The sequence below is a fragment of the Trachurus trachurus genome (assembly GCF_905171665.1).
Source record: "Trachurus trachurus genome assembly, chromosome: 24".
NCBI classification, from domain to species: domain Eukaryota; kingdom Metazoa; phylum Chordata; class Actinopteri; order Carangiformes; family Carangidae; genus Trachurus; species Trachurus trachurus.
Window position 1 is genome coordinate 24,802,266 of NC_139910.1, and position 514,500 is coordinate 25,316,765.

General features: G+C 42.5%; 3 protein-coding genes across 3 annotated transcripts; 2 read left to right on the forward strand and 1 right to left on the reverse strand.

The window, feature by feature from the left end:
• Positions 1–112,145: 112,145 nt before the first annotated feature.
• Positions 112,146–427,955, forward strand: nrxn3b (neurexin 3b; the record flags this gene model as incomplete). Its single annotated transcript, XM_084000441.1, has 24 exons — positions 112,146–112,842; positions 118,149–118,166; positions 118,533–118,559; positions 120,114–120,125; positions 185,263–185,564; positions 187,062–187,085; positions 188,758–188,919; positions 204,196–204,634; positions 208,887–209,270; positions 233,206–233,409; positions 235,054–235,080; positions 236,634–236,753; positions 237,344–237,456; positions 238,292–238,560; positions 238,863–239,053; positions 240,104–240,277; positions 241,155–241,181; positions 243,255–243,374; positions 350,427–350,608; positions 380,746–380,917; positions 392,451–392,540; positions 394,274–394,584; positions 416,061–416,139; positions 426,970–427,955. The coding sequence occupies 24 exons, from the start codon at positions 112,146–112,148 to the stop codon at positions 427,953–427,955; spliced, it is 5,130 nt and encodes a 1,709-aa protein (XP_083856567.1).
• Positions 427,956–450,227: 22,272 nt separating this feature from the next.
• Positions 450,228–487,246, reverse strand: cep128 (centrosomal protein 128; the record flags this gene model as incomplete). Its single annotated transcript, XM_084001134.1, has 25 exons — positions 450,228–450,891; positions 451,569–451,677; positions 453,181–453,294; positions 453,811–453,888; positions 457,051–457,074; positions 458,366–458,415; positions 461,492–461,684; positions 463,448–463,507; positions 469,374–469,529; positions 470,263–470,427; positions 472,395–472,856; positions 473,707–473,895; positions 476,687–476,872; positions 477,492–477,563; positions 478,859–478,998; positions 479,980–480,127; positions 480,315–480,389; positions 480,790–480,876; positions 483,304–483,426; positions 484,519–484,591; positions 485,468–485,559; positions 485,867–485,985; positions 486,228–486,360; positions 486,806–486,892; positions 487,070–487,246. 25 exons carry the CDS (start codon positions 487,244–487,246, stop codon positions 450,818–450,820), a joined length of 3,186 nt encoding a protein of 1,061 aa, XP_083857260.1. The 3' UTR covers positions 450,228–450,817.
• A 1,399-nt stretch (positions 487,247–488,645) lies between these two features.
• Positions 488,646–507,910, forward strand: tshr (thyroid stimulating hormone receptor; the record flags this gene model as incomplete). Its single annotated transcript, XM_084000610.1, has 10 exons — positions 488,646–488,815; positions 494,167–494,238; positions 495,252–495,326; positions 498,579–498,653; positions 499,287–499,361; positions 500,644–500,721; positions 501,312–501,380; positions 503,540–503,617; positions 505,821–506,009; positions 506,455–507,910. 10 exons carry the CDS (start codon positions 488,646–488,648, stop codon positions 507,908–507,910), a joined length of 2,337 nt encoding a protein of 778 aa, XP_083856736.1.
• Positions 507,911–514,500: the final 6,590 nt, after the last annotated feature.

The following is a 514,500-nucleotide window of genomic DNA, read 5'->3' on the forward strand; positions in this document are numbered from 1 at the left end:
CTTGCAGTTCCCTACTGTCTTTCTGTGTAAATAGCTCATGTTACAACATGAAAACATGTGGCTTACATGCGTCCTATAAATGTATTTTCTTTTAAAATTTAGCTGGTGCGGCTTATACTCAGGTGCGCTCTATAGTCTGGAAAGTACTGTGGGTGCGCTTGTTTTATCTCTCTGTGCAGAGAGACGAGAAGGAGTGAGAAAACTCCGCCCGCGACTAAAAGCAACTGCGTGACAATTGAGTACAGTATTCACGATATAGTCATTTTCTATATCCCACAGGGGACTAGCCGCGATACATCGCGTATATCCGATATATCGCCCAGCCTTAGTTGTAGGCATATATATTTATTATATCATATCATAGTAATTCATCACCAAATGATAAAAGATAAACTTCTCAGACTGTTTATCTTTCTTCAATCATTTTTATTAATTCAAAATGGGCAAACATATGCATCTGACAAAATGAACTGTTTGTGTTGCATAAATATGTAACCTTATCATTATTATCTAAGGCAATTAAGTGACAAAAACATGTGTCACATGAATATTTGAACAATACATGACATCATATTACATGCCTTTAAGCTGCTAAAAGAACAACAGCATCCAAATGTGTTAGGATGTGTTGACTAAAGAACACTAAAGTGCCAACCATCTTTACACAGTATGAAAACAATATTCAAAATTGAAGGTTGCGCGAAGCAGACCTCCTGTTCAGCGTTACAGTTCTGTTGTACACTAAGGGTTTTCTGCGGGTATAACAGCTTCATCCCTCCTTTTAATTAACAATTATAAATCGACTCTTTCATTCTCTCTGTAAAGAAAACCGGGACCTTCCTGTCTCTTTTTCCTCTGACCTCTATGCGTGTTAGAAGCTTGCTGAGCTCTTTCTTGAGTGGAGACAAGGTTTCATAAATGTCTTTGCTAATGGGATTTGTGCTTGCTGTTTTGTAGATGTCAAGAGACAAGCGTGATGCTTCCCCTTCACGCCGTTTGTTGAAGATGATGACCTGTGTCTCATTCAATGTCGGTCTCATTCAATGTCTTGTAGGCTGTTGAACTTAGCTCCTTTGTTAGTTCCTCCTTTGCTTTATCTTCTGTCGTCCTCAGATGATCCCTCAGAGTGATCACATCTTCAGTAAGGGGTATGTTGTCTACTGTTGTGTACTGACAGCAGTAGATGGTTCAACATTTCACTAATTTTTGCCAGATCTAAACTCTGTAACCTTCTTCGCCACACTGACGACAAACTGAAACCTTGATGGTGCACACAAGTCTTCCAGGCCCTTTACAGTTTTGTTCATACCTTAAGCCACCAACATGAAATGGCCAAGCTCCCTCATTCTCTGTGAAATATACTGGTGTTTTGATTTCACACACCCATGTTTTGCAAAAAGTGCTGTATCCGCAAATCATAGAATCTGTCCTTATGTGAAAAGATACATCATCTCGCCGCATGTTATTGATAATCGTCTGACATCCAGTGGATGAAGCAGCAATCGGAAGAAGGGGTGCAGCTCGACTTTGTACTCTTCTTCTTCTATTTGTTTCATTATCTGTTGTACAAGATTTTTTGCTTCCGGATGAGGAATGATGTTTCCACAATTCCTTTTTGACAAACAAGAGCTGCTTGCACGTCACAAGTTGTCCCTTCCCTTTTCCATGACTTTTGTTTTATGTTTGAAATCCCCTTTTATTACATAGTTGATCCAGAAGAACCTTTCTGTCTTTTGATTTTACTGGGAAGCTGAAGGCATAGGCTACTGCCTTTTGTCCCATGATCGTTTTGCAATCCTCCTTTTTTTTTTTTTGCACTTGCCTGCTTGTTGATCTTCGTCTTCTTTTGAATCTGTATCTGGACCTTCAAGAGCTTCATCACTGGATATATCCAGGATATTCACATCCTCATCACTACACGATGATTCAGTCTGGTGGGTTGTACTCTGCATCTGATCCCGCACGGCTGGAAAATTCAGATTCAGGGCACGCACTCTCTGACTCCTCATGACGACTGTCCAACTGTATGCAAAACGCATATACGTCAGGAAAAAAGTTGATCCATACTAGTGCTGGGCCGCGCGATAAGAAAATTATCGTACGTTAATCTATTCACATTTTAGTAGTGTTCTTCCTTGTCACTTAACCAGGAACTAAGTTAAAAGTTGAACAGATTTCCAGCTTCGTATCCTTTCACAGCCACAAACAAACTAATGTGGCTTCCACAGTTGAGTGAACTGGACAGAAGAGCAGCGCAGCCTCGGGCTCTGTATGTACAGAAATCACCACATTTACATCAATAAATTAATGTTTTACAATCAACCGAGCGGTCTAAATTTAATTTAAATAAAAAATACACTGTATGAGTTTCGCCTTTACCGCGAACTGCTGTCATGCATGCTTGCTTCTCTGTGTGTGTGAACGACAATAACGGAGAAAGAGCACTATGCGGAGATGTATGAATAGAACAATATTGCGTTGGTTGAGCGAAAAGCCAAAAATCTATCTGTGGCAGACATAATTTATTTGTGGCGGGCCGCCACACCTGACCAAAAAAAAGCTTAATGTCTTATGGAACATAATTACTAGGCATCTTGATCTAGCTGATATTTCACATAGCTGCTTGTAAACTTGCAGTCATATAGATAGACCTTTAATTTATGTTGATAACACATTTACATTGTCTAGTTCAGGGGTGCTCACACTTTTTCAACCTGAGAGCTACTTTTAAAGTGACCAAGTCAAAATGATCTACCAACATTATTAATGATTCACGTTTATTTATATACTATATGAACATATACATAACACTTCATATACAATATGTCAGTGTAGCCTACCTTTCATAACTGCATGAACCCATATGGCATAATAAATGTCCATACATTTTTGGTCATTAACTTACTACTCTGATGACCTGCACTAAAATAACCATCAGGATCCAGCAAAGCAAAGTAGGGCCTCATTTATCAAAAAGGGTGTAACTGCTACTAAATTTTTGCATGCGGCGAAAAGCCGAAAATGGCGTAGGCTACACCCAAAAATATTTACACTCTTTTCAGATCTATCAAGCTGTGCTTATGCACAACTCTCAGCAATTTTCCATTGATAAATCACACCGGACCCAAGAATGGTGTGGACATGAACACACCTCATACTCCGCCCCCAGAATTCCTCAGCACAACCATATATGGTCAGCACGTGCGTATTAAGTAGCCGGGTCCATGCCTATGTTCCCACAGCCCTATGTTCCCACAGTTCTAAGATTTTTCTCAAAATTAGGCCCTATGTTCCCACAGCCCTATGTTCCCACAGCCCTATGTTCCCACAGTTCTAAGATTTTTCTCAAAATTAGGCCCTATGTTCCCACTGGACTCTCTCTACCTATCTGGACTCTATCGATCTGGCCTGTCTAGCCTCTACCGGGTCTTTTACTAAACTTAACCAACTCTTTTCTTCATTGCCTAAACCCAACCAATGGTGGGACCAAAGGGCTGTTGGAACATAGGGCCTAATTTTCAGTGACAACAAAATTGTGGGAACATAGGAATGACCCCAAGTAAGTAGCCATGTGCTCTGTGGAGTGGCAACAAAGTGACAACAAAGATAACGGGCGGAGAGCGTGACTCACCCGGAATGATGCTTCGGCGGACCTGCCCTCGCTTTTGAGATCGGTTGTGAGAAAAATGCCCGCTGTCCAGACAACTGTGTTTTTTTTAAATATACTTTTTTTGTTGTCCTTCATCAGGGTTTCCGCGGGGTTGTAAAAGGTAGTAGCCTAAATGAAATTAGCAAAAATTCAGGCCATTAAAAAGTATTAAAAAGTAATAAATGTCATCTGACGAGGTATTAAATTTTCGAAGCACTATCCAACTATGAGTTTGTTCCCATTTGTTTATATTTTATAAATTATATGTGCAAGTAGGACCAGAGCGATATCAATGATGTGACGTCGGTCAGTGTGCGTTCGCGGTAAAAACTATTTGCGCTTCAGTCTAAAACCGTGCCGCCTGGGTGATTTTGGCTGCTGCCTTGGTTAAAACGTGTGTGCATGGGGGACCGTTCAGATGTACTGTCATTACTTTCAATATAGATGCGTATCATGCGCGATCACAATGTGTCAGTGTTGGGTCAGACCAAGATTCTCCCTCGGTGTCTCTCCTACTGTTTCCCACGGAGCTCTGCCCCGTTTGAAAGGTGAAGGAAGCCCATGTGAAAAGACGTCAGGTCAGTAAAATGTTGAACAGGCTGATAATCACGTGAAAGTGAAGCAACCTCATTCATAGTTCGCTCTGATTATACAATATCCAACGTAGACGCGCGACATGCACGCTCACAACCGAAAGCAGCACCGTAGCTGCGCGCATTCGATGCGACGGCAACGCGCTTGTTTTTTCGTGCACGAGTATCAGCTGTGCGCTGCAGACGTGCACGGTTCCCTATGTTGCTGTGTCAGGCAGGTGTTTCCCACAGAGCTCTGCCCAATTTTAATAAACACAAAGGTTTCCAAAGTGCTGTACAGACAAACGTAATCACAGAAGGCTAAAAATGAAGTAAAGGTGAGCTGTCAAGATGTATGCAGTAATTAATTATTTCATATACTGTACCTATCACTCCTATTATTTCCAATTCACAGGTGCATTAGAATGTCATGGTTAAGTTTATCAAGGCATATGTCAGTATTTCAATTCAAAAAGTGAAACTAACACAAAGAATGAAACATTTCGTGTCTTTATTTATTCTATTTATTTTAATTGTACTAATTATGACTAACGTTAAATGAAGACTTACAATTCAGTATCCCCAAAAATCTAAATATTACAAAGGACCAATTAAAAAAAAAAAAAAAAAATTTTTAATAGGCTACAGAAATGTTGGCTTTACTTCTGGAAATGGACTTTGCCATGATATTATAATGTATTGAGATGCACCTGTATACTGTATAATTTGTTAATGCTGAGTGTCACCGCCCTGAGCACACCCTGATACTTGATTTGAATTGTGAGCATTTGCCTACTACACTTAGTCACTCAGAAAGTTAAGTAAGAAAATGACAGTAATCTGTTACTTTTTAATTAGTTACCCCCAACACTGAAGTTCGAAAAGTTGCCACTACAGTTGCAGCTCGAAGTCGTGTTGGTATTAAAAAATATTGTGACGGTATTTAAAAAGGTATTAAAAGGTATTAAATTCAACTGAAGCATTTCTGTATAAACCCTGTTCATCACGCGATCGACCCACACTGTCTTCGCGATCGACGTAATGAGCACCCCAGGTCTAGTTCTTGCTCCATGTGTCAAACACTTGCACAGGACATTTTCTACATGGTTTCCTTTGGGACAGAATCAACACTTGTATCTCACAGCAAAGCCAGCACTTCTCTAAAACTATCACCTCTTTGATGGCTTACATGTAAGTCGGTGAGACAGGCAAATATTGTTCAGTAAGAGACAGATATGAGAAAATTAGAACAAGGGGAAAGAAGAAGGAAGAGGAACACAGAAGACAGAGGAAAGGACAAATTGGTTTTCAGCAGCGGAGATGCCTGCTATCGTAATGGAGAAGACAGACAGTCAGATAGATGTGTGTGGGAAAAACCACAGCGAGCACTTTAACCGGATTCTGATCCCTTACTGGAAATGTTTGTGAGCGTTTGTGGCTGCCCGCTCCAGGAGTGGCCGTGTCTTATCTCAAAAGAACACAAATAAAGAAACCAACAAAGACTTCTGAGTCTATAAAGTCAAGAAGAATGATGACGCCCCCAAAGCTCAATTCTTCATTTGTTTTATGAGAGCTTGACACCCCCCTAAAGCAAACAACTTTTTAGATGTTTTATCTTCAATTCAGTGTAGTTCCAGGCTTACAATGAGTTACATATGCTATATGGCCTTAATATCTACTCTCAGTTCACTTGTAAAGAGAACAGAACCATCCTTGGCTATTCATCCTTATCACTGCCGTTTCTTGTCAATTTGTCATATTATCGATCAGGCAGGGAACCGGAGGCTCTGCAGCATCTTAGCAGAGGTGAAGAGGAAAAGAGATGGTACCTCTGGAGTTTGACTGCCACACTAGATAACACGGGTCTGCACTATTGTGTCTTTTGTGTGTGCGTGTGTCTGACAGATATGGGTGAACTCTTTTGTGGTTCCCCCCGCGATATGAGAAGACATAGGTGAAACACAACAGAAGCAATAAACCCTCTGACCCGAACACTAATGGATCAGCCCCAATCTCCGGTCACTTGGGTGTTATGCACTTAAGGCGTATACATGCATGAACACACACTCAGGGACAAGAGTATCAATGGAGCATCAGAAGGATAAATGTTTTTCTGATGTGATGCACAGGTTTCTAATGGAAAAGTCATGTGAAAGGTGTGTGTGTGTGTGTGCATGATTGTGCTTGTGTGCCTGTTTGAGCATTTTGCTCCAATTTGTTTAACGCTTCAAAAAGTAAGCCCAGCTAAAGTGAAAGAAGTTGTCAAGTTATTTTTTTCCCCCTTTGTACTTGCACACCAAAGCCATTTTCAGAACACTGTTTTTTTTTCCCTTTTCATTTCATTGTACCTTGAAACATATGCCTAGAGTTGTTGGCACAGTGCGTGCTTTCCCACACCCATTTGTTGTTTGTATTTACAGGCACTCGCAGCGAGACTGTGTTTGCCATTATAAAATATTAAAAGTGGGAGTGTTTGCTCTGTTCGATAGACCAGCTCCTGCTAATGGCACTGTACGAGTGTGTTTGTGTGTTAGTTATGAGATGACGCGCTTTATGGCAGGAGCTGCCTCTCAGCTACTGAACCGAGGGAAACACAGAGCTCTCAGTATTTCAGCGAAGGTGGCTTACCCCTGAATTATCTCTGTCGTTCCGTTGCGTGTAGGTTGCCTCGGCTCCTCAGCCATCTGTCTTTCTGCTCGGCTCTTTCTTAGGATTCACTGCCTGCGCTGAGGCATCATTCGGAGGGTTTACTGAATAAATTCCCAGAAGGTGTGGGGAGGTATGACTGAATATGAATTTCACTGTGGACCATGCTATCCGTATGCACAGCAGTATGTTTTGCCATTGCTCATTTTTGACAGTGATCCGCGAAGAACAAAAGACACAAAAGTGATTTCTCACAGGATACACCGATGCTTTAGTCAATTTGGACTTTTTTTTTTCTCGACAGACAGGCTTACCATATATTTAAAGCTGCACCAATCAATATTTTTTATAATAACACTGGATTAAGGAATGGTGTGTAACACAAAGGATATCTCTAGTAGATGATCAACTGAGAATAGTCATGCACACTCTTTGCAGTTCCCTTAAACTTTATGAAGTGTTTGAAACACTTTGAGCTCCTTGTTTTGGTTTTACAGCCTTGCAGCTCTACTCGTACATTTTGATATCATTGCTCACACATAAACCAGCATTTCTAGTTGAAGCAAGCAGCTGTTTCCAGCTTAAAGAAATCCATCCCATGGTACTTGCCCAACACCAAACAGCTAAGCAGTGTTGGCTGCGATGTTAGTGTCTAGCTTAAGAAGCTCTTAGTGCTAAGAACGCTCTTAAAGCAGAACTGCCGTTTTTTACAATCTGGACCTTATTTCTATCATAAAACACAATCATTTACTCACCCAGATAACTTTGGTGTCATTACAAGTCGTCTATCCATATAATGTGAGTCTACAGGGCAGCGCAATGCAGCCTCGAAATAACACATTATCTGCCGTAGGGCTGGGCGATATGGACCAAAAGTCATATCCCGATATATTTAGTCTGAATATCGATATACGATATATATCCCGATATTTTTCCGCAAAGTGAGTGCAAATGTTCAGTCAAAATTAAAGCCAAATATGACAAGTCACAGGTAGTTTTATTGAAACCGGCTATTTCACTGAACAGTTGCAAAATCAAATGAATAAATAATAAACAGGTTTCTTCATCTGGTTCATGAATAAATGTTCAGCTGCTCAAATAACAAAATGTAAACATAAATACTGCCTGACAAGAGTACCTTTTTTGAATTCAAAGTAATGGAGTAATGGATTTTAGAAGGCGTGATTCCATAAGGCCTCTTCCAAGATCAATGTTAAAAGTTGGCTGGAAATTTGAAAATATTGTCATTATCATGTATAATTTATTATAAGACATAAAAAACTATCAATTTTCTGCACTAAAAACTAAAAAACAACAACTGCCTTGTGTCTCTGTTAAAGTGTAGCGTTATTTCTCAGATATATATTTTTTTTAACCTGGAGTCACGTGACGTGCCCCACTCCTTTTCCAGTCAGTCGTCATGGAAACGTCACGTGACACTCACGGATCCACGGTTTGGACCAGAGTGAAAACAAACGTGTGTAAACCATGGATGTATTATATTATCATAGATCCATGGGGTAAACGCGAACCTTACGAGCTGAATCTGGTGAAAGCACCGTGGCTCACAGAGGTCTGGAGCTCTGACGCTGCTGCAGGGGACGCCGTGCTAACGGCTAATAACAGCTAACAGCCATGCTACAGCAGCTGACTGAGCCTCTCGGAGCCGCGGCTCGGCTCGTTAACGGCAACGAGGTCGACGTGGACTCGGTGCGACTGCGTTCCTCTCGGTCAGCTGGTGAAGCAGCGGTCTGATAAGCATGAATAAAATAGGAGGAGGAGGGGCGGCGGCGCGGAGCGCGGCGAGCAGTGCAGAGAGCTCCAGATCACACAGAGCTACAGATCACAAGGATCACAGCCACATTTGACCTATATCGATATATGCGATATGGTCAAATTCCATATCCCATCATCCAGGTCAGAGGTCAGTAGGTCAACCTACAGACCCCGGATGTTGATAACGGCTAACCCCGGACTCAGAGGGGAATAGCACTAGCGTATCATAAATATAAAATATTGATGAAATGAACGAGTTTCACGGCAGATAATGTGTTATTTAGAGCCTGCATTCCGCTGCCCTATAAGACTCGCGTTATATGGATATACGCGGCTCTCGGCTGGATCTAATTTTGTCGGAACGACTTGTAATGACACCAAAGTTATCTATCATCAAATCATATGTTAGAATAAATCTATATGTATATAAATAAAATAATATATTAGAATAAATCCAGTTAAATAACTCATAAATTAACTTACTGTATATATTATAATGACTAGATAACTTGATAGATAAATTCTATAAAACAAAACAAAAAAATCAAATTACCTTTATTTTTCAATTATTTTATTTTATTTTTTTATTATATATATATATATATTTCTTTTTTTGTTCATATGTTGTTTTTGCAAAGTTTTTATATGTTATGTCTGTCCATTTCTGTATTATGTTTTATTTCTTTTAACATGTCCGAAATAAACTTAAACTAACTAACTAACTAATCTGGGTGAGTAAATGATCGTATTTTATGCTAGAAAAAAGGTTCAGATTGTAAAAAAAACGGCAATTATCCTTAAAGAAAGAAAGACAATTTGCGTTTTGTATTTCTCTGCGCAGGTAAGCTTTGCGATGCGCTGGATCAATTTGCGTAACAGCTGTTTGGGTATTCCTCCATGCAGACTGAGTGAGTTGGTTAGTTCCAGACTAAACTTTTTTCCAACCAGCTGATGCATTGTAAATCTTTACTTTTTATCGTACTCTTAAACTGGTATATTATTTTGAGACGGGACTTTTCGTAGGCGGCGAAAATACGCTGATTAATCGTCCCACATTTACAACCGTGTACTGCCTGTGTTTCACTGCAGCACGATGCGCCGGTATTTGTCAGTGGGGGGAAGCAGAGACCTTTCTACTGCAGATATTATACTTAGTGGCCATTTGTACCTCTTACAACCCCACTTCAAAAAAGCTGAACTATCCCTTTAAAAATTACATCAATAACCGTGATAATTGGATCACTGTAATCGAGATGTCAAATTTTCCATATTGTTACTTGCCCACTTGTGACAAAAAGTCAGCATGGTTTGTTCTGCTGCTCCCAAGGAGCTACAAACAATGAGTTATTTCTGTTGTCTTTTTTCTTGGATATTTCCCACTTGAAATAAGTAGCTCTCTCATCTTGTTCCACTGGAAGCCTTATCTCACTTATATCGGTCCCAGTAAACCAACAGGGTGGTGGTGACTACAGCACAGGTGGAGCTACTCTGTTAGCACTACCTAATTTTTCTGTGTGCAGCCCTCACGGAGGGAACGCTCCCATCTATCACGCTCACACACCCCAGCTCGTGCCTCGGGGTTTCACTATAATGTACTCATCTTCCTTTTGTAAAAAAAAAAAAAGACAGAAAGTGGAGCCATATTTTAAAGACATCTCTTCCTGCAGGCATATTCGTTCGTTCATTCAGCCCTGCAGTTGCTTATAAAGGACACAGAGGAGTATGAAACAAAGTCACACAGTCTACTGCATCTTAATGGATGGTTTCCCTTGGAACAAAAAAACATCAGGCTCAGGTGGTCAAAGCTGGTTTGGGTGTGAACAGCAACGCCAGCTCCGTGGCACCTGCAGTCATTGCCTGCTGTGTTCATTATTGAATTAAATTGATTACTGACATTATGATGAGAACAAGGATAGTCAGTTTCCGTCTGTTGACAAATGTGAAAATGCAAAGCACGTATACACTATCTAGACAAACTATATTCTTGTGTAATATTGGAGCTAAGCTAGTGGGTGTGTGTTCAATTTCATAACTTTGTAATATGTACACAGTGGAGGTCCCAAGTTTGAGACCACTTCCCCCGTTCACTTGAATATATCTATTTCCTTTCCATCTCCCGTGCGCACATATTCACTTTTCAATATTCTTTTTCTATGTCCTTTATTCTCCTCACAGGCGCCTTCCTTTTTCAATCAATGTCCCACTCCATTTGCATCAGTCTGTCTCACACGCCACCACCTGGGGAAAGGTTTGAAAGATTTATTATGAATTATATCACAATCCTGCACCGGGGCATGGCAGTCTTCTAAAAATTTAAATTATTGTTTCAACAATAACATCGACCGTGGTTCGTCTGAGAGTGTTGGAGCACATGCACATGTCTCTATACAGACGCTGAGACTTGCAACGAAAAGCCTGACACACCCTGCATTCATCCAGAGGGATGTTTTATCAAGCCACATGGAAGAGTTAGCAGATAGAGGGACTGCTCATGCTCAACAAGGGGACAGACAAGAGGGACAATCCAGTGGTGACATTTAGCTGAGGAGCGCTGCCCTTTAACGAAAGTCAATTTAACAGGAACACACAAAGGTCAGTGTGTTTAGGCAGGCCCTCATGATGAGCTATAAACTGCAGCACATTGGTGACACACTCGCAACATCCAGTGGTACATCACACACACATGCACACACCACCCACTTTATCAATGATAGATGCTATACTATTAGCATTTTTCATACATATTTCATAAGCAGTAATAATATTTTATACTTTTGGAATTGGTTTCATTCTGAAAACCTCTGAAAGCACAAGTCATTCCACAACAGATTGCTACACCAATTATGCATCAGTCTTCCACTTCCTTTCTTCTCCCTCTTTGTTATAGTTTCCTTACAGTCCCTCCCTACATTACACTTTGCTTCAAACTCAAATAATGAAAATTTTAGCAGCCAGCAGCCATCAAAAACCTGTTCCCACTTTAGTTTTCTTTAGCATGGCTGCCCAGATTTCAAATCTTATCTCATTGCAGCAAGTGACATCTGGTGGATGATGAATCACTATCGTGCTAGAGTGACTCTAAGTCTGCTGTCATGGATCACTATCTTGCAGGGTGGTAAAAACTTGATCATTGTAGTTCAGTTTTGCCTCCGTTTGGTGTTTGCGGCTGTATGGTCACAACTGTCATACTCCGGCATCATTTTTCAACTGGTGCATGAGCTTAGGCGCACATTTAGGCTTGTCACATGATACATTTTTTTTGCAAAGACTGTTTAAAAAGAGAGAAAAAACAGAGAGAGAGAGGGAGAGTAAAAAAAGAAAAGCACCTCTCTCCTCCATCGACTTGTACCTGAGGAGAGGCTGGCGGACTCAAGGCAGTTAAACCACAGTGAATCAGGAGAATAGACTTCAAAGATAAGCTGATTTATACACAACTTCTCACCTCAGGAATGCTGATATGGGGATGTTAGCGTTTGGCGAGAATGGAATGTTGAAGCTGGCCCGGCTGTGTGTGATGTACTGCACAGAGGGGCCGTGTATTATTTCGTCTGCCTCAGAGTGCTCCATCTTCTGCGCTCTCTCATGTTGTTTGCAGAGGGTGGGTATTATGTTCTATTCACAGACCCTTTTAGAAATACTGATAAACATGGTTTGCATTAGCATACATCAAACAAGGATATATATACACGTATAAAAAAAAAAGGAACATTCTTATCAACACAGTGATTGACCTTAAATAAGTATTTTACATTCACCCACTTTATACTTTGAGGGAATGCGGCATTTTCACTTATCATCATCATTATCTGGGTTGGATTCCAAAATTGATTAAGAATTTAAAGCCCCAGTGTGTAACTTATTTGGCTTTTTATTAGCAAAAATCAAATATTGCTTTCACTGAAGTCAAATCACACCCGCATACAAATGAAAGCTTTCTTGTACCTTAGAATGAGTTGTTACAAGTCGTTACAAATACATAAGTGGGCGACGCACCGAACCGAGGCGGCCATGTTGCATCGTAACCATAGAAACTCAGCGGAGCTAAGTTTTCCAGGTAGTGCCTGTTAAAACTTTCACCACTGTGTAGTGTGAGGAAGGACGGAGGCACTGATGTTGCATTCAGGTGCAGTCAGGCAGACGGCCGTCGGCAAACCAACCGGATGTCATTTTACTCGACGAGAGAAACGTGGGTCAGGTAAACAATACGACATCACCATGACAACATATTGTCAGGCCTGTATTGTTTTGCCTCGTGCTGGTGGACCACTTGTGTACATAGACGCTTGTTTATCCTGTTACATGCAGCATCTGTTGTCTGTCTGACGTCTGCCCGATTTCACGTGAATGCAACTTCAAGAATATGTTCCGATATGCAACCGCACCGCTAGAACACAATAATAATAACACAATAATTCAGGGGAATTCTGCAATTCATAACCAGTATACAGAGGATTAGTGTGTTAGATACCAGTTTTATTAATTACCCTAAAAGAACAGAACCAAAATGATAAATCCTAGCAATGGGACGTGATGGGTTTTGAGCTCATGGAGAAAGCTAATTTGAAAAACACCAGCCATATTGAGGGAAGCCAATCACATGCACAAGACAAACAAAGAGAACGTTATCGCATAATGAAATGTGCCCTCCACTGAGAGGTCCATCAAAAATGCATTACAGGAGAACAAAATGTATCAGAACCTGAAATTATTCAAGGACAGCCAGCTCACCCCTGAACGGTCAAACGAGACGCCTTCTGAAATGCAGCGGTAGCGTAAGAGCAGATTACTCTGGCCTCAGGTTCATGAAAACAATCCCCGCGCCGTGAACACAGCTTTTCATGTTTACTTCTGCAGACCTGGATGCACCATCTCCTCTGTGTATCTCAAAAGTTTGACTCAGTCGTTCTGTTTTCGTAGCCCCCTCTCGCCTCTATCATCCAGCTCTCATTCCGCCTCCTTCCCCTCTGCCCCACCTCTCTCCTGTCTTCCTTCTCACTTCTCCTCTTCTGCCATTCTTGCTGGTGAATGAGAAGCATTATTTCTCAAAGCTTTTACACCCGGGAGGCTACTGCCTGGCTTTTGGCAGACGTTGATAAGGGATGATGCTGCGGTTGCCAAGCCATACAAATTATTTCAGGAATAAAGAGATCAATAGCATCTTTTAGCAAATCCTCCCCCTTCCCAGACCACCGTTCATCCTGAGTTTATTTTTCTCTGGCAGAATAAAAGTTTGGGGGAAACAAAGAAAAATCTGACAGAAGCAAGTTTTTAACTGTGTTGTGCACCAGAGGTCACTTATCTGAAAAAAGAAAGGGAAAAATGTCAGCCTTTCTGTTAGCTGAGGTTGTCATTCTCAGGAACAAACCTGCACTTATGTGTGTGTGCGTGTGTGCAACCAGTCTGAGTAAGTGAGCACAATACAATCACTCGTCACCTCAGTTTCAGGCATTTATAGCATTACAGAGGTTGTTTGAATGTTTATTCACTTTCTTCGACATAGTGAGGAAATGGCTGTCGGTCTTGTGTATGTGCGTTGTGATAACGTTAAAGCAATTCTTACCTTTCTGGAACTTTTGCACATTTCTTTGTCTAAGTTAAAATGCTATTAATAATCTGATGATACATTAAAATGTAAGAGAAACCCAACAGGGTTAAAAACTCATCATTTTGAGTATCATACAGGTGTGTATGTAGGTGGGAAGTTCCAGTGACAGGAGATGGAACCAGGGCTGTGTCCGAAATCACCCCCTACTCACTATATAGTGCACTATATAGTGACCACGCCATTTTGTAGTGGTGTCCGAAAGTCTAGTGATTATTAATGTTCACTATATAGTGCACTGAATCTATCCCACAATTCACCGCGACATGTAGTGAACATCCGATGGTCACTAACCGGAGCAAGATATCCCATCATGCATTGCCAAATAAATGCAAGTAGTGCAGCAGCCTCTCAATAAATGTGTCCAGGCTGCCAGAGTTGTCTGGTCGCGGCTTCCACAGACTCCCAAAACAAACGTCAGAGCAAATTTCCTAACAAGTGTTGCAGGAAACATCTTTGACCGCTTAATATATTGCTTTACTCCTCTTTTTATGTTGGTACCTACACCCGTAGGTCTATGCTGCATGGTTGTATCCATGGTACCTACACCGGCCGTTACAATCGCGGTCGGAGCGTTTTAATTACGCAACGTAATACGTCATTAACTGTGCGGCGGAGTAGTGTCCGAAAGTGTTTTTTCATTTGACCAGTGAGCCCACTATATAGTCCACTATATTGAGTGATTTCGGACACAACCCAGGTGAGCTTGCTGATCTGGAAATGGGAAGAAAGTCCTGGGGCATGTGGTGGGTGGGTGGGTGGAGTATGACGGTTCTGCTCATCCCTCCTGATGAAAGCAAGCAAATAAGAAAGTATCAATGAAAATACACCTAACACATTCAGGCCGCCTTTTTCACAGGAAAAACTGTGACATGTCATAAGAAGAAATGTAGCTAATTAGTTTAATTGCTGTATTTCTTTTATGCAGATCATGCACAGGGCCCTGGTTTTGTGTGTAATGGCTCATTACATCAGACACTAAAACAGACACTTCAACAGGACCGTCATTAATGTTATTAAGTACACCTGTTAAGCTTGTGCTTTCAAAGACAACAGGACTCAGTACTACAGACAGACCCGTCGAGGAGGCTCAGGCCTAGTCCACACAAGCCCGGGTATTTTTGAAACCGGAGTTTTGCTCCGCGTCCACACCAGTGGTGTAATAAAAACACTCCGTACACACGCAACCGTGAAATCCGCTACCAAGTGACGCAATGCACGTGTGGAAGGCTGTTTTAACCAATCAAAATACAGTGGAAACCGCTTATGGATCAATTAAATAATTCGTTATCAAGAAATCCGCTTATAGTGTTAATTTTTGGTCATTTTATGGATGAAAACATGCGCAAAAACAATTTAAAAACTACGTGTAGCCTATTTATTTTATTTTCGGCGGTGTCCCTTTGACGTGCACTGCTGCAGCAGCCTGCACATGTTGCTGCGCTGTGTCTTGACTCTTGTGCTGTGTGTTGTTGTGTGCTGTGTTGTTGTGCTGTGTGCGTCACCTGGCTGCTGAGCCACATGACTGTCAGTGCGGCGCAACTCTTTATCACTGGCTGTTGTGTGTCAAAACATGGATGAATGAAACATCATATCCACTTTATATTGACCGCGGACGTCACGAATACATTTTCGGCTTTTGGCTCGTTCCTCATCTCCGCATAGGCTCTTTTTATCACTGCATGATGCGACCCCCCCCCCCCCCCCCCCCGTCGTACCCGGTCTGACAGTGACATAGGTTCATTCATGAAAATCATCCCGAAAAACTCTCAATCAAACAATGTGGGGAATAAGAAACTGCAGCGCTACTGTAGTAGTTCTGTAATTTTAAAAACACAACGGCAGCGGCCCAGCTGATCTGTAGCGTCACTTGTTACTGTAAATGATGCTGTGTGGAAAACCAGCTGTGGTCTGTGATTGAGGGTGAGTTTGGAGCTGACAAGAGAATCGCCCTGACGACCGTTTCGTTATATTTTTCTCATCGAAAAACTATACAAATAGCATTTAGATGATGTAAAAAAAAAAAAAAAAAAGTGATAAAAATCCACTTTGTCACCTCCATTTTTGCGACCTCACGTCAACTCCTGCAAACAACCTCTGCAGCTGGCAGTGTTTACATCAGCACGTGTGCAGCTATGACGTAAACGAGTAAAACAATCACGGTTGCAGTGTCCACACGCACCCGGTGAAACCAACCCCGGCCGAAAACCCCACCCTGGACTCCGGTTTCAAAAAACCACGGTTTCAGGGTTCCAAAAGCACGGTTGCATGTGGACAGGACATACAACCAGGAACATATGTTCACGGTTTCAAAAATACCCGGGCTCGTGTGGACTAGGCATTAGTTTACTGGTGACACAAGTGAGGGGGGTTAGTGGGGGAGTTGGAGGGAGGCCATGCAGGCTCCTGACTGATGCAGAGCAGGTGTAGTTGTAGGTGGAGACACGCCCACGCCCAGCCCACACAGACAAACACAGACACAGAGGGGAGAGATCCCAACAACACCTTCAGAGCAACGCCAGTATAAATGTTTGATACTGTATATACAGTACATTTTTATTCAGAAAATAGAATATTCTCTCTGTCACTTCTTATGTTATGAGCTATACATCCATATTATCAAGAAAATTCACAGTAGCTCCTGGTGGAAACTCGGCAAGCTGAAGAGCTGAAATCTACAGCCACTTATATGATGGCCAGATAGCTGCTACTGTGACAACACAAGATCTATTCAAAACACAATCTTTTTTTCAATCATTCATTAGCTGTACTGGTTAGCCTCTTCACATTTTTTATCTTCATTATATAAATGGCCACTTGAGCAAGAAAGTTTTCTAGTTGGACAACAATCCTTTCTGAGGAAAGTTGTTTGGGTGAAAGAAAAGGAAGACCTTGTGGTGTCTGGTCAATGGAGTGTGTGGCTCGAAGGTTCCCATTAATTTGCTCCTATTGACTTTTCTTTTTTTCTTTTGGTTAATGAATTTCACTGAGTGGTTCTGTAGGGCCTTGATGGCAGACACACTAGAATGTACCATGTTTAACATTTTCTCATCATGTCAGAGCGAGACTTTCTCCGTGCCGTTTTGTTTTCCTTATCTTACCACTCTGTGGTTTTCTTTTCCCACATTCTCTCTGTGAGTGTGCGTTTGTAGCTGGGCGTGGCCATCCCATTCCTTCTCCTCCCAGTCCACCTGAACAGCCACAGTTCATTATAATACAGTCAATCAATACAGTCTTCTCCAGTATATACAAGCCCAGCTCATCCCTCTAGTCACCACATTGTTCTGTCTAGCACTGGTGTTCAAACACCACAGCTAATTTCTGAGTTTAAGTCAGTATATAACTCAGCCTTTAGATTTTGTTACCAGCTCCATCCGCCATCTGCCGCGTCCAGCTCTGTCTTTGTCCATTGTCCCAGTTCGGATTCTTGCTCCAGTCTGCTCAGACATCAGCCACCATTACCTGCTCAGCACTGCTGCAGCACAGCAGCTCGTCTGCCTGTCTCGCTCCACCGAACCAGCCGCCTCCCGACAATCCCGCCTCGAACCATTCAACCAACACCTCCGCAAGTTTCCAGCAGAAGCGCATTCAAACCGCTACATGGCTCTCCAGCGTGTGCTCTGCATTTTAGCTGCAGAGTTAAGTGAAACTAAGCAGCTGCACTTTTTCAGATTCAGTGTTGAACGTTATATTCCTTACAGAGCAGTTCTGTAGCACCCCAGTACTCTTTACTGAGCTCGCTAATGGCAAAATCTCACCACGTCTCTTTCCAGGCATACATTAGCATGTGAAAGTATTTTGTTATAACAACATACCAACTTACCTTGTAATATCGAGAGAAAAACTAAAGATACAAAGGAAACTAGTGTAATGAGAAGTGTTTCTTGTCAAAAGGGCTGCCATGTCACAATTAAGAAAGGAAAAATATGTCATAGCAACATGAAAATATGTCGTTATAACAAGAAAATCCCTGAATATAACATAAAGTGTTCTTGTTATAATGAGAGACCATTTATTCCCTTGCGATACACAGCTGAGGATTTCATCCAGCCCCTCTATATGGCTTGTTAGTTAGGGTCATTGTATTGCCAGAGTCTGGTTAGTAGCACCATATCTCTACATATACCCTGCTTATGCTCCATGCATAATGATCTACAATATCTGTCGGTGATCTTTTGGTGTAAATGAAAGGAATGGCTGGACATAATGGAGTTTATACAGGCCGAAATGAGACATGGATATGAATGATGGAACATTACGATGGAAGTCTTTGTCATTTCCATCCATGTTGCAGCTTCCCATCAATGTGTTGAATGGCCCATTACTCATCATTGGAGATCAGTGCACACACACACATACACACACACACTGATCTCCAATGCTTCAAGCATGTGTGCGTATTTGCAGATGGAGAGACAAAAAGGATAATGCCGAGGCTTCTGCTCCTCTGAGGTCTGCGTGTAGGCAAGCTTTTGTAAGGAAATACTGTACAGAGTCATCACATCGCCCACTCCAGTTATTTGCCGTTATTATTCATTTTTTCATATTATCTTTAGAGAAGAAAAGTGAGAAAATACAAGGGCGACTTGCCGACAGACCTCATGTCATGGTTCTCAGGGAAGGGACCCGAGGCACCGCTCAATAGGCAGATGTAAAAGTAAAGAGTCCTAAAAGTTACAAGAATTCAAGCAGGCAAACAAAGTACAAAGGGTCAGACTGAGGCAGAGGGACACAGGCAAGGTCCAAAACATGATTAAGATCAAACAGGCAGCCAAAGAACAGAGTGCTGGGAAGCTAAAACACACAAACACTCTGGAAGAAAGCAAGTGGAAACAGACCAGGGAGCTGATGGGGGAGAGTTGAGCATGTGAGAGAAGAGAAGAGGCAGGTGAGGTGATGGTGGAGGCAGCAGACAGATGGGAGAGGAAGGATCTGAAGTGAAAGTAAAATTTGAACGTGTACAAACAACTGGATAGAATGAATAAAAGCAAAACAGAAAAATGCAACTTTAAAGGAGTCATCACCCGGAAATCGCATTTTTCCTTGTTAAAACATGTATAGGCTACTGGTGTTGGACCTCAGTGGAAACTTGCCTGGAAATCTGGGGTTTGAAAGTGGCTGAGTTTTTTCGTTTGGGCTCTTTGTTTAAGCCAGAGTAGCTCATGAGGCTGCACACCGCAAAATTACGAGATTTTGATTCTGCTCCTATGGTAACGTCACCGTGGAGCCTGCTTTCATAAACACACCTCTCCACCACCCCGACTTCCGCCGCGCCGCCATTACTTATTGTTTTATTTACCACTGTAGCGCTGTTATTTCGTCACTTTATTAAGTTTTAATATTTTTTCATGTGAGAAAGTAAGGGTTTAGATCCCCAATGTGCGGTTAGTTTATTCAAATGATGACTGTTTAGCGTTGGGAGAAGTGAAGCTCCGGCGAGGCAGAGGAGCGGAGAGTGACTCGTCAGCAACCCGCCTGCAGCTGCTCGTTAACCGGTCAAACTACGTTGTCATGCCCGCGGAGGAAACGGTCATTAATGAACTTACCCGCAGGTTTGTAGAGGTTTACCGCTGACTGGTTAAATTCTTTTTAGGAGATAAATGTTGGTCTCATTGATGAAATCTAACAATTGTGGCAGTCGTATTAGTTTGTTTGAATGAAAAGTGAAGCTTCACACAGAGCAGCAGCAGCTTTGCACCGGGGCTCTGTAGCCTACGTACAGAAATCACCACATTTGCATCAATAAATACATGTTTTACAATGAACCGATAAAATTTTGTTTTATTTTATGAAGTTATATGACATGGTTACGGTACAGGACAGAGAGCAGCATAGTATGCGGTTTCCAAGGCAGCCTACATGTAGCCCACTGGGCCAGCCACCATGCTCTGTCCTTCCTGCGTCCAATCAATGCGCGCCTCATTACTGTACATAATAATACAATGAACATCCGGACCAGTCAAAACCTCGCGCTTACTCTCACGAGAGAAAGTTGCCGTATGAAAAAGTGTCAGAACAAGCTCTATGTTTGAATTTAAAAAATAAATGTTTCCAATAAGTTTTAAGAATTGATTCAAAGCCATTTAAGGGGGATTGGATACGTAAAAAACCATGACACCTCTGTGTGGGTACACCTGACTCTGGGTTGTGTCATATGAATTGGATTAGGCTATTATATAACAATAATCAGCCATATGTCATTGTTATATGTAGACTATCACTGACTGATTTAAGTTAGCCCTCCAAGCTGGTAAAGGCTAACTAACATATTTATGCAGGCACTAAATATCAAACAAAAGCCAGAGAGTCATTACGTTGCTATGACCACTTCTATTTCCTGACCAAGCAAGGCTTCTCTTCCGTCAGGCAGCTGCCTTCATCTCACACACAGTCACTCTGGGTCCGTAGCTCCCCGCACCAACACAGACATCTTCACTGAGCGAACAGGACGACTTGACGTAGTGGAATGATTTCACCCCAGAGAGCAGCATAAAGGGGAAGAGCGCTCACACTTCAGCTAGTTCTGGACACCCAAATGTCCCCAGAAGTTAAAAAAAAGAGAGAGAATACTCAGCTTGGAGAATTTCAGTCAGGTCTTCAGCTGATCTGCAGCCCTAGTTTTTACAATTAAAAAAGACATTGTAGGATTGGTGAACTATGAAAAAACAGCCATTTGGATCTCCCTGTTATCTCTCTTTCAATTTTTTTTCTTTCTTTTTTTTATTTATACAAGCACGCACACACGCACACACACACACACGTAAAGACAAAGGCAGTGCAAATCGAATTAACAATCAACTACAAAGAAAAAAGATATGTACATACATGCATACAATAGTCACTACAATAATAATAAAAAGATGACAATACATAAAGATAAGAATGACAATATAAGACAAAGAAAAATATTTATATAGTTCATTTGTGCTTTAGGTTCCTGCAACTCCCCTTATTCTACAAAGAATAATAAATTAAGCACCATACATGTAGAAAGATATTCTCTTTGTTGTTGTCCTGCATCACTGCCCTTTCAGTATTCAAATAATATTCCATTATTGTGTTCCATTGTTAGGTTGTGGAAGCTTTAGTATTTTTCCCAGTGTTTAAGTAGTACTAAAAAAAAAAAAAGATGAGAAAAGTAAGGTGTGGATGAGGGAGTCACTCATTTTCTCTTTCAAACATCTCTCATTATTTTCATCCCAGTCTTTTGTCACAGCACATTTTCATCCACATCTGCAGGATAGTGTTACTAATGTCTATGTTATTATCAGTAATTATGTCAAAGGCACAGTCGGAGTCGGATGCAGCCTAAAAGAGCAGCCTCTGTCAAGATGTCCTTGAAAATGGCAATTAACCCCTAACTGCTTCAGTGGAGCTGCTCAGTGGCCGTGTTAGGTTGTGACTGTGCTGCGGCTGCACAGAGCTGTAAGTGTAAAGTGAAGTGTTAGTGAAAAAGATTAAGTCGGACCAGGGAAGCCTAGAGGTTAGGGAACGGGCCGTTGGCTTGAAAGGTTGCCAGTTTGGGCTGAGAAAATAAATGAAAAGGGGCCCACCGCTCCCTCAGCAACTGCTGCTCATTTATCCTTGAGCTGAGAAGAAACCTCACATTGCTCCAGTGGAACTTCTCAGCGGCTAATGACAGTGGATTGGTGATTGCAGTGGTCAGCTTCCAGATGTCAATGTGTATAACTGTGTGTGTGCATGTGTGGGACAAGACTCCTCTCAAAAATATCTGGAAACCTGGTCCAATTCGCAAAACTCTTTTCAGCAGTTGCTCTTCAATACTGTGTTTATTTAGTCACTAACCACCTGGGCTCAAAAGGCGGAGCAGGTCCAATAATTTGAAAGTTGGTGCTTTGGTCCGTGGGTTCTTCAGTCTGCATGTAAAAAAAAAAGGCTGAACCAAAATTGCCAGTGATGTATCGGCAGTGTGACAGGAAATCACTTTGTAAAAGTGTGAGTGAAGTGCTTGGAGTGGTAAATAAGACTAGAAAACACAATGTAAGTACAATTAATTTCAAAACAACATGGAGTATTTAGAAAAACTTTGAAAACAATGGCAAAGTGGAGCTAAAGGAATATTTTTACTTTATGTTTTGTAAATATGAAGCTACAGTCTTAGCTTCTTGTCCATGAAGACTGGGAACAGCTATGTTCATATTTGAGTCAAGATCATCATTAACAACAATTTGTTCACATGCAACAGATGCGTAGAAAGGACAATGTCATTTTTAACAGAAGCCCATCTGATTGGCTGCTGGCTTTGGCATGTTATGGGTCGTCTCATCCAGCTCTTTGCTTTCATTATATATTCAGAGACTCTCTCTCAGCAGAGCAAAGAGGTGTTTTTTGCGCCCCTTTTCCTGGCTTAACCCATCATCTGAGGTGTAAAGCCTACTTGTCAGAGTAGTCGTACCTATGACCTTTTTGTATGATTGAAAGCAGCTGTGGTGTGGTACATCATATTATCTGATGTCCTTGCCTTGATCGGTACAATCAGCCAAGCATTAAATGTCTACTTTACCGCTATTCTGAATGTCATCCGCTCTCCTCCATGTCTGAGAACGAGGGTCTTTAGGTCTGAGTGTGCAAAGCTGCCAGACGCTCTCATCTCTGTCACACCTGTTCCTCACAATGTCTCAGCACAAGCAGAGGTGAAATCCTCAGACAAAAGTCTTTGTTGCTCAACATTTTTTGGTTTTTCTATTCAAACAGCCCGTTGCTACCACTCACCCAATGTCTTCATGTGGATGACAGAGCATTTTATATAAGGTGTTAAAGGAGCTGAACTCAGTTCAAAGCCCTATTAGATGAAGGTTATCTCTTTTTAACCTATTGTCTAGTGTCTAGCTGCATTCTTTTTGTCTTTGTTCATTTTTTGCCTCACCGTCATATCAAATTAAGTTCCATATAGCCCTTGATCACTTTTCAGTTTTTCTGAGAGGCTCACCATGCTCATATTATGAGACAACAAATGCATGTGAAAACCTTTGACCTAGAGTATTAAAGAACCATAAAAACCAGTCGGGCATAATAAAAGACCATTCACAACACAGCAATTAACCATCGTTCATCAAGGTCATCACAGAAAAAACAAACACGTCTCTGTCAACAGAGACAACAGCTACGAGCCAAAAGGGGGGGGGGCACAGGATGATTATCATGCTGAGCCAGAGCAGATCAAAAACAGCCCAGTGCAAACCCACGTACCACTTTATATGTATAGAGAAGCACTCACTTCACAATTGGAATTCCTTGGGAAGCGGTATAGCAGAAAGTACCTTTTTCACACAGCTGTGACACCAGCATCTTATGTGACTATTATATGTGTAGTGCAGGTATATTGGACAGGAAGACACTGTAGAATAAAAAGTACCATATTGATGGATATGGATATTTGTTTTTATCCCCATTCTTTATGTCATGCATGGCCAACTATATAAATTCTAATGTAACTTTGGTGAGACCATAAACAATATTTTTACAATAGCGCTGAATGTGAAAGGTTTTGTTTCGATTGGGAATATAGAATGTTATAAACTGCTGCTCCAAAACCTTCCCTAAGCAGAGATACTGATGGTGTATACCAGTGTTTTTCAACCTTTTTTGAGCCACGGCACATTTTGTTCATTAAAACAATCCGCTGGCACACCACTAACCAAAAATGTTACAAAACGACACTGCAGCCTAATACAGTAAATATAATACAAATGTAGTCTCTTACAGTGTAGTTCGTTTATTCTAACTCAGTAATGGTCATTGCTAAGGCCAGGTCATTGTGCAGGCTTCTGCCACTACACCCATTAACATAAAAGAGTCCTATTTTGTTAGCCAACTCTGCCAGACAGTCACTATTGCAGACACAGATGGTCAAAAAAGCCAAATTATTTTTAGGAGCTAAATAATATTTGTTTGGACACAAACTGTTAACTGATAACAAGAACTTGGATTCTGATTTGACTCTGATTCTTCTTCTTTTTTTAAAAATTATTTTTAGCTATGTCAGTCAGCTCATGGGAGCTTGTTAACACGTGCACACTTCCACTAGTGCCTTCAGCCATATTTCACAGCAAACATGAGAGGACTTACACTTATGCTGTGCAGTGTGATAGAAAGTCAGAACAACCTGCAACGCGTGCTTCACCCTGTAGGACGGTGCCCCTAAAATAAAAAAGGAGGCGCTCTCCAGCCGGCTCCCCCGTCACTCATCTGCAGCTGCACAGACGAGCAGAGGAGTGCTCTGCTGTTCTGGCGTGGATGTGCCGCAGCACAGCAGGAGCAGCGCGCGTGTGTTTTTAAATAAAAAAACAAAAAGAGACCGGCCGGTCGGCACAATCCTAGTCACAGACACTCGATGGAGTGTTGAATCTCATCTGTTAACGGTTATAATCGCTTATGAGCGTCGGTTGTCGGTCTGAAAAAAAAAATATTCAAAATGTGTATCGCTAGTTTGGATCAATTAAGTTAAATTTGGTAATTTTCCACGGCACACCTGGCAAACTCTCACGACACTTGTGTGCCGCGGCACAGTGGTTGAAAATCACTGGTGTATACTATAGGTAGGGTCCACCAATTGCCTGCAACTGAAGTGTTTAGGGATCTTTTGTTGTGTCTAAAAGTGGGATGTGATGGGCATAAATAATAATAAATAAATAAAAAAATCAATGGAACGGGTTGTCTAGTATCACAACATGGAAATGCAAAGCATAACTACTAAACTAAATCAGTGCAGGGTTCAGAATGGGCTCAGAAATATCCAGCCTGACCTGACCTCTGACCTGACCTGAGCACATTCCCCCCTGAGCCACGTTAACTATATTTATGAGCCCGAGCCTGATGTCATGTTTCAGTAAGTTGGCTGGTCTAAGGAAAATGTTATTCTTTATACTTGAATTCCGAGTTGCCCTGGTCCGACCCAACCAGTGGCCCAGACCCGGTCAGATCAGGGATGGGCTGAGAATCTAATCTCTAAATCAGTGCTATCAGGACAAGAGCCCACCTCTCCACGCAATCCCCTGGACTGGTGGAAAACCAACGAAAACAAGCATCCCCGCCCCCGACTTGTGTGTCCACGTCTCCCTTTTTTATATAGCCTGTACAATGAACTAATAGGTCTGGACAGTTGCTCATTTTAACATGTAAGACAGACATGTTAAAAATCAATGTTCATTGCTGCTCATCTCTATTGACCAATCCACTTACTTACTGTTTACTTACTTAGAAGTCCACTTACATAGCTGTCATTCTGAAGTTTTCAGATTCAGAAATAATAACTGAAAACACAGTTTCACTTATTTATTTATTTAACTCCCTGTCTGGATAAATGAGCTTCTTTCACAGGGATTTTAACACACTGTCAAATTTATGACTCATCTCAATAACTTTTTATTTTGTGAACTTTTCCACTGCAGCTTTTTGCAAATCCGAACCAAGAGATCTGCTGTAGGCCTTTAATTTATTTATACCAACACCTACTCTATGTCCATCTGGCAAACCATAATACTTATTATTCTTTCTTCACAGTTAAACAATGGCAAATGAAATCATCACGTTAAGGACACAGCTGTTGCCGGGCAAAATGAGCTAAATGCCGAAAATGGTGCAGCATTAAACCCCTTATTAAAGCAAATGTGGGCAGAGAGTGGGTGGTTACACTGATCGCTTATTCACCCACTGAAACCATAATTATAACAATGGCTGACACCATTGTTCTCCTTTTAAACTTGGCTTAGAGGCTGCAAACACCTGCTCCACTCAGTGATGAGAGCAGAGCGACCGACATTCGGCATCTGAGTTCACACTTTTTCTCTTAAGTTGTTTCTTTTTTTTCATCACTATGTCTTTCATTAAGTGACATCTGTTGCTTTTAGTTTGCCTCTTTATGAAGTTTATCTACACACTTCCAGGTGTAGAAAACAGAGTGTAAGACGGATAGACAGAATGACGAAAAGCTACATTGAGAGGAAGGAATGTGAAGAAAGACGAGGAGGAGAACGCAGAGGGGTGTGAAGTCTCATTTAGCAGCAGCAGCAGCAGCAGCAGCAGAATCTTTCAGCTTCAGTAGCTGGTGTTGATAGAGTAACAGGAACAGCCGGGCTCCCCCACAGAGAAAGGGACCAGCACAGTGAGATGAAATGGCTCTTTCAAAACACCCTGATCACGCATTACAGCAAATTACTTCCCATCCCACAGAAAAAAAGAAATAATAAATAAAAGAAATCAGTGTGCATTTTCAGTGAACCGAGGTACTCCAGTCTGGGAGGCTGAAACATGGATGCTCACAGCCTGGGATGATTTGTACTATACAAATGAGAACCAGGAAATGTGTGTAATTATAAAGTAAAAGTGCATACATGTAAGTTTTAAGACGGGAGGATGAAATAAAAGTTGTATTTAATAGACGCATCATCCAGTGCTTTTACATCTCGAGATACACTTCATGCATTCATTAGGCCTGATCCATATTGCTAATTAACTTCCCCTGTGCGAGTCTTATCTCAAATTGCCTGTGCACTGCACAGATGTTCAAGAAGCATCTTTAAAAACCCTAGGCCTTGTAACTGAGACCCTGTTAAAAAAATTTCCTGCCTCAGGGACTTTTTTTTTTTTTTTTTGGTACATCATGCGGTGACTTACAAGAAAAGTTGGATGAAAGCTGTGAATGTCAACAGCTCTGAAGTTATGAGGGGGAATTATGTATGCACCAAGGCCTCTGTAAGTGGCAATTCAGGAGGCCCAAACTGGAAGAGGCATATACATTTACTTGAGGATCCTCAGCCCTTGTTTTTGCCACATACAGTTGCCGCCGGACATGCCTTTCTCCTAATATAGAAAGAAATGTAACCTCAAGCTACTTGAATGAACAGCTCATCTCCGTGCTTCCTACTCATCTCTGTGGTTCATTCGAAAACCATCATGAGCCGAGAGTGGAGACTCATTGAATCTGACTCGCTGTCTTTTGCTGCATGTCACACATCTTATTAATTTATTTCAGTAACTTGATGGCTTATAATCTCAGCAATATCTAACATAATCAACAGAACCAAGGTCCAGACCACTAGCCCTCAGACTACATTTGTAATTTAGCAGGTTGTCAACAGAGTTAAAGGGTAACCTAGTAGTAGGTCAGCCTACCCCGGATGTTGATAACAGGTAACCCCAGACTCAGAGGGGAATAGCACTAGCGTATCATGACAAAATATTGGTGAAATTAACGAGTTTCGCGGCAGATAATGTGTTATTTAGAGGCTGCATTCCGGTGCCCTATAGACTTACATTATATGGATATATGCGGCTCTCGGCTGGATCTAATTCCGTCGGAATGACGTGTAATGACACCAAAGTTATCTGGGTAAGTAATTGATCGTATCTTATGCTAGAAATAAGGTCCAGATTGTAAAAAACGGCAATTCCCCTTTAAGCTGCATGCTATCGGCCACCAGAAAACGTTAGAGAGGAGTATAAAAACTGTTTTAATACTATTACACTATTGTGTGATCATGAAATGTCACTTGGAGCAGTGTGTGAAGCTACCATGCAGGCTGGAGTGATGCTGACAGGGACAACCAGCTGCTAACGTGCCAGTGGTGACAGATTTGAATTTGAACATGTAACTGAATAACAATTGAATTAAGTGAGGTTTAGTTCTGGTAGGCCCATGCACTAGGATAATACCCTGTATGTGTAAAATATCTGTGCCTTTTTCCCTTGTATCCTCCCTTTTTCGTGGCTGAATGTGAGCGTGAGATTTAAAATAAGGTTCAGAAGACATAAGAATCTGGGTAGTGTAAAACCCATCAGCCTCTGGGTCTTTAACCGGGGTTGTAGGGTTGTTGAACTTGTGCTTTTGCCCTTTTTATTGCTTTTACTGCCAGTTTCACTGATTTCCCTTGAATCTCCTGTCTTATCCATTATAGATATTTTGTGCAAAGGGCAAACGTTGAAGCAGTATTAATGGTGAATTTGGAAGGAGTGTGGCAAAAGGTGCACGACACATAACTGAAAAAGCAAGGTTAGTGTAGGAATAATAGTGTGTACTGCAATATTAAGGTTGTGTCACTCTGAGATTGTGGAAACGGATGAGGTGAAGTATAAAAATACATGTCATATTTACAAGGCAAAGAGTAAAACAGAAAGGAGAACAAAACTGTAGGATTTGTTGACAGTTCATCAGTTACCAAATACAGAATTATAGTAGCTCCTCATACACAGTTAGGGGTTTCACACTGGCAGTGCTCTGTGTTGGTTCTGGTCCTGACTCAATTTTGAACCGGCCGCCCGTGTTCAGACCAAAAAAATTAAAGGTTTGGAACCTGAAAAGTTGGTTCTCAATGGAACCAAAAAAATAGTTTGTTTTCCCTTGGGAACCATGACATCGTCAGTGGACATGTCATATTCTAGGCTGTGAAGATGAACAGGAAGGAGGAGAAGGCAGCAGACAAATGTTTGATGGCGATTTGGGCATTTACAGAATTCCAAGAAAAGCTAGAAAGCACTACAAAAAAACAAGTTGTACGCCAAACTTTGCGGAAGAGATGGCCGAGGCTGGGTTCACTCTAACGCTAGAACAAAGAAACTTAAAAAACTGAAGAAGGATTACAGAGATATGAAAAAAACAAACATTTTGCCGCTGTTGTGTTTATTTCTGCCTGAGTAACGTCCTCCCACCTTGGTTCAGCTTAGTGTGAATGTGGGCTGGTTCACCAGAAAGCACCAAGGTTCTGAAACTCCAGAACAGAACTAGAACCAGAACCAGGTCTGTCTGAAAGCGACCAGTGTTGTCTTTTAATCCTTCCTCATTAAACACTGTGACACTGGGGGCTCTGCTTCCCCAAGAGAATGCAGGTCAGGTGCTCATGAGTGATTACCTGACTTCTCTGGGTATTTGGGACGGTGCACTCAACTCCTGCACCTAATGGGCTGTTAATGTTTTCCAATTAAAAGAAACTGTCGAAGTTGACCTCTTTAAAGTACCTGAAAGAATCACCTGGGTTGTAGTGAAGCCTGAGCCTCTTCACAGCGTCACTGTAAATCACACAGTATCTGCACAAGGGAAACATATTTGACTATAGGTCCCTTCATGTGTTGCTCCTTCATAGACAGAGCAGTTACACAAACCACTTTACAGTTATAATGGTGCGATAAACTGAACCCATAAACCAGAGCTACAATAATGAAAAATGATCCTTGTTTTTCTACTGTTACATTAAATATAAAATGAATCGATGTAAACTTTTTCAAAACCTCTGTGTAGCCCGTTGAACTCAGCGCTCTGTCAACTTTGATCAGAATAACTCGAGGTTGTAGGTTGTACTCGACTGTATCTAAAGCTTTTTGTTACCAGAGAAACCACACAAGTTTTACAAAAAGTACAAATGATCCCAAACCACCCAAACTGAAAACCACCCAATTTGCCAACACATCCTGTAACAACACCGTTAAACTACTCACTAGATCTGTGCGATGTGCACGTCTCTCAGGAACATTGTGTGCTATGGAGTATCAGAGTTAAGTACAACAAAGAAGAGTTTTTATTACAATGATCTTTGATGCTCTGATAAAAGCACACACACTCCCTGGAGAGCCTGCCTAGATGGAAAAACAACAGAAGTGACAGTTTTCATGGTGATAATGGCACATTTTCAGTTTCACACTGTGCCTATTAATTGATAGCATAAATAGTCTAATGTATAAATATGCATGTAGATATTCAACACAAAGATTATCATTCTCTTAGTCATTTTCCATGCGACAGTTCTAGATTTGTTCATACATGGCTCTGTATTAGGGCTGGGTGATATGGACCAAAAGTAATGTCTACGATATAGAGATATTCTTTTTCTGTTAAGTAATAAGAGTTTTCCTCAAAGTGTCATAGCATAGCCACCCTAATAGCTTAAATTTTCTTTCTAAGGCAAAACCATTAAAATAAGGACAGTCGGTTCTAGGGCTTTAAGAGAAAAAAAAAGAAAATAAACTCTGCTCCTATCCTTAAAGCAGCAGCTTTAACACACACACACACACACACACACACACACACACACACACACACACACACACACACACACACACACACACACACACACACACACACACACACACACACACACACACACACACACACACACACACACACACACACACACACACACACACACCACCACCACAACAACCTTCATGTGTCAGTTAAAGGAAAACATGCAAGTCCGGTCCCATTGCCTGTTTTGCTAAGCCCCCTCCCTCCCCAACTGTCCATGTGCATTTGTTTTCAATGAAGTCGACTAGAAGGCAATCCATGGAGCGGTGGATAATAATATATATTACATACTTGTCATGATGTGTATTTTTACTATTTTTGTGTAGTATCATATGTCATAAACAAGAGATTACGGATTACGGGGTGTGCCATTTACAAACAAACAAGTCATTTAACCATCACAATTACTCCGAAGCTGTTTGATAATTTAATAATTTAAATTGAATATCCTGGCAAATGAAGTTTGTATCATCATTTGTTTTGGGGCAGGAGGCTGTGGAGGCTTTGTGTTTGGGTCGCAGCACGCAGTTAAACACAGGTGATGCTCAGAGAGCAAAAGAGGCGGGGCAGAATGACAAGCAGAGGTGACAAGCAGAGGTGACAAGACGGTGCTCAGTGGGACAGAGGGAGAGGAGAAATGGTGCAAACCGACAGCTCAGTGGAAGAAACGTATAGTTACACAAAATAAACTAGATCGATATAAACGATAAAGCCCAACCCTTAGGGCTGGGACGATATGCTTTTCTCCCGATTCGATTCTTCTACGATTTTTTGTATGGCGATTCAATTTAAATTGCGATTCTACGATATTGCCGATTCTCTCGATCTTTAGTCTGCATTTTTAACATTTATCTGCACACAAATACTGTAGGAGCCTATAAATTAACATACTCCATTATAAAGTGAACTTAAATCCTTTTCAAAACCTGTACTCTCTGTATGTAAAAAAGGCTAACAAATGCACAATTTTTGAAAAAAAAAATCGTTTTAAAAATCGTCAAAAAAGATATCGCGATATTTATGTGAATCGATTTTTTTCTCCCACCCCTACCAACCCTATGCATTTGAAAACATATATCGATATATTTTAAAAACATGATGTTGCCCATCCCTAGTTTGTATAGTGAACCAGAAACAGCCCTAAGACTTGAAATGCCGTTTAAAAGGGAGGTAGAAATGCACTCTGATGCAGGGTAAAGTGATTTGGTTGGAAAAGTCCCTCTGCAAATAAGGAATTGATTTTTTTGCATTGACACACGACCTTTTCCAAATGCAAAACAGCATTCATCAAACCTAGATTAGGCATTACGGAATCATTGATCCGGCTGTGACTGGCGTGTCACAATATTTTAACTGCACTTTACGCCGCAAAATCTCTTCCGTCACCGTGAGTTCGACTGAGGCCGTCTCTTGCCCCGGTGAACCGCGGCATCCCTGGAGATTTACCTCAAGGCCCTGCAAACCTTGATGTAAGCAATTGGTGGCACACACAGCTTCTTTTAAGGTGTTTGTTCCTGTTGGAGTGAGAATGTTTTGCACCAGCGAAGGCAAAACAGATGGCTGCAACAGATTTGAGCCAACAGCTGGGCATCACATGCCATTAGCTTTAAGCTGCCCTCTCTCGCCACAGCACTGATCATATTGTCTCACCCCATCTTGTTCATGCAGATGTCCTCCTACTTTGCTAAGACACTGGGCTCAACCTTCTGCATGCATGTGTGTGTGTGTGTGTGTGTGTGTGTGTGTGTTTATGTGCAGCAGTGTTTGTTACAATCGATTGTGATTGTTCACATGTATGCAATCAAATGTGTCCAGGTTTCAGTTTAGGCTCAACAACCTTGTTTCAGAAGCACACACAAACACCTGCCTCCATCGCCCGGCTCCTACAGAATTACCCTCCCCAGTGCTCGGTCCCTAACAGGCAGAGAGCCGTACAAACAAAACTCAGCGAGGTCAGGGAGGAAAAAAAAAAAAGAAAAGCAGCAGCTTCTCTGATTCAGACCCTGAACAGAGAGTACAAGCACAGAGCCAGCATGTGAACCGAACACATTGCTGAATATATGTTTTTTTTTAACCACTTATATACTTCCCTCAGCTCTGACACATCCTGATCTTTAATTGACAGGCTCCTAGTGTGCAAGCACTGGCTGGAATACAGTATGTACTCACCGTATTGCAGACAGTTTGTTCCTTCTAAACACAAACTTTTTTTTTTTTTTTTTTTTTTTTAGAGAAAGAATGATGAAGAAAAACTTTTTCTCACCTACAATCAACTATGCGTTTTGGCATTTTGCAAGAAAATATTTCACTTTTTTCCTCGGTTTTACGTTTGCACACTCTACAGCTGCAAAACTCTCTTTTATGAGTGGGAGTTCGATCATCCTGATGCATTGTAAAAAGCATGTATATGTATCATCAGGGAAATCTACCAGCCTCTCTCTAACCCATACTTTTTTGTTTCTGGAGAGAAAAAAAATAATGTGGCACTTGTGTTACATTTTAGGGATGCAAGTTATTCTGCGCCTGTAGGAGTATATACTGATGAGGGACTCGGAGTCACATAATGGGAGCTGGGACCGACGTTGCCCCTGGAAGAGGTGGAATCCATCTAAAGCACCACCTCATGGATGGATGACCTGGGAAGATATGATCCCACTGGTGGAGATAGAAATGCATTGTGGCAAATCCAATCTGACATTATGTTTTGGAAAGACGGAAGAGAAAGTGGAAAAAAAAAGATTGGGAAAGGATACTAGACAGTGTGCACATTAAAAACAAGGGTCCTTGTGTTTGTTAGAGACTCCACAAAAACCAAGATGCAGCGTTCACAGAGGCATTTCTAAAAAAAATAACAACAGAGGAATTGTTCAGCAAGGTGTGTGTCTAATCTTCGCAGAGCAAAACTCAATCTTGAGAGTATATCTTAAGTGTTTTTCCCACAATGCAGTGCGATAGTATTACAAAAAATAAAAAAAACAGGGAAACTTAGGCTTGATAAAAATAAAAATACTTAGTTTAAATATTTGATTCAGTACAATGCAAGTGATAAGTAAAATTGATTGTGTCATCAATCGAATTTACGACTCACTAAATCTAAATTAAGTGACAATAAGGTAACAACAATGGGAAGTGGATGAGTGTGGATAAAAATGGTTAAATCAGGGTATGTATATACAGTATGCATGTGTGTGTGTCTGTGTGTGTATATGTGTATATGTGTATATATGTATATATATATATATATATATATATATATATATATATATATATATATATATATATATATATATATATATATATATATATATATGCTTTGACTTGTTATGAGTATATTTAGTTTATTTTTTTCCACGTAGAAACTGGCTTTCACAAGAAATGAATCTCTGCATCCCAATGGATGTGCTGGATCAATACTGTTATTACAGTGTTCTAGGTCTATAATAATGCATCATAGCAGCGGGTGATGCTGTAAACTAAGGTGGGAGACATGGGGCAGTGGTGTCTGAGCTTCTTATCAATTCATGACATGTAGGATGTACTGTAGGACCCTTCATGATGCTTTGCAGGCACTTATGCTTCAGACAGAGAGCTAGTAGTCCTCTGTACAGGCCGGGTAAATTCACACTCGCTGAGAAATAGTTCCTGGTTCTGATCATTGAGCCCGTGTATCTTTGAGCGGGGACACTTTTTTCATGCATCTGTAGTCTCGCAACAGAGAGTGAATCCATTTTCCTCTCTGATGTCATTTGACAGGGCCCCTCTATTTGAAATATGCCACCTTTGAAATAGATTGGTTTTGCTTTGTGATAATATAGCCTGGAGGCCAAATTTTTGACTTTTGCATATTTAAAAATCCCATCAGTTCTCATTTAACATTCCCTGAATATTTCATTGCATTATGCTGTGTTCTTAGGACGAGATGGAGTCCAATGCAAATGTTTTGCTAGCTCTCGACTACTTTAAATAATACTGTATGAAGATATCCTTTTTTTATTCTCTGCTCCGTTGTTCCCCGATGTTGGATCAAGTTTAAGCTTTCTTTATATGTGAACAATGAAATTCTCTGAGTGTCAGAAATAATTATTTAACCTTTTTGAGAACAAAAAGTTAATATTATCAAGTAATCTAATCATACGATACATCTTTGAAACAAAATTAGTTTTTTTGAGATTAGTAAAGCAAGATATGCACCCGCCTTGCATTTAAGTCGAGCTGCTTTACTGCCGCTTACTGTCGAGGCAGGGCTGTGGTTTGAACTCTTTGTGACAGCCTGGAGGAAGGAAGCAAAGGAAAGCGGGGCGAGGCATCACCATCGATTGATCCGCCAGTGTTTGCTATCAGGGCCGCTGCAGGGACATGAAGACTCTGAGATAGTACAGATCTAGGATCCCATTAGGACACACAGTCTGCTCCCCCTACATCGCTCCCTCACATCTGCTGTTTCAGAGCGTCGGGACGGCCTGACTGTAATAGCCCCTCGGCCGTCTCCTTCTCTCCCCTCCCCACTGTGATCCATCAGTGAAACACCCCGCCGCCGGGGCCCTGCTGGCTCCCTGATGCCTCTGATCAGGTTAGAGATCGCGCTCAGACTCCAAGGGCGAAGGCATTTCTTAACCTCATTCTTTAAAAACATTTTTTTTCAGGTGGATGCTTTGTCACATTTCACCCTACAGACATTTTTATGGCTCTCGATTCAATGATGTTTGGAGATTTGTGAGAAACAATTTGATCTGTAGCATATCCCCAAAGACCAAGAATACAAACAAAGATATGGAACTGAATTAAACTAAATTAAATTGAATAGTGCTCTGAGGGGTGTAAATGTTAGTTTATCATGCCAACAAGTTCACTACCTATTGAAGTCACAGAGCCATTATTGTTGAGGAGCCTGCTAGACAACATTAGAATCAAAGGTCACAAGTTTCACAAGAAACATTTGTATATCCACTGTATAGCCAACAAGTTACAACTGGTAACATTTTGCCTTCTTGTGTCATTTCAGCTGTCGATGTCAGAGCGAGGGGTTCCTCACTGAAATAGACCCAAGATACGGACTCAGATGAAGAACCAAAATACGGGTTTCTTCAACCACAAGATGAATGGAGCGGATGGGATGGCTGGAGGCAGAGCAGTGGAGCACGGCAGCTAAGAAGCCGTAGCTGGGCCGATCCTGGAGCAGATGAAAGGAGGTGTCCTTATCACACAGAAGAAACACAGGTAGACCTTATACACCGTATTCACAGGGGACTGCACTAGAAATGGGCCTGACGTAGTTACCACCAGGGTTGAGGAGTAGCCTAATGGATTACACGTAATGGCATTACGTATTTAAAATACAAAATATGACTAACTGTATTCTGTTACAGTTACAGTTTAAATTGGTGTATTCTGTTCACAAGTGGCAAGTGACTCCAACGACTGTCGTTATAACACAATAGGGCACTAACGAAGTCGAAACCAATTTTCCATCAAGGACATGATTTTAAACGACTGTCGTTGGCACTTGGAGCACAAAAAAAGGGAACCAGTGACATCATCACCCTTGTTAACGCCCACACAAGAGGTTAAATAGTGAGTCTCCACACCAGATAGTTGGACCAGTCCCAGCCTGGTCAGTTGTGTACATGAACTGATGAAGCCTCTTGGATGAGAGGTGAAACGTCTTCCTAGACAAATAACTAAGTCCAGTTGCTTTCGATTTAACCTCCTTTGAAATACTATGACCTGGGCAAATGAGAATATGAACCGGCCTCCTGTATTCTGAATACAGATTTAAAAACATTGTATTACTTGGATTACTTTAGCCTACTGCACTACACACTGGTTGCGCTGAATCTGCGGACGCTTGTTGCTCTGTGTGTGAGTTAGTTGACCATCAAGGTGGGAGAGGGACGGACAAAACAGCGGCAACACAATGAACCCAGCTCCGCCCGCCGGGCCAGATTGCTCTCATGTGGGGAAAGGTAGGAGGGTTAAGTGCTGAACTTGTCGGCCGTCTGCTGAAGTTGGCTTCACTTTGGTAATGTTGCTATCGGGATGCCCAGCATATTCCTCTTCAATGTACGGTCTCTGGTAAACGAACAACATGAATGAACTGCGACAGGATCACGTTTTTAAATGGATCCTGGATGGTCATGACTCATGTTTATAGTGAGCATGGTTTAACAGCAGAGAAGTGAGTTTTAGTGCATTTTTAGAGTGAGCCTACAGATTTAACAGTGGCTCCTGTCATTACTTTTTTTTTTTTAATATCATCATGTTGCTTGCCCTACACTCACGAACAAAACCTATTTTAAAGAGACATTGTGTATCTTCTCCTGTTATCTATTCACGAAAATCAATTATTTCGTTTAAAAGTAATCCCCCCCATCAACAAAGTGAAGTGTTCCTTTCAGCTCTGAATTAGCCGTTCATATCATTCATATCTCCATGGAGCGGGTAAGCTCGGTGCTGGCTGCCATGTCGTGTCTCCATGTTTTTACGTTCAGTGGCAGCGTGACGGTAGGAAACCACGGAAACTCAGCGGAGACACCGGAGCTGTCGGCTCAGGTCGAGGTGGCGTCTGTGAAAAGTCACCGTGGTAACGCAGTGAGGAGGAATGGAGCGTTACACTGATGCTGCATTCACCTGCAGTCGGGCAGACGGCCATCGGTAACGAACCAGATGTCATTTTAGTCACAGAAGTCCAGAGAAAGCCGGTAAAACGTGGGTCAGGTAAACAATACGACATCGCCATGACAACATATTGTCACGTGTATTGTTTTGCCTCGTGCTGACGGACCACTTGTTTATATAGAGGCTTGTTTATGCCGTTAGGTGCAGCGGCTGTCGTCCGTCTGCCGTCTGCCCAATTTCACGTGAATGCAACATGAAAAATACGATTGAGTTGCTTGCGATATACAACCGCAACACTAGATGGAAGTCATTCCTACACCATGTACCTTTAAATTGTGTACTTTTTCAAGGGTATTCTGCATAAGTATGAGAGGTTCAGAGGCTGTTGTCTGGACTGTAGAGCAGAGAAAGCTGCTCAGTTTTAATATTGCCTAAGCCTACTAATTTAATGTGATTGGCGAGATTGTGAGAGAGAGAGAGAGAGAGAGAGAGAGAGAGAGAGAGAGAGAGAGAGAGAGAGAGAGAGAGAGAGAGAGAGAGAGAGAGAGAGAGAGAGAGAGAGAGAGAGAGAGAGAGAGAGAGAGAGAGAGAGAGAGAGAGAGAGAGAGAGAGAGAGAGAGAGAGAGAGAGAGAGAGAGAGAGAGAGAGAGAATATCTGAGGAAAACACAGCAGGGAAACAACAGACTAGGTGTGGTTGCGACAGTTGGAGCTGATGGTCACGAGGCAGAAATGAAAATCCTGTGTTTGTCCTTCTTTGTCTGTTGTTTCACGTGACTTTGATTTTTCACAGTTAGTCAACAACTGCTGATCACAGTATACAGAGAGCTTAACAGGCTTAGCAACAGTAACTAAGGAGCGCGTGGCTGTGCAAGGAGTACATAGATCGAGAACATACATGTGTACCTCCACCACAACCTCCTGCTATACATACATCCTCCTGAACATTTCCAGTTTAAATTCAGAATAATTGGCTTCACTTTGTGTATAGATAACTGAAGTGGCTGCAATGAGGTTCAGGAGACAATTAGAGTTCAAGAACTCAATGTTCCACTTGAGTGAGGACAAACAGACACTGCAACCCAACACCATGCAAATGAGTCCAATTAACTTCAATATCACTGCACAGGGTCTGCCTCTCAAGCAATCAAGTAAGCAGAGTGTTTAATGGATTTTGGCTGGGCGGCAGAATGGAGTGGTGCAAGTACGAGCGAGAGCTCTTGTGGAAGTGGTGCGAGATACTTGCACAGCATTTTATATTTGTTACAATTTACAAGTATGCACAAAAAGAAGAAGCCATCCTTTCTGCTGTGCCACATGGGAAATGTAGTCCTCCACCTGCAATAGCTCTTTTTTTCAGCTCCCACACTGCCTTGTTTACCGGTGTCAGCCCTCTTGACAAGGCAAGCTAAGCCTCCCTCTTTCTCTGAGAGACAGACAATAGGTGAAGCAGTGGGAGAGGAATGGAAGAGAGGGAGGCGAGCAGCAGTGATGGGAGGTGATGGTGGGGGGGGGGCAGAGAGGCAAAGACCGAGTTGAGGGAGGTTATGCGAGAGAGAAAAGGTGAGAGAGGGAAGCAAATGCAGAGGAGTGGGGAGGAAGCCGGCGGGGTGCATGAACAGTTCTGAGAAGGGATATAGACAGAGGTGCGTTTCCCCGCGGCGTTTGAAGTGGGTTATGAAAGTAGGCCTAGAACCATGTGGAGTGTGTTCTTCCACTACCGAGCTGAACAATAAGGGAGCTCAACACCTCTCCTGCCGGGAACACACAGTCTGCGGCGCTTCAGAACATCACGGTCTACAACACAAACACTTGTGTAGGAGTGCGTCTCTGTTTGCCTTTGTCAGCGTGCGTCTGTCTGTGCGTTTGACCACTTAAGTCGCTGTTTATCCCTCCCTCTGTCTTAGACTTTTCTGTATGTGTGTGTTCAGTGTGTGTGTGTGTGTGCAATGTGTGCACAGGAGAATATGTGTCTGTCTAGTACAAACTTACTTTACAGAAAGCAAGTGAAGAGATAAAATATCCAACTTCGTAGTCCCCAAACTGTGTTCCTGTGTTCCCACAGCAGTCCGCCCACAACAACTACAAATCTTTGAGTTTGTATTTTCATTCCACACGGAAACACTTTTCCATATGTGTCAGCGTTTGTAACTAAATCTCCTGCCAGCCGATGGATAGCTACATGTAATTATCTCAGATCTCAGTTGTGTGAAACTTCTCCATCTTGTTTGCCAAAAGCCCATTGGATCAAATTGCCAAGCTGGCTGAACTACACAATAACACAAAATTAAACTGTGTTTAGCTGGGGAGCTTTCCAACCAGCTCTCCCACCACCTCCCTGTTCCTCACACCTATTTTCAGCATTTTTTCCCCCATGCTTTTCTTTTCTTTTTTCTCTCTTCCTTTTTCTTTCAGTCGTTGCCCCCCCACCATCTCCTCCATTTATTTTCAATTTCCTGATATCTCTCCCTCACTTTAAGTTTGTGCCAATGTCTACAGAACTTGTGGGTATATCTCATTCCTTTTTCTTACTTAATTATATTCCTTTACTTTCCATTATTCTTTACAGTTTCTTTCCACAGGCAGTGAAGATAAAGCATTTGTTATTATTCACATTTTTTTCCTTTGGTGAAGAGAAGTCAGTCTCTTTCAGTGGTCTATGGTTTAATTGTCATGACCAAAAATGATGTCTCTGATGTTAATTAGTGTTAATTGTTGAGTTGAACCAGGACCAGGATACAGTATATGACCTGTACAAATTCACACCTGATAGTGGTAGTTTGTTATTATAGAGTGTGTGTCACGGGGTTCTAATGAAACACTGGCTAGTTTCCCAGTGCAGAACATATTTACAACACAAGTCAACTCTCACTGTAATCACCTTAATCTCCAGTTCTGCTATAGCCGTCTCCAAAGACTTTGATCACTGAACACACCGTAACAGTAAACATTCACTTGCATATGCTCTGGGGCATTTTTAAGAGATGACAAGATCTGGGGATAAGCCCAGAGCCCAGACCATCTGGTGCTGAGGTGCTTCTGTTTAGCACATGGAATTACATGGCCCTTGAAAACCTTACATCTCCTTACATTTAACTTGACCTGGCTCCTGAGGAATGGCCACTTCTACACTGGCTGTTTGTCATATTAGTCTATTAATAACATGTGGGCCTTTTTGCCGCATGAGTGTCAAAAGCTCTTTGCAAAATGAGCAGGTGTAGTTTTAGGAGTCCAGCTACAGTATTGATATTTTAAAATCATCATACAGCACTGTGGTGAATCTCAAACCTGGAGGTAGCTGTGTGTATGGATCAAAGGCAAAACTTATGGACTTTTTTTTTTCTTTTCTTTTTTTTTTACTTCTTTTTAAGTCCAGACTATCTGACATTTAAATCAAGCACTTCATCAAGGTAATAAAAACAGTAAAACTGTGACACAAAGACCTTCACACTGCAAGTGAAACGTGACAGCTGTGTGGCACACTCCCCAGGAGTTAGGATGCTTTGTTTCTACTGTGTGGATGGAGAGGAGGCAGAACTCCTGGAGCCGGAGTGCTTTTCTACTGTATCTCTCCATTTAGTGAAGCGTACATACGTTGTAATAGTGAGCAGGACAGTGTCCAAATGTACCAGTAGTAGCATAACCAAACTCATTGTCAATCTTCAAGCTGCTGCGATGTCATGTCAAAGCTGCCGGCTACAAACATGAAGCAATATCCTCTCTATTACACCTGTCACCTGTTATAATCCATGTTTTAAAAACCATGGAGGTTTTATTTACTTGCTGTTAAACAGGCAGTGGTTAAATGACAGATTTTGACCTCTTAACTGTTATGAATATAAACAGTTTGCACACTCACTGTATCCTACGTAAGAGAGACTCTGTAGTTTAAGTAAGCAGCAAATTGTAATTTCCGACGCTTAAATTCAATTTGCATGAATCACAGATGGGCATAGAGCTGCTCATCTGTAAATCTACATAAACATCTGTGCATCTTGATAATGGGACGCACTGCATTGTGAGACTGTTCGCAGCAAGTTCATGCAATGGAAACTACTTTTTTCTTACCACAGGCCTTTTTCACAGCAGACATTTCGACTGAGGAAGGTCACAGGTGTTAGTGATAACACTGAGGACGGCTCTTAGTGCTGCCACAGATGACATTCTCTGGCAAAAATGTCAGAATGCACCGGCAGCAGATAACACAGTAATTAGGATTTGCGTAGCTACCACAACAAACCGGTGATTCTGGAGTCTGAGGGCGATGCCGCTCGTGGGACTGTTGTTTATATGTTACCTTTTGTTGCTGCTTGTTTGCTGCTCCGTGAGTCTGACAGCTGAGCAGAAGGAGCGTTGATTGCACGCCGTCCATGCCAAAAGAGAGCTGGAGAGAAGTGACTGAGCTTGTATACAAATGGACGTTACCCAGCTCCACTCTCTCAGTCTCCTTATATCCACATGCAGACACCAGCAAGTGGGAAATTGAATTATTTACATTTCCTGATGACTAGCCATGGATTTTCTTTCCCTCCGTCAGAAAGGGTTCTGAATAAAGCGCCGGAGGGCCGATGGTGGTGACACCATCCGACTGTCTGCTGCTTTCAGACTGAAAAGAGCCCGACATTAAAAGTTGATTCAGGTACCATTGGGATAATCACATACAATCCAGGACGTTCAGTTGGAGAATCAGATCCCTGAGTCTGACGACTAATAAGACATCAAAACATTGTCCAGGAGTTAATTAAACATTATACTCAACATCATGTTTAATTAACGTACCGTATTTCCTCAAATAGTAACCAGGGCCTTTATTTACACAACTACCCAGGATACCCGGCCCTTATTGAAGGCAGGCTTTTATTTAAGTGAGGCCTTAATTTTTAATTCTCTCCATTAATTTTTACACATTAGCGACCAAGCTCATTGTTCAGCAGCTCATCTTCATCTTCCTCACGTACTGCTTGGCCATCTCTGTTGCGCACACCATAGCACTTCGCTCACGTTCAAGTCGGTCAGAGCATTTCTAATTTCTCCAATCCCGACCGAGCTCCGAACATGGAGCAGAGACCTGCCGTCCAGTGGTGCAAGGCTGTCCCTCTTTAAAGCAGAGGAGGAGGGGGGCTTCACTCCCGTCACGTTTCACAGACAGTGCACAAACTTCGAAAGACTTTCTGATCATATCCTTGTCGGCATGTCAGTTCCACATGCGCTTGGGGCCGACTTTTATCTGTCCGTGTTACTGTATATGAGACCTGGCTGTTTGAATTGTATACTGGCTATTAATTGAGGATGTTAATCCAGTAGAAATGTGTGCTTTCATATACAGTATTTGAAAGGCTGTTGCCCTGCCTGGCTGGATGATGTTGTGTTGCATTGTGCAACAGATTCCACTATTTTCCCAGATGATTACACCGGCTGCATCTCCAGACCGGCCTCATACATTCACTCAAGTGTGTTTTTTCATGCAGGACCAAAGAACATTCATCGCTAATGCTAATAGTAACATTTCTATTACCCTGCAAATTGCTCTTGTTATCACACTGACACTAAAAGCTAATGCTTTGAGCATGAACACAAATCTCGGCTTTGGCATGAACTCAGATTCCTGGTGCTACTTTTTGACCCAGTCAGTTAGTTAGAAATACAAGTATATATGCTGTATTTTATCACCCTAACAATACCATTTTGTGCATCAGTCTTCACAGTATTCTATCATGTTTATCGCAAATGTACTGTAAAATTGTCTATTGGCCAAACCTCTTAGTATATGCTTTCTAAAACCCAAAACTCCCAGCTTCTCCCCCTCAGAGGTTTATTTTGCTGGAAGTAAATTTTGCAGTGACGAGGCAACACTTCATTCAATATGCCCATTTATCCGCGACCTCAGCTGGAGAGGTCTTTCTGTTTATCTCTCCTCAAGGAGTTGTCTTTCTAAGTAGAGCTCTGAGGGACTTATTTTGGATAATTGCAAATTGCAAAAAAAAAAATTAAAATAAAAGCAGATTTAGTATCATGCAACCATTTTAGAAAGACTGTAGGACATATTAAATCTCATGCTTAAATTACCTCATATTAGAGCCTCCTTCTTTTGCTCCAGTTAGGAAATATATCGCATTCTCAAGCCGCCCTCTTGTTTTTTATACATAATGAAACCAATTTACAGGTAATTGCTTCCCTGCTATACCTCTGATTTGTCCAGTGTATTGTAATGATAGTGCTGTGTATGGAGTGATAAACCAGAGGGAACACAGACCAATTCGTATAGTGATTTGGGTTAAGAGGAAAGCATTTCCCAGGGTTGTATTCTAACCTCTGAATTCCACCTGAGACTTGATCACGGCCTCACTAGGCAATTATTTTGATTCCACCAGACGTGCCACACTGTCTGAGAAGTGTCCCAGAAGCACCTTTCTCCTCTGTCAAAATATTCATGTCTGTTTTCTTTTTTTCGTCTAGTTAGTTACACGGGAATGGCATGACACAGACTGTTGATTTTTAAAATTAAAGACCTTGTTGAAATAAATTGTAAATGACATCACTGCATAAATGCCATAACTGATAGCGCCAAGCTAGCAGTAGCGAATAGATGACCAAAAAATGAAAATCAATGACATTCAATAAAACCGGGCCGGCAAAAATGATCAGCTTCTGGAAATGCTCCAGCTGGTGTATCAATCTTAGACCCATCAGAGGTGAGATCCAGAGATAGAGACCAAGCAGCAGCATGGAAGGATGGGAAATGAAGCCAGCATGGTGGCAACAGCTGTAGTTCCTTGAATGACCACTTCAAATGTGGATCAATCCCCACAGACGCCCATGTTAAAATTCCCAATTAAGACTCCAGATGAGCTTTTTAGTAGGGGTGTAAAAAAATATTGACACACTGAAATCGCAATTTTTCGTTTCCCAATACTGTATCGATATTTAAAAGCACTGTATTGATTTTTTATTGACAATTTTAAATTCAAACCTTTGTGGCGATGGTTCATTTTTGTGTTGCATTTTTAAACTCTGCCTGACTTCTGACTGTTGTCTTCCATTACCTATACCCAGTTTTGGGTTACATGCTGTCATTCCGACATCCCACCACTCCAACATCCCACCATTTAGACATACCACCATTCTGACATACCGCTATTCCGACATGCGAACGTCCCACCATTCCGACAAGGCATTCAATATAAGGAAATGTGCGTTACTCAACAGGTGACTCATGGTTGTGCGTAATTACGCAGCAGAGCTCAGACAGGGACTAGACTGCCTGTCCAGCCACTACCTGGTCTTTTTTTACTAAACTTAATCAACTCCTTTCTTCATTGCCTAAGCCCAACCAGTGCAAAATCTTTTTTGGAGAAAAATACGCTATTAAAGGAATTGTTGGAAAGGCAGTTCAAGGATGTTTAAAAAAAAGAAAACAATACCATCATTCCGACCATAGGAGGCTAAAATTGTCAGAATGACGGGACATTTGATAGAAAATTAAGTGTTGCCATTTAGATATTTAGAGCTCTATGTCGGACTGGTGAGATGTCGGAATGGCGGTTGCCCCCTGCTTTATAATGTAAATGCTGTATTTCTACTATTCACCTCTTACCTGTGACATCAATATCCACTTAATCTAAAAAAGTTTTGATTTCCCACGACTGATGTGCAGTGTCAGAAACTACACGTTCCTCAAGTGATCACGCAGACATTTGCTGTTCACACCGTGTTTGAGAGCAGTCTCATTTGTTTGGAGTGTATTACTATATTAAGGCTCTAATGTGCACACTTATTCACATTAGTACAACACAGATATGTCAGTGATGAGTGTAAATTGCTTTGTGGTTCATGTCATGTTCATGTGGTCGGGGCCACTGACATCAGCTGCTCCAGGCAAAGACTTTCTGCTGTGCGTGTGTGTGGACAGGGAGCAGTTATACTGTGGTGTATGTGTGTGTTTACACCACTATTTTGTTTTACTTGTCTTATCAGTGTCGGAGCAGCTCTCCACCCCAACCCCACACCATCCACTGCCATGGCAACCGGGCTAAATACTTACCTCCCCCCCTTGTCGTCGCTACACACCCTTCCTATCCTCCCGGCTCACATGACGTTTACCACCTCGCTCCCTCACCAAAACCTCCTAAATTAGCTCTGACCTTCCCCTCTGAAAAGAGGAAACAACACTGTGTTATTACGGTGGTGGGGTTGTGTGCCTGACTGTGAAATAGCATGCTGTTTTTTTTTTTTTACCAGCCCCCCCATGGCAATTATGAGGCGCACCCTGGAAAGCTTTCCACCACTACTCCAGCTACCAGGTGGTCCTTTTAGATACAATAGACACAAATGACAATGAAGTAAACAACCGCTATTCAGCTTCTCTCGCAGTGATGTAAATGGCATCGGCACCGCACAGAACGATAAAGAACATAAGTGGGTGGGTGGGGATTGGATCAGAGGGGGGCACAGATTTAGCTACGTCTTTAAACATGTGAGTATTTATAACCTATATGTTTTAATAACCACTGAAGCTTCTGCTCCACTGAAGAGAGGATATATTGCAAGAAACAAAAACATTAAAGGGATAGTTCACCCCAAATTCAAATTTCACTCATTATCTACTCACCCTCATGTCGACTAAGAGCTGTGAGAATTTTTAGAGTCCTCCGTCCCTTCTCTGAGTTACGGGGGGGGGGGTCCGCGCAGCAGTATTTGTCCATATAATGGTTGTCAATGGATACCAACTTTCTTCGTCCAAAAAGACACACCAAAAAACATCCAAATACCTCCATACTGCTCGTCTGTAATGTCCTTCTGGTATTGAAGCCCCGACATGAGAAATTGTTCCACCGGTGATTTGCAATGACACAGGAAGAGCAGTGAACTGAGACACTGGGAGCTTCCGCTACAAACAAGCTTAAAATATAGATTTATTTAATTTTTTTCGGAACAATTTCTCATGTCGGGGCTTCAATACAAGAGGGACATTACAGACGAGCAGTATGGAGGTATTTGGATGTTTTTTGGTGTGTCTTTTTGGACGAAGAAAGTTGGTATCCATTGACAACCATTATATGGACAAATCCTGCTGCACGGACCCCCCCGTAACTCAGAGAAGGAACGGAGGACTCTGAAAATTCTCACAGCTCATAGTTGACATGAGGGTGAGTAGATAATGAGTGAAATTTTTATTTTGGGTGAACTATCCCTTTTAAGAAGGATAATTAAGTTGAGGAGACTTTCATGTTTCTTATTATTAAAGATTTCCTTCATGTTTTCTCTCTTTTCACCTTTTAACATTTGACCTGCCTGGGTAATTAGCGCCCACCAGCGGTTAATCCTGATGACCCAACTCCTAATATTCACATGGATATCCACAGAGGTAATAATGTATTAATTGCCGTATTCTTCTTACAAATTTCCAGGACATTTGCTCAAAATTTGCGCCACAGTTGCACAGAGACGATAATTTCCTACCTGGGAGACATTAGGGCTCCAGGTGGATGCTGGGTAGAGCCAAAAGCAGACTAAATTGTGTTTCTGGACCTCGTCCATTTCACATAGTGAGTAGTGCTTTTTCATACACCCCCATTAAAATGCTGCTCCAGCCCCTCCACGCCTTAGGTAGTGGCTTCTAGTTTTAGTGCGAGTTCAGTGTGGAGTCTGAATGAAATCAAGAAAGAGAACCGTGGACTTGTTTATTTTCCTCATGATCAACCGCTTGAATCTTATTGTGTCTGTTAGTTCAGGTTGTGTGAGCCCCTACAAATTAAAGTGTCCCTGCATCAGCGCTGTTTGTTTTTACTCGGGTTAAATCCATACATTCATGAAGCCATTGTTGTGAACTGACTCTTTGCTCTTTCCCAGCCTTGGTGCCCTTCTCTGCTCCTACATACTTAACCGCCCTCTTCCAGCAAATTCTCAGAGGCCTTTTTGACAAGCCTATCCAATGCTACTCACGTGCCTCTGGTCAATACTGAGGAGAGTTTTGATCATTTTAATTGCCCTTTTGACTCCTCTTGATGATACTCTTCCTTTGAAAAAGAAAAGCCCTGCCCTTTGAAACGCTCTCGCCAGTCTTGTTCAGTTGTCTCTCGCAAAATAAAAGTCTCGTCTCCCGGCTCCTATTTTACTCAGGGGCGTTTTGAAACAATTTGATTTTGACACGATTTATAAGTGAAAATAATGATTATTTGGAAATTCCCAACCCTCTCAGAGAACTTGACAGTGAAACTGTTCCTCTTAGACTTAACTTTTCATGAGCAGCAACGTTCCCTTTGTAGATCTTGCTGCAGCCTTTTGGCAGCAAAGACGAAGCAGTTCTTCTCGAAAATTTAGATTGTGTCGGCGACATGCTTCTCTGGTGTCTCGTTTCAGCAAAATGTTCCAACATGTTTGAGATACTACACATGGGGCGTTGGTAAGAACTGAAGCCTTATTATATATTTATGCACTCCTGGTTTGACATATCATCCATCGACATTGTTTTCTTACTCTACACTATGTGCAATTACTCACAAGACTTACCTTTCTGCTGCAGAGTGTAGTGGCTCTAGTGTTTCAAGCCAGTACCCACTTCATCTTTGGCTGAATTTCCCCTGTGGACCAAATAAATAAATAAAAACATCATCATCCTCAGTGCTGACAATTTTCTAAATTGCCTATGTAGAGGAAGCGCTCTGCTCTTTTCCCCTCTGTCCTTTTCTTTATTTATGACTGAATGAACATGAAGTACATGTTCATTGTCATTATCTAGATGATCTATTGCTCTCGCAGCAAACCCAAACGCTGCTACCAGGCCATATAGCATAATGCAGCATAATTCTCTCTTCCTCTCCTCTAACTTCCTGCTGCAAAACGATCATGGAGTCAACCAACACTTCATCTTTTCATCTTTTTTTGCTTATTAAGCTGCCAGCCACTAAAACACCTGTTGTTTCGCATCTTGTCATTCCCCATCTGAACAGTGTGTTCCCACCAACTCCAGTCATCTGTTTCCTGTCCTTTGTTATACACCAACCCATTTCCATCTACAGTCCTCCTTCTGTTGTGTGTCGAAGCAAAGCACCGAAGCCTGGTTTTGATTAGTTACATGTTAACCTCCCTCTGACTCATAGTTAACTTAACTAATAGGTCTGCTCAGAGCAGACTGTTTCTAAATCCAAGGGAGCTGTGTCCTCAACCGTGCTGTCATGTTTATGTGGCTGCATAGATATGGCCTACACAGGCTTTTTCTTTTTTAAATAAAAGCAAATTTTATTTTATTTGATTAAAATAAAAAACCCTCATCTAAATTATTCTGTCTTGTCTTTCATCTTGTGTTGCAGACAAGTTGTTGTGGGTATTTCCATAAAAAAAAAAAAAAGTCAGTTCTTCAGATCCTCAGACATAGGGGGTAAAAAAGGCCTGGTGTATTTAGCTGGAACCGTCATCATTTCCATTTTACCTGAGCCGGTATTTCTGAGGGAACTAACCCCTATCCCGTTTAACCTGTGTCCCGGTTAACCTTTTCGGGGGTGGGGGGGGGGGTAGGATAGACTTTTTAAAATTTCTCTGGGTTTTGAAGACAGGCGGGGGACACATTTCATCATTAGAGAACCAAGGAAAAAGTGAATTTTGCATAATGTGGGACCTTTAATCCATCTTTCTTATCTATGAGTCATGTTTTTTCAGTGAAAATCTTGTTTTACTGCGCCATCCTTTGCTGTTTGCAGAAATCTGCTACTGCTAAGACTCCCCTTTCTTTCTTGTCAGAAAATAAATGTAGTACTTCTCTTGAAGGAGAATATTAATTAATGCAAAAATAGGGATGACATTTGTCCTTGAACTCTAGTTTCATGTTTTACCTTCATGTTTTCCATTTTGTTCCTTTGCATTTTACCGTTGATTTCACCTGTTTTGTTTGTTCAAACTGTGGCCTAATTATAATCGTTTGATAGCTTTGTCATGTAAATTAACATCATCAGCAGGGTGGTGAAACGAAAACCTCTTCCACAAAATCTCTTTATTGCTGACATTTCATGACAGATCCTTTTTCATGATTTCATTTTCTTGGAGCCTCTTCTACTGCTCTTATAATATGAAAAAAACAAAGAAAACATGCACATGCTTTTCACTTTGGAGATTTTAGAGTGTGTTGTTGAGCAGCACGGCTCCAAGCAAATAGCAATCACTGAATAAAAAGTCTGTCAGCCTACAAATGTATCTCTTTGTTGTATAGATTAAATTTAATTATTAAACTCTTTTTTTCTTTATGATTGGACTCGGCAACCATCTGTGCTGCAAACACTGAAGATAGGAAGTCAAGAGATTGTCTATTACTATGGCATCCACACTGAGTACATCCCCTCTGGCAATATCCATCTCTATCAAAGGCAATATTGTCCATGTGAATTGCTTCCAAACAGTTACACAGGAGTGCATGAGGGAAAGTGTCTCACCGCTCAACTTTATGGAGGTTATATAGACATTTCAGTGAATGTAATGCCACACCAACACCACGACTATGACCTCTCGACCCGTACCCCAGGGAGTTTTTTTATTTATTTTATTTTTATTGGTAATGTCTAAGTCTCTCTCCCAGGGGTGGGGGAGATGTCTTGCTGACCTACCAGATAAGAGTCAGCCCCTGCAGTGAGTGAGCAAATAAAGAATATGCCTGAGAGCAAACAAAATGAGCGCGTTTCACCCGAACTCTGTCTCTCTTTTTCGATCTCTCTTATCTCTAATTTAGATCACCCACCAGCTGAAAATACAAGGGTGTTTTCTGACCTTTGGAGTCACACAATTACACAGAGAAGAACTTCAGCAAACTGCTGACAGGCCAGGCTCCAGAGGGGTGACATCAATATACATGAAAGGCTGAACAGAACACACAATGGTGCGGGAGGTGAAAAGAGCGAGAATACATACAAGGTTCGGTGGGAGTTTGTATTAATGAGATGAGAATCTGAATTGAATGTAGAACTTAAACACAGGCAAGAGCCCACGCATGCTGAACAGATTTCACAAAACGATTTCTGTAAATGCAGTGTGTCTTAATCAAGTCAGTAACCACAACACATTGGGCTCTAATTTCGTACCAGGCAGGCGCAGGTGAGGCGCACGATGACGCACAATTTGGAAGACTGAGGTACGCCAAGATGGCTGTGGCGGCGCAGTAGGAGGAGGTGTCAACAGATTAAGCTTGATGCAGTGACAATTTCGTGCCAGAAGGCTTCCCCTGAAAGTGTGCTGAAGGCTCGCCAACTCCAACCTGGTCTACTTTCGGCGCAGGCATCGTCACCAAAATCTCATACTGTAGGCAGGTTTCCAGAATGTCAGGGCCGTAGAATATACCCCTGCAGCCCCCACGAGATGGGTGGCCCCGCCCCTGTCTGTAAAGCTGGGTTTCCACCGGATCAACAATCTTTTTTTTTTACTGCAACATACGGTTCATGATAACTTCTGTATTTTGACTATTCAAACGTCCACAGTCCATAGGTCTCTTTTTTGATATGTCAAGAGACTTTTAGTGAAGTAACCATGGACAGCTCCTTTGCAGGATCGTTCTACTGTGTCGTCGGTCACATCGGTTTCTTGCATCTTGAGTTGAGCCTAGCCACAAACACACATTGGTATTCTCAGATCCAGAAAGTAGCACATTGAAATTCATCTTCATGATCTTCAGAAAATAGCTGGCTCACTCTGTGATGTCGAGGACTCGATGACTATTTGCAGCGCTAGGTTCTGTAGCTGCTGAGCTAACTGCTAGCATGTGCTGTAGGCTAGTTGGTAATGTGTCAGTCAATTCCTTTTCTCTGTGCTGTGTTGTAATTAGACCGCCCTGACATTTTGTTCTCTAAATTGCACACCACCTCATTAATCAATGACTTTTTGAAGGATAAAAATAGATGTCAGAGCTAACAAGCTAAGTAATTAGCAATGGTTTTGCAGAGTCATTAGTGGAACAATAACATGGCACAGTTGATTCAAAAGACTTATTTGTACAATCAAACCCTCCTGATAACTGTTATCTACATTCTGTATACTGTAAACAGTGCTGGATTTGCAACAAAGCTAATAAGCTACAATAGCTTCCTCCATTTTAGCATTTCCTTTCCTTTGTCCTTGCCGGTTGACAACACAACTTTGGTTTCACTGCAGTAGAATGGGACACTGAAAATCCCAACTGATTATTTAATTCATTGAAATAAATAATTTTCCTAGGAGGTTTTAACCCTTTAACGCTGACATGACTCGGCATAAATGCAAAAACAAGTTGTCTTAACAAATGGAAAGCAAGCTTCAAACAAACGCAGGAATATGAGGACTATTTATCAGTAATGCTGAATGCAGCTTTATAAGCAACTATGTACTGATTTTGTTCACTGATGCCGTCTTTACCTTTATATACTGTAATTAGCTATAGACAATATGGGTCTTTTGTTTGTGCAGGGACACTTTGCTGACTTTGATCTTCCTCTGACTGGAGGTTAATTAGCATCCAACAGGGTGTGATCACCACACAGCAATTTATTATTGCCAACTGGTCTAGTGGAGCACTAAGCTGGATGCTAGCAGTGACATCCATCTGCCTGTCCGCTTGTTTTTAATCTCCTCAGGCAGTGAGAGACATCCACGGAAGTGACAGCTCTCACAGCATGGTGGTTCAGCCTCATACACTAGGAGAGACAGTGTGGAAGGAGCACCCATCAATCCCAGAATTCATCTGCCATGACATCTACAGTCAGAGTCAGCTTGCCATTCATGAACTTAGCGTCTGCAAAAGCCTCCCTTTTTTAAACTCACAACCCACTGATATTAACGTTGAACTTAAACTAACAGACTTTAACACTCTTGCATCATTTACTCTCTGTTTTCCTTACATTTCCCTCTGTCTCGCTGGATGTCAGAGCTAATTTGCACTGCTGCAGCCGTAGCATGCCCTCACTCAAATTCAGCAGGGATGCTGAGTGACTTGACTTGAGTGTACACTGTGCTGCGGAGGCTGCCTATACTGTCCAGCAGTCTTGACATATCACTGCCAAATTGACGGTTGAGCTCCTCTCGCAGAATGGGAGTAATGATGATTCACTGTACGAGGCCGGAGTAGCGCACGGCACACACCAGCAGCCACATGGTTTTACACGGATAGAGTTGATTCATGTGGTAGAGGCTAATCTTTCAGTATTTTATTCTCTGTAGAGCTACTGGCGGTCCTGGGGGTTAGAGGCCTGTATAAAGAATTCTGTTTGACTTCTTTGTGTGTTTCATGTGAGAGCCAGCACCAAGTAACTGCCACTGGTCAGTTGCTCAGGCTCATGTTAGCCCGAGGTTCACTTAACACTGCATCATTCAAAATAGGTTACGTTTTCATCTTCACCAATACTGGATGACGTGGCTGACAAAGGAAATGTTGATATACTTTTAATCCTGGAGATAATTTTAGTTAGTTAGTTAGTTAGTTAGTTTAATACGGTTTAGTCCTGTTCCACCTTGGAGGCTGTGATCGATTTGATTCGATTTATTTAATTCTTCCTAGTGGTACCAAAAAGGACCCACTGAAAAGTGCAGAATTTTACTGTACATTCAAGAAAAGAAAAATTGACAATTTGACAAAATATTTAAAGAATAAGACACAATAATTAAAAACAAAACAAGAACAGCCCTTTAAAAAAGCATCATTCATGGCAGCAGAGGTATAAAAAGCAACATGCTGCGATATATATATATAAAAATACATTAAAAAAAGATATTCTTAATCTATTACCTAGTAGAACCAAGACATAACTACTTGTAGCACCATTACAGCAGAGAAGTGCACACACTAATCCATCTGCCCAGGCTGTTTATGCTCTTTGACAAGAGAGTGACATAATGTTGACTATCCAGCATGTCTGAATACTGTACATGAAGGTCCAGTTGACTCGTCTTTTCTTGTAATCAGAGATGATGCATCAAACACAAATTGAGAGCTTAGATTGGTGCACAGAGTCTTTCATCAGTCTGCCGCATGTGATCGTTAAATTTGTTAGCCCTCGGCAGTCATTTTAACAAGCTATCAACTAATTATTCCTCACTTCATTTCATGTATTTTTCATTTGTGTAATATCTCAATTCTCACATGTTGAAATTTTACAAATTTTACATGCTGATTCATGTGCAAAACCAAATAACCAGTTTAATTCAACATATTGTGGAGCGCTGTATGTTGGCCACTAGACCATGTGAACAACTCTGGGTTGCCAGTGGTTTTAAGTACCGTATATACTGTATATAAGCCGCACCACCTAAATTTTAAAAGAAACAACATTTTGTACATATATAGGCCACACTTAAATATAAGCCGCAGGTTTTCCTGTTGTAACATGATATATTTACACAGAAAGACAGTACACAGAAGATTTGTGGAACTATGCAAGTCCCCTTGCTTTTCCACTGTTTTGGTTACGCACCTCTCGGCCATATGCAATTGTTGACAACGAAGCCGGCGAAAAATCAATAAATGGAGCGGTGGATAACGTTACATAACATATACGATTAGTCTTAGTTACAGAGCGCGTTTGTGTCGCGGTGCACAGAGACAAGAGCTGGGACACCAGGGCGGCGACCAGGTACTACACTGATGTTGCAAGGTTGGTTTTCAGCCGTGAGACGCCAGGTGAAGGCAGAGAGCCTCCGTTGTCACTCGTAACAAGTCACAAGTCATGTAGTTAACGATCACAATTACTCCGGAGCCTTTTAATTAAGGTAAAAATGTAGCCATTGGAGAAATCCTGCTTAGTTCCTCTTTAAGACATGCTTTCTTTCAAACTGTGCCTGAAAATTGGCAGTACAGCACCAACACGGCACCAACACGACAGTAAAATGCCTGGTTAGAAAATAAAACACTGCACCAAAACGCAAAACTAGTGTCTTCTTCGGCACATAATCTTTCCCCACATGCCTGTCTCACTTTTGCGCTTCCTGCTAGAGCGCCCCTGGAGGCTGTTGGCCAGTAAAAATCTATAAATCAGCCGCATCGTTGTATAGGCCACAGGGTTCAAAGCCTGTGAAAAAAGTAGCGGCTTATAGTCCGGAATTTACAGTAGCCATCAGGCATTAAATGTACTTCACTGCCCTTAATCGTGGTCTATATGTGCACTTGGTATCAATTTGTTGTAAAAAAAACAAAACAAACATGCAGCAATCTATAACCAGATCTATATGATAAACCTAAGCTTTTCATTTGCTTTTATATTATACTACATGTTAGGTAATTATAATGTATACACACAGGAGCACACAAGTTGAATGTGCATGACCACACACAGCGGCTCAATTATAAAAATGTACACATACAACTCTGATAACAACTGTTGGCTCATTCTCCTGCAATTGCACATTAACCTCGTCCCCCCTCACTCTCTCTCTCCCACACCCACCCACACACACCCACACACCGTTCTCAAGCACACAAATACATCTAATTAAAAGTATGTACTTCACTAAAACACTGGGGTTGAGCTAATCAAATGGTAATGATTTTCCCTAGCAAAACTAATTATAAATTCCTCAACTCCAGTCATTCAATAACATAGCCATTAAATCATAATAGCAGAGGCACAGTCCTATTGATATTTCCCTCACATAAGGAAAAGCATGTTCTCGTGAAAGAGATGAACCTTTGAAGCTGGTCTTTGAGGTTGAACTTCAAAGAAGGGATAGGGGCAAATGATGAAGGTGGTGCGTCAAGGGGAGTGATCCAACAGGGCAGAAACACTGATGCAAACATGCATGCAGACATACAAACGTTCATGTAGCATACATATCAGTGCATCATGTGCACAAAACACCCACAATCTGCCTGGGTAAAAAATTAGCACACAGAATATACTGGATAAACTCACCTAACAATCTATCACAAGTGTTATCAGGCTGCACTGACACTGTCTGTCCATTAGGAGGATAAATTAAATGATGGTTGATTTAGCTCTTCTGTGTGTAAATTGGAAAGGACAAACACTGTACAATTACAAATGATCTGCCAAAAGTAGACGTAGTAGTAGTCAAAAGCTTGATTTTGTGTCTTATGGTTTATTCAGATTAAAGTCATTAAAGGGGAACTATGCATGTCCAGTCACTTTTCCGCTGTTTTGCTAACCCTCCTCCCGGCCATGTGCATTTGTTTTTAACAAAGCCGACAAGACAGCAATCCATGGAGTGGTGGATAATGTTATATATCATATACGATGTTACAACGTCTATATTTGTGTAGTCTTATCTGTCATAAACAAGAAATTACGGGTTACGGAGCGCATTTGCTTCAAGGTGCTGCCAAGACAAGACACCAGGTTGGCTGCGCTGATTTTGCAAAGTTGGTTTTCAACCAGGAGACACTAGGTGGAAGTCAGAGAGCCTCCATTCTCCCAAGTTACAAGTCATTTATTTACTACGAAGCTACTGTAAGGTAAGGTAAAAGTCCTGCATAGTTCCTCTTTAAGGTAAAGATGACAGCCAAGTGACAGTCAGTTGGTGCTTTCAACACACTCTCAGGTTGTCACACTCCTTGTCGTCACTTTTTAACACACTAAGTATTTTCATGTTTAAACATGCAGGGAGCTTCGTCTTCTATCTGTCCGTCTTCTCTGTGGCTCCTTTGTGGCAAATTTACACGTGAAGTTAAGAGAAAAGGCGTTTGACATGCAACAGCAGGGAAAATTGGCAGGTGGGCTCCTCACCATTGTTGCCTCGTGAATGGCTAAGATTTTTGGAAGATAAAGCTCATTAGTCTGAACAGCTAGTCGCAGAATTTTTATATTACCAAATGGATCCTACGCCAGATACTGACAGCACAGGCAATCAGCCCAATTGTGGCCTGATCCCACTAGATATGGGGGCGGCATGAGATAATGAGTGCCAGGTGTAACAACTGCCCATTTTAGTCTTTGTTGTTTGTCATGGTGGAAAACCAGCACAACATCTGGGATGGCTCACGGCAACCCATCAAAACAATGTCAAAATTATTTTTTCTGTGTCCATCAATGTGTTCCCAGACACTGACCAATAGGAGCACAGCTGGCAACTTGGTGAAGCAAAAAACATATTTAAAACCTCATTTCAGGGAACCTAGCAAGGTCAAACAAGGCAAAACATGTAGATGACATTACATTTTGATACTTAAAGTTGCTCTCCAGACATGTAAACGCTCTCTGCTTTGATTAATATTTTGTTTAACATGGCTTTGCCTCATTATTTTTTATTTTTCATGCCAGCAAACTGGGGCAGGAAAGCAGATCTGCATTTACTTTCATTTTGACATGTTTTGGATCAGGCCTGTTGCCCTGCCCACCACTGCTGCTTGTTAGAGGTTGACAGGTGAAACAGGGGAGGGAACAGCTAAGACTCAGCCACATGTTTGTGACCCAGACTCAGATGAGGAGTCTGTTGAGACTAGGCCTGCATGATATGAGCAAAATGCGCAATGACACTGTGCAATACTGCGATGATGATATGACTTGCAATAAATAAGCAAATATTTAAGTGTGCATATGCAGTTCCTGACTCTTTCTGCTTTAAAGGGGAACTGCAAGTCTGATCGCTTTTCCGCTGTTGTGCTAACCCTCCTTCCGGCCATGTGCATTTGTTTTTAACGAAGCAGGCGAGGAAACAATCCATGGAGCTGTGGATGACCTCATATATCATATAAGATAGAAGTCTATATTTGTGTAGTCTTATCTGTCATAAACAAGAGATTACAGGGCGTTTTAATGTTATGGTGCCGCAGAGACGAGCTGGGATACCGAGACGGAGGTGCTGATCTTGCAGGGTTGGTTTTTTGCTAAGAGATGCTACGTGGAAGGAGAGAGCCTCCATTCACCCTGGAACAAGTTACAAGTCATGTATTAAACCATCACAATTACTCAAAGCTATTTGATTAAAGTAAAAATGTACCATAGATAAGGTAAAAATCCCGCATAGTTCCTCTTAAATAAGTACCATGCTAAAAAAGTACCCTGAAACATTGTTTAACCCTCTGCTGCCTCCAGTCCTTACTCATCACATTTTGGGCAACCTTTCACGATGTGTTAATCACGCATGTTCATATTACGATGACGATGCAAATATGATTACTCTTAGTTGAGACCTACAACAGTGACTGCCGGGGGGTGTATGAGAACCGCTGGCATAGTTGGCATCTTTTATTTGGTTATGTAGTGTTCTCGCTGGCATGATGACAGTGGTTGTGATGATGCAAACTCACTGTGCAGGTTCATGCCTCCGTGCCCACAGTTCATTGCAGTTCCACAAACGTGCAGTCTGACTTCTTATTTTGCTCTTGACACGTCTGGTTGTATTCATGTTAACAAGGTTAAATAGTTACTTTTCATCGCAGGGGGTGTTTAGATAACATGTACTGTAGAATTAAGCTTTAATTTAAGTGAAGCTGTTAATCTCCTTGGGGGTAGAAATTCATCCTTTGCGTTTCCACTTTAAATATTTAGAAGCAACGGGAGCAGCCACACTGCAGATATCTACAGAACTTTTTTTGATCATAGCAGGCCCCGCTGAAGTGTAGAGGAGCTCATCTCCTGTTTTTTCGTGACATTAGCGTAAAGACGAGAAAAGCAGGCACCACAGCCTTTTTCAGATGGAATACAAACCAATCATCTCTCCTCATCCAACGTTTACTTCTTGCTGATGTCAGAAGGTTCAGAGCATTTCTTTTTCTTTTTCAAAGAAACCAATGAATATGCAGACCTGGTTAATGGTCTCAGAACCCTTTAAATTGAAAAAAGCAGCTAGAGATGCTAAAATACATGTTTCTGGAGAGTTTCCATCTGTTTTTATTTTTTAGTTCTATCTCCTTATACTCCCCTCGCTCCACTTGCTTGTGTATATAAGTGTTATGCATTTGTGAGTGCAAGTGCTTGCTCCTACATCTCCTATGCATTTATTCTTGCATTCATTATATCCTAGTGTTTGCAGAGGATTTTACACGTGCATGCTTGATTCCAACTTTATTCATTGGACTGTTTGTGTGATTTAACAGTCGCTGCTCTCCTGGGCTTAGTTTGCACCTCACACTCGCTTCTTGCAGCTCACCTGTGTTTCTCACATATTCCTGTTTGTGAACCTGTTAACTGTTGATGTAACCGGTGAATGACTCCACCTTTATCCTCTGCCAAAGGAGTGCATAAACCAAAAGGAAAAAGCAGGTGCTGAGGCATTATTAAGTCTATAGGATTTTACTTTATTTTACATTATGTATAGCAGCTGGACTTGGAGAGTTCATCAAATGGCAAAGGAAAACTACAAAACAACTTTAGTTTGTAATGCACTGCTTTAGTGTTGATTGCATGGATACACAAATGGAAGTAGAGGCTCTTGTGCCATCTGTACTGCAGCACGCTAAGAAAATAATCTATTTAATTTCCCCGGTGACTGCAGGTGCTATCATTTATCTCATCCAGAGAGACTTCTTAAGTAGATAAATGTGCTTCTTAGAATGAGATAAATCTACCCTACCATATGTGCCCCTCTGCGCTGCCTTATAGAAGAAAAAGGGGGATTCCGTATCTGTTTTTCCTCTGCTATTTAACACCCAGACAACCAGAGTTTGTCCAGATGAATTTCACTTATCAGTTTTGTTGGGAGACTGTTGCATGCAGCCATTTGCCGTACACCGAGGAAATCAAATGCAGAGAGAAAGGAAACTAGAGCTGTTGGACTGTGGCATGTTTGTGAGAACATCACATCCTGTTAAGCTTATATGGCTTCGTCTGTTCTCTAGGGGTAATAACTGTACATTTGGTCTATCTACAGGATGCAAATGAAGCACTCTTCAGGCGAATGTAGTTTGACAACTTTGTAGTATGCGTGCCCGCGCGTATATGTTTGCATGTGCATGTGTGATTGGGCTGCGCAGAGCCGTGATCCTGCCCTGTGCTGCGTGCAAACCCGATGTTCCTCTTGCACAGAGTTGACATTTTAATTCATGCTTTCGTGACTCCTAGTAAGGACTCCCTGTCTGTGTCTCCCTCATCATGGTTTATTTTCTCCGTCTTTACCTCCTCCTGTTTTCCCTCCCTTCGCAGAAATCGTCTTCCTCGATATCCTATTTCCCCCATTCCTCCCAGAGGACTGGCAGCGCGCCTGTGGCTAACATCTATCGGTAATATTATCTACCTCGACCTGAACCCTTGTGACCTGTCGCCCCCCCCCCCCCCCCCCCCCCCCCCCCCTCAGGGGACCTGGACATGCCGTGTCACCAATCAACAGCCTCATTGGTCACGGGTGGCCACAGATGCTCATGACAGTTCTAGCCTATAAGCTGGAGCGGAATAAGAGCCGATACATAATTCATAAAGTGAAGTCATATGGCCTTGAGCGATGCTGCTGAGAAAGTTAAGTGTAGAGAGCAGCCAACCAGGAGGAGGTCTGTGTGCAGCTGCCAGCGCAACAGTTTGCTTGTTGTAAGATTTGATCTCTGAGCTAATTGAACTTGACGTGAGCGGAGAGTGCATCACGGTGAGCGCTGGAAAGCAGCGGGATCGCTCCCAGTTCCAGCGTGATGTTCCTAAAATGAGTTGCGCTCTTTAAAAATGGCTGCTCTAAGGGGATGGTTAATGGGTCTCCAGTTATGTACTGTATGCATAAATAGAGGTAGGATGTAGCTGCCAAACACACACACACTCTCACACACATTAAAGTGTTTGACTTCAGGTTGTTTATTTATTTATTTATTTATCAGGTTGCATTTGTTTGTTTGCCTACACATCTCCTAACCCACAGTCCATGCACTGGCACACGAACACACACCTATAAATGCACCGTGGGCAAAAAAAAGAAACTCTGGGAAAAGGAAAATAAATGAAGAGGGGAAAAAAAAAAAAAAGGAGCGCAAGATGTGGAAATGAAGCTGAATGGTGAGTGGGGAGTGGACAGGGAGCTCCGGCGAGGGCGCCAGGCTTTTATACATCTCCCCAAACCAATGGGCGGACAGAGTAGGGGTGCGAAGGGGAAGAAATTATTAAAATGTGCCACAGCCACAAAGTGCTCTTGGAGTAATTAAGTCGACAGCAGTTTGGCTCCAGCAGCTCCGTACTGAGTGTGTAATATATTTCAATAATGACAGTGCACAGCGGCAAACTGGCTTGTCGTCACGCTCTCTCCCCCAGCTAATCCTGTTACTGCTGACCACTCTGATGGGGCGTGAGTCCAGCCCTGCTGCCTGCCTGCCTGCCCGCCTGCCACTTTTGTGGGGAAGGAGGGATGAGCAAAGAGGGGAGGGAGGGGAGGGGTGGCCACAGAGAGAAGGACACAGCCTGTTTGGTTTCCCGTGTTGTTTCTCACTTGTTTGCCAGCGTGCGTACATAAACACTAGCGTACATGCGGGGCTGATAGTAATTTTCTATACATGCGTCAGATTTCAAGTGCCTGTCCGTGTGGTTATGAGCCAACACAGGCAGCGGTGCATATCTACCGTAAATGTTTATTCAGTTCACAGTGACCACGCTCCAGCCCCTCTCTGCTTACAGATGGGGTTTTCAGCATCATCTCAGGCTCTGAGCCCATCCGCCTGCATTCGGCCACAATGGCTAATCCTGACACAGGCAGCAGCAGTGAGCAATCAGCACTCGCAGCCCAGAACATAATGGAAACCTGCCCGTCGGCCTGTCTGGCTGGATGTCTGTGTGGATGACTGGCGGCCGGCTACTTCATCTGGATGCTTGCCTTTTGTGCCGCCGTGGCTGTTTTGAGGGCTGGGTGGACAGTGTTGGACTGCTGGTTATGTAAAGTGTTTGTGCCTATAAAGGAGGGGTAAAGCACACCCAACTGCAGAGAGCTGCTGATCATAGAAACTGAAGGGAAAAAAGCAACAAAAGATGATAAATCAGGGCCTTACTCAAGATTCCTCAAATGTCTTCTAATGAGCATTTAGTAGAAAAAACCCCTCCATATGCACGCCTTTCTGTTTGGCTGGCTGCTTGTCTGCTGGGCTGAAGTGCTGATGCAAGATAACTGGTCAGTTACTCCTAGTTCAGCATATCTCAGAGATAATTCATGCTTATAGTATGGTCAGGAGAAAAGTATTGTAGTGACAGATTGTTAAAGCACAATCTGGTTTTATTTCCTTACTTATATAATACACATGGGCTTTTTGCTAGCAGCATGGTCGTGTGGTTGTTGTTTTAATCCGCCAGTGTTCTACCATTAAGTGCCTCACATATTTTTGGATGGATATTACAATTAATTGGTTATGTTTGAAGAACCCAGAAGGATGTTAAACAGTTTTCCAAGAAAAACACAGAGTCTTGTGTGGCCATCTGAAAGAAAAAATATTCCACCTGCTGAAGGATAACCCCCCCCCCAAAAAAAAAACATTTTCAACCTGTTTCATAAGTTATGTCTCTTTTTCAAAGAGTCGAAACATAGCTGGTCTTTTGCCAGCTATATGAAGAAGATCAAACACTGCAGCTCAGAAAGATGGCTACAGACTAGTTTCTCACCCAGAGGATTAGAAGAATCGTCTGGATTCTGAAAATATCCTTCCTGCCAGGAACGTGGTAAATGTAAATATTTTAGGGAAACTACTGGATGTATGCAAATATATGAGAGGCCAAGTTGGTGGTATGTCAGGAGTGAAATATCACAACAAGCACTTAACTCAAATCTGTGCAACATTCAAGAGATTGTGAGATGATTCTTGATGTTTTGTATTACATTTTTGCAACACTAACACTCAAGACCAAGATGTAGTAAGTGGTAAAAGATTATGCGTCATATCACTGTAAATTATTAAACTGATCATGGTGGCATGTGGACGTTAGCTCAAAGCAATAGAGCTGCTAGCATGGCTGTAATCATTTTGGGAAGCTCTGCCTCCTCTAAAATGTCACCAACAATTCCATTGACTAACAATGTGTGTCAATCCTAAAATACGTTTGTTTAGAATCAGATACTTATCGCAGGCCAGTTTGCAATTTTGCGATGCAATTTTCGCATCTCAGTGCATTAAACCTGTTGAAGCTCAGCCGCCATGATCAGTGGTTCTAGCATAGAAGAGGTTTTTTTTAACTGCGGTGAAACTAGATGGTCATTGGATAAATGTGGCGATTTATTATCCCTCCCATGGACGCTGGGATTGTGCGTGATGATTGGAGGATCCGTCTAAAGGCTGAATCCCTTTTTGATTGACATCTATTTTGAAACATACACCGGCACCGGAGAATTGCCAAGTTCAGTCCCATTGTGGATGTTGCAAGTTCAGTCGACAAACTGTAGCTTATTTCGTGGTATTTGCTTGGTGATATAACCCATTTCTATTATCATACACTGTAAATAAAACAAAATTATAGCATTTCATCGTTTCAGTATAGAATGATTCTCACATTTCGTTGATCAAGTTTAATCTAGTTTGATTAGTTCATCATTCATTCATACTGTAGGCCGAAAATGAGCTTCCCCTCTTTGAAAGACCAGTAGCTGCCACTGTATTGGAGATATCTGTAAGTTTTGCTTTTGCCAATGCTGGCATTGGCAGCTGTTTAAAAGAAATGTAGCAAGGTCATCATAATTCATCTTCATTCCTGTAGCCACTCAGCTGCCTCTAGGGGTGAAAAGCAGCACCAGTGTTAACATTATGTTAGTGTCTCAGTCGGCCTACCTGGCTTTTATCTTATGTTCAGGACATTTTGACATGTCACAATAAGAAAAGCACAGGCACAACTGATAAAAGTAATAACTGGATTCCAATTACTGTAGTTGTGTCAGTCTGTTGTATCTTTGGCACCGGCTCATTGTCACAGTTACAGGGAGGGCAGAGCTATCATTTAAGTTTTTAGTCACATTTTGTGCCTTTCCTGCCCTAAAATCTAAGAAAGTTTGCTGTGAAAAATATGTATAAGCAAACTGAACATTCCTTCCTCAACAACGTTTCTCAGGGAGTAACTTCTAAATAACTACAAAATATATTTGGTGTTCCTCCTCTACGTTGCCTGAAATGTTTACATCGAGTGACTCTTTATTTTCCTTTCTTTTGTTTCTTGCGGGAGATTTTTTTTTTGGATCAAGCTCTGTACCTTGTTCACAGTTTGTGGACAGGCAATTTTACCAAAGATGGCTGCATGAAATTGCAGCAAGCAGAAACAAAAACATCCAGTGATGCTCATCATAACTTTTAATGGAGAGACCAAATATTTCCAGGATCATAAAGCAGCTGAGACCTTCTTCAATCGAGCAATTAGATGGAAAGAGCTGAGGAGATAAGTGAGAAAGGGACAGAGGATAGAAAACTGGAGGCGCTGGCATGTGGAAAATGAGCTGAATTGAACAGGACTAAATACCTCAAACTGGATAAGAGGACAGATACAGCGTAATGAGGACCTCGGTAAATATGGATTGAAAATGACAGTAAGGAAAAGCCGAGTTTAGAAAGTTTGAGTTCAAGGATCTGTTAACTTTTAATGTCTTGTATAATAGAATTCATTTGTTGAGAAAAGAAAAGCAGCAGCTTCAAACACAGCTGCCTAACTTTTGTGTTTTACTTTGCAGTATTTAAATCAGAACTGAACGCCTATTTGTATGTGTGATAAAGAAGATGTCATTGAAAATCCCTCCTTGTATTGTACTTTAAATGAAATGTTTGAAGCACAAGTAGGCTGATATTGTAAAGCTGTGTTTTTAGTCAGACTACAGTTACAGTGAATACAACCACAGAATAGTTGATTCGTACCTTAAAGACCCTTCAGAGGCACCAAGTTAAATTAGAAAACATCTGAAAAAGTTCAATTTACGGAGGACTGCAATCAAGACATCTAGGGTGGCAGGAATAACAATGTTGTGTGAGATTGCTGTGTCATGAATAAATGGAATAGGTGATGTAGTGTCAATAACATATGAGGAGTGGGCTGTTTATCCTTATCTAGCAAGTTTGTCTGAAGCATCTTAACCTGATTTTTAATAGGATGTTGTGACAGACCCTTTAGAGAAATTTGTGAGACGGAATTGTCTTCGAGGCAAATGCAGAGACTGCTTGCCAAAAAACTGCCCTCGACAGGAACGCGCATCAGCGGTTTTGCATGAATTTACCTTGAAAACAACTCCATCTCGTAACGTTCTGTTATTATCTCATAGTGTGGTGAATGTGCAGGTCACAACTTGTCCACCAGAGCATTTTGGAGTTGTTGGATTGTGTATTTGATGAGTTTGATGAGGGAAACCAAGAAATCCTATTAACCTCCATAGTGTAGCTCTGAGCAGCTCGCGGCTCTGCTCCACCGTTCTAAAAACAGCTTGCATCGACAATTAAAGGTAAATAACCTACTGCTAAAGCTATAGGGATTATGGCAATGGGCCAATTTGCCAAAATGTTAAACTATCCCTTTAATAACTGATATGCAATTTGATGTGTTACAGTTTCATGGCCTGCAGTGTTGTACGATAGAGATGTTCATCTGGTCGACACTCAGCCTGGTTATTTCTATGTTTGTGTCATTCAACTTTTGTCAATTATTCATAGTTTTGTTTACAGCAGACCATGATGTGTTATGTTAGTATATCATGGTGAATATGCATGGTTGTATTGTCGCCATGTAAACTGTGTAGACCTCAGGAAGAGTATATGCTGCTATGCGAAAGCTAATGTGGATCCTAATAAACAAACAAAACTCTTGAAGCCAAATGCATTACATATGTGTAACCAACCTCCCATTACCATTTTTTACTTCAACTATAAGCTGCCCAGCAAAAATTGCCTTTAACTTGTTGTGTATTGGTCCCAAACACTGCAGAACATTTTACCAGAAAGCTGGGCTGTATTACAGTAGATGTGTTTTTCCTGCAGTACCTTTCAAATGTTGGATCACAGCAAATTGTCTTTAATGGGAGGAAATAGGTTTGTCCCTGGGGCTTGTTGTACGGAGGCAGCCCCATAGCCGCAGACCTCCCTCTCTTTCCCTCTCTCATTCACTCACTCGGCTTCTCCCCTCCTCCTTTGTCTCTCTCTATTACGATGCTGTTTGATGCTCGCAACACACTACAGTTTTGCGAGCACGCACCATTGTGCACTCTAAAGCTTTCCCATAATGAGGCCAGAGGTTGCCGTATAAGGAGGGGCGGGGTAGGGATAAATGGAAAGATGTGAGATATTGCGGAAGAGGTGGATGAAAGAGCAAAGAGAGGCTGATAAGTTGAGGGAAAAGACCAAGAGCTGTGTGTGTGTGTAGTAGATTTGCTGCACGTCCAAGGTCTGCCGTCACAGGCTTGACGACAGGGCCAAGGCGGCAGCAATTGTATTAGCACAAACTTAGGGATCAGAGGTCATCGAACGCTATTTACTTTTTTCATCCTGGATGTCACAAAAGAGGGCAAGGTTTGCACCGTGTCCACGCTCGCATTCACATTCTCAGGGGGATGAAGACCGTTGCGTAACTTTAAACTTAAGGCTGCGGAACAATTCAGCACAGGGACAGTAGCTGTTTTCCTTCCCTTAGCCACAAAGATAAAGCCTTTCATGCTAAAGATGACTATTCCTGTCTTTCTTTGCTCAAAGGTGTATGCGAAAGAGACACTTTGCATAATCCAGTCGCATCTGTATGCAGGCAGCTTCAGAGAGACAGAGCAGGAGTAAACAGGGCTCCCTCGGGCTGCCGCTCTCACCTGCTGGAGGTGGACTTGCAAAAAAAATAAAAAATGAAGGCCACATTCACAGAGCTAAAGGCTTTTCATGCGAAGGTCCAGTTCTCAGCTGAGAAACTTACACACTGATGAATTAAATATGACTTGATGAATACCGTATGACTGTTTGTGCTAAGGCGGCAAAATATTCATGGGGGGGTGGCAATCATCACACTTTTTGGTGAATTTACAGAATTTTAAATAAGCTGGACTTGACATGGATGTGGCAACTCTCAATACCTCTCTTGCAATGCAGTTTGTTTTGTGGATTTGAATTGCAAATGAGACTTCATGTCTCGCATTTGCTATTTGCTATTTAGTTTTTGTTAATTTATTTATTTAAGAAACTGCTCTCTAACCATTTTCTCCTCTTGTTAGCTAACTGAGGAAACATCTCAGCCTTGTCCCATCCAGACACGATGCCTTAAACGTATCGACTTGGTTAAACATGTACAGTACAGTTTGAACATCCACTCCTCGTTTTGCTTCTTTTCTCCAAACTTCTTTTCATTTATTTACACCGAGCCAATGTTTCTAGCTCAGCTCTAGCTGACCACCGCTCGTATACCAATCTCAGCTAACGGGCCATCAACAGCACCCGAGGGCTTCAACATGCAATATTGAAGCTTTCCATTAGCGCTGAATTGTTTTGGAGGAACCATGAAGAGTGTGTGCACATCAGGATACAGACATGAACCATCATCGTCATAAAAGACAGACGAGGAGCCGTGAGGAGAAAAAAAGGGGGTGGGAGAGAGGCAGCAGGGGAGGGGAATAAAGGAAACAAAGAGAAAATAGATCAAAATTGAATGAAACAGAATTCAATATAATGGTACATGAGAATATCAGCATGTGTTGCGCTTCCTGTCTTGTCTAAAGCGAGATGACTTCCCAAGAGAATGTCAGCGAGGGGAATTTCTGCTCAGCGGGGAACTCCACTCTTCCTCCGTCTGTTTGACTGGCAAACAAAGACTCGAACGCACAGGCACACATTTTAATCCACACTGGTGCAGCTAACTGGATACTGTATGTATCAGTATGTTCCTTCTGTAGATTAATAAGTAATTTCTTGACTGCAATACAGTAGTTTTCTTCTTATGTAGGGGAAAAACAGGGCTGGTCTATTTAATGCAACATTCATTGATTTTCTTGGCCACTTGTGGATTCTTTTGCACATGTACAAGTCTAAATGCATTTATAGATTTTTTTTTTCCAGTTTCTGGACTGCAACAGTGAGACCAGGCCTATACTTTTCAATGTTGCTGCCTGACCGAGTGACTGAGTGACTGAGTGATGGTAGTTCTACCACCGGCCAGCAGAGAGTTGAGCCGCTGTTTACTCAACTCCAGTTTCCTGGCTGCTCAAGAACTACAGGGAAGTGGAGGAGCTCTTCCAATACACTGAGCCTCATCTCCATTATGGCTAATTAACTAATTTCATTACATGTGTCATTATTACTAGAGAAGGCAAAGGAATAACTAAACACGAGACATACAGAGCAGTCATTAGTGATGAGGCTTCATACTAATTACTATGAACAACTCCATACATAATCAGTAGCAATAAGACCTGCCTTTAATAAAAGTCTGTTATGTTCTGCAGTTGTAAATTAAGAAAAGTAAAAGTAAAACTAACAGAGGCTGTGAGAGACAAAATGAGGAAATCTGTCTCAGAGCAGCAGCGCAGCAAGTCTTTTGTTCTTACCCTTTACCCAGGTGCCCCGGGTAAGAGGTTACTGTGCGTTCCAAAGCGTCAAAACGCCGGAAGTCAATTCATTTTCAATGAGAGCCCGGCGACACTGAACGTCCAAAGCGTCAACAGGCGTCGCCGCGCTTCCAAAGCCTCCAAAGCTTCCAAAGCGTCACCAGACGAGAAGTTGAGCCCTAGTTAACTTTAGGGTAATTAGCTATGACGCGGCTCGGCAGCAACCTGTCAGAATAGAGATGTCTGTCGGCTGCCTTTTTTCCCCATTTTTTTGTATTTCGGCTCCCCAATGACCAGCGCGATCGAACTTTGACGTCAGTCACGTGACGAGCGGCCAAAGCGGCTGAAAATATTTGCCATTTTGGGAGCTGTCTTGTCTGAAGCGCACCCTCGAGCGTTTTTGACGCTTTGGAAGCTTTTGGTGTGAACGCACAGTTATGTTTACACATTTAGAATTCTCAATACATACAGTATTTACAGCTTCTTTTGCACATTCACAAATCACAGTACACTTAGGAAGCTGAGCACATTTGCAGTTTGGGTTCACACATCAGACGAAACCTCATCAGACAGATGGAGATATAGTTTCGCAACACTCCACACACACATTTGCACATACCCTTGCTACAATCAGACTCCCAAATGGAAGCAAAGATTGTGATAAAAATTCACAATGGCAGCATAATTTATTGACTAAAATTGAGGTTTTTACAGTATAGGGAACATTTTGACCCCTGGAAAGAAAAATGCAGAATAACTCTAGAGTTATAGGAGACGAAGTGAGTTTTAGATTTCAAACTAAATTGCTGTATTAAACTCTAAAGTGCCTGCATATCTTACTGAGACTCACCTCTGATGAAGAGCAAAAAAGTTAGGTGGATTCTCGGTCCTAATCTAGACGCTAATTGCACCAAAAAAAGAATACAGTGTAAACCAACTCAGACTGTAACACTTCAAAGGCTTTGGACGTGGTTATCTAACAAAATCAGCAATTAACTGCAAAGAAGCAGAGACAATTCAGTGAATAAGGCAACCTAATTAACTTTCACCATGTGAATGTTTTTCTGGCAAAACACTCCTGATAGTAGAACAGACACTCCTCAGCTGCGTGTGTGCGTGCTTGTGTGTATGTGGCGCAGAGGTATGAGCGTGCGCGTGCTGCGCCGCATGTCGGTTTGTGTGTTTGCTTAGTTTTCATTAGACACATAAGGACTCGCTGCTGTCCTCTGCCCAGCTGTGAAAGTAACAGCCTCCAGGTACATCGATGCACCGTTAATTCTGTGGCTTAATGCCTTTTTTTTTTTTTTTTCCCTCTGCACGTACAGACTTGCACACATACACACACAAGCGTAAGTGCAGTCTCTCCATTCAAGGTAGCAGATAGGAGCATTATGAGGTCCTGAGAGGGGCTTTCCATCACGGCTGTCTCCGGTGAAGTGAAGCCCTGTGTTTAGTGCCGTTAGTTTTTGCATCACTATCCATGGATAATCACATATCTTTATCATTCTGAGCAATTGATCTGATGATGACATTGAAGAAGAGATGTCTGTAGGTCACAGCGTATTGATCTCATCTGTCGACTCATCCAGGCTTTGATTATACACACACACAGGCTCCTCAGTAGTCACACCTTTAACTGTGGTCTCTTGAAGAGCAGACCCATCTCAGCAGGTGACAGCTATCAATCCAGCCTCAGGGTCAACAGAGGGAGAGAAGAAACCCACTTTCATCTTTTTCCCCCTGAATCTGACACAATCTGTCTTTCTCTGTGCGATCTCACGCCTCTTTTCTTTTTAACTACACCTTCCCGTGTCTGCAGAATTCTCATAGCGCTACTGAGGCAGTTCTTCAAGCCGCCTTTTCTTTTTTTTTTTCACAGTAGATACGCCGGCACGTCTTTGTTTTACTCTTTTATACCATCACCTCTCACTTGCACGGATTTGTGTGAACGCTCTGTAATACACTCGTGGGTGAGGGAGGCAATCGACAGGAGAAGATGGACTTAGGCCTTGGAGAGAACAAGTTTTTGGCACCTAACTCTCCGGAACAAATGTCAAGACAATTCTCCAGTGATGCTAATTCTCTGCCTGCGATTACTTGTTGAACGCGTTGGCTGTGTACACAGGCAATCACACAAATCCACTTTCAGCTGGGGCTCAGTAGGAATCTATTTATGGTTGGCCTGATTGGAGAATAATTCTTAGTGTTAAAAGGGAGATTTAAGCACTGTTGTGGTCTGTGACAGATCAGTTAATATTTGGAAACACAAGTGTTTTTTTTTCTTTCTCAGAGCTAAACAGAGCATCATTTACCACGACATGATTTTGGTCAGACTTGAATTTCACGGCCAATATACCTCCTGTTGTGCTTAACCGTGTTTGACACATGGAGAGCACATGTATGATGGAGCACTGGGAGTGGTCAGTGCTCTCCATCTCCATACCATCACATCATGATTTCCATCTCCCTCCCTCTTTCCTCACTTCTGGATGGAATCGGCATCAGAGAGTGTTTTCTTCCTCTCGCCAGGCCCCCAGGGGAACATACTCGTTTCTGCCTTCCCCCCATCACCTCATCATCATCCATCTGGGAGGCAGGATAAGCACTGCATGGGACATTAGGCCCATTACCCAATCACAACAGGCTACCAGCCCTGGCCCACCGACTCTCCCCTTGCTCTCAAACCGTGCTCCAATTTACTGGAAAGGACACTGTGCTTAACACAAGGTACAAGGGAGGGTCGGGGCTGTATCAGTCTTTCATTGGACTCTCACATCACTAAATTATGCTGGAAGGAAATTTCCAAGTCTGATGTGTTTTTCGCTTCTCGTCCTCCCCACCAAGCCTGCTCTTGAGTGCTCATTGTTCTTTTGTGTATTTCAACTTTAAAGATTGATCATTCTTTAACTTTTGATATTTTCTGTGGCTTCCCAAGGGCATGGGTACTTTGAGAGTATGTGGCCTCTACACACAAACCTCCGCCTCATGCTGGCACTTGACAAATGGTCAGGGGATTGTTAAAGTCAATAGGGAGCTATAAATTTTATACTTTAAGGCATGTGGATGATGACTCTGCTGCTAAACATTTGCTGTTGTTTAATCAAAAACACTTAAAGGTCCTGTGTGTAAAAATTGGCAAGGTTTAAAAATCTGACTATACTACCCATGAATATATTAGTCTAAGTGTATAATCGCTATAAAATAAAAATCGTTTGGTTTTCATACCCTCATAATTCTTTTTTTATATCTACATACAGTATAGCAAGGGTCTTGCTTTAGAGAGTGACGCCATCTTACCCCGCCATGTTTGTACGGCACCCCGAACAGAAAAGCCAGCCAGCCAGCCAGACAGCACGTTTCACAGGTTTTGCATGCATAAATAAACCAACTAAGAAGAACGAGGAGGAAACAGCAGACACATCGTAAAATGGTTTAGACTACTTACTCCCAGTTGTCCCAGTCGTGGTAAAAAAAAGTTTTTTTTGTCCTCGGAGGCCACCGTCACTTTACTGATGGGAGGGGTGAGTGCGAGTAAGTGATTGAGCGCTGCAAACTAGAATCTGAACGCTGGATGTACACTGGACCTTTAAAGGTTTTGAAGGATTCAGTAAATAAATGAGAGGAAGTTACATCCAGACACTTGACTTTTAATGAGACTTGTGTTTTAGTGAGAAAGCTTCTGAGGTGTACAGTAGGTCCTGATAGGTGTGTGATGAACTGAGAAAAGTCAATTGATGCTTCACTTTGTGAAAACAGGGTCATGGTATACTGTAGCCTATATCCTGTCAGATAATCAACAACACCACAGGTGTCAGAAGTGCATCCTGTATGACAACAGAAAGTGTCGTCAGTTGTTGAGCTGCGCTGCAGGGTGAGACTGTCAGACTGAATCCTACAGTTGAGCTAGGTTATGAACTTGTTATCATAGGATGGCTATATTTTAAAACCTCCCTCTTCTGTACATGCCATAGGGGATTTCAGCAGGAGAGGGGGGCAGTTATTTGAGTTTTTAGCAGCACACCTTTCAACAACATGGCTGCCTTGAATGCATCATTATTTTTTGTCACTGGGCACCTTCCAAAGAAAGGTGTGAGCCGACCGTCTCTTCAGCATGACAGCTAACTATTAGCTGACCGCCCGGGTCTGTCAGAAAGAGCTGTCAGCGTCATCGCCCATGACGCATGTCTGTGACTCACACACTAGCAACAGGCGTGACGATGACCCCAAGATTGATTGGCACACAAACAGACCAGCCACTGTTACATTTTTTATATTTGGTTCTAGGAGTGGCACAGCCAGGACATTGTAAACTCTCCTCAAATCCAACAAATTGATGGAACCACTAACTTCAGCCTAAACCTCCACACAGTAACAGAAAGACAGGTCTTTTTTTTAGTATAACCCAACTCACTGTGCCCCAGCCCTGCTCCTTAAAAATGTAGTTTGAAATGCTCCTTAGACTTGGAAATACGAGCCTTACTTCAGTAGGTATTGATCTAATTAGCTGCACATTCTAATGTTTGCAGCTTATGTTATAGCTGGTGAATCAACAGTTTCGTCTACTTCTCCTTGCTTTAGCTTTTTTTTATTTATGTTTTTGGAAAAGCACCAGGACACTAATTCCCAATGTTTTTCTACCTCACTCCAACTTTTGACTCATTTATAGTGCAAATCCAATTTTTCAACTCAGTAAGTTGGAGTGTTCCAAATTGAAATTTCCAAAAAGGCATGCTTGTACTAATTTCATCCCTTACCAAACTCTTTACTGTACAGTAATCCTGGAAACATTCAGTTACTCCCCATTGTTGTTTCAGAATGAGCCATTACTTCAAAACTGCTTTCATTATTAAGCACTTGACATTTGCCAGACACACTTTTTCCACCATTAAACCGGTTTATTATGCTTTCCAAAGGCACACGCTGTGCGCCGAACGGTCACAAAGGAAAGTAAGTAAGAAGTACGGTATCAGGTGTAGGCGATGAAGATGCAGAACTGCCACAATTCCTCAAACCCATTTCACTTCATGCTCTATTCAATTTGAGCTCATGGGAAACATGTCGGATAAAAATCTAACAACCTATGCTTCCTTCTCACAAAAGATAGAGGGCTTGTGTCAGAAATCTACTGTTGCATTATTTTTCGACTCCTATCCATCAGAATAATCAGAATATTTGATTGTTTATTGTGTGTAAACCAGGATGCTTTCTTTGTCATTGTGTGTGTGTTGTTTTGGGGGCAGGGGTCTGAGTGTTACTCTTTGACAGTGGAGCCTGGATCGAGCAGGGATTTAGTGGTTTTGATCCACAGTGTGAGTGACCGTCAGGCACACAGACAGGACAGAGGGTGTAGCCGCCCTCAACCCCCGCCCCCCAACTAATCTACTCATGGAGTTATCTCCTGCTAAAGGAGCTTACAGAGCCCCTGTCCTCCCCAGGGGGCACCCCAGATATACAGTAGCCTACACACACACACACACACGCACTGATCCCTCTTGTTCTTGTAATTGTAGCTTCAGATCATTTGCCTCTCCAACCAGACAAAAAACATCCTAATGTGAAGGACAATAACCACCACGCTGACAGAAAGGAGACAAAGGCATGGGAGTATTTGTAGGAGAAAATCTGATCTTATTTCCTGTCTCCGACTAGAACAACACACAGCGAGGGGTACCGAGGGAAATCTACACAACTTCAGCTTATCCCCCCCCTGTAAATGCATTATCTCATGGAGATGTTGTAAAGTTATTTCAACTGTTACGATGGCTACGCCTCCACAATCCCTACACATCCACCCCTCATCCCAGTGCTGGGTATTTAATACATAGTGGAATTGTAGACCGTTGATCCCTAAATAAATATACTGTCCCACTTCACATGACAGGAGGGTGGTAATGCAGTAAGCCTGTGTAAGCAGAGGGCACACCAACTGACTACTGATCCCAATTCCGCTCATCCACTATGCTAACAGGGTGGGCTAAAGATCACACACTCTGCTGATGGATTCAAATGAATCCAAACTGGAGAATTTTCAATCTTTTTTTTCCATGAAACTGATTTCTGACCATCTTCAAACCCCTGTGTTAGTCAGTGAGTAGAGCAATTCAACCTTCTGGGAAATATACTAACTCACTTTGTTATAATGGCCCAGAGAGCTCAGTGCACCGCAGCTTAATGAATACACGCAAATGCAGGAAATATCAATTTGACAGATGTTAGACGCACAACATAGACATTTGCAGCAACAGTGTTTTCAGGGGACACAAAAAAGGGATGAACCCGGTGGGGACGCACGTTTTGATCGGTGTGTTTTACTTCAAAAGTCACACTGTGGTGAAATGTTCATCCTGTGTCCTGTGGAAATGCTTCCATTGCAGCAACGTTATGCATTTGTTGCGGTTGCAGTTGTAGCGTGACTTAAAGCTTAACAATATCTATGAAAAAAAGGTAATGGGCTCCAGAGAGACACTAATCTGTCACTTCTCAGGATCAGATTGTTTTATAACTTAATCCCACTACAAAAAAAACATATAAATGTCACGGAATGGAAGTCATGGAAATCAAAGTTTACAATTACTCACGGATTACGATTAGTGTAACTCAAGTTCTTTAGTCTTTCAGGTAAGATACCACAACTAAATCAAAGTCAAAGTCAAAGAAAACTTTATTATCCCCCAGGGGCAATTTGTTATACAGCCAGCAGCCTCACACACATGAAACAAAAACACAATACGATATCATGGCAGAAATACAACAACATTCAAAAGTTAGTGTAATAATGATGATAATAATCAAGGCAATTCAAACTAAAGGAGTTGGGTATAGTGCCCCATGTCAAGTCCAATATCAAAAATCCACTAACCTTCAATAACCCACAAAAAATAAACAAGAATATTGATGGATGAATGGTGGTGTGATTGAGTGGTGGTGGGGGTGGGGGTGGGGGTGAGGACAGAACACACAGGGTGTGGAGGGTCACCAAAAAAACTCTTTTTTAATGTTGCCAAAGCCCAAAAGGTAACACAGTTGATCAAACCCACTCTTTTTTAGCCCGAGGATCCTTTTCTGTGCAACAGCTCACGTCTCATACGAGGCCTTGGACACATTCAGTCTGGAGAGGGCCTCAAGACTTCCTCTGTTTACTTTTGTTTTTCGGCTCAAACTCTCTTTCTCCTTCCTCCTCTGCTGCCAGTCCTTCTTCCCTTTGTCTCTCTCTTGTCCTTTGTCTGCACCTTCACCTTCACAGGAGGCAGAATCATCCTCACCTCCTCCTCCAGGGAGCCACACCCTGTAGCAGTCCTCCTTGCGTGCTACACAGTGCAGTGGACTCTCTCGCTCTCTCTCTACACCTACCAGCACAGCTTTAAAGTTCCCATTATGTCTTGTTTGTCCTTCCTTCTGCAAAAGCCGAGGAGTTTTTAATTTTTTAATAGAGGTTTTTATGTCCTGGCCTATTTCCTGTACTGGGTGTGGTGACTTCCAAAGCCATTTGCGCTGTTTCTTTTGCTTCTCCTCCTTCTGTAATTCTAAGTTACAGTAATCATGTCCAGGCTATAGCTTCATATTTAATGGAAATCAGCTCATGAAACCTTAAACAAGAAAGCAAATAACCTACTTCCCCAAATTGTCATTTTTTTTTACTATTTAATAGTATATGGAGGATATATACAGTCTTTTGTTCTTTGTTCATCATCTACCCACTCAGAGTGTGATTGTGGCCATTCACAGAGACATCCACAACTTGTTTTAGATTTTTGAGCAGAAGCTTTTCTGACTGTTGTTCTCTTTTCCTTTCATCCATTATTACTGGAGCAAAAAAAAAAATCCATCCCAGTCTCAGCTGGTTTCAGGGCTATCTGTGACATGACAACAACCAAAACCTAAAATAGGAATCACCCTTTCAAAAACATTCATCATTATGAATTGTGCACAGCACGTCTGCGGTGCCTGCATCTTAACTGGCGTTCTCCTCTTCCTCCCCGCAGTTTTCACACCAGGATCCCAGCAATGTGCCAAGGTGTTGATGTGAGCCTCAGCGACATATGAAAACATGAGGGGATGAGAGTACGTGGGAGGTTTCTGAGCTTCTACATGGGTGTTTTCTGGCTGTTTTCGCTGACTCCTCACTCCCACTCTTTGGAGGTGAGTGCCAATGAGTGAGTGAAGGAGAGAGAGAGAGAGAGAGAGAGAGAGAGAGAGAGAGAGAGAGAGAGAGAGAGAGAGAGAGAGAGAGAGAGAGAGCAAGCAAGCCAGGCGGGGATGACACTCTTACATAACGTCTGCTCATTCTGCGTGACACGTTTGGTCACGCTCCAAATCACTACTACTCAGTCCACCCAGTCACTAAGAGGTGTGTGTGTGTGTGTGTGTGTGTGTGTGTGTGAAGGCGTGTGCTTAAGATGGAGCGTAGGTGCTGAGAGGGTGGTCTGCGGTCCTGCCCATGGGTGAGTGCGGGGATTGTTATTGATTGCACAGCTGTCGCTTTTAATTATGTCTCTATCCAATCAATGCAAAAGGCGGCAGGAGCCAAAGTGACATTTCTCCACTCTGATTACTCATGTCTCCTCTGTGGTTCAACTGTCCTTTATTTTCACTTGGTGCCACCATCTGCAATCATTTTTGCCTCAGATGTTTTACCTAGCGCGAGCATATGGTTTTAATTCATTTGGGGGTTGAGGGGTGGGGGGGGTGGGGGGGATGCAAAATGGCACAAGCGAGAGAAACCCACGGGGCGCTGAAATGCTCCACCCGATGCGTTCGCAGTATAAAAGGTAAGCCGGTAATTGAGGATGTGCAGACATGACAGACACAATGCAGGCGGCTGGTAGTTGGAGCATGTCCAGGAGCTTTAGATGGACATGGAACCCGCTGAGTCATCAATACAAGGGATGAACAACTGTGTTAAAAAAATATCTGGTTCTTGTCAAAAATGTCAAAGATACCACCTCTGCGGATAGAAAAGAGAGCAGTCAATTATGACTTGTGCTTAAACGACTATTTTTAACCTCAGGAGCAGCAGGCGGAAGCCAAAGATTATGCTTTGTAGAGACTGAAAATGCATTTTGGCAGCTTTGAGTCGGCTCACTTTCTCATTTAGGATCAATTTTCCCCTGGATGTTTTGTTCGCGTTCACTACAAGGAAACATTGTGACAGTTATCACAATATTTAGAGACATCCACCACCACCACACCGAACTGATGTGATGTGAAAAAAAAACCAACAACAACAGGAGAACTGTTGAAAACATTAAAACAGATGGTGATACGAGAAGCAGCAGCATCAATAAATGAAACACCGGTGTTTCTACTCCGGGGAGCTCTGAGGATATTAGGAGAAAATTTTAAGCTCAATTCCACTTTACAGTTTGCACCATTCAAATCCAGCTGCTGAGGGTTATATAGCCTATGAAACATTAGTGTGTGTATAAATACACAGCACCTTGCCTCTCTCCTTGAAGTCCTCAGGCCCGTGGCGGTCTTTACTTCCCACTGTCGGCTCGCAACGGCTTGTATTTGTTGACATCCATTTATGTGTGCATAAACAGCATCAAGGTAATTTCTAGTGAGGAGAAGTGGGGCTCAGTTTGTGTATACAGATACTGTGTACTCTGAGTGGCAAAATGAAATTTACCCCTGCAACCTAGAACAAATATAATGAAGGAGGATTCACAGTGGCAGTATGTTTGTAATTGTGACTTTGGATGTTTACCCTATTAAAACTGAACGCTGTGCTAAATCAAATGTTCCTGTGAATAATAAAGCTGGGGACTGATGAAGTGGACACTGCTGAATTAAACAGGCTGTAATTGAGGTGGTGGTGATGGTGGGCTTGAGCTATCACAGTGGAAACAGTACAATGCACAACAGCCCATCTAGATTATTGGCATCTCCCGCTGATTAATTCCAGGTCACAGAATGGTATGAGTAACGCTCCGTACGCACCAGGAAAAAGTTCTTTCATTCTCTATCTCTCTTCATTTCTTTCTCATCCCTTCCTTTCAACCCGCTCCTTTTATTTCTATACTCTCCCTTTCTTTCTGTTCTCTGAATGATTGAGGTGTAGCGGTAGCCCAGCCTGAAAGACATAATTGGATCCTTGAATTCTTTATGGCAACAACATTCCCCTCTGACTCACTACATTTCCACATTACCTCTCAAGGACTCTAAAAGCTTTTGTGGGTATCTGCAGTTTTTTTTTAATTTCCACAATGTTTAAGAATGGATGAATGAATGAATGACTGATTTATTTATTTTTTTAAATGGGACAGTACATATTGATGAACATTAGCGTGTAAATATGTGAGATTATAGCCACGTGGTTTATTTCCATCACAACTGCTGGCATCCCAAGTGTTTTCATCAACGCATTTGCAATCAAATGTATCACTCAAAAGTAATTTTCAATTAGCTGAAGTACACCTCTGTGTACATTTCCAAACAGCACGAACACAAGTCCAGTTAGTGTGAGACTCCCACTGTCCCATTGTGCCGGGTGATTCCATTCATTCTGTCAGTGAAAAATGACTGTCTGTACTCCAACTATAGATATGAGAACATGGATTAGCAGGACTGGAAATGGAAAAAATACTCCTGTCAACCATACAATTGAAGCCCTCTGGTGTAATCAAGAGGTAGTTTCAGATTCTCCCTCTGCTGCTGAAAAAAAAAAAATCATGTTCTCTGAGGAGCCATTTTGTTATTTGGGATCACACCAGGACAATCATGGCTTACTGACCCTCATCTGTTTCCATGGGGACAGAAAAACCATTTCTGCCATTACTGAGATTAGAGTCTTATCTGCTTTTGTTCTATTTTGGAATAGCTGATGCAGACTATCAGGAAGCCCACTGGTGCTATTCCAACAGCTATTATCTCAGCCACAATATCTACCTCTGATATCACTACCTACAGTACACCACTACCGCTAAACTTCCAGAGTTGCTCTGTGAGGCGTGACTTTGTCTGAGAGCTGATGTTTGAAATACCAACAAGCAGCTGTGAGAGCTGCCACTGGGCATATTTATTAAAACGGCTCTGGGCACCACAGAAAAATAAGAAAATTAAAATCATCCAGAAATCACAAAGCAGGAGGTAAATAAACAAATAGCAAACACTCAAATTTGGCAAATTAGCTAGTTTTTTATAAGATATATAAAAAGCTAATAAAGAATAAAAACTGCAGCTTTGCATCTGTTGTGTGGGGAAAGTCCGCATTTCAATTTATCGCTTTTCGTGGGTAGAGAAGTGACCAGAATTACATTTTGGTAAATAGTGTGAATCTACACTACCGCTGAAACCAACACCACAAATCCCTTTCCAAGCCAATTTTCCACATCAGTATGTTTGGCCAATGCATTCCTCTGGTGCAGCTCAGCGCATACGTTCTTTTAATTTAAAGCCACGACCAATAGAATATGAAATGTCTTGACTTCGGGTCCCGCAGGAATGTGGTGTTTTACATCACGGTGCAAAGATGACTCACCCTTTCTGCAGGCTGGAGAGAGAACAAACAATCAGAATGTACTAAAAAGTGGTGAAAATGCACCTGTCATCATGCAAAGGGAATACTGAGACTGAAACAAACTTGAGGTGAAATGTGTTTCACCTCAAGACATGCTCTTCAACAGCAATCAGTCATTTAGATTGATTAGCTGAACAGTTCTCCCTCATAAAGCTTACTCATCAAGATTCAGGCTCCATGTGGCCTCTCTGTGAGGAAGCTCAGTGCTGCCCCACGTTTATTTTCAGTTTTCTTTCCACAGTCCAAAAAACCTGAGTGGAACGTGAACCTGCTCATAAATGTGAATGTGTGTTTATAGCCCTGTGACAGACAGTGGGTGTTGTGTGTACTGGTCCTTTTGAATAGTCTGACCAAAGCACAGCACAAAGATATAAAGACAGATCTATTTTGGTCCCAGAAATATCTATTTGGATATATTGGAAGTGTTAGAAATGGTCTAGACTGCCCTATTTTCTTTCAGTTCCTATTAACTCCTCATATGTATATGTATGAGTTAAGATCCCAAAAGAATATACAAAATAAAATAATATTTTATCTCTGTGTGCTGTGCTCAGTTAAATGATAAAATATGATGTGTATCTTAGTTGTGCCCTCAAAACACAAGTGGGGATAGAAGAAAAAGGTTTTAACAGAGGGGAAAATGAATCTGAACTGCACCTCTGCATGATTTCACTTTGAAAGCCCAATACAATCTGAAGAGACCCAACTGAATGCAAAGTTGCTCTGAGATGAATACAGATACTTGAAAGCTGCTTCAATTCAGTTGTACTTTGATCAGAGCAAAGACTCATCCTCACATTTTTTTTTGGGGGGGTGGGGGGGGGGGGGGGGAGGGTGGGGGTGGGGCAGTCAGGTTTCAGGTGCTCATCAAGTGGCAGGTTTGGAGCCAGACTTTTTCTGGACCTGACCAACACAAAAGCACCAGCTGTGTCATCACAACTGTTGCCATAATAAAGATTTAAAAAATCATGCAGCTCTATTGATGTCGATTATATTGTTTTATTTATGTGCGATGAGCCCAAAATTACAGAATCCTGTAGAACCATTTACAACTTAACTAATGCAACTTAGAGGGATAGTTCAACATTTTGGCAAATTGGCCCATTGCCATAATCCCTATAGTCATAGCAGTAGGTTTGTTACCTTTAATTGTCGGTGTAAGCTATTTTTAGAACCTCCCTGCTCAGAGCTAAGCGGAGGCTCATGGGATGTCTTGTTTCCCTTATCAAACTCATCAAATTCACAATCCAACAACTCCAAAACACTCGGGTGGACAAGTTGTTACCTGCACATTCACCACGCTATGAGATAATAACAGAACATTACTGTTTTCGAGGTAAATTCATGCATGTGCGTTGCCTTCAGGGACAGTTTTTCAGCAAGCAGACTCTGCATTTGCTTCGAAAACATCTCAATCTCGTAACGTTCTGTTATTATCTCATAGCGTGGTGAATGTGCAGGTCACAACTTGTCCACCAGAGCGTTTTGGAGTTGTTGGATTGTGTATTTGATGAGTTTGATGAGGGAAACCAAGAAATCCCATGAGCCTCCGTAGCGTAGCTCTGAACAGCTAGCGGCTCTGCTCCTCCGTTCTAAAAATAGCTTGCACTGACAATTAAAGGTAATGAACCTACTGCTATGACCATAGGGACTATAGCGATGGGCCAATTTGCCAAAATGTTGAACTATCCCTTTAATTAATAGAATTAATGCCATCTTGGTGTTTATTTCTCTCCATGCACAAAACCTCTAATTTACCACTGACTTCTAATAACTGTGACATATAAAACATTTGACTGAGAAAACCCGCTGAGGACAGCGTGCAGCCTCAAAGTCGACCGAGGCTGCTCAAATAAATGTGCTGCACCCTCACATAAAAATCAAAGCAATATAACATAATTAAGACTGCGATCATATTATTTTGTGCCGCTGCAGTAACAGCATGCAGCCCGGTTCTGGCTTTTCACTTCCTCGACAACAAGTGCCGGAAATATCTCATCATTGTTCTCCATTATGTGACTGTGGCAGCCGAAAACAAACGCTTGAGTCACCGAAAAGGGCACGTTGATCAAACGCCTCTGACAGCTAATGATCACCACTTATGGAGATGTGGCATATGCGCAGAAAAGCGCGTGCGCCGTAATTAAGCGTGCTGCGTTGGATGTTGTAGCTGGCCACATGTGCCGCCCTCATTTTCATGGCCCTCTCCTCAATAAAGCAGCTCCTAATGACCTCCTCTTCACTCCGGCTCCTCTCTCTCCTTCCCCCTTTCTGTGTAGACTGAGCTCTCACAATCGCCGAGGGACCTGGGAGAGAGCCTGCGTGCTCCGTGTGATGATCAGTGAGTCTTAGAGAGATCCTGACAGCCAATCATCTGTCTTCTAGTGGCGTCCTGCTTGGCTTCACATTTCAGGAGGGTGCCATTTCTTATATTCCTGCCCGGAGAGCTGTTTCATGTTTAGAACGGACTGGTAGTTTTTCTTTGCCCTGACACGCCGTGGAAAGTGACTCTTATAGATCTTCACTGTGTTTATTAGGGGGAAAATCTGCGGAGCTTTGTTTCCAGCCATCTACGCGCGCTCCAGTGTGCGAACATTTTCAACCCCCCGCTTCCAAAATCAGCGTAGATTAGTTACAGAAGGAGCATTTTCTTCTACTTTTCCCCCCTTCTCCTTCACCAGCCAAAGTGTAAAGAGGAAAGTTTCCCATTAAAAATGTTCCCAGACCCGGCTCTGTTAGTGTGGAGAAAATACATTAGGGGAGTTAATGTGATTTTGGCTGAGCAGATTAGAAATGTCTTTCATGGTCACATTCCAATATTAGTACAGAGCTAAGCCTCAATATGTGTTTCTTTTGTGCTTAACCTCATAATGTCAAGAGACCCATAGTCACTTCTGGCATGATATTCTCTTCTGCTGCCAGCGAACTTAGCCGCTCCACTCGTCTAAAGCCATGTGGAAGAGGAGGGGTTAGGGGAATAACATGTGGCAGAGGAGGAACATGAGTGTGGAAATGGACACTCGATAGATATTTTGAGCCACCAGCTTTTGGAACAGCAGGAGAAATGCTCGCTGACACACTCCAGACTAGTCGAGCACATGCTGCGAAAAAACCCCACAAGTGACGGGGCGGCGGCGGCGAGGAGCCAAGACGAACAAACAAACAGAGCAAGAGTCGATGGCCCTCGCCGATGATCTGTCCTAACAGACTGAGAGTCCTGGCCGTCAGCGGGAGCCAAATCCTCCCGAGTAAACAAGAGCAGTGACTGATCCACATTCAATTTAAATGACCTCCAATGCCGCCGCCGCGTCTCACCGAGGGAATTCGAATGCCTCAATCACACCCGCACTCTCTCCCTAACTCAATCCAAGAGGGATTAAGCAACCAAATCAATTAGAAGCTGTGGCTAAGAAGCAGAAGTCTCCTGCTATCTCTTCCTCCCTCTCACTTATTTCCTCTCTCTGCGTGTGCAGCCAAAAACAAAAGGTGCTTAAGTACATTATATATAGCAGCAGTTGTTCCTGGCTTGTAATTATAATTAATAACAGTTGGATAATTGGAAGCACTTCCCTGCTATATACTGAACCTCTTTTCACATAGTGCCATGGAGTCCATGTGACTCAGACGCAGAGGTTTGTTTAATTCTATTAAAAGAAACACATTCAGCTACTACTTAGACAGTGTGGCAGAGATTCAACAGAGGCTGTTCAAATCTCTTTTTGTGTCTAATCCCTGACTTTTCTACCCTTTCTCTTTCCCCTCCCGTTTTCCCTCTGTGAGTCTTTCTCTGTCTTGACTAAATCTTTGTGTGTATGCAGAGTCTGTTCTCGCCTCTCCTCACACCTTTTCTCCCTCCCTCTCTCTCTCTCCATCCTCCCTGTTCACCACATCGCTCTGGCCCTGGGAAGAATGCACAAGTTCTGAGGGAAACAAGTGCGTGCCGGCAGCAGGATGAGAGGACCAGGGCTGTTGCTGAGTGAATACTCCGTTTCCCTCTCTCATAGTCGCGCCCTCATCTCTCTCTCTCTCTCTGTCTCTCTCCCTCCGTCTGTCTGTCTGTCTCCTCCTAGTCGAAGAGAATCAAAGGAGATCAGCTCCTTACAGCCCTGTCTTAGAGGGGTTTGACTACAGAGGAAGGAGAGTGAGGAAGTGGGGTGGGGGGCATACTCATCTGATAGAAGTAACTGAGAGGGCAACGCAGACAACACTGGATGAATGTAATGGAAATATATTTTGTCTCGTTCTTAACAATAAGAAACCCAACCTGATGGAGTTTAAATTCTAGAGAAAGTGTTCTACAGTAGATCTTCATTGAGGATGTATGAGATTTAGTTGCAGTGAAATATTTAAGTCTCCATGGTTTTTCCCGCTGCACTATTTCGTGAAATGTGAATATTGTAGATGTCTAGGTTAGGATGGTTGGTACCTTTGAACAAAGTTTGGCAGCACAGCCAAACTTGGTAGCGGGGAGCAGGGATGAAGAGGTCAGAGAGAAGTTTTCTTGCCTACTGACGTCAGTTTCTCATCCTCGTGATCAGATGTATAGCGAGATGAGACGACGGAACGACACGGGTTAAACATAGACTGTAAAAAGAATGGACGTAGCGTCCGTGACGTCACCTATTGGTTTTGGGGAGTCGTTTTTGTGACTCAAATATGGCGGCCTGGACAGCGCCATGTTGGATTGGCCGGCCGAGAACCCGCCCACTGGCCTCGAAGCAGCTGTCCACGGAGCTGCTCGGACCTGTCACTCAACGTTTCCGCGCCCTTATTGGCCAGGGTTTTAACCTAATAACAGTAAAACGGTAGAGTTAAAAAAAAATTCACCCCCCTCAGAGTGTGTGCGGGGGTAGAAACTATCGATTGAGAAAAAAAAACGTTCTGACACCAGGCTTTTAACATGTTTACTGAGGATGTAAAATCGGCGATTTTAACATGGGGGTCTATGGGGAATGCTCCCTTCTGACACCAGCCCCCAGAGGAATCCGGGGGGATTGCAGTTTTTTGAACGCGGAAGTGAGCTTCACTTCTCAGACCCACAACTGCCCCCTTGGGGTTAAACTGTTTCTGCGTCGACAGTCTGCAGCCACTCCACCAGCTCTGTGAGGATTAGTCGTTCCTTTGAGCCGCATGCTAACGTCAGCATGCTAACATATTGAGGTTAAGCAGGTTGATTCCTGAGCATGTTCAACCTCTAAGATTAGCATGTTAGCATGTGAACATTTGCTAATTAGCACTCAACTCAAAATACAGGGTAATTGCAGTGTCATTAGTTTTTTATGATTATCAATCACCTAGAACAAGTTTCCCAGACAGGGCTTAAATTATTCCAAGAGTAGGCTTCAATCTAGTTAATCAGGGCTTTAATAAATGGCTTTCTGAGACACAGACTAATTACAGACTACGGAGCCTTGAACTAAAGTAAACAAGATTAATTAAAATCCACATGTGCTGTGAATGATGAGGAGATTGGATAAGTGAAAATTCAGGGTATCAGTGAAGTCACTTAGAATCATCATCAGTGTTCTATAATGGACACCTGTACCACTGTGATCTATACGGGTCCATGCCTATGTTCCCACAGCCTTATGTTCCCACAGCCCTATGTTCCCACAGTTCTAAGATTTTTCTCAAAATTAGGCACTGTGTTCCCACTGGACTCTCTCTACCTATCTGGACTCTATCTATCTGGCCTGTCTAGCCTCTAGGGGTGTAACGGTACATGTATTCGTATTGAACCGATTCGGTACGGGGTGTTCGGTTCGGCACAGCGCTGAGAACGAGTGCGTTTCGGTACAGAAGTTGTGTGTGTTTACAGTCCGCCTGCAGCTACACGTGCAGCCTGTTTACGTCGTGGCTATCGCTAATGCTACCGCTAGCGAGAAAACAGAGGCTTGAAGACCCTCCTGCTTGTAGGAGTGGAGGTGGAGGTGGGGGCTGTGGCTCCTATCTCCTCTCTGTCTGTCTGTCTGTCTGTCTGTCTGTCCGTCCGTCTATCTCTCTCTGTGTCTGTGTTGCGCACGGGCTCCAGCACCTGTGGATCTGCTGCAGATGCGCCAGGAGCAGGCGCACGTCGCTGCTGTGTTGACACTACGCACTGTGCCGATCGTGATGATCCGCGTTATTCATTCATTTATTTATTTGCGGCCGAACGGTTGCATCGTCAGGCAGCCGTTGTGGCATTTACCCACATTGCCCTGTGATCAGTCCGTCACTTGCATGTAAAAAAAAAAAAAAAAAGTTGTGTTGAGAAGTTCTTTTTTAAATCATATTTTATGTTTTGTTTATTTGTGAATATTTTATTCATTGTAAGGCTTATTTTATACGTTTTGTTAATTTGAGAATAATTTGTTGAACTTATTAGGCAGCACTTTACAACAGTATTATATATTTTTTCATATTATAATGGTTCAGTTTAGCTGAATAAGTTTATTTGTATCAGGGACAGAATGTACCTATAACATAACATTAGTAGGTGAGTAAAATAATTACATTTGACTAAAACATGTAAATTTGGTTTAGAAAAATTCCTAATAAACAACAAGCAAATTTATGTTTTGCATTTGGTTCTCTTATTGTACCGAAAATGAACCGAACCGAGACCTCAAAACCGAGGTACGTACCGAACCGTGACTTTTGTGTATCGTTACACCCCTACTAGCCTCTACCGAGTCTTTTTTACTAAACTTAACCAACTCCTTTCTTCATTGCCTAAACCCAACCAATGGTGGGACCAAAGGGCTGTGGGAACATAGGGCCTAACAAAAGTTAGAAATGTGGGAACTTAAGGCTGTGGGAACATAGGAATGACCCCATCTAATACAATAGTTGTTGAGATATTTTGGACTGGACTAAAGCTGTGGACCAATCAAGAGGCTGAAAACATTTACCTGTTCAATGCTAAGGTTTGATCATGGAGGTCCAAGCACACCCAGTAACAGGGTGAAGAAAGGGGCGTGGTTTTGGTCTGATTACACACATTATGTACGGTATATAGACAAATGATGAATAATTTGGTAATTCACTGTGTTTATTGCAAAAGCCTCACAGTTTTCATGAAATATGGAATGAGTCAAATATGTAAAACTGATTTTTCTTTGGGTGTGATTGCGCGCACACACATAAACACACACCGACTTGTGGGCTTGTCTGCATTCGGGCGCCCGCGACGCCTCCGCATTTGTTTGAAGGCTATGTTTACTCTCTTTGTCGCCACTTCTGTGTCCATCTGTCTGTCCATCTGTCTGAATGAGTAATCAATACTCTCTTCATTAGACAAATGGAAGGAGATGGGAGGAAGTTACATTGGGAAGCCAATCAGATAGCGTAAGTGGGAGGGAAGGACATTTCAGATCCAAATCAGCTGCAATGAATCACAAGGGCACAGCTGATTCATAGGGCACGGCTTGATTTAGGGCTGGATAGGCGTGATTCAGCAGCAAACTGGCTGCACTAAATTGCACCTCGGTTGTAGAATGAGCCATGCTTGTGCTTTTGACATTTACTAATGACTTCAAACTTCAGCGTTATTTACCCATTAACTTGAGTATCTGCCACACGTGTACATATGTTCTTAGTCGAAATATATTTAAATGAGGACTATGTACTGACTTAAAAAAGAGCAACACATCGTCCTCTTAAAAATAACACAAAATTCAAAAACACTTTCTCAGCGTCAGACCCTTTCGTTGGCTCTTAATTATGGAATATTGTAGACCTTGCAGTTCTCCACCTGTCCACCAGATGACCTCAGACTCCCCTCTGTCAGTTTCACTTCCTGCTCCTCCCCCTTCACCTGTCGCTCATTGTCCAAATTATCAATCAGTATGTTAACATAACAGTTAAAAAAAAAAAAAAAAAAGATTGCCTTAATCCAACTATAACTGGACAACTGAAGTGTAAAGGCGTTAGTTCAACTAATACTGGACTTCTCTAATACTGGACTTCTCCAAATCAGACTAAAACACCCAGATAATGCGATTGGAAACCGCTTTTCCTCTGCATGTGTACGCCTTAATCTGACTGAAACTGGACAATCATGTGCACGCTCCACAACAGTAGCGACGGCACAAAGTATAGCATAAACCGGCCTGAACCTGGCCCCCCCAAAAAAGTGTCAGTGCATTTAATACAGTGCAACCAGCGAGAAGATGTGTTTTATATAAAGAATGGAAGCCCGTGGACCGACCCGACCTGAGTCAATTTTGGGCCCTTACCGGACCGGCACGTCTGGACAGGAACTCTAGTTGAGAAACTGAAGTTATATATATCCAGTTTTTTACGAGGTGACAAAAAAGTCGACCCAAAAGAGGTCCACATTAAACTGCTGAAACGACACATTGCCATCTATGTTGAGGAGGCGGACACCGTCAATTATTCGATTTTCCCTGTTGCATGTAAACTGGGACAAGGACAGAACTCAGAGGAGACGCTCAACTCGAGCTATGAGCATAGCTCGACTTAGCTGTGCATGTAAACGTACTGAATGTGATTCACTGTCATTGAGGTCAGAGCCTTCAACCAGAGCAGGGCTGGCTGTGTCTCACTGTTCACAGACCTGATGCTAAGCTAAGCTAACAGGCTGCTAGCTGTACAGATATGAATGTTGCATCCTTCTACTCATCTAACACTTAGCACAAAGACAATTAACTGTACGTATTATATATCATCACCCTGTTTGTGGGCAACTAAGGCATTCTGCTGCTTTAGTAAAACATGGTCTCTATGACCTGTCATTCACACTGTAGCTTACATGATTAACACTAACTATGCTGTGTAACTGATATTACTTATTCAGTTTTCTTTGTCAGTTGTTAGACTAACAACTCAGTGCCCCTGTTGTAAAAGAAGGGCTATGGATTTTTATGTAAATCTTAATACTATACCAACACACCATATTTACATAGAAAGAGTCTCTAATCATTCCCCCTCTCCCTGAGGCAATGCCTTTGTAGTTCAACTACACTGTAAAAAATGGGGGCGAAAAAACCCACAGTTTCCCTTTTGTGCAAAAATGCATTCAAAAGTTCAGCAGTGTGAACCTGGGTAGATTTGTCTTGCTTGACAGCTGAATATGAGTTTATTGCTGATGCTGTGTCCAAGCATCAAAGCTACACACAGCTGCCATGACTCAACTAAGAGGAAAGTGAGAGTGGGAATTTTGTTTTGAAAGAAACACGGCCAGTTTGGAAGATGCATGCGATTTGGCTGAAGATGCATATTGCATTGAGCACAAGCTGCGTTTTGTCATTCAAGTTTTACAGTGTAGTCTTGTTAGGGAGAGCCTGCTTCATGGACAGTACACAGTATATGGACAAGAGGATTGATTACAGTGAGCAGTAACTGAGTTATGTATGAAGTGAGGGAGTAAGAAACAGAGGCGTGTGAGCCCATTCTTTCTCACAGCATATGAGATGAGTTCCACCCTCCCAGCTCCTCCGTTTCCTTGTGTCCTCTTCATTTAAATGCTGAGAGGTCAGTGGATGTTACGGAGAAGGAGGGGATCACAGCACATGAAATACCAGAGGAGGTGAACCCAAGCCCTCGTTGGGGAATTTATACACGGAGTATGAAAAATGGCTGCCCCGCAGCGGACATCACTTGTTCCCACTGCAGTCTCTGTGGCTTACTGAAGCGCTTCATCCTGAACTGTTCCATTTTCAAAGTCCCTGCCTGGTTCCATATTCATAACCATTCCTGTATGAATGTCCAATTCTATTTCAGCCATAGACAAATCACCTGCTTGGACCCAGAATGCTAACCCCGTTTTCTCTGCATTGATTGATCTGTCTCCTATCTCCCCGCAGCAGCTTTATTTCAAATCTGAAAGCAAACATTAGCAGCCCGAACATTACCCTTCTCCCTTATATTCTATCTCTTTCTCTCTCTCCACATTATGTCTCCTTCTCTCTCTCTCTCCCCCTCTCTCTCTCTCTCTCTCTTGCTATCGCATCCAGGAATCATCCGTCAACGCAATGAGGGAATAATAAGAGCTCTCCCTCGCTAGGTCGAAGTGACTGCTGTACCTTCCATTACGATTGAGACATGAGTGATTGCCTTGGAGATGGAAGGCAGGGAATATGAATGAACTGATCTTAGTTAGGGAGAGAGAGGGTGGTGCTGGTGTTACTGGTGTTACTGGGAGCTACGCCTTAGCTTACGACTGGGAACAGTGGGATTTCCTCACTTTCTCGTGCGCTATACCTCCAACAAACCTGAGAGAGCGGTTTTGATAGAAGATGGCGTTCCTTCTTCTCTAATACACACTGGCTTTATCATCCAAAGAGAGAGAGGTGGGGGGGGGGGGGGGGGGGGGGGGGGGGGGGGTGACTTCAATGAAATGTGCCTGTTCTGTTTTCTTCTCTCCCTTGGATGTCATCAAAGCTCTTTTCCAAGGGCCCCTTGAAAAACAAATGGTCCCCCTCTTGAAAGCATACAGCAGTGGAGCGTTGGTGATGGAAAATAAAGAAATGTCCACATGATTTATGTGCCATATGATTTTCAGTACAATTGCACAGAGAACAAAAGAAAAAATGACTTGTGCTTCAGCATTGTGTTGTACGTTGCTTTGATAAGCAGCCGTTCTCTCGGCAAATGAAAGAAATGTGTCATCTTTTTTTTTTCTTCAAAAAATTCTCCGAGCTTTTATCACTTTGTTTGTCCCCCTGTGCCTGCTTTTGTTTCACCCACTCCGCCTCTGAAGTAGTTTCGAGGGGCAGAGGGCTTCATTGTATCTTTTCGGTGTCTGTCTTTTTCTCTCCTTTTCTCTCGTTGTCATTCTGCTTATTCAAAATCTGGAGCCTGGCCTTTGTCTCTGTTCCCACACAAAAAGTTGGTGTTACCAAGATGAGGCATCTTTCTTCCTCCCAGTCTGCCCACATGGCGGAAAAGTGGAGTCATGTTTGGGTGGTTTTGCATATTCTACAGCTTTTCCTAGGCTTGAACCTCAATACTGACATGTGTCACTTAAGTCATTAAAGAGGTACGTCCGGTATATTTTATTGACATTGACATAAATAGATTCATGAGAGGTCTGGGTATTGCTACTGAGTTACTGATTTTGATTGATTTCCAATTTGATTCGATCCGATTCGATTCAATTCGTTATTGATTAACTTAGAGGTATTTCAGTTTTTAATACCAGTTTTGATTGGTTATGAAAGAGTTTTTCACAAAGCTAAAGTATAAAATGTACAAAGATCAAACTCTGTAACCTGTTTACATTAGAAACTGACCCAAAACAAATTACTGTACATTAATGCACATTTATTTAACATGCCCCGCTCCAGAAGTTAACAGCGCAGCTCTTTGGTACAGTCATGGCTGATAGTTCAAGTACTGCAGTCAATGTGTAAATTTCAGCAGCTACACAACAACAAAATGTAAACAGCAGTGCACTGCTCTGTGATTGGTTAGTCTTGCACTATTGCTAAAGTGCATACATTAAAAGATTGATCTAAGGATTGTAGGAGAATGAGAATGACAGGGTCCAGGAGGCATATCACATCATGTCCCTGGTTGGGCGCCAATGGGAGTGTGAGAGCCAGGTCACCAAGATTTGAGCCAGGTCATCATCATAATAATAATGCATTTTATTTTTAGGCGCCTTTCAGGACTGTCAAGGTCACCTTACAATAAAAACAATTAAAAGTACAAATAGTAAAACAATGAAACAAGCAATAAAACAACAATAATAATGAATAACAATAAAACAATACGGCAACAGTGAACATTGACAATGAAATTACAATATGTTGGGGGGGTAGGCCAGTCTGAACAGGTGTGTTTTGAGATGTGATTTGAAGGTTGACAGTGTTGTTAAAGTTCGGATGTGCTGTGGGAGTGTGTTCCAGAGCCGAGGGGCAGTGCAGCTAGAATATCTTAGTTCCATTGTGGCTGAGTGGGCAGAAGGGTGAAGAGGAGTGAAGCAGAAGATGTCCTGAGTGTACGGGAAGGTGTGTAGGTACAGAGTAGTTTGGTGAGGTATGGAGGTGCAAGTGTTATGGAGGACCTTAAAGGGATAGTAGCATTTTTTTTAAAGTGGGGTTGTATGATCTACAAATAGCCCCTAAGTACTTTAATTGCAGTAGCAGACTCTCTGCACTCCTCCCGTTAGCAATGCCAGCCCATAGCCCTGCCCAGAGATTTACAACATACAGTGTTGTGAATGGACCCAAAGAAACGGCCTATTTTCACGGCCTAAAAGAGGTTTTACCTAGAAAAAAAATACACAGTTCCAGGTAAAACCTCTTTTAGGCCGCGAAAATAGGCCGTTTCTTTGGGTCTGTTCACAACACTGTATGTTGTAAATCTCTGGGCAGGGCTATGGGCTGGCCTTGCTAACGGGAGGAGTGCAGAGAGTCTTCTACTGAAATCAAAGTACTTAGGGGCTATTTGGAGATCCCACTTTTAAAAAAATGATACTATCCCTTTAAATGTGAGGAGCAGGATCTTGTAGTCGATGCAGAGATGGACCGGAAGCCAATGAAGCTGTTTGAGGACAGGAGTGCTGTTAGGGGAGAGATATGGGCGAAGGCGATTGATATTGCGAAGATGAAAGTATGCAGGCCGGGTGATGTTATTGATATGGGCAGTGAAGGAGAGGGTGCTATCCAGGATGACGCCTAGACTCTTGACCTGAGGGGAGGGATAGACGGTGGTGTTATCAATGACTAGTGGGAAACTGTTAGATTTAGATAATGTGGATTTAGTGCCAAGCAAAAGGATTTCTGTTTTATTTCCGTTGAGTTTGAGAAAGTTGTGAGAAAACCAGGTTTTGACATCTTGCAGACAGTCCATGAGGAGGGTGGAGGAAGTGAGAAGCCAGGATCACAGGAGAGATAGAGCTCGGTGTCGTCTGCATAGCAATGGAAGTTGATTCCTGAAGATATTGTTGAGGGGGGGGGAGTAGGTAGATAATGAAGAAGGAGGGGGCCAAGGACAGAGCCCTGTGGCACACCACAAGTGACTGGGGAAGGTTGGGATTGATAGTTCTTCAGCTGTACAGACAAAGGAGGTGAACCAGGAAAGAGTGGTGTGAGTTAGTCCAATGGAGATTAGGCGGTTGAGGAAGATGCTATGGGAGATTGTGTCGAAAGCTGCGGTGAGGTCAAGGAGGATGAGTATGGTGAGATGTCCGGAATCTGCTGCCATGAGAAGGTCGTTGGTGATTTTTGCCAGAGCTGTTTCAGTGCTGTGATGAGGACGGAAACCAGGTTGAAACTTGGGTGAGGTGATTATGGACCTGTGTAGCAACCACTTTCTCCAGGATTTTTGAAGGGAAGGTTTGATATTGGTCTGAAGTTATTAAGGTCATTGGGGTCCAAGCCAGGTTTTTTGAGTATGGTAGTGATTATTGCTGTTTTGAGGGGAGCTGGAATGGAGCCAGAGGAGAAGGAGGAGTGTATGATATCAGTAATGAGTGGGAAAAGAGAAGGGAGACAGAGTTTAACCAGGTTTGTACAGTAGGCAGAGGGTCGAGACTACAGGTGGAGGACTTGGATTTCTGTATGAGGGAGGATATTTCTGTGGTGTTGGGAGATTAAAATTAGAGAGTGAGGATATGAGAGGTGGAGCGCAGGAATAAGTCAGCAAGTCAAATTTATTTATCTAGCACATTTCATACGGCAAGCGTAAACTCAATATGCTTCAAAGATTAAAACAAAGATACATTGTATAACATAAAATAGCATATAGGATAAGAAAATATTACATGTATAAAAACATTTAGGACATTATAAAAACACGCAAGAATTTATTATTATCATCATTTAAAAAAGGGAGATAATAATAATAACAATTCAACAAAAAGCAAACAAGACAGAAAAAAACACACGCTTTAAAAGCTTGCAAAAAAGACATTTTTTTAGTTTGCTTTTAAAAGAAGACACTGTTGTAGCAGACCGTCATTGCAGTCTGTGCTTTTGCATGGAGGAGGTAGTTGATCATGAATTTTGCCAGTGAATAAGTCCATAAATTTATTGCAGAGGGTAGTAGAGTACATGTGAGAGGCAAGAGTGTCAGGGGGCATAACATATTGTTGAGTGTGGTGAACAGAGTGCATGTGTTTCCTTCAGCAGTTCCAATAACAGAGGTATAGTAGTCCGTTTTGGCCTCGGCAATGGCATTGGTATCTTTTTATTTCAGCAGGTGATTATGCTACATGTTATTGTGAATAGTGAGACCGTTTTTTCTTGAGAGGCGTTCCAGGCGGCATCCTTCAGTTTTGAGTCCATGGAGTTCCGGGGTGTACCAGGGGGCAGAGCGTGTGAAGGTGACAGACCGTGTTTTTAATAGTGCCAGTGTATCCAGGAAGTTGTTGAGTTCATAGTTATAGTGAGATATCAGATCCTCGGGTGTGGTTAAGTGGTCGGTGCTTGGGAGAGAATTTATAGCGGCTGAGAGAGTTGGTGGATTGATGTTTTGATGTTTCTGAATGTAATGCAGCGGGGTGCTTTAATTTTGAATAATGGTAAGTTAACAGTAAATGATACAAGTGATCTGACAGGGGGGGAATCTGATATGATGTGGTTCAGTGGTGATACTCCAGTGCAGCAGATGAGATCCAGAATAGGTCATCTTGAGTGGGTGGGAGTGTTGATAAACTGATGTAGACCAAAGCTGTCCAGGCAGGAATGTAAAGTCTTTTGTTAGAGAACTGTCTATGTTGTCCATGTGAATATTAACCCCTACGCCCGAAGGCACGAGCTTGACAGGAGTAGACAAAGCCGTGTTGGGTACACAGGTTGAGTGCAGCATAGTCACTGGGCTGCTGACACGTCTCAGTCAAGCAGAAAAAGTCAAATTTAAGTTCATGACCTGTACTGGTGCCGAACAATTTAAGAACAACAACAGGAAAGCCAGTATATTGGGAAATAGTGAAATACACCACACACACACACACAGTGCTGAGCAGCCAACTCACTTAGCCAAAGTACAAGATACGTGAAATTGAGCTGTCCTCCCCCTTTGCCAAAAGTTCTGGTAAACAGGATGAAGCCTGTACACCCAACAAACACACAGCCTGGTTTTGGTATAAAAAGGCATGTCATGATCTGTAATGTTGGACTACATTGGTGGTAGGGCCGTTGAATAAAGAGATTCTCCATCTGACACCTGTGTCTCGGCCAACTGATTCCTCTTTTGATCCACCTCTTTCTGCCACAACAGGAGTTTATGAATTTAAAGCAGAAGTCAGCGGAATGTTTGTCTTAATATTTAAGTCTTAAATAGTTATATCTTCTGACAGCAATCACTTATATAGAGTGTTTGGTCTGAAATACGGGTCTGTCAGTCACTCTGCTCTGCTGTAAGCCGAGGAGAAAACTTTCCTTGTATCCTACAACCTTTATCCAATGAGGAGAGAAAACGGCATAAAGGGGCGGTCCTCTCTGTGTGTGCAGCCAAGGGATGCATGTGAATGTGGTGACGTAGGGACGAGGGCGGGGGGGACTGCTAACTCCATCGGCTGACATAAGTTAGCCAAAACCACCGGATCGCTTACTTCTGCTTTAAATTGGATCTTTCAAATGAAGACTGATATGAATCGGAAAGTCAATTTTTTAAACCCAGCCTTTCTCTTGTCATGTATATCAAAGTTCACTAAGTTACAAAATGATATCTGGTATCAAGTGTTCAAGCCTCTCACCTTCCCGTGGAGAACACACACACGGGAGCTCGGCGGTGTCCGTTTAAACGTGCGTGTTTAAGACCGCAGATCTGCAGTGCATCTGTCTCACATTAATAATTTGTGTGAGGCAACTGTATGCCAAACTGTACAGTATGTGTCTGCGAGTACGCGTTTGTCTGCGTGTGTGATCTCTCTCCACGCAACCATCTGGCCCGAGTCTGAAACACTTAGGTATCACACAGTCGGCCCTGCCAGGTGTCAGGGTGTCCAGGCGCCCAGGTGGTGGTGGTGGGGGCGGGGGGGGGGGGACCTCTGCCCGTCTGGATCTGTGGCGTCGGATGCTTGAAGCAATATTTCACTTTGATATCAAGGTTTTATATTTTTATGTTACGTTAACCTTGATGTGACTAAATGAACAGTCGACCTTTGGCATGAGCAAGATGTGCGAGGGTTTTCTTTCAAATTAATAAGCTCACATGTGCGAGGTTGCGTACAACACCATACTGCTAATAGCTCCGTCTTTGATGTGTAGGCTGAGCATCTGCTTTTGGTTTATATTTTTGACCTGTAAAAGAAAAAGAAAAACAGTCAGTTTTGAAGTTAGTTTCATTCCAGCTATGTCACTGTCTTGTAATAGCAGACAGGAGGCGGGACACAATAACAAGTGCTGCGGTTTACAATTGCTGAAGCTATAGGATCATCACAGCTCTGGGCCCTCTCAGTCACCGGGACGCCTCCATCCGTCTTTCATTTTATCAATGCTGCTGAAATGTACTGTACGGTGGAGATGATGAAATACCAGTCGTTCGTAGTGGAGGTCTGACAGAGTCTCTACCCGAACACAATGATTTCCTGTCAGCGAGCAAGCGGGAATTAATCCTTAAGTTAAGGATCAATTCCTCTTTTATGACAAAAACAACCAAGCGTGATATGCAATTTTCTCCCACAGATTTCCACAGAGTTTAAAAGACGAAGGTTATAAAAAGCACATGTATTTTACCACCATCAAATCACCGGTGAAGTCTACGGTACTGTCTGTCTGGGTTTAATTTTTTTCTACTCCCTGTACAGACAGTGGTTTATTAGATGAAACATGGCACAGAAAGCTCTAGTGGGATTTGGTCAGAGGTTAATGGGGTTGCATGTGCTTTTGCAGACGGGGGAACAGAGATGATAGACTCTGAGAATGGCTGCGACAGAGGGAAGAAACATCCAAAGTGAGAAGGATCTGCAGCCCAGTGGGTGGACTGTAACGGAACAGTTGCTATTCACAGTCGAATATGCTCGGGATCATCCGTGCTTCAAAAATACAGCTCGAAAAACACTATAAATAAGCTCAAATCGAGATGAAGTGCTTTCGAATAGAAACACTCACCCAAGAGGACATCCTGCGCGTTATGTATATGTTCTTCAAGTGGCGTATTTTAAAGCTGCGGCCGTGTGAGAGTGATGGATCTCATCCCAGAGCAGCAGTTTCTCACGGTGAGGCCGCTGATTGATGCAGTGTTACGGTAGCAGCGCCTCTCTGGCGATTGTCTATTCAAGCTCTGAGGTATATGGTTAAAAAAAAACATAGGTACCCTGCAGTGCAGTGAGTGTGCTCTCTGTCTCTTTGTCACTCTCTCTCTCTCCCTCCCTTCAGATGCATGTAGGTGTTAGTACTACAGTCCGTGTGTCAAGATAACCAAGCCTGACAGGTGCTTCTCCTCATTATTCAAATAGATTCTCAGCAGTGTGAGAGGGAGGCGATAGAAGAAGTGGCCTTGTGTGTCCTACTCTATAAGTCGCCGTGTATATGCTATATAGCCATATATAGTCTGTCCCCCCCCACCCTGGGCATTGATGGTTACATTACAGTGACATTTACAGTGAAATATCACCCTCTTATCATCAGTATACCATCACATTTTTCCCCATAAGCCGGACTTATTGATCTAAATATCACATCCATCCTGCTTAGCACCAAAGCTGCGGACCTCACACGCAACAGCTCCCAAACAACAGGAGATAAATGAGTGTCCATTAAGGAGGTTAGCCGGGCCTGTTTGAGGACCCAACCTGGCCAAATTGGACTCTAATAGATGTCCTTGATAGTGTAATCACTTTGACCCGCTAACGGCCTCTTTAGTGACTGGCCAGCCAGACAGGCAGCTGGGATTTGAGGTAAAATCAGTACAATTAGGATCAATCAGCATCACAGTGCGTATGAGTGCTTTTTCTTTTTTGTTTTAGTGTGTGAGTGGGAGAGAAAACACACGTGACCTTCAGTGAAGAGGTGGTAAACCATGATACAGCATTATTAGGACCCTCATGGATTATTGATAACAGCGTAGCAGGTGGTGGCCGCTGGCAGCAGGCTTGTTGAAATGTATTGTTTGGGCTTAACAGTAAGGGGAAAACGATACACATCCACACACATTAATCAGATGGCATTAGCATTCACACCTTCAGTTGGGACTATCAGCATGCAGCAGCCATATAGGTGTGTCAGGATTTTTTGTTGCAATGAGAATCAAAGGAATTATTTGATATTTCGGGCAATACCTTATTCCTTCCAGCCAGAACGTGCAGTCCCACTGCAGTAGCACCGCTCCACGTGTGATCAGGGCTCATGGGGCTTTTTTTTTTTTTTGAACATTGTCTTTATTTGATTTTTTTCCCCATATTAAAGACAAGTATTTGAGTATTGTGAACATGTTTTTCAACACAAGCCCTCCTCCTGCTCCCTCACCCATTTCCCATTACTGGTTTAAAGTATATCTACAGAAATATACTTGAATACAAATTAAAGTACAATAAGATCATAACATAAGGTGAATTCCAATTCCTATCTTAACCCTCAATCTTAACCCTCAAGCTCAGCCCTGAATCTTAGTAGCCCTCAAAACCAAGTGTTATGGGCAATTTTGTGGCTTAGAAACGGAACACCCCTTAAATGGAGATTTTAGCCTGGTCGTCTTATAACATTATCAGCGAAAACATTTTACGTATAGGCTATATCTTGATAAAACAACTTAACAACTACATTACCACCGAGAAAAATGAAAATTTTGTAACTAAATGATAGCAACATGGATTGTCCACACTGGCCGGCTATTGACAAAAGATTATAAAATAAAAAATAAATGTTATGCGACAATGAGGTAAATAATCATAAAATGGGCCTAAACTAAGATAATACAATGGTTTTCGTATCGTCTCTATTAACAAAGAAAATACTTACATTTGTAGCTCGTTTTCTTTGAAGCTTTTGGCACCATCTTTGTTTGGTGAAAATACGCAATGCATTCTGGGTAGCCCTTATTCCCAAGGGTGGTGTCGGAGAATCTCAATATTTGAGGGCTATACAGCCCTTAAATTTGTCCCTCAATTAAACATTCTGAGAAACGGGACAGCAGTAGCACTTCGGGGCAGTGCACATTTTTGAGATTGAGGATTAAGATTGAAGGTTAAAATAGGAATTGGAATTCACCCATAAAATAGGCAAAAATAAATAAAACAACACAATAAATACAACAATAAATAAAAGAAAACCAGTGAAGAAAAAAAAACATAGATAAATTGATGAAATTGAAGGAAAAGTCAATTAAAATATAAATAGTTAGATTTCTCTAGTTTTGGTGTGACCCTTCAATCAACTATGTCAGCTGTGTTCAAATGCTCTGTCAGATTAGCCCATATTGTGCTGGGTGGATTTGATTGTTTCAATTGTTGCATGTCTGATTTTCAAACAATTAAACAGCATGTGTGGTGACTCTGCTACCTGCCTCCTGCGTCAGAGAGACAGCGCTGTCACACCGCTCTGCTGGATTTACTCCCGTCACAGACCTGCCCCGAGCTGTGAGAGCGCAGCCCGAGCGATGCAGGCGTCAGCGGAGAGGAGGCAGACGAGGGCGGGCGAGGCAGCACCTCAGACCCCCCCACCCCCCACCCCCCTCCGCCTCCCTGCAAGACTCTGCAACGTGAGGTCACTGAGAAGTAAAATTGAGGAACTCCGCATCAGCGCCACAGCATGTTTTTCAGGATCGCGAATCGGGAGTGTCATGTTGCTCACGGAGACATGGCTCCACATGGATGGACCCTGCTCCCCCCGGTTTGAGGTTAACGGTTTCTCCCTCATCCGTGCAGACGGGAATAAACTGTTGGCGAAGGACAGGGGGGTGGATAGAGGTGTCTGTGTGTTTGTGAGTAACAACTGATGCAAAAAAATACACAGTTAGAGAAACTGCCTGCAACCGCTGGCGCTGAACCTCTTTGTGTGAGTACGAGACAGTTTCACCTCCAGAGGGACTTCGGGAACATCATGATCCGCGCGGCCCACCCAGGGTGAATGTGGAGGAAGCTGCAGTCTGCATACACCATGTACCAGCAGCTACAGTCTACACCTGGGCTCCCTGTTTTCATTCTGGGTGACCTTCACCACTGCAACCTCAAGATATTTCTCCTCTTTGGTTTTCATCAGCATGTTGAGTGTAAAACACAAGCTCTTAACCAAATGACATGCTCTGCTAAAAATAATTGTGCAGTTAATCCCAGACCACCTCTTGCAAAAAAAAACACAGGTTAAAACAGCAACTGGCAGGTCAGACGATACCATAGCGACAATGAAAGGATGTGCACTGACTGGAATAGATTTCATGATACACATGTAGATGAGGCTGCTGAGTCAGTAACCGGTTATATAAACTTCTGTGTGAAAGGATTGGATCAAAGGAAAGTGTGACCAGGTGCAGCTGAAAACTGACACAAAAAGAACTCAATCAGTTGTTAAGCAAGGCAAAGGCACTGCATGAGGACATGGCAGAACAGAACTTCACTACAAACACAACAGTGGGATTATGTGGGAGCCAAAATAAACACTTTGTACACACTACTTCATAATATAGAGTATTATAGGCTGGTTCTGGACTGACACAAGCTCCACTTGCTGTTCTGTCTGATTTGTTTTGTTGTCGTCCAAATATGTATTTATTATGTATGTATTTACAGACAGTTAGTATGTGTATGTGTTCTACCCTATGTGGTACAATATTTTATTCCATTATTGTTCTTTTTAAATGTTGCCTTGTACAATCTGGCAGAGGGACAGTCGATGAAAACTAGCTCTTTAAGCTAATTCGGGTGCATTTACATGTGTTTTTATTATACAATGTTTATTAATGTGCATTGTCCCTTTTCAAATAAACTAAACTGAAACCGAAAAGGACCACCGGCTCAGAGGACACATTTGCTTTCCTACATAGGACACATGGAGAGGAGTTGACTCCAGCTTGTTTGTAAAGATATAGAGCACTATCCTTACAATCAAGAACCCTCGACCCATTAGACATGGCTTGAAGGGAAACATATATGGTTTCCTTATTTAAAGCAGATGTACGTCCATTCATAGCTTCTTTCTAATATGCATATAGACTATAAATGAAAGGCAGTGATCATGCAGTCAACAGGGTCACCTATCTGTTTTTTACCATTTGAATTAACCCGATGTTTATGTGCACCTGGTATTTGTTAATTATAGGTTCACTCTAAAAACCTCTAGATGCTTCACCTTGATCTCTCTCTCTTTTCAGACAGATGGTATCCAGCTTCTGAAGGCCAGGAGGTGACCATAGTCCGGTGATGGTCCACAGCACTTTATTCAGGTATGAGCCAATATATATCTTGCTGTCTATATTGATTATGTTAACCTTGTAAGCACAAGTTGAGAGGCTATGCCTCAGGCTGCAATAGAGGTTTCACTTTTTGAGACCAGAGGTCACAGGTTTAAATGCAAACTTATGTACGTACCTGTATCTCATACAGCCTTATATGGCATTGCAACCCCTCACCCCCTCACACTCACACTTCTATCAAATTAGGGACTTGGTACTCAAAATGCCTACATTGTGTCACCCTTTCTCTGTCAACATCATACACAACACAACATATATATCATATGGTTTCCAGAGTTGTACAGTTGTCTTACAGCTGTATAATGTCATCTTAAAGCTTTTATGAATGGCATTTGAATGTAGAGTATTTGCATTTGAATAATAGCATGTAGTTGATTTATTGCATGTCTACATACATACAGAGTCAGTTGGGACCAATGTAAATGTAGAACACATAATTTCCCCAAGGGGACAATAAATTCTGTCCTACTGCATATTATTTCAAAGATTTAAAAAAAGAAGAAAGCGGGAGGAAATGAGCAGCCTGACTAGAACAGACCTGCCTTCCACCATGACCCCACGACTTGTCATAGTTAGACTTTACTTCTTGGATCAAATTATATTAAGGGGATATTATGTGCTAATTAGTAAGCTTTAAAAGTGCTGGAAGGCATATTGAGCTGTTTTATTGTTTCCTCATTTTGCCAAAGCAAAGTCAACCTTCTCCTAGCTCTTACCTCATAATTAGATTTAAAATAAGTCTTGTTCTCTGAAAGCAGCACGACATGCAAGCATACTTCCTACACTTTGTATTATCTCTCTTTGATTTATAAGCAGTGCACTGTCCTGTTCACATCACAGTGCACTCTGTGAATATGGCCTCATCATCACTAACCTATGGAGACTGCATGATAGACATATTTTGTATTCACAAAGCCATATTGGATAAACTCCACTAAGCATCTACAGTATTATCTGTCTCATTTGATTTGATGGCTGCTCCTCCAGGCACCAGGGCTTTGCTTGGAGCAACAATAACAACAGAAAAACTCCTATTCTTTTCTTACTTTGCACCCTGGTCATGGAAAAATCTTTAGAACAATCTGCAGTTTATTGAACCTGCCTGTGAGAGAAGGTTCAAAGACTGTAACTGAAAAGAGCAAGTGCTTCTCCGCTGCTGTATCTGGTGATGTCTGTCTGCCGTTGCTGTGCTTTCTGCCTTTTTTTTTTTTTTTTTTTTTTGGACGTGATTGATTGTACAACTTTTGACGCAATATAAGATATCTACACACAGATGGAACCTGCACACGTCGAGTTATGTGATCGTTTGTAAATACTGTGCCTCTGCGATTAAATGGGTGATAACACAATGGGAACAATCAGAGGGGATAATGAATATTTGCAGTGTGCATACAGTGAGCACACACACATTCGGACAGTGGCGTTATCTATCTGTGGTTTAAATATAAGCCTTGTTCAAACTGAGGGCTAATAGGTTAGTAGCTCAGCTGCTGTATCTGTAGTGGAAGCTTGGTACACTCTGCTATTACAGGGCTGCACTTAGTATCATGCAGAGAGGAGTCAGTGAAGGATCAAACTCCTCTCCACAACTCCCACTATCGGGGCAGGAAGTGGAGCCAGAAGGCCGGCTGGACAGTGAAGGCTCTGGAGGTGTCTAAGCTTTCTTTAGAAATGAATGTGCGTATTTGGAGTGTGAAACTGTATAAAAAGTGTATAAGGTATAAAGTTTATATTTTCACCAGGGTGAAAACAAAGATAGAGAGGTGGAGTTATAGAAACATGGCTAAGCCGTCCTGTCAGGTTTTCTGTTCTCATGTTGTACGTTTTCACTTGACAATAAAATCGGGGACTAATTTACCACTTGAAATCTCTGGTGAATTTTGAAACAACGGACTCAAAATCATCAACACATGTAGAAAAGAAAAACCCCTTCTTTCTATCAGTTGAAATAACACCTGACGTTGACAGACCATATCGACCGTAGCTACCTAGCTAATTAAGATTACGTTAGCTCAGTGGGTTAGTTGGGAAGGCTGTCTTTGTCAGTGTTAACACATTTCCAGCTGTCATGTTTTAAAACAAGAAGATGGGTATAATAAAATAAAATCCTCAAAATCTAATAAGAGACATTGTAGTGGCAATCTACACACAAACACACACAAATCTAAATTGGCTACAACAGACATGAACATAAACATAGATTCTGCTTGTATCAGTGAATGGATTAGGTATTTCTGTTTTAGCAATCATTCTTATTTATGTTTTGAAAAATTCAAAAAACAAAAAAAACATCCACCACCAAACACCACTGCAGCATATGTGGAGCAAGTCAAGCTTGACTTGGAAGGCCTGCGTGCTTAGTTACGGTTGCTAAACTGTTCTCTTTTTAGAGAGAAGGATTTAGCGAATGCTCAGCTGGAACCGAAACAAGGCTGTAACAACAGAGAAATGAAGAGGAAAGGCACAAAATCATGAAGAGCAGGTAGAACAATCTGACACCCACATTGCCACGGAGCCGATGGCAGATAAAAACGAAATAAAACGTAAAGGCGACATGTCTGTGGTGAGAAACCCCCGCCGGGGCGGCCCGGTCAACCTGTCACATCTTTGAGTTTGTGGCACACTCACATGTCACAGCGACGTAAGACACAGCTGCTACATATGATTCTTACATGTAATGACTGGGCATGATGGGAAACTGTGCACATATATATTTGACAAAGAGTGAGGTATTATGTGTATACATGTATATCAAACTCTGAAGTTACCCGTTGTTGTTGTCTTTTTTCTCTCTGTCGCTTTCCACGTCTTCCTCTCTCTCCATCTCTTTCTTTTCCTCTTTTTTCTCTTTCTAAAAGCCAATCACTGCCGTTGCAGATGTGCTGCTTTGTGTCACATCATTGAAACCATCCCAGCCACATTGCCTTGTGCAGACGCCACCTTCTCATGAGAAGAAAATTCATGATGGGCTCGTCAAAGTGTTTTGCTAAGTCATTATTCCACAGTAATTAAATCGGATTGATGCTAAAATCATATTTTCCTCCTAAAATACTGAATCTGATGCATGTGAAATCAAATCTTAAGAGGGGCCTGTTTCTTCACTTACATATCCGGTCACAAAGCAGTTCCAATATGAAGCAGGCCCCTCGGAGTCTCTGTTCTAAACACTCCAATCAGCTTGCCGCGGGTTGAGCAGCTAGGGGCAAATATATTGATCACAGACTTTGGCCGGTGGGATGAACACAAATAGGAAAGAGATTAGGATTCCTGATTTAGTTTGGTGCATAGTTTCTTTAGAGACGAGATGAGTTCAATTGAAGACCAGAAACAGGAAGTAGATGAAGGAAATGTGAGGAGGAGGTAAAAGTTATAGATTGCATTATACCAGGCAGGCTGTTGTTGGTAGATGGTGATGGTGACGGTGATATAAAATACATTTACAGTAATTTAGAGTCCAAGAAAGACCAGATGTCCCTAACAGGCCAGTGCAGGTTACTAGCCAAAACACCATCAAGCAAATGACTATATATCAAGTAAGCCTCACACACACACAGTAATTAGAATCACTGTAGTCGGCCCTCACACAGGAAGCATCAGTCATCACACAAGACATATAAGAATGGGAATGGCGTAAAGGTTAAGAGTCCAAGCCAGGCTGAGCTTCTGCCAGATGAGCCACCAGGAAAACCTCTGAAGTCTCTGTAGATGTACAGCATATAAGGCAGGTCAGTGTTTGTATTGATATTTTTGTAATCACTTAAAGTTACTTGTTTGTAGTCTTTTAGAAGCTATATTATATCATATATTACATGATTACATTATGCTCACATAGTTTTTGCAGAATAATATGTTATGAGATCTCATTAAAAATTGGGAAACAGTGAATAGTTGTTTTGCTAGATGCTTGTGTTGCAATGCATTTTTGTTTAATTTATATTTCATCTTATTAGAAAAAGAAAGTCTATAAGTCCTCAGCTGCTATGTGATTGCAGTCAAGTCACCACATAACATCCCATGATTACAACCTCCAGACCACTGTACTCTTCCACAGAAATCCACAATGTAGTCTTTAGGAACATAGATTTTGCACCACAGCACATAAAATAGGTTGTAAGTATCACAACAGGTGTTGTGGCAACTGGAAATCCATTTGGTGATTACAGAACAAGTAGCTTGGGTGTTATTAAAGTAAACCAGGAGCTTGTGTTGAATTCAGTTTGAAGACATTATCAAAGGGTTGTAATTCATTTATTATGCCTTTTACTACAGAGGAAAGGAGGGCACGAAAAACCTTGTGTGAGAAACCCGCTGTGCTTGAGGCATTATTGTCTTTGATTGTAGTGATATATTTGTGGAGGAAATCTTTCAGTTTGTCATCATGTGCTCTCATTTTTGTCTCATTTGTGCAGAATACAAGTCGTCGTTCGTGATTGTTCATATAGACATCCTTTAACATGTCTTCTTCACATGTTTTTCTCTCTCTCTCTCTGGCGATGGAGCTCTCTGTCCCGCTCCTCCTCTTTGCTGTCTGTCTCTCTCTGCTGTTGCTCATTAGGGAGAGCTCTCATCACTGTTCCATTTTAATTAGCCCCTAAGACCCAGTTAATATGTCACTGGATTAGCCTTAATATTGGATCCATGCATGGTCCAGGTGATGCACTGGCAAATGGAAATGCTTTGTTTTGTGCTGTCACAGGTGTGTTCTGCTTGGGGAAAAAGAAAAACATGTGAGCAGTCAGCTACAGAATTTAGAAAAAGCCTTTTATATTTCACAATGTCCTCATGAAATCATCACATTTCAGTTTCAAGGTTCACTAGTAACCTCTGAATCTACAGTATTGTGATTTATTAATATCACCATCATTATCTATCTTATGATTCATTTAATACATTTGTGTGGTGCATGTGTTTAGCCTTTGAATGTATTGGCTCATGTTCTCTCCTTGGCAGCAGCATTAATAATGGAATTTAATAAAGTTTAGTGACCTGTTAGGACCCATAATGGGAATTTCAGAGGGGAGAATGTGACTGCTAATAGTGGGGGGACATGAATCCATCATCGCTCTAACCATTAGTCTAGTTATCCTTTCTTCACTTTATCCAGGTCAGGGTTGTGGTGACAACAGGGCAGCCACAGCAGCCCAGATGTTGCTTTAGCCTTGCAGCTCTATTCAAAGTAACAAATGGCCTCAATTCTACAGCAGATGCAGGGGATTGTTTCATTTCAGTCCTATTAGACATTAGTGCCTTATTTAACGTGGTTCGTGCTGTCGTAATTCACCTCTTCTAGTAGTGGGTTAATATCTCTGGATTGCCACTGTCTTGGCTCAGAACCTGCATCTGTAACTAAAAAGATTTTCTCACTACAGTATAACCAACTTCTCATGTCTGCAAGTTTTCTACCTTGAAATGAAGCAGGCAAATCACATGCCTTGTTTGAGTTTGGTGATTAGATCTGTCCTTATGGGCGCTAAATCAGTCGTGATACACGTAATGACGATAATAAGAGTCCAAGTTGGCCTGCCTTGGTCTCATTTGCTAAAATTCATTGGCAGCACGGGGGCCTGTAGGAGTTGTCCTGCGTGAAGCAGATGGTGTGGGTGTTTTGGATTTACTACTTCCGTTCTCTCCAAGTTCTTTCATTCTTCACAGAACGAGAAAAGGTCGTCGGTGCTTTTCTTATCATTGCATCACATTACATCAGCTTTGATTTGAATTTGAATAGAGTCTATGAATTATATTCACCATTGGTTATAAATACTTGCTCTCATGCCTCTATATACATGAAGCCCTCTTGGTCACTGTGTGTCAGAGATCAGGTCCGCGCCCTCGGGGAGAACCCTAATCACTAACCTTCTGCCTGGAGAGTCCACTATAAAGCTCCTTCATCACGCTTTCAAGAGTCTGCATGTTGAATTCAGAAATGCTAAATTAGTATAATCATGTGGATGGATCTGGCTTTGATACAGTTGTTTTTATAGCCAATTTATGAATTTTTTTTTTTTAACTCTGTGTGGTTTTCATACTGTCAAACACATCGTACACTAGAACTCTGCTTATTCCTTAGATATCTTTTTTTCTTATCGCTTATCTTCTCATTATGCATTTTCTTTACGTTTTTTTTGTTTTGTTTTGTATTTTCTTGTTTTGGCACTTTATACTTTTTTTTTTTTTTTTTTTAGATTAGTTTTATGTAACAGCAAGATCAATCATCATTACTTAGCAGAAGGCTGAGTAAAAAGCCTGAGTACAAAAAAAAACAGTGGGATAAAAATAAAACCATGACCGTCAGTGGTGTACAGTAAGACTAAAAAAGCCTTACATTTTACTGCTGAATATTATTGTCACTTCAAACAGTAACAGAGTGTAAGACACATTTGGACTTGGAAACATCACCTGTATTAGATGCCACACAGAAACCAGTACATCATAAGCTACACTCTGCATAAACTCATCATATATCATTACTAGCTGTAGCAATAATGTTGGAAGGAAGAAGCTGTTTCATTTTCAGAAATGCATCCGAGCATTTTCACCAGGTGCTGTGGTGTTTTCTGTGGAAAGAGCCAATCTGCGCAGTTTTCCCCCTCTCCTCTGCATAATCCTCCCGCTCTCTTTTCTGCCTGACAGGAGTTCAGAACCTTGGACAGCTCCCCGCTTTTCCGTCTGCAAGCGTGCAAAAGAATCCAGAGAGCTGTCCAAGGTGCTGAACCCTGGACCCAGCTGGAAGTCTGCCCTATTTGCCCTCCACAGCGGTCCTGAAGCCGGGGTGCTGTCCAAGGTGCTGAACCCGTGACACAGGTTCAGTGTTCACATAACGGGGAATTTCACAGGGAAACAACTCACATTTACACTCTAATTGTCTCTGTGTCATGAGGGTAAGCAAACAGATCCTCAGAGAGGTCACCTTTAAAACCCTCAGATATTAGATTTAGCCAACAGCCAAACGTAAGGGAGACAAACCTTTCCAAACAGTCAAATTTGTGTAACTCACTGCCATACTGTGGCTGCTCAGTAGCCTACACACACGGTGTGGACACCCCGCGCACCCTGTCCTGTTAATAATTTCAAAACACAAATAGACCAGGACATTCGACCGCAAACACAAAAGCATATATCTAGGAATAAAGAATAAAGAGTTTTCATTATTGGTATTTTGTCCTGAGGGGTTTCTTTTTCCCTATTTTCTCGCCAAATGGAATGATCCCCCCCCCCCCCCCCCCCCCCCCATCACCACCCCCCTCATTCAGAGTACCGTGTAGAAGGCGGGTCAGAGCGTCAGTGTGGGAGAAATCCAGGGGCCCATCATCAGTTGCGCTGAGTGAGCCGAGCTGAGAGATGCGCGTTCACTAAGCCGGGGGAAGGAGGACCGCTGCCTTTCCCTCCACCGCTCCACTCTCATAATAACCTCCTCTTCACCAGCATCAGCATCTCACCGCCCCGGGCAGAGTATAATTAAAAACTGCTACGGTCTCTGGATGGAATTTTGCTTTGGATTATTAAAATTTCCCGTAGCCTACTTATAAATAGGCTCGATCCGTCCGGAAAGCCTCTACAAGAAAAGGTAAGAGCAGATTAAAACTGGGCTATTCGTGGTTTTAATTTATTTCCCATCCCGTCCTCCGATCATGAGCTGTGCTGCGAAGGCAGAGTGATGTTGTAGGATCCTGAAGTTTTTTCCTCTATGAATTTTCTTTTCGTGTTCGTGTTCTTTTTCTGATGATGTGGAATTGGTGAGTTTGGGCTCAGATGGGGGGCTGAAGCGCAGCAGGATGGTCTGGGTGATTAGTTTAAAAGCACTCGGCGGCAGTTTCACCACAGAGGAGAGGGGGTGATATGCGGGGGGAAACCGCACCTCGAGGGACCGCGTTGACTTGTTAAAACTGAATTAGTGACATATATATATAGCTATGTGTGTGGTGAAGGAGCGATCCGCGCCGAGACGGAAAGTTTCAGCACCACTGACTCTGTCAGTGTCGAGGGGGGGTGAGGAGGTGGGGGGCAGCAGCTCGGTAGTAACTGACGGAACTGGCCACGAATTACCAATATTGCTGGCAAATACCATCCGGACCGCTGTTGACGAATTCTCTTAGTGATTTGTATATATTTATATATTTTTTAATCAAGGGCAGCAAACCCTTGAGCAACAGTCAGACTGCCACCGTGCGAGAGGCAGAGGGAGAGCTGGAGCTGGAGCTGGATGGGAGCGCTGCTGCTGCTGCTGCTGCTGGAAAAAATGGTGGTGTCCGCTGTTTAATTCAGTGGTGCGGGCTCGGATTTCTAATCACTTTGAAGCGTTTTACTTTCAGCAGAACATGCTATCAGATATTCAACCAACAGATCAAAATAACTGATGATCCACCAAGCGCGCTCGTCATTGCCCTCGTTTTGCGGGAGCGTGTCTGTGTGGGATTGAAATAAAAAACCCAACGGGCTTTGCAGTACAGACAGAAACATCGCTATAATTTAATATTCCAGCAGAAACTTAAGTATATGCTTTCGGTCACCTCATCATCAGATTTAGTGTATTTTTTCCACAGGGATACTTGGTCATGATAGTATTAATGCAGACCATATAGGCTATAGCACGACACATTCTTCCGCTGCACTGAGCTATTTCTCTCGTCTAAAGCATGTGCTTAACTACGAGGCTGTCTTTTGTCAACATCTGGAGTTGTGCACAGATGTTCACTGGGTGACAGAAGGAACAATCTTAACGTGCCCATTCATTAAAGGCCATGCTGTGCTGTTAAATCTACAATTAAAGGACGGAGCGTTGATATCTTAAGTTGTATTTATTTTAGGAACCAATCGAGTTGGATTTCTGTAGAGATAAAGTTACACGTGATCAATCGACACATCTAAGACATTTTTTTTTAATCTCCCGTGGTGGGATGAAAGGCTCAAGTGATGGAGCGTTGTTATTTGTGACCGCTTGGTGCCCCCTAAAGCCCCCCTGCTGGTACCTGGACCCCATTTTGTCTAACCAGTGGGGTGGCTGGTCACACACACACACACACACACACACACACACACACACACACACACACACACACACACACACACACACACACACACACACACACACACACACACACACTCCCAGTGTAGGATACCCTTGTCTGCTGTGACTGATGTCGGATTAAATTGTTCCTCCAGGCTGAAGCTCGTGATAGACAGGGAGCACAGGTCTCCAGTGCATGATGGGGGGGTGGGCCATATTACAAAACATGTCAATAAATCTGCTGCTCTGGAGCTGGACGCATCAATGCATCATTTATGTCAAGTCAGTGACGGTAGCTATCCCGTGCAGGTCGTCTCATATCCCGCTCTCTTTAATAATTCAACATGTATGTATCCTGGAAAATATGTTTATTCTAGCATACTTATAACTCTATCAAGAGAAGCAGCTACAGTACCTTATAGGCTATTACTCAGGGCTGAGGGTCCAAGACTTTGGATATTTTGACATGAATATGGCCCTGGTGTTATTTATTAAACATAGGCATAGGGTAGCCTACTTTGATTTAGCCCAAAATAGTTTCATAATTTGCGGTTTGTGCCCCCCTTGAGTGAGGACTGCTCCTATGGTATCACTAGGGGTGGGGTTAGCTGAAGGGCATCTTCCATAACAAGCCCGTGAGGGAAAGTGTCAGTAAAATAAATCGTGTGAAATTCGACTTGTCACCACATTAGCCTCATTTAGCTTAGCCCATAGGCTAGCTAGCAGGAGGACTGGTGTGACATTAAATTATATATTGGGAGTTTGTCAAGTGTCACATAACCGAATATGAACTTATGCTGTAGCCTTATTTTAAAATGATGTATTTAGGGTCAAAGGTGAGAGATGCATGTCTTAGGCCTACACCAGGAGTAAGAAATCTCCATTAGTTGCTTTGGTTAAGTGACAGTGCATGTGTTAGCGTTGTTAGCATTCACCTGTCACATCTGCGGCTCACAGGGACACCTGATACCTCAGTTAGGCAATACACACCACAAGTCATGTTAACTGAATGGAGGCTAAAGCTAATTTTCATAGGAGACAGGCCCTCTCAGGTTTCATGGGCATATCAGGCTTTGCTCATTGAAGGGACACATGCAGGACATAGCCCATCACTGTGTTGGTGGGTTGGACTGACACAGCTCTGTTCAAGGTTTCTGTCACCACACAGAACCTTTAAACCTCTATGCTTTCTTACACAGTCACTTTTAAGTCAAAGACAATGATTGGACCAGGCAACGCAGGGTTGCCAGAGAGATAGCCTACACACACATGCTCACTCGAGCACAGGGACACACATGCGTGCACACACACAGCAGTGCATTAGCATAGGTATCAGTTACTAGAATTCAATAGCTTGCCTGCTGCAGCAAGATTAACTATTCAGGGCAGGTGGTTAAAGGGCCTATTGTGTTGCATGGCTGTGTGCTACTGTCATGATTGGACAATGCGTTTGTCTGGTGGGCAGCCCACTGCCAAAACAATTGCAAGGGCAAAGGGCTGGAAGAGTACACACACATATAAGGTTTCACCCATGTGAATCATTTCGAGCTCTGCAGAGCAAATTCAAACGGGGGTGAGTAAGTACAGGTGTAGCAATTGAGGGCTAGTGGGCTGGTTCATATTCCATACAAGTGTCATCTGGGTTTGAATGATGGCAATAATTTGAATATGTTCACTGAAAGAATGGGGGGAAAAAAGCAAAATGGTAATCGCGGTGGAATTCAAACATAAAGTGGTACCACCATAACATCTTTCTGAATAGTTGTTTATGATTATAATCCTCCAAAGACATGCAAATGAGAGAAAGAGTGGCGGTGGATAATTAGTCATATTTATCAGGATCCCAGCAGACCCTTACAGATAGCAGGCTAACGTTTGAGGCTAAACACATGTTCTGGCTCACCTCAATGGATTTTCACTCATCCCAGAAATCAACAGCAACAGCAGTCTACTTTATGTTCCTATATTTTTTCCCCTTGCAAAATTTCTATGATGTGCCACCGCTGTTTGGGAATATAACTCTCAAATTAAGGCTCTTAAGCTCTGAATGATTATTTGCGTTGATCTTCAAATAAAATGGGTAATTGGTGGAAATGGAACCCGGCATAAAATGCTCATAAACCTTTAATGGGTGTTATTAGTGGTTATTTAGTGGTATTTAATGGCCACATGGAGAGTCAAATCAGCATCGAACGGTGCTCAGTCAATACACTGTGTCCCTTCGAAACAAATTCACAGGCATGATTTTGTTTATCTGTAAGGCACTTCTGTATATACCATTTAAGTTGTTGTCGCAAAAGCTGGCACTGCGTCCTCTATTCTGTCCCTTTTGAATAACATTTTTAATTGGGCCGAACTTAATTACAATAATGTTGCTATTATAAAGTAACAACATGATAAAATGCAGCCTAAAATTACCTCACAGCTGAATTAACCCCATCTCAATCAGTATAAATCAAAATGCATCTTTTAACCTTCACTAATGATCTGTTTCTTGGAAGCCTGCTGTGCTGGACAGTATTCGATTAGACAATACTGTATTGTACTGTTGTGTTTCCTATTCACGACCAGTTAACAACCACATTGCACTTTAGATTTGCATGTTTCTACTTTGTTAAGCCAATTGACATTAAAAGTATCTGTTTTTTTCTTCTTCTTTTTCTTCCGCTGTTCCGTAAAGGTGTGTCCAAAGCTGGAGCTCAAACCATGGGGCACGGAACTGGACCGGCGATGAAGGTCATGTGCTTCAATCCAGGAAGTCGCCTCAAAGAAAAATCGCACGATGCAGCTCTGAATCATTGACCCCTTCCAGCACCTTCATCTTAGCACTTTCATCAGTCCACTTTGTGTGGAAATTTGATATTTTTTCCATGCATCTCTGCAAAGATTGGAAAGATTAAATTTCCATCCATTATCAAAAAAAAGAGAGAGAGAGAAAAAAAAGCGGATATTGCATTCTCCGTGTGACTGCAGAATTATCTATGTGGAATATAACATTCAGCAGATAAATCCTGGAACACAGCCATAATCAGATGTTATTATCACTCTGAGGATCTATCCCCAGTTCTAACCCTCTTGTGAAACACCGTGCTATTCTCTACCATGAATCCCAACAGCCTACCTGGGCATGTCCTCTTGCTGCTAAGTACTGTGCTCGGCCTGAGCGTAGGCTTGGAGTTTACTGGCTCCGAGGGTCAGTGGGCCCGCTACCTGCGCTGGGACGCCAGCTCCAGAAGTGACCTGACATTTCAATTCAAGACTTCAGAATCAGAAGGCCTGATGCTCTACTTCGACGACGGCGGATACTGCGACTTCCTGCTCCTCATGGTGTCTGAGGGTAAGCTGCGGCTTCGCGTGAGCATCGACTGCGCCGAGACCACCATCGCCTCTGATAAAATGATCAACGACAGCCGCTGGCACTTTGCGGCCGTCAACAGGCACAATTTGCGGACTGGCTTGGCCGTGGACGGTCAGACCAAGACGGAGGAGGTGCGGCCCCAGCGCCAGTTCATGAAGATCGTCAGCGACCTCTTCCTCGGAGGGCTCCCGGGGGACATCCGCCAATCTGCCATCACCCTGCCCTCTGTCCGTGAGATACCACCATTCAAGGGAATTATTACAGACCTCAGTTATGGAAGTAAGCTGCCCACGCTCATCAACAGTCAGAAAGTGCGCTTGGAGATGATGGGCCTTTGCACAGAGAACCCCTGTGAGAATGGCGGGATCTGCTCGCTGGCAGATGGAGAAACCTACTGTGACTGCTCCAGAACTGGATATGTAGGTCGATACTGCACTGAAGGTAAGGGGGCTGGCTCCAGACCTTTCTGTGTCAAGCACTGAACATTGATTGAAATCTTTGTACAAAATTCAGAGTGATTGCTTATAAATTTACGACTGACCTAACAGCAAATTTACTCTCTTCCAGGTATACAATCTAAAGGTTCTACATGAACTCCTCATTTTTGCTTCTTGCATCATAAAATGATCCCTCGGTCTGTGGCTTACAACTGAATGTACTTTGTTATACCATTAATTTCAACACACAGCCCCGAAATTAGATATAATTTCCATAAATGCGTTGCTATTCTCGCTACACCTGATGTGATTTGTGCAATCCCAAACTTAATTTATAAAACACCTAGAAATGTGTGCATCGATTGCAATGTAGCATTTTGCACAATGGTGTAATTTGTATGAAGCAGGTATGCAGGTATACTCCCCTGTGTTGGGATGATTTAGTGCAATTCACACATTGTAGGTTGTTGCTCTTGCAGCTTCTTTTAGAAAGTCTTGGTATTTCATGTGGGAGTTAAATTGGAGGTGATGTGCTCAGCATTTCCTCTCCCGTCACAGTTATTACTTTTGATGAGGAAGCGGTGGATATGGTATTAGCTGATATGACTAAAATTACAACACTCAATTCTCTCTTCTCCGTTAAATGTATTCAGCTCTTGCAAGGTGGTGCAGGGACCTGAAGGTACACTCAATGTTTGGATGAGAAACAACTTCATCTATTTTTCCTCTGCTTTTGTGCCAAGGCCATCTCTTTTTAGGCTAGTGTAATGAGATGCAGCACTTTAACAATATTCTACTCTCTTCCATCCCCACGCCTTTTAAAGATATAGGCATACAAAGCTTTTTTTCTCCAGCTAACACAGTGTGTATGTATATAAATGGCCTAGTGACAGTGATATAATGCTGGACCCATTTTAAAGAGTAGCCCTTTCCTCCCACTCCAGGAAATGCTAAAAAAATTGTACTGTACCCTTTCAATTTTCATATGCTGCTGGTTGAAGACTGCTTAATGTTAAACCTACATCTTTCAAAACACACCACTGCTTGTAGCCTTGAGATCAAGCCAGCTGATGCCAATAATAACTTGCTACATTTCTTCCTTTTTGGTACTCCCACATCACAGAAACACTCTACTTTTCATATTTAGATCAGTGATCTTACATGCTTTTCTCTTTTCTCATGGGTATGGATTATAAAGGATAACTTTGTGTGAACTGACCCATGTCAACTCCATGGGTCAGTTCTTTTCCTCCATTTTGCCAAAAAATCAGGGGAACGCTCACTGAACGCGACAGCACTGATTACGAGTTATTTTAAACTGTGTCTAATACAGTTAAGATGTTATTATTTGCCAGCATTATAGCAGGCATCTCAAATATGCATTTCCAGATTTCCGTGCAGCGGTTCTGCTGCGTTTGGTTTCATAATGTGTCTGATCATTTGCCGCTCAAACGAAGCTGTTTGGAGCTTAAATCCCGAGCGCTAGCCTGTGGCATTGTTCAGGACAGCACGCGATGTGCTGGTTGCAGAGCAGTCAAGCGGACGGACTGGACTTGCCCCCCTTTCCGCTTCTTCCCATTTGCTCATCGGTTGTGTGGAGGAGAAGGAGTAGGAGGAGGAGGGGGGAGCAGGTCATGGTGGTCCATTTGTCTGAGAGCTGACAGGGGAACTATGACATTCTTGTCTCAAAACAACCACGGTTTTGAGAGCGCGCTCGCGACTTAGCCAGACAGCTTGGACGGGGAAAGATGGTCATATCTCAGCCGCAGGGCAGAGCAAGTATGACGAGTGAATTCACCACAGGATTGTTGTACCCCAATTTGTCCCAGGAGGTCAGCTGTTGGACACGAACCAAACCCTGCTTACTTCCTCAATGTCTCTCCTTCTCCCATTCACCTATTCTCCATTTTTCTTCTGCTCCAACGCAGCGAGGCAGGGAGGGTGGTCATGTTAGCTTCCCAGCTGATCTGACTGCTGCTCTTGTCTGCCTTCCCATTAACTGATGTGGTCGACTGTTGATTATGCCACAGAGACTGGGAACCATAATTAGGAGGATAATGAGAACAGAGATGGCTAATTTGCCTGGAAAATGCTTGCACAAACACCATCGCAAATTTAGACTGTGTGTTGGCAAACTAGCACATTTTTTTTCTTTATTACGAAGCCCACATGTCCACAAGAATACTTCAAGAATTCTTAGAGCACGGAGCCGTTGTATATTCAAGAGTGATCAAACTTTCATCAGTTGGTTTGCACACCTGTGTGTTGGCATACTGTTGATTATGCTGCACGTTAATGAGCGATGAAAGCAATCTGTCAAACCTGTGAATATTTATATGTTACATTATCAGGCTGCATGGCCGGAGACTTGCATGCATGCATGCATCCATGCATTCAGTTACATTTGCGTGCACACACACACACACACAAACAGTGAGAAATGAGGCCCTGGAGCTGCTCGTTAAACCGGCAGATGGCTGACTGACTGAGTGGACTGGGCCTTGGAAGCATTTTGCCAGCCGTATTCCTAATGGTAGCCTGCTAGCCCACTGGCCTAAAAGGGAAAGATGAGAAGTGGGCAGAATTAACATGTGAGATGATGATGAGAAAATAAGGCATGGGAGGAGTTGGGTAGAGCCAGTCTCTGCCACTTAAAAAAAAAAAAAAAAACACCCATTCCTACACTGTCTCCATTTTGGGTGTGCATTTCTTCCATCGAGGGACATTATCATTACATGAGACGGTGCAGCTCTCCCAAAATCGTCCGGCTCGGCTTGAAGCTTAGCGCCACAAACAGTTGGCTGTTTGAACACATGTTCAGTCTCTCCTCCCATGTGGATCAGAATGTATCAGTGTGACTAACTGTGTCAGGGCAATGAGCTGAAATTAGACACCACTCACCACTCGCTCTGCACATGTGTTGACTTTGGCAGGCGAATCCGCTGCTGCAGCTTCGGACTATTGTCTTTTGCTGTGTTGATAAGTCTTAAACTTTAAAGCTCTTTCTGCAGAGCCATCTTTAATATCAACTTGATATTGGATTGGCCCCCATAACCGAGTGGTGCATACCACTTTCTCCAACTCTCTGTCTCACTTCCCATCACTCTCCACCACTCGGTCCACTAATACAGGCATGAATATTGCAAAAAAAAAGAGAGAAACTAATATTAACTTGATTTAGCTCCTGTTATTAGCTGTGCAAATATCAGTATCTTTTATGGTAATGATCTGGATATTGTCCCTCCTTCTGTTCAATTAAATTAATGGGGGTGACATTATGAAGTCCCTTGAATACCTCAGGGTTTTTTTGGTTACAATGAGATGTGCATAAGGTCAAGGTTATTAAGAGCTACACTGGATTGTTTAATGAATATGTAAAATGATCGTTCATTTCCTCCGTCAGAATCCTACATCCTGCATTTGTAATGAACACTTTAAGGCTCCTTTTGCTCAAAAATATTCACAGGCTTGATGGAAGGCTAGTAATTGAATGCTAGGGCAAGCAAACTGTTAAGCAAGTGCTGAAATGGTGCCTTCAGGCTTAGCTTTGGGGATTAATAAACAGACATGGAAAAAATGACAGTTACAATAATCTTACTATAAAAAGTAGGTCAGGGGGAAAAAATGGTGCAGGGACTTGCCTGATTCCAGTGCAGAGGGCATTTGTGTCTAGTGCCCAAGCTGAAAATTATGTTTGGATTTGAGTGGTGAAGCTGCTGGTAAAATAGAGCAGGGGATTATACTCGGACCACATGTCCTCCACAGCACATTGGCTTGTTCTGGATGCTGTCGCATCAAGAGAAAGGGTTTTATCTACATGGGAAACTGAGCATTTAACACACAAACACGCACACACTATAAGCGCACTTAGTGAATACAAGCGTTTGCACCGTCAAGAAAAAAAAAAAACATGCCCGTTCAATCAGGTGCATACATCCAGGGGTCCTAACTGAGCCCCCCAGTTGTTGAGAGCTGGAGCTGCATTGCTGTCCATCAGCTGGCCACTATCTCCCTTCCCCCCACTTCCATGCTTCGTCCTTCCCTTTCCTCTGCCAATGTCATCCTTTCTCGTGTGGGAGGAGAAGGAGCAGCCATTTTGGGCTCCCTAAAGGAGACAGGAGAAAATCTCACCTCGTCTTCAACAGCTGCTTCTCTGGAATTCGCCTCCTCACACCTCGCTTCAAGTGATTTTTCTTAAATTTTACATTTAACAAGGACTTAATTGTGTCAGGGAGAAAAAAATAAAATAAAGCGTGCAAATCCCCAGTTATATCAAGTGGAGGGAAGTGGACCAGGCCTCTGTGCATCCTGGGCAGAGATCAAGGCAGTCAAATTAACATCTGATATTTGTGCATTAGAGCCAACACTTAATTAGGATTAATTTAATTTCCTCGTGTCAGTCCTTGATGCTCTTCAGAGGCTTTAATTGGGAAAAAAATATCTTAATTTTCATTTAAGGCTCTAAGCACCAGGTTAGAGACAGAAGAAGAGGTAGAATCCTGGACCGTAACGTGACGCACAACCACGTACAACACACACAGCTACTGAGTTCACCCAGTGATCTCTCATGTGGCCTAAATCAGACTGGCATGTTTGATACCCACAAGGTGTCATCCACTGGTGAGATCCTGGTGAGGATGTTTGCTGCAAGGGATGAAGCTTAATGTGTGGCTTTTTTTTCTTTCTTTTTTTTTTATCTTCTTTGTCCTGCCATGCTGTGAACTACAGGAATCCCACAGTGAGCGTTCCCCTGACAAACCGCAAGGAGTGTGTTGAATTTGGGTCAGCGGCAAAGAAAACGTCAGTGGGTGGGTGGGTTAAAGGGGCAAAAAAAAAAAAAGGGGATGGGGGGAGTGGAGGAGGATGATATGGGTCTGAGAAGAAGCGTCTTGAGATCCACAAAGCTCACAACACCATAAATCCTCAGTGTGGGTGTGGATTTATGTCTCCTGTCATGTGTGTGAGCCACTCTGTGTGATACAAGGGGCAGAATATTATGTTACTGTGACAATATTCGAAATGTGAAAGAGTTGATCTGCCAACGGTGTCATGTCAATCTGCTTCCCTGAGAGGACGGGACAGATGAAACTTTGTGTTTTTCTCTCCACAGGGGTTTTCTACTCAAGTAGTTGTTTTTTTTTCCGATCAGACATGTCAAGGGGCAGCCCCTCTGCTCCTTACATGGCAACAAAGTGATTAGAAGTGTGCTATGTTTTGCATGGTAGACCCACATGCAAAAGTGGCTGTAGTGTGTCACTAATTCCAGACTTCTCTTTGCTCTCTCTCTCCTTCCCTCTGACACCTCCACAGCAGTCCAGAGAAAACCAGGTGAGTCTCTAGAAGGACAGGTCACACCTTCAGTTCATTCCATATCAACTTATATAATCTATGAAGCATTTTACTTTCAAACCTCAAGCAGAAAATGTAGCAGTAATCTTGTTATGGCTAACATTTATTCAGTAAACAACCTGCAGAGCTACTTTATATTCACATACCGTGTTGCTCTCTTTATTAGTCATTTGTCTGTTTCAACAGAAAAGCTTTCAAATGCACTTGGGAAAGCTTTGCTTTTAGTGTGATAGCCATGGTTTGCCATCATGCAAAGCATGCATAATGACAATACACGTGTAGTATTGGTGTGCTGTTCCTCAAATTTTCTCTCTGTTCCTGTCTGTTTGATTTTTTCTCTTCAAGGCCTCGCACACCTGAAGGCAGAGCAAGGTACTCTCTTCCTTTTCTTTTAGATCTCTATTGCTTTTTTTTTCTCTTTGTGTGTGTGTGCTCACTCACCGCCTGGCTTGGTTTTGGGGCGTAATTTTGCGCTGTGTGCCTTCGCTACCTGTCCATGTGCATTTGTATGTTGCCGTGCTCCCATTGTTGCTGCAGAGAAGTGGGAGAGTTTGTGGGTGCGTGTGTGCGTTGGTGGGGAAGGTTGCATGGCGGCATGGCATGTTCCTCATCTCACCTTCATCCCTCCCTCTCTCTCTCTCTCTCTCTCTCTCTCTCTCTCTCTCTCTCTCTCTCTCTCTCTCTCTCTCTCCATCTCCTCACCCTTGTTTCACCCAGGTTTCTGTGTATTACATAAGTGTGGACTGTTTTCAGTTCCACAGCTAACATGCAGTGACACACTCCACTGTTCCTACTCGACCTCTGCCGTGATGGGGTAGCGGAGGCGTGAGGGAGGGAGGATGAAAAACAAGGGAGCAGGAGGGCGGATAAGGAAATCATTGGAATTTGGGGAGACAGTTCAGAGGAAGAAGACAGGGATCGCTAAGGGAGATAAAAAAAAAGGGGAGAAGAGAAAGAAAAAAATCTCATGGTTTGATAAAGTACAATTGTTTGAGAATTTGCCATAGTGTCTGTGCCATAATGAATAAATACATGTATAAACCGTACTGTAACTGTCATGAGCAGATATTTAAATGTCCAAGGTCATTCCTGACCTTGACAAATTAATCTTATTATCTTCTTCTTATTATTATTATTAATCTTTATTTTCTGTAAATTTCAGACATTCCACATGAGATTGGTATGATTCTCTAAACCCATCCAATATTGATGCTTTATTGTGGTAATAACGTTTGGAAGCCATGGTGTTAGGATTCTGTCAAACCAGCATTTAGAGCAGTGACATTTTGCAAGATCTTTGGATTTGCATCCACATGTAAAACCCGGATGTTCTTTCACAGATAGTTCAACACTCACCAGTTGCAAACCGCCTTGACAGCTCTGACCTTTAAGGTGACGGAGATTACTGGAGAGTCCAAAACTTGAGAAAGTGATCATATGAGCCGTGCTGTGGAGCTTCTCTCTGTAGCTTTCTCTCTCGTCTGCTGAATAACAAGGGAGGTCAACAGAGCACTCCTCTTCATTTCCATTTTACTGCAACAAATGGTCGCCCCTGCAAGTTCTGCGAGCCCTCGGCTGCTGCTGAATTTCAGACGGATGAATTTTGATCATTCGTGCTCTCGGTGTGACCTCGGTGTAGAGATGCAATTCAGCAAAAGATAAAGAACAAAAGAAAAAAAACGAAATACTAAAAGAATTGCTAAAAGTGTCAGTTGTTTGCTGCCCACGCTCGCTTCTCTCATTTCCCCACCATTTGCATGATTGTCAACATTTTGCATGCAATTGTCAGTTGGCAGTGTACGGGCTTATGGTAGACTAACAATAGCTTATCCCCACTTTTTGCTGTCTTTCTCTGGTGCTCTGCGCGGGATGACACTCTTCCCTCTTTTATCTCTGCGGATCCTCTCTCCTCTCCAAAAACTGTAGGTAGAAACAAAGGTACAGAAATCCCTTTTTCCTTACTGTACTTTTATCTGCACTGCTGGAGCTCTGTGCGTGTGTGTGTGTGTGTGTGTGTGTGTGTGTTGAATTTGTGCTTTGGGCTGCCACTGGTTAATCATTCATGATGTGTGTGTTTGAGAGGAGGAAAAAAAAGAAGGAAAATCAGGGTGCTTGATGCTTTCCAGCTAATGAGCGCCCGTATTTACTGTTGCATGAAGGATGAGTGAGTGAGCAGAGATATGAGTATGGAGAGAAATGTGGTGTCAGTACAGGAGACTGGAGACTTTCGCTTGATTGTCACTGTTAAATTTAAAATGATGTTAGTTGTAGTTTGAATTATTCAGAGTCTTTGCACACAGTTAATATTAAACATGGATAGCATCGTGTGTGTGTGTGTTTTACAGTGGCACTCGGTGTGCGTCCAGGGTGACAAGTGCCTGGAATTTCAAATAACAGGAGTGAATGAAACACAACACTGAATTGCACAGGAGATCGGGTACCGCGGCCGGTCAGTGGTCGGTGGTAGCCTTTCTCGAGGATCTCTCCACTTATTTTGTTCATGCAGGCTCCGGGCAGGTTGCCTTAGCTGGCTGGCACCTAGCAGCTAACTTGGAACTGGTGCAGACCAGGGCAATCCAACTGTTTCATTTAAACAAAGCTGTCTGTGGTTCTGTAGTAGAGAGTTTAAGTGGTTTAATTTAGGAAGTGGCAATGATAGGGTAGAGTAGGAGGAGATTCTAATGAAAAGGGAAAAGCCCAGTGCTGCTGATTTATAATAAAAACTGATGAAAATCAACATGAAGTTAATTTATGGATTGTGAAGTCCAGAATTAACTTTGCCTGTTGAACTGGTTGAGCTTAATGTGTGTGAACTGAACTTTAAAGGGACATTGTGTAACTTCTCCTGTTATCTATTCACAAAAATCGATTATTTGGTTCAAAAGTCTGTTTTTCATTAATCAGTAATCCCCCCCATCAACAAACTGAAGTGTTCCTTTCAGCTCTGAATTAGCCGTTCATATCATTCATATCTCCATGGAGCGGGTAAGCTCGGTGCTGGCTGCCATGTGGTGTCGCCATGTCTTTACGTTCAGCGGCAGCGTGACGGTAGGAAACCACGGAAACTCAGCGGAGACACCGGAGCTGTCGGCTCAGGTCGAGGTGGCGTCTGTGAAAAGTCACCGTGGTAACGCAGTGAGGAGGAATGGAGCGTTACACTGATGCTGCATTCACGTGCAGTCAGGCAGACGGCCGTCGGTAACAAACCAGATGTCATTTTAGTCACAGAAGTCCAGAGAAAGCCGGTAAAACGTGGGTCAGGTAAACAATACGACATCGCCATGACAACATATTGTCACGTGTATTGTTTTGCCTCGTGCTGACGGACCACTTGTTTACATAGAGGCTTGTTTATGCCGTTACCTGCAGCGGCTGTCGTCCGTCTGCCGTCTGCCCAATTTCACGTGAATGCAGCATGAAAAATACAATTGAGTTGCTTGTGATATACAACCGCAACACTAGATGGGAGTCATTCCTACACAATGTACCTTTAAAATAAAAACTGATGGAAATCAACATGATGTTAGTCCAGAATGAACTTTGACTGTTGAACTGGTTGAGCTTAATGTGTGTGAACTGAACTTTAAGATAGCTCTTGTGAGGTGTGACCACTGAAGATGGGCCATCTGTGTGAAGATGAGGCGTAGGCGTGGTGTGTGTGTGTGTGTGTGTGTGTGTGTGTGCGTGTGCGTACGTATGTGTGCGACTAGTGCTTAATTGGACGTGACAGTTCTGTGTCTGCTGAAAAGAAGCTGATTGGTAAATTTCATCTGACATTTGGCTTCGTCTGAATGAGGTCAACGCTGTGGCCTCTGTGTGTTGCCTCCGTGCAGAGAATATCCTCATTATTCATTTATCAAAGCCATGTGATACACTGTGTAGTTGTGTGTGGTCATGCATGTTGTGTGTGTGTGTGTGTGTGTGCGTGTGTGTATTTGTGTGTGCCTGTGAATTATGATCCTGATTGATATCAGGTGAAGGAAAGTTGTGTATTGTGTGACTTGTGCCTGAACCAAGTCAAAAGTTACATTGAGGCCTATACTACAATGGCATGTGTGAGTCATGTTCACTATTCTGAACAATTGAATTTGTTCTTCCCTCTTGGTTACTGTTGCTATGCCTGTCAGGCTTATTGTTTACAATGCTAGGTGGTCAGCTTCATCACTCTTAAGTCATTTCTGAAACGATGGGTCCATAATTACAGACAGGTAGACAGAAGCAGGTTTTTGTAGGTAAACACACATTACCAAAAATAAAAATAAAATAGAAAATCAGAAAAAAACCCGAACAAAACTAAGCAAACAGACAAACATGTAAACAAAGGACAAACACCTACTTAGTGAGCACATAAGAAAACGGCATGAACAAAATTATCAACAAAAAAAGAGAAAAGTATAATGTAAACTTTTATAACCCCCCCATACACCCCTGAGACTTCACTACCATCCATACATGTGTACATTGAAATTCATATTTTCACAACTCTTTCTCAATCCTATTCTTTGATTTCATAAACATAATATGACTGAAGGGAGAGACTTACCTAATAAGAATAGCTGCTGATTATACCTGCAGCTGTGCCAGCCCCAACTAGTTAATTACACCACAGTTAACTGCTCGCATTGATTGAAAAACTGTTTCTGACCCTGTTAAGTTTTTCCATTCGACTCTTTTTAAAAAGAGTCTTGTAAAAGTGGTCGATTGAGACTAAAGCACACCTCCGGGGTAAAAGACAGTGTCCTCTACAATTGATGATAGAAGACGAGGAAATAGAGAAGCAGCATTACTGTTTCATGATAAGTATGCTACAAAAAACAAAAGTTTACATTCAGTCATACTATCAAACAGTCTATGTTCACGTCATGAATTAACCGACATGTAGACGTGGTTGTAGCTGATGTTGCTGCAGTTTTTTTTTCCTTTCTTCTTTTTTCCCCACTAATTAAGGTTAGGTAAAGTGCTCCTAGATGTGGGATGACGGGTTGCCATTCCGAAAATTTCCGAGGGTCCGTCGTTCCGAATTTCACGAGGGGCCGCCATTTTGAAGGTGTCAATCACTGTGTTTTATTTTGAGAATTGACCGGATTCTTTCATGTTTCTTTGTTTGACTTCCTGCCCGGCTTGACGCGATTGCAACCCTTTCGGGATTCGATCTCCGGTCACCCAGGGCAGCAGCTCTACCCGCTGTATTACTACCTTTCGAAATGGAAAACCTTTTTTCAGGTTCGGAATGGCGCCCCTTTTTCAAAAATAATTAAGAGTCGGCATTACGAAACATGAAAGTAATCGTTTGGAATGGCGGTCCTTCGGAATGCCGCACTGGACCCCTCCTAGACTACTATGCTAGTTAGCCAGATTTATATTAGAGCAGAAAAACACATTTCTCTCTCACAACTGGTTTGGCTTTTTGGTGTAAATGCTAAAAGTGTTTGGATGGAGAGTAGAGGTCTTACTGCAGTCCCATGCACATCTTGTCTTCACGTGCTTAAATCCAAAGCTTGACAGGCTTGTCATGCCTTATTACAGTCGCTAAGTTATGACTGGACAGTTGCTGTTCTGTGAAAGGTCTAAGAGCACAGTCAGTTACTGTATGACCATGTGTCCTGATTGATATAAAGTACATTTGTGTATTTTCTGACTTTTACCTGAAGTGTGATCAGGTTGCTGTATCAGATCCTGTGCTGGTTTTCTTCGTAGACTAAAAACAGAAATCCCTTACACTTATCTCATCAGTATATCAGGTAGCAGTGGGTTGGTCAGTGTGTACAGAGAGGTCCCACAGAGGTTTACTAGTTAGTGCTGTTGCATAACACAACAAGGTTTGATGCATGGCTCTGGCCCGTGGTATGTGGAGTCTGTAGAGGTTTCATCTGGGTGTTCTAGTTTCCTCCAACATGCAAATCAGATGAACTGGGGACTTTAAATTACTCATATGTCTAAATGTGAATGAGTATCTCTGTATCTACATTAACCCCACAATGATTCCTGGGTAGGCTCCAGAGTTCTGTGTGGAAAAGAGTCGCTATCTTAAGAAAATGAATGAATAATATAAGAATTGTGACTACTTAATCAAAAATCACTAAATTACCATTAGAGATATAAAAGGAGATGGTTTTAAAGCGCACAGACAAGACAGTTTCATTTTATGCAACTTATTATATGACTTTTTATTGTGAAATACCGAGATCAGGATGTGTGAAATGAGGACGTGCCTTACAGCGGGTCTCTGTGCTATTAGATTCATGTCTCTGCAGTCGTGAATATGTACTGTAAATGGCACAGCGGTCAGAGGGCACAGTAAGAGGGAGGCTGGGGAGAACAGACCAGAGAATAGACTCGAGGGGGGAAGGCGAGAGAGAGAGAGAGTGAGTGGGGGAGGGGGCTGAAGGCGAAAGAAGAAGAGAGAGGGACAGGAAGGGGACAAGGATGGAGTGCTGCAGAGGAAGGGGCCAGGGGAGCATTTCGGTGTTGTGAGGCCACATAAAACTAATGAAAAATATGGAGCACCTTGTCATCCCCGTACTCAAATCTGGGGCTGATGCCGCATGCACCCAGAGCCATCCATCCAGAAAGTTTTAGTCCCTCGCAGTCGGAGAGGCCCCGATTGTTCTTGGCTTGCACACGCAACTTTTTTTTTTTTTTTTTTTTTTTTGATGCATAGCAGTGACGATGTAACAAACTTTTTAGAAGCCATGGCAGTGGACCAGGGACTGTGCTCCAGTTAACGACATTGCTCTAGTTAGCAGCATGCTGCACTTTAAGCTGCAGATATGCACAGTTTATTGAACAGCATATATATGTATATTATCTCTGTTTTCAGATTTAAGTGTTTTTTTTTTTAATATGTAGATTTCTTGACATCACTTATGTCATCCCGTTGCAAATTGAATTATTTCATTATCAGGGACATTAAATGGGCAGTGAAATACCAATGAACGACTATTTACAGCTAGATTTCTGAATGTAATCACATCTAAATATGTCATCTGGATAATGAGATCTGATCATGAGGGCTTACATTTAATCTCTGTGATAATTACAGATGTGGCCAGAGGTGTTGGTAGCCTCACACCTCAGTGCGACAATGTTGTGTCTCTCCTGGATAATGTTGAAAAGTGCTGTGCCTTTCATTTGCCAAGGATAAACCAAATACGCTTTTAAAAGAGATGTAGTCTTGCCTATTTCACAAAGATTTTCTAAAGTGGACTGGACAAACTTATTGCAAATGACAGTGCAAGTGTCATTTGTGGATTGCAGAGATATTTCAGGGAGACTATTGTCTTCAGTTTGAATAACAGGTGCCTGGGATCTTCTAATCATTAAACAGAGAAAAGAGTTCACCCTGCTTTCTGGCCTCATTCTGTGCACAGAGATGAGAGAAAGACAAGAAAGAGAAAGTTATCTGAGGCAATAAGGGAGAAAATTACTGCCAAGTGTGGTTAATGTAAAAGCTATAAGTCCATCTCCGAACAGCTCTGTGTTCGTGTGACCACAGTTACTCATGTTATGAAGAAGTTTCAAATCCACAGGAGCGTAGCAATAGACTGTAACCTCTCTGGATGAGGTTGAAAGAGGGAAACCGAATGGTTGCAAAGAAAACCAGGGACAACTTCAAACAACATACTGACCTCCAAGATTAATGAAGAGCAGTGTTTGGGCTGCGTGTTGCTTTCTGACTAAAAACAGGGCTGCGTGGAAGAGAAATGTAACAAACATGTCTGATTAGAGTTTGCTTGCGGTGCATTACAAGTCATCGTGCATCTGGGAAAAGCAGTGGATACATAAAACAAAATTAGAGCTTTTTTGGTAAGTCAGATTAGCCCCCCTGTCCACAGAGGGAAAGCTTTCCGAGAAAAGAACACCATCCCCAGTGTGATGCACGGAGGAAGCAGTAACAATATGGCATTGCTTTGCTGCATCTGGAACAAGACAAGCTCGAATCGGCGCGGGGCAGAATGAAATCAAAGAACTATCGAGGCATTCTGGAGCAAAACAGTTTGAGGTCGTGGCTCCATCAATACAATAATGACCCCAAAAACATACATTTAAAAAGAGCCGGGGAAAGGATGAGAAGAATCGACATTGGACCGTTGCGAAGTCGCCTGCTGTGAGCCCTGATCTTAATCCAGCTGAACATCTGTGGAAAGAGCTGAAACCCGCAGTTGGGAGAAGGCACCCATCAAAGCCGAGAGAAGTGGAGCAGTTTGCTGAGGAAGAGTTCAGCCAAAATACCAGCTGGGAAGTGTAGACGTCTCATTAAGAGCTACAAAAAGTGTTTGATTGCAGTGATTGCCTCAAAGGGTGTGCTACAAAATATTAGCTGAAGGGACCCAATGTTGTTTTGTTCAAGCTATTTCATTTATTAAATTATTAAGAGAGTTACATATCTGTGTTTTTGCATATAGGACAGAGAATTGTGAATGGCAAATACTTTTGTCAGTTTGCACCAATAACTTTGGCCATATCTGTATAGTAGTTATTTAGTTTATAGCAGTTTTTGATGAGGCAGTTTACTACAGTACACTGAACTCCCTACCTCTACTTTTTGTACAGCTCTACTGCTTGGACCTGCTTGAAAAACATTGGTCAAAAAGACTTCCTCTGCATTTATTGTGCCAACATGGCAAAAAAAAAGAAGCAAAACACAGATCAGATCATCGTGTCCTGTACATGAAAACTCGTGTTGCACTCACTGACTTTTGATGATTGCTGTCTCCCTTATCTCTTATCGGTGATGAACTTTCATTGGACACCTGGACGGTGTCCACTGGGTAGGCCGAGGTCAGAGGTGAAGCTCTTCTGTTACAACCTGCAGGTCGTGTTGCCAGTATCACCTACTTGGTTTCCTCTGAGCAGAAGAAATCTCAGTGGATATACATGCATATGTGTTAGAGCTTGCAATAATGAAAGCTGGAGGTAATTTAAAACCTTGTTGACATGGTCTAATCCATACATGAGTATCATGATTAATTATGCTTAACATGATAATATATCGCAGGGTAATGAATTACACTGCAGTGGCTGCATGTTGTTTTCTAGAAGCGTATTGGCTCCCTGTGCTGTAGATGTTAGGGACATGGTGAATATCTCCTCTGTAATGAAACTGTTTGGTCTCCAGGGGTGGACAGAGAAAGAGCACTGCTGTAGTTGCTTTGGACATGACTTGGCAATTGGGGGGGCAGTCCACTTTAGAGTGCAGTGAGGGAGGGAGGGAGCGAGGGAGGGAGGAGTGAGGAGTTCAACTCGAGCCTAATCCCCCTGCATGAAGGCTTAGGACTGAGAACTTATTCTGCGCTTCTGGAGTCACTCTCCCTAATTATCCCCTCAAAGTCCTGCCGCAAAGTTCACACAGACAAGATTTTTGCTTTCTTCCTCTGTCACACGCTCTGTTTCTGTCCCTCTCCCTCCCCTCCCCATCGCCTCCCCTCCCTCCCTCCCTCCCTCCCTCCCTCTCTCTGTATATTCTCTCCCTGCCTGTCACCTCTCCTCTGACTCTGACTCCATCTCTCTCACTCTCCCTCTCTGCCTTTGTCCCACCCTATTCATCTCTGTCGGCCTCAGTATTCTAGTTAGGCTTTCTCACTTTCTCTCTTCTCCTTTGCTGTGTTTCTCCAGTTCAAAATACTGTGGACATTCATGAGCCTCACATCACAGCCTGGCTCAAGATGGGAGTACTGTGCTGGTGCTCACTGCCTGTCCACAGATGCTGCCAGGCTTCAGTGGGATTTATGTACAGCTCTGTCTATTCTCTTCAGATTTTTTTCCCCCGTTAGTTCCCTGGACTTTGCCTTTACTGAATCAGAGCTAAAGCAGTGACTTTTTAGCACTTCACAGCCTTTTTTCCCCCCACAGTGTTACAGGCTATAGTCAACCAATATACTCTCTCCTCAAAATCAGTCGTCACATAGAGAGAAACATCAACTGAGAAGGTGTGCTTTGGTGCAGTGCTTTGCTTTGTATTTTTACTTTTACCTTGTATTATTATATAAATTGTTCTGCAGCAGTTCTTTTTAGAGAAATAAAGTGTTGATACATTGAAATCAGTCAGTGGCATGTAATGACGCAATGACCCCTGTCAGCTGGTAATGACGCATCACAGTGCTGTTGGTTTGCAAGCTTACGCATGAAACGACAGGTGCTGGTGTTTTGATGGCAGCCGCACGCTTCCAGTGATTCACCCACTAACATTTTAACTGAGCACATTTCTTCATTGTTGATAGGTTACAGATGGATTTTGAATTAGGATTGTCATTGTTGTGTATATACCTTTTTTAGTCACTATTAAGAGGAAATGCCTGAAGCTTTGACCTCTGGCTTTGATGTGTGATAGGACCTGGACATGGAACCACTGCCCTGCCTCATAGCCAGTTTTTTTTCCAGAGGCCATGTGGGGTAGTGCAGCAAATCTTTTAATCAATCGAATTTTAATCGCAAAATTTTCCAAAGCACAAAAAAATAAACTTCAGCCAATATAAAGGCTTTGTCCGTGTACTCTACACACATTCATGCTGTGTCTTAGGAAAGAGGATGTTTGCACTCATACTTCACTTCCAGTTTTGTTTGTTTACATTATTTTGAGTAATTTTCGTATCAAAGATTTCTAGTTGTAAGACAGTGAAAAACAAATCATCTAGAACAAAATATCAATGTAAGAATGAGTGAAAGTTTCTCCTGACAGGCAGAGACTGGAGGCTTAGGGACATATGTGAGGACAGTGTGGTAGCTGATGGAATAGACCTTGTAATACATCCATCCAGTCCTGAACGAAGCTCATAACTGTGGAGAGCAGTGAAAAATAGATTTAACTCTAAGTAATGACACAGGAAATTATGCATAACAAGAGCACTGCACAGCTTTTTTCCCTTTTAAAAATATAAGCCATGCTGTATGAATACAGTTTTCAAAATGAAAAAGGTAAGAAATAGAAGCCTTGCAATAATTTTATCTGACAAGTTGTAGTTATCTGTCACATTTAACATCTATTTGTATTATTATTAAATGCTCAAAAGATGCTTCAAACTAATATTTTCTCCCGATTATGATTCATTGTGTTGAATCCAAAGCAATTTTCAGCTCAGAGGCGTTGAGCTGAATGACGACTCATTTTCTCTGTGAAATCACACACAATTAACTCTCAGCATGAGCTAACCACCGTATCACCGGTCGTAGGCTTTTCTACTATCTGACTGCTTTTTGTCAAAACCCACAGCAAGTTATGTTGAAGTCTTATTATTCATCCACGGAGTTTGCTAGCATAGCATTGCATAACATGAATGAGCGGCGCTAGATCCGGAATGCCATTTGCTCGTTCTCAAAGCCCAGAGGCATGATGGGAGTGACACTACTGTAGATTCAGTGGGCCGTATAATATGGAAATCACCTGGAGGGAAGATTTTTTCGGCGTTTATGCCAAGTGAGCGTTACCTATAGAGCAAAGAGGCGGCGTTTTTTTAGACCCGACATAATGTTCTAATAACACATCCGTGCTGTGATGAAACCAGTCAGTCTTACAAGGGGCATTATGGGTAATGTAGGTGATATATTACAGTACAAGGACTGCGTACTGGAAGTTCATTTCAATCAGTTTTGATCCTGTGTTTAAAGCAAGCTAAATTGGTGCAGTGCCATTACATTTTTTTCCTCTTGATACTGAAAACTCTGTAGTCAGTGATTTTCCTGCCACATAAAACATCAGCACAACCAGTTTGTATTTGTTCCGTCCATGTTTGCTAGCCTGCAGCCGTTGCCTCATTATCATGGATTGTGCGGCCTCATCTAAGGCAAAAAAATGAAACTGTAGCCATATTGTCAGACCATTACTACACTGCTTGTGGCAGAGCGAACCTTTAATGCACCAATTGTGTTTTCGCCTACGTGTCAGGTTCAGTCGAACGTCAACCGAACAACCTGTTCACTCTGTGATGTCTGAGGTGGCGACAGCTGCGAAGGCTATTACTGCACATGACAAAGAGAAACAAATTGTTGCTGAATTGATTCTGTCGCTGTTTTGCTGTTCAAAAGAATAAAATGAGGGTAGAAACATTTGCTCAGCAACTCTCCCTCCCCTTAACACAGTCTTTAACCTCCTGGCACATGATCGCATGTTGGAAAATGAGGCGTTTTTCCCTCGACGTCCTTTGTAATGTATGAGATGGAGATGGGCATCGTGTCACCAGAGGTTTGGTTTGTTTGCATCCACGCGGGTGTCACCGAGGCGATGAAAAACGGGTTTTCCTGTTATGCCTCAGACGTCGGGATTCAGAAGCACCAGCTGGCACTTATTGGCCTTGGCTCGCGTCGGCCGTGCTGTTGATAAACGGCTATTAATGGCCAGACGCTCACCCTGAAATTGAGTTTAACTTCGCCTCTCCTCATTACTCAGTCTGAAACTACACCACGATCCTTGAGGTGGATTTCAAAAGTTGCTAAAAAATTGAGGGCATCGGTCAAATTGATTTCAGCGCTGACCGGCTGCTACTCAAGTAGTCCGAAAATATGAGCTGTAAACACAGACCTCCTCCCTCAGCACGTGTGGGTTTCCCCGTTTCACCTCACAACAGCCAGAGCCTGAAGAGTGGCTGGAAAGTGGTGGCAACAAGCCACTAGGTCTCTGCTGTTAAGGAATGGAGTATATTTTCCACTGGATTCATTATATTTGAGATGTATCGATTGTGTCTTCTCCTATAATTTCCTTTACATGTTTTTCTATTCCTTTGCTATGTGTGTGTTTGTGTGTCTTTTCTGTCACGTGCACTGTAAAAACTCAAAATCTTTCGAAGAATATTTGTCTTATTTCTTGTCAAAATGTCTCAATTTTAGTCAAAACGTATCTCTTTCCACTTAAAATAAGACTCATCACCTAAAAATGTACTTGTACTTTTAGACAGTTTTCACTTTTTTCAAGCAAATTTTCAGTTGAAATAAGTAGAAAAATCTGCCAATGAAAGCAGGTTTTTTTGTGCTTGTAATAAGAAAGAAAAACTTGCTCCACTATCAGATTTTTCTACTTATTTCAAGTGAAAATATGCTTAAAAAAAAAAAAAAAAAAAAAGTGTCTAAAAACAAGCTACTTTTTAATGTGATGAGTCTTATTTTTAGTATAATTAGATTTGTTTTGACTAGAAACGACATTTTAACTAGAAATGAGACAAATATTCTTGTTAAGATTTTGAGTTTTTGCAGTGTGGGTCTTTGTTTTTCATTAAGTTTACATTATTTTCTCTCTTGTCATGTTCTGCTCTATTTTATCCTCTTTTGTCTGAGCCATTTCCTGTGTGTCCGGTTCCCTACAACATCATCAGCCACATTGCACAGCTCTAACCCGGACACCAGCTCACTAATTCCAGCCTCCTTCACTTTCCTCTCCACTCTCCTCTGCCCGTGTGCTCTCTCTACTCCCTCTCCCTCTGTTCTCTCCCTCCCTCTCTCCCTCTCTCTGTTCCTGACCTCTAGGATCAACCGAGCAAAACTGATTCCCACTTTTTCACGGATCATGAGTGCGTCAGTGGTTACGCAACAGTGAGAGAGGACGAGAAAGAGAGAGAGAGGATAGAGGGAGAGAGAGAGAGAGAACATGTGAATATGTAACTGACATATTTGTCCATCTTTATTTTCGTTGCTACTTAGCACAAAAGAATATATTGCTCTTGGTTAACTCACATTCCCCAACAAAATATTTAATATGCTTGCATGAAATATTCCAGCCATCATTATCTGGCCTTGCTGCTGGGCAAACGTAAAATATGCACCGTTCACACACACACACACAGCAACAAATAGATGATCTGTTGACGCATTACATAAACACACATCTGCACGGTCACGGATACAAGTCATAGCATTCTTACTCTTAGCTTCAAAGTCTGTTAAATTTTAATGACCACCCAGGGTTGCAATTAAAAATGTGTTTTCATCAGATATGTGTGCCAAACACACAGTCATTTTCCAGTAAAGAACGAGCCGGATGTGCTGAGGTTTTCATGCGGGAGTAGTAGTACACTGAGTGATCACATTTGGCTGAAAACTCAGGGATGCTGCGTATTGTTTGTGAAGGGCCTCAGACCTTATGAGTAGGATTTATACCAAGAACTAGGTTAAGATGTGGCTTGAAGGGCTGTATTGTGAGAGTCTTTAGTATGAGCGCGCGGAGGCTTAGGAATATGTGGAAGCAGCGTGTGTGTGTTTGTGCCGAGTGTTTGTGTGTGATTGTGCAGAGGGGTGACATGTGTAGATGTGATGGCTGCAGCCATGCATAGATGTTCACACCAGGGAGAAAGTAAACAAACATGGCAGCCGGATGGTAAGAAATGCAGCAGTGCACTGTCAGAGCAGGCCTCCTCTCCCTCTCTCCGTCTCTATATCTTCTTTATTTAATTTGTCCTCTTGGCCTCTGTTTGCTATACCTGGACCAAGGATGTGATGATTTCATCCCCCTGTCTCTTTCGCTGTCTGTTAGCATGATACCTCAGAAAGTATTTGCAGTGGAATATTTCAACAGAGTTTGGTAGAACTAGCAGACAAAGACAGATGTCAACAGAACGCCACAGCGGTGACATTTACAATGGATTTTTTTTTCTGTCAATCTCAGAAAACAAATTGCCTCCCTTAATTCTTTAATTGTGATTCGTTGGTCCAACAATTATCTGTCTCTACAGGCTGTGGTTGCCAGATCTTCTGATGTCCAGGAAAAAGAGCTCAATAGTTGCATTGACTTTCTGTCCTATTTTCCTGTAACCATTAGGCTACAGTTTGCATTTGACATTTGATCGGTGCAACAGTTTGGTCGAACAAAATTAATTCTGAGCAATCTTACAAAATGAGTTCACATTTGACATTGTTGTAGCAGGAAGATAAAATATTTAAACAGTCGAGGAAACTGTCTCTGACTTTGAATTTTGTACATTTATTACCAGGACGTCTGTTCTCCAAAAGTCCACATGATCACCATGCATATTTTTCGGTGGAATTTAGCACCTAAGTTCTTGTACTTACTATTAAATCCCTTACTCATAGTACCTGGACTTTATAGGTGCCATTATAAAGGGAATAGTGGATCTAAGCACCCAGACCTCTTACATGAAGAAGGGCCACCAGATACCTGGAAACCACATGTTTTATTTATTAGCTTTTTATTCTTAATTTTCAAAGTGAAAGCTATCATGAGAGAAAAGAAAAGTGTGAGTGTCTCTTCTGTGCAGCAGCAGACAGATGGCACCTGTTGCCTTGTCTAAACCTAGAAGAGAACAACAGTATGATGGCAATAATGCTGTTTTGCTGCTTCACACAGTACAGTTGCAGTGCACCGAGTGAAGACCAGTGAGAGATGATTTAAGATTCTTCGGATTTTCTTTTACTTGTTGATTCGCTGCTTTGTACAGACCTCACAATGGATGCATTCAAAGTGGAGGCTGAAGCTCAGACATGTATGTGTGGCGCCACTGTAGTGCTTTAAGTGTTTCTGTGTTGCTGCCACCCTTTTTCATGCTTCTCTTTCTTTTCCCATCGATGATATCGCAGCCACCTGAGCTCACACACACACACACACACACACACACACACACACACACACACACACACACACACACACACACACACACACACACACACACACACACACACACACACACACACACACACACACACACACACACACACACTATGGAGTCTGATGTTGCTTGGCAGCTCTCTCGTCTGACAGGGTTTTTCTACATTTGTCTGCGTTTGTGAGCGCTTCTGTGTGTTGAAGTGTCGTCCTCATGTAACAACACTCCAGACACCGGTTAAATACAAAAAGGTGTCTTATTTCAATATAAAAATGTTTTAACCATTTTGGTGAAATTTTGACCTCAGACCACGATGAAGCCGGTGCACAATTACTAAAAGAAAAAGAAGCAGTATGGAAAAAAATGCTGTTATTTCTATGAATATTAGCATTAAATATGAAGTGATGTGAAATGGAAAAAGCCTTTGGTGAGGCGAGCAATGGAAACCATGGTGCACCATTCAAAGGGAATGAATATTACAAGAGCCTTGATAATCTTGCATGGCCTTCATCTTGAGAGGAACCGAGGAGGAAAATGTGAGACAGGTGAGGACCGGGTGGTTTTTCCTGTGTGATCTGACTAGAATGACAGAATTTATATTGATCATTCATTTTTACAGGTTTTAAATTACTCTTATTCATGTTCTTCCACGTGTTTATATAAGCCATTTATTTAACCAAACATTCCCCAGGTAATTTGCAAAAGAGAGATGTTCAGAATGCTAAAATAGAAATATCCATGCAATTAATATTCACTGAACAAACATCCGTGCCCACGTGTTCGTACTTTAATTTGCAGCAGAAAGGCTTATAATTGGATATATCAGCGAGGAAACTCCAGCGACTGTGCACAATAGAGAGAAATTATCTTCAGATGAATTTTTTATTTTTTATTTTTTTACCGTGCCCTCAATTAACTGGTCAGTTGAGATGTCTGAGGCCGTCATGTGACTTCAAAGAGTTGCAGCACTTTGCTTGGTTATAACCAAAAACTGAAGAGAATCTCTCACCCCTCAACCCCCCTCTTCAGAGAGAGACATGGTAGGAGCCACGCAGCAGGCAAATGCCCTTGCTCTGGTGGAGCCATTATGCAGATGATATGCTAATGAAGTCATCCGATTTGGTTCTGCTTAGGGTGCGCTGCACTGAGGGAAGATAATCAAGCCCTGATCAGCTCCCAACGCTGCACTCGCTGTGTTCTAGTATGCATGTGAGAGTGTGTGTGTGTGTGTGTGGATCCAGTCATGTGTGCAGTGTTGTGCTGTGCTGGTTGGGCTTTGAGAGAGAGAGAGGGAGAGAAAATATGTACCGTACGTGTGGGTCTGTAATTAGTTGTGGATGTTTTTTTGTTTTGTCTTGTTTTTAATACACAAACTGCCTTCTTTGACGCAAACTGTCGACTTTGTTTGCTCATAACACAGACGTAGCTGTAGCTGCTCTGACTCTGTGTACAAGGCCAGAGTCAGAATTTTGGAAACGTTGTGCCCCACCTGCTTTCATGTTGGATTTCAGAAATTCAGTTTTCCGTTAATGTAGGATTAAAGTGGTTTTTAAAGCCCTGTTCAAACCACCAGGAATAACACTCTAGTGGAGAAATGCTTAGTCTACTGTAGGACTGGATGTTGAATGCAGGTTTGGAGTGCTCAGGAGTGTGTCGAGCAGCAGAACTTAGTTTTACATCTAACATGTTTGAATCAAACTAAACTAAACCTAATGTTTGAATCTAACTTTAGTGACGTGAGAACACAGACATGGTCAAGTTGATCAGCCAATGTTGCAAATTACAGATGTATTGGTATCAATGTGGAGCTGGCTGATGACCCCCACCATTGTATTAATATGTTTTAGATAAATAAATAAAGGGACTTTGTGCTGATACACTGTGATCTCCCAAATGCAGAGCCGGCCCAAGGCAAAAGTAAACTAAGCACCTGCCACCACCTTAGGGCCCCCCCAAGAACAATCAACTTTATTAAATCTATAATGCATAACTACAGAAATCCTGTGTATTTACAAAACTCTTAAGTTGTTGTTTCACATTGCTGTTGCAGTTCATTTAAAACCAAAAATAAAAAATAGGTGATATGTTTACAGCAAATGCATTAGCTATTGGTTTATTTTGTTACTTTTATTAGGCCCATATGTTATTCAGTATCCCACTTAGTACTACATCACTTCCAATATTAAGTGTAAATCTGCACTTCTGGCTGAATTTGATGCAATTTCAGATTAAAAACCATAATGCTATTATCATTCAAGGCTAGGATGATGATCCATAATGACAGATTTGTAGTAGGTGTGTAAATGACCAATAATCTGGATTATTGGCAGTAATTGGACAGAGGGTCCCAAAACTAAAATTGTGCTCAGGGCCCCATGGAGGCTTGGGCCGGCCCTGCCCAAATGTTAACATTCTGCTGGCCTCAGAGACTTTCTAACATACACACAGTAAATCGGGGTACACTGTCTCGCCCTGAGGACACTTTGTCTTTAGGATTTAAGGAGCTGGGTATCAAACCAACAGATTAGTGACCAACCTCCATACCACAGCCCCTAGCTGGTCGTCTGTGACGCTGATCCATGGAGCTGGTAAATATATTTCATGAGATGTAGAAATGGGTCAACCCCTTTTTCCACAAACTGGGGCTTTACATAGACACTGATATCAATACTGTTGCTGTTGGCTAGATTTAGTCACATTTAAGCACATTAAGTCTAAACACACCAGACTGAAACTGTAAAATATTCACCATGTGTAAGTTGAATGTCGAATAGAAATTCTCTCTAAATTTACACACACACACTCAAAAAAAAGGCCGTGACCTCAGCGTCCTCAGTGGGAGCTACATCACTGCTGCTGTCACAACAAATGTACACACACACTCCACAACAAGGTTCTTGTTTGAGATGCAGCAGCTCCTGTGTTTTGCTCTTCACCTCCACATTTCTCGTTCTCCGTCTCCTCCGCCCTGCAGTCCCTCTTTTCTATTTTAGCCTCCCTGTCCTCTCTTTCATCCCTCTGTCCTCTCTCTCCTCTTCAATCTCTTGTCACCCCTTCCTCCCTCAACCATTCGTCACACACACCCACCTCCCCACCTCCCCCTCCATGCCCTCATCTGGCTATCAGACCGTCATCAGTTCACTCTTCTCCTCCCTCCCCTCTCCGTCTCCTCCTCTTTCACTTTATTTGCTGCTTTGTGAAATGTGCAAATAGTAGTTCTCCCCTCATGATTAAATCATGTCCCTCCTTCTTCAGCTCTTGATCTCTTACTCTCACTTCCATTTTTTCCCAGTTCAGTTGTAGTTCAGTGCCGTTTTGTATATTTACTCCCTGTCCCCGCCCTCCACTCGTCCCCGTGTCCCCTATTCCATTGCACTACCTGCTCCCAATCCTTTTTAGTCCTAGACCTGACCCTCCCTTAAGCCTTAAGTAAACAAAACATAATTTCACTCTTTTATCTCCTCTTTTTCCTCCCATTTTGAAAAAAAAAAATTTGAGTGTAGCTGAGCACATAATGATTCAACTTGCATGTTTTTGTAGGCGAGTCTCAAAGCACTGCAGCACACCCATTAACCCCTGTTGCCTCAGCGCCTGACTGGGGGTCCTCTGAGAGACTCACAAAGGCATTTGATAGCGTTTGATCTTCTCCTTCCCTTTCTGTCGTGTGTATGCGTGTGTGTGTGTGTGTTGCTTGGATTAACACATCCCATTGATCTCCTCCACCCGTGCTCTGGCGCTGTCTGACAGATCTGCGAGAGGCAATAATTAGCCTGGTAATTGGCTGATCAGCTGCGCAGAAATATGCTGAGTTAACAGAGTGCACCGCTGCAGCGCTCTGACCCTACAGTAGATTTTGGCAGGTGTGAGTCTTTGTGAGCGCGTATCATGTTTCACAGCACACCAGGGATTCATTGTGGCTTTAATAATAATATCTAATCACCTACTATTAGATTCATTAAAGCACAGTTAGAGGGCCTCATTAATATAAATCTTTAATTATTTGTGTCTTGTGAAGAGGGTGACATGTTTTACATACAGTCATCTTGTTGGGTCATTTCACTTCTCTCTCTGAATGAGAGTGAACCACATTTTCTCCACCTGTAGTTGCTGCTGTGTTCTTTGCTAGAGGATAACATTTAATGGGAAATGGGAATATACTTTTTTTCTTGTGAAAAACACAGTGCCCAGCTGTTTTACAAACTTATTCAGCCTGCTAATTAATGAAAGCATGCTGTTTTAAAGAATGCATATATCAGTGGAGGAACCCATTGGAGAGAGAAGCTGGAACAGTAAGGTGTGAGGAGTTGTTATTATACACAACTAATCAGCAGCTTGGCGACCTTGTTTTCCACTTTACGTGAAATAAGTTTGATTTCCATGGCTGTATATCCACCGTCTCTTTCAGTAATGCATGTCACTGAGACCATGGATCATGGGGAAATATGTACAACTAAGAAATAGTTTAAAGGTCCAGTGTGTAAAATGGGGGAAAAACTGTGATATCTAGCATTCAGATTGTAGACCGCAGCACTCACTCACTCAGTCACACTCACCCACCCCTCCCATCAGGAAAGTGACGGTAGCCTCAGAAGACAAAAAAACTAGTTTACCACCATGGGACGATATCAGGAGCATGGAGCGATGAGGTGAAGATATAAACTATTTAACGATATGTCTGCTGTTTCCTCCTCCTTCTTCTTTCCTTCTGCCTTCTTCTTTGTTAGTTTATTTATGAATGCGAAATTCGCGAAACATTCTCTCTGGCTGCCTGGATTTTCCGTACAAACATGGCGGCGCAAGATGGTGACACTCTCTAAAGCAAGACCCTTGCTGTAGATATAAAAGAAGAATTATGAGGCTACGAAAACCAAACAAATTTGATTTTATAGTGATGATACACTTATGCAAATAGATCCATGGGGAGTATAGTCAGAGTTTGCCAATAAACCTTGCCAATTTCTACACACTGGACCTTTAACTAAAGGTCAACACCTTTACAATGTTATGTAATATCTTTAACTCTGGCTTGGGAGGGGCTTTGTTCACGTTTCTTGCTCCATTAGGTCCATTTTAGTGATGTTGGCCATGTTGAAATATCTCAGCAGTTACCATGGCGAGAAGTTAACAATACTTTTCTCACTGATTCACACAATGACCAATACCACACAATTTAATCTGGACCTGTAATTAATCTTAATTATTTTTTCAACAGTGCCTAGAAAACAACAACAACACACCTCCATATTAATCACCTCTTGTTTAACATCGTGCTCCCTTTTAAAACACAGTCAAAAATGCCAGTGCTATTCATTTTTTCACCCTGTTGTTACCTGTTGCTGGTTCCACTTTACACCTCTGGGTGTTTCTGTGCTCCAACATCTGAAGATGAGGATGTAGGAATCAGAGTTTATGAGCGAGTATATAAACCAGAGCCACTGAAGACTTGTTCCTGTGAGTGATCAATACTTCTTTCAAGCATGACACCATCACCATGCACTCAGGCGTCAAGCGAGGCAGTGGAGAAGTAAGACGGGGGCCGTGAGCGTGCACTTAGTTAAGGTTTAAGCTTTGTCTGTGTGTGTGTGTGTGTGTGTCCAGAGAGAGATGAGAGGCTAAAAGTGGGTGATGGATCCATGAAGGGAATATCCTCCTCTCTCAGAAGAGACAGAGAAAACACACCCACTGGGGTAAAGAGAGCGGAGAGGCGCTCCGACCTTCTGCTGACCTGCGCTGTGAAACACCAGCCACCAGCCCGTGACGAGTCCCCGCGCACAGACCTCTTAACTTGTCCAAGTATGATCATCTGTGTCCTTGAACATGTTTGGCAGGGTTGCAATATGTCCGTCTGTCTGTGTGTGTGTGTGTGTGTGTGTGTGACGGAGTGAATGCCTTACTGAATTATAGAGTATGTTTGCTTTTTAACAGATCAGCAGAAGAGGTGATGCCACAGTCAATGTCACAGCCTTCATGCATAATTGCTCCACTTTGTCATTGCCAAGGGCTGGGCAGAGCCACATCTGATTGCTTCCCCCCCTTTCTCCTTCCCTCTCCATCTTTTCCTCTCTCTCTCTCCCTCTCTCTCTCCCCCTTCAGTCTTTATTCTCATTAGACTCATTAACTTGTCCTGCAGAGACAGATAGACCAAGACAGACAAAGAGCCAGCATATTGCGCACACTGAAGGCTGAACGAGTGAGGTCTTAAAAAAAGATTTGAGTTAAAAGGTCTTTACCTCGCGGCGCGGTTGATCAGCTCCAGACAGAACAACATGGCAGTGTAAACTAAGTATAGCTCCCTCTGAAGCTAAATGAGGCTTCACGTAAAAAGGGTAATGTGTGACACCATGTCTGGTACAACAGACCTGACCCATGTCTGTGTGTGTGTGTGTGTGTGTGTGTGTGTGTGTGTGTGTGTGTGTGTGTGTGTGTGTGTGTGTGTGTGTGTGTGTGTGTGTCTGAGAGAGCATGAGCTTACCTGTTGGTATGTGTCTGTGTGTGTGTGTGTGTGAGTAATGGTGGTAAGAAGACACTGAGCAGTAGAAGGCTTACCGTATCTGTGGTGCTGAGAGGTCACTCTGTTAGCCGCTGACTCACTGTCCGACGCTGCTTAAAAATTAATTGGAAATACAGTTTATAAAGTGCTGCACTACGATCTCTTGGCAAGTTTTCTCTATATATATATTTCCATGAGAGATGATGTGTATATATACATATATTTTTGTTTAATCTTATGCTTTTTTTTTTTTTACTGTCTTTGTCCCACCTCTTTTTTCCCCCTATTCCTTTTTTCTCTCTGTTTTCTGTTACCATTAACTTTTTTATTTCTTTTCTTGTTTCTCACTACAAATTGCATACATTTTGTAGGAATGCTCCAATGGCTAAAAATATGTGTATTGGAACATGAACTAACGACTTTTGCAATCCTGCAATAAATTATATATAAAAATAATTGGAAATACAATTTATAAAGTGCTGCACTACAATCTCTTGGCAAGTGTTCTCTCTATATATTTCCATGAGGGATGATGTGTTTCTGTTTGTAGATTACTGTTGATGCTGTTGATATTTGTGTGCTTTTAGGTAACAGGTAAAAATGGCTGCTTTTCCCTCAATGTGATAAATTCCATCAACAGCATCCAACTTCAGTCCCTCTCTCTCCTCGCCCTTATTCCAACTTTGCCGTCTGTTTTGAAGCGGGCTCGTATGATTCTTTGGGTTTGTGTATATGCACGTGTATTTGCGTGTCAGCACGACCCGGTGCTGAAAGGCCCGGCAGTGAGTGAAGTCGGAGTGTCTCATGGTTAAATGATGGGCCCCTTTCGGGCACTCAGAGGGCTTTGAAACACTAAGTAATTGGTTTTCCTGGCAGAATGGGGCCACGGCTGTAGCTCAGGGCCAGTGTGAACTCCACTGTAGCTCAGGTCTCGTCAGGGACACGGGGGCTGCTCAACCCGGGGTAGAGGCTCGCTGTGCAAAGGCATGGAAGATGTTAAAAGATGTAGAAGATGTTCAGCACACAAAGTCAATTTAAAGGGACATTGTGTAACTTCTCCTGTTGTCTAATCACGAAAATCGATTATTTGGTTCAAAAGTATGTTTTTCATTCATCAATAATCCCCCCCATCAACAAAGTGAAGTGTTCCTTTCAGCTCTGAATCTGCCGTTCATATCATTCATATCTCCATGGAGCGGGTAAGCTCGGTGCTGGCTGCCATGTGGTGTCTCCATGTTTTTACGTTCAGTGGCAGCGTGACGGTAGGAAACCACAGAAACTCAGCGGAGACACCGGAGCTGTCGGCTCAGGTCGAGGTGGCGTCTGTGAAAAGTCACCGCGGTAACGCAGTGAGGAGGAATGGAGCGTTACACTGATGCTGCATTCACCTGCAGTCAGGCAGACGGCCGTCGGTAACAAACCAGATGTCATTTTAGTCACAGAAGTCCAGAGAAAGCCGGTAAAACGTGGGTCAGGTCAACAATACGACGTCGCCATGACAACATATTGTCATGTGTATTGTTTTGCCTCGTGCTGACGGACCACTTGTTTACATAGAGCCGTCTGCCCAATTTCACGTGAATGCAGCATGAAAAATGCTTGCGATATACAACCGCAATGCTAGATGGGAGTAATTCCTACACAATGTACCTTTAATTTATATTCATATTGCACCACATCATAACAGAATTTATCTAAGATTACTTTTCATGTAGAGCAGGTCTAGACTGTAACGCTCACAAACACAGGTTTTGTCTGAACATAGATAATTAACTCCTAACTGTTGAAGAGGAAAACACAAACATCCATTTATTTCTCTGAGCTTAAGCATAATGACTTTTTCTAGCTTTAATTAGAATTACATTACAATTTATTTTTTAATCTGCAGCTTTTTTTCCCTTGGACGAATGCTCCTTCCTCAAGGTCAGAATCAAGGTCACAGTATATGAATCAACAACAAACAGTCGTGCCACGGCAGGAGACATTGCTTTCCACTGTGGATGTGTCGGGGACATGTTCCCCTCACCTTCACACTTGCTGTTTGTTTTACTCACATTAAAATCTCTTTTAACGCTGTTCTCTGTTCAGCTGCCAAAATCCAGAGAAGAGAAAAGAGATCCCGACACAAACGGTGACACATTCGTCTTTGTCGCTTTCAGTTATTACCTCGGAATAAGAAACAGTTTGATGTTTTTTTTTTTTTCTTGCCTTGGTTTTGCCTCAGCTACAAAGAGGTTACCTTGTTTCCTGAGAGGAACACCTACTCTAACAAAAATATCTTGATATATTTAGGTGATATTTTCTTAACTAGTTATTTGATTTCATTTTTAAATTTTATTATAGTCATGAAAACCCACCCCCTCTTTTCTTTTAACGTTGGGGCATTGACTGCATTGTGCCCTGGCTGCCCTCATACTTACCTTTGATGTAAACATGTGGATGATGAGTGTCCTCCAGCGTCCTGTGAGCCTCACCACTGCACAAGAATTAGACTGTAACGTGATAAATGTGTGTGTGCTGCACGAATGAATGTCAAGATTATCATTCAGGCTTTCACGCATGTGCGGACACACGCACGCACATGCACACACGCACACACACAGGTTGGGCCTGCTCAATCACTCATCGTTTGTCCCTGAAAAGTCTCCGTCAGCAGTCCTCTCTATCTTTCACTCTGATAAACACAAGCATGTACTGTCTTCACATCCCCCTGGCTTCCAGCTGCTAAATAACCCTATATTTGTACAAGGCTGTGTGTGTGCGTGTGTGTGTGTGTAAATGTTCATTTCTGTGCATCTGTATGCAGCAGCAGAGGAGCTGGCTGGTCGCTGGTTCTTGGCCAGCCCCAGGCGCAGGAAGAGCTTTATATATATTTTGGCCTACATGCTGCCTCTGACTCTTCTGGGAGCCTGTCAAGAGCTAATTTTTGAGACTGATAGAGTTGTGTTAAAGAGATGTAGTTGTTGTGACTGGGGAATACACTGTATGACTTCTCTTTTTTTAATGTAATCATCTTTATTGTTTTTTTTTTCCATAAGCCTCCACTCCTCCCAGATCTGCACACTCCTCTCCGACTGTAATGAATCCTTTATATTCTACTGAGTCGTACTGAATAGTTTCATTCTGCATCTGACCTGTTATTCTCCACATGTGCTGCAACAGTCACTGCCAACCATTCTTTCCCAAAGGTTGAGCAAAGGTTTGCGACAAAAAGCTGTAATCTCCGCCACTACCGTTACTTGATTTTCTGTTCTTTGTACCATCTGTTGCCCATAAAAAGATAAAATGTGAGTTTTTTTATTTTTATTTTTCCTTCCAGCCTTGAGTTGTAGTGCAGCTCAGGTGCAACAGAGACCCCCTCACGCTGGCAAAATCAGTAATAAAAAGTTAAATAATATGAATTGGTAACACTCACGGGGCCTGTTATGAAAAATGAATAGCCTGCAGGTACACATCTACCATATGCACTCAAAGCTAACAATAACCATTGAGAATATTTCTGGACAATTAATTTTCAAATCTGAAAGTAGCATAATTTAAATACATTAGCCCATGGAAGTTAACTATAAAGCCCCTTGGAAAATAAATGACAGGATAATATTATTGTAATGGTCCTGAGAGAAGTTATTTATCTAATTTAATTTAATCTTATTGAATTTGGTACGATGTGGCACTAGAGACTGTGCTAGGCGATTTGCATGGTATTTTTATGACTACGCAAAAAATGTTCAGCTCCCCTCAGTGAAGCAGGATATTCATTGCACTTTATTGTGTCCATTCATTGAACAAAAATATTCCAAATATTCTCATAGCAATGTTTGAAACATGGCCAGAGGCTTCTTCATAGGCTTGCACAGAGAGAAAAACAACCTGTTGCTGCGCGTCATGGTCAAATCTTTGGCGACAGCGACCTCAGTGACCACAGCCACTGACAGAGCTTGATGTGACGACTTCCTTTAATGTGTGTTGTGTTGTCTGGTCTTTGAAGGTCCCTGGGACCTTTTTAAAAAGAAAAGGTTCTGTCAGGCCTTGTGTGCGGACGGGAGTTTTGTCAATATTTCACTTTGAAGTGTTCTTTAAGGACGTTGGAGGTCTTGTTTTTTCACATTACTTGTTTGATTTATTTCATGGCAGACTACGGATGTGATGAAGGCCAAAAACACTTGGTGAAGTTTGTCGTTTCATCTGCAACAATCACATCTCTATCGTCTAATTTCTCCTCTCCTTCTGCTTTATGCTTTTCACTGTCATCAAGTAATGGGTGAAGGACTGGTTGCATCTCTTCCTTTTCTTTGACTGCGTACTGTATACACCTAGAAGAAGGTCAGAAATGATCTAAGAGAACATTATGAGATCAGTTTGATAATATAAATCAGTCCAAGGCTGTTTGAATCTTTATAAACTGTATATATAAGTAAGAGAACCAGCACATACAGGCGAGAACTGGCTCCTCTTTTGATTCCTAGTTGGCTGTCCAGCAGCTGGAGTTGTGAATCAGCTGAAGCCTCTCGGCGGAGTGTTTTGGAAGGCTTGTAAATAATGTATTAGTTTTTCTGCATCATTCCAGGTCAAGAAGGGTCGAACTTTGGCAGTGTATCTCAAATGGAAGTAAAACTCCAGGGCTTCCTGATAAGCTGTCCGTACTCAGTATGTTTCCCTTTAAAGTGCAAAACGAACAAACACAATCTGCTGTTAAATGTCCTGAAATGCCAAAGCACTCATGTCACAAACCTGTTTGACCTTCAGGCAGACATTACAGGTGCTTTCACTATGACTCTGCAGATGATGGGGCATCTTCTGGTGGGAATGTATTAAGCAGTGGCTCAGATTATTATTATTTATTTTTTTCCCGTTTTGTTTGAAAATCCTTGTTTCCCACAGTGGATAGAAATAAGAGGCCAGAGGCAATGTATGGGACGATGCTGTCAGTTCAGCTTGACGCCTGTCAGATGTCACCCATTTAGAGCCGGAGGAGGAGGAGGTGGAGCTCCTCCAACACGCTGGGTATTACAGGGTTTCACAACTGCTTTCACATGTTTTCTAAGCATCAAAAGAAAAAGGGCCAGCAAAATGAAATGATACATTTAAAATCTCACAAACACATATTTAAATCAAATATTTGAATGAGAAGCCAAACACTTTTTTCATTTCAGTAAATTTCCATATACATAGGCTTGTTAAACATTTACATATATATAATCTTCTAGAGTGACAATTCAGTACCAATGTTATGTTCTCACTGATTCTTTAATATTAAATCATTATTTATTAACACAAACAGAAACATAACCCATATGGAAAACATCTGTAATTGTAAAGTTTTTCTCAGTACCACAACAAGACACATCTGCTACAGTACAAATCAATCACTGGCATTCATTTAAGAATCCCTGTAAAATATAAAACTAAAAACTATAGTGTGCTAGCAGCTGCATTGGAAACAAAAAGCCTTCACCAAAACAAAGGAGAAAAACCCAAGGTTTCGTATTTGTCGTGGAAATCCATTCGCTACATTGTCACTATTCATTATCTTCCAAATTATAGTCAGGACTCCCAACGTAGCTTTAAAAAGTCAAGGTCATTCACATGACACATGAGTTTAATTTAAAGTCAAATGACAGCAGCTCCTCACAATATTCCTCACAGTATCTTTGTCTAACATTTCATTCATTCCGTTTTCCTTTCAAAGTCAAATGCATCGTGGTTAGAGTTCTATTTTTTTTTTTTTTTTTCATTACAGCAAAAATAATTCAGTAAAATATTCCATTTCATTCTACCCCCCTTAAACTCAGAGTGCTCTTTGTTTTCTAGATTATTGCCTAAATTCTCGGTCGGATCTGAGCTGGAGTTTATGAGGTGTTTCACAATTAAATCCTGAACTGAGGAAAATCCAGGAAGCTGGTTTACAGATTTCTCTCAGCAGTGCAGCACAGCATGTGTATAATCAAATATGGGAGCTTAACAATTGCTGCATCTTTCTTTCTTTTTTTTCTTTATTTTCCCCTCCTTTCTCTCTGCCGGTATCCCGCCATCCGTGCCCCTTTCCCCCAGTCCTCTGCTGTGTGCCTGGTTGTAATTGAGTCATTTTCTCCTCGTTCGAGCACTGTCTCCGGCAGGCAGCTGTATCAAGGTGACCTCCCGCTATTGTTTGGGCCTCTGTGTTTTTGTCTCGCTAGCTCGCCAACATAATCACTGCCTTTCAAGCAATGTAATGGGTCAGCTGTGGCAGTGAGACATCATTTCTGACCCTGGATACCTTGCTTCACAGTTGGAAATGTCAGCAAAGAGGCAAGGAGGTACAACAATGAATGTAGTGATGTAATACTGCAGTCCCTTTTCTTATGTGTCCGTCTCCCTCTGAGAACTCATTGTGGGCTGTTTTTACTCAGCTTCTCCCTCTTGAACAGCCAAAGGGGAAATTGGGATCTGCTGGGAGTTGGATCTCCTCTCCTCTCCTCTGCTTGGAGTGTAGTTACTCAGAGGAATAATCTCTCTGTCTGTTTAAAGCACTAATCCATCTGTCAATCCCCGTCTATTAATTGTAGCATTAGTGTCTCGTAGGCAGGCTGGACAGGGAGGGTAATTACATTGATTTCACTGCTATTCAACCTTTATTTAGCCACATGGCACATGACAACAAAGTTTCAGGGGCAAAACTTCAAATGTAAAACAGGCAAACAGAGTTATGAGGCTTTTATAATGTCATCTTTTTGACCTGAACTAGATGTTTTGTTTGTTTTGTTTTGTTTTTTTGGTCTTTTTTGTGTTTGGCCAGGACGGAGATCCAAACAGCAGTGACTATAGTGCGTCTGCGTCCCCTGTCCTCAATGTCAAATCCGTATCTGTGGGAAATGGTGACATCAAAGGAGGGAAGATGAACCTATAGGCCAGTGTAAGGTTGCAGATTAGGGGCGCGGAGGGACTGGATCTTTACCCTTAAATCCTGTGAGATCTTCTCGATAGAGTGTCGATCACCACGATCTTAAGGAGCTTTGAGATCAAGCTGTGGAAACAGCTGACACGTCGGAGCGAAGCAGAAGTTGGAAACGATTTTTCCACCACACAGACCAGACACATACTGTTACTCATTAGTCAAATTTTATGCAACATTCTGTTTTGGATCTAGATGGTGACAGTCTTTATCCTAATCTCTTCCAATCTTTGTCACATCAAACCTGAGTTTTATACAACGGCTGAAACCATTAAAGGAGCTATTTGTATGTTTTGCTATCGCTAAACAGACAACATTTACATAAACCACCGTTTACTGTACCAGTCAAGAAGAACATTGTGATTTTAATATCAAACTTAATTCCTTTACTCAACAACGCCAGTGTGAAGACTTGTCACTATTGTGCCCTCTACTGAAGTTAGCACACTAACTAGCTATAGCCCCAGCCCATCTCATCTATTTCTGATGGCGACCTACTGAAGCCTCTAATCTGCCCTGAAGCGCAGTGAAGCTCAGAGGATGAATTATAACCTCTCGTCTTCTTCTAAACACAACTATAACCAGAGCGCCTGTGGAGCAACATTTGCCATCTGCTCCTGTCAAGAGACCACATTCAGCGCCACTGGAAATGTACAGATAGCATGTTCACTCTTATTGGTTATTTATATATGTAGTGGTTTGTGTTGTGAGTGACAGATTCTTTCCTCCTTGCACTGGATTTAATTGACATTCAAATGACAATCCCAAGGGGCAACCTCCATTCCGACATCCCACCAGTCCGACGGAGGCCTCTAATTTTCTATTAAACGTCCCATCATTCCGAAAATTCTTGCCTCATATGGTCGGAATGACAGTATTTTTTTCTTTTGTTTAAACACCCTGCCTTTCTGACAATTCCTTTAATAGCACATTTTTTCCCCAAAAGATTTTGCAGTGGTTGGGCTTGGGCAATGGTGAAAGGAGTTGGTTAAGTTTAGTTTAAAGACCAGGTAGAGGCTAGACAGGCCAGATAGATAGAGAGAGTCCATAAGTAGAGAGTCCAGATACTGTAAGTACTGTAGGAGGGAGTCACCTGCTGAGTAACACACTGTTGAAAGCCTTGTCGGAATGGTGGGAAGATGGCATGTTGGAATAGCGGTATGTCGGAATGGTGGGATGTCGGATTGACAGCATGTAACCAACATGTTTGTCTTAGAACATACGGCTTCAGTGATTTCTTGTTGTTCTGTAGTATTCCTGAAAAAGTGTAGCCTAGAAATCTATCTGCACCCTAGCGGCAGCAAATATATTTGCTCCGTAGGTGGGTCTAGAAACGAGCCATAGGAACTTTTAGAGTCTCGAACACCGATTGTGTTCACTAATCACAGCGCTCTATCTGTTTAGAGAGTCGGGCTTAACGCGATGACGACATACATTTTAATTGGCTTGTCAGGCTAACGTCATCCTGCTCTTTGCTCTGATTGGTCGTAGCGCTACCCTATTGGTGCAGAGGCAGTTTGAAAGACAGCCTTCATCCCGCCCCCTTGATTGAGCCGAGGTCTACCGGTCGTTGCCAGACTAGACATTTTAATGATATAGTCTGGCTTGTCAGGCTAGAAAAAGTGGCCACTGAGAGGGAATTCAACATGGCATTTTGAAAAGAACTCAGAGACTTATATAAATGTGAAGTTTGTGATTGTTTCAGTGGTTTGACATGGCTCAGTGCCAAACCTTTTCTATAACTCCATTATTCAGAATTCAGAGTTTCACAGCCAGTTTAATAAAGCTCTCCTCTGTGGGTTTTGTTCTAAAGTCACACTAAATTGACCCCATTTTTGCCTAAGTGCTAGATGCGTCTGAATAATAGAGAGTAATCATTTTACACAATCGTAGCTTGTTTAAAGCTTGGCCTTCATGATTAACTGGCTGCTACATCATTTATATGCACAAAATTGCACTTTTTGCGTTGACTCTGCACATCAGCGGAACTGTCTCCACGGACCTGACCTGCAGTCGGTGGTGTTCTCCGATCAGAAATGAAACGGCCTCCGTTTAACAAACTATAAGCTGTTGGCTGCATCGAATTATCCTCAGTGAAACAATCTGGCGTGGACCACAGAGAAACCACACCGCCCTGGGTTGTGTAAGCTTTGGTTTGGCCCCGGAAAGTCATGCATGGCTTCTGGCTTTTGAAGAGAGAGCTGTCAGGTCAAGAGTCATAGTAACTATTGATGAAGTGGAGACTGTTGAACGGCGGTGGCGAAGATGCAGGAACGTGTGATTCTCTGTGTTTCAGCCTCAAGGTTGAGACCAGATCTGACGTTTAGGATGCAAGGGATGAAAACTGAAACAGGAGCTGCTCTGATGAATCTCTGATCAGATGGCAAATAAACAGCTAGTTTGTCGATCATTATAATTCCGGTTGCATATGCATATTAATTACCGTGGCATGGTCCATTATTATCGAGAGCAGCAACCAAACAAATAGATGCTTTTATTCTATAAAACACGATCCAAGAAAACGTTCAAACTCATTAGTTAATGGGTTCATTTGAGGGAAAAGGAAGGAGAGGAGCGTCGTGTTTTAGTCGGCGTCAGCGACATCATCGTGTCGGCTTTAAATAGCTTGAGAAGAGACAGATAACTCATCACCTGGAAAACAAGAGTCAGAGGCGTAGAGAGTGACTCTCTGTGGACTGTAAAAAAAAAAAAAAATCCACTGTTTGAAATCATCTACACTGAAGTGTCATCATTCAGACTTCAGAGAGTGATATCTGATCACCAGGTGAGTACAAGTAAGCTGCTGTTGAAAGAGAGTGAGGGATGGCTCGTGAGTGGGGCTGAGCCGCGGGTGGCTGTCAGAGCTGCATTTACAAGCATTAAGGATGAGAGGCACTTGTCTCCTTCTCTCACTCCTTCGTTTCTCTCCCCCCCCCCTTCTCTCTCTCTCTTTCTGGCTCGTGACTGATTTGGCTCATTAAGATCGGTAGAAGGAGAATTACTTATTGTCATTAAATGAAGCATGCTGCTCCCGCTCGCTCACTCAAGTGGCGGGGCAGTGAAGTGTGGACGGTGGTGAGGGAATGAGAAAGGGAATTGTGAAATGGGGGTGGGGTTGGAGTTGGTGTGAAAGATGTGGCAGGGCTAAAGAAAGCAGAAGAGGGCAGAAGGGAACTCAGGGAATTTAAGACCCAAAACAAGGAGAGGATGAAGATAGATGGAGGCCTTGTGGATAAAGAAAAAAAAAAGCAGTGGAAATGGACAGTGACCAGAAAACAGACATGAGAATCACAGAGTGTAAGATGGAGGGCTGAGGCCACAGGGAGGAAGAGGGAGAGGATGAGAGGGGCAGACACAGAGAGGAGGGGCCTGAGCAGGATTTCTGTTTTTTGGCTGGGCTGCATGCTAATACGCCAGAGCGTATTGTTCAGCTCAGGGAGCTGAAAAAATGCATAATCCAGGTCAAAGGGATGGAGAGAGGGGAGGGAGGGAGGGAGGGAGAGAGGGAAAGTGCTGGAGAAAGGGATGAAGGCAGAGCACATACAAAAAAAGAGAAGAGGTCAGAGATTGAAGCATTAAGAGCCAAGAATGCAGGGACGGGGGAGAGAATGCATGAGAGAGAATATTATCACCTCCGTAATGATTAACATCACCATGGCTACAGTTTCTGCTTTGCTCTGTGTACATTCAAATATTCAGCGAAGACAAAAAAGAAAAAAAAAAAAAGACCAAAAAAAAATTGCAGGAGAGGAGATTTGGTTTGAGCTGGTTCTCTCTTGCTTGTCACCTGCACAAAAACACATTCAGATTTCTTACACAAGTAGCCCTGCAGTGGTGAGTGCACCGCCTGCATGTGTGTTTGTGTTTGTGTGTGTGTGTGCTAGAGCTAATATTATCGACTCTTGAGGAGGAAGCTTGAATGCACAAGGCCCGGGGGCAAAGCCACTCAAGAACATCCCCTGCAATTCAAGTGACCTGCTTTCCTGACGCCGGCTCTTTCCCATTACCCAGAGTGGCATTTCATTTAGCTTCCATCATTCATCTTTCCTTTCCCAGATGGGATACGGACCCTTGTGTTGCCGACACCTCGGCCCTCTGACTTTTTTTAAAATTTATTTTGCCGTCCCTGTCCTTTTTCTTTGCTTCTTGTTGCTGCTTTGTCTTTGTGTTACCTTGTTTATACACAATTTTGCTTTTTTCATATATATTTTAAATCTAAGGCTTTTAGATATTGCTGCTGTGTATTTGTGCATACCAAGCTGTTCCTCCCAAAACTTTTGCTGCACATATGTGGTCACACTTGTTCTGCCATGGACTGTGCATCTTGGAGGGAGTGATATTTGAGGTCAGGTTGTATTGAATACTGCGGTTAACATGACTCAGCTGACAAATATCCTTAAGCGATAAGCTCTGCTGCCCTTAAAAGTGTTTGAGCTTCAAGACCAACTGATGTTGACAGCCACACATTCAGACTGAGTTTATTTGGTGGAAACACTTGCTCAGACAGAATGTTTAGTGTTTATTCTGAGTGTGCTCAGCCTGAGCCAGACACGAGTGAATTCATAAATGAACTTGTTTAAATTCAAAGCGACACAGCTGTGCTGAGAATCTGATGACGGTGAGTTTGGCTGATATTCAATACGATGAAGTGGTAACAAGGACCTGAGGCGTCAGTGATTGCCAATGAATCGGCTAAACCACAGTCAGACTGTGTCATGTAATTGCATTAGCTGCAGTGACAGACAGTTCAAGTCCAGCATGTGCCACCTAGAGGCAAGGGGAAGAAGTAGCTCCTGCAATTTTGCCCCTAATACAACCTGCATTATTTGTTTAGTAATGAGCTCTACATGGGCGACCCTTCTATGTTGGTCATTAACAATAAAGCTAAAACTACCTGGCATGGCTGAGGAAAGTTTCAAAGATGGCACATGTTGGTATCCGTGTGCTATAGGTCAATGCAGCTGCAGTGACCTCCCTTTCCCTCAGGTGGCGCTGGTTTTCACATTAAGGGCTGGTCTCCTCATACAGTAGCTTCAGTCAAAAAAAAATTAACAATTTTGTAGTTGACTTGCTTCACATTGGGAACAAACCAAAATGATAAACTGTATTGTTTTAATGAGGCTGATTAGGAGACACTTAAATATAATATTAAATAACATTGGGCAGCTAGTCAAATCTCCTCTTAAAGGGAAACTATGCAAGTCGCTTTCCCTCTGTTTTGCTAACCCTCCGCCTGGCCATGTGCATTTGTTTACAACAAAGCCGGCAAAAAATCAATCCGTGGAGCGATGGATAACGTTATGTAATATACAATGTTACGTATATATTTGTGTAGTCTTAACAAAATATTGCCAGTTTGTGTCATGGTGCACGCACGGACACGAGAGCTGGGAAACCGGGGCGGTGCCACGTACTACACTGATGTTGCGAGGTTGGTTTTCAGCCATGAGACGCCAAGTGGAAGGCAGACAGAAGTCATTTAGTTAACTATAATAATTAATTACTAAAATATATACTGTATATAACTATAATAATTACTCTAAAATGTAGCATAGCCATGGGAATAATCCTGCTTTGTTCCTCTTTAATATGTTAAAGGGACAGCGAGGAGTTTTGGAGCGTTTTCACACTGCATTTATGAGCCTCCGCGCGCACCGTATAATTCTTTGACCGGCGCAAGACAGACTCATGTTTTCATTCATCAAGAATTAAAGTCAGAGGTCCGAAGACGATCACATACCGTCGTAGTTCCGACCATAAACGACGATTCGGTGGCGTTATTCTCATGACTCGCCACGAAACCGAAAGTAAAGGAGCCAACCAGCGCTTCCGCCACCACTAATAATAACAAAATAACGATAGAGACAAAACGATATATTTATCGAAAATGGGTCCATTAACAAGTGTGGGTAACGTAGATTCATCCACATTAACGTGAGACTTTTTTATAACCAAATAGAAACTACTCGTTGTCCCTTTAACCTGCTATATAATATAATATTGCATTAATTCTCGTCATGTAGAGATACAGTCCTTTATACTGGGAAATAGTTGTAGATCTTTTACCCAACACTGCAAAACAAGAAAAAACCAAGTTCAGACAAGGAGACTGAAAAACTTTCAACCTCAAGGGGGTCTAACTCCCCATGTTATATAAGAGGTGTATATAATCAGATACAGTATGGAGGCTTTTTGCCAGCTGAATATTGTAGAAAGTTTGAGAGAGTTTTTTTTTCTTCTCTTTACTGTTTAACATACAGCCATCCAGTGGTGGTGGCAGCCTATTGAGCTGCAAAGATACATGAATACACCAGCAGCTGCATGAATATTGCCTCTAATTCTATTTATACCTGTAGCGGTCCAAAATCATCACTGTGTGGAAGAAATATCAACAGTTTCCAGACCATTACACAGCAATAAATGGCAAACCATTAACATCATTTTCTGGCAACAGCAAGACATTAACATTTTATATTTTGTGTATCCATCTGAAATATTACACAGTCAAACACGGGAGCTCAAGTCCATCGTCTCCGTTTTCTCATCCCTCATTTGTAGTCGTCTCAGCCATTATTCTCTGCAGTCGATACCCCTGAACATCTGAGCTTTCAGGCAAAAAACTTCCTTCAAACTTCAAACATTGACTCAGCATTGAATAGTTAAAGTCAATATTTCTTTTTCTCACCTTCAGACTCCCCCCCATCCTCCCGTCCCTCTCTCCCTTATCTGTCTGTCAGTCGCTCTTTGTCTCATGTTATTTAAAAAGACAGTGTTTACTGTGGCTTTACCTTAAAAAAAAAAATCTCATATTTTATAAGATTGCGATTGTGTGCATAGTCACCACAGATGTCTCTTGAACCAGCGTGAAGCGCAGATAGTGATGCGGAGGAAGGAAGTGAGAGAGAGAGAGAGAAGAAAAAGAGGGGAAGAAACGATGAGACAATAAGAGAAAAATTGAGATGAGCAACAAGAGGGAAGAAAAACAATAATGGGATGAAGGAGAGGAGGGGAGTGAGCGCAAACAGTGACTGTAAAGATCAAGAGAAAAAGAGAGATGGCAGGGAAGCAGAGATACGAGTCGCATCTTAGCCGCCCCGGGCTTTGTTTGCTATGTAAATGCTCATATATGCCAAAGGTGCACTCAAAGTCATGCTTATAGGTGAAGTATATATGGAAGTGAAAGTGTGAGAGAACAAACACTCATAGCTTTACATCGTTCAGTGTCAAACCCTGGAAGAGAGTTGAAGACATGGATATGAATGCAAATTATTACTGCTGTCCCCTCCCTGTGCTGATCCAGAGTTGGACTGTCTGTAGCGTCTCTATTCTCTTTATTTAGTATGTGAAGCGTCTGTGATCAAGACACTTTCTTTTTTTCCCCTACTATACTGTACACGTTTCGGCAAAAAACTGAAAATACTAGAACACATGAAACACACACTTACACACTTTCTACCAGCCACTCCCACTGAAACATATTTCATACTCGGTGTCCAATCTCATCAGCCGTTCCTCACATATACATAAACACGCAAAATTACTGTTTCCCCCCACACACACAGTCACACACGGAGACCCGCACTCACACTCCAGGGTGGAACTTAATGGAGTGTGATCTGGTTTGACGTCTCGGCGTCGGGGCCCTCATCTGCATGCAGGCAGTATTCACCAGCATTCCACAGCCCATAATAATAATAAATCCAGACTGAGGAATTGGCACACCTAATCTGACAGCCCTTTATGGATACCCTCATTCATGTAGGACTGACGCCACACTGTATTATATTCCCTAACTCTCTTATATACTCTGCACGTCGCCAATTGTTAAAAACCAAAGATTAATGATTTGAGGGAACATTATTTCTCTCTGAGATTGTATAAATCATCTTTGACGTATATAGATCACATGGAGAGATCAGGGGCAGGAGGGGAAGAAGTGGAGTCGATGGGGAACAAATGGAACTGAGGGACCAAATGAAAAGGAAGATCTGATGAGAACACACATTATTAGATCAAACACAATCCTTAGAAAATGTGGCATTGTATTTTACCTCACATAATAAGCTTTAATGTTTCACATAGATGGGGTTTGCGCTGATGAAAGTCTGTCTAGACTGAAACTGAATTAATGAATGTCATAATTGCGAGAGCAGTCTGAAATCTCTTTCTCCAACATATTGAGCTGCTGACTGTTACAGCTCTATCACAAATATTGGACTTGCAAGCTTTTCAGTATTGATTCTAATTCATTTGAGATACACTATACAGTAGGCTATAGATTGTGTTTATTTATATCATGTATCCTTGAGAAATTAAATAAAGGTTTTGATTAAAATATTCACATTTCACTTGAAGCTCAGTCAAAAGTAAAAAAAAAACTCTGAATGTAATTTCGTCTTATTTCTAATCATCCAGATTCTCTTGCTTATCTAGCGTGACTTACAACACCACCATACAAACACACATGAATCATCAAATTATTAGCGTGCAGGACTGTTATTGCTGTGTGGTACTTCGCTTTCATGAGGTTGTGGCGTTTACAACAGACAGATCCTACAGTGAAAGTCACTCAAGGCTCAGAGGCTGTGATGCTCTCACATTTAGTCCTCAGTGTAGGTTAAGCATTTCCCATAATGCCATGTGGTGTCATCTTTTACACTATGCTCTGTCTGGTAAAGACCCACATCATGGCACATTTAGGTTCTAACACAGTGTCTGGTATTAGTTTAGCGTACACACCCTGTAAAATGAACTCATATCCCATAATGCATCATGAATTAGCTCACTATGTGAGTCTTAACTCCGAGGGTAGTGGACAGGGAGGAGTAAATGAGTGAGTGTCAGGACAAGTGAAGTGATCTCCTTTATTTGGTGTGTAGAACAATAATCCTGACACATTGCAAAATAGTACAGATGTGTGTTTTTGTGCAACATTTTGCCATGAATGTGTTTAAAATGAGGCAGAAAAAATATTTTGGTTGAAGATACTGTGGTTTTGTGTTGTCCTCTTAGTCAATGTTGACTTGACCTGTTTGAGCTGGAGCACAGTATTTCTCTAACCTTAACCACCACCATACTGTACTGTATGTTTAAGGTGAAGATGTTATGGCTTGTCAGATCTACTCATCAACCTGTAGTTTACACACAGAGATTCTAATACTTTGCATTGTTAGAGGCAACTGTTCCCTGTGAATAGAGCAGATTCATGATGCTGCAACCCACAATCTGAGTCTCAAAAGTTGCCTTGTGTGGCGACATGAATAAGTGGAGGAAGGTTCAGCTTTATTTCTTGTAAAGGTGTGGGAGTGACAACTTGGAGACAGGCCAGTTGAGCTTGTTGTTATTCCCTTGAGAGGCAGAAATGCAGCTATTTTCTGATCCAAACTCAGCTGCGTAAAAACACCTCAAACAAATGTATGTAAAACAGATGGTTGCGGTCAGCGGGCTCCAAGCTACCGGTACTTGAAAGCGGCGTGTGCAGAAAACATAGCTTGGGGAATGGGCTACTTTGTCGTGTGCCAGTATTATTTAGTAGAAGTGCAAGTCTGCAACTTTGAATTAATTTGTGAACAGGGCGTAAAGTTTCTTCATTAAAACTAAAAAAAAAAAAAGTTAAATTGGGATTATATTTCTCTTTTATGTGTTTTCTGCAAATTAATGATACAAAACATCATTTGTAGGATTTGGCGCCTGCTTACACTTCTCTTCATCTATCACTTACACTTAATATGAAATGAAGACATGGACATTTAATATCACACCTGGCTGCTGTGTGTGGGTAATGACATATGAAACATCTTTCTATATGTGCGTCCTGTCACAGTGGATACTTGATTTTCATTTTTGTCACTGGCCATTGACTCGGTACTCGTTCACGTCTGCATTCTGTTACAATGGGAAATGCACAGTGTAGAGCAAGGAGGGAAAAAAAGAATCTAAGTATCTATGCATCATCTATCATCATTGTCACCATCAGCTTGGTCGTTATCTCCAATCCTCTTTTGAAAGGCGCTGACCCCCGGGACGAAGCGGTGACCTTGGAGCGACAGCCTCAGCCGTCTCCATTCGCTCCGGGTCTGCTTCGTAACGAGTCCCTCCACAACAGACCCGCTGCTTAATGAACTTCACCCAGATGCTGAGGGGAGCCGCAGCCTCCCAGTAGCCCACAGTCCCTTTCCAATCTCAGCCTCACCTCCCGGTCCTCCCCTCTCGAGCTGTCTTCCAGCCTTTCTCTCCCCCGGTCTCTCTCTCTCTCTCTCTCTCTCTCTCTCTCTCTCTCTCTCTCTCTCTCTCCGTCTCCACTGGAGCTGGTTGTCATTTTGATTATAGATGAGTTCCATTACTCTTTTCCCTCTTTTTGCCTTTTCACAATTTCCCCATGACCAGTCCGCTTTCCTCCCGTCAAGTTTTGGGGGATGATGTCAAGGAATAATCAAAAGTTTTTCTTTTTTTCTTTCTATATGTCCACTGTCGCAACACACGTGCCGCTAATGAAAACTGTTCCCAGCTCTGCTTGCATTTAAGGGGGGAAAAAGGTAAATATTAAAAGGATTTTGTACCGCCGCAAGTGTGTAAAGAACAAAGCGATTTATCTTTTCACATCTTCCCCATCTCCACCAGCAGCCAAACATTGAGCGAGTTTGCATTTCCACTTGCCTCACCTCGCTTCATCTCACCCGCAGCAAAAAATAGCTGAGCTCCTCTTAGCTCTCCTGAAAGGGGGGTGGGTAGTGAGGAATGGTAGGAGGAGGAGGAGGAGGGGCGGGGGGCTGTAAAACGTTTGTTGTTGGAATTTTTCCCACACACTAAAACACAAAATGGATTCATCTCCTTTTAGCACAGGGGAGGAAAAAAAAGAGAGAGAAGCAAATAAACAAACAAACAGACACAGCAGAGTAGGCCAACTAAAAAGCAAAAAAAAAAAAAAAGAGGATGATGACAAATGGCTCTTCTGAAAGCTGCATAATTCTCCCGTTCCTCTTTGCCTGGGAGTGTTAGAGCTATTATGTCACTCATATAAAACGTCTTCCAGCACCTTGACCCTTGTGCATAATGGATTCTAAACGCCTATGGCAACATAAATAATGGAGAGGTGATGGCACGCCGAACAAGAGAAGGTGTAAGTACATTACCTCTGACTGTATTACCTGCTCCTTCTCTCCAAGACGACACAACATGATAGTCATTAACTCATTCATCACGAGCCCAGCGCGCGGCTTCGTTCTAATATCGCCATTTGCCTTGAGGTCATATAATTGTGACTCAAATCAGCTGAGTGAGTCACAATCACAAAACCCCATAATGGCATTTGCGAAGAAACTCTTTGACATATTAACTGCGGCATGTACTCGAGCACTTCTTGTGTTCTTTTTCTGCTCTGGTGAAGCGATTTTTTCCGAGGCTGTGCAATGTGTTTATTTTCAGTGACCTGATGACAACTCATCAAACACTGGGCAAATCAGTGCCTCTTTAAACGGATGTGAAGGACCCCGCGCTGTGCTAATTAATAACCTCCTGCTTTCTTGCTGTTTTGGATATGCTGCAGAGAGTATCTGCTGGGAACTGGTGCCAGGGACATGAAGTTGGTTTATTGAGAAAAAAAAAAAAAAGTGCAAGACCAAGCCTCTTTGCTAGGGGGGATAGGGGTTGGAGCAGTGGCGTGCACAGACTTTTTGAAAAGGAAAAGGAAAAAAAAGTGCACGTATAGCACGTCCTCGCCACTGAAGAGGGCAATTTAGCACGCGTTTTGGCTCCCAAGAGCGCGCTTTAGCACGCATTTTGGCTGCCACGAGGGCACTTTAGCACACGTTTTGGCTCCTAGAGGGCACTTTAACGCGCATTTTGGCTCCCAGGGGGCACTTTAACAACCATTTTTCAAAAATTGGGCCACGAGGTTGGGCGATAGCCCCCCCTGGCCCCCCCCCTGTGCACGCCACTGGGTTGGAGTGATAATGTGTCCCCCCACCCCTCCTCTCGCTCTCTCTCTCTGCTGTTATATTTGTGCAGTTTATTTGTGCTTTTGTTGTAGTGTGTATACATACCGTAGATGGGAGTGCGCGGGCATGTCGGCGCTCCTCCCCTGTGTGTGTGTCTGTACGTACAGGCACAGATGGACCTGGAATGCACCATCCATTTCGTTCCAGAGCGTTAGCATGGCACCCGCCCACCGCAGATGGTGTTAATCATCGGACATTCTGAGCGTGACGTCGCGCCCAGAGCGTGGGGACGTGGGAAATCAGTGAGCGAGCGGAGGGCGGACACACACACACACACACACACACACACACACACACACACACACACATGGGACGGCGCCAATGATGAGAATTTCATAAATGCACGTGATGCAACTTAAGGAGATCCTAAGAAAAAATGGATTAATCCTCCCACTTGCCCCCCCTGTTGGAGATGTGTTTTTTCCTTTTCAAGGGCAGCTGATTGGCCGGGGCAGTGGGATGGGATGAGAGCGTTTACATAACTGACCAGTGAGTGCTCCTTGTTGGCAGGTCTTCAAAGAAAAGATGAGACCTTCTCTCTGGGGGAACCCGATCCACCAGCCCTCACCTCTTCAGGCTGCACTGGCTGCCAGGGAAAGCTTTAGTCTATGTGTGTGTGTGTCTGTGGAACAGGCGTAAGGCAGAAGTGCACATACTAGGCTTTTGTGCTTGGTGTGTTCACAGTATGAACTGGGTTTTGATGGAGTCACCACATGGCTCAGTTGGCTGTGTTTTCCAGAACGAATTAAGCTCAACATGCATCAGTTTCTATGAACAGCATCAGTAGCAGCAGTAGCAGTATAGTATGATAGTGGCTTTAGGGATGATGATTCCAGGACCTGCAGCACTGTTGGCACAAATTGAAATAAATTGAAATAGATTGTTATAAAAGTTTCCATTCCCTGGTCTACAGAGGACGAAGCCTAAAGACTGAAGTGATCTTGACTTTTCCTTTAGCAGCACAACGAAGTTGACATTTCTGAAATATCTTGATAAATATTTAATGCACTGTCTCAAAAGTTGCTCCAGACACTCAATTCTGGTGATCTCCTGACTCCCCCGCCGCCCCGTCATCAGATTCCAATTCACTTTTTTCCAATACTTTGCTTTATGACTCACAAAAACCTTGCAAAACTAATGACGATGCTTTTAACCGTAACTGTGCTTTGTGTGTGGTGCCAATTCACATGCTAGCACAATAAACGAAGGTAGTGACCATTAAACATTATTATTCCTGCTGAATATCAGCGTGTTAGCACTGTCACCACGAGCAGCCTTAGCACTTAGCTCAAAGTGAGAGTGTGCTTAAGTACAGCCTCCCAGAGCTGCTATGGCCCCAGACTCTTAGACTTATTAATATGTGACCTAAACCACAGTCTTTCTCCAACCATTAGTGTGAAGGGTTTCATTAGCCCAAACATAACCACACATGGGACTTAGGGCTTTAGTGTCAAAGTATACTTCACTTTTTTTTTTACTGCACTGATATTCTCCCTGTGAAATTATGAAGTGCACGGACCACAAAAACTAATCACTTCCACCACTGGGAAAAATGCTGCAAGTGAACATAATCCAGCGGCAAACATGACTGGCAAAACAAATTAGTAGTGTAAGCATGTAATTTATAGGAGACAGGTTTGCAGATGAACAATGAAAAAAAAAATGCTGCTAGTCATCACATTCTCCCACTAATTTGACATAAAATGTGAGAAAATCTAATCTGAATTTTTGGAATACAATTGCCAAGTTAAATCACACATCCATCCACGAACAATTAGCATAAAACTCATTTCATTTTTCATTTCATTGTGAGTTTAATTCCACTTTGTCACAGCAGCAGCAGCAGCAGCAGCAGTGGCTCCTGAATGGGTCCAGCTGGTGCAGAGTGACTGAAGCCTTGTCCATGGTGCTGAAGCGTTACAGAGACTCACTCATCCCCCACACTCTAGAGCTGACCGTGGTGCTGAAACAACACATCCACCACTAAAAAAAGAAAAGAAAACAAAGAATAAAGCCCCTGCAGAACATATGACAATACTTTCATCAACAAAGTAGACAGACAACAAGACAAAACAAAAAAAAATCAAAAGTGAAATGTTGCACAGCGGGAGGCTCCTATCAATATTCTCCAATATTGAATAACAAGCGTAACTGTGTGAACAAGTTTTGCCAGAGGCTTTTTTTCTGGTTCCCTCAGCAGAGAAAATGTGTCAGCAGCCTTGTTCTCTAAACATTTTTGCCGGCCCATGTTCCTTATGGACCTTTTGCAGGAAATACTGTTGTGTTGGTTTTTAAAGGTGGCCTATTTTACCTCGTTTTTCTCTTACCGTTCAAAGCAGCTTCGAGGATGTGCTTGAACGTGTATGTGTGTGTGTGTGCTCTCGGGTGGGGGAGCTAACCTCAGGAAATTCTTCCAGTTGAAAAGTTGTCAGAGTTTGTCACAAGCAACAAGCAGCAACACGGGAAGGTACAAATGATGTAAACTGTAAAAGCAGCTCTGATGCTTCGGATTTTAATGTAAAGTCACGCACACTAGTCATCCTTTCACTGCGGGCTAATAACGGCGCTGCAGCTCTCAGTGCACATCAAATGTCAGGCCAGCGCTGAGAGCGCTCTGGAGGCCTCTGTTCTACATCTAATGCAACATTTCCACCACATGCAGCCTGTTTCCTCCTCCTCCTCCTCCTCCTCCACACACGAGCACAAGCAGACAACACATTTATGACTTCCCGGTCCTGGCTTTTGTGACTTAGTGATACATACGCAGCCTTTGCCCTATTGCCTAGAAATCCCCTCACAGCTTTCCTGCACAATCACCCTTTACAATTTATCTCGACGTACTCTCAATCGCCCTTTCTTGTAGAATCCCCTGCGCTTAATTTAAACTGTCTCTTCTGTCCTTTCCCTCTCAGCAGTATTTTACTATCTGGAGTAAGAAAGAGAGATAGATTGTGGGCCTTAAATTATCCCTGCTCTACATTGGCTCTGAAGACTCTGAAGCAGTGTGGGTGGACTGATTTTATGAGTGCGATGATGGTTTGACGTGGCATAATCCTCTTTCACTGATCTCCCCTCGTCCATCTGCTCTATCTCCATCCCTCTCTCCTCTCCTCTCCTCTCTCTCACCCCTTCCATCTATCCATCCACACACACGCACACACATGTGGACACACTCCCAGATGCACATACACAAAAAAAATATAAGCACATAAATACACACGTACTGTACATATGCGCAGCATTCATCAGATTAGGTTTAGATGTTCTCTGCTGGCCTGTGGTGTCTGTGCAAAGTAATGGCAGGTCAGAGCAGATTTCCATCCCTCTCCCCCTCCGTCAGCACCCCTCTATCCTCTCATGTCTCCCCGCCATCTCTCCCACTGCAGCAAAACATTTACAAAATAACACAAGGAGCTGGTATTAGAAAATAGACTTTCTGTCTCTTACAGTCGTGTGCCACTTTTTTTCCCTCTCTTTAAACATCTGCGGAGAGATTGTATCACTTTGCCTTTTTTGGGGGATAATCCTATCCAGAGCTGAACAACACAAGCAGTCGCAGAAGAAGACCAGAACACCGAGAACATGTAATTTGTTTGACAAGTGGAACACTTGGTTTTCTGGTTATATTTCTGGTTGTGTGGCAGGGGCTCTTTTCTTTTCTAAAAGACAGCCGAGGATATCCTCTTTCACCCTGCTTAAATTGGACCCAGAGTGCCTTGGTGTAATTTGATGTGTTATGTGTGAATGAATATAAACCGAGGGGCCACGTTTGCCGCAATTATGAATTTTCAGCAGAAAGTCAGTTTTTATAGACGTAATTTTCTTTGAAGTTATAATTCTGCAATCTTAAAGGGAATTCATATTTTTTCTTACACGTTCATGATCATTAGTATTTCATGCATCACCACTGTTTGGTCTGATTCCTTTCGACCTGGATAGAATTTGAAATGACGAAAATATGAATGTGTTGGCACATGCCTTTATGTGTGTGTTTTTCTTCTCATGCTAGAGTTTGCATTGCCTCTCTCCATTTCACACTCTGCCTCCACTCGCTCACCTTTGATGGTTCCTTTGGCAATTTTTTTCCCTTTGTCTCTCATCTCCTCCCTTCTCTTAATCTTTTTTCCCTTTCTCCTGGCTTTTATCTTTCCTCTGTTTCCCTTCATCTTCCTTTCTCTTAGCCTCCCTTCTCACCATTTTCACTCTGCACCCCCCCCCCTCCTCCTCTCCTCCTCTCCTTTCCCTTCTCCCTCCTTCCCTCTCTCTCTCTCCTTGCCATAGCAGTGGGTGTACTAAGCAGGGATTAGGCGTGATTGAAGTGCTGACGTGAGAGTTCTTCCGCCGGGGCCTCTTATCCTCTGCAGTCCCCCAGAGAGACCTCTCATTGCTGGGCTTCACTGGCAGGTTGGGCCTGGCCTCTCCAAGGACTCCCCATGGAAATAGCCTCTCTTCATGCCTCCATGCCTTATCCCCAATAGCCTTAGTGCCTTTCCCTGATAGATGTGTGGCTTGGCCCTGATAGAGCTCTCTGCCTGTCAAGCCTTGCTTTTTTATTTTATTAATTAATTTATTTTTTTAAAAGAGTGAGTGCCCTTCTTGCTACTGTATCAAAGCCTGGGCTCTTTTTGAGAGGACCTGTCATGGTCTCTCCTCTGCCACCGTCCTCCTCTCCCAGCTGACACTTTTTCGGCATGACGGTCCATAGTATCTCTGCTGTGCCTCACGGCTTAGATGGGGCAAATGAACTGGCTCAGCCCACATAGCTGTCCCCCAGTCAGACGATCAAAGGAGTCGCCACCAGTTGAGTTTAGATTTTTTGGGGCGACGCCCGGTTCGCCCCGCCGTTGTCACATTTTATGATCGAGCTGGAAAAGGTCAGAATGCTTTCCTCTCGTGAGGCGTATTCTCGCATCGCTCGGCAACTGTAACAGATGTGAATACAAATTATGGAGCAAAGCAGATGTCAAGGAGTCTTGGCGGGGTTTTTTTTTTTTGGAGGGAGGGAGGGAGGGAGGGTGCGGGGGGGCTGTGCCAGTCACTTCCCACGACCTAAATCTTCATTACATTCTCATTCGTCTTCCATCCACTGCTGCACTGACGGTGATTAACACATAAAAGAGTGAGAGAGATGTGTGATATGGCGTGCACTCAGCATATTGTGTGCTTTATCCCCCCCCCCCCACCACCACCACTACCACCACCACCACCTGACTTGGATTCTGCAAGAGAGTAGGTCTTTGAAGTCGAGCTGTTGAAAAGAAAAAGAGGGGAACAAGAGAAAAAGACTACTATATGCAGAATGTAGCGTTGCCCTCAGGACATTCGGGAATATTCATGGCACCGCTTGTTTCAAGTTTGTTGATTTAGCCAGTATTTGATTTTTTCCCCCCTCTTTGCTTTTCTTTTCTTGGCAGTGTTTTTACACTGCTTGTGTTTGCTCAAGAAAACGCTGTGATTACCTCTTTAGCCTCGGATACGACCCTCTTCCTAATTTCCACGCCGAGCAGGATTCTCTGCAAATTACAACACCGAGTTTTTGACATTTTCAGCTGCAGCCGTTTCTCTTCTGAACCCTCTTCTCTGAGTTGTGAAGTATTTGGAAGTGAAAGGGCAGTGAAGTTTTGACTCGTCTTCTCTGCAACATACTGTATACCTGAACAGCGTAATGACAGGGAATGGCAGAGCCTCAATAAACGTATACAGTAATCCTTTCTCCAGATTGCATGCTTATGCTCCATATGCATGATTATGCTGGCAATACCCTCCACACAACACTATATTTTCAAGGCTGAGATATTCCACTGTAACAAAGGGATGAGAAAAAAGGAAGATTCTGATGTTCAGTAAATATTTATGTGCTCTCAGATTTCAGCCTGGTGTACATCTATTACATGTTCACTGGCTTGGCTTTGGTTTGCAGCTCTAACATCTATTACACACACTGAAATTAATGGATAATACTGTAAAAAATGGTGAGGAATAATACATTTTTTTCTTTCTATCCTGCTCTGGGATCCAGGTTCAAGTTCTATTTCACACAGGCTTTACCCTGACAGGTTTCCTTTGGCTCAGCCGCTCATTACCTCGGCACTCTGACGTTTGTATGCATATGCTCAGCCAGTGAAGCCCATAAAAGACACGTTGACCCACTGCTCTTTAACGCCTCTGCCTGTCTTCACACATTAACCCTTTGAACCTGATTGGTCCACTCCTTCCACTCTAGAGTAATAACTTGATTCTGAGCACATAGACACACTGTTATAATCAGCTGGACGTACCCTTTGCAAGGATATGAGTCACGTCCACTCCTTATAGAGGTTTATTCCAATCCAAACCAAAGTCGTACAAATAGCGAATCCAGCATGACTTGTTATGTTGCAGGTTTTACAAACTTAAAAAAAGGTTAAAAACAAAAACAAAAGAGAGCTCACTATCTCATTACAATCCCTGCCTGCAGCCTAAAAGTATAATAGGGAGTGTAGTTCCAAAAGTCAAATAAAAGTCAGTAAAAAACGCACTGACAAGGACTAATATTATGCTTGGGTTTATGCCATCAACAGACTGTTATTAAGTCTCATAATGTCATGTTTTAATAATGTAATATGTTCAGCACGGTTCTTATGTTCACTGAACTGTGAAAATCTCCTCTATGGATTTGTCCTTGTGGAGCCATGAGGAGGTTTAAGGCAGTCCCTGCTGGAGGACAGCTCCTCTGTTCGCCTCCTTGACGAGCAGGGAGGAGGTGATGGACAGGGACGCTGCAGGAAAAGAATCCTAGGACCTCGGGTTACTAACAAGGCGAATGGCTGCAGAGCAGAGACCAGAGGGGAGGTCTGACCATGAATCTAGCATGATGTGACTGCAGGATGAACCTCTCTGGCTCTATACTTATGTGGGCGTGCGTTAAATGCCACATCACAGACTGGAACCGAGCTAATCGCTGCATTGTGTGGCTGTATAGTCGACTTCTAAACGCCCTTTCCCTTCTCCGTCTCACTCCCCTCGCTGTTGATTCTCAGGGCAGGAGGGAACGTATGGCACTTATTACAAGTTAATGGATCATAAATTGAAACGGAAAGTTCTATAAAAGAGCTCCATTCATATGCGCAAACACACGCACGCACACACACGGAGGTTTTCCTCCGACCTCGGTATTCCTCATTTGTTATGCCCAGCCTTTGCCTGGTTTGAGGTCATCTTTTATGAATTACTGGTCTAAATTTATGGTCTAATAAGTTTTTGAGCGTTTACGTGGTGTTCTGCCCTGTGTGTCCTCCACTGTGAAGTGCAAAAATAGGAGTCAACCTCTGGAGTTTTTACTTAATGGGCCGCTGCTATCTACCAGTTACACTCTGCATGGTGAGGTCATCTTGGCTGCGGTTTGGGAGAGTGTGTTTTTGTGCTCGTATGAATGACGTATATGTCCGGCCTCTGTCTATGCAAACCTCCAGAGATAGTTGAAAGCATAAAGTCTGAGCACACACACAGCTGGGTTCGGTCAATTTTTATTTATTTTTTTTCCCCATTTTGCTATCGTTTGGATTTGATTATTTCATCATGGCACAGGGTGAAAATATTTGATATACAATATTTCAGCCCTGTGAGTTTGCAGATTGTTTATCTCGGTGCAGTCCTGGGGAAAATTAAAGCTGAAGCAGAGATAACCCGGGCCGACTTGGGTAACAGTAGCTTACATTGTCGAAGCCGCAGCCTCCTGATTCCTCAACCACATCAGATTAAATGTGTCACCATGAATAATTACAAATCAAGCGTGTTCATCGTGGCAATTCAGCAAATTTCCCTCTTCTCATCTCACCACTGCTCATTAATGTTTCAGATGTAACACACTGTGGACAAAGTGTTTGACTAAATACCAAGGAACACACAGATACACAAATGTGCAATAAACATGCATCACTAGGCTCAGTACTCCTCTAATGGCGGCTCCATGAGCTCGCTGTAATACTCTAAATGGCCCCTTCTGAGGTTTAGCTGCAGCATTTTGTTGGTTTGTGTCTTTGTTCCTCCTGTTTTTTCTTTTTTTTTCTTTCTTTTTATCATATTTTATTTCCATCCTCCTCCTCGGCCAGTATCCTCGGTGTAAATGAGCTCCTCGTCACCACCGGCTCTACAGAGACACTTAAACAAACCATCAGGATCATCACTCATCATCACCATCACTATCATCATCTCCATCGTTATGCGCTCACCCAGATAATGAAACGATGGATGTGTGTGTGTGTGTGTGTGTGTGTGTGTGTGTGTGTGTGTGTGTGTGTGTGTGTGTGTGTGTGTGTGTGTGTGTGTGTGTGTGTGTGTGTGTGTGTGTGTGTGTGTGTGTGTGTGTGTGTGTGTGTGTGTGTGTGTGCGTGTGGTTATTTACCAGCCGCGCTCTCCCACCACATGGCCTTTGTGGCACGACAGCCAATTAAAAAAAATCAGTGAAGTGGGAGGGAGGTGATCGGGAATGATGCAGCAAATCTAAAAAACCACTGAGGTATGATTTAAACCAAAGGTGGTTCATATTCTCACTGAATCTGAAAGTCGTGTGTCACATTGTCTTAAAGGGATAGTTCAACATTTTGGCAAATTGGCCCATAATCGCCATAGCAGTAGGTTGGTTACCTTTATTTGTCGGTGCAAGCTATTTTTAGAATCGCCAAGCGCAGCTACGACCTGGTCCGAGCTACCCTACGGAGGTTAATGGGATTTCTTGGTTTCCCTCATCAAACTGATCAAATACACAATCCAACAACTCCACAACGCTCTGGTGGACAAGTTGTGACCTGCACATTCACCACGCTATGAGATAATAACGGAACGTTACGAGACAGAGCTGTTTTAGAGGTAGAGTTTAATGAGGGAAACCAAGAAATCCCATTAGCCTCCAGGAGTGTAGCTCTGAGCAGCTCACGGCTGCGCTCGTTGGTTTCTAAAAATTGCTTACACCGACAAATAAAGGTATACAAACCTACTGCTATGACTACTGTATAATGATTATGGCAATGGGCCAATTTGCCAAAATGTTGAACTATCCCTTTAACTGCATCATTTTCAGCCACCACACACACACACACACACACACACACACACACACACACACACACACACACACACACACACACACACACACACACACATACAGCCTCTTGTACTAAAACCCACCTGGGCTTCAGCTCCTCTTCCATCTGGAGCAGCCTCTAGTGTAGTGCAACAGTCACACACTCCTCACCAGTTCTAACTGGTCAAACACATATGCACAGACACACACATTCGCACAGTCTCCAGAAATAGACGTTTGTGATAGCCTGCAGTGGTGGAGCTGACCACTCTACCATACAGCCAGCTGTCCCACAGGAATTGGCATTTACTTAGATTGGTCCTCACTACACACACACAACTCAACTATTGCAGCAGTTATTTTTTCCACCTCTCTGATGTGTTTCTTCCTCCTGTGTTTGACTTTAAGGAGAATGAAACAAACAGAAAGACGTGTATGTAGATCTGGGTGGCGGAGAAATCTACACCATAATAACACTGCACCTACTGTGCAGAGGTTTATAAAAGGGGAAGAAAGTGTTTTTGAAATGTTTTTTTATAGAAACAGGAACTGTGCTTGAAGCCTCTTGTTGGCCCATTGCAGACATAATGCACAGCCGACGTCAGCCAACACTGTGCTGATGAGTTTGTATTCCACTCAGAGAGGTGGGAGCTAGCACGACAGGCTAACTAGCTCTCACTTGGATCATGGAGAAGCTTATTTTTGATCTATCTTATTTTCCATTATTTCTACACCTGCTTAGTCATTGACAGCTTCAGCACATTCAGTGCTGCTTTTGTCCTGCACACACAGGAACAGGAGAGTAGAGTTGGGTAGGCAAAAAAAAAAAAAAAAAAAAGTTCAGTCCGTAGTCTGTTTCATTTCAAAAGCCCTGTGCTCATGCTGTGCTGTAGATAACAATGGTTTCATTAGTACCAGTGCTGCTGCAGATGGGAGTTCTCCACTGCTGGAGTCGTAAGCCCTTTACACCAGAACCCACAGACTAACTCCTGTTTTATATTTAGCCAGTGGTGTTCGATAGTACAGTAAAATACACTTTCATTTTTCTCACACAGGCAGAGTAAAAGTGAAAGTATGCAGATTTTTCATTCAAAATAGTGAACTACATGCATTTGGAAACATGTTATAAACAGTTTGTCAGTTTAATCAAGACTTAATGGACCTATAGACACCAGTAAATGTTTTTTCTCTTAATTGAATTAATTAATTTTGTTTAAATTTAGTTTCTGCAATTACCAAATAAACACACATGTTTAAACAAACCCAAAAGATATTTACTTTATTAATTTTCACTTAGCTTCAACTTCAGATTATTGTGATTCTAATGCATTGAGTTACTCATGGTACTTCAAGATGATTTAAATTACAAAAATAAACAGTCATTTAAAATAGTAATTGGGTTATTTTTCTTTTATTAGATGGATTCTGACACAAAAGCTATAAAAATGACTCATCAGTTGCATAAATTTCTGGAACCAGCCTAAATTTGTTGATGCAACGTCCTTAACACAATGAAAATAGGGCACACAAGTCCATGAGGTGTTCACTTGTGTGTTATCCAACCAGCAGTAAGCCTCCTGGCGTTTGTTCCGCTCTCCTTGTATTTTGAAGGGTCCCGAGGGAGAGAGAGCAGGGTGAAATGGAGGGGGGGGGGGGGTTGGTGGTGGTGGCGTGTGCTGACGAGGGAGGGAGGGACGACAAAGGGGATGCTTTTAGAGTAGCAGACCTAATAAAGCACCTTTTTCTCCTATTTGATAAAGCAAAAGGGAGGAAGATGGAGAGTGAGTGTGACAGAGGGACAGAGAGCGGGAGGGAGGGAGAGGAGGGGGGAGAGGAGGGCTGCACTCAGAGGGAGGCAGATTTGTCAAGCTCAACATGGGTCTGTGCTTTCACTAAGACCTGTCCTCACATCATCTGCACTTTCCAAAAGTATAAAGTCATACCACCTTAACTTAATTGTCTCAATATGTCTGAGTCCATGCCAGAGGGAATTCTTCTCGCTTCCTGTCTCTTTGCGACTCTTAGTCTCGCTCCTGTTCTCTGTCGCTCCTCTCTGCACGTACTCATCCTTTCAGAGTGCTGATTTATCCCTTCATCTCCAGAGTGTCATTGAAGAGAGCCATTTGGATCTACAGACTAATAACCGTCGCAGAGATGGAGAGGGGATAATGTTATTGACTTCCAAGCTAGACAGCAGCCTGCCCTCTGTGTGTGTGTGTGTGTGCAGCTATTGGTGTGTGTGTGTACAGTACAGTCATCCTCACTTGTCTATATAGTACCTGTGTAAGTGTATGAGCATCCATGCATGCTTTTCCACCTCAGGGACGTTGTTCTCTCACAGAGGAACCAACCCAGCTGCTATTGTATTAAGTCACTTAGTTCTTGCTGTACTGCCCTACAAAGGCAAAGTGCAGTATCTGCATTTTTTCTTCTTCTTCTTTTTTTTTTTGACCAATCAAAAGTGTGGCATACTGTATTCTCTTCAATCTGGTAGAATTTGATATTGGTGCTGCTAAAATTCCCAGAGTTATTGGGCTTTTTATTTTGCTGTCCATCCAAAAAAGCACTGTGAAACCAAGGCAAAATGCAGTATCTGCAAAAAGTACTGTACTCCCTACATTCTATATTGGAGTAAAACCAAGGCAAAGTGCCGTATCTGTAGCTAATACCAAGCCAAAGTGCAGTATCTGCACCAAAACCAAGGCAAAAGTGCAGTATCTGCCATAAAATGGTCAAAATTGGTCAGAAAGAAAAACTACAAAATACATTTAATTCAGTCCACCTTTAGTTATTCATAATTTGACGCTTAAACCTGACAATGAAAAACACAAAAAGCTGTTTTTCTCAGTTCGGCATTTTTACAGATACTGCACTTTGCCTTCGTAGGGCAGTGTAGACAAATGTTCTCGGTGCATGTCACGATATTTGTCCTGGGCATCCTCCTGGATGTTGTGTGTAGGTGTGTGAGCGTGCATACTGCAAGGATGGGGGGAAAAAAAACATTGCATTCCCATTTGCCAGGCGAACAGTCAGTGGTGCTGCTCTAACAAGCTTGGATTAGCATAGTTATAGAAACTGTGGGCAGACCTTGCTCCACAAATAGTAAATACCACTTTCCTCAATGATAGTAATTCTGTACTTACCTCAGCATGTCAGGATCAGTGGATTTGATTGCACAAAACAGGATTTGGAAAAGCAGCTGGCATTTGTTTTCCATAAAACACACCCACGCATATTCACTTATTTTAATGTTTTGAAACATGCATGATCCTGGCATGCACACAGTGGCTCAGTGTGTGCAGAGAAGCTTATACGCAGAAAACATATGCAGCCTTGATTTAACTTCACAAGAGGGGACGCATGATGGTTGAGATGACTCCATGAGACTGCAGACATGTGAGTCAATCCCTGCTCCCTCCCCAGGGAGAGGCAGTGGATCCTTCCTGCTAATTTTAGAAATCTGCGAGGAGGTCTGGGGGAAAAGCTGGAGCCGCCGAGTTTCGGTTTAACCAAACCAAACTTTGGAGGCGAGGAGGCTTAACTCCCCTCCTCCACCACCTCACCCCGGCGTGACGTACGAGCAGAGAGAGAATGAAAGAGAGAGAGGTGAAGAGAGCATAATCCAGGGTGAAAAAAAAGTTGAAGAAAAGAGATGCACGCAGGCACACAGCAGGCCCCGGCCCCGAGAATCACTGTTTTCTGCCACGTGATGGAGGATGTGCATGTGAGTGCGTGCTTGTTTGAACTGTGTGATTAGTGTGGCTGTTTGTCGCCAGCATATGCTGAGATTCCCCCCCCCCCCCCTCCTCCACCTTCCCCTGAACCGACATTTGTGTTTGCGCGTATCCTCTTATTTATGTGTTTGTGTACCGAGGCGCAGACTGTGTAGATACCCCTTTATGATCCCTGCATCACACCTTGTTTATTTGCATGTGTAAAGTTTGCAATCAGCCCTGCAGTTAAAGCTAAAAGGGAAAAAAAAAAAAAAAGCAAGAGAAAGGTGAGAGTAATCCATCGTTACTCTTATCTTCTGGAGGAGCACATCGTTGCAAATGCCTGCACACGCTCTTAACACGCGCGCACACTCTCTCTCGCACGCACAGAGTGAGAGTCACATATTGTTTTGGCTACAGGCTACAACTGGTTCTAGCTGGATTTAAAGCTACAGCGCTTTTTTTTTTTCTCCTTCATTTTGCTAAGCTCAGTGTTGAATATGTTTCCCTGAGTCGTCTGCAGATTTATCCCCGACTCTCTCTCTCTTCTCTCTTGCTATCCAAGAAATAAATATTGGACTCAGTTCCTGCATCATCCAGCGGGGTCCTGACGTCTGAGACCACTTACCCCCGTCAAGTGAAGGGGAAAGTGTAGATTTGAATAAGAGCCGGGATGTTCTTCTCTCCTCTCTTGTCCGTCACGGCGCCATAAACTGATTTACACACCGTTTAAGTGGACGATAATGTAACCTAACTGCTGTTCACCTCCATCTTAAAACAGCACTCGATGCGATTGGCTGTTGAGATGAGGTCATAGTTCAAGCCAGAGGGGGGGGATGCTTGTCGTTAACAGCCTTTGGCACCCAGCCCCACCCGCCCCTCCTCCTCGCCATCTAGATTATATTGGCTTTAAGGGCTCTTTCATGGTGAGTCATGTTTATTTCATTGTCCCTTTTATGGCACCGCTGTTCCCCTTTTAACCCCTTGCCTCCCTGCACGCAGCTAAATGTTCTGCCAGTACACAGGAGAGTAAGTTATAGAGGTAATAAATATTAGATGGCCTCAGCTTCGAGTAGGAATGTGTGCTAATCTGTTTCAAGTGGAGGAGAGGGACTTTGCTTCTCTCCTGCTCTCATTAGTTCATGATTTCTGCTTGGATTCACTGCATTATTTTAAACAAAGTCAAACAAATCTAAATGATATAACGTTTTTTAAAAACTGCTGGACAAAAAAAGGAAGGAGGAACAATCTGCCTCAGCCGGCCATAGCCCTTCACTTCCAACTGTAACGCAGCCTGAGACCTGAAAAAACAAACTAAGACATATTTTCCACAAATTGTTAACACATCAGATATTACTGTATGTCAGTGATTGATTACTTTCACAGTATAGATTGACACATGATGTCATTATAGTGTAAAAAAAAATAAAAACATACTTAGGGCTTTACATTTGAATCACTATATTACCAAAATCACAATATGCTCAAATGCAAATTGCACTTGCAGCAATTTTTTGATAAATGTTTTGCAACTTAAAGTCAAAATAACAAAAATAAGCATTGCGGTGTTAAAGAGGTGCCCTTGAGTATAAATGATGTTCTCCAGTTGTAAAGGAACATCCTTGCGAGCACAAGCCCCAACAAAAATCACATTCATCGTTTTACTTGAAATGCAAAAAACACCATTCCAACCAAAATCAGCAACTCAAAAAATAATCTGTGAAATAATGATGTATTTTTGCATATTGTTCTGCCCTAATTACATCTACCTAACTTCTAGCTCTTGAATCTTGGGTATACCCTGGTGTCACATTTATAGTTTAAATGGGCACTTCATGTTATTTTATCTTATTAGCTTCAATACATAAACTTAAACGCGGTTGAGATCTTCTTTAAGTAGGAAATGAAAAACCTTCACTCCAGCCATGCAGTGGTAATTACAATTATGAATATAATATTGGCTCTCATATCTCCCATGTGGCATCTAGACACATTTAGAAACTGTGTCACCATAAGCCATAAACAAACCAAGGAACCCATGAAATCCATGTTATTAAATGCACAATTAATCTCTTATACAGTTAGACCTACAGTACACATGAAAAGAGAATACTTCATTTCAAATATGCACAGGATTCTGAAAGTGGCAGTGGTCACTGAAACATGACAGAGCAAACATGAACATGACTCAGCTGTGTGCGAATGATAAAGATGTATGCTTACAGTAAAGAATGAAACACTGTCCCTTATTCTAAGATATACATGTGTTACTGCAGATGGAGTTTAACTTAAAAGCTTGTGTTAATTGCTTTTTTGCTGTTGCTCCTCCGGCATGTGTGGGTGGAGAGCAGCTGTATGGCATACTGAAGTTTCATCAAACTCACCAGCTAAGTAGCTGATAAAGTATTGGACACATCAATTGTAAAAAAAAAAAAAAATAAAAAAAATAAAAAAAAATAAAGCTGAACTTGAAAATAACTTGCAATAGCTCTCTGCATAAATGGCATCAACACATACATTTTGTTTCCCTCTGAGCTGTTTGCTGATGGTGTCTCAGGCTGAAACGGCGTATGCCACCAAAAATAATGATAAAGGTAACATGCAGCTTCATGCTCCATGTCTCTATCCACAGGCAGTGTGTGAACTGACAGAGACTGATGTGGTGGGGTGGAGGCATGGTCGGGCTTCTGACAGGAGAGATAATAGCCAATAAGGCAACGCCACTCTGGATGACTGACAGGCTCCAGGGAAGGCCTCGCCGGCCCACAGCCCTGATCCATCCAACAAGCCTCCTCTCAACACTATAACAAACACACACAAGTGTATACACAGATACACAAAGATGCTTGTTTATACATGCATGCTTGCGCACACAGACCTACAAACCATTCACATTACTGACGGGTTGTTTACTAGTCGGTGAATGCTCACGGTAAATTAGGTGGCTCGTCCAGCACTATACCCACAAACACATCCATTCTATGTGGCTTAAAGTAATTAAATGATTTGGATCGCAAACAGAAAAACAAATTTTACGGTAAAACACGTAACGTGTCAAACAGAGGGGGATGAGAACAAATAACTCACAAACCCACACAGATGCTGAGTGATGCGAGTCCATCAAGGCACCGCTCTGCAGTAAGGTGGAGAATGTGAAACTGATACAATGCTCGCTGCTGTCACTTCCCATTTCGGCTCGGGATGGCAGCTGTCAGGCTGACGCAATGGCCAGCGTTCAGGAGACACACTGTCAAAGATCGTTTGATTGTTGACAGAAATGATACGGACCGCGAATGACTCCATAATATCGTAATCCATAGTTACATCCGTTTAAAAAGGGAAACCACTCAAGGATCGGTGGACGCTGTGTCCACAGCAGAGTCATTCAGTATGTGACAGTATAAACACACACAGGGAGATAAAAACAAGGACAAAACCAACTACATGTGAAGTTTTAGCTGTGTTTTCAAGCTCAGCGTGTTGCACATTAGCTCATGGAGAAGCTTCAGATCTTCCCTCCTCCTGCAGTCATGATGGATTCCTCTCATAAGCGGCTACTAAAAACAAGTTCTTCACTGCTTTAAATTTTTAATCATTCCGCTTGACCTCCTGTTGCTAAAGAAAATAGAGGATCTGACTGAGCAATATGAACTTGATCATTTCCTTGTGTCTCACAAATCCCATATTAAAAAAAAGAAAAGAAAAAAGAAAGAAAAAAGAAGCAAAGCTGACACTTAGCCAGCTAAGTAATGGGAGCAGATGTGACTGCATGTTTTAATGGTTTTTAGGCAAGTCCCCACAATCCTCCAGGGTCAGCGCTGTGTGCAAAGTTCTCCACCTAAAAACAAGATACAAACCTGCTACATTAGTGTATTGGGGAAGATAAAGGATAATTAGCTCACATTTCTTGACAGCAGAACAGAATGAGTGCACTGCAAAAAACTAACAAACTAAAATATACAGAATGAAATTAAAAAAGAAAGAAAATGATCAGGGCAAAGAGAACAATATAGACAAAAAATTACCTTATTACCTTATTACACGATTCATATAACAACAGAGGTTCACTGAGTGCAAAATGTAAATTGCACAATTTCTGTTTTTACATACAGTACAGAGTTTTTTCTTTTGCTGTAGACTCTCATATGAAAGCTGACAGCACAAACACACTGAGGCAAGTCACTAATCAAAGAGAATCCTCTCACCTCTTACATATTAATCTCATCATGTCTTGTTTAATGTACCGCTGGTCATTGTTACTACAGTGTTTGCTGTTACTTTACCGCATGTAATTCTTCACATGGGATAGTTTGTGTTTTTTGAAGCATGGGGTGTGGGTGTGGGTGTATGTGGGGGTGGTTGTGCATAGTCGGACTCGGTACATCACCTGCTTTAGGTCCTGAGTAACAGACGAGCAGTCACTACAGTCACAGAGTCAGTCCTGCACTCCAGCCAAAACCATGTATTTCAATATTCATTTTAAATTTTCATTGTTTGCACTCCGGCTTCCTCATTAGCAGGCTGAACATTTGCACAACGCTTTACTTTAATACTGTCATACAAACATTTATACTTCTTCTTTTGAATATTTATTCCTGCATTTCCTTTTCTGGTTCTCAATTTTACAGGTATTTTGTTTGGTATTCTTTATTGGGCCCCAGCCTTTTAGCACAGCCTCAGGAGTATGTCACGCTGCATTTCACTGCGCCCGCTGAATAAGAATGTGACAAGTAAACCGGTGAATCTTTGAAATCTTAATGACTCTTGTAACTGCAGCCTGACTACATGTTTTGAAATGCCTTATGCATTTCTTTTTTCGACATTGCTACATTTTTTTTTTTTTTTTTTTTTTTTCACTTCTTCTCGGGGCTGGGTGATCTTTCACAGTTCCCATTACTGAGCCTTTTGAGTCCTCACAGGAAAACTGCAGAGATCAGTCCCACTACTGATTGCATAATTGGCTGCTGCTTTTCATAAATCAGATGCTAATTACATGCAGATTGCGGGAGCAAATAGAAAGGTTTTCACGGACAAATCTGGCCTTCAATGCACACGCTGATGGATTACATACTGTATTTCAAGCAGGTTTCAAGTCTGTGAACGTGTTTCTGTATAGCTCCCCTCACTTTCTCTTTGAGAGGATCAGTAAGAGACTCGTCTGAGATGCAGCTCGCTCCCCTGTGTGTTTTCAAACATTGCATGTACCTCTACTTAATTGTCCGGTATTGGTAATGGGAGTGCAGTCACCACATCTCTCCCTCACTCTGTCTCTCTCTCCTTTGCAAACTCATCCTCTACCCCCACCTCTTCACTCCAGTCTTCGCTCCGCACAATTGCCTCAGTTGATGGGATTGGTCCTCAGGCACCTGCCCCCATTCGTCAGACACCCTCCATCCCTCCATCGTTCACTCTCACTCTCACCACCACCACCACCCCAACCCCCCCACACACACCCCCTGCTGTCAGTCCAAACCTCATCACTCACTCCACGGAGACTCTTACTATCAGCAGCCAATAAGGAGCTTCGGCAGCACACCACATACACACACGCATCCAAACATACTGAAAAACAAAGTGACAGCGACTAGCTTGTCGCAGCCGGAGGGAAGCCTCGGGCCATGTCCACATTAATGCAGATGCATTTTAAAATTACATTTACCTTTTTCCAAAGTTTTACAGATCATTATCAGGTCATTTTCTCAGGCTGAGGGGTGAAAACAGCTGCTCACTGCAGCTGCGAGGAAGATTGATGAGAGCAGCGAGACCGAACCAAAACACTGAGTCTCTGGACCGTAAAACCAAGACAATGAATTCGAAGATGCTCAAATGCTCCGTAGAGTTGTGGGAAACTGCAGAGCTGGCAGTAATTTTGACATGCTAAACTTACCTGAGGGTATGATTTGGAAAAACTCTAAAAGTCCAACTCAGATACTCACTAATTAATGGCTGACCCACTCACAAGCATGATAACATACGCGTCTTAACATATCTCACCTTGGAGGCGCTGCTGTGGGAGATCTAAAACCATCGCTAATCTATTGTGTATATTTGAGATATTTTGTATTGACAGTTTGATGAGAAGTTACTGCTGAGGAAAAGGTCTTGGAAGTGAGTCAGTTCATCCTCAGAGGACAATGAATATGCAGAGTAATTCTTATTCAAATACAGAGTTTTCATTCTATCAGGTAAAGAAGCAAAGCGTCTGACCAGCAGAAACTGTGGCCTCACTGTCGAAAACAGTTATAGACATCAACAGACAGTATGGCATAATGGCCATTGTTATATTTAAAGGGGCATTGTGTAACTTCTCCTGTTATCTTTTCACAAAAATCGATTATTTTGTTCAAAAGTCTGTTTTTCATTAATCAGTAACCCCCCCCCATCAACAAAGTGAAGTGTTCCTTTCAGCTCTGAATGAGCCGTTCATATCATTCATATCTCCATGGAGCAGGTAAGCTCGGTGCTGGCTGCCATGTGGTGTCTCCATGTTTTTTCGTTCAGTGGCAGCGTGACGGTAGGAAACCACGGAAACTCAGCGGAGACACCGGAGCTGTCGGCTCAGGTCCAGGTGGCGTCTGTGAAAAGTCACCGCGGTAACGCAGTGAGGAGGAATGGAGCTGATGCTGCATTCACCTGCAGTCGGGCAGACGGCCGTCGGTAACAAACCAGATGTCATTTTAACGTTGGTCAGGTAAACAATACGACATCGCCATGACAACATATTGTCACGTGTATTGTTTTGCCTCGTGCTGACGGACCACTTGTTTACATAGAGGCTTGTTTATGCCGTTACCTGCAGCGGCTGTCGTCCGTCTGCCGTCTGCCCAATTTCACGTGAATGCAGCATGGAAAATACAATTGAGTTGCTTGCGATATACAACCGCAACGCTAGATGGGAGTAATTCCTAATGTCCAGACGACAGCAGAGAACTCAACTGAGTAGCAGCAGGAGGAAAAGAAAACTAATATCTGTTGATCCTTACAATCACAATCACCCTGCGAGCTGTAAGCTGAGCTGGAGTTCTCCCTGAAGTCTTACACCGGCCACTTTGAAGAGGCTACAGAGCCTGTTTTTGTTAAGTAGAGTCAAATTAAAATTGAATCAATATTGCTATAAAAGTTCACATCATTTCAGATGAGACGATAAAAGAGCACATCAGAAAGTGCTGGCCTCACAGACAGCAGTGCCATCCCTGAAGCCAAACAAGCTGCATGGCTAAAAACATCCACACCAATTTGTTGACCCGCTCTCTGTGCACATCTATTAATAAGATCACTGTCCCACTGAGGATAATCAAAGTGTTATATACTAATTTACTGTAGGAGCTGTCCACCTTGCTTTCTTTATACAGCTCATCTCTGATAATGAGTCATACTCACAATCCCAGTGAAGACATTTTTTTCCCCCCAAGTTGCTGCTGCTTGAACATTTTGAAGTTGAGAAGGGTTTACTTTATTTATGTATTTATAAATATTGCAACAAAAAAGCCACTACTACAAGTAATGATGGGGTGTGAACATCTCGGTGCAGTGTGTTTCTCAGCTGGCGGTCTTTCAAGAATCTTTGAAATCGCGATTCTTTGACGCTAATTAAACCGTCCGTCGCTAGGGATTCTACTGTTGCAGAAATGATCTTGTGAGTCTATAAGGACACTATGAGAGAGGGTTGGGTTTGCGGCGAGGTGAAGGGCGAGAAAGCGAGAGTGGGATTGGTGGGGGATGTGTGCTGTGTTATCAGGTGTAGTAATAAGCTATACTAATGCCACAAGCCACAGGGACCACTCTTCAGTGCTAGTCTTAACACACAGTGTCACTTTGTTTCTCTGGAGAGCCATTGGAAGTGCCTCTGTCTCTCTTTCCCTCCATCTGCCACTCTCGCTCTCCTGCTCTGTCTCTCGCCTCCTCTCCGTCTCCCAAACTCTATCTACTTTTTTTTTTTTCCCTCTCTCCCTCTTTCTCCCTCGCGGTCTCTGCTTCCATCTCTGGCTTCCTTTTGTTCTAGACTCTTTTGCTTCCTCGGTGTCACTTCTGTTTACGTTCATCTCTCTCTTTGTCTCTGCCTTTGTCACTCTTCCCTCCTCAGTCTGTGTGCGCAGACATCCAAGTCAGCCTCAGACAGGTCGTCCGCCGTGGCTTCACAAGGTTACGTGAAACGCGAGATAAGAAAAGAAAGTGTCAGGGGTGACAATTCGCTTCAACCTCTTAGATATGTCATACAGCATCTTGAAAGTTGTCATGAAGAGGACAAATTCAGCATGGGTTATATATATATATGTATTTATATATATTTGTTTTTGACAGGAAAATAAATCGCTGAGAAATCCTACGTACACAACTCTCTGCTCCTCTTTTTCATTCTGGGTTGAATGTAATTGTTCCTACAGTAGGTTGGTAGTATTTGGCCAGTTAAATTACCCAGCAACACATTCCCCCAAATCTCCCTTCAGCATAAGCCTGTCTGACAGTGCAGCCTGCCTTTGAAGAGAGACATCACCCATGATGCTCCACATTCATCTGACACGTGATGGCTCGCCATTGAGCTTTGAGCTAGCCGGTAGCACGGTTAGCATTAGCTTCATGTCAGGAAGCGGCGGAGCACATTGTTCACGTTTGGCTGCGTCAGGCTAACCGCGCCGCCTGGACTGTGATTAGCAAAAAAAAAAAAAAAATGATGCTGATTTCTCACTTCATGAGGAGGGAACCAGAAAGACAGAAAGCGGGAGGGGTGGGGCGGGGTGGGGGGGTGAGGGTGAGGGTGCGATGGAGCGTGGATGGTTGTTAAATACATTGTGTAGGATGACACCGCAACCTTGAATGGCTTCTGTTCCCGGGGGCGTGTCACACAAAAACACTGATGGCTAAAAGCGCAACTGAGCTTTCTATGTTTAGGTCTGGAACTTCAGGCTTGTTTATCTGCAGATGTAGCGCAAACATGCATTTGATGTGTTGGATGTCAGCACGGATTGCGTTCACTTCACCAGAGAAAAGTCTCCCTGGGACTAGCACTAGCGCCGGGCTAGCCTCGGTGTGCACTCAGGCTTATGGGCTTGGCAGCCTTACAGCTGTATAACGTCTTCAGCTAAAGTCAGTGTTTTGCCTCGATAATCACAATGCCTCCTGTCTCTAATCCTATCATTAAACTCATCTGATTTCTCTTTATGTCTTTTTAAGTCTTTTGCCTCCCATAGTGATTAGTGGCAGTTTATTATCCTGCAGTGATCTTAAGAAGGGCAAAGATTGTGCACCGGAGCTCTGTGAGGTGACAGCGCTCCCAGCTCAAAGGCCCCCGAGGGGTCAGACCGGAGAGCAGGCTCAGGCAGCATGGGTGTGTGAGGGGGAGGGAGGGAGGGAAGGGGAGCAGAGGAGAACGGGAGATGGTAATGAAGGAGCTAATTGCTTCCAGTGGATTTTGAAATCGAACCCCAGCCCCCAGTGCATGGAGGAGGCAGCACGCAAATGGAATATTGATGACCACGGCGAAAATAAGGGAAAATGACCCTGCGATATGATCGATATGAAAGCCACAGATCTGTGCAGGACATGTCTCAACAGGCAATACATTTCCCCTGGTTTTTATGGATCCGTATACACTTACCACCGGTTTAATATTGCTGAGGTGCACAAATATTGCATTATATCAATTTGCTCTCTCTATTATTCATAGGAACAATGTTATGTTGATAGTCCTTACAGCTCCACAGAAACTTTGTAATTACATTATTATACTTACTACATATAGGGATAGTCAAACATCCCACAGAGGAGTAGCCTAACCATATGCGGGGTAAAATGATATGATAAATTGCTATAATTGTCATATTGTTAGAAAAGGAAAGTTAAGCAGAAAAGAGCGAAGTTGGGTGCTATTTATTCTCCAATCCCAACATCCAGTTTTGAAAGGCTTTATGGATCTTCAATAAGACTGAATGGGTTTTAGCTGTAAAAAAGTGAAATGCCTATTAGTACAAAATGTCCAAAATCTATATGATTCAACCACAAATACGTTAGCTACATTGCTTATCCTATAGGGTCGCAGAGGGGCTGGAGCCGATCCTAACTGACATTGGGGGCAGGGAACACGTTGCACGATTCTGCAGTCCATCACAGGACCGACATCCAGAGACAAACATTCAGTCACGCTCAGATTCACACCTACAGGCACCATGGTTAGCATCATGCACGTGTCTCTGGACAGTGGGAAGAAGCCAGAGCGCCCAGAGGGAAACCTCCGACAGAAAGAACCATGCCTTACCATACCTGAAATTGGCTACAATGTGACTTAATTATATATAAATTAATTATAATTTTTGTGTGTGTGAAATGAATAAAAGGGATGATGATGAAAGAACCCAGGTTGGAACTAGCCTCGCGTCACCAGGAGAAGAGCCTGGTATCCATTCACTCGAATTTTGTCTGGATTCTGGTTCCGGTCTAGGGAGCGGATCCGGAATTCACCAAATTCACCAAAGTAAAAGTGTTTACCAAAATAAAACTTTAGAACATAGACTATTCTTTAAATTAAAAGGTTTCACAGCATTTCTTTTAGCTTGGTGCTTTTATTTTGACGGAAAGGCCTGTCTCTCTCGCCCTGGTTCCAGCTGCTTCACTAAACTGCCCCAGACTAGGTTAGAAACCAGAATCTATACCTGCTGTGATGGTGTTAACCACTGCACCACTGTGCGCCTGTGTCCGCACATTATAATAATAATATAATAATAATCAGTAGCTGTTATATCGGAGTCTGGACCAAAGTGTTGCACTTATTGACATTGCTACAACATAACTGTGGAGCTATCTTTAGTGTGGCTGGAAAGGAAGCTACACCAGCACCAGTACATTCTCTTACACAGGTTTACAGGTTACTGCTCTTGAACTCACAACATACATTATTTCACGCATCATCCAGCACTTAGTAAACAGCCACTAATGGTTTTGTTTGCACTTTGCACCTTTATAATAATGATGTGAGCAGGAATCCTCAGATAGACAAACTAATTAGAGCATGCTGATGAGATGAGAGGGGGGCGGTTACCATGACAATAACCTTACTACCTTGGGACAGGTGAGAGCACACAAGATCAGATGTCTGGAGTGGATCTGAGCGATCGCCATGCTGCATGCCTGAAAACACAGCTGCGATACAAAGAGGAGAGCCGCCTCCTTTGTGGCGTTTTTAGCTTTTTAAACGACAAGTCTGTTTTTAAAAGACGTCAGTTTCTTTAATAAATAAGTTTGAATTATTTCAAAGATGCCACAGGGATCGTTTCGTCTGGGAAAATAAGAAAATAAATTACTTTCATATGCAGGAATGAGTTTCGCAAAGACAGTCAGCCATCTACCCACATTTGCCTGTCATTTGCCATCAGGCGTATGGAAGGGGCCTCCAGGCAGAGAAGCTACAGAGGGCCCGGCCCCCCCTTTGCCTTTATATAGCATCTACATTTTCAACAGAACATGGGTCAGAGCCAACTGCTTCCAGGTTTCTCTGGTGCTCCAGGACTCCCCAGGGTTTGGGCCCCTACTGGTCCAGATGTACAATGAAGCCAACTCGAGCAAAAAGCTGGAAAGCCATTTCATTATAGGCACTGATGTAACAACACTGTGGATATATAAATCAATATTTTATTAATCATCTGAAAGAGCATTTCTTGGGGGGAAAAAATGACGCTAGTAGAATTGATGGAACTGCCATGCCACTTATTGTTTTTCTTCAGTACTTACAGAACTATCATTTCACGTTTGATGTCTGGGACAATTGTTGAAGAACAATTTTATATGGATACACAATCGACAGGCTTCTCCATGCAGTGAATGCCGGTGTAATTTCTTAGATCAGATGCATGAAATCAGAGGAGATGGAGAGGATTTTTGATTCTCGAATGTATATTCTGCTGCCTCTCTGGGTTGCGCTGTCTCAGTGGTAATAATGGGTTTCTATTTATTCCTCTGGCACATGGATGAGGGCTTTCACGGGGCCTTTGTTGCCTTGCATACCATTTCCTCTTGTCTCTGTGTGTTGCGCAAAGACATGAGTTTGATGCCGAGGGGAGAATTTCTCCATGACCGGAATCAGCACCCCATCATCCCGCAGCCTCACTCCACTTTCCTTTTGTTTCTCTCTCACTATTCCAACCCCCCCCCCCCTCCCCTCCTCTCCTCCTACTGCAGCTTTCTGCCAGCTCCACAACACTGCTCCCTCATGTTTACATATAGCCTGATCCAAAACAACAGTCTGAAGCTTTACAGCCTGCAGCCCTTGTGCTCTCTCTCCCTCTCTCTCTCTCCATTTTCTCTTCCGTCTCTTCAGTCTTCTCGCTTGTGCTTTTTCTCCTTTCACTCGTGGTTTTCTCTGTGAACACGCACAGGAAAAAGCAGTATGCGGAGGAAATGAAATGACACACTGAAACTGGCATTGTTGGCAGGTAATGATGTAGTTGCTGCTAGTTTGCTGGTTTGGTGTGATCTCGGGACGTTTTTCTCAAGGTTGTCTTAAATTCTTGGAGAACGAACCTTTGCGTCGTAGTCCGACTTGACATATCAGTGTGTGTGACCTTGTCTCTAAAGCATTTCCCTCCGCCCCAAGATCCAAGCTGACCAAACCACCTTTTATAAGACAGAAGGTGACGGGTCAATTATTCCATCACAGATCATAAGGAAACACAACTCCTCTGATCCACTCCTTTCTTGTAGAGTCTTCATTTTCCCCCCCGACACAGCGCTCACGTTCTGTCTCGAGCTGTCTCACCTTACTCTCCGCGTTGATGTAAAAAATGGGCTCAGGAAGTCACTTTGCAACGGCGGAGTGATATAAAAGTGTGGAATCGGGCTAAGTTTGATTTATGCGTACCATTAGTGGGGAATAGTGTTCCATCATAAGTAGTCTGTCTGTCTAGAGGCTGTATGTGTAACCTAAACCCACGGTCGTACAGATAGGATTTTATGATCTGAACTGAATGATGGGATTATCATAGCTGTAATTATGGTGAGCAGTGTGTGTGTGTGTGTGTGTGTGTGGTTGCTGGATGTAACCTTATCTGCAGCGTGTAGCAGTTCTCGCATTTACTGGAGCTGTTTCATGATTGATGCAGGCACCAACATGGATGCTAAGCTCGTCTGATGTATAAAAGATTCTACAATAAAAACGGAAGAATGAATGTCACAGTGATGCATAAAACTCTATATTTTGAGGGACAGGTTGCAAATCATTAGCGCAGCAATGCAACAGCAGGCTGACTCGCTACAAATATGCCGGATGCACATGTGTGATCTCGTAACTTCACACCTTAAAGTAACAAACTAATAATTGCTTCTTTTTTTCTCTTTTTCCCCTCTGTCATTTCAGCGAGGGAGGAGAACGTGGCCACCTTCCGCGGCTCGGAGTACTTCTGCTACGACCTGTCACAGAACCCCATCCAGAGCAGCAGCGACGAGATCACGCTGTCCTTCAAAACCTGGCAACGCAACGGCCTCCTCCTCCACACGGGGAAATCCGCCGACTATGTCAACCTGGCGCTAAAAGATGGGGCGGTGTCGCTCGTCATCAATCTGGGCTCCGGGGCCTTTGAGGCCATCGTTGAGCCAGTCAATGGAAAATTCAATGACAACTCCTGGCACGACATCAAAGTGACACGCAACCTGAGACAGGTAATCGGGGGTAGCAGTGATGGACCGAGTTTGGAGACAGGTGGATGTTTTTTTTTTTTTTTTATTTGTTTGGTTTTTCTTTCCGCTGTAGATTAGCTGCTTCCAAGAGCTTTTGAGAGAGAGCTGGCGTTAAGAATGTCACCTTGTTCTGATTGGTTGTCATTCCATCGCCACAGTTCAGAAACATTGTTGAACTAGATCTCATAATTTCTTCAGTTGTTCTGTATACTATATTTCTCATTTAATCTCATTGTTGAATTGTTTTGTTCTTCTCAGGGAACAAGTGAAAAAGGGCAAAGCAGTTCTTCAGCATGTGATTGATAGTTGAGGAAAGGTTCCATTATGCTGGGTGTCGTCTTCTCTCCTGTTTATCAGCACACTGAACTTCAATTAAAGCTATCTGATAACGACATTTCGCTTCACGCTCACCTAAGTTGACACCTCTATCAGGAGCTGTTGCTGTCTCCTCGCTTTCACACTGTTTTTGTGCTTTATGTAAAACGAAGACTTAAAGGTGAAGCAGAGAGAGAGCGTGTTATTTTCCTTTGAGCCATCCATTAGCGGTATTTATAGCTCAGATGATCATGATGCTTTCTCAAGACAGAGATACATTTCCATCAAAGATTTGCACTGGGTGTGCATGAGCAGAATTTGTTATTTGAAGGATACCTGTTTTTACTTAATGTAATTTAAGCTTGTATCGCTGTTGGGCGGAGCTCGTCTGCATCAGTGTTGAGGATGTAGAAAAGAGAAGTTATGACGCCGGTGCTGTGTGGAGGTATAGCGCCAGGCGGGGAATGTGGAGTTGCTCTTTGTGTTGGTCGACCTTTAGTTTCTCTGCAAGGTGAGGCAGCACTTAGTGTTGCTCTCAGTGCAGCACAACAAGTAAGTGCCGATTTCCTGACCCTCCTTGACAGTAAGCTTTTGCCCCACAGGTTAGTAAACAGTTCTACCCGAAAAATCCCAACAGGATAACACACAGTTTAGGGGTTTAGAAGCTAAGAGCCTAGAAGTTGCTTTCCTTTCTCCTTTCTTTCTTCCTTCCTACAGATCTGTCTTTCTTTCACTATCATTTTCTTTCCTCTTTGAAAGGCATACGTTGTTAGACTGAGGGTGAGAAAAACACTACAGGTTTTGTTGGGATTGAAGCCATCCTACACAAATTTTGATCTGAAAGTCCCACGCCTTACGGTACTTGTCTGTCTTTGTTTTTCTTGCAGGACTCTGATGTAGAAAATTTGGCTAGGATGGCAGGAAGGCGCATTTATACCGCAGCGAATCTCTGACAAATCATGTAGTGTTTATTCACCACGACACTAACTCATCCATGATAAAGAGTCATTTTTTACTACTAACCAGTATCTAACCAACTAATGTACTAACTAACATCCTAATTCTTCATCGTTGCTTTGGGTTTTTGTTTTCTGTCCATCCTTATTAACAACCTTTTTTGTTCACTATTCTTTTGATTTCCTTTCTTCCCCTTTTTCTGGAAAGCAATCAGGCATTGGACACGCTATGGTAAACAAACTACATTGTCTGGTAGATATCATTCTTATTGTCTTTTTTTTGGGTTTGCCGTGTGTCCCCTCCCCCTCTCTTCTTTTATTCGTTCTCTTTGAGTTCCATCCTAGACACTCTTATCAAAAAATGAGGAGATGGGTTTGTATTACCAGGCAATTCTTTCTTCGCTTCTTCTCAATTTCCTCCCTGACCTGCCAACAACCTCCTTCTTTACCCCACAATCCCCCATCCTGTTTTTTTCACTTTGGCTTTTTTACTTTTTTTCTCTTTGTTTCTTCCACATTACTGCAGATTTCCAACAAGTAAAAAAAATAATAATAATTGACTTCTTTTGCCTTTGTCAGGGCAACTTTTTTTATTTTATTTTTTTTCACACAAAAAGTCCCCATTTTTTGTGAGGACTGTCGTCCAGAACTGACAGAAGCTTACCACAATCCCAAAGACGGTGACGCCGAGACCGAAAGAGATTCTACAAAAAAAAAAGAAAAAAAAGAAAAAAAAAAGGCAACCCTTAAGTTTCATTGCGGGAGCTCTGACAGTTGTTTCCAACTCACTATGGCGCATGGCATGCCCACACCTCATTGACCTCTCACCCCCCAAACTCATCTAACCTCCAACTCACCCAAAATAACCACTAACACTCTAATCCATTCACTCATCTTCCACCTATCACTGTACCACTCACTCTGCCCTCCCTGTGTGTTTTTGTAGCATGCTAGTGAAAGTGGTGTTTGTGTGTTTTTGACCTTGATCACCCCCACACCTGGGCCCATATACATAACATTTCAAAGAATACGCTTACTGATCTAGGATTATTTGGTCTGGTCCAGTGACATTGCAATTATAACCATGACACCTGAGCTAAACCTGATCACAGATCGGCATCAGCTATTCTGAGAGCGTGTTTGAATATGGGCTTTGGTCTTGATTGTGCATGAGCCTCTGCACCCTGTGTGGCCTGCTCTAGCTTTGTATGGCACCATTGATCCACTTACTCCCTTACATGTCCAATTAAGTGTGTTTAATTTGCCTTCTAACAGTGATGACCTTGGTTTGCACATTGATGTGGTGTGAAAAAGCCTCCCTTTGTTTTGCATGCGAGTGGATATATAGATGTAGATGTGTGAAAGAAGAGGGGAAAGTGTGAGATTGGTGGTGTGAGAGCGGAAGTGTGTGCGTGTGTCGGCGTGCGTGTGCACGTCTGTGTGCTTGTGTGCGTCCACATACGTGTGTACTGTAAATGTGTGTGTCTGCAGTTACCAGATAAATCCCGAAACCTAAGACAAGTGGAATCAATTTGTCCTTGGTTTGAACATTGTACTAACCCTTCCCCAACCTGGAGTTTCTGAAACCAAACCTAGGATCCATTCTCTTACTCCCATCAAAGATAAAGAAAATATGCCTGTGCCATATTTTCTTTACCTGTCCTGTGAATCCTATGGCAAAAATTCCATTAACAAAATCCAAACACTGTCTGGTCCAAAACAATCGCTTCAAGGTTCAACCAAACGATTCAAAAAACAAAAAAAAGGAGAAATCAAACGTTCGAGCAAAAGTTCAATGGCTCATTTCGAATGCAGACCAAGGAAGGAGGTGTGTTTTATACAGAACGGAGATCTAATGCCGGAGTGTAATGGCTCGGCTTTGGCTATGTGTTACCCCTCAACAGGTGACTATCTCCGTCGATGGGATCCTCACCACCACTGGCTACACCCAGGAAGACTACACCATGCTGGGCTCCGACGATTTCTTCTACGTGGGCGGGAGCCCCAGCACCGCCGACCTGCCCGGATCTCCAGTCAGCAACAACTTCATGGGCTGCCTCAGAGAGGTAGGAGGGACTCAAATGAATACAGACAAGAGAACAGGTGCACGACTGTGTGGGTTGTTCACTGCAGACATTACAGTATATCCGCATTTGCATCAACTTTCTCTTTACTGTTCTTGTCATACATGCAACTGCTTTCTTAATGTTCACTCAGCCAGAGCAGCTGTTAAGATGTTAAGATATGGAGAAAAATAATAATCAGCCTTCTTTTGTCTGGGAGGAAGGAGAAGGGGAGGAAAATGAAATTGCATTATCAATTAAAGCTGCTGAGCTGGCAGAGGAAATATCAGACTTTCAATATCCCCCTGCTTAATCTAATTCATAACACTTACTGCAGTTTGTGTGTGAGAAAATATCCCAAAATTGCTTCTGTCATATGTAATTTGCAGCATAAGCTTGAGAGTGCCACTAAAACACCTCCCAATGGGAAGTGATCTGAAAGAAATGTTTGCTTATGAAATAGGAAAAAAAACAAACACGTGTTCTGGGACAGTTGTAATGCACTTCCTGGCTCTTTGAGCTCGTGAAAAGCGCCAAAAAATATATATATGAAGTGCTTTGTTATTTACATTTTGCTCAGCATTCCTTATTCTGTAGCCAGTGATGATAATAAAGGGGGGGATAGTGACTCTTCAGAGCTGTAAAAACAAAACAGACTGCATTGATTTCTTTAGTTTAGCAGCAGATGTTTTCCTTTCCACTGTGCAGCACTATAGAGTATTGAATGCAGCTTTGATTTGAGGCATTTTCTTCACATTGTCATTGTCAGTGGTTTTATGTGATCTGGATGGTGGTGTGGCTACTGTACCTGAACTTAAAAGTTTGGTTTTTTACATTCTGGGAACATTGAAAGACTGTTAACACGAGAAAGACCCGTTTCTGTGACATTAGAGGTCTAATGTAGCTGATAATGTTTGCAGTGCTCCTACAGTTTGCTGTTGTTTCATGTAGGGGATACGGCAGCTCAGCCCCAGCCTGCAGACACAGGCAAACAGCCCTGGCAGTGGCTGCTGCAGCTTTGCAAGCTGGAAATGTGAACTGTAGTTAACAGCAGCAGTTACAGCAGGAGCACGTAAAGGATTTAATTGCTGAAGCTTTGGTCTTTGTCCCTGCTGTTCATGCAGCTCCTTGTCTCAGCTTTTCTTCATACACAACGGACAGATCATATAAAACGAGAACATTTGACACTGAGACCATTAATTGATCCTCTGTGTTTATATTCTGTTCAGACACTGAGTTTCTCTTAGATAGGATTTCAGACAATTAAAAAATTTGTGATCATTTCCCTCTGCTGGTGTAGACACTTAACTTTAGTGAAAAGCCTCTCACCCACCATCCACTTAGATTTGACGCCATCTCTAAAATACCAGAAACTCAATGACAAGTGCAATCTGAGCTCTGCCACCAGCTCGAGAAGCAAACATGCGTCTTTTGTTTTCATCAAGCACACAAAGAACATCTCAGTTCCCATTTTGATGTGGCATGTGAAGTATTAGCATAAACTCACGGCCACAGGGATGAATCAGTAACTAACAGAAGAGCACTTGAGCATTACTGTCAACAGTCTTGACCTTCAACACAGCGGTTGACAAAAACACAAATCACAACATGGTCTTTAAAATCGAATTGAAAGTGTGAAAGCTGCAGAGGAAAAGTCAAGAAGTGAAGATTCTGTCACACACAGCCATTAACACTGTGCAGAGAGATTGTATGGGGTTAGATTACTCCTGACCTCACCACTGAACTGAATTCAATGCTGAGTGACACAGTGTTATAAACTGTGATGTGCTCACTCATTGATGAATGAACCAAGGGCATTTCAATAGTGACTCTGAGGCGTCCTTTAGAAAAAAAAAGTGGATAGACCATAAAGTCAGTGGCTGCTAATCTTTGTCCTGACGTAAACTGCACTATTCAGATCAGGAAAGTGATTTGTGACCTTTTCCTCCTTCAGCTTTTAGTAATGCTTATGGAAAATCTGTTGAAAATAATTTTCAATGGTATGTATGCATTACATTATAGCAATGTGCTTCGCACTTCGCCGAACAACGCCCCTTAGCCGTGGTATAATGAGCATACACCACGGCCTGTCGTGATATATTGCTTAAAGGGAAAGTAGCATTTTTTTAAAGTGGGGTTGTATGATCTACAAATAGCCCCTAAGTACTTTAATTGCAGTAGAAGACTCTCTGCACTCCTCCCGTTAGCAACGCCAGCCCATAAGCCCTGCCCAGAGATTTACAACATACAGTGTTGTGAATGGACCCAAAGAAACTGCCTATTTTCGCGGCCTAAAAGAGGTTTTACCTGAAAAAAAATACACAGTTCCATTGTTCGCTATAATACAATTTTTTCCAGCTCTTCAAAGTGCAGGAAAAACTCAGTCTTTATTTGGACCTAACCAACTTACGTATCCCTCTCCGCCCAGGGTTAGCGCCCACCGATCAGCAGTTGGTTAGGTCCAAATAAAAAACTGCATTTTTCCTGGGGGGTCCATTCACAACACTGTATGTTGTAAATCTCTGGGCAGGGCTATGGGCTGGCGTTGCTAACGGGAGGAGTGCAGAGAGTCTTCTACTGCAATTAAAGTAATTAGGGGCTATTTGTAGATCATACAACCCCACTTTTAAAAAAATGCTACTATCCCTTTAAATATATATATATATATATATAATTTTTTTTTTACATTGTATACTTTAATCATTGTATACTTTTTTATAACATTGTATACTTTAATCCCCACACCTTTTTTTGTGGCATTTCATAAGCCTTCATGTTAAAGTTTACCCTGCCACTTCGTCTCAGGATGGCCGTACTCCTCTCTCTCAGCCTGCTGCTTGTTTTTTTTTTTTTTTTTTTTTTTACTTACATCACAACCCACTCAATTTCGATAAGAGCCAATAAAGTCTAGTGAAATGCTGCCAACCTCAGTCTAGCAACTTCCAACATCCTATTCATTGAGCCAAGCTGGCTTCCATCACAACTACTATACACTTATCCTGTTTTTGAGGGTGTACACACCACACATAAGCACATTTAGGTGACGGCTTAGAGAAAGTCACCTTGTCTGCATTGTTTTATGTTTCAACTGAGTGGCTCAGGCTCCTGTTCCTAGTCATTACCACGTTGGCTAATGCATCCCCTCATCCATCCTCGAGCTGCCATTACACTTTCTGTTTTCACACACACAGACACACACACACACTGTACTATATACAGACATACATTTTTTAACACTGACCCAGCCATGCCCGCACTTTTACCTGAGGCTCCATGAATAAATAGTTTAGATATTCTGAGCTTTGGCTTCACTCTAAATGCACATGTAATTTAACACTCAATCTGTGTTTCCTTTTTTTTGGAAAATTGCCTCATTTGATTGTTTGCTTAAAGTCTACGGCTCCCAGTTTGCAAGTTAGCACACAAAGTGCCAAACACAAAGGAGGGGGGGAGCTTTTTAGAACAAGTTTAAGAACGGCCTCGTGCTCCTTCTTTGTATCGTCAAAGTATTATAGCTGAACAAATACATTAAAAGCCACCTGGTGTTCAGCAAGAAGGAATATTTAAAATCCCAGTGTATGCCCTGTGATAGAAATACTCCTCCGTCTGGTGTTGTATTTCATGCCATTTGTGTATTTATGAGTGTGCTTTTGCAACATGGAAGGATTTGTTGATTTGCAGCTCTTGACAGCCGCGGTGGCCATTTCAACACCAAGCATGAAACATAAATGAGCAGTTGGGCCAGTGCTGCATGGAGGTCTGCCAGGTGTATAGCTTTGTATATGCTCTGAACACACATTCTTCAAAGTATGGTGAAGTGACTTCATCCGATTTGTTAATGTCAGGGAAACATTCCTGTGTACACCTTGTTCCTGCTTAGTAGTTGATTATTGATCTGTGAATACAGAATGGTATAAACTGATGACCTTAAATATGTATACAGTGTATGTATTTTGTTTAATTGCTTATGTTTCACTCCCACGCTGGTGTTTTAGTTTGTACAGAGCTGTAGGATGAAGATCATGTTGTTTGTATAAGTACTATAGATGATGCACTATATGTTGATGCAGTAAATGCCCACACAAGGCCTGTACTAATCCTGGTCTGAGCCTCCTCACTCATCCTCCAGTGTAGGCAAATATGACACACTCCATGTGGGGAATATATCTAATATAAAACTTTTGGGCCACTCAGCCAAGTTAGCAATTCGTACAGCAAAATGTTTTCATTAGCTATGTAGAACTGCTGGTGCTGGCACTATTGTCAGCATCAGACTTTATTGAAAGCATAAAGCTTGACCGGAGCCAGTTATATATCTATTTCTGGAGGCTTCATATTTGCTTAACTTACTATCACCATCTAGAGCTAACCCCCACGATCCATTTACAAAGCACTAAAAACAAACACGACCAGGTCAGAACCCTAGAATATGACTCGACCGGGTTATTTTTTCTGGCTATAGTGTCAGCTCCTCTCAGCCCTTCATCTGATAGCTTCTCTCCCACAGTCTGCACTCACATACACAGTATTTTAATACAGTACAATTCCCAGCAAAGCTGTTCTCATTGACATTTTGCCTTGTTGACCAACTGAAAACAATAGTCTGAAATAGTGACAAAAATGCAGCCCCTTAAGGCAACACGATCTGTACTAGTGGTACTGTGATTTTGACATTAGTTGTCTTCTTTTTTAAAGTCTATTTTTTTGGACTGTTTGCCTTTAGTTGAGAGAGACAGGAAATGGGGAGACAGAGAGAGGGGGAATGACATGCAACAGAGGGCCACCAGATTCGGGATTTGAACTGGGGCCGGCTGCAGTGAGGACTGTAGCCTCTGCATATGGGCTCCTGCTCAACCCACTGAGCTATACGACGCCCCAACAAAGTTTTCATCTAAAGTGATCACTGAGAGAGAACGTTAAAAGCTCATTCAGGTCAAATCACAGTTACAAAGTGCTTTACAGATCAAGTAAAAATAACACAGTCATCAAAAACATTAAGAAAAACATAAAACCAAAAACCTGATCTGCTTTACGGAGTGAGATAAAACAGTCAGGATAAAAGCATAAAACCATAATCAGTAGTATTGATAATAAAACAAATAGAATAAATTAAATACAATCAAAATAAAAACAATAAAGGTAATAGTGACAAGGGAGAATTCTGCTCAGAAAGTTGCCAGGTTTGCTGCTGGTGCTCCTCTGAACGTCACTAATGAGGTCTGAAAATTTAGCAAATTCAGTGACAGGGACGCTAAGTTGTCAGCACTGCTTATTTGCATTAATCATTGTGAAAGACCAGTGGTTAGTTAACCACTAGGAATGACCCTTTTCCACTGAACACGGTTATTTGATTAATTGTTCCCATAAAACACTCTACTTCACATTATTTCAGCTTTAGAGATACAAATAAATAGATGAATGTAAAGATGGTACGTTTCATCGTGGGCCGTGATGCGCAGCCTGTCGTGTTGTGTCGTGTCCTCCGTGTGTTTCCCATATTATCCCAACAAGTGTGACTCAGCATGAGTTGGCACTTGAGAGGGAGCGGTCTGTGGACGGGAGGTGATTCAGAATGTGGTTATAGGTGCTGATAGCGTAGTGTGGTCCTCCACTGTTCATCACGCTTTGCCCCATTAGACAGGCATGATGCCATCTGCTACCCAGGACCATGGCAACGGCCACCATGTGATCTCCTGCCATTCACAAGATCTCTTTGATCATGCTATTAAGCTCAAGTTGAGTCTTTTACTGTGGATTGTAGTCCTGTATTTGCATACACGCTCTCGCCTTCGTGCGCATTTTATGCATCATCTCTTTGTCTCTCTGCCTCTCTCTCGCTCTCCAACACCATATTTATTCCTTCCTACGCCCTCCACCTTTTTCTTTGGATTCAATATCCTCGGGTAAGGATGGAGTGATTCAGTTGAGTTCGGCCCTTTGCTTGGATCAGAGTGCATCAGTATTTCATGTTTGGCTGTGTGTGTGTGTATAACGTCTGGCTAGAGTGCTTCAAATGCCACGGCAGTACAATGTAGTTGTATGTTGTTGTAAAATGATCTTTATAAAATAAAATAAAAATCACTTGGAGCAGATGAATAGGCTGATGGAGGCATGTGTTACTACAGCAGGAGGATACCTTCCTTTCTTTTCCGTCTGACAACAAAAGAAATGCTGAGTGTTGCCATCACGACCCCTCTCTCGCTCAGTCTTCTCTGCATTCATCTGACCCCCTAGGCTAAATGGGATGTCATCCAAACACAACACACATACACAAACACGCTCCGCCTATGCTCGTGTTTTGCCATGTGGACTGCAGTGTGTCACAAGACAGCAAGGCCAGTGGGCAGCCGTTCACTCTCCGGTCAGACTCTTTTTTTTTTTTTCCTCTTCTCTTTGCACGACCACACAGTCAGCAGCGCCTTCCGCACCGCCCCCATCAGCCCCTCTCACGCCACGCGGCCCCTCCTTCTGCCGTCACAGGGCACCCGTGGCGCCACTGGAGTCGTGTTGTGGCAACTTGTATCAGAGTGTGGGGGCGGCCGGGGCACGCGCTGTCATCTCTGCTGAGAGAGGTGGAACTGCATGCAGGAGGTGAAAGAATGAGGGGATGATGATGATGATGATGAGTAACAAACAGAGAAGCATGTATGGGCAGAGGGAAGGTGTGAGCTTTAAAAAATTAAAGGGAGACACTGCAGGTGAATAGGGTTAAAATTTGATATCACCATGAAACCTCCCAAGTTTATCACTTATTACAAGTTTTGTCAAATTTTATGTTTAAATATGTAAATGAGGCAATATCTGATGCAATATGCGCTAATTTTCATACATTTCCAGAACCGAAATCTGAAAAATGGATAAAGCCACTTTCAAAATTCTTGTTTTATTTATTGACATATTAGAGTCAGAAGTTTTTACAGAGGGGATTTTGGATATCTCTTTTATCACTTTGTAAATGAGAAAATACTGTCACCAGCCCAAAAAAATCCAATTCCGCCATGTTTTTAGGAATAAAATGTTATATAAATCAGGCTTTGAATGATATATCAACAATTCCCTCTGTAAAAACCTTCAGAATATAGACAGGAATAAAACTGGAAGGTTTGGTGTAAGTGCTGCTGAAGTGGAGATTTCGGGTTCAGAGTCTGAGGAAAAACTCATTTTGAGAAAACGGCCTTTAAAGACTTAAAATCCCATAGATTGTTAATGTTAATCATACTTTTACAATTGGTTGCGGATATGGATGAGATGACAATTTTTGGAGCTTACATAATTGTTTAGGGGAGAGAGAGCTTTACAATGATACCTGACATGACATGGGTCAGACAACAGGCACAGCGCAGTATGTCAGAGTAGCATGCTAACTTTTGGTGAATTTAGGAGAAATCTACTGACAAAAGAGACAAGACTTTTCTGAAAAAATACATGTTAAGGAAGAAAAATAGGCCAAAATCTCAAAATTGTTCAGTGCATGAAAAAACAGTGTTTTTGCCTTGGGTGTCTCACCATAAAAAAAATGCAGGGGGGTTAACCGAATGGAGAAGACAGGTGCAGGTGAGGTGACTGTCAGCGGATGAGGGACAGAAGCAAATAAAAAATAATCATTTGGATGGAGATCAAGAGAATGATGAGTAAGTGAGAAGAAGCAGAGAGGGCAAGAGACCAATATTTGGCATTTTAGAGGAACATTTGTCGTCATCAGATTCTTTTAGTCACCACAGTGTGTTCAGGCTCCGCTTGTTTTCCCCCAATACAAATGCAAATGTCACCCTGTCCTTTTAATTATTTTACTGTTTTTTTAATGCCCCTTCACAGGGCTGAACAGTGATGGATGACTTTAAACCTCAGACTTTAATGGAATGCCTTCACCTCTAACCCCCACCCCACACCCCCAGGCTAAGCTGTACGCTAATTTGTACCCCACATCCTGGGTAACGGTAAACCTTGCACATAAAAGTATAAAAATACATTTGCTGAGAGATATTTTTAAATAGTAGAGTCATTGTTCCAAGGAGCACAGTTACACCTATGATAACTGATAGCATGAGAGGAGCAATGTTGTTACTGTTTACAAAATTAGAACTTTTTTTGTTAGTCATGCTCCTCTAAAAATGCACAGCCAAAAACAGACTCATTATCTTTCCCCTTTTTTTCCCTGAAACCATTACTGCTTCGTGCTTCTGGCTCAGAACAAGTACTCCCTCTCTGCCGTCACACAAAGTTTCCACAGGAAATGTAAACCACACATCACACAGTGATGACCTGATCATATGGTTTGCTAGAATATCCAGATATTCTTGTATCAGTGTTGGCTTGCGTTCTAAATTTTTTGACAGTAAAGGAATAAATTGACATTTTTGGAAATGCGCCATGCTTTCTCTCTGAGAGTCAGATGAGAAGATTGATAACACTCTCATGTCTGTATGCAGCAGGAAGCAGTGGGAGAGTAGATCAGTGGGAAACAGCTGGCGTGGCTCTGTGCAAACATGAAAAAACAGACTATATTATATCTTGTTTGTTAAAAGCAACAGTATTTGACTTTTTCCTCAATATTTTTTGTTGACATATGATATAACTTCTAGTCTGCCTTGTACTTCTAACCAATCAGAGGTCTCCAATGTCAAAAGTAGACGTTCATGGGAGCTTCTGATCCTCCACTCTTTACCCAATGAGCCATCAAGTTAGTATTATACTGTATAGTGATAGACGTTGCTGTGGTAGACTCACAGGCTAACTAGCTGCTGAGTCCTGGATTAGCTACTGCAGCGTAGAAGATGAGGATGGAGCTGAAGGGCTGGGTGGAGCGTGATGGAGCAGAGGTTAGCTTTAAGGTTTGTGGGAGTTCTTGATGTCTAGAACCACCTGCATATCAGAGCTTTAATCTGTACAAAATCATCTTTAGTCCTGGAGTCTCCACTGGATGAATAAACCATTTGCAACTGATCTGGCAGTGGTCACCATGTAACATAACAGTCCGCTCTTTTGAAATTGAATGCCAAGAATTAGAATAATATATTTTCTGTTACCTATAGTTTTTATTCAGGTTTAACAGCAGACCAGTGTTGCAGTTGTCTAGCCCTGTTTATCCAGAGTTGTAGAAAGTGATATAAAACTAAACTACTATAAAAATTTAACCATTTGTGTTAACCGTTAAAATCTATAATCAGTTCAACCTCGAGTCCAATTGAATGTTTTAAAAAGTTCCTCACTTATAGTGTATATCACATTCACAAGGTGTGTTTTGTGCACTTCACCTTTGACCTTTGACCCTCAAAACTCTTGTGTCTTAGTGAATATGTCTGCAAAATTTGAAGAAACTCTGTCTGAGATATCATGTCCACAAGTGAGACACATAGATTGACAGCCTGAAAACAATATGCCTCTGGCCTTGGCTGTAGCCGGCAGGAAGATATAATGAGGCAATGAATGGAAATAAACAGAACTATGAGGCTATAAGACACTTCAACACCTGAGGAGTTTTCCCAATATGTCACAAGATCCTCTTTCAAACAATTGAAGTTCTGAGATCAAAGGAACTCATTGTTTCTTTTCTGATGCTTTAATCATTTGAGAGATGAAAGACTACATACCCTAGCTGTATTACAGCTGCATGAAGGACAAGATTAATCGGTACTGGACAAGCTGGAAACAAAGCAGCTCCAGCTAACGCTATCCGCAGCCATCACACATCCAGCAAACTATGAATGCAGGAGAAGAGATGATCAGAAGTCAGGAGAGTAACTTTGCTGCAACAGACAACCTCACTTCCATTTCTGTCAGTCAATACAGAGGCAGTCAGAGGTTTGCTAATGGCCCACAGCTCTTCAACCAGGACCGACATGAGATTAAAGTTAATTACAAGTTTTGATGCAAACCGCAGCATCGGTGGAAAGTTTTAGATTTAGTATTTCGGCAGTGGTTCACCAGAGTAAAGGTTCGTGAGCTTATGCACATAAATTGTGTAGGAGTGTTGCGGTGCACTGAAGGTTAATGGTATAGCAGATAACGGCACATGGGCTGTAGATGTATGATTTTAAGACAGGGATGTGCAGTTTAAAGGTCCAGTGTGTAATATGGGGGTGAAACTGTGATATCCAGCGTTCAGATTCTAGTTTGCAGCGCTCACTCACTCGCTTGCACTCATCCCTCCCGTCAGCAAAGTGACAGTGGGCTCCGAGGACAAAAAAACTTGGGTAACACTTTATTTGACACAATGTTTTGTGTTGTTCTTGCATAGATTAAATGATTTGTATTTTTTCACTTTTCTTAAAGCAAACCACTTATAATGACTTATGACCAGCTTGTAATGTGTTATATCAGTCTATACCTGAGCAATTTCATCACTTTACTTGAAGCACCCAATGACCACTTACTGTAGAGTAAGTTATAATAACATTATAATGCATTATACTAGTGATTATGATGCATTATAAAGAGTTGCAATGTATTACACAACTATGATAATAATATATACGTATAATTAAAATATACTAAAATGGGGTAACACTTTATTTGACGCCTTTCTCTGTAACACATTATAACTGTTAACACTGTATAACTATAGTTATGAACACTCATAAATGATCATAATGCTTTATAACAATAATCATAACACACTATAAAGTATTTTATCATGACCTATAAGGTCAGGTATTATAATACGTTATAATTGTTAGTAACTCACTGACAATGTCCACATCGATAATGCATTATAAATATAGTTATAATGTGTTATAATTGCAAGACCCTTGCTATATGTAGATATAAAAGAATAATTATAAGGATTCGAAAACCAAACAAATTTTATTTTATAGCGATTATACACCTGGATAGTATATTCAGATTTTGCCAATAAACCTTGCCAATTATTACACACTGAACCTTTAATATCTTAGAAAAGGATAGGAAATATCTGATTGGTGACAGAATAATAAATACATCTGTAGTCTTGATTAGTTGTGATTGCATTAAAGCACCTGCTGCTGAGTGACGAATGGAAGAGTGCAGCATCTTCAAGCTGCCGTGCATATGGTGCCACACTGGACCGCTTTATTTCAGCGTGACAGGATGAGACAGATTTATTGAGAAACGCTACATGCTACGTGTCTGCTGTGGTGGAGGTGGAGGTGGAGGAGGGGGAGGGAGTATGTAAGTTCATGCAACAGCTTGAATTGACTCTCCTCACAGTTGTATGTGTATGTTGGTTTGAGTGGTAGTCTCTGTGTGTTGCCATGAATAGTGTATAGCCCTATAGCACAGCTGACACCGCCTGTCTGAACAAACATCCCCCACTAACCTCTCCAGTGCTATCTAGTGATATGGAGTGTGTTTTGGCTTTATGTGCCATGATAGCCTGAGGTTTAAATTATCCACCGCTGAAACTGCACTGCAATATAGTGGAGGTGAGTGGAATTTAATTTCTCCTGCTCTTCCATTATTGTTTCTGGAAAGACGCGTGCTGGAAATTTTCAATATGTTTGGAAAAAAGAAAATTAAATTGAATTTACGTCCTTTCTACTGGCTTGAGGGAAGAAGTCTTAACAGTGGATATCCCAAAACTTAACTGTGGGAAGATATCTGACTCTAACGCTGGTGTGCTGTTACATCCCAGTTATTATCATTTGGTAATTATGTCCGTATTGATCTGTGGTAATGATTACTGAACTATGGCACCAAGGATTCATCAGTTCAGTCACACCTCTGGTTATATTGTTTACTCTCCATTGATTTTCTCCAATGACGTACTGTATGTATTGTACTGTGTCTGTGCGGTTATGTTTGCACAGACAGCACAATGTTATTTTTTCCTGTGCATGTGTGTGTTTGAGCAAGTCAAGGGATCAGGAGCACCTTGTGCATGTGTGTGAGAGCGTATATCATCAGTTTAGTGGAATTACCCTGCTTCTTCATTAACACCGGGGCTAAATCAGCAACTGACAGCAGCTGTGGCCGGGGCCAAGAGGACATGAGCACTGATCTGAAGTAGATTAGGGAGGAGACTGTGTCTGTGCTTCCACCCACCTGCCCTTCCCTCACCCTGCTCCGTGTAGCCTCGCCGGGGTCCGATCAATACACCATCCTGGAGCAGAGATGGAGGATCTGGGCTTTATGGAGTCGTTACAGTCCCCTGTGCGTGCTTTATGAATGGGCCCCATAAGGCTGTTGATAGACCGGAGGATAGCGTAGCAAAGCACAGCCATAACAAAGGGAAAGATGAGGTACACATAGCCGCAGCAGTCACTTCCTGTTTTATAACATCATTTCGATTACCTTATTGATCAGCTTGCAGCAGAACAGACAAAATCATAATCCCCAAACAGATAGTTGATTGTAAGATTAGTACGTCCCAGAATAACATTGCAGTGCCTGGGAGAGTTTGTAAAGACTTTCCACTGTCAAGAAAACTAAGATGGAGAGCAAGGATTTCATGAGTCTGGGAGAGAAATTGGGGTGTTAGAGTAAAAGAAGAGGCTGTTGGAGCTCTGCTGGTGGAGACCTTGTGTTGTGAAGGATGCACAGAGTTTAATTATTCTGTCCATGTCTAGAAAGTCTATTTAATATGTCTCAAAGACAGAGACGGAGTGCCTTGGAACTTGGGCGAGTTTGAGCGATTTACATCTGAGAACGGCACAGTGGCCATCACAGTGCTATTAAAAAAAATTCTCCATTGCAAATGAGCAGCATTAAAGCATCTTTTTCTTCTCTCTTTCTCTTTTCATGTAATATTCAGTTTGTTCTCTTGGCAAAGAGTAGTCTAAAAGCTCGCTGAAAGTGGAATGCAAGGTATTTGGTTTCAGAGGAAAACATCAGTGTTTCAGAGTCAGTAATGGTGGTTGAAGCTGGGAGAATCTGGGAGCTGCAGGGCGGCTGTAACTCTTCTGTGAAATCTCATTTTCACAATCATCCCTGTTTTTCATTTGATGTTTATCACACTCTCTGAATGTACATTGAATGCGACAGTTGTTTTGGAGACACACGCCCTTGACTGATGACAGACACAGGACTAGATTTTTCTTTCCAATCTACAGTTGAGCTGATAATCACATGCAAATACAAAAAAACAAACAGATATTGAGTCCTTAGCAAAGCCAAACACTGCTGAGCCACAGTGGCAGCTGTTTGTAGCTTTTTATATATTACTGGATGCGTCCTTGTGGAGCTGAAACAATTCATTGCTTAATTAACTACAAGTAATTTGCAAGAATCTTATAATTGATGCAGTATTTAAATATTTTTGAAGCAACTTCTCCCTCACATTTTATCGACTAATCTGCGTCGAAGGGGAAAGTAAACAAACCACTGGATTTTACTTCCTCAGCACTTTTTTTTCATACTGTAGAGGCTCTGACATACAGTATGACAAACATGCAGTTATTAAACACCATTAAAATAAAAGTTATCATTTGCCTTGTAGCCTTTCTGACATTTCATCTCGGAGGTGAGTCCAGTTTCAGCAGTGGGTTAGACATCTTCCCTGCTCTGTCCTGTTGAACTTCAACTAAGGAAGAAAACAGAAAATCAAAGCCTCCAGGGTCTGCTCCATGAAATCAATTTTACTTTCATAAATCCCCATTAATTCCTCCTGCTTCGATCGCATTCTGACTGCCTTACCGACAAAAGACTGACCATGAACCGTAGAGAGAACGGGGGGGCCGCTACCCTTCATGTGTGCACTCCTTCTGTTATAGAAATTCAGCTTGAATAATGCTGTTTGTGTGTATTCCCGCTTTATATTACATAAATGAGTGCTGTCTGTGCAATAAATGAGTGTTTAGGAATTTTAACCATCATCTTACTGCATAGATGTAATCACTGATATATTTTCTGGGTTGGACAAAAGGGGTTACAGGGATGTTTTTTTTTTTTTTTTTACCCAAAAGCTAAAAGTCGTTCAAGACTGAATAATGAACAGTTTTCACCTTCACACAGGCTAGAAATCGACAATCAGAGTAAACAGCAGTTTCAACCCTGCAGCTTACTCTACTGTAGCTTACTGTTCACACAATCATTTAGCATTTCCTACTGTAGCTATACTGTATTCAAGATCAAATGAACTTCATTAGTACTGCATGGTGCATTACCACTAGATTAAGTGCTCGACGAAGTGTGTGGTTAGTATTTTGTTGTGTGACATGTTGAGGAGATTAAGCTTGGTCATTAACCGCATTGACAGCTGCATCACTGTGTTTGTACTATACATAGATGTACACACACACAAACAGACACACACAGGTTTGAAAGCCAACAGGAACATTTAATCTTTGAAATCTCTCCCTCTTTTTTCTTCCTCACATCTCTTCTTCCTCTTGCAGTTTCCTTCCTTGTTGCTGCCCTTATTCCCACCAGTCTCTCCCCCCTGTTTTTTTTCTTCTTCTTCTTCTTCCTCCCTCTCTTTTCCCACTGTCTTGTCAGTCCTCCTCAGCGCTCGGGTCACCTGTGTTGATTTACTGTCAAATCTTCCAGGATTATCGGTAATCCCACAGCAGTAAAATCTGTTTGCTGACAGCTGTGCTCCCTCTAAGTGTTGCTGTTTCCTGTGCACACACTGCCCTATATACCAGAAAAGGCCTGTCTTCCTCCCCAGAAAGGAGGAAAAACAAAAGAAAAAACACTAATTTTCCGCCCCAGCGGATTCCAATTGACAATATTCTGCTCTCTTTTTCCGTGGTGTTTTGTTGTATTTGACTGTAATGTGGGAATGCTTTCTACTTTTATGGATTAGGGGGTTGAGCTGAATTTATTGTGTGTAAATAGGTATGATATTGGATATTTTCTCACAGGGTCACAGATGCTCCCATGGGGGTTCACCCCAAATTCATGAAGCCTGCTCTTTTTTTCGAACATCACTGGGGATGACTCAGCGATAATTTGGCCATCGCCTCTCAAACCTCATCCAGTCGGCAGCAATCAAATGAAAATATAGTCATGGATTTGTGCACAATCTCCTTTTCATTGGGGATAAATTGAAGGTGAAATAGAAAATGATTGAGAAACAAAGTGGCCCACGCACACCTTAAAATATTAGTTATTAATATTGATCCTGCTGTCCTCCAACCAGCAATATGTAATATCAGCCGAGTACGATGCTGTGATATTACAGTTTTCCAATGGAGTGCAATTCATTCATACAGAAATACATATTTTTTAACCATTATTGCTCTGGCAATTTACAGCAGCAACTTTTCACACTGTGGTATAACCATTGTCTTCACACTTGTGTCTATATTGTGTGTTTGTGGTATGTATGAGAATGCTACAACCTTTGTATTTCCTCCACAGGTGGTGTACAAGAACAATGATATCCGCTTAGAGCTGTCCCGCCTGGCTCGTATCGTGGACCCCAAGATGAAGCTCCAGGGTGACATTGTCTTCAAGTGTGAAAATGTCCCCACCCTCGACCCCATCAACTTTGAGACCCCCGACTCCTACCTGGCTTTACCCAAATGGAACACCAAACGCGTGGGCTCCATCTCCTTTGACTTCCGCACCTCCGAAGCCAACGGGCTGATTCTCTTCACCCACGGTAAGCCCCAGGACCGACGGGACGCTAAGGGCCAGAAGAACAACAAGGTGGACTTCTTTGCGGTGGAGCTGCTGGACGGTGGGCTGTACCTGCTGCTGGACATGGGCTCCGGGACCATCAAGGTCAAAGCCACGCAGGCCAAGGTCAACGATGGTGCCTGGCACCATGTGGACATCCAGAGAGATGGACGCTCAGGTAAGGAAGGAAGAGAAAAACTATTTCTGATTTCAGTTTTCTCATTTTGATGTAGCTGTGACCAAAACCTTTGGGAACATACAGTATATTACAGCTACACAGTTAACCAGTGTTAGAATCGTGATTTTTTTGTTGAACACAAGCAAAACTCTCCAGGGCTGAAAATGAAGCCATTATAGTCGTGTCAAAATGTGCTGTTCCTGCAGGTCCCCATAGACCTCCATGTTAAAATGTCTAACTAACAGCAGAAAGAAACATGTTTACTGCCTTTACTGCTTATTTCCTCCTTCATAACGACTGTATGGGGGATGATGTTCTATATAACTCACCCGTTACATTTTTTAGTAACACTTAAAGTAATGTATAATTAAAGGGATAGTTCACCCAAAATTCAAATTTCACTCATTATCTACTCACCCTCATGTCAACTAAGAGCTGTGAGAATTTTCAGAGTCATCCGTTCCTTCTCTGAGTTATGGGGGGGTCCGCGCAGCAGTATTTGTCCATATAATGGTTGTCAATGGATACCAACTTTCTTCGTCCAAAAAGACACACCAAAAAACATCCAAATACCTCCATACTGCTCGTCTGTAATGTCCCTCTTGTATTGAAGCCCCGACACGAGAAATTGTTCCGAAAAAAATTAAATAAGTCTATATTTTAAGCTTGTTTGTAGCGGAAGCTCCCTGTGTCTCAGTTCACTGCTCTTCCTGTGTCAGTGCAAATCTCTCCAATACATGAGGGACATTACAGACGAGCAGTATGGAGGTATTTGGATGTTTTTTGGTGTGTCTTTTTGGACGAAGAAAATTGGTATCCATTGACAACCATTATATGGACAAATACTGCTGCGCGGACCCCCCAGTAACTCAGAGAAGGGACGGAGGACTATCACAGCTGCCCAACTATCCCTTTAAAGGTGTGGCACTTTGAGTGACAGGTAAGGGACTGTCTGCTCCAAACACAGGCTCTATTTTGGATTAGTAGAAGTCAGGCACAGCCAAGATGGCGGTGGCAGAGCAGCAGACCCACTTCAAAACTGCTCTCCAGAAACGTACAGGTGACATCATGGAGGTCCGTCTTTATTTATAGTCCACTGTTTCACAACAGTGTCGCAGTTTGTTAAAGCACCGTGATCAGCTTGGTGCTTTGGAAAGCGCACCGAGGGCTCGTTATGTCACCGTTTCTCATTTCTCTCTCTCTCTTTCACACACAAGCACAAACACATAATCAAGAACGGCTTCAATCAGAAAACTGAGCTCCCGCCTCAATTAGAAATGTGTTGCCTTTGGCCATGCAGTATATGAATTTTATAGGCGGAGGGCTGACAAGGCAAATAATCTACCAGAGAACGGAGTCATCAAGCAGTGAGAAATAAAGGTACACTATAGTACAATAGATCCTAAAACACTGGATGGGGAATGACTAATATTCTCTGCAATATTGCTATAGGGACTTAGCTTGGTATCACTTTGCACAGGCTGGGTGAACATCTATCATTTCAAATAGGAAATGCACAGTTGAATTATTTAATTCATCAATAATTACAGCGTCTTTCACAGATAACTAGTGGTCTGTACCCCAGAAATAATGACAAATGCTTGTCTTAAATGTCCCTCAACACTAAAACCTCAAGTTCTGCTTCCAAATGACCAGCAGTGTTTATTCTGACCAAGACTCATCAAGCTCAATCAAACGTGTTTAATCTACGCTGCATTTTAGACTGTAGAAGCTGTAACCAAGTGAATGAAAATTCCCATTAGCATCACCTGCACTTTGTGTTTACTGCTAATTAGCAAATTACAGCATCCCAAAGTGCTATATTAAGATGGTGAACCTGGTAAACATCATACCTGCAAAATATTAGCAGCGCCAAGAACATGTGCACTTAATAAATGACAATTTGTTAACACCCTGTAATATAAACTGTAACAAACAAATTGTTATTAAAGACCTGACATGAGAAAATAGTTTTTAAACACCATCTTTCCCCACCACTCACACGTTGCACTAGTTCCCAATACTCTCTATAAGGTTCCCATTCTACAATACTGATAATAACAGTGCATCTCATTTTGATATGGAGGAATTATTTAGCTGCCACTGTGGCACAGCACCAGAGAGAATCAAGGTTTGAATCATATTACTGCTTATTTCAGCATCACATCCACAGAATGATGTAAATCTCCTCAATATATTAATTTCAGCAGTGATTTATTGCCAGGACAAAGTCATACCTCTCTCCGGATGGTTGCTGGGCTTGTTTCCCCTTGTTTCCTCCCATCTGTATGTCCTCTGACCTGGAAACACGGCCAAATACACAGAAAGTATTAGAAGAAGATTATATTAGAGAAAGGGGTTAGAAACTTCTGTTGCCGTGAGCTCCAAACCCAACACAATCTCTGCATTAGGCGGGATCCTCTAGAGGACTCGGATGTGTTAGTCGGCGCTACAGCCTGTGTTATATATCAGGTTAGAGCAGCCAATTTAGCCGTGTGTCAGAGCTCGCTGCTTTGATTAATCACCGGCACAGCCCCCAGTGCGATAGCAGAGCAGAAAGTAGGATTTTCACAGGGAAAAAGAGGAATGAGACAGATATATGGATACCAGATTGAGGGATGGTTAAGAACAGGCATAATCACACTTGTGGCTTGAGTGAAATGTTAATAGAAGTTGCAAGTGAATTAAATTTCTTGTCCACAAAGAGCTGGAGCCAAGATCGCTCTGTCTGGCTGCAAGGTGAATGTAACAGAAGTAAAATGTGAGAACTCATATTACACCGTTTTTCAGACGAGCTAAATTTGGGCTTTATGAAGAAAGGATGTTTCATTCTTGACCTCAGTGAAGGCTGATAGAGAGGTGCGCACAGAGATAATGTGTTAGAGGAAGAGATCATCTGAAGTTAAATCCTCTTTTTCCTCTTTAATAATTTATGTCTAAAAGCACAATCTGCAGATGTTACGCCACATTACAAGTGTATTCATATTTCTAACAGAAAAAGAATCAATTGAAAATAAATTGTGATTGTGATATGAATTTTACACCAGTTTTCTTGATGTTAAGTAACATTTTTAACATAGTTTAAAAGAGCTGTCAATCACTGTGGGATTTCCTGCAGGCATCAACCTTACAGTTTATCTTTCAAAACCTTTTTTCTACCCTCTTTGTTCTTCGCGGCTCTCTGTGGAGAAGAAATGATGAAGGAACCCTGCGAATATATGAGCTAATACACAGACGTCTTGATGTAATCTATCTGAGATCACACATAATGTCTCTACTGATTTTGTCTGTGCTGTCATTGTTTATTTGGACGATGTAAATCAGTTATCACTGCATCTTTGCTTTTGAAATGTAGTTATGTATTTAGCTTTACTCTGTTCTGTGACTGTTGATAATGCATAATGTAATTGATATGTTTCTCTATTTTGCTAATTATCTGTTGGTTTTACATTAATTATACATGTTATCAGGTTTTTCTAACTATCTCTGAGGTCTGGGCCTCTACAGATGTAAAAAAAAAAAAATCTATTAATCTATAAAATATAGGGAACATGGCCTGGAGACGTATCGGCTCACAGTGCCCTCATGCCATCTTTCTTGAATACAATTTTTTCTCCTCTGCACCGTTCTGCAATTTTGTGACTTAAATAGAGTTCCCCTGAAGAGAGTGTTACAAACTCAGTGATCGGTGCAATTTTGGCTGCCCAACATAGCTTTGCACCTCCACCCACGCAGACCTCATCTTGGCATAGACACAAGAGTGTTGTGCTATTTTCTCTGGCCTCTTTTTGTACAACCAGTGCCTCAGCTCTGTGTCCAAATCCACCGTGGGAGAAACTTTAGACTGTGTTAGGCTTTCCCTTCTGTCCTCCCATTGATGAATAAAAATGCTTCCTTCGGTCTCACATTTAGTTTGAAAATGTCATTTTAAAATATCAGTTTCGATGCAGCGTCAAATCCCGTAAATTGAGGGCAGTAGCTGTCACTTGTTTTCAGTACAGTTACTGTTATTTCAGGAATTTAGCAGACGCAGGTTGTGTTTTCTGGCATCGAGCAAAACATGACAAATCACTTAACTAGTAGAACATGACACCTAATTTCAAAAAGTCCAGTAAGAAACCACTGACATTATCTCAGTCTGCCTGCTATTCTTTTAAACATATACCAGCAGTAGATTACATGGCACATTGACACTGCATTTTTGTAGTGTAGTGTCTCACTGGTGTTTATTTATGTGTTTTTCTCCCTCCAGGCATCATCTCAGTAAACAGCCGTAGGACCCCTTTCACCGCCAGCGGGGAAAATGAGATCTTGGACCTGGAGGGGGACCTTTATCTGGGTGGTCTCCCTGACAACCGGGTGGGTTTGGTGCTGCCCACCGAGCTCTGGACCGCTATGCTCAACTACGGCTACGTGGGCTGCGTCCGGGACCTGTTCATCGACGGACGGAGCAAGGACATCCGGCAGATAGCCCAGTCTCAGAACGTGACGGGCATCAGGTCCTCCTGCAACAAGGTGACGGGGAAACAGTGCGACAGCAACCCGTGCAAGAACAACGGGGCGTGTAAGGAAGGATGGAACCGCTACGTGTGTGACTGCACCGGGACCGGCTTCTGGGACAGCACCTGTGAGAGAGGTGAGACTTGTTGTTTACTATCATTTTCCTCTATGTGCTGCTGAGTGTGTTGTTTCTCTCATAGTGATAAGTTCTAAGTCTTATTGGGTGTGTCAGAGGACTTATTGATTTGCTAGGAAAGGACTTCTTAAACAGGCTCCAGCAGCTGCACTCTTTATGTGCAGAGGAATCTGTTTGTCATTGTGCTTAAAGGAAGAGCGCTGTGTTAACTTTGTGTAGATTACAAGACTGAGATAAGAGGTCACTTCACAAAGCTGAATTATCTTTTGTGCTCTCCCAAATATGCTTGCAAAGTGGCAGTGATGTAGCCACTGTCTGCTAACAATAGCTTTTTCTGAGCGAGTGGACAATGCTCTGTTTCAGCAGACAGGCACAACTGTGACTCGGGACACTTCCCTCACAATATTTATGGAAGCTTTGCTGAAAGATTTAATAGGATTTCTCTTTTCTGCCAAGTGGCTTTGGAAAAAGCGACATTTTTTTCTCCCCTCTCTCTTGCTGTGGAAGGTTCTGGAGTGAAATTGAACTTCTCTCTGGTGGTGAAATGGCCTCTCCTTGTCTGGGTTTTAAGAGCCTGGATGCATTAAGTTTTTATGAGACGGCAGAGATAGGGACACTCCAGGCTGTGGGAGAGTATGTTATCTGACTATTGTTCGGATTGTTCTTGAGTTTTTTTTCTAAGTATTTTGTAGAGTTTTTCAGGGTCAGTAGAGAGCTTCAAGTACTTTTCTGAGAACTCGAGTATGTAAAGTAAAAAAAAAAAACATACTTGGAGGAATAATAAGTATCTGGAGAGAAGGTTGCTACAACCAGCAGAGCGTGTGACTATAGGGAGTGGTGGGTGGGCTTGTATCTTATGCAGAACACGGCCTGTGTAATATAATACTGTGTAGAGACTGAAACATGCTCCTTCGATGCTACTGACAATGTAGCGCTGTAACCTCTGTAAATAACATATCCTAGAAGCAGATGGAATTCAATAGGGAACATAAAAACACATGCTCATAATACACAGGCATTAATAATAAAAAAAAATAGAGTTAATTTTACATCGCTGTAATGTAAAGTACACGTTCTGTCCATTTGTGGAGGAGCTGAACTTCCAGTGGGAGTTGAGTTTGGGAGCCGGGGCCTGTCTGATGGAGTTAACCTCATCTTAGCTCCACTGTTGTGTCTATTTTGGTAGCAAATCCCATGATGTTGCATCTGCACGAATGAAGGGGAGGGGGGAAAGGCAGCTGTGAAGGCAGCGGTGTACTGGCCAGGAAACACTCAAACAGAGCCAATGTGCCGCAGTGACCTTTCGCCCATGGGAAGAAAACATTAAGTCACATGTCCCGAACACTCCATACAGTCACTTCTTCTTCTTCTTCTCCGGTCCTGTTCTGTTCACTTCCCCCACACACACACACGCACACACACACAGCGCACGCTCTCTGAATGGTCACATCTCTGCATTCAGTGAGTGCCGTTGCCTCTGGGTGATAACCCGCGGGACCATGCGCCGGCTCTCCAGCTCTGGAGCTGCAGAAGAAAGCTTCAGTCTGGTCAGCAGTTGTTGTTGTTGTTTTTTTTTTACTTTACACAATGAACCTTGAGATGTGGTGGAATGTGCTGATAGAGGTAGAGCTGTCTTGACTTGAGTTCATGCCTCTGGATTTTTTAGTTTCCTGGTTGAATCCCTCCCAGCCAGTTTATTCTGTATGGAAAATATGTTGCTGCAAAAGGAGTTTGTATTCAAAATTGTTTCGACACTTCACCACACAGTGCAGCGGAGGTTTATGAACAGAAAACTAACCTGCAACAATGTATATGCTCACTCTCTCATTGTGAAAGGGGCATGTCAATTTACTGGTTATCAGTGTTAATATAACACAGAGTGTATTTCCAAAGTCTGAGAAAATAACCATAATTACAGTATGTTGGCCTGGGTTTGGAAACTAAAAGACTAAAAGACTGTGTAGTTTTAGCTGTGAAGATGAGTTTAGGAGAATTGGATGTAAACACCAACAGTTTGATGAAGAGATAAAAAACAATTTTCTCAGACTGAGGAAAGTCACTCCTGTGAAACCTTATGATATAACACTAAATCACCGGTACACCTTCATGTGTTTAATGAACTACTGCCAGGCATCCCAAATACTCAGACAAAACAAACACTTGAGAATGGCTCCTCAGCTTCTGGGAGCTTTGAATGAGTGTTTTGAATGAGTTTTATTTTTCTTAATCTTAGAAGATCTCTTTTTTTTTTTGCATTTACATTTCCTACATTAGCTGCAGTCCAAAAGTGAGCTGTATGTTATAGATTATAGGGCAGTGAAAAACACAGTTTCCTTTCCTTTTTACATTTACATAGAATTTCAGAATAAACAATAGAGTGAGCTAATGGAGCAAGCCCAGACATACTCTTTATAGCATTGCTCCATACATATATACATACATACTGTATATACATACAAACATCCATTCAATGTATAGGAATTGAATGTAAATCGCACAATTATTGTTCTAATGAAAGACAAACAAACATGCTGTTTCTTTTGCAAATAGTACAGCTCACAGCTCTGTTATCTTCCAACTGTTTGTGTCATGTGACTGTTTTTGGTTCAATCACAACCGCATGACTGGGCCTGCAGTATAAGTCGGCCTCCTTTAAAGGGATAGTTCAACATTTTGACAAATTGGCCCATTGCCATAATCCCTATAGTTTTAGGAGTAGGTTCGTTACCTTTAATTGTCGGTGTAAGATGTTTTTAGAACGGCGGAGCAGAGCTGTTTTTTGTTGTTTTCGAGGCAAATGCAGAGACTGCTGCCAAAAAACTTCCCCCGGCGGGAACGTGCATCAGAGGTTTTGCATGAGTTTACCTTGAAAACAACTCTGTCTCGTAACGTTCCGTTATTATCTCATAGCGTGGTGAAAGTGAAGGTCACACTAGAAGAGTTTTTGGATTGTGTATTTGATGAGGGAAACCAAGAAATCTCATGAGCCTCTGTAGCGTAGCTCTGAGCAGCTCACGGCTCTGCTCCGCCGTTCTAAAAACAGTTTGCACCGACAATTAAAGATAACGAACCTACTCCTAAAACTATAGGGATTATGGCAATTTGCTAAAATGATGAACTATCCCTTTAATTAGCTCTACAGTAAATGGACAACAACCCGGAGTCTGACTCTGCAGACTCCCTGACACAGTGGAACCAGCAGTGTGGGACCACACTGGGGATACAGTAATCCCTGTGGGGCTCTGGGTCTGCTCTGTGGTCAGGCCTCAACAGCCTGAACCACCTCAGCCTGAGCTCCTGTCAGTGCAAAGGGACAATAGCTCGATACTGAAGCCCTCTCAGTTTGCCGTACGGCCCCCCTGCAGGGGAATCATCATCTCTGGCTACTTGTGTCAGCGATCTTATTTTTTCGGTCACTACCCAAAGTGTGTGACCATGGGTTGAAAAGAAGACTGAGCAGTAAATTGAGAGTTTTGATGTGTAGCTCTCTCTGTGAAGATGCTCCTCGGTGCCAGTACCATGCCCTCCTCCGCTTCAATAAAAAAAGTCTACTTTTTTTCAGCACTTTCACTTTCACTATCTTCATTTAACCTTTCTGTGGTGTTCAGGACCCGTTTTCAGGTTTTAAATGCATACAAGTACCACATTTTTATTTATAGCATCAAGGCTTTTTGACTTTGTCAGGATCCTCAATTTAAACAAAATAACACTTTTTTTTCACAAAATTCTAAAATGCTCTGGTTAAAATTATGACATTTGTGGTGTTAGGGTCAATTTTGACCCAGTTATAACGATAAGAACAATAATTACAGTTAAAACTGTAATCATGAGTGCAAAAACCTTTTCATGGATGAGGAAGCCTAACAATGTAACCAAGAGATGAGAAACAAATAGGATGATAAATAATTGTTTTAGTGTGTTTTACAGCTCGGTCAAAACTAACCCTAACACAAGAGATGGTAGCAGAAAGCTGACAAGAGGAAGGTTACATTGAAGACAAGGGGTGTACTGACAAAAAAGGCCCAGGGGCCCAAACCAAAAAATATTAAAACCAATATTTTCATGGATAAGGAAGCCTAACAATGTAACCAAGAGAAGAAAAACAAATTGGATGAAAAAAAAAAGTTTTTAGTGTATTTTACAGCTGATTTAAAACACTGGTTAAAACTGACCCGAACACCATAGATGGCAGTAGAAAGCTAACACAAGACGAAGCTCTCATACAGTATAGCCTACTGAGAGATCCCCTTTTTTTCTGCTGTCAGGCTGAGATCTCGGTCTTCATCCTGACTGTTTGACCCTAAGCTGCGATCTGCATGTATGAGGTCACAGTCTGATAAAACCGGGAAGACAACATCATCTGCAAATAGCGTAAGGTCTTGATGCTGGCGAACTAAATTTACAAATGAGTCTGATCTCATTATATTCTCTCACGATAGCCTGTATCACAGTTCACAGCAGAACGTTTCTGAAGCTTGGAAAACAGAAGCCCTCCAGATGATGAAACGGCTCGGATTTGAAATGTTGGGCTAGAGACGACGTGGTATTTTCTTTATTTCAAAATAAATGTGCAACACTTTGGAACAAATGGATCTGTACTAGTCACGCTGGTAGAATGGTTTCTTTTCCCTCCTTCTCCGTGCTTTTAAGCAGCCCCCGGAGCTCCCTGGTGACGATATCAAACAACCAGCGAGATGTATTCACACGTGGCGCTCGCTATTGATCTCAAGCTCACTATATGGTACAACAGAGGATCGTGCTCGTATGATGAGACAAGGGGTGAAATGATAGAGATCGGTGCTCACCCGGGGAGTGCAACAAAGGTTATACATTTCCATTACAATGATTGGCCTTTGCTGGTGACTTTGTGCTGGAATGTAAATAAGCTCTTTTGTCTGTCTTTGTTCAGATCAGGCTGCACTTTTTTGTGATATCATTTAATTCAAATGGATTTCCTCGGCAGCCGCTGGAAGTATTTGTCACATTGTATTAGCATTTCCATCTATATTCTCCTGAAGTCAAAGATCTCTCATATCAACACGACCAAAGTCAATACATATGAGTCCTTCCTATAATGAGTTTGACTGACTTTTATTGTATGCAGCAGTACTGCGGGTACAAACTACTAATGCTAACACTAATACTAATTAATGGTGCTACAGCAGAAGCACAGTGCAGGGTTTTACATCCCATTAACACGTGAAGTAGACATCATGCCATCTGAATCAGAGCTGTTTCTTCTCGAGAGGATAAATAGTTTTGGCTTCTTGTTCAACCATTTTTAGTGTCCAGAAGAAACTAAGAATAAGTTATTCATGTTGTGTTTCTTCCTGCTTGTGCGCCATGCATCTGCCCTAACTATGACTGCTATTAGGAGAAAATGTAAAATCTCTGACATTTAAACTGTTGAGGATATGAAGGGCAACCGCTTATACGTTAAACTCTAGTGAATAATTTATGCAGCCTTCACTGAGGACTCTAACATCATTTGAGAAAATGTAAGTTTTATGAACCTGAAGCCAGTTTGCATTCTGAAATTAAAAAGTGCATAATAGCTTTTATTTTTCTACAGTTAAATCCCAGTGAAAAAAACCAAACATTTAATTTTATTTTTTACTTATTTTAAACAAAGACAATAAAAAGATTTGAGATTTTCTCATCAAACTTTTGCTCTTGGTCTGAAGCAAAGAAGAAGTTTGTGCTCCCTGTATTTTTTTTTTTTTTTTTTTTTTTACAAGTTTGAAAATACATTGGCGTACTTCCCATCTTTAATGTAGCTGAGACTGTTGAGGCTGAGAAGTGTCAAATTTTTCATGGTAAATTTTGAATGCACCATTGCCTTCCAGAGTCATATGCATGTTTTCCTACGTGCATCCTTCTAACTAATCCATTTAGCCAGACATGATCTCTGCACCACATATAACTCTTTGTTTTACTGGGCCCAAACACCCATGGCAGTATTAATACACATACATTTTTAATGTGGCATTAATGAATGCTTTCCACTTGGCTACCAACAACACCTCTGGTTCCTTCTCTATCGCCCCACAGTCCTACTTCAGTGTCGTGTCCATACATTATATCCTAACGGCCTATAAATCTTGGATCTTGGTGCCATTGCATATTTTACTACTAGTACATAACATCTAGGTGAAGAAATGCCTCCTCATGCATCGCTGTTGATTTTTGTTTTTCAGACCTCATACGTAGAATACATTTAGCACACTTTGCACTGATGATATTTTTGGAGCTCATCAGAAACGAAAGTCTCGGGATAATTTCCTCATATTTGTATTGAACAGAACACATTGCTCTGTGTAATTTCTTCTCTTCCACCGGGAGCTAGAAAGCTAGCGATTTTCTTAGTCTGTTTACCAGAAACGAAATGCAGCCTGACAGATATTTTAGCCAGTTTGAGGAGATCAAAGATCGTAGCAGGCGATAACTTAAGAGACAACAGCGCTCGTGTCTGTTCTCTGTTTCCTACCTGGTATCTCTGCCGGGTTTTCCTTTTCTGCCTCTTATCTCATGTGTCTCTCGTTTTTACCATGAGTCTCTTTTTCATTCCCTTTCTTCGAATCCCTCCCTCTCTTTTACTTTCTGTGTCTCCTTGTTTACCCCCACACTCGTCTTTTACGCTCACACACACAAGCATTTCTCTGTTTGGCATGTCTTCTTTAACCCGGCCCATGAGACACGACAGCACCTGTGATCAGAGTTCTGCTGCGGTATCACAGAAACAGATGTAGCATCAGCATGGGAGCCAGTCACTGTGTGTGTACGTGTGTGTGCGCGTGTGTGAATCTGCGCACATACTGAATGTGATCTACAAAAACTCATGAATATCATCACTCACTGTTTCTATATGACCATATGTTTCAGTGTCTGTATGTTTTCATCCATTCACATGATTAGGAATGCCTTTTTATGACCGCCAACGCTTGTGAGTGTGTTAGCGTTTGTGTGCGTGTGTTTGTTTGTATACCAGCCAGGCGGTGTCAATGCCCCCATGCAGGAGTGTGATACCGGGGGCCCCGGCCTCGATAGACCCCTCTCGTCCCTGCCAAAAACTCATCTGTCTGTGATCTGAATTCAAATAGGGCAGCCTGGCTCGGTGCGGCCCCATCAGGCACACGTGGTGGAGAAAAAAGAGGTGCTGCTTGCTTAAAATACAACACTGTGCTCATGTATTAACATAGTTTGAGGGGAAATGATTGCCCTGGCACACTGTTACCATTAGACTGATGAGGCTTGTGTGAATTGACGTGTTAATTATTTATCTTTGTGACCTGTTTTTATTGTTTTCTTTATGCGCCGACCGTGAAAAGGTTGTTTCTGTAACGTAGCACCCTACAGTATCTATCTGCAATACGTCTAATTGGGTTGATTCAGTTGTACGGGTGTACTGTAGTACTTTAAAAATTGATGTAAAAAAATGATTTTCTTCTCAAATAGCCTGCAGTCAGATCCCCAGAAAGCAAAGAGAAAGGAAATCATTACACTGCTGTAATGATAATGTTTCAAGGTGGGCTTTGTCCTCTCTCTCATCTTTGGGAGTCAGCTCCAGGCTCTGTTCCTTTTTGATTGTTACATTCCATTACATGAAAAGGTTACCCAAATGTTATTCCCCATAAGGAAAACTCAAGTACAACAGATAATTCAGGTCGTATTTGAGTCGAACTTGTAAGAGGTGACATTAATTCAAGACTACAGGGAAGTATATTTGATGTCGTGCACTGACTCCGCCAAGAGACGGCGAATCATGTGTGCTGCCTCCGTTCAGCCAGCCAGTCAGTCATTCAAACAGTCAGCCAGGAAGTCAGGCTTTTGGTTTGTAAAGCACGTGCATGTGTGTGTGTGTGTGTGTGTGTGTCTGTCTGTGTGGGTGTGGGAGCTTTTAGGAAGCCGAGGGTGTTGCTGACAGTCGTTGGTTGCAGAGTGCTGTGCAGCTGATAAAGTAGCCCAGTTAATCAGGTAAATAGGCCTGTAATGAAGTGTGTTTGTCTGACGGTGTGCCAGCCCAGCGCCGAGCCATCCCACTGAGACTCTCCTCTTTCTGTCTTTTCCGCCGCATCGACACACAAACACACGCGCGTGCACGCTCACTCAGACAGCCATCATCAGACAGTCAGGAACACACACATGCACGCCAATCCGCTGGAGACAGATTGGTTTGTGTCTAATGCATATTGCATTTTCCCTGACAAGATGCCACCGCCCACATACAGTAAGTGCCTGTGTTTTCCCTACTGTCAGTGTGGAGCGGTCGTGATGGCTCCGGGCCTGAGCTGATGGCTGGAAGTGTGTCCACCGCAGATCAGTGGTGACATCACTCATTATAGCGCTGGCTTCTTCTTTCTTAATGTTTTTCGCTGGAGGCGATTTGCCGCCTTAACTACCATCCGATGACATATTGGCTCATTCATTTAATTCTATTCAATTTAATTTTAAGTCGCATTTATTTATATGATTGATTGATTAATCATAATAATTTTGGTGAAATTGGTCAAGCCCCTCTTGTTAGCATTTAGACAAGTTTTTTTTCTTTTTTTCTTTCTTTTCTTTTTTTTTTTAGTATCATTACATTTCTGTCGAAATTCATACACGTCTTAATAGCATCAATCACACTGGTTCTCATAGAGACAGAAACATCAGAGGACACACAGCATGCAATTACCTGCTCATTTCACTCGATGTTCATTCATAGTGGCAGAGAAATAATAGGCTGCCACATGGCTTTTACAGTTTAATCATAGGTTGTATTGCAGAACAGAGATTGAATGACATTGATGCTTGTCACCTTCCCACATAAAATCTGTAACCTGGATATAACATCATTCTGCTTTACCATCAGGTTATGCTCGAGGAGTGCGAAACTTTATTACTTTCACAATAAAATGTCTTATTTTGCAGATGATTTGGTAATCATATTTTGTGACTGATACAATTTTCCTACTGGCAAGAGAAATTAGATTATAACAAGTTCTATTCTCATGATGCTGACACACACAAAGTTCACTATACTGTATGATGATGAATGCATTTCCACAAGGTGTCACCAGTACTCCTTCACATACCCAGTATCTTGTTCACAAAGATAACAAGTTTATTGCTATAATAGTTATAATAGCTCTTAATTTAGGTGCTATGATTGCTGTGCAATGTGTTGTTTACAATGATTGGTGTGCTCTTACCATGATGGGGAGGGGGAGTTGTTGGAATAAGGCCAGTAGTAACAACACTGTTGGGTTGGGTTCTCCCACTGCACCATCTCTGAACCCTCAGCTGATAACCCATTAGGCAAAAATATTTCCCATTTGTATTCAGATGAGGTCACTTCCTCAGATATGCTGAAAGCCAGCTCCAACAGTGTTAGAGTGGCATAATTTAAATGCTTGTCTAAATGCCTCTCCCACCCACAGAGGGAGGGAAGAAAAAACAAAAAAACTTGATCTTTTAGAAAGTCTTGCTTAATCCCCATGCCCTGTATAACCCTCGCGTAATTGCGAAGCTGCTTTTGTGTGAATCATTTCTCTTGAGGTCAGGTACCAATTACCGCCGTAGGATTTTGATTCCACATGTCGACCTGCGTACATGTACATGTACATGCGCTGTGCATGTGCTGTTCAGTACACAAGTGAAAGGGAAACATACAGTACATGCTTATGTTTTGCTCAGATAGTATTTATATCTATGATGATGTTAGACTAGAAATATCAGGACTCTTTATCATTATTATTGATAGATATTTTCTTTCCTTTTTTTCAAGCACTTTCTAATACTTTTGTGTCCTAAATGGTATTCTAGTCATCACATGATAACTTAAGATGGCGTCAATCTGTATTTCTCAAGTCTGACGAAGAGCTGCTTCTGCTGGAAACGTTACTTCTTTTTCTGTGCAAATAAATGGACTGCAAATTGGAGCCCTGCGGTGTGCGAGCTGGTTTCTTTTCCTTTTCACTTTTGCATGTTTCCGGCTATAAGCACCTGCCCAAAGCTTTTTTGGCACGGAGAGTGCGTGTGGACTTTTCTTTTTTGTTCAGTACACAACAAATGCTAGGTCATTACATTTTCCCATGTTTTATTTGAAACATCCACTGTTATAGCAGACGTCCAAATATCAGCAGCACACATGTCGATGTGTACCTATCGGATATACAGTATACTGATGTTACTTTATCTGTAATGTCACCTTTACATCCTCAATTGGCTTTGCTGTATCAGTGGTGACCTCCAGTTTCATACTAAATGTCATGCTGTCATCACCTCTTCTAATTCGTACTGAAGGTATGTAATACAACGTAATCCAGTTTTATTTCCACTCAGGACACTCAAGGTCTCATAAATTCCTCTGATTTAGTTTTGGGGGTCCATTATGTTATGCGAACCTGTGACATACAGATTAAATAGGAATGGCCCAAGCATCAGAGCCCAATACATGACAGCTTTTATAGTTCCTAGTACAGTTAAAGCCACAGAAACAGTAGATTCTACATATCCCATAATGCAACTCTTCCATTAGATGGATGACTTCAAATCAATCTCAAAAACTCTGGAGCAGTCGACACCAGACATAACAGTGATAAGTTGTAAAACTGATACGTATTAGTGTTGATGTAGCTAGAGACTTGTGTTTCCACTCATGTCATTCATCTAATGAGATTTGCGTTGAGTGAACACAGACAAGTGGAGGCACGTGACTGAACACGAGGTGGTGTATTTTAAGGAGACAGTTCATGAGCACGTTGGGGAAAGAAAGGTTGAATTGGCGAGAAGTATTAAATCACATTTTTTGATACTTTTTCATCTCTACTGTTTGATTCATGTCTTTCAAACTCTACTGCCCTAGTTTATAACACTGGCTTTCTATTGTGAATTCATAATCTCCAAGCCAAAGCTGAGACCAGCTCCCTACGGCGCTTCAGACAACACTTTCCTTTTTTTTATTTTCCAGCCTGATTGCTATTTTAATCTATGAAATAAAATCAATGTCATGGTGCTTTAACATTTCATAATCCTGTCCTGTGTACCTGTTATTTCCTTTTTGATGTGCTGCCATTTACCAGTGATGTGGCTCTTTCGAGTGTGTCCTTGAAAACAGTTCTTGGTTTTCATTCTGTATCTTTTTTTTTTCTTTTTTCATGACATTAAACAAATCAAATCTATTTGGTTTGGACCTGATGAAGTGTACGAATCATACGAACACAGAGCTTGCGAGCCAATGACGCTTTTATGATTGTATGAAAGGAAGAATTAGAGTGTTTCTAGCTCAGTCTCCAAGGTCATATTTCAGTTTGGCAGGATGAGTTGATTTTCGCAGCGTTAAACTCCCATCCAACACTTGGCAATTTGGTTTGAATAGAGGAACATCACTTCAAGGTTGATAACGGTGCAGCTGTCTGGGTATGCGCTGCACAGTCACTCACCTTTTAGCAGTTTCTCTTTTTTTTCTTTCTTTTTTTTCTGTGAGTTTAGCTGTTGGCATTTGGAGAAAGCCATTATCACTGAGTGTGATAGAATGAGATGTACAACTGGCGCCTTCTAGATACTTTTCCACTGTTATCATAAAGTAGATATCCACACAGAAAGATGGGGGGGTGGAGAGGAAGCCTTTAGAAGCTGAGGAATCATTTGGTGATGCCCATAGCTTTGTCACTTGAAGCAAATATAGTTTCATCTCCCTCCTCTCTTCACCAGCAGACAGACATATTTGTAGAAGACAACTGAGCAGTGTTTGTGTTTCTCCCTTGGGTTGTCTTTCTTCTTAATGAAATGATCATATTTAAAAGAAATCCCCCCTCCCCCCTCTCCCTCTCCCTCTCTCTCTGCCCGCTGCGCTCTCACTCCCTTTTCACCTTCGCCTTTTCTCTCGCCCTCCTCTTTTTTCCCCCAGCCCCACTTCTCAGCGTAAACGGGTGATAAGCACCTTTGCCGGGACATTTATCTCAGCAGACAGAGAAAATGACACTTCAAGGTCTGCCCTGACTAACAGGCCAGTGCTTACATACATACACAGGACAAAGAGAAAGGGGAGGGCAGAAGGAAAATGGAGGATCGCAAAGACAAGGAAAATGAAGAAAAGAGAGTGAGATTATAAATACAAAGGAAGGACAGTTTTACAAATTTGGAATGGAGAAAGATGAAGGCAAATAATTAGCTGGAGAAGAATGGTGGAGCAGTCAGAATGTGATATACAGATACCCAGCCCAGCAGTATGTTTCCAACACGGTCTCATCCATGGCTTTAAATACAACATTATTACTATGTAGATTAAAGGGAACAGATTTAATAAATTATGGCTTTGCACTTACAGTTTTTTTCCCACTTGAAATCTCATAGTGATATTGAGCCACATACAGGCCGGCAGTGAAGGCTCGCTGGCCCTAGATGTGGAAAGTGATTCGCATCATTTAGCCTATGATGCCTCTGTGGTGCACTGCAGGTGGTAGATTTGAAGCATCAGCAGCAGCTGCACCTGCACCTCCTCATTACATTAGACCTAAAGTTACTATATCACACTCACTTTAGAGTGATAATAGTACGTCTGGTAGTGTGGTTAGTGACCGCTGTGTGCTTCACATTTTATCTGTTCCACCTGTCGGTGCGGCACAAGATAAACGACCTGTCTTATTTTCTCAACGCTGTTTCTCTTCTGGGGTGCAGCTAACAATCATGCAGCGTGATTGACAGGCGCATACCACCAGAACAAAAGAATACACAGGAATGCATTGCCGTATATCAAGCTGAATGATGAATATAGTGTATTTCTTCATGGGGGGAAAATATATATATTTTCAGGAATTGTTTGACTAAGTTTAGAATAAATATGTCAAGGTGCGCTGACACGCTGCTTGAAATCTTTAGTGCATGTTGAGCCTTTGAAAACATGTCAAAACATGTATATCTGATCCTTCCTGTGGCTTCTGTCTTATGAACGGATAGAAAATCACTCATCTTTCTACAATGGAAGATGTCGAAAAGATGCCATAAATGCATCATAGATTGTAAGAATATTGCAATCTGGCCATATAAATGAATGTGTGTGTGTGTGTGTGTGCGTATGTTTTGTTACTTCCTTCTTTTTTAATTTGTTTTTTCCCCCTCCTTTTTACGATTCATAGCTGCACGTACACCCATCGAAGCCGAACTGTGTGAGTTTGTATGTTGGAGCTGTTTTGCAGTTTTGCAGCCTAGGGAAGCATGCTAAATTAATCCTATTTCATTTGAGGCTGAAACGTGCCTGTGTTGTGCTGGGTGTAGAAAATGCCGGGGCCCTGCATTAAAAAAAAATAGATAAAAAAACTGAAAAAATAAAAAAAATCCTCAGACCCAACAATGAAAAACAGGCCCCTCTATTCACTACCCCATCTCAGCTTTGTTCCACTTGTCTTTTAACACTTATCTGCTTCCCGCTGTTGAATAATCGTTGAATTGAGCAGAATAATGAGTTTGGTATCTTCTGAATTATCAAGCGTGTCACATGTATTTTTGGAGCTGAGTTCTGTGGTTCGGCTATGGGCACAATGCTGTGCTGCTGTGACTTGGAAGGTTTTTTTTTCTTTTCCTCCCCTCCCTGAAATGGATTCATCCACATTTCACTATCCTCTTATTCTTCTTTCCCTCTCCATTTGCTGAGATGATGGTTTTGCAAAGAGACGCTCCCTAAGTGATTGGAGGTCATGTCAATTGAATTTTAATTCTGGTGGATGCCAGCTGTGGCAATTTCTGCTGAACACGGGCAGAAGAAACACAGAGTGAAACGTCCTCTCCCCTGCTGCCGAGGAGATTTGAGCTGCCTGCCATTAAAGATGGTGTTTCCTGCCTGTGGCACCAGAAGACCGACTCATGGCGAGCTGACAGTCATCCTCCTGTGCTGGAACAGTATGCCTGTAGTGCCTGACGCAACTCGGCTCCACTGATTCATACAGTGCATGGAAATGAAAAGGGAGCGAAGGAAAGACTGAAGTAGTAGTAGATGGGTGGGAAGAGAGAGAGAGAGAGAGAAGTGCAAACTGTTGACTGAATTGTTGAAAATGCCACAGAGGCAGCGGCAGAGAGACAGAGATTTGTTTGACAATGTTTACCCCGGAGAAGAACAGATCCTCCTGCACTTTAAAAAACGATCTGTTCGTTTCCGTTTTTTCGCTGCTTGGAACATTATGCTGTTGCTCCCTAATCCCCATTTGTAATTAAATGTGTGCTTAGGAGCTGTACTGGGTTATGTAAACCCTGACTCTCATTGTGGCACACTATGCTGAATAGGGAAGATGGGAATGTGCTGCATCCATCTTCACCCCCCCCCCCCCCCCCCCCCACCCCTTTGCTTTCTGTGTCTTGTGTCTCATTTCATTCTCTTGTTCCTCCGAACGCATGCTTGCACGGCAAACTCTCCGTCTTTCCTTCTGTGTGGCTGTCCCGCTCACTCACACACACACACACCCCCACACACAGGGAGCAGGACAGAGATAGAAGGAGAGAGAGAGAACACACAGAGGAAATCAAGCCTACAGTGTTCGGCCATCTGAGAAATTGACAAGTCTCCAAACCTCTCAGGGTGGCAGGGAGAAGGTCTCCCAGAGAGACTTACTGATTTTTACGATAAAAAAGGGAAGAAATACATCATAGTACTTTGCTTGCTGTAGTACTTGACACTCTCCGGGGTCTGCAGTAGTATTTGTGATGGTATGTTCTATGAAATAGCATAAATTTGCATTTCTTACAACTGGCATGCTTGAAAAGACACTGTTTATGTATTTTACAACATGATGCACCATGATATGCATGGTCTGCTGTAGCTGATGCAGTGTCAGCTTGATTGTCATATTGATTTTATTTGCTTTTCCCATAGCTCCTTTACCTCCTGTTTATTCACCCCCTCTCCTTTTATTTCTTCATGTTCTGTCTGTTCTTTTGCTCTTTGCTCATTGATGTTTCCCCATATGTTGTTTTCCTTTTTCAACCTCCCTCTATACCGTTGGCTCGTGCCTCCGCCCTTCTCATCTCCACCCTACACACCTCCTAACAGCTCAGATGAGAGGCTGGTGTCAACAGCAGCTGGCAGCCTTTGACTTTGCTGCCCCCCGATGGAGCTGTGCTTCACACTGCGTTTTGTTTCTGTGTCTGTATACATATTAGACCCGTCTTTGTCAAGGGTAGATCTGGCTCCGTTGGAAGCCAGTGAGGTAAAGCCTGTTACATCTAAACACACACTGGTGCATGCCCACTGTCTCAGGCTAAGCATCTCCTCTGGAGTCCTATAACGCTAGTTGCTGTACATTTCATTTGCATACTCAGTGGTTTAAACACTACGCAGGAGGCACAGCTCAGTGTAGCAGATGTGGAGGAGTTTTACAGCAATATAAGCCTGTTCCATTTGTTGAACATGTTGCTGCAAATGAGGCAGATCAAAGTTCTCTTGGTAGAGGAGTTCAAGTCGGGTTTTCCAAAACTTAGAAAAGCCGTGAAAAAAGAAAACCCACAGGAGAATAGTCTGCTCTTCCCCCACGCTGTCTTCCAATCTGCATATAAGCTTTACTATTTACAGTGCTGCTGTTAACTTTACAGTTAGAGCCAATATAATGAATATACTGGCCTTACACACACACATACACACCTCAACACACATACACACACACACACACACACACAATCTGCTCTTTAGATGATCTCTTTAATCTTAAGTATACTTTTAGAATCGCCCTTTCCTTTTTTCCTCCCTTGCAAAACACATCAGAAAGTGCATTTACTGATTTATCTTTATCAAGCCCTGGCAGATGCAACAACAAAATGCACAGTCAAGGTGGGGAAACTCAGCAAAGAGCAAAACCATAAATCAAACTTACTTTATCAACAAATTCTCCTTGCAGAGAATCATGGGGGCCTGAAAAACTTGGAGAAAACTTTGCTTTATATCATAAAGTTTATACCAGCTGTAATCATAGAGTCATAGAGAGTCATAAAGTAGGGAGGAATGGCCTTCCTGCCCCTTTTGCCCTTAGGAGTTCTACTGTTACACTATTTTTTAATACATTTTACTTTTGCCTGAAAGTCACAACCAGACCCAGTCCCTCGATCTTTTGTCTAAGTGGACCTCTGATTAGTCCATGTGGACTGAAGTGTCTCTCTGTTGGCCGATGTGACCTTCTGGTTGGCTCATGGGATATCACGTAACTTCAATATTGAAGCTAACCATTGGCCTTATTGGAAGTGCATTCGCTGGTTAAGATTATTACACAAATTGTTGTGCGCTTGCTTTTGCACCCGGTGACCCCTGTGCGCCTGTGTGTGCAGTTATCCACTAAGCTGGAGTTTTACACCCATAAATCATCACAAACTGTCATAAATCATATAACGCCAACAGCCATTAGGTCAAATCAAGCCACTTGGCTTTAAATAATCCATTTCCTGGTGGCTTAATCTACCAGAGTGACCGTTGGAGAATGCCATGCCTGCAGTGGGGTTAAGCCAACAACACCGTGGGAATGATGAAGTCCTTGTGATGTTCCTGGCCCAGAATTGCGGCAGGCAAGAGTAGATAGTACAGTATGATGCCCATTACAAAATCATACTTCAAATTTAATGTGCAGAGGCGTGTTTCAGATACCGATTGTATCTGTCACATGTTGATAAATCTCTACGGATTTACCTTATCCCTGTGTAAAGCCTGTTCAATATGTCTGATGCACAAAACCGCTTACTGTTTCATATTGGTGTTACACCAGCCCTTGTGATTTGTGATATCCTGATAAATTCATCTCAGCCTGCTTAGGTTGAGTACAGCAGAATATTTCGTAATCCCTGTGACCTCTGCCTGAGTTTTCACTGTCTGAAGGGGATGTCATTCTTCAAAGTGTGCCTGTATGTTCTATTTTCCTAAATCTGGGTTATGTTAGAATAGAAGAAATATAGCAGGAAAGGGAGATTAAAAAGAAATTTGGTTTGTGACCTTGCTACCAGTCGATGCCTATAATAAGGTCATAGGATATATTTTTTTTTTAACCCTAACCCCCCAATAATAGATCAAGAATATTTGTTTAGCTAGCCACGAAGAAGTTTGCTGGAAGAGATTAAGCAAATGAGAATAGTTGCCCAGCCCATGCTCACCCTAAAGCTTTAATAAGTACAAAATAAATAAAATCAATTCAAATCCAACTTTATTTATGGCACTTTACATATTCAAAGTAATACAAAGTGCCTCACAGAGGCTAAACCTATTTTTTAGTCTATGGGCTAAACACACCAAGGAAACCCAACCGTCCCACCCCCTCATACACAGAGATAAACACACACAGAGACTGAGAGACCCACAAGCTCACACCCACACATACACTAGCTGTCACTAAAGAGACACAAAAACAAAAACATCATATGACTGATGGGTACAGACTGAGGCTAAAGCTAATCATTTTTTTATATTTGCTGCCATAATATTAATGATTTCTGTAGGACTTAACTAGCTACATTTAGTTTTCTGCTTTGACTTTATTAAATCCTGTTATTGAACTCTGTTTCTAGCAGCAGGTAGCCATTTCTCATCTAACCAGATACATGTGCGCTAGCCAGCTAGTGCTCTTTGTAGCTTACCCAGGACTAAACCACTAAGTCAACAGGGGAACAGTTAGCTAGCTCGCTAGCTAGTGAATTACGTAAGGTGAACTATCAAACTAAGCTCGTGAGACAGACATTTCCCCTAGGAGCTTATGGGGACAAAGTCGGAAGTAAGGTATTTGTTTATTTTATTTTTTATTTACATTCAACAGGTGACCAGAAATGTGACTACATGCTAATCTTTGCTGTGAATGTGTTTTTACACTTTGCTAATGTGTTAGCTAACTGTTAGCCCTCACAAGTTTGAAATACTGTGCTTTTAGCTTGGTGATTTCTCTTTCCAAAGATGGCGACGGAAAATTAATTTCACATAACTCCTCACACAAAACACAGGGCCACGGTAAACATGCATTTTGACATCGGGAATTATATGTAGGCTATTTACTAACGTTATATCTATATCAGCGGTGTTTTTGTGGGAGCGTGTGTGAGAGAGTGTGTTTCCAGAGTGAGTCACGTGGCATGGATTACTGTGGATAACGTCCACAGCCAGCAGCCTTCTCTGTTGAGTGCAGGCATTTCCTACTGCCTTAGTGTGTACTCATAAAATCACAGTAACACACACACACACTGCATGTACACACTAAAAAGAGACAAAGACATACTTAGTGCCTGTAAGATTCTTTATCGATGTCCTTATCCTTGCTGTCAGGATGAGGATGTGATTTTTGATCTTTAAAGGTTGTTGACAGCAGACTCTAAGATGTGTGTGTGTGTGTGTGTGTGTGTGTGTGTGTGTGTGTGTGTGTGGGAGAATGGTTGACAGGCATTCACATGAAAACCCACAATGACAGTCAAGGCCCTTGTTGGTTTGTTTATTTAAAACAAAGACTTGTCACTCTGTTATAGGAGGGGGGGGGGGGAAAGATGAGATAATCCTACACAGTTACAGCCAAGGCAAGTAAACAATAGGAACACAGAGAGGAAAAATGTGGAGAATGAAAACTGATTTCAGAGTTTGAACAGGACTTAACTGTCTGTGTGTGTGTGTGTGTGTGTGTGTGTCTATGTATATATGTGTGTGTGTGTATTTGTGTGTTTGAGCTGAAGAGATTTGACTAGTGCACTCCCTCCTCTATACCCTGAATATTTGTGAAGCTTCTGACTTAATAGCTTTCCTCCTCCTCCTCCTCTCCTCCTCCTCCTCCTCCTCCTCCATCTTCTGCTTCAATTGGACTGCTAATTATGTAAAGTGTGGGGCTTGCTGGAAAACACACGCATCCACGCATACTCTCACACGCACAGACTGACAAGTAGCAGCTTAATTACCATCTGAAATGACATCCTCATTGCTGCTGATATCTCTCTTAAGAAATACCAAGTTACAGAGCAGCACATGCTGAACCCATGACTGTGCCACTGCATTGTACATGTGTGTAAGGTTTCATAGATTCTGTGTTGTGCAATCGAACAACTCTAAACACACTCGCACACAAACACACACACTCTGTGGTTACATGGAGTGCAATCACCTGCAGTATCTTGCTGAGACCAGTTATTAGCTGTGCATTGGGTATGAATGACTATAATCACAGCAGCCGTCTTCACTTTTTGCAGAGAGCGATGTTTAATTCTCTGCCAATGTAAAGTTATGTTTGGTTGAGCAGCTCAGCTGGCTCCACTTCTTACAGCTCTGACATTGCTATAGGAAGCTGTTCATGACTCTTTATCTTGTTCAAGAAGGCTCAGAGAAGTAGTTTGACATTTTGCGATATTTGGACTACCCCTACATACTATACATACACACATAGGCCTCCATAAATGTATCTCATGTGTACACATACACACTAACGTCTAGCAAAATCCATAACAAATTAAGTTGAAAAGAAAAAGAAAGAAAAAACAATGATAACCTGGTGACATTTAAACACCCTTGTCACTCCTACAGTATATTGCATAAACACCATTTCCTTATATTTTTGAATTGATTTATGGCCCTAAGCTCCACTTTCATTTTGTTCCAAACTCTTACTCCCATAGCAGAAACACAAAAACCTCTCCTTGGAGGTTTTGCAATCATAGTTTCCCCTTAAAATATAACCCATATGTAACTTTGTTATGGCTGCTAGTTAGCTCAGTGTGACATAGACACTTGAAACTGTTGTTGCATTTAAGTTACTAGGAAACCTGCGCATTTTTCTGACTAGAAATAGTGCTTACCGTATTTGCTTATTTTCCACAGAAAAACCACAAATGATCATTTTTACACACTACCTTTAGAACGAACCTCCAGTTTCTGCCTTTGTGGGATAACCTAGTAGACAATTATAATCTACATTTAGCCAGCCTGCCCTCATGAAATGGTGTAAAAATAGCAGTCATTGTACGTGTTATTCACTAATATCGAGCTTTTCGCATGTCATTTGACGCCGTTCAGTCCCCATAGATTTACATTAACCCCAGCGTGCACTCACCTTTAGTTTACATAATCTGGATGAACTACTTGCACAAACTGTCTGATCATCTTACTCTCCTGTTATAGATACAGTATGTTGCTGTGTTCCAATATCACAGCAGTGACTTTGGTGAGTATTGTATGAAAAAAACATCCAAAAACTAACAAATAAGATCGAGGTTGTAATGGACTTAACCCTCTGTTAAAGCATCTCACGTCTTGTAGAGTAAGTTCAATGTGGCCAAGACAACTTGACAACTTGTTCATTGCAAAGTAAACCATAGAAGTGTGATGCTGTGAATTTTTCTGGTGAGAGCAGGTTTGTGTGCTCAGCACTGCAGGGCTGCAGGCAGGCCCACCGGTATGAACCTAGAAAATGAGCACACTGCTGAGGGCAATCAAGACTGACACTGTCCAACATGGCCACAGCCAGTGTGTTTGTCTGTCATATTCTTCACACACTGGCTGTCATTTCTTTTTCTTTCAATTTGTTTTATTTTTTTTGTTAGTTTTTAAGATTTTGATTTAATACAGTAATTGTTACTAATAACTTGACTTTATTGGAGGTCAAAGACTAACAAGACATTCTTAACTTTTCTCAACACCTTGTGTGTGCTGTCCTCATCCTTTTAGTCATGCAGAAATTCTGTACGTTTGATAGATGAAGACATGGGTTGTGTGAGGCGGAGAAGTGATTTTTATTCTGCCAATCATTCCTTATCAGTTAGACGTGAACTTTTATAGAGCTCACTCATAGACACTCCTCTTACTAAATAAACCGATTGGACGTCTTCTAAATAAACTCATCTTTCCTCTGGTTTGGTTTTTTGCCAAAGCTTTGGGTGGAATGAAATAGATTGGACAGTCAACCTAAAAAGTTCCCTCTCCTTCCTAAGACAATAAAAATCCATTTGACTACAACACACCTGATCCCTGCTGTGAATAATCGATGACAGTCAGACATGATGGGGACTACTCTGCCCCAAAAAGGATCTGTGCACCAAACACAGACCTCTAAAATCCACTGCTATTATGTTGGAGCTTACTTAAGCCACTTCACAGCATTTCCTGTGGATCCCTACAGCTTGTTGTTTATTCAGAAGGTTTTTAAGCTGATTCTTGTGGCTATTTTGCAACAATGGAAATACTATGAATATTTGAAGGAGCAAATCACTTTATTTTAATTTGAAGTGAAATAGTTTTGATTCAGGAATTTCCAATATTTCATAGTATATGAATAAATATGAGAAAATTGATTTTTCATAAGCTACAGCTGTATATAAAGCTGATAATATTTGCATGATAACATGCTAACCCAGGACTTTAAACTTTGGTGAATTTCATAAGCATGCTAGAATATAGAAAAATAGAAAAGCTGGTATTTACTGTACAGCCAACGTCGATTGCATTTTTATCATATTTCCATGTATTGTTACACTCTAGTCTATTTCTCCTGCCTAGCAGCTTCAGTGGTCCATTATTTATATCATGAAATTGGAACAAAGGTCTCCTTTAGACCTTGCTGTTTCAAAAAGAGTTCTTGCAATAATGTTTTTAAAAGCCAGCAGGCTATTGTTCTTTGAGAAACGACAAGTCCATTTACAAGAACGTTTCAGTGGAGCCCCAATGTCAAATTCTCATATTTACAATTCTGTCAGAATTGGTTTACCAAGGACTCAGTGCCAAGTGTTCTTTAACTCCACACTGGACATCACAGTTTGTTTTATAGGGTGCTTTTCATGTCCTTCTTGTCTCTTTGAGTTCTCTGAGCTGCAGATTGACTCTCACCACGTTCTTGTTTTTTCCTGCTAGTCTGAGCCTGGGACCTGACCTGGCTCACAAATCAATATGTGCCTCTGTCAGTTAAGAGATCCGTCTGTGAACTGGCTGGGGTGCATGCATGTGTAGATATTTGAGTCTTTTTTTTTTTTTTTCTCCTGATGTGTGTGTCTCTGTGTGCGAGAGCGAGAGAGCAAAGGAGACATGAAGAGGGAGGGAGTCTGTGCAATTTAAAATTGAGTAGAACAATGGTGAGCCAAGGTTTCATTATCCTCCAGGCTACTGTACCCACACAGTCGACAGCTTGTTCATAGAATGGATTTTACAACAGCCCTAAAAGCAACACAGACAAATGTTGGATTTTTATAGCCGAGCACTTCTTGCTGAGATGAATGGTTTAGTGGTCTCGCTCTGCTTATAAATGAATTTTCCAACACATCACATGAATTTTGACATTTAAGTGAAGGGAAAAATCCAATAGCACTGATAATGCATTAACGATTGCATGAGTAAACATTTTTTCTCTCAGCATGTCGGCATTGTGAACGGCACTTTACTCAGTAGACCACGTGTAAAGGGGAAGAAGAAAAAGCACACAGCATGCGACACGTCACGTGACATTGCACTGGTTACAGGTACCCCCCCCCCCCCCCCCCCCCCCCCCTCTCTCTCGTGTGATGTTCACCTACAGCCTCAGCAGTTCCCTGGATGCAGCCAAATGCTGGTGCATTTCAGAGGCCACAGGGCTATTTTTTCTTTAAAAGCTGAGGTGTCAAAACAGGTATTTCATGGTTGGATACCCTTTTTAATCTGTCTCTCTCTCCCCAAGAGGCTTCCAGTCTGCTGACAGACCTCCTCTTTCTTTGCCACACTCGCTCTGGCTCTCTCTCTCCCTCTTTCCAACTCATAAGATTTGAACACAATCCCTTCAAACCTCCTCATCTATTTATACTTTATTGTCTATGTTAAAAAAGTAAAGTAACACTCACAAAAAAGTAAAAAAGACATCAGAAAAGAAAAAGAAAAAGAAAAGAAAAAATATTAAATTAATACATTAAAAAAGGGAGTCCCACTGCCACCCCCAACTGTTGCATCAGTCACCCCTATACAGTACACATACTGAACATACTGTGCCTTCTCCTATCCATGTATAGTGAAAGTAAAAATAGAAATTATACAAGTACACAAGGCAATAACAGGGTGGATGATGTTGATAAAAAATAAGTTAATAAATGAAATGCAGACAGATAAGCAATAAAATTAAATTTAAAATACCTAAATAAATGAAATAAAACCATCAATACAACAACTAAAACAAACAAACAAACAAAAAATATATACTATATACAAATATAGTCAAATAAGATCAAAACAAAAGCAGTAAAGGGGAGAATTAGAGACTGGTAATAACAGGTCTGATAACATAAATCATCCAGTGGAAGTATTCCAGTCCCTTATTTACAGTGTCCTGGAGGAGTGTTTTCTGCAGTCTCAGTGTTCCCCACTGATTTTTCATTTCAAGATTTCACAATTAGAGTAAAAAGACACCAACCGACAGCGACGGAGGGGAGTTGCCAGGGAGAGAGGGGGGAAGTAGCATGATGATTTAATTTTCTGCACACTGAGCAGCGTGTGTGCAGCCTTCAGCAGCCTGAGCTCCCAGACACTCACCTGTCACTCCATGGATGATGAATACAGCTGCAACTGGGCATGTGGGACCTGTGTGTGTGTGTGTGTGTCTGTGTGTGTGTTTGGGTGCGCGTGCATGTGTGTGTGCATATTTTTCAGTGATAAAATATGAAGAGACACACATGCAAGCAGGTTCCAACTTTAAAATAGGTTCAGTTTTCTTCACCGTGTGTGTGTGTGTGTGTGTTTGCTTTCATAGCACGCATTCTCTTTTATCTTATCAGAAGCTTTGGTAGCATAAACAAAGCTGTCAGACGGATGTGAAGTGTATGAAATATATTGCTGTATTTTATGCTGTTATGATAGTATCTGTTGTTGTTTTTTACGCACCCACACGCGCGCGCACACTCACAGAGTCGGACACAGCCTCTCCCCGCTGGTTCCACAGACAGTACATCAAAGATATTTGTGCTTAAATCACCGTCAATGTTAAAAAAAACCCTCTCTTGTCTCTTCCTCTCACAGAGTCTTCCATCCTGTCCTTCGATGGCAGCATGTACATGAAGGTCGTGATGCCCAACGTCATGCACACCGAGGCCGAGGACGTGTCCCTCCGCTTCAGGTCCCAGCGGGCGTTCGGTCTGCTCATGGCCGCCACGTCCCGCGAGTCGGCCGACACGTTACGGCTGGAGCTGGACAGCGGGAGGGTCAAACTGACTGTCAACCTAGGTATCGTATAAACCTCCCCCCTCCAGTCCAAGAGGAGGCCTCAATGTTTTTGTGTCTTCATACTTTTGTCTATTTTCTTTCTTTTTTTATGGTCCAGACTTGATATCAGACCTAACACGTACTAAAACCTGTTTTTTCTAGTTTGTCTTCGTAGTTGCATGCACTGTTGCCTGAATCGTAACTTTTTCTGCCTTGATGCTGAGTTGTTGTTGTAGATTTTTTTATATCCATCAATCTAACACTTAACAAAGTTATCCATGCTCCGCTGTACATCTTTTGAACAGATCATAGATCATTTTTGTCATGCTCATTATCGTGGACAAATAGATTTTTCCAAAGGCGCAGCTTTTTTGCTTTTTAGATTACTTTAATAGATGGCACTGTGTTCAGGCATTAATTCAGATAGCAACTGATAATAATCTGCCATCTATTCAGAAGTGCAGGTAAGCGTCGGTACATTTCAGTGCTGCACTAATTGTATGCATTTTTGTGGTGTTTTTTTATTTTTTATTATTGTTTTCCTCATGATAGCAGGTTCATGTTTCTCTCTTTCCATTAGTAACCCTTGGTCTAGCTGGCATCTCCCATGCCTTGTTCAAAGATGGCACTCACCCCTTCAAAGGCCCCGAGCCTGCGGCCCATCTGGCAAACAGCCCGATGCCACAGCACCCAGCGCGCCTGCAGATGGTGGCACGAGTGGTACATTTAAGTAGAGTGCAGGCTTTTACACCAGTGACCCTAGGATAGATCAATTTGAAATAAAGTTTATGGATACATAAAAAAAAACACCTGAACTGAATCTAACTAATCTACTTTAGAATCCAATATACTTGGCTGCCACAGCTGCTAAAAGCATGAACCATGTGTAGTCAGTATTTCATGTTTTTAAAGTGCACTGTGGTCTTTTTCTCTAACAGTTAAAACTTAAAATTTAATACAAGCCAAATTCTAAGCTACAGTAATAAGTGTAATTCATAGAGCCCTGTAGGATCCTCTGTTTAGGCCTCTGTACGGCGTTGGTGCTGCGTGGCTCGAGGCTGTTTGCTCCCACTTTTCTGTTGCGGTTGACGGCACATGACCAGCCTGGTCACATGGATTTCAACCTGCACCTGCCAAACACAGGTTCAGTGCTCTCTCTCCCTTGGATGGAGATTTTCATGAAAAGCCCCAATTTTAGTGACACATAATCTACAAAAGGCTTTATTTTAGATCATACAGTGGGCTACTGTTACAATATTTTGGCTCCACTTGCTGGGTTGCAAAATCGATGTGGCCATTGAATCGCAAACGACCATTTTGAAATTTTACAATTCGACATGTAACCAAACATTTTCACTTTTCAAGAAATAACAAACACTCTAATGACATGTTGGATCTAATTAAAACAAAGAATACAGCTTATTTTAATCAGCAAAATTGAACAGCATTAGTGCAGTGTTATTTATAAAGAATTGGATTGGGATTAAATTGGATTTCCACTATCAGTATGGTAACACTGACCCATCAGTAGCCAAGCAGGCTAAAATGGCTGCCAGCGTCATGTGACCGTCCCCGGAAGGTGGCTTTTCTTACTCTTGGATGTCTGCAGCCATAACCTTGAAGGATGCGATTTCATCTGTCACTTATTCTCCCCTCCCCATCTAGACTGTGTCAGGATAAACTGTAACACCAGTAAGTCAACATTCTTCTTCTGCAGCCTTCTTCCTACAATCAATGTTTGATTATAGCCTGTGTGCTAGATGTAAGGGCAGGAATGTGTGAATGCAGGGGACTGATAAGAGGATTTCTCAGATAAGAGGGGGAAAAGTCATAGCCAGAGATCAAAGTTATGCAAATCAGACTTAATGTACTCTATATATTTTAAAATGGCCCATTTTTCAAATTAATTCAGGCAACTTGTTCTTAATCTTCCCCTTTGTGCCTATAGCTACTGAACATTTGCACTTTCTCTATGGGCTATATTGTTTTTCCCAATTATACTGTAATATATTGCTGTGTCTTTCACTTGTTTTGTTTTCTTGCCTTCCTTATTGTACCACGTACTGCTTTATATAGGCTCCTAATACGATAAACAGAAGGTGTTAGCAGTCATGCTCTTACTCATGAAGAGGACTCTTATTATTCACAGGCTTGTGGAGAATGGGAAATGAGCAAAGTGAGAAAGAGAGTTGAGCGGTTTCAGGTCGTCCTACTGTATCTGAGGTGGCAAATTTTAGATGCTGGGTCATATTGATTAGGCTAATCACTGTTATCAGATAATAAGCCAGTGCACATGCATACACTATACAGAGACATGTAGCAAAGGAGATAATCATGAATTGTTGCTCAACGCATATTGAATTCTTGAACGTCACAGGTTTTTCTCAGTTTGTAACCAGCTGATTTGACACATTCACATTCAAAACATCCAAATATTTGAAATGTAGTGTTGAAGGCACATGAAAGCAAACACTGACACTTTATATTACCTTCCTCAAACTGTACACATTATCTGCAGGGTTCGGCCAGCAATGGGCAGCACAAGTTTAGTCAACAAAATAAAATCCTGAATCTGCAGAAGAAATCATTAAGTGACTAAACAATACTGCTGTTTGAATTTAAATTGTAGGTTCAACATTGTTCAGCTGCTTTAGAGACTCTGAGTTAGCTGCTCTGGCCTTAAACAGAAACACAGTGTGGCTGGATTGCCCTCTAGTGGTTGGTTACATGAATTACTGCACAGAACGCTCAACTGGATCTACCTACTGTATTAAAAGCCTCAGTAAAACTACATTTGAGCAAATCTGCTGTAATTAAACTGGAATTAATTAAGTCTGAATGAGGTCCGTGTATAACTTGGTGGGGGGGTTGTCATTTAAATCTATCAGCCAATTGGATATGAGCCAGATACAGTAGATGGATAACGAGAGAGAGAGAGAGAGAGTTTTATGAAAATCTATGCTATGTTCTTTGGGCTGAGTCACAGTCTGAGTCCTTGTCTGAGTAACAGCAAATGTTTTCTTATATTTTGCAGTCAGTTGTGATTTGTATTGTTTTCCTCTGTTGTCTGATCCAAACCAAATTTTTGTTTCTTGCTGTTTTCAGATGAGTAATATGTTATTTCCATAATGAGACAGAATATTTTTCTTTTCTTGGTTAATTCATCTAGCCTGTTGCCTGAAAACAAAGATTTGGTTTGTGCTTGTGCTTCCCCCATCCCTTGACTAACTAACCCTCCTCTTCAGGCAAGGGCCCTGAGGTTCTTTATGCCGGACAAAAGCTCAACGACAATGAGTGGCACTCGGTACGAGTGCTCCGCCGCGGTAAAAACTTCAAAATCACTGTGGATGACGACATGGCTGAAGGTATTTCTCTCGTGAACAATTTACCTGCTGTTTTGCAATATCCATGGTACACATGTTTATTTATTTTCCTTTGTTTTACCTTTCTTCTCAACAACATCTTTTTATTTATTGTCTCATCCTGTCTCAGTTTCACTGTAGCTTTCAGCAAGATTAGATTTCCTAATTGAGACCCCTTTCTGGTTATTTTCTTCTGATAAAATTAAAAATAAAACAGACTTTTGACCATGAAACTGAAAAAAAAAAATCAGAGATGGGTACTTAATGTGTGACAGTATGTTCATGTTGTGCTTCTTGTTTGATATGAGTGTGTCATATTGATTATTCATAATATAAATAAGCACCATTTTGGGAAAATGACACACTGATTGCCTGGTTTCTGATAATTGATCAAACAGAAATAATGACCTGATACCTTGATACTTTTATAATTTTTCTTTGACCTCAAGCTTTAGTAGCGTTACTTCATCGATGTGACCCAAAGTAAAACTCTGCTAATGCTGTGTGGAGGTCAGGTCTGTCTTATCCCTCCTTCTCGTCAACTTCCCTCATCCCTCGGCTTCTTCTCCGTTCTCTTCCCTTGTCCACCTCAGGCCAGATGGCCGGTGACCACACCCGTCTGGAGTTCAACAACGTGGAGACGGGCATCTTGACCGAGAGGCGCTTCGTCTCCTCTGCTCCCTCCTCCTTCATAGGACATCTTCAGGTAGGGAGCGCAATAAGTACTTGATGCAGCAGATGTTGATTATTGATTAAACCTGAAGAGGATGGTTACTTCTTTGTAGTAATTTTTCATCATCATAGCCAAAGATCACATTATCATATTAAAGGGATAGTTCACTCAAAATTGAAATTTTCTCATTGAAAATTACTCATTATCTACTCACCCTCATGTCGACTAAGGGTTGGGAGAAGTTTCAGAGTCCTCTGTGGCTTCTCTGAGTTACAGCGGGGCTCCGTGCAGCACTGCATGTCCATATGACGGTTGCAAAGGGATACCACTTTTCTTCGTAACAAAAAGACACACCAAAAAACATCCAAATACCTCCATAGTGCTCGTATGTAATGTCCGTCTTGAGATTTGCGGCAGTGTCATCTCTCGCGAGATTTGGACGGACCAGGAAGAGGAGCTTCCGCTACAAACAAGCTTGAAATATAGACTTATTTCATTTTTTTCGGAACAATTTCTCATGTTGGGGCTTCAATACAAGACGGACATTACATACGAACAGCATGGAGGTATTTGGATGTTTTTTGGTGTGTCTTTTTGTTGGTATCCATTTACAACCGTTATATGGACATGCACTGCTACGCTGAGACCCCCTGTAACTCAGAGAAGCCACGGAGGACTCTGAAACTTCTCCCAGCCCTTAGTCGACATGAGGGTGAGTAGATAATGAGTGAAATTTCAATTTTGGGTGAACTATTCTTTTAAGTTCATTACGATTGTTTTGCTTTGATTGGTTACTAAATAACTAAATAGTAGTTTTGTCATCTGGGAATGTATTCATCAGCCCACCTCTCTGTAACTGTCCCCACAGAGCCTGAAGTTCAACGGCATGCAGTACATCGACATGTGCAAGAACGGAGACATCGACTTCTGCGAGCTCAACGCCCGTTTCGGCATGCGCTTCATCATCGCCGATCCCGTGACCTTCAAGACCAAAGGCAGTTACCTGGGCTTGGCCACTCTGCAGGCGTATACCACAATGCACCTCTTCTTTCAGTTCAAAACCACCTCCCCCGATGGTTTCATCATCTTCAACAGCGGCGATGGGAACGACTTTATCGCTGTTGAACTGGTCAAAGGGTGAGTGGGGCGGTGTCACGTTGATGTTTTTTTATTCCATGGTCTCCAGCCCAAATGTTTTTATTAGAAATAAAGCAGCAGCGCAGGCGGTTTCATAAGAAATTGTTCATTTAACTATGCTGAACAAATATCGATCCCAAATCTCCTGTGCACCGTTTGTGAGCTTGTAAAAACATAAAAATCATTGTGTTTTGGTGAAGATTGTTATCAGATTGAATCAGTCTGGGAAGATAAAAATAGACGCACACACACACATATGCTAACAAACTCTGATCTCTTCATCTCCTGCTTCCTCCTGCCAGGTTTATCCATTATGTGTTTGACCTGGGGAATGGGCCGAGTCTGTTGAAGGGGAACAGTGACAACTCACTGAACGATAACCAGTGGCACAATGTGGTTATCACGCGGGACGCTTCCAACACACACACACTCAAGGTGGACTCAAAGTCAGTAACGCAGAATGTCAACGGAGCCAAGAACCTCGACCTCAAAGGTACAGTATCACACCCTTGCTGTCTGAGAAATTCATATGATCATCTAACGGCGTCCCAACGTCTCAAGCAGTCCGCCCGCACACGACCCGGACCTCAGTCTGACCCGAGTCAAAAGTCTGAAATCTCCAACAAAATCAAAGACTCAGAGCTCCACTGTAACACCAAAGAATTTTGACTCACTGAATTTCAGTGGCTGGACTTCACACTCTCCCCGAAGATAAAAAATTAACTTGTAAAAAAAAGTGTGAAAATGAATCAGCTTTTAATTTTCCTCACAGTGGATACACTTTAAGTCAGAGGCACTTAAACATTTTAATTAAACATCCACATTGGAGTTTTACACGGGGTCAGAGATCTGGAACAATGCAATCAAAATGCAAATACAATTGTTTCAAGTCCCCAAGTGCCTTTTCTAACACTGCTAACGTTGTTATAGTTTTGTCTGCTGATTTATAACAGCAGATCTGAAACATGAACTTCCTCCTTTAAAGGGATAGTTCAACATTTTGGCAAATTGGCCCATTGCCATAATCCCTATAGTTTTAGGAGTAGGTTTGTTACCTTTAATTGTTAGTGCAAGCTATTTTTAGAACGGTGGAGCAGAGCTGCGAGCTGCTCAGAGCTACGCTACGGAGGCTAGTGGGATTTCTTGGTTTCCCTCATCAAACTCATCAAATACACAATCCAACAACTCCAAAACGCTCTAGTGGACAAGTTATGACCTGCACATTCACCACACTATGAGACAATAACGGAACGTGAAAGCTCATCAGCGGTTTTGCATGAATTTACCTACTCCTAAAACTATAGGGATTATGGCAATGAGCCAATTTGCCAAAATGTTGAACTATCCCTTTGAGTCTTTAGTGACATTTTCTTTAATGCCCACGAGTGGACTTGAAACAGAAGGCTTACACTCTCCAGCGACTTTCATATGTTTTTCCAGGGGTGTTAAATAGAATCATCTGCAAACAGGTCTGACATCTGCTGGCTTCTGTGCTCACTTCATTTATACACTCGTTTATTCACCCCTCCCTTCCTCCCTTCAGGTGACCTGTTCATCGGAGGTCTGGGACCCAACATGTACCAGAACCTGCCTAAGCTGGTGGTTTCTCGGGAAGGCTTCCAGGGCTGCTTGGCCTCAGTTGACCTCAATGGCCGCCTGCCAGACCTCATCAATGATGCCCTTTTCCGCAGCGGGCAGATTGAGCGTGGCTGTGAAGGTACAGATGGCCCGTAGCGTCTAAGAATCATGACCTGCCGTGTGAGATTTATTAGTCTAATTAGACCTCTCTTCAGTGGCCCTTAAAGCCATCCGCTGGCATTGTTAATCCCACTTATTTTCTTTCTCTTCGCCAGGTATTTGTCACATTATGGGATAAAATTTGTCATTCAGTTTCCCCTAATAATGGCTTGTTAACCTTTTTTGTTGCATCGCTTTATTTTTTGACTGCAAGTATTAAAACACAACTTGCAAAAGCAACGCCGATAAAAACAAGCATTTTCAGGTCTCATTAAAATATAACAAATTGTAGATAATTTCACAGAGTAAGGCAACTTTAATTAACCCCCTAATTGATGCGTATGTTTAAACACCATCATGACTTCTTCCCCTCTCCAACCCCTGAAATTACCATCCTCAAGCAAACCAGCATGTTGCTGCATCAGAATACAAATAAGCTGCTGATGTGTTTGTTGCTGTAGTCAGATTTGACTTGAAGTTGTTTCCATCCATATTACAGTAACTGCTGAGCTGTGCTTCCATGCCTAAAACCTAATAGTGTTTAGAAAACGTATGCCCCTTGTGTGCGGTGCAGGCCTCAACATATTTTCCTCTAGAGGGCAGCAGAAGATTGAAATAAGTTCAAACCAACACATCAGGCATTATGAGCAGGGCCTAGCACCCTCTAACTAACTGTATTATGATGTATGTAGGAGCTGAGCCCCACTGCCAGATCAATAGCCAACGTTGCACCCTGCAAAAGTGACAAACTTGTACAAGTTTTAAGAACTCTTAACAGTGCTGCTCCCTCACTAACCTTTACTCTTGTTTCCGCTCTGCTCTGTTCTGTTTGTTATTTTCTTTCTGCGCTAACAAAGTTGGTTTCACCAAAGCCGACCTGCAAGGTAGAGGGTTAAACTCCACCTCTCCGAGGGCTGCTCGCCTGAAAGTCTGCTGTGTGCAATGCATCGTGGGTGTCACCATGGCAATAATGCCCCCCTCTTGGTGCTGCGGAGGTGACTCGCTCTCTGAAAAGAAAAGTTCATATGAGGAGAAACTGAGAGAGACAGAGAGAAAGAATAAGTGATTAAATAACCAGAGGCAGAAAATAGTGTATGATTACTGCCTGGTTTATACAACAGCACTGCTGTAGTGTTAATGTAGATAAATAGTGTATTTGTTAGTGTTCTAAACCATTCACCGCTAACTGCCTGACTTGGGGGATGTATCCAATAAAGTTGTAAAAAATTGAGTATACAGTTTAATTATAATGTGAACAGACGAGGTCAGATAAGTGAGGTTCATGTGGGTATGTGGTTGTCGGGTAGACTGTGTAAAAAGCGGAGGCAGACAGCCACAGCGCTGTGTTCTTGTATGAAAATGCCAGTCGAAACAGAAGAAAGAGGCTGTCACTGCACATCCAAACACTGTCAGCCTGCTGCTGATGTATCAGACCTCTGTCTCTCTCTTCCTCTCTTCCTTTTTTTTTGTTACTTTCTCAAGAACCCATCATGTTGGCTACTTTACCTAGACAAGTGTTTTTCAGAGAGCGAGCGGCCTCCTGCTGCAGCTATCCAACACAGAGAAGTCCTCCGTGGCTCGCACCAGTAAACAATCACTGCTCTGTGCTACAGGCATGAGATTCACACTGCTGCCATATGCAGAAATACACGTGTGCTCACCTTATGGGGACGCCTGGTCGACTGCCATCACTGTACATTACACAGTAAATGCACTTTCAGCCGGCAAACTTTAAGTGTCTTCTTCTTTTTCTTCACATTTTTCTTGCACAAGACAATTGCTCTTAAACACAGTTTACCTGCACTTGTCTGCCCATTTATTTTTGGACTGTCTGTTTAATTTGACTCCACTTTCGTCCGTCTCCTCTGTGGTTATCGGAGGTGTTTTCTGTTGAGATTTCACCCCCCCGTGTCTGTCTAGACTCCGACGGGGATTGTTTATCTTGTTATCTCTGCCGTGCGCTTGTCCTTATCTGCATTCCCTCTCAGTAGAAAGTATTCAAAACGAAGAGCTACGTATGTGTGGTGTAGAGGAATAGCAAACACACATCCAGTTTGACTTTGAATACCCTCCTCGGCTCCCGTCTGCCTGACGTGCATACACGAGGATATGCACTGTGTTCTCAAGTTCTCTTTGCGTTTCTTTCTTTTCTCTTCCACTTCTTCATGAATTCTGTCTGTCCAGTGTGTCTACTGTCCACCGTCTTCACAGCGAAAGAGATGTTTAGACAGAACAATTATCGCCAGGGTCATTCTGATGCCATTTTTTTTGTAAAAATGCGCATCGTTAAATGGAGTTGTCTTTTGCTAAAAAAGGTTGTTTTTGGTTTTTTTTATGTCTCGTCTTGCTTGTTCATAGAGGGAATGCAGTGTTCTAAGTTTTACTCTGCTAAAACTTTCTTGGAAACATGTCGGAATGATGAAAAGTTTTTGCATGCAAATCCACCTGTACACACTCTCCGAAAGAAGGAAATGAAAGGATGTTGACAGTGTCATCACATCAGCCGGGCCGGGATCTAATTCATCTGCAGCATCATGTTTTCAATGCAGATTAGGAGGGAAAGCAGCATCCTGTACAGCTGCTTGTCTGTAATTAATTCACCGCTTGAGAAGCGTGCTGTTGATCCTGTGAAAACCTGGCGCCTCTTCTTCTTCTGCATCACCGTCTCAGTGCCACGCTTTTAACCCAGCATGAAACAGGATTCCTCAGACTGTTTTTAAGTGTGTCGGTGCTCCGGGTCAGGCTTCCTGTGGTGACACTGTTTGCTCCCGGTTATTTCTTGGAGGCCTACATGCTGTATATATATCTACCTCTGTAGAGTGCATTTCTTCTGCATGGGTCCTGCATTGTTAAGGCTCAGCAGTGGCTCTTACTGCTGCTTGACTGTGCACCTGTTGTATCCCCCTCTCTCTTTCTCTCTCTTTCTCTCTCTCTCTCTCCATCCCATCATCCTCCAGGCCCGAGCACGACCTGCCAGGAGGACTCGTGCGCCAACATGGGCGTGTGCATCCAGCAGTGGGAGAACTTCACCTGTGACTGCACCATGACGTCATACACAGGGACTCACTGCAACGACCGTGAGTACCATTTTATTTTAAATGTACCTGGACTGGGTGCATTAAAGGAGCATTCCTGTGATTTTTTTTTTTACGCTGAAAGTGATTTAACAGCTGTTTGAAACTGATGTTTAAAGACTTTTGGGTCTCTGGAGAGAGAGCCACTGTTGCAAACTGTGAGCGCTGTTTGAATGGCATGGGTATTTATTTACCTTTCTGGGGGCATTTCAGTAATAGCCAAGCTGCCTTGTGGGAAATGTAGACTCCTGTGTTTTTGTCAACCGGCAACAGTCAGGACATCTTGGCCTTCTGGCCTTGAGGCACCCCCCCCCCCCCCCCCCACACACACACACACCCCTCCCACCCCTTTATTGAAGTGCAATACTAACTAGCCGGAGGGCTCCTTCCACCACACCTGTGCACTCAGTCAACACCAGGTACACTCAACTGCAACATTATGCTGATGTGACATTGTGCTGACCATACGCTGTGTACAGAAGTGCATACATACAAACACATTGCACAATTCACCCTCACACACACACACACACACACACACACACACACACACACACACACACACTTACGGTGAGTTTCATACCCTTGACTCCAGGACTCAAAGCTGTTTCCCTCATTTGTTTATTAAAGCCTTTGTTAGATTTGCTGCATGGAAGCGGTGCTGAGCGCTCCATGTGATCTTTAAATGAAGCAACTGCTGGCTGCATTTGTTGAGGATGTTTTTTTTTTTTCTTTACTGCAATGCAGGCAATTTGTCGTAACAGGTTTTGCTTGATGTTCTACGCTTTCACATTTTTGGGCTTTGGAGTAAAACGGCCGTGACTGATGATGTGTAAAATATCCACTTGTGCCTGAATCGTCTCTTCATAAAACGTCCTTCAAACAGCTATCGCCGAAGTTGAAGTGTGAGTCCGTGTGCGCGCGTGCCATTCGTGTGTGCGTAGGGATCTCTCATCCCCATGACGACAAGGGACTTCCCCTCAGTAATCATGGTTGGCGGTCTTTCATTTAGCGGTTAATAGCGGGGGCATACTGCTGCTGGGCCAGACTAATGAGGTGGTGAAGGCTGTTAGGAGAGCTGCTCTCTGTGAGCCCTGGCATCCCATAATCATCCAGACCTTTCTGATGTCAGACCCAGCCACTGTGTATGACTTCACATCTCTCAAATCCCAATTTTCTTGTTGCTCTCTCTCTCTTTTCTCTTTACGGTTTCTTTTATTTTCTACTTTCCCTCCTCTTACTCTTATTTCACGTCTCCTGCAAAAGATCATCTGACGCAATCGTTTCCATGCAGGGCCAGTAATCGACTCCTGCTCCCGCTTGGTGATGGGAGCTGTGTGTTTATGTGTTAATTAGTGATGAGAGGTCTTCATTAATTCAACTCCTGGCGCTGCCTCGGATGACTTAAAGTGAGCTTTTATTGATTTCATATCGACACAGAGATATTTCTTCTTGAAAGAAAAGAGCACAGATAGGGACGTACTTCACATCTTCGTGACATTGTGGGTTTAAGTCTTAAGTTCTCCTCCTGCTAGTTTTGGAGATAGATGTTCACTAATATTGACCGGACAGTCCAAGCGTATAATAGCATTCTTAACTGAGCGGTATTGCCCTTAATGGGAATTTTGTAGTTGATTTTCTCTTTCTTTTGGTACTCGTTGAAGCAATTTCTTTTCATTTCCTGTGCTGGAAGCGGGGAAAATAAATAATGAAGAGGAATGGAAAAGGATAAAAGAGGCAAAAGTCAGGCAAACAGGCAGTTTTGGTTTGGGAACTTTCCTGGAGTTTACATTTCAGAGAGAGTCAACATGACACCGCCTGGCCCAAGAGTAGGGGTCAAGTTTACTCCTCTTGGACTCCCCCAATCTTCTGTTGTTGACTCTGCCAGCAGCCCTCTGCCCCCGTCATGGTCCCCCGCCCCCCCCGGAGCCCAGCAGTGCAGCCTCGCGCCACCAGATGGCAGTAGATCCACAAGCAGGACCGCACAACTGTCGCTGCGTGCTGGGAGAGAATGAGATGCAATCCCCTGAGCATGAAATCAGCTTTCCTGTTATTTTCCTCCACTGCTTTGCCTCTTGTACTCTCTCTCTTTATCTGCCCCCCCCACCCACCCCATCCCACCACCACCTCCCCCCGCTGCAAACCCACAAGCCCATCCAATTTCTATACTTATGGATCACAGGGAGAATATTGTGCGATCTCCCTCAAACAATGCAAAAGCCCAGTGTAGTGCGATACAATCATATTACCGACAATTTCATTGTTGGATTGAGGTAGCTTGATGAAGATGAAATCGACGGGCACAGTCGTCGCCGCCCCTCGCGTGTGTGTTCTGTGACTGTTTTATTCAGTGAGCACAGCGCTGAGAGAGAGAGAGAGAGAGAGAGAGAGAGAGATTCTAATTAACAGTGTAGGAGTGGAGCTTGTCCCTCTGTTTCTCTTGGTCTCTCCCTCTCTGATAGCTCACAGCAAATATCAGTAATTGTCTTCCTCTCTGGCTCCATTTCTACCCATCGTCCAAATAAAGAAACTCGAACAAAGTAAAGTGAACATTTCTGCCAGTAAAGCCTCTCGCTGTTTCATCTGTGCCAGTTGTTAACGTGTCCCTCTCCGCTCTCCTCCCATTGTAGCCAGCAGGGCTCTAGGTGGCAGAGAAGAAGTGAAAAAAAAAAACACAAAAAAAACCCCTCAGATGGCAAGAACTACCTACACTCTTTCCATTTATTCTTGTGTACCCCTGCAGCCTGCACTTTGTGACTGCACACCTTTACTTATGGGAACAAGACACAAAGAAAGAATTTGCAGAGCTCTTTGCACCGTGCAGGCCGTTCTCAGAGCCGCTCGGACAATCTGGAGGTACATGTCATGCCCAGCTCGGCTTAAAAAAACGGGGAAGGGGTGAACTATTTTTATAGCATTCTCATCCTGCTTGCTTCTGGCTCACCGCTTTTGTCATGCTCATCTCCATCTCCCTGTCGTCTCATATCTATCCCCCTTTTTTTCTCTTTGTCTCCTCTTCTCTCCTCTTCTCTCCTCCTCCTCCTCCTCCTCCTCCTCCTCCTCCTCCTCTTTCTCTGTTTTCTGAGCGGACCTCTTCCTGTCAGGTTCTATGAATACCGCAGAGTTTCATTTAACTCCAAGGACATAGGAGCTGAGGGCCACGCAAAGAAGAGCAGCGGACACTCCTCTTCCACATCCAGAGCAATTACTCAACTTACGTAATAGAATTATTTCTGCAAAGGTCGCTGCATTGTTCCACAGTCAGGAACATGGTAAACAAACAGAGAGCGTTGAGAGGGGAGAGGGAGGCTGAAGACAGGCAACAGGAAACAGTTCGTCGGTCTGATAGTGAAAGCAGTAATTGCTCAGATGGATCTAGTGATGAATTTCTTTGTCAGTCTGACGATGCCGACGAACCCTCTCCGCTCCTGCTTACCCCCAGTGTCCTTATTTCACTTCCCACGGCGTGCTCAGAAGGCTGTGACCGCATCTGGCTAACTGCTAACACAGCAGTGGCACGGCCTCCTTCTCTTTTTTAAAAAGAAAATAATTTTCTCCTCTGTTCATCGGAGGGAGGAAGAAAAAAAATGACAAAAGAGGTGCTAGTCAAGGAAAAAGCTGTGTTTCCTCTGGTCCACAATGTTCTGTTGAGTAGAAAATCATCAGTAATAACAGCATTTTCTCCACATTGACGGATGCGTCTGCTCAACAGTATTAAACCTGGAGGGGCCAAACAATGGCACCATTCACTTTGACACGATGTTAATGAAGAGGGAGAGTTTTTATGACGGACAAATGAGAAACATGTCCACACAAACACATAAGCAGGCTGCTGGTGCAGGGTATCTTTAGACCTCCTCATGCATACTGGAGGAGTTTTTATTTGAGCATTGAATAATTCAACCCACTGTCTCTGTAAATGGGATTAAGTAGCTTGAGGTGGCCCGGACGAGCAAACAGGTGCAGGGCCGGGGGTTTGTTGGCTATAAAGCACTCGGCGGGGCGCTGTGGAACTTGGCAGAGCTTCAGCTGGGCACAGATGTGGCAACTTTAACATCGTAATAGATGCCCAACCTCCTCAGTTGATCAATATTAAAGGGATAGTTCAACATTTTGGCAAATTGGCCCCCATTGCCATAATCCCTATAGTTTTAGCAGTAGGTTTGTTACCTTTGATTGTCGGTGCAAGCTAGATTTAGAACGGCGGAGCAGAACCGTGAGCTGCTCAGAGCTACGCTACGGAGGCTCATGGGAGGGATTTCTTGGTTTCCCTCATCAAACTCATCAAATACACAATCCAACAACTCCAAAACGCTCTGGTGGACAAGTTGTGACCTGCACATTCACCACGTTATGAGATAATAACGGAACGTTACGAGTTGTTTTCGAGGCAAATGCAGAGACTGCATCAGCGGTTTTGCATGAATTTACCTCGAAAAAAACTCACGGCTCTGCTCCGCCGTTCTAAAAATAGCTTCCACTGACAATTAAAGGTAACAAACCTACTCCTAAAACTATTGGGATTATGGCAATGGGCCAATTTGCCAAAATGTTGAACTATCCCTTTAAGATTAAACTGGATAAGGGAAGTCTTGTTTTTCTCCTCGCAAATGCAGAGGGAAAGTTTTTCGACGATATGCGAAAAGCTTTTGGCTAAAGAGGGCTTACAAGTGGAGCATGGAAATATGAGAACATTTGCCTATAAATACCACAGGTAGATCAGAAATGGGCCAAGGGAGTCCCACAGAGAATGATTTGTCCTCTGGGCACAACTCATCCCAAAAGCACACTTTGGAATGATCTCACTCTGTTTGTCATAGTCGCTGTGGTTGATCGCGTTAGTTCGGGAAATTCCCACATGACCGTGGGCTCACGTGACCGGGTCGCTTGAACACTTCCAACAACCGCTTAAAGATCTGACAGCTGCCTGCAGTACCATCGCATGTGAAACATCTTCTGGATGATGGAGGTTTGAAGCTGCTCCTGTTGTTGTGTAACCGTGGCTTGAGGAAACATGTAATTGCCCACCATCAACCCAGTGGAAGCGCCCCAAACAGAAGAGCGCACAAACATAACATCGTCCCTCCAAGGTTTATAATCTCTCTTCCTCTCACTATCACTTTATCACTCCTCTTCCTTGTCTTATGATATCTGTATTAGAGCCAGAGCTGCACGTCCAGCCCTTGGGGGTCTAACGAGCTGTCCCGCTATTGGCTGATCAGGCTAATGATGCTTGCCCAGCACTGCATCATGTCACTGTGATAAGGCTGGATGTCGCTTGTGTCAATCGATGTGTCATTGCCGTGCTCAGAGCCGTAGTATAATTGGATATATGCAGTGCTGCGGATCCTAAACGCCCCTGGGCTAGAAGAAAGAGAATGTAAAACGGGTAAAAAAAAATAAAAAAAATAAGATGGAGGAGAAGATTGGGAGATGTTACTCCTCATGGAGTGTCAATACATCACTGTGTTGAAGAAATGAGCAGTTTTTCATTTTCATTGTCATATGTGAGGGTCTCGGTCTATTTCTGAGCCGATAGTCTTGCGGTTATTGAAAGGTCACAGAGAGCCGCCACCGCTCAATACGTTTATATGAGCAATGACTGCATGTGATGTAGAAGTTGTCACTTGTAATGATAAACCTACAGAGTATTAGCACCTGACTCCGCAGTTTCACTCACTTCTGTTGAGCCGTTTCAGCTCAGTGCTTTTGGCTTTCTGGCCTCGCTCTCTGTTCTTATTAACAAAGCCCTGCGGAGCTGATTTGTAAACACATTAAAGTCGCTGTTACTCACCAGTATGCATTGGGATCTCACTAACATGTTGACTGTGTTCACAAAGCCCCTTTTACCTCCACTAAGGTGATTGTTTGTTGCTTTGTTTGTTTGTCAGCACTGAATTGATTTACACCAGATTTGGTGCAGTGATGGGGCGTTAACCAGGGAGGACCCCGTTCAATTTTGGTAAAACTATGAATTTGTAGAATTTGGTGCAGATTCCGATAATAATCTGGGTATGGATTGCTCGAGTGAATGCCACCCTGGCATTAAATGTCTTCTTCCTCCTTCCTTTTCCTTTCCACTGGCTGCAACTGACTCTGAAAAAATTGCATGAATCCAACAGCAGAACTGTGAATTACTCTGTCTGCATGTCTGTGCCCAGCACCACGTGGTACACAGAAAATAGCAGATGAACACGGTGGAAGATTTAGCAGCTAAAGAGCCTGATATCACCCTGAGGATTCAGTGGAGAACCATGGACGGTGAATATCGGTCCTGTCGTGCAGCATTTGTTTGCATAGAAGAACAACTCATAACAACTCCATAAGTCACTGGTGTGTTTTTAGCTTGTTTTGCTGCTCCAAATTAAGCAAAATCAATTAATAAAGTGACAGGTAATAATGTTTATTTGCTTTCTTTCTGAGAAACAGATAAGACGATGAGCATCAATCTGTATGTTGAGCACAAGATCAACTCTGAATATGATTAGCCGAGCTCAACGTAAACACTGCTGACAGGAGAAAACAGCTCCAGCCAATAACTCCTCATTAAGGCACAAATTGTCATTGTAGATTTGATTGTTCTACAGTTAGAGTTAAACAAACAAGATGCAGTGTGTTAACCACAATGACAGTGTGTATACCTTTGCCAAGACAAGACATTGTCATCCACCAGATCTGGATTATTATTATCTGGATCTCCACCATACTGTACAGAGGTATCTCATAAATATTTCATTTTTACTTCAAAATACAAACTTCATTTCCTTAGAGATTGACTAAAACTTGGAACATGGACCGATCGGCGCCATAGTTGAGTAGTTTCTTCCCTGACCCATGCCCCATCCATCCATTAATCCCCCCCCACCCCACTCCAACCGTCCATACTTGGTGCTCAGACATCAGGCTGATATTGATCTTCTCATCTCATCCTCAGAGGAAAAGCAAATAAAGTTATTTTTCAAGATGTTGAGCCATTCTTTTAAGACACAGACAAAGGCCAAGCACATAATAGTTAACAACCCCTACAGTTGTTGCACCCAGGAGAAGATGGTGGAGGTGTGTGATAAATAAAATCATGACTCCGACCGCCGTCTCCGGACAGACACGTACAGTACAGCTCCTCTCAGTCTTCCAGCAAACTGCCTGGGTGAGCGGAGCGCAGAGATGTTGTATGAGAAGAGAGAGGGAGAGAGGGAGAGGGAGGGAGGGAATGATTGAGTTGAACACATTACAGACAGTTACGATGAGGAGCATCCATCTGTTTTGGTGCCAGGCGGGTAACCTTGAGGCTGTCGGTGCGTTCCCAGCACCCCACCCCGGCCCTCACAGGCTGAGAGCCCGGCCACAGACACATCCATTAACACATGTTCCTAGACACATTTCAGAAGCAACAGCAACACATACAAATCACCCAATCAATACCTCGAATGCCTCACCTGAACTTCGGGGGTTTTGAGCAGGAACATGTCTCGCAGCTCACGCATATGTTTTTCTCTTGCAGGTGAGATATTTCTTTTAGCTGCAGTCTTTCTTTTTTACATCTCTCTTTTATCCTTTGCTTACCTTGGGTAGCTGTTTCTTCTGGTATTGTAATAAAGGTCAAGTGATCCTCTGAAGTGGCAATGCATTGGTGTAAAAAAATAAGTACTATTTCTTCTTGCTTTATATTTTGGGACAACACAGTATAATGCATTTTCTTTTCCTTTTTTTTAGAGAGAAACATAGTGCAGTCATAAAATCTTAGTTTATAGCTTTATTTTGGTGGTAAATAAAGCTCAAACCAGTGACAGCATTCAGTGAGTTGTCTCCAATTCTCACGTGTACACTGCAAAAACTCAAAATCTATCCAAGAATATTTTTCTTATTTCTTGTCAAAATGTCTCATTTCTAGTCAAAACTAATCTCTTTCCACTTAATCATCACATTAAAAATGAACTTGTTTTTAGATCATTTTCACTTGTTTCAAACTAATTTTCACTTGAAATAAGTAGAAACATCTGTCAGTGAAAGCATGTTTTCTGTGCTTGTAATAAGAAAGAAAAACTTGCTCCACTATCAGATTCTTCTACTTATTGCAAGTGAAAATACTTGAAAGAAGTAAAAAGTGTTTAAAAACTAGCTACTTTTATGTGATGAGTCTTAATGTGATTTGTTTTGACTAGAAATGCCATTTTGACTCAAAATAAGACAAATATTCTTGGTATGATTTTGAGTTTTTGCAGTGTATGGCCTTGTTGTGCATTTGTTTTTGTCACTGTTTGTTCACTTGTGTTTGCCTCGGTGGCTTGCGCCTTCAAATATTTCTCTGTGCTCGTCTACAAATTGCTGGAAAATTGTCATTGGGCCACACACTACACAGACACATTTCATGTCTTACCTGGTCAGAACAATGGGCCCAATCAGTAGCCGACATCTCATCAGCTTCTCTGGTGGCTGCTCTCAGTCGCCGTACCTCTGTGGTGTTGTGGACGGTTTTGAAAGGCCACACAAATACAAGTAATCCGTCACGGGTAGACAGCGTTCCCACTCTGCACTTGATTGCACCAGCCAGTACGTACAATAACTCCCCCCTTACCCCCACCCTACCCCCCCGCAAGCTTCACAACACCAATTGAGATGTGCATAGATCAAAAAGAAAGGCGAGTTTGGTCTCATTCTATCACTCTATTGTTCTTGTTACTCTCTCCTCTCCCTCTCCTCCCTCCTTTGTCTCCCAGCAGTGAGGCTGATAGCTCCTCATCACCAGTAGGGAGCTAAACCACTCAAAGCAGACTACAAAGAATAAAGCTCTCCTCTGCCCAGCACTTCCAGGAGGGTACTTGATCTGCAACAAGGAGCATGGATCTACAGTACCAGCTTCCTGTTTGTGGTAACCTCACATCAGTTCAACAAGTGCCAGCCTTTGGTACTGTAGGCCTGATAAAAGGCCATATATGGCGTCCTCGTGTCTCCACAATCACCTTTTAACACTCCTTACCTATCTGCCTACCTTGCACGCAGGCTTTTACATTGGTGACAGGCAATTGCCGGCATTTAGCATCGCAATTAGAGAGGTGGGTTTACCCGGGGGGGCAGTCAAGTCATTCAGTTGCCATAGTGAGTTCAATCACTCAATCATTGGATGGTTGCGGGGATGAAGCGGTTCAACCCACCGAAGAGAGAGAAGAGAAAAAAAAAGAGGAAAGAACATGAAATGGCTCTGTGTGATAGCTTACAGCCATTAATTTTAACCATTAAAGGGCTCTCAGCAGAAGAACCCTGCGGTGCGTCTGAAGGGCACTCATATGGGGGGAATATGCTCCGGTGAGGCGTTCGGTCTCCATCAGATAACACCAACGGTTTACGTCAGGTGAAGGCATTATAAAGGCAATTACCTTTGACATTTTTATCTCCCAAAAGAGCAGACGGGCCTGTCTCACTTATTACACCGAGGCACACCTGAGCTCAACCAGTGGGAAGAATTAGACGTCCTGTCCAGCCCACCTCACCATTTAAAGGTCCTGCATCCTTTTTTCTTTTGTGAGTCTGAAATAACAGGCTGCGAGACATCCTTGAACACCCTTGAAGTAGGAGCTCGCTAATTATGTTTTTCAGCACTTTGAGGAGTTGTAATCTGTTTTGGCTTGAAAATAACCTTATTCTTGACATTGTAAACAGGATTTTCCATTGCAAGATCTTTCTTTTTTTCTTCCCTGCTGCTCTGGACAATTGTAGTCTTTCAAGTGCTCTCTTTGTAAAATATGAGCATAATATTATCTTGTGAAAGTAGATATAAATTTTCCAGACGGCAGATTTATTGTTCTATAACATTTGATCAAATTGTCAATTTAAAGTTTTGTTGTAAAGCCACCAGATATTGCTACAAAATGTGCTGAGTAATTGTTACTAATGGAAACTCATCTCACCAATCATAGATCTCACAGTTGCACAACTGGGCAGCTGCCAGCTGTAAGTCAGGGTTCAAGCAGGTTGTCCTTCTTCCTGTCTATGTGTCAAAGTCTACACTGAGCCTCTATAGACAGCACACACAAGTGACTCAACATCTTGCAGGTTTTGTTGCAAAGTTTGAGGTTCTTAGTTGGGAAGTAAATCCTAACTTTGGGATGATTTAATGCTCATTGTATAATTTTCTGTTACTTGTTGCACTGAGGAAGTGTTTCTGGACTTGGTAGCTCAAATGCACACAAAAGCTGGGAATGACGCATGAGCTGTTACTGACGTTGGAACCAAACGCTGTGTTAGCGCCATGCTAAGACTGAGAAAGCCCACATTCTCAGCACTTACTGTTCACCTCCTGATAATTATCAACCTCTCACTCAAACGTTTCTGCCTTTCTGTCCATCCTGTCTTTTGAACACTTTGCTTCACACTCCTGTTTTTTTTTTTTTTTTTTTTTTTTTAATCCCTTTGCTCAGCCTCATAGCTAGATGACTGCAATTATTTTGTCAGCAGCTTTCTAGTTCATCACGTAGCCCCCACAGATGGTGCTCACAGACTTTCACAGTAGATTGTACAAACTTGCTCTCGGAGTTTAAAGCCTTCGCCTGCAGACTCCCCCCACCTGCCGCGACACGGAGCCCATCAAGGCAGGAATCCTGATCAGCTTGGCCCTTGTCTGAAGTGCAGGCAGGTGCAACACATCATAAACAACCCAGATTGCTTGATCTGCATTGACTAAGGATCACAGATGGAGGAAACTCCTACTGTTGGCAGGATGTTACACTAGATGGCAGTTTTAATCACTAGTGTGGGAGATAATATGACCCCCACATAGCTCCCTTCCAGAGACACTGCATATGTGTTGTAATATTAACTGAGCTTTCCCTATAATGCCGCCCCTTAATGGTAGTGATACAGAGTGTTATCGTAACCCTGTATATACACTAAATTTCCTGCTTTGCAATGAGCTCTTATCACCGTATTGACTTCCAGCATGGATTTAAGGTTTGGTTGGTATTGCCCCTGCCTCTACTACTCTATACTGTCTCTGTGAAGCTATTTTCTTTTTTTTTTTACTTTATATTACAATATGAATGAGCATTACCTTTTAAAAATGTAACACGCTAGTTTCATGTTTTAGCAGCATTTCCACCGAAGTGGCTCATCCTCATCCTACTTGAGGAAGCAGGACATGAAAAAAGCCAGCTCTCTAAAGGTCATTTATATTCATTATACAATAGCCTGGATGAATATGTAATTGTGATTTGCTAAAGGGCTGTTGATTAATTTCACATTACAGCTCTGTCACATAGTTAGTCCTTATCCCACTTAGTCTTTCCCCCTCCTCCAAATGTACAGTATGCGCCTCGTTCACACGGTCACAGTAGATAATGGCTGTCGGCACATGCTCACACCTGGATGGCTTCTGCCCCGTTTTGTGCACATTTTGCCTTCTATACTACTTCTCCTCCCAACATCCAAACACACTAGTCAGACCTCACTGAAATGTGGATGTCAAAAACTATCTGGGTGTTTTTTTGCCTGTCACTGCATGTGAACCTGAACTGAGCTGATAGGAAGCACCAGAAAGCAGGAAAGCACACAACTTTGTGATACACCGCTGCAGAATGTTCAACTGTTAAAAAGAGAAAAAAAAGACTGCTAATTGAGTAAAGGTCACAAGACTGTTTTTAGTTTTCACCTTCTCTGTGACTTCCCACCACTTCTCGCAAACTCCACAGGTTATATCAAACTGCTCTTGCACCTTCATTGATTTGGATTTTTTTATATTTAATGTTGCCTGTTCTTCTCGGCTGTATGTAGTTCCTTTTTTTTTTTAAACTCTGATTGATTTGAAGTTTCAAATATTGCACCATTTTTAAGCCGTGTGAGGTCAGTGAACAAAATCAATAGCAGGAAATTGTTTGTGTATGTCCACACGGCTGATATGCTGCTGTATTTACTTCTCAGAAACAAACAGCAGCAGGCTGCATGACAACCTTGCACTTCATTTACAAGCAGCCTCTCACTTTGCTTCTCAAAGTTACCACACCTTTTTTTTCCCTTTTTTTTTGCTTACCATTCCTCTCAGACATGCACACCCACACACACACTAAGTAGGACACTGATGCCATTTAGATTAGCATCCCATGTGACCAATGCTGACATGAATTTGCTGGGTGACAAGGGACCCAATTACAGCAGAGGGCTGATCGTCCACGGACCCACCGTTTCAAATTGTCTCCCAAGCGTCAAGCAGGGAACAGAAAAATATGTAGTAGTGAGTGTGTGTGTGTGTGTGTGTGTGTGTGTGTGTGTGTGTGTGTGTGTGTGTGTGTGTGTGTGTGTGTGTGTGTGTGTGTGTGTGTGTGTGTGTGTGTGTGTGTGTGTGTGTGTGTGTGTGTGTGTGTGTGTGTTTTTGTGACTGTGAGCCTGTGTACGGGGCTGTAACTGTGTCACTGTCTGTTCACATCTGCGGGGGAGAGGCTAGTTTAAACACCGGGGTCAAATGCATGACTGTAACTGTAACAGTAATGTAAAGTGACTGCTGTCAGTCTTGAGAAGCCTGGTACGAGTTAGGAGCTGACACACGCACACACACCTCCATGCGCACACGGATACAAAGACTTTAGGTGGTACTTTGGGTGCCAGCATGCCCCCTCAGCCTTGATTAGTGTCTTGGCAACTTTGAAAAAAACCACAAAAAAAAATCCCAACAGAACAATAAAAAAGGGTTGAAAAGCTTGTACTTTATCTCTGTCTTGAGCACCGTTTAGCTCCACGACAACAAGGACAGGACAATACCGCCTTAAGGACCGTCGCTTGGTGCATTTATAGCAGCCGAACTTAATAAGCTACAATATAATGAGCAATTTGCAAAGGTCAGGATGATGATGCAGGGTAGTGAGGAAGTAACGCTGCACATCAGACCCGACATGACACAGCAGATGTCTTGTGTCTATATTATGTTATTAACATCTCCCATGCTGTCGGCCGGTCTGTCCTCTGCCTGACAGCTGCCGTAACCAAATCAAACTCAGTGGATTGATCTCTGGACTTTGAAACGGTAGACGGATAAAGACTTACCACTTCCTGTGGTGATACAATCGATTGTAATCAATCTTCCTCGGGCCGAGACTACCCAGCATGCCTCTGACTTAGACTCCAGATTGCATTCTGTATGGGGCAAGCGTGTGTTGAACGTGTGATCATGCATGCTTTTTGTTTATGTGTTTTGCTTTGTTTCTTCCTCCCACCGTGGTCGTGTGTCTTTTTGCAGCATCCCATGCGTGCGTGTGCACATTATCAGCCGTGCGGTCTCTGTTTTATCCCAGGCTATTTTCAAACCGTGTTGGCTTCAGCATGCACTCTCTCTCTCCTCTTGTCCCACTTCTGGAAATGTCTCTGCGGCAACGTGAACCGCACACTCTGCTAGTACCGTTTGTTTTCCCTCCTCTCCGTCCCCTTTGCTTTGGTGAATCGAAACCTCCCTCTCACTGAAACGTCCGCCGCAATAAAAGTATCTCCCATCGGCGGGGTAATTCTTTTGAAAGGCTTTGCGTGCGTATTAGAGGCAGGCTCGGGGAACATACTGGGATGTCATATGTGCCGTCCTGGCATGAGACAGAACGAGTGAGAGTGCCAGAAAAGCCTGCCCCCTCCTCTTTGTCCTACTGTAGCTGCACACTGAGCTGATTCACCTGAGCCAGGCAGATGGGTGTTTGTTTTGGGATTTTCAGTGTTTGTTGGCTCTAAATGAATATTTTACCAAAAAATGGTGTGAGTAATATTCTTTTTTGGCTGGTTTTTATTCTGCTCAGTGAGTGGTCGATAGTGATGGTGGTGGTTTTGCTTTCCATTATTCACCATGTAGTGTGTGGTGAAAGGGAGTGCGTCAGTAACACTGGCCCCGGGCCTTTGCCAGCCCATTACTCCCTTGCTGTTTGGTGTGTGTGTGAGTGTGTGTGTGAGTGTGAGTGGGCTGTGTTCAGGCCTTACTGATTGTTTCTCCGTCGTAGGGACCCTCATTACTGCCCCCACACTGTCACAAGCATCTGCTTTCCCTCCCTCCTCTTCTTTTTCTCCTCCTGGCATGCGTTGCAGTTGGCTCCAAGCGTGCCCCGCGCTGGTCCGACGTGGAGCAAGGAGGGAGGAAGAGATTGCAAAACAAAAACAGAAAAGACATCAAGTATGAGGGAGAGAGGAACTCCACTTCAATAACAACAAAATGGGAGGAAGAAATGGGCACAGAGATCCCAGACACTCATGGGGAAAGAGTTTGGAACATACTCATCAATGTTCTAATAATACTAGGCACTGCCTAATCCACTTTGAAATTCTAAATCGTCTTCACTATTCTAAGGAAAGGTTACATAGAATATACCCTGAGATGTCCCCTATATGTGACAGATGCCTTGTTGCAGAAGACACGTTGCTTCACAGCTTCGTCCTGTGTCCCAAGGATAAAGGACAATTCCGGGCAAATTCAACTCGGGGGGTGTATTTTCCTACACATTCCTAACCGAGAAGTTTATTTACTTGAAGCAAGTCAAGAGTTGATATTCCTGTGTTTATGACACAAACGGTAGCTTTCCGACTGCACCTGAACACACCGCGCACGGCAACTTGGGTCTCGCGCGAGACTCCGAGAGACTTTGAATTAGATGTAGTTTTACAAACATGTCGGCTTGCTTGAAGTAGATAAACTTCTCGGTGCATGTTTGAGTAGCCACCTGACGCTGTCTGTGAAAAAAAATTGCAGCTTTGAGGGATGTAAACAGCCTAAGCAGCGGAACTTGCATCCACTCCCATTCATTGCTGCCGTGGCGATGCGGGGACAGACACAACCACCGCAAAACAGGAGCAATTAAACTGAAAATCTTCAGATTCCTTCTTTTAGACCTAAAATGTTGAGTTGAATTTGCCCGGAATTGTCCTTTAAGACCTTTTGGTTTAATATCTTCGGTTCAGTCTCTAAAATACTTAATATACGTATAGCTGGAGCCTAAACCACCCATTATTATTCTGGGAATATCAGACGATATTAAAAGGTTATTTAACTACCAACAAATTGTTTCCTCTCCTATAGTCTCATCATTGCAAAGAAGCTACTTCTCATGCATTGGAAAAAGAAAGAAGCCCCCATATACATTAAACTCTTGGATGCGTATGATGTAACAATAGTACAATGTGCTCTAATAAAAATATTTGAAAGGGGAGAAAAAAGTATGAGGGAGAGAGAACAAATTTGAGAACACAGAAAGTGCGAACATACTGGCATGTCCGAGCTGTTGGTTTTCACTCGGCTCTTTGCAGGAATCCGTGCAGGCTCAGAGTTTGCTGTCTTTGGACAGAGATCGGTCTGTGGCCCTGCTCCGACCCCTGCCCAGCAGGACCGTCACCCCCAGGCACCACTACCCAGGAGAGAGAGCAACTTTTACAGTGATGTATTGCAGGGCCCAGTGTGCAGAGTCTGGGGAAAGAGGGAAGGTCAGGGTTTAAAACCAGAGAAAGTCTGCGTGAGGGGCAGAGGAGAGGGAGATAGAGCGAGAGAGAGAGAGAGAGAGAGAAAGAAGGCATAATGAGTGTGTCAAAATTAGCCCGGCTCACCCAGAGAAAAACAGCAGTATGTGTTACTAATGATTTGTTCCAGTAAAGCCCAGTGAGAGGGAAAAAACAGGAAAGGGCACAGGAGGCGAAAAATGAAGAGGCGCGGATGGAAGAGAAGACTTCTCTTACAGCACAAATTGGAAACATGGCTCTTTCCTTTTGTCTCTCTTATTAGGGATTACAGAGGCAGGCTCGGTTTTGTTAACACTTAATGGCTTGGAGGCCTATAGATCCAAGATGAAGATGAGTTATGTCCCTGTTAGATCTAATATTGATTTTGACATTAAGAAAATAACCCACCACATATTAGCCTAATATCTTACTAATGAATGTCCCTATAATCCTTTTCCAAGACACACATGGTATAAGTAACATATAGTTCACAGTTATAAACATAAAAAGGTGACTATTTTTCACACCTGCACACACCACGCTGTGCTTATTTTAAGACGATAACAACTTTATAGACTTTTCCATATGAACGACTCCAGACCGGAGTGACAGAACATCCCATATTAAACATGAGCTCTTAAACCTAGGACAAGATAATTATTTAATGACCTGAAGGTGAAAGTCGTCCATTATCATATCTTCAGCTTGGCATCTCTCTCTGCTGCCTTTCGTGATGGCATCGCTCTGTTTAACTAAGAGATGTAAAGGGAAAGCTTCAAGTTTTTCTTTTTTTTGTTCATCACGGACAAGTTTAGGTTTTAACCTCTAACCTGAAAAGTAGTAATTAAGAAGGTGGGGGTTTCTAACAGTCACTGTTACTTCTACCTGCTCCTTTTCAGACACTGTTCTTTTTTTGTTTGTATTCTGTTTTTTTTGTTTTTAAATTGTATTTTTTTAATGTTCTGAATAAATAAATTCATTACATCATTATATGACTGGACAGTAACCAATTATCACATGCTACTAATGGTCCCAGGGGAAGCTGAGATCAGACATGATGACCGGCTGTGACAACATCACGTCACCACAGCTTTGAGTAACCGTGAAATGCATCAGATATGGAACATTAATGATTTAATAAGTCATCTGAATTATGGTTTCGTCTTTGTCTTAACATCTTTTACATCAGAAAAATGGTAGATTTACACACCCAGTCCAAGGTTTAAGTGGCTTTACCTTCTGAATCATTTTTATAGTCATAATGTCTCCGATATTTGTCTTAAGTATACACCAGTAAAACCCTCTGCAGACAGATTAATGTGACCGAGTGGATGATTCTCTGTTGTGTATGGTGGATATTTTACACCAGGGTGCTTTTGATAACAATGAAACTTCAGATGTCCCATACAAACCTCTCACCTTCACGTTTATGGAGAAAAAAACAACTACATTTAAAATTCCCGGAGTGGTGAGAGATTTGGTTTTAAGTTCCTGCTAAATCTTGAAGATTGGCATCGTAATTACACACCTCTGCAATCATGTAAAAATAACCTGCTCCTCTCAGGTATTTTGGCCTTCCACCGTGTAATCTAATGGCTTCCTCATCTCCTCGCTGCCTCACCTTCGTCTCGTCTTGACACTTCTCTCAGTACGTTAGCATAATTCAGCGATAAGTGGCTGGCTGGAAATCTGACTTAAAAATATCTGTCAGATTTCCAGATAGTGCCATTCAAAGGCTGCCACCAATTTTCACGGTTAGGAGTTCGATTCCAACTGAGGGGAACCGGTGCCATAATTGTATTCGTCCCGCGTAGTACTGTAAGTCACTTTGAATGAAATCACCCGCTGAATAGCATAGAAAAGCGACGATTTTGCTATCTCCACCGGCGGCAGCGCTGCCATCTAAGCCTCTCTAATCACGGAGGACACCCCCGCCTGGTGGAGTATTCCAGCGATTCCTTAATCTCCATCATGGTGATCCTGTGGTTTTGAGCAAAGCCACCTGGCTTCTCTGGCCACGTGCTGGGGCGAGGGGAGGGGGGGCGAGAAAGCAGCATAAAGTTTCTTTCCTCACTGCTGAGTACAGTCCTTTTTACAGTGGGAACTTTCCCTTCACCTACTTTTATTTTTACTGTTGGTTTCACCTCTCCATTTTCACCTCACAGGGCGCAGACAACCAGAGTCTGTCACCTTAAGGTGTCATAAAAGTGGATCGACACAAGCAGATGATTCACACTCTGCTTATGAATTTACCCGAAAGCATGCGGGCAAACTGTCAAGGAGTTATGTGCTGAAGCCTCGGTCTGTGGTTCATTATTTCATATAGAACAGAAGGTGTTTTTAGAGGCCTAACTTTGTAGCATGCGGTGTGATTCGTTTGCAGGCGGGGGGGGAGGGAAAGATGTTCAAATAAAGATTTAACAGCTGTGTGCAGCTGCCGTAAAGCTAATTGAATAGCACAGAAACAACTCTCAGTCTTTGTTGGTGCCACGGTGTCACCGCCGCTGACCTCCGGAGCTTACATCACCACGCTGACCTTCTGCTTAAAGGGATAGTTCACCCTAGAATGATATTTCGCTCATTATCTACTCACCCTCATGTTGACTAAGGGCTGGAAGAAGTTTCGGAGCCCACCGTCCCTTCTCTGAGTTACAGGGGGTCTTAGCGTAGCAGTGCATTTCAATGCCATGGTAGCAAAGGGACACCAGAGCTCTTCGTAAAAAAAACACACACAAAAAAACATCCAAATACCTCCATGATGCTCGTATGTAATGTCCGTCTTGTGCTGAAGCCCCAAATTGCGGAATTGTCCCGAAAAAAATTAAATAAGTCCACATTCCAAGCATGTTTGTAGCATTAGCTCCCAGTGTTGTTGTCCGGTCTTCCGCTGCCAGCGCGCATGCGCAACGTTCGCACTGAGACTCGAGTCGGTCTCAGTGCTCTCATGTGCTCTTGCGCATGCGCGCTGGCAGCGGAAGACCGGACAACAACACTGGGAGCTAATGCTACAAACATGCTTGGAATGTGGACTTATTTAATTTTTTTCGGGGCGATTCCGCAATTTGGGGCTTCAGCACAAGACGGACATTACATACGAGCATCATGGAGGTATTTGGATGTTTTTTTGTGTGTGTTTTTTTTACGAAGAGCTCTGGTGTCCCTTTGCTACCATGGCATTGAAATGCACTGCTACGCTAAGACCCCCTGTAACTCAGAGAAGGGACGGTGGGCTCCGAAACTTCTTCCAGCCCTTAGTCAACATGAGGGTGAGTAGATAATGAGCGAAATATCATTCTAGGGTGAACTATCCCTTTAACTGCCCCACTGTACATTTGGGGACATAATTCATGGGACACTCAGCAGAGTCAATATGCTCTTTTTCTGCTCCATTTGGGCTCGCCTCCTCTGTGAATCATCGGCGTCGTTATATAAATGACTTTAAAACACGTTGAGACACCATCAAGAGAAATTACGCACGATTCCTGAGTCACGCCTCATTTAATGGGCCGGCTGATTTTGTTTGGGCTCAGCAGCGTCGCTTTCCTTCAGATGTTCTGTATCCTCGGGACACGTTAGCCCGGCATGTGACGGCTGTGTGTGTTTGTGCACTCGTCATGCAGCATATTCTATAGAGAGAGAGAGAGGCTTGATATGTGTCTGCATGAACATCCAAGTGGGATATGTAAATCTTGCGTGTATGAGGATTAAGTGGTTGAGGGGGTTGCTGTGAATTAATGCTAAATTTCAGTACATAAAGGTTAAGTCTATCCTATTACTTTAGAATACTTCAATTTATATAAGTGAATTTAGTCCTGGCTTCTTAACCCAGGACACACTGATGTGCAGCTTTGTTAAGATTCAATTTTGAAAAGTGAAAAGGTGCAGGCCCTCAGAGGAGATGTAAATGGATCCAGTGCAGCTACAAAAAGTTTGACCACTATTTCCTAGCAATAAAGCTAGAGAGAGATTTTTGTATTGCTTCCTGCCATTAGCCATTCAAATCATGGTGTAAATCCTCCTCTTGCAATCCAACATGTCTGTTTCTTTAGTTTCCCAGTCTGTTCACACACCGCTCCTGTTTGTTCTGGTTGAAAACATGTTTAAAGAATAATGAGCTTTATACTTGTAACCGGCTGGAATAAGAATACAGCGTAAAAAAGAAGATAGAAAGTTACATCAGAGTGCTCACACTCATCCGAGGGGTTTTGTTGGCTGTGAAGAGGAAGCCAGAGGGTAGATAAGGCTGTGGAAGAGATCGTTCTGTGATAGCGGCTGATATGTCACATGAAGCGCGGCTGTTTATGTGAACACAGGCAGTTTATATGATAATAATAAGACATGCGGTAATATACTGTAACACCATTTCCTCTGCGCAGTCTGCAGTCGGTCAAAACGCTGAGGGAACTGCAGTCATATGCGGAACAACGTGTTTTATAGTGCAGAACATTTGGACATTACTGAATGAACTGTTTACCTACATGCAGTGCAACCTCTACATATCTGTGCTTTTATAAAAAAAAAAACACCCAACACCCAAACTAATCTGGAAGTGTGACAAAATCTATTTTTATTCTTTGAGCAGCTTCAGTCTTGAAAACCTTTTCTTTTTAAAATGATTTTTTGGTTGAAAAGGAGCACGTGCCTGTGATTTGAGGGGAGTCTCAGGTCTATCACATTCGGTGCACTCAGGTCTTGAACAGTACCCAGGAACCCTCCTTATTTTCCATGCTTATTTTCCCTGGCACCTGTCTGGTGGCCAGGAGGCAGCAGGTGTGAGAAATACAAATCCAGCCCTCAAATCATGTGCTCACATACCTAAAGGTTTGGTCACAGATGTTACATTCCCTCACATTTTTTTTTGTAGCCACACAACAAAGTCAGTTAGTCCCACGGAAAGCAACAAATTGGAGTGTCAGTTGTAAAACTAAAATGTGGTCATTTATTTTTAGTGCAGCATCAGTAGTCAGACAGATCGCTCCACCACTGCAGGATGGACTGGTGTAGAAATTGGGACAGACATGGTTCTCAGATGATGGGTATTACAGCTTTGGGCTCTGCTGAAGCCTCCCCACTCCCACCAATACACAGCCACTTGGACTACTGTGCAATTCGGAACATGCGTCTCTGCCCCCCCCCCGGGATGTGTAGTAATAACTTTTGGTGACTGACTCTGCAGCTAGCAACACAACCACATACATTTTTCACTTTGACTTAAAGGTATAATATGTATGAAGTACCCTCATCTAGTGGTGCGGTTGCATATCAGAACGTATTCTTGATGTTGCATTCACGTGAAATCAGGCAGACGTCAGACAGACAACAGACGCTGCATGTAACAGGATAAACAAGCGTCTATGTAAACAAGTGGTCCGCCACACTTTCTCCCCGAGCCGACAGCTCCGCTGAGTTTCCATGGTTACCTACGGTCACACTGCCACTCAACGTAAAAAATGGCAATGCAACATGGCTGCCTCGGTTCGGTGCGTCGCCCACTTATGTATTTGTAACGACTTGTAGCAACTCATTCTAAGGTAGAAAGCTTGCATTTGTATGCAGGTGTGATTCCACTTCAGTGAAATACGTATTTATGAAAGCAGTAGGGTTGGGCGGTATGAGCAAAATCTTATATCACGGTATGAGTAATTTCATATCACGGTAACGGTATATATCACGGTATGTTTTTTTCCCCCTGTAAATTCAAGTGCTTAAAATAACCATACTGTCGCATTTGATCATTTTCCTCTTTTATTTTTTAACTTGGATTTCTATTAAAAAAAAAAAACAGGAAAAATGTCAGTCTTGCTCCAGTTAGTGCAATTATATAAAAAGAAATCACAACATCACAAATTTGCATTTTACAAAAATGCCTACGGTCTGTGCTGTCTACGGCTGTTCAAACAGGTCAAACCGGGAAAATCAAAAAAGTTACTTTAGAGTTCCTAAGGTAGTAAGTAACCTTTACAGTCTATGGTAGTAACTTACGGGCTCAAATGTCAACAACTGACGGAAAAACGGTGGGTGGGAGGGACGGAAGTGACCATAATAAACAGTGTCCTAGGCTAGCCTGTCCTACAGTAAAAATGGCACATAGAAAGAGGAGTAAAGCAATATATTAAGCGGCATATATTTAAGCATATGTTCAATCAAACCCACATAGTTTGAAATAACGTTTAAAACACACACAGCCAGTGTCACAACTAAGCATAAAAAGCCCGCTAGCTTAATGCTAACGTATAATGTAAAACACCATAGACGGGCTAACAGAAATTAGCATTGCTTATAACCTGACTTACTCCTCTTCTGAAAAACTCTGACAAGTCAAACTTTAGGATGTGTTAGAGGTCTAATTCATCTGTCTAAACATCAGAACTATGACACATGAAACGGTAAACACAGCTGATCGATCGAAAAAAATTACGGCTGGAGTGAATTACTTTCACTTTTCACTTTTTCGTCTTGTTGGGCGGGTCGGGCTGCCTCCGTTTCCTCGGGACTCCCACTCATGGATGTATTATATTATGCTCCCACTTCTGCTTTCACTCTCTGCCTCTGCCATGATTGTTATCACTCCGGTAAGCCTCCGGTAACGGTAAAGCTGTTTCTTCTTCGTCGTGCTGATGCAACCACGCCAAGCAGTCTGCTGCAGTGCCGGCTCCCCCGTGTGTCGAGGCGGTCTAACTACAGTGACTCAGAGAGATGCCGCAGACATCTGCTCTTTCTCCGGTATAAACGGTATTGCAAAATCTCTACCGGTAGACATTTTATACCGTCACACGGTATAATACCGTCATACCGCCCAACCCTAGAAAGCAGTATTTGATTTTTGCTAATAAAAAGCCAAATAAGTTACACACTGGGGCTTTAAAAAAACAACAACACAAAAAATAAAAAATAAACAAATGAATAATGATTTTGCGATCAGCCTCAGGCTTACTGTGTTTGATGCTATGTAAAATGCAAACACACTTAACTGAGGTGATAAATATGTTCAACCTGCCTCTGAAATATCAGCATGTCAGCATTCTGATGTGTTGGCATGTTGATGTTCACATTACACTCCAATCATCCCTGTGCCAAGGTCCAGCCCTGCTGTGGATGCAGTCATGTTATACGGTCTAATGGGCAAAAGCCTGAGCTGAAGGTTGAGAAAATGCGAGATGGTGAATGTTGCCTCTTTGAATTTTTTATACATCTGACTTTCAAACATGAATGAGAACTCGCATGTTAAACTAGGTCCTGATTTTTTTTTTCTTCTTTCCTTTTTCATTTCCCGTGTGAACTCTGAAGTTACTTTTGAGATGTCAACAAGGATTCGGCGGAGAGAAACTGAATGAAGCCTTTCAAACGGCAGCCTTGCTATTAATTTTAGCTACAGCATGTTCCTGCCCTATCTCTTCAGCCTTCCTACTACAGCACATTCCCCCCTCGCTGGGATCTGTTGTGATATCAGATGAAAGAAACGATTCTCTCTCCCTTCTTCCACCCCCCCCCCTCATGTCTGCTGCTGTTCGGGAAGCCTCTTATCATCATGTAGTTTTCTGGTGAAACCGTATCTTCTTCATTTGTGTGTGTGTGTGTATACATGTGCATGTATGTAATCGGTATTCCAGCGATGTGAACACCAGCAGGGAAGATTGACAGCTGAGATAGATAATCGCACAGGGATGCAAGTCAGAGTGAGGCCATAAGGAGGGAAATGATATGTTTAATACATGGAGAACCTGACAGATTGAAAGCGTGGAGACACATTATTTGCCATCTCTATTTCTCTGTATAATGATGCCGGCAGAATACTTTATGATCTCGCACCATATAGCTGCTGTTTGCTTTGCGTAATTTGTATGGATTATTCTGACATTAACACAATGTACCAGTCTATTAGTCGCGATACATTTGTCCAGGAATAGCTTAGTATAAACGGAAGTGCTGTGCGCGGTGGCATTTTCACAAAGCCATTTATGCTGTGCAAAAATGTACTCCCAGATCATATCATTGTCATCTGCTGTGCATTGAGTGGGACACCATGTTCTTTTTGTAAACAACCTTCCACCTACAAAAACCCAACCAGTGTTGACAATGTTCGGATGAACTTTTTCTATTTTTTACTTTTAAAGTTAAATTCTTCACAATATGTATTATTCAGTGTCTTTGAGTGACATTGCTAGCTTGCAAAATAATACGTTAAAGGGATAGTTCAACATTTTGGCAAATTGGCCCATTGCCATAATCCCTATAGTAGTCGGTGCAAGCTATTTTTAGAACGGTGGAGCAGAGCCGTGAGCTGCTTAGAGGGTCATGGGATTTCTTGGTTTCCCTCATCAAACTCATCAAATACACAATCCAACAACTCCAAAACGCTCTGGTGGACAAGTTATGACCTGCACATTCACCACGCTATGAGATAATAATGGAACGTTGTTTTTGAGGCAAATACAGAGTCTGCTTGCTGAAAAACTGCTCCCGACGGGAACGCGCATCAGCTGTTTTGCATGAATTTACCTCGAAAACAACTCTCTCTTGTAACGTTCTGTTATTATCTCATAGCGTGGTGAATGTGCAGGTCACAACTTGTCCACCAGAGCGTTTTGGAGTTGTTGGATTGTGAATCTGATCAGTTTGATTAGGGAAACCAAGAAATTCCATCAGCCTCATAGTGTAGCTCTGAGCAGCTCGCGGCTCTGCTCTGCCGTTCGAAAAACAGCTTGCATCGACAATTAAACGTAACAAACCTTCTCCTATAACTATAGGGATTATGGCAATGGGCCAATTTGCCAACATGTTGAACTATCCCTTTAATATTTGCAGAACGATTTTTTGGAACAAAAAGTATGTTTATTGCTTTGAAACTGAACATACTCAGGTTAAAGTTGGTGTGATTATTTTCCAGGTTTCTATTTAAGGCAGGAAGCAAGGTGAGTGCCTCGTTCAGAATACATATTTCCCCCTGTAGACACAGTACACCCATCTATGATCCCTTTCAAAACCCAGGGTTGTGCTGATTGGGCCTGAACACCGTGTAATGAGTCTGTGTGTACCTGCGCGGAGCTTTGCCGGAGCCTTGCGCACTCTGAGGGGTCTGCAATCAGGAGGGCAAACCTGTAATTCTAACTTCTGACTTCTTTGCACTGCGGTGCGGCCAATTCATGGTGCGTTTATGTACGTCGTGCGGGGGGGAACATAAGTGGCAGTTATTACAGCCCGCGTCCCCACCGCCATTCAGCGTCGGGGCAGTGGGGGCGTCTGCCGTCTCGTTTTGGTCAGCACCCCAATCAGACCGCTCAGGCCGTCTCCCGCAGGGTGAGCCACCTGGGAGGAACGTCTGTGGATGTGTGCGTGGTTTTTGTGCTCTCTCGCCGTGTTTGTTCATGCGTGTCTGTGTGTTGTCTGACCTCTAGCTCAACCTCCCCCCCAGTATCACACACACACACACACACACACACACACACACACACACACACCTTCAGGATTCAGGAACCACATTGCCAATCTGCACGACCATTAGGGTGCATCAAAAAACACAATTCTTGAATTTTGATATGGCTGGGTGCTAAAAGTGTTCCAATATATGTAGAAACAACACATGCAAAATATTTTTCCAATACATGATGATTTAGGGGTGCCACCGCACATCTGTTTTTGTTGGATAAAGGGGTAATCAGTGCTCAATGATCGCCATAGAGCTCTGAGGTAAAAAAGACTCCAGCTCAAGAAAATTGAGTTGATCTTTATGTTTTTGTGTTGGGTATACTCTTATTACATATTACTACCATATCTGTAGTTGTGTCTTTGTATATTTGTATTTATATTTTATATGGGTATTTGGCGCCCATTACATCTGGCTAACGTTAGATAGCAACAGTTTGCTAACCACAGTCTAGCTATGTTAGCTAAGCTATTAAGCTTAACATCAACAGTATTCTAGAGTAGACAATATCATATTTAGAGTATTGATATCTCATGTCTATTGAGAGTAACATTGTAGTTGTTAAATTAACATTTTAAATATAGGTATATTTGCGAGCACATCTGTTAGGCTAGTGATGTAATGGTAAGTTATCATTGTAGCCGAATGATGAAGTTAGACTAGCCTACAGCTAAAATTTGAGACTTATGAAAGCCCCGAATTGCAGCGCATTATGCAGCACACAGACTGTTCAAGGCAACAGAGAGATACGGGCTCATTCTTTCTGGTTTTGAACGCTTCATCACCCATTAGCATTAAAAAACTTAAAACGCATGTGTATTTCTCCACAAATCCTGCTCCAAGTTCCTTTAAGATTGAAGTTTAGTTAATGTCAGCTCTTATCATTAGGCCCTGTGAGTTGTCAGTGAGTTAGCCACTAGAGAGGGTTTGTTCTTTTAAAAGGACAGTTCAACATTTTGGCAAATTGGCACATTGCCATAATCCCTATAGCCTAGTCTTAGCAGTAGGTTTGTTACCTTTATATGTTGGTGCAAGCTATTTTTAGAACGGCGGAGCAGAGCCGCAAGCTGCTCAGAGCTACACTACGGAGGCTAATGGGATTTCTTGGTTTCCCTCATCAAACTCATCAAATACACAATCCAACAACTCCACAACGCTCTGGTGAACAAGTTGTGACCTGCACATTCACCATGCTATGAGATAATAACAGAACATTACGAGACAGAGTTGTTTTAGAGGTAAATTCATGCAAAGCAGCTGATGCGCATTCCCGGCAGGAGCAGTTTTCCGGCAAGCAGTCCATTTGCCTCGAAAACAACTCTGTCTGGTAACGTTCCGTTATTATCTCATAGCGTGGTGAATGTGCAGGTCACAACTTGTCCACCAGCGCGTTGTGGAGTTGTTGGATTGTGTATTTGATGAGTTTGATGAGGGAAACCAAGAAATCCCATTAGCCTCCGTAGCCTCTGAGCAGCTCGCGGCTCGACTTGGCCATAGCTTGCATCGACAAATAAAGATAACGAACCTACTGCTATGACTGTAGGGATTATGGCAATGGGACAATTTGCCAAAATGTTGAACTATCCCTTTAAGTGTGTCAGTATTGCCCCTTGTGTTTAACAGTAAAGTCAATAAAACTTTATATGTGTGTCCGACATCCATCGCTGCTGCACAAAACTCAGGGTAAGACCACGTAAACATGTCCCATTGACTGCCATTCATTTTGTCTATAGGAAAAATGAATGGAGAATTTTGAAAGTTGAATTCTGAGAAATGCCCAAGTTGCCCAAAGGCCAGACAAACTAATTTTACTTTGATAGCCCTATAGAACATGTTACTGTATAAAAGTTCAATGTAATCAACATTTCCTTGTCAATTTTTTGGCAATTAGATTTTCGAATAATTGCACATTTTTCGAAAATTTCACAAAACTTTGTGTGTTAGGTGGCACCCCTAAATCTCAATGGATTTCCTCAAAACTTTGCAAAAGTCATTTTTATGTTAATTGGAACAAAATGCATTGCCAGCCAAATTGATATTTTGAAATTAAAATTTCCCATTCAAATTTGATGCACCCTAACGACCATTCATCACTTTCATATTGCGGCCTTGATGAGGAAGGGTTTAATAATACATGTGCGAGGAGATAAAATCAGGGGAGAGAAAATTAATATTCTCTGGGCTTGTCAGGCTCATTTAAGTAAGCCTTGTGTTTCCTTGTGTGGCCTCTGACACAGATGATTGCGTGGGCAGCTATGCAGTTTTTCCTCATAATTACTTTTTGCCATGCTGCTCTTGTCCATTGTCAGCCTCAATAAGGCAGAGGCCTGAAGAAGAAAGGGAGAGAAAGCGAGACAGAGAAGCGCGGGATGTGTAGCGTGGCTTTTTTTCAGCCCCCCGAACGTCCAAACACAGTCCTCTTTCCTAAAGGGACATTGTGTAGGAATTACTCCCATCTAGTGTTGCGGTTGTATATCGCAAGCAACTCAATCGTATTTTTCATGCTGCATTCACGTGAAATTTGGCAGATGGCAGACGGACGACAGCCGTCCGCATAAACAAGCCTCTATGTAGCACTAGGTGACAATATGTTGTCATGGCGATGTCGTATTGTTTACCTGACCCACGTTTTACCGGCTTTCTCTGGACTTCTGTGACTAAAATGACATCTGGTTTGTTAGCGACGGCCATCTGCCCGACTGCAGGTGAATGCAGCATCAGTGTAACACTCCATTCCTCCTCACTGCGTTACCGCGGTGACTTTTCACAGACGCCACCTCGACCTGAGCCGACAGCTCCGGTGTCTCCGCTGAGTTTCCGTGGTTTCCTACCGTCACGCTGCCACTGAACGTAAAAACATGGAGACACCACATGGCAGCCAGCACCGAGCTTACCCGCTCCATGGAGATATGAATGATATGAACGGCTCATTCAGAGCTGAAAGGAACACTTCACTTTGTTGATGGGGGGGATTACTGGTTAATGAAAAACAGACTTTTGAACGAAATAATCGATTTTCATGAATAGATAACAGGAGAAGTTACACAATGTCCCTTTAAGAACATCTCACTGTGCTTATTCCTGTTTCTCATCCACACATCCTCTTGCACCACATTGGAACACAACGATATATCTAGTGGCTGTAAGTGAGGCTCGATGCGTTGTGAGATTTGTGCAACTAATTAAACTATAGTTCAGATCTACTGAACTAATTAAGCGCTTACCGTCAAAACATCAGGGTGAGGATGCTCAGGGAAAGCCAGTGTAAAGAAACTCCTCTGAAATTTCACTCCGTGTGTTTGTCTTTTCAGAACATTTCTGCAGGAAAATAAAACCCAAACATCAATTGACTTTTGCTGGGGGAAACATTTACATACAACCTCATGCATACTGATGCATCGGGTTCATGGCTGCGCTTTAACGCATATGATTCCAAAGTTATCATACACAGGAGTGCATACACAGATACACCCACAAGAATACATCCATGCATAAGTAATACTTTCAGGAAAACAGAATATACGACCACATACATACATAAAAAACTCTCATACGCCTGCCTGCCCGCTGCGGCACGTCCACACTCTGCAGGCTTTAGCGTGTGCACCGAGTTCAAGTGGAAAAAATAAAAAAATAATAGAACGATAATTTACTTACTTCCGTGACAAATGCCCTCTTCTCCATGCTTATCTATTTTACTTCATCTCAGGCCCTTCTGCTAAAGCATGAAAAAAAAATGTTGGCTAGAAAGCATATCTGTGCACAAGGCAGAGGCACAAGGCATTTTAATTGAGTGTGCTGAGCGATGAGCCTGCTTCGAGGTGCTTTAATTTGCAGGGATGGCTAAACAGATGTAGCATCATAAAGTAATGTAATGGATTTCCCCCACACCCCCCTGGCGTGAAGGCACGCGAATAAGGCTGTCTAAGTGATGGCAAACTGGGTGGATGAATGAGAAAGAGGATTTTTACACTGAAATACTTAAGCAGGATCATTTCTTTTTGGGTTGAGTCATTTGCGAGCCTAAAAAGTGATGATTGGCAGCCTTCCTTGTTAGAACATATAATGTGTGTGTCTATACTTTATTTTCTGTATATAAGCGTGCATAACACATTTATGCGTAACATAGAGAGGAGTGTTTTCCTTTGAAGTGCGCTCGCATGTATACGTTTCTCCGCGAGGCTGTGAGAACTCAACGTCGGGGCTTTGAAGTGAGCTGCTTCAGTCTGTTGGTTCGCTGTCGTGTTTTGCGCCTGTTTGTGTATGTGTGTGTGTGTGTGTATTTCTGTGCTAGGCAGTGGGCTAGATAAATCCAAGGTTAACTGTTGTCAAACCAGCCTTTAGGCCATGGCAGTGTAGTAGACGCAAGAGTCATGAAATGCTCCCATAAGAGAGGCTGCTGAGCCCAGCTCCAGCTGTCGAGCTGCAAAGACACACACCCACCCCACATTCCCGATAACACAGACATATGTCACACTCCCTGTCTGAGCCACATTGGGGAACTGTGGCACGGAGGCAGTGGCACGCTTTCTTTTTGGCCAAAAACACTCAGCCGGCCGAGTGCAAGAGGCCATGTTGCACAGTAGTGTTGTTACAGGGATTTCACAGCATGCAAAAAAAAAAAGAAAAAAAAAAGGCACACACACACAGGCTTGCTCGCTCGCATGGGGTAAGGTCGAACGTGATCCCCCTCTCTGTCAGCGAACGAGAGCTGGCAAGGTGAATGCCGCGTGTCTCTGTGCCGGCTTGCCAATGACAGATGGAGCCCAGGTGCCATTAGGCAGACAAACGACGGCTTCATTAGGACGTGCCACTGGCAAGTGATGAATGCTGCCCTCTCCAAGCCATATTTGGAACAAGATAAAAACTGGAAAAGAGGCGGGAGATGCTATGTAGGTTGTTCGCGAGGCTTTGTTTCCGTTTCAAGCCTGTGCTTTTAGGCCATGTTCAAAACGAGAGGAAAAGCTCAAATTGAGAGTGTATCAAATGTGGTAAATTGAATCAAATAGCTGAGAGGAAGTCAAAGACGTTTTTAGCCCAGCGAGTGTATTCATTCCTTATTTTTCTTTCCTGACATGTTTTTTTTTTTATGCAATTACTAAAATTGCACAGCGGGAAAAAAAGCAACACATAATGTTTTTCAACAACCAGACAAGATCGCTACTCGTGTGAATCCTAATTTGCTGTATCGGTGTAAAATGTCAGTCACCTGCGTTATAATGATCATCGTTAGGAAAGTAAAGTAAAGCATATGGTGGTGGAGTGCAGTGTAATAAGAGGAGCTGCTTGTTCATTCTCTCTTCCCATCCAAGTTGACTCTTGCCTCATATAGTTGCCGTCAACAGCACCTCATCGTCAGGGCAACTCACAGCATCTCCAAGCCCCGCTCATAGAAGGAGGCAGGACAGGAGACATGGGGGGGGGGGGGGGGGGGGGGGGGTGGGGGGTTGGGGGGGGGGGTGGGGGGGTGGGGGGGGGGTTGAGGGGTTGAGGGGTTGAGGGGGACGGGGGCAAGGAAAAGTTAAAGGGGACGGGAGGACAGGGAGGGAGCTTGAGAGAGATCACCAGAGACAGAAGCGGAGGGAGAGACTGAGAGAGAGGGAGGGCGCGGTGCCACGGGCCACAACGGCTCTCCCTCCCCACTCACATCCATGTGTCACCTCACCGTGTTGCAAATTAGGCTACACATGCTCCCCGGAGATGTCAGAACATATATTTTGATGGTTTGCTTGGATTTGCATAGGTGTGCTGTGATCCATTTAAAAAAACCCCCCAAAAAACAACATTATTCCCCTGGAATATGTGTATTTTAAAGGTCTCGTATCATATAAAGGTAGACAGCCATGTGTTTTTCTCATTATAAAGCAGAGCTACCTTCTATATTAACTCTGTGAAAGATTCAAAGCACACCGCCTGTCTGCTGTGGATCAACATTTAAAACTTGGATGGTTTATTGTAAAAACCTTCTCAAAATCAACATTTTAAATAAAATAGTGGATAATTGTAAAACATTGGAGCCTTTAGTGACTCAACTATTTACTTTTAATCAGTTGCATTTAAAAAATGATAAAGGTTCAATAATAAATGGAGATACAGATAAATGCATTTAGCTGGAGCCAGAAGCGATTTATTTTAACTTAGCATAAAGACCTGAATCAGAGGAAACGGTGAGCATGGCCCCATAACAAAAATTAACCACCACCTCCAAAAGTGATAATTTGGTAGCACTTTATTTGACGCCTATCTCTATAACGCATTATAACCATACTTATAATGAATTAAAATGCAGTTATAACACCGTATATCTATAGTTATAAACAGCATTATAACTCTATAATACTTGACCTTATAAGCCATTATAAAATGCTCTATGATGTGTTGTGCTTATTGTTATAAAGCCTTATGGTAATTTTTGAGTGTTTATAATGATAGTTAAGCACGTTTATAAGCCAATTATAACACATTCTAACTTTATTTATAATGCATTATCGATGTGGGCATTATCAGCGAGTTACTAACAATTATAACGTATTATAATACCTGACCTTATAAGTCATGATAAAATGCTTTATAGTGTGTTATGATGATTGTTATAAAGCATTATGATCATAGTTATGCAGTGCTATAACTGCATTATAACCTAGGTTCTAATGCATTATAGAGATAGGCGTCAAATAAAGTGTTACCAATAAATGAGTCTAGTTTCTTAAATAAATCCCAAAAACTTGTACCAGTGATGTCCTGGAGTCTTTATTTTTGCCTCACAACTGGTCTGGAAGAAATAGTCAAAGACAAACAGCAGAATTACAGAATATTTAAACATTAGCTGGAAGCTCCATAGCTGCAGTTGTACTGATAGTGTGTATGGAAGCGTGCCTTTATTTGTGTGGCAGCGCTGTGTTTGACAGAATTCTGCAGGAACTTAAGTTCCTTATGTTATTTCCCACCAGTCTCTCATTTTTCCCCATCATCATCTCTCTGTGTTTATGTGGCAGATCCATGCAGCTCTGGAAAACAAAATGTTCCATCAAGCTGAAATATACTGAAGCTTGTGCTGATGCATGTTCCCTCCAATCACAACCACTCTGGGTGGATTTGTGTCTAATCACATCTTTTCCTTGACTTACCATGCTGCCAACTCCCCCTCATATTTTGTCTGAACACAGTTGGAGGGGCTGCAGGAAAACGGTGATACCTTTAAACAGGGCCAAGCACCATGTCTGTAGTCTCTCTGTGTGTGTAACCAGCTGCTGGCTAGCATACAGACACGAGAGCCCAGAACTGCTCCTTCCAACGCTATGCAAACTCCTTTTCAAGTTAAATGGAAATAATTGGAACTAAAGTCACACAGTGGCATTTTTTATTAGACCCCGCAAAACTACTAAGAGAATAGTAAGTAGCGTTGGATACGTCATAATCGTCTTGTAATGTGATATTCATTTTTTTCCCACATAACTGGCATTAATGATAAACATATCGCTCAATCGCCAGTTCCTGTTATTTCAGTAATAACTGATGTTTCAGTCACAGTCTTCCCTCGGAAAAACCCCCGCTGTAATTTGACTTCATTAAATGTGTAATGTTCGGGGAGAACTCATGAAAGGGACCCAGAGAGCTGAGTCTGCCTCGCGATTTCACCCCCCTGCTGCTCAAGAGAAACGTGGCCTTTGATGTGTCTGAAAGAGGCAGGATTCCACATTTTCTTCTTAAATTCTTTCATTTTTATGTATCTCGCTTTAACAATTTGAAACCGAAGTCACCTCGAGCTGCAGCCGGGGAATGACGAACACATGATTCATGATTTATAATTGTTTGTTTTCCCTCTCTCTCGCTGGCGCTGCTGCCTCCCGCTCGCTCTCATCCCTGCTCCCTGCTAACACGACTCCATCCTGGGAGGCAGGTGCTCGGGTTACAGTTAGCGTTCTGCATTGTGGACTTTGATGGGACTGGCGATGCATTATATTGTGCGCCAGATATTCCCATCCCATCCCGTCCCCATCCCATCCCCCTGGATACAGGCTGTGCACCCTGCTCAGGGATAAAGAGAAAGACAAACCAGCGGAGTGAAGGATCAGCCATTGCACCTGACACTTAACCCCTGAAACCAACCGACTTTACACAAATTTGGCGTAAAAACACAACAGTAATAATTGTTATCATCATCATCATCATTATCATCATCATCATCATCATCATCACACCGAACATAACAGAAAAGACAATCAGCATCCAACCAGCTGGAAAATCACACAAAATTACACTCATTCTAATGCAGAAAAGACTTGTTTGCACATATCATTCTGTGGCATAACCAGTCATTTATTATGCTGTTTGACAAAGGCAGCCTCTTAGGCCGGCTTTGAATGTGGATGGCAGTGTTGATCAGTGGCATTTGTTTCCATTACAAAGAGCCATTACGGCAGGCTGACATGTTGTTTGGACGGCAGGTCTGCCCTCGTTGGCACCAATAATTTGATTTGGATGGACAGAAGCCAGCCAGTGTGGCGACAGGGCAGCGCTGTTTGTTTGTTTGTTGTAGTTTTTTTTTTATTTTTCTCTCTCTCTCTTTTAAATCTAACACCTCATGCATATTTAGGTCACACTCCACAGAAGGAAACGTGTAGTCAGCTGAGCACACACATTTTCTCAGTTTTGAGGTTAGATAACAAGAGGCACTGTGGAAATAAGAGGAGAGTGGCAGCCAGGGTCACATTGCTGAATTGTAATACACTGTAATGCTTTGTTTTCTCTCTCTCTCTCTTTCTCATATTCTTCTTAATACAGAATAAGATATGATGCATAATTGGGCAGATGGTAGAGGAAATTAGGGTAACAGGCATATACAGTATGTGCTAAATCAAGACAATAAATGCCAAGGGGCTGGAATGCTAGTTTTTTTCTGGACATTCTTGCCAAAAAATAAATATACCTGTGGAGACCCCTTGAGCTTTAGCATATGTTTCTGTTTGACCTTGAAATGCTGCTGGAAATATAATTGGACAAACATTTCAGCCGCAGAGGTGTCATCCAATTATTTTTTATCCCATAATTTACAGGCTAGAATTCAAAAGTGTGAACAGAGAGCCAAAAAAGAGACAAACCAGTGGCTAAGTGGTTCCTCCTCTCTTTCTCTTCCTGCATCTCCTTTCTGTCTCCATTTTCACCTCATCCATAAAGTCAGAGCAGAGCTCAACAGGTAGAGCAGGGTTCGACAATAACGGTTGCCCGATTGCCCGGGGCAAGTAAAAATTACCGGCGGGCAGGTAGAACCTGCGCGGACTTGCCCGGTCGGGCAAGCACCGACTCAGATTTTATTATTTTTTATTTTCGGACTTTTTATGCATTTATTTTGAAAGGACAGCTGGAGAGAGACGGGGGGAGAGGGGGGGTTGACGCGGAGCAAAGGCACTGTCAGGTGGGATCGAACTGGGTCGCTGCAGCGGGTGCTCTACCAGGTGAGATAGGTACGTCGCTCGCGGCTCGCCGTAATCGGCGATTTCACCGAGCATTTCACTGACGGTGAGCGGCCTGACGCTGCTTCATTAACGCCGCCGCTGTTTCAGACTCGGGGCAGACGCACCGTTTAGTTACCATACCGACGAGCTAACGTGCCCTTTTTAGGTTATAATCCTGTTGTCAATAAACACACGTGGAGACGGCGCTAACCAGGGGTGTGAAACATGCGGCCCGCGGGCCAAAACCGGCCCAACAGTGGGTCCAGTCCGGCCCTCAGCAAGTGTGAAAATTTTAAATTGCACATATTTTTATCAAGAAATTTCAGGTGGTTCATAATATGTTTTGTAAAAGGATAGTTCATTAACTGTAAACATCTTAATAATGTACTAAAACAGAGGAAAAATAGAAATTTTAAAATATATGTATAGGCTATCATGATATTGTTTTACTGGTTAGGCCTACTTGAGATCAAATTGTGCTGTTTGTTACCCCTGAACTAAATTGAGTTTGACACACATGATTGGCTGTTTGCCTGTCACTGTTGTTTCAATGTCCCACATCCTTGAGTTTTACAGGGGCAACTCAATAAACTAGAGTAACATGGAAAAGTCTAGGCTATTTCCAGTAGTTCAAGTCAAATGGCCCCAACCAAGTATTGAGAGCATATAGATGGACATGAACATTTTCATATTCAAAATTATTTTTTAAATTGGTCTTTTCTAATATATATATATATATATATATATATATATATATATATATATATATATATATATATATATATATATATATATATATATATATATATATATTTAGATACTGCATTAATACTGAAGCTAAATTGTCCACTGCAGCATGTGAATGCAATGAAAAGAATAAAATCTGATTGGAGGAGCCAGCTATCTGTTAAAATGTTGTCCAGGTTAATGTTTTAGCCATTAAAAGGCCCTTCAGTTCAAGATTTCAACTGTGATCGGGCATTAAACAGGTGGCTCACCTGTTCAGATAGGGCATGGAGGGTGTAACTGCTACTGGTCAAATTATGTGAAATAGCAGTTAATTTTACATGTCTGCAATGATTGCCATTTAAATGCAATTATAGATAATAATAAATACTGCTTTCTGAAGAAAGAAGTGTTGTGTAGTGTTGTGTATAGTCAACAGGAAGGATTTTAGTAAGATATAAGTCATGAGCGAAAGTATGCACCACACAACCAGAAAAAAAAAACCTAGGCAGGGCAAGTAAGAATTTAGATGGGGCAAGTAGATTTGAAAAGTACTTGCCCGACAGGGCAAGTACGAAAAAACCTTAACGTCGGACCCTGTAGAGCATCGAGTGCAGAGACCAAACCCAATGTTACAGCTTCAGATCATCAAAACAGCAGATTGGTAATGTAAAGCCAAGTAAAGATACACTCACATATAACCATCCAATTGTGTTATTCACTTTTATTACAATACAGTGAGGAATCAGCAAGAGTTATATTCATATTGAAAGAAACAGAGCCAGCTTTCCAAGAAAAGAGAGCTGCATTTCCAGGAAGTAATAATTTTAAAAGCCCACCCTAATTGCTTCCCTCTTGTCACCGGAGTCCCAAAACTCCACTGTTCCCTGTGAATAAAAGAGTTCACTACTGACACGCCATATAAAATGAGGATTATAAATTCTTTAAGGTGTTACATTACCGCTCTTCTCCCCAGGCAGAAATAATACATCGACATTCTGCTCAAAGTAACAGCGAGGGGGAAAACGTTCAAAGATTTGACATGCTGATCTGTGTGACTTATATCTGTCCTACTTTTTTCTCATACGGCTCAACAAGATGTAACCGCACTGCCAGTCGCCAACAATTTCAGCTTGTGTGTTATTCTTCCCCAGTTCTATAGAGATTACAGCCACAGCGAAAAAAACCTGCTTTGGGGCCTCTTTGTACTGTCTGTGACAATCACAAGTCTTCCCGACACCACATCATCGCCATTGAGATTGCAAAGCCGAAGGTTGCCCTTACCGGCTTATGTGTGTGTGCGTGCATCAATGTGTGTGTGTGTGTGTGGCTTTCCAAAGGAAGCACCCATGCAGTGTCTGGACTGGCCAGGTGTTGTGGGGTGACGGTGGGCCTATTTTCCAGCTCGCTGCTCCTGTTAGAAGTCTGCCGGGCACACAAATCGCAGGGATTGATTTTGCTCAACCACAGTAAAAATGAGGACTGTGATTACAATGCAACGCTCCAGCCAAACTTTAACAACTTTCAAAGTGGCTGTTCTCCTCCATTCTGCTCTGCTATCTCTCCTCTGCCCGAATAAACATTTTAATTTGCGGAAAGTATACAACGATTTTCCTGCAGAGATCTGGCTATTATTGGCCCCATTGCCCTGAGATGTCCACACTACGCTGTGTTTAAGTGGCAATCAGCAGATTTGTCTATATTTAGGAGATACTGTAGCCTACTGTACATCTGTGACTTGTCAAAATATGAACCATACATTCACATGAGGAAAAACAACAATCTGCCGTTGTCGGGCTTGCCAGCAGCTCCTGCAGGCTGTCAGTGCACTCAAAACACGATCGAATTTGGCGTCGTCTCAAAGGCTGTCGAACTGCTGTCTAATACGGCTCAGCGAGCAAATGCCAGTATACTCCATGCAACTGGAGGTCTGTTCATTTAATGACATCCACACCAGATAGAGCTGGTGAGTTGCATTTGGAGGAGAAGACAGCTCCCCGGAGAAACAGACACACAGACACACAGACACACAGACACACACACACACACACACACACACACACACACACACACACACACACACACACACACACACACACACACACACACACACACAACTCTCTTATCTTTTCACTATAGACTGAATCACCTTGTTGTTTACAACTACTTCCAGGTAGAAAACCAACACGTAATTTGAATGAGAACAGTAGTAACGAACGAGAGTTTAGCTATATGTATCATATTTTGTGTCTGTGTGGTAATTCTTCAGTTTGGGGGAATCACAGTGTCTAGAAAGCATCAGTGGCTCAGCTGACAGGGACAGCTAAGTAAGAAAGCTAACGGCGGTAGCTAAACTAACGGCAGTAGCTAAGCTAAGGAAGTCAGCTGTTAAAACCCTCCCATTGTTGGACACAACATGAAACTACTCCAGTTAGCTCAGTCATGTTGTAACTAAGATATCCGCTGGAGAAAATATTTTTTCATGGACCGTTTATTGAGTCACTGAGTTATTAAAGTTAAACAGGTAACCGTTAGCCTGGCTAATCTATGATAACCATGACTAATTACAAAAATGTGCACACATAAATAGTAGGCTAATGTTTGTCCAATCATTGGTTTTATAAACTTTACAAACAGCGATATTATAGTGACATGAAAAATGAGGCCTAGCGAAACTCTCGTCCGTCGCTATTGTTCTCATGCTGGTTTTCTACCCTGAAGGCGATAAGTTCTATTGAATAAGAAAAGTCAAATATCTGTTTTTGCCCCCCCCCCCCCCCCCCCCCCCCCCCCCACACACACTCCCCCTCATGGAAACATTTCTTGCATAATGGAGAAAGCATGAAACGTACAGCCTAGAGGGCTGGGGAAAAAAAGCATTTAAACAGTGACATGACATATTTGACCAGTGTTGCTGGTGAAAGTGAGTTTGGAAGGAGCGAGTTACACAAAAGTTTCCACGCGGTCAAAGCCAAATGTTTGGCTTTCGCCTTCGCAAAACCCTCTGCGATCGTGCCAGATTTTTATTTATACCTCCAGCTCAGCCTCCTGTACTGTAAGCTTCACCACTTCTTACCTTCTGTTTCCACAAAACACCTGGTTTATGCTTTCAGAGCAGGTGTATTGTCAGACACTGAGTGGGCACACTGCACACAAAGGGGGGGCTGGTTCTCTGCAGCAGCAGCAGCATCCCTCCTGGCAGGTTTTGGACGACTTGATCTCGATCTGATCCTCGGGATCTGGCCAACGCATATCTGGGAAATGTAACTCCTTGATGTCACAGCTACAGTATGACTGGGCAGAATCTCTCCAAGCTCATGATTTCCATATTAAAAAACCCAGCTGTCCCTTCATACTGAGGTGTTTTCTCATTTCTGGTTACCAGTGCAGCCTCTCATTTCTGCTGGTGCTGGCTCTATAAAAGGCGGTCCCTGCTCAACCTCGAATAGCATGTATCTCCTCGGCCTTCTGCCAGAACCCTGTTATTTAGTCTTCAAGGCAAGCCAGCGTTGGTGTTGAAATAACTGTTATCAATACGCCGGGGACATCTGTTTCTACATTTAAACTTTTTTTTTTTCTGTTTGTGTGTGTGTTTGTGTTCATGATCTTTCTTTTTTTTCTTTTTTTTCCCTTTCACTCGTGCTCCCACACTGCAATACAACGAGAACTCATAATTCATCCAACGCATAAAACTGCATCTTGTGTGGTTCTCCTGCATCCAGATGTGGCTTTTCCATCACAGCCTAATAAGCAACCTGAAGGTGGATAATAGCGGAAGACAAAATACACAAAAAAGGAGGATAACTAGAAAGGGAGGCGAAATCAATTTGAGCAGCTAAATGCTTGATTGGATAAGTACAAACATAAAAAAAATGGTTTTCTTCCCAGGCGAGCCACGGCTGAGACGTTGAAATGTTGTTTTGATTTGTTGCCGTGTGAATCTGTTGTGGTCCCCCCCCCCCTCCTTGTCCATTTTACACGTGTACTCGGCACAGTCTGGGCTTTCTGAACCTTTGACTCCATTAAACTGTGAACTGTGACCAACATGGCGCTCGCCTCTTAACACTTCAAATAACCGCGAGGTGAAGAGCGGGCCAGAGGAGGCTAAACAGAGCACAAGTGAGAGAAAGAGAGAGCGAGGGAGCGAAACAAGAGTGTGAAGATGTGGAGGTTCTCAAGGTTCACTCGGGGTAGAGCTTTATCAGCCGAGAGCAGCCTCCCTGCGCCAGATTGGCCTTGTGTGTTTACGTGCACATGAAGGGGGGGGGGGGGGGGGGTCTATCTCAGGGCTACAGCACGAGCTCAGGAGGGCTACGCCTGCCTGCACCGCCCCTGCTCACGCGCTCACTCAGCACAGAGTTGAAGAGTTCACCCAGCGGGCTCAGAGTTGCTTCTGATCCAGTAAGTCAACCCCAGGCAGGCCCACCGAGAGCTCGCAGAACGAACAGTGCTGAGCGTAGCTCCCAGTGTAACACCCCCCACCACGTCCCCGTCGCACCATCCATCCTCCGCCACGCACAAACAAACATCTATAATAAAGATATTATGCACTCTGTTTACTCCTGTACTCCCGCGCTTTGCGAGGTGAACAAAGTTAAGCCATGAAATCAGCGGAGAGGAGCGAGAGAGGGTTGGCAGTTGAGATGGGGGTTAATTATTTATACTCGCTCAGACGCGCAAAGTGTAATATGATGTGCGCTTATGTACTCAGAGGTTTATTCAGTCAGTGGCAGATTAGCGAAGCTCAAGTATTTTTTGGGGAGCTCCATACATTAGCTTACACACATCTAGACAGCAGCAGGAAACTCAGCATATTAATAAGAGATTATTAAGAAAGCTAGTCTCAGTTGTGCTGCAGGGCTCCAGACTGACCCTAAATAGAGGCATTTTGCCCCTAAAATTTCAGACAACAAGTAAATATTTAATCTACTTGCACATGTGCAACCAGTAGATTTGCCCTTTTTTTAAACACTGGTGGAATGTGTAAGAGCAACTCAAAGAGTCTGGTATCTGTCATTACAGGTGGCAGCCTACAGCCCTGTGCTGTAATACTGAAAGAGTTTGGCTGGAAAGGAAAATGGTCATTCACTCTCAGTCTCTCTCTGGTCAGAAGTGTTAGGCATGTTACTCTTAAAAAGTAATTATTTCATAATTAGTTACTTTCCCCAAAAAATAACTGAATTACTACATTATAAAAGTAACTAATTACTAATATGTCAAATTACTTGAACTCACTCCTCTAACCCCCTAACCATAACCCTAACCTACCGTTATCTGGAACTAACCAACTCACTCAGTATTCCTCCGCATAGGCAGCTGCGTTGTGGAGCCTGTCTGTGAGTTGGTTCCAGATAAACCTTTTTTTTTTTTTTGACGAGTTGATGGACTGAAGATAAAGGTGTATAACGTACACTTGAACAGGTGCATTATTATGTGATGGTACTTCTTGAATCAAGAAGCATTTTATTGTCAGTAATGGTGTTATAAAGGGGGAAACCTTTTTTTGGTATATTTTGTGGGCTTTTCGCATTTAATGGTTGAGAGAGAGACAGAAAATGGCCTGCTCGATGTGGGATTCGAACCGGGGGTCACCTGCAGTGAGGACTGTAGCCTCAACACATGGCTGCTCTACCCACTGAGCTAAACACCGCCCCACGGAAACTGAAAAAAGAAAAAACAGAAAAAAGTAGCGCCGTCATTAACACCATTATTCCCGTCACTGCTGGTCAGCTCTGGCTTTGCCTCGGCATCACTGAGCCCAGCGCCTGTTGTGAATGAGGAAGGGGAAAAAAAGCAGAGATCTGACCGCATGCCAAACTACGGGAGGGGAGAGAGGACATGCGGTTTGAAAAATAATATTCATAGATGGTAATGGTTAGACAGCAGAACCTGGGGAGGGATGAATGGTATCACGCTCTGCTCCGGCTGCACTGTGTCACTTATGTGTGCGTGTTTCTGTGTGCAGACACAACACAGCGCTGATTGTAATTGCAGAGCAAACATGTTTGTGGCTGCAACTTTCAAACACAAACACAGTGTACAAGCCTCTCATGTCTGTTCCACTCTATCAATGTTTCATGTTAAGTCTCTCTTGTCTCTCTGCCTGTTCCCTGCGCCATTAGTATCTGCCTGAGGATGGAGGTGGGGGGGCGGGGGTGGGGGGGGATTTTTTAATATGTGGTTCTCGCTAATGCTCCTTCTGCAGTCTAATGGTGATTTCACTCCCTTGCCCAGTCCCTTTCATTCCTACTGGAGGACCTGGTCTCATCAATGATTGAGCACGGGCTTGCACAGAAAGACGAGTAGCGAGCTGACAGGCCGGGGGTTGTGGGGGTAGGAGGGGGGGGTGGGGGGGCGGACAGGAGAGGGCCGGTTTTTATTCTCAGAGACGTGTGGGTTTGTGGGTGGAACAGAGGCCATTTTCCAGCTGAGGAGACACTGGTTTACAGTTTCGACCGGAGAGACTGGGCAGAAAAGCTGGCTAAAGAGGGTAAACAGAAATTGAGGTGTGTGTATGTGTATGTGTGTATGTGTGTGTGTGTTGCTTGAAACCTGCTGCCATCCAGAACAATATTGCCTGGAAACCCTTCGAGGTGTTTATCTGCCTCCATCAGCCTGCGCGTCATGCTATGTGTACATGCTATTTGCTATCTTTATGACCTCATCAAGGCGAGACGGGCTATATTGGCGGCTATAGCTCCGGCGGCGAAGCGTTGTTGTCGGCTTTCCCCCCGTTCCCGATGGTCCCTGTGTGGCCTTGCCAGGAGGGATGCATGTGTCGATGGATGCAGATGGCCTTATAATGAGAGACAGGGGAGGATGGATACAGTCATTGGTCTTAATGGAGCCTGGGCTTTATTTATGAGACAAGACGCTGTGGTTTCCTAACAAAAGAGGGGCAGGGATAATGTCATCACTGTCAGTATGATTCCCTCCCCCATGCACAGTGCAATAACTCCTCCTGTCAACCGCACAAGGATATATATATATATACTGTGTGCAAGACGCAGGGCTTTGTGCTGACGGAGGCTCGAGTGTTTGTGAAGGGTTTTTCTGAGTATGCAATGTGGAGTGTGTTTTGTGAGCCTGTGTGTGTGTGTGTCCACTCAACAGGAGCCACTTTATTGGCCCTGGTGGCCTTCTTTCATTTCATGGACGGGAAATCTTTAATTTGAGTCTCGCTCGCTGTCACCCACTGTCCCCGCCGCCATCACTCTGCCCCGCCCCTCCCCACCAGTGAAAATCGATAGTCGATCAGCTCCCCGGGTGGCAACCTCTACGCCGGCAAGTTTTTTTTGTTTAAATTTTTCGTCAAAGCCGGTCCGGTGTTATGAGTTAGAGCCTACAGGTGTGAGATAATGAGAACACTGAACCTGAGTGAAGTCAGAATTGAATAGATTTTACCATCAGTTCATTTTTCTTAAAGTCTTAGCCTCCGAATTAGTTTTGGAAACATCAATCCTCAGCAGCAGACGCGCCATAAAGCTCCTCTTGAACTTTTGACTACTCGAGTGAGCATTTGATATATCCTCTCATACACCTTCTGTACATTATTGGCTTAATTCTCAGTGCATAAATCTCAGACATGAGGTCTCTCGCTGTAAGAACATTTAATTTTCTTTAAGCGATTTAAAACAATCAAATCAGTTGTGCTTGGCAGCCATTGATATGCTCTATAATTAATATGAAATCTAGCATTTTTTTTTTTTTTTGTTATATCACCACACAGTAGGAAGTGTGTGTGTGTCCGCACGGGCTACGACACACTTCTGGTGCAGTCGGCTGCTTCACTAACCATCAGCCCCTCGGATTTTTTAGCCCAAGATTAAAGGCACACGAGAGCCAGCGAGAGGCTGAGGCGCAGCGAGCGAGCCGAGCAGAGAACGAGGGTTCAAGGAGGCTGACCTCACTCGATACGCTATTGATTTGCTCGTTTGGGTTCACAGCAAGAGGCTGACATTGGAACTTAACAGCTGAAGGCTCCATCTTGAGTAGCAGATGTGAATAAGATCACCTCCCATCACCTTATTTTCTCTGTCATGTCTCAAATAATAAAAAAAAGAAACAAACGGCAGAGCTGCGTGAAAAAGTATAAATTGTGTGTCACGCGGCCGTAAGAGTGTAGGAGTGAAACTCTGATCTCGTTATTTCCATGCTGGTTGTTGATGTTTGTTTTTCCCTACATAATTTATGTTTACCGTGTATTCGTATTCTATCTGTGCATGTGTATCCTCAAGTGCGTCTGAGCGTGAACTGTAGCTTTTACTTATGTTTGTCTCAAATCCATCTGCGGTGGCACACAAAACGTTTCACCCTGCTGACGTTTCATTGGAAGTGGCGGGTTGCTCACTCATTCCTCTCTCTGTTTCTCCTTCTTTCCATTCTAATCCGTACGTCATTTCTCGTGCGCAAACTGGATATCCGACATTTATGGTTTACAGAAGCTGTCATGTATAATTCAGGCGTGATAACTTCACTGATGAATTGACCTTGAGGCGGACCCAGGCTTTTGGTTACACTTCAGTAGCCCGATGCTACAGCTGCTCGAAGGTATAGCGTGGGCTGCTGGGAAGCTGTTGGTCTCTCTCTTTCTGCTGATGCACACTCTCCCTTCGCTGTTGAAGATACTGCATGTGTGCTAAATAAGCAAATGCATGACTTGGCTTACAGTATCTACAATCATAAACCTGCACATACAGTGGGGTCCAGAAAATCTGAGCAGTGAGCATGATTCACGTGTGTTTGCTTCGGCCTGCTGCAGTCAGTCACACAGATTAGAGAAACAGCCAATTATAATCCTGAGGAAATGAGAGCCGAAGCACAAAAAGCTCGACCTCATCACTTCATCTGTGGAACAGGGAACAGTGCAACAAGATTTAAATAGAGGAGCAGTGACGAGCCGGCTAACTCCTGTTGACAGAGCTCTGTTCCCCACAGTTTTGCAGCCCCACTTTGAAGACAGATTACTGTGGATTAATGCAGTCAGCAGACGTCTACAATGGTGGCCTTTAGCAAATATAGGACAAAGAGCATTTGAGGTGAAATGACTTTATGTCAAGTCAAACTGATTAGCTGAGTTTTAACTAACTTAAATCTCAAATTAAATTAAAGATGTTAGAAGCATCTGAAATGTTCTGGCTAGATGAAGTGTGAATATGGTAATACTATCAATGATAAAACCTGGTGTAGTGATCTTCATAACTGCAGCTATAATATTATTGCTCATTGAATTAGGAGCTGTTTGAATAAAAAGTATATTAAATATTAAAAGGGATAGTTCAACATTTTGGCAAATTGGCCCATTGTCATAATCCCCATATCTTTAGGAGTAGGTACGTTACCTTTACAGTAATTGTTGGTGCTATTTTTAGATCAGCGGAACAGAGCTGTGAGCTGCTCAGAGCTACGCTACGGAGGCTCATGGAACGCGCAACCCCGTCACGTAGCGTTCCGTTAACGTGGTGAATGTGCAGGTCACAACTTGTCCACCAGAGCGTTTTGGAGTTGTTGGATTGTGTATTTGAGGAGTTTGATGATGGAAACCCAGAAATTCCATGAGCCTCCGTAGCGTAGCTCTGAGCAGCTCGCAGCTCTGCTCCCAACAATTAAAGGTAATGATCCTACTCCTTAAACTATAGGGATTATGGCAATGGGCCAATTTGACAAAATGATGAACTATCCCTTTTAACAAAATTATTAAAGATTCCTCTGACCATAAAATGTGTGTATGTGTACAAATACACATAGCATGTGTACAAAGTATGTTCTAGGACTAAATTAATGAAATAAAAAAGCAAAAAAAAGAAGTAAAAACTGTAGACAAAATAAATGTTTCATCTGTTTTGAGATGATGTTATTAAGGTAACTGATGGACTCCAAAATTGGACATGTCAGGTGTCCCAGTTTTTCATATTCCCCGTTGGTATAAAGATGCCTTTAGTTGTTATATAAGACTATACCTGGCTGTGTTTTTGTATGAATTTGGCAATGGATGAAATTCTCATGGTGATATCCTGCGTGGGATCATTGCAGATGGCACAGAAACTGTGTGGACTGTTGAATGTAAGCAGTAAGATAAGTTTCTGTTTGGTTTAGGTTACCCACACAGATCTAATAGTCAGAGCCAGACTAATGTTATCATTATTATTTTTATTTTTTCGATTGATTGAGGATTCCTGACTTTGCATTTATCTGTCAGTCAGCATGAAGCACGTGTTGCAGTCCTGTCACAATCACATTAAAACTACCTGATCATTCACCCGCTCCAGTCGCTGCCTCTTCTCCTCAGTAGTGTGGATTTCTAGACAAACAAACAGCACAGCCAAAGCCAGCCTTCCTCTGGCAGCGTCTGATGAGAGAAGTGCTGACAGGAAATATAGCCTTCACTATAAACATCTTCAAAAAGTGGAAAAGTTTACTCTCCTGGAAGATGACAGTTGTTTTGACTGGGTTTTCTCAAGACTCAATAAGACTGGAGGAAGAAAAAAGGCTCATTTGTCTCCTTGAGTAGACAGCTGACAATTGATAGACACTGAACTTGGTGATGCTTGAGCATGTCAGTTCTCTTATGTGATTTGTCCTTTTCCTTAGGTTATTTGTCATCTTTCAACTGCACTTACCTGTGTGAAAAGTACTGTACAAATCAAAGTTTGACTGATTGATATTGATATTGATTTGTTTTATTCTTCCTGAAAGGAAACAATTTCTTCTCAGTCTAACAGACACATTTGTAGTTGTTATCATGTTGGTGACTAAAGCATGACTCATAGGGGAGAGTGTAACATCTGAGTGAAGCATTTTGTGCTATTACCCCTCCCCAACCAGCCTGCTCCGCAAATCTTAACTGGCAGCTGTTGCTGGAAGTTGGCACCCTGAAATGTTCCGGGCATAAATTTCTAGGCAGGAGCCTCGACTCTCCTCTGCATTTATATTATTTTTTAAAAGACTTTCAAATAAGATAATCACTCAATAACACTCACACATGCACATGCACACGGGCATCATTTTGTGCATGGGCTTTAAATGCCATGTGATTACTCCTTAGGGCTCTCATAGTACGGAGCAGCCTTTAGACGGGAGGCTTTAACAGCATATCAAGTGCCGTGTGGTAGTTTGTTACGCCTGCTGCACATGTGCAAACATCTGCATATCATCGCCGTAGCTCCATTTATCCTCGCAACATTAAATCCATTTACCTCTTGCATGCCATGAGTCTAAATCTGAGGCCAAGTAATTAAATGCCATTCTCTTCCTTCATTAGAGAGATAATTAAGTAGGAAACCGGCACTCGTCTCATTGCTCTTTCGTACAGAAGTAAATGGGGTTTGGTGTGGGGGTAAAATAGATGCTACCTTGTCTGAAAATCCCTGATTAGTGGAACCATCTGTAATTTCTTCAACTCCATCCTTGAGTGTATTTTTTTCTTTGTCTGCCTCACTCCGGCTGTGTCTGTAATCAGCTCGGTTTTCTTTCTCTTTGCTTTTGTGCCCACAGGCTTAACAGGTATGAATAAAACAGCTGATTCTTGTATCAAACATTTAGAAGTTCACACACAGGTTTTGTTGCACCTTTTTTTTATTCTTTTGGCTTCTGCCGTGAAACATTCTTTCCCATGAGTGAGTAACAGTGCACAGTTGGCCACAATCGGTGACGTTTTCGCAGGTGGGTGCCAGTGCCAGGGTTTCCATTTTCAGAGGTAGTTGCAAACCAATGCAGGAAAGTGGTAAAAAAAAAAAAAAAAAGCTAATAAAACTGTGGAAACTGTCACAATTGGTGTGAAATCCAAATAAACCCTCTTATTTTAGCACAAGGGTGCTATTCCATTGGGGATTATTGGAGATTAGGAAGCCAGTGAATATGAAGTCTGAACATACAGTGAATCCGGTTAGCGCTCTAAAGAAGCATGAAGGTAGTATTAGATGAGATGAGATCAAGTGATACAGTTTCCAAGATAAATATTCTTTGAACATTCATCCAGCCCAACATGAAAAAAAAAGAAGTAGCACTTTTTTCAAAGATAACTCAGAGAATTTAGGTTAATGAAAGCACTCCATGTTGTGGGACAATTTTTCTTATGGGTCGTCTTTAAACATGTGCTCTGTCATTCATTAACTCACATTTTTAATTATTCATTCATTTTTACATACATGTCACATTTCAGTAAATGCTCAGCCTTTGATAAATACACGCTGTGCTAATTCGCTGGTGACGAGCCCATAATTCACACGAGCTGCTGCGAATGAAAAAATCAGGAGATGTCCCCATTTAGAATGAAACATTTCAAACTTTCCACTTCTCAGACACAGCAGAGAGAATGGCTTGTTCCCCTCACAGGTTTTTTTTTACTTTTTCTTTTTTTTTCTTTCCCCGACATGGATTTGCATTTACATAAAGGCAAGCAGCTTCCCTTTCTCCTCTGAAAAGGCGAAAAGAATGGCAGGACACAGCATAACCTAGGCGTGAGACACACTAACATGCAAGTATATGGAAGTCAGTGTCTTTTTAAAAGCCTAAAGCTGTTGTCAGCATGCACAATGTTCAGAGACATTCAGGCAGATGTTCCTGCTCAGGCTTGATTGCCTTCGCCAAGGCCCATCAGGGATTGCACTTAGCCTAGCAAGAGCTGGCAAAAAAAGACACAGAGTCCCGAGTTATTTTAGCTATGCTCAGTTCCTCCATTAGGTACAGCTGAAATATTGACGCCGCTCGCTTTTTTCACCACTTCCCTCCATGTATCTTGCATACCTAAGGTCAAGAATTAGCTAGACAAGATTTCTGTGTCAGTGCCTCTTTGTCATAGCTTTTGTCTTTCTCCCAGCCACTCAGGGTCACAAATTTGCCGTTGCCTGATTGATTCCTCTCTGAGTAAAACTGTTGACAGTCATGGGCTTTTGTCTCCGCTCCCAATAGATATCCATGGTCAATTTTTAGTTGTCTCCTGTGAGGTGTGGACTTAGTTTAACCTCCCCATCACTCTAAACTCAGCTTGTCCCAAAAAAAACATAAAAATCTGAAAATCGGTTTAGCCGAGACATCAGGATTTTCTCTTGATGTTTGATGTTTCATGAATAGTGTGAAATACAGACGCAACAGTGGAATGCAAAAAAAAAAAAGTTTTGTGTGTGGTGTGAAATTAAAAACTGTGGGAGTTTATGGGAAGTGACAGGAAGGGAGAATTTGAAGCGAGGTATGCGAAAAATAAATAATAAATATTGTAATTATTTAGACAGATATTGTGATATGAGTCATTCCATTCTATCTATTCTAATGGGAATGGTAATTTACCAAACGAGCGTGTTCCCTTAGTCAGAGGAATATGATTTGTAAGGCTGAGACATCTCTGTAGCATCACAACACTTCATTTATGATTTGTTGTTTTCAGCATTATTTCATTAATATTTTTGAAAAACTCTTCAGCCTTACTTTGAAGTTGTGATTTTTTTTCTACCCTCTTGTGTGAGTTCAAATGTACTGCAGTAGCAAACAAAGGCAATCATTTCAGCCGTTTAATATGATATGCTCCTTATTTCTCTACGCTCCTCAAAATGTCTTTTATCTGGTGGTTAACACAGTTAATGATGATGTGGAATCTGTTTTTCTAAAGTATCAATGGTGCTGGGAGAAGAATGAAAGCAACAGAAACATATGTTTTATGAATAACAGCATATGGGAAGAACCTGACCTGATAATTAGAGCTGTTTTTAATCATCTGATCATTGTGCAGACTGTACCTCCTGCAAGGTCTGAACTTCATTAGTACTGTTTCTCTACCTTAGATCATCCTGCCTGAGGTGTGCAGAATGTGTGTGGTTGTGTGTGTGTGTATATGCATGCTCATATCTTGTTTATCTGCCTATCAACAAAGGCGGTTGAATACATCTTTTTATCAGCTGGTATCTCATGCGCAGCCACCTGGCCTCTGGGATGCTCACTGGCTGCATGGCTTAAAGGTTAAGACTGAGAAGAGAAAAGGACGCGCCTCTCTTGATATTTCACATGTAAAACATGATGATAAATGCCAACATTTATCAGGTGAACACTATGGTGGGAGAAGTAGGTCAGACTAATATAAGACAAAGATTTATTCTTGCATAATCGTTCATTCTTCTGCCTTGAATTTATGATACTATCAGACTTAAAATAGAACCAGACCTTTATTATACATCTGTTTTGTGTATATTTGATCATATTTGAATAACAATACCGTCTGATTTCTGATCAGCTCACATTTGCTGCAACGCAAACAGTCTGTCTGTATAAATGTAGGCTAATGTAGTCGTTAAGTGCTAAAATTGGAGGCAACTGGGCTTTTGTTTTAGTTTTTCTGTTTCCGAAATCTGTGAAAGAATGGGAAAGAAGTCCAGTAACCTTCAATTTTAGCATCAGCAACTACAGTACGATGACCTGGATGTCTGAGAACCTACACAGACACGAGGATCATGTAGATTTTCAAAGCATCAACAGAATCATATCATACTCATCACTCTGCTGCTCTAAAATGTTGTTTTATTCACCTGAATACTTTCCTCACTAGTCAATTATTTCCACTCAGCTGTTTCTGAGAAGCTCCACTTCACCGCCTTTTTCCAAGGGCAGGATAAGAGCATAGAAAGAGGGGAAATCATTATAAGTCGGGGCATTTGGAGAGTTGAATCGCTGTGGATGGAGAAGGATGGGAGGGAAAGGCTGATGACGTGACGTCACATATGCAACATAACATGTCGTCTTTCTCATTGTGTTTTCTCAATAGCATTTAACTGAACACTGGCACAATAAACGGTCAAACTCTTGACATGAAAACATATCATTTAAGCCTATAAACAACATTTGTGTAATCCAAGGCATAACAACTGGGATCAGAAAATAATTATTTTCTGTCCATTGGACACCATTCATTTTTTTATGCTCCGAAAGCTCCCATGGGGGTCCAGCGGAAGGGGGCGGGACTTTATCACTCTATTAAGAGCAACATAGTTTGGGGAGTAGTTAGGCTATATATTTGAATTCATGAAATTTATAATTCCCAGTTTTGGGAAAGGAGTGTATTTATTTTGTTGTTGTTGTTTTTAAGTATGAATAAATGGTTAAATCCTGTTTAAAATGTGTCGGTGGCATGAAGACGACCATGCACACACCTAGATAACTTATTTTCCCCGTGAGCTAAACACGCATCCATTTGTTACTGGTCAGCTACATGCAATTATAAGTTGCTGCCAGTCTGCTCCTGTCTGCCCTCACATCATTCACCTCTCCTGAAAGTGACCTGGAAATCGGCTCATCTACACACGGGGAAAGGAGAGACTGCTTTACAGCCATAATTACACTCCTCCATATTCATGAGAGAGTGCCCAGTGTGAAATGTCAGTGTTTCCCAGCATGCTTTGTACTATCCTCAGCCAACTCTAATTGGACGAGCACAGGTAGCCTAAGCGAAGGGGAAGATAGGAGCCAGCTTGGATTGTGGTCAAAGGGGCCTGTGGTTGAATTTTATCACCCCACCGCAGTATTAGCAACACAGTCTCACCAGGGCAGGACGGCCAATATTCAGCTACCCTGGGGTAATTAAAAATGTCTTCCGTTTAATTTACACCCGGCTGGTGAAGCATGATATCATTATTGGAATCCATTATAATTCAAGGTTATTATGGGTCTGCTGTGTTTTAGAACAGGCAAACTGAAGATGGTGGAAAGCTATTACACCGCTGTGCCATTAACCACGGCTTTATTTCAGCCAAAGAAAAGGTGCAGCGGTCCTCTGTGCATTATGTCATCCTCTCCACCCCCCCCCTCAGGACGTGACCCAAAACATCTCTACACATCATGTGTGCTTGCAGGGGGGCGCTGACCGTTTTTTTTGCAGTGACAGCAGTGTTGCGGTGGCACACACACACACACACACACACACCTGGCGGAGAGCGGTGCGTACCTGCTCTACACTAGCATCTGTTATACGGGCCCGATTAAGTGTGTTTTGATGCAAAAGCGCACAGAGACGGCTCCCCAGCTGAGCTTCCACATCCCTGTCAGGTTTTTTTTTGCAAGTGATGTGAGGCAGGGAAGGACCGGGAAAGAGGAGCTGAGGTGTGTGTGTTTGTGTGTGTGTGTTTATGTATGTGGGAGTAGAGGGGAGCAGGTGATTGTCTATTGTTCGACAAATTAGCTGCCAGTCAACCCCCAGCTGGCCTGTGGGTGACAACACGTGGGCTGAGTGGCAAGTGCGAGCGATTCAAGAGCTCTGTAGCCGCTCCGTGTTGCTTTTGTCAAAAAACAAGCAGAATTGAGGATCGGAGCGATAGAGCAGAAGCGCGGGGGTTCGGCTTTTTTCTTTTTTCTTTTTGAATAGTCACTCTGCGCGGCACTTGAACGTACAATAATGCTGTTTTTCAAAACTTCTTGGACAACATCACGATGGCTTTTAGAGGAGGCGTTGAATTGAATTTCTGACTCTTCCTGGTGGAGTGTTTTGCAGCCATTATGGGGTTTTCTTTATTCTCCCCCTCCTCCTCTCTCTCTTCTCTCCCGGTAAAGAACACGTTAGTCACAAAATCAGCTATTAGGCTGCATTTCAACCATCAGCAGCTGTGTGTCAGAAAACAACTCAGGCTATACACTCTGTTGTGCAACAGCTCCAGCATGAAAAGGGGGGATGTCATCCGGCAAAATAAGTTCAATAATCACAACTCAATGATGGCTTAAGTGCAGTTCTTGGTCACACAGCAATATGCTGCACCTGCCAATCACCGCACACCTTTTTTTTTTTTTTGCTTGTGCATGCTATCTAAAAGCAACAAAAAGGCAGAAATGTACTGCTGCTGTGAAATCCTCTCTCTGCCATGGGGGAGATTACCTTTAGCCCAGTGTCTTGGCGTGTGATGAGTCAGTTTAGTGGACTTTGTGGTTGTTATTTCATCCTCTCATGGACAGGGGCGGATCCAGAGTATTTTCTGGTGAGGGGCACAGGGGGTAGCAACAGTGAATCTAGGGGGGCCGACCAAAAGTAACAAAAATGAAGATCGCTCCTTGAATGTTTATATTTTACAGTTACGCAAGTCTTCATCTTGCTTTTATTGGCCACATTGAATCTTTCACCTTGTAAGGAAGATGCCTGTGACCTTTTCATTTCCCACTTGTCAATATTAAAATTATAGTCAATCAATAATCAACTTTATCTTGCAAATAAGAAGTCTTAGCATAATAAGCAACACAATACATTTTCAAACTGAACATCAAAATCTTATACTCTTACCCAGTAGTTTGAGCTCAACTCTGTACAATTAACATCTAGGGCCCTAGTTTGCTGGCGCAGCGCAGGTGGCGCAAGGTAGTGCAGCCGGTCTAATGCAAGTTTCGACCAGCGCAGCCTAGCGCAAAGTCAGATTGGAAGATTGGCAGATCGTGCTGCGCTGAGATAGGCGTGGCCGCGCAGCAGGGGGAGGCGTCACAGATTCAGCTTGGTGCAGTGGAAGTTTCGTCCGAAAATGTCCCGCCGAAGTTGCGCTGAAAGCTCGCCACCTCCAACCAGGTCTAGTCTCAGCGCAGCGCGGAGCGCAGCAGGTGCAGTGCAAGTTTGGCTGACTGACCTGCAGTGCACACACGTCACCAAGACCTCACAGGCAGATCTCCACAGTTCCAGACACATTTCAATGCAATAAATATCCACAATAACCACTATTTAATGCAACTAATGGAATCAACACGTGAATTTATATCTATATAGATTGTCCCGTCACATCTGACGTCAGATCAAAGCAGAGATCAAAGGCTGTGGCACGCGTAATGGAAACTCCACCTGAATTAACACAGCAGGGACGAACTGGCACTGAAAAGCAGCTGTGGATGTCCCAAAAGCAGGACTGAGGGTGAATGACTGCATGTCGCTGCCGTGTTGAGATACCACTCTGCCCTTGTGATGATCGCTTTATTTATTTATTTATTTACTTATTAATTTATTAACGCCAGCGACCGCATCAGGCAGCCGTAATGAAAAACAAAACACAAATCTTCATCTCTCTTAGTCCACCACCACTGCCTCGGTATCAGATAGTCAGTATATAGCCTACTACAGTATACTCTCTATCACAGAAAAAAAGAGAAAAAAAGAGACGGACAGAGAGAGAGAGAGAGAGAGAGAGGGAGAGAGAGAGCGTCCTTTACGCGGATTTCATCCGTTACGCATGGTGTTTGTTTATCTTTGTCTCATCATCTTGCACAGGGTTTGAATAAATGTGAGTTTCTTTATTAGTTTATTAGTTGTTGTTTCTTATACTATTGGGCAGGGGTTCTCAGTGTATCAGATCAAACCTGATTAAGGATATTTGTATTATTATTAGTAAACTCATTATTGGTCACTCTGAGCTCGGACCTCCGGGGAAACAGCTGTTTCCTCCGGGGAGAGGTTCGGCCTCTGGCGTCGCTGTTTCCTCCGTCCATGTCAAAGTATAAAATGACAAACTTGCAGCGCGCATCACCCGCCGCGCAGTTAAAGGTGAGGAGAGGAGCTCCTTTGATTGGTGAAGATCTGACTCGGCTGTGTCAAACCCACTCCACGCCTTTCTCTCCTCCTCCTGTCTCCCTTCCGCCCTCTCTCCTCCCTCTTTGCCGTTTGCGCCGGTGGGAGGGACGAGGGGAGGGATTGCGCTGGCGTAAGTCTGACTGCGCGGCCCACGAATCTTGCGAAATGGACCTGGGCCACACCCCGTTGGCGTGGCGAAGCTGCGCTGACGTTAGACTTCACCTGGTCGACGAAACTAGGGCCCCTAGTGTTTTGTGTAACAGTCAATGCATGCAGAATAACAAGCATTACTCAAATGGTGAAATTGAGAACAATAACAATCTTACACCATTTTATACATTTACTATACAAAACACTATAGGATTTTTGCTGATCGAATAAACTGAATAAACTGAACTGAACTGAACTGAACTGTACAGAGTTGATTAAGAGCCTACAGTAAAGATAGCAGTTTTAAAGAGCTTTACACAGTGATTGACACTACCACAGGTCAAGGACCATTTGGGGGGGGGCATTTAGATTGCAGAGGGGGCATGTGCCCCCCTGTGCCACCATGGAAGACACGCCCCTGCTCATGGATGCTACAAGATAAAAACCTATCTTGGCCTCACCCTGACAAACGGCATCTTGTGGCTTTAAAGTAATGGGTTTAATCACATTTAACTAACACCACAATCTTTCCCTAATATTCACCAAAGTGCTTCTGTTGCGGCCTCCTGTCATTTCCCGGTGTCTCTGCTGCCTTAAATAAATGCAGCACTTTAATCATTTGGAGAAAAACGAAAAAAAGAAAGTGTTTTCTTTTGGATGAGACTGAAATGAATAGTTGAGTCAACAGCCTTTGACACAGGAGACAATAGTTCACGTCCAATTTCCTTCCCAGAGTCAATATTAGTTCTTTGTAATCATGACCGTGATCTCTTCTTAACCACCACAACTAAGAAGTTTTTGTTGCCTGAACTTCAGGTTGTCAGACATTTATCACAGAGCTGCCAGAGCTAGAAAAGCTCATACAAGTGGTTTTTTTTCTTTTCCTTCTGTCGTTTCCTCCAGCGGTTGTACTGGTTGTCCTTTTGAAGATACTTTAGACATGAGGACTGTTTTGTTCTATGGATGCAGCGCTTCTGTTGGTCTGAACGAGAATATCAAAGCCGTACATTTGTGCGTGTACATGAGGGAGACCGTGCATCATGTGTACATGTGTTACGCCGAGTGTGCTGATGAACGCGGGGCAACATGAGCACATTACTGTTGTGATGGTTTCTCATTCCTACACCATCCCATAAGCAATCATCTCTGTCTCTCACCCACTCAGCCGTCACATGTATCACACACACACACACACACACACAGCACAAAATCCCCGGGTACTTTCTCCCTCAACGAGGTATGATCCATATTTCATATATTGCCTGTAAATCGCTTGGCCAGAACTGTTTTGACGAAGGCTGGGAAGTGGCAGGGGGCAGATTGGCTCCGTGCCTGACTCCTACTGTACCCAGAATACAAACAAGCCCTACACAGAAATTGTAAAAAGCTGTATATGTGTATTTTTAGTGTCAGTTTTTCAAGGTGGAAAAAAAAGCTCTCTATTACCATGTCGTGGCAATCTAGCATGTTGTACCAGTTCATCATCATACTGGCAAACCGGTGCGTATTCATTGGAACCAATTTGGCGGAGTGCATTAAGACGGGGATTAAATGTTGAGAAATGGGAAAAGACATTATCAGGCTTCGTGAAATAGAGCAATCAAACTCCCATTCCGCTGTAAAGTAGTGCCAATTCCACAAGCCCTCTCCTCCCCTCCGTCTTACATCAAATAACACATCCTCCATACTGTAAGCATTTATAAAGAGGGACTAACACAGAATTTAACGACCGCTCTGGACTTTTAAAGTATTAGAACTATTACGTCGAGTCATCGGACTCTCCAATGTTTTTAATTTGAGCCTTCTTTGTCACAGTTTTATGGCTCCTTCTCTTCAGGGAGAGACGCTCGGCTCCGTGTCTGCGCATGTGTGAGCGTGTTTTGGGCTGTGTGTTGATACGTGCTGATCCTTTGATCCCACTTCGCCTTGAGGACAGTGGCTCAGCGGGAGACGGAATGGATGTGAATGCGGACTCATCCCCGCAATGTCTGCAGAAGGTTAATGTCAAGGGAACAGGAGACAAAGGAGATCAGATGGGGCGAGGGGTTTTGTTGTGACTGTGGGTGTGCGTGTGTAAACCTTTGAACATGTTTTTTTGCAAAGACCAAACAGAATATTTTTACCTGTAAAGGCTGAGTTGTTTTCTTTCTTTTTTTTCTATTTAGGCTACATTTTTACTATTTATATATGACAAACACAGTTAAAGGAGCATTTCAAAATGGTTCCTACACTTATATCAGTTTAACAAGTGGAAACAAAGGGAAACTCAGCCTGAATGCCTGAGTTTGTGCAGAATACACAAAAGAAATTCATGTTTTAAAGGTGCTGATAATGAAATGTATTACCTACAGTAGTCCCTCCTGTTTTCATACTTGGAGCTAAGCTACCCAGCTGGTGGCTTCAGCTACATGAGAGATATGAGTAGTGCTGAGCTGTTCAGATGTTGTTTTCCCATGGTAAACAGTGCACCACCAGGTGCAGATCTCTAAATGTATGGAGTAATTGCCAGTTTTAATTTATTGCTCCAATATTTCCTTCCAGTTCACAGGAGAGCAGAGAGCAGCAAATTAACATGATGTGTTCTTATCCAGCCACAATACAAACACTTGGCTACATAAAGCTAGTGACTTATGTGTTTTTTGTTTTGTTTTTTTGACTTATGTGTTAATAAAGTTTTTCCTAAACTTAATGTGACATCACTAGGATGAGTGTCTTAAATAAGATGAATCCACCTACTTTTTTTGTATGTTGTATCATGCAGAAATAGGAAATACTGTAACCTCAAATAATAAAAACAATGAACCAAAATCCAAAATAATAATTCACATTAGTTGGTATTAAAAGTTGTGTTACTTAACAAAGCTGCAGTAAATGAGTCTCTGCAAAGTCTGCAGGCAGCAGGAATCAGGAATAATATCCACAGGCTAACAAGCACTGAATCTACTGTCTAAAACTGGTACATGAACAAATCCTGTGAGCCCTAAAGCGCCCAAGTGGTCTCTTTGGCATTCTTCAGCTTTCGGGCTGCAGTTTAAGAGCACACAGCCTCGGTAAGCCCCGAGAGGAAAATGTGTCAGTCACTACCCACACTGCTTAAAGCTAAGCTTTGTCACGCAGCACTCAAGTGAGTATTTAATGATAAAATGCTATTTACAGTCGTAATGATTCCATCTTTGAAGCTGCAGTTGATTCGGCAATAGATAAAGGATGAACCGGCGAGAAGAAGGTGAAAGTTGCAGACAGTAGGGCCCCGCTGTGAGGTGCATTCACACAGAACAATCGAAAATACCAGTAGAAAATATTCAGCCATTTGAGCTGGGACTAGAAATGAGAAGGTATTGACCTTCTCATCTAACTCTCAGCAAGAAAATGCACAAGTGTGTTCTCAAAATGTCGAACCAGGAGAAGATATTATTGATTCCCAGAAGGCAGATTCACACGTTACAGCAGTGAAAGAGCCAGTCTGAAGAGCTAGGGATGAGATAAAGAGCTGTTTAAGTGGACAAATATGCAACTCAAGCGCACAGCTCAGAGGTTATGAACAATACATGCATTAAATATACATTATATAACTATTTATTCATAAAAACCATGCGCTGTTATTCAATCTAACCCAATCATTTTCTGGTAAATACCCTGTTGATTAAACTACAGCTGATGTTAGTATTCAGTATCAGTTTCATGGTTATCTTGTTTGTTTGCACAGCCTTGTAGACGCCTCTGCTTTGTGTGAAAAACATATTGAGCTGAAAATAAAAACTGCCACGTCCTTTTTCTTCCCTTTTTAGAGTGTATATTTATCTCGGGGACCTTTCATGGGATGCCTTCTGAGACATCCCATCACGCAAAATGCCACATGATAACATCGCCTTGTCACTTATCTCTGTGTTGGCTAAATGCATGACAGGGTGTAGGTGCAGGGTGCGATATCATCAGCAGACCTGCAGTTTGCCAGGAAAATAATGACAGAGCCAGCAACATATTCATAGGTCTGACTCCAGAATAGTTTATTTTTGTCGTCGAGAGCTCCAAACCTTACACGTGATAATTTGAAAGCAGTAATAATGAACTGTTTTAGTATTACAGTAATAAAGGAAGGCATATACTGCATAGAGACTGCTGGATGAGAGACCGTAACCGTAGCAATGACTGGGCCGAATCAGTGCAATCCCACAGAGAACAGTTATCTTCTCTTTGGGGGGGACTTTTATTTCCACAAGGGTACACTTAGAGCTCTGTTCGATAGCTTTGAGGCATGAAAATGGAGATAGCTTCCCTCTTGAGGTAATTTATTCCCCTTTTTTTTGTCATGACAGTCCAATCAATTTACAGCTTCTATTTTTCAAAAGAATATCTGTTGGCAAGGCCTTGTGCTGAGATTGACTGTGGCCAGTGTGGAACCTGCTTTCAAGTGCAGATTGACTATTATACTATGCTGTACTGAACATCAAATGTAAAAAAAAGTCGATATAAAAAAAGCTAAGGTCTAACTTTACGTTACATCATATTCTGGGCTTCCTAACTCTCCCGTACAGCAGTGGGGAGCTCAGTTCTGTGTTGTTGTGTCACTGGTAGACAGTGGTGTTGGTCCTGGAGGCTGCAGCTGTTTCACACCATGGAAGGATCTTTTGTGTCCCTGTGGGGGGAAATATTTTCTTTTTCCCTGGCTCATCCAGCGAGGAGCATCTTTTGAGCTGGTACAGATTGGGTATCTCAAGGACTCTTCAGCAGTGATAGATGCCTGCCAACACAAGTTTAATCCAGGTTATCCAGTTGCATGATCTGGCTAACCACAAGGCAAGCATATTTTATTAATAATTGTGGTTTGGCTTGTGTTCTGCCTCCTTTATGTGGCAGGCTGTATAAATAGCTGTATAAATAGCTCTCATTTAGTCACGCTTTAGAATCAGATGGATCCAGTTTACACAGACTTTTGAAAAGACTTGGATCCCCATCATACCCCATCATATTACTGCTTTTTGTCTGAGCCTTCAGAAGACATTGACTTGTCTTTTTTGTATCTTATGCTTTCAGTCCTATTCAGAGACTACAGGTGGCACTGTAAACTATCTGAATCTCTGTTCTAAAATGGGCCGTAACTCTCAATATATCCTGAATTGTTCCTGCATAGAACTCCTTTGCAATAAAAAGCCTAATCCTTACACGGATCTTTATTTGCGGCAAATAAAAGGTGAGACAGAAATCTGTGTGTGCAGAATAATTGTCTGTTCTGTAGAAACTAGGTCTTAGGGGACTGCATTGTTCCCGCTGCTGCACCCAGGGGAACACGCCGTGATGTGGATCTTATCTTGATTCATGCCTAATATGAAAACAAAAATATATTTGTGCAGTTTAGTCATTCATTTTTAATAGATTCAGCCGGCGTCTGTGAAATGTCTTCACTTCTTCTTCACAGTGGTCAGGTACTCAGAAGCCTGCACAACTGGATGTTGTACTTGGTGACTTGGTTTGGTAATTTCTAATATCAATGTTTCAATCATTTATGCATCTCAATGTGTGCGTTATTAGTATTTATTTAGTTATTTTTGGCATGGTTTGACTCACATTAGCTCTGCTTGCCTTGAGTTGTTGTCCTCCAATTGAGGCTTCAGGCTTCATTCATAAGTTATATGGGTGTTACTGCATTTTTAATCTTTCAAACAAACGGCCATGTTTCAATTGCTGCTTGTCAGTTTTGATTTTATGATTCATTCATTATTTAGTGTGTTAGGCTGCAGTGCAGTGCAACGGATGGATTACTGCACTTTAGCCATGGGCGGGGTATGAGTCGAGTGCATGTGTGTGTGTGTGTGTGTGTGTGTGTGGGTGGGAGGGGAGGACAAACGAGTGCTTGTACATTTGTGTGAGTTTGCATCTCATCACGGATAGCTTTCTAGTTTGTCTTGTCACAGCAGATGTCCAGTCCAAGTCGGTGGACCGTGGAAAAAGGTCCTCTTTGTACGTAGATTTCTTCCAGATGTCAAACGTCCCATCGGTCAACCAATCAGAAGAGAGAATCAAGACCTCCTCTCCTCTGGATAGATCGCTGACTTGTTGTTAGAAAAGTTTCAGAGAGAGGCCTCAGAGAGAGGAGATGAACAGCTACACTGAAATGGTTATTGATTATTAAAAACCAAATATCTTCTCACTCATTTCAAACAAATCACAGAAAGTTGAAGGTATGAGGCTTTTTAAGTTAAACAACTTCTACAAGGTCAAGAATAAAGCTTCAATGTAATATTTAATACAGCAAATTTGAGATGAAGATGGTAACTGCAGGTATTATATTCTCCTGTCTGACTCACATTTTGGTCAAATTAAAACAAACAATATCAACAAACACTGATCAGATTAACTTGAAATGTCCCCTTGACTTGGATTTGCCCCGGGACAACAAACATATCACTGAGCAGATCTCCACACAGCCGCATGATCCCTCCTGTAGCATCACCATCAAGCTAATACCTCAACACGTGAAACTAGAACAAGCTAATACTGTAGATAGGGTGCTGTGGCATTACTCGCTATATTCTTGTCCCCCAGAGGATTAATATAATAACATAATAATTAGCTGATAAGATGAACGTGTTCTGAAGCAGCTGCTTGTTTACACATCCAGCAGTTGCAGAGGCACATTAGCATTCATCTGGAGTTGCATTTCTGGACATCTGCCAAATACAAGTCCAATATTCACTTTGTGTTGTTTTTGGTTTCTACCAGCTGCTGATGGACATATCTGGCTCTTCACTTGATATTGATTATAGCCAATTTAACTTTATCACTCTGGACACTCCATGACAGGTTGTCTGCCTCTAAACTGGGGCCATAAAGAGCAACTTTGTGTGCTTCTATATCTCATATAAATAGGAAATTACAATGAAAATTACAATGAAAATTCTAGATTATTTGATCCTCAGGACAAATTTCCAAAATTCTGTCTCACAGTTTTAAGACGCAAAAGTACGATGCTAAGTCCTGCCCACACTCGTATTGTGTTTTGTAACAGTACAGCCTCTAAGTGCTGCTAGTGGGGCTTCAGATTTCTATTCCTTCTCTCAGTCTGTTCCCAAATATGACTGTATGTTCGGCATATTTAAAAAAAAAAAAAAAAAAAAAAAGTTTGATGCCCGTGTTAGAAATGCAGCATCTCGATTCCTCTGACTTGGCAGTACAAAGGATTAACAGCAGCAGCGCATGTGAACTGCCGAGTGGCAGATAAAACATCGGCTCTCCAAATAGATGAACACACACACACACACATACACACATATGCAGACGCAGTTTGGTGAAGCGAAGTGAAGCTGACTTGAAAAAACAGCTCCGAATGCTGTTTAGTGTATCACTGTCGATATTGTTGTCTCCATTCACATGGGAGCGCGTCATGTGTCTCCTGTGATGCTCCAAATACCCAGCAAAGCTCTTTGTCCTCTGCCAATCCTGCTTTAAAGCCAGTCGCTTCAAAACCGTCTCAAGTCTGCATGTGTGTGCATGCATGTTGAAACATCACACCGCGCTGTAGTTATTTTAGACTTCATGGAGGAAAATAGAAGAACAGGCCGTGAGTGAATGTTGAATTAACCTGGGAAGCAGCCTAATGGATTCGCCTTCCTCTTGACAATCATAGTTCAATAATAAACAAGCTTTTATCTGACAGAACAGAAGAGTGACTCAGATTTATATATCACTTACTTTTAACCATCAAGTACAGTGTGTTCTGAGCATATGTGCTCTCATTCTGAAATGAAGTTTCCTTTTTTATTAAAATGCAAATATCCCTCATTTCCCTCATCCGACTGTCAAATTGTCAGCAGACAGATAATTAAACAGCAGTCTCATTTGCTGAGCCCAGCTCCCTAAAATATAAGGATTCACTTCTTTTCTCGGCATTAGATCACTGCAAATTGAATTCTATCAGGTTTTTGGCCGTTGGATGGACACAACGTGTTATTTGAACATGTCACCAGGGGGTTCTGGGTAATCATGATGGACATTTTTCCTATATCAGATGTTATACTGATTTAGAGGTGAATGGATCAATTAAAGAAATTAACAGATTGTTATCCGATCCCAGGCTCCTCCAGTCCACATGTTGAAGTGTCCTTCAGCTGCTGTAGATACTGCACCTAAAATAGCCTATGTATCATCAGTGTGTGAACTGAATGTGTGTGTGATTTGATGAATGGGATAAGTAGTGGTCGTTAAGACTAGAGAGGCATTATCTTAGTTTAAATTTCACATTAAGTCATAGCACAGTGATCACTGTGTCCATTTAGATCCCATCTTTTGGATTGGTATGTTTTTAATTGTGAATGAAAAGTTAAAGATAGTAGACTTAATTAAACAGCAGTCCCATTTGCTGAAATATGACATAAATATAAGGATTTGCTTCTTCTCTCTGTATTATATCATAGTAAATTGCAAATCATTAGGTTGAGGGCTGTTGGGTGGACACAATGTGTTATTTGAACACGTCACCATGGAGCTCTGGGTAACTGTGACATTTTTCCACAATATCTGATTAATTAAAAATCAACAGATGAAGTCATAATGAGGATAATTATTAGTTGCAGCCCTGCTAATGACCGTGTTTCACATCCACCGATGGCACAGTGATGCCTGTGAACGCCCCCTCTTGGATGCGTTTTTGAGGTGTGAAGGATGAGTTTTAGGTTAATAGAGTTAAGAGTTTGTGCCCTGCTCTCCTCTGTGTCCCCGCTCCTCTGTGACATCAAGATGTTTTTGCGCTCCATTTGCCTGTGTGTAGGGGCAGGCAGAGCAGACTTCATCTGTCACAGAGAGACACCACAGAGAAATCAGAATGTAAAACACTAATTAGCCCTGATCCTGACGAGGGTTCATTACCAAGTCAGCATGAGTCTCCACGCTTCCAAGCTTCTTATTGGTTGACTAGTTTGCAACGGAGGATGCAGCATCTCAGGCTCAGCATCATCGGGTGTGGCTCGGGAATAGAACGGCAGTTTGTGCAGTGGCCACTGGATGCACATGTGTGTGTGTGTGTGTTTGTACTGTACAGGTGGCTTGTTTTGCTTACGCGTGAGTGTATTTATGCAAATGAGGGAGCACGGTTGCCGAGCGGCCGTTGCGGCTGCTGGGGAGGAAAAAGTGAGGGCTCCTGTGCTCCCTGCTGAAAGGCCAACTACCCTGATGGGTCATTTCAACAAGATTGCAGATCAGCTGCTCGCTCACATGTACTGAGCTATAAAGAGAATAACCACTTTCTGGATGGTCCACTTTAACTGTGGAGGAGGAGGAAGAGGAGGAGGAAGGGTAATGATCAAGATGACATATTGCTTTCTTCTTCTTCTTTACACATATGCATGTGTCGTGTAGAGTGAGGAGAGAACATTTGAATCTGTAAATGAGTTGTCCACAGCCAGGTGCATTTTTATCCATAAACTTGCCATGCAAATTGATATTAACGATCGTCTAAACTTAATATACCTATTCATAGTGAGCCATTTCCTGCTTGTGCTTGACTATCATCCTCACCGAAGAGAAACAGAAATAAGATTCTCTTCAACATAAGTAGTGCAGCTTATTACCCGGCAATAAACCTGGAGGGTGTTTCTGAAAAGAGTTGTAGAGTGCTGTGCTCTGCAGAGACAAAAAGCACTAAATCAAGTTGCACTTAAACTTTGGGATTTGGGATTGTACCTCTTGCTGTACGTCTTCTGCCAGGTTGTAAATTAATGTGAGGCTATCACTTTATTTGGAGGTATTAATTGGAACAGGGAGAGAATGTCTATGGTATGTTAAGAATGAAATTTACAAGGTCTCAGCTTTTCAATAAGGTGCAAAGAAGAACACCCACCTTTGATGCATGCACTATTAAAAAATTGAAATCATTTTAAAATTAAAAGATGATGACATTCTTTGACGTCTTTATTCTCACATCCCCAAAAAAAGGATTGACACCAGCGGATAATTTGAATGAAATGTCAGAGTTGATGTACGTCTTGGTTCAGCTTTTCAACTTCTGTAATGCTTTCTTCATAGGAGATCAGACTCTCAGCGTGAGAATGACAGTCAGCCTACCCTGGGAGCAGGCGTACAAACAGAGCTGCGGCAGAGCGCTAACTCAAGCTGCGTCCTCAGAGTTCCAAAATAAAAGAACCCGTTCGCCCAAAAAAGTGGCGAGATGATGAACCTCAGTGAAATTGCATGCAAATTCAATTTTCATTGTGATGATATATTTAGCCCAGACAGCGCTCTCATGGTGATATACAGTATTAAAGACCGTGGTCTTGTTGAATCTCAATCTGCTCTGCTCCACTAGTTCACATTTTACTTTAGAGACTGTTCTACCAAGCCACTAATTATTTCACATGGAAAAGTACAAGAAAGCCACACTGGAGAAAAAAAATGTAACTGCATTAACTAAAGATACTCCCAGAAAAAAATAGCTGGAATTCATTTGTTAAAGATAATTGAATCTGTTCATCTGCTGTGTTAAATGTAACGTTAAAGGCCCTGAATCAACTTCTTAATATGAGTGATCGTGTGCTACATACATGAACACAGTATTTTTTAGTTACTTATTTATTTACATACGTTTACAATGTAACCCGTGTGATAGTTTTTTTTTATTTTAATGTCTCCCTGAGCTTGTCTCACTGGTTTCATGAGGGCGGGGCTCAGTTGGACAAAGGTGATGTCACATATTCGCAGCACCAATCAGGATTGAGCAACATTTTCATCAAAACACAGCCTGTTCACAGCAACTATTTTCAAATAAGAACTCAAATATATATATATAAAAAAAAGAAATGACTGGATTTGAAAAAAAGGACATTTTTCAAAATCAAAAGGGAAGCAACTGTAACTCCAAGTATCACTTCACCTTAATAAAAAACAAACAAAACAACTATTTCATATTTTTTTTGAGGAAGGCAATTTACCTCATACTGTAGTTGGCGCTCAACCAAAACAAAACAAAAAAACAAACCAACTTGAAAACTGTTCTATAAATCATCTGCATCTACAGGTTCTGCAAAGACATGTTATATATTTTAAAAATGCAATGTTGCATTGCTTTTATTGAAGCGCACGGAAGAAGTGTTTCAAAACCTGCCCACGTAAAAAAGTATATATCGTGCATATACCTTTGCAGCGTAAAGGAAAATGTGTGGAGTTTGAGCATTAGTCATAAAATGTGACTTTATTAGTACTCTCACAAATATATAAATTACATCTTCCAATGTACAATATGCATCTACGTATTTGCACCATTCTCTTACAATGGTATTATATTCTTTCTTTCACATGAACATAGGCTAATCTCAACGGCTGCCTCCTTTTTACATGGATCAATGGATGTCAGAATGGCCTCTCTCCTCTGTCGTTCATTTGCCCATGAAACATTATCTCCGTGTTCTGTGCTCACAACAAGCAGTGCAATAATTGCGCCCCCGGGTGTCTCAGATAAGGACTCCTTTCCTAAATGAAAAAAATATGAAGGGACATCTTGACAAATGCAAAGAAACAAAGTAAAGCCGGAGCTGTGCAGAGGCTGTGCACGGTGCCTCCTCAAAGCTAACAATGAGTCATACATATGGAAAGTTTCGCCTCACTTCCAGCACATCGGTGCCAGGCCTCTGTACAAGTACAAGCCTTCCTCTTGTCGTTTTAGAATATTTTCGGTGTAATTCAGAAGGTCAGCATGCAGCGAAATACTGAGCTCATGTGTCAAATCAAATTACGTTTTGAAATGCCATATGATTAAACTGCAATTTGACTTTGAGTGTTTATTCCTCCCAAGGCCCCAAGACAGCCAAGCCCCCCCACCCCCACCAACCCCCCCCCCCCCCCCCCCCCCCCCCCTTCAGAAAACTCAAAGATTGACAGAACAGGGACTTGAAGCCTTTCTTCTCTGTCATTTCTATTTGAGTGTGGAGAGATTTCACCCTTTTGAAATTCACTAAATCTGTTGCCGTGTGCATAATGCATGGATCTCTCTCTCTTTTTTTTCACTTCAGTGCTTTTGGCTTCAATAGGCTTTCAGAACCATCAAAAACAGAGAGGGAGAGGTCACATGCTGTTACAGGGGTGGGAAGTGACACCGCGTTTTCCCAACGAACTGGGTTCCAAAATGTGATCCCAGCGATACCAGTAGCACGGCTATTATACATCCCTTTCAATTTTTCCCTCACTCTCTCATTTCTCTCTCTCTCCTCTCTTCCCTCCCTCACATATCCTCTCTCTGTTACTAAAGGCAGCCCACTCCTCTGCAGTGGCTGCCTGCCTCCCTGATTTGCTCGCTGCTCAGGGAGGATTTGCATAGGCTGGCCCACTTGCCGCTTCTCCCCTCCCCCTTCCCCTCCTCCTCCTCCTCCTCCTCCTCCTCTCCCTCCATGCCTCTGCCCCATCATCTTCACTTAGTTTCACCTGAGCCCTCATCCTCTCTCTCTCTCTCCTCCATTCTCTCTTTCTCCCACTCTCCCCTCCCCACCATCTCGCTCCCCTCCCAGCAGTTTCTCATTTTCTCATCCGATTCTTTCTCTCTGGCTTTTCTCTTCCTTTATCTGTCTGCAAATCTGTCTCTTTCTCCTGTGGAGTAATACAAAGAGCTATCAGCCTGGGTCTCCCTGGGTTAACAAGCCAGACCACTTCACTTCTCTAGGGACATAAGAAAGAAAAAAAAAGAAAAGAAAAGAAGAAAGAGCTGGAGAAAGAGAGGGGGAAAAAAAAGTCAGACAAATATTGGATCCGAACTTAAAGACGGAGATAAAGCACAAGTGGGGATCTTCACCTCGCCTTGAGATTCTGTAGCTGAGCTGTGAGGGAGCAGGGAGTGCGTCCTGCCGGGGAGATAGAGAGACAGAAAGCTGACAGTTTGTCCGCGCCGGAGAGTGTGGAGCTCCTCGTCTCTCTCCGTGTCGCTCCCTCCCTCCGTCTCTCCCTCCTCCTCGGTCTCAGAGCCGAGGCTGTGTATTATCTGTGGCTTGACAGAGCGGAGCTGTGCAGAGCAGAACGAAGCGGAGCGAGCGGACAGAAGGCTGCAGCGCAGGTTGTTCCCCCCCCCTCTCTCCCCTGTCACTCACGCTGCGCCCGCAGGTGAAGAGGGGCGCGCGGGGACACATTCCAGGTGTCGCCTGCATGCGGACGCGTGCGCGCACGGTCTCGCTCGTTTTTGCCTGCGCGCACACATACAAACAAGGCTACGTGGTCATCAAAGGAAGAGCCACGGGGTGATCCTGCCGAGAACAGAAAGTAAAGACATATTGGATTCTGGTTCAAAGAGCCAGCGAGCAAACGAAGACCAGCGGGAGTTCTGCTGCCTTCCTCCGACAGGAGTCCAGGAGACGAGACGCTTTGTTTGGAGGGAGCTGCTGGATCTAACCTTAACAAGGAGATTGTGTCCATTTCTCTCTGCTATGGAGTTTGCTGCTGTGTCTTGGCTACAGGAAGGTCACTTTTTCTGAGATCCTTGCACATCTGCTTTTACTAAATATCCAGTGGTGGGGGGGGTGGCGTGAAGCATGCTCCCCAAAGGAAAGCCCCAAGAGGGCCAGCTGTTCTGGATGTTGCTTCTGGCGGTGGGATGGATGGTGCTGGGTTCTGCCTGGGGCTCCTCCTCCCTCTCCTCTTCCTCCTCCTCTTCCTCTTCTTCTTCATCTTCAGACCTCCATCTCCTGTCCCCTACCCCCGGAGCCCCCCTGCCCCCCGCCTTGCCCCGACCTGATCACCCACAGGGCCCTCAGGGGCCCCGGCACCACCTGCCACCTGTGTCCATATACCGCTCCCCAGCGTCGCTACGAGCCGGCCACGGTGAGTCCTGTCACCCCCCCCTAACCCCCTTCACTGTTTCTGTCCATTTATCATTATGACTGATCAGAGTCAAAAGCAGCCGTCTGTAGCAGCCTCTCTATCACTTACTTCTCTGTGTAACTGACTCACTCACTTCCTCCCTCCCTCCCACTGTCCCTCTGTCTTTGTCTGTCTTCCCCGCTCTCCCTCTCACTCTTCTTCCACCACGGCATGGAGAGCTAACGATAGTTGACAGCAGCTCTGCATCATGGAGCTGTGTATCCTTTATGAGATTATAGGTTTAATTGTCAGTGAAAGGCACTGACAAGCAAAACACCCACAGTGACTCTATCAGCTGAGGAGCAAGCAGCTCCTCCGTATTAACCACGATCCCACCTTGTAACTGATGATTGATGGCCTCGACAAATGGACAGTGGGTTTTTTTTTTCTCCGTCTTTTAATGAGTGCTACAGTTCCCTCCCTTTTGTCAAGGGGCTTGTCCTGCTACATGTTAGGTCTCTGTTCGACAAAATGCACTATGACATCTGGCTTTTTGAAGTTGACTGAAAATTTAATAACCCTGTTTAAAAATGTCCACGCAGGATTTCATGCATCTGTTATCTCCTCTAACAGCAGCACCGGCTTTTCTTCTCTGCAATTGAACGTACACACCCAGGAGGGGGGATTAGCACTTGTGATCAAATGCCTTTTCAGTATTGACTTTTGTTTTATAGCTACTTAATGTGATCTATTTGCACCATTAGCCGCTACACAGATATCAGCTGGAGGATCTTCAGGTTCTCTGGTAGCATCAAGAGAGCCTGAGATGTATTTTCATGGTGTCATTGTGTGTGTACCCTTTTTTATACTATCAATTTCTTCTCCTGCTGCGCTTCAGTGAATAGCTAAACCCTGAATGGACAGTGGGCTGTTATTGTATGTGTAGAAGCATGTATGATGCGCTCTAACTTCTGTGTTGACCTCTATAACAACTCGAATGCAACTCACTCACTAAGATAACTCAAAAGTTGTTTAGTGTTGAAAAATGTTTATTACCAAATCTAGTTTGAATTGTCAGGTGCCATTATAATGGGAAAAATGACAGGAGCACCATTCCAACGAAACTGAAATATCCGAATACCGTGTGTAATCCAAGGGTAACCAAGGAGCTGGCTTCTCCTGCGGTCGCAACAATGCTGGGTTTTAACGTTCACACAAAATACCACTGAAGAAATCTAAAGCACTGAAAAACAGGCCTAGTCCAGGAGGGTCCTTGCTGAATTTTGCATTTGCAGCATCCGTGCCGATCTGGTCTTGAGTCTTTGTGCCGCTCCGGATCAATCGGTCCCTACGGGGGGAGGGGGGGGATCAAATTTTTTTGAAAAATAAATTTGAGCCAGGTCTATGCTTGACTCCTTTTAACACATTTAGGGCTCATTTTTAGCAGGCTGAAGGCTATTGGAGCAGATGAGCCTGACAGGCAGAGAGAGCCAGAAAGAGGGAGGATCTGCATCACTAATGTGGAGTGTGCCCACCATACAAAGTGTGAGAGTCTGGGCATGGACTGTATGGCAGACATGAAGAAAACCATACTGTAGGTATGACCAGAAAGAAACTTTATCCTAATATGGGATTGCAGACTTTTTTTCTCATATGACTGAAGATGCAGCACTAGAAATATTTGTCTGACATGGATGACATCACCTCTATCTATTTGATTCATATAAAACGTCTTCTTTTTCACATTGAGTCTGGCTTGTCCAGCTTTTTGTCCATACATTATTTTTATCCTCATGCTATAAGCACTAGAAGCTCATATTGTCACCCACATTATTCTATGCATCATATATCACAGAGCTGTATAACTGCAGTTATTAGTGGGCTGAGATTGGTTCTGGTTGACTCTTGTGTAAATTTGCATGCAGAATGTGGTGACTCAGTACAGAGTGAGATAAGAGCGGATAAAATCAGCAGATTAGGAGGCTCGTTACAGTGCGTGTTTGTGTGTGTGTGTGTGTGTGTTGCCTATTTACAATTCAGCAGCAACAGACTGACCCTGGTTTTGGCGTGACTGTAATTACAGATTCAGAGGAGACCTTGGAAGAAAACATACAGACACAACAGATACATGCTGCTGCTGCTCACTTTTGCATATGCACATACTGCACAGTATATGGACATACACACACACCTCGATACATGGTGGCTTATGTACATGTTTTATGGATACAGTCACACACCTTAACAACACACACACACACATGCAAACACAACACACCCTGGGGACTCGCACCCTCTGCGTATGTAAACTCTTAATTAGAACCAGTGACTAGGAGTGATCCTCTCCGTTAGGGCAAAACATAGCAGAGGTATTCATAAATAAGGGAACGTGTTGAGAGTGCCATAGGCATGAATATCCAATAACAATTTATTTTTGCTTTTTTTTTTTTAAATTTATGTATCTCCAAACTGAAAAAAAGAAAACACTTTCTCAATAGTCAGTGTTTCATTAGTTGTCCTCGGGATGGTGCAGACACAGTAATAAGTTACTAAAAGCATAATATGTTCCGTTTCATTAGACACTATTCTCAGTGTATTGAATCTTTTGATTTGACTCACTGCATGAATAAACTCTCTGGTGATTTCATTTAATCACAAATGTCAATGTCAGCGTCAGTGCTCAGGGATGTGTATTTTTGTTTGTGCGTTCATGAATACAACTACAATAAACACTGTTGTGTGTATTTTTCATGTGCCTTGTGGCAACTTAAAGTCAATGTTGAGATGCTGACAGATGACCTCCTCTATCAATTATTCAGTGTTGAAGATAAACAAAAATATCTCTGCTATACCATGTGGTAATCCCACCCACACTCACTGCTTCAAGTAAAGACCGTGCACTGAATATATGGACGGAGGCGAGACTACGTGATAGTAAAAGCATTGTTGCGTTGCTATAAATTGAACAGACATTGTTTAAAAGTGAATGAGCCAACTAAATAGCAACTGAGAGAGAGGTTTGCTTTGAAGCTTTGCCCTTAGCACTTAAGGAGAATGAAAGAGAGAGAGTGTGTGTGTGTGTGTGTGTGTGTAGCAGCCGTTTGATGCAGGATCACCTTGCAGAGAGTGGCTTTGGAAACACCATCTTACACATAGAGTGGACCTGTGCCGTGCTGTAAGGTCTTGAGCCGGCTGAAATGGAGGGAGGAAGGGGACGCTGTGGTATTTTTCTCCGAGGTAAACTTCGGCTCTATGATTTGAATACAGGCTGCCTCGAATCCTCCTTTTCAGTCACAAATAATCAAAGGATTGACATTTTTAGTCTGAGTCTGCTGTTTTTCTTCCTCGGGCCCTTGTCACTGTTAGGGAAAAGTGGCAGTATTGGCACTTAGTCTAACTAAAGAACGACGGCTCCTTCTCCTCGCCGTGAGAATAATTGGCGAGAAAGTGAACAAATTCTAATGCAAAGAGATTCTATTGAAACTTATGATCAAAGTCTATTCAAGGCTGTGGAGTGGTATATGTTTGTGCTCACTTCAGGTGTCGATGTAGAATGGGAGCACTAATTCACTACTTCACTGCTTGACACTCAACAGCATGCACTGGAAATATGGTTTGTGCAGAAGTCGTATTTTCCGAACAGGTTGCCATGAAATTTGACACAGACTGAAATCTTCCCCTTAGGTGGAATTATAATGATGGTGGTTAACCTGTCATCCAGTGCTTTTATCAGATCAAAATTACAGATTCCAAATCTAATGCTTTGCTTTGTTATTACTGTAGTGCAAATAGCCTTTTTTTTAGCACATGCTAAGCTGCCATATAGTATTCCTTTCATGGTCAACAGTTTAAGATAGGCATCTGGCTTAAAGCCCAATTTGCCCAAATACAGCATCATATAGTCACTGGCATGACGATATCCTCTATACCTCTTATATCAATCTAACCTTCAGTGTTTCTTCTACATTCATTTAGGAGTGGTGGGCCGCCATTACTAAATCCTAGCCACCGCTCCTTTAAATTTCTTTCTTCTTTTTCTTTTTTTTTTAACCCTAATGGTTAACCCTCTTGCTCAGTATCTACTCTTTGGGAGGGGGCGAAGGGTGGGGTGGGGTGGGGCTGGATGCTACATTAATTACCCGCGAGAACGCGCCCTACAGACAGTACATCACGTCAAGCACCCAGGCACCGCACCACCACTACTTCAAAAAATCCTAGCGGAAACACTGAACCCCTGTGGACATACTAGCATTGAGGACAATGTAAACCATTGGTCATGCTAATTTCAATTGCATAAATAAAGCTTATGCTAAAGTGATTAATCTCAACAGAAGTCATTTCATATGGAGACCCAACACCTCCCACCATGAGCACTTGGTGATGGTGGCAAGGAGAAACGTCCTGGTAAGAGGCAGAAGCCATTAGCTACAAGTGACTGCACTAAATCTCTCTGGCTACCAGAGTAATGTGCTTCCAATGAAAAATGCTAACTGTGACATTGTCACTATTACCCCAGAGTATACAAAGGGCAATAGTTGAAAATAATTTTTCATATTGCGACAAGGGCAAATGAAACGACTGCAAACTCCAAATGGCAAAAGTGTTTGTTTTCCCTCCCAGCCGGCTCGGTAGCTGCTGCTGCTGGAGATAGCATGTCAACATACTGGAACGCTTTGTGTTGTCACAGCTGAAGTTATGAAAAATGTATTTGACCCCTCAGTCTCCTGTAAAATGCATCGGGCCAGGTGCAGCGGCTGCATAATAACTTTTCCCCACATGTAGCACGTATATAAATTATTCCGATCAACCGGGAGCATTGTACGTTTTGTGTTGCTGTCTACCCTGATGAGCCGGTGCGTATGTGTGTGCAGGCCTAATGCAGCACATTGGTAGACTTAAATGATATTGCCCTCTGGCTATTCATGATGGGCGCCGAAGAACAAGGGCGTACGATGGTGGAGGGATGGAGGAGAGGTGGTGGACTTGGTGTTTTTCACCGTGTCTGTAAAAAAAAAAACACAGCGAGCCTGATCTCATTTGAAAACATTTCCTCTCCTCGCTTGCCTTCCTCCCCTCCTCATCCTGCTCTTCCTCGCTTGACTTCTTGCCCTCTTTTTTTTTCCTCCCTCTTGCTGCTCTCTGTTTATGCTTGGGACAGCAAATCAATAAGAGGAGCTGTTTTAGAGACTTAATTATGTGGTTATTTTAGATTTTTGCCATCCCTGCTGCCCCCTCTTTTTGTCCTCATAAGCCACTCGGCAAAAGTAGAGGGAGAGATGAGGAGGAAGGAGGATAAAAGGAAAGGAGAGGAAAGAATGGAATAAAACAAAACCATGAAAAAACAAAGTTGAGCACGGTAATGAGGTGACGGTGACATCGCGGTGGCTCCTCTCCTGCGTTTCCCTCTCATCCTGACCTTTATCTCACTTTTGTGCCTGCTCAGCTCGCCGCCTCACTTTTTACCTTCCTCTCCTATCGCTCCCCCCAACTTTCCCTCTTTGCTCATAGTTCTTTTCTTCCACACCATATAGATAAACATCTTTTGTTTTCTCCAAACCTATTTGCTTCAACTGTATTTTTTCCCCCCTAAATCGGCTTGCTCTGCAAATACAACCAGGAAACTCTGTCCTCGCAAACTCATCCTCCAGAAACTCTCAGTGCTTGCTTTAATACCCCCTCCTCGGTCACTCCAGCCTTGGGTTATTAATTATATTTATGCTCTCTAGCTCATCTAATTATGGCTGTGGCTCCAACAGGAAGTAGTTGAACACGTTTCATAATTATCCATCAAATAATTATTCATTTGAACAAACCCCTACTGATTGTGGCTCCATCCTTGATGCAAATGTATAATCGGATGAGCAGGAATTGAACCAAGCCATATAGATATTTAATATTTCATTTATTTTTATTCTTTTCTTAATATTCAGCCATTTCTTAATGAAATCATTTCCTTTCTTTGCAAGGAGGATTTATCCCATTATCACTCACTCCACAAATGCAGCTTTAGTAGAAAAGTTACTTTCTAGTGTTCCCGCAGCCAATTAGTTTGAATGGCTGTGCCCCTCGTGTCACATCCGTCTCCATGGAGATGGCGGCAGCGCCTCCAGAGACCTGACAGAGCTGACGCTTCCTGTGGAGGTCACGAGACATGTTGGATGTGACCCTACAGTGACATCACATGGTTAACTAATAGATAGCCTTTAGTGGCTTCTCTCAGAGCCCATTATGGTCTCCATCAAAAAAGAAAGAAAGAAAGAGAAAATCGACTTGAGACCTCATTTCAAATACTTCATCTCCTCACTCAGATCTGCTGCTCAGCACGTGACACCACAAGGCTGAGTCGGTGCTGTGGGCTGTGGCTCGCTTCACTGAAGTCACCGGGATATTATTTGCTCTGAAAACTATGACCTTGAGGGGTCACAGAGTGGGGATTAATGATTTATATAGAAGACTATAGAAAGCCCCCCCCCCTCCTCCTCCTCCTCCTCCTCCTCCTCCTCCTCCTCCTCCTCCTCCTCACTGTCACACTTACCCCTCTCTCCAGGATGTGTCTCCTGGCGGTAATTAGCACTTCACTGATTGATTTTTGATTCTCTGAAAAAGGCTTTTGGTGCTATTGGCAGCAAGACGGAGCACTTTCATCGACAATGATTCATAATGTCTGTTATTTTCATATTCACCTTAGGGTTAATGGACTCTCTTAATACTTTAATGGTATAGTGTGCCACAGTAGAAATTAAGTGTTTCAAAAGAAACAAAATTAACGACCACCTTTCAATATGAGTCTTCCTTATTAGTAATTAGCATATATATGTCCCATATTTGCATAAAGCATTAGATGACCATGTGCTCTGTGTGTTTTTGCAAGCTTAGACAGTACAGTAGCACCATGCCAAAGGTGATTATTGTTCATGCTCAGCACACCAGAGCCAGGACCAAGCATCTAAACAAAAAGTGTTTTTTTGCAGACACACGCACAACCAATAGATAATTCATCCCCTGATAAATATGTTTACAGCCAAGTAAATATAATATTTGTAATCGCCTCCATCTTGCCCTGCAAGGGCTGGATAAATATCTTTTGCTCAGCTGGGTTTGCATTGCAGTATTTTTTTTTTTCTCTTTGTGGTTTATCATGGTGGACTGTAGAAGGGGGAAAAAATTGCAGTGGGAAAACGAAGCATAGTTACATTATGAGTGAATAAGCAACAGGGAGATAGAGAAGTATTTGGAAAGATGGAAAGATTGCAAAGAGGTGGCAGATGAGGTGAGAGGGAGATAGAGTGTACACATGAAGGTACAGCAGAGAGGCAGACAAAGAAAAAGAGATTGGGATAGCCTCTCCGACCTACTCTAGTCCGGGCTAAAGTAGCTAATGGGCTTGCCCAGACGCACCAAGTGGATATTGCGTTGGGACTTCCTGCAGTCCCTCAGCAAACAGACAGTCAGGGTTTGCTAAGAGGCTTGCTGCATGGCCGGCCGGAAACCTGATATCATCTTGCTAGCACCACTAATATGGACACACGGCCGGCCAGAAAGAGAGATGGACGGGCAGACAGGGGCAGGGAGAGCCGACATGAACCCAATTTTTGACAATTTGAGCCGATGGGGGAACATCTGTAGGCACAGGAGTGGACAGTAACAAAACACATTGATTTGAGCTCAGTACTTCAGGTATCTGTCATTTACAGTTGTTTCATGTCCATGTCCACAGCCTTTCTATCATATTCCACAGGTTTGTTTTATTCTACAGGTCTTGTCAGTGCACTTTGTCCACCTCTACTGATGTGGGAGGTTGTGTTCTAAAGTGCAGGTGATGTGTGGAGACATCCCGAGCCTCTAAGACAACCTGTAGGAGGGTGTGTCTGAAGAATGACAAACATCTAGCAGAATGTGTCCACACGTCACACAGGACAAAAAAACTAAACAACAACGAAGCCTGACATCCTTCCTTCCTGTTTTACAATGATTGTTGCAGCCTGCTGTGGAAGACTTTGGATTCATGGTCATAGACACAGTCTAGACTTTCAAACTCTTCAGTGAGTTGTCAGAGCCTCAACTTCCTGTTTTAGTTTTTTTTTGTTTGTTTGCTTGTGACTGCAGAAACAGAGGCATCACTGTACAGTAAGACAAGATGTTCACATCGTCTAAACCCACAAAAACCTTTCTCCCTCTTCTACATACAGTCACGTCATGCAGTACGTTTAAATGCACAGCTTAATCAAGCTATACTCAAAATTTGATTTTGGCATCTAATCGGACTTCTGTCCTTGTCCCAGTTTACATGCAACTGAGAAAATCAAATAACTGACAGGAATGTGTCCTCCTCAACATCAGGTGGCGATATGCGTCGTTTCAGCAGGTTAATACGTACGGCCCCTGTTCCGGTTGACCTATTAGCCAGGCGGCAGAGCGGCATTTTTTTGTTCATCTCGTATGTAATGTGCACGTTACTTATTGTGCAGGTAAGGTGCACCTATCCATCCATCGTGGTCATGGTGATTTCGAGAGGCAGACAAGAATGCCGTAACGCTATAACAATAGCTTCTGCCACCGGCTTTCTTGGATGTTTTTGTTCCGGAGTCTTATGCCATACGGGGGGTGTGGAGCAGGCGCACATGCGTTGTCTGGTTAAACTCCGATTAAGGCGTATACATGACGGAGAAAGTCAAATTCCAATCCCATTATCTGGGTGTCTTAATCGGAGTTCTCCAACTCCGATTTCAGTTGGACTACGGTTTTTACATGCACTTCAGTTGTCCAGTTACAGTCGTGTACCAAACCACAGTGTGCCTGTTTTGAGCCCAGATGGAGACCCCTTGTTGCATGTCACACCTCTTTAATCACCATACTGGCTGATTAAAGACACCAGTTACTGTTGCTCAATTAATTATGCAATCTTGTCACATCTTCCTAATTGCTTGCACATACGAAAAGTTGTGCTGTTTTGCATTTTATTTTGTCCGGAATATTTAAGAAATGTGCTTCAAACTTGCACATTTGCCCATTGCACATTTGCAAATATAAAAAATGTAAATAAAAAACGTGTTGAAGTCTGACACCGACAACGCCGAGGGGAGGGAACGCACGTGCGCGGACTCATGCTGCAAATCTCTACCATCCAGCCGCACTTCCTCAGCACACAGCTCCCCCCACACAGGACACACACACACACACACACACACAGAGACTCCACAGTGCCAGCACTCCCTCGGGAATCATTAGCACTCTCTGATGGGCAATATTGCACCGTGGTCGGTCACAGGTTTAAGAGCGTGTCAGAGGGCGCCAGTGTTTTTCTCCCCCTCATCCCTTGACCTGGTGTTTATTGTACACACAGCTTCCTCGCTGCTGCTGCTTCTCTGTCACTATGCGGGAAGCCCAAAATCCTAAGTAATGCTCTGTACATCCACAGTTAGCAATGCATGTTTTTAATTTTGCTGCAATCCTGAGTGTAAAATAAACAAATGAAATTAACATAAAAAAGATACCAGAGTATATGAGAGATATAGGAAAAAACTCCTTCACTCCTGTCTTCTGTAACCAGTTGAGCCTTAGCGAGTCTTAACCTGTGATTCATCCTGTTTTACAGGGCACTTAACGGATATGGATAATTCATATGGATCCCAAAAGCCCCCTAGTGCACTGTAGATGTAAACAATATATGTCCCATATTTGTCAGAATGAAGAGTGCAAGGAGCAATTCAGCCTCGCTAGCAGGATGAAACTGCAACCGCCCCGCCTGAGTAAGATTGATTAGACGCTCATTACTCCATGCATGCCTGCATCAGTGTGTGTGTGTGTGTGTATGTGGGAGGGAGTGTGTGGGAGTGGGTGTTTCCTTTATTTGATTTATCAAGTGCTCAAAAGCAGGCCGGAGGATTAATCGCAGCAATGATAGCATGCCAGGCTATTATCTACATTGCTTTATCTGAAGATGCTGACTCCGACTTGATACTGACCGTGTGTGTGTGTGTGTGTGTGTGTGTGTGTGTGTGTTTGCCTGTGTGTTTGCCTGAGCTCGAAAGAAGCAGGTTGCCTTGAGGGAGAGATAACACCGGTTCATGCATCATGTTTTACCGTACGTCTCTGCCTAGCACTTGTCCTTTATTTTGTTGGAAGGCTCTTATTGTGAAAAACCCGAGAGAAAATAAGCACATCTTAAAAGCTGTCAAAAGCCGTCAAAGTGGAAATGATTGAAAATCAATAATGAATGAAAATAATCATTTTTTATCAGCAGGGTGATTGACATGACTTTTAATTGTATTCTGTACTGATTCATCCTCAGGTAATGATGTGTTAGTAATTTTTCAATGACTAAGATGCATCAGCAGAGGCAAATCAGAAATCTGAGACTCATTTTACTATAGTAAGATAAAATATAGTAAAAAAAAAGAAAACCTTATTTGAAATAGAGACCTGTCTTGAATAGCTGTTTTCAAATAAATCCAGGCCTGGCTCTCTGCCGGTGTGTCTTTCCTGTGAAGAGCAGGCTGAGGGTGGGCTGGTAACGTACCTATGAGACGCAGGCTGAAGTGTGTCCTCGTGAAGAGAGGTCTTTTGTGAAGTCAATACTCTGGATGTAAACAAACACACTGCAGCTGGTTGGACTGTATCTGCACCCAGAGATGAGTCACCCCCCTCTTCTCCCTTCCCCTGTCTCTTGTCCATCACTCCACATAAAATCACTGAACTCGACTCCCAGCGCTGTGAACTTAATGATACCACCACGCACACATGCAAAAAAAAAAAAAACCCTCTCCCTTCCTTGCTCTCTCCCTCTAATTGATTTTCTCCTCTCTATGGCTGTCCTTCGGCAACCACATTTGATCTTTATTCCACTCTTACCTCTGTCTGCCCTTATCAGTGCTGACTGTAAACTAAGCAGATTTATCCAACAAAAACGGCCCGCCATTCCATTCTTTCAACACTGCAAAATCAATCTACTATCTGTCTGTATCTAGCTACTACAGTATGCGTCGCTCTCTGGCTACGTATCTCGCCGCCATAAACTCGCACTTGATAAAAGTTAATAAAGGTCAGCTAAAAATACAAGAGAGGAGCTGGAATTATCCGGCCTTTTAAAAGCGTGTGGTAAATGTGTCATGATGTAGAACTCATACACTATTTTAATCAGAAACTTAGATATTGCATCTGAAACCAATATTAGTCCCTTGGGACTGTTGAAAGACTATTGTGAAAAACCCGAGAGAAAATAAGCACTATCTTAAAGCTATCAGTGATTGATCAGTGAAGTGATTGAAAATCAATAATGAATGAAAATAATCATCTTTTATCAGCAGGGTGATGAGCTTGACATGACTTTTATTTGTTTTCTCTACTAATTCATCCTCAGGTAATGAGATGTTGTCAAATCATTTTTCAACGACTAAGATGCATCAGCAGTTAGTTAATATGGAGGCAAATCAGAAATCTGAGACTTATTTTACTATAGTATGATAAAATATAGTAAAAAAGAAAAAAAAGAATTGGGGCACACAGTTTAAATAGAGACCTGTCTTGAATAGCTGTGTTCAAATAAATACAGGCCTGGCTCTCTGCAGTGCAGTATTTACAAGTTTATAGAATTTATGTTAATCCACTCTAGATGCTCAAAGGTTAAGTGATAATAATACAGAGTATGATTGTAAATTCATGGCATCTATTTTTCTATCTTTAGTACAATCTGCTACCCAGATATCCAGGTATCTCTCGCCAGCTACAAAGTGATAAAACTGCATTGTGTCTCTGCATTTCAAGCACTGTTCATTCTCTTCTTTTCTCTCCATTGAAGTGACTTACATGAAAGAGACCTGGCCTTAGAATAGGCGGCATACAGTACAGATTACATCTCTGAATGCATCAGAGAGGGACCGGCTTATCCTGATACAGTATCACTCTCCCAGATCCATAGGCGTTAGCATGCGGCCATGTGTCGCATCAATGGAATTCAATACAGATGCCCACGCATGATTTGTCACCAGCGTTAATTCCACAAACCAACATCCCGAGCCATTCATTTTCATAAATAGCCCGTGTTCTGTTTATATCTCTATCCCTTGTCTATCCGTTCCTGTTGTCTTTCCTTCTTTATCTCTTGGTTAATTCTCTTGTTTTATCTCCGCTTTTCTTCCTATCCAGCCCTCTGTCCAATCTGTCTCCCTCCTTCTCTCCCTCCCTCTCACTCTCTCCCCCCCCCCCCCCCCCCCCCCCTCCGCCCTCATGCCAAGTTGCAGGCTCGGGCTACGTTGAGCCGCATTCGTGACAGCGTCTGAGCGAATTAACGCAGTGCTGCCACTGTGTGCAGACATCTAGGACACACAGCAGAGGAAGAAAAAAAAAAAAGAAAGAAAAAAAAATACTCAGCCCCCGTTCTGTCTATCTGGCCAAGCCGGAGCAGAGCTTATCAGGCTCTACTAGAGGAGAGGAAAGAGAAGCGGATATTCACCCCACTGCAATGCCATAGTGTACATATCAGTGCCAGTCCAGACAACATAGTCGCAGTTTTCAAATGTCAAATTCTTATGTATGTGTGTGGGTGGGTGGGTGTGCGAGTTTAGGGCTCAAATAACTCATACAGTTGAGTGAATTAATATTTCAGCTGACCTTAATGTTTCCAGTGTGGAAGGCTGCTCTGCTTCTCTGCTTCACTAACGTACGGAGAGCGAAATACGTCTTCTTTAATACCGGGACAAAGTATAGGAACTTTCTAGCCTCCAAACACAATTACTGATTGTGATATATGGTCGTGTATGACGCTCCCTTGAAAGAATATTTCTCCTTGAAAGAACATTTTCACCACTTTCACGTGCGCGCTTCAACATACCCTCCATCAATTCTGGCCATTCATCATCACCCATTAGGATTTTGTCAGAGCGCAATCACAGAGGCTGCAGACGCTATTAGACGACGTTCTCTCCAACTTCATTATCTTTCTCCTCAGGATCTGTTTAGTTATTGTTACTGGTTCTGGGCGGCGATTCTCAGTGAAAAAACAACATCTTATCTAACCTTTAGAGGAGCAACCGGCGTAATTGATGAGTGAACAGAGGTGATTATTGGAGCTGGCATTGACCACAGAATGTGGAATCAATACTGAAGTGCTGTATTGATCCTATGGTGGTTGCTGATGAAGTGAAGAGCCTCACTGGGAGATGTGCACCGGACGATGATTCAGTGAGCAGGTGGGTTTTTATTGAGGGGTTAAGACTGTTGTCCAGCTGGCTTTGTTAAAGTTCAGATCTTTGGTGTTGGTTTGGCTTAACATTTTATCCCAGATCCCAGCCTGGAATTACAGTATTGAGCCTTGTGTTGAGCATGTGTGCATGTATGTCTCACTTGTGTAGACTTGTTGACACTATGACTGTTCTTTTAGAACCTGTGGTGCATTAGAATATCATATAGAAGTTTATTTATGTCAGTAATTTAATTTAAAAAGTGAAACTAATACCTTATTACACACAGAATGAAACATTTCATGTCTTTATTCATTTAATTTCTTTTAGTAACGGTTATGGCTTACATTTAATGAAAACCTAGGATTCAGTATCTCAAAAAATTGGAATATTACAAAAAGACCAATTAAAAAAGTGTTTTTAATATAGAAATGTTGGCTTTCTGAAAAGTATGTCCATCTATATGCACTCAATACTTGGTTTGGGCTATTTGACTTGAAATGGAATGGAATTGGACTTTTCCTTGATATTCTAATTTACTGAGATGCACCTGTATGACACAATCACAACCAGACGTGTTTACATGACATTGCTGCAGCAAATTGAAAAATAAAAACTTTTTTGCTACAGATGATTCAGCAAGCCCATAATGTCAATACTGATGGCTGCAATATTTCAAAATGTATAAGGCAGGCAAACCGGAGAAATTAGCGTACATGTGCCGAATTATAACTCAACATGATTTCTAACCAACCAGGCTTGGCGAGTCTGGTTAGGTCTGGCTTCCAGAAGGCTGTCGACTAGATAGGAGCTGGCAGGTGTGGCGCTTCGCAGCCCACTCTCCTGTCTCAGAGAATACTGTCGCTGCTCTGTCTCAAACTGCCTCTAACCATGTGTGTCCACATGTATACTATACAAGGTGTATGTATTAGTGTACGCGACTGTGTGTGCATGTTTTCACAGTGTTGCGTAGTCGCGCTGTGGCCGAGAGCAACTCTCCTGCCGTGTGGAATGTGGCCTAGCGTGGATCCACTTCAAAGCCTCCCCACACACACCCAGACACACACATTTCTCAGGCAGGATTGAGTATGTGGATGCACCCCTTAAAGGGACATTGTGTAACTTCTCTCCTGTTATCTATTCACGAAAAAGCTCGGTGCTGGCTGCCATGTGGTGTCGCCATGTTTTTACGTTCAGTGGCAGCGTGACGGTAGGAAACCACGGAAACTCAGCGGAGACACCGGAGCTGTCGGCTCAGGTGGAGGTGGCGTCTGTGAAAAGTCACCGCGGTAACGCAGTGAGGAGGAATGGAGCGTTACACTGATGCTGCATTCACCTGCAGTCGGGCAGACGGCCGTCGGTAACAAACCAGATGTCATTTTAGTCACAGTCCAGAGAAATCCGGTAAAACGTGGGTCAGGTAAACAATACCACATCGCCATGACAACATATTGTCATATTGTGCAGCGGCTGTCGTCCCTCTGCCCAATTTCACGTGAATGCAGCATGAAAAACACGATTGAGTTGCTTGCGATATACAACCGCAACGCTAGATGGGAGTAATTCCTACACAATGTCCCTTTAAAAAATACATACTACAGTACAGACTCATCCCTGTGCACCCTCCCCTCCCCTACAACTTGCTCGAGACATCTGTGCATCCTGTGATATTTAGACAACACACTCACATGAACCTCAGTGCCAGAGCAAAGTAGAGGTCTTAACCCACATCTCTGTGCTGACAATGATTTGGGAAATGAGCACAAACATGTCAGTGGGGTCTATTGTGGAGTGAGTATTCTCCGGTGGAGCCTGTACACACCGACGGCCAGGGCAGGAGGGCGCATGTTCGCTCTGATCCTGTGGAGGATTCATCAGGAGCCGTAACATCACAGGCACATAAAAATAGAATCCAAAAAAAAAAAAAAAAACTGATAAAAAGCCGCTGATTAGAGCTGTCATTGGGCTCTGTGAGGAAATCGGGCACAAATCTGTGTGTACATTTTATACACTGGACGCATCCTACACTAATGGAGTCAAGCTCTCCTAATCAGTCAAGAGGCGTCAGTGCGGAGCAGCTCGCCGCTTTGATGCTACACACAGCTGAAGTGCGTGGGCAGATAAATTGACGGGTGTATGTTTGTGTATTTATGTAGGGAGGTACGGCATGTGTCTGCGCTCACCGCTCCAGCTGAAGGATACATCAAAGCCACACACCTTCCACTTTCCCCCTGTTGTGCCGCCAAAACAACCTTTCAGAGGTGTGCAAATAAAAGGACTAATTTCTGTACAATATTTACAGTAACGATACGCCCACACCATTTGTGCACAAGGTTCTTATGCCCGGCTCTTAATGAGAAGTGGCATTTAGTGTAGACGGCAACAAAGCGTCAGACAGTTTGTTGCTTTAACCCTGCTGTGCTTTTGATAAAGGCGCGTAGTGAAAGGAGACAGCTAAATGGGAAGTAACATTTCTGGCACGGGCGCGGGACTCGCAAATTGCACTACTCTTGGAGACACCAGGATCTCCTTGTTTTTCTCTGTTGGCAGCATGGCATCTTCAGAAATGTTGGGATGAGATAAGAGCCTGAGAAAAGAGGAAGAAGCCGAGTGGACGGACGATTTTTTCCAGCCAAAAACCGTCACACTCAGATCTCAGAAGAAGCCGTTTTTGCTCTCAGAGCTTGTCCGTGTAGCAGTGCCCGCACATCAGTGCGCATACATGTTTGCCACGCACCACAGAATCACCCATTATACTGGCACTCTGACTCAACTGGTATTCATTTGTACTGAATATGATGCAGAGCAGTGACCATTAAAGTGTCTCCAGTTGTCTAGTTAGAGCTCTGCGAACAGGAAGCAAAGAGCCTATCACTTTGCCCTTTTATCTTTCTGCAGCCCTCAAATGGAGTGGAGACATTCAATTTAAAGTCTAAGGTCTGGTAGAAGCCGGGGACTTCCATTAACTCCATCCCTGTGAAGTAGTTGGAGAGGTAGAGCATCAAAGAACTTTAATTATCCTGCCCCGCAATGAGAGTGACAAAGTGATAGGACGGAGGGGAAAAAAGAGAAAAAAAGTACAGCGAGGGAGATGGAGAAAGAAAGACAAGGAATGAGGGGAAGAAGAGGTGCGAGGTGTATGGATTATCTGCCATAACATTGGCTGATCTGCTTTATTCTCTGTCTTTTTGCTTTTGAAGGACCCTCAAGGTTTTAAATTGCTTCCTTGCTTTCATTATCTGCCGTTTGATTGGATTGCGGAGCCCTGCTGAGGTACGCCATCAGGAAGTAATGGGCAGATCTAGTTGCATTATTATTTTATTTTCATTTGGTCTTCACCCTAGATAGCAATTCACCTCCAAAAAAAGAGGGGAAAAAAAGGAAACGGGATATATTCACAGCTATTAATAGCTTTGATCACAGGGACGAAGGCGGTAGACCGTAGCCCGGGCGAAGCGTGTAAGAACAAGCGTATAAGAGATACAGGAAATAATTCTAAAACTTGGCGAGTGTAGAAAGACCGGGAGACGACGAAGGGGGAATTTTTTAGGATTGTGCGCTTTCGTGTGAAATGAAGAACAACAGAAAGCACATCTCTCCTCTCGTTCTTTTTAGAGGGCCGGCAAAGAGCAATAGCGGGACAGACATTCAGACAAAGTGGTGGAGTGGAGGACGGTCTGTTGGGAGCTGGGCGGTAAAGGTCAGGGACGGGGAGATGGCTCTAGCACAAGGACATAATTGGCTAGGCAGAGCGCCAGTTCAACACACACACACACAAAGGTAGGGGATAGTGTGGTGTAGCTAGAGGGGGTATTGAAGCCTACTGAGGGACTCGGAGCCACTGGAGAGAAATGTGTAAAAGTCTTGACAAAGATTGTTTGGTTCTTTATGTCACCGCTCTTTTCTTTTTTTTTACTCCTCTGCAAATCCTGAAGATCCCTACTGCAAGCCTTTTGGTATTCCTCTCTTTTGGTGTGAGTGTCTCTCCTGTCACATTCTAGCTCCCCCTCCCACACTCTCCATTGCTTTTCATATCCAAATCAATTTCTGAGGTTTCACTCTCAGCAATATTTCACTGTCGTCATCGAAACTTTAATGCAGTTCGCTCTCTCCTCTCTTTTTTTCGCCACCCCCTTCTCCTCCGACTCGCTCCCCCTCCTCTTCCCTGGAGTGGTCGCAGACATCCAGAAAGCTACAGTTCCAACAGAATACCAATAGTCAAATGGTGCAATAACCACCCAGCAAAAAAAAACCAACAAAAACCAACAAAAACACCCAAATCTGCTGTACTATATGTGCGCTTTGAGATGAAATCAAAAAGTGCTCCAGAAAGATGAGGGGGGGGGGGGGGGGGGGATGGGGGTGCAATTCATCACTTATGGAGTTATTCTTTTTCAAATGTTACACAATTGTTTTATCAAGGACTTGCAGGAGTACGCCCGCTGTCCCTTGTGGCGCCGCTCAGGTGGCGTTGATAGCTGTAGCCGCTCTCATTTGCATCCATGATGAGCGGTAATAAAATCTGGATGGGTAGTTAGGTGATTGAAGCTGTGACTACCTCTACCGCCAGCACATTCTCGTCTCAGGTGCATTGCCAAATAATGGCTTTTGTAGCTTTAGGGACATATTGTGCGTATACCTTCACATCTTTTTCTACAGTATACAAGCACACACACACGGAATGCTCACATGGGAAGACACTCGACTACAAGAACCCCCCCCCCCTCCCATCTCCATTTCCAGCCCCACGGCCCCAAATTCAAAATCACGTGATGCATAATAATGATCGCCCCCCAATGCCACAGTGAAGGAGGGAAGGAGGAGGCAGGGAATGAGGGAGATTAGGGTTAAGGGCACTGTGTTAGATGCCTATCATCAAAGAGAATTAAGATCTTGTAATAGACGTAAAAAGCACCCTTGGGCGGTAAAGAGTAGCGGTGGTTGGGTGGAAGGCGATGCAAAGGAATAAGTGTGCTCAGGATATATAGTAGGAGACAGGCATAGCTTTGGGGAGGGTGAGGAGGTTGGCCCAATCAAACTATCCACAGGCACTGATTCAATGTGACTGCTGTAAGTGGTTGTAAGTGAGGAAATAGTCAAAGTCTCATTGGCCACGACTTGGTGATAGCTCTCTCAGGCTTTCACGGGGCTGCATTAGCGGGGCCCTTCCTCCATTCCCTTCCTTTCCTTCCTTCCTACACTTCCTACACGGTGGATGAGGTGATCTCTTCTCCCCTCCCCCCCTCAGGTCTGACAAGTCTCCGTTCATTCCACCAGCTTTTTTTTTTCGATCGGCCCGCTGAAAGTTTTAATTGGTCCTGGGGATGATTCACTGATCTTCGAGTGTAACAAATGATTTTATGTTTTAGTTGAGATGAAATTGTCCGTCACATAGAGGAATGATGAAATTGAAAACGTCTCTCCTCCTTTCATGTCTTTATCCCGTCCTCTGTCAGACGCTTCTCCTCCTGGCGAGAGCGAGAGAGGGGGAGAGATGAAAAAGACAAATAGGCAAAGCATTCACAGTCATTCCCTTGCCTGTCACCTTTCTCGTGGGAACTCTTTTTGCATCAGTGTAATGTTTTATTGATTTATCGGCAGCGTGAGAATGATCCATTTATCCCCATCTCAGAGAGAAATATGAGTGTTGTTTGATGCGTTCTGGCTGAATAATCCTGGTATTAATCGGAGCCAAGGAGTGTCAAGATGAGACGGTCGGGTGCTGTGGGAGGTCTGCGGCAGAAGTGGCGTCCGAATGATGCTGCTTGGCGCCGGTGATGGCGTGATGTCCAGCACAGAAACCCAGATGCAGAGTAAAATCATCGCTCTGTAACGTCTAAACACAAGCTTTCAGATTGATTACAGAGCTATTAAAGAATTGCTTCTGTCATTTGTAAACACTGAGCTTTTTAAAGGGACAACAAGGAGTTTCTATTTGGTTATAAAAAAAGTCTCACATTAATGTGGATGAATCTACGCTACCCACACTTGTTAATGGGCCCATTTTCGATAAATATATCGTTTTGTCTCTATCGTTATTTTGTTATTATTAGTGGTGGCGGAGATGCTGGTCGAGCCGACCAGCGTTTCTTTACTTTCGGTTTTGCGGCGAGTCATGAGAATAACGCCGCCGAATCGCCGTTTATGGTCGGAACTACTACGGTATGTGATCGTCTTCGAACCTCTGACTTTAATTATTGATGAATGAAAACATGAGTCTGTCTTGCGCCGGTCAAAGAATTTCACGGCGCGCGGAGGCTCATAAATGTAGTGTGAAAACGCTTCGCTTTTCCAAAACTCCTCGTTGTCCCTTTAAAATGATTCTTTTGGGGGTTTGGGGCAGGGGGGGGTTTATGTCACCGCCCTGTGGCACTGAGGTTGAGGATGAGCTAAACGTGGCATTTCAAAGAGTCCTAAGTGAAATCTAAAATGGAGTTTGTTTAATTAAAACCCAGGCAGTGTTTTGGGGGCAGCAGATTAGTGCTTAAAAGATCCAATTAAAGTGTTTGGTAGGAGAGGAGCTCCAGAGCCTGTTGGGTTTCCTCTCCGATAAGTGAAATACCTCGCAGCCAAACCTGATAGCGCTGATAGCGAATAATGAGAAAGGACCCTCGGTGCTGAACAGGGCAGCGGCTCCGACTCCTGACACTACCTGACTCCCACCCCCCCCTCTGTTCAACTTCTAAAACCCACACACATAAGCACACACGCTATCTCTTAGCACAATCAGCATGTCTCTGAGAGAAAGAGAAATATTTAGAGGCACTGTAGCGTCTCTCATTTTCAATGAAGCCTGATTATCATCACATTTCTTTGCAGAGATGTTGAAAAACAAACCGAGATAAAGGGGGAGAAGAGTTTTCTTTGGAGTTTGTTTGTTAGTCTAATCTCTCCCGCATGGTTTTGCAAGCTCAGATAACTGTCTAAATCTTTTATTAGATTCTGAGGAGGCTAGGAGAAATGCAATCTTGATGGGATAAAACGGGAATATTTAACATTCAACTAATGTTTTTTCTTCTCCTTCTTCTGCTTTTTTTTTCTGTTTCTGTAATGCCGGCACAAATTACTCCCCATGAGTAATAGTTCTTTTTCACCCGTTTTTACATACAAATGCAGCTGGCCAGAATGAACAGGACGGTTAGTCATGGGAGGCCTGTGTGAGGAAATGTGTGTGTGTGTGTATGTGTGTGAGTACTGTGGTGGGTAATGGGATGTGAGGCTTCATATATTCCCATTTCTCTGTGTTTTTTTTTTCTCTGTCAGGCAGCCACATTAACGGTTTGTTTCCCGACACTATACGCCTCTCACTCCTGCCACCTTTAGTTACTATGCTGGAGACCATGTATCTCGCTCCACTGGCCCCTTCATCTCGCCACAATAGAGCGCTCCTCACCGGCCATTAGCCAAGCAATCAGCATACTGTAATGTAAATATTTGCCTGGGGGCTGTTTTGTAAGAACCCACGGCCAACTGAATAAGTATGAGAGGCTGCGGATGAGATTTATACTTTATAAGCTGCATATGCAAACGTGCACCTGTGCACATGTTGCAGATGCACCTGCGTATCCATGCACACACACACACACACACACAGACGTAACGTTGAGGCACCCACCCACCCACCCACACAAGCTTTTTCTTTTCTCTATTCCTTACAACACAACAGTGAATGCCTCTCTGCTCCGGATAGAAACGCCATCATCAGTCTGAAGAACTTGCATTGTGCTCACTGGCAGGGTGCTTGTGGTGCACTTGATGGAACAAAATAAAAGTTTAAATTGATCAAGGTAATGCGAAATTTGACAGAGCAAAACGTTCTCCCCAAGACAGCTTTGATGTTTCCGCTTTGTTTCAATGTTTGATGTCAGGGTTTGCTCGTTGAGTAGATGTATACATACTCTGTGATGGCGGGGAGATGCCTTCCAGTCCTATCTTTCATCCCCAGCTCACTTCCTTGACGTCTCTTTCATTTAATATTCCATTATTGTCATATCCTAGTTTTTCCCGAACAGGGTATGTACAGTAATCCCATGTTTTGAAATTACGAGAGGAATTCTAGTGTCGTGCGTCGTATCAGTTCTACTGTAACGGTCATCCAGTTAAATCCACATCAGTTTGGTGGCCTGCCTCTGTCCCTTCCCTCTGTGGTTAGTAAAACTAGTAAAAGTACAATGATTTGTCAGATAAAAGCATGGGAAAGGAACCACTTCCCAGAGAGGGTTGTCGTTTCTGCGGCTGTCCAGCTGACCTCTCTGACCTTCGCAGCTCTTGTGGGCCTGACCACAGTGTCTTCACACCACGCACCTCAAAATGCAAATCTGCCCTTGATGTTCCATCCATTAACACCCTCCTTGATGAAGCTCGGGGTCAAGTGTGAAAATGGAGCACTGGAGAGGGCCACGAGTAGCGCTTTGATGAGTGGTGAAATTTGAAATGCAGGTGTTGGAGGGCGAGTTTAAAGAAGCCAGGGTTAGCTTTTTATTTTTGGCGTCATATTGTGTCGGTTGCACAGGGTTGTGGGTTCTGCTGGGGACAAATGATGGAGCGGAAAGAGCTGCAGTGTACTTTAACTTTTTTTTATGGATTTTCCTCAGTGTATTATTATTCCACTGCTGCAGCCGGCTGTGTTACCTCAAGGTGAAAAGCCCGATCACTGTATGTAATATGGAACATATGTCCATAACAGCAGACAGGAGACTATTACTGTAATATTGAACCCTCTCTTAAGAGACCCCATCACCTACAGTACATACATTGCAAAACAAATAATGCTGTATATCCATACATAAAGCTGGGGCATAAAGGTTCTAAGCTATTTATTGCTCTTCTTTCATAGTCTATTTATGCCTCCCGTGACACAGTCAAACACGTCCTTATCTGTATTCACATCCAGCGTGGCAGTAAAATGAAGTCAGATCCTGATAGGCTCGGCGCGACTGTGGCACCTGTTGCCCTATTGCCTCAGCCAATAGGGCGACATTGAAGTTTTCCCTTTGATGAAACAAGAGCTCATGTCTAGACTGAGCAATGGGCCTTGTCACCTTGCCTTTCCACTGCAACATATTTAAAGTGTGTAGGTCAGTGAGCATCTGTTGTATGTTTCATTTTAAAGGAAATAGATTGTGTGCCTATAGGTAGGTCTCCATGTGACAGGAGTGGTAATATATTTTAATGAGCTTGACTCTCCAGGGTGCTGGAATAAATTTCTCAATTTGGCGTCGGACTGAGGGGGGGAAAAAAATTGAGAGCCCATGCTTTGTGCCAGTGTATTGTCCCTGGGCAAGGATGGGGGGGGGGGGGGTAGTAGAGAAACCTGCTGAATGAAGACATGCCAAAATATATTTGAATGATGCATTTTTGGGTTCCTGTTTTGTCAAAGGTAGCTCAGGGGTTCTGCTGGCTAGAGCTTTCTTTCTTTGTCTTTTTTTTTTTTTTTCTTGTGTATTTGCTCATTTTCATGCGTGCTATACGAGCCAAGATGTGTGTGTGTGTGTGTGTGTGTGTGTGTGTGTGTGTGTGTGTGTGTGTGTGTGTGTGAGGGATTGATGTAAGCTTTATACAGATGTTTTGCCTATAGTCCCCCCGTCCCCTCTACCCATGCCACTGCAACAATTCCCCCATCCATTTGAGTCACACAGAGTGGCAGATTTCTTTTTGCCTTTCATGAGCTGTTTGAAAGCCGCCGTCACTCGCTTTAAATTTCTCGTCAGTTCAGCTAAGTAGATCTTCAAAGGCAGCAACTGGGTGCCGACTGGTATGGGTGGGGTTGAGGTATATGATTGAAAGACCAAGAGCGGAGGAAGAAGAGGAAGAAAGCCAGCGTCGAAGAAGAAGAAGAGAGAAATACTTTGTAGCTTAGCTTCTAGGTATACATCTACTTACTTAAATCTAAATCTGCACACCAGAAAGAAATCCGCACACACTTACACTCTTTAATCCACACACATACATGGAGCAGATTCTCAGCTTTGCAGAGAATGTATATGGTTGTTTATAGAGCAGTCATTGGAGAAAAAAAAAAGAGTTCAGGAAAAAAAAAATCCTGTTTTGTTGTGTCGATACGCTTCAGGGAAGAGTCTGCTTCCTGGGGCCATCATATCTATTTAATCAGTTTTAAGCTATTTTTGAAAACAAAATCATGCATTTCCCAGAGTCGCGTAGCAACTTAACAACTCCTGTGTCTGTGTTCAAAGCTTTGAACATCCACAGACTATGTTGCTTTCAGTTGCAAAGCACATCCTCATGCTCACACACACAGAACGGCAAGCAGCAACAACATGGAGAGCTTTTTTGGCCTAGCCTTTAATTAGGCCGACACTAAGGCACACTGAAGAGGCCAGCATGTTCCATCCCGCTGCCCTCCAAACTCCCCCGGGCCCTCTCAACCTCACCCCGGGCAAATTCAGCTAAGCCTCGGCCTGCTGATCAGCATACACATCCACACACGCGGCAAGCTTCTCCTCACAAGCTCACTCCATATTCACAGGGCTCACATTGCACATGCAGATGTGTGCGCACGCTGCTTGAACACACGCTCGCTTTGGCGCCTTTGTCTCGTCCTCGGTGAGATTGGCACACACCCTCCTCCTGCCTATCGCCGATCCATAACTCCCGCTTAAGGATTCCGTTAATTACAGCTTTCAAGTGGAACCCTTTACCCTCCTCGTCTCTCCCTTCCCTCGCCATCGATCGCTCCTCGTCTTATTTATTTGTAGATAGGCGGTGTAGCAGGGGCCTTTTCAGCATATATCTCATTTGCTCCCCTCCCTCACCCTCCTCCTCCTCCTCCTAAACCCATTCTCCTCCTTTTGATAAAGGATTGGAAACAGATAACAGAGCGGGTGTCGGTGCAGGACCGACCTCCGTGGCTTAAGTCACTGCTGTGTTTTGTCTGGGGTTCAGTGTCCTTGGAGCCAGGGGTAGAGCTAACAGCGAGGCTTGGTCAAGGTAAGCCGGTCAGCGGCAGGAGGAGAGGAGTCGGCAGGAGAAGAATGGAGAGGAGAGAGAGCTGGGTTGAATAGAGGGGAGGGAGGGCATTAATTATAAAGTTGACACATTCAATAGAGGGCTGAAGTCAAACCACCTGCCGGAGGGAATTGGAAAACAGCAAATACAGAGTACCAGCCCAATATCGGAACCCAATTGCAGTGATAAAGACTGTCTCAGTCACAGTGTGCTATCTGTTGGGTAGTGTGTCCTTGTTGGTGTGTATCCACGTGAATTTAAAGCCAAGAGATCAAGATCAAGAGCGTTTATTGTCAACAAGATAGCGTTGGAGCGTCTCCTTACATGGAAAAGACACTTATACAATACAATACAATACAATACAATACAACACATACGATACAATACAAAGACTGAAAGTAGAAGAGGAAGATTGCAGTGCATGCATGCTTGAATAGTATTTACTGTATTCATTGTGGACATACAGGTGGTTGACGGTTGGACAGTTGGATCCACCATCAGAACACAGAGGGAGGCCCAATCCTTGTTGTGTGTGGTACATTTGCCTTAAAGGGATAGTTAAACATTCTGGCAAATTCGCCCATTGCCATAATCCCTATAGTCATAGGAGTTGGTTCATTACCTTTAATTGTCGGTGCATGTTGTTTTGAGATCCGCAGGACAGAGACACAAGTTGCTCAGCTAACACGGTACACAGTCCCCTATCCCTCAAAACTTATCAAATACACAGTCCAACAACTCCAAAATGTCCTTGTGGAGAAGTTGTGACCTCCACAATCACCACGCTATGAAATAATCATGTATAATTATGTAACATTAGGACAAACAAAGCAGAACTATTTGCGCTTTTGAAATCACGCCGCCCAGCAGCAATGGCTGGAATGTAATTTTTGGCTATGCATTTGCCTTGAAAACAATTTGTCTCATAGTCTTACATGATTATTTCATAGCGTGGTGAATGTAGAGGTCACAACTTCTCCACGAGGGCATTTTGGAGTTTCTGGACTGTGTATTTGATAAGTTTTGAGGGACAGGGGAAAATGTATCGCTATATACCTCAATTGTGTTTGCTGAGCAGCTCACATCTCTGCCCCGCAGATCTCAAAACAGCATGCACTGACAATTAAAGGTAATAAATCCACCCCTTTATAGGGATTATGGCAATGGGCGAATTTGCCAAAATGTTGAACTATCCCTATCCTATACCAGCAAATTCAGTGATCCATTACTACCTGGAACTCACCCTGTGTTGGAATGAATGACTTCTTGTTTCAGTGATGACTGCATAAGCAAGATAAGTTATTTTTATACTCATCAAACCATCTCATGTTGCCTCCTTCCTCATATAGAAGCATGTGGGCTTCATTATGTTTCTCCACCCACTCATTCCATTCTTATCCTACGACTTGTCATCAGTCTGTCACTCTGGTATGGACCGTACATTTCCCAGGCTGACATCATTCTTTGACAAGTTTTGACACTTAAACTTAAACTTTGATGAATTCTCGGTATTTGCCATCTGACGTTTCACTTGTTTGTTCCCAACACCCTGTTGAAGCTTCCGGAGTGTCACTCACAATCAAATTATAAAGAACTATACATGGAAACTCACCTCCTGCTGTATGAAAAAGGCCATAAAAGCACCATCAAGGTTTGCATGACACTTAGTATTGAGCACGGAGGTGAAACCCATGGAGATCTAGATTGTGATTTATGTGGCCAATGACCATTATCATGTGCTGATTGCTTCCCTCAAAGAATGGCAGAGTGGTGCACTTAAAGTGTGAACCTTGTGTGCCTTACAGGTGGCAATGCATGTCGCTCAGAAATAAGAGTTACCTGTCAAAACCAATCACTTCATCAAGGTCGCCATTGATGGCATGTCTCAGCTGGAGCTGAAGAGTTGTTTTTAGAGAAACACAGGAATACAGCGAGCACTGCCTTCTATGTTACTGTGGAATTGAAGTCCTTAGCTCAGAGGGAGGTGGCTGAGTAAACTTCTGAAAAGTACAAACTTGATTGAATTGTTTTTTCTGTCCAACCTGCGTTCTGTATGTTTTTTTTCTTCTCCTATGTGTGTGATAGATCAATAGATAGAATACCAAAGGTGTGGGAGATGCATTGCAATGTTTTTTTTGTTTTGTTTCCATTATTACCGGGGAGGAGCTGCTTGTGAGGTAATCACTGAGATGTAAAGGTGTTTGATGTAGGTAGGGTTGCAGACAATATCAGGTTTGTCACAGACACTGGTGGCTATGGATGTGGGGTTGCTATGCCAACCGCAGGCACAGCTGGTCTAGCGTTAGAGAAGACAATGAAGCTGTGTTTCAGCGGGCAATCGTCAAATACAGACAATAGGCGCAGAGCAAACAACAAAAAAAAAGGTCATCAGGCGTATTTATTCACAGTTTGATTTTGATCTCAACAACAGAGATGTGTATTGTCGCCTTGATTACATTGTTTGTTTTCCCCCTGCGAGGGAGAGCCATCACTGTCTATAACACTTTAGGTTCAAGTACTTTTCTATTTGATGTTGTCGATATCAAAGAGAAGATTAGCCTTGCTTCCAACCAGATGCTGATTTCCTTTTAGCATCCGTCCATCTAGCCCTCTAATCCAGATTCTTCAAAGGCTGGTTGGCATCTCAGGCATTGATTCTTCAGTTATTTCATACATGGACTCTCCTTGTCATTTTAAAACACACATGCTGCATGTTCCAAAACATGTGACAGGAACAGCAGGGGAGAGGAAACCTCCGTCTCCTCCTCAGTTTGCAACATCGTGTTTGTCCCTGTCGACGACCACGGCAAACCCAATTACAGTGCATGAGGGCAACGCTATATGCAGAAGTGCCACGTTAATTATCACTTTCCACGTTGTCAGGCTGTCTGTTGATTCCAGCTGCAGGACAGAGGTGAAGCAGTTAGGTAGCTTACTTTAACACCTGTGCTTGAAGTTTAACAGCAGCTGCCTAGCTACCACCCAGCAAAACACTGGAGCTGGCTGCTTATGTGTGTGTGTGTGTTCTTGTACAGCTATACATGTGAGGACCAGTTTGAGTTTTTAACCATCAGAGTGAGGACATTTTGGGACATGGCTGGTCCTCACTTTCTCAGACCCCTTCCAAAGGCTGTTTGAAGGTTAAGACTTTATAATAGCTAGGTTATTATAATTAGATTTAAGTTAGGTTAAGAGTAATGGGTAAGGTTAAGCATTTGTTTTGGATGGTTAAAGGGATAGTTCACCCAAAATTCAAATTTCACTCATTATCTACTCACCCTCATGTCAACTAAGAGCTGTGAGAATTGTCAGAGTCCTCCATGCCTTCTCTGAGTTACGGGGGGGTCCCCGCAGCAGTATTTGTCCATATAATGGTTGTGAATGGATACCACTTTTCTTCGTCCAAAAAGACACACCAAACAGCACAAACAGCCAAATACCTCCATACTGCTCGTATGTAATGTCCCTCTTGTATTGAAGCCCCAACATGAGAAATTTTTCCGAAAAAGTGTCTCAGTTCACTGCTCTCCCTGTGTCAGTGCAAATCTCGCGTGATTTGCACTGACCGGCGGAACAATTTCTCATGTTGGGGCTTCAATAACTAAGTAACTCAGAGAAGGGACGGAGGACTCTGAAAATTCTCACAGCTCTTAGTCGACATGAGGGTGAGTAGATGATGAGTGAAATTTGAATTTTGGGTGAACTATCCCTTTAAGATTAGTTTAAGGGGCCAGGGAAGACATTATGTCAGTGAGTGTCCTCACAAAGATAGCCATACATACGTGTGTGTGTGTGTGTGTGTGTGTGTGTGTGTGTGTGTGTGTGTGTGTGTGTGTGTGTGTGTGTGTGTGTGTGTGTGTGTGTGTGTGTGTGTGTAAAGGTGGCAGCCAGTTGGACAGATAGTCAGTCAGTCTTGACTGAATACATTCTGTACACAACTAATGTGGGGCAAACAAACAGAACGAGCAAAAATCCATTTGCCGCAGTGGTTTGTGGGCATCGTGCGAAATATAACTCTGCAACACTATCTGCTCCACTGAAACAGCCTGCTCTTTTCTCAGCCAGTTGTGCTTTAATCATTACAAAGCTGCCTATATATGCTGCCATCTTCACATTACAAGATTTAGAATGAAATTACAACTGTGTTACAAAATGTTTTCCACACCTTCACCTTCTACACAACCATAGACACACAGGAAGTGTTTAAAAGCTACAGTAATCTTCACTTATACAGTATTTACATGTGCACATGCTTTGCTGTGCATTTCAGCTCTCATAAAACACGTGCAAAGACAGTTTTTGCTTATATGTTTGCTAGTTTGCAGCCTCCATCTGGAGCCTTATTATGTTTCCTTACAGTACACATTACCGCTGCCAAGTGTTGATTAGCTGAATAATGCGATACAGAAGTGTTCACCATGTTCCCACGTCCTCACAAAGAAAACACAGACCCACTCTAACATTTCCCTGCGTTGCCACGAGTGATCCAAAAAAACTCAGACAGATGCTGCTGATGAAGTACAAATGGTTATGTGACTTTGCAGCTGACGCAATTTCTACCTCTGCTGACATCCTGTCCTGATGGTAATCATTATCTCCACACGCTGTGAAGGACAACACACAAGCACTTTTCTAATGCAGTGTTTGTTTAAAAAAAAAAAAAAAAAACTTTTTCTACACTATGCTTAGGCCAAAAAAAAAAAAAAAAGTCAAGTTTGTAAAAAAGTTCAGAATGTGTAAATGTGTCCAACTGGGGTTTGAGTCATAAAGGCCTTGGGATAAGATCAGTAGCCGAGGTTGCTGTGTTGTATTTGTGTACGAGGGCCTTTCAGTTATTGCGGGGAGACAGACTGAGGGAGAGGAGCGCTGGGCTCTCTCTCTCTCCGTGAAGCTTTGGCAGAGGCAGACAGGCTGCACTATCCTCTGGGGAAGATTCAATTATAAATGATGCTTCCACTCGGAGCCATCTTGGAATCCCTTATTCTTTAGGAGATCTTCTTCACCTAATCCTCCGAAGGGTTTGGTGTGGCCCGCGTCTGAAGTGATATGCCTCGCACACATTGTGCGTCATGCATTATGAATGATGGGAAAGAGACACTCATGTCCTAATTTTGCTGAGAGCAGTGTGTGAACGTCAGAAAACTTGAGCTGACAGAATGCTAATTTTTTCCTGGATTGAGGCGGGTTTTTACAGGGCTTTGGTGTCGAAGCGTCGCAGCTATTTATTCGCAATCTGTGTGTGTTTACGCCACCTCCGAACCGACACTGCTCCACCTCTGCTGCCCATCTTTGTCTGTCTGTCTCTTCCTCTTTTACCCAGCATCCTCCTGTGCCTCTCCTCCTATACCTCGCACCTCATCTTCTTTCATCTCCCTGCGACGTCTCTCTCTCTCCCCCCCTCTTTCTAAAAATTCTACTGGTGGCAGCGTTGAGCATTGAAGTCAGCAGACAGGTCTTCTTTGTAGCCTTGAGTGCCGCGTGGATCTCAGCTGCAGCCCCCCCACCCCACACCCCCCTCACAACCATCTCCCCTTCTCCCCCCATAGTCTCTGAAATCCTCCTCAGACCCCCTTTCCTCTCCTTCACTCTCTTCCTTTTTCCAACCAGAGAGAATAGGAGCTGACATCTCTAGGGAACCGAGAAAAAAAATCATTTAAAGCTCTTCCTTTCTGTCCGCTTTTGCCGCTACAACAGAGAGAGTGCCAGTAATGCAGCAGGAGGGGAGACAGAGAGGGAGAGAGGAGAGGGCGCGAGGGTGATACCGGCTATCTGACTTTTTCGCGGTAATGAGGGGGGAGTTGTTATGGATCACCTTCTGCTGTTGGAGCCTGTGCGCGTGTGAGTGTGAGTATTTTCACGTCCGTGTCCTCGCATTTGTGCCTTTGCAGCGTTACAGGAAGCCGAAGTGAGGATACATGACTGCTTCGTTAATAGGTGTCTGTGAGCCGATCGCACCGTTCCTGTGTCGCGATCTGAGGATGATTTGACATGCCTGTGAGTAAAGGAACCGGCGTTACAAAGCCTCCTCCTGTTGCTCTGAGAAATGGCAGGAGGAGGAGGAGGAGGAGGAAGAGGAAGAAGAGGAGTGGGGGCATCTCAGACTTACATCTACGCCACTTGAATGCATTCCTCTCCTCTCCACGTCTTTTCTCCTCTCTCCTCCTGCAGAGAGCCACTCTTTTTCGCCACTGTTCTCTCCCCCCTTGTTTCCACATCTCCCCCTCCGCGTCTGCCTCGGCAACACCATGCAGATGGCAAATCAAGCTGTTCATCGTGCAAATATGTCAAGTGTATCCCCCCTCCACCGACGGAAGAGTGGTGGAAAAAGATCAGCGCCGTTCTTGATTGAGCCATCTCACTCACCGTGTGGCGCGGCGTCGGAAGTCATCGCACCTGAAGTGTTTTCGAGAGCGAACCAATTAGAAAACTTAGCACATTACCTTCCAAGCCGCAGGGAAGAATGACATACAGTACAATAATCCTTTAAACAAGTTGGCCGAGTCATTATTCTTAGCCGGGTTAGACCAGGGAATAATGTTTAAGCAAGTGGAAAAGGCTGGCCGGTAGTCTCCTGTGGCCACGTCTGGCCTCTCAGCAGAGCCTGCACAGCTACAACCTGAGCTCAGGTCCAAGTGATCCGAGTCAATCCCAACACCAGTGTGGCTGTGCAGGGTTTTCAAAATGTCACATTGTATACAGAAGCACTCACACCGGCAGCTGGACAAAATATTACACACTCCTCCGTGATGTAATTCAGCTGAAGGGAGGATTTACTGCAGGATTGTGTAGTTTGAGAGTGTACAGCAGCTTATAGCTTTATTAGATAACTATTAATAGATGAATTGATAGGCTGATTGATCAAATTAACTGGACATTGTTTTATTTCAACAATTAATACATTATTTTTCAAGCAAAACAGTTGCTGGTTTCAGCTTCTTTGAGGTTAAAAACTGATTAGATTAAAACTTTTGACCACTAGAATACATTTCTAGTCCTTTTCTGACATTTCTCTCCTCCTGCCAGAAGTGAATGTTAATGGTGAGTTTGAGCTCTGCAGTGGGAGCACATCATGTTCCTGTTAGGGTTGCACGGTATACCGGTACTAGATTGGTACCGGGGTACTAACGCATTTAAAACGGTACCATACTGCGCTTAGATGGGACCGGTACTTTAATTCTGCGCCGCCAGCAGCGGTGACGTCGCCGCGTGAAGTCGCCGCATTGTAATTTGAGCCGCGAGGAGCGAGAGAGCGAGTCACAAACGAAGCAAGGTGCTTTTTATCATTACCGTTACAGCGCCACCTGTCCATGTGCCTGTGTTTGTGTGTGTGTCTGTGTGTGTGCGCCGCGCGCGCGAGAGAGACGGCCGCCACAGCCTCGTTAATAAGTTTTGTTTTTACCGCGGATCACCACTGGCTGCATGCTCTCTCTGTCTCTCTCTGTCTCTCTCTCTCTCTCTCTCTCTCTTTCTCTGTGTCTCTCTCTCTCTGTCTCTCTCTGTCTCTCTGTGAGTGAGAGAGCACGGCGAAGCAGCGCTACGCAGAGATGAATTAACGGAACGATATTGCGTTGATGGGGGTGGGGGGAACAGAATCAATTTGGTCTACATATGGGAAACAATAGGTGTATGTTTGAGTAACATGAACATTTGTGTTTCATTCTATGAACTACTGATAACAATTTCTCCCAAAAATTACAACTGGTCAAAATAACAAAAAAAGATGCAGGGTTTTCAGACCTCAAATAATGCAAAGAAAACAAGTTGATGTTCATTTTTAAACAGACATTTTTTAATTTAGGAAGAGTTCAGATTAATATAGATGGAATGTTAATCCTGCAGCAGCAGTAACTGTTTACTGATTTCCTGTTTTATGGTCCAAAATTTTTCTATTAAAATAAAGCCAATAATGACATTTTTTGTGTTCTCTTTTTATGTGGAAAAGTACCGAAAAGTATCGAAAAGTATCGAAAAACATGTTGGTACCGATACCGGTACCAAAATGTTGGTATCGTGACAACACTAGTTCCTGTCATGTTGACTTGGGTTGTTTCCCATCGCACACCTGCACTTCCCGTGTGCAACCGGCACCAACAGCTCACTCCAAACAACTCAAACTGTCAGCAGTGAATCTCACTGCAGCAGAAAGGCCTTCGCTTGTCTTAGCATTGTTGGCCAAGTGTCGCACAAATACAGCCAGAGCCAGTGTAGTATTGACTGCTCAATCCTGGCGAGTGGAGCTGCTTTCCAGCGGCTCAGACTTTATCATCCTGGCTACTAGTGCTGCTCTGCAGCCCAAGCAGCAGCAGCAGCAGCTTCCTGAGCCTCTTGCCTCTTGCCTCTCTCGCTTTGTTGCATTTGCTGGAGGGCTCTGGCTCGTAAAGTTGGAATGCAACTTCCTAAAAAATGTTATAGAACGTGGACAAACCCATGCCTTCCCCTGCATGCAGTTTGTAGTTTGGATAATAACTTTCTGAGCCATAATGGCAGATTGTGTTGCGTTATCGCCTTGTAGTTTTTCTGTCACTTTTTATGCTTCCTTTAGCTTGGGGTTTACACATGTACGCCCCCTCTAGGAGCCACACCTGACACAAAATAATTACACACATAAAGAGTTTAATTAGGCTGAAGACATGAGTATTGTAGAGCAGTGCACCTAAAGGCAAATCTTGGTTGGAAACCCATTATAAACCCTGATTCTGTATGTATTTTCCAGTCGGCTGTCTTCCCATACATCTTAATACAGCTCTGGCTGTCTGCAAACAGCCCTCCATCCTTCACCACATACACTCTGCCTGTTCTCCACTCTCTTCTCCCTCTTTCCTCCACTTCTATTACCCCTGGTTTTTGACGCGTGGAACCATATAGTGTGGTAATGCTTCCACTTATTATAGCAGGGAAACAGACAGTGTAAATCATTCAAGGCTGGCTGTTTTCTTTACATAGCCATTCTTCATCACACACTGTCCTTCATCAATCATATTCTGTATTTTCTCCATGCCGATGAAAGATGGGACACATGGCCGCCATGTGTGGTGACAATACTGCGTTATGAGTGTATTGGGGGGGGGGAATTCCAGCAGAACACATGCACACACAGATGAATACCGTGTTTTAGCCATTTTCCTGTAGACTTGCTTCTGGCAGCTGATTGAGGGAGGGAGAGTGTTCAATCATCTGTCTTCTCCCTCATTCTATCCCACAGGGGAGAGGCAACAGTTGGAAATATGAATTATGAAATGATAAGAGGTTGTAAAATGGAGATAAATCCCGGTGATTACACAGCTCAGTATCTCACAATTCGATTCCTCCGTCAATGATTCTTTATTGTAAGTTGTGTGAAGGACAGCAAGCCTAATAATTCCCTGTGTACGAGGCGCGGCAGGGAAAGGCATTGTGATGATAGACTTCTTTTTGAACATGATTGAGGAGGCAATTACATTTTGCATCTCACTTTCAGGATTTTTTTAATGCTCCTCTTTCTTTCCCTCATTCTCCGATGGCAGAAAATTCGACCACATCAAACCGTGTTTGTCTTCTTTTTCCATCCCCTGGGGTGCCAGCGCTGCAGAAAGCCCAAGAGATAACAAGGAGAAAGACATAAAAGCACATAAACAACACACACACACACACACACACACATACAGGCATACACAACAAGGAGAGAGGAGAGTATCTGTGTGTGCTTGTGGATGTGTGTGCAAGAGTTCAGACTCATTCATGTCTATGCAGTTCGCTTTGACTGTGTGTGCATACTCACACAGAGAGTCAAAGTCTAGAGCAGGGCTGCAGATCCCATGTCAGGATTGAGGGGGGACACAAAAGTGATTTTTCTTTTTCTTTTTTTTTCTTTTTTTGCCCGTATGCAGCTCATACCGTGCCACCATAAATCACAACTTCCTAGAGACTCGCCATATCATTCAAAAAGTACTGCACAGGGAATCATTTATTGTGCTTACCTTTCTTGTTTATTTGTCCAACAGCCAACAGCGCGTATCACTGCTGTTATATTACTAAATTCTAATTTTAAGGCTACGTTTATATGGAAACGATCCGAACAGAAAACACAAAAGTGGCGTCGCGTCTTCATTTTTTATTCCGCGTTTAGACGAGCGTTTTGGGGAGGAAATCCGCGTGCATACGGTGACGCAAAAGTCTGTGTAATTCAATGTTGTATGCATGCCAGGAGCCTAGGTGGCAGTGTGCCACACAACGCACAACACCACCAAGTCTGCACACCTGTGTACAACCAGAGAATTTCCATCTTCTTCTTCTTCTTCTTGATTTGCGGCAGGCTGTACGCCGGCCATCGTAATGCTGCTCTCCGTGCTCTCCACAGGTCATTACAATCGGAGCAGAGGTTTTGCGTTTTCACCCTTTACATGGGGACGCAACGGTGGAGCGTTTTTAAGATTTCCACTCTGGAGGGTGGTTTCACTTTTTTGCGTTTTCAAGCCTCGAAAACGCCGTCGCCGTCTAAACGACAGGCACATCCGATTAAATATTTTGCCGTTTTCATCCAACCCTCCCAGATCCCAATTCTTCTCACCATCTTCCTTTTCTCCCAGTGTATGGAACTTTATGCATGATTAATTGATATGGATGAATATCAAAATATGAAGCCCTAAGATTGAGGGGGTCGTTTTTTAAAGCCTGCTGATGTCATCAGCATGTGTGTTCATTTGCATCGTACTGGAGGAGACCAGAGATGGGATGTGGAGTCAGAAATACATTTGTCAAACATTATTTGTTCCACCATTTCAATCATTTATTTTTAGATGTGAATCTATAATGTGAAGAATGTGAAGTCTGAAAATGCATTTGTTCAATTTTGAATAATTTGGGGTATTTTTTATCGGGGGGGACAATTCATGTTTTTCAGAAATTGCCCCCCTGGGAGTGCCACCTCTTGTCTGAGACACATGCACATGCAGTCAGACGCGCCACCTCATCCAGTTTTCCTGTGAATAAAAAAAAAAAAAAAAAAACTCTTGACCACCGCCTCCCAGCAGCCTTTGCAGTTGAACAGATAGTTGCAGGCTTTTAGTGTAGGTCTTCTACCAGCTGTCTCTAAACAGAGGGTTTTATCACAGCATGGTGTGAAGCCTGAATACAAGCAATTACCCAGTTATAACAGACGTGCGCCATGGCAGCTGCTCTGCTCTCTTTGCTCTTTTATAGATAGCATTGTTGCCTGGTACAGTTTAAATGTGTGTGTGGAAGATAGAGAGGGAGGAGAGTGTACACACATGCCTGTGTGTAAGTAATGCATGTAAAAGGGATTTCCATTTTTTGGTTTGTTTGTTTGTTTTTTAACGGCCAAATGCTGAGTTTGAGCAGCAGCTTGATGGTCAAAACTGTGATCCACTCAGATTCCTCCCACTGGTTAAATGGATTGATACCAATGACCTTCCACCATTTCTGCCCCTGCGTGAAAACGCTCTGTTTTGCTCTTCTTTTCTTTCTCCTTTTACCTTCTTTTCACTAGGTGGGTGATGTCACACGGAGGCCTGAAGGACAGGACATAGTTCTGTTCTGCAGACAGGTGTCCTGACCTTCTGTCTGCTCTCCCACGCCTCGGGGGAACTCTGTGAAATAGAGGCCAAGGCTTTGACCCAGTCTCTCATCTACAGTTTGTCTCTAAATCGAGGCGCACTGCAGATGCAATGAATCAAAATGCTGGAGAGAAATGCATCGGCACAAGGTCTTTAATTTCAATAATGAAAGCATAGACTTTAAAGCTCATTTGGAGGTATTTTAACTATCAAAGAAAATCAGTGTCGGCCATTATTTTCCTCAGAGGGTTGTGTCGCACCCATCCCTTCACTCACAAATCAATTGAACACCCATATGCCACAATTAGATTTCTCCTTTGCAATACCCACTGGCCATGGCAAGATTGCATTATTCAGAGATGGAGATGAAAGTCCCCTCTGATCCACCAAAATAACGTCTTGTGCAGTAATCTGTTTGTAGATTTTATTCCTTTGATGATATTTCCCCTGCAGTTGGCTTTTCACCAGGTCGTCATGGCTGTGAAAGCCGTGTGAGAGTGCGTTTGTTGTGCGCACCGTTTTTGCCGTTTGCTGGCACAACACTCGCTCACCTTGTAAGCAGCGATGGCGCTAAGCCGCCGGTGCCCATCTCTTAAAGAATGCCAAGGACGGGCCGCAGCAGCAGATGGATATTCTGCAAGTGAGAAAGAAGAAAGTGACAGAGAAAATAGTTAGAAAACTCTGCAGAGGGCTTTGACGGCCATTTTCCAAGAAGCAAAGAACAAATGGGGACTGTTTTTACCTGACTGCTCTAATGCCTTTTATCGGATCAAAGTCCTGATTGCACTGGCGCCAAGTGAATCAAGGCAGAGGAAGAGTATACAAGCCCATCACTTAAGCACACTTTGTTACAAAGATCCCTTTTAATAGCTTGTCCCATTAATGAACCAAGTTATTTTCCAGACAATGAATGACATTCTTCCTTTGATGTAGGCTTGCACTTTTAATTAGATGCACATTTTAAAGGGTTTTTGCTAAAGTGCCAATGCGAGGCACCCGCACTAATGTAGCGTACACATTGCTCCGAAACACTGCGAGGTACATGTTGATTTATTTTCACTTCAATACCTGAGAAAATCTGCAGACTTTTTCTCCCCCCATTCTGGCATTCTGGATTCAGTGTTAAAAAAAACACAGTTACAAAAAAAAAAGAAAAAACCAAACACCTTGAAAACACTATTGTTTATTAACAGTTTTGGGACCAGATTCTTGCCTGAGGAGGTGTTAGTTGAAGTAATTGGGAGTAGGGATGCTAAAATATGCTATGCTAAAATGCTATGCTAAAATATGCCATTGCTTATCCTCACCTTTAGGTAATTAGTCTCCTCAGAAAAAATCACTAAAAAACGAACTTGTGTTAGTGTGCTATTCCCACAGTCTCCTGGAGAATCCCTCTGAAGTTCCTCAGAGGGAATCTTGACCTTGGGAGTTTAGCCTAGCCGCTACGGTCGCTAACGCCGCTCCCCTTCCACAGCAGCGTACAGTTCCCCCCCCCCCCCCCCCCCCCCCCCCCCCCCCCTCCCTCTGCCGAAATCTCAAGATGAGTGATCAGAAGTGATGCCACACTCCAGCTTTGCACAATGAGTGAATTGGTATGCAGTGGACTTCCTCCCTGTGTGGAAATCCAGCCGGTGCAGTCTGGGCCCAGCAGGTTGTTAGGGAAAACGTGCTACATTTTCGGCGACGGCGGGTTCTCCTCTCCGTGCTTGTGCGGATAATCACCCACTTGTGTGATCGTATGTGAGAAGCCATCATGTTTTTTGAATACTGGTGTATGCGTGTGCACGTGTTTGCACACATTTTTTTATACAGTGGAGCGTCACAACGCGCATTCGTGCCTCCGTCAATCTGCCTGTTTGTATGCGAGTGTGTGTGTGCGAGTGCGTCAGTCAGCCTGTGTGCGTGTGGCTTCCTGTGTGTGTTTCATTGCGAACATTGTCTTCTTGAAACACTAAGCAAATCTCCTCAATGTGATAATTGGCTCCCTGGGGTGCTTGTATCTTTGCTGCTCATCATCGTCATCCCCTCCAGAAAAAAAGAGAGGGAGAGAGAGAGTGTTAGATGAGATAGGGCGAAGTTTGCTCGTTTGCTGGGTAAAACTGATCCCAAGTCTGCCTGAACTCTTCTGGCAAGTAGAAACTTTGAGACAATGAGACAGTGGGGCCACATCCAGTGGAACCTGGCTGCAGGCTGCTTTCTGCTGCTATGGCATCAGCCTCTTGTTTTCACACAGACGCCGTGCCATGGAGCAAATGAGCTATTTGAGGCAGGTGATACATGATGCAAAACCATCAGCTTCAGTTGTTGCGTTGTCACTGAGAGCAATCGAAAGATTTTATTGTTTTTTTTCTCAAGCAGAAAAAAAATAGATATCTCAAAGGGAGGCGTCTGTGTTAAACCAGCCATGTGTGGTTATTAGTTAGAAAAAGCGAGACAGTTGTTTGAGGCTCGGGATGCTTCACTTGTTTCAATTTTTTTTTTTTATGTCACATCGACAACCTTAGTTGGTGGTATGCAATTCTGACACCTGAGGAGTGTGAAATGCAGACCTGTTTGTGTGCCTGAAGGCAAACAGAGACACTCATCTGGTCGACAGAGTCTCTCCCACTCTCTTACTCCCTCATATCCATATGTTCTCGCAGTCCCCAGGGTTTTGTGGACCACAGAGCAGATTGTTGGCCGCTTCATAGGGGAAGCAGGGAGACAGCTGGGCACCCATCACAAGGCCAAACAGATGTTCAGGTGACTCGGAGAGGAAGTGAATGGGAACGGGAGGAACAGCAGGGAGTGGAAACAGAGGGAAAGAGGTGATGTGGAAGAAAGAGATGCAGAGGGATGATGGAGACAGAAAAAAATGAATTAATACGCTGATGCAAGAACTCTGAGACTTTATTAGCAATCCCCCTGTCAGTGTGTGAGGTGAGCCCAATACGTCCCACTATCCGTAGGCCGTAGGAGTCATGGCCTAAGGTTTTGTCTCCCGTATTGATTCACACACCAGTCAGTCTGCTGCAGGTCTAATGCCTTTGATCTCTTGATTATCTTTTGCCTAAATGTGGACGAGACAGCTAAGCGGCTCAAGGATTCAGTGCTTTAATTCTGTCACACCTTAGGGAACATTCGGAAGTTGGAAATGAATCTGACCCTGCAACCAAAGAATGAAACTTTTCCTTTCTTTTTTTTTGTCACTGTGCCACGTGATGATTAAAAGAAGGAAATCCACAAACAACTTCCACATATTCTGTGGCTCAGGGCCAAGACTGATCCAATCAGAGTTTCTAATCTGACACAAATCTGCATAGCAATAATGAAATCTTTCATCTGCCCCCCACTGAGACCTTTTTTTTTTTTTTTTCCATTTCTGCATGTGTCAAATTAAACCCAATGAAGGTTCTTGGATTGTTTTTTGGATATACTCTCTCCCCTCTTTCCTCCTTTCTTCTGCCAGCCTTTGTTCTTTGGTTGCAGGTCTCATATATAATACATGAGGATTGGGAGACTTATCCGGTTCTGGCCATACTGGCTGTTATTCCCTGGAAAGGGGCTATATTTGAGAGCTGGATAAGTCATAGAAGGCGCCGGGGGAGCCACTGACTTCTACCCAAAAGTGGTGGTGGCTGAATAACATTAAACACCTAAAATAGAACTCAACACAATTACATTGGCGCTGTCGCAAGGCAGCTGTAAAGGCATTAGAGCAGACTTAGTCCCTAATAGAGGTAGTTTGGATCCAGTTTTTGTCACAGAGGTGTTCTGTGATGTCACCGGCTCCCTGGTGTCTGGTTAGACTATGTTTGTACATCACAGAATCCAATTTAACCCCATCTCTTTTATCTGCCTCTACAACAAATCTAATTCCTTCCCTTTTTTTCTTGTGTTTTCACAGCTGGAACCACCTACATCTTCGGTAAAGGAGGGGGTCTGATCACGTACACGTGGCCCAACAACGAGCGGCCGAGCACACGGACGGACCGGCTGGCGGTGGGCTTCAGCACCACCATCAAGGACGGCATCCTCGTCCGCATCGACAGCGCCCCGCGCCTGGGCGACTACATCATGCTCCACATCGTAAGTAGTAAAGCTGCACTCTCAGTCTGCAGTATTATTCATCATCATCTTAATATCGCAAAGTCTCTCATGTATCTAATTTGAGGCCAAACGTCTGCTTCAAGCTACTTATGAATAGTGTCTTTTACAAACTAGAGATCTGAGCTTTTTTTTCTTGCCGTCCATATAAGCGCTCATGTTTCTCGCTTTCCAACCACAAGCACAAAGGAGCCGGCCATTACGACGACCACAAATAAACCTCTGAATAATTCCTCAAGGTTTACTCATTACAGTCTTCAGGCCAAATTCAGCGCATCGTGTGCAGACTGAATTATACAAATAGTGCAGATCTATAACAGGGGAAAAAAAAAAAGATAACACACTCCCATACTCAAGCCTCCCCAGTCTCTGTTTGCCATCCTCTTCCTGAATAACCCCGCTTCTCCAGCACATTCAAACTGACTCCCAGCATGAATAATGAATGTAGTTCTCCATACATATGCAGCATGTTCCCACATGTTGGAGAAACATGATAGAAACCAAGGGGGGGGTGTGCTGCGAATTGGGATTCTTGGCCGGTCGGCTGTGCATCCACGCAGCATCCTTAATGATCTTACTTTGTGACCTTGTGTTTGATCGGTTTACAGTATTAACATGATCGTCAACAGCAGCTACAGTATATGGATGCAGGCCGTCGGTTTGCAGCTGTGGACCTACAGTACAGTAGTATGTAGAGTTGGTGCTGGTGGGATAGCTGCTGCTGAAGCCGTGCAGGGGGAAAAAAAAAAAAGACGTGATGATGAGGAGGAGGAGCTACAGTTGCTCAAGCAGATTGAAAGTCTTTTTCCTCTTAAAGAGCTCCCCTCATCTCCTGAGTGTTGGCCATGTGGTGCAGAAATGCAGCCATCTGCTGTGCAAAGATGAGGGCCAACAACAAGCAGTTTTTGGGCTGTCTTTACACTATAGAGAGATAAAGGGAATGTGTGTGTTTGTGTGCGTATAACAGAGAGGGAGTGGGATGGCATTGATGGAGGGAAACGTTATTAAAGACACAAGTACAGTAGCCTGTGAGGGAGCGATGCGGGGAAAAGCCTCCCCGCATGTTTCTAGCTCACTGAGTAATTGCAGGAGCCTCTTAAAGGAAGGAAAAGGAATGTATTTTTAATTCTTGCTTTTTAGATATCACAGCGACGCTAGCCAAGCAGGGATCTCTAATCATTTGGCTGGGAGTCTTTGGGCGGTGAATGTCTTCATTCCTCCAGTCTCATGGTGCTAATGAATGTATTAATAGACAAAAAGCAACTGGAGATTTCACCAACTCATTCAGAGAAGCAGCATGTTCTGAACAAAGCGTAGGGGTGTGTTTCTTTTTTATTTTTCTCTCTCCCTCCTTTACTTCGCACTGCTAATATTCCAAATGATTTATTGACAGCCAAGGGTGTACAAACAAAGTAGGTTTCATCTAATATTAAGTGATTATACCCTTTAACTATGAAATACTTGGATAAAGTTTTGGCACTGCGAGGTTCCCTTTTTCCACAATTACGCCAGTATTGACTCGAAACCAGATGAAAACAACAAAAAAAAGCCAGCCGCCTTCTTGCCACAGGTAATTAGACCTTGAGTGAATATTTAGCTCTGAACTTGTGGATTCTGTTGCAACCTGAGGCAAATAAACCACTGCTTGACCTCACTTCCACTGTTTGTTGTTGTTATGCGGATACCACATTATCATTTGCCCCACATTACAGTAGATTTTTGCTACACACAACGCCGGCTCTCACGGATGGCTGCAGAAAAAATGGGTATTGCCTCATTTTTTCAGATTTTCATGTCAAACAACGTTGCTGCTTCATGTTCGGTCTCAGTGCGATTGAATCAGCAGAGATCCCAGGCCTCACTGAGACACCCTTAGATAATAACTCCTAATGACAGATGTCAGGTCTTGGTTGTCAGCGTTTTTGCGTTTTAGTGATGAATCTAGAAGAAAAAGGTTAAAGGCGTTCCGCCTGTCAATCCAGGATATAATGGTCTAACCAAAGGTCTTTTCAGGCCCAAGGCCATTACCTTAGCCTTTTGCAATTATTAGGTCACTACTTGAGAATCAGCACATTAAAAGCCTGGATAGGCTTAAACAGCTGAATGTATGAGGTGGCAGAGTCAACGAAAAGGGAAATAACCTCTGCAGTTTCACACTCACATCTTCACTGCGTACAGAACACAAAGAAAAAAAAACATACAGCAATTTGGAGGCAAGACCTAATCACTAACTCCCTCCTTAGCACTCCCTCTTTTGCTTTCTTCATTATCTGCTCCCCCCTCCCCTCTGTGTGATTAGCTTACGGCTTGTTTGGCAATCATGAATTAAAATGCTGATTGTAGTGTTTACATTTTAACTGCTAAGAACAACTGCACGCTCGGTTTGAAAACTGAGGGGCAATTTGAGGTGATTTGCGGAGGTGAGCGCAACGTTTTGCTTCCACCGGTGTTTCATTTACAAGTTCATTTGATTTTCTGAATTGGGCGCCGCCAAAAATCAGATGATGATCCCTTCTCAGGTGTCATCTCAGGTGTTTCATGTTGCACGTAGGGAGAGAAAAAAAATCTAATGCTCAGCTATGAACCTGAAGGAGCGTGGTAAACAAATATCAAAGGCATTTGTATCACAGGTGACTTTTTTGGTGAAAGATGAGTCAAAGGGGGGGGGGGCTTGTGGCAGCACCGCAGTGATTAGTGGTAATGTGTGTGTGTGTGTGTGTAGGCTATGTAGACGTTTAAGTGTGTCTGTGTAAGCTTAAATCCATGACAGAAAAAACTCTAAGCCGTGGGCTAGATTTGCCGGTTGTGACTCACACAGTCTCTTGCCAGGGACTGCACTTGACTGCACGTGAAGATTAGCCAGGATGCAACACACACACACACACACACACACATGAGAGAAAAATCTTTCGAGTCTCACCTCTACTACATCATTTAGGCAGAAATATTCTCTTGTAATTACTAGAGCAGTTGCCACAAACAGACAAGACGGGACAATTAACGGCGCAAAACTTAAAGAAGCTGCTTGAAAGACGTAAATCTGCTGGTGATGGTAAATGTTTTATTAAAAGTTGAGGTTTCAAAACTGTCAAATTATTGTCTAGATATAAAAGGAAAAGCAGCACCACCAGTTTCTTTGAAGACTTAACCTTATGAATGGGATATCATCCATTTGAATCACTCAGAGCTGCAGAAATCTGAAGGTAAATAGAGATTATGGATACAGCATAGAGTGTTTATACTGCTATAAACTTGGCATGTGCTGTAAATGATATGATTATTGCCTGATAAGGCAGCATGAGGATGACTGGACCGTAAGTGATGTACACATTTAAACACAAGGATCCAGGAGCCAGTTAACCACTTATGGAGTAGGTAGATGACTGGATGGTTTTTCTCTGCAGTAAACAAATTAAGTCCATATATAGCCGTGCATATGATTTACACAGCTGTACAAGTAAGCTTACATTATTAATGCATCCACCTAATGTTAAAAGGGGTTCTCGGTCATAGATCCTATTTATGGAAACATTAGATAATGCAAGACAACACAATATAAAACCACTCTCTCATCTTGATATAAAAACTCTTAAAGGATTTAACTTTATGTTGTGGTGACGGAGCTCATAGTCTGATTCCACACCATTCTGCCTCATACTACAAATCACTCTAAAATACTGTGTCATGATCTGTTAGGATTAGGTTCAGTTCAATTTAACTGTTAAGTGTTATCTCAAGGCACTTTACTGGCTGAGGTCAAGCCCTTACAATATTCTAGAGAAAAACCCTACTCCCTTTTAATAGGAAGAGATGATTATGATGATGATGATAACGACATGATGATATTAAAAAATAGTGATAACAGTAACAATAGTGGTAATTGAGTAAGTGGACTTAACTGGAAGGATATGAACAGTGAGTTATCTAGAAGAAATTGGCACGAAGGATTCAGACAAAGGGTTGAAACAGAACACACACAGTGCCTTGTGCACTACAGTACAACATCATCAACACACAAGAGGGAGTGAGCTACTGAATATGGGCACAGCTGTGATTCGGTCATGAGGACGACAATTCAACAGTTGTACAAACACAGCATTAATTAACACTGAAGTGCCCAGCCTCTTTCCTCTCCTTCATCCTCCTCCTCTTCTCTATTCAGCCTTTACAGTCTTTAATAGATAACAACTGTTGATTAACGGTCAGTTAACACCTGTTTAGCAGAGTCCCTGTGCTGGTACTCTTTATCAGCGCTCACAGAATGCCTCTCGTCCAATCACATGCCTCACAGTACCCACCCCTTCTGTAAGCTCCTCCCCCTGTGCACGGACAGGTAGATCACTCCAACCCACTCCTGAGCTGAGATTCAAGCATGAGACTCTTAAACATCATCCAGTATGTCATTTTTACTATTACTATGACTTCATAAGACAAAAACTGTTAGTAAGGTCCATCCAAATAAAGAATCTGTGTAGTTGGACGATGCTGAGAAGCTAAAACATATTTTTTAGTCGAAAATATTTGTATTTGCTTTATTTCTTAGAAAGGCCTGGGCAATGAGACTAGAGCGATATAGATGAGTACTGAAAGTAATCTGAAGTCGTTTATTTATGTGTCACACTTGTGTGGCGGGTAACACACACAGGAAGGACTGTCTAGTTTTTGATTTGTCAGTAAATGTGTCTTGTAATCCCATATGGGATGGGCCACAATGGTGACATGACATGAAAATAAATATTCATTCATTCATTCATTCATTCATTCATTCATTCATTCATTCATTCATTCATTCATTCATTCAATGATTCAAAGTTATGATTTGCTATAAGTGAAATTCATAATTCATAGAGAAGAGAGGATGAAGATGTGCGACAGAGGTCCTGAACTGTGTTTGATCACATTACACAACTGCAGCACTGATTCTGCTGCAGCCACCAAACCTCCATTTTCTTTATTGTTTGAACACCACGGCACAGAGTGGAGGTGTGTGTGTGTGTGTGTGTGTGTATATATATATATATGAGGGTGTGAATGAGGTTGAGCTCAGTATATCATGGCTCCAGTGAGCCCAGACGAACCCACTTTTTGTGGAGACGTTGCAGGTGACAGGTTGGAGTCAGGCAAAGCAGAAACTGAGAACGCTCCATCAAGTTCACATGTCTGGCAGCTCTTTTGCTTTCCAATTAAGGTGGAAAATCACAGCGAGGCACCTGACAAGATAAAGACTCTGCAGGTATTACAGCACATCCTCTGTAAGTGCTAACTTGAAAATACTCTGTACAACACGGTTTAAGCTGCAATCGCTAGCAAATGGATAAATGTGACATTTAAGTCATGAATTATTTTAATGCTCTTAAAAGCTTTTTTTTTTTTTTTAACTATAAACCCTTTACTGCCATAATGTCTAGTTTACTACTTGTTTATTTGCTTTTAATGTTTCAATTGTGGCAGGGATCACGTCATTTTAATTTGAAGATAGCGTTATGTTTCACCCATAAACATCTGTAAAACATCTCCCGGCTGGATAGACAGATGCTCCAGATGTGTGAACATGCGCATATTTTTCACCTGATCTCCCTCAGCACATGTACAACACACGTTTCAGCACATCCGCCCGCCCCTTATCCCTGGACAGCTTTGAAATCTTAAGTCTGTGAAAGTCTTAAAAAGCATACATTGAGAACCAAGGCCAAACACACACACACACACACACACACATACACATTTTCATTTCCCACTAGAACCGCCACCCCCCTTCCCTTCTGCTAATTCAGTGACAGAAAAGGTGCGGCTGGTGGATAATTGAAAACCCTAGAGTCGACACTCTAGGTGTGGAACGGGATGAGTGGCTGTGGATGGTAAATGCTCCGTTTCCACAGGACCATGTCGTCTCCATTTCCACATCATTGTCATATAGATTACATGCATACATACACGAATACATGTACTGTATATTTTAATGTTTTAATGCACATACATTATTCACTCAGCTCCACACTCTTTCTGTCTCCCACCATCCATCCATCCATCCATCAGTTTCCCTGTTCTGTCTCTATGTGTTAATGTCCTCCTGCTCTCTCTCTCCCTCTCCCTCCCTCTGACAGACCATAATATGAGATGTTTGATGTGTACCTGTGTGCATCAGTGCGTATATGGCCATCGATGTATTGCCTCTATCAAGTTACCCCACCTCGGCAGGGAAAGATAGATATTATGGCGGTTATGGCTCATGGCCTCTGATAACATTACAGCTTCTTATTTGACTTTGTATTTCCTTACCTCCTACATTTGATTCCCCCCACGGAAATAAAGAGCGGGAGAAAATATGCCCGCAGCTGTTTTCACAACTAGTTGCATGCAGTACATGCGGTCAGCATTATGGTAACTTTGTTGATAAATAAGTATTTCTCTGAAGCTGAGCAGCAGAGGTGTTTTATTTAGTTTTTTTTTTTTTTTTTTTTACCTACACTGCGTTATTATTCAGAAACGGCAGACTTTATTATTTCACCTTAAACACAAAAGTGTTATCATTACAAGAAAGTTGTAGCAATAGCACAGGTTGCTTCTTATGAGGTCAATATATAATACCAGATTATTAGCACTGTGCCATCCCCGGGGCTGACTCTTCACAGCAGGCTGAGCTTCACAGGCACACTAGCTTCCAGATGGTGAGTGCATGTGTGTGTGTGTGTGTGTGTGTGAGGTAAATCTTTACGTGCTACAGCAGGGAAACACTATATGATCATAAAGAATGATATATCACGTTGAAGGCTGAGTCTGCTTTGGGAGTGGTTTAAGAATCAGACAAATTGGATTCTACAGACAGTACAGTATAAGCTTGTGAGTTTAGTTGTTTCTGTTTTTGTGGATGTTTTCTTAATTTGGAAAAATGTAAAACTAGATTATTCTTGCTGCTAATCAACAGTGGCAATGTTTGCTGATGTTTGTGTAGTTGTGGTTGGGTGAGCGGCTTGTGGGGCGCCTCAGGGCAAAAAAAAAAAAAAGGAAAAAAAAGCAGTTTGACACTCCCACTCCCAAATCACAACTCTGCATTTTCCCGTTCCTTCCACGTTTCCATTATCTAAAGTTCACACAGCAGACAATACTCCATTTATGTCCAGAGAAACAAACAGCGCTCCCTTATAAGAATGCATAAATCCAACTTTTTTTTTTCTCTCTGTACAATTTCCATTATCTCATGTCTGGGCATCAGCCAACACCAAGCACCAATCTGTTACTGCTGACGTCTTTTTCCTAAATTTAAAACTAGTGAAGCTCATTATAACAGGCTTTTTTTTCCCCACAGAAGACATTTCAATACATCACAAGAAACTTTTATGATTTGAAATGTAAGCAACTAACATTATGGGATATTAAACTGACTGGTGCTTTCGTTCAGTCTTAAGAGAGGCCTATGTATAAGGTAATGAGTCCTGGGATTTCTGTGGCATTAAAAACCAATTTCTTAATTCAAGTATTTTTCACATCAATGCATCCTGCATCCTCCTCCTCTGCAGCCGTGCTACTTGGCCGTGTCTTTTCTGTATGTCAAAAGCTGCTGTCATTTTTTATCATAGACAGTTCCATTAGTAATATTCAACATGTGTGTACAGGATGAGATGTTTAAAACCCAATTCTGTCACAGTGCCTCTCAACAGGATGAGCTGATAATGCAGGACTCGCCTCAGCTGATGTTACACTTTAATGGTGCAAAATTGCAAAACAAATTTGCAATGAATTAATTACCACCAGCTGACATGCACTGTATTGACGCAGTGATTTAAAGGAGCGCTGGGAACGTGCATTGAAGTTCAACATGATATCATCTTTTCTTACTTTGGAAAAATGTGAACATTCTCCTTTACCATTGGTTTCCAGACAAATATCTATTCACTTTATCACTTCATAGCCAAAAGGTTTTTAATATTACTGATTTTTTTTTAAGGGATAGTTCACCCAAAATTCAAATTGCACTCATTATCTACTCACCCTCATGTGGACTAAGGGCTGGGAGAAGTTTCAGAGTCCTCCGTGGCTTCTCTGAGTTACAGGGGGTCTCGGCATAGCAGCGCATGTCCATATAACGGTTGCAAATGGATACCACTTTTCTTTGTAACAAAAAGACACACCAAAAAACATCCAAATACCTCCATGCTGCTCGTATGTAAGGTCCGCCCTCTCCCTGGTCCGTCCGAGCTTCCGCTACAAAACAAGCTTAAAATATAGACTTATTTAATTTTTTTCGGAACAATTTCGCATTTCGGGGCTTCAATACAGACGGACATTACATACGAGCAGCATGGAGGTATTTGGATGTTTTTTGGTGTGTCTTTTTGTTACGAAGACAGTTGGTATCCATTTGCAACTGTTATATGGACATGCACTGCTATGCCGAGACCCCCTGTAACTCAGAGAAGCCACGGAGGACTCTGAAACTTCTCCCAGCCCTTAGTCCACATGAGGGTGAGTAGATAATGAGTGAAATTTGAATTTTGAGTGAACTATCCCTTTAAGTGATTATTTAACATTATTTGCATGTTCTGGTTAAGTAACATCATTGACGTTCCTGAGATGACACAGAATAATCAAGGAAGTGCCTGTGGTCATGAATAATTAACATCTTCAGCAGGCACCTTGTGCTTTGACTTAAAACATCGAGAAAAACATGCACAGACACACTTAAATGCACATTACACCGAAAGCCTTTTTTGAGTCTTGTATTTCTCAAACAGCATATGCATGGATACACACAAACATATGTAGCACGAGCACTCACGCTCTTTATTCCTGCCTCTCCTTTGCTCTCATAGACACCCACCCACACATACACACACACACACACACAGACTTATTCTCTCTCACCCTCTGCTATAGCTCTGTGTGTTTATGAACACACACACACACACACACACATTTCCACAGGCTCCTTCAACAAATTCGCACCATGGTATATTGTCACTAACACTTCACTATACATGATAGGAGGGCTCTTCAGGGACCATCTGCCTGTCACTCATGTCATGTCAACCAAAGGCACTTCAGAGAGGGAGCAGTTTATGTAGCAAAGCCTCTCACACACACACACACACACACACACACACACACACACACACACACACATACACATACACATACACTCCTCATCACCCTCCCAACCCTATTTCAAGAAAGCAACAGCAAGTAATAACTGCCCAAGCTGGACAAACAGTGTAACATTATTACAATGCACCCATGTGGTCTCTGGCCTTAGTCCTGGCCTCAGCGATGTATATTTCATGGATTAGGATGAAAAATTCAATGAGAAACAACAAACAGTGTGCCTCCCTCTCCCAACTTTGCTCTCTGACAGCCACTCCCCTGGGGGATGCTCGTGTTTTCACAGCTTCATGATAGGACACGAATCCCATTCTCAGAGTGATGAACAGACAGAGGGAGAAGATGAAAGACAGAGAGCGGAGCGTCGTGTACATCCAAAAGTAGAATAAATACAAGGGGTTGAATGAAAAAGAGAGAGAGAGAGAAAAAAAAAGAATAAGAGGAGGTGGGAGGAAAGGAGTTGAGGAGGGAGATAGAGATATGTGGGTATTTTAAAATTCAGAGCAGGATCAGAGACAAACTTGGCTCAGATAGGTCTCAGCACACAGGCACATTGGCTGTGAATTCCAAATTGTGTTGCCTTTCTGTCTCACTCTGACGCCACCCACCACCCGCTTTCTCCCTCTTATCTCTTGCTCCTTTTTTTTATCTGGCTCTCCTTTCTTTTTTCTTTCTTTCTACAGTGCCACAGCGCTATTGTTTTCATACCAAAGGCTAGATGGGGTGATGGAAGCTGGTCGGTCAGTCGGTCTGAATTCAGCTGCAGTGCGAAAAAAAAAGAAGAGAAAAAGCTCTGGGTTGAGGCGGAGGTTATTTTCACAGAGGTTACACAAAGTGGAGCCTGGCTACTTTATCTTAGATTGTTGCATTTACTCATTTAGAAAGCGAGGATTAGATTAGATTAGATTAGATTAGATTAGATTAGATGTACTAATTACCCACCAGCAGAAATAGTTTGAAAGTTTAAATTTACATTTGCTGACAGGAAATATGATCATGTTGTCCAGGTTACTATGACCTCTTGTAGGTAATGACAAACAGTCAATTATCACCCAACTGCAGAAATGTTTTAGCATATTTCAGCTCATTGCTTTGGTTAAAAGTCATGGTCCCATTTTACTAAATAAATAAAAAATCTGAAATCTGAAATGTAGCTTTACTGTTCACACAGTTATCAACTCTAGGCAGTGACCACAGTGTGACCACAGGTAGGGACAGCGCAAACACAAAGCTATGAGAGAGTGAATATTAGACAAACTCTGCCTTTCAGTAGCTGCACTTTGCCCTAGATGGTAGTGTAGACAGATGCTCTGTGAGATCAAAGCACCCCACTTCAGTTAGCATCGGCATCATTTTGTAATTTCCTCTATTTACCCTGCTCCAGTCACTCGGCTGTGTGTGTTTGAGTGATGAGCGGGACAGCTTGTGACGAGCAGCTAATGAAAGATCAGAGGGATTTGGAATCGATTGAGGTGTATCTCAACACGGACGGCTAAGGTGCCATCTCGGCTCCATAGATACCCCCCCCCACACACACACACCCACACTAAATCCTCCCACAAGGCTCCACATTCCCCTGTTACAGCCACTCTCTGCTCCTCCGTCGTCGCTCACCTGAGCCGCCACGGGACAAAGAGACCGATAGGGAGACAGATGGAGAGAGAGGTATAGCAGGGGGAGAGTTAAACCAAATAAAAGAGAGAGATTCACATTTTAGCAAATTGACTCCCTTTCGGATTATCGACAAGAAGGGGGGGATGATGAATTGCGGGCCCGTTGAAGTGATAAACGTCAACATTAGAAAATAAATCTAGCGGAAAGAAGCCAAGGAGAAAAAAAATCTTCTGCCTTCAATATCAGCGACGGTGTGGCAGATTGGCTCACTCACAAACACACACACGTACATACACATATGTACACACTGCAAATGTATTCATGGAGGATTAAGCTCCTGCTGGTTAAAAAAAAAGGGAAGAAGCAAGAAGTTGTTTCTCTCTCTCTCTCTCTCTCTGATAAAAGAGAGAGGATCAAATTTGAGTGCGAGGCTCCTTCACAGATGGAGGGAAAATGTGAAAGTGAGTGTGTGTGCATTTTACCGAGTGCAGTTTGTATTTATTTAATCCTCCCATTATTGACTCTCACCATGACAAAGCTCTATTGACAAGGAGACAAAAAGGACTATATCACTTTTTTTTATGAAGCTGGGATCATCAGAAAACCAATCTATAGGGATAGGAGATATTTCCTACTGGATGGCTCTTATATAGAATTATTATAAGCACCGAGGCACTGAAGGTTATGGAGTGTATCTGGGAGTTTTATTGATCCTCAAACGTCCTGGGCAGGCGGTGGGGCAGATGGCCAAGGACGTGACAGCCACGTCTTCCATCTCCACATCTCTTCCCATTGCCCTCAGCCATTTCCTCTGTGTCTCTATTGTGGAAAAAACTATAATTCCTATTTTTAGTGTGAGCTCCAGTTCTGCAAAGCCTTGCTTCAGTTCCCCAGCTCAAACACACACACACACACACACAGCATATTTCCTGTCAGGTCAAAGCTGGCTCCAAAGAGGCTGCAGACCCCAGCGATAGAATCCATCCTGATTGGGTGCTCGAGTCAGCCAATAAGGTTACGACCTTTTTATCCTGATGGCATACGTTATGAGCCTGTGAGATGTGTATGCATGTGTGTGGACTGGTCTGAGGTTTTTCTGGCTGGGTCATGGTTTTTGTAAGGGGTCACTTTAAGGGTCAAGGATTAAATCAAACAGATGAAAATCGAAGGAAAAATCTACTCCTCTTCTTTGAACCATCATAGTTAATCAATATGTCACAATGATAATGGTTTTCTGGAGGAGCGTTCAAGGTTTCTGCTTTTTTCACTCCACTCTGTGAAGTTAAGTCCACCTGTCTGAATTTGGTTAATTTGTGGAAAGAGAAGAGACGTAATACTTTATCTCACACGTCAAATTTTTCATTCTAATCAGAAAGGAAATTATGTATAACCATCATTTTTAGGGAGATGTGCGGAAAGAACAATTACAGGGAGAATGGACTGGGAGTGTTCAACTGGTGCACCTTCCATTAAGTCATTAATTCATTCATTTATTCCACTCATGGATTACATACTTCACATGATTGCACATATATACAGTACATGATGTACACACATAATCACCATAAATGAGTCTTCTGTTTGAGTCAAGTCAAATTTCAGCACAGCTAAGCATCTGTTCAGTTCTCCTCTTCCAACAAGTCTTAGACAAAACTAATTGAGAGAATTATGATTTGATCAAATACACGAGTAGTTACTTGGTTTTTAAATGGATCTGTTTGTTACAGCCAGGAAGTGCATTTCAAATCATTAATCAACTGAAAACATTAGATCTTCTCTTCTCGTAAAACTAATAACTCTAAGAAAAAGGAAAAAATGATAAAATACTGTGTAGCATTTTTGGAAAAATGTAGAATCCGGTCCCAATATGTCTGCCTCTTACATTATTATTACACAATTATTATAGTGTCCCTTTAAAATTGTGAGTCAGTGAAATGTTAAGTGTTACAGAAAAAGTTAAATGCATACAATACAATGAAAATAGTAATTTTAGGTTTGGTTTGTCTGTATTATGATTATAATGTTCTGTGTAGAATAGGCACATTCAGTATGAACTGAAAATAAACCCAGGGCTGATTATGCAGAAATAGGTGTGTGTGGGTGAGTGGGAGTGTGTATGTGTGCGCACGTGTTTGTGCGTGCGTGTGTAATCAGTCCTTGCCTGATGACCCCCCCCTCGATCCGCCCCCCTGGAAGATCTAAGCCCGTGGCTGCAACAGCATGAGTCAGCACAAAGATGTCATGATGAGACGATGGACACAGGTGAAGCACCACCACAGCCTCTTCCCCCACCCACCCCCTCCCCCCTCTGAATTTCACAAGACCCCTTTGATTAAGTTGGTTTGAAGGCTGAAGAGCACATGGTTAATTCATTCTTCCCACGTTATCTTTAATTCATTCACATCTTGCTGGAACATGCCAGACCGGCCAGAGCCCAGAAAGAAAAGACGTCTTTCCCTCCACTGCTTTGATGGAGTACCCTGTACTGCTCGTTCACTCAAAAAAATACAGCATTCATCATATTTTCTCTCTTCCTGATGAGAAGTACGTTTTTTTGACATTCACATGACGCAACTGCACGCGTTATAGAAGAAATTAGACGTGGCTGTTTCAGCGTGTTCCGGGTGTTGAATCGCCCCGACCTGCACATGTGTTGGCCGTTCACCAGCAGGCTTCTTCTTGCCTGGACAGCATTTAATGTCATCTGGAGCGAAGAAGGACCTCATGACTCATTACATATGCCTTTTGCTCGGAAAAGCCTCCAAGGGGCCTCCTCCTCCTGTGTGCCAATGCTGCCACTCGGGGGTTGGCACAAGTTGGATAACACTCTAATTATAAAATCCACTATGAAAAATGTCTTCTGCAGTGCTGGCAGGGATGAGATTAAACCTTGTTTTGGCTTTAGTTTATTTGAGCTGCTTGTGCCCTAGACTCTATAGCTACTGTATGGATACTGTGGGCTTTTGGCGTTTGTGCAGTCATTGTCTAACTTCCTGCAGTATAAGCTTTTTTTTCACAAGTTTTAAATTCCTAAACGGTTACATCTTGTAGAAATGAGTCTCGGTGGAGAGCGGGTGGGTGCTGACAGTGACGGACGTGTGTTTTTGACGCGATACAAAAGGATAATATGACATTATTGCGCTAGTTTAGCTGTCAGCTGCAGCAGAAAGGAGAGATTGAAATACAACATGTGCGTTTCTCCTGCTTTAACCTGCGTCAACGGCCTTGCAGAGCGGACGAGGAGGCCCATCTGTGCCGCGCTCGGCTGATCCTGGCGGACCTCCCCCTCTTCGACTACTGTAACCTGTTCACAGTCCTGGCTCAGTGGAGCGCACACTGACAAATAGTGGGAGGGAGGAGAGGAGGAGGAGAATGAGACAGAGGACAGAGACAGTGACAGCTGAGGAGAGAGAGAGAGAGAGAGAGAGGGAATGTTGATGGGGAGGGAGAGCAACAGACAAGGGCTACAGATATGTAGCGAGAGGTAAAACAGATAGCGGCAGAGAGAGCCAGCGCAGTGTGTCTAATCTCCCTTCAGGGGCGGCGGTGTGAGGACGCCTTCTATGACAGATAAACTCGCCCGACAGCGAGCCCCGAAATGACGGACACCCACTGTGCCCGACCTGGCCCAGAGTCTCCACAGCATCTGGCGGAGGGAAGGAGGAAGCACCTAGTTTCTGCACAGTTTTGTTGGGAAAAAAGAGGAAGAAGAGGAAGAAGAAGAAGGAAAAGATGGTGGTGGTGGGTGGGCGGGTTTTGTTAGTGGGGCAGGGGAGCAGGGAGATGAGAAAATGGGAGTGGAGTGGAGTAATGTTTGCTCTGCTGTGGCAAACACAGATGGGGAAGGCAGCAGCAGGAGGTGTTGTTTTTATTCTCTTTCTCCCGCTCTCTGCTTCCTTCAGTCTGCTGCAGATTGTTTAGGTTTTGAAAAAGGAGGGCTGCAGCCATATGAACTATTCATATCGCCTGTTTGTTTTGTGGCTTCTGATTGAGATAATGCACGTCGGAGTCCATGCATGAACGAGCTATCTATCTCCCCTCGTTCCTTTGGAGTATAGCGCACTCACTCGACAAGCAGAGAGAAAATTGCCTGTAAAGCCTCTGCAGTTGTATGTGTTTTTGTCAAGCTGCACTGCTCTTCGTCTCCTTTTCTGCAGCTTAGTCCACACAGAATTTGGTAACATTTTACTTGATGTCTATCTCTATAACGCATTATAACCATACTTATAATGAGTTATAATGCAGTTATAGCACTGTATAACTATAGTTATAAACACACATAAATTATCATAATGCCTTACAACAATAATCATAACACACTATAAAGCATTTATCATGACTTATAAGGTCAGGTATTATAATACGTTATAATTGTTAGTAACTCACTGACAATGCCCACTTTGATAATGCATTATAAATATACATAGAGTGTGTTATAATTGGCTTATAGACGTGTATAACTATTATGGTAAACTCTTAAAACTTATAAATTATCATAAGGATTTATAACAATAAGCATAACACATTATAGAGCATTTTATAATGGCTTATAAAGTCAGTGAGTTACTAACAATTATAACTATAAATTATTGTATTATAATACCTGACCTTGTAAGTCATGATAAAAAGCTTTATAGTGTGTTATTGTTATAAAGCATTATGATCATTTGAGTGTTTATAACTATAGTTATACAGTGCTATAACTGCATTATAACTCATTATAACTATGGTTATAATGCATTATAGAGATAGGCGTCAAGTAAAGTGTTACCCAAAATGTACTTTTTTTTTTCAAAATAGCAAGCAAATAGCGGTCAAACTGCGATGGCTGCTGGAAAGGAACACGTCTTTGTATCTAAAAGGAAACCTGTCAAGATGAATTCACCCTCTCCATACATGTCCAAACTGACAAATCAGAGTGCACGTGCTTGTCGTCATGAAGTCAGTGCTTCTTAAAACTTTCGAGCAGCCAAGGTGCCAGAGCCTGATTGTGAAGGCTTGCCGTGTGTGTGTGTGTGTGTGTGTTTTTCATCTGTCTCTGTGTGACGCAGCAATGAGTCTTCTGCCGTCCTGTTGGAGAGCAGTGACACAGACCGACCTGGGACAGACCTTGAGAGTCACTGTGACATTTAAAAAACAACCTCCCACCATCGCACAAGATAGACAATGTATTTGTCACTCTCCCTGCAGGCTCTCTATTGTGATTGTTTGTATCGCCCTCTGTGAACCTCCATGTAGTTATCTCTGAATGGAAAAAGATACGTACATGTACCAACATAACTATCAATATCTACGGGTCTCTGTCTCTGACGCATCCATGCTGTTAGTATGTGGGAAAATGCACTCAAACGCTCTCAGGCTTTGGCGTCACATCACTCACATGTTTTGTGCGCACGCTGCCGCTTGCATTTATCTGCAACTATCACCGTTTTCCCACCCATGCAATTAGAATCCTAAAAAGCCTGATAAAAGCACGATGATAAAAGCGCTGGCTTTCTTTGATCGCGCACTCTTGACATGCTTACAACAGGCAACGTGCATCGGCACGCATGCGGATCGCAACATGCAAGGAGGCAACGGTATAATCAATCATTCGGAGCCCCTGATTAACGTTAATGGCGTTTCTCAGAATTACATTGGCATCTCCTTGCATTCCAATCACCTAGATTTCATGCCTCCTCTCTGCAGGCAGCCCTGTTAATTGTGAGAGGAGAGCAGCAATGAGTGCTATCTGCTGAGCCTTTGATACGCACTTATCTTTTAGCAGTTTAATATTATGGAAAAGAAAATTGCCTTTAAAAAATGACTGGTGCCTTATTACTTTTGGGCCAATTAATTTCATGAAAAATAATGCCTTTTCGAAATAGCAAGGAAAAAATAATTATAAAGAATAATTGACAAGGAAGGACAAGCACGCAGGGAGGATGTAAGTAGACGTGAATGCAAATGCACTATTATTTGGATCTTTTTCAGACAGGCCTCATAGCTGGAACGTAGCCTGACGTATAGGGGAGACTCAGTTCGACGACAGCTTTGCCCTGAAAGTGTCCAAAGCATTCAGGAAGTAGGGCACTTGCCTCAATGTTCCTTGAAGTGGGAGAGACAGACCGACCTAGATTTCCCCCTGTTTATTCAGCCATTTTAGGTGCTGGCTATTCATGTCTCCATTTCAGTGCTCCCCTTTCTCTCCGTATTATCTATCACTGAATATGGCCTCTTTCATTTAGCAGCCGTGACAGCAGCGTTGCTCTTGTTTTCACCTTGCGTGTGTGTCATCATTGCAGGCTGAGGACCTGGAGACATTAACTGTGCTGCAGCAGGTGTTTGTGTGTCTTTCGAGAGATTTTGTCACAGTGATAATAATCGCAACTGTACGACAAACAAGTGAAGAAATTCACCGCATGTGTAGTTGAGATCTGAATAAAGGACTAATATAAAGATTAGTTGGTGAGTTTTTGTACAATAATGTAGTAATGATGACTGAATGGGAATGTCAACACGTCTCTGCTGCATGGTTTGTTTGTTCGTTCTTGTCTCCACTCTGCCCTCTGTCCATCACCGCTCAGTCTCAAAACACACATGAAAGCAGCTCTAAATGGCAGTGACACGTGGAGACGGATAGTGAGTTGCCCCACGCTGCTGAGCAGCAGGGGTCTGATAGCTTGACTTATCTCAAAAAAGCCTGGTGTAACCTACTCCCAAAGTTTACTTTCCCCTGAAAACAACCATCTTATCTCATGTATACATGTGTTTTTTATCACACGTTGATAACCTACATTTATGATATCACTCCATAATGTAGATTAAGACCTAATTAGAGACCAAGGAGTTGCTTTGAAAACATCTTTAATCAGTCATCAGAGCTCATCATCTCGTTATGCATTCCAGGGACTTTGGAGCAGTTCTGGTTGATTTAACACAGCTCTAATGCGCCCGATGCGGTCATGAATTGGAAATGAATAAATGCAAAGTGAGACTTGGACTGTTGACCGGTATCAAGCTGACATGACAGCTATGCACACAGAGATGGCATATGTTGCCCAGTGTGGCCTCTGAGCCTCCACCGCAGGAGACATTTGACTTGGCTGCTGCATTGTCTCCATTCAGGTATTCATTCATACATTAGATTAGATCTGTCTGAGGTTACAGTCTAGTTTACAATAAGAGGTCTCCAGATGAAGATACATGATTCTCACTGAAAGAGAGCGCCGGGAGAAGTATTCACATCCTTTGCTTAAATTCAAGTCCCATTACGTTACTGTTAGCTATTAAATACCGTGTTACAAGTGAAAGTCCTGCTCGAATTATATTAAAATATGTACATATTTTCAGTGAAATTAAAAGAAAAAAGGTGCTGGTTCTCCTGTGAAGATGTCCATCATTGAAGGTATCCATTGTCTATACAGCTTATACGGGCAGTCTCTTTTACGTACTGTACCTGCAAAAGCACTGACTGCTGCTTGTGGCCCCTAAAACCAGGCTGAGGACCGAAGGCGACAGAGCCTTTGGTGTTGTTGCCCCCAGGCTCTGGAATACCCCGGCCTTGCATATTAGATCTCCCCAGACCCTAGGAGTCTTTAAGTCTCTTTTAAGACTAATTTATTATCCAAGGCATTTAACTCAGGATGAGGTTCACTCATGAACATTTTTCTTGCTTTTTGTTTTATGTTATACCCTACATTTTAAATAACTTCAGTTGTTTAAAATGTGCTTTATAAATAAAGTTTCACTTGAATTGACTCACATTTACACCTGTGGGTAGTTAAGATTGTGCTTGTCTTTGCACTGTGGGAGGAAAGTGGAGAACCGAACCCACCCAGAAAGGCTTCAAGCCCAAAAATCAAACCCACTGTCTTCTTTTTGAGTGGCGAGGGGGGGTAATCACTGCACTGCCCATAATGGTATTACATTGTTAATGCATGAATTCATAAGAAACATTCTACATCTGGAGCTGGTAAATGTGGAGCTTGCTTTGACTGTTTTATATTTAGCTTGGAAGTTGTGTCTCTGAGGGTTCACAACATATACTGTATCTGAGAGCTTATGATATTGTTAATTGAGCAGGAAGGAGGTGTTGATATCCATGAGAGGACACATTTGTGATTTGAAGTATCACAAGCCTTCATCCTGGGAAAACTCATAAGTGAGCTGAGTTTCCTAAAATGCTCTGGTGTTTCAGAAAGAATACACTCATAACCACTGGTCTTTAATATTACCATCCTGGCTGACGTTCATTTTTCTGCCTTGTTGCTGCGAGCTCACAGACAGAGTGACTGCTTGTTGTTGTGCTGTTGTTGAATTTAAAACACGGGAAAACAGAAGGTTGGACGGTGAATTCAGAGGGACAGTGCTTAATATGCAGAGACGGTGACTGTTTTGTTGTGACATCACAAAATTATGGAAATCTTGACGGCTCATTTTAGGGCAGAGTTTCTAGACACAGGCTGTGGGCATTTCTCTGTGGACTGAGCATTTGATACTGTCACAGTATTAATACAGCACCTAGAGCAGCTTTATAATCGAAAATGATATGGAAAATATCACGTTCTACAATATGGCTCCTTTAATTGTATGGCTTGTTCTCTAATCTTTTTTTTCCCTTTTTTTTGTATTGGATAATTGGACCTCTTTTCACACTAATAAGATACTTAAATGAACCATTAGAGAAGTTGAGAGAGAAATGATCTTGATGGTTAAACTAATAATAAACCAAAATCACTGGGAAACGTTTTTACAATCTTCAATAATATATGGTATTCAGTTTATTATATGTTTTTTTCTGTAAAGTTACTACAATTGTCAGATTGGATTAAAAAGTACAGAATTTGCCATAAAAATGCAAATGCAAATAAAATACTCGAGCTGAGTGCCTCAATATTGTAAGCACAGTACTCGAGTGGATGTATATTCTTTTATCACCGCTGAAAGATGATAAATGGCCAGGATACAGACATGATGTCTTTGGTTTATTGTGTTGGTCATGCAGGTCTGTTTTTTTTTTTTTTTTTTACAAATTATTTCACAAGCATCACTAATATATCTCCATTACAACCGTGTGTATAGCAACTGGAGATACACTATCTTCTTACCAAATCATAATCTCTCCAAGTTGAAGCAATTACACTGCAAATGGTGCGAATTTAAACAGAGGCAATCAATGTCTTCAGTGCTTAGTGGGAAGGAGCGACCCGCGAATTGATATTATCATAGAGACTGAAAATAAAATGAATCTCCTCCTCTGTAGACTATCAAAGACAGTGAAATGGAAGAGTGGGGGGGGGGGGGGGGAGTTTAGTTGGGAGCGGGACACTTAATGCATTCTCTCCTTAGTTAATCATTTTTCTGCAGCTCCTTCCCTCTCCCTCTCTCTCTCAGCCTCCTGCATGTCTTTCTTTCTACACGTCCACTTTCATCCTGCGAGTCTTTTCTCTCTCCTTCCCTTCGCCTTCATCCCTGACACCTCAGCAGGCAAGGTGGAGGGTAGAGTCTTGATCCCAGGCAGGTTACCCTTGGCAACAGACCACCCACCCCCTCTGCTGCCAGCGTGTTCCTCAGGTGATCCAACTAGCTTTAGCGCCAGTGTTGGCAACTAAACCCTCACCACCCTCACCCCACACCCTCGGAGAACAGAGGAAGAGGAGGCCCTTTTTTTTTTTTCTTTTCCTCCTCTGCCTCATCATCTCCTGTGATTGGGAAACAAGCACCCCCCTCCCCTCCTCCCTTTCCTCTCCTTTCCTTCCCTTCCCTTCCCTTCGTCCTCCACAGTCTAGGGAACAGAGCGCTGTCTACTGTAGATGCCAGCCATTAGCATTAGCATTTTAACACCTGTTCCTGGGCAAAGGGTGTTCGCACATCTCATTTTAATGCAGCGCGCACAGGAGACACAGGCCAAACAAGGACTGTGACAAAATACAAAAAAAAAAAAAACTGAGTCTGCCTGTGTGTGTGTTCATGTGCACGTTTGTGTGTTTACATTCATCAGCCTGTCTGTTTGCGCCTGGAAGTGCCTGCCCAGAAGACTATGTTTATATAAACAGATGGATGAGGAGCCACCTCTCTCTCCTTCTCTCTCTCTTTCTTTCTTTCTCTTGCTTTTTCTTTTTCGTCTGTCTGTTTTTTCTCACTTGATGAACTGTAGTCCAAGCCTTGCTCCGTCCTCAGCGTGTTTGCAGCCGTGCCACACAAGACCTTAGAGCAGCATGCGTACCATTTTATTAGAAGGGGGTCTGTGCACAGCTTTGCCGGCTGTTTAAAATTTGCATCTTCTGCTACAATAATTATCATCCATTTTGTCCATTGATATGATGTGCAGCTATCTAAAATAGCTTGCACCCCACCCCATCCTCTCTCTCACTCGCTTTCCCTTTCTCTCTGTGTGGTTTTTGCTTTGCATATTAGCCCAGACATGGTAAGGAGAGCGTGCAAAATACGGAGGGCAGCTCTTCAAACAAGCTGAAATCTTTTCTGCGTCTATTCAAATAATTTCACCCCGTGACTCTTTACCAAGCAGCTGCAACCAAGCATGTGATTGTGACTGAAGGTGTTCTCTATGGGAAAACACGCCGAAAGGTCAAAGATAAAGTGTCTTTGTGATTTTCTTTTTTTTTCATGGTACAGTAATATCTCTTTACTTTTCCATCTTCTGTTTTTTTTTTTTTTTTTAACTCCACAGCTTTAAGTCTGTGTTGTTTCAGAAAACGCAGCAGATAAGGTTGTTTAGAAATACAGACATCAGAGAATTGTTTATTTCAGAAAAAAGAAATGAGTGGAGGAGAGACTGTTGGATGAACTGTGTCCCCACTTGATTTATTGTGTGCTGGTTTCATTCTGGAGCTACCAAATAGAAAGTGCTTAAATTCAGCAGCACATTAAATTAAATATCTGCCGAACAGATTCTAATTTGATCACCAAGCTGTTTCAATTTCATTAGCCTAGTCCCTAATGGACTTTCACAGCATATTATTCCATCTAGCACAAATCCCATTCATTGGCTCTTTTTTTTTTCTTTTTTTTTTCTAAATGATCCCCCTGGCATCTGAGGACCATGTGGCCTGACATAGTGTGAGGTCACTCAAAACCTGCTTTTTCTGTACTGGGCACTGGGGCAGAGTTACAACGACTAAATGGAATCAAATCTGAAGCCACAGTGAATGAATGGAGTCAGACTTAAGATTTATATCCAGCACCTTCCTAACAGCCTAAGCAGAGTACGAATACACTCATGCTAATGTTGAAACTGTGTGTGTGTGTGTGTGTGTGAGCATGCAGGCGACTGAGGCCCACTGCTTTTGCATATGGCCTGATTCCATGTTTTTGGTGGCCTGCATTGTAATGGTGCAAATGAATCAGTGTAGCAGCAGGTCAGGTAGATGAAAAATTCATGGCTGAAGTTTTTACCAGTCTTCTGTGGTTCGGTGCTTGTAATTCTGCTGTGTGCATTACAATTGCGTCAGCTGTGCGCTTTGCTGTCCATAAACAGAGACAGTACAACACACAGCGACTTTGAATAGACAGGCCCTCTATGAATTGAATCTTTTTATTACCGCAATATATAATAACATGTTAGAAAGTAAGTAGTCTGTGTATATGAATTGATAACATACATAGAAAGGTTCATGATTATGTAGAAGGTGAAAACTGGTTGCACCTTTTAATCAGCCAAACAGTCTAAGCCTTGTCAAAACTTACAATTATGTAAATGAAGAGCTTTAAACACCTGGACTCAAACACACCTATCTTTCCGTTCCTTAGCAACAATTAATTAAATTCACTTGATGCATGCTCATACAGCACAGGTATGTTAAGTAAAAAGCGGGATGGAAACTCATGAAGCTGAGCTCAAACAGGCTTGAGTGAAATGACAATAATTAGAATGAGATGAATTGATTTCAGTAGTTTCCGTATTAAAATGGTTATTTAATAATTGATATGAAATGATATTAAAAGTGTAATTTTTCTGATGTGGGAGCACATTTTTTCCATTTATATGTTTGTGAGAATATGAAATTTACAGACAAGGAAAAGTGTGAAGTAAATGTTATTCTATGAAATACATCATTGTAGAGAGGAGGACAGAGCTCTGATAGGACGGTGGCCTGATTGAAAAGTTAACATAGATTATACACTAGAGTGTTCAAAATTAGACAGGGGTGTGACGGCAGTGCGAGATGCAGCATCCAAAGGTTCTTTCAGGGACAGTGACTTTACTGAGACAATGCAGCCGAGATACATGCAGTAAAGTATCTATAGTACTAAAGTAGCGATGATTAGGATCAGTGCAGTGTCAGTACTCTAAGTTCCAAAAGGTTGAAAGTGATAGTATACAGCCGGAGAGGACTCTGCGGTAACATTGATAAATGTTTTCACCAGGCCGTCCGCCATTAGTGTCAGGGCAAGTTACAGCCACAAGAGCGGACAAACAGGAAATAGAGAAAGAGTGGGTGTAAATAATTGATAAGGCTGACCCTGCGCGATTCATATTCTGCGGCAGAGGATCAAAGAGCGAAGCTCCGAGTTTGACATTGAGCCCGAGCGCAGGAGTCAAATCCATTACCTTCCTCAGCAACGCTGCTGCTTCTTGTGTTTGTATTAAAAATGCAATGACTCTTCCCCTTCAGTCTGGGCTAACACTAGCTGGCACTCCTGGGCATTAACCAACTGGCTAATGGACTCGTTGGTATTACCACAGCAATTACCTACAGTAGCACTAAGTAAAGCGAGGTGGAAGCCATTTTGTTCCTGTCCATTCGATGAAGCTGTTCCTGGCTCTCTCAGGTGTGAAACATAGCCTGTGTTAGACCTCTGGGTTCTTTTAGGTGTGATCAATATTTCAGAGGCACCAGGCCTCTGCGCCTTGTGTCCTCCCACATCGCCTCTCACAACAGCTCTGCCGCTGATTATGAATGTCTGAACGAACGTTTGAACCAATTAATGATTAATGGAACTTCACAGTTTTCAGAGGAATGTTTATTTTAAGAGTGCATTCACACTGTCACCGTATAAAACCAGAACCCTTCTTATAGGAGAAAGTAAAGCTGTGTCTGTGCTGTTTTATTCAGCCCCACTGTATAATATATCTTCTCAAAATGAGTATCTTTTTGTGGGCCTTGTCTGTCAGCCCTACTATATATGCATCACTGATGTAAGCTATTAAAATTCAAATATATTCAAAGTATAGCTTCCTCTTCTGTCTGTTTCAAGACTTAATGTCACTTTCATAAAGAACCAGATGATGCCTATTTCTCACAGTACACATGCTTAATTAGTTCATTCAAATTAGAAACAAAAAACATGTGTGGTATCTAGGTTGCCCAGGTTTGTGGATACCAGTCTCTGAGATATCTGCTGCCACAGTATTACTATGTCAGTGAAATGAAGTTTCTTTGTGGTGCCAACAACATTGAGGAATTACAATTTAAAGTCAGAACTTCTCCTTTCTGGAGTTATTGACCTTGTTAGCGCATAATCTCCAGAACTCTCTGTGCCAGCTTTTCAACTTTCCGTCAGATAAATAGCCCGAGGAAATTGTTTTTAGCCAGACACACTTGTGTCCAAGTTTGTAAATGAACTTGTTCAGTTCTGTGAACACTGCAGTATTTTCTCTCTCTTTTTTTCTTTTTTATCCCATGAAATACGAACATCAACAACCCCTTGGTCCATCTCAACACTTTTTAACTTCTTGAGTGTTTCTACTAAACATGTAAATGTTGTAAAAAAAAAAAAAAAAAAAAAAAAAGAAAATAGTTCCAGCTTTATACATTTAAATTAGATATTTAAAAGGTTTGAGACTGCTTGGCAACGCAGGTTTAAACATTACTCAAGGAGCATGCAGTGCACTTCTGGGAATACCCTTTTTTTCTCTAGTATTTTCGATGTTAATGGCTCATTGATGTTTCCAATTGTTTATGGCAAAGAGGATTTGGATTCACAGAAAAGACTTCCTGGTAACATCAGGCAGCTGTTAGTTTCGACATTTTAATGGTATTTGTTGGCAGTAACATTAACTTTAAATTCCATTAAATTCTATCAAATTGGGGTGTGGTTTATATGATTTTGTAATTTTGGTAAACTAGGTCTTTTCTGGTCATAATGTTCAGATTGAGGCAGGTGTGTGACAGGAGCAGGGTCAGTTGTCAGATTCTTCACACTTGTTTAGAACAGTAGCACATGCATACCGGTATTTCAGTTTATTCTCTGAAGACAGACACTCCGTGATTCAGGCTTCACTTTTACCAGATAGTGTTTTCAATTTCAAGGACATTGAAAAAAATAATAATAATAAAAAAAAAAAATAACATGCCAGACTTTTTTCTATCGTGGGGCTTGTCAACTTGTTAGTACGTTGCATCCATGAAGAAATGACTGGCACTAAAGGCCAACACACACACACACACACACACACACACACACACACACACACACACACACACACACACACACACACACACACACAGCTCTCTAACATCCCGCCCTTTGGCAAATGTCTGACTGCGGAGCCTGATAGGCACAAGAACAGACAGCTACAAATCACTGCGCCGTCTATGAGTTATCTCTGTCAATTACTGACGATAAATGGCCGTGGCGCTGTGAAGGCCAGGTGCATCAATCCAGAGGGTCTCACGTTGTCCTACAGCTTCTCCACTCTATTGATTCTACTTCTGCTGCTTCCATGATCCAGTTTTGATGGCCCTCTGACCGCAAAAAGCTAACTTGAGCACTGATGTCAGATGAAAGGGGGGATATGTAACCCAAACTCCCACCATGGGACATGTTCACATTCTCGATATCAGATCTTCCTCCCTAACCCAACGGAGACTTAATATAGATCCACATGGAGTCATCCCACTACAACTACTCTGAGCCCGTACCAGATTTCAATCAAGGTTTGAATGCAACGCAATACCTTTTTGTGGGGGGAAATACTCTCACTTTAATATCTTTCTTTGACCTTAAAGTGCTTTCAATGCACATCTTCCTATAGAAGATATCTGGCGCATAACTACTAGAGACATTTATTCATTTCTCCCTCTTTCTCCATATTTCTTTTGTCAGCTTTTTTTTTTCCCCCTACCCCAGCAGAGCTAAATGTGCTAATTCTACCCATCTCGCCGCCATAAAATGGCTTCCAAATGTATGTATGTGTCTGCCTGTGGCGTAACAGAATGACCATTCAGCGAGCCGGGGACGGGGCTCTGCTCTGTTGTGAGCAGCTCGTGCCCTGTGCGCCAGCTTGCGAAGGGCTGTGATGGCTGTCTGCAGGATCGCCCACCACTGCTTTGAGTGATTCTCTCTCTTTCACTCTGCCTGGGGCACTCCATGTGTTGGAGGCATTGATCGCCCCTGAATTGGATTGCGGCGGGCCTGATTACTGATGTCAGTGTGTGTCGGGTCACGTGGGACCGCCGGAGCTCCCCGTGCCAGGCCCCAGACCAGCTCACGGCGGAAAAAGGGAATGGATGGATGAATGGAGCGGAGGGGAGGAGAATTACATTTATCAGTCTTACTTACAGTGCGTGAACACAACATGCCCACACATACTGTACAGTCAAGAGACGCACAAACAAACCGCGAGCATAATCTCATTCTATTCCTGCAGCCGTAAAACAGTCGGTGTTCGTGATTGGCATTAAGCAGAGAGTGCGGGGGCAGGTTAGACTATGAAAGGGCTTCAGTGCATCAAACAACCAACAAATTACCACTTTCAATCCTGTAGTTTCACATTTACAGTGTTTGTGCAGAGAGTTAGTGAAGAGCACTTGTTTGGACACTGCTTTGTATTTTTTCTGCCGTATGCTGCAGCTGGAATTAAGGTTATTTAGTGCAAGGTTATACTCTCTGTGACTCCATGTGAATGTGTTTGTCTATGTGTGTCCTGTATGTGTGTGTGTTTTGTTCTCCGTTTGCATTCAAGTGTGTGTAAGTTTTGGAAGTGATTCTCCGCGCATCATTTGTTTACGCTTGGAATAGTGGCCATCATCTTTTCCACTAAGAGAACAATAGCCATTTTTCCCCTTTGCTCGGGAGACAATGAAGTGCCTTCCCGCCTCGCGAGCGACAGGCCAATAAAAAACGTAATTGGATCTGTCAATCAAACGTTGCTGCAGCGCGTGGGGCGGGCGGGCAGGTGGGTGGCGGAGGCGGGAGGCAGAAGGCGGGAGGGTGGTCGGACAACAGGAGCAGTGCAGGGGAGGGAGGAGAGAAAGAGAGGGAGATGGAGGGAGGGAGGAGGTCTGTAGCCGCTGCAGAGCAACTACAGCTCCCTCTCTGCACACTGCCCGCAGGCACTCAGCGATGGTTACAGAGGTGTACAATTGCTGTGTTTTGTTGTTTGTTTGTACCAGGGCCAGGGGGGGTGACGATCTGTCTTTGTTTGTAGGTATTAGTGGGTCGCTGATGTGGCTTTGATGCGACTACACGGGAGAGCCGGGGCTGCCACAGCCTCTGAAGGTCACGGTGGATGTACTAGTGCTGATGTGTCTGTCTGTGCTTTCGTATTGCGCTCGGGCCGTCAGACATGTTGTGTTTTTCATACCAGGGAGAGAAAGGTCCTGTCATTAGTCAGGAGGGGCCAGGATGCTTCAGTAGTATTTTTCACGGTACAGCACACACACTGAACATCACCTTGTCACATTAAATCACCGTGTGCGCTTACTTCGGCCCCGTCTAGGCACACGGATGATGTGTATCCTCTGCCAGATGATGTCTGCACCCTTTTTTATTGTGTGCGTTTTGTCTGTTGCTCTGAGTTTTAATGACAACTACTTAAATTAAGAGGCCATTTACAGGGTCTCTGACAGAGACGTTAAGTGCGCATTCAGGTACAGTACGCTGCTCGTCTGTCTCCCTCTCCCAGCTCCTCCGGTACCTACCTGTGCTTTTAGGAGAAGATGGCTTTCTCATGTCTTTTGGTGACATCCTTTTCCCCATTGTTAGTCGAGGTGGAGATTGTTACAAAGGAGAAGCACTCTGTCGTTCCTCGCATTGTGATCGGCACGCTGTAACGCTGCCGGTGCTGTGTGTCTTTTCCCCCCGAGCAGACAAAAGGATGTTTGAACTGTAAGTAGGAGCGAGGTGTTGAATAAAGCGCAGGTCCTGTTGCTTAGCCTCGCCAGTTAAAAGGACTTTGTCGCGTTAACGACAGCCTGCTTCTACTGGCTTCAAAATAACTTAGTAGTGGACGCACTGTGCCTTGAATCAAGATGAGAATATACTCCTGCCCTGCTGCACTTAAAGGGATAGTTCAACATTTTGGCAAATTGGCCCATTGCCATAATCCCTATAGTTTTAGGAGTAGGTTCGTTACCTTTATTTGTCTGTGCAAGCTATTTTTAGAACGGCGGAGCAGAGCCGCAAGCTGCTCAGAGCTACGCTACGGAGGCTAATGGGATTTCTTGGTTTCCCTCCTCTAAAACAACTCTGTCTGGTAACGTTCTGTTATTATCTCATAGCGTGGTGAATGTGCAGGTCACAACTTGTCCACCAGAGTGTTTTGGAGTTGTTGGATTGTGTAATTGATGAGTTTAATGAGGGAAACCAAGTAATCTCATGAGCCTCCGTAGCGTAGCTCTGAGCAGCTCACGGCTCGACTCTGCCTTTCTAAAACTAGCTTGAACTGACAAATAAAGGTAACAAACATACTCCTAAAACTATAGGGATTGAACTATCCCCTTAAAAAAGATGCTTAGTCGAAAAAACGGGATCCTGAGTAAGAGGACTGAATAAAAAACTGTTTTCTAGGTGCTCTACTTAAAAAGTAGAAACGCAGGAACAAACATGATTTTGAGAGTTAATATTTGTTCCTTATTGATCTCCTATATTTTTGATCCTTCCAATAAACACAAAACAAACGTAAGCGTAAACCAACTCAGCTGGAGAACAGCACTAAGTCTGAGAACATGCTGGCACCAATAAAATAACACATTTCATTTATTACCGTGCACTGCAGCTTATTGCTATAATAATCTGGTGGCACTACTCTAATACATTCTTCAAGTTGGAGTGTATTTGAGAATGTAAAACCACCAGAGGCTGTGTTAAGTATAGGTTGGCCTTATTAAGTGCTCTTCTGCAGTATTAAGAGCCTGTAACATTAAATAGAGGTCAGCAGGTTTAAGCGTTGTGCCGTTTAAGTTGCAGCAATCTTGCTTTCCTGCTGACTCGCGCCGTTAAATTCAGCCTGACATTATTCAGGTCTGCGCTGTTACAGTCAGCCGTGCGGGGCCAGTGTCTCAGCTGATCAATTAACAATATATGCGTTGCCCCCGTGTGCAGGCCTTCCTAATTTTGGTTTTGTTATGAGAAACAGTCCCTCTTCTCCAGGCTTTTAAAGTAGGTAATTACACTGAGAGACTCCCTGTGGGGGATTAAAACAAATGACACAGAAAACATAGCCCTTCTCCATGGCCGCTCACTCAAGCCCTGCCTCTGCATGGCTTGTAACACCTACATGCCTACGAATACACAAGCAGTTACAATAAAACACACGGGCCCGCTCATGAAAATTAGTGGGGTCGAGGGGGGAAGAGGAGTTAGGAAATTATGGGGTGACATCGCAATTTATGGCCACGGTACAGTATGACTGGTTAAGCATTAGGAGCTAAACAAAACATATGGTATTCATATAGTTTGTAAGGAGCGCAGCAGTAAAGGCATCTGTCCTGCCAGTTTTGCTGTGACAGGCTGCAGGGAGCATTACTCATCATTACAATCTCTGCTGGCAGCCTATTTTCATCACATTACAGTGGTATAATGAAGCGTAGCGCGCAAGCGTCCTCAGGTTCTCTGAGTAGTTCACCATTAGCACCAGCCGAGGGCATTCATCCAAGTAGCTTTATTGAACTTTTTTACAGTTAGTTTATTGTATAATTAATTCATTACTGCACAACAATGCATGTAGGTGGAATCTTGTTACAGTAGCAGTTCAAATTTTCAGATTGGCCTGGTTCTGACACTCATGACAGATTTCCTTTGTTTTTGTTTTTTTCGTGAAGGGGAACTCACTGAATTTAAAGGGACAGTTCAACATTTTGGCAAATTGGCCCATTTCCATAATCCCCTATAATTTTAGGAGTAGGTTCTTTACCTTTAATTGTCGGTGCAAACTGGTTTTAGAATGGCGGAGCCGGATCCGCGAGCTGCTCAGAGCTACACTACAGAGGCTAATGGGATTTATTGGTTTCCCTCATCAAACTCATCACACAATCCAAGTTGTGACCTGCACATTCACCACACAGACAAACAAATAGCTTGCAAGGTAACAAACCTACTCCCAAGACTATAAAGATCATGACAATGGGCCAGTTTGCCAGTCTTGAACTATCCCTTTAAGTTCAGTAAAATGTTTTGTTAAAATATTTGCTGAAATCAGGCCACCAACCCTCTCTTCTTCTTCTTCTTTGTTTCTTTCGCAGGAGCAAGGCAAAGTGGGTGTGACTTTCAACATTGGGACGGTGGACATCAGCGTCAAGGAGATAACCACGGCGGTAAATGACGGCAAATACCATTTGGTCCGTTTCACCAGGAACGGGGGCAACGCCACCTTGCAGGTGGACAACTGGCCCATCAATGAGCACTTTCCCACAGGTACCGCCTCTCACTGCTTTGTCTACTGACACTTTATTTTGAAAAAAAAGGTTATAGTCTTAAAACCACTGGACACCACTTATTTTTGTTAAAGCAGGGGGGACCACCAGGAGGAAAAACAACTTGTATACATACAGTACAGTAAGGTTTCACTTTCTGCTGTTTCTCTGAGAAGAACATCTCAGACATCCAAGAGGCAAACACTCTGCTCCTATAGAAAACCATCCCTCTTATAAATCTGCCCTCACACCTGACTCCACAGGAGGAGAGCGCACCAAGCTCGAATCTTTTTTGTCTTGCAAGAGGCATTAACCTTGCAACACCTGGCCCGTTCATTTCAGGAAAGGGATTGGAAGGGACCAAGAGGCATTTTTGGTCGGTGGGCAAGCAAGGGGAGGATAGAGACAGAAACCAAGGGTGGCCTGTTGGCCAGATAAAGCTGCTGCCTGCCTGTATCTCTCATTCCCAGGTCAGCAGAAGCAGCACAGCAGCAGAATACAAATAGGGTCATCAAACAGAGCCCGCTCCATTTGGGAGCTCAGGCACTCCCTTTGTTTGGAACAGAGATGTGCCGCTCAGCTCGCTAGGTGAGAGAGTGAGAGAAAGAGTGAGAGAGAGAAGGAAGGGCAGAAAAAAATCCTCTCCTGCTTCTATTCAACAGTCCATTAAATAGATTTGCCTCTCCTGCTTTTTGATATCTGTGTTTCCTTGTTAGTCGGCTTAGCAGAGGCCAACTTTGTTTCCTTGCTTGCTATTACCCACTCTTCAATTTCACTTAGTCAAACACAGCAGATGTACCGGGAAGCAACACGGGCACAAAGTGGCTGTTGAGGCAAAGAGAAGTTACAATGACAAAAGATGATGTGAAACTTCATTGATCTCTGCGGTACAATTGCGCCACAGCAGCACGAGACAATTGGACAGGAACAGGTGTAGAATAAATGGATAATGTTGAAGATTAAATAGTGTTATACACCCTGGGATGTGGCGCTAACATGAACAGAAATACAACTGTGGCTGAGATAAAAGAATGAAAAAAAAAAAACACCTGATAAAGAAGCAATAGCAACTTTTCAAAAATGCTGATGCTTCCCAGTGGTGAGGAGCAAACAAATAGGAGTTGATCCCTTTCACGTCTCAGCCCCTATGTCTCAGCAGCCCTAAAGCTCCTAGTTGCATGCCTTCACCGGGGACAGGGCAGCTTCCTCTCCTGGCGTGACCTGGCATGCTGTTTTGGTTTGGTTCAGTGCCAGCGCAGGTGATGTTAATCCCTTCTGTCTCTGGCTTTCTTTTGCCGTTGGCTGTCTTTCGCTTTTCTTTGAGCAGATAAAGTCGGACGGGTTTCATAACTGCGTTAAAGCTGCAGCAATGCCGGAAAATACTGAGAAACTCCATAACATGTGGCACGCACATGTACATGGGTGACTTACACATTCACTCTCCCGAGCACTTACTAATCAGACAAATGTTGACTGCGTAGTCGCGCGGTGAGAGATCTGTCATGTCCCTTTAGATCTCGGCCAGCGTATAGTACACAGTAATTCAACCGATCTCAATCTTTAATGGCCATTCATTTCAGATAGCAAGTTGAACTCCATACCGCTGTCATAATTATCCCAAAGTGCTTTCTGCATCAGCTTTGAATGGTTTTGTTTTGTTTTCCCAAGCCTCTATCAATAAGTCTGTCAATATCTATAATCCAAAGCCAGCGTCCATTCAAGAACCGCCGCTAAACGGCTGTTCAGTCAATGCACAACAGAGAGAACGCTTCAGTTTGATCTCTGGATTCCTTTAAAGTGATCCCATTGAGGTTTGTTCCCTTCTCTGTCGGCCTGCCATTGTCTTGAAAAGTAGTTGAGGTTGGAGAGATCGAATGCATGGTAATTTCTTTTTCTCTTCTGCTCAGGTAATTTGCGGGACACTCAGTGATAGTAATTCAACAATGATTGATTTTCTTCTTCTTTTTTTCTTCTTTTTTTCTCGCCCTCCCTCCCTTGTAAAGGCGTTGTCATCTCATGAGTAATTACATGTCAGGGTCCAGACCCATCGACTGTTTTTCACACTCCCAACACTTAACTTGAAGGCAGCAGCCACCACAAGGATCTCAGGTCGTTCAATAAACAGTTACCGGATCTGGGCATGCCCTCTCTCCCTGCTGGGGAATAGGTGAAGACAAAGGTGCTGGTGGATTGCTTGTCAGTCAAAGCTGTTTTCAAGATGGCCTGTGGCATGTAAATTGGACATCCTAACAGTGTTTATAAGCCGGCCCACCAACGTGTAGAGGCAGCAAGGTGGCATGACCTGTTTTTCATTATTACTTGAGCATTTTTCTGGGCAGATTTTCAGGCCTTAGCATTTTTATTGCTTGTCCATAAATAACATCTTAAAGGAAATTCTAATTTATTAGAACTTGGCCCTTGGCCTCAGAACAGCCATAATGATAATGTGCTCACCAAGTAAATTGCTGACATCTGGGAATGTTTAATAATAGCCAAGCAGCAACCTCCAGGGCTGAAAATGAAACCATCACAGAAGTGACACAAACTGCAGCTCCTTGAACGGCCACTGACTCTCATGTTAAAATGCTAAACTTCATAGGAGCAACTCACATGTTAACAGATTAGAGCAAAATAAAGTTTAGACTCTGGAGCGAAGAATAAATAATAACTCTACAAGGAGTGCATTTCTGTATTACCCACCCATTTCAGTTTTGCTATGACTTAACATTCAAAATAACTTGGGGCGTGCCACTTTGAGTGGTGGTGGGTGAGCGTATGCTTGTCCACTATTATGCCCCGCCTCTTTTTGGGACTAGCTAGGATTTTGGGGGTGGTGTCAGGCACTGCCAACATGGTGACAGAAGAGCAGCTTACTGTGCTTTAGAAACCTACAGGTGAAGTCATGGGGGCTACATCCGTCTTTAATATTGATGAGATTCCCTGGAAAAGGTCATTGGTGAAGTAACAATCCATTTAAAGGTTGAAGTGGGTTTAGAACAGTTAACTTTACCTTTTACACACTGTACATGTACATGCTGTAATTGTGTACACACGGTGGCCTTGTCTATTAAGAAATTATTACTGACATTGCAAGTGTGCTCTCTTTTGATATTATCACATTATGTGGTTTCGATATTCAGCTTTTTTCATTATCTATTTTATTAGAGATTTCTAATTTAAAATCCAAATCCAAATGAAAGACTGATGACACAAGAGAAGGGGAAATTAAACTAGACAGAACAAAAGAGTTGCCAGACAGTGTAAAAGATAACATGACTGAGTTGTCATTTAGAGACGGTATCGCAGTGCTTACAGTAAATCTCAAGAGCAAGGCCAAGTGACAGGGACAAGTATGAATATGGCTGGTAACAACGTTCCCATTTTCTTTCACATTTATTCTTTGTGTTGGGGTTGAGTAGCCCTGGTCTTTCAGTGTGTGCACTGAGTAACGTCTCCTTGAGCCAACGTGCAAACAGTTTAACAAGTGGGTGGCAACCAGGTCAGAACAATCTGTTTCTTAGCAGGAAACACTCCATGCCTGCCTGTCTCTAGACCAGGCTGCTGAAAACCCTTTCAAAATTGCACTTCAAAAACTCTTCGAGGTTCAGTAAAATCATACAATATGCACAAGCAGCTTGTCCACAAGGATACACTTGTTGCATACTTCATTGCAGGTATACCATGCCTTATACCCAGTGTTGGGCACGTTACATTTAAAACGTAATTAATAATAATAATTAGTTATAGTTACAAGTTACCTTCCCCCAAAAGTAACTGACTTACTATATTATAAAAGTAGTTAATTACCAGGAAAATAAATATAAAATGCTCAAATATGTCAAATTACTTGGATTCGTCCCCCTAACCATAACCCTAACATCTCATTTATCTGGAACTGACCAACTCACTCAGATGGTGACAACTCACTCAGGAATACTGAGTGAGTTGGTTAGTTCCAGATAAACGGCTTTCCGACTAGTTGATAGACTGAAAGAGAATATGTATATAAGGTAACGTAGACTTTAACGGGTGTGTTATTTTGTGACACGACTTCTTGAGTCAAGTAACGGCACATTTTATTGTCAGTAACGATAACAGCTTTATAATGGGGGAAACAGTAACTTTTTTTGATTACTCTTTACTGAAAAAAGTAGCGTCATTAGTAACGCCGTTATTCCCATAACTGTTTATACCTGAATTATTTATTATTTACAACAAGTATTTAAAATCAAATCAATCCAATGCAACAGTTGAGTCGTGAATTCCACATTAATCTAACTAAATGGTCGTTATTTATGCTGTGGTTGGCGTGGTTGAAATCTTGTGAGCCGGAGAAAAAGACAATCACTAAGATTCAGGTTTCTCAGGCAGAAGTACTTATTTTTGAGTGAGGCACCAAGGAGAAAGAGATGAGCAGTACACAGCCAGCATGTGAATCACATCAATTTGTGTGTCTGGTCCAAACATATATTCCAAGAAATGTATAAGGTTGTATAAAGGCCAGTATAAAGCTATACAACAGTCTAAACCTACTGTATCTGTGCGAAGGCTGTGGATTACCTCAGCCTGCTCATTGTCACATGTTCCTACTTTATTAATGTTATTCTGTCCTGTCCTCTCCCCTACTTCACTCATCCTTGACTAGGGCTGGATTTGCATAACTCTCTAAGTTTATGCCTTTCTCTGCATCCTTATCTGTAAGACCTTGGTTGCCCTGACTGCATAATAGAAACTAAACAGTGAACCACTGTCTGACGATGTGAGGTTGTTATAACCTGAACTCTTGGAGCGTTAGCCCGGACCTACATAATAACAAAACAACACTGACAGCAAGACAATCACTTCACAGTTCACTTTGCAGTGGTGGTGAACCGGTCCGTGGTATAGTTAGAGGTGTTTATAAATGGACGGAGGGGAAGAATATTAGGAGCACATTTCAATGTAATGCAGTCCAGTACAACACCACCACCAAATGTGACCTCAGTAAGAGACGCATAAAATAAACATCTTGTAACATTGAGTTACTTGAGTCATTATTAGCTTCGTATGGATACAGTAGATCAGTGGTTCTCAACGTGGGGTCCGGGGACCCCCATGGGTCCTTGAGAGGGTTGAAGAGGGTCCCCATCTTTTTCTTGAAATTTTACCAATTTTTCTAGAATTGTTAAACCTTTTTTTCTTTGAGAATATATATATATTCGATATTTTTTTACTTATTTTTATTTTTTTGAGAATTTTACCACTTTTTCTAGATTTTTTTTTTTACTTTCTTTTTTTTTTTTTTTTTTTTAGAATTTGACCACTTCTTCCTAGAAAATGTTTGAAGGTTTTTGGAGAAATTGTACCACTTTTTTCCAGAAATTTCTCCATAATATTTCCAAAAATCCACACCATTGGCCCTAATTTGAATGTAGAAAACTTTATTCAGTCTCGGAACAAATGGTGTTTGCTTCAAAATTTTGTCCTATGGGGGTCCGTGGTCTAATTTTTGTCAATTTAGGGGTCCTTGATGTGAAAAAGTTTGAGAACCACTGCAGTATATTAGTGTGACATTAGACTGTGCAGGGAGTGTGTAACACATGCTGACAGAACAACAATGCACCTGAGACAGAGCTCTGCTGGTCCCTGTGCACTGTAGACCGGCTGTAGTCAGAGGAAAGAGAGGTAACACCGGCTGCTGGATCATTGAACATGATTGATTGAAATTATTACATAATCAATTGATACAAACTGTTGGCTTTGTTTACAACCTGACCATCTTACTATCATGTTGCCCCCTTAGATGTTGTAGCAATGTCAAAGTGTTCCCAGATCTCAGCAATTACTTCTCCTATACTGTCGTCATGTTTGACAGAAGTGACAGAAACACTGAAAGGGCGACATAGTGATTGCCCACAGTGATATTTCTGTTTTTGCCAAAGATGTAATTCCCACTTAAGCCCACAGCAGGACATCTTTTCAAAGATAATGTTTAATCAATATACAATTTACCAAGAGTAATGTTCACATAGCAGGTTTACAAAATAAAAATTGTGCATTTTGAGAACTGAGCCTGAAGAGAAGCTAAGTTCTGTGCCTCAGTCTCGTTCTTCTATCCAACAATATGATATACCCACACTGATCCTATACACAGCAACGTCTGCATCAGACTCCTGCAGCTCACACGTGTTCAGTGTGTGTTTGCGTGTGGGCGTTGAGTGTATGTGTGTGTTCACTGCTTTGTGTCTCCCTTTCTCTAATTATTCTCCCCCTCTAACGCTGCCCTGTCAGATCTCCGAACTTTTTCCTTTTTTCTTTTTTTTTTTTGTCCCCAAATTCCTTTTTTCATGCGTGTTTCTCATCCTTTTCCAGTCGGTGTTCATCAGTGTTGCGCATCTCTCCTACAATCCTGTGTACTTTTGTGACAACCCACATTACTGGAGGGGCTTGTCTTTGTTTAGTGAGAGGGTTCCAATTTCCTTATATAACACTCCGAATCCCTGCGCTCTTTGATTTTGGATTACATGATCTTATTGCGTGAGTTTGAATCTTTGAATCAAAGCGTTGCTAGACCGAGCTGGGCAGAAATTGTGCATCACACTTTTGCCGGAGCTGGCCGAGGTTCAGGCGTTGTCTCAGATGAATGACCATTGGCCTAACTACTCTGCTCAGGCCTCAGGGAAAGTTTGTCTCTCTGTGTGTGTTCCATGCTTTGTGGTGGGGTGATCATAATGAGAATGGCCTTGTGTTCATTTTCAGACTCGCACATGCAAAAAAAAAGACCTTCATCCATGCACGGCTGCACACAGCGTTACGACTCTCACAACCTGAAACAGGCACATCGAAAACATCTGCCAATCTTTGTCTTGAAATACGGACAAAACAATTCCTCGGGAGCGAGATAAATCCCCACGCCTCCCCGGGGCCAAACATGATTAGCCCTATCAGAGACACAATCTCTGTCGCTCTCAGAACTCAGACTAAGCTGAAAGTAGAAGCCGACAGTCTAATTCATCCTTTCAACACCATAAATTTCAGAGTCGACCTGATAAATGATGAATTTACTCCCTGGCTTTGTCTGACGCGTGAGAGAGAATGGAAGGAGGATAGAGAGAAAGCAAGCGAGAGAAACAGGAGGGACATGGGTGAATAGAAAGAGAAACGCAGCCACTAAGGGAATACAGAAGCATTTAATGGAGTAGATGACAGGAATAAGTTGACAAAAGGGAGAAACAGCTGACATATAGACAGATGTGTAGAGAAGAAAAGAAGAGAAAGGGAGCAGAGAGTGAGTAGAATGTAGATAAATGACACCAGAATCGTGGCTGCAGCTGAAGAGGCCCGATTCAGCCGAGAACTGCAAAGCGAGCTGATTGCACCGGAGAGAGACAGAGGGAAAGAGAATAGAGGCAAGTAGATGAAGGAGCAGAGGAAAGCTGGGTGGATGGTGGGCTGGGGAGAAGGAGGGAATAGAGAGAAACTTGAGAAGATGGATGAATAGCCAGGGAAGAGAGGAAGAGAGACAAAGATGAAAGTCAGGTGTAGATTGGAAGGGAGGTGGGTGGTGCAGGATATTCATAACCAGGGGCTGCAACAGCTAGCTACGGTGTTGAGCTGCAGAATGATGATTTTTGGACAGGCCTGCAGTATATCAAATGTACTTATCATCCCCAAATGGAGAAAATGCCAGGAGTATGTCACGGTAGCCATTTTCACAGTTTTGATGCACTCTCAGCACCGGCCCTGTGATGGAACCCCAGTGAGATTAGTCTGGCAAGCAAACTGAATAAAACGAAGCAACAAACCAGCAGACGACTGTCGCCGTGCCAGGGTTTGTGTTGACTGAATAGCTGCCACCAAACATTTAGACATTGTTTTGGCTGGGGGAGAAAAATGGTGAAGGCATGCATTAGGGCGAAAAGACACACAACAAACAAACACGCAAAAAAAAAACTGTCCAAAAATTAGCTGCATCATTCAATAATATGCAGGCCTTTTTAGCTTTGAATTAAACCATTTAACTGTGCTAATGCATGCTTCAAAAACACAGTGTGCACCAGCAGATATTCTAAGACATTTATTGCGGAATTGAAATATGTGATTTAATTATTACTTAAATTCTGATTGGGCAAAGCCTCAGGACATTGCCTTTCTCTAATTTGTTTTTTTTCATGTGTATGCAGGGTCCATTGTTCATATTTAAAAGCTCAGTCAGACGGTATGCTATGTTATGAGGGTCTTTGAAGGTCCCTGAAAAATGGCTGCCTAAAAATAATTCATCGTTTTGACCTCATACTAAATTATACGTAACTTTAACAGCAATTTAAGATGACAAATACAACTGTAGGATGACAGCATGTCAAAAAAAATCCTGATTACATTTTTTTATTTTTATGGGGACATTATTAAGCAATCAAAAGAACTGTAAATTAATTAACATACAAGGCCAAACTGTTAATTAACATGCAAGGCCAAACTGTCCTTGATTAGCAAGACTCTAAAATTTAAAAATTGAATAAAGTATGATCTCTAATGAAATTTCAAAAACAGCTCAATAAGATACTAAAGTTCATGTGTAATGCCACAGTAGAATATGTTACTGCTTGCCAATATCACCCACCATGACACCAAGCTGCAAAAACAGTCCACAGCACACACCTAATCTGAGTGTAGTGAAATGAGCGAGGGTTTGTTTTAATGCCTTTCAAGTCAACTTTATATTCACACAAAGAAAAATGTGTTGCTTTGTGTTTAAAAACCTACATAGACTCACATTCGATTGATCCCCCACTGTCTGATGTCCTGCCTGGAGATTTAGCTTCAAAAGCAATTAGACTGTAAAGAAGTGAAAATTCCATTTTTATTGGCTCCATATGTTTGATTTATATTTTCAATTGTCAAAAATATTCAGAAAAGAGAAATTAGGTTGTCTTTGATTAATATTTATAGTCAGACTGTTATGAAAGCAAAATAAGAATAAACATACATTTACATACAAAACAGTCAAATTATCCTGGTGTACATAGAAATCTAGGTGTGTGTACGGATTTAGTTTCCAGTAGCATTGACTGTGTGATGGTGACAAAACATCAAATCCATAATGGCACAAAATTGCACTTTCCTCTTTCCTCCTGTAAACTGAAAGACTGATGAAAACTGTTAGAGGAAATATGTGTCCACTCTGCTTGGGGAAAAAAATAGAAACAAAAAACCTTGAAGGCAGAGTGATTTTATAATAAACAATCGTGCTTTTATTGGCAAGGTCATCTGTTCTGAAGTCACCTTTAGAAATTGAATATCAAATTGACAAAATGGAGAGATTTTTCTCATTAGTTGGACAATTAGCTTGTGGTGTATTCATTATAGGGGGACTGTCACCTCATTAATCACCCAGAACAATGTAAGAGTTATACCTGAGACCACGCTGTTAGCAATGCACAGCAAGCTGAAGCCCCCCCCTCTCAGTTCCAGATGTGATTTCACTCCGGCTTCATAACAAAGTGAGGCTGCAGTTGAGCCATTTAGCAAAAAGACTGCAGTGATGTTTTGTAGATGCTGCTTGCCCCCCCCTCCTCCCTGGTGCTCAACCCTCTCCCCCCCAAAACTCTTAACCTATGAGTCCGTCCCCTCTGTTTCACATACAACCATCATGCCTCTCTGTGTGGCACGTGTCCAGAGAAGAGCGTGTTTGTTTGCCACCCGTGAACCTGCTGGAGATCAAAGGAGCGGGGAGGGAGTCCTGCTAGTCGCTGATTAACCTGCTGGCATGCTGCACACACGGTCCTTTAGCTCCTTGAGCTCCCTCGCAGCCATATCCACACTCCCTCCCCGCTGGAAAAAAAAAAAAACAGAGCCCTTGGCAGGTTTCTCTCTGAATATGAAAAGGTAGAAAGGGACGATCAAAAGATAGAACTGAGAGATGTAGTGTAAAGGGAGACAAGCTTGTGATTTACCTAACTACTCTGGAGCATAAGTGGCTTATAGAAATGTAATATTTTAATGGAATTACGGTGGATTCACGTCACAATTTCAATCAGCAGGTCGGTCTATATGAATTAGATGCTTTAAAAGACCTAAAGGTATAGGGATAAGCCTGATGTCAAAGCTCAGTCAGGTGGATTTCAATGAGCATGAGGCCTGGTTTCACTATAATCACAGGGTCCAACAGCCAGAAGCCCACTATACCTGTGGTTTCCAACAGCTTTGTGTGAATCAAAATGCTGGCACTCACAAGTTTGAATAGCTGCCTGTCTGAGGGTTAAGGCTTGGTTTTAGGTTTGTGTTAGGTTAATGGCCCAGGGAATGCATTATGTCAACAATGGCCCCAACCAAATATAGTAACACAAGGATGTGTGTGTGTGAATGATCATCACCTGAGAGAATAGCAGCAGCCAAACTGGCAACATTTCCAAGACTCCATCTTTCTCACTATTATTATATGAAGCCTTGCCCTTTCAGTCGTGTTATAAACGACGCCGCACCAGCTCCTTTCTTTTTCCCACCTCCAAATACCTTCCCACCTGGGGACCGAGCAACACCACGGCGTCATTCATAATTCCATAAAGCCTTTGTCGTACCTCAAAGTGTTTTGAAAACAGAGCCGTGCGTCTAAAAGTTGTCGACGTCGAACAGACAGACTGGCGGTGGCTCTCAGAGGGAACGCTCCTGTGATTGTCAGACAAAACATTGCATCTCGGCGCATGCACTACGAGAAACCCTATCATGCCGGAAATAATATACACACAACATTCCCTGTAAAAGCGAGTCTATTATCTTTTATTCCCATGTACCTGGAGCACGTTAGCCATGGTCTCAGAAGAAGGGAATGTGGCAGCTGGGGCGCAGCGCTTTCTTCTTTTTTTTTTCTCTTTAACCCAAAAGGCCTCCCACCACGTCAGTAATGATCTCATTTGTATGCATTGTCCTCTTCAAATCTGTGTCACTATGGGACTTCCCTCCCAATGGGTCCGCAGTACCTCAAATTACCACTTCCTCCTCTAATGTTTCCCCCCTGCAAACCTGCTGCACAGCTCCTTTCCTCTAAATGAGCTGCTAAACCAAAGCATTCATTGGCCCTTGAAATGTAAAAGCGGGTGGTGTCCAGTGGGAAGAATTAGTGCACATAAATTACCTCCAATTTCCTTCAGAGAAAGTCAGTTTAACCACTTGATAACCATCCTTTTGTCTTTACAGTGAAATATGATGAATGTATTATAGGACATGTTAAGTAGATGTGATGTGTTTGCTGTGTTTTAACTCTTGTTGCAGGTTATTAATGCAGTTTAATGTTTCCTTGACTGCAATGGAAATGTGCTGTGCTTTTAATCCATAGATATGTTTTAATTATGATGTGGAGTGTGTTTTTTTATATATATATAAATATGAATATAAAAATTTAAACTAAAGCTTCCTGGGAGAAAAAAAAAACATCATAAAGCTTCTATAAATATTTCTAAACCAAGATAAAACTCATTATAAACCACTGTATAAATGTGTGATGTCTGTTGCTGTTGCCAACTGTTTCAAGCTGTTTGTTAAACTTTCAAACTTTAAAGGCAACAGCGACATTGAGCGCTATCAAATGGCAAATAAGAAAATCCCGTTCAAATATACCCGGCCAGTAGAAGATTGGCTTCAGGAGAAAGGTAAATCTTTATGGAACTTCTAGAATGTTTTTCCTTTGATTTTCTGTCATTTCATCGGCTTGTTCCCCTTCGACCTCTGAGAATGAATAACCATCCCTTAAACCATTTAAAAAAACAAGTTAAACAGTAAACCGTACTCTTTGTACATTTTATTTTCCTTTTGTTTTTATTTCCTATTTTCTTACCCCCTCTTTTTGTCATTGTCATTGTTTTCAATTCTGTTGACTCATGGTGTCCAGTTAAAGGGACTGAGAAAGAGATTTTTTGTTAAACGGTGCAGCAACAAGATTTAAAGTATCAAGTGCCCCTAATCTTTTGTGCAAAATTGACTTGGAGGAGGCATTATCTATGCTGCAACAGTAGGCCGATTGTTTTGAGAGGAGAATTAGCTCCCTTGGCTCAAATCCTCTGCAATGTTTGAGAACAAACTAATCAGTGGGCATATCCCCCTGAAAACTTTCCAAACAGCAGGTACTTTTCCCTGCTGTAATTTATCTGATTGTGGTTATACACATCGCACACTATGAAAGTCTCACTTGTTTGGCGATGGAGAGCTAATTGGAGCCCTTTTGACGCAGAGCAGCACAGTGAGCCTGCCCAGCTGCACTGAGCCACTCATAGAGTTGTGCTTTTCAGTCACAGAGATTACCTCGTCTATGTTTAACACATTTTGCGGGGATCGAAAGAATCTTCTCCTCTTTCCTTTTTTTTCCGATACGTTTTTTTCAAATGTTCCTCCTTCGACATAATATCATTATAAACTGCATTTAAAGTTCATTGCACATAAACATCTTAACCTGATTATAAAGTCCCTTTAACAACCGCTAAAACACAGACAGGTCTGAAGAATCCCATTACTGCTGCATGCATGACTCCACACGTGCTATTTTCATTTTTCGCTTCTGTGATATGAATGTCCTGTCCCTGTCATTCCATGCCCAGTGTATTATGTATTATAATTGTGCAGATGCCGCGAATGTAACAAGCTTGCCGTGGTGTGTGTGTGTAAATTATACAATGAGATTTTTAATTATGATTCCTGTATTGTGAAAGTTGTGTATTTTTCTTTTCATAATTAATGCATGAGCCGCGTGTTTTGACAATGATATTTAGGCTTCTCCTAATGAAATCCACTGTGACATGTAGTGAGTGTGTATTGCTCCTACTTTATCATAATACGCCAAAGCCGGTATACATATTTATTAATCATTTTCCTGCATGAGTCCACTTGTTTTGTCCAGAGAATATTAAGAGTTTCCTTGGAACATGTTCCAGCATACACTCCCACACCTGCATGTGTTCACTCCTTTACAATAATGATGCTATAGCTCTATAGTGTCTGTTGTTTCCAGCATTAGACTCTCTTTCAGTGGTGCCTTTTCTTGTATTATATAAAGAAAAAGCCTTCCTACTATAGACATCTAGCTGCAGTCTTATAAAAAGAACAGAAAGTTGTCATCAGATAGCTACATTCTCACAGTGTAGATGCATGTCACATCACCATAACAGTTTTAGTTCCATCCACTCTCATTTAATCAAGCAGTAAAGCATAATATAAAGTGTTCACATACATATTTAATCTTTTATCACTGCATCTAGTTAGGCAGTCACTGGTAAAGGTGGTGCATGTCAAACTGTAGTGTCTGCAGTGTCTTCTGTCACTTCACATTATTCCTTCCTCCTGCTTAAACCCACATTAATACCCCTCCCTCCCTCCCTCCCTCCCGCGTCAGGCCGGCAGCTGACGATCTTCAACACCCAGGCCACCATCTCCATCGGGGGGAACGACCGGAAGCGGCCCTACCAGGGCCAGCTCTCCGGCCTCTATTACAACGGCCTTAAAGTCCTCAACATGGCCGCCGAGGGCCACGTCAACATCAAGGTGAACGGCAGCGTGCGGCTGGTGGGAGACGTGCCCGTCAGCCGGGGCGCGGCGCGCACCACCACCTCGGTGCCTCCGGAGATGTCCACCACGTTCATCGAGACCACCACCACCCTGTCCACCACCACCACCAGGAAACAGCGCTCGCCACCCACTATCCAGGTACAGCAGCAGCTGACGGGAAAATTTGGAGAGATTCAGTGCAAGTGTGTGTGTGGGGTGAGGGGAGGGGGGGGGATGTGTGTGAGAGAGAGAGTGCATCTTTGTGTGTTTAGCTGTGTTTTCTGGTGCAGAAGTTAAAGGCAGAAGTTAACAGCTGAACTGTTTCAACTTCGACCCTCTGTGTGATCCAGCGCTTGAAAACAGTAAAACCGAACAGAAACACAGCAGCTCTTGAGATTGTCAAGAACTACAGTGCACAACATGCAGAGTTCACCATTTATCGTGCCCATAGTTCTGGACCAGATCTTTTAATTGAAATCTAAGTAAAAACCCAAATGTATTAAGACTGGAGCACTCGATAAAATGCAGATATATTTAGCAACAACTAACGTTTCGACACTTCATCATCTTTACTCTGATGAAGACGCACACTGCCGTCGAAACGTTAGTTGTTGCACACCTTTATTAAATATATCTGCATTTTATCGAGTGCTCCAGTCTATTTTCATTTGGGTTCAGTCCCTGCGTAGTGACCCACTTGACTCCCACGCCTCAATAATCTGTCCTGGTCTGAGAGCAGCGATTTACTGGTTTGGCTGAAGCGCAAGAGCTCCCCTCCCTTTGGCTAGGTAAAAACCTATTTTGATAATTTCAGATTATCATAAAAGATGCATCACATTTTAGGAGAGACATTGTTTTCTTGCAGAGTTTGATGAAATATGACTCATTTACAGTATCAAACTAAAGCCAGCAGGTCGGGGCTGTTGCCAGCCACCAAGCTCTACTGGGGCACAACTCAGTCTGAACTGACTTTGCTTAATTCTTTAAGCATTAAAGTGTAGCGCCTACATGACATTTATACTGGGCCACAGCTCCAGTCTAAGGTGACACCGCTGCAGCAGGTAGTCTTAACTTATCTTATTGTAAATGAGCACAAAGACAGATAATATGGAAGAACAGCTCTTAGCTTTGCACTGTCATGAGGTAAATACATGTACAGTTCATACCATTTAGTTGTTTATGCCAAGTAAAGTATGCTAACTTATATCACAGTGATATTAGTCGTATATCTTACTTTGTGCAAGGAAACAATTGGTTGTATTTCCCCAAATTTAGAATTATTCCTTTAAAAAGCCTAACTGGTGTTCAGTGGTATTTTTCCTTGTGGGAGACTTGGATACTTCAGCCAGTGGCTTCCTGACTTGTGTTCTACGCAGCTATCTGAGGGCTAAGTGTTTTGTTTTGTTGATAATCAGGTTTCAAATGTGACAAAGTGAAATGTTGAAACAAAACAAGGGAGAAAAAAAACCAACCTCTTTCCACTCCTCCAGTATTTTATGTGTTTTTGTGGCTGAGCGTGGGTGGACTGTAGCCGCGCTGCTTTTTTTTCCCCTCAGCTAAATCACTCAAGGTCAGGATACTGTATTTCTCATCCTATGGAGGATTGAAGTGCTGCCGTTCATTGAGATGTGCAAATCCGCCGTCGCCGCTGCTCTCTTTCTCCACATTTCCCTCTCCCTCTCTCTCTCTCTCTGGCTGTGTCTGTGTCCGTCTCTATCTGTCACTCAGCCGCTCCAGCCTAACACAGGCCTTTCTCCAATACATCCTGACTCCGAGCCAATGAATGTTATGCCGTGCCAGGAAAGTAATCACACGGAGCAGTTCTTTGACACCCAGAGGACAAATTGAACCATTCGTTGTTCATATTAAAGCAATAACTCTCCCTCGCGGGTGAGACGGGGTTGTAGAGAGAGAGGGTGGATTGGTGGACATCAAGCGGAGGGGGGGGGGGGGGGGGGGGGGGGGGACCACTGTTATCAACCCCCTTCACCTCCACAGCAGATTGCCTGGTGTGCAGCGATGATGGCCTTTCATGTCAGTGTTGACACTTGTACGTCTCTATCAGCGCAGGTGTGGGGAGGCCAGAGCCAGAGCCACTAAACACCCTGTGATTTGGACTGAGCTGACACACACACACACACACACACACAGACCGGGTGTCAAGCCGTACATACATGAGGTTGGAAGTTCTGGAGCAAAAGTTAAAGCAAGTCTGTTTCTGTGCCATCGGAGACCTGCAGTGATGATGATGATGATAATGATAGAGCTGAGATATAACACAGTGTCGTCTCCAGCTTCATCAACAAGGTCACAACAGATAATAGAAAGAAAGAAAAACATAGTATGTCTTGGAAAATGTCATTTAGTGGCAGAGGCTATTAATATCAAAGGAAGTCAATAAAAGATCTGTGTGCAATGAAATGCTTTTATATGAAGCGCTCTCCTTTCCAAGGTTAAATGATGAAGTGATACCTCTTTTGTCAATACCCGGGATGCGGCTGTTTGATGCGGACTGATGATGCGCTTTCGTAACGTGGCGATAAAAATTTAGAGTTTTGCCCTCAACTAACTTTTCACTTCATCTCCGTGCTTGCCTCTCAGACGCCGCCTCGTTCATTTTTTTTTTTCCACAGGCTCCCCGCTCGGTGTCTGCCTTTATTCACATTGCGGTGTCACAGACTTTCATTTGCCAAGGCCCTTTAATTTTACAGTACCCCAGTTGGCTGTCAAACACCGTGGTGTGAGAGGGAAAGGGAGAGGACCGGTACCAGTCTGGCAGATTTCTCCTCCCCTCGGGGGTCGGGGAGTTGAGGGAGTTGAGCTATCATTAGTGATGTATTGCAGCGCTGAAAGAGAGCTATAGGCATCTGACACAGTGTTTAAGGAGCAGAGTTGTGTGTGTGTGTGTGTAGACCAAAAAAGGCATCTTTTCACACGTCTATTTTTGGTCCACTTCGCCACCACTTCCTTGTTTTTCCGAGGTGAGAAGTGGCGATTCCCCCGACATCTCGGGATCAGCAGAAAGAAAGACAGGGGTGGGAAGTGGAGAGAACCAATCTCACGCTTAATTAATGATAGCTCTACAGGGACGCACCCACACGACACACACGTTCCCTTTTCTTTTACTCTCTCCGTCTCGCTCTCCGTCTCCGTGTTATTTAGCCACTCTGTGGGTCAAACGGCCGACTGAAGATTAGCGAAGATGAAAAAAAAAAAAGATTGTTATGTTTTCAAGGCTTCACCTCATCTCAACCCTGACTGAGTTAACGAACCCAGTCCTGATTATTTCTGTGTCGAGTTTGAAAAATATGCTTGGAATTTAGTAGATTAATTGGAAAGTTTAAAAAATGTAGAACAGAAACCAGAAGCTGATGAGGCTCAACAGCCTGGTGGCTTTTAAAAAACACACAGATCAGGGAACATCTAAGGACAACGTGACATTTGAAAGCATCAGGTAAATAAGTATTGTGATAATGAGGCTGTCATAACATACTCTAGCTTTTTTTATACATTGCACCTCCTTTTGTCCTGAAAACCTATTTTCCCGGTCGCTTTCTTTTTTTTCCGCCTCTGAGCAGTGTGATCTTACATGAACACTCTGTTTTCTGACAAAACCAGAGCAGTTTTTCCTACCTCACATCACAGGCCTTTGTTTGTCTCAGGGCTCTCTCTTCTCATTGGCTTCAGGTTTTTCTGTTCGGAAAATCAATGGTGTCACAAGTGCAACAAGTAAAATCTTAATGAGAAGGTGACAAGAGTTGGTCTTTGTGAATCAGATGTAATTAAACCACACTCACAGAGTCTTAATCAGTCATAATGAAGATGCATTTTAAACTTTATTTTGTCTCAAAGTTTTTTAAGGGCCTTGATATCTTTAAAAGCTCTGCTTCAAGTCGGATGTTAGAAAATAAAAAAAATAACGACGGTCGTCTTTATCCACTTAGTCACAATCTGCCGAATCTGTCCGTCTTTATCCTGCAAATAGCGAGAGGTTTTCAGTTCGTCAGCCATACAGAGTGTTTTGTAATCTGGTTTTCCATTAAATGAAATCTACTGCAGTCTGAGAGACACGGTTAACGGCTCTACACTGCAACCACTGCACCAGCGATTGTCAGGAGCTGCCACATCATATCCATTTCTTTATAGACGTTATAAATGGTCTGAGACCTGGCATTAGATATGTCAACAAGCTGCCTCCCCCTGAAGATCGTGCCCACCGCCCACCCTCACTCTCGCCATTAAAAAAGCCTGCGCATCTTTTGAAGATTCGACCTGAGTCATCGTTCTGTGTTTCATCCACTTAGCAGCTGGAACATTTCTTTGATCATGTGCCTCAGAGCGGGGTGACTAATGCTAACCATGTTAGCTTCAGCTGCCTGCCCCTCCACTCGTCCCCATGCGGAGCCGTGATAATTCATGCACACAGAAATGCTAACATAAGGGGAATGTAATTTTTACTTGTTGCACTGCTATGAGATTTGCACGCTGAATTTGGTATCTTTAACATGCACAAGTAAAAAGTGAGGAGTTCACTGTAAACAAATCTCACACTTCATATTCCCTTTCCTCCTTTCTATTCCATCATCATAAATATTGTTAGTGTTTTATCGACTTGGCAAGAGAAGTAAATGAGGTCTAGGAGAGGAGTAATGCAGCGGTCAATATATAAACAAGAATAATTGCGTAAATATTGTGCTATTATAAACCTGTTTACTTTATTTTACTCTCACAAGGACCCCTGAGTGATTCAGGATTCAAGACTTTTATTTGTCACATGCAGTACTGTATACTCCTGGTGCAGTGAAGTGTTTTTTCACAAGCTGTGCAAATAAACTCAATAGAAATCTGCAACTTGAACAAAAAGTGCGAACAAATAACTAAAATATTGTATCTCGGACCCGTACATTAGATTAAATAATAAAACAGAATAAATAACCAAGACTGTCAGACAGCAGTATCCCTTGGAGTATTGTTATGGGCAAAGAGAGAGAACACTGAACCGTCTGTTTAACAGTCTGATTGCGTGCAGAGTGTTTTCAGCGCGAGCTTTCATGCTGCAGAGTGGTCCGCCTGACTTCAGCAGCTTTAACAGTTTATTACTGGGGTGACTGGAGTCCCTGGAGACCCCGAGAGCCCTGACCAGACACCGCCTGCCTGGTGTAGATGTCTTGAAGGGCGGGGAGTGGAGTTCCAATGGTGTGCTCAGCTGAGCGCAAAACCCTCTGCAGTGATTTCTGCTCCTGGACAGAGCAGCTACCAACCAGGCCAGCCATGCACCCACTGAGGACGCTCTCAACAGCTCCACAGTAAAAAATGTTTTCTGGATGTGAGGGGGCGGGCAGGCGGGCGGGGGGAGTTTGAACTTTCTCAACTGCCCGAGGTGGTAAAGTCCTCGCTGGCTTTTACCGATCGCTGCGTTCATGTGTGCGGTCCATTTCAAGTCCTATGTGATGTCGACTCCGAGGTACTTGGAGCTGCTCACCCACTCAACGGGGGGTCCTGTTGATGCTGAGGGGGGTGTGCTTCTTCTATTGAGCTCCCTCTGAAATCCATAACCACCTCTTTGGTATTGCTGATGTTAAGAGGCAGGTACTGTAGCAGGCCCGGCACCACCGCACCAGGTGGTCCACTTCATCCAGGTTGAAACTATTGTCATCCCCTGAGATCTACCCACTAGCAGTGTATTCTCCACAAACTCACAGTCAGGGCTGTGCTTGCTGCCATGCAGTCAGAGGTGTAGAACACATACACTACTCATAAAAAGTAGCATGAACTTTTTATAGGGATATTCTTGTCAAATATCCCTATAAAAGGTTCATGCTACAATGATATTTTATCATGAAAGCCTTTTAGGTAGAAGGATGCAATGGTCATTTCTTTATCTCAAACAAAAGCTAACAACAGTGGCCATAATACAACAAACATCTCAATGTCTCAACTTGATCAGTTTGATGTGAAACATTGAACAATGTGCATTCAAAGGTTTAGAGAAGGTTAAATTAAAATCACCTGTAAATGTTATAGTGCATTTTAGGTGCATTCTGAAATTTAATCCAAAAGCCAAACATCCCTAACTTTTTGTGGTAGTGTACTGTATAGCAGCAGGCTAGGAGCAGAATCATGTGTGGCCTTTGAACAAAGCCCTGGGGTGCTCCAGACACACCGTTGAGGGAGTCCTGACACCCTTTGGGGAGGCTGCCCTGCGTTAATCAAACAACTTGCTGTCTTTCTAAAAAGTCTGACATTCGCTCTTTTGACAAATCCAGTGTAAGTGTTTGTATTGATATTGAACGGCTTAATTATTTTGGACACATTGTGCATCCCAAAAAAATTCCGCTATTAGCTTGCAGCATGAAAAGTTGATAAGGAGAACGAGAGATGAGCTTTTGTTCAAGTGTAACTCCACCAATATACACATCAAATCCTACAAATCTGGTTAAAATCATAGTACAAAGGTGTGATATAAAGCTAAAGTTAATGGTTCCAGAAGCTGCCTAAAATCAGATAAATTGCTTAGAGTGCTGTAACATGATGGTTGGAAGACTAGACTGCAAGTTTGATAATGAAGAACATCTAAGGGTGTGAAGTGAGGAAGACATGAGTTCACCAGACTTCAGATCAGGATGGGGCTGCTCTGCTGCTTCACTTCTGATAATCTTGTAACTGTCCTTTTTGACAGTTCCAAGAGTGTGTGATGCTTAATGAGAGGAGTGTGACAAGTAAGTCTTTTTGTTAAGCAAATTTATGCTGCTAGATCCTTTTGAGTGCTGTCATTCCTCAAGGCAAATTGCTGCTGTTGATTATGACTCCCACTCAAAGGTGATATAAAGATCTGCTTTTTGCTCGTAGTATTTGTTTTTTTCTTCTGGTTAGTTGTTTTTTTTCTTGGTCAACTTGGAATATTTGTAGGCTGCCCGTAAGTAATTGCTATTACACAGATTTCATTCAGGGTTGGGGAAGAATCACAATGAACTAAAACAGGTATAATACAAGTGTTTACCTGAGCTTTCAGCTCTGTGGAATTGTGGTTGAACCAAAGAATGGATTTCACGCTTGCCAGTTTGACGTATATAGTCATTTTGGGAATGCTCATTTATGCAAGGGTCTTGTGGGAGATCAGCGTCTCTCGTTCTCAATTAACTCGCGCTGCTGGCCTGAGATGTTTGGGAACAATTAGGACGGGAGGCTGCAATCTAGAGTACCGTGGGGGAAACCAGCTGAAGGAGAGACACTGAAAGTGATTTGCATGGCTGCCGTGTTAAAGAAATTGCTCGCGTCCATCATCTTCAACTGGCCTGGTGCTCAGGAGACGGGAAAATGAGAGGTAAATTGTTTGTAGTTTAATTGGGCTTTTTTTTCTGCTGAGAAGCAGGGAAATAATGCCATAACTATGCGCTTGGATAGACTTTCCATGATGACAATAATATCACATTGAATGGAGACGGATTCCTCTTTGGCTCAGTGTGATTTCTGTATTTTAAGATGATTTTCAAGGTGATTCCGATCAACAGTGTTTGGAGAAGAGTTGGAGGACGATTTAGCGAGACGGGGAAACATGCAGAAAAGGCCAAGAACCAGAATCCATTCACACTGCTGCTAGATAAGATTCAGCACAATAAAGTTGCCATAGTGCCCACTCTCCCTCCACACTGTTTTCCTCAAGTTGTCTATTTTACACTGTCTGTCTGATGTTGCTTAACGCCTGGGGATATATGATAATCACTGATTTATTCTCTCTTCAAGAGGTGGTGAGCAGGGCGCTGTGCAGCACGCTGTTTGGCTCCATGTGGTAGTCTGCTCGATGATGTTTGATGAGCGCGGTGTTCATTTGTGTGTTCATCTGCTCCCATTGTGTAAGCACACAGGTGTGTGTGAACAGAAGTGCATGATGTAGGCGGATGCGCCCCTCTCCTCCACCTGCTGTCAGTCGTCTTCCCCCTCTCAGTTAGTCAGTCTCTGTGATCGGCCGCCCTCACAACCAGCGCCCAGACCTGTTGCTAATTGTGTGAAGGTCAAACCAGTAGACAGGTATTCCTCGGGATGTTTCCTCTATTCACTGCTATCCTTCTTTCTTTCTTTTTTTTCTTTCGTGGTTTGTACCCCTCTTTCTCCATGCTTTTTTTTTTTTTTCTGGCCCCCCCCCCCCCCCCCCGGCAGCAGACACCAAAGCTCCCAGTGAATTGTGGCAGAGGAATGCTGGAGGTCCGCTAGTTGCTCAGTAGGTCCAATTAGCAGACAGCAGACTGATGGGGGCCCTGCTGGTGTGTGGCTCATTAGAAGGATAGGCACACACACACACACACACACACACACACACACACACACACGTCCGTGCACACACATATTTTGCAGTAGGATCTCTTCATCTTTTCCCCACACACCTGCATACAAACACAACTGATCTGAGCTGCCGTAACTCGCATAAATTTGCACACGCACTCGCTCACAAAATCAGCTTGTTGCTGCTGCTGCTGCTGCTGCCACGGCGTCTCAACACAACACAACACAACACAACAGAAGCACAGTGTCGGGACTTTCAGTGCGTGCTGCCAAACAATTCGCCTCCTACCATCAACATGACAAACTCATTCCGGCGCTGTCATGGATTGTCTGTCTTCTGTGTCGCCGGAGTGTGTTTGCAACATTGTGATTTCCTTTATGAATTTTTCATGTCAGCTCGGTGTGCAGGAGAATATGTACATAGAGCTACTTCCATTAGATGTCTCTGTGTGAACATGTTTGTAGATGTTCACAATTTCATGTCTGTAGATTGTGTTCCTGTGTGTGTGTGTGTGTGTGTGTGTGTGTGTGTGTGTGTGTGTGTGTGTGTGTGTGTACTGTATGTGTGTGTGTGTGTAAGCTCAGGAGCAGTTTGTCTCCCAGTGTGTGTGAACCAGCAGCTAGCTCCAGGGGTTTTGAACCACAGGAGTTTTTGTAATGGATGTCCCCCATGCCTCACAACACAGCTTATATAGATCCTGCGGGAATGCATGTGTGTGCGTGTGTGTGTGTGTGTGTGTGTGTGTGTGTGTGTGTGTGTGTGTGTGTGTGTGTGTGTGTGTGTGTGTAAACCTGCTGTATCGTTGCTCTCAAAGGGGCAAGCAAACAGCAGCACACATCGGTTACACACACAGAGTGCAGTCTGTTTCTGAGCTGACCGGCAGGACATCAGAACATGCTCTGGGTGGTATACACACTCACTTCATGCTGCGCTGCCTCCAGAAATGGCTGACTGGTTATAAACAAGATACACACACCCAACTAAAATCTCAAACTGAAACCACAGAGCTAACACTGCCAGCCAGCCAGCCAGCCGCTGAATAATGCCAGTGTTTAGTCAGTTCCAACCATGCAATGCATTTCACTTTAAAGGGATAGTTCAACATTTTGGCAAATTGGCCCATTGCCATAATCTCTATAGTCATAGCAGTGGGTTCGTACCTTTAATTGTCGGTGCAAGCTATTTTTAGAACGGCGGAGCAGAGCCGTGAGCTGCTCAGAGCTACGCTACGGAGGCTAATGGGATTTCTTGGTTTCCCTCATCAAACTCATCAAATACACAATCCAACAACTCCAAAACGCTCTGGTGGACAAGTTGTGACTTGCACATTCACCACACTATGAGATAATAATGGAACGTTACGAGACAGAGTTGTTTTCGAGGTAAATACAGCGACTGCTTGCTGAAAAACTGCCCCTGAAGGCAACGCACATCAGCAGTTTTGCATGAATTACCTCTAAAGCGGCTCCATCACGTAACGTTCTGTTATTTTCTCATAACGTGGTGAATGTGCAGGTCACAACTTGTCCACCAGAGCGTTTTGGAGTTGTTGGATTGTGTATTTGATGAGTTTGATGAGGGAATCCAAGAAATCCCATGAGCCTCCGTAGCGTAGCTCTGAGCAGCTCGCTGCTCGGCTCGGTGGTTCTAAAAATAGCTTGCACCAACAAATAAAGGTAACGAACCTACTACTATGACTATAGCGATTATGGCAATGGGCCAATTTGCCAAAATGTTGAACCATCCCTTTAATAGATTGCGTTAGTCAGGAGAACTTTAAATGTCTTCTAATTATTGTACAGCATATCTATCCTTGAGTTTCACAGAATAACTGTGGATCAAAAATCATCCCAAATGTTATTCAGACCTCACATATCAAATCCAGATTCTCCTCCTTTCAGTACAAATGTCATCTATCCCCGAGCACATGCCAGCAGACTTACATGGATTATCAAAGTGGAACAGTCGGTATTAAATCCTGTGCCAAGCCATTTTTTTTAAAAAAAGTTGTGAGTGTGCTCCAAGATCCCACACTCTTGATGGTGTTTAATTAACTTTTTTCCAGCACAACGGTTCTGGGAACAAAACTGTTATAGAACTTTAACTTCCATTGCCAGCATTTTTTCCCTTAACACTACAAGTTACTTTATATCAGACTTGGGAAGTTGCTGCTTTCGCAAAAGCTGCAACAGTCAGTTTACACTTTCTTGGCACAGGAGATTATTCTAGCTGTTTCTTCTTGTTTAAGGTTAGTTTACTTTTTGATGTTTTCCATCAATATTTTAATATTGTGGGAAATGTTCTTATTAAGGTTGCATGAGACACTCAATATTGATGTCATCCCTGTGTTTGACACCAAAGTAGCTTGGTGATCTTATTAGCTTAGCTTAACATAATAAGTCTTAAAGCAGCTGGAAGCTATGTCGAAGGAACGTCTCTAAATATTCATAAGTGCTACATTTCTATGGCTGAAGTAAAGCAAATCTCCTAATACCTTTGCTATTCCCAGGTATATAGAAATATAATTTCGGAATCACATACCTTAATATGAATAATATAATAACACACAAAATAGATAGAAGTAGTGACCATATAATATACAGTAGAATAGAATAGAGTCGATTGGCCTCAAGGGGAAATCGATTGTATTCTATTCTGTTCTATTCTATTTGTATCTATTTTGCGTGTTGTTATATTATTCATTTTAAGGCATGTGATTCAGAAATTATGTTGTTTCAAACTTTATTGCTACAGTGAGATACATTTGTACAATTGTGTATAGCCTGCAATGGTTAATATTGGAAATCTTGTAATGTCCATGATTTGAATGTGGGTATGCAACAATGGGACTATGATAGGTCATGTGACCAAAAGACATTTGAACATACCTGAGAGTACCGGAGGCGACACTACACATTCGCCACAAATAAATCACAGTAGAGTCCTAACAGTGTGCGATGGTTGCTTATTAGTCATCTTACACTATATTTCTATGTATTTATAGAATAAATTGAATGGATATATGATGAAGTGAGACAAAACCAACAATATTTGTGTAATAGGCAGGGATCGTAATCAACAGCTATCTTGTAGCCAAGTTAGCATTAGCATGGTAGCGTTAGCTAAAGAAGAACATGGAAAATATTTGGAGAAGCTCAAAGACGTATCTGTGTTTATTTATATTTTATTTTTGTTAGGTTTGATGGATGCAAGTTGCTTTACACTAAGCCATGCTATAGGCTAAAGCTGTCAAGCAGATATCTTATACACCACACAGACATGAAAAACGGTAACTTCAGGTGTGTTTGAGGCGGCGCTCACAGAGCTGGTGACTTACTTCACCGTGGGGAGCAATGAATCTCTGCCGACTGCTGAACTGTGAATATATTTGCTGCCAGTCTGTGATATGCACTTTGAGTGTGTGAATTTATGTCTGTATGTGGGGGAGAATGAGGGAGACTTCCCAGGGTATTCAGGGATCTATATATGCATTACTGTATCTGTGTGCACAGAATACACCATGTGTCTTCCAGAGTCAATAGGACTTAATTAAATATGTATCACACAGACACAGCCTTTGATGTTTCACAGCAATAATGTCTTCTGTTTCATTGCTCAGCTGAGCTGTTAGCAAGGCCCAGTAATGTTTCTCCTTTGTGTCCCTGGAGAGTCGGTGCAAACTACAATGAAACCTGTTGCTCTTAATAGCAATGAGCGAAGAATAATTGTGAGGATTCATGAGTCTGCGTGCGTTCCATGGGAAGTCATCCCATATGCATGTAAGCATGCGGTGGTACTGCGGGAGGGCTCAGAAGTACGATATTTAAAAAAAAAAAAAACATTTCTCTGTTGGTTAGTGATTACGTTTCAACTTTCATCTTCTAAAAAGAGAGTAAATCGAATGCTTAATTTGGTTTGTGCTCATTAGGAACTGAACCCAAATGGGACCTCTGGCTAATTTGGGAAACGTAAAGCTGCCAGCATCAGCCATTACATAACACCTACATTGATTTGGTATTACAGCCTTGAAGTCATAACAGTCTTTGACTGTGAGAAATATAGCAATATTGAAATGGATTGAAAAGGGAGCTGAGAGTGAAGTCCACAAGGAGAAGGTACAGGGTCCGATTGCAGCTACTTGCTCCAGACTTCACACATTCTCAATAGAAAACCAATAGCCCTCCCAATTGAACATATCGTCTTACTTATTGATTGTATTGTTCACAATTAGTGAGGTCAACTCAGGTCTATTTATAAAGCCCTTTGACTCAGAAGCATGTCCCAGTCAACAGGCACACAAACACAAGCCTCCCTAGATTTAGCTAATCAGCAACCATTCACACTAACTCATTAGTATAACAAGATACCATTAGAGCAACATTGTCTAACATGTATTAAGTTTCATTTGTGTTTCAAATTAGAGGGAAAAGAAAAGTGCAATTCATTGTGAAACGCTTGGATTAAGTGAGTATAACAAACTGCTTCAGAATGAAATTGTTTTATAAATCCAACACAGAACTGATGTAATCAGACTCATTCAAGCCTAGTTAGAACACTGTATGTATATTCATGAGTATAACACACATCCAACAACAGATCACAGCAGTGAAGACGGAGAGTTTAGATGATGTTCACCACAGAGCAGCTCATACTGCAGCACTGCAGTGATGTAGCACTAACAAACTAAAACCAAAAAAAGAAAGTGAACATGTGGCAGCACTTAAAATCCAAAGGATCATAATCTGACAAGTGCAGATGTGCCACTGTTCGCTCCTCTGTTAAATGAGCTTGTTCTTGTACCCGTATCATCTTGGATTCTAGTCTAGTATGAGTAATGTGGACTTCAATCCAGAAAATTACTTGGCAACTATTTAGGTATTTGATTTCATAATTTAAAAAGTCCACGTGTTCAGCATTTAGTGACTTAGTAAAGTGAATATCTTTGTAGAAAACAAGCTATTGTGGACACAAACTCGAAAACTGTGGTGAGAATTTTTCATTATCTCTTGGCATTTTATAGAAAAAAAGGTTCCTGCTGTGTCTCAGTAACCTTCAGTCAGCACGCTCACATGTAGTACACTGTGGACACCGTGTCCTCACTGGCACGGTGCATGTATTGTAACAGGGCAGTGTTGTCCCAAATCAACAATGTCATTGTGCGGTCACCGTAAATGATGATGACAACACGTGTCTGTGATTGGCACCTGCCAAAACATCTACAGGTTGCTTCTGTCAGTTTAAAGGTGATATTCAATTCCCTGTGGCATGTGACTTAAACACTGATCCATCATCAGCTCAGCATCGGTTTAGTCTGAGGCTTAACTAAACCTGAACATATAAACCAGGTTTATGTAACAACATTTTGTGAGAAATAAGTCTGATTTTCTCAAGTTATCCTGGTTGAACTCATAATTATGGTTCAGGAAACACCCTCTCTGCTGGCCTTCAAGCAGGAGTACGCTTCCCTTATTTTCATTTAGAGGAGCAGTCTCAGTCAGTGTCTTTTTGATCCTCCAGTGAAATGGAGCCCTTTCCATTTCTCTTTCCTCCCCGGCGCTCTCATCTTCTCTCTGCGTCGTCTTTGGTCACGGTGTTCGGGACAGCTCGCCACCACATCCATATGAATTCCTGACTTCCTCTTTGAAGGGAGAAACCACAAACGTGGTAACACAGACCATCACTCAGAGCTGTAATCGCTGCTCCAATTTCACCTGAGAACATCATGGACTTGCATAGAGAGAGAAAATTTCCCCTCCGTCTCTTGTCTGCTCACCTCACATGTCTCTCTCCTCATGTCTCCGTCCATGTGACCGCGTCTGATTCTCACCCGTTCTTGTGTTTTGTATGCGCACATACATGTTTGTGTGTGAGCGTTTTGTCACAGGGTTTCCCTGATGACCTTGTACACTGCAGCAGGGGGGTGATTAAGGATCAGGGCCAAAGACCATTTCCTTTTCCATGGGAAGATGAATGACCCTGTTTGGAAGTGGCTGCCTATGGCCTCGGGGCAATTAGAGTTTGCTGTGAGCCAGCAACCCTCGCTGTTCTGTGTGCAAAGGCAGGTCCTTGAGAGAAAGAGAAATACTGGCACCTAACCCATTCTGCTGAAACCAACACCACGGTGATAGTGAACAAATTAAATGCATTTTCTTTTTCTTTTTTCCCCCTCCTTTCCAGCTGTTTGCCTCCTGCTCTCCTCACCCACCTCTCCCGCCCCTTTTCAATTTCTCCATAAACCTGGAAAGAAAAAAAAAAGTGCTGACTACAGGAGGCCACTAGGAAAGGCCCACCGAGGGTACTCATTCGCAATATCAATATTTGATCTTGGAAATCATTTAGCATGTGGCTCACAGGGTCCTACATGTTGATTCTGCTGCTCATTTCGCTGTAATTTATCCACCGCATTGACAGAGAAGGTTAACAGCAGGACTTTCTGTGCTGCTTGTGTTCTCCCGCGTCTTTCAATAATATGGTTACTAATGAAGATTAAACATCGAGATCAAATGTTTTATTAGTCTCACCTCTGTGTGTTATTTTTAACACGAATCTCTGCTTCCATTTCCCTCCCCTACCTTTTCATCCTCGCTATGTTTTTCCCTGATAAAGCATCTTATCTGTCACAGAGCAGGGAGCATGAGCAAAAAGAGTTGTGGCAGCCTATTGATAGGGATATGGCCCAGCGCCATTGATTCCCCTTGTAATACAAGCCTCTCCCTTGTCGGCCTGTCAAAGCCCAGATCAGACATGATAACGCGCACATCAGACAGCCGTCAATAGAAAGGCGAAGCTTCCGCCATGGAGATGACTATCTTATTTTGGTGCGAGGGCTGCTGGAGTGGAGGAATGGGAACTAGCGAGATAGCGAGGAAGGAGAGGATGAGAGTGGGAGTCGGTCCGACCTCTGATTCCTGTCACTTTTTGGGGGCGATTTCTCAACCTGAGAAATAGTCTGCAGTCTGTATCCGCCGTCTAACGTGTGTGACATATTTCCAAGGTGACCAAGAGGCACCTTGGGCAAAAAAAAAAAAGAACTTGCTTTGAATTGTGTGTCTTTGATTTGCCCTTGCCTCTGCGTCGTCACTTTGATCTCCGAACATGCAACCATATTGGATATCCATGGCAACTGACTGCCAGGATAAGGCGCTTGAGGAAAATTGATTTGTTTGGGGTTTATTCCCATCAGTGCTAAAAAAAAAAAATAAAAAAAAAAAATCAGCTTTAGCCATTGGGCACTTTGGCATTGTAAATAAACCAAATTGGGTTTGATAGCAGAGCTGTAATGTGGATCTATAATGTTGTGTCTCTTCTTTTATTCTCCAAAGCCTTTGTTTCTCCGTATCCTTCAGCCTCCGGCCACCAAAACATGTGAAGGTCATTAGTTATGATAAGACCACGGTTTGTTCAGGAGCAACCTCCGTGTGCCCTCGCTGATATTATGACTCAGTACTGTACTTAAGCATGTGATATACCCCCCCCCCTCCCCCCTCCCCGCCCCCCTCCTCACTTCACCTCTGGAAGACACAGCACTGTTCACGCTCATATTTCATGTCGTGTTTGTAACCCAGAGGCCGTGGCTGTGTTTTAGCCTTTACACTGCTTTTACTGACCCAGGGGAAAACTATAGACAGTGGTCGAGTACATTATGTCTTTCTTTCCCCCGCCGAGCACAAGCTGTTGCTTTGATGTGACCGATCAAATCACCGTCATGCTCAGCAGAATATTCAACTGCAGCCAGAGCCGCAGATGCAGCAGCTGCTCTTGTTATCGTCCATGTATTTGAAGAGTTTCTGTACAAGTCGAAGCACTGGCTTTCATATTCCTTAGACAATGGTCGTCAGCACATTATTAAATTATGGCCTGTTTTAAGACACTGTCAAAATGTCTCGTTAGTTGTTTAAATTAAAACAATTCTAGAAAACGTACATGACATATTACAAAACTGACAGACTGTAGTGTTGATTACAAGGCTGTTTATTATTTATACAATGATGTGCATCCTACAGTACAATGTCTTTTTTTAAAAGTCTGCAGTAGCTTCTGTGCAACTCTCTGCAAGGACATATGCTGTAATGGCAAGTAGTGATGGTTTAGCACCACAATTTGCTTCAACCCTCCTTCCTGTTTAATGTTAATTTTTGTTGCAAAGGCAATTACTAATGAGAGCTCGACAGCTGCAGCTGCAGCTGTGACAGTGGTTTGGGGTTGAGGAGTTGCATCATCTTGTACTGCCATGGAAGATTGTGGATGTTTGGATCGTGGTTTTGGTCTCAGTTTGTTAGTTAGACTATTAAAAAAACTATTTAAAACAAAATATCCCTTTTCCTCTGTTGTCTCGCCCCCTGTTTGAGTCAGGTGGACTGCCCTGTGCAGGAAAAAGTGTGGCTCTGCTGTATTGAATAGTGGATTTGATTTCACGGTGGAAAAAATCTGTCAGACATCAGTTGCATTCATCTGCTTGACACAGCAGAGTGCTGCAGCCTGCACTCCTACTGCTGCTGCTGCTGCTGCTACTAACAGATTTATACACAGACTGTGCCCAGTAAGGAATATATGTTTGACAAAGATAAAGCTTATCTCGCATATCAGATCTTTGATGTATTGGGATCACATAGGAAGGTCCAGAGAAGACTGGAGGAACAATTACCGTGACTAAAAACCATGTGAATCTATAGCTGGGCAGATGAGTGTTGTTTTAAATGTCTTAAGCTCGAGTTCCTTTTTTATTATAGGTCAGCTCTAGGTTCTATACTAATACTATGAGAGTATTAAAGCCTCAGTCCACAGAGAAATGTGGTATGTATTCAGAAACTGAGCCGTAAACCAGTCGTCAAGACCTCTGTAACATTGTGATGTCATTTTGTTGTGATGTCACAACAAAACACTCACCACTCTCAGCCCCCGGCTACATGGACCCATCACACAAACACTGCAGGTTTTGTGTTCTTGGAGAGTTTATCTGAATTCTGACACATCTTTATTTAATCTCTGAGGATACAGCCAATCAAATGAGAGTATCAGACCCTCTCAGTTCTGATTGGCTGACAGTGACCTGTTACTAGAGCTCCAGAAATAAGCCTGAGAGAAAAAAAAAAAACTACACTGCGATGGTTTTTGATTCGCAAAAACCACACATACTGTATATCTTCCTATGGACATCAAAGCTTCAAATATACTGGAAAAGTGTAAAACATGAGACCTTGAGGACAGACTTGAAAAATACGACCACATCCTTTACAAATGAAACAAAGCCCACGCACTTTAACTCATATCTGACATTTATTGGCAAACCCTTTCTTTCTACACCGCTCCACCAGTCTGCAAGTTGTAGTCAAATTCCTTTGCATAATAAATTTTAAATCTCCTCTGGACTGGCGTCGCCCCCCCTCTCTCTCCTGTGGTGAAAAAGTTTTTTGTTTTTTTAATATGTGTTGTTTGCTAAGCGTCAAGTTTATTGTTAATCAATCTTGCAGCCTCTTTGTTGACTCTGAGGTCAGGCCTGACTGGTGATGTAGCATACACTCCATTCACTCACTCAGGTAATTGCAGCTTTGCCTGTTAATGGTCTCTGCATTGCTGCTGGCTGCTTCACAGTAGTCCGTCCAAGACTTTTCTGATTAAGCACCAGAGCGGCTTTGTCGAGGCCCGAGACCGCCCAGCGTCCGCCCGCGCGTTCCCCATTTTGCTCGTGTCAATGCCGTCAGCTGTGAAACTAAAAGCTGTGTATTTTTGAGAGTTGTCTCCCAAGGAGGCTGTCTATCTCTATCGATCGCCCGTGTGATCCTTTTAGTTGATGTGCTGAAGTGGTCAGAGGTAAATGCTGTTTTAATGAAGTCTGGCTATTGATCCGACTCTGGTGTTTGTTTGTGTTGTTAGGAATTTGAGTATCTCTGAAAAGCAGGGTAATCAGGATAATCAGGCATGATGCACATAGCCTGTGAGTTTTTATGTCCTCAAATCATCCTGTATGATACGCATTCTTCACACACAGGAAGTGGAAGGCATATGCGCAGATATTATAGCTTCCCACACACCCTCCCTGTAAATCCCACCACCCAGCCTCTCTTCAAATGACGATGAGAATGTTTGTTGAGAATAATTACACCAAAAAAGAAATCACTTTGCTGCCAAAATATATCCCACTCTATGTTATGGAGATTTAGACAGAGAATTGGATTTCCCCAGCTGTGAAATCAGTTTTTGTAGTCCCGCTGGCCAACCGCATCATTATGCTTTACCCCGCTGTAGGCTCCCATCATTGCACAAATGCAGCCTATGCCTTTTCCGCTCCATGAGCTCCCTTTGCATTTACAGCATCTAGCCTCATGCCATATGTTATTATCGACGTCTCTGGTCAACTGAGAGAAGACTGTGAGCTCCGTGTGTCACTTCATTGGCTCTGCATTAGCCCAAATGCGGAAAAATGGCACCCTAAGCCCCTCGTGAGAAGCACTTCAATCTGAACCATTGTGACGGGCTGAGGGAAGGGGGAGGAGGGTAGATCATGTGTTTATGAAAAAGTGAATCAGGCGCACATCTAGTGAATCTACAAATGTCATACATCACACTTCAAAAGCCCTCTTCACTTTCTGTGAGTGGAATCAAAGTTGCCTAGATGAGAGGGTCTCTTACTACGAGTCTGTAGATGATTTTCAATGAATTGAAAAGTGAATACATTGGAGTATGTCCTTCTACCATTTAAATGCAACCTTTACAATGCATGAGCTGAGGCGGCGACTCCTCTGCTTCAGTGTGGATAGGCCTGAAGATGAAGTGCTTAATGATTTTCTCCTTGCAGGAGTTCTGCAGTGCTGTGCAGGGCTTTGGCCTCTGCTCGCAGACGAGTCAAGAGAGCACAGAGATTATAAGCATTTGTGATGAGGCTTACCTCCGGGGGCTAAAAAGCCACGATATTTGACAGTCAATTGCATTGATTAACCAGACTTTGACCCATTTGCAGCACCGTCAGTCTTTCATTAAACTGTTGCAGAAGCTTTGCTCAGATATGAAAATGTGGGGGGGACATTTAAAACACCAGAGCGGCTGCAAATGATACACCTCCCACTAAACCTGAGTCACTGACATCCTAAAGTCAAAATAATGAAAAGCTCCTAATCGCGGCCCAACAGTATCCACTTTTATATGATTAATATAAAATAGGGAGCATGCATTTTAAAATGAGTTCCAAAATGCATGTAAATTTAGGTCAGTAAGTTAACATTCTCACATAAAACAATGTACTATATAAATAAATAAAAAATGATTTGCAACATTAAATGCAGAAAAGACAAAGAAATAGTAGACAATGAAAAGCACCATAATACAATGGGCTATTTGAATCCACTTGATGAGGCTGCGGGGGCACGTCTGACAGAAAAACCTCAGGAACCACGGCCATAATAAACCTTCTCATCCTTTATTAGATAGAATATAAAACCTTCCTGGCTGCTTCCAGCTGACAACCGGCCAGTGCCCTGGCATAGTTAAAGCAAAATGTTAGGTTGTGCCTGTCATAAAAATCCCTCTGTGCTTATATGTCATCAGTTACTGCATTGACACCCCTAAGCATCTGGAAATGTGCAATGACTGACGCTCTGATTACTGTGCTTGTCTGAAGGTTTTCACCTCGAAGGGAATATTTATGAAATAATTGAAAACTACTTTGACCTGAAGAGAATCTCATCTCATCTACAACTTAAACATGTCTCATTACAGAATTTAATAGTCCATGCAGTTGATTTTCTCGATACATAAGACATGAATGACATCATATATTTATTGTAGTGCTTTTAAGCTGGTAGAAGAAGATGCCTTTTAATATTTCTTCATGCTCAGTGCAGCCTGTACTGCAGTATTTTTTTTTCTTTTTTTAAGGGAAACCAGGTTGCACAGGTAATCAGAGAGAGTGCTGGTCTGCGCTGCGTGATATTGAATGTATGGATTTAGTGTGTAGAGCTGCTGCATCTGAGGCTGTGAGGATATTTGCTCAGTGCTGAGATGCTGTCGGCCTCAGCTGCAGAGAAATTCAGCGTGAATGGGACAAGAGACAGGCAGTGTTTTCAGTTGATCCTTGGTTCTGGTGTGATGGTCTCAGGCTGGAATTGCTGGAACAGACTTTGAAGTGGCTGGAGGTTTTCATCTCTCTCTCTCTCTCTCTCTTCCTCTCTTCTTCTGTGTCCCTGCCTCCCACATCTGCTGCTATCATAATAACAAGCAATAACCCTCTTTCAACAATAACCAAGACTTCTTTTACGCCCATAATGTGGCTTCAATAAATAATGTCATGTTTACCAAGGGGCCATATTTTACAGCAATTTAGTTCACAGCTCTCCCCTCTCGCTTCGGGTTTTTTTTTTTCTTTCTTTTTTTGCCTCCTCACTCTGGAGTACAGTACATTATGTGGCGCATTATGCACACGAGTGCCAGCACGCATTAACACATTATCAAATGTTCGGCTACAGACAATAGCAACGGGCCATCGTGCATAATCACGGGACGCATTAGGAATACGCTCGGAAAAAAATCAACTGTCTGGCTGTGAGGGGGCCGGTCGACGAGCATGTTGAACATCAGTGTGTGTGTGTGTGGTAGAGGTGGACAGCTTTTCTCCAGGCCCCGGTGAAAGCTGCAGCAGCAGCAGCAGCACGAGCATGGGGGCGCGTTTCATTAGTCTGTCAAACTCAATGATATTTAGAGCTGCACACCCTCGGCCAGGACTGGAAAACTCAATCAGCGCTCTGATTTCATAACCCTGCTTGGTGACAGGGCTTATTTTATCGCCCCGCTGATTCATTCTAATAAACGCCGGCTGCCCAACGCACCACAGCTGAAATACAACCAGCACTACCACCCCCCCCCCCTTCCCTTCTCTGTCCTCCATGGGTCGACCCGAAAAACAGGAGGGGAGGGTAAGAGGATAAATCAGAATTGTGGGAACTGGCGGGTGGAGATAATCCATCGCTGGTCCGGCTGTAGCTATAGCACACACATACACCCTTTAGCACAAATCAGGAGCTGGGACTGTGTTGATCTGCGAGGGCTTGGTGGGGCCATTGATTGTGGACGACGGAGGAGGAGAGAGGCGATAAATAATGGGAGGCAGACTGCGGAGGGTGAAGGAAAACAATTATCTGCGGAGGTGGAAAGCACATAAAGTGAAGAATGATAAACACTGTGAAATATGATTGACTCCAAGTGATATATGGAAGCTGAAGGACAGGCGGAGAGGTCTGTGTGTGCAGAGATATCCTTGAATGGAAATGTCTGTGTGCAAGCTGAGGAGGCTCTGTACTGCCCCGGGCCTAACCACGTTTCCCTGTATGTGTTTGTGTGTGTTTCTGTGTGTCTTTCTCCGCAGACGACAGATGACATTGTTTCGTCGGCAGAGTGCTCCAGCGACGACGAGGACCTGGAAGAGTGCGACTCCGGACATGCAGGTGGGATGGGTGTGTCGAGTTGTGCTTGCTCTCAACCTGGTCTATTTCTCCTTATCTTTCTTTGATTTGCTACCGAGGAGCCTCTCCTCTTAGCATCATGTCCCATGGGAGCTTCAAGTGTAACTTCAAAAAAAAAAAGCCCTCGGAAAAGTAGCCACAGTGAGTAACACACACTAGTGTGAAGGGTTTCTCAGTGTACATCTAAAAAGTTCAAAGAATCTCTCTGGAGATGGATGAAAGAAGTAAGAATTAAGTTTTTCTCTATCCTTAGCATGCTCTCTGCAGGAAGTATCCGACTTCACCTGTAAATACGTAAACGCACACGTCACATATTCAGCCACTGTAGTTAAAGCTCATACCTTTCACCTCGAAAACAAGTTACACTTAGCTATGGGGCCACTGGTTGCAGACATGACGAAGCGTTGATACTAATTTTGTTCTCTCAGCATTCGGTCGAGAGCAAAACTTTACTCCACAAAGTACGAAATTAGTATCAAGCCCCATGTCGCCCGCACTGATGCTTCAAAATGTATCTGTCCTGTACATGGTTGATTTCCTCTTGCTGTGCGTGTGTGTGCGTCTCTCTTGACAGAGGATACATTTTGAGATTCTTTCGAGAACAAAGATGCTTTCAGCATAGATACTGTGATATGTAGCAGACTAACTGCAACAGAGCCTCTTCCTCCCTTCTCCTTCTTCTCTTGTTTGTACCTCTGTTTCCTTCGTCGGAGGCTTGCCTTACCTGAAACATTCTAATAGAGAACAGATATCCTCGAATTTCTGTGCGCATCGTCTCTCTTCCCTCCTCCCTTTACACATACACACACACACACACACACACACATTGACAAACACACACACTCACATATCACTTTGTGATTAGATCAAAGTGATGAGACATTCACTCAGTGGAAGTTTGAAAATAAGAACAGAGCTGGGAATAAAACTGCAGATTTAAAAGGAGTGGTTATTTTTTGAGGCAACTTGGGTTTGGATGACTTTTGAACAAGCGGCTGTAAATCGCACGTATGCCCGGGAGCAGTTGGCACAAGTCCTAATACTATGGAGTAAAGCAGGAGAGCGTAAGCTTTGCTGAAACCGGCTCAGTATGTGAGAAGCGTCTCCCCCTCGGCGCCCTGGAAATCATTACCGGCTCAGGCTATTTGATTGCTTCACTGTCCTTCAAAACGCCATCATACAGACTAATTGATGCTGTGTTATTCTGGCTAAATAGGGCTCAGTGTAGCACCAAGCATATGTCCACTTTTCACAGCTAATAATAAGCCTAAGTTGGAACAACGCATTGCCCTTTCACTTATGCACGATCCCAGAACATAACAGATAATCGAGCGTTTATTTATTTCTCTCGGAAATGAGGTCTTTCCGTGTAATTTAGCAGATATTCTTCTAGTCATTTTACCATTTTCCTCCAATCTGTGAAAGGAACTCGTTTACTTTGAAGCCTTATCAGACTGTAATAGCGTTTGTTTCCTTGAAATTATGACCACATTTAGGTCCTCGTGCTTATGGCTTTTTGATGTGAAGAGAAAGCCATTTTCTCCGTGCCTTCATGCAGCATTTCGGTGCTTTATCTAGAAGCACGAGTTGCTTTCTTAAATCAGAGATTATTGAAATTGAATGGGCAAATTTTTTACGGCTCATGTGCTTCGTTTTATGTGTCCCGACTGTTAAAAACCCAAGTATTCTCAAAAAAAGTGGAAGTGGTAGTGTAAGAAGTTTCTACTCAGAGAACATGGTACCCTCCCCTCATATAGTGGCAACATATGTAGTCATACACACTCATACATACTGTACATTTCACCATGTTGACACAGAAATTCATATCCTCATTCCTTGCCCCGCTTCCAGTCGTATGAACAGTTGCATGACATGATGTTGATTTCTTTTCCGTTGCATTTTGTTTGTTATTTTTTTCTCCTGTGATGCACATATGAACATCTCTTTTCTGTATCGATTTGGACCCAGCTGCTGGGTTGCTTCAGATTTGAGCTTTTTATTTTTATTTTTCTTTTCTTTTCTTTTCTGTTTGGTTTGGTTTTTTTTGTGTTAACTTTGGGGCCGGGGCGGGTTGAGTGGGGGTGATTTGATTTTCTTGTTTTGTCGTGGTTGTTTTTTATTTTATTTCTTTGGTGTCCTCCTCATCATCCGTCGTCCATCCTCCAAGCAAGGATAGAGCCGCTCCTCCCGTTTTTGCCTCATCTTGTGCCGCATGAACTTTTGGTGGTTGGAAAATTTTCAAAGTTCTCCTCCTCATCAAGTTTTGTGTTTTATTTTTTTATTTTTTATTTTTTGTGCCATATGGCTTCTAAAGAAACATCCTCCCCCCATTTTCGATACAACATAGGGAAATGAACGGCAACAAAATCTTTTCTTGCCATCATCCTTTTTTTGGCCTTGTGCAGGCAACCCCATTCTGTCTCAAGAAAGTTGTGTGTGAAAGAATGACTCCCTGTCTACCCTCCCGAGCGTTAACCCCCCCACCCCGACCCCCCCGACCCCCCTCCATCCCGACTCACCCACCTTTTTTCTTTTAGCCTTTCTGCATATACATGTCTGTTTGAATGCAGATGGCATAAAAAGACTTTTATTGCCACAAAGTATATCTGTTTTTCTATTCTATCTGTTGCTCCAAGTAGAAGGCATTTGTGGCATGCACACTGTACTGGACTGTACCGCAGCTCTCTAGACTAACTGATAATCCTCTCCCCCCCACCCCCCTGCTTCTGCATGGATATGATTGGCATCCATTTTGTGTGCTGCTTCTTCTCCACCCATAAGTCTCAGGCTAACCCCCAGCTGGCTTCTATACTACATGTCAGTGTGTGTGTGTGTGTGTGTATGTCCGGGGCTACAGCGGTGGGCCTGCACCGCCGCTGTTCCCCGCCGCAGCTCCTCCCTCAAGAGGCGTCTTGTGTTTGTGCTTGTGCCTGCTTGTCTCTGTCTGTGTCTGCCAAACAGCCTGTCTTGTCTGCTGTACGTGGTCGTCTCGTGGTTGTGTTGTCTGTGTGTTTATTAAAAGTGTTAAACCTTACCTTTTACCCCCCTGATCCCATGTGAGTTCCACAAGAGAGCAAAGAAAGAGTGTGCAGTGATTTGACCCTCCTCTGAATAACCAATAGTTAAATGCGGAGATGCACTAGCTCGTAAAAACAGAGTACCTGATGAAACAGAAGAGATGCTCAGTTTAGAGAACAGCAAATACCAAGTCAATTTCTGATTTAATTTCACAGCGATTAACACTGCCGCAGCTTGTCATTACCATGTAATCAGAGCAATTTTGTGATTAATATGTAATTATATTGTAGTAATTGATGCAAATGATTTTCACAAATCCACAAGTACAAGTCAGAATGTTTGATTTGTACATACAGTACCTAGGACGCGCTAAAATCCTATAAGACATCAACACTTAGAGCCCATGAAAATAATTAGTTTTTAATAAAAAAAAACTTTATTAGGATAAAATGCACACAGATGCAGAATGCAAGATCGTTGTCGTAGCAGATCTAACCAGGACAAGCAGAGCAGTTACTAATGACATTAATGTTGGTTTTGTCCCATTTACTCTTGTGGTGCCCGGAAACTGTGGCAGAGACAGCGTGTACAATCCCTTGGATATAAAAGACATCATTATTATTACACCTGAGTTATTTCCCACTGCAGCGGTTCAATATGTCTGCCTTGAGAAAGGTACATTGCAGGAATTCCACTGCAAACTAAAGAGTACACAGTATGAAATGAAAATGTGCCATACAAAGCCTAAATGTCATCATATTCAGTCTAGGTCTCTAGGTAAAATTATCCATAAGAACAATTTCTACCCTGCATCCTCTGTGTCTGGGGTTTAAGTTTAGTTATAACTGAAGCTGCTATTTAGAGCATCTGTCTGATGTTTTTATTTTAACAATCAATCAAGTGACAGCGTTTCAGAGGAAAGCTGTTGCTAATGGTGACAGACCAAAGAGAATTATCCTCCTACTCTGCAGTCCAGCGTTTGGCTCTTTTTATCACAGCCTCGTCTCCAGGTGCAGATGTTCTCAGGTAAACCCGGTTTGGTGGAGACCAGAGTAGAGCTAAAAGGAGATGTTCCATAAGATGTAGGTAGCAGCGAAGACATCAGCGACGGTGTGAGATGATAATACGTCAGTGTTATGTTTACAGCTTGTTTTGCTGCCCTCAAGTGGCCAGAAAATAAGGAAGATTGTTGTCACTGAAGGAGGGAACGTTGGCTGTTGGTAGGAGAAGTTTGGTTTATAGGTGTCTGATTGGTCCAACACCCTTACTTTTTCCTATGCCGTTAAAACATCAGACTACTTCTTGCGTTACAGCTTAGCATAAATGCACAGGTAGGTTGCTGCAAGAGAAGACAGCCTTCCTCCTACAGATCTCTGAACTGTTGCACTATTCGTGGCACTCAAACAGATTGTAAAACGATTGTGTATTTAATAATAGGGCCATAAATGGTCCTGCATGCGCCATTACCCTGTCGCTCTTTGATGAAGTGGAACACAGATCAAACAGACGTAACATATTTATAGGTGTCTCTTCATCTCATTGGCCTCGGATGTGTAAGGTTGAGGGTCAGAGGATGTTAACGCCGTGCTGTTTTCTTCATCGCTGTGCACGAAGAGCCACGCGCGGAATGAAGTACGATGGGAATGGATCACCGAGTTTACTTGTGGCTTCCGTCGAGCCCCACCGGGGGCCGGCTGTCACTTCAACACAGGCCTCAGATCAGTTTAAAGGTTATTCAGCTGACACATGTCTGCCGAATGCAGAGGTGCGGCCTAATGGCTGTACAGCAAATCGACCGGCTGACAGGGGCGAGTCGCCACGCCTGCTGGAGATGCCAATTTAATACGCCAGGGTGCTCCCGGTCGCATGATGATGTATTAAGAGCTATCTGCCATGCGTCATGGCGTCAGGAGAAGAGGACTCTTCCTCCAGTTTTAAATGGAGCATCCTTTAAAGGGATAGTTCACCCAAAATTCAAATTTCACTCATTATCTACTCACCCTCATGTCAACTAAGAGCTGTGAGAATTTTCAGAGTCCTCCGTTCCTTCTCTGAGTTACAGGGGGGGTCCACGCAGCAGTATTTGTCCATATAATGGTTGTGAATGGATACCAACTTTCTTCGTCCAAAAAGACACACCAAAAAACATCCAAATACCTCCATAGTGCTCGTCTGTAATGTCCCTCTTGTATTGAAGGCCCGACATGAGAAATTGTTCCGAAAAAAATTAAATAAGTCTATATTTTAAGCTTGTTTGTAGCGGAAGCTCCCAGTGTCTCGGTTCACCGCTCTTCCTGTGTCAGTGCAAATCTCGCATGATTTGCACTGACCAGCGGAACAATTTCTCATGTCGGGGCTTCAATACAAGAGGGACATTACAGACGAGCACTATGGAGGTATTTGGATGTTTTTTGGTGTGTCTTTTTGGACGGAGAAAGTTGGTATCCATTGACAACCATTATATGGACAAATACTGTTGTGCAGACCCCCCCCGTAACTCAGAGAAGGAACGGAGGACTCTGAAAATTCTCACAGCTCTTAGTCGACATGAGGGTGAGTAGATAATGAGTGAAATTTGAATTTTGGGTGAACTATCCCTTTAACTTTTTAGGGATGGAAATGATGGAATGAGTGGCATGGGTGTGCACAGGGAAGATAAGATAATTTAACGGCAGAGTGAAGTGTTTGGCTTTTTTTTGTAAGGTGTATGTTTGTAGAGTGTGCAGCCGTGGCACAGCGCACCAGTGTAATCCCCGGCATGTCCCTTTAAGTGTGTCCACGCTGAGAATCTTGTGTGTTGCTGGCGCTCTTAGTAATCAGCTCCCTACCTGTAGTGGTTAGAGGTGAATGAATCTGCTACAGCAAGGTCTCCAGGTACAATACACGCAGCTACAATGGGATTTCAGGGCCCCCAAACCACTGACTCACCCACAATTTGCAGCGTCGAAATCCCATTGCCTCAGTTCATCCGTGGTCGGCGCTGGTGCACCGGCTTTCCGCTTTTATGGTGTACCGTCGTGAAATCCCTGACACACCGTTGGGATTCATCTCCATTCGGAAGCCTCAGCAAATGGTGGATGGACACGGGGATCAGGACCAGGAGAGAGAAGAGAGGGAAAAGAAGACAGGGAGTGAAGAGAAAGTGCCGCTCCGAGATTTCTGCATCCGTATAGCGTCGGAAGCTGCTGAGGTAGTTTAGTCAATCAGCCATTTAGTAGTTACTATATTTACTTTAATTCATCTTCAAAGGCCAGCACAGGCATTCAGCCGATAGTGTCGTTTTTACATAGCTGGATGAAAAAAGGGAATGGCTTTAAAATCCACTTTCTTTCATGCCCTCGTTTTTGTAGATCAGTTTTCCCTATTGAAGCAAAGGCTAGTCAGTAGGCACAAAGAAACGTTTATTAATCTCACGTCCTGACTCCCTTTTGCCTCAAAAGAAAGAAAACAGTGTGACTGGCTGCAGGTCTATCAGAGTGGAGAATTATTTGCCAGCGAGGTAGAGTAGAGGCTTAGAACAAAATCCCCATCCATCTTGACGATGGCGGAAAACAAATGCAATCTGGTTAAGCAAACCCATTAGAAAAGCGCCGGTGTTTGTCTGCTCCGGAAACGCAGCAAGATGTGCGACGCTTGTGGAAGAGCTTACATAGGATTAAAGTGTTTACCAAAACATCAAGGTCCTCTGCACTGGCTTTACTGGAGACCCTTAACTGCACCGGTTCCCCTCCCCATCCAAGTGTGTTGTTGATACAGCGCTAAGCTAACAGTCACCAGAAGCTATTAAGCAAGACCGGAGTGAGCGGAGGCAAACAAGGCCAAGACAACAAGGGCAGATTTACCAGTCGGGTAAATAAAGCCTCGGCGAAATCACTTATTCAGCGCCGCTGTTGTTTGATGAACAAGTCAAGGAGTTTGATTCCGTTGTTGGAATATTATCACGGCCGCGCGACGTGAGCATTAGATGTTTGTAAAGGAGGAGATCACGCTCTGTGTTTATACAGAAAAGGAAAAAAAAGGAAAAAAAAGAAAGCCGCTCTGTATCGTGTCAAGTCGTCGCTGCATCCTCTGGGCCACGGTTGGACAGTCAGGGAATTCACATTTAAGATGTCAGTGTTGATAATACGCAGTCAGTGCAGTGTGGCAGATGCCATGTTTCCTCAATAGAGCTTAACTCATAGACTCGGGCTTTTGCTAAACGAATGAGTTTTCTGTAAGCATTCTGCAGAGGAGCAACCTAAAACCTGATATCTGAAGACTAATGCGCCTCTCACATCTCCTTAGACTCAATGGAGGCACAAAATAAAACACGCCGCCCCGTGCCCTCTTGTGGAACTCCTTCCCAAACGCAGTGTTTACCTGTCAAACGAAGGCTGTTGGTTATGCACATAACACAAAGCATCTAAACATTTAATAAGAAGCAGCTCATTAATTACCAGTCCACTCACCCTCTTGATTAATTAGCGTATGCAGTGGGCCTAAATGCCACATAATGCTGGTTATATATCACCCCTGGTGCACCTTCTCCCTCCCATTAACTGCTGATGAATGGTTTCTTTGCCTGAGAGAATATCCTACAGCCCTTTGGTGGCAGTGACCTTTTACTGACCTTTGACCCCCACCCCCACCCCCTCTTAAACCCCTTCCCCTCCCTACCTGACCCCTGGCTTGCTGTATTGTTACTGTATATTACTCTCCCTAAATGCAACTTACTTAAGCATGCATTAACCCAACTTCTTATAGTGGAACTAAAATCCAAAATAAAACCATGTCTGATTTACCTCTCTTTCTCTGACGTACATCCAGATTGCACGCCCTGTCCTGTGTTTTAAAAATACTAACAAGAGAAATGTATTGAAGTAACTAATAATAAAGAGTTTATTATTAGTTAAACGAAGGTGGTGACACTTTGCCTATAAACTGTCCCCCTCTCTTTGTCTGCCTCAGTGTGTGCTTTCTGGTTGTTCATCTTTTATAGTGTGAGAAATTTAATGCCTTACTTTCTTGCTTGCTAATCTGTTTTATTTCTGTCTTCTTGTACATATATGTTAATACACATATATGTTTATCTCTCTTTCTTTTCTGAAAATGTTCAAATTTTACCTTATCTGCTAATTTGCTAAGAATCACTACTGCCAATGTTTTGATGATTTTTTCCCCCCCAATTAGAATAAAACTTCCTCTTTTCTCTATGAATTTAATGCTTTTTATTGAGCAGTACGAGGTCTTTTACAGATTGGGTCTCAAAACACTGTAGCTGTATTGGAGTTTCAAATACATGTCCTCATAGAGAAAAAAGAGAAGCTACCTACAAAGTAGACCCTCACCACTTTATGTGAAAACTGTTCCAAGCTGTTTCTATGCTGATCTCTAATATTCACCTGTTATTTAATAGCTATCTCTGATTGAAATTTGGATTTAAATCAATGAATGAGTCGATTAATTTTTGTGCATGGCAAAGAAGTTGCAGCTTAGGGTTTGTAAAACTGTCAGTGTTGAGAGTGCTGTTCTCTTTTGTAGATGGGCATGTATATGCTCATTGTTTGTATATCCCCATCCCTTCCTTACAGCCAAAAGCTCTAATGCCGCCCGACCGCTTCGTGCCGCCTTTACATGGACATGGCAACTGATGTACACGTTCACCCCCATCTATGTCATTTCCTTCCTAGTATGTTCATAGGTCCCACCCCGTCTCACATTCCCTGCTCCCAAACCCTTTACGTAGAGATTCTAAGATATGTACAGTCATCCATTTGTTCATTACTGATGAACATGTTAAAGTCGAGCAAAAAGAAAAAAAAAAAAGTCATCTAATCAGGCTGTAGATATTTATGAAGATAACTTATCTATCAAAGCAAGAATTATAGATATACAGTTTTCTTTTTTATATAAAACTAAATGAGTATCAAAAGAACAAAAAAAAAAAAAGATATCCTGAACAGAATGGTGAAGATTATTTTTCATGTCATGATGTGTGGATGTATGTGTTGTTGCCTCCCTGTACCATCCTGTCTAAAAAGAGAAATATATACTAATTAATCAGAAATTGTTAAAACAAAACTAACCTAACTTGTCCAAAGGCATTCTTACACAACTTTCTTTTGTAAATTTTTTTTTCTTCCTGCCAAAATCATGCGGGCAATTTGTTGATGTAAGTTGACAAAACTGATGGTATGCTTTCTTCCTTTGAAAACTGTTTTTTGTAGGCTTTTATGATTTTCCGAGCTGACTTTGTTACCTGTTTTTTTACCTGTTTTTTCTACTTACTTCTTACTAATCCCTTTCTTGATAGCTCTATCTGTGGCTTTACTTTGTGAATGTTTTTTTTACGATGTTTGCTCTAACTCTGAACTCTTTTTGCAATGCCTTTAGTTATCGTTTTGGTTTCCTTCGTTTTTTCGTTGTGTTTCTTTTTTCTTTATTGTTCCAAAAGGTTTGCATCTCTTTATAGTGCCCTGTTTGTGAGCCTTTGCAATGTACAAACCGGCCACTTTGGCAAGAGGATAAGCAGCTTCAGTAGACATCTGAATGTTTCAAACTCTTTGTAGTAGTCAAACAAAACAGGTTTGGCCAATAACTTGAAATTAATTTCTTATAAATGAGTGAATGTGGTCATATTTTCTGTCCTCAATTCTAAACACTAATGAATCATACTGTAATTTTCACTCTCCAAAATGAAGAAGTCATTAAGAGTCTTACAGACGGCAAACATTCAGGTGTCATTGAACTGCCTGGTGACTTTGTGCCATTGTGGTAACTGTAGGGGTCAAAAGGCAAGAGGCTAGGGCAAGTAGGGGAGCCTACTAATGCTGAGAGAGAACAGTGCCCTCAGTTCTTTTAGGACAACTTGTGAGCAGTGACAGTTTTGTCTTTCAGATCAGTGTGCGACCCTCTGTTAGACCTAAAGAACCCGTCAGGTTTTTAAGAGGCTCAGAAGAATGTTTTTGGACTTTCCAGTCCAGAAACATTACCTCCCCCTTAATAGTTTCTGTCGTTTCTCAGCTTTATGACGCCGCTATCAGCGTTAGTGTTTTTTCCACTCATGTAGGTCAGCGGGGTTTCAAAAAAAAGTGCAACTCTCCTATAGCAGCTGTGTGAAAACAAGTTTCTCATTTCAGACTTAGTTAACTTTCTTTCAGGCCCACTGACTTGCACTTGAATTGCAAACAAATGCTAATACCCTCGGCTTCTTCTTACCCACAGAGCGCATGTTTTGGTACTCAGAGTTTTTGAATGGACTAAAAAGCATTTACACTTGACATGATAAATGAAACAAGCCTCTTAAAAGCCTTAGTGTATGTGGAGAACTATGCAGCATCATCAGATAGAGCTAAATATAGGGCCAAAACTGTGCACATACAGTAATTCACACTAATCAGCTCTGAATTAACATGCAGCACATAGAACATATAATAACCTATAGCGCAGTGTGCATGTAGCTCTGATAAAGCCTACTGCTAAATGAGAAGACGTAGGATATGTAAGAGGAGTCAGTTTATTGTGGCTCACCCTTGTGCATCCCTCAAAGCCTTTTGATGCAATGTATACTTTATTTATGGCTGTTGTTTTCTTTCAGTTTGGGTCTTGTTTGGTTCTGAGTTTCATTGTTTTTGCACTGGTGCAGTCTTTTCTGTTCTTTCTTTCTTTGTTTCTCTTCAGTTCATTTCCTCCCTATGTTGAGCTTTGCTTTTTACGTTTTTCGGTTACCGTTTCTTTTGGTGTTTGCTTCTTTGCTTTGCTGACGAAACTCTTTCTGCGCTCTGACTCCGTCTGTCTCTCTGCTTCACTTTCCAGGAGGGGAGCTAGTCATCCCCGTGCTAGTCGAGGACCCCATAGACATCCCTTCTGTATCCACCCGTTCTCCCTTCATCCCCCTCCCCCCAACCCTCCGTCCCGTCCTCACCATTATTGAGACCACCAAAGAATCCTTGGCCATGGCCACTGAGGCGGGGGTACCTTGCTTGTCGGACCGAGGCAGCGATGATTGTGATGATGGTGATGGTGGTGATGATGGTGATGATGATGATGATGATGGCATGGTGATTTCGGGGTTTGGCTCTGGCGAAGCTTTCGACTCTAGCCTGCCCCCGACTGACGATGAAGATTTTTACACGACCTTCTCCCTGGTAACAGATAAGATCTTGACCACATCGGCCTATGAAGGTGGCTACAAAGCCCTCGCACCCAAGTGGGAGGCCAAGGACTTGAGGCCTAGCAAAGCCTCTGAGGCAGGTAGGACTACACCCACCTCGCCTCTACCCGACCCCCGGGGCACGCCGGCGGCGGCGGTCCCCTCAGACACGCCACCCAAGCTGCCCGCCGGGAAAATGAACAACCGCGAGGTAAAACCCCCGCAGCCGGACATAGTCCTGCTCCCCCTGCCCACGTCCTTCGATCTGGACGGCACCAAGCCACGGGTCCCCTTCATCACCTCGCCCATGCTGCGCACGGTGCCTGCGGCCTTGCCCACAGTGCCCGGCGTGGTGCGGCGGGTGCCCCCCGGGGCATCAGAGGTGATCCGAGAATCCAGCAGTACGACGGGCATGGTGGTGGGCATTGTCTCAGCCGCTGCCCTCTGCATCCTCATCCTCCTCTACGCCATGTACAAGTACAGGAACAGGGACGAGGGTTCCTACCAGGTGGACGAGACGCGCAACTACATCAGCAACTCGGCGCAGACCAATGGCGCTGTGGTGAAGGATAAAGCACCCAGCGGCAGCGCCAAAGGCAGCGCCAGTAGCAAGAGACCGAAAGACAAGGACAAGGAATATTATGTATAGAAATCCAGTCATTTCCCAACACATAAAAAATAAACTGTTTGGAACAAAGTTATAAACATTTTGACAGTACCATATTGGCAACTGTGATTTAAAAAGGATAAAACCTCCTGCGAACTCAAGACTTACTGAGTCACTGAGACATTTACAAAAGAACCTTGGCTTATGGAAGCACACTTACTATTGTAAGCATTACAGAGAGACAATGCAGTACAACTCCACCGGGACTCAGCGTGGACGTTTTTAAGGAGTCCCTGCTGGAGACATTTGGCAGTGTGAATACAGTAACATCGCTCTAACATCCACACGACCCCAAGTGACTGTCAAGAGGTGTGTGATCCTTGGAGTTCTAATGACCTTGTCCATTGTAACCCTGTAAAATACGATCACTGTCATTTCAGCCATTCTGAGCATGCATGTGAGGTGTATGTGACGTGGTGCTGGCATCTGTGTAAGTGAGGGACCTCAAGAAACAATGATTGTCGGGAAAGTTGGAAGTCAAAACATGATTTTGCATTACAAACGGTTTCATTAAATGTAGCTTTCATGGATGCGATGTGAGGTAAAGTATATGTAAACTTAAATCTGTCTTTTTATTTCTTTTCTCTTTTCTTTGTTAGGGTTTTTTTTTTTATTCATTTACTAATTTGGATCTTTTATTTTCATGAAGGATGATGTCCTAGGGTTGACTAGGCAGTGCTCAGTGACCGCTCAGCAGGATGTGATGCAGCAATGTATCTCAATATTTCTCCCACTCGCCCTCACGTCTCCGCTAAGGATTGGACTTGCTCTGCATGGCATCCAAATTCTAGATGGTGTTCAAGCGTGCAAAAGTGGATCCAAAAGGCAAATTGCACAACACATTGTTGTTTCTCTGAATTTTAAAATCTCTGATAGCATTTTCCTTTTCTTTCATTTCATTTTTTTTTCCTGTTCAGTTTCCTTTCACATTTCCTGAGATGCTGTGGCAAAATGCATTATCATCAATTTGTGTCTGGCGGAGATTTAATTGTTGCAATCTTAAAAAAGAAAAAAATCCAGGCTTAAGACTTACTCCAGTGTGAACAAGTGTGATTCTATCTGTTGTCACAGACGACTGTGTCAAAAACAACAAATATGTTTACATATTTTATTACATCATAGCCGTTGTGCTTTGCAGGTCAATATTGTACAGAAAATTCAAGTTTCTGTTCAGTTTTTTTAAACCCTCTTCTTGTATAGACGGACCATTTGATTTGATTTTTCTGCTGTAGCAACATGACAAAAAAAATCATTTTTATTCTTTTGCCAGGAACGCCTGGAGATAAAAAAAAAAAAAAATGATGTGCACAGGAACATTTGTTTAGGCAGGAGCAAATGTTGTTAGATTAGAAATCTAGTCTCTGGATGGTGTTTCTCTTCAGTCGCATGAATATTTGACCATTGGAAGCTGTCAAGTCGAATAGTAAACACCTCCCTCAGATCTTGTACTAGGGACTCCTCCCTATTATGAAATTACTTTCATCATGTTATTTATTTTTTTATTGGAAATTTAAAAAAAACAGAACAAGAGAATAAAGACAGATTATGATGGATTTGGAGATTTACTGCTAGCACCTTACTGACGTACAGGTGTTTCTTTTTTGTTTGTTTCTTTTCTTTTCTTTTTTAACGTGGCGTCAGTGTTCTCGTCTGCTCAGCTCGTCTTTTTGCATTTGATTTTTTTTTCTGTTATTGTGTAGCTTAATTTTATGTCTCATTTTTATGACATTATCTTCCGGCAATATGTTGTTTTTTTATGTCATTATTATTATTGCTGAAGTTATTTGTTCTCATTCATTTTCATGCAAAATCAGTCAGTGTGTCTGTTCACTTTGATTTTTTGTGTTGGTACTTGGCTTTTTAAACCAGTTAATTATTATTGTCTTATGCTCCTTTGACTCCAAACAATTCCCAGAAATAAAAAAAAATGTTGTTCCCAAACTTTCCGGATGTCCCGACTGCAGGTGGCTGTCTGTCACTCATCCATGTTGTGGTGTGAGAGCAGGAGAAGACTCTGGGACGAGATGGAGATACAGATCCATCTACACAGAAGACGATTCAGCGAAACCTGAATTTCTCATCCATTCGCTATCACTTCACTGATTTCCTTTTATACCGAAAAATGGTATCATTTCTATTCAAATGAAGTCCAGAGCAGAGTAGCTCAACACTATCATTTACCTTTAGATGATTATGCAAATTCATACACTGTTCATTGATGCAACAAGAGAAAAAAGAAATGAGGGGAGAAAACGTTTATTGGAGGGTCCAGAGTCTTCACAACAACAGAGGAATGGCTCTGGGTTTCTTTAGAGTCAGGTCTTTCACAGAGTGCGCAGTCAAATGAGATTCTCCACAACCATATGGCCAGGTTATGAGCTACTCAATGGCAGCAGCACCTGCTTTCCAAGCTCGTTTTTACACTGTCCATATTTCGTGCAAATGGGCCTTCACAGACCTGGTCATTAACTTGCAATAGCCCATTGATGTAGGATATCAGAGCAGCGTGTGTGAGTATATCCAGCTTGCACAATGACTACATATTAACTCATTCATCCTGCCACAGGCAATGGGAACAAGGAGGCCAGTAGGGATTCGTTCCACAGTGGGACTGTTTTTTTTTTTTTTTTACATTCTCAGACAGACCCACATTTCAATATTTTTTCTGTGTGCTTTCACCAAAAAATGTGTGGAAATTTGTTCTGCATAAGTCAACATACTAAAAAATTAATGTGTAAGAAAACAACATTCATTTTAGCAAGCAATGACATTCAATCTCACTGCGGTGGTAGCCGGGGGGCAGACAGCAGTAACTGCACAGCAGCGGAATTCAGCAAAAATGGTTTAAAGCAGCTATAATCAATATATTTATATTAACAATGGTTCACATCACTACTTGACCCTGTAGTACCCTTGAGCTATGCAGAGTAATATGGTGTACCAACAAAATGTTTTCCCCTAAGCTTTCTTGTTCATTTTCATTCCTTTGGTTAGAAAATTACCTTTATTTTCAACTCATGTAGGAATTAAAATAATGTTTATTTTGTCTCTTGACTTGAGTTAGGCCCTTTGTTAATTAATATTCATACTGGAGTCAATTTAGTATTGACACCTACAATTTGCTGGATATAATGTGTGTGTGCCTATCTACTTTGTCAAGAAAAGGTACAGGCAAGATCTGCTTTTTGGTTGGACAGACTAACAAACTAAATTGGATTATTTTGCTGGAACACTCTCACCCCGATTAAACCTGGCACATGCGTCTCGTATTCAAATTATATCCAGATTGTACAATTTGGCCCATCACATATTTGTGCGGGTAAATTAAAAAAGAAAATAAACAGTAGAAGAAGAAGCTATTGTACACACCTTTTTTGACTTTTTGAAGCGGTAGAAGAAGCCGTCTTCAATATCTTGAACGCCGACAAAAGAGGAGAGTAGTTATGCAGCTTCAGTTTATTTTGGAAACAGTAGCGGGCCACGATGACATATTTCCACCCATGTATGTATGCGGATACAGGACACATTACCATTTACACCTCAATGGTCACAATGCGTCCATGACCACCTATGGAGGTGGTATAGCCGATTGGAACACAATCCGTCCTCACTGTGTCTTGGGAGCGTTTACACCTGTACTTTCATGTGGTCGAGCACCGATTGCAATCCCATCACTGAACACACATGTTAATGCAAGGTGTAAACAGGGTGTCTGATACAAACATTGAATTTAATTTGTATTTTAAAGAACAATATCAACAGCCAAGGACGACGTCTTCACCAAGTCAGGACAAAACATTTCTGCTCCATTTTCCTCTCGTGTTTCAAAATTATTTCTATAGCCTAGAACTAAAGTTAATAATTGGCAAGCAAGAGTGTAGCTAGGAGCCTAGGAATTTTGCCAGCGGGAGTTTAGTGAGCAAGATTTTAACTAGCAGGAGTTAAAGTTTAACTAGCAGAACCAGTTTTATTCCACCGTGGTTGGGTTTATACTGTATGAACTGCCTTATTCAGATGCATGGATTTCCTCATTTAGGCTATAGCCAGGTGTGTTCAGCAAAAATCACTAAGTAAAGTTAGATTCAGCTTTAGCTAAGGCTACCTAGCTCCACCAGTTTGGCTGGGAATTCCTAAGCTCTGCTTTGTTCTCCCAGCAAATGTAATAGGCTGTTTCACAAGAATTCAGTTTTACTGCACATTCCCCCCTGTGTTAAAATGGGTGTAGGCTACGTCAGATGCAGCTTAACATGATTTTGAGCAAATATGTAGCCTAGCTGCTGCATTTGTAGGACTGAATACTAATGTCACATATTCTCATTTTAAGGTATTTCAGAGCTTAAGGAATGTGAAGCTGTGAGGCTGTTTGCTATCTCTGATTAGTTCTTTTCTAAGCTGACTGCCCTTTTTGAAATCACTCAATATTTATCTGCTCTTCTGTAAATTGAGCCTGGAGCCGCAGCACACTGTGCACCGGGCTAGAACTTCTCTGCCTTTATCTCTCAGCTGTCAGAGCTGATTTGCGATCAGGATAATCTGTCAGCGACACTTAGCTTCATTCACAACATTACATTGGAATATGAATCTCAGTCTAATTGTACATAAAGAAGGCATGGTCTCATGACATCCTGCGAGGAAAGGCAATTGGCCTTTTCCGCTGTGCAGAGGGCAGAGATTAAAATAAAAAAGGCAAATCCTATGAAGCACTTAACCACGGCAGTAGGTAGGGAAGGTGACTGCAGCAGAAAGCATTAATAAAAACACGTATAAATATTTTTTTACAAATTACAAATTTGCAATTACTATTATATTCACAATTAATTCAAAAGCTTTATGCTGAAACAGGCAATCTATGTCTACACTGAGCTCCTATAAGACTCCCTTGTAAATCCCTGAAACAGTGAGGTATTGCTGTATTTGTAACCATTAGTCACTTTCAAATTTACACCAGCAGGGTGTCAGCGGAGGAAACGTATCCATTTGATATTCACAAGCCATTTGCTTACACAGTTGTTGGCTGACAAAGTTTATTGATTAGATTTTATGTGTAGCAACTACTTTTCCTTTTAGTCAAATTAGTAGAAGTAGATTACATCAATCCCACTGATGTTGGCTGGATAATTCATATCTTAATTGACAGAAAAACAATTTACATTTGCTAATGGCTTTTCCAAATGGATTTCTGTGTGCGTTTGACTGCATTAGCTCTGCCTTCGCCCCGTATAAGGTCTCTGGAACGCCAACAAGGGAGCAACTCGGCTCCCATTCACACATTTAACGGCTGACAACTGACCCGTCATGAAATTTTACTTCAACTAATGAACTGGTTAATTCCACTTAGACGATTTATAGCATGTTTTTCCTTTCAAAAAACAGTGGCTATATAAGAGCAATACATCAGCTCTGTCACTGATTACAGATGAGATCTGATGTTGTTGTTGCTGTGTAAAAAAAAACAAAAAAAAAACAGCCAAGGGAGTGTCTGCAGCTGTAGCATTTCATGGCTCTCCTGTATAGATTGTAGCTTTTTCTCCAGTAAAGGTTCAGGAGAGATGCGACATCCTCCGGGGACCGAAGCAAAGCAGCTGTGAAGGCGATGGTGATCTGTCCTGACAGGTAAAATATGAGCCCACTGACCTTAACTCCAGCATTATGAAGGGCACACACATACACACGTTTGCAAACCAAAAAAAAAAGTCTGTGAGTGTGTGTGTTTTTCTGTTTTGATGTGTAGGCATGTGTGTGCATTAGACACGCCACATCAAAGTTCACAGGGAAAAAAAGGTAGTTGCATATGTGTGGGTTAAGCATTCATATTCATACATCTCAGTGGGTGCACACAGTGATGCATTAGTGGAACAGTCAGGTGTATATATGTGCACTTAATTCACTTTTGTGTCTCTCTGCGAGGAGCACACCTCCTCTTCTGCTCCATCACTCACCAGCCAAAGCTTTCAGTTAGCTCCTCAGCCCTAATTAACTGCCAAGATATGAATGCGCTAATCTGGGCTCTAAATCTTCAGTTCCACTGACAAAAGCTTTTACAGGCTGTCACAGCTGCATGATAAACAGCAGGGCTTCTCTCTCCTCTAGTGGACACAGTGCCATCTAGGGACCAGGTCTGGCAGCTCGTGAGGTTTAGACTACAGGGTTTTTTATTGTCATACATAATGCATGTCAGAGTACACTCACTAAAAGTCTGTTTTTTTGGAGGGTTTTTTGTTTTGTTTTTAAAAAAGCATTCACAGCCATCAAAATCTACTATAATTTTCAGCAATTTTAGTAAAGTGAACCGACTAGGTGTTTTAATTTTACTGACGTTAGAGTAATATTACCATATGTTTGAATAGATTAGCACTGAAATGGAACAGAAAATAAGGCAGATGAGGCTGGGCTGCAAAATTCAAGAGCGAGCCTTGCCTGCACACTAAAACTCTGATTCACTGTTATTCTGCAGTCAAGAGCATCAACAGGCCTGTGAGGATGGAGACAGGCCGTGTATGATGCGAGTGGAGGGTGCATGAGTACGTGGGTGCACATTTATACTGAATGTGTCTGTCTCCATCTGTATGTGTCAGAGAGTGATGTTCAAAACTCTGTTTGAGCGAGTGTGTGTATGTGTGTTTGTGCTGTATCAACTACCAGACAGACAGGCCTCCTATCCAAGCTTGACAGTGTGATTGAATCCAGGGAGAATCCCAATGAAGCAATGAGTATCTCACCGGCAGCTCCGTTCCCTCGGGGCCCCCACGCAGCCCACAGGGCGGCCCCAGCCCTAGTGTTTGGACCAGATGGAGAGTTGAGGCAAGACGGGACCTAGGAAAGGGAGGGAAAAAAGGCAAGTGAACTTCAAACTGATTCGACTGCTGTGAAGGTGACTGCGGCAAAAGCAGCGGTAAATATGATCTGATTGTAAGTGATGGTGGCAGATAATTGTTGAGGCTGTCTGATGGGGGTTCTGTGTGCAGCTCACATCAGATGTGCTGTGTTCGGATTTATAACTTCACAACATGGAATTTAAATGTTTTGGACACATGAAGTGATAATGATTGACAGAAATTAAAAAGAAAAAAAAAGTTGAGCATTGATAGGCAGTAAGGACGAGGGCTGACTGACATACAGTGACAAACAATGCACATCAAACCCCTCACAGAAATTCCTTAGCCCAGAAATTGAACATGTAACCTTGTTGCTGTGAGGTGACCGTGCTACATAATCTACTGAATTCAGTTTAAAAACACAATTAAATCTGATTGAGAAGAGCTGTGACACTGTTTTACTCAAAGAAGTTGGTAAACCTTTCAAGTAGGGGAGAGGGATGGCTGTAACAGGATCACTTTAACTAATAGTGATAACATTAGAGTAGCCTAATGTGATCAATATCATGGGTACTGACCTTACGTGAATTTGCATGCCTGTATTTACAGCCAAAAAACGTATTTTTAGGGTGTAACCCGGTTAAAAATATTAAGCAATATCCTCTCATCCAAGCATATAAATATTAAAACAGTTGAAATTCATTAAAATGTTATAAAAATGTTAAAAGCAGTTTAAAAATATATATTATATGTTTATTGTCTTATTTGAAAAATAATGTATCTGGAAAAACAGTATGTACCAGCATTTAGGGGGTTAATAGAGATCGGCCGGAAAGTCACATCTCAGGTGTTTCAGTACGGACAGGAAGGGTGAGGGACGGGCGGAGCGAGAAGAAGAAAATAGTAACGAAAAGAGACTGTTTAGATTAGTTTGTGACGAAGTTCGCGGAGGCGTTCAACCCATAATACATCCATGGTTCAACCACGGACTCAACAGAGGACTAAGTGGTGACTTTCCTGTGTGTGTGAGTGAACTACTCAACCAGTGAGGACGACGTGAAGCTAGCAGCTAATGCAGTAGCTAGTAGCTCGCAGTGACTGTGCTAAGTTAGCAGCAAGCTACCTGTGCTGCGGTGGTGACTGTGGGACAAGGAGCGTGGAGCTGCAGACGACGAGCGAGCACCGCGACATCGGCCAATATCATCCGGCTGCGGACACAAATGGGCGTTCCTGTTTCCTCCGGAGGATATTCTCCTCAACTCACCTCTTCTCCTGCCATCAGCCCGTGTGTATGGATACAACACTGGTCATTCAGGTACCTTTTTACTTCAATAAAAAAAAAACAAAAAAAAAAAGTTACCTTTTTACTTTTCTGTGTGAAGCAGCCATTGTGTTTAAGGATTCCACGAACCCAAGCTACACCCAGGCCTGCACCGATGCACTAAAGGGGTACCCCGATTTATTTTCAATAAATTAATAAGAGTGCCGGCTTTAGTAATAAGGTGTGTGGGCCCACATATTGCATTTGAGTGAATTTGAAGTAATTTAAGGTTCTGCATTAATCCATTTGGGTTAAAAGTGTTTATTGATATTTGCATATATTTTTGCTACAGTGTTTTTCTAAAACAAAACAAAGAATATTTCATTTACAGTGTTTACCTGAAGAAAGAGGGTTAATTCATATATGGTATAATTTTCCTTTATTGTGTTTCCTGTGAGAAAAGGGATAAAACAGTGTTTACCTTAAAGGGATAGTTCAACATTTTTGAAAATTGGCCCATCGCCATGATCCCCCTAGTAATAGCAGTAGGTTCGTTACCTTTAATTGTTGGTCCAAGCTGCTTTTAGATCGGGGGAGAAGAATACCGAGCGGCGCAGCTACACTACGGAGGCTAATGGAATTTCTTGGTTTTGCTCATCAAACTCAGCAAATACACAACCAAAAAACTCAAAAACGCTGTGGTGGACAAGTTGTGACCTGCACATTCACCACGCTATGAGATAATAGCGGTAAGTTGCGAGATGGAGTTGTTTTAGAGGCAAAGTCGGACTTTACACTCTAGACGGCTGCTCGGCGGAGTGATTTCAAAAGCGCCTGTTTACGGCTACGGCACTGGCTGAGGTGCGCACACTGTGTCCCTCCGACCAGTGGTTCACTGAAGAAAGTAGTTCCGAGTATTTGCCTCACTTCTCTTAACTTTCCGCTATTATCTCATAGCGTGGTAAATGTGCAGGTCACAACTTGTCCACCACAGCGTGGGTACTTTTTGTCAAATTTGAGAGCCCTCATGAATAGTTATAGGAACTGAGACAAAAAGTGTTAGAAAGGTCTTTGTCTCTTGCCAGACGTAGTTGAGTGAACAGGTTATCTCAAACTAAAACATCCATCTGGTTGACTTCTGGATCTGGTAGGTGAGACAGGATTTATATTACAGTATATTAAGTGTACAGTACAGAATAGGCTTCCCAAATCAGTTTGTGTTTTGGCTCTTAGCTGGCAGTTTCAAACTTGTGATTTACTAAATTGTAATGAATCATGAACGTTTGATACAAGGTTGAAAACTTTACTTTCAATATTAACATGTCCATATGTTTTTCTTTGTTTGTTTGATGACATCATATCATGACTGAAATCAACAGTCAGCATCAGTGACAGGTCCACAAGGCCAGGGTTTCATATGTCACAAACCGAAGGAACCAATCATCAACCCTTAGGGAGTGGGCTGTGGGCAAAATAAAAACCGTAGACCTTGTCAGTACAAAAGGAGTGAAGCATTTAAATTAGCACTTCTACAAACACTGTGTCAAGCCACTGGAACCAAACAAACAACATAGAGCCTCTTATTTTAGTCTGTATACTGCCCCACCTCCTTCCCCTATTTCAATCATTTTGTCCATCCAATGTAGCCCAGAAACCTCTCTGTTTAATGCAACACAGACACACACAACACTCAAACACCACTACACCCTTCAAGACAATCTGAATACAAACCGAACATCATAGCCTGTGTGAAGGAGGATTCACTGCAGGGTTGTTTTAGGTTCAGTTTTAGGTTGTGCTCCCAATAACTTGCCAACTGAGTGTGTATCAGCAATCATCAGATATGCACGACCTGTGTCTGAGTGTCTGACTGGAATTAATTGGCTCAACGTGTTCAATTTAATAGTTTCATCATATATTATTGTCACCTTCTGAAATATTCTCTCTCCCTGGGTTCTGCCATATGTCCTTGGGTATTTTATGTGATTATATGTGAGTTTTACCTTCACAACACTGTCTGCAACAAATAACTGCACCTGCCATTCTGAGAAGTCGTCCAGTCACAAGTTTTAGAGCAGAAGAAACTCCTGAGTCCTTGACTGACTGAGGCTCAGACATGTGACTGAGTCTCTCTGAGGTTGTCCTCCTCTAACCACCTTGATATTCACGGCTCTTTTACAACCAAGCAAAGGCAGCGATGGTGAGCAGGGCAGCGATGACGGTGGCGACAACGACACAGCAGAACGCAGAACAATCCTGCATAGGAGCTGTCCATGGTTACTTAACCAAAAGTCTCTTGAAGTGTTAAACAAAGAGAACTATGGACTGTGGAAGTTTGAATAGCAAAAATACAGAAGTTATCTTGACGTGAACCGTAGGATATTTAAAAAAAAAAAAAAAGGATAGATTTGGTGGAATCCGGCTTCACAGGCGGGGGCGGCGTCCCCCCACTCCCCCCTCCTCGCGGGGGCTGCAGGGAGGGCACAGAGTAGTGGTGCAACAGCTGATCCGTGATCAGCACACAAGTGGTCCGCGGATCTATCGATTAAAAAAAAAAGGTGTGCGTGTACTGTGGGGACACATACGCGCACCGTGGCGGCTATAGGCCTGGGACGATAATCAATAAATCAATTAATCGCACGATAAATGAAAATGAACTCGATAGTTTTTCCGGCCTCGATAAATCGCCATGTGCATGCATGTATTTGTTTTCCTGGTCTCTTGCCTCCAACCAGGCTGGGTGACAAGAGGCTTCACTCTGCATCGGTCTCAGCACCTGGGCCGTTTGTTTTGCAGAATGAAAGGAGTGAACCCTCTTTTCAGTCATCCAGGATCTTTGTTTCCCAGAATGCATTTGGCAGCGCTAGCTGTAAAGCTAAGCAGCTAAAAGCTATTTTACCGTAATTCTTGCTGCCGCGCTGTTAACACGTCACTTTTTAAAGTTTTAATATTTTTTCATGCCAGAAAGTCACAGTTTAGATCCCAGTCTGTGGTCAGTTTATCCACATATCGCCTGTTAGGAGATTTCCTCCGACGTTTTTGGAGCTAATGTGGTAGCAGCCAGCAGGAGGAGCGGGGCTTCCCACAGACTGCAGCCGTCTGCAGCAGCAGCTCACGGGCCGGTCAACCTCCGTCATTGGGGGAGAAAACGACTAAGAAAACTTATCAGCAGGTTTTTAGAGGTTTACCGCCGGCTGGTTTAATACTTTTTAGGAGATAAATGCTAGTCTCATTGATGAAATCTTACATCTGTGGAAGTCAGTTTGTTTGAATGAAAAGTGGAGCTTCAGGATAGGTGTGTAACGTTATTGGACAAAAGAGCTGCACTGCACTGTTTATTATTTTTTGTTTATTTTATTTATTTAGGATAGTAGCTATATAAGTTCTTGTCATTCCAATTAATATGGTTAAAAAAAAATACTCATGAGAAATAAAAGTTTATTGCATTTAAAAGGGTCTACTTGCATTATTATAAAATGTTATTATTATATTAGTGGTTAATTTGTTCTCAAAAAAATGTGTCAATAATATCGTTTATCGTCAATAATTTGTGGGACAATATATCGTCCAGCAAAATTTATTATCGTCCCAGGCCTAGTGGCGGCCGAATGAACGGGCAATTTAAAAAACTCTGCTCGTAAATTTGAAGCTGCAGCTTTACCTTGTGCACAACAACAACTGCATTTTGTTTTATCAACATGTGTTTAGGCCTACTACTCTGAACGTCGCGACGCACTACGTTAATTTGCCTCGTTAACGTTCGAACGTCAGTTTTCACCTTCGAATGTTCTCATTTTGACTAACATTCGAATTGTATTCGAATAGCGAAGTTCGTTCTGACAGCCCTATTATCTACTCGCCCTCATGTCGACTAAGGGCTGGGAGAAGTTTCAGAGTTATCCATGGCTTCTCTGAGTTACAGGGGGTCTCGGCGTAGCGTCTTCGTAACAAAAAGACACACCAAAAAACATCCAAATACCTCCATGCTGCTCATATGTAATGTCCGTCTTGTATTGAAGCCCTGAAATGCAAAATTGTCCCGAAAAAAATTAAATAAGTGTATATTTCAAGCTTGTTTGTAGCGGAAGCTCCTCTTCCCGGTTCGTCAAATTTGAACAAACCAGGGTCCGTCCTCTTCCCAGTTTGTCCAAATTTGACGCTACAAACAAGCTTGAAATATACACTTATTTAATTTTTTTCGGGACAATTTAGCATTTCGGGGCTTCAATACAAGAGGGACATTACATACGAGCAGCATGGAGGTATTTGGATGTTTTTTGGTGTGTCTTTCTGTTACGAAGACAGTTGGTATCCATTTGCAACCGTTATATGGACATGCACTGCTACGCCGAGACCCCCTGTAACTCAGAGAAGCCACGGAGGACTCTGAAACTTCTCCCAGCCCTTAGTCGACATGAGGGTGAGTAGATAATGAGTGAAATTTCAATTTTGGGTGAACTATCCCTTTAAGAGGGACTGGAAAGGCCTTAAAGACTAACCTCATTAGCCATATCCCATTAAAGGCAATCAACTATATCAACAGGGAATCTGTAACAAAGTGTTCCAAAATGACAGTGTAGGTGCCCTTATGTGTATGTCAGTCATTTCTACTGTAAGTGTAGGTATTAACTTTGTCTATATAAATGCTGGTGCAGCTAATGCTACATCCGGATACCTAGGAATTACAGGAATTACAGGCATTGCGTGCAGGTGGGGACTGCCCTCTTTCTTTCACAGCACCACGATCCCATACCACCATTATTCCATCTAAACATTCATGTCAAACTCACAACTTGAATCTACATCCAACATTAACCTTCCCATCAATTACTGACCCAGACTAATTGAGATTTGGAGGTTTTTGGCTCTACCTTCACAACGCTGAACTCCACACCGCACCTGTTTTTACCATCATTTTCTCACAGCTGTTCGTACCATGTCTGGGCCAGCCAAATTTTAATCCCTGTTGATTCCAGTTGGTCACAGACAATGCAACAGCTGCACAAAACAGGTTTCCTTTCAGTTGTTTGGTAGATTTCATCCAAACAGTTTCAAAACCAGCTCAGTGTGAAATAAAAGTATAACAAGCTGATTAGAAATATATACACAGGAGGATTATGAAGAGATATCTAGAAGCTGCCTAGAGGCCTGAGTCGGTTCCCTTATCCCCCTGTGCAGGCTAATCACAAATTCATATGATGTAGTGGAGTGATAAGTGGTGAACTAACAACGATAGAATCTGTGACTGTTTTAGCCACATCACTCAAGTCAATTCACACCTGGGTTTTAACTGTCACCATCTGGTTGCCGTGAGGATAGGTCGTGCCGCTCCATGCGATTTAGCACAGGTCCTCACTAGTGATGACACTCGAGTGTGGCATAAAGGGTGTGAAGAGGCTCCCGCTCACAGTGCCAGGAGAGGTCATTCTGGCAGCTCGATTGGCAGACTGAATGGCTGCTCCTCCGCACCTGTCTGCCATCAAACATGGAAATCACCCTACTCACCCGTGACTGTTGCATATTCCATGAGAAAACACCGCGTGCAGCACTTTATCTTCTTTCAAAGTGGGATATAAATACAAATTGTTGCACAACAATTGCAAAAAAAAAAACATGTTTTATTTTTTTATTCGAAGCCCAGAGGAAAATGAGCTTGATACGGAGACTCAGCTGCAATAACCCATTCACTTATTGAACGACAGCGGCTGGATACACTCTCAGCCTCCGGGCTTAAACGAAAAAGCAGAGCATGGTTGCTTGATTGAATGGGTTTGTAATGCAAGCCAAATAGGTTTGTTCTAATGGGAATCAGCCTCAGTCTGACGGCTGCGGAGGCTTATGCCAGCACTATAACAGCAGTAAGCAGCGGTGGCAAACACCCCATCGCTGTTTGATTGGCTATGAGAGGCAGAAGCAACACTAAGGGGTTGCTGTGTTTACTAATAGCCATTTTAGTGGGGTAATATTAAATGAGCCTTAACTTCAGGAATGACTGGATATCTGAGGGAGATATTTGCACACAGGCTGTGCTTGCTCAGGTGCTTCTACTGTGATGGGGCTTTAGAGCTAAACATCCTACACTGACCCATTTTATGAATTCCCTGTGGAGTTGTCTACAAGATTGCCTATAGTTAAATGATCTGTATTATATTTCTTTAATTCTGCCTATTGGAATGAAGTCACACCCTTACTAGTCTCGCTCGCCAGACCCTCCTCCAGAGAAGAAAAACCACATGAACTTTACTCACATGTGAAAAATTTTGCACATGTTAGCTTCCATTGTGGTGTTATTTGCACATGGGAATGTGGTTTTGGCCCAATTATGTGACTCCCATGTGAATCCATTTTCCACATGTGGTAACAAGGAATTCTCATTGGAATTCACCTGTGATTCACATAAAATTGGGCCAAAACCACATGTTTCCCATGTGCAAAAATGTTCAGTTCATGTGGATTTTCTGTAAGGGCAGTTTTATTTATCCATGTTTTGTGTCAGAAATTTCTGCTGCAAATGGAAACGAATCAAATTTCATTCTTGCTACTCTGAGGTTTGAAAAATTACATTTCGGTAAAAGCAATGTGTCAAAAATAACATCCCAAGTTCTAAAAGAAATTCTCCACACAAGGACGACTGGCTTGGTATTTCCAAAGTTTTCATCCACATTTCATGGCTCCTCTCAGCGGTCGGAGTTGTCATGGAGATGGTCACGGTATCGACAAAGGAAGGGGTCAAAGTCATCAACCAGGGGTCGGTGTGGGGTCAGCGAAAGATCAAGGAGGCCATTCACATTCAGCAGGAGAGACTGTCCTTGAACAGAGACAGGGGTCACAGTCTCTCCAGTACCTCCTGTCACGTGACCACAATTTCAGCTATAGGTCACTGGATGACAACTAGACCGTCTTCATGACAACTGCTGGAAAAAAGGTGATGAGATGTTGCTGAAAGCCGCAGAAGCACCAAGGAAATGTTGAGAATTTTTTGTTTTTTCTTCTAAGCCAGTGTTTCCAAGGTGAACGCTGAACCTTCAAGATTAAAGTGAAACTTGTTATGTTGAATAATCCACAGAGAGAGCGCTCTGTTAAAACCTTTCACTGGACCTACTTCTACTGAAGTAATATGCACGGGCTGAGTATGTGGGTGAACATTTATCCTATGTGACTGTTCTTTTAAAATGTAATTTCTCAGCACTGTGAGCACCACACGCTGAGTCCTGTTAGCTTCCATTGTGGTGAAGCGAGCAGCAATTAGCCACTGATGTGACACGGCAGGTATGTAAAGGTGGAGAGTGTAAAGGTGGAACTGAGAGACTCTGAGGTTCTCCGCTCAGCTGAGGAAAGGCAGCACATGTAACTCTTCTTATGTCGCTCACGTAACATTACATGTTCAGGGAGGATGTTTGTGTGCATTTGACTTGCATCACCTTGCTAATGACCTGATCCCTCAGCCTCTCTGGGACTCCCTGTGTACAGATCTGAATGCTGCTGGCACGTTTTTTTTTAAATAACTTTGACTGCAATTTATTTTGACAAGCTCAGACAGACTGTTAAGTTTCTCATGCTTGTGAAAATGTAGATTACAGACGGCTCCTTTAAAAAAAAAAAAAAAAAAAGATTGTTATTCCTGTCTTTTACGTTGGGACTGTGTTCTCCTTCTCCTGCTGGAAAATACAAACATGAACCAGTGGAAAGCTCTGAATTTATTCATTACCATCTTTCAACCTGACAAAGTGGGGTAAAGCTGGACTAATGATGGGACAGAATGTAAATGGGGAAACTAGTCTGCAGGGAGCAGCAGGGCTGATCTATGAGTTTGCATGTGTTTTGCAACCTAATATAGCTTAGATAAGCAGACACTTTCCTATAGGGACACATTTACAGTATAAAGAAAGAGCATTAGGGAGAAGCCTTGTTTGCCAATGTGTGTGCGTGCGTCCAACTGACAGAGGCTGCCAAATATGATTTATTTAAACAAATGTGAATATATGAAAATCTATGATGAATGAGAGGGAGGAGGCAAAACTTTGACTGCTCATGATCTTCAATTTAAATCCGAGCCTAAGTTTAATCCCTCCAGGGAACAAATGTTATTGCTGAGACTGAGACTCTGCTCTCATCTGATAGGAGTTACAAGGCAAAAAACAAAACAATTTCAGCTCCAATAGACTTGTGTTAATCTGTAAGACTTTCTGGACTGGTTGGGACCTCGACATCCCTCTGGGTTAAGTCAATAGATGAATGTACAATCTAAAGTATTAAAGTTTAAGAAGTCATAAAACAAGTACAGTCAGTCAATGTTGTGATGCAGTTAGTGTTTATTTCTCTGGACCTCAGCTTTGGAGATGTACTTAGAACCAGTACTTACAGGAGAAACAGGGATTGAGTGAAGGCTTAGTACGGCTTCGCAGCTCATTTCTGCTCTAAGCTTGGTTGAGCTTTGCTTTCCTCTGGATGCTGCTTCATAAAAACACAGACATTTTGTCAGACTGGACCTGTAATCGCCCGGACCACGTGGAATATTGTTTTCTACCTTCATTAAGTCCAACAAAAACTTCTCCTCTTTCAAAAAGTGAGTGTTTTTGAAAATGATGGCACAGAGATAACAAAGCTGCTTCTTCAGAGGATGTGAAGGCAGATTAGTATCGAAGTATACTCAAAAATGCCAAAACTCTTCTAAGCTTTCATATTTATGAGGGAGGAAGACTACTTAGCTGTCGATTTAAGTTTTTTTCCCCCCCTTTTCTTTGAATATTACAGACTGCTGTACAAAAGACACCTGCATAAGCTTTTAAAGAAGAGGATTTGTGTTGTACAGCTGGCACACACAAAGCTCCAAAACCCCACAAGCTTGGATTTAGGAAAGGGTGCATGAAGCATATTTCTTTTGAGAAGTTTAGCTTGATAAATTTCTATGTTTATCTACAGGTTTAAAAGCTAAAACGCTACTCGAGAAAAGGTGATTGCACAGAGTAAACATTAAATTAAAATCAAGTGCCACAATTGTTCTTTTTGTGAGTCATCAACCACTAGAGCACAAACACAAAAGCACTGGTTAAAATAAAAAATAAATAAATTGGTAACACTTTATTTGACACCTATCTTATAACCATACTTATTATGAGTTATAATGCAGTTATAGCACTGTATAACTATAGTTATAAACACTCATAAATGATCATAATGCTTTATGACAATAACCATAACACACTATAAAGCATTTTATCATGACTTAGGGCCGCGATATACTTGCTGCTTGATTGAATCTACGTGTAGGCTACACGTCGCATCAAATGTGCCGGTCTGTGCATATACTTGTTGCAGCATAAGGTCAGGTATTATACCCTCTATGGCATGACTTTTTATTTTTTGGGGAAACAAATATTTCACCCCATTTTTTGGGAGCTTGGAGGTCCCTGATAACATATCCATCATAACATCTGACCCCCCCACCCCCCCGAATCAGATTTGGGTTTGTTGCCTCAGGGCAACATTGTGCTATAGAGAATGTGAAGCTGACGTCACGCCGCTTTGCGTTGTGGGACGTCGGCGCCATCTTTGGAGGAACGCAAACGTAAACGGAGAGTGGGGACTGGATTCAAGACCCAGATTTACTCCCTCCACTTATCCAGACATCGTGAACTATCTCGTTTTTGCTATTAGTGCATATACTACTGTGGCATTTTTTATGCAGCAGTACTGTCCCACCATGATTACTTTTAAGCGACTTTGGGGAACTTTTTTTAGGGAGACAAGCAAGTGTTTACATCCGCGATCCTCCACATAGATATATATAGGCTACTGACATGGATCCTCCAAAGATGGCGCCCTACGTCCCACGGCGTGACGTAACTTCACATTCTCTATAAGGGTCCTAAAAGTCCCAGCCCTTTATGTGATTATGATTAGTGTTATACAAGTAAAACTACTAATATATTCATAGAAAACAACTTTATTTTTGACATTTTGTGTGTCTGTGTGTGAGAGAGTGTGTGTGAGAGTGTGCGCACATACGTGTGTGTACCTCTGTAGTGTGTGTGTGTGTGCATATGTGAGTGTGCGCACATACGCATGTGTGTACACCTCTGAAGTGTGTGTGTGTGTGCATATGTGAGTGTGCGCACATACGCATGTGTGTACACCTCTGTAGTGTGTGTGTGTGTGAGTGTGTACCTCTGTAGTTTGTGTGTGTGTGTGTACTTCTGTAGTGTGTGTGCATATGTAGTGTTTGTGTGTACCCCTGTAGTATGTGTGTGTCTCTACCTTGGTAGTGTGTCAGTGTGTACCTCTGTTGTGTGTGTACCTCTGTTGTGTGTGCACATCTGTAGTGTGTCAGTGTGTACCTCTGTTGTGTGTGTACCTCTGTTGTGTGTGTACATCTGTAGTGTGTCAGTGTGTACCTCTGTTGTGTGTGTACCTCTGTTGTGTGTGTACATCTGTAGTGTGTCAGTGTGTACCTCTGTTGTGTGTGTACCTCTGTTGTGTGTGTACATCTGTAGTGTGTCAGTGTGTACCTCTGTTGTGTGTGTACCTCTGTAGTGTGTCAGTGTGTACCTCTGTTGTGTGTGCACATCTGTAGTGTGTCAGTGTGTACCTCTGTTGTGTGTGTACCTCTGTAGTGTGTCAGTGTGTACCTCTGTTGTGTGTGTACCTCCGTAGTGTGTCAGTGTGTACCTCTGTAGTGTGTCAGTGTGTACCTCTGTAGTGTGTCAGTGTGTATCTCTGTAGTGTGTCAGTTACCCCTTTCCCACAGGCCAAAAAACCCGTTTAAACCCGCTAACAATCGGCTTTTGGTGGCAGTGGGAAAGGCGCACCGTCGACCCGCGTCGACGCGGGTCAAACGACTCGGCAAGCGACGCGGGTTAAAATCGCCTTTAATCGGCTCGGCTCCGAACGGCTTGCAGTGGGAACGCCAGACCCGCGTCAACCCGCTAATTTACGTGATGACACTGAACGTTACGTGACGCTACGTCATCGCGCCGGTCGCGTCTCATATCACGTACCAAAACAAAGCTCTGCTCCGCTCTGCTCTCATCCGAGACTGGGATCAAAACATCAGAGAACACTGACCAAAAACGATAGAAGAAAAGAAAAGAAAAGAAGCGACAGTCTGTTTAACTGACGTGTTGTGCCGCGGACGTCCGTCATCCGGCCGCAGCACACTCTCTGTCCTCCGCGGTCCTGGTGCTCCAGGTCAGCCAGAGAGTCTGCCTCGGTGGACGGACACTCCGCGGTGGGCGGCTGTGGCATGACTGTGTGTGTCTCTTGCACCGCGGATGAGAGCGGGGCGACTGGTTTATGCTCTGTCTGATCCCGCATTTTCATTTTTTTAAGACCTTTTTTTTAAGAGTTAGTCCTGACCGCATCACCGTCGTGCTCAAATGACGTTAAAGCACACCCTCGAGGGTAATATTGCTTAATTCAACTGACCAAGTTTTGGCAATGTGCACGCTGTGGGTCTGCTTCCTGAAACGGCTGCCCCCCCCTCAGAGACAAGGTCACATGCACTTCAAAACCACTTATTATTGGACATAGACATGTCTGGAGATATTTTAAAACATTTCCCCCCAAAAAAAGGCTAAAGGGACAGTGTGAGGTCAAGTTATGTGTTTCGTTGCCTGAGGGCAACGCTATGCCATAGAGGGCTAACGTCAATAATGCATTATGAATAGTTAATTATAATGTGTTATAATTGTCTCATAAACGTGTATAACTGTCATTATAAACACTCATAACTGACTTTATAACAATAAAACAATAAATAACACATTAGCATTCTATAATGGCTTATAAGGTCAAGTATTATAATGCTTCATGATTGCTGACCGCTAACCGTTTTTTGTTACAAGGATCAAAGTGTATTATAATTATCTTAGTTGTAATACATTAAAACTCTCAAATAATGTAAGTTAGAGTGCTGTATGTGATTGTAAATAGTTGAATATAAGGTGTATTAGTGTGTTCTGTGATGTTTTCTGAGCTCAGAGTGTCACCAGCAGGTTACAACAGAGGGACTGGGAGAGTCACAGAAAGGCAGACGAGTGGACGTCCTTTGGCCACATGAGAACTTATTGACATGTTTTGTTGTGGTATAGAGGGATTATCTGTTTACCAACAAATCAGGATGTATTGCTTGCGCAACCTGACTGCAGAAAGAACCGGTTGTCATGGTTACCTCTATGGATCTAGTGTAGTCAAAGCGGTGTTAGCTAGCGATGTTGTCAGCCTACTACAACAGTTTATCACCTACTGATGTAGTGTGTGTTTTATACATAGACGGTTTTATAGTTTTATAACGGCAGGAAAAAAAAAAAACGTCAGGACGGAGGATCGAGTTTGTACCGCGGCAAGAGCAACTCAGCCACGGGACAAGACACGGACACTCACAGCACGGCGTCGGTCGGTCAGCGGTAAAAACAACACTGTCACTGTGCATCCCTAACGTTACCTACAGTTATTTAACAGACAATAATGTTCAGGAAAATACTCACGATTACAAAACTCAGTGTCTGTGAGGACTGATGCTGCCTGGTCAGAGAGGGAAGAGGACGGACATGTCTAAAGTCTGGAACAACTGCATAACGTAACTGTAACGTTACGTGCATGGCTGAGTATGTACCAATAACAACAATAACAATGTAGCTTAACGTTACGTTACGCAGTTCTCCAGCTGTGCCTGTGGGCATTTAGCTTTATCACCATTCAAACCAACGTGTCTAACACGTTATATTGCTCGAAATTAATCGTCAATGTACTATTTTCTCTCTCGTTTGCCTTGAAAGGGGTGCGAGTTGACGCTATTCTGTAAATTTTGCGCGTTTTGTTATTTTTATCAAAACAATAATAGTGCAACTAACAGCACAAAAAGACATGATCACGGCTCTTGCTGCTCTCTTTCTGCAGGCGACATGCGCAGTAGAACGTCAGTGACGTAGGCTGGTAATCCCTCTATAGACCAGAGCAGCTTTTTTATGCAAATGAGAATGACCGATGCATTCTGGGTAATTTAGGGGCAGCTACCGGCATTTTTACATTGCACTCAGTGGCTTTTTGTGTTTTGATGGAGCGTAGACTAACTACAATCAATCTGAATGTTTTATTTTTTGTTTCTTTTGTAGCACTATGTCTCATAATTATTTTGACACCCTCTTTGAAACCCACCGTTCACGCTATCTTGAAAAATTACAATGAATGAATCTACCGGTATGCTCATTTAGCCTCCCACAGTGATCAATGACCCCACAAAGTGGCCAGAAATGTCTGACCCAGACATCTACACGTATTTGGTCGAATCACCGGGTAGGTTTTGGCTAAGTGTTGTCTGTTAATAGCCTGTTAATAGCCAACTTTTTTGTTAGTTAGTTTGTCAAGCCAGTTAGGCTGAACTTTTCAATGGAGGGATGCCGGGCGCTGCCCCTAAATTACCCAGAATGCATCAGTCATTCTCAGATGCCGCTCTGGTCTATAGTCCCAAAGTATTGTCTCAAGGCACTTTACATACCACCAATAAAGAAATGGCCATTCCATAAATTCCATTCCATTCCGTAAATGTCACCCAAAAGCCAAATATCCCTAACTTTTTGTGAGTATAGGTATTTGTCAGTGTTACTTATTAATGTTTGGTTGCATTTTTGTTTCTAACCTGACTAAACTGTCTGAATATTCAGGCATTTCGTCAGTTTCCCAGCTCTGTATCTGCCAGCATGTTCATTGATGTCAGGAGCTCTAAAAGCATTTACAGGTTTTGTGTGTACAACCTTACCTTTCTGAAGCACGGCACAAAGTCTGGAAACATATGGCTCAAACAAGATTATGTACAACTTTAAGAAATGTTTACACAGCAGGTAGCGTGTTTTACGCCTTTGAAGTGAAGCAGTAAATTAAAAGGGGACATTTTTCTTTTGTGTGTCTTTAGGTTGTTCTCTCCGATGAGGGATTTTAGCAAAATGCAAAAGATATACTAGTGGGAGTAGCTGGAGTCTCTCGGCTGCTACAAAGCAAACACTTCACTCTGGAATGACAGGGACATCAAGTGTGCTTATAAAAACAGACATTTAGCTGCATTGGGATTTATTCTTTGTGCATATACTTAAGCATTTCATAAAAAATATACATTCATTTGTGCCCATTGTCTCTTTTTACAAATATATACTGCATAGAATAAAAACAAGTCATAAAGTTTGTCAATGCATAAAAGCAGGTGGTAAAATAGAGAAAAACAACAAATTCATCACATCTTCATGATAGAGACAGTACATCATGTTGGTTCAAAAGACAAACAAAACGGCATATTGTTCAAGAGGCACCATAGTTGTAAATGAGACTAAATAAATTTAGCACAAACACATTGGCATGATAATAATAGTACAGATTGGTCATAGGATAAACAGTGTTTAAATAGCTGGTGAGGAGTCAAAGTGGTAAAACATGTAACAGTGAATCTATTTTGGTTTAAACCTTTTAAATACAGTCAATTCAGGCTTTTATAAATAACATTTAAACCATGGACGGCATATCTTCCTTCACAGTGTACAAACAGGTCGGCTCCTACAAAGTATCTCTGTGAAATCTCAGCGTTTCACCTCCCGCTGTCGAGCACCTTCAGTGATTGCCTGCTTGAGGTAGTCGAGGAGGATTAGTGTTGAGTGCAAGGCCTCCTAGGATGGTCAAGTTGTTCTTTGTTCTGGATGAGCACCAGGCAGGTAGAGTCAGCCGTAAGCACCGTGTGTTTGGGTTTGTAGAGATACAGATAAAAGCTTCACTTGAGATTGAAGCTAATCTGTGAGGGGTCCGGCCCTGTGGACGGTGGAGTCGTCCAAGTCCGAACAGGCCAGGCGTTTGCTCGGCGCTGCAGCACAGAGATTGAGGGATGATGGAAGATAGGCAAAAGAAAAAATAAAACAGATGTCATTCATCGCAATCCAAAACATCAAAGCAAGTTATTTATTTCTACGGTTACATGAATGCATTCCTAATGGAAAGTAAAACCTGAACGATTACCGCTACCTGGTAATGCCAACGTAGTCATGAGTGTGTGTGATAATTGTATTGTGAATTAACACTGGTGTTCAACAGCCATAAATATGTTTTGGACACTAGAATTCTTGGAGGTAAAACAGACACAAAGCCACAGTAAAGTACGCTCCGCTCGCACGCTGCCAAATATCTGTAAGCAGCTTAGCAAAGTGCTACAATTGATTCTGGCTGTGAGTCACTGGCACTGATACAGACAGACACACATCCAGAGCAGCGACGGAAAGTTCAGTCAAGTTGAGCTCTGGGTGTCGCAGTGAAATTCATCACGTATTATTATGTCAGCAGCCAGAACTATCCTTCAAATACCTGCTTTGACTGAAAACGATCAAAAGTTGATGTACGGTAAGAAGAAAAGAAAAGTTTTGTTGTTTAAATAATAATGTGATGTACACATTAAAAATACATTTATGCGTCAGTAACTGTGTGTGTAAGTGTATTTTTTACTGTATTTTATTGCTTATTGCTGAGGTATTACAACGTCATACTCACACAGTGTGTCAGACCTCAGCGTGCTGCTGAGGAACGTGCTGGGGTCTTTGATGGAGGAAGAAAGAGCAGCCAGTCTCAGGCTCCTGGACGTGGTGTCCATCTTCTCGTCCTGGAGGACAAGTGGACACAGTGACAAGAATAGATAGTATATATGAGACTGTGATACATTTCAATGTATATGAGCGGTGGTCCAACCCGAGGAAGGCTCGAGCTTTACACGCTGCCACTTGTCGTCTTGAGTTGAGATGACATTCATGACGTGCATAATGTGATGATGAAACGATTCAACAAATTGAATGAACCTACATCCGTGACAGATGGACCCAACCAGGCCTGAGCCAAAACCTAATAACTATCCACCCAGTAACTGGTGAGTTGGTGACAGCTTACTGACAATGACATCTCTTGCATGGCTCAATTTCATGTTTAAGAATTTCCTGTGCTCTCTATCCATAAGTGTCAGAGACTCTGTACGAGTATGATACTATATTTTATATGTTGTTGGGCACACAGACGACACCGTCAAATGTACTGCACCATTCATTTAGAGCTGTGGGCTAAATCTGGTCGTCCCCAAAATGCTTGTTTAGACGTCACGGCAGCTCCACGGAAAAATGAAACATTCTGTTCGGGAGGTGAGTGATTTGTGGACTGCGGTGCACCTGTGTATGATACAAGCCTCTTTTAGAGACATTTATTTGCTCGTAAACATGCAGGCAAAAGGGTCTTTACTACAGCCTGAGCAGATGCCTCTAAATATTTTGTGATTCTGTTTTCAAGGTCCACCAAGTCACTGCTGTCTTGAGTTGAGTTGAACTCTTGTGACAGATGTCCTGTAATGTCCAGGACATGCACGGACCCAAAAGTAATCCTGTCTGAACAGAGCTTTGCAAACCGGTGTTTCAGGCTGAGACTGTTCTGTGTGAGTGCGCGAGGGCTGTTTGTTGCTGGCGCTGACGACTCTGATCAAGATGGAAGTCTGGTAAAGACATTTCCATCCATCGCTTTTCCTTAAACAAACCCCAAGTGGACTGCAGCTATTAAGATAATGCTACAGCCACTTATCACTCAACATGGGAGTCGTTTGGCAGACCGAGGGGGTAATCTGGCAGATTAAAACCGTTGAAACAGCGACTGTATGGCTGTTTTGGGGAGGCCGCATACTGCTAATGGCAATCAGCTGTCAGCGATGATGTCTTGATGGCTCCCTTGACTGCTGTGTGGCTCTGAAGATGACTGGCAATTAACAGTTCAATTCGGCTTTCCTTTGAGTCTACTATATTTGTGCCACTGCTCGAGTTTGCCCACTCTGTGCATCCACCATGCATTACCAGCATGTGAAACTATTCATTTATTCATACAAGTTGCAAATTAGGTGCAGTGCACACATTGGCACCAGTGTGGGCGAGCTAGACTCATAAATGGCTCTCAAAGTCTAGGCTATCCTTATCCAAACGGCTGCTGTTTGAACAAAGCAGTGCAATTAGTGACTGAAATAGAAAAAGTGTGGGTTGTTGTTTGAGAGTACAAGCTCTTGAAGGCATTAGAAAGCTCATTTTTATAGCGTAGAGCTGCAACTGTCTGCGTGAGTGTGTGTTTGTGTGCGTCATACTCTGTACTCTTGGATTCTGCGTTTGGATTCGTCCAGCTGGTGCTGCAGGTCCCAGACGATCTCTTTGTATTTGGTGTAACGCTGCTCCACCATCTCCCTCTGCCGCTGTGACTCCTGGAGGAGCAAAACAGAGACTGTGACATTATACACAACAAAGCACACAGACACAACAGTCTGTAACCAGGGAAAAGGACAAAAGGCCGAGCACTGTGACGGTCCTAGGTCTGCTGTCAAAGTAGAGGAACACTGAAATGAATTACATGGCTCAATGTGGTGAGGCATTGACCAATAACATGAATGGATGCATCTAGTAAAATGTGACATATTGTTGTGTAATGTTGGCACCAAAAACAGAGACACAACGGACATAGAGGAACATGGTTGTATGGTACAGGATCCAACAAAATCACATCACTTTTTTTTTTTTCTTCAGTGAACATGAGATGCAAAAATAATCTTATTCAACAACATCTGCAAAAATAATTACCACATCAATTTTTATTTTATTTTTTGCAAATCAATAGTGTGAATGTTTTTTGTGTTTAATTGGACCTGAATAAAGTTGATTAATAAACATTTCAAACAAACAAAGAAATAAGAAGAACCCAGCTGAGACTCCAGTGAACTCACCTCTAAATCTTTGAAGTTCTCCATCAGACACTGTTTTTCAGGAATTGACTCCAAGTGGTCCAGAGCTACTCTTGTGTTCTGAAGACACACATGAAAAATCAGATCATAAACAACAATATTAGGTCTTGGTTTGACTCCAAGTCATTTGACTATGGCATTTTGTGCTTAACACAATAAGTAATAATAATAATAATGCACTGGAATTAAAAAGAGAAGCAGGTGCAGGAAGCTGCAGCTCATATATTCTGTTTTAGTGTAATAGTCTTCATTAGAAATGTCCTCTATTATCATTTAACCCTCACAACATGATTAATTACCATGAAGGTAAACAGGAGGCTCTACACACTACAACACAAGAAGGGCTACATGGAGAATTAAACATAGGTAAATATTTTTGTGCATCATCCCAGTTCTCTTAATTGCCTCCCTGTTTTCATCCCGTTTCTTTTCCTCGTTCTTCCTCTCACTTGAAAATGCAGAGAGGATGAAAGAGCAAAGAGAGGTGTGAAAAGCACGGAGGGAATAATCAATGAAACAAAACATTGAGTGGAAATGAAATGTTGTTCCCAGTCAAGGGTCATGTGAGGCAATGATTACTGATGATGGCTGCACAGCTGCACGGCCTGTCTGTGAGCTTCAGCTGCTCCGTAGAGTCCACGGATGCCTTTGTATTTGCACAGATAATGGGATGTACTGCCCAGATAACAAGGCTACACAGCTGACACTGTGTTATTTATGTCTTCCCACATGACAATAAGGGACATGAGTTATTGGGCTGTATATAAAATATGTTATGTATTTTAAAATGAACTGAATGAGAACCACTGAAAGATCCACCGCAGATTTACAGACGAGAAATGTGAAGGAATTTTGTTCCCTTTAGCATTGTTGTCACGACAACTTTACATAGTTACACAACTGTTCAGCGCTAAGTTTTTTGTTTGTGTCTAGATGGAGCCAATGTTATCCTCTGTAGCTAGGGTAACCAGGGTCTTATATTTCGCGAACACGCACTAAACAGATCAAGTCAACTCACATATAACAGTCAGGTGATAGAACATGTGACCATGACCAGGCTCCAGTGACCAGTAGAGTCTACACACAGATTTTAGACTATACACTGTAGTTTAACCTTATTTTGGTTAAATGCAATCGCAGATGATTGACATCATTTTCATAGTCATCACAGCAATCAAATGAATTAACCAGAGTAAGATGATGAAGAGAAATGGAAGCACTGAGCCACATTCCAAGTGTCTTAGCAAAAGGTCTGAATACTGATCTTATCCCCAATGTGAAATTTCAGCTTTTGCTTTTTCATAAATTTGCAAAAAATTCTGCTTTCACTTTGTCATTATGGGTATTGAGTGCTGATGGATAAATTTAAATGATTTTAGCATAAGTCTGGAACATGACAAAATAAGGAAAGGTGGTCTGAATACTGATCTGAGCTTAATGACAGACTGGCCAGACTGGAGCTTCACCTCACTGAAAGACGAGAGCGAGAGAAATATTTATGTTTTTTTTTATATACGGTGACATTCCAGCTGTTGGTTGAGGTGATTGTCATGAGACAACCATGCTTACATATAAACAATTAGCTTAGACAGTTAGAGCTGGTAATTATTTAACAGATAATAATGGCAACATGTGAGGAGGTTTGGTTTTACTGGGAACAATCCAGGATCGGGATAATTTCTAGTCAAATATGGATTGTATGACATCAACGGCTGCTGCTGTATGAATGTGCTCCATTAGCCATCATCGATGTCACGCTGTGTGGTCAATTCAAAGGCTAATTGAGGACTTTTGTTACAACACACTTGGCACATTCTTTGATTAAGAAACTACTCCAGCTGCACTCCACTCTATTCATTCCTCCACTGTACGTTTCAATAGCCTTCCCATTCCCATTCAGGTGAAGCATTTAAGCATCAAAAGAACTGGTTGTTACAGGGCGTCACGCTGATTGCTACACTGAATGGCGCCCTGGCATACGAGTTAGCCTGGCTGGACGATCCCCCGCCACCCGGGATGTGTGGATGATGGGTCGATGCACCCCGGGGATGCTGTGCTGTTGACTTGATGGTGGTCTGAGGTATTTCCTCTTCTTTCTCACAATGGTTAATTAAAGGTTGAAGTGGTCAAGCATGCCGTATAAGTGATGGATGGACAGTGTGTGTTCGACAGCTTCATTTATTTATTTATTTTCCCGGAGTAAAAAAGGACCTTGGGTCAATATAACCTTTCAACAGTGCTAAGTAATTTCAGGCCTGACATCTTATGGCTGATTAAGGATGTTAGTGGTGGACGCTCATGGTTTGGATGGTGGTGGGGTCAATAATGTATTGTCAGTACAGCTCTTTTCTTAACCCTGTCAGTAAGATGTATGATGACTAACACAGTCATCCACTGTCTCAAAGGGATAGCTCAGCATTCTCGCAAATTGGCCCATTGCCATAATCCCTAGTCCTAGGAGTATGTTTGTTACCTTTAATTGTTGGTGCAAGCTGTTTTTAGAACGGCGGAGCAGAGCCGCAAGCTGCTCAGAGCTACGCTACGGAGGCTCATGGGATTTCTTGGTTTCCCTCATCAAACTCATCAAATACACAATCCAACAACACCCCAAAACTCTGGTGGACAAGTTGTGACCTGCACATTCACCACGCTATGAGATAATAACAGAATGTTACGAGACAGAGTTGTTTTCGAGGCAAATGCAGAGACTGCTTGCTGAAAAACTGCCCTCGACCGGGGTGTTTTTGCATGAATTTACCTTGAAAACAACTTGGTCTCCTAACGTTTCATTATTATCTCATACTAGTGTGGTGAATGTGCAGGTCACAACTTGTCCACCAGAGTGTTTTGGAGTTGTTGGATTGTGTATTTGATGAGTTTGATGAGGGAAACTAAGAAATCCCATGAGCCTCTGTAGTGTAGCTCTGAGCAGCTCGCAGCTCGGCTTGGCCGTTCCAAAAATAGCTTGCACAGACAAATAAAGGTAACAAACATACTCCTTAAACTACAGGGATTATGGCAATGGGCTAATTTGCCAAAATGTTGAACTATCCCTTTAACCACAGCTGTAATTTCCAACCCTGTGTTTTGCGAGACCATGTTTGTTTGCATGATAAACCAACATGACAAACTTCAGACACTTCCAATCTAAACCAGAATATACGCAGTATATACAATTTTCTTATCTCTAGCCATTACTTTGAATAAAGCAACAAACCTTACCATCTCTAGATCCAAAACACGATCCTGCAAACACACACAAACACAACATTACTTCATATGCATATAAAAGTGACAACCAATGCTGAAGTAAGATTCAAACTCCAAAAATGAGCCAGAAAATGATGCAAGGCTGCGAGGCCAGCTAGCCGTTCAAAACGGTGGATTAGCAGGGAGAAACTCGGAACATGTGTGTGGGAGAAAAGTGACAGAAGAAGAGGAATAGAGTGTTCCAACAAATGGATAACAGGGGAAGGAAATGCAGAGGCTAGGGGAAAGAGTCTGTAGCGCACAACAGCCTTCTTATCACACACACTGACACACACGCACACACAAAGACAAACCGCTCCCGCCGCTCATCCAGCTCCTGACTGATGTTCCCTCTCTAACGATGCATAAGTGATGCTATGCCTCTTATCTGCCACTCAAACGCACACCTGCTCCCCACCCCCCTCCCTCCACCACACCACCGGCTGCCTCTCTTTCTGCCTGTAATGTGTTGATGGTTTGTAACAAGGGTACTTTCTTTTCATCAGCCCTCCCACTAACTTCTTCTCCTTTTTTCTTTCTTCTTTCTTAAACTCGCCCGCATCCCTCAGTCTATCTGTCTTTCCTCACTACATCTCTCTCTCCTCATCCTTCATAATTAAAAGCTCGGCTGGGTCTGAGAGGGCTGATTAATTGCACGCGAGCTCTGGCAGGTGCCATCACGCAGCCACAGATGGAAACCCTGCTATCTAACACGCGCGTACACACACTCACACAGGGACAGACACACATTTGGAAAACGATTGCTTAGCTGACATTTTAGTGTGTGTGTGTGTGTGTGTGTCAGACGTTGTTTAATGGTGAGTAAAGGGCCGGTGGGGTGCGAGGGGCCGGTCCACCACAGACTAGGTGAGCTGGTGGCCTGCCAAGTATAGATGTTGCAGGACTGAAAGACACAGACGAGGCCTCTGGTGGCTTTTAAACTCCAAGGCCTTGTGTCTGCAGTAATTAGCTACTTGTTCAAGCAAGGCTGCGAGGAGTCTGTCAGGCCCACGGCTGTGTACTAATGTTTGTAGCTTTGCATCACAGGACTCAGATGACTGAAGCCCAGCAGTTGCTCAAAATCAACTCGAGTGATATGCAAAAAAAAAAAAAAGAAGGGAAGGAATCTGAAGCCAAAATGGTGCATAAACAAAAACAGCACAAGCTGTCTCTTTTTGGCAACATACAGCTGAAACCGGGCCAGCTACTGTAGATAATAACATCTCATAGCCAGAGTGCAGGTTAATGGATGCAAACAGATATGGATTAATAAAGACATTATGCCGACCTGAAGGCTCCTCATTTCTTCCTCCTTCCTGCGACTCCTCTCCAGCAGCTCTGAAATGAGCAAAGTGTGTTAGACAACAATTTGCTGTTGATGAATTGAGTGGAGAAGCACCAGAGACTTCTAATCCAGTCTGAAAGTAATGATAGCAGGGTAAGAACATGCATATTGCATAATGTTAAATGGTCAGTACCAAATTATACATTTTGATCCTCGATTTATATTTTGACAATATGCTCACTTACATAACTTATATAACGTCTGTAGAAACCACACGAGCCTCATTATCAGTTAAGATTTTTCTGACAAGCATTTATAATAAATATGAATATAAATATCGTACCATCAACAGCTGTGTTTTTTCAAGAGTGCATTTACTCAACCTGTCATTCAAAATAAATGAAAATATTATGAAGGATTTACATTTCCTTTTTCACGCAGAGCTATGCAATTACAGCACCCCTGACATCTGAAACTATTAGGACAGAGCACAACAGCACAACAACAACATTTAGTTTTTCATCAATAACTTGTGGAAAGGTAGGGCTCAGACATTTAACCTGCCTGCACACCAGCTAAGATGATTCTTTTATAGTCGTTTAAATGTGTTTTGGTCATATGATAAATGTTTGTCAGCACAGTTTTCCACCAGACAGACAGGTGGAGGAAAGTCTATTTGTTGACTGCAGCAACAAATTGTTTTTAATTACAATTACTGGTTGTTTGTTTAATGAGATGTTGTTTTAGAGCAATAACTCTGAATTCATTTAGCAAAAGAGTTTAATTAAGCAAATGTCACAATATTTACCCAATTTTACTCAGCTTGGTATAAAACCGAGCAGTTTTTTTTACCAAGTGTGCATCTGTTTTAATGGAATGGTAGCAACACACTATTTGGAATAATGAAAACAATGACAATATTCAATATCCTTTTATCTCAATTAATTTAGTGAAATATCTTAATGAACTACTTTCTCTGATGAAGAACAACTTCATAATTGTGCAGCCTGTGTGTTTGGGATTTAGTCTCTTGTTTTAATTGGCTTCAAATGTGACTCAGGCCAACGAGTTTAACATCAAACATATCACAATATGAGACACTCTCCACTGACACATGTACCCGCTAATGACATGATCGCATTTTCGGAAAGCATCACAGTCAAGTCCACCAGTAGAGTACCTGTAAGAGTGTAGTCACTTAAAATACTGGTACATTTCCCTTGCCCTCTGTCTCCTATAGTTTAAAATCCAGTCACCTGTGGATGCCTGACTTTCCTCCTCCTCCTCCACCTGACGTGTAAACAAATATCTTACAACAAAGGTCAACCCCCACTTGACAGAAACACTTGAAAAAGCAAAACACCATGTCCGTCTATGGGCTAAACCCACAGTGTCTGTCTCAAAGCTCTGCTTGTAGCTCGCCTGTTAAAATGTACCTTCAAGTCAGCAGAGGAGACGTTAGTGTTAGTCTGCTGCTGCCAATCTGCCGCTGCTCTGACTCACCCTATCACATCACACCTACTGCGGTAGGCCCTGTAATACTAGAACTTATTATCGGCACATGCAGCGTAGACTTGTCTAAAGGAGAAAGGCCCATGGAGAGTGCTGCACAAGTCAAGTAGACAACCTGCACTTTAATCTGACACCAGTATTCACTGAGACAATTTCAGCGGGTCACACAGGGTTCTGCAAACTGCAGGCATTAACAGCAAATCTACTGAGATAAGGACAAAAGTCTGTGAGAAAAATACATCTCATAAGAATATAATTCCCAGTTTGATAATATAATACAACAGAACTGAGTAAACAGCTGTGATAAGGAAGGGTGAACTTATTTGCTACACTGCATTGCTGAGTGGATTTGTTCAAAGTGCATCGTGTCATCACTGCTCATCGGAGTGCATGTGCTCAGGCATGGCAGGGATTTGTAAGTGTTGTGTTGCTCTGCAGTAACACAACAACAGAATCACTGAGCAGCCACTTTACTGAGGAGCCATATTCAAAACACAGGCGATAAAATCTTAATTCCTGCACCTTCAACACAAACAAGCAGATCTGGGAGCTGTCGTGACACGCAGCTTATTCTTAGGTCTAATTACTGAGGAGACCATATCAGTGTGTCTGCCTGCAGAGAAGACAGGCAATGCTGTCAAATGGCTGATTGAGTCAAAAGACGGAGTGAACTGTGTTCTGGGGGTGAGGCTGTGTCATCAGATTGCTTATCTTTATGGTGCGATGTCTCACTTCTATAGCAAAACACAGACACACACAAATGGAGAATTGTTTGTCTCTCTCTCTATTCTCAGACTATGACAACCTCTATGGTCTCAGTGTGTCTTTTAACTCTCTTTCTCTGCCTTAATGGAACACAAATTAGACCCATTTCCTTGTATTGTTCAGCCCAAGAGCCGAAAACAAGTTGTTCTTCCTCCTCCGGCTTACGGCTCATTAAAAGAAATTCAGTCAGAAAAGCGACTTTGGACAAGAAAAATAAGCCAATTTTCCCCAGAAGTCTCAAAGTTCACACACATTATGATTACAAATGTTCAAAAAAGCATCTTAAACAGACCGACCCGTGTGCATCCTTCTCAATGTACAGACAGACGGCCATTTTCAGCAGCATCCTAAAAAAAAATACTAACAAAAACACTTCTGTTATATAAAGCCATTGAATTAGTAACTGCTCTTAATGAAGGTGTGATTAAATGGAAATGAGGGAGGAAGAAAACAGGAAGTCAGCATAGGACTCTGCTGTATTCATGAAAAGAAATGGTCAAAGAACGACTGCATTTTCATTAAGAGCTTGCTATAGTAAATATTCATAAATTCAAATGTGGACGACCAAAGGGTTTCTTGTCCAGTGCTTTTCTGGTGCCGTATTAGCTGCCTAATAAAGAACACAGAGCCAGATTAGTCTCACACTGACGCTGTTCTGTGACAAATTTTATATAGCAGGGTGGCGTGACTCACTGGTATTCTTTGATGACGACAGTAAGACTGTTTGAGCCATGAAAAATACGAAAATAAAAACACCACACACGCAATGCATTCTCACATGCCTCCTAATTGCGTGCGAAATGAAAATGAATTGTGTTCTAATTAAATAGTGTTTGTGTGTGTACTGTGTACCTTTCTTTTCAGTGCTGAGGGAGTGCAGCAGCTTCTCCTGCTGGTCCAGGCGCTGCAGGAGAGCGGCCTGCTCCGAGTCGCGGCTCTGCCTGAGGGCCCTCAACTGATCCCGGGTTTGCTGATGCTGCTTCCTCAGGCGCTGTTCTCTTGTGTCGCGCTCACGCACCTCCTCACACAGCCAGCGCACCTTCGTCTGGTTGGTTCAATACATATACAGGGGCATCTCAATGAATTAGAATATCATGGAAAAGTTCATTTATGTCAATAGTTCAATTCAAAAAGTGAAACTAATACATGATATAGATCCTTTACACACACACACTGAAGTATTCTATGTCTTTATTTCATTTAATTGTAATTATTTTGGCTTACATTTAATGAAAACCCCAAATTCAGTATGTCCAGAACAATTAAAAAAATGATTGTTAATACAGAATTGTTGGTCTCCTGGAAAGTATGTCCATTTATATGCACTCAATACTTGGTTGGGGCGCCTTTTGCTTCAATAACTGCATCATTTCGGCGTGGCATGGAGGCAACAGCCTGTGGCACTGCTGAGGTGTTATGGAAGCCCAGGTTGCTTTGATAGTGGCCTCCAGCTCATCTGCATTTTTGGGTCTAGTGTTTCTCATCTGCCTCCTCACAATACCCCATAGATTCTCTATGGGCTCGAGGTATATCGTCAGCCCAGAATGTATTTTTACGGAGGTGGAGTTGGGTGGGTTTGGATGGGTTCTTATATTCAAAGGTTGCAATGGAGACATTAAGAGATGTAGCACATTGGGAAGGGGAAGTGGCTGATTTAAGTCCACCTCAGGGCCCGCATCCCAGTCCCATCTGATAATAAAATGATTTTCCTCCTATACAGTGCTCCCATTGGTTTTCTCAAGCAGAGGACTGCACACTAATCAATGCAAAAGACTTCACATAGGAACTTAATTAAGTCCCCTGTCAGATAAAAGAGTATCACAAGGGAATGCTGTTTTCCCTTTAAAGTAAAATCCTCTCATAAAAAAAATTAATTCCTCTCCTGTTTAAAGTCTTCAGAGCTACTAGTTCTGGACTGTCTTCAAATCCCTGCTTAAATGTCCGCACGACACAAAGTCAATTGGTATTCTGTCTTTCTGATGTTGACCGTAGAGTTAACCTCAAGTTCGGACAAGAGGCTGGACAAAATGAGTGTGATAGATGCTCAGAGGAAACACAGTGGCCCACAAAGACAAATTAATATGAAACACACTGTCAATACAACAGCGGGTATAAATCAATTTACAATGTTTCATATAACAGATTGTTTTAGCCAAGAAAAATTATTGGTTAAATGGGTTTTTCTAACTGTGCTCTGTACGCCTGTAAATCATGCCTAGATTTTACTACCATAAAAACTCCTAACAAGGGAGCTAATTATCGCTCTTGTTCTCCAGTGTTTTATTTTTGTAAATGCACAGTAGTCTGAAAGCATTTCTGACAGGAGATATACATTACAGTGATAAACACTAGGAATTGTGCAAACACGTTTTAACTCAGTATCATGCATCACTGCTACGGCCGTAATTACATGTAACAGTGCAACACTGTGCGCAGCATATGGGGACAGCTCTCTCTTTCAGAGCCAGGTGCTGTAACCTCTTATGATTATCATGGAAAGATATTCTGTCAAAAATCACAGTTTCATTGTGATCACTGCTGACTCTCATCACACATCAGAGTGCTCAAAGTGGTTTCCTCGACAACGAGGTAGAAAAATCTGACTCGTTACAGCGTGAACGATTAATTAAAGTTCACAAAAACCAAATCATTGATTATATATACACCGTATGCTGCTTTCTTTCATTCGATAATCTGCTATATGGCTTGAATGAGCATGGTGGTCATGGTAAAACAGTTTCAACAATTGATTATGTGGAGAGATCTCTCGTACAGAAGGCAGCGTTTTATTGCATGTAATGATCATACCTTTGTCTCGGCTAGCCAGCGATGAGGGTCTTTTACTAATCCGGGTTTCTGTGAGATCGCCTGTTAAAACAGAACAGAGAGAGTTGAATGCAAATGTGAGCTTTCCTGCATTTGAAGCATGCTATGCAAATTCCAGCACTTCAAATGGTCTGCACTGCAGAGGAGAGAAGTTGTAATTATTTTCTTTTGGACGTGAGCTGTCTAAACAGAAACAAAAGTATTATGAGACATTGTGGGAGAAGAAGCAAAAATAGAACTGAAAAATGTGGATGGACAAACAACTGGATAACAATCAAAAGAACAGCCTGCTGTTAAACCCTGAACTTTTGTGAAGAAACTCTTCTGCCGATTTAAATTGGCATGCGTATGTGTTAAACTATACACACACACACACACGCACGTAGACACACGCACCTGCACACAGAGGTTGTGTGTGTGTCATAAAAATGAGCTCAGGGAGTAGGTTCCATCCATCCCAGACAAGCTTGTCAGCATCAACAATACAGACTGACTGTCGTCTAACTCCTAATGACTGCTGACAAACACACACACACACCCTCTAACACCCTAAGAAAAAAGACACTCGCAGATAAACAGTCACACAACTACTGTAGATGACGCTCAGTGGAGGGCACAACCCTGACAAAGCTACACAGTTGTGATGTTCAAGCGCCACATGTGGAGCTTTCACCGAAGGGTTAACAATCTCTGAGCAAATCCATCCAAGTTACAGTGAGCTGAGCCAAGACATGTAATTTATAATAAAATAATCTACTTCACAAAGCTCATGGAGCACGCATTCTTTAATATGATTTGTTGTTTACCCAGCATTAACAATTTTACAATTCATGGAGGCAAATAATTGTTTGTGTGCTTACTGTTTCCTTCTGCACTGTTTAATATTCTTACTACTTACTGTAAGTAATTCAGTAAATTGTTCATACAATTTAAATATTTACTAATCGAGCATTACACAAATTTTTGTACCTTTGTACTTTATATTTTACATACTTAGTAAAGAGTTTTAGACTTGAATCTCCACAGTTTCACACTGTTCTGTGGCCATTAGAGCTGGACTTTAACCACTGCACCAAGTTTTGAAATAAATGGAAATCCAGGTTATCTTTTTTCCCCCAATTAGAGCAGACAGTGATAGTGCTGAGATAAAGTGAGCGCATGGAGAAATACGTGACATGCAACAAAGGATATTGTGGTTGTACATTATGCATCTTAACCACTGGGCCTCCACCACACCATGAAGTCTCTCTTTTATCAGGACAAAGCTCTCCCGCATCTCTCTGTTGTCTGATTCTGCCAATTATGGAGGTTTGTCTTTGTTCTCAAACAGGACTAGACTGTGTATACACAGTCAGTCCAAAAACCACCCTGTGTTATAACAATGACAAGGGCTGTGTTGGTGCGGCTATGTTGCTGCAGGTACCACTAACCTGTAATAGGATGCATGAGGTTAAGTTTAAAGAGGAACTATGCAAGTCCGGCCGCTTTTCCTCTGTTTTGCTAACCCTCCTCCTGGCCATGTGCATTTGTTTACAACAAAGCCAGCGAAAGATCAATACATGGACCAGTGGATAGTTATATAACATATACGATGTTACTACGAGTATGTCTGTGTAGTCTTAACTGTCATTAACAAACGATTACGAGTTACGGAGTGTCGCGGTGCACAGAGACGAGAGCTGGAACACGGGGGCGGCGGCCAGGTACTACACTGAACGTTGCAATGTTGGTTTTCAGCCATGAGACACCAGGTTGAAGGCAGAGAGCCTCCATTCTCACTCGTAACAAGTCACAAGTCATGTAGTTAAGGATCACAATTACTCCAGGGATTTTTAATTAAGGTAAAACTGTAGCATAGCCACGGGAATTATCCTGCTTGGTTCCGCTTTAAGTGACGGATCCAGGAATTTAGGGATGAGGCTAAAACATTTATCAGTTTTGTAATCCTACAAAGAATTTTACAAATGTAGAAAGTTGTCATGGCATTTTAAGAAATATTGTATCTTTCACAGCAACAGCCAGGTAAACATTGGAAATACTTCACACTTGTTACAAAGCTATCAAACAGAAATATGCATTTCCACAAATTAGGTAAGAATTTAGGCCTGATGGTGAGAAAGAGATCACCAAATTATAATTCATGTAAACATGAATGTCTATACAAAGTTTCATTGCAGCTATCAAGACATTTCACTCAAAATTACAAATGTCAACCTCATTATGGAAACAGAGGCCAAACTAGGAGACCACTAAAACTCATTACAATTCATCATATGGGAATGTTTACAAAATGTTGGACCAATCCATCAAGTAGATGTTGAGATATTTTCACGGAGACAACGGAAGCTCTGCCCTGCTGGTGGCATTGCAAGAAGTCAGGGGATCACTGGAAATGACAGAAAAATACTTCCACAGCGGGATTCATTGTCTGGGCACAACGGATATTTGCACCAAATTTCATGACAACCCATCAAATAGATTGAGATATGTCAGTCCGAACCAAAGAGGTGGAACAACTAACTGACACTGTCATCCCTAGAGCCACGCCACCAGAATGGTAAAACATTTTTCAAATGTCGACATGAATCTCTTTTGACATTACATAACTATTAAAAAGAAGTACTACACATTGACTCTTTGCCCTGTGATCAACCTTTTCAAAAGGATTTTGTGCAAATCTTGTCATAAGGAAACCGCATGCCTCTCTGCATGACACACAGCCAGAGAAAAAACATACTCCCTCCTGCTACACTGGTAAAAAGACGTGACATATTCACACACGGCCATGAACAAAGACAACAAAACAGTAGAAACCTGTGGCAAGGGTTTTTTTTTTTATGCATAATCAACTGAGATGGGAAGGCACACGGCAGGATTTTCTTTTGACCCCTTTCTGTCCCATGCCACGGCAGACAACACCGTCAAGGCACGCAGCACTTTTCAACCTGTCACTCAAATCCAGATCCAAGCAAAACAAATTTCCCAAGTTGTTGCCACTGCAGCTCAAAGTACGGCGAACGGAGCGCTGCTGTGCAGAGGTCCTCGTCTCTGGGAGTGTACAACCGCATGGCAGAGTGTGTGACTGCGTGGGAGGATGAAACGCGCCGGCATGCTTCTCGCTTTTCTCCCTCTTTACTCTTTCCTGAACCATCAAAGGCAGGGTTGGCGTGCTGGCAGACAAAAAGGAGGTGAAACTGCTGAAAAACTGAACAAGTAGGCTGGGAGTTGAAAGAGTTGTCTGTGGGGCTGAAGTGAAAGAAAATGCCACTATTTTGTCAGCAGCGCCGCCGTGAAATCCAAGTGTCTGCCACTGCTAATTTAAATGTGGGACTGCGTGGTGTGTATGTCTCTTTCCGAACGCGAGTAAATCTTTGGTTACAGTTTGTTTGTTTCACCCCCCTGCTGAGAGAATGGTAAAGATAGCAAAGTTTAGAGAAAGGAAGAAAAAGCAAGAGATGTTATACAGTTCTAACCGCAAGTGGAAAGGACACAGGAGGATATTTTATAGATAACTCATTAGCGCATTTCTCTTCATCAAACGGTTTGAAGTGAAGGGAAGCAGGAAAGTCAGTGGAGAAACAACATTAAATGACAAATGTCCTAGTCTGGGCTTAAACACAGAGCTCTGCTGTTACATTGTGTGCACTCACTTGAGTCAACTGTGCTCAGGAGAGGAAAAAGATCCTGGGCGACAAAACTGGATTCGGGGTTGCGATCAATTTTTGATCGATTTCGATTATTGCCTATATTTCCTCGATATCACATGGCAGTAAAAACCAGCCTGTCACTCTGCTGTTCTGTCTACTCCGCCTCCTGTCATGAGCGTGTACAGTATAGTTTGTTTGAGCTGCAGCAGCTAAAGCTAAAGGAAAGCAGGATCAAGTGAAAGTTATAAAAGAAGGAGGAAATTAGTAGAAGTGGAGCCAATGGCAACTTAAGCGATGGTGAACGAGTGGAGCGGTCAGTTCTCCTGTCTCGGGTCGTCATGTGTAAAGAAGCCTGGCAGTGTTGAGTCAGAGTGACCTGATTATATGACGGTAAGAAAGTGGAGGAGAAAAGTCCGAGTGTGAAAACACTGAGCTGCTCCTGACGTTTACTCTGCGGTAACACGTCTCGTTGGCTCATCTACGGCGTGAAGAAAGCTAAGGCTAAGAACTGTTCCACCTCTCATGAACATTAAAGTGAACTCACGTCGTCCTCCCAAACTAAACACGTTCTCTGTTTTCTTCAGGATTCAGTCAGAATGCTCATTGAACTGGCAGCATCAGCAAAAAATACATATTGTAACGAAATATCGAGAATCGATCAATATGGAAAAATATATCATTTTTTTGCAATATCGCCCACACAGGAAGTATGTCACAGGTGAGAGTCCCATCAGGTCAAGGGGTTATGTTGATTATTCACTGAAAAGCTGATAAGTCTTTTGGTTTGTTACTATCAAAACAGTTTCTCTCATTCAAGATCTTCCTTAGCAACTGATTTACCAAGATAAAGTAAAGTCTGACAGTGTACTACTGTTTTTTTCCTCATTAACTTTCAATCGCCACTACACTGTCCTACAATATCTTGCATTAATGCCTCCAAAGAGAAGAAAGGAAAGAGAGTATCACAAGGTAACTGAAACCTAATACACCCCTTAACTGTTAATGATTCCCCTCATTAGGCCAATCACTAGTGAGTTTGACTTCTTCTCAACATGACAGATTACAGATGAGGAGAGGCGTTGGCTCGCATGTCTGGCTGTTGCACTGCTGGAGCCGACTGGGAAATCTATAAGAGCAGATAAGAGCTGCCGGGGTTCATTAGCCTGGAGCAGCAGAGGAAAAGCAGCTTGGAGCAAGTTGGGGAGAGTGGACGTTGTGTACAATGTGTTTATTAGTGTATGAACATGTGGCTATTTCCAACAGGCAACATGCTTCAAACTGTCAAGTAGGCTCTGTAGAAGCTTTATTGAGCAGAACAGGAATTTCATTATGAACTGTATTTAATCAGGTAGACTTAATGAGATTGAGAGCTGTTTCTCATAACCAGACGACCACACAAACAGGCAGCATACAAAAATACTGGAAAAATCAGGGCTACAATTATGTAGAGTGAACTTTGTTTAAAAGGATTTACATTTACAGGTGGCTTAACAAGACCGCATAGCGTTACATTTCTCATACTAGTGGGTATGAGAGAGCAGTAATTCTGCCCGTTTATATAAGCAGAAACACAAAAAACATGTTTTTCATAAACATAACGTTCATAATGTTCTTTTCAAAAATGTGTCTCTGCAATAAGAAATGATTGTATCCATCTGATTTTCCCTTCTTCAGCAATTTAATCTTCACTCTATTAGAAGAACAAAGAACCTAACCCTCTGAAGACAAAAATAATATTTTTAATCAATAGAAGCCTCCAGCTGATGCAGCCTTCATCCTGGCACACAGTACCATATGTATGTGTAAGATAAGCGTTGCTTGATGAGAGTGAAAGCATGTGTGCACTGATCAATGCTGTATAGAATGTGTGTGCGTAGACTTAAACTCTTAACGTTCCTTAGCCAAGACCCACTGGTTAAGCTCAGAATGAACCAACATAAAGCTCAAATTAACACAATGAGACTACTTTGGAAAGCTGACCTTTCTGACCTGAACTGAAGATGAAGATGTAGTTAGTTTTAAGGCGTTGGTAAACCACTACAACAGTAAGTTAATATTGGAGCAGTAATGCTTACGTTTGCTGTGCCTGCTGGTGGTGTAAAGAGGCAACTGTTTGCTAACATGTCCATTAACAAGTCAGTGGTATTATCAGGACTCTGAGCTTGTTTTGCAGCTTTACTGCCTTATAGAGGTCAAACTCTGTTAAATACAGCTTTAAAACAAAAAAAAAGGAAGGACAAAATATAATGTAAGTTAAATACCTGCAGTTTGTCTTCACCATTCCTCGCCAGGCTGCGGCAGGCGGCGTCTAGCTCCTCACCCATGGAGCTAAGGATCGCCTCTTGCTCTGCTTCCACCCGCAACACTCTCTCCTCCAGCTCTGACTCCAAAGCATGTCTCCGATCGCCTGACCTGACCTGAGAGCAGAAGACAGCTGAGTGGGGTATAGTGGATGCAAATAAGCTACTGCTTTCTAGTTTTTTTCCCCCCATCATTTGAATTTTATAAAGCAGTATGAAAAAACATGAATTCACAGGTGATTTTCTGTGGATAACCACATTAAAACAAAAGAGCCAATTCAGTAGCTTCTCACACAAACAGATGGAGGTAAGTTTCATTCTCTGGTCAGCATTGTCAACAGTTCAGGATCTCTACCAGGACACAGTCGATCGATATGTCCGCGGCAGAGGAACCAACTGATCAGCGGTGCCCAGGGACCGTGAATCATTATCCTGTCCCTGGGACAATAAACCATCCATGTTACATTAATAAGTGCCCCTTTTTTTTACCTCCATTCACCTGATTTCAAATCAATACATGGATTCCCCCAAAGAGCCCCACAAAACTTATCAGGGGGCTGTCAGAGAGGTGAATAGAGGTTCAATACTTCATCTGCTGCTGTTAAACACCCAAGGACGTATTGATAAAGGCCCTTTAAAAATAGTGCTGACTTGGCACCGCTTACCCTTTCAAACCACGCTTAGGTTTATATGATCACATGACCTTATCAGATATTCTACATCGTAATGTAAGGGTGGGAGCAATGTCCTGGTAATGACATTGGATACTTCATATTTATTGGAATTATTTTCATGTCATTTGATATTAGTCACTAGATTTCAAAAGCAAAGCGAAGGAAGCAGGACTTACTTTTTCATCCAGTTCCTGTTTGAGTAGATGGCACTTTCTCTGGAGAAGAGCATGTGCATTTTCTTTGGTGCTCAGCTGCGCTGCCAGCTTATCACACTCATCCTTCATCCTGTCCAACTTGATGCGCAGCACCCCACACAGCTCTTTGTCTGACACTGCATCTGCCTAGTAGAGAGTGGATATGTTAAAGGCCATGATACAGTACACAGGCAATAACTCAAAAAATATCAACTTCTAGCAGGTTGCAGTTTGTTTTTTTATGAGATTTCCTTGATTAAACACAAAAATATGGTGGGAATAGGAGTAAAAAGCACAAATAAGTTTTCAAAGTTGTGTTTTGTGGATCGCACAGATGGTACGCCTAATTTGCCAATGTACCCTAACACCTTGTAAAAGGTCTTGGTCTGACTTGACATTCTGCAGCTCTACACAGAGGACACCATGTAATGGGTCAGGAGGATGGGTAAATACCACTGCCGAGCCTCTGAAATCATTGCCAGTGTCCTTGATGCATGTCTCAGCCTCGCAAAGGAAAAATCCAGCTCAGACATTACAGCTTTCTATCTGCACTGATCACATTATCACCCAGCTCAAGATACAGTAAAGTGGAATGAACAACAATGACTGAGTACTAGCAGTGTCGGGAGTGACACAAACAAAGACAAAAAATGGAAAAACAGAGCTGCTTGGAGTGAGGAGAGAGAAAAAACTGATGGAAAATGCAAAATTAGAACTGGAGGGAGGCAGTAAGAGAGGGATTAAGACAGAGAGAGATGGTGGGAGGAGAGACAGAGTGAGGGAGAAATCAAGAGTGAGAGGACAAGGACAAGGAAATAAGAATATTTTAAGGTTTCCCTGACAGTTGACTGTATCAAAATTGTAATATAGGCTTCTGGCTATGCTCTATGAATATTGGGTGGGCTTCTTAGGGACATCTGCAGCAGCCCAAGGCTAGTACTTAAAAACACTCTAGCAAACGCCCTTGTCCTTACTGCACTTGGAAATGACACCATTACAATGAGCTATGTCAGATATTAATACCATTCAGCGCAGCTAATGGGCTAAACTCAGCCATATCAGAGAAGACCATGCCCCTTAAGAAACAATGTACCCACGAGGACTCATCATGGGGGTGGGGTGATGCTGGAGTAAATCAAGGAGTCCCCTATCTCTCTAACACTGCCTTGATGAGACTTCTGAGGTCTGATATCAGGGTTTTTAAATATTCACGCTCGGAGCTGTGGAATGGCCGTGAGGATCCACGGGACACCACACTCCATTAAGAGCTCAGCTATCCTCGCTTCACCCACACTCAGAGGACAGAGCCCTGGCCAATGAGGGAAATTACTCTAAATGAGATTTTTGTCTGTGTCTCGTTGAGTCGGAAATTTGCCAGATGTTTAGTGGCTGAGGCATGTTACCCTGTTGCTGAATTTGTAGTGCGTGCCAATGATACTAAATGTCAATTAGAGTGTGGCACTCTGTGATCCATGCCTAGGTGTGCAGAAAAGAAATCCCTTTGGTCGGCTTATGACCTTGACATCTCAAAAGACAAATTAGGAGTGTGTGGAACACGTTATCTGATCTGATCTGCTACATTATGCATAGCTCTGCACTGCTTTTTAAGAGGGGCCTTTAGGTGAGTTTAAAACATTTTAGAGATACTCTTACCTTACCTCTTGCCAAAGGTTAGATGTAAATATTGATACTAGTGCCATGTTTGAATGCTAAATATGTAGCTAAAGCCAGCAGCTAGTATTCTTTACTCAGTCTGCTCTCAGCCTGGCTCTGGTCCCACTTAACAGCACCGCTAAAACTCACTAATTAACCAGTTACAGTATGTCTGACTTATTATACAAAAACCAAACTGAGTAAATACAGCAATTTGTCTTTTCTGGGACCAGCTTCCAGGCAACCAGTAGCCTCATGGAAATCACTGCTACCACATTTTGTTGGCTTGTTACAGTCCCAGTCTAGCTGTTCCCAGTCTTTATGCTAAGCTAAGATAACCGGCTGCTGGCTCTAGCTCCACATTTAGAAGAAAATGAGCGGATTTTTTTTTAACCGTTCCTTTGACTGTGCATTTATTTGACTGAAAAGACATTTTGTTAAAAAAAAAAAACAGGACCTACATTAACGTCCTTCAGAAGTGCCTGCAATTCATCTCGCTCCTTACGGTAGAGCTTAAGTGCTTCCTGCACTTCACGCTCCTTCTTCATCCTGCTGTCCTCCATTGTTGCCTTCATGTTGCCCAGTTCCTTCTGATGCACCTCTCTCTCCAGCTTCAGCTGTTGCCCCAGCGCCGTCCGCTCCTCCTGCACCACTGTCAGCTTAGCCTGCAGGTCTGAGGCACCCCTCTGAAGCTCCTTCCTGGAGCTTTCCTCCTCAACTAACTGCTGAGCTAGCTGGGCACGGGCTGAGGTCATCTGCTTCAGGGCGGCCTGGAGCTCAGCCTGTGCGTCCTGGTCTCTGTGACAACGGCGGGCTTGGCTGTCGGCTCGTTCCTCCAGCCTCTGGTTCTCTTCCCTTAGTCTTGCTTGGATGGCCGCCTGACGCTGAATCTCTCCCTCCAGGGCAGCCGAGGCCTCTCTTACCTGGGGTAAGGAACGCTATTAGGATCATATCAAAGCTTTTTAATGACTCTTGAGCTAAGTTTGTGTTGCACAGTATTTAAAAAAATATATAAAATTTAATAGCAGCTCACTCTGAGCAAGACAAATTAATCTATGAATTTCAGCCATGCCTGTGGTTAGGCTGGGAACGTGCTTGGAACCAACAAGCACTTTAAAAAAGTAGATTTGATATATGTCCTGGCTAACAGCACAACTTCAATGCGTGTGCTACTTTCAAACAAATGTCATAATTACATAACATCCAAACAGCAAAACTATTTGATTCAACCTGCCACAAATAAAGTATAATTATTATTAACCTCTAATTGATGTCATGTATGTAGTGTAGTGTTGTTGTTATTGTTGTCTTATTATTGCAATGGTAGTGTAACTGTTATTTTTAATCATGTGAAACTGCATTGCTATATTTCCAATGTTTTTGAAATGTTGTGAAATCTTGTTGTTGTCATTGAAGATGTAGTTTTGTGTTTGTCTTAACAGATATGTTCTCTGTTTCCTGCCCAGGGACCACAGATGAAATTTGGCACAAGCTAATTCTGGTACGGCTGAGAGCCGTGCACTGTCCCTGTTTAAATAAACAAATAAATAAATAAACATAAATAATTTTGAAGAGCTGAGGTAAACTGGTTTTGAATGAATGAAGTGGAAAAATTAATTAAAATTAAGGTCTTTAAAAATCACTGGAAACGCATTGTTCAGTAAAAACCTGAGCCACAGTCTGTGATCCTGGAGATGAAAAAGATTTCTTGCTTTTTTTGCATCCCTAGTGATCTGAAAGAGAGATTCTATTTCTAGATGTTCAACCCCACACCTCCCGGATTTCCTGCTCCAGTGACAACTGGCGCTGGCGGGTCTCGGACAGCTCCACGTCCTTGCGGTGGAGCTCTTCCTCGCGCTGGGCCAAACGACCTAGGATTTCGGCGAGCTCCCTGCGGGCTGCCTCAGTCTGCTGGCTCAGCGCCTTCAACTGGGCCTGAGAGCTCTCCTTTTCCCTGGCTGCCTGGAGGGAGAAACAGAGAGCACAAGAGTGGGGAGTGGGGGGTGAGAGAGGGAGAGAGAGAGGAGAAGGGAAATGAAGAATGACAAATGAAGAGGAGGAGGAAGATGGTGTACAAAGAGGAGCTCTAACAATAATGATGAGAGCAAGAGAAAGAGTGACAGAGAGACAGAGGGAGGGGATACATATGCAGTACCAGCTCTTGCAGTGATAGGAAAACGCTTGCACTCAGCTCCCCGATAAGGCACAATGGTCAGGTCTGCTCAAAGCAGATTGCTTCTAATACTCTGGCTTTGACTGGAATTTGCAAAGTCTTTGCTGTAGCTCAGAACCTAATCATTTAATTGAGCACTTGATTCTCTCCCCTAATTCATTAAAGGGGCAGAAATGATTTTGTAATTAATTCGCGTCACGTCGAGTATGCCAGGTGGGAGTCTGTATGTCTGTCTCTCTGTGAGGCTGCTGACTGTGAGTTTGGAGGTGACTTACTCAGTTCAAATGGGAGGAAAATCAGTGGGAGGTGACTTTCAAGCCAACAATAATAGTCAGCCGTTAATCACTCAACTAAGCACAACCGCTGTTACATACCATGCAAAAGGTACTTCGACCACTTGACTTTATGTTTTTCATCAAGTTAATTCAAAATACATGATATAATGTTTAATATGACTTTGATGTTGAGTGCTCTACTGTATACCAGTGGTTCTCAAACCTTTTTACATCAAGGACCCCTAAACTGACACAAATTAGACCATGGACCCCCCCATTGGACAAAACTTTGAAACAAACACCAGAAATACACAAATATTTGTTCTGAAACTGAATAACGTCAATGTACGTTCAAATTACTGCCAGTGGCATGAATTTTAGCAAAAATGTCAAGAAATTTCTGGAAACAAATGTTATTTTTCTGGGGAAAAAATGTGGTAATATTTCGAGAAAAAGTTGAGGACCCCTTTGAACCCTCTCAAGGACCTTTGGGGGTCCACTTTGAGAACCACTGCTCTATACAACAAAAGACAAAACAAAAAAGTATGAATTAGAATGAACAGAAAAAGTTAATTATGTGGGGAGGTATGGGTAATAACAACACTGCCAACCTCCATTAGAATTCTCACTTATTCTGCAGTGTTTTAAAGGGAACAGCTTTTACTTTCATCATTTCCTTTAAAGGTGAGACCAGTGTCCTTCTCCTCATCATGTGTCATAAAATATGGACTACAGAGAGCGTATATATTTATAATCGCCCTATCCCGTCATTATACCTAAAGGTACAGAAGGTGCAGGTTTAGCTGATTTTCCAACCAATTTCACCTACAACTGGCTAATAGAGGCCAATGACCTGAAAAAATATTTCAATTTCTATATGTCCCTGGTGATGAAAGGGTGTTAATTTATTTCTCTGAAATAATAGACTGAATAAATAGAGGTCTGAACCTGTGTAATATGGATGACATCTCCACACTGTAAATGAAACAAAGGGGGTGAGAAACACAGAGCTACTCAACACATTTCCTTTACAACATAGGAGTGACAGAGTAGACGTTTCTGTGGTTGTAGAACTCTTCCACTGTCCACTAATGCATTCTGACATCAGTGGGTTGCACAACTACAGCGAGAGCTTCACTGAGAGAAGTTTTGTTTTCTGCTCACCGCCTGGGGTAGCACCAGAAATCACTCTACTACTGGACTCCAGAAATGCATTTCAGTACAGACATTATTGATTACTTCGCTTTTTTAGAACACGCTGCCGTCAAAGTCAAATTGGTTTAGCATAAGCTTGACTGCTCGTATCGCTGTGGAGATGCAACAAACAAGAGTCAGTGGCTCGGTTGTAGCTAACAGTGCAGCCAGCAGCAGTAAAAGTAGCAGCCGCATCAGAGCTACTACCTGAAGCCAATGAGTGGGGTTGACTCATATTTACCTTTTGTCTGATTCTGTATGAAGTGCACACAAATTGAGAGCTTTCACAGTGTTAGTTTGACGCCAGCTAATGTACAGTAACAATCACAGTTCTGCCTGTCTGTTATCAAATACATGTTTGTTGATTGTGTATTGTTACTGTGTGCGCAATGCATTGAGTTTGTACATTTTTCCCACAGGCTGTTCAGACTTTACCATCGAGTAGCTCATACAAAATGTATATTGATATTTTCCATACAGACAAACAGCAATGTCTTTGTCAATAGGAGTGGTGCTGAAGTGGTTTTTGTTTTGTTTAAACAGCCCACTACTACCATAAATAGGACTGGACATTCTTATACATAAATGTTACTTTAATGAGGCAATCTGTGACTTAGTACTACACTTAGTACTACACTTTTAAAAAAAAATCAATAACATCTAAACAGCAAAGACAGAGACATCCTGAATGGGTTAAGCTCCAAAAACACTAGAAACTACATTCCCCACTTTGCAATTACTCATTCATTACATCCCTACTGCCTCCTGGATAATTTCAAACTCAACAATGCCAGTCTTTAACACAAACCACTTTCACAAACTGAGTAAGAGAGTAAGAAATTCACAAAAATCGGTTGAGTGCGTGTTTAAAGCAAACTGATGAGATGATTTTCCTCATTTCCTAGTTTTACACTTCATTCCTCCGATTAGCAAGATTTTGAAAATACAAAAAATAAGACAGATGAGACCACTAGACTCCTACTGAGATGTTTAGATGGATTTTCTTTTTTCAATGTGCAATGGAAACCAACGTTATAAAGATGAGCAGTTACTTTGGAGAAGCTGCGTGTAGGTAGGCGTTGGTGTAATGAATGCATCTGCCTCAACTGACCTGCGAAGCCTTGTCGGTATGGAAGTGAGCCTGGGCCCTGGTCTCCTCCAGCTCCTTCTGCAGTCTTTTGCACTTTGCCCTCCACTGGCGCACAGCCTCCTGAGCCCTGTTCTTCAATTCATCTCTGCTCCTCGTGCTCTCCTGGAGTAACGCCTCAGTCTCCCTCCTCTCTGCCTGCCCTCGGCTCTGAAAGGATGACAGAATTTATGAATAAAGTGTAGAGTCACTTTATAATCTGAATCTAGAGGTGCTTTTTAAGCATGTGGTGGATCCTAAAATGTCTCATAGCTCAGACTCTGAACAATCTCATTATCTCAACTTTTACTTTTTAAGTTCTTTACACTTTTATTTTGTGAAGTTCGGCCATTTGTATCACAATATATTTCTAATTCAAAAAAAAAAGAAAGCAACCTTTTGCTCTAGATTTTGATTATCAGTGCACTGATAAACTGCAGCATGACACAGTAACCCAGTGGTTCCCAACCTTTTTTGGCTCGGGACTGCATTTTGACATCAAAAATTTCTGGTGACCCTGCGATCATGTGCGGTCATGTGAACGCGGCCGTCAATCAAACTGTGCCAGCTCAGATATTTTTATGTGCTGCATTTTATTTGAACTTGATTTATATTTGAGAAAGTGAAAAATACAGAAGTTTAAGATTGTGTTTGGTGTTTCTAATGATAATTTTAAAAAGAATAATAATTAGTTTAAAAAATATTTTTGCCAGTATTTTTTTTTTTTATCAATTACTAGACATTTCAGGCGACCCCACTTGAAAAACACTGCAGTAACTGTTCAAAATACCTGTATCTCCCTCAGCTGTTCCAGCATGCGTTGTTGCTGTTGCTCCCGCCGCGCCAGGTCTGATGACAATTCCTGGTATATAGAAAAGGGAAAAGGTCAAGGATGTGAGTGTACTTATGTGAGCACTACTGCTAATGGAGGGAAAAAGACAGAACAGCGAGGGGCTCTTTGAAAGAATGTTTTCAGGACAATGGGAGCGAGGGAAAGGCAGAAAAAGACAGTGATGATGATGTGAAGAAGGGAAGTGAGAGAAGAGAAAAGGTATGCTAGATCGTATGAAAAGATAAACAGTAAAGGGCAGCCATGGTGAGCAAAGAAGAGGACAGCAGACAAAGACATAAAGGTCAAAGAAGACTGAGCTCAGGTTAGTAAATGCTGTTAACAATCGGATTATCTGACATGTTGGTCTGAAAAGTAGTCAGAGAGGAGCGCAACACTGGATTTAAGAAAATCACATTCACTTTGAAGTTTCAAGTTTGACTGAAGTGTAAAGCGAGGGCAGGTGAGGACACCCTGGTGCCATTTAGGTATTTATACTGAATCAGTTAGGAGTAATTAGTCATAGCCCGATTAGTCATAGACCTATTAGACTATATAAATTCAGCGACTGAAAAATTGAATCTTCCACACCATTCTCCTCATTGCACTTCATTTTTGCTCATTTACCGTTAAAAAATGAAACATTTCAGACGTCTATTTTGATCTAGACATAAAAACCATAAGAGACGCCCCAGGTGATACATGCAAACACCCAATTCATCTTTAAAACGCCTCCTCAGCAATAGGGAAAGCGTGGCAGTTTAAACGCATTTTCAGTGAAAGAAACATCAGAGATTAGAGGAATGTGCCAGAGCTTAAAGTGCAGCAATTCCTGCTAACATTTTATTGATATCCACCATAGCCTTGACTAGCCCCACTTAGCATGGGGATGTGTTTCTCCAGAGTTTTTTTTCCTTCTTCTTATGTCTTGTTACAGTGATGGAAGTGACACATTGCACCAGTTTGAGAAGGATAAATGACTGCTGGTTGACTTCTGATCTCCTATTCCAACTGTCACTTCATCTGACGATCTTAAGAGGATCAAGTGGCATGGAGTTGGCGGAGGATGCGACCACGGATGAGAGGCACCCTACAAACTGAAATAACCCGGCTCGACATGGGCAAAGTCAAAGTCATGCTTGTGTTGTGCTCATTTGCACTCCAGCTGAGAGCTCCTCAGTGTCTCCCATTAATTCTTTAGAGCCCACTGCAAAGACAGCCAAATGGATGGCTAAGAATGACAAGCAACGCAACCGCTGCTGTTACAAGCTCACATTGTTTTACTGCGACACCCAGTGGGACACGATTTCTCTGACACACACACACACCTCCACCTGTACGCCGAGTTGGACCCGCTCCTTCTCCTTCCGCTCCAGAACCCTCTTCAGTTCTTCGACCTCACCGAGGACAGAGGCCTTGCAGAGCTGGACCCGCAGCTCCGCCACTTCTTTTTCTAGGTCTGAACGATCTAACAAATACATAAACACACACACACACACATAAACTGCTGAATACATTGGGTGGAAACAACAAAAACACAGCAACAAGGAAACTGATGGATCAGGGGACGAGAGGAATACATATATCAAAGTTTGGCAAAACTTTTTCAGTAAAAAAATATTTTAAAATCATTTTGAATTATTTTCTAACTTTATCCAGAATTCTTTTCACCTTTTTATCTATTATGCATGGTTCCCTGTCAATCACTTCGCTTGGTCACTTGGGACAGAACAAAACTTGATCGACATGAACAGAATATAAATGAAGTAATAGAGTTGAACGATGCAGGACTCTCCATGTGTGATATCAATAATAAAGATGCTGATGTAAAGTAATAATGTGGATTCAGTCGAGTTATTATGGCATCATGAACCATCCATTTATCCCATCTATAATCTAAAAGCACAACGATCCTGATTGCATATTGAAATACTGTTATAACTTGAGATACGCTTAAGATAATCTGTCACTTTCAAACTCTCCCTGCCATGTAAAGCCTGCTGATGCCCGAAAATCAATACCATTACAAAAGTAAAGCAAGGCACAGAAAGGTAAGATTTTCTATACTTTTCTCTAATCTACCCTCAATTTTCTCGCCTTTGCTGGTAGTAACTTTGACATTATTTTTCTCTTTCTCTTTTCGTACCGTAGTGCAATCAATTTTCTGTCCTCTGACCAACACTCTACTTTAACCCTTGCTGGCCCTGTACCTGATTTCAGGCTGCTCCTTTCTCTCTGCCAAATCCTCACACTCCTAAAGGGTATTTTCATCCAACTTTTGGCACTACAGATGTACTGACTGAAGTTATTATTCAAGGAGAAACTGATAAAAATAACATAATGTGTACGGGGTTGGCATAACGATCTTTAACCTGTCCCTTTCACCTCCATCACAGTCCTGGTTATGCCACTTTCCCTCATCTCCGGAGTCCAGACCTAAATTCAGTACCTGGCTCTCGCAGTCCACCTCTTCCCTGCTCCCTGTCAGTGTAGCTGCCATGTGGCCGAGCAGTGGACTGAGAAGTCTCCAGCCGGGCCCTCTGAAGCTCGCTGTTCTCCTTCCTCGTCCTCAGCAGCTCACCACGCATGTCCTCCACCTGGGAATCATGTGAGCAGAGACAAAGAGAAAGACATCTGGCTGAAAATACTGACAATGGGGGAAAAATAACCAACACAGAAGGTTTCTGAAAAAGTTTCTCTACAAGGCAAGGCAAGGCGTTTTGTTTTGTCTCACAAGGGTTTTACATCTGCATACACAAACAGGCACAGTGCCCATGAACGAACCTGCTGAACAAGTGACTCTCTGCTATCCTCTGCCTGTTCTAGTAGTCTTCTGGCTCTCTCCAGATCCTGCTCCACCTGAGGAGAGCATAATAACAAGGCTGTCAGGGAAATACAAAATAATCAAGTGTTAAATTAATGTAGCGCCAGCAGGAGGTGTGACTCACTTGGAGGCTTCAAGATGATCTCCTACAGCATATCATTCAGTATGCAGCATATAACATTCACAAGTCCACAACGTACACAAACTGAGTTAAGGCACAATTATGAAATGATTTAATTACGAACCTTAATTTAATTTTCAGCTAAAAAGTGTTGATATATTAGTTGCCGTGGTAAAACCTTGAATGCCAACAACCTATACAGCCAATTTTAGTACAATGATGCTGGGAAAAATGAGGTAGAAATCTTTGTAAAGAAAACTCTTGTGACTACTCTCGCATCTACTTTGATACAAAAACTGACTGAATTTGTTCACCTTGGACTTTTCCTTCTCTGCTTTCAACAATATGGATGTCGTGGCCTCCTCTCTCTCATTGGATTGAACTTGGCGTCTCCCTAAGATCTGCAAAAACACAAACATGGCATTATAAGAGCACACACATATGAATACTGTACAACGGCAACATAAGAGATACCATTGCATCACGCTATACCCCCATCCTGTCTTCTTGGAACAAGATACTGGCATCATGGTGGATTTGTACAAGAGCTTAGATCCCACTCAATCCCACTCATTCTGAGCAGGCTGTGGTGATGAATTACTGGCTGCTAGCAATAACAGCTACCCAAGTGACTCATCATCTATTTGATTCACATCACAGCGGGCCCATCGGTGGGGAATAAATGTGCCCTCTGCTCTCCCTCCTCTCCTGCTCTTTAGTAGTAAAAGAGATTATTTTCCTCTTCATTTCCTCAAGCTTGTTTATTTACCCTTAATTTTTGGACAAATGCATTATTTCCCATCGCCCCGGGCCCTGCTGGTGTCCCATTAGGGCACTACAGAGGAGAGGGATGCAAATGAATTGGTAGCTACTATCATTGCACAGTATGTTGAAAGGTCTAGCTCAGGCAGGTTATCAGGCTGGATGCAGCTACACAGTGACCCTCTGTGGTCTAATCATAAACTGCAGCGGGCAGGGGAGATTAAAACAGAGAGATGCCAGGACACTGATGATCTTATAAAACACACTGTGCCCTCTATACCTGTAACCAAGAAGCAAATATACAAATATATCAAATACGAGCTAACATTATGCCGATGATGTATAATATGAATTAAGTGTATGGCTAAATAGAAAGCAGCAATGTAAGAGAGCAATAGTACAAGGTGATGTATTCTTTACTGTGACTGTGGGCATATACTGAGTGCATCTAGCTATGAGTCTACATCACTAAAGTGCACCTAATGACAGAGCTCTCTCAGCTATTAATGCTTTTAGACAAATGCATGCCTGATATTAAATAAATAAGTCGTACGCACACATGACTGGCTTGAAATGCAGAAAAGTTGTAATTGCTACATTTGCAGCGCATCAAAGTAATTGCCTAGGTGTGTTTTATAGTCTCGTAAAGCAGAGCAAAGGGGCTAGGTGACACGGCGGGAGCGCTGCTTTAGCAAAACAACAGAAGAAGGTGGTACATTAGAGAGAGAACCTTTCAGCTAAACACAGCCACCCAGCAAGTACGGAGAAATTTCATTTTCTTTTTTTCTGTTATGCGACTATAATTTCATGGACAATACTTGTCACCAGAGTAATAAATCACTGCTATTTAATTGGGTGGAGGACTACTAATCACACCTATTATAATTAGAGGTTTTGGTTGACATTTTTTGCAGACTTCTTTTTTTAAAAGGTGAGGAATAACTCAACTCAAAAGAGAGCATTAGTAAAACGTTGCAGCACTCATTTGTAAAAACAGTGCTTGTATGTTAATCTTTTTGGAAGTTGGCAGTCGGAGAAGCTTATGATTTTTTTTTCCAAGGAAATGAATTGTGTAAATGCAGTGGTCCTGTTATATAAGAATAACCAACAGGCACTTATTCCCCTTGATATTCTGACAGAGTTGGTGCTGCTTTCATTTTCAGTGATTTTTTTTTTTTTTTGAGAAACTTCCCAAGCATCATGTGGCGGGAATTCTCCAACTAATGAGAAACATAACAATCCATGATACTAGAAAGTTATTAGAAAGTTGAAAACTTACACACAATAGCACCAGCATGATATTTGAACTATTTTCTGCTCTGTCAGTCAATATCTTCTTAATGAATGTGAAGTCTGCATACCATGTGTAATGTCTCACACCGACTGCTTTGTCTTTTTATGTGTACGCATGTATGCATCACATGTCCTTACAGGGTTCCTACACATTTGAAAGTTTAAAATTCCATACTTTTACCAGACCCTAATTTCTAGACTTCTCTGTAAAAAAAATTAAAATAATTTGTGACATTTGAGTAAATAGATGTAAATCATGTAAATATATCATGCAATTAATCATTTGTTTTCATTATTCTGAATTTGTATGCCATTATGTCACCAAATAATTTCCAGGAGCTTGTAGGTACAATAGCGCTGCACATACAATATAATTAACCTCAGATAAGACCAACCCCAGATAAGAAAGATATTTCCATACAATAGTTTCCATTTTCCATACTTTCCAGACAATCAAATTCTATACTTTTCCATCCTTTCCATACTTGGACAGGAACCCTGTCCTTATATTATAAGATTTTGCAATTATTTTGTGATGTTCATTTAAAATCCTGACTGTCCTATATGTGTCTTATATTAACACGTGTTGTCCTTCAGAAAGACATGAGTAAAGTTTTTTATAGTTTTTTTCCACCCTGTGCTGTCACCACTTTATGAATTTATGCGCATGCAATTAGCCTCTGGATTTTCATGGCTCTCTTTTTAAAGAGAGAGAGAACATGAGAGTGTCGGCAGTGGAGATGCAGCAGATGAGTGGTGGGGAGGGGTGTCACCTCCTGCAGCTCGTCAGACATGGCCACCCGCTGCTCGGGCCTTCTCTCTCTCTGCACGCTCCTCTCGTCAGCGTGAATCTCTCTCTGCAGCTCCAGCAGACGCCGCTCCACGCGAGACGACACCTGCAGACAGTCAGAGGGAGGACGCTTCAGGTCACGTAAACATCACCGGTAGAAGGAATGGCAGCAGGATATGATAAATGAGACAACAGGAAATTAAAACGCTGGATGACAAAAATATCTTTTAGAGCTGACTGGATGTATTACATTTGTGTTGCAAGAATTTGCTGTCTAATCAGGAAGCATCACATCCACCTGCATGAGACAGTTAATACCTTTATCTTGTCACATCCGCAGGCACGACAAGATAAAGAATATTAAATAAGTTGGCTGTCATTTAATGCAGCGTATTCGTCACGGTAGTGATGTTGCAGTGTGGGGCCACGTGCTTGGAAAGTATACAGCCTTTTCTAAAGTTTCATGAAGTTACAGTTGAAGTTACACAAAGCCATTTATCTGATCAGTTGCTGATAAGGAAACAAAAATATCTGCTTTGTACAGTAATTTCATCCATCAATGTACGTGATGTGATGTCCTTGAGTTCAAGACGTATCCTGAAAAAGCGTACTTTAAAGCAGATATCAGTGGAATGTTTTTGTTAATATAAGTCCTAAATAGTCCTATTTTCCGTCAGCAATCACTTACATGAAGTATTTCAGCCTAAACACGAGTCTCTCCGTCACTCTGCTCTGCTGTAACCCGAGGAGAAAATTTTCCTTGTGGGATACAAGTGTTATCCAATGAGGAGAGAGAACGGCATGAAGGGCTGTGTGTGCAGCCAAGGGATGCGCGTGAATGTGGTGACGTAGCACGAGGACCAATTGATGCCTGACAAGGGCGGGGGCTGCTAACTCATGGTGCGTTCAAAGAAACTCGTACTTTGTGTTTTTCCTTCCTGTGAAGTCATACCAGTTCGATCTGGTACGAGTTCACGGGTCGGAAGTTACGAGTGGCCGTTATAGGGAACTTTCACAGACAACAGGATGGTAAAAACACGAGCTACGGGTTACCTGGAACGCTACCAAGTCGTAGTTGTGACTTGAAGCTGTAACTTACGGTTTCAAAAGCCTGCCTTGAACGCAGCATTAGCCGAAACGGCCGTGAAGCTGATATCTGCTTTAAGTATTGAAAGTGAAATACACAGCCACAACTCACTGGGTCTTGTCTCAGAGAACTTGTCATGTGCCCTGTGAGGCTCTCCATCGCCCGTCTTGTGTCAATTTCAGACCTGTAAAAACAGACAAATCCAGCAGATTGAAGATATTTACACAGCAGAGATCTTGGCTGTTCAGAGAGATTCTATTCCAAGACATTAATTTTTGATTTGAACGCATAATGCGATTGCAGAAAGATTAATTTATGCGGCTTAGGGGTGTTGGAATATGGTGATGGATCAATTTGGGCTGGTCAACGAGCCCAGGAAGGAGAGATGTTTTAATAACTTCAAAATGTCAAATTTTAATGCATGTTGGAGACAGAGCTGCTGCCTTTTGGCTTTGCAGTTGCATCTCCTTAAGTTTCCCATGACACTTTCTCAAGGATATCAAGGAGATTTCAAAGACCTGAACCCATGCCTTTATTTTCAAAGCTCAAGCAAAAACTTTTTATGTACAGTGGTTATGAAAAATACAAGATCAATATCCTGGACTGAGGCAAATCCTCATTTAATGTAGAAAATCTTTGGGCAGATGTAGGAAGTGTGCATTAAATTAATAAAGCCAATTCCAAATACCCAGACTAGTGTTAAAGCAAAAATGTATCTAGAGTTATTTAAAAGGCATGCAAACTTAGGAGAGAAAGATCATTTAGTATTTCATGAAATAAACTATGACAGATAAGCAGCCTTTAAACTGATTAATGCTTCCCATGCACAATAAATAAAAAGAACCTGTTCGATAACATTTAATTCTGGAGGGAACTACACAAATATCTTTTACTTTGAATTATCACCATTTCAGATTTCTGGGTTGTAGCTTTTTAAATCTGGCAGTGACAATCTGGTAAAAATAAATATACTGAGCTGTGCTCCAGCCACTCTGCTGTGTGGAAACAAACAGATGTACTATTTTTATTGTTCAGCTTTTGTGTCTCTCCTCTCAGTTACCTGTTCCTCCTGAGGATTTCTCTATCCAGGTCAACAGACAGTCTCTGCTGGTCACTGCGCAGATCCCTCAAGGATTGGTGTACAGAATGAATCTGGGTGAGACAGCCACAAACACATACTGAGTATAAAATTAAGACTCAAGCAAAGCAAGCCATGATTGCATTTGCATGGATGCATTTATAGCAACTAGTAACCATTCATTGAAACTACATTTAGACTGCAGAATACATTGTAAAATAAAATATCAACATAAACAGTGTAGGGTTTTACTTAAGTTTTGTTATTTCCCCCCACAGAATCAGCATGATAAATGTAATATTCATGTTATTCACTTGGTGTAGCTTCTTTTCTGAAACTACATTAAGTAACAAGTTGCACCGGTCTGTTGGCTTTGCTTACATCCTCTTCTCCTGGGCTGGGATCCTTGAAGCGAACGCCTGCAGAATGAGACCTCCTCCTCCTTGCTTGAGTGCCTTTGTAGTCCCTCAGCGGAGAGGTCGGGTAGAAACGCTGCCCTTCTGAAATCACAGATGCACATATGTTATAACGTGTTTGTTTTTGGAAACAATATTATGAATCAGAAGTCAGAGCTTTTGTAACCTTTGAAAAATTATAAGACAAACACAACTCCACAAATTCACCAACGGTACAAATATAAATAATTAATATGGCCAGTGGCTTTCACCTCTGGATTGTACTCCTGCCTTACCCTGGTTATCTGAATACATCTGTCAGCAAGAGCATTTCTGTTTCTCCATACCTGATCCTGAGTCAGCCTCCAGGTCACTGGTATGCAAGGTGGAGGCCGAGGCTGAAGCACTCCGAGCCCCATTGGACCTGCTCAGCCTCTGCGTCTGCAGCTGACTGATTGACTCCTCCAGGTTTTCCCTGAGCTGGTGCAGAAAAAAAGTACACAGGGCTGACTCACCGAGAAAATGGTAAATAACACATCTCTTGAATAAAATCACACTCTGGAAGTGAAAACTCAATAATTATAAGGAAAAAACAACAATAATATGACTAGGCATTCCGATTGCTATGTTATTGTTTTTGAGGTGCTTGGTTATGCACCGAGGATGTGGATATATGAATCCACCAAGCCCCTGACACTGCCCCATCCACTCATTCTTCAGTGTTCCTGACAAAATACTCCGGTACATGTTGAAATTGAAAGTTTCTTAAGCTTTGATGATTTTATTGAAAAAAGACCAAATGAGTATGAGTTTAGTATTTCAACAACATGTATCTGGAACAAACCAGACATCACAATATGACCAAACGTGCAAGTGTGTGCATCTTTGGGGTGTAAATAAAAAATGCATCAATGAATAGTCATACCAGTGTCATGGCTTCAGCCTGATCATCTGTATGATCCCTGTACTGCCCCAGCATCCGGTCTACTTTGGTCAAGTTTCTGCTGGTGTCCTGGCAGAGAAATTAGCTATTAGCTGATAGTTATTTAAAGGGATCATCAATATTGATGCCGATGTGCTGCACAGACAGAAAACGTCAGACTACTACAGAAACGCATGTTAAATATTTGTGGCTGAATGAAATGTGAGCATGCAGCATGCATCTATCTCACGAGGCACGGTGGAGTACCTGCAGAGTGTTTGCCAGGGTGCTGATCTTCTTGGAAATGCCTGCTGTCCGCTCATCACCCCCACTCCCACTGCCTCTGCTCCCGTCCCGTCCGGGTCTCCGGTGGGCTTCACGCCCCCGAGCCCTGCGTCCAGCCGGCGTCCTGTCGAATGAATCCGTCTCGCTGGATGTGTCCATGGTTTGGGGGCACAAATCTACAGGAGGGGGCGACGGAAAACGGCTGACCAGGCGAATATGACGATTAGTGACCAGCACTAGCTAACTGTTAACTGCAACGTTAATCAGATTAACGAACAAAGTGGGGCGGTTTAGGACTTTCTTTACAATGGGTATTTTTGTCATAGCATAACATGGAAGCTTGGTCATCGTTACCTTAACAACCGACGATGAAAAAGAAGAAACTATCTGAGCAGCGACACAGTGCAGTTGACACGGTCCACTCCCAGATCAATCACAGCCCTGGACATTGTTGTGGGTGATGCTCCTCCTGACTAGCAACAAGTGGCAACTGTTGTGAACGTTAGCTAGCTAACCCAACGCTAGCCAACTAACTAAGCTGTGATACAACACCGTAAAACTGCAAAACACTGCATAAGTCCAGAGGAAACAGAAGAAATACATACAACCGTACGAAATACGTTACAACCGAGCCGTTAGTATTTCGCCGTACGGGCGGTAGCTAACGGAAGAGCAGCCCTGAGTTTCACTGTGCTATGGCAACTTGAACTAGCCGCGTCTGAACAGGAAAACAACGGACCACGGCTGCCCCAAGGCATGCCGGGAACTGTAGGATTCTCACAATGGAGCAGTGTGGGAATTTATTAGTTGTGGACTACATTGTCCAAAGTTTAATGCGTTAGCGCCAGTAGTGCCGCTCAGAAGTTAGAAAAGGGAGAAAAAAAGAAAAGAAGACTGTGGCATCGCACAAGACAGTCTTTTATCCAGGAAAAAATAATAGGAAAGCTAAGTCATTAAAACAATGAAATATCATAACAGACGCAGTTTTAATAGAATGTGACAAACGACAGTGTTGTAGTATAACAATTTATGGCTCAAGAATTGTAAGAAGAAATGAAACAGAAGATTATATGCAAAAACACTTGCAGTAGCTACACCGTCTGCATATTTAACGTAAAATAATAAAGCTTATGAATATTAAAAACACTGCTCAAGTGTTGGCAAAACGGGGGGAAAAAACTATTCTCAAGTCTGACACAAGAGTGCCTCAGAAGTCCACCCTCCCCTCAAGTTGAAGACCACCTCCAAACCCACCACCGAGCTGCAGCTGTCCGTCCTCCAGCATCTGCACCTTCACAGCCTCACACTAAACTCCTGCTGGGGCCCTGTAAAGAAAAAGCTCAACATCACTTCTCCAGTGCAGTGTAGCTCCACTGTCTCTACCAAGGGGATTACAACCAGAAACAAACATCACAGTCTGACAACTGTATAGGCTTCTACTACTTCCACTTGTGCTTGTTGTGGTGGACATCAAGAGGACCATCAGGTGGAGACAAAGAAGTCAGTGTGTGTGTGGGTCGCATCTTTGGACAGCGACTGGCTCTCCAGCTGCTCCAGCATGCAGGTGATAAGATGCGCGTTGTTTGTGCTCGTCAGTGTGCCTGTCAGCTCGGTGTCGGTGGCTGACTCCTGCCCTGCGGTCTGCGAGTGCTCTGAGTGGAGGGCTCACACCATCTCCTGCTTTGACATTGATATTCTCCCCAGGTTTCCTGCAAGCACGGAGACACTGTAAGTAGGCGTTGAGACGCATCTGTAAAAGTCATTCTACTGTCTTTTTTCCCCTTTGCATTTTCAAAGTAAAGTGCTCTTAACCCCGAGGTAAAATCATTATAACATGAATATTCCTTCAAAGTGTTCCCACGGGGATTTCGAGGTTGCCTGTGATGTTAAGCACTTATTCCATTTTCTACTATTATTTTTTTGTGTCTATTATAAGATTGCTAACAATATGCTCCCAAGTTGTCAGTGGGGCTTTTATTGTTGATTTAGTGTGAAATACATATCTGAAACTGTCTTAAAAGGATACTGAACTTATTACAATTCTTTTCATGAAGATTAACTTTCAGGTGCTTTAATATTAGGATAATAGCCTGCAATGGCTGCAATAAATAATTCATTCAAGCATGTTATTAAAAAGATCCATTCAACCATTAGTCCACCTTTATAACCTGAAGTAGTGAAGTGATGATGTGACTGACTGTAACTCAACAGCTTAATATAGGCTGTAGTTGATTTTATTAATAGGCTGCTACTCATTGTTTGCCTTGAAATGGTCACAGGTGTATCATGATGATTATTGTTTAATTATCTATAATTTACCCAGAGAAGTTTACACCACAACAGCATCACCTAGCACTTCAAACACCTACTGTATTATCAACATGCTTTGTCCCCTGAGTCTGTGCTGCTGTTAATTTACTGTATGAGAAACAGGGATGGGTGGAGGAAGACACAGAGACAGAGAAAAAGACAAAGACGAGAGGAAGAGACTTGTCCGGTCCGGATCTGTGTGTCCATGCTGCAGACATGTGCCATACACAAGTTTGGAAAATTGGGATACGCTTTATTACAGAATGTAATGGCCCCACCTTACCAGTCCTGCATATAGGAAAGAATAATGAAAACCATCCATCCATCCTATTGAGTTACCATGTGTAATGAACTAAAAACAACAATACACTTCTGCTATCTTGTTATCTGAGACCCTTAAGAATCTGACAAGGATCCTGGGAGCCGACGTGATGTAATGGGTCAGGGTCACCTCTGAAAAATGTGGCAGGGCTTTTACACTTCCTAAATTGCTTAAGTACAGGGCAGAAAATTACGCAACAGAGCGCGACCAGTTTGCAGTGGCCTTGAGTGATGGAAACACATGCCCTTCAGGGACTCTGTGGCAGATGTGGAAACACAGAGCTGGAAGAGCGAGAACGGATATTTCCATTTAAATCAGTATTCTTGAATGATAAATCAGACAGTAGCTGTTACGCTCTACACACTCATGTGCTGTTGTGGAAGTTGGTACATTTCCTAATACTCCAAAACGCTATTTTAAACATATGTGATGAGTTTAAATTGCAAAATTAATAACAGGTTGGATGCACCTGTAACATATCAGTACTTTATCATTCTCATTGAGAGGAGGCCTATATTTTACTTGTTACTCTTACTCAGAATTCCTCCGAAGCCCTGATGTAGGGCTCACTAAACTAAGAGGATGGCTCTGTGTTGTGTTATGATAATCTTCATTCCTCTCTTACAGTTTATTGGAACATGCCCCCACCCTTCAATTCCAAACACCACCGTGCATCGCCTCCAACAGCACCCATCACATGAAATTATCTCCCGATCACTGCCCCAATTCACGGGTGCACGTGCCCACGATGTCCTCTACGATTTCCTCACATTCCTGCCCAAAGTTTACCCAGAGTCCTCCAGAAGGATAGAAAGACATGAAAGCATGCCACCAAACGCTGCCATGTCGCCACCCTGATAAAAATATCTGCCAAATAATCCCAAAATAGACTGCGTGTACAGGGGGATGTTCTAGCAGATGAGGCGTAAGGAAGTCTGGTTTTGTTGTACATACTGTGAGGAATGAATGACCCTGCTGCCCTGGTCAGGCCAGTGGGGTCCGGCTCCTCTGGCTCAGGCTTTCACTTCATTTGTGTTATTGCCATTCGTCTTGTGGCTTCGAGCCTCTGTTTGGTCCATGTCAGGTCTGTCAGCAAACAATCTCCGAATCTTCATGGCAAGTTCCACGAAATGGACAAATGAGAAATCACAGCATTTTTATAGTGGTAAAAACTTGGTATGTGAGAATACATCGAGTTAATAACTGGCATCTGGTTAGCTAAAGGCTGGAAGCAGGGTCGCACAGTTGAATACATACATATCTCTGTGTAATATGGTGACTTTTTTTTCAACAAAAATGAACAGAGACAGTTTATTTCTGCTAGTAATAGAACTGAGTATGGCTTCAGCATGACTTATAATTATTATACAGCTATGAGGGTGGTGTCAGTCTTTTGTTTTAACCGTAAACCATAAAAGAATAAGAACAAGTATAAATCCTAAGCTTTTTTTTAACACTGATGGAGGTTTATGCTCTCAAATCTCTTCAATTTCCCTATTATGGACCAAAACTTTAAAACTTTCATTCCTTGTTCTTTTATTAACGTCTTCTGTGGAACAAAATGTGTAAATGTATTATTCACAAAACAAAATGTGAACGCAGAGCAGACGTCTGTGTGCGAGTTGTGTGCACATGTGGGTACTCTGAGTTTGGAGTCCTTTGTGCGTGTGTGTGTGTGTGTGCTTGTGGAGGTTGCTCCATGCGCCACTGGGAGTCAGAGAGGTGGAAAGGAAAGCACAGACATGCTTAAAAGCCTGTGTAGCGTGACTCCCGGCAGCGTCTGGACGATGCATTCAAATACAATATTTACTTTTTACAGCACATTTCTCAAACACCCAGAGAGTTCCATTTGAGAATAATTAAGAGAGAAAAAAAAGACTTCAAGGAGAAACAGGGGGAAAAAAAAACACACCAGTCCCAGTCTTTTCAAAAGCCTCAGAATTTTTTGGATGGGAGTTAAAACGTGATAACTTGTGATATTCGTTGTCCCTCGACCTCTCATCTAATAAAACTGAGTGAAGAGTGAGATTCTGATGCTGATTCCTGAATGGTAACAGATGAGCACTGGGATTAATTGTAAAATAAGAAGTGGGACTTTGAACATGATGAGCTGTAGCTGAGATTACTGGAAATACTGACAGTTTCCCAGCTAATAATTTGCACCGATGGATCATGTAATGGAAATTGTTACTATTACTTCTCATTTTACAAGGGTCACCTCCTGCGTATATGAGAAAACAAACAGTAATGTTATATTTTATAAACCTTTAAATACAAATTATTAGTTGTCCTCCTAAATACTGGTGTTTTGTCTCTTAACTTGTAGTGCGTGTTCAAGCATTCGGACTGAGAACCGACAAAGGATTTTTCTAGCGACAGCAGTTCTACATGAGAGGAGATTTGCAGTGGAGAAAGTGCAGGTTGGATATTTAGCTGACCCTCTCCACCAGTCACCACAGACCATTACACATCAGAATGAGACAGAGCCCATAGTAAACACAGCTTTGTTGTCAATCCAATGTTGACACTATTATGAATTATGTGGCTTCTCCCCACTTCAAACTCAATTCCCAACCTGTTTGTTTTCTTGGGTTTCTACCCAAAATTACAAAGTGAGGGAGTCATTTTCTCCTTAAGCCTAAGAGATCGGCTCACTGGGCTTCTCTCTCTCTCTTTGCGTCCGCTCTTCAGGGAAAGTGCATGCTGGTTATTTGGGTTTGGAGCGCGACGGCAGCGGCGGCGAAACAGCGGTGCTTCTTACAGGGGTGTTTGGTGTCAGGGGCCTGCTCTGTGTCCCTCTGTTTGTTTGAGTTTGTCAAAGCATGTACAGGGTGCCGTGCTCCGGTGTCTACTTAGTGGCTCAAACCCTGCATCCCCCCACAGGAGCGTGATTCAGACCCCTGGGCCAGATCTGCAACCTCTGAATTAGTCTATTGTTCCTCTGATGAAGCAAAAGGGGCTTGAAGATGGTGGGCTTTGGCTGAGTCACATTTTTTTTTTATACCTGCTTCCAAATGGACGCACATACTGTTGCTAGTTGACACAGGATGTGGTGGAACAAAGTGTGTCCAGGAATACAACGTTGTGACATCAACACATGTGGATACCATCTTAATCTCTTTCTTCTATTACTATGTTGTGATTCCTAAATCTACCACAACAAAGTCTGCGGCAAGATCACAGGAAAGAAGACACACATTTTCACCAGCGAGAGCAGATAAAGGTGCCTAACATGTATACCCTTGGAAAAAGCTCAATATTCTGGGAGAAACTGGTAAAGATTAAAAGTTAAATGGGAAGATCAATGTCTGTAGGCCTACTGTGCGCTAAGTATGAAACTACCACTAGCATCAGGTTAGCTCTACTAGCAAAGACTGGAAACAGGGAGTAGCCTGTACTATCCAAAGGCAGCAAATCCCACCTAATAGTACATGTAAAGCTCACAAATTAACACATTATATCTTGGTAAATCTATACACGAACCTCAGTGTAAAATCGACAATTTGCTCTTGCCAGACAGTCAGCAGAGACTCCAGGAATTTACAGCTCCGTGCCAGGAAATAGTTTGGCACCTTACCTTCCTACCTAACTCCAAAATGTCATTTCTTCACTTCAGTAAAAAATTGACAAAAGAGATATAACATGTACATTTATCAACTTTATGGTGAAGAAGAAGATATTTTACTCTTGGACATGGCCAGCCAAGCTGTTTATTTTGCCTACTTCTAGCTTCTTTACAGTTCTAAGCTTTTTCATATTTATTGATCTTTTTTCTAAATTTAAGCAAGAAAGTAAATATATATGCATTCCCCAATCTTTCTTTTTTCTTCTTCTTATTTTGATAGAAATACTTAATACATTTCCCCCTCCTTTCATCCACAATAGCAGGTTTTACTTATTGTGGAGGTGTGTAGCCTATTGCATACTTAGGCTTTAACCTTACTTTCTGAAACATTGTCCTAAACAGACCCAGACATTGTTTGATTTGGCTGCCAGATCAGGTCCTTTCAGTTCCAAGTCTTTGTTTCTTCCCTTGTTCCCTGAATGGGGGGGATCTGTTCAACCATTAACTTCAAAGAAACCTTTCATCTAACAATGAAATTCATCAATGTTGGGCCTTTATCTGTGACTCACTGTCGCTTTTTTTTTTTCCTTATCTTGTCCCTTTCTTCTCCCAGTTTGACCTCTTTGACTGGGACTATTGGACACAACATAAAGATAAAAATTCTATTGACAATATATTTTTTTTAATTGATAAATGATAAATAATACAATGATAAATAATACAATAATTAAAAAAAAAGAATACATTAAAAAAAACTCTCCAAAACTCGGTTCCCTCAGAAAGCGTGAAGAACACCTTGCCAATGAAACCGAATGTCAGCTGATATTCAGAGTAAAATCTATTTGTGACAATTAAAATGTCCATATTTATTTTTCTACTCAGGTGGCTTTTTGAGACCCGTCTACCAGCTGTTCCAGCAGATGTCTTCGCCAACATGGTCAACATCTCAAGGATGTGAGTGTCCATTTATGAAAATGTATTCCATCCACAGACCCTTCAAAGTTCATCCTCATACACCTGTTGTCTTTCGGCTCCTTTCCCCAAAAAGTGGGAATATATCCCAGTTCCAAACTGCCCACCCCATTCCCTTTTAGTCTCCCACCCAAGCAGATGATATGCTCTCTGTTTAGTATCACTGCTGGCTCCTAATCACAGCTGGAAGCACTAATGCGTTCCTTCATCAGGAATGTTGGTCCTTCGACCGCAGTGGGGCTTGGACATTGGCTAGGTATTTCAGAGCAGCTTTTTTGGACGTGTGGTTCTCGTAGACTCCCTGTGGAGGTGGAGTCTCCTCTGTGCTGAGGTAAAATATACACTTGAGCCTTGATCCTCGGCCGCTGATTCTGACGTCTGCATCCAAGCCATGCATGAAGGGAGACGGCGGATGAGAGGTTTTGTGTAATCCTCAAACAGCCACAAGTGTTCACACTCTTTGTTCCCTATCCAGAGTGGTCGATAGAAAAGGCATAAAATGTCAGCAGATTCACAAACACAAGCTTTTCTTTTAGCTTGAGGTATCCTTTATTAAATGCAGCATTGGTGTATCAACTATAAGTAAACAGAATATATGTTTTTCCTAGTAAGTAAGTCATTTTTGAAGTTAATCCAGCGGTAAGTTCATGGTTTATTTTAAGAGCATCTCAAGTAATAACAAGTGAGAGCAGAGTGACTGATGACTAGGTAATGTATATGTGAGGTGCATACCTTTAAAATTGCCCATGACTTCGGGGGGGCTTGGGAGACAATTTGGGTTGATAAATTCAGGAAGGAGTTGCAGACTCTGGGATCATTTTTAGAGCCACACACTTATAGTTATTTATAAAAACACGTCTTATATTCACTTTCACGCATGAACAATACTTTTTTCCCTTAAAACTCAGACAAGCGTTTAAGAAAACTCATTATTTTCAGTATTGCTAAGATGATTTGTGCATTAGATTTGGTGTAAGTTTGTTTATATCTTTTAGATATATGTCAGTGGACATGAAGCTGCAGAGACTGGAGAGACACTCTTTCTACAACCTGAAGAAAATCACCCACATGTGAGTACCTAAAAGAAAAAAGGGCACGCTATTTATTGATCTTTATTGATTAAACTGTTCCATTTGCTCCTTGGAGAGAAGAAAAGGTTTCATTTTGAACCGCGCCAGCAGCAAATGGAAATGTGGAAGAAACACATTACAAGCTTATTTCTCTCCTGCACATCACTTAATTCTCCTCATCAGAGCAGCACGGGGCAGATTTGCCCGTTCATGAGGTTAAAAAAAAAAAAAAACCCTGTTGTGCAATTACGAAAGATTAGATAAGGAACTATTCAATTTGATAAAGTAACTTGTTATCTAGATGTACAGTGTTTGCTGCAGTATTCCGGTGCGCGGGCTAATGAGTATGTTCGAGCAGAGAGGCTAAACAGCAGCCAGCGTTTGGCTTTTCTCCTCGTCCTCTTCATGCTCCAGCTCTTGTTGAGGCAGCTCAGGGGAAAAAGTGTAGCAAGGTGCACTCTATTCTCAATTATGGGATAGAGATTTATGGCTGAGACTCCGGGTGGACCACACACTTTCCAGCAGAACACCTAGCACTTCATATATTACTGTGAGACTTCCTGCCTATGTGAATGATTTGTTCCAAGTTACAGCATCTTGTAACACAGCAGTTTGTGTGTACGCAATTTGTTTCCACTCTTCAATTACTGTATAAAATGTGGGCATGTGCAGCGGTTTGAGACAGTAACTATGATTTACAGCCGTAGACATTAATTTGACATGACTTGATGCATATGTGCATATCATTTGGCTGTCATTTTTTATCTTAATTATCCTTCCCTTTAGTCTTTCTTTATTTGCTTCCTAATTTCAGATATCAAAACGCAGACAGAAACGATAATTCAAACCGCCAGCTGAGGGTTGTATCTGTGTTCTGGGGTGTATTTTGGATCTCTGGGGCCTATTTGCCACTGATTGGTGGGGTGTAGTGCCATACATCAGAAAATGGCATCTCTCTCAGGTTTCCTTCAGGGTCAGACACAAATTAATGCTCTGCTTCCTGTTGGCTGCTTGAGGCCGACAGCAGCTGCGGATGGAGGAGTGCAGAGCTGGAAATTCAGAGGAGCCTGGTAAAGTTTGTGTCGTGCCTCCACCGATGAAACCCCCACTTTCGAGAGATTTATACAGAAGTAAAGATGAACATGTTTTAATACAGTGTAATGCAGATAAATCTCTGTTTCAATGATTCAGCCAACACAGTTATTAAAAAAGTCCACATTTCAGGTCATTTGTAGGGGGGGAAGTGTATGTTTTATCTTTACAGCAGCAGTGTGTTTGAATCATGTGCAGGAAATAAGATTTTAGCTGCATAACAACTATGAGTAAGTGTTGTGATGTAGTGACAAACCCAATGACAATCATCTCTTGATTCTGCAATTTCTGCAGTTTACCATACTTCCCTGCAGTGTTTTAATATCTCCCAGACCGCTGCTGTGGTTCAGTCTTCTTATCAACCCGATTTCAAGCCACTGACTGAACACAACCATGATAAACTAAACTGTGCACCATCTGCCAAGCACTGAACAGGACACAGAGGAGACAGAGATAGTCACTGGCTAATGAATGTAGTGGAGCATTTAGCAGCTAAGAAACTTCAATTCAAAAAGCGTTTACATGATACATCCCACCATTCTGGCATCCCACCACTCCAATATACCACTATTCCGACATAACCACCATTAGACATATACCGCTATTCCGACATCCTATGGTTCCATCATTCCGACAAGGCTTTCAATATAAGGAATTGTACGTTACTCAACAGGTGACTCCCTCCTACTCATCTGGATTCTCTACTTCTGGACTCTCTCTATCTGGCCTGTCTATCCTCTACCTGGTCTTTTTACTGAACTTCACCAACTCCTTTCATCATTGCCTAAGCCCAACCAGTGCAAAATCTTTTGGGGAAAAAATACGCTACTGTATTAAAGGAATTGTCAGAAAGGCAGGATGTTTAAAAAAAAGAAAAAAATACCATCATTCCGACCATATAGGCAAGAATTGTCGGAATGATTTGATAGAAAATTATGTGTTGCCATTTAGACAATTAACTGGTGGGATGTCGGAATGGCGGTTGCCCCCCCAAAAAAAGCAGTAAACATACTCACATATGGACAGTCTCTGCTGTAATTGTGATCATTGTGCATCTTTCCTCTTTTGTTTGTCCATATGGTGTTTTCGATATAATACAAAACGCATAATGAGTGAGATGCACAGTAAACACCTTGACTGTGTATTTCCACCCTGTAGCTGCAGTGAACCACCACTCACAGTCTCATAAAGGCAGATTCAGCCAGCCAGAGTTTCATAGGTCACAATCCCATCAACTTGCTGCATGGGACAGGGGGCTTGTCAAATAAAAACCCAAACTTTGATAATACAAGAGTTGAAGTTAGCACAATCACTGTATCAGCACTGCCAATTACAAGCTAAGAAACAACATGAACAAAGAAAAGATCTGATGTTAACTGATGATAACTACTCTACTCTTTCACATGTCAAATGAGCCAAAGCAGGCGACAGGCCACAATCAGGCCTGGATCAGATTTCTCAATAAGGAAGTAGACATAGATCAGCTTCCAGCTCAATTTCTCCATTTTCTCTCTTTTTATATGGGAAAACCACATTAAACAAAACATCAATCATAGCAGAGTATTTCTATTAAGACATGTCTGGAAAGAGACTACTAGGCAAAGAGGACCACACACAGAAACCACAAATTCTATCAAAAAGAAAATCCAAGTAGAAGGAAATCAAATCCCCACTGACACCGCTTGATTGAATTTTGGTTTGAACTCTAGTTTTTACACCGAGGCACTGGGAAGGTGAACTTCACCCACCTTGGGACTCCCACTGACCTGACCTGACCAGACCACGTCTGTCTCCGGGGCTCAGTGTGGTTTGCCAGGTGTATGAAGAAGGGCCAGAGCACACGCTTGGAGGTCACGTGGCTTCAGACAGCTGAGAGAGGTGTTGAGTCCAGCCCAGCACAGGGTGGACCAGAGAAAACACACTAATGAAACACTAATTGGACTTCACTTCCGGCCCTGGCTGTCTGCACCAAGTTTCCCTTCTCTTGCAGGAAGGCAACTGGCCTCCACCTTGCTATGTTCTGTCAGCAGGTTTTAAGACTGTGTGCACTGTGTGTTTCTGCAAATAATTCTGTCGTGGCCACAATATTTCTGTCCTCTACTTAATTATATGTACAAAAAAAAAGTCATTGCATCCCTCTCTTGTTTGTTTGTTGTCCAGAGAGATACGGAATGCAAAGATCCTGACCTACATTGACCCGGAAGCCTTTAAGAATCTCCCAAACCTGAAATACCTGTGAGTACTTTTCATTGTACGCTCTTTTATTTAAAACTCGTACCATTACCGGCACTGAATTCCACATACTGACAACATTATGGCGGCCCAAAAAAGATGAAGTTGTAGATTTAAAAGGCTTTGGTCTGGTAATAATTTAGACATTGTGATCTATTCATAGAATTGTGTGTGTCAGTCTGGGCAAGACTGAGTCATGCTTCATTTGAATTTAATGCAGTGGTACGGGCTGAGTTTAGAAAAGTCACTGCAACGCAGATTAAATCCAACATATTTGGCATTAGAATGAAAGACGTCAATCTCATGTGAATTCTTGACTCCGGCTGACAAGTATAAGCTGTTGTTTCCTTCCAGAGGGCCAGAGATCACTGACTGATGCCACCATTACTTAAGCTCTTCTAGAAGCCAGAATCCAACAGTTGCCTATTAAATCAATTCTTAAATGATGCAGTCTATTCTGAACAATAGTGTATTTACATCTTGGGTCTGTATTCCTGCTGGGAATGCTCACCATATTTTTGCATTACACTGTTGTTGTGTGATATAGTTTTACAGAGGATTAATAGCATCTTTGCAAAACCCTGTCATCTCTGTTGCAAATATCCTGACTTTTTCTATCTCTGCTGTGCTGTTCAGGGGGATTTTCAACACCGGACTTACTTTCTTCCCCGACTTGAGCAACATCCACTCTAATGACATGAATTTCATACTGTAAGTTACTGCAACATTACACGTTTTAAACAGAGTACATTCAACAGTTCTGTTAGCTAAAACTGCTATGTCTAACATTTGTATAATTACAATACAACATAAATTGTCCTTTCCTTTTTGGCCAGTACCTTATCCCATGCTAAAGAGCATTCAGCTACTACATGGTATCACCCATCTCACCCATGTAATCACTTTGGAGGAAGGGAAGTCAGAGTTGTACAATAAGTTCTAAGGGCATGGCAAATTTACCTGTTGAGCTACATGTTGAGAATTCTAACTCCAAGAAAAGTCATGAAGGCTGGAGATGGAGGCAATGGTTTATTCTATAACACAACAGCCCTCTCCTGCAATATTCATTAGGCTGCTACACTTTTTAAGGCACAGGACAATTTAGGTTACTAAAAAGTGAGTGTTTTTAGTCTGACAATTATAAACTAACAGGAATTAAATTAAAAATGAATTTGACATGTTTATTCTCCCATTTATTCATTGTAGAAAGATGGACGAATAGCATTTGTGTGTGATTTGATTGATTGATTGATTTAGCACAAGTTAAAAAAAAAAAAAAACAGTGCAAGGAGGGAACGAAGCCTGGAAGGCTTGTACAAAGTTCCACTCCCATCATCTAAGAATTACATGAAACTCAAGATGACCAATTACAAATACAACACAGAAAAATTCAAGATAAACAATAAAATGTACAGTGCAACATAGAAAAACTATAAAACATAAACAACAAAAGAAAGAAAGATGGATGCATAATTAGCAAAATGACGAATAGCATTTGTGTGTGCGTGCGTGTGTGTGTGTGTGTGAGGGAGAGAGAGAGGGAGCGAGCGAGCGTGTAACACAGCGCAATGCAGGAATTATGGGATTTGTGGTTTCAATTTTGAAAAATTGTACTCCCAACATCACTTCATAAATGTATTTGTGTTATAGAAAATGCTGCATAAGCAGTTTTCACTCTATGTCTATGTCTATGTCTGTGTCTGTAAGTGTGTGTGTGTGTGTGTGTGTGTGTGTGTGTGTGTGTGTGTGTGTGTGTGTGTGTGTCGGCCTTGTCTGCGTCTCCATGTCCCTACAAAATGAGCTACAGCTACAGTCACATCTCTGTCATCACCTTCTCAGACAGCCGCTCTATCTAATTCAATTTTCCTACCCAGCCATAATACTCGAGCATACATTCATCAGCGCTGCATTCCACCCGCTGCCATTTTCCAGCGAAAGGTATTTACTTACAACACCACTTAATTTCCTCTCTGTTCGGTGCCTTCATTTGCAGGGAAATTGTTGATCATCCCTACATCACTGAGATCCCAGCCAACTCTTTCCGTGGTATCACCAACGATGTGCTGACAGTGTAAGATATCACATGTAACACACTCAACTACTGTACGTAAATGTGCAAAAATTAAACTGCAGCTCATCTCAACTAAAGTACAAAGTGTAGTAAATGCAAAATATAGCCTGTACATCCTCTAGACTGTAGTGAAATGTGTGCTGTAAGCCTGGTATTGTTCTTTATCCCTAAATCCAACCAAAACCTTAAAATAGCCCTTTAGAAGAAGCTGGGATCGGCCAAAATGACCTCACTTTAAAAACATGTCCTTAGTCTGAACTAAGTTGAATCTCCTTCAGATAACAAAAACAAGTACACGGACACTCACACAGAACAGGCAATCTCTACGTGCGGTTAGGTTTGGGAGTGAAAGTTGAGGCATTGCAATTTTAATACACAGAGCAGCATGTTACAGAAAATGGCCGGACCGAAAACCGCAAAACCTCACCATAAAATGTAAAATAAGATCCCACTTATCGCTGTCACTGCTGTATGGAAATAGATGACACATCAGCACATAGGGGAATAATTTTCACTCAGTAGATTGGCTACTAGACCTAAAAAGGAAAATACTACTAAAGTACTTGTTGAAACTTATTATCTTGTTTCAGGATGTTGTATGGAAATGGCTTCAGAGAAATCCAGCATCACGCCTTTAATGGGACCAAGTTAGACCAAGTGTAAGTTCATGTTGTGTGAAACATTTTATTCTTTGATATTTTGTTATATGTTGTTTTCCTGCAGAGAGTTATCATGCCTAGATGAAAAATATGAAGCTAGCCAGCCAGTAGCTGAATTCGGTGCACTTTGCGTCCCTCAGGTTTACCTCAAAGATATTCAAATAAAGTAACATATTTTTGGGGGCATTTCTAAGCCATAAATTGCTAGACCCATGTGTCTTTGGATTATAAAACACACAAAAAGTTACACTTTTTTAAAGAAAAATGTATGGGTCGCTAAGGAGTCATGAAAGCCATATTTTATATGTTCCAGTTGACCAGAATCACTTTTTCATTGAATTTAAAACAAATAAAAATTGCAATTTACTTTTTTTTTATGTTAATATAATAATATTCCTGACTACTTTAACTAAAACATTTTTTTTAAATCAATTATTTATGAAATAGCAATATTTTATCATGTCCCCCCGTAACACCAAAATAATGGTTCAGTTCAACATCCTCAGCATTGAGGAAGTGGCATCACTGAAGTCTTTAGAAGAACATTAAAGAGAAGAAAGAAGAAACACAACATTTCAACTCCATTATATAAATAAATGATAGTTAACAACTATTTAGTAAAAAAAAACTAACAATCATGTTAAAAATATTATAATTTCATGTTTTCCTCCCAAGTCATGTGATGTTACATGCCTCGGCTAATTAAGGATTTTTGGCTACTTTTAGCCAAAATCTTCGATCCTGCAACATTCAACCCTCTAACAAAAAACACTATTGGGGATTGAGTCATTGTTACAGGGTTGAAAGGTTTTTTTCAGACAACCCAGAAGTGCACCGAATTCAGAGAATCACCCCAACCAGCCCCTCTGAAGGTCCTAAACACGTCACGGCTTGTTTATTTAATCCATAGAAAAAAAATGAAGTGGTGGTTGTTTTATAAAGGGTTTGTTCCAGACTATTTCTTAACTGTTCCCACCTGTTTCCAGTCTAGTTAGGCTAAGCTAACTGGCTGCTGTCTGGCTGCATTTACCGTGCACACATGGGAGTGGTAGCAATCTTGTAATTCTCAGCATGATAACAAATAATAGCATTTCCCAAAATGAAAAACCATTCCTTAAACAATTTTACGCACATCAGCTGATCCTTACGTCTAAACATAATTTCATAGAAAAAAACTCTGGAGACAGAATTTTATTTTATCTCATGAGGTATCTGTCGATTTGAAGCTTTACATTTCTTCAGAAATGAGGTTGCTCAGAGTTTTGCCTGTATTAAACAATTTCTGACATCTGGCATGTGTATTTCCTTACCCCAAATTACACTACAAAAGCAGCAGGATCACAGCTGGGTCTCTATGGGCATTCTCACATGCACTGAAAAGGGCTTAAGCCCAGCTCTTGATTAGTGAGCTGGAGTTCTCATGGGAAACTGTGTTTCCAAAAGTGGGTATCAGGAAGTCTGCATTAAGAGTCCCCCCCTCCCATACACTCAGTGACACCGGACCCTCGATTTGTGTCATACTTGTAGAAAACAATTTCACACTTTATTCAATAGTCTCACTCAGATGAATTATGAGTCAGTGAGGACAGAATAGGTAAGAACTCCTTCCTTTTTCTCTTTTTAGTTTTCTTCTCTACTTGTCACTGCCCGGTCCTGCATATTCAGGATATGAGGTATTAATGATATTAATTTAAAGCCCCTCTCCTCTTTTACAACACCTACACACAACCCAGGCCCTTATAAGAGCCTAATTAAGCCATTGGTCTGTGACTAGTGAGTCTTACCACATGGGTGTTTGTGTTGGCACCTGATCTGCTCTGAGGGGAGAACTGATCCCAGCGCAGCCTGACCAAGACAAACACATCCCTCACAAGTCTATTATCCTTATTAGATTTACGGGATTCAGGGAGATGTGTAGTGAGGGTGCAGTATGTTTAAGATTTACCATTGCATTTTATACTATCGAATTTGAATCAACAATTTGATCTTGATTGAGACCTTTTTCTGTCTGTCGTGTTTCACCCCTGAAATGAGAGAAAATAAACACAGAAATGTGCCTTGGGAAAATATTATGCCATGACTCGCCTCTGTCAGTCTGATTGAAACGTGGAGGATAACTTTTCTCTTAATAAACTTAAATTTGTGCTTTCCTGTCCCAGCGACCTTCACAGGAATAGGTATTTGACCAAGATGGATGAAAGGGCTTTTGGGGGCGCCGTCAGCGGCCCCATGCTTCTGTAAGTACCTGAACCACCTGAGTACTCTGATCCTCTCTTATTGACTGCTCATAATTACACACAATACAAAAGGGGAGTTACATCCATTCACGTTTTGACCTGAAAGTGACATTGATCCTCTCATCTTACTCCCTCCAAACTACTATTTCAGCGATATATTTCAGAACAGCCAGCCAGTTTGGAAGTGTGTATATAAATAAGTAATAGGCTGAGTTTGGAAATGCCATTACTTACACCAAGTCAAATTTAATGTCAACAGTGTCCTCATTCATTGTGTGCAGACTGGATGAGACATGTCTGCGACATTGGATAGCGTATCATCAAAGTGTAAAAATCCACAGCTCCACAGCTGGAGCAAGAAATCTGACACGCACCGTGTGCAAGCATGTGAGAGAGAAACTTCCGACGTTTGTCTGATACTGTTGTCTTTTTGCTGTTCTCAAGGTTTTAAAGCCGGGTTGCTCCATTCTTAAAGGCGCTCAATGCCAAACCCCTTTACCACGGCTATCTAGTTGCTGTTGTGGCTCCACTCGAGCCGCCCGGTGTCTGCTTAGGTAAAACGGGGTTGGTGTGCAGGTCCTTTCTTTTTCTGTTCCACTGAGTAACATGTCCTGAGTGAGGTCACCTCTTTGAGGTCATGAGCTAAACATCTGGGAATGACAAAATCAGGCTGACACTCATAGGGTCTGTGCGGCTTTTTTTTTTTTTTTTTTGCACAGCCTTACACAATGTGCCCCATGAGAGGAAGAGAGCGGAGGACAGAGAAGTGGGGAGAGCAAATGGGACTAAAAAAGAACAATTGAGCTCTTAGCAAATATGGAATTATTTGGGTTGTGTTTGTTTTATTTAATAGAATTAATCACTGACTTCGAGGTGTAATGGGTTAGGAAACTAAAGAAAGCACAAGAGAACTTGGCCTCTCCTTGGCCCCTTGTGTCGGCGCTGTACAGCTGAATGTCTCGATAAGAGGAATGTCCTGATAATGGGATCACACAGGATGTTGGTGAGATTGTCAATCCCCCTGCACGTCTTTGTCCCGATGAGGTTGAGCTGGCTTTGGCATGACAGGCGAGCACAAGAAATACCACATGTAATTGCTTAAAGATGATGGAGTGAGGAGCTCGCTCTAGGAAACAGATGGAGGATGTTGTTTAATCCATCTGTGAGCTCTCTAGTCTCATCAGATCTTTGTAGATGTGTGAAAACTAGGTGCTAGGTGGCGGCTGCGTGTCGTTATTTCACTTAGATGAAAGTGTATAGTGCTCAGTGTTATTCATTGGAATACGGTGTGTAATATAGTGGGATGAAGGTGCGCAGAAAATTGCATGTTATCAACCAGACATAGCTTAGAGCTGATGACATAGCCTTCCTCTCATAATCCTTGAAGGAGAATTCAGAGCGTTATTTTTTAACCTGTGATCTAGCAGCAGCTTGTATTGTGATCAGTCCATCTCTTTTCCAGACACAAAGACAAGTGTTTAAATCTTTATTTCACAAACTTCATTTCTGGTCCACTGAGGAAGAAAAGAGGCCGAGCGGAGCAGATTGTTGAAAACATTGGTGACAAATATAGCATAGCATTTCCATAGTGTACCTGCCATGACCACCTCATGGTGTCCACCATAATTCACCTCCAATCATTCTGCCTCTCTGAAGAACAGAAACAAAACTTACTATACAAATGTATCTTCTTTAAAGGTTCCATATTATGCCCCTTTTCCACAAATTAAAATAGTTCCCAGGTGTGTTATAGACATGGGGGGGGGGGGGGAAACAGCGGAAAAGCGACCAGACTTGCATAGTTTGTTCATTTTAAAACATTTATTTATTGAAATGTGGTGATATCTGATGACTTTGGTGCTCGTTTGTTGTTTGTTCGCCATTGTTCTAACCGGAGCAATGTTAGCGAGCGGGGGAAAAAATGGCGCAGTTTAGAAAATTTCTTGGGGCGTGGCAAACCTTCACCTGGGGCGGTACCACCAAACTAGGGGGTGGTGTCTACACAGACTATCTTCAACTGGCCTGTATAAGCACACATTTTCTAAAAACAGAGAAAACAAAAAAGGGAGAGGATGAACTTTTTTCATACCAGGGGGGATTGTAGACAGGCCGGGGATGCATATTATTGATAGAAAACCGCTCTAAAGTGTATTTTGCATAATATGGGACCTTTAATCATTTCACTCTCTTTCTGTCCCCAAAGAGACGTGTCCGAGACAGGGATCAGCTCCCTGCCGACCACAGGTATGGACTCTCTACGGGAACTGAAGGCGCGCAATGCCTGGGCTCTCAAGAAACTGCCACCTATCAAGACCTTCAAGCACCTCACCGTCGCCAACCTCACCTACCCCAGTCACTGCTGCGGCTTCAAAAACCTCAAAAAGAAACGAGGGTGAGCCTTCATCGCAGTGCTTCCCCCCCCCCCCCCCCCCCCTTTCTTTTTTTACTTTATTTTGTTTTCATCTAACAGGCTTTGGATAGTCAGAAAAGTGAAGTCGGAGCATCACAGGAAGTGTTTCCAGAGTGCATAACAAATAGGTAGTCTGTGTATGTAATGTATTTGGATGATCTACCACAGTGAGTGGGGCAGCTGCACTTGTATGGTGTGGATCTTGGCTGGGACTGAATCAACTCCCTGATGTGTTTACCTATAACTTCATACAGCGCTGCCATAATTAGTGTCACTCATTGCTGTTATTATAGGAAGAAGGTTGAGTCAGACTCATAATGACTCTCAAAACAGGAATCCCTTTTCTCCAATTGGATGTATAAATGATTTTATAGCACTCTTAATACCGCAGCCAGGTCTGATATTATTTCTGTGCATTGTTTTTCAGCTTTTTGGAGTACTTCTTCTGTAACCTGACTGCTTTCAACGACCAGCATCACAAACGCTCTGTCGGTCCCCTCCGCATGCCGTCCCTCCAAGGGGACAGCGTGGCGGAGACGGCCCCGGACCAGGAGCCGAGCGACGGAGGTCACCACGAGTCCCAGCAAGAATGGAGGAAAGGTGACTTCCACGGCAGCCTCCACTACCATGCCTACTTTGGAGGTCAGCCGGATGAGGATGTGGGTTTCGGAGAGACCCTCAAGAACCCCCAAGAGGACACCAGCCAAGACTTTGACAGCCGTTACGATTATGTGGTGTGCGAGGACGGAGAGGAGGTGGTGTGTGCGCCGGTGCCCGATGAGTTCAATCCCTGTGAGGACATAATGGGTTTTGGCTTCCTGCGAGTGTCTGTGTGGTTTGTTAGTCTGCTGGCCATTCTGGGTAACGTAGTGGTGCTGCTGGTTTTGCTCACCAGCCACTACAAGCTCTCAGTCTCCCGCTTCCTCATGTGCCACCTGGCCTTTGCAGATCTGTGCATGGGGATTTATCTGCTGCTCATCGCCTCTGTGGACCTGCACACGCGGGCCGAGTACTTCAACCATGCCATCGACTGGCAGACCGGTCCCGGTTGCGGACTCGCTGGTTTCTTCACGGTCTTCGCCAGCGAGCTGTCCGTCTACACCCTGACGGTGATCACCCTGGAGAGGTGGTACGCCATCACCTTTGCCATGAGGCTGGACCGTAAGCTGCGGCTGCACCACGCGGCGGTCCTGATGCTGGGTGGCTGGATCTTCTGCCTCGTCCTGGCGCTGCTTCCGCTGTTCGGGGTGAGCAGTTACCAGAAGGTCAGCATCTGTCTCCCGATGGACACCCAGTCCACAGTGGCTCAGGTCTACATCTTGTCAGTGCTGGTCCTCAACATTCTGGCCTTTCTCGTTATCTGCGCTTGCTACTTTAAGATCTACTGCGCAGTTCACAACCCCCACTACCACTCTGGATCCAAAGACACCAACATTGCCAAGCGCATGGCCGTGCTCATTTTTACTGACTTCCTGTGCATGGCGCCCATCTCGTTTTACGCCATGTCAGCAGTGCTGGACCGGCCGCTCATCACCGTATCCAACTCGAAGATTTTACTGGTGCTCTTCTACCCGCTCAACTCCTGCGCCAACCCGTTCCTCTACGCCATCTTCACCAAAGCTTTCAGGGGCGATGTGTTCATCCTCCTCAGTAAGGTGGGGCTCTGCCAGCAGCAGGCGCAGCTGTTCAGAGGCCAGACGGTCTCATCAAAAGGAAGCAGCGGGACATCTCAGGTCCGTCGAGACAAGGATAAGGTTAGGAAAGGAGGGAGCGGAGGCCAGGAGGAGGTGCCCATTCACCTGAAGCAGTGCTCCGGACATGCCTACCATCAAGCAGGCAGCCAGCAGACAAGCCCTGAAGAGAGCCAGAGCCTGAACACGTGAGCCAAAAAACCAGCTTGAAGTGGTAAAAAAGGAAGACAAGTTCAGGTGGGAGAGGATAGGAGAGGCCTTGAAGTGTTTGTGGACAGATCTGTTTGGATATTTAACAGAAAGCTCCAGTATTCTGTATCTGCTTCAACTTTCAGGCCAAGTTCAGCTGTTTTCACAATTTGGGCTGTGATGATTTTATGGTTCCAGTTGTTGGAGAATATCAAGTGTCGCTGAAATATGAGCTCAACTTCATCTCACTTGTAGCCCTTTTTATTCTGATGGACTGGCTTGAACCGAACAGAGATTATTGTATGGAAAAGCATAAAGATAATACTCAAACATACACATATAATAACTATGAATAAACTTCAGTATGTTAAATTATATGTGGAGTTGAATTCAAATTAACTGTGCACAGTCTGGCATTGAGATACAAGGAATTATGACAAATTGTATCACGCACTCCATTTTCATAAGATAAGATAAGACCTTTCTGCAGAAAACTATTTATACTTGGCTATTGTGTTGAAGGACAGCCTGCTGGCTCAGCGCCGTTCATACAGTTTATGTAAATATAGAAATACTGCACTTCTCATCATCTTATCAATACCTCCGTATATAATGCAAGTACAGTACATGCATTTGGTTTATTGAATTACTAATGAAAGCAGGACACATTGTCTGTGATTTTTTTTAAATGCATTTTTATGTGTGTTTACCTGAAACTGAAAAGTATAATTTGTAATGTTTCTATATTGAAAGTAGATTCTCAACAGTTTTCTCAGCTTTATTGCAGCTTATACCTGCACCAAATCAATATATTGCTGTCTTTTAATAAAAATATGTGCCTACTTTTGTTCTTCATGTGATTGTTTTTTTGTTTTTTTATCAGATATTGTTACTTTTATTTGCACTGGTATGGCTTTGTCTCCCAAGAGCATGTGATCCAATTACAAAAGTAAACACAAGACATATTTTGATTATTAGCCATTTTCTGCAAATTACTGGGAGGTATGATAATCACAAATATATACTGTTGAGGCTCTGTCTCTCCTTTGGAATGTCATGGTTGTTTTTCTAGCATGATCGTGATATTTTTCCATCCTCTTACGGAAACAAGTGACTTATACAATCAGCGGAGATAGCTTTGCCTTCGCCGGGAGAGCTTAAAGCAAATACAGCTGAGACGTGTGAGCTGCAGAGCGCCGTAGCTTGTGCGATATTGAGCTATTATGAGTTAAAGGACACCCTCTGCCAATGGCAGCTTAACATCTGGTTAGCATTTCATCTGCTGGGTGACATTTTTTAGAGGAAATATACAGATGAACGGGGGGAACTTTCCAGGAAAAAGGGATCATTTCAGACTTTTTTTTTTTCTTTCTTAATTTTTGCTCGCAAAGTTGTCTTGAAGATATTTGACCAGACTGCTGGACAGTTTGTTTCGCTATGGAAAATATAGTACAGTGCTCCCAAATCTATATAACCCCACTGCAATCGAAAAACATCAGTGAGTTTGAATGGGTTGAAACCTCAAAACTGGAAGGTTTTCTACTTCTAAAGTTGAAAAAATTAAGAGTGGCATCTGCTCACTCTGTTCCAGACTGAACTCGCACTGTAAATTCCTAACAGACTAACAGGACATCATTTTCACTTGAATGTTTTCCACAGCGTTGTGTCCATCTCTTCCAGTCACCCATTACCAGCAATCCAGTGTGGACCCTTCAAACGCTAAGCGCTCAGAGCCGGAGCGTGATGTGCCTGGCTGCCTTTGTGAGGGCCTCCTCCCTTCCACTGCCAGTTAATGTTAACTCACAGTTCATACTTGTTTCACGAGTGTGTGCACGTCTAGGTTGATCCAAATCAAAGTCACTGCGCAAATTGTGTGGGTGTTTGGGTGAACACAGAGAGACCGGGGGTGGTGACTTGTATCTGTCGAAGTCTCTGAATCTGCACCTCGACTTTTCAACCAGTTGTGAAGTGTTTTCTCAAAGCCATCAGGATCACCGTACAGAATTTCACAGAGATCTGTGGGTATAGGTGCACACAGCCCGACCAAGAGACAGAGGAGGTCGAACGAACCGATCGAGACTTGGACTGGATTTATTTTGACATTCCTCTGCTAGCTGGTTCTCAGGCCTGCCTGATTATTCCTCTCCCGGTATTTCAAATAAACCCATCTCTCTCCCGAGCAGGGCAGGGCCTGGCGATGCACCTCTCTAACACCAGATTAGGTTGCTAAACTCAAGTACAGTGGGAAAAGAATCATGAGAAGAAATGAGAAAAGAAAGTCGGTTCTGTCAGCCTCGGCCGCTTGGACGGGGTCAGAGTCTTCGAGTATCTATCCAGCTCTTGTTCCAGAGAACATGAAATCCCTGCATTTATGATGTCATTCCTCATGTTACTCCACAAGCCACTAGACAAGGACGATCATCTTGAAGAGTCAAGTTCCCCTCACACACACAAAACTCTTCAACAACTACTGGAGTGAGCCATGATGGAGTTGTCTGAAAGCATTTGTCCCCAATGTTGTTTTGCAAGTACTTTCACTCACTACACACACAAACACAGAGTTTTTGCTTTTATGTATACACTGAAAAAAAGAACATGTTGGATCTACTTAATTCAATAGTGGACATTGGTTGCAGACAGATGTTTTGCTTTAGCAGCAACTTAAACAATGAGTTAAATTAACACAAGTTATTCATATTTAAAGGGATAGTTCACCCTAGAATGATATTTCGCTCATTATCTACTCACCCTCATGTTGACTAAGGGCTGGAAGAATTTCCAGAGTCCACCGTCCCTTCTCTGAGTTACAGGGGGTCTTGGCGTCGCAGTGCATTTCAATGCAACGGTTGCAAAGGGACACCAGAGCTCTTCGTAAAAAAACACACACAAAAAAACATCCAAATACCTCCATGATGCTCGTATGTAATGTCCGTCCAAATCTCGCGTGATTCGCAGTAACCGCACTGACGCCGGCGCAAATCACGCGAGATTTGGACGGACCAGGAAGAGAAGCTTCGAGAAGCTTCCGCTACAAACAAGCTTAAAATATAGACTTATTTAATTTTTTTCGGGACAATTACGCAATTTGGGGCTTCAGCACAAGACGGACATTACATACGAGCATCATGGAGGTATTTGGATGTTTTTTTGTGTGTGTTTTTTTACGAAGAGCTCTGGTGTCCCTTTGCAACCGTTGCATTGAAATGCACTGCGACGCCAAGACCCCCTGTAACTCAGAGAAGGGACGGTGGACTCTGGAAATTCTTCCAGCCCTTAGTCAACATGAGGGTGAGTAGATAATGAGCGAAATATCATTCTAGGGTGAACTATCCCTTTAATGAACCTGTATATTTTGTGCTGATACAATGTGATTAAAACGTGTTTTGATAAAGCTCTTGGAACATTTTAATCTTACAACTTTATCACTTTATTCCAACACGATTCAATTACTTTTACTCCAATAATATTTGTTCACTTAAATACTTAATGTTATTTACATATTAATATTATATTACCCATGTTTACCTCAATTAATAATAAAAATGAGCCACAGGATAAACAGCAATACAGTGAGTGTCAAAAGTTCCAACACCTTATTGTGACATCTTAGTATTCTTACTGTAAAAGTATTCAAAGTTCTTTACTCCAACTGAATTAAACTCAACATCCCGTTACAACTAATATTTCACATGTCATAGGTGAAATGTGCATCCATTTAGAAAATTAAGGTTCCCTACTTTGAATTAATTTGATTGGTGCAAATATATTTAAATAAGAGGCTGGGGCAGCATGGTGAAATACAACATTTAAAGTTTTCCCCACCTGCCAGATGATTGGTGGCATCCAAATTGTTGTGACCTACCTGCAGTGGTATGGACTCTTATCACACAAGTACAAAACTGAGTATTTTGTCTGGTGTGCACTCAGATCACATCTAGAGAAAGAAGGAGAAAGTGTTTACAGCTGTAATGAATGACCACGTTTGAAGAGAGTGAAAACCTGCTTCTCACCTCAACTGGCCTGGTCAGCCACTCAGAGAGTAGAACCGACTGTTGATTTTGGGGAAATTACAGAAAATACTGAATCTTGTTCAGACGCTATTTGAACCCCCCCACCTTCACTATGGTCAAAGTGAGTCAGTTAAAATGCACCTTGATTTTATACAGCGTCTAACTTTGCTTAAACTTTCTTTTCATAACTTAAAATGACCCAAAGATAAAAAATGACAGACAATCAGACAGCAGACAGCAAATTAGCTCAGGTACATCATCCATTCAGCAGTTATAGGCTCTTTCAAAGCAGACATTTCTACTGGTTGCAGATAACATTAAGGATACCATAAAATTAAATTAACGTGTAAATTTACTCAAAGGAACTAATGCTAATGCTGAGTAGACAGAAAGTTAATGACTTTGGAACTGAAAAACATAAAGTTGAGATTTTGTCGTCTTAACGTGAGAGTTAACTCAAGACTTCATAGCTGAGACTTTTACCTTTCTCTGTGTGTTGGACACAGTAGATCCACTGTGGGACACTATAAGGTATGAGACAATGGAGAAAAAACAGCAAAGGAGGAATCTCCATTAGAAATGGATAGAGGCTCTTTGTCCCAAAGAGCTTAACATTTTCTGAGGTTGTGGTAAACTCAGCATGCCACGGCCAACATGCCTGGCTACTACACTGCACTGAAGCCAACAAACTCTATTTCGCCATGCCACTGATTGGCAGTCATCATCAGTTAGCTGGTAAGCAGAGAAAGCTATAGAGTCTAAGCTGGACATCTCCAGGGCCTCATTATATGTCTCATTTGCCAGCAGCTCAGACTCTTATGTCTGAGTGCCCAGGAGTAGCATGAGGGCCCACTTCATCAAGAGCAGCCAGGGATACATTCTTCCTCCACTAGGTCTGTTCAGGGCTGAATACGTCTTTGTGAAGTGTGATATATTGTAGAAGTGACAGCCTGCCTCAAATCCATTTACAATCAAGGGCAAAAATCTCCATGTAGTTTCTGATTCGGACGTAATCCCAGACAGCACCACACCTTTATCTCATAATTACCCACAAGGAAATACACAGGGATTGTATCAGTGCGGGAATTATAGGAAAGGCATGGGAGAACGCCCAAGCTGTGCAAACTCTAACAGCCACCCAGACACCAGATTATAGAGCCAGAGATGTGGAATTGAAGACAGGCTGGACCACATTCTGGGTTTTACACGAATGTAGGATCAAATGTTGTGAAGATGTGATATCACATTCACCCCACCTGCAACCTAGGGGGTTCCCCTGCAGCTGCCATGGGATAGGATAGGTGAAAAGACTGGAGTAGCTCCTCTGAAAAGAAAAATATCTATTCAATTTGAGTGTGTTATAGTCATATTGAGCAAGCTGCAGGATCTGCATGAAAGCTAGAAAGAGAGCAAATCTAATCTAAAAGTATAAGATTAATGGTTTGAATAAATAGATAAAATAGCCCACTAATGGATAATAGGATATACAGTTGATACAATGAGCTAAAAGTAACAAATAAAGAGCAGAGAGAGTTAACAATGTCATGCATTAAGAGTTTGCTAAATGTTAATCCAATTGAAACAGTTAGCCAAAAGTAGCTGATGATTCTTCTGTTAGAAAACTATTCAAGACTACTAGAGATAAGAGCAGTCATGGTCAGGTCAATGCATTGGAGCAGAAGATAATATATTTAAATAGCTTAAAGTAATAGCCTACCTAGCTAAAAGTTGATGCAGCGGGTAGACTAATGGAAAATTGCTAAGAGTATTGTACAGATGAAACAATAAGCCAAAAGTGACAGTCTTCAAACATTACTTTTACAAAACTATTTAAGAGTTGGTAGGTAAAAGCAGTAAAAAGAAAGAAAAAAGAAGTTAGTTTAATGCACTGGAAAGCATTAAAATAGTTTGTGAAATATAAAGTGATGGATGAAAGGTAGATGTAGAAAGTGCTTGTAAATTGCCAACATTAGCTAAATGTCATGGATAAAACCTACAGTTGAAACTGTTTGCCAAGTAACAAGATGACAGCCTTCTATTCAAGAATAGTTAGGTAAGGCCTACCACTTTACAGTAAGATCATGCAAATGTTACAGTTGCCAACACTTTGTAAATCATAAATTAACAGTTTTCAGTGGCTCACTATTTGACAAGATCGAGTAAATGTTCATTAGCTACTTGCTGATCTTACAAATTAGTTACTATCATTTTCCCTGTTCATGTTAACGATTGAGATATGCTGATGGACGTTAACTGCTAACTTTACAAATCTCTGATGAAGGCAGGCACAAATGTGTATGATGGGGAAAACTAAATATAACGACACAGATCAGCCCGGTCTGTTGATAGTTTCAAGGGTCAGTTAAAAACACATCTCTACAGACAAGCCTTTAAATGTTAGGAGTTTTTTTCCCCCACTGCCGATTTACCACTGTACATTGTACATATATAAACTATACTGTGTTTCAAAATGTGTTTTATAATGTTTGTGTGATTGAATGTCTTTTTTCCATACTGTGAAGTACTATGTGTACGCGTACTGGGTGCTATATAAAGTTTTACTTACTTACAATATTAATTTGC